Source organism: Orcinus orca, chromosome 15 (assembly GCF_937001465.1).
Source record: "Orcinus orca chromosome 15, mOrcOrc1.1, whole genome shotgun sequence".
NCBI classification, from domain to species: domain Eukaryota; kingdom Metazoa; phylum Chordata; class Mammalia; order Artiodactyla; family Delphinidae; genus Orcinus; species Orcinus orca.
Genome location: NC_064573.1, coordinates 12150680 through 12624883, shown reverse-complemented (window position 1 = coordinate 12624883; position 474204 = coordinate 12150680). Strand labels below are relative to the sequence as shown.

At 43.2% G+C, this 474204-nt stretch overlaps 5 protein-coding genes, 1 non-coding gene and 1 pseudogene across 7 annotated transcripts; 1 reads left to right on the top strand and 6 right to left on the bottom strand.

The window, feature by feature from the left end:
* Positions 1–97601: 97601 nt before the first annotated feature.
* Positions 97602–279815, bottom strand: BCL2 (BCL2 apoptosis regulator). Its single transcript, XM_004268067.4, has 3 exons — positions 278963–279815; positions 277901–278750; positions 97602–102940 (listed from the first exon to the last, which is right to left on the bottom strand). The coding sequence occupies exons 2-3, from the start codon at positions 278465–278467 to the stop codon at positions 102806–102808; spliced, it is 702 nt and encodes a 233-aa protein (XP_004268115.1). The 5' UTR covers positions 278468–278750; positions 278963–279815; the 3' UTR covers positions 97602–102805.
* LOC117200759 (proteasome activator complex subunit 1-like) lies at positions 191983–194075 on the bottom strand (annotated as a pseudogene).
* Positions 279816–285899: 6084 nt separating the features above from the next.
* Positions 285900–324947, bottom strand: KDSR (3-ketodihydrosphingosine reductase). The gene is made up of 10 exons (XM_004268068.4): positions 324723–324947; positions 319625–319714; positions 317556–317612; positions 313041–313106; positions 312753–312848; positions 305339–305530; positions 299314–299397; positions 296304–296387; positions 293717–293818; positions 285900–289801 (listed from the first exon to the last, which is right to left on the bottom strand). Exons 1-10 carry the CDS (start codon positions 324828–324830, stop codon positions 289682–289684), a joined length of 999 nt encoding a protein of 332 aa, XP_004268116.1. The 5' UTR covers positions 324831–324947; the 3' UTR covers positions 285900–289681.
* Positions 324948–341568: 16621 nt separating this feature from the next.
* Positions 341569–341704, bottom strand: LOC117200795 (small nucleolar RNA SNORA70). The gene has a single exon (XR_004482488.1). It is a non-coding gene; the product is annotated as a small nucleolar RNA SNORA70 (small nucleolar RNA).
* Positions 341705–345094: 3390 nt separating this feature from the next.
* On the bottom strand, positions 345095–376648 carry VPS4B (vacuolar protein sorting 4 homolog B). Its single transcript, XM_004268070.4, has 11 exons — positions 376354–376648; positions 365095–365206; positions 363622–363778; positions 360432–360499; positions 356503–356622; positions 353883–354039; positions 353345–353493; positions 352761–352842; positions 351254–351473; positions 348178–348318; positions 345095–346569 (listed from the first exon to the last, which is right to left on the bottom strand). Exons 1-11 carry the CDS (start codon positions 376378–376380, stop codon positions 346468–346470), a joined length of 1335 nt encoding a protein of 444 aa, XP_004268118.1. The 5' UTR covers positions 376381–376648; the 3' UTR covers positions 345095–346467.
* Positions 376649–410958: 34310 nt separating this feature from the next.
* On the top strand, positions 410959–435287 carry SERPINB5 (serpin family B member 5). 2 transcript variants are annotated; one of them, XM_004268072.3, is made up of 7 exons: positions 410959–411112; positions 416934–417108; positions 419928–420065; positions 422813–422930; positions 425211–425353; positions 430063–430230; positions 433529–435287. In XM_004268072.3, the coding sequence occupies exons 2-7, from the start codon at positions 416941–416943 to the stop codon at positions 433919–433921; spliced, it is 1128 nt and encodes a 375-aa protein (XP_004268120.1). In that variant the 5' UTR covers positions 410959–411112; positions 416934–416940; the 3' UTR covers positions 433922–435287. The 2 variants fall into 2 exon arrangements, with proteins under 2 accessions (XP_004268120.1, XP_033280899.1); XM_033425008.2 differs by lacking the exon at positions 410959–411112 and adding an exon at positions 411193–411339.
* A 22209-nt stretch (positions 435288–457496) lies between these two features.
* LOC101270519 (serpin B3-like) lies at positions 457497–465105 on the bottom strand. The gene is made up of 8 exons (XM_004268213.3): positions 464953–465105; positions 464021–464210; positions 463347–463406; positions 461839–461967; positions 461407–461524; positions 460152–460294; positions 459696–459851; positions 457497–458111 (listed from the first exon to the last, which is right to left on the bottom strand). Exons 1-8 carry the CDS (start codon positions 465051–465053, stop codon positions 457701–457703), a joined length of 1308 nt encoding a protein of 435 aa, XP_004268261.2. The 5' UTR covers positions 465054–465105; the 3' UTR covers positions 457497–457700.
* Between the last annotated feature and the right edge of the window lie 9099 nt (positions 465106–474204).

Below are 474204 nucleotides of genomic sequence, written 5' to 3'. Positions count from 1 at the left end.
GTGTATATTCTCAGCTTAGGAGATATGGATGATTGATTTTCTGGAGTATTTGTACCACGGTATGCTCCCATTATCAGTACATGAGTTTTAGTTGTTCCAGAATCTCATCAACCCTTGGTACTCTCTGTCTTTTAATTTAATTTAATTTAATTTTGTGCTGATGTCTTATTATAGTCTTATTTTAATGTTGAGCACCTTTTAGTATGTTTATTGGTCATTTGGTTATATTCTTTTGTGAACTAACTGCTTAAGTCTTTTGTTCATTTTTCTGTTGGGTTGTCTGTCTTTTTCTTATTGACTTCTAGGACTTTTTACATATTTGGAAGATAACTTATTTGTTGGGTATATGTATTACATATGTCTTCCCACACTCTGAGGCTTGCCTTTTCACCTTTTTAATGTTATCTTTGATGAATAACAGTCCCTAATTTCAGTTAAGTCTAGTTGACCAGTCTCTTCTTTTAGAGTTGGTGCATTTTAGATATTCTTCTGTGTTTTTTTAGATGATTTAGTATTTTATCTTTTACATTTAGTTCTACAAGCCATCTGGAATTTATTTCTTGTGTATAATGTGAATTAGGTGTCAAGGCTCATTTTTCCCTCATATGGTTATCCAATAGATCCAACACTATTTATTGAAAAGATTGGTCTTTCCTTATTGTACTGCTTTGTCATCACTGTCATCAGCAGGTGACCATATACGTATGAGTCTGTGTCTGGACTTTTATGCTGTTTCATTGGTTTATTTGTCTGTTCTTATGCCTTTATCAAACTGTGTTAGTTGCTGTAGCTTTATAACAAACCTTTTTTTTTAATTGTGGAAAAATACACATAACATAAAATATCATCATTTTAACCATTTTTAAGTATACAGTTCAGTGGCATTGAGTACATTCACAGTGTTGTGCAACCATCACCAGCATACACATCCAGAATTTTTAAAACTTTAAACATTTAAAATTAAACATGTTTAAAATTGTGGCAAAACATATAAAATGTACCATCTTAACCATTTTTAAGTGTACGGTGCAATAGTGCCATGTATATTTACATTGTTGTGCAACAGATCTCCAGAACTTTTTTCATCTTCTGAAACTGATACTCTATACCCATTAAACAACAGCTCCCTGTTTTCCCTTGTTCCCAGTTCCTGGAAACTTCTATTCTACTTTTTATCTCTATTAATTTGACTATGCTAAACATCTCGCATAAGTGGAATCATACAATGTTTGTCCTTTTGTGTCCAACTTATTTCACTTAGCATAATGTCCTTAAGGCTCCTTTATGTTGTAGCAGGTGTCAGAATTTCCTTCCTTTGCAAGGCTGAATAATATCGTATGTATAGACCACATTTTGTTTATCCATTTATCCATTGATGGACACTGGGTTGCTTCCATCTTTTGGCTATTGTCAATAATGCTGCTATGAACATGAACATACAAATATCTGCTTGAATCTCTAGTTTTGATTCTTTGGGGTAGATACACAGAGGTGGAGTTATATAGCAAGTCTTGACATCTGGTGATGTTGATCCTTTAGCTTTGTTCTTTTCCTTAAAGAATATTTTGGCTCTTCTTGAGCTTGTTCATCTCCCAGTGAATTTTTATAATCAGTTTGCCAGTTTAAAAAAAATCCTGACATTTTGATTGGGATTCCTTTAAATCTATAAACCAATTTTGAATGATCAACATTTTTACAATATTGAAGTATCCTTCCTGTGAACTTTGCATAACCCTCCATTACTTAGGTCTCCTTTAATTTTTTTCAATAATGTTTTGTAGTTTTCAGTGCAAAGTCTTGAACATCCTTTGTTAGATTCACAGCTGATGAAGGCAAAGGAGTCTCTGGCCCTGTGGACCTCAGTAACGGGGTGAGGGGGGGGCTGTCACACCCTAAGTGGCCCCAGAAGGACCCTCCCTGCCCTCAGGTCTTACCTCATATTCTACCTCAAGGGCAGGGTCAACTCCTCTTGGCCTTTGGGTGTCAGGGTGGCTCTGGGCTAATTTTACTCAGAACACACTGATAACAAAGGTTTTTTCCACCCTAACAATGATTTCTCCAACTCTCTGATCACCAACTGAGTGGCCTACAGTTGAATTCAGGTCTGACACTAACCACCTGGCATTAATGTCAGATTCCACAGATCTAAGGGCTCAGTCCTACAAAGCCCCACTTCAGACACCTGTCACAAGTCCCAGGCTACCTGTACTTCTGACCAACCAGCTATAGATCAGGGGTTCCCACGACCCCTCCTCAGGTTCCATGATTTGCTAGAGTGGCTCACAGAACTCAGGGAAACACTTTACTTAGGTTTACCAAGTTTATTAGAAAGGATGAAACTCAGGAACGCCAGAAGGAAGAGATGTACAGGACAAGGTATGGGGGGTGGAGGGCACGGAGGTCTCTGGGTGTCATCCTCCGAGTACTTCGATGTGTTCACCAACCCAGAAGCTCATCAAATCTCTCAAATCAAGAGGTTTTATAGAGCATAAACTCCAGCCCCTCCTACGCTTCCTCGTGGGTGTGGGTGGGGCTGGAAGTTCCCACTCTCTAATTACTTGGTCTTTCTAGTGACAGACCCATCCTCAGTCTATCCAGGGACCCCACCCTAAGTTACCTTATTATCAAAAGTTAGGTGTGATCTAAGGGGCTCTTTATGAATAACAAAAGACACACTGAGCACTCAGGAAACGCTAAGGGTTTTAGGACCTCTGCCAGGAACTGGAGACAAGGACCATATCCACAGTCAGCCCTCCATCTCTGTGGGTTTTGCATCCACGGATTCAACCAATCATAGATCAAAAAAAAAAAAAAAGTTTCGAGAAAGTTCCAAAAAGCAAAACCTGAATTTTCCATGCACCAACAACTATTTACATAGCACTAGGTGTTACAAGTAACCTAGAGATGATTTAAAATATACAAGAGGATGTGCATAGGTTACGTGCAAATACTGTGCTATTTTATATAAGGGACTTGAACGTCGACAGATTTGGGTATCCATGGGGAGTAGGGGGGCATCCTGAAACCAATCCCCAGGGATACCAAGTGACGATTGTATTTCTTATCATACTACAGTGACCCTGCCCAAACATGTGGTCACTTTTTCTTCTTCTTCAGGAGACACTGTGGGCCCCTCAACACCCATCTCTTCTCAAACTGTCTCCTGGTTCTTGCTCTGGGCTCTGTATCCAACTCCTAGTAGATGATTCTGAGTTTAGGGACCCCAGCAGAACTCACTCATACTTGGTCACCTGCAGGTCCCAGCAACATCTGCTCAGGCAGGCGAGTGTCCTGCAGCTGAGTGTGGAAGAGAAGAGGGAGGCTGTGTTCAGGTTTGTGGTCTCCAGCCAGCTTGGCTTTGGTCAGAGAATTGGCTTATGGCTTATTCCTTGGGGACACAGTTAGAAACATAGTGGGGTAATCCATTGATATAAAAACTTTGTTATTCATCTTATATTTTTCCCTCCCTCCATTTCATGTACTCAGAAAGGCTCTGAGTGGCCTCTCCTCAGGGAAGGTTTCAAGATAAGTCTGCTTAATGTCAGTGGCTCTGTTTCTTTTGGGATTGCTTGAGGAGTTGCCTTTAGGGGCTTCAAGAGGGAAGAGGGAAAAAGTTAGTAGGGTCAAGACTAGCGAGACCCAGGTCCCTGGAGAAGTAGCAACACTCCAGAAGGATGCCTGTGTAGGGTGCCGTATTGTCTGGGCCCTGGATTCTGGAGTTGCCAACAATGACAAGGAGTTTGGAGCCCTCAAGCAAAGCCATTGGTTTGGAGAGACCATGCGAGCATGGGCACTCAGCAGCAACCAGGAAAGACAAAAGAACAGATGGGTCTCCCAAGTGCTTTGGGTTAGCCCAAAACATCAGAAGCTCAATCCTGGGATAGAGGATATGGGTGTGAGTGAGTGAGTGAGTGAGTGAGTGAGTGAGTGTGTGTGTGTGTGTGTGTGTGTGTGTGTGTAGCTAATGGTAGTCAAGGTGGGGTTTCCTGTTAATTTGGCAGGATGGAGATTATTGTGGGTTGAATTGTGTCCCCCCAAAAGATATTTTGAAGTTCTAACCTAGTACTTTAGAATGTGATCTTATTTGGAAATAGGGTCTTTACAAAGGTAATCAAGTTAAAATGAGGTCACTAGGGTGGGCCCTAATCCATTATGACTGGTGTCCTTATAAGGGGAAATTTGGACAAAGACACATATACACAGGGAGAACACCATGAACTCCAGAGCTGTGAGACAATACATTTCTTTTTCTTTTCAAGTATAGTTGATTTACAATGCTGTGTTAAGACAATACATTTCTGTTGTTTAATGTACCAGCTTGTGGTACATTGTCACAGCAGCCTTAGGAAACTAATATAGAGATTCGGAATAGGATTTAAGGAGAATAGAGAAAGGCAATATTTCTTACACACCTGGATTTGTCAACCAAGTTTCCCACTAGATGGCAACAGGAGAGCTAATTTCCTGAAAATCCATGTGATTTTTTGGAAGAAGTTTCCAAGATTGTGTAGTATCCATCAGCTGTCCATTCAAGGTTTTAATATCTCCTCTCTGGAAAGCCCTTTCCCCTCCTTTAATCCTTCCAAGCGTGTGGTGAGGTAGATTCCACATCACCGTTGAGCCAGAAGGGGTCAAGGCCAAGACCGCACTTTTGATTCTTGGCCCCTGGGACGTCCCATCACTATTTGCTGTCAGGAATTTCTCTCCTCTATGGTCAAAATCCCTCAGGTTGGAATTTCCCTCTATGGTCACATTATGATCCAGTCCTCTGGCAAAAAACAGGGATGAAAAGAAAATTCCCATGATTATATTGAAAAAATAAGCCACAGTTAGGAGGTCAGAATAAGAGAGGGCTGGCTTGGCCAATGGAGATGTGAGGGTGATCCAAGCTCAGTAGGAGCCAGTTGGATGCCGCGTTTGATAAGGGAACTAGTGCAGACTCGGTGGCATGAATAATGACGTCATTTGCATGGTCATACCTCAACAGAAGTAACAGCGATTGGTGCGGGTCTGACCACACCGTGAACATCACGTTCAAGTCTAGGATCCGGTTCCCTGGGGGCTCCACTACACTGATGAGACGTCAGAGCACAGGCAGGAGTTGGGCGCTGGCAGCCAAGGCAAATGAAGGAGGGAGCTGTTCTTGGTCTGGACAGGAGACCAGGGTGTCCGTGGGATGACCACATCTCGTGAAGGCAGGCTTAAGTCTGATGTGGGAGGTGCCGGGTTGTACAGTGCAGCTGGGAAGGAGGTGAACATTTCATGTTCGATGGAGTTGTTGAGCAGGGGGGTCCCAGAGTGGCAAACAACTGTCCCAGAAAGTATTTACACCAAGGGTGGATGGCCGAGGATGCAGCCTGCAAGGGGAGGAGAGGGGATCGCTTCCTAAATTCTAGGTTCTCCGTGTCTAGGACGATGCCTCTGACTGCACAGGTAGTTTCTAGTAAAAGTGCACTTCATTCATTTCACTTTTAGCATAGAAAACTTTGAAGCTGTAGCAAGTTTAAGAAAATCTTTTTTCATGAGCAATAATAAAAACAGTAAGAATAGATTGAGGGCAACGCGGAGGGGCTTCCAATTTGTCGTGAGGCCACTAGGGGGCAGAGGAAGACAGCTCTTTGGAGTCACTAAAAACCACTGCAATTCCAGTCCTTTTTCTGCACCACAAAATGCTTGAGTAAAAAAAAGAAAAAGTATAGCACAAACCAGAGATGGCTTTACCATTATCAAGAGTTTCTAGTATTCGGAGATAGTTTATATTTTATAGCTAGAGTGTTGAGTATCAAATGGAACACTACCTTTAACTGGAATTCAATGAGTCAAAATTCAGTCACACCTACTATTCAGCTCCCTGCTTACAGCTTGTGTACAAGCACATATATGTAGTGATCACTGTCCTTAAAGAGTGTTCGATCGAGCTGGTAAAAAGGAGGACATTTAGAGCTGATTTTTTTGGCTGCTGCCATTTGATTTTGAAGGAAATCTGCCTCAGGTACAGCCTTGGTCTCAGAAAAGTCTGAAATTGTTACTACATGATGGATCTTTAACACTGGAACCATTTCTGACTCATAAAGCACAAGGAAAGCAGATAATAATGTATGGTGACCCCATTGCCAGGCACAGTGGAAAAGCACAGTGAGGTACCTCTGTTGGTGCCTCATACCTTGTAAGGGGCCTTTAGTTAATTATCATGCAGGGAATTAAGCATTTGATGCAGTGGTCTTATGGGTTTAGTTAAAGCACCTTTTGACCCTGAGGGTCTATCCCCCAAATCCTATGAGGTAAGGATGAAAGATAACATCCCATTCAAAGAAGCTGAGGCTCTGAGGCTTATTTCTCCAAGTTCATTCAGTCAACAAACATTTATGAGCTCTGTGCCAGATCTGATGAATGTTGAGGGACTTGTAGATGAACTGAGGAAACAGACACATGGCCTGAAAACAGAGTGTTGTCTGAGGTGCCATAGGAGTGTGTACAGGGAGCTATGCGAGCAGAAGTGAGAGGTTCCAAGGCTCAGCTGAGGAAAAGGGACCCAAGGAGGCTGTTTAGAGGTGGTCATTTTTTAGCTGCCTTGACTCTCCCCAAAGCACTTGGCAAGAGCGAAACCAAAACCACTATGGAGGGACACTTCTGTTTTCCAAATTGCACAGGATTCCCACAGAAAACAAAAACAGAACAAAACAAGATCATCCATCCCTGTGGAAGACAGCCTTACAATAAAAATGAAAACTTATAAAACGCTAAAGGACACAGTCACCAAGAATAAATGTAAGTGTCCATACCAAACATTGTAGCTTTCAGATAATAGAATGTTCAGATAGAGAGTATAAAATAATATGTTTAACATAAAAACCACAGAAGAGAGACTAAATATGACCAGATGGACTTGAAGAAGAGCCAAATAGAACTTCTAGAAATGGAAAAATAGGATTATTTAAATGAAACACTGAGTGGATGGAGTTAAGCAGCAGCTTAGACACAGCTAAAGACAGTTTGTAAATTGGAAGATGGAGCCAAGGGGAGATAGAAAATATTAAAGAAAGCTTAAGAGGCATGGAGGATAGAATGACAAGAGCTGTCATATCCTTGATAGGAATTTCAGGCAAGAATAGAAATAATGAGAGAGTGGCAATCCTCAAACAGATACTGGCTGAGATTTTTTTTTTTTTAAGAATTAATAGAAAACATGATTCTTCAGATTCAAGTGGTAGGGAGTCCTGAGCAATATAAATAAAAATTAAGGCATACCTAGCAGATGAAAATGAAACTGCAGAACATCAGAGAGGGAAAAGAGATTTAATCTCTCTGGATTAAGAAGCCAGAGATTAAAAAACAAACAAACAGCCTTGCTTACAAAGCAACGACAGTCCAACTGAAAACAGCCTTCTCAATATCAACAGGAGAAGTCAGAAGACAAGGCACATGCTGACAGAAAATAAGTACCAAGGTGGATTTCAAAATCTAGGTAAACAGTTATTCAGGAGCAAGGATACAATAAAGACATCTTCAATCAAATAAGAATGGAAAGTTTACCCCTAGCAGATCCTCCCTAAAAGAAACTCTAAGAAATATACTTCAGAGGGAAAAAAATAAATTGAATCTAACGGAAATGAGTAGGATGCAGGAAGGCCTTCTGCTTTTCGCCTGCCATTCTTCTCCCTCCATTCTCGTTCCTCTATCATTATTCCTCCACCTCCTACTTCACAGTTAGGAGGGACTGGTGAGGAGGGTGCTCACATATGGTGATGGCAGGAGAACATAAGAGGTCCTCCTAATGTACTACTGTTCCAACATGACACAGTCTTTGTCTACCTACACGTGTGTTCTGAATGCCTCTGGCTGGGGTTCCCTATCAACTCATCACTCCTGGGACAGAAGGTAGCGGCCCAAGGGACCCCAGAGTGCATCAGAGGGCCCCCAAACTGTATACTATAGCTCAGGCTATAGAAGGAGCCACACTTTTTGATTTTGTGAGGGAACCTCCCAGCTGGCCAGTAACTGTTCCTCCACAACAATATCCCATTGGCAGAGGTAGGCACCTGTCTTTGTTTGGGTTCTCTCTGAATCTGACTCTAAGACAAAGATTCCATATGGTGTAGTTTATCTGGGAGAAGATCCCAGGAGATGCTGGCAGGGGCCTGGAGAAGAAAGACAGGGAAGGGAGGACAGCCAAGAAAGCATAAGGCATGTGATATCAAGCTGGCTACTGTGAGTGACTGAAGCTTATATCTCCTCAGAAAGCTCTGGAAGCCAATGTAGAACACACACCTCAGTGTTGTCCTGCCTGAGGGACTGGGGAGCTGGGGTATTTATACACCAAGTCCTGTCCACCATTGTTGGGAGGCTGCTCCAGGGGTATCAATTCCCTGGCACTTTGGCCTGCTGCACAGGTGGCAAAGGGGTGGCTCCAGGGCAAGAGAAAGTCTTCAGGCCACAAAATGAGGTGCTGGCAGTTGGAATTCAAGCCTGTCAGCGCCGAAGGGGAAAGAAAAGGGTATGGACAGGGCTCAGGCAGCATCTGCTGTAGCACCTTGATTCAAAGCCTTTAGCAGAATGTACTTCTTTCACAGGTGAAAATAAAAAGACCCCAACAAATTCAGTGCCATGGCCAGGTGAGAGGTGCTTTGGAACTCTTGCAAGGGGGTTTCAGTTAGCGACCTCACCTGTAAAATAAAGATGCTACCTCTTGCACCTCCTCATTTCAGCCTCTTAACTCTCTTGGCCATTTTCTGGTTGTGAAAGGGAAGGATCGCAGTGGAGAGCCCTGCTTCGGTCTCGGCAGCTGTTAATGAGACTAGTATATGAAGCTGTGAAATTTCCATCCTTCCTAGAAGAGAATTATGTCAGCAACTCCTCTGTCCCTAAGCTGGAACAGGCCACAGTACTTGAATGAGAGTGTTGTTATACTTTAATACCAACTTCAGCTTATCCATTTATTCCATCCATCAATCTAGCCTCACATCCACCCACCCATTATTCTATCACATCCACCTAGCTAGGGAGCCAACCATCCTTTCTTCCATCCCGACCATTCTTCCATTCACCTTTCCAACCAAGCCAAGCAGCCTCCTTCCCTCCCTCTCACCTCCCTCCCTCCCTCCCTTCCTTCCTGCCTTCCTTCTTTTCCTTTCTTCCCTCTTTCAATTAATGCATCTCAAACAATCATCCTTCCATCCATCCATTCGTTTATCACAACCATCCAAGATTGAGTGCCTCTGGGCGAACTAACTAAGCATTGAAATGCAGAGGTATAGAGAGTTTACCCTCAACACATTTACCCTTTAATAACATTTAAAAAAATCTTTAACTGGGGGTAATCTTTTTTTTCTTTTTCTTTTAATGGAAATCATTTCCTCTAGAAGTATTTGTGAATCTGCCCACACTCAGTGGTAATCATATTCAGGGAAAAGTGGAGAGAATTCTTGAGAATTTCATTGCAGTTTAACATGGGGCCCTAAAGCAAGTGTCTCCTGAGGGATGCTGCTTCATGTTGGTGAGCCCTTCCTTTTGTGGATTTTTATTGGGCATTGCAGACAACCTTGTACACTTTCCTAGTGGAGTAGGAATTGAGACGAAGCCTTCCAGATGTCTGGGAGGATTCTGGGAATGTGCACAGCAGGCAGAATGAGCTTCCCTGGGCCATGTGTTAGAAAATGTGGTCCAGACGCAGCTTCACTTTAATGGCTCGGAAACTCCCAGCAAACCTCCTGACCTCACGAGTCTCTATTTCTCCATATGGAGTCATCATTGCCCTGCCTGCTTTTGCATAAATTGTGTGCAAATACTCCAAAAAGAGCTTTGAAAACCACCTACTATTTCTTTTTAAAATTGTTTATTATTTCTTAATTACATGAATTGCTGACTGTTGAGAGTAGAAAAATCTGAAGATCCAAATGAGAAAAAACTAAAACAAAGAAACAGACATAAAAACCTTTTAGTCCCACCTCTCATTTTCCCCAAGATATGTTTACTGACAGGAAAAGGTATTGATTAATGAATGCTCAAGCTGAAAAAAGCGGATTGTATAACTGGATATATGCTAATGATTCCATCATTTAAAACTGTATTTTCAAATATACACATATATCTGGAAGATTTTAAATTAACTTTAATTACAATATTGATACATAATATCAAAAAAGTCAGATAAGTAAAAGATAAAAATTTAAATTGATCATGACCTACTATGTAGCTGTAACCACTGATGACATTTTGGTGTATTATCCTCACAGAGTTTATTTATATCTATATTTACATTTTTACAAATATTGTACCAGAGCATACAAACAAATATGTAACCTGCTTTTCCATTCTATGATATAATATGACCAACTCTCCATATCAGTACATATACAGTTGACCCTTGAACAATACGGGTTCGAACTGCATGGAATATTTTCAAAACATAGGTATTACAGTACTACCAGATCCACAGCTGGTTGAATTCCTGGATGTAGAACCATGAATAGGAGGGCTGACTATGAAGTTATAAGCAGATTTTTCACTGCAGGATGTGAGGTGGTGCCCCTAACCCCCAGTTGTTAAGGGTCAGTTGTACTATATGCTATTTTAATTAGCTTTTAGTTTCTGGTCCTATGAGTGTATCACGGTTTATTCACCCCATCCTCTGCTGTTGGATATGTATATATTTTTTGTCTCCCTCTTTTTTTTTAACATCTTTATTTGAGTATAATGCTTTACAATGGTGTGTTAGTTTCTGCTGTATAACAAAGTGAATCAGCTATATGTGTACATATATCCCCATATCTCCTCCCTCTTGCACCTCTCTCCCACCGTCCCTATCCCACCCCTCTACGTGGACACAAAGCACCAAGCTGATCTCCCTGTGCTATGTGGCTGCTTCCCACTAGCTATCTATTTTACGTTTGGTAGTGTATATATGTCCATTCCATTCTATCACTTCATCCCAGCTTACCCTTCCCCCTCCCTGTGTCCTCAAGTCCATTCTCTACATCTGTGTCTTTATTCCTGCCCTGCCCCTAGGTTCCTGAGAACCTTTTTTTTTTTTTTTTAGATTCCATATATATATGTGTTAGCATATGGTATTTGTTTTTCTCTTTCTGACTTACTTCACTCAGTTTGACAGTCTCTAGGTCCATCCACCTCACTACAAATAATTCAATTTTGTTTTATTTTATGGCTGAGTAATATTCCATTGTATATATGTACCACATCCTCTTTATCCATTCATCTGTCAGTAGACACTTAGGTTGCTTCCATGTCCTGGCTATTGTAAATAGAGCTGCAGTGAACATTGTGATACATGACTCTTTCTGAATTACAGTTTTCTCAGGGTGTATGCCCAGTAGTGGGATTGCCGTTTCGTATGGTAGTTCTATTTTTAGTTTTTTAAGGAACCTCCATACTGTTCTCCATAGGGGCTGTATCAATTTACATTCCCACCAACAGTGCAAGAGGGTTCCCTTTTCTCCACATCCTCTCCAGCATTTATTGTTTGTAGATTTTTTGATGATGGCTATTCTGACTCATGTGAGGTAATACCTCATTGTAGTATTGATTTGCATTTCTCTAATGATTAGTGATGTTGAGCATTGTTTCATGTGCCTCTTGGCCATCTGTATGTCTTCTTTGGAGAAATGTCTATTCAGGTCTTCTGCCCATTTTTGGATTGGGCTGTTTGTTTTTTTCATATTGAACCGCATGAGCTGCTTGTAAATTTTGGAGATTAATCCTTTGTCAGTTGCTTCAGTTGCAAATATTTTCTCCCATTCTGAGGGTTGTCTTTTCGTCTTGTTTATGGTTTCCTTTGCTGTGCAAAAGCTTTTAAGTTTCATTAGGTCCCATTTGTTTCTTTTTGTTTTTATTTCCATTTCTCTAGGAGGTGGGTCAAAAAGGATCTTGCTGTGATTTATCATAGAGTGTTTTGCCTAAGTTTTCCTCTAAGAGTTTTATAGTGTCCGGTCTTACATTTAGGTCTTTAATCCATTTTGAGTTTCTTTTTGTGTATGGTATTAGGGAGTGTTCTAATTTCATTCTTTTACATGTAGCTGTCCAGTTTTCCCAGCACCACTTATTGAAGAGGGTGTCTTTTCTCCATTGTATATTCTTGCCTCCTTTATCAAAAATAAGGTGACCATATGTGCGTGGGTTTTCTATCCTGTTCCATTGATCTATATTTCTGTTTTTGTGCCAATACCATACTGTCTTGATTACTGTAGCTTTGTAGTATAGTCTGAAGTCAGGGAGGGAGCCTTATTCTTCCAGCTCCGTTTTTCTTTCTCAAGATTGTTTTGGCTATTCGGGGACTTTTGTGTTTCCATACAAATTGTGAAATTTTTTGTTCTAGTTCTGAAAAATGACATTGGTAGTTTGATAGAGATTGTATTGAATCTGTAGATTGCTTTGGGTAGTATAGTCATTTTCAGAATGTTGATTCTTCCAGTCCAAGAACATGGTATATCTCTCCATCTGTTTGTATCATCTTTAATTTCTTTCATCAGTGTCTTATAGTTTTCTGCATTCAGGTCTTTTTTCTCCTTAGCTAGGTTTATTCCTAGGTATTTTATTCTTTTTGTTACAATGGTAAATGGGAGTGATTCCTTAATTTCTCTTTCAGATTTTTCATCACTATCATATAGGAATGCAAGAGATTTCTGTGCATTAATTTTGTATCCTGCTACTTTACCGAGTTCATTGATTAGCTCTAGTAGTTTTCTGGTAGCATCTTTAGGATTCTCTATGTATAGTATCATGTCATCTGCAGACAATGACAGTTTTACTTCTTTTCTGATTTGGATTCCTTTTATTTCTTTTTCTTCTCTGACTGCTGTGGCTAAAACTTCCAAAACTATGTTGAATAATAATGGTGAGAGTGGGCAACCTTGTCTTGTTCCTGATCTTAGTGGAAATGGTTTCAGTTTTTCACCATTGAGAATGATATTGGCTGTGGGTTTGTCATGTATGGCCTTTATTATGTTGAGCTAAGTTCCCTCTATGCCTGCTTTCTGGAGGTTTTTTTTTTATCATAAATGGATGTTGAATTTTATCGAAAGCTTTTTCTGCATCTATTGAGATGATCATATGGTTGTTCTCCTTCAGTTTGTTAATATGGTTTATCACATTGATTGATTTGCGTATGTGGTAGAATCCTTGCATTCCTGGGATAAACCCCACTTGATCATGGTGTATGATCCTTTTAATGTGCTGTTGCATTCTGTTTGCTAGTATTTTGTTGAGGATTTTTGCATCTATGTTCATCAGTGATATTGGCCTGTAGTTTTCTTTCCTTGTGACATCCTTGTCTGGTTTTGGTATCAGGGTGATGGTGGCCTTGTAGAATGAGTTTGGGAGTGTTCCTCCCTCTGCTATATTTTGGAAGAGTTTGAGAAGGATAGGTGGTTAGCTCTTCTCTAAATGTTTGATAGAATTCACCTGTGAAGCCATCTGGTTCTGGGCTTTTGTTTCTTGGAAGACTTTTAATCACAGTCACAATTTCAGTGCTTGTGACTGGTCTGTTTATATTTTCTCTTTCTTCCTGGTTCAGTCTAAGAAGGTTGTGCTTTTCTAAGCATTTCTCCATTTCTTCCAGGTTGTCCATTATATTGCCATATAGTTGCTTGTAGTAATCTCTCATGATCCTTTGTATTTCTGCAGTGTCAGTTGTTTCTTCTCCTTTTTCGTTTCTAATTCTATTGATTTGAGTCTTCTTCCTTTTTTTCTTGATGAGTCTGGCTAACGGTTTATCAATTTTGTTTATCTTCTCAAAGAACCAGCTTCTAGTTTTATTGATCTTTGCTATCGTTTCCTTCATTTCTTTTTCATTTATTTCTTGTCTGATCTTTATGATTTCTTTCCTCCTGCCAACTTTGGGGTTTTTTTGTTCTTCTTTTTCTAATTGCTTTAGGTGTAAGGGTAGGTTGTGTATTCGAGATGTTTCCTGTTTCTTGAGGTAGGATTGTATTGCTCTAAACTTCCCTCTTAGAACTGCTTTTGCTGCATCCCACAGGTTTTGGGTCATCGTCTTTTCATTGTCATTGTTTCTAGGTTTTTAGATTTCCTCTTTGATTTCTTCAGTGATCTCTTGGTTATTTAGTAGTGTATTGTTTAGCCTCCATTTGTTTGTATTCTTTACAGATTTTTCCTGTAATTGATATCTAGTCTCATAGCATTGTGGACAGCAAAGATACTTGATACAATTTCAATTTTCTTAAATTTATCAAGGCTTGATTTGTGACTCAAGATATGATCTATCCTGGAGAACGTTCCATGAGCACTTGAGAAGAAAGTGTACTCTGTTGTTTTTGGTTGGAATGTCCTATAAATATCAATTAAGTCCATCTTGTTTAACGTATCATTTAAAGCTTGTGTTTCCTTATTTATTTTCATTTTGGATGATCTGTCCATTGGTGAAAGTGGGGTGTTAAAGTCCCCTCCTATTATTGTGTTACTGTCACTTTCCCCTTTTATGGCTGTTAGCATTTGCCTTATGTATTGAGGTACTCCTATGTTGGGTGCATAAATATTTACAAGTGTTCTATCTTCTACTTGGATTGATCCCTTGATCATTATATAGTGTCCTTCTTTGTCTCTTGTAATAGTCTTTACTTTAAAGTCTATTTTGTCTGATATGAGAATTGCTACTCCAGCTTTCTTTTGATTTCCATTTGTATGGAATATCTTTTTCCATCCCCTCACTTTCAGTCTGTATGTGTCCCTAGGTCTGAAGTGTGTCTCTTGTAGACAGCACATATATGGGTCTTGTTTTTGTATCCATTCAGCCAGGCTATGTCTTTTGGTTGGAGCATTTAATCCATTTACATTTAAGGTAATTATCGGTATGTATGTTCCTGTTACCGTTTTCTTAATTGATTTGGGTTTGTTAGTGTAGGTCTTTTCCTTCTCTTGTGTTTCCTGCCTAGAGAAGTTTCTTTAGCGTTTGTTGTAAAGCTGGTTTGGTGGTGCTGAATTCTCTTAGCTTTTGCTTGTCTGTAAAGCTTTTGATTTCTCTGTTGAATCTGAATGAGATCCTTGCTGGGTAGAGTAATCTTGGTTGTAGGTTTTTCCCTTTCATCACTTTAAATATGTCCTGCCACTGCCTTCTGGCTTGTAGAGTTTCTGCTGAAAGATCAGCTGTCAACCTTATGGGGATTCCCTTGTGTGTTATTTGTTGTTTTTCCCTTGCTGCTTTTAATAGTTTTTCTTTGTATTTAATTTTTGCTACTTTGATTAATATGTGTCTTGGCATGTTTCTCCTTGGATTTATCCTGTATTGGACTCTCTGTGCTTCCTGGACTTGATTAACTATTTCCTTTCCCATATTAGGGAAGTTTTCAACTATAATCTCTTCAAATATTTTCTCAGTCCCTTTCTTTTTCTCTTCTTCTTCTGGGACCCCTATAATTTGAATGTTGGTGCATTTAATGTTGTCCCAGAGGACTCTGAGACTGTCCTCCATTCTTTTCATCCTTTTTATTTTATTCTGCTCTGCAGTAGTTATTTCTACTATTTTATCCTCCAGGTCACTTATCCATTGTTCTGCCTCAGTTATTCTGCTATTGATTCCTTCTAGAGAATTTTTAATTTCATTTATTGTGTTGTTCATCATTGTTTGTTTGCTCTTTAGTTCTTCTAGGTCCTTGTTAAATGTTTCCTGTATTTTCTCCATTCTATTTCCAAGATTTTGGATCATCTTTACTATCATTATTCTGAATTCTTTTTCAGGTAGACTGCCTATTTCCTCTTCATTTGTTTGGTCTGGTGGGTTTTTACCTTTCTCCTTTATCTGCTGTGTGTTTCTCTGTCTTCTCATTTTTCTTAGCTTTCTGTGTTTGGGCGTCTCCTTTTCGCAGGCTACAGGTTCGTTGTTCCTGTTGTTTTTGGTGCCTGCCCCCAGTGGGTCAGGTTGGTTCAGTGGGTTGTGTAGGCTTCCTGGTGGAGGGCACTGGTGCCTGTGTTCTGGTGGATGAGGCTGCATCTTGTCTTTCTGGTGGGCAGGACTGTGTCCGGTGGTGTGTTTTGGGGTGTCTGTGACCTTATTATGATTTTAGGCAGCCTCTCTGCTAATGGGTGGGGTTGTGTTCCTGTCTTGCTAGTTGTTTGGCATGGGGTGTCCTGCACTGTAGCTTGCGGGTCGTTGAGGGGAGCTGGGTCTTAGCGTTGAGATGGAGATATCTGGGAGAGCTTTTGCCGTTTGGTATTACAGGGAGCCGGGAGGTCTCTGGTGGACCAATGTCCTGAACTCGGCTCTCCCACCTCAGAGGCTCAGGCCTGACCACTGGCCAGAGCACCAGGACCCTGTCAGCCTCACAGCGGTGAGCTGCTGCATGTGAAAACGGTGGCGGTGGCAGCTGAAACGGCAATGCCCTTGCCTTCTCTGAAGGCTACAGAGGCGACACTCTCGCTCCTTCGCCCATGTCCAGTTAGGTGGCCGATGGTGTGCAGGGACTGGGAGCCGCCGCCTCCTCAGCGACTGGGCTCTTAATCCTCTGCAGTAGTCACCGAGGAGCCCGACAGGTGGGGGGAGGGCACGCTGGGCTGCAGGTGAGGGAGCTGATGTTGGATATTTAACATGTCCATCTTCCAAAAATTTGGAATTTTTCACTATGACCAACATATAATCAGGATCCTTCCAGTGAAATTTTTGTGTGCATGCATACTGCTGAATTTGCTGAATTGCATTTCAGAAATGTTGGACTATTTATTCTCCCATTGTGATATATGAGTATCTTCCCTACCCCCAACCCCATAAGAATACATTTATTTAGGGAATTCCCTGGAGGTCCAGTGGTTAGGGCTCCGTGCTTCCACTGCAGGGGGCATGGGTTCAATCCCTTGTCAGGGAACTAGGATCTCATGTGGCATGGCCAATATATATTTATTTATTTATTTAAGTCTGAATTGGTAACCCCTTCTTCCTTTCAACAGTCAACACAGAAAGGGGAACATGGAAAGTGTGTCTCCAAGCCTTACCCTGTCCATCCAGGTGCCCCACCTGGCAACTAACCTCTTTAGGTAGTTTTTTCCTGTATCCATTCGGATTTGTCTTGCAAAACCAAGAAAATACAAATATAAATTCTTATCTTCTGCCCCTTTTGATACAAAAGGTAGCAAATTATATGCACTGTTCTGACCCTTGCTTATTTTTCTCAAGAGATACAGTAGAGCACTTTCCACACCTGTACTGAGAGCACAGCCTCCTCTCTGTTTCAGCAGTGAAGTGGTCCATCCCAGGGAAGCATCAGATCTGGAAAGAGCCACCTGCTGTTTCCACTGTTTTTTATCACAAACATGGTTGCAGTGAACAATCTCCTGCATATGTCCTCTTCTGTGCATGCCCGATGCCACAGAATACATTCTCAGGGGTGCTTTCTGTCAATGCTGCCCACCTTTTCTGTTGGGTTCTCTCTCTCTTTGGTACTCTTTCTAGGAGCTCTTTTTGTATTAGGAACTTTTAGCCCTGTTTTGTCATGTGAATTGCAAGAATTTTTTTCTTTTTAACATTTGTCATTTTAAAAAATTTAGCCTACAGTGGTGGTTTTTTCCTTTCCACGCAAAAGGTTTAAACAGTGTAGTAGAACATGTTAGTTTCATCCTCCGTGCCTTTGGATTTTGAGTCACATGTTGGAAGAGGGTGGGTGAGAGCACATCTTAGGCCTCCAGGAGCCCACAGCCAGCGCCCAAGTCTCAGATGGTGCTGCAGCTCCTTGGGTTCTCAGAAGCAAGCTGCCTTTTTCTTTTCTTTTTGTTAAACCTCGTTTCATGGGAACAGGAACGCTGTAAGTATCTCACAAATCCATTTAGAGAGAACAGAGGGAACAGAATCGGGAGTGGGCTTATGTCTGGGAAACATCATACCGTCAGGCCTGTGCCTGCCCCCCTCCCCCAAGCCCTCCTGAATGGGTGACTTGGGCTGCAGTTCACAGACTGCCCAGAGGGGCAGCACTGATAATGCAAGGAGATGCACTTTATGGTGTGTGTAGACTGTTCCCGTGCACACTTCACGTGTTTTTAAACTGCACTCATCACAGCCCAACAGCCCAGTAGATTATAAACCATGTCCTATGGAAACCGGGAAATCATTGGACATCCCTGAGTAAGTCAGGGTGTGCACGGGCAACATGTTTCATGTGCATCTTTGCTGTTCCTCTTGCCTCTGATGCAACATTCTAGAAGAGTACTGGGGCTTTAAGAATCATGCAGAAGGATTGTAAGAGTCCAGCAAGCTTTAGTGCCAACCAGAGCCTCCCTCTGAGGCAGCTCTTTCAGCCCTGTAACGTTAACAGTGAAAACACCCACTTAGCACTGTGGCACCAGGCTTGGAGACACTGCCATTAGCCTACTTCTCACAGGTGGGAACACGGAGGAACAGAGAGTTTAAGAAAGTTGCCCCAAACTACCCACCTAGTATGTGGCGGAGCTGGGCTTTGAACCCAGGCAGCCTGACTCCAGGGCACAGGCTCCTAGTGAGTACACACAGTGTCCTCAATTAATTACAACTCCAAACCTAAGAGGAGAAAATACCATTTAGAAGGAAGATGGGAAAGACAGTTAAAAGAAACAAAGGAAGAAACCTGTATGAGTGATTCCCGGTACCCCTGCTCCTGCTGTAAGTGCCCTCCACTGTTAGCAGTGTGGTTTCTATTTCTGGAGAAAGCTGGGCCCAGGAAGCGTACCTCAGGGTTCCAGGCCCAGCACCTCAACTCCTGTAGCTCTATGACCTGGGGTAAATCACTTTATTTTTATTTATTTCTCTTGTTTTTGTTATGGTAAAATATACATAACATAAAATTTACCATTTTGTTCTATTTTCAAGTGTACAGTTCAGCGGCATTCCGTGTATTCACAATATTGTGCACCCACCACCATGATCCATTTCCAGAACATTTTCATCATCTCAAACAGAAACTCCATTCTCATTAAACGAGAACTCTCCATTCCTCCTCCCCCCAGATCCTGGTAACCACTGTCTACTTGGTGTCCGTGAATTTGACTATTCTGCATACCTCGTGTAAGTGGAATCATACAGTAGGTGTCCTTTCATGTCTGGCGTATTTCATATAGCATAATGTGTCCAAGGTTCATCCTGTTTAACGTGTATCAGAATTTCATTCCTTGTAAAGGTTCAGTAATGTTCCATTGTATATACATTCCATCTTTTGTTTATCCATTCACCTTTTGATGGACAGTTGGGTTGTTTCCACCTCTGGATGTTGTGAAGAGTGCTGCTGTGAACATTGGGCCTGAGACCCTGCTTTCAGTTCTTTGGGGTCTATACCTCAGAGTGGTTGCTGGATAATTGCTGGATAATATGGGAATTCTGTGTTTAACATTTTGAGGAGCTGCCAAACTCATTTTATTTTCAAAGAGGAGATTTTTTTCCTTACTCACGACCCTGGGCATAAGCTTCCTAATCATTTCCCTGGGCCAGTGAGCAGAATTTTTCCAGCCCCTTCTCCCTGAAGCATCAGCCCTACGACGTCTAGTGTGTGTGGAGCTCACACAGGCCTAAGGCCACAGGCCCCGTGAGTTAAATGCTCGGCACCTGCACGTGGGTCCTCCGTCTCCTCACTTGGCACCCTGTGGACCATCTCTTCCTTCTAGGGTCACTTTCCACATTTGTTTCCTTCATAGTTTCTCCTTCTCCATAATACAAGTTCTGTGGCGGTCAAGACATTTTTTTCTCTTGTTTTCTATTATATCATCAAATTATAAGATGGTAGCTGGCACATAGTAGGTACTCCAGAAGTAAGAGAAAATGCCAAGCCTTTGTATACATTGCCTCATTTAATCCTTATAACAACTTTTATCCCCTGCTTCACCCTCCAAAAACAGAACCAGATAGTTTAAGTAACTTCCCTAATGTAGCACAGCTAGTAAAATATATATTCGATGTGTGATTTACATGGGAATGCAACAGGCATGCAGCAGCGTGGCTGAAGGAAACCAGTACTCCTCCAGCTACCCACGAGCTATTCTTGAGTCCCCAGGGATGCTGCCCCTGCCAGTGGGCACGCTCCTGCCCTTTCCGAGGTCTGGACTTGAAGACCCTCGTCCTGGGGCATAACTGACCTCAGGGGCCCAAGGAGGGCGTCCTCACCCCCAACTGCTCTATCCTCAGTGAGGACCTTGTCCTTAAGGTCCCACACAGCGCAGAGGCCAGGCAGTGACATCGACTGGAACTTTACTGACAGTGCGAGGATAATGAAGGCACGCGCGGCAAATAAATCACGAAGTCCTCAGGCTCAGACCCTCACTCAGGGCTCCTCATGCCACCACCCGGCCTCGCTACCACCCTGGCCATGAGCCAGGAAGTTCACGGCCATCAGTGCTCTCCAGGCATCCCCCCACCCCCGCTGTCATAGTTTGCTAGTGCTGCCAAAACAAAATACTGCAGACTGGGTGGCTTAAAAACCAGAAATTTATTATCGCACATTCCCGGAGGCTGGAAGGCCCAGGTGAAGGTGTGGCACCGTTGGTTCCTCCTGGGGTCCCTCTCCTCGGCCTGCTGATGCTGTCTTCTCCCTGCGCTCTCACAGGTTCTTCCCTCTGTGTGTGTCTGTGTCCTCGTCTCTTCTAAGGCGGACACTAGTCGGATTGAATCAGGGCCACCCCGTCACCTCATTTTAACTTAATTACCTCTTTCCAAATACAGCCTCATTCTGAGGTGCTGGGGGTTAGGACTTCAGCATGTGGATTTGGGAGGGGACACAATTCAGCCCGTGACAGCTCAGCCAGAGAAGCACGTTTCTCCTGTTTCCTAGGAGTGTAAGATTTTGCTCCACGTCGCAGCCATCTCCTCGGCCTCTTCCAAAGACGACTGCTAACAGCACCTATTCATTTCGGTTTTTCCTATCAAGCGGGGAGGTTCTCCAGCCACATGGTTATGTGTAGAAGAAAATGTGTCTGCTGGATATGATGGGCTAAAGGGGTCTGCCACGCTATAAAGTTGTGAAATTCTGTGTTTCAAAAGTATTTCCAGAGGGCTTCCCTGGTGACACAGTGGTTGAGAGTCCTCCTGCCGATGCAGGGGACGCGGGTTCGTGCCCCGGTCCAGGAAGATCCCACATGCCGCGGAGTGGCTGGGCCCGTGAGCCATGGCCACTGAGCCTGTGCGTCTGGAGCCTGTGCTCCGCAACGGCAGAGGCCACAACAGTGAGAGGCCCACGTACCGAAAAAAAAAAAAAAAGTATTTCCAGAGAATGCGGGTTATGAGATGATCTGGAAAGGGGTGTGGGGTCGAGAGCTGGGATGCTATAATTAGAAGCCCATCCTCAGTCCAGAATTCTCCTCTTCCTGGAGTCTAAGCTCCTCATTTTAATGCTGTGAATGAAGCCATTGCCTATCCTGTAAGAGCAGATGATCTTGCTTCACACGAATCGATGTGGACCACAAAGCATGGCTTTCTTCCTCTCCTGGAACCATAAATTAAGGACTGTTCTGCACTCATCTGCTCACCAGGTCTTGGCAGCCTTCTCTGGACCTTGGGGCTCCTTGAGTACTTACAGTCTTTGTTCAAATAAGCAGCCTCCCGATGGCTGGCCCAGATGTGAGGCTCACATCTGGAAACTATCCCTAGTTTGGCCCAGGCCTTCAGGCTTAGGAGATGTGTATGTGTCAGGTACAACCCCGCCCTGCCTGGTGATCCACACACAAGGCCCCGTGCAGGGCAGAGGTCTTGGGGACTGGCGGCTGGGTTTGGAGACCGTGTGTTGGGTTAAATCCCAATGGGCTACCTGCCAACAGCACCACATTCGTGTTCCCATCCTACCATCCTTCCTTGATTCTCTGGCAGGGCCCACAGTGCCAGGCCTGCCACAGACATCCAGCATGCAGCCCACCTACCTTGAGGCATCTCACTGATGCTGCCACCATGGCTTGGCCCGTGGATGAAGTGGTTGTCTGAGCCTGGAACTGGGTCTCCCAGCTTGAGAATTTATACCTGAGATTTATGGTGCAGGCATGAGGGTGAATTGTCTGTATATCACAAAGTGCTTAGTTCAGAGGGGGCTCCAATGCTTAAAGAAAACCCTGTGCTCTAAAGCCAATAATACAGCATGGCCCACTTTGGATCAGTGGTGCCTGTCCAGGGAAATGCCCTGCCCACCATCCTTAAGGAACAGTGAGCACCAAAGAGTAGTTTACGTGCAGGAAGGAGGTGGCATTTCTGGTAGGACCAGAGTTTGCACAAATGCTTGTATCAGGTACTCGTGTAAAGCTGCCGGCTGCTATTGACAGATTTGAGGTCTGACTGACCCTCTGGGCCAAGAAGGATCCTCACTGATGTGTCTGCCTGGCCTAACCTATTGGTTTTTGGGGTTTTTTCGTCGAATGCATTTTACAATTTCCCAACTAGAAAATTTTAAACATGCAGTAAAACAAAAAAAAATTATTCCTCAAATCCCAACATCAGAGATAACGGTTAACGTTTTGGTTTCTATATGCCAAATCTTTTCTCATATGTATGTATAAATAGTTTCTAAAATAATGAAAGACAATCATCCCATAATACTGTTCGAGAATCTGCTTTTCTTTCAATATCTCATAATATTTCCATGTCAAAAATATACAACTATATTAGCAGTCTTAAGAAGAGTAGTACTGCCACTTAGGAGAGGACTGAAGATCTACGAAGGCATTTTCAGTTGTCACAATCATGGCAGAGTAGGAGAGGGTGGGTGGGAGATGTGCAGCTGGCACTCAGAAAGCAAGGGACCAGGAAATTAAGTGTTCTGCAAAGCTTAGTCCAGCTCAGATTTTGAATATCCTGATGGATATTTACAACAGTGGGAAAAAAATTTATAATAACTTCAGCCTAAGACCTAACTCCCTTTTACGTGTAAACACAAAGCTTTTTGGCATGGTTTTAGTATACACAGAATTTTATAACAATGCAACTAATGAGTTTTGTTTTGTTTACACTTTTTCCTATGAATTGTCAGCTCAACCATTTGGAAAATCTCATCAGCAATGGCAAAGCCACTCCCAGCCTCTGAGTCAAGGTTATAGCCACCTGGATCTATCTGTATTGTAGTCAGTGCATTTAGAATGAGTGTACATACATGGGAATACACTTATCAGCCTTTTGTTTCCAAATGTCAGATGCAGAAAGTATCTACAAACGTTTAGTGGTACAATTGTCTTACTTCTATTAAGTCCTAACTTTTAAAAAGCAGATTCAAACATCTGGTTTCTTCATTATATCTTCAAATGTAGTTGCGCCTAAAAATTTGCAAATTGCAACTGTTATCTGTCAGCTCTGTACCCCCTTCTAAGCCCTGCTCTCCATCTCTGAGGTTGGAAACCTCCAAGTTATATCTTCCAGATTCCTTCCCATCTGGCTTCTTTGAGTGTCTGCCAATGGGAGGCACTGGGGGAGGTTGGAAGAGGAGATCAGGGAGACGCTATTTTCCCGGGGCTTCTGGGTTGTATAGTGTGCACAGTGGCAGCTGCAACAGCCTGGCCGTCGGAGGCTCCCGGTAACTCTATTTTCCCTGTTGCTTCTCCAGTTCTAGGGAGTAGTGACTCCTTGTAGTTCCTAACCCTGGACAACCCTACCTTCCTCTCTGTGCTCTTCCAGCCCTTCCCAAACCTTTATAACCAGTTCCCTAGATTAATTTGCTGCTGTTTGAAATACTAGAATGGTTTGTTTTCCTGATTAGACACGAACAGACAAAAAAGGCTTAGAATTGTATCCTGTTTGACTTGTTTAATATTACAGTCAGGCCATTATATCCCTTTTTTAAAAAAATTCTGCACTTGGGTAGGTATATTGCCTATGAATTCAATTTCAGGATAAAAAGGGGGGTATTACAAAATATTTATTACTATAAAAACCTGGTTTTGAGCTTGAAAAGAGTTGAGAGCAATCCATGCCATCGTTTGTAGTGACTCTTTTATCTTTTCTACAACCCCGTATTGTTTGACATTGAGAATTATTTCAGACTTTTCATTATGACAGTGGCGCTTCCAGGAATATCCTGGTACTTAGAGTTTCCAGTGCATTTCAAAACTTCTAAGGGCAACTGTTTCTAATAGAACTCATTTCTGTTGCAGATCTCATCTCCTTCCTGGAGAGTTTTTTGTAAAGAAAAACCAAAAAAAGTTGCACTTGCAGAATATGCTGTGACAGCCCTGATGGGGAGGGTGCAGGTGGCAGGTGGGCATAGGAGGGGTGCAGGACGGGGCACAGGATGGAAAGTGAAGATGAAAAACATCATATACTAAGAAAACACTAACCAAAAGAGAAATCAAGTAGTAATATTAACATCAGGCTAAGTAAACTTTGAGATAAAAAGTGTTACTAAACATAAAGGTTGTGACATAATAAATGATAAAAGGTCCAATTTTCCAGAAATATATAACAGTTCTAAATCTGAATGTAACTAATAACAGAACCTCAAATATACATAAAGCATGTCAGCTTTACAGGAGACAGCTTTACAGGAGAAACTGCCAAATTCACCATATCTCTGGGAAATTTTAACACACCTCTTTTGGTAGCTGTTTCAAAGGATTGATGTCATACAGGACATAATCTTTAATCACAATTCAATTAAATTAGAAATAAGAAGATAACTTTTTAATCCAAACCCCATGTCTTTGGAAACATACATAAAACACTTTAAATTTAATCGTGTATTAAAAACAAAATCACAATGGAAATGAAAATATTCAGAACTAAACAGTAACTAAAAATTATGTACCAAAATGTGCCAGATGCAGCTAAAGTGGTACTTAGAGAACAACTTATAACTTTAGATGTTTATGTTAGGAAATAAGAAAATCTAATAATAAGCCAAAGAGCCAACTTAAGAATTAGGGGAAAAATAGCAGCATAAGCCCAAAGAAATAAGAAATATAATGAAGGTAATGCAGAAATTAATGAAATAGGACATATATATTAGAGAGGATCAACAAAGACAAAGTTGTTTTGGGGAAGGGGAAAAAATAAATATCTAGCAATATTAACAAAAAAGAAAACAAACATGAATAAACATCAATAAGAATTTAAAAGGGGATTACAACTACCGGTGATGCAGACCTTAAACAGATAACTGGAGGATATTATAAGCAACAGTGAGTGGTCGTGTTACCAGTCAGTGACTTAGATAGGCCATTCCTTCTTTGATAAAAATGTTTGAATTAGCTGATCTCAAACATAAAGCATAAAGCAGCGCTGCTCATTAGTTAGTGACTATATTGTGAAAATGCAGATTCTGACTCAGTAGGTCTGGGTGGTGCCTGAAAATCTGCATTTCTTTTTTTCCTATTCCTGAGTTTTGTTTTATTTGCTTATTTATTTTTATTGAAGCGTAGTTGATTTACAGTGCTGTGTTAGTTTCAGGTGTACAGCAAAGTGATTCAGTTTTTAATATATATATATTCTTTTCAGATTGTTTTCCATTATAGGTTATTACAAGATATTGAATATAGTTCCCTGTACTATACAGTAGTTCCTTCTATGTTTATTTATTTTATATATAGTAGTGTGTATCTCTTGGTCTCAAACTCCTAATTTATCCTCATCCTTTCCCCTTTGGTAACCATACGTTTGTTTTCTATGTCTGTGAGTCTATTCTTAGGTTTTTTTTTAATAACAAAATTATATTTGAAGACATAGTCCATGGCATTTACATAAGAATTCTTTTTTAAAAAATATTTTATCATTTATTTAACTGTTGCTTTGGCTTTTATGGCAGTCTTTTTTTTAACATGTTTCAATTAAACTTTATTTATGGATATTGAAAGGTGAATTTCATATAATTTTCACATGTCATAAAATAATATTCTTGTTTTGAAGAAATTTTCAACCATTTAAAAAATGTAAAAAGCATTTTAGCACATGAGCCATACAGAAATAGGGGATGGGCTGGGTTTGGCCCATGGGCCATTGTTTGTTGACTTCTATCTAAACCAGTGCTTCTCAAACTTTTTTTTTGGCTGTATAGTTGATGTACAGTATTATAAGTTTCAAGTGTACAACACAGTGTTTCACAATTTTTAAAGGTTATACTCCATTTATAGTCGTAAAATATTGGCGATTTTCCCTGTGCTGTACAATATATCCTTATAGCTTATTTATTTTATAAACAGTAGTTTGTACCTCTTAATTCTCTACCCCTATCTTGCCCCTCCTCCTTTCCCTCTCCCCACTGGTGACCAAAGTTTGTTCTCTATAGCTGTGAGTCTGTTTCTTTTTTTGTTATATTCACTAGTTTATTTCTTAGATTCCACATATAAGTGATATCATACAGTATTTGTCTTTCTCCGTATGACTTATTTCACTAAGCATAATATCTTGCAAGTCCATCCATGTTGTTGTAAATGGCAAAATTTCATTCTTTTTTCTGACAGTATTTGACTATATGTATACACCACATCTTTATCCATTCATCTGTTGATGGACGCTTAGGTTGCTTCCATATCTTGGCTATTGTAAATAATCCTGCTGTGAACATTGGGGTGCATGTATCTCTTTGAATTAGTGTTTTTGTTTTCTTTGGATATATACCCAGGAGTGGAATTGCTGGATCATATGGTAGTTCTACTTTTAGTTTTTTGAGGAACCTCCATACTATTTTCCACAGTGGCTGCACCAATCTACATTCCCACCAACAGAGGGTTCCCTTTTCTCTACATTCTTGCCAACATTTGTTATTTGTGGTCTTTTTGATGATGGCCATTCTGACAGGTGTGCGGTGATATCTCATTGTGGTTTTGATCTGCATTTCTCTGATGATTACCAATGTTGAGCATCTTTTCACGTGCCTGTTGGCCAGAGAATCTGCATTTCTAACAAGACGCCCCTGAGTGGTGTAGATGTGCTGGTCCATATTTGAGTAGCAGAGCCTTAGGCATCATTGTCTCATACACCAGCATTACTGTCTTTTTAGGCAGATTCTGTCCTGTAGTCTGTGCTGCCTTTTTTCAGTTACTCCCAAACTCCCAAATCCTTCCCATTCCACCCAGATATAGTAAAGCTAAGTTTCATCAGTCGAAACCTGAAATAACCTTGAAAGAAGCAGAACAAAAAACATAAAACAAGATGAGTACCCTCTAATTTTACTACAAGTTGCAACTAAAAAGACATCATTCCTAAAAGAGAACACCTACAGCCAAGCCCTTTTTTCTTTCTTTTTTTTTTGTTTTCTGTTTAGATGAACCAATTTTCTCTATATTATGGGAAATGGATGAATTGAAAAGTGCTATATAGATGTAATACCTGCCAATAATTATAATGACATACAATTATATAATCCATTCATCGACAATAAACACTATGAAAATTTCCCTTTTAATTATATAAGGGAAATTTCTGTTTGTCTTCATAAAATGTTTTAGAGGCTTATCTTAATTATCCCCATATCATTCACGGTTGAATAAAAAGTCAGTTTGATGTGCAATGTGGGATTAAAAAAATGTCTCCTACATAATGCCTTCTAAAGCATGAGCTTTAACTTCAAATTCCCTTTGTGTAAGTCAAGGAGAAATTGATGAAGTCATTTTGCTTGAGTGCACAAAATGAGAATTTTACTTACAGTTTCTGACAATAATAAGGTTGTCATCTTTAAGCTCAAGGCTGGAGGGGAAAAGATATTTATGCACATATATATACAACCTAGCAAATGTTAGTCATTTGTCTCCAAATACCTGGAACCAAGCAGAAAAATAAAACAGGGTGCTCTGGCTGTCCCAGAAAATGTGTAAGGTTTTAGATAAAGCATGACATAGTCTTTGGTGTGCCTGCCACCCTGGGTGTCCCTCTTCTTGTTACTGCTGGCACTCTCCACAGTGTCCTCATTTCCACCTTGGGCCAGTGCTGAATGAGCAGGAGGAAATATTTGATAGATGTCAGGCCTGTCACTGGAGCATTACAGGCAACAGGCCTGCAGGAGTGAGTGTCCAGTTATTCATGACATCTTCAGCTCAGTTCTAATTAGCTGCACCTCAACACAAAACTTGACCTAGAACCAAGCAGGCCATTTACAAATTCCAAAACACAAGCATCCAGGGTAATCAGTTTACTCTGTATTTTGAGTATGATTCTAAAACACCAAGCACTAGATAATATCAGTGAAAGACCCAGGGCCTAGACCACAAAGCCCGCAGCACTGAGAGCGCAATTTTGTGGCAGCCTCCTTCTTGGTCATGGAATTCCAACAGAGACATTTGTGATGAAGCCCTGGGTGGACACAGGGTAAGTGGGAAAGAAGACAAAACATTTCTCAAAACTGTGTTTCTAAAAACCTAGCACAGGTTTCAGACCTCTCAATAGGCTTTCCCAAGGAAATCTAATCTAATAGCTAATATCAGGGACTGTTTCCATATCTGGTTTAAGAATTGTGGCCCAGAAAAATGGCCATACAAAAGCGTTCCCTCATGAGACTCTCCTGAGTATTCATGAGGTTGGAATGCTCCCACCTTTCTTCAGGTGAGCACCCTGAGGCCCAGACAAGTTAGGTGACAGATCAAGGCCCAGGGGTTGGGTTAGCTCCTCCATTCAAGCCCAGGGCTTTCAAACTCCAGAGTGTTTTTGCTCCACTATGCTGCCCATCTTACAGTAACATAACATGCAGCTCAGAGATGGATCTGCTCCTTACAAGTGCGAGGAAGCTCTGAATAAAAATCATAGAATCATACTTTGAATAATCACATCTAGGGAATAAGTCTGTTCTCCCCCTGAAGTATCGTCCGTATGTATTAAATAATTTAGTCACTGAAGCCTTTTAGACATAATCATTTGTTTCCTTCTCCAAGATCCATAAGAGGGGAGATTCTGTCTCTCTTATTCACAGCTAAATGCTATGGCCAGACAATTCTTAGCACATAGTTTGTGTTCAACAAATATCTGTGACTGATAGCTTAAGAACTACCTGTTGATAGAATTCATTAATGAGTTCAGGAAAGGACAGAAAGGTAATCTATGAGGTCACCCAAAGGATTTGGATTATGACATAAGCCTAGTTCTTGGACTCCACCCTTCTGAATATTTAATATAATACAGACATGATAAATATATATATATAAAATTAAAATGTACAATCACTGTATTCATTTTCTAGGGAGGCTGTAATAGGATACCAGATAAACTGGGTGGCTTAAACAACAGAAATTCATTGCCTCACAGTTCTTAGGGCTAGAAGTTCAAGATCAGGGTGTTGGCAGAGTTGGTTCTTTCTGAGGAACTATTGACAAATCTCACCCTTGCATACAGAGCTTCAAATCAGCCTTTTATGGGCCTTTAATCCTGGACAACCAAGGATCCTCAAACACACAAGGAGAACCACTAACACAAAGAAGCCCCAAGCAAACAACTGCAAAAAAGAATCTGGAGGAAATGGGATGAATCAGGGAAGAGAGAAAAAATGTAAATAACCCCAAATAATATCCTTAGAAACAAGAAAACACTGCAGCTTTAAAGCAAAGAGTAAAATTCTATAAAATGGTAACAATTAGAGATTAAGAATAAGCTCTTGGAAAATTAAAACATATACAACAGCCAAAATAAAAATATTCAACATGAGAGTTAGTAGGTAAAGTTGAATAAATTAATACAAATGATAAAAAGATGGAAAATATGATAGAAAAGATGAGACATGGAAGGTTATTCCTGAATGTCCAGCATCTGACTAATAGGAGTTCCAGAATGAGAGAACAGAGAAAATGGACAGGAAAAAATTTATTGAGCATTTTCTAGAAGCTGGGACTCATGTCTCCAGATTGAATAGCTGACCATGGGGGAAATGATCCACACCCAGGTAGCTGCTGTGGACAACAGAGATAAAGGAATGTTCCTAAAATCCTTCTAAGGAGAAAAAAAAAAAGCATCAGACCTCTCAACATTATATGCAGAAAATAGGGGAGCAATGTCTTCTAAATCCTCAGAAAAATGAACTCAATCTAGAGCTTGGCTCTCTGATAAACTCACTCGAATGTGAGGCAGAGTAGATTTTTCAGTCATCCTAGGACTCAGAATCTCTACCTTCCATTGGTTTTGTCATAGAAAGTGGGTGATGTTTATGCTCTAGTCAGATGGAGTAAACCAAGAAAGGCAATGAACTAGGATTCCAGGAAGAGTGGATGTAACCCAGGAAAAGGGTGAAGAGAAGTTTCGGGAAGACAGAAGAGCAGCAGACTAACCTGGAGCAGGAGGACAGAGGGTTCAGGGAAAGGAGACCCTGAAAAAAACAGGGGCTCCCTAGAATATCTGAGATAATAGATCACTAGGGTAAGATAAAAGACGGACAGATGGCAGAACTGATGGAGCACTTGAAACAAAATAAGTAAGTTCACATAGTCGTAATAATATGATTTAATTTAAAATAGTGATCCATCATAACAGATAATAGATACCATCAAAAACGGATAAATCAAGAGCAAGCCGTATAAGCATGTTATATAATAACATGAAGGCAATTGCCAGAAGCAGTAGCTAAAAGAGTTCAAAGTGGTTCCTCCAGGTATTAGAACTAGAGTTGGGGGGGAACAGCAAGGAGGGGTAAAGGGTTGCTGTGATTTATTACCAGCCTTGGGGCACTATTTGATTCTTAACTCTATGTAAACACGAGTTTGGTAAAAAATTTAAAACTAAAGGAAAACAACCAGAATATGGTAAGTGCTACCAGAGCGGGAGTGGAGAATAGGAAGCTTTGAGTCTGCAGTGGTGCATTGAAAGGAAACCTTCCTAGAAGAGGCTGGTCACGGTTACATGATGCCAGAGTCGGACCTGCCAGTTTCATTCATTCATTAGTCCTATACCGTGCTCTAGACACTGCTCTAAGTTCTGGGACTAGAGCAGTGAACAAAGAGACCTGGAGAGTGTATGCCATTTTCCCAGCTGCCAGTGAGCAACTGACACTCATGCGTTCACTTCTAATCCCCACATAGCACTTTGAATAGTGCCGGAGTGACACGGCCAATGAATCCTGGTTAAATGAGTTAACCAATGAATGAATGGTGTAACCTGTAAAATCCACAGCCATGTGAATGGGCAAGTAGCCATGAGGATAAAGAGCATTTTCTGGACTTGAAGTATAAAGAAATTTCTCCTCTAATCAAATGCCAACATGTTTAGAGAAAATTTAGAAATCCAATATCCCATACAGGAAGGTCGTGGGTCCCCACTTAGCTCATTAACTGTGTAGCCTTTGTTGTCACTACATTTCTCAATATTACAAAAGTCTCATCCATAAAATGGGAATAATGGTAATACCCCATAGCATTATTATAGGAACCAGTTGAGATAGTGCTTCGTAAACTGTAGAGCACTATAAACATTTTAATTGCTTTACCCTTGGGATTTTTAGTAGACTTTGCCTATTACTTTTAGAATAACGGGAAGTTAGAACCTTGGAGTTCACGGAATCCATCCTCTCATTTTATTAGAAGAGGAAACTGAGGGCCAGAGTGGGGCAGTGGGTTTCCCAAGATCACACAGCCAGAGACACCCATGTCTCCTGAGTTCAATGCTCCTTCTTGTTCAACCCAGTTTGTCCCCTTTGGGTTCAGAGATTTCAATTCAGAATCATTTGGAAGTGCTGTAATTTAGAAGTAGAATTCTGTCACTTAAGAGTGAAAAAAAAGAAAAACCTAGTCAAGCATGAAAGCACTGAAGGTTTTGCATATCAGAAAGTCCTAAAGCCCAAATGAGTAAGGTTAGCTCTTGACTCCAAGAGAATCTTCTGTCTTATCTCAAATGATGCGTCCATCCCTTATTTCTTAAGAGCAGAAGTGACACCAAAAATATGACTGCTTTATGAGTTACTGTAGGATGGGAAGCCTGCTGCTCTGGTTTCAGGAGACTACGCATGGATGTGTGTATTTGATACCATGCTGCCTTCTGGAAGGATTCAGGAAGAAGTTAAGTTACAGAAAAGGGATTACATCTTATAACGGCTTTGGAATTCTCATTCAAAGGACTTTATTCCCAAAGCCATGAGTGAATTTACATTTTAGAAGGTAATGACAAAAGAACAGCCATTATTTATTGAATGCTTCTTTTGTGCCAGATATTGTGCTAAAAACCTTATACAGAGCTTCCCTGGTGGCATAGTGGTTAAGAATCCGCCTGCCAATGCAGGGGACATGGGTTCAAGCCCTGGTCTGGGAAGATCCCACATGCCGCGGAGCAACTAAGCCCGTGTGCCACAACTACAAGCCTGCGCTCTAGAGCCTGTGAGCCACAACTGCTGAGCCTGCATGCCACAACTACTGAAGCCTGCACGCCTAGACCCCGTGCTCTGCAACAAGAGAAGCCACCACAATGAGAAGCCCGTGCACTGCAACAAAGAGTAGCTGCTCAGCTGCTCGCCGCAACTAGAGAAAGCCCACGTGAAGCAACAAAGACCCAATGCAGACAAAAATAAAATAAATTTATTAAAAAAATTATGCATGTTGGCTCACTTAATCCCCTTAACAACCATTTTGAAAATGAGAAAGCTAAGGCTCAGAAAGGTTAGGTGACTTTCTCAAGCCAGAGAGCAAATAAGTTGTAGGGGTGAGGTGTAAACCAAGCTAATGTAGTTCTGAAGCCTGTGTGTTTAGTCCTTAGGCCATGTGGCATAGAAGAAAGCTTGCTGCTGATGCACTTGAGTTGGACCTTGATAATGTAGCTGGAAGAAAACTAAGGTTGTCAGGATATTGAAAGCTCAAAATATACTAACTGGATTGAACAGGAAGGAGCACTGAACTCAGGAGACACGGGTGCCTCAACATTGCACAACCTGGCTGTGTGATCTTGGGTAATCCACTGCCCCACTCTGGCCCTCAGTTTCCTCTTCTATCAAATGTGAGCATGGATTCCATGAACTCCAAGGTTCTAACTCCCCATTATTCTAAAAGTGATAGGCGACCAGACCTTCAAGATGGCAGAGGAGTAAGACGTGGAGATCACCTTCCTCCCCACAAATACATCAGAAATCCACCAGACCAAACAAATGAAGAGGAAATAGGCAGTCAACCTGAAAAAGAATTCAGAGTAATGATAGTAAAGATGATCCAAAATCTTGTGAAGAGAATGGAGAAAATACAAGAAATGTTTAACAAGGACCTAGAAGAACTAAAGAGCAAACAAACAATGATGAACAACACAATCAATGAAATTAAAAATTCTCTAGAAGGAATCAATAGCAGAATAACTGAGGAGTCAATCAAGTCCAGGAAGCGCAGAGAGTCCCATACAGCATAATACCAAGGAGAAACATGCCAAGACACATATTAATCAAACTATCAAAATTTAAGTACAAAGAAAAAATATTAAAAGCAGCAAGAGAAAAACAACAAATAACATACAAGTGAGTTCCCTTAAGGTTAACAGCTGATCTTTCAGCAGAAACTCTGCAAGCTAGAAGGGAATGGCAAGACATATTTCAAGTGATGAAAGGGAAAAACCTACAACCAAGATTACTCTACCCAACAAGGATCTCATTCAGATTCGACAGAGAAATTAAAAGCTAAGAGAATTCAGCACCACCAAATCAGCTTTACAACAAATGCTAAAGGAACTTCTCTAGGCAGGAAACACAAGAGAAGAAAAGACCTACAATAACAAACCCAAAACAATTAAGAAAATGGTAATAGAACATACATATCGATAATTACCTTAAATGTAAATGGATTAAATGTCCCAACCAAAAGACATAGCCTGGCTGAATGGATACAAAAACAAGACCCATATATGTGCTGTCTACAAGAGACCCACTTCAGACCTAGGGACACATACAGACTGAAAGTGCAGGGTTGGAAAAAGATATTCCATACAAATGGAAATCAAAAGAAAGCTGGAGTAGCAATCCTCATATCAGACAAAATGGACTTTAAAATAAAGACTATTACAAGAGACAAAGAAAGACACTACATAATGATCAAGGGATCAACCCAAGAAAAGATATAACAATTGTAAATATTTATGCACCCAACATAGGAGTACCTCAATACATAAGGCAAATGCTAACAGCCATAAAAGGGGAAAGCGACAGTAACACAATAATAGGAGGGGACTTTAACACCCCACTTTCACCAATGGACAGATCATCCAAAATGAAAATAAATAAGGAAACACAAGCTTTAAATGATACATTAAATAAGATGGACTTAATTGATATTTATAGGACATTCCATCCATAAACAGAGTACACTTCCTTCTCAAGTGCTCATGGAACTTTCTCCAGGACAGATCATATCTTGGGTCACAAATCAAGCCTTGGTAAATTTAAGAAAATTGAAATTGTATCAAGCATCTTTTGCGACCACAATGCTATGAGACTGGATATCAATTACAGGAAAAAATCTTTAAAAAATACAAACACATGGAGGCTAAGCAATACACTACTTAATAACCAAGAGATCACTGAAGAAATCAAAGAGGAAATCAAAAAATACCTAGAAACAATGACAATGAAAACACAATGACCACAAACCTATGGGATGCAGCAAAAGCAGTTCTCGGAGGGAAGTTTATAGCAATACAATCCTACCTCAAGAAACAAGAAACATCTCAAATACCAATCTAACCTTACACCTAAAGCAATTAGAAAAAGAAGAACAAAAAACCCCCAAAGTTAGCAGGAGGAAAGAAATCATAAAGATCAGACAAGAAATAAATGAAAAAGAAATGAAGGAAACGATAGCAAAGATCAATAAAACTAAAAGCTGGTTCTTTGAGAAGATAAACAAAATTGATAAACCGTTAGCCAGACTCATCAAGAAAAAAAGGAAGAAGACTCAAATCAATAGAATTAGAAACGAAAAAGGAGAAGAAACAACTGACACTGCAGAAATACAAAGGATCATGAGAGATTACTACAAGCAGCTATATGGCAATATAATGGACAACCTGGAAGAAATGGTAAAATTCTTAGAAAAGCACAACCTTCTTAGACTGAACCAGGAAGAAAGAGAAAATATAAACAGACCAGTCACAAGCACTGAAATTGTGACTGTGATTAAAGGTCTTGCAACAAACAAAAGCCCAGAACCAGATGGCTTCACAGGCGAATTCTGTCAAACATTTAGAGAAGAGCTAACACCTATCCTTCTCAAACGCTTCCAAAATATAGCAGAGGGAGGAACACTCCCAAACTCATTCTACAAGGCCACCATCACCCTGATACCAAAACCAGACAAAGATGTCACAAAGAAAAAAAACTACAGACCAATATCACTGATGAACATAGATGCAGAAATCCTCAACAAAATACTAGCAAACAGAATGCAACAGCACATTAAAAGGATCATACACAATGATCAAGTGGGGTTTATCCCAGGAATGCAGGGATTCTTCAATATATGCAAATCAATCAATGTGATAAACTATATTAACAAATTGAAGTATCAAATCCATGTGATAATCTCAATTGATGCAGAAAAAGCTTTTGACAAAATTCTACACCCATTTATGATAAAAACACTCCAGAAAGTAGGCATAGAGGGAACTTACCTGAACATAATAAAGGCCATATATGACAAACCCAGAGCCAACATCATTCTTAATGGTGAAAAACTGAAACCATTTCCTCTAAGATCAGGAACAAGACAAGGTTGCCCACTCTCACCATTATTATTCAACATGGTTTTGGAAGTTTTAACCATAGCAGTCAGAGAAGAAAACGAAATAAAAGGAGTCCAAATCGGAAAAGGAGAAGTAAAGCTGTCACTGTTTGCAGATGACCTGATACTATACAGAGAGAATCCTAAAGACGCTACCAGAAAACTACTAGAGCTAATCAGTGAATTTGGTAAAGTAGCAGGATACAAAATTAATGCACAGAAATCTCTTGCATTCCTATACACTAATGATGAAAAATCTGAAAAAGAAATTAAGGAAACACTCCCATTTACCATTGCAACAAAAAGAATAAAATACCTAGGAATAAACCGACCTAAGGAGACAAAAGACCTGTACGCAGAAAACTATAAGACACTGATGAAAGAAATTAAAGATGACACAAACAGATGGAGAGGTATACCATGTTCTTCGATTGGAAGAATCAACATTGTGAAAATGACTGTACTACCCAAAGCAATCTACAGGTTTAATGCAATCCCTATCAAACTGCCACTGGCATTTTTCACAGAACTAGAACAAAAAATTTCACAATTTGTGTGGAAACACAAAAGACCCCAAATAGCCAAAACAATCTTGAGAAGGAAAAACGGAGCTGGAGGAATCAGGCTCCCTGCTTCAGACTATACTACAAAGCTACAGTAATCAAGTTAGTATGGTACTGGCACAAAAACAGAAATATAGATCAATGGAACAGAATAGAAAGCCCAGAGATAAAGCCACACACATATGGTCACTTTATTTTTGATAAATGAGGCAAGAATATACAGCGGAGAAAAGGCAGCCTCTTCAATAAGTGGTGCTGGGAAAACTGGACAGCTACATGTAAAAGAATAAAATTAGAACACTCCCTAATACCATACACAAAAAGAAACTCAAAATGGATTAAAGACCTAAATGTAAGGCCAGACACTATAAAACTCTTAGAGGAAAACATAGGCAGCACACTCTATGACATAAATCATAGCAAGATCCTTTTTGACCCACCTCCTAGAGAAATGGAAATAAAAACAAAAATAAACAAATGAGACCTAATGAAACTTAAAAGCTTTTGCACAACAAAGGAAACCATAAACAAGACGAAAGATAACCCTCAGAATGGGAGAAAATATTTGCAAACAAAGCAACTGACAAAGGATTAATCTCCAGAATTTACAGGCAGCTCATGCAGGTGAATATCAAAAAAATGGGCGGAAGACCTAAATAGACATTTCCCCAAATAAGACATACAGATTGCCAACAAACACATGAAAGAATGCTCAGCATCACTAATCATTAGAGAAATGCAAATGAAAACTACAATGAGGTATCATCTTAACACTGGTCAAAATGGCCATCATCAAAAAATCTACAAACAATAAATGCTGAGGAGGGTGTGGATAAAAGGGAACCCTCTTGCACTGTTGGTGGGAATGTAAATTGATACAGCCCCTATGGAGAATAGTATGGAGGTTCCTTAAAAATCTAAAAGTAGAACTACCATTTGAAACAGCAATCCCACTACTGGGCATATACCCTGAGAAAACCATAATTCAAAAAGAGTCATGTATCACAATGTTCATTGCAGCTCTATTTACAATAGCCAGGACGTGGAAGCAAATTAAGTGTCCATCGACAGATGAATGGATAAAGAAGATGTGGCACATATCTACAATGGAATATTACTCAGCCATAAATAGAAATGAAATTGAGTTATTTGTAGTGAGGTGGATGGACCTAGAGTCTGTCATACAGAGTGAAGTAAGTCAGAAAGAGAAAAACGAATACCATGTGCTAACACATATATATGGAATCTTAAAAAAAAAAAAAAAGGTTATGAGAGACCTAAGGGCAGGACAGGAATAAAGATGCAGACATAGAGAATGGACTTGAGGACATGGGGGTGGGGGGAAGGGTAAGCTGGGATGAAGTGAGAGAGTGGCATGGACACATATACACTACCAAACGTAAAATAGATAGCTAGTGGGAAGCAGCCGCATAGCACAGGGAGATCAGCTTGGTGCTTTGTGACCACCTAGAGGGGTGGAATACGGAAGGTGTGACGGAGATTCAAGAGGGAGGAGATATGGGCATGTATGTATATGTATAGCTGACTCACTTTGTTATAAAGCAGAAGCTAACACACCATTGTAAAGCAATTATACTCCAATAAAGATGTTTTAAAAATAAATAAATAAAAGGAATAGGCAAATTCCACTTATAATCCCAAGGATAAAGTAATTAAAATTTTTATAGGGGTGAAAAATTATAGGGCAGATGTGAGTTTACTTTAAAAAAAAATACCGCAAAACCTCTCACTGAGTTGGAATTAGATGGCATCATGCATCTTGAAGCGAAAACCCTCTATTAACAAGGAAATATGTACTAATCAGAAACTTGGCGAATAGACTGAGAAAACTCCTTTCTCCAAGGAAGACCTGGTCCTGGAAGCTGCTGTTTTAAGAACAAGGTAGAGAATAACATGCAAAACATCTAAAGATTTAGGATCCCATCAGGGTTAGTAATGGTGACCCCAGGCTCCATAGGCTCCCTCCAAAACCACTCAACAGAAGCACACAACCTACCTGTTCCTGATGGGTTTCCAAGTCTTCACGATGAGTTTACCAGAGCTCCACCCCTCCCCAGTGTCTCTTTATATTTTTATTTTACATTTATTATATATTATAGTATAATTTTATGTATTACATAACATGTAACATACACTGTATATAACTCATAGACTATTTCTATTATTTTATATTTATAGGAACCACAGCAATCTAGTTGTAGTGGGTCCAGTTGGGATTGATAGAGACCATAAGCCCAGGTAACCTATGCTTGAGGTATTTAGAAACAAAGCCAATCATCAGAGGTCCATCCTGGATGACTTAATAACTTTGATCTTCTATTCAACTCAGTTTAACAAATGATCGAGTCTTACCACAAGGGCCGGGCACTTTTCCAGGCACATGAGCAATTGGGAGATGTTTTTGCTCTGAGTTGCTTATAGTGGATTAGATGGAAAGAACTTTCCATGACCTCTCTTTCCTACATGTCTTGTTGGACCTGCCTAAATTAGTAAGAGTTGTACCCATTCAGGTTCTAGGTAATAGCTGAGATTGCAGTGTTCGTGTCTCAAACTGAGATCTATGGAACTCTGAGGGTCGGAGGATACGATGGGGGCCCATAAGTTCTCTGCCACAGGTATTTTATTAATTTCACATTTTCATTTTGTTGCTAACTTTAAAAAAAAATCTTAATGGAAGTAAACCCAGGGTCATTTGATGACCACTTTAAAAAATAAATCCTGCTCTAGTACTGCGGTGCCTGCATTCGTGTTTAAAATCTTTTTGTCACCCAGGAGCATATAATTGTCCTGGGCTATTGGATCAGGACAGTGGGATCTGGTAGAGGAGGGATCTTACTGGGTGAGGCCCAGGGACACCACCTACTGACATCACCTGTGCTGACTGTCTACAAGGGTTTCACAGTAGTTGAACAGAGAAAAGGGGAGACAGCCAATGAGTCATTTTACAGACGCCAGGAATAAGGGAACGTCAGAACGAAAGCCACAACAACAAAACTGGCGGCCCCAGCAATCAGTGCTATATGCTCACGGAGAGCAGCAGTTTAGCTTCAGTTGTGTTAACTAAAGTTTTTATTTTGTTGGTTTTGACGTTTGTTTTTGATTGTAAATTTGTCATTATAAATCAGTGTATAAGGGCTATGAGTATAAAAGATCAAATATGGAGTAAGTAACATTACTGTGGAAATAATTTAAGCCAACACAGAGATCCACACAATATTTTCCCTTTAAAAGGGTCCAAATGTTGCTCAAGCTTAAGCAGGAAGCAGGAAAGGGCAGGAAAGGGGACATTTAGTCCCACGTGGCCCCTGGGAGGCAGGTTGCTTGTTAACAGAAGCTAAGGGGAGGAGAGAGAAAAACTGTCCTGTCTTATATCAAGACTCCCTGAGTCTCTGGGAGCAGTGGATTTCAAAGTGTTCTCTTGGAGCTTATATAATAATTAAAACAAAACTAGATACTCCTGACACATTTTTTGGTTGACATTTAAATTTTTCATCATAAGCCACAGTAGTCACAAAAGGTGTACTTTCCAGCGTGCTGTAAACGTTGGCGTTTGAAAAACAAACTGGCTCAGAACGCTTAAACATGTATAATGGAGTCTAAATACAACAAGAGATGAAAACCTCCATCATTCATTTAAAAAAGGATGTGAACCCCACTCTTGTTTAACCCTTGGGACGTCTGTGTCCTCTCTTTTTCTTCTCAAACCCACATTTCCATTCTATTTCTCCGACAGAATTTTGTCCCAATGTAAAATCTGTGCTTCAAAGTAGTAATTGATTAACCAATTATGCTTCTCTGCCACAGATGCATGTGTATAAATTGAATTTTTTAACTGTTTAAATTTTCCAGTGACCATAAGGCACTAAGCATTCACTTTTATCTGGATAAAATTGAGTTATTGCTATAATTATTATTAGTTCACAATTGATCAAAACAATATAAATATTATTGCAAATGTTGATTTGATATGTAATTGTAACATACAACAGTAAAATGTTATTGGAGACGCCTCTCTTGAAGAGATGGATTCATCCATAGGTGAATATTACTGATTGCTAGAATAAGACAGAAGTTCAGCTTCAATTCTCTTCCTAGTTTTCATTCTTACACATGTAAGTTCTACAACTCTCTGTTCCCATAAATAAATAGCAGACATTTTGTTACAGCAGTGGCACTCAGTTCTTTGAACTTCTTCCAAGAGATATTTCAAAAATCACATACGAATCCATTTTCAAAAATTATTAATCTATCAGCTGACAAATCAGTTAGGTCCTCCTTCAATTTTATTAAAAGCCAAAAAAGAAAAAAAAACCCCACAAGGAAACCATTTGATTTACAAAGAGATTTGTTATCCAGTCATTGGAGTTATTTAGTTTCTCAGTTTTGGGAAAATATAACCAAAAAGGAAAGCTATATTGAGACTTAGTAAATGACAGTTAATTATGCTTATTATCTATCCCTTAGGCATTTTATTCCACCCAATATTAACAAAAAGATTTATGAAAATCTAAATACTGTTAATTTCAGTATGCCTTTACTAATAGTATATTTTTGATAAAATGCTATTACCTTATCAAGGACTTTATTTTTCCCCAGAAAAGTATGCTTTTATTTTTTGACCTAAAGATTGGTGTTTGATGAAGTTATTGTAATCTTTAGAGCACCATTGTGTTGTCTTTCTTTCCCATCTAGCCTCCAAATTCTGTGATTGCAGGGACCATAACTGGTGCATCTATGCTAGTACCTAGCACAGTCTCAGGAACATGGTAGTTATCCAGGACTTTAAAATCTATTTTGTTCAAGACACTGGAGCAATCATTTAGTTCATTTAGTTTATGGAAATCAGCTGCCATATAAACGAATTAACAAAGTCAGTCTTCTATTGTCCAATCAGTCAACCAAATTAACTTTGGCTTCCTGTTAGAAGAAAGAGTCTGACTTCCTTTCTCAATTCAGGTGAATGTGATAAGCTGTGTCTCCAGCATAACTTCTCACTTCACAGAGAGCAGAGGAAAGAAAGCATAGAGCCTGCCCCCACTGCCTGTGTTCCTGCTTTGCTTTCCCTCCAGAGGCAAGTGCTCTGTCAGTAGTCAGAGGATGTGAGAGGAGAGATCTTTAAAGTAGTCAGAACATCTGACTTGGACTAAAAACCTCAACTCTGAAGTTATGCTTCTCCTGAACAGAAATATGTGTAGATGGCAAGTTTATGAAGCCCGATTAAGCACCAATGTGTCAGATTGCCCTTGGTTTGGAACTCTAATTCTTATTCTGGAGCATCTATGAAAAGCACGCTTTTCTTCTGTAAGGAAGAAGAAAAGCAGTTGGAAAAGGAGGTTGTCAAAGGAGACCAGGTCCTTTCTCAGAGAAGATTAGCACCAGGCAGATTGCCCAGAAGTTGGGAATCTGGAAATCTATTTGCATTAACCCAACTCTGGAGTGTCTACTGCTGCAGGGACCCAAAGACTTTCAGGAGAGATACAAAGAGTTGGGTTAATAAAATACACCCCCCGGATCCCCAGCTTCCTTGGGAGTCTTCCTGATACTGATCCTCCTGACAGAGTCCCTAACACCCGGAAGGCTAGAAGGCGGCCCTTCTGTCATCCTGCGGAGTTCATGGATGAGCCCAGGGGCTGCGGATCCTCCCCCAGGCCCACTCAGCCTGCACCCTCTCCACCCATGCGCCCAAGGTCGGCAACAGTCAGATCCATAGTGCCTTTAAAGATGCACTTAGAATGCACTGAGGGGTGCAAGTTAGGACCAAAATGATTTAAAATATATTTTTGATTCTAGTAGAAAATGAGTCTACTGAAATAATACAGGCGAACCTCGGAGATATTGCGGGTTCAGTTCCAGGCTACTGCAAAAAAAAGCAAATATCAAAATAAAGCAAGTCACACAAATATTTTGGTTTCCCAGTGCATATGAAAGTTATGTTTACACTATACTGTCTATTAAGTGTGCAATAGCATTATGGCTAGAAAAAAGTACATACCTTAATTGAAAAATGCTTCATTGCTAAAAAATAAACCATCACCTGAGCCTTTGTGAGTCATACAAATAACATCAAAGATCATTAATCTCAGATCACTAGGACAAATACAATGATAATGAAAAAAGTTTGAAATATTGCAAGAATTACCAAAACGTGACACAGAGACACCAAGTGAGCAAATGCTGTTGGGAAAATGGCGCTGAGACACTTGCTCAATGCAGGGCTGCCGCAAACCTTCAATTGGTAGAAAATGGAGTATCTGCAAAGTACAATAAAACAAGGTATGTCTGTACTGCAGATTTTAGTTCAGCCTAATAAAAGCTCCAAGTAATTATTGGTCAAGGTTCTAATCCAAATTGTGGAGAAAGATTCTTTGCTGGGTTCACACATCAGTGGTTTTGTAAGTAGGTATGAAAACCCAGCAGTAAAGAAAAGTAACCAATAAAGTAATACTGGGAAGACAGCTTCACTGGCCTCCAGCAGTCTTTTAAACAGAACAAGGATGCAAAGGGCCCACGAAACACATCCTTCCTGGAGCAGAGGTTAGAGCACTTCTCCCAGAAGGACTTTGCTTGAGGTGTATTTCAGAGGGAGTAAAAACACCCAAGAATCGCTCCAGGCACCCTTGAGCACCACAGCGAAGGGAGATTAGGTTGTCTTGAACTCACTTGGCGGATGGGGGTGTGGAAATCTGTAGGAGGCCAAAGCAAAGAATGTGCTTGTAAAGTTTCCATGTCTCAATGCTTCTGAAATAGGTGGAAATTACAGCTCCAGTCCCTTCACCATGGGAACATCTGGGATAAAAGTACTTCTGTGCATATTAAGAGGACTATTTATAGTTTTCTACGAATGTTAGGGAAGGCAATTATGTAAAGCACTACTGTATTATTAGGTATTTGAAAAATACCAGCCTTGCAGTAACTATTTGCAAAGATCTAGAAGCAATTTAGACGTCCACAGATCTGCCTACTCTGAGTGGGAAAGCACTGGTTTATTTTCCTGATGCAGCAACACCACCAAACTCCAGCTAAAGTCTCTGCTGACAGCAACGAACAGAGCGGTGTCACCAGGCATGTCCGTCCTGCTGAAGTCATGTTTGTGCTGGTTCTACACGCACAGGGAGCCAAAGGGAAATAAGAGCTTGAGTCACTTACGGGACGATTTGGACAATCCCCCTGCATAGTAGGGTGGGTGCTCAGACCTACAGGACAGGCTTCTTACCTCCTCTGCAGGATGCTGAATAGAAGCAGACAACTGCCAGGGGGGGCAGGGCGTGGGACGAGAGCCCATCCAGGTGTTCTGTCCACAGCCAGTCCCAGGTTTGCACAGGTCCTGAAAGAGGGTAGGATGGAGCAGGGTTTCCTGGGTCCAACTGGGCAGAGGGATGATTTTTGACAGCTTTGCAAATCAGAGCTTGATTTACACATGGTTGTGTCATGATTTTCTGGACCTTTTGCTACTTCTTAAACATCTCCATTGTAATCAAGCCTCATTTTCTAAAACAACTCAGGACAATTTACAACTCTAACCAAGATTCCTCCTCTACCGCGGCTTAATGAAGTGTTCCCCAGCCCTTCGAAATAAGGATGTGAACGTTGATCTCATGGGGAATATGACTGTGCAATCCTGAGCAGTCTTCTCTGGCCCCTTTGTCTTTGAATTACATAGTGAGAAATGGCTAGAGAGAAGAAATAAAATTCAAAAGTAAAACAGTAGAGCTGTGAGAAGAGACCCTTATAGAGGAGAAGGGTGGTCTAAATCCTGTTGACTTAATGAAATAGAAAAATGTAGATGTGAGAGGAGGGTTACAGAGCTATTAGGAGACTGGTCACCAGAGGGGCAATTAAACCAGTGGCTAGAGATGGGGAGGGGGGTACCCCTGCTGCTGCTGCTGTAGGAGATGAGGAACTAGAAAACTGAGAATGAAGCTTAGGTTGCTTATAATGCAGCCTCCCCAAACATGTGATTTAATTTCGTCTTGAACCACCCAAATCCTCTCTTGAATATTAGGTTCCACTGACTGGCATTGTTTGTGGAATTCTTGTCTTCATCCATGAAAGAGGAGCAAAATTACAAAGGCCAACAGTAATTACATTTTAAATAAACTTAAGCCACCAATTCTTAAATGGGTCTTTTTAATTTCAGTGCACAATTTTATACTGAACTATCATCCCTCCAGATTCTACTTCTTCGTTTTAGCCATTGAGGATTAAGCGACCAGTAGGTTGTTAATATTTTTGCAAATTGGAAATATGATTTTAAACATTTAAAAGACGGCCATGTCCTAAGTTAAACAAAAATGCAAGTTAAATGTCTTAGAGAAAATAGTGTTTGATATTCACGATGTTATAATGAACCTGAGTGCCAGGGTCTGAGGCTGGCCTTTCCTCAAACTGACAAATAAAGCCCGGATGATTGAAGGCAGCAAATCCTGCGGGATCCAAGGCCAAGACCGATGGCGTTGTCCTGACTATGGTGCCTCCTCGTGTTTCCTGAGAATAGATAACCCCTTCTCATGCCAGAAACACAAAACCTGACTATCTACCTTCCAAACCTGGAGCCTGAACTTTCCCCTTTTGGACACATAAACAAAGAATGACAAGGGCAGAGAGAAAATAGGGATGCTTCTTCATTGTAGCCTAATGAACGAGTCTCCCAATGAGAAGATGATTCCCCAGGAAAAAGTCGCCCCAAGGGTCCCACTTAATAGTAAATTACTGCCTTAGTGTATTAAATTGTACCCTAGAGGCCAAAAGGAATTATGGAAAACTGCCTGATTTACTTTTACAAAGTGATTTACACATGGAGGTGTAATCTGTCTCCATAAATCTGAAGCGTCTACAAAACAAGCCACTCCTAAGGTAATACAAAGCAAGGCGATTTCAATTATGTAGTTATTTACCACCACTCCGTTCAGCCTCCCTCAGAGTCAACACCGGAGACAATGAACACGGGCCTCTTTAATTCATTCTGTCACATGAAGACCATTTTTCTCATGTGGAGAGAAAACAAGGGGAAATGCAGTAAAAAGAATCTCTCTCCCTCCCTTCCTCTCCTCTTTCTCTCTCTCTGAAGCATAGTCCTGAGATGTTCTGAGGCCTGTGTGTTCTCAGACACTGCCAGGGGGCTTTTTACAAAGGACATGAAGCTCTTGGGCCCACAAATGACAGAACAAAGGCTGTCTCACTTTCACCAGGACTGCTCTTCATTTCACATTTACCCGCCTATCCTTTGGTTCTGCAATTGGATTCATAACTGAAGGGTGAATCTCAAGTCCAATGAGTCGACAGTTCACTACCTTGAAAACAGAAATGGCATATGCAAATAGATTTTAAAGAAGGTCTGTCTTCTGTTACTTCATGTATGAGTCCGAGTTCACAAAACTCTTAAAATTTAATATTTATTGAGGGCATTTCCCCAAAGAGCATTTGCTAAGGTTGCTGCTGCCAGAAGCTGAAAATATAGTTCACTTAAAAGAAATTTTATTTATACAACTTGAGGATATTTATGACACGATCATTGATTGAATGTTCAGCCCATTTTCTTATCAGCAGTGCATCTCCCCAAAATGAGAAGAGGTGAGAAGGAGCTGGGTGGACTGAAATATCCATCAGGCGTGACAGAACTAGGTCTGTATTTAGGGAAAGATGCTATAAGTCTGGAAAAGGCCGCCCAAGCAGAAACCATCTCCTCTATGTAGTTGATCATAATAAAGCTCTGATCAAATTCAAAATCCTAAGACACACACTCAAACTTATTCAGACAAATTACTTCTCTTCCTGAAAACCATTTTGTAAGCGTGAAACTTCAGCAGGGAAAGGATTCTAACCATTTCAAAGTATGTTAAAAAAAATCTCCTTTCCCTTCCTTACCTCACAATTCTTCCTAACACAAAGATGAAAACCCCAGCAAGACCAAGATGACAAAGTAGGAGACCCCAGCCTGGGTCCCCTCACAGAGATCAATAATTAGACAGCTATCCATGGACCGAAACAGCTCTGGGAGAGCTCAGGAGTCCACTTAAGAAACTTCAACAACACAGTAGGAAAGACACCTGAGGATAACCGTGCAAAATGGGAAGAAAAGCAGCTTCATTTTGCTTGCATCATACATCTTCTAGGCCAGTCCTGCTCAGTGCCCAGAGGGAACTCCCCACTAGAAAGAGTTCCCCTCGACAGGAAAGGAGAGTGGGTGAGTGGGCAGCCTTCCCAGCTTTTCAGGGCACAGCACCAATGATCTGCTTTGGTTTCACCCCACCCAGAAACCTGCATAGCTGAGACTTACAGAGGTGGTTAGGATCGGGGAGAAGAGCAGGGGCTACAGGGAGTGGCTGCAGTTCCCAGTGACTGGCTCTACAGAGGACCCAGCAACTTGCCACTGAAGAAACCAATGCCCAGGACAGCTGTCAAGAACCCTTTGCAGATTTCACAGGTTTTTCACCCCACAGGTGTTTGCATTTGCAGATGCCAGAAGACTGAATCCCTCCCTGCTCCCTCCCTGCCCTGCCCTGCCCTGCCCTGCCTGAGCCCGGGATCTGTACCAGCAGCCAGCCCAGGTCTCTGTGGCTGCATGAGTGCAAGACGCCAGCTTAGACCCCTATGTCCCACTATTGTGTACATACTTGGGGCTAGCCCCTCCAGCTGTGTACCTCCATCCCACTGGCCCGATCCCTGTCACTGGCCTCCACTGCCCTGTGCACACCCGTTGGGAGACCCTGTAGCCACAGGAGTGCATGCTGACAGCCAGGGCCCTCAAGCTGCCAGTGTGCCTGCAGTTGGCCCTGGCCTTTGCTGCTGAACCTGACCCCTAGCACTGTGTGTGTGTCTACAACAAGCCCCTACCACTACACAGGCCCCTGCAGCTGAGTGGGTGCACACCACTGACTCTGGCCACCACAGTTACCTGCCCTGGTCCTTAGCTGCTGGGCCTGGAGGTGCCACGGAGGACCTGCTGCAGTACTCACAAAGGACCACACATTTTTTGATGCTGTGGACTCCGTTGGCCTGAGCCAACAAAACATCATGCTCCCTGGACCCCGAGCCACCACATACGCTTGCAGTTGGTGCCCTTTACCACTAGACCCAGGGGCACACCATATTCCAGTATGCCTTTACTTGCAGCAGGTGAAAGTCTTTGCTTACCAAAGTTAGTCCATAAAGGCTGGAGGAGGTGTCTGATTCTTCAAGTGAGCAGATACCTACACAAGGCTACAGGCATCACAAAAAATCAGGGAAGCATGACATCACCAAAGGAACACAGTAAACTTCTGGTAACTGACCCCCAAGAAATGGAGATTCAGGAATTACCCAACAAAGAATTCAAAATAATGGTTCTAAGGGTGCTCAGAAAGCTACAAAAGAAACAACTCAATGAACAATTTAATGAAATCAGGGAAGCAATACAAGAACCATGTGAGGAGTTCAACTAAGGATAGAAAACACAAAAAAGAACCAAACAGAAATTTTGGAACTGAAGAATACAATAACCAAATTGAAGAATTCAATGGAGAGCTCCAACAGTGGATTGAACCAAGCAGAAGAAAGAATCACTGAACTTAAAGACAAATCATTTGAAATTATCATGTCAGAGGAGCAAACAGAAAAGAATGAAAAGGAATGAGAACGTCTACGGGACTAATGGGGCAACATTGAAAGAAACAATGCACACATCACTGGAGTCCCAGAATGAGAAGGGAGGGAGAAATAGGCAGAAAACTTATTTAAAGAAATAATGGCCAAGAAGTTCCCAAACCTGGGGAGAGAGTTGGACATTCAAGTTCATGAAACTAGGAGATCACCCCATAATTTCAATCCAAAATGGTCTTCTCAAGACACATTGTAATAAAACTGTTTAAAATCAAAGATGAGGGGGATTTTTAAAGCAGCAAGAAAAAAAAAATTCTCTTATACAAAGAAACTCCATAAGGCTATTGGTGGATTTCTCAGTGGAAACCTTCAGGCCAGGAGAGAGGAAGATGATCTATTTAAAGTGCTGAAAGAAAAAAACTGCCAACCAAGAATACTTTACGCAACCAAGTTGTCCTTCAGAAATGAAGGTGAGATAAAGACTTTCCCGAACAAACAAAAGCTGAGGTAGTTCATCACCACTAGACCTGCCTTACAAGAAAGGCTGAAAGGAGCTCTTCAAGCTAAAACTAAAGGACACTAATTAGTAATATGAAAACATCTGAAAGTATACAACACACTGGTAAAAGTAAGTAGATAGATTCAGAATACTCTAATACTGTAATATAGTAGTGTGTTAACCACTTAACTCTAGCATAAAGGTTAAAAGAAAAGACTAAAATAGCTACAGTTATAATAACTTGCTAATGCATATATGAAAGGATGAAATCGTGACATCAAACACATAAAATGTGTGTGGGGTCAGTGAATGGGTAGAGTTTTTGTGTGCAGTGGAAGTTCAGATATTAACAGCTTAACATAGACTGTTATATTTTATATATATCAAGGAAGCCTCAGGGTAACCACAGAACAACACCCTTTCCCTTTGGTAGGTACACACAAGATAAAGAGAAGGGAATCAAGTACACCACTGTGGAAAAATCATCAGTTTACAAAGGAAGATAGCAAGAAAGGAAAGAAAGGAACAAAGGAGGTACAAAACAGCCAGAAAACAATTAACAAGATGGCAATAGTCAGGGAGATGACTCAAGCAGCCATAAACCAGCCCCAATGCCGCTCTCAGGAAGGGCACCCAACGTGGAATTTATTGTCCCCAAGTTTCCCTCAAGGCCCTTACACACTTTGCTATGACCTAGCTCATCAGGTAAATGGCTTCTCAGGGGCAGAAATATTGTATCACTGTTCTCAAAAGAATGGGTGAAGCACAAAATCAGGGTTTTCTGTAGTTCTAGCAGACAGGAAAGATCTGGGGAACACAGAAAAGCCATTTCCAACCCCAGAAATCACACCTCATACAAGGGTCATGTTGGGGTGATGGAGGGGTCACAACAAATCCATCTCAAGCTGCTGTGTAGAGCCATGTGATTAGCCATGGGCTAGGAACCCCAGGATAAAGAATACTCAGCCCAAGCCCCCAGCCTGTTTTCGGGCTGGAGGTTACCTTGTTTCCCAGTTGGCAGCAATGATGTTTGTCGATGTGGTTTCCAAAATGTAAGCAGCAGCTCAGCCTGGGATCTCCTGGTTGGGCTTGACGGGCAGAGGGTGCAGGACTCCCATTATGCGAGTGAGGTGGGCCTGGGCAAGGTGACCAACCACCATCCCCCAATAAGGGCAGAGGCAGCATTACAACCCTCCGGCCTCCTGTCCTTAGCGATCTGGCACAGTTTGGAATTTGGCTTGAAAACTCACAGCTTGTAAAGATTGGATTTTTCTGTTTTTGCAAGGTGGTGTTTCGTTTGGTTTGGTTTTGGTCTTGATAGAAGAAATTCCAGATTCTGCAAAAGGTACATAGCGTTAGTTCACAGGCTTTTTAAACATCCCCTTTACAGTAATGGAGAAGTCTTGTTACTTATGGTGGAATTAAAAAAAATCTCAAAAGCTGATGCTCCTGAAGATTGTTTTGAAGATTGTTTTGAAAAACACACTGGGCTTTCATTGCACATAGAGGCAATTCGAAAATATAGATTTGTTCACTGTGTGGTTTGTTCATTTAATTTTTAAAAAATAAGTTGGCTACAGAGTAATCAAACAGCACTGGTACAATGTACACGAGGTTACCTGCTTTCTGATGAAATATAGTAAGTGCACCCATCAATTGTATAACATTCTGACCCCAAATGTTTAACCTGAATCTAATCATCAAGGAAAAATTAGACAACCCAAGAGGTAGAAGATTCTACAAGACAGTTTGTGTGAACTTAAAAAAATCCAAGTAATATAAAACAGATAAGACAAAACAAAAAGGTGGGGGGACCCTTCTAAGTTAAAATTTTTTGAGACTGAAAGAGACAAGAAAACCAGAAACAAGTTACGAACCCAGGGGTATGATAAAACGTTTTAAGGCGTAAAAGACATTTTAAAGACGCTTGTGGAATTTGAATATGGACCGTACATTAGATCTTATTAAATTAAAGTTAATTTTCTTCAGTGTGATAATAGGGTTGTGGTTGAGTCACAGGATGTTTGCTGAAGTATTTAGGGGTAAATGTCATGATGTCTGAAGCTTACTATCAGATGGTTCAGCTAAAGCACACATATATAAAAGAAAAATAATGTTTCCCAGAGAAGAGATACAATAGGCTGCAGTTTTCTTGTGGGATAGAGTGTATTCTAAGGAATTTACTTGGGCTGGTTTCTCGCCTTGGTTCCTGGCAGGAGATTGAGATAAAAAATGCTTGATGGTTTGGGCTTGATTCATACCAGGGAATGAATTTAATTCTGTAACTCTAAAGAACCAGATAAGCAACTTTAGGTGCCAGAAGTGAATGCACTTTCCTTAGAAATGAGAATTCGTTTTGTGGCTTTATGGGCAAATATGCCGCTGAGTCTTGTTTTTATTTCTCAGTCTGAACTGAGAATCGGCCCTGTTTCAGAGGACAGGTTAAGGCTGGTCAAAGTTAAGACCAACGTCGTGAATGCTTTGACAGTGGCCCCTGACTGCTTTGAGACACTTCCATTTGAAAAATATGAAGCATCCTCTTACTATTTTGAGGATAGATTTGGAGCAGGAGGAAACAATTTATTTTGAGAGTGGCTCTCCATTTCTCTTATGTACCAGCCAAGCTTTGGATGCTGGAACCCAGACAACTCTCCCTCCTTCCCTTTCTGCACAGGCCACCGTGGGCCCTGTGATCAATGTGGAGGAGAAAGGATTGAATTCACTCCCTCGGGACTGGGAATGAGACCAAGTCAGATATTGGATTTGAGCGCTAAGTGTGAGGTAATGCCCTCTGTTTGCTTTGCCAGTCGACTATGTTAGGACTATATCAGGGCCACTACCAGATTTGAGATTTGAAAGAATGGCACTGTGGACTTCCCTGGTGGCGCAGTGGTTAAGAATCTGCCTGCCAATGCAGGGGACACGGGTTCCAGCCCTGGTCCGGGAAGATCCTACATGCCACAGAGCAACTAAGCCCGTGCACCACAACGACTGAGCCTGTGCTCTAGAGCCCGCGAGCCACAACTACTGAAGCCCGCGTGCCTAGAGCCCGTGCTCCGCAACAAGAGAAGCCATAGCAATGAGAAGCCCGCGCACTGCAACAAAAGAGTAGCCCCCGCTCGACGCAACCAGAGAAAACCCGCATGCAGCAATGATAATCCAACACAGCCAAAAATAAATAAATAGATTTATTAAAAAAAGAAAGAAAGAAAGAAAGACACTGGATTTTAGAAGGCAATCTTGCAAATATTAAGATAACAAGCACTTTTTCAGTTTACACCATGGATGCTCATCAGCTCTTCAGGTGGCTACGTAAGCATTGACCCGAAGGAGATATGCACACGATTTTGTTGAAAACAACTTAGTTGAGTCAATAATTTCTAAAAGTATTAATTATAATTTGGTTGAAAATGAATAATTTCTAATCACTGTTGGTTGTTTTCTTTCTTCCTTCCTTCTTCTCTTCCTCCCTTCCTCCTTTCCTCTTTCCTTCCCTTTTTCTTTCTTTTTTGTCTCTCTCTTTTTCTTTCTTTCTTTCAACAAATATTGGCAAACTGTGTGCACTAAGGGGCATTTTTAAAACACTTTATTTCTTTAAGCAGTTTGGTCTGTCTTTCCAGAATTTCTCCAGTTGTTTTCCTCCTTTCCCCCCTCCTCTATTTGCGATTTATTTTCATCCAGTTTTTCTGACTTTCTGTTGGTTTGTTAGGGCCAAGTTGGAAGCAACCAAAATGTCCAACAATAGGAGTTTAGTTGGAAACAACTCAAAAGGCTAACAATAGTGGACTGCTTAAATAAATTATAAAAGGTGTTTTACAGTATGCCAAAACACTTTAAAAATAGTAATATTCAATTTTGCCCAATTCTAAAATTTCATGAACACATTGGCAGATGAGCAAAGCAGGTTAAAAGTAAATCAGATATACGTATATGTATGGCTGATTCGCTTTGTAATAAAGCAGAAACTAACACACCATTGTAGAGCAATTATACTCCAATAAAGATGTTAAAAAAAACAAGAAAAGAAAAAAAAGGAAATAATAACAGTAAGCAAGGCTATAAAGTAAATTTAAAATGTTCCCACTGGAATTTAAATTAAAGTATTTTGATTAGATACCCAAGATATGAACTAACTAAATATAGGATGTACTTGTATGCTTAGGGAAAAAAAAAGTAAATCAGAAAATATTTAAACCTTAAACAATTCCAGATAATTTTTTTCTATTTTATCATCTATGACTTTTTTTTTTTTTTTTTTTTTTTTTTTTTTTGCGGTACGCGGGCCTCTCACTGCTGTGGCCTCTCCCGTTGTGGAGCACAGGCTCCGGACGCGCAGGCTCAGCGGCCATGGCTCACGGGCCCAGCTGCTCTGCGGCATGTGGGATTTTCCCGGACCGGGGCACAAACCCGTGTCCCCTGCATCGGCAGGCGGACTCTCAACCACTGTGCCACCAGGGAAGCCCTCATCTATGATTTAAGATTATTTTATTTTTCTAAAATCAGCTGACATTTACTAGATTAAAAGAGGTATAGTCAAGCAAAAAGAAGATAATAATGGCAGCAGTATTTCTAGCCTTCAGGTGACAACCATGATTATCTTGGTATGATTCCAACCAGATGATTTTCTATGCATTGATCCATCTTTCTCCTCCACCGCTCCACCAAAATGGCTTTTGTCAAGGTCAACAATGACTTATGTGTGGCTGAATTCTCAATCCTCATTCCCCTCGACAGATCCATCAGACACGGATGATGCTCTCTCCTCCTTGAAGCACTTTCTTCACCTGGTTATCAGAACAGCACAGTGTCCTGGTTCTCCTCTTCCTCCCCAGGTGGCCTCTCCCCATCTCCCTCACTTCTCCACAGCTGAGCTCTCTAGAGCTTGGTCCTGGAATTCTTAGTCTTGATGCCCTTACGCCATGCTTTGTCTTAAAATACCATTTTTCTATGATGCATTCATTTATTGATTCAGTACATATTTATTAGGTATCTATTAAATGCCAGGCATTGTTCTGGTCACTGATGATTTTTTTTTTTAAAGAAAAGGAAAAAAATCCCCAGTCTTCATGGTGCTTAAACAGTTGCATGGGAAGAGGGCTTAGAAAATAAGCAAGATAAATTTAAAATATCCTGTGTTAAAGGGTGATGTACTGGATTAACTAGGGTCCCCCCACAATTCATGCTCACCCAGAACTTCAGAATGTGAGGTTATTTGGAAATAGTGTATTTGCAGTTAACTGAAGAAGAAAGAGGTCACACTGGATTAGGTGCTATATTCGGTGATTGGTGTGCTTATAAGGCCATGTGAAGACAGACACAGAGGGAAGAAGGCCACGTGAACCAGGAAGTGGAGGTTGAAATGATGCAGCTACAAGCCAAGGAACACCAGGGACTGCCAGCAACCACCAGAAGCTGGGAGAGAGAGTGGGAGGGTTCTCCCTGAGGATTTCCATAAGTAAGCCACCATGCCAGCACGTGATTTTGGATTTCTGACCCCCAGAACTGCGGGAGAATAAATGTGTTGTTCTGAGCCACCCAGTTTGTGGGGATTTATCACAGCAGCCTTAGGGAACTCATCCAGGTGAGAAGTGCTGTGGGGAAAGTAGGAACGGAGGAGAGAGAATGTCCAGTAGAGGAGGAGGTTTGAAACTGTACTTGGGAAGGTCTCGTTGCAAAGGTAATATTTGAATAAAAGCCTAACGGAAGTGAGAGAGAGATTTATGGGCCTCCTGGGAGAAGGGTATTCCAGGCAGAAGGAGAAACGAGTACAAAGGTCATGCCACCCTCCTCTGCAGGAGTGGGTCTCAAAGTGGGATGCCTGGACCAACAGTAGCCGCATCACCAGGAATTCACTAGAAATGCAGGTTCTTGGCTGCACCCCAGACCTCCTGAATCGGAAGTTCTGGAGGCAAAACCTAGGACTCTGTCTTTTAGCAAACCTCCAGGGGACTGTGATGCAGCTCCAGTTTTGAGGCCCACCGTAAAGTATTGTCCTTGCACGCAAATCATGTTGTGATTGTTTCCACTTTCTACCGAGTCTTGGGAAGCAGAGGCGGATGTCCATCTTCACTCAGCGCACAGCTGTGAGCCTGATGGCTGCAGCTTCTGAGCAGGTGTGGAGTGCTGTCTAGCTGCGGCTCAGTCATTTAATGCATCTGTTGAAGTGGCCCTCACTCCATCATGCAGGGGATCGGGGAACGTGGAAAACATAAATCAGATAAGCCAAGAGCCTCGTCGTAGCCACTAGCACCACAGCACTGCCACTTAGTGGAGTAATTTGAATTTCTCCTCTTCTCCTTCTGGTGGGGGATCTGTGAGCAGAGCACCCAGGTGGAGTGTCCTGACAGCGAGAGACTCTGGATGTAAGCGCAGAATACAGGTCCAGCTGAACTGACAGACCTGGATGCTTTTTGCCCAGAAATGTGAGTTGATGTCCTAAAGGCAGCAAAGGAGACCATAGGATAAAAGGCAGAAATCTGGGGAAGCAGATCGGGCTCAAAAGAAGGAAGAAATTATGCTAGCACTGCAAGGGAAATGAATTTAATTCTTAGGTTTTCAAATGTATTTAGGGATTGTTTTATAAGATCACATGAGTAATCAAACTAATAAAGCAGGTAAGAGCTGAGTTCCTCTGTCTGGTAGACCCTGTAGACATGGCGGGGGTGGCACCCTGACTCTAGCACATGGTGGGAACTTTTGGCTTTGTTATCTCATTGATTACACTGTGAAATTGAGTCTTAGGGTTGGATTTAATTTTACTTAAAAGAAATAAAAGGAGCTGTGTCAGATTAGATAATCTCTCAGGTATTGTTTGATAGAAATGTTGTCTAATATAATGGACTCTCAAATCTCCTTCAGAGTACCATGCTTTTCTGTCTCCTCTTCTGATTGTCCCACCATCGGCTAAGCCCCACCTTATGTGTCTGCCAGCCCCTCCTCTTCCGGGAATGAGTCTCTCAATGGCGTCATCAGTTTCTTCAAATTCAAAATGGATTCACTTACTCTCTCCTAGCTCCCAATTCTCCTCCATTACAGCTGAGCTTTCCAAGGGGGCGAGACCATGTTTTATGATTCCAAACAGTATTGGGCCCAAAGTAAGTGATTCATGCATTTATCAGCTTAAAAGCAAGAGTACTGGGGAGGAGGATTACATGGATAGGGAAGGAAGCAGAGAAAATTTGTCAGTGATAAGAAAGCGGGAGACAGGAAGAGGTCTAGAAAGAGGCTTGAAACATTGAGACATTAAGTTGTGTTTATCCTCACTATGACTTTTCCTTACCCTTATTCCCAGTAGGTAGGAAGCATGCCAGGTAAGAAAGTGGGAGCTCCTTCAAGACAGCCTTCTTCCTGACTTCTGTTCTTCTTGAGGCACTTGTTCTGGAAGTGAGGAGTAGATGTAGAAGCTGTGAGGAAAAGAAGAGACGTATCCCTAGATTGGGAAGGGCAGAGGTTGTTGGGTTGCCCAAGTTATGGACAATTAGGACTCCTTTCATTGCAGTTGCAGAATCCAATTTAGGCTGACTGTTAAAGAGAATTTAATGGCTCACATAATTGTGGATCCAGCTTCAGGCATGGCTGAATTCTGTTGCTTAGGAGGACTGGTCTCTTCTGATCTCTCTCATGGCTTGGCTGCCCTCCGGGCTGGCTTCATTCTTAGTCAGATTCTCTCCATGTAGGATAATCTCACTAAGCAGGGAGTCCTCAGCGCACCGAGCTGAAGCCCAGCAGGCAGAGCTTCCCAGAGAGCAATCCCAGGGGCTGACCTTCCTTGCTTTGGATTGGCTTAGAATTTAGGTCAGGAGCTTAGTCAGTCACTTTATGGGGAGGATGGTTTCCCAAAGAGAAATTGAAGCGCTGTTGCTGGAAGAAGGGGAAATGTATTGGGTAGACAAAAATATCAAATATCCACTGCCATATTCCATAGAAGCTGGTGACACTCAAGGAGTTGAAAACGCATCCGAGGGGAGTGGCTACAGGGGCAGCCTGGGGAAGGTCAGAGACCCCCTGCCTGTGCAGGTATCCCTGTATTCCACCTGGCATGGCCCCTGGGTACCGCATGGAAATTGGATACCCATATTGGAAAAAAATGAACCTCAACCTCTTGTTTCACTCCAGCTTGCCTTCAAGGAAATGGTCAGGCTTGATCCTTAAGGATATCGGTTGTTCCCTTTAAGGACCAGAGAATAGAGTCCCCACCTCCCACCTAGCCCTTCCCTCCCCCCACAATTTTTCAGCCTGCTGAAAGAAAGATTCTCTTGTAACCACAGGGAGGGAGACATCTTAAGACAGACTTGGATTGATTTTCCTACCAGCATGGAGGTATAACGGCTTAAAGGCAGATTGAATTTTTTTTAACAAATGTATTTATTTTATTTTATTTATTTTGGCTGCGTTGGGTTTTCGTTGCTGCGCGCAGGCTTTCTCTAGTTGCGGCGAGCGGGGGCTACTCTTTGTTGCAGTGCGCGGGTTTCTCATTGCGGTGGCTTCTCTTGTTGCGGAGCACGGGCTCTAGGCGCGCGGGCTTCAGTAGTTGTGGCTCACAGGCTGTAGAGTGCAGGCTCAGTAGTTGTGGCACACGGGCTTAGTCGCTCCGTGGGCATGTGGGATCTTCCCGGACCAGGGATCGAACCCGTGTCCCCAGCACTGGCAGGCGGATTCTTAATCACTGCGCCACCAGGGAAGCCCCAGATTGAATTTTAATTCAAGAAAAATAAAACTAATGTGTCCTTTTTTTTTTGTGGAGGAAGGTTTATACCTGACATGTTGCTTCCTTTTGGTGTCTGAAAATATTGTCCCCCAAAGTACTGTAATTTAACAAGCATGTGCTTTTATTTTCTCAAAACCAAGGATTCTCTGTCACTCCCTTTAAAGGAAAGACTGAAATTTAGGAAGTCTTGAAAGGCCAACTCTCCAGGTGACTGTGTTGCTTAAAAAATTATTTCTAGTGACTCCAGATATAGACCCACCCATAGATAGTCGATTGATTTTTGATCAAAGTACCAAGTCAGTCCAATAGGGAAAGGAAAGTCTTTTAAACAAATGTTGCTGAACAAATGTATACTCATATGGAAAAAAAGTGAACCTCAATGTCTACCTCAGTCCATGAATAAAAATTAATTTGTGCTGAATTACAAACCTAAATATAAAATCCAGAACCATACAATTCTAGAAGAAAGTATAGGACTCTGTCTTCATAATCTTGTGGTAGGCAAAGATTTCTTGGACAGAACCCCCAAACGATTAACCACCAAAGAAAAATTTGATAACTTAGTCTTTATCAAAATTAAAAATTTCTGTGCATCAAAAGACACTGCTAAGAAAATGAACAGATAATCCTGGACAGGCTAGGAAAGAATATTTGCAGCACAAATATCTGACAAAGGACTTGAATCCAGGATATAGAAAAAAACTTCCAAATCAACAGTAAAAAGATGAACAACCCAGTTTTAAAATGAGCAAGACTTGAGCAGTCACTTCACAAAAGAGGATGCACTCACGGCTATAAGACGTGAAAAGGGGCTCAGCATCCCCTATCATCAGTCACCATGCAAGTCAAAACCACAACGAGGTAGTGTCTTGTATCTGCTAGACTGGCTGAAAACAAAACAAAACCAAAAAATGGACAATACCAAACTTGGGAAAGAAGGTAAAGCAACTGGAACACTCATCTATTGCTGGTGGGAACGTAACATGATATCATAGTTTTGGGGAACTTAGTTGACAGTTTCTTATAAAGTTAGACATATATGTATAACCCAATGATACAGATGTTCCATTCCTGTGTCTTTCCCCAGGAGAAATGGAAACGTGGGTACGTAAAGATTTGTGCATGACTCTTCACAACAGCTTTTTTAAAAAAAGACAACAACTGGAAACAACTCAAATGTTTATCAACAGGAGGTTGGATAAATAAATTCTGGTACCTCATACAATGGAACTCTACTCAGTAATAAAGAAGAACAAACTACTGATTCATGCAACAACATATTAATAGACAAACATTATGTTGAGCTAAAAAAAAAGCCAGAACCCAAAGAATGCAAATTTTTTGACTCCTTTTATATGAAATGTAAAAAATAGAAAGTGATAAAGATCAGAAAGTGATTGCCTCTGGGGGGTGAGGGTGGGAATTGCCTGGAAAGGAGCACAAGGAAACTTTCCTGCGTGATGGAAATGTTCTATATTTCGATCGAAGTGGTGGTTACAGGGTATATACAATTGTCAAAACTTAATAGACCACTTAAGATCTGTGCATTTTTCTGTGTTTATTATACCTGAATTTTTAAAAACGTTGGTAAATGAGGTTATTCAGACGTGCGAGTGATTAACACGGGTTTGACTTCTCCCAGTGGTCCTCTGGAAGACAGAGAGGAAGGCATATGAGAGATGGCAGAATCTTTTCTGTAGAGTGTTTTCCTTCTGTGGAGTGTTCCCTGGGGACTTCCCTGGCGGTCCAGTGGTTAGGACTCCGTGCTTCTACTGCAGGGGCCCTGGGTTCCGTCCCTGGTTGGGAACCAAGATCCTGCAAGCTGTGCGGTGCGGCCAAAAAAAAAAAAAAAAAAGTGTTTCCTGGAGCCTTAAAACAGCTCTCCCTTGAAGCGGGCAGTCGGCGGTTCCCAGGGGCAAGCTGAGCCACCCACAAGCCGCACCATCAGGAAGGGCGGACATTAGGACCTAGGTCTTCTCTAAACTGAGGTTAGGGTCTGCTCGGAGCTTGGACCTTGACCGTGGTCTTCTCTTTTCCTTTGATTCGAACTTGCCCATCATTTCTCCACACTGAATTGTGTTTGGTAGCCAACATCGAGGGCGCTAATGCCTGGTTGTAAAACGGTAACAGCTCTATTTGATTAGACCGGCCATAATTTATTGCTGCTTTAACCTCTCTGTTGCTCAGGCAACCAATATCCTGAATTCAGACTCAGGGTATTTTAGTTAAGTTTAAAAATTTCTTACCTTACAACCAGTCAGCCCATCATGGTGCTCATGTCCCACTCCTGTGAGTCACTCTGACCCTTAAGAGTCACCCCTGACTCTGCATTAACTGAGACTTGTGGCTCGGGTGCCTGTGAAGGGCTGGGACAAACACACCGTGGTTCATGTGTACAGAGCGTGCTGCTCTCCCCTGGCTGAGCACACCGACCGGGACCCACCCAGGGGACCTACACGTTGACCTTTCAGGGAGCCTTGCCTTTATTGCAGGATGACAGTTTACTGCCGAAGAGGCAAGCTTATGCACAAAAACTAGGTGGGTACACGGTTAATTCTGTAACTTAAAAGGTTTGCCAGTGCCAAGGGTTAGTGAAGAAGCACACAAACAAACCCGCTTGGGAAAGCCAGCCTTGCAGTGGATGTTGGCTTTGCCCTCTCCCTACTGCTTGTGGGGAACACGTCCCTTTGCTCTTTCATCTTCTTCTTTAACTGTCCCTTCTCTCCCGTCACCACTGCATCCTTCTAATCCCAGCTCCCAGCACCCCTTGGCTGGACAACTGTGCTAAATTCTATCTTCCTACCTCCACGCCATCCTGGCACGTCATTCATTTAGCCAACATTTATTCACAATCTGCTCTGTCCTCCATGCTGGGAACACTGCACAGCTCTTAGTCCCATGAAAGACAGAGACGAGTGAGCAAATTGCAATGCATGGATTAGACCCTAAGCTTCAGGGCCAGGGACCATACCATGTTGGTTGTAGGCTTTGTGCCTAGTATTTTAAATAAATGAACACTTTTTGAAAGTTATAACTTAACACATGTTCAAAGAGCTATGGAAAACTTCAGAAGACAGGGACTGACTGAGTCAGCAGAGGAAAGGGACTGGCTTGGCTGGGCCAAGTGCAGGATGGTGAAACTCTGCAAGGAGGTGACACTGACCCTGCAGTCTCGCCACAGGTGCTGTCCCCTCCAAAGCTCTTCCTGGACACTGCAGTCCTCGGGGAGTCTCCTCTTCTGAACTGGGCCCTTTAAAATATCTTGGCATGTCATCTTCCTAACGACAGTGTTTTCATATGGATGTGTCATGTGTCCCTCATTAGGCTACAGTCTCTTTTAGTGATTACAGTTTATTTCCCACATGCATAGACCAGATATTCATAAATCTAGTCACTTTTTAATAGGATGTATTCTACTTTGGGAATGCCTTATTGTATATTTTATTTACTCATAAGACAAAAGGAATGCTTCCCTTTAAATATCAGTTTCTCTGGGACCTGTAATTGTTAACTTACAAACCTTTAATTACTTGCTAGAGTCTGGAACAGGGTCAGAAAGAAACTTTAAAGTGCCGGGTGTAACTATAAGTCGCGGTTCAATTCAGAAATACGAATAAAGTATCTTCGGGTAAGTCAAAGGAAAACTGCAATTTGATTTGCCCAACACTTTGATTTTTTTTTTTTTTTTTTTTTGCGGTATGCGGGCCTCTCACTACTGTGGCCTCTCCTGTTGCGGAGCACAGGCTCCGGACACGCAGGCTCAGCGGCCATGGCTCACGGGCCCAGCTGCTCCGCGGCATGTGGGATCTTCCCGGACCGGGGCACGAACCCGTGTCCCCTGCATCGGCAGGTGGACTCTCAACCACTGCGCCACCAGGGAAGCCCAACAACACTTTGATTTTAAACATACATCGGCTCCATTAAAAAAAACAGTTTTAGATAGGTTTAAATACTAGTGAATATATTGTTAGTTTTAGCAAGTGATATATCACAGAGATAGAACTTCTGAGTCTATAAAAAGAGCAATCGACTTCACATAGCTGGCATAGAAACGGATTTTGAGAATATAACTCAGAGAGCTTTGTTCTAAACATGAGTGGGTGCTCCATTTTTAAACTGTTCCAAAATAATTTGTTTTGATTTGATTCTGGAATGCAATTAATAAAAGACATATAATTTCAATATGTGATGTTCAAAATCCAACTTAAAGGGAGTTTTAAAATTAGAACTCATAAGATTTGAATCTTAAATCTTAAATGGTTGTCATGTGTCTGTTTATGAAAAAGAGATGTTTTTTTCTTCATTCAGCTCAGCTTAAGTAAAAGTCCATTGTAGCACAAATCCAACAGTGGCATCCTGTGGCTTGGCCTGTGAATGACAAGTGTGTGTCACAATTGTGGTTTTGGGAGGCTTAGATTCATGGCTACACAAAGGTATAGAATCATTGCAAAGAACATGGCGATGCCAGGAGAAAAAAACAACTGTTAGTTATTTTTTAAGACCTAAAGTCATTATAAGTGAATCTTCATGGTCTTTTCTCTTTATTTCATGAGAGGGAAGTGCATGTGTAATTTAAAATTGAATTGAAAATAAAACTACAGGAATTTACTTATTTTTTTAAAAAGCTTATTTTGGGAGGAATCCAGCATGGGGATTCCCCTCTGTGATTTTTGTACAGAGAAAATTCCATTATTTTTCTCATGTTGTTATTGCAACATCTTATAACATATAGATCAGATGGTGAGTTTGTCTTTCTCCCGTTTTATAAAAGAGAAAGAAAAGAGGAACATTTAAAAAATTGTAATTCCTATGTAAGTGTGGGAAATGGAGTAGAAGAATCCATACCAAACCATTAACAACTGCCAACACTTTATCTCTTTTTTCCCAGGAATAAAATACAACTAAATCTTTGGTGCTCTTTGACACCCTCAGCCTTGTCTTGAAGGACATCACTGTCGTAGCTTCCCTGTGCAAGCTTCAATCTTCTCACTTTTTTTTCACATTTTTAATATTTTCATAAGTGATATAGTGTTGCTTTATCCTATTTAAAAACTTTTTTATAAATAGAATTATGGTGTTCATATTCTGTAAACTTTCACTCAAAATGTAGTGGAATTCTCATAAATGCCTACCTTGAGTGAAAAAATTTATAAAATATGAATGCCATAATTTTATTTAAGTAATCTTTTAAATAAGAAATATATATACACACACACACATACATATAAATATAATAAAGGTATTTGGATTTCCACTTTTGAAAATTACCTGTTCTCATTTTTTCCCCACTTTCCTATTGGAGTGCTTTCATTTTCTTATTTGTTTGTTTATTTAGTTAGGTTCTTTCTCCATTAAATATAAATTCTCTGATAAAATAAAATATGTATTTATCAGGTCCGTTGTTGTAGATCGTGCAACTATCTTTCAAAGCCTGTTTCTTCTTCTTTTTCTAATCTCAAACTTTACGATATATTTTGTTATAAATGTGTTTCCGTTTTGAGGGAATTGTATGTTAATTATATTTATTTAGGACTTCTAATCTACATTTATAAGAGAGATTACCCTATAGTTGTTGGTTTTTTCCTCTTGTACTGCCCTTGTTTCATTTTGGTGTCAAGTCTATACTAGCTTTTACAAATCAAGTGACCTGCTATTCTTTCCTATTGTCTGTAAGAGCTTATAATGATGATCTTTTCCTTGAAGATTTGGTAAAATTCACTACTAAAATCATCTAAGACTAGTGTTGTAGGGGGAAGGTGGTCAGGTGGGAACGTTTGTCAAATCAACTTTTTTAATGCTAAAATTGCCTTCTTCAGTTTTCTGTTTCTTTTTCAGTGTCACAAAGTTATATAGTTTTCTAGAAAATTAGCAATTTTATCTATATTTCCAAATGTATTGACATAAAATTGTGCAGCAGATTCCCTTATGAGTTTTTTCATTTCTGTTGCATCTGGGATATATATTTTTCCATTCCTAGTGTACTTCATTTATTTCAGTGGCTGAATAATATTCTGTTGTATGGAGAGCCACCGTCTATTCAATTATCAGTTGACGGCTATTTGGGTTGTTTCCATTTTTGCCTATTACAAATAATGCTGCTATCAACATAAGTGTACCAGTTTTTGTAGACATAGGTTTTCATTTTGGAGGGCATATACTGAGGGGTATAACTTCTATCTAAACACAAAAAGGGAGGAAATTATTAAAGATGTCAGTCTGCTTTTCTGCAGCTGGTCATAAGACTAAGTTGGTCGAATAACTACCCATTCTACCCCCATATTTCCCTTGCCTTTTACCAGCACCTCAGTTGGTTGATTCTTTGCTTGATAACATGATCCAAACTTTCAGTTTTGAGGAGTGTGACTCCTTGGTGATTCTGCCCATATGGAGTTTATGTAGTCCTTTGTTAACCTTGAGCATGGGGCAGGAAGTACAAATAGACACCCTAGGGGTAAGCCCCTAGCTTCTTTGAACACTGTTCCTTCTTAGTGTAGTAGCTCTCTTAGCTCCCCTGTATAGTCAGCACCAGCCCTCCAACACTCACTCTGACCTCCCTCTTTCTTATTCTCTTTCTGGCCTCGGACATTGAAATGCCAGGGAGCAGTTTAGTTCCAATTCAGGGGAATGGGCGGTGGGTCCACTGGTGATGGTGGAAGATGAAAGGAGAGGTGGGGATTGTTACCTGTGTGTGTTACAGTGTTGAAAAAAAATAGACATGCAGAGTATAGCTGCAGTGCTTTCTAGCATCAATGATCTAGCAATTCCGCTCCTAGTATATACACAAGAGAATTGAAAACAGGTGCTCAAATAAATACATGTGCACACGTGTACATATGCTCATAGCCACACCATTCACAATAGCCAAAAGGTGGAAAGAGCCCAAATGTCCATCAATGGGTGAATGAATAAACAAATGTGGTACATATAATGGAATATTATTCAGCTATTAAAAGGAATGAAGTATCTGTACATGTTACAAGGCAGGTGGACCTCGAAAATATTATTGGGTTGGCCAAAAAGTTCGTTCGGATTTTTCATACATGGTTATGGGAAAACCCGAACGAACTTTTTGGCCACTTACTGTGTGAGTCCATTGATATGAAATGTCCAGAATAAGTAAATCCACAGAAACAGAAAGCAGATTGGTGGTTGCCAGGGGCTGGGAAGAGGAAGGATTGGAGAGCAACTGCTTAATGGGACGGGGTTTCCTTTTAAGGGAGTGAAAATGTTTTGCAAGTAGACGGAGGTGGTGGTTATACAACATTGTGACTGTACTAATGCTACTGAGTTGTTCACTTTAAAATGGTTATTTTTATGTTACGTGAATTTCACCTCAATAAAAATGAACAAATAAAACCCTCTGTGGTTTTACATTCATTGCACATTTAAGCAAGGCATTACTCCCAACCTTTATTTCCTCTCACAGATGCTCTTTTCTCTACCATCCTCTTTTTCTTATCTTTTAAGGGTATTCTTTAGATTAAATGTAGGCTAGGAGTTGTTAATAATTTCAGGATAAATGTTTAGATTAGGTAAAAAGATATTTGAAAACAAAACAAGAGATCGAATTAGCATTCCTCTTTGGTTATATGTTATAGAAATCCCTTTGAAAGAGCTGTGTTTTTAGTGAGAAATTAACACATAAAATCATTTTTCCTTATAAGCTTGGAGCCCTACCAGACATCTTTAACTGGGTGGAATTGCTTCATGTAATGAGTGATTTAAAGCAAAAGTAACAACCTAAATGTTAGACAGTTACAATTGGTCCATTTGAAGAGAACAAGCCTTGTAGGTGGGAGCAGCGCCCCCAGGAGAGCACAGATGCCCTTTCCATGATGAGACCCCCCCCTTAAGGATCATAATACAGACCAATTAGGTAGAGACAAGCCCAGACGTGTCTCAATTTGTCAGAAGCCTTGCTCTGTTTCCCCCTCATGGTTGGGGTCTGATAAAATCCCATACATGGTTTGGTCCACGACATTCTTGTCAGTATTTACATCCCAAGAGGAGTTTTAAGGGACATTTAATCCTCATGTTTCTGGTTCATTTTCCCTGAACTCATCAAAATGAGGTTATGAAAGATTGCTTTGATCTCTACAAGGACGTGTTCACGAGAGACTTGAGGCCATTACTTTCAAAACAGAAACCTCTTCTCTGCCAAGAGCCTGGGGGTTAACAGCATGACGTCAGAGCTTCATTCGAAGCCCCCAACCTTTGAGACCCAACTGGATCCTAAACTTGGCTTGGGGAAGCCTGCTGCCCCCCAGCCTAATAAAGCCCATTGATTAACTGTCAGACCAGCTGTGTAACGAGTGAACTTTTAGTGGCTGTGCCATTTTCTTGGTTCCAGGCCAGAAATGATTGGTATAAAACTTACACCATTAGGGAGACATTTCAGAGAGAAATTGGTATTTGCATAATGAAGGGCTGCCTTCCAAATAAAAATGTGCCTTGCAGGACAAGTATTTTTTAATAATGAAAATGTAAATGAATCTGTTCACGGCAGCCTTCTTTGGGTTCTTCCAGAGACCATACACACTTGAGGGTGAATTACTACAAGGCTAATCACAGATTCCCTGTCCCGTTGCTTTAATATTTGTGGAGTTCAGTGCCCAAGGTGTAAGGATGGGAAATAAGTGTATTATAAAACTATGACCAAAATTCCTGCTTCAATAAACTTGAACGATCCTCTGGTGAGATAAGATTGTAAAAGGCACTAGACTTTAGACTTCAGGGATCATAGTTAAAGTTCTTTAATTTGTCAGGAATAGAAACCAAGTCATGCCAGATTGGGCAAGAGGAATTTGCTGGAGAGATATGAAGATGTCTTGCAGCATTAAAGAATGATCTGGACACAGTGTTTAAGAAGGGCAGGGGCTGCACCAGGGCTGCTGGGGGTCTCAGTTGCTAGTGTTTCTTTTTCAGATTGAACTGAGAACTAAAAGCAGAAACATCATAGAGGATTTGGCATGGGATACAATTTTACGAACTGTGTCGGGGACAGGCTAGGTAATCCCAACTCTCATCCCCCCAAAATGAGGTAGGTAAATATTTAAATGACCAGAAAAAAAATCTTAGAACCTGAGCTGAAAGCATCCTTTAATGTCACCCCTTCTTCTTTAGCCCTGACACCTGGGCATTTGGCATGTTTCAACACTTCCCACGAAGGGACACTACTTACGAGGACAGCCTGTTCCATTATTGGACCATATGAAATATAAAAAGGTCTTATATTGAGTGAAATTTGACTTCTACCCTTTGGTTCACTATCTAGACTTTGAACATGCAGATCAAGTCTTACACAACGTACACAAGATAATTGTTTATATGTTGAAGACAAATCAATACCCTGGCCTCTTGGTTTTCTCTTATTCTAGCTAAGCATATTTAATGGCTTTATTAGTTATCATATAATCACATTTTTCCCGCTGTCCAACCTCTTCTACACGTAATTTAGTCTCAAGTGGCCCTCTTAGAATGTAGTATCTAGGATGGAATGTACACGCCAGACATGGTCCAGACAACAAACTTCTATTCATGTGGCTTTGGGTTGTATTACCATTATGGTGTTGACTCAGGTTGTGCTTGCGGTCCAAGCATGAACTGTTGCTAAATCAGCTCTCCCCTCTTACCCTCTTGTGCAATTAATTCTTTAAACATAAATGCTGCCAAAAAGGAACAATGAGTAGTCATTGCTCAGATTATTTTGACTTTTGTCCTTGCCTTCTGTTCTATTAACTGTCTTTCCACCAACAATTGATAAGCATGGATTTTATCCCTTACTCCAAGTCATTGCTTTAAAAAAAAAAAGTTGAACTGACCAGGGCCAAGTACAGAGCCCGTCGATCTGGATTGGAAATGTCTCCACAAATTGACACTGAGCAGTGGTCTCTGAGTACAGTTATTCAACCAACTGTGTATCGGCTCAAATGCAGGGTTTTGCAGAGTATGTCTGATGGAAGAACTGTTTCTTTAAATATTGATAAGGTTTACTTTTTTTTTTTTGATAAGGTTTACTTTAAAAGAAAATGTTCTGAGTTTTTATTATTGTGCCCAGTGAATCATTAAGAATGTGGAATACCCTTTTACGTGTGTCTGTGTGGGGAGTATTATCTGGTGGAGTCTCATAGCACACTCGGGAAACACTAACTGAACCCTATTAGCGTGAGCATGCGCGTTTCCGATTGGTTCCACTGGGATTAGAGAGTCTTGATCAAGTGCTCTGCTATAATCAAGATAAAGTCTACAGCATGTCTCTGTGCTGCCAGTCTATCAGCTCTGTCCAAGGAGGAGAGAGTTAAGAACTGAGCCCAAGAGTGCAAGAGTAATCAAGGTGCATGTTGGCTGGGAGACTTCAGAGACATGGGATCTCAGGTCTTAAAATGGCCAAAATATTCAGCTGAAGAATGAGAGACAAAGGTTGAATCAAAGGCTGAGCCCATTCCCAGCTAAGATCCAGAAGGAGAGCCCAAGCATGGTGGCCAGCACAGTCAGTGGTGCTCATGAGCGGTGGCAGCTGGGTTTTGTCAAAGTCCTGTGGCATCTGGGTCTACCCTTTAGGGCCAAGATCCTGCCTGAGCGGACATTGGACTTGACAGCCTGAGGGTTAAGAAGCTTCCTTCTGTCTACCTGCTAACACTCTGCTGCCTGCCCCATCAGGTCTGGTCTTTCTTTGTTCTTCTAAGCTAGGCATGAAAACATAAACTCCCTCTGTTGTCCTTAGGATACCCCTCCGCCCCCGCCCCGACACACACAGGCCTTGATTCCATTTGGCTGTTAGCCTTCCTGATGATCTTCCTCTTCCTCTCTTTCCTTCCTGGTCATCTTTGGTTCTTCTTCCCATCTTTCATCTTTAATACATTTCTACATTTTATTCTTTACAAGTTCTATATACTCATTAGCAGCTACATTTGCTCTTGGGCCATTTCTACTAAGTTCAGCAGCAATATCCTGTAGCTGGATTTATTCGTACAGTGGATACATTCCAGAAAAAAAAGTGAATTTCAGTAAATCGAATTATATTTTGACCACTCACAGAGAGTTTGAAATTTATAGATTCTTCCAATGGGTTGGTTTTTTTTTGTAAAGTTGAAGAATGGTTTTGTAACTCAAATAACCTCTAATTTGCCAATTGTGTGAGTCTGTAAGTTTAGTTTTCATAAGTCATGGTTAATCTACATCAGTAAACACTGCATTTTAAGTTCATCAGGTGGCAGAGTATCTGGTCAGTTGACCAGAATTAACTGATGTGATTTCATGACTGTGTTCAGCTTTACAGTATGATTTAAGGTTTACACTTAGTAAATTAAATGAGATCATTTTATAACTACTCACAGTAGGGGCTGACTCAGTGTGTGATGTACACAATGGAATAATGAATCTGCACTAGCCCAGATGGTACCTTCTCTTGTTGCCCTTCATGTCACTTATTCATTCACCAAACATTATGGAGTGCCTAGAATATTCTGGAAACTTGGAATACAAATGCCACGGGTTTAATTCACATCAGACAGGTACTTAGAGTAATTCACTGCCAGGCACCCAATCCTAAATCCCTGCAAATATCTTAATTACTAATTAGATGGGGATTGACACAATCCAAGGAGACAAGCAGGCGATCTGGAATCAAGCTGGAACAAAGCACCAGTGGGAACTTCATAGACGCTGTGGCTCTTTGCTTGGACGTGGACGGGCCGTGAATCCATATTGAGTCTATGGGAAAGTAACAAACATAGGTCCAATTCTGGTCGTGTCTCCATGGCCGGGGGGGATGATAATAATAATAATATTATATTCTTATTATATTCTTATAATAAGAATAATCTAATATTCTATTAGAATCTGCTCCCTTCGTGCCAGATACTACTATAAACACTTTGCGTGTATTGACTCATTAAGTCCTTACAACGCCCCCCATGGGGTAGATTCTGCTACAGTTTCTATTTTACAAAGGAGATGACTGAGGACACAGAGGGATAGAGTATTTTGCCCAAGGTTGCACAGCATGTAAATGGTAGGGCTGGGGTCCATCCATGCAGGCTGACCTTGGAGCTCATGCCTTGGTGGTCACAAGGCTCAAGTGAGGTAGCAGTCGGTGGGAGCCTCTTGGCTCTGTGATGCCGCACAGGTGAAGATACTATTAATAGTGCTGCAAATCACCAACACCGGACCTCAGACTCTCTACCCATACAGATGCTCTTGATTTACCCAGTAATAATCAAATGATTTATACACATCCTCTCCTGGAACAAGTATATAGCAACCTAGTTCCAGTGGGTTATGAAATAGATTTTAAAAATCCAAATGGCTTATGGAGAAAGCAGATTTTACCCTGGGACAGGGGTGATAGAACACCTCAGGTCAGGGGGACCTCAAAGGCTCCCTGTTCAGAATTCTCCCCCAATTCCCATTGTACACTTGACTCTCTCCCACATCCCCATAAATCTGAATGCCCTGGGTGTCTGAATATTGGATTAGAGATGGGTATTGATGGGTGAGGGCAGACAGAACAAGGCCTGTAAAAAGTGATTCATTAACCTAGGCAACCCTTTATAGCTAAAAAATTTCAAAGCTGGGGGCTATCTTTCCAAAACACAGATCTAACCATGTGTCTCCTCTGCTGAAAACTTATTAATGGCTCTCCTTTACCACAGGGTAAATTCTCAAGGTCATGCTCAAGGTCCTCCGAGAGCTGACCCCTTGCCCCGGCTCCCCCAGCAGGCCCAGCAGGCTGCGCGGTCCAGGCGAGTCCTGCCACCCTCCCCCCACCCCCCAATCCCGCCACCCACCCTCCTCCGCTGCCCCAGGCTCCTGCTTGGTAGGCCCGGTGCAGATCTGCCTGCCCGGGGAGCTCCTCTCCAGAGCCCAGCCTGCGGCAGAGTCAGGTCCCTGTAGGTCAGAGCCTAGAAATTCCTGCGACCCAGAAGGTGAGAAACAGGGTCCGAAGAGCCCGGAGCAGAAGGGGAGGTTGGCCGAAGGCTTGGCCTTGCGGGGGGGATCACAGGAGGAGAGGCCAGCCCCCTGCTGCTACCCTTCAGGCTCTGTGGTCACATCACAGGGTTGTCACCAAACCCTGCCATGTCCTGCTGTGTCGAGAGCTCACTAGGTCTGGAGCAAAATCTGCAGGGACAAGTGGGATGGGGCCTGACAAATGCGATAAAGGCAGGGAACCCCACTGCACCGCAGAAGAAGGGCCTGGGCGGCCCCCCAGCTGATATTTCTCTGACTCCCTGGGGTCCTGGTCACAGCACCAAGAGCCCACTGACCCGAATACGAGGCGACACGTGGGCAGATGTCCCACCAGAAGCCCACTCTGTCCATGCTGTCCTCCTTTACTCAGCTCCTTGACCTTGTGTCCCAGGCATTTTGTTAGGGGGAAGGACAGCCCCTGCCCCCAGGATCTCCGGGACACCGGGCCCATCGCAGGGAGGCACAGAGGGAGTTGTGGCCCACCCACCTGGGAAGTGTTTGGACTGAGGCCTGAGGGATGGGTGATGTTCATACGTCTGCCGGTCTGGGGTCCTGGGGAAGCGTGGAGGGCAGAGCGCTGCTCCAGGATGGAAGCAGTTTGCAGATGGAGAGCGAAATCAGGCCGCGGGCTTTTGGAGGAGGCAAAATTATAATTTGCATTTCTCTGCGGAGTGAGAACTCTGCAATTTAGGATTTTGCCTAATTGCTTTTCAGCGTTTTCCCAGGCACTGCTTCTCCTGGGCGGCCCTGTGATTGTTGGAGAGCTGCGCCGTTAACGGCTCTGAAGCTCCATCCAACAACGACTCAGAGATGACTCAGGTAGAGAGCAGGTCAGTCCTGAGTTCGGCTTTTTCTCCCGGAGTCCTGATTTGCTCAGCATCTGGAGAAGAGGGCGGGGCGCTGGCACTGGCGAGAGGTTCCGCGCGCATATTTGCAGCAGCACCTCTGGCCTGTGGCTGCTCCACTTTCCGCTCTGAGCAGCTGGTGGCCAGAACCGAGAGGACGCTGAGGTGGGCACATAACGTTCTCTCGGCAGCTGGGCTCTCCTCGCCCATGCGTGTGAGGCTGAAACCCCTCTGTTACTCATTCACAGTGTGGACATTTGGGAAAGTTACCTACTTCCTTTAAAAACTTATTTTTTATGGGCTTCCCTGGTGGCGCAGTGGTTGAGAGTCCGCCTGCCGATGCAGTGGACATGGGTTCGTGCCCCGGTCCGGGAAGATCCCACATGCCGCGGAGCGGCTGGGCCCGTGAGCCATGGCCGCTGAGCCTGCGTGTCCAGAGCCTGTGCTCCGCAGCGGGAGAGGCCACAACAGTGAGAGGCCCGCATACCGCAAAAAAAAAAAAAAAAAAATTAAAAAATAACATTTTTTAGTGTTCCCAAGTGGCAGTAAGACTGGCAAGCGGCGTCCTGGAGTACTGTGTGGGGAATCGGGTGCCACAGGCTCCTCTTCTCCCGCGTGATCCCCACGCAGGTTCAGACCCAACCCAAGCTGTGCTGTCTCCCTCCGTCTGAGTTCGAGGTATTGCCAGCAATCTTTTTCTTTTTTAAATGAAAGGCACCAAAAGAACGGAAGTTACGGCCATTTTTATCAATCACGGGCAAACGCCTTGGCAAGCAAGGACACTTTCCATTCAACTTCAGCTCTTTGTGGTTGTAAGTTAAACGTGACGAGCCATGTTTCCGGGTGGGGCAGGGGCCAAGCTAAGAATATGATGTCCTCCGACAGTCCTACCTCTATCCAGGGCCATCATCCAATTCAGATCCTTTCACCAGACCTTTTATACAGGTCAAGCCTGGCTGAAAGGAACATCCTAGAGGTTTTGAAGTGGACAAAAGCACATCAGACTTTGCTACAACATAGCACAGGGCTATGCACAGAACAGTGTGTGTGTGTGTAGGAAGCAGGCACTGCTTACAGGAAAGGGGTTCTGAACTAGCTCATTCCATGTTGCAAAATAATGATAAAAGTTACTATGTCTTGTTTGCCTTCTACCATCCAGATGCTTTGCATACATTATCTTACTTTAATCTTCAAAACAACTTATAAAAGTGTTACTATCCCACTGTTATAGATGAGGAAACTTAGATAATATATTCATTTGCTAGGGCTGCTATAACAAGGTACCACAAACTGGGTGTCTTAACCCAACAGAAATTTATTCTCTCACAGTTCTGGAGGCTGGAAGTCTGAAATCAAGGTGACAGCAGGACCGTGCTCCCTCGGAGATTCTGGATAGAACCCTTCCTTGCCTCCTTCTAGATCCTCCCGGTAGCTGTCCATCCTTGGGTTCTTTGTTTTTTAGCTGCATCACTTTGATCTCTGCGTCTGTCATCCCATGCATTCCCCCTGTATGTACCTTGGTGTCTGTGTCGTCTCCTCTTTCATAAAAGTCATATCCGATTAAGGACCCACCCTACTCCAGTAAGACCTTATCTCAACTAATTACATCTCAGTGACCCTATTTCCAAATAAGGTCACATTCTGAGGTTCTGGGGGTTAGATCTTCAAATATCTTTTTGGAGGACACAGTTCAGCGTAGAACACAGCGGCGAAGTATATTGCCTAAGGTATCACTGCAAGTGCAGAGAAAATTTGAACCTCATACTGACTCCCAAGCTCCTTTTCTTTCCCGTACACTAATTTATGCAATTGATGTGTGTAAGTTACTCGGGCTTATTTCAGCTTTGGATTTTCTTATCCACAGCCTGCTTTGCAGCTCCAGTTACTGGTCCCTGAAGTGGGGAGCTGAGAAGGAAGGTGGAGGTCAGGGCCGAGGAGCTGAGTCAGGCTCAGGAATTGCATCTGTATGTATCAGAGGTGCAGTCAGGAAAACAGAAATTATAGTAAGTATGTCAAACAGAGAGGATTTAATACAGAAATTTGGTTATAGACGTACCGGAAGGACTGAGAGAACAAAAACAAAACAAAAAAAGGGTGGGGAGAGACTATAGTAGGAACAAAAAAGAGAGTCTGTGGTAAGAAATCATGTGGGTAATATGGTGGCTGAGGTTCTGGAGAAACCTCCCTTTTATAACTTCACAAATATATGGCTGAGGTAAAGGGAAAGGATTAAAGCCCTGAAAGGATATGAGAGAAAATCAAAGCTGCCATTCAACCCAAGGCATTCACCGTCCATGGTGTTCTAGATCTTGGACTTTAAGAGGCTACGGCCCTGGTGGCAGTGGATAGAGCCTAGGACCACTGCAAGCTGGAATGTCAGACCAGAGATACCTATACAAGCTAGGTCCTCTGATGAGTACCACTCTTGAACTAGAGAAAACCACCAGACAGAACAAAAAGAAGACTTGCTTGTCTAAAGCTTGGCTCTGAGTGAAGCAAAAAGCAAGACTGAGACAGGGAAGGAGACATATTGTGTCATATGGGGGCATTATGGTGGTCTCCCTCAAGGGGGAGAAGCAGAACCCAATTCTGTCTCCCTGGCAGTGCCTGGTGACAGCACAGAACTTCTGGGGAGACAGCTTGTGGGACACCAAATGAGGCTCAGTCTTGGGCCCTGGGGCTCCCAGTCTTGGCAGACATCCCTGCCCAAGCCTGACCCAGAAGCAGTAGGGTAACTTGCTTTCAAGAGATCACCTTGGCTCTGAGAAATGACTGACATCAGTGTCAGCCACAACGAGCTGGAGATCTTGGCTCATCCTCCATTTTTAGGCAAGAACCTTCTGGCTTCTTCTAGGGAAAGGGAGAACTCCTCTTACCAATCAAGAATGAGATGAAGTTTTCTGCCAGCCTGGTGTAAGGGTGTTTTAGAGTCTTGTTTAATTTCATTTCAATAACGTAAAGATATGTGTTATTTCTTGCATATCTGAGTTTGTGGAATGAGACTCGTCCACACTACACAAGCAATATCTATACCTGAGGGGAATTTAAAGAAGGATTTCCTCCATTTATGCCAGGGAAGATCACCTGAGGGATGATTGGTGTGCGTGTTCTTTGCAGAAATAGGGTGTGCTTGCCCCACAGAAGTGAAATTCTAGATCTTCTACGAGTTGGCTGCAAGAGGGGCCAGCCTTTCCTTTGTCTATGGGATTGAGGGGATTGTAAAGCTGATGGGAGGGCAAGGAATAGGAAGGACATTCATAATATGATAAGAAGATCAAAGTACCAACTTGTTTGCAAATTGTAGGCTACCAGAGAACAATACTTCCAAGCACCAGCCCACCCGGGGAGTAACTTTGTTTCACAAGAAGATCTAAGAGAGAGTCTAAATATACCATTTCATGTTTAGAAACAAAAGTAGAAGTCAAGTAGCTGGGTCTTATTTCTTTCATGTTCAATTAACTTAAGACGCTCGGAATATTTGATCCAGTGTCAATGGTTTTGAAGTAATTTTTTTTTTTTCTTTTTTGCGGTACGCGGGCCTCTCACTGTTGTGGCCTCTCCCGTTGCGGAGCACAGGCTCTGGACGCACAGGCTCAGCAGCCATGGCTCATGGGCCCAGCCGCTCCGCGGCATGTGGGATCTTCCCGGACCGGGTTACGAACCCGTGTCCCCTGCATCGGCAGGCAGACTCAACCACTGCGCCACCGGGGAAGCCCCCTGCAGAAGTAATTTTATCCCCAAACAATTCTGTTTTGGCAGGATCCATGGTTATATCTGTTTATTTTTGTCCTGACTCTTCCTGGATGAGAGAGCTTTTAGTTATACTTGGTAGGGGAAATTAACTACCCAGAAGAAAATAGGTTATTTTCTTGAGAAAAGAAAGTTCTAGAAAACCAAAAATTTTTGAGGTCTTTTTGTTTGCTTTTTTAAAAAAGCATTTCTAGGTGGGGTTTTCACATTTCTACTATTATCGGCTTGTTTTTCTTGATGGGAAGAATATTAAGGGTTAAAAAGAAAAAAATGAAAGGGGAACATAGCAATTCAAAAGTGACTATGTTGTCCATGTATCTCTACTTCCAACAGTTGAAGAGTGGAAAAGTTGGTAAATAAGCCCCAAATTCCACACATCTTCTTAACCAGTTGTCTGGCTTTGAACAGACAACTGAGATACAGTGAGAAGTTCTTGTATTATCTTCAGTGCCAGTGATTAATACTAATTTACTTTGGGCATTTCAGTGGTGTCTTGTGGAGCCTGAATTGGACCATCAAAAATAAATGTTGAACAGTATTTTCCCACAAAGGGCACTGATGGACTTGAGAGAAGTCGTCCTTGGCAGGCAGTATGAAGTCAGAAGGAGCTTCTGCCTCTGGCCCACAGTTCCCATTAATAAACCTCCAAGAGCATCATGGCTCCAACCTTCGTGATTTCCACCTCCCACCTAGACTAATAAATGGATCTCTTGGAAATGAGCTATGAGCACAATTTTAAATTTAAATATTGTGTCACCCAGATCGAACATGCTTTCAGCCACGGTATTAACTCAAGTGAAGGACGTACTGAATTGAAGATCTGGCCATGTTGGCAGAGGCCTTTAGCCTAATCAAGAAATTTATGGGCAGACAAATTAGTTAGGGAGCCAGACATCTTCTCTAAATCGAAACATCTCGAGTCATTTAGCAGCTGATCTATGGTGTCCCTGAGCTTCCTTGTGGTCAGTTAGAGGACCTTATCCATTTAGTGCAGCGTTATGACTTTAACAAATGACTGGGTTTTTTTCTTTCTTTCTTTCTTGGTTACCAGAACTAATAAAAACTTCATGGAGATTTAGAGACACCTAATGAAACCAGGAGTGTTGAATTCCATGCCTACCTGTTCTAGTTCTTCCTGGGAAATTCCACATGCCCAGCTTTGAAAAACAGAATGGAAACCAGTCAAGGAATTGGGTATATTGCTATCTAGCCTACCCAGATGTGGGAGACCTTATACATTCAGTGTCTGCCACTCAACACAGAGCCTGTCACATATTATCACTCACAGATGCGACAACTTCTCTGGCTTCTGCCTCTGAAGACATTCAGTGAGAGTTGGCAACTTGGTTGGTATTTCAGACAAAAAAATGAGGGCATGGATTGAAAACAGACAGGGCTTGAAGGCTCTAAGAATGGCAGCTTCATGTCAAAATTCCAACAAAAATATTTATCAGCTGTCCCCCTCCCTCTTTTTTAAGGCAGCAGGAGACTCTAGATCCAAAATTCTGTATAATCCCTCTCTACTAACAATAACAAACAGCTCTTTGGCACTGTTTATACTATTCTTGGCAAGGCACAGAGCTCAGGTGACATCAAGTGTGACTATATAGATATATATATACAGTGAAGTCAGCTTATAATTAATTTCTGCAGATTTACAAATTTAACTGCATAGGAGTTAACATTTCTGAGAGACAGGAAATACCACAAACAAATGGGTAATGGCATATGACACACAGGAGACAGAGTGCTTATTTCCTTAATATACAAAGAGCTCTTAAAAGTGAATAAAACAGTAAGTAACCCAATGGAATAATGGGCTTTCACATATGTTATAAATATTCTAATCTGGTGTGACATTTACTCTTTAACCTTATTTCTGTGACTTTCCCAGGCTTGTATTTTATGTGGTCAAATCTGTATGTCTTTCTTTCACTTTTATGCTTAGAAAGGCATTCCTCATTCTGATATACATCTGTTTGATTTTGGATTTGGGAGGGCATAAATTTCTGATCTGTCCATTTTCCTAAATAATTAGCTGGTTGTTCCAGCTTCATTTATGGTGTGGTCCTTTCTTTCCCCACCAATGCATGGTGTCACCTTTATCATATATTAAATGCTTACGTGTGCTAAAAATAACAAGTCCTTTGGGTGGAGTGCAGTGGATGAATCGGAGGCGTTTGCAGGGGTGGTGTTTGCAAGATGTGGACATCCTTCCTTTTCCCTCTGCCCACCCCCCCTTCCTCCCCAGAGACTGCAAACAGAGGGAAGGAAGCCAGGAAAACATTAAACAAGGTCTGTTGCTCTGGATAATGTCTTGGAAGAAAAAAAGCAGGCGGGGGTTTTATGGTTTAAAAACGCTTACCTGCTTCAAGAACCCTGCGAGAGGGACCGTAGCTGCCCCATACTGGGCGCTCACTTGACACCAGGGCGCTCACTCTGAGCACCTACAGGACGACCTCACTCATCCTCAGGACCACCCACGACATGGGTGCTGTCATCCACCCCAATGTTAGAGATGAGGAATCAGACCCAGAGGCCTCAGGTCACTTCCCACCAAATCATTTGGAAGGACAACAGTCTAAAATGTGGCGAAACCAGCCAATCAACAAAGGTGCTGGGATTGTCACGTTCTTCAAAACGATTCCTCTCAACAAAGACGTCAAGTGTCACAACCACTTGACCAGGAAGGTCCCTGCAGCTGGGATGCAGTGCTATCTGGTGGAAATGGTCCTGGGTTGGAAAGTGATCTAGCCAGGTGTCTTGTACGGTTCTGGGAACTGTGGACCGCCATCGATTTCTGGGTACTCACTGAACTCCTGTTCTTTTCGCATGAACGCTTCTCCTTTCCGGGAAAGCGAAGAAAAAGGCTTTTCATCTCTCTAACTGGCTCAGGGGGGCACAGCAGAGACCTTTTTACCACAAGATCCTGTGGTAGCTCAGAGAATTCTGTATCTAAGTCTTTGGAGATTAGTGACCTTTGAGTGTGTGTTTTCATAATTTATAATCAATTGTTGAGTTTGCAGACTTTCACTGAGTGACTCAGTGGGCTGGTAAGGTGACAGGTGTCATGAGCACGTGGTAAAGTGGGGATGAGGCCCCCCGGTCAGGGCAGTGCGATATGGTATAAGGCACAGGTCCCCAACGCCTGGGTGGCGGGCCGCTGCTGGTCTGCAGTCTGCTAGGAACCGGGCTGCACAGCAGGAGGTGAGAGGCAGGCAAACAAGCGAGGCTGCATCTGCTGCCCCCATCGCTCTCCATCACTCGCATTACCGCCTGAACCCTCCTCCCCCACTGCCTCCGTCCGTGAAAAATTGTCTTCCACGAAACCGGTCCCTGGTGCCAAAAAGGCTGGGGACTGCTGGTATAAGCTGTGGTGGCAGATGCCTTGGGAACCTGCTTTTCTCTCTCAAACGGGGCTCTGTTTATGTAAATTCAGAAGCACCGGACACTAGGTTTCGATCAGGTGTCAGGAGTCCTGGATTCCTGAGCCGGCTTTGTAACTGGTCTTCATAACCAGACCCTGCTTCGGTGTTCTTATCTGGAAAATAGGAGTATCGACATAGCTGTGCGTTTCTCTGTTAAGTGACTGCAAGCATCACATGTATGTGAACGTGTCTTGAAGTGTGTACGTTGCTCTGAAGATGCAAAGTTTTACTACCAAAACAAGAAATATTATTAGTTGATTGTTTTTTGTGGTGATGTGTGTGTATGTGTTTTATTGCTGTCTGAGCATCTTGGCTCTAAGCAGCTGGTCTGGCTGATCCAGGCTTGACTGTTGGCTCCAAGTCAGGAAGACACAATCTCTTGTTCTCACCTCCCCACCGTCGCTTCAAGCTCCCCAGTGAGGAATGGGCTGCCTCATTTTTTTGTCAGTTCAAACCACATCCTGCCCATTTCCACTTTCCATAAGACAGCTCGTGACACTGGCGGTTTTAAGATGCGGCAGGCTTCTCCGTGAAGCGATAGCAGAAGACTTTTTAACAGAAGTGAAAATAATTCATCCAGTGGTTAACGTGTCAGGTCTAGGCATTGAGTTTACCCTCCACCCTTCAACTTGATCCAAACCCCTGATTCGGGGAATGAATGGCTACTCAGCCTTCTCTCACGGTCTCGACTCTTACAGCTTTCTAGACAAAAACTAAGTGCAAGGCAGGAAAGACAGAGGTGTCCCCGAGAGAGGGCTGTGTACTGTCCAGGCTTGGGCCTGAATCCAGCTGATGGCACAGTCTTCAGTAGGTGGAAGGGACCTGGGCAATCTTCTAGTCACTGTACAGATGAGGAAACGTCTTCATTTTACCACTCAGGAAAGTGAGTCCAGTGACAGACAGTGCTTTGACCAAAGAGACAGAGCCCTTTAGAGGCAGAGCCTGGACTGGTTCCTGGGTCTCAGGGCTCCTGGCTCAAGTTCATTCTAAGTAGACCAGTTGTACCCATATCTTTAATTTAAGGACTGTTGACATCACTAGAATAGGTGAATTCGTCCTGGTGACTGGTTTGGGTCCTGGTGACGAAGGCGCACTTCTCACCGCTGGAAGCTGTTTGCTGAAATCCAGGATAGGACCAGCACCAAATAGCAGATGAAGCCCGCGGTCAACTTAGCCATGTCCCAAGCAGGGACACCAAGTGTTACAAATGTTTTGAAAGAATTTGACACTTGAAGAAGGAGAGAAAAAGAAGAGGAAGAAGCAATGGCATTATTATTTGAGTAATCATTAGAGAAAATCAGAACTCTGGGATTCTTAAACTGGTGGTGTGGAATCATTTTTTTTTTTAAGTGCATGAATGCAGATACCACAATCTTTCCAGTTTTCATGGAAAACTGGGCCAAGAGAGGGGAGAGCCATGGCCTGGAGCAGGGCTGCAGAAGAAAGCCGGCCAGGAGACAGATTCAGGACCAGCCTGAGTGGCGAGCATCCCCACAGCGGGCACCCCGCGGCCCCATGCTGACCAGTGGGTGCCCAGGGCCAGTCTTTATGCTTCCATCCAGGAAGCCTGGAAGGTCCAGGCAGCGCTGACCGTAGGAAACAGCATTTTCCAAAGACACCTGCCTCACAGACTTCTGACCTTGGACAATGTTTATCCCCAGGCTGAGGGCTCCCTTATCTTTCAAGGGTACGTGGTGGCCTGTAAACGGTTAACTTATTAACTCGACTTTTGATTCTCTCTGGGGAGCCCAGGACTCCACGGCGCTCTAGCAGGCGCGCGAGTCAGGGGCAGGGGCAGGGTGGTGGGCATGAGTACCAGGAGGCCTCCCGGGCCTCTGGGAGCGGTGAGAGCCCTGAACCTGGACTGGAGAGCTCCAGGGCAGCGGGCACTGCTGCCAACAGCCGGCGCCCGGAAGGGCCCGTCCCAGGCCGCCCGGTTCAGAGCGGCTCTGCTGCAAGCAGAGCTCCTCCACCAGTTTAACTGGCGGCCCAGATAAGAGTGCGGGCTTCTCACACGTTGCACAATCAACCGCTCTGCCAACGGAGGGAAGAGACGAGGCTTTTCCAACCCCTCTGGTCAAAACCAAACTTCCTCGAGGGCTGTCTTCTCCACCATCTCCTCTCCATCACCTATTTTTAGTTTCCAAGTTGGTCTGAATTAGGTGTGGCTGTATTTTTGTGTGTGGGGAGGACGGTGGCTGATTTCCCTTTCACTCATTCAACATCAGCCTGGGGTCTGGCCTGGGCCTCTGGCTTCCTTTCCTGGTTCAAGATGTGTCCGGGGCTGTCGTTGAAGGGCTCAGGCCGCAGGTCCCACTTGGGATGAGTGGATGAGCTCGGCCGTGTGGCTGACAGTGAGTTCAGTGCTGCCGCGTGTTTGGTGGATTCACAAAGGCTTTTGCTCCATCAGGAAGGAATAGTCTTTCTGACAGCTGTGTCCCCAAACTGCCACCCAACAACTTGCCAGTCTGGTCCTCACCCTGCCCTGAAGCTCTCGGTGTGGAAGAGTGATTGGCCTTCCCTTCAGGTGAACTCCACGAGCGCCCCTCGCTCCTGAGCAATTGCTGTTCAGTTACTTCCTCTCCATCACAGCCCTCTGACTGGGCGGCCAGTATGTCATGAAAGCATCGAAGATATCAAACATGTGTTCTGACCTGATTATGAGCCAATTCAGCCATGCGATCCTGGGCTTCTGTCTTACCTGTGGAGAGACTGTACATCCCAAGGACCATCCGCGGCAGGTTCTTTTTCTTTTCTTCAGCCACGCCATGCGGCTCGTGAGGATCTTAGTTCCCCAATCAGGGATGGAACCCTGGGCCAGGGCAGTGAAAACACCAAGTCCTAACCCCTGGATCGCCAGGGAATTCCCACGGCAGGTTCTTTCTAAATTCCAAGGTAGGATAAGCCAAAGCGGTGATCACACAAGTTCTAGGGCTCAAGAAAAAAGAAAAAGGAGAGTCAAGAAGAACCCTCAAGGGACTGAGAACAGGAGAGAGAAAAGGAGAGGGAAACCGGAGTGGGGGGGGGCGTGCGGAGGTGCCACCGAGGTTTGCACAGGGGCGGCCCCCAGCCCAGGGTCTGCTCAGCCTGATGCTGCAGCTCCTGGTGCAGAGCAGCCCGGGGATGCTGAGACCGAGGAGAGCCGGCCGGCCAGGGCGTGGACCCCCGGGGCCCTCTTCTCCACTAGGTCTGCTGAGGGCACTGCCGGCGTTGCCCCAGGACTGGGTGGAGAGGAATGACCGGCTCGGAGGACCCGAAGTCCCCTGCTCTTTGCTCCTCTGTGCTCAGCTATGAGGGACTGACAGCCGGCCTCCGTGCCATAGGGCAGGGGGACCGCTGCAGCCTGAGCCCGTGGTCCCCTCACCTCTGCTCCCTGACATCAGGGGGAGGCTCACTGAAGCTCCAAATCCCTAACTAAACTGGGTCCGACAGTTACGTGGCACATTCAAGGACGTTGAAGCCCCAACTGGAATAAAGGCCCTGAGGAACGGAGGATGCTTTAAAACGTCCATGGGGTGCGTGCACGTGTGAACTAAACATCGCACTCATGCTGTCCCTGCAGCTCACCCGGGGCCACAGGTGAGCCAACTAGTGTCCCTGACTGCCTGCTGCAGCCTCTCTGCACGGGTCACCTGATCCTCGTTCTTTCCTGGGCCTGGAGCCCTGGGGAGCAGAGGGACCCGCCCTCTTCCCACACTGTACAGAGCGCCTTCTGTGTTTTGCCACTGCCGAATTTACACAGATGTGGTCCAGCAAGGCACGTCCCCAGTGTGATCCCTGGGCTCTGCTGCGCGCATCCAATCCCTAGCACCACCCCCCAATCCACCTTTCTCGTCTCACCGCCTCTCCCCCTCCACCAGTTGCTCACCAGTCATTTGAAACTGTCTTTGGTGACGGAGACTCTGAGTGCCAGCGGTTTATCTGCTGTGCATGATTCCAAGAATTCAAGTGGGAAAGAAAGGTTGAGGGAGAGAGGCTGGTCATGAAAGTTCACGGATAACTTGTCCAAGGTCCCCTGGAAGCCCTGGGACTGGAAGCGAAGCACAAGCACCTCTTCATCGTTCTGGGGTCCCTCTGTCATCATGACATCTTTTTCTGTCCAGCGTTCGTGGCTCCTCTGGGGGTGTTTTGCCTGCCCTGTGTCTCCACTCCTCACCATGGCTCCTGACACCCCCAGAGCTTGCTCGCCTGTGCCCACCTGGGAAGCCACAGCTTCTTGTCACACCGCACGGTGGGCGAGTGGATGGACATCTGCTGTGTAAACAGATCCTCCTAGGGTGTGGAGGTGGGAGGCAAAGAATCTCCTCGTTTCAGATCAGCTCAGCTGTAATGAAGAGGCGCTGACAGATAGATAAGAAAAGCCCAGCCTTTTCTGTTGGGCATTGCAGTTTATGCTGCGCAAAGTTGTCTGTGCCCACGATGAAAGCTGGAAGGAGGACAGTGTCACAGATTGGAATGCGGACGTGGCGGGAGACTGCGTGTGCCTGCGTGCATGTGTGTGCACGTAGGTGTGCGCGTGCATGCGTGTGAATACTCCAGGAAGAAGGAGAAGGGAGCAGCCCCACGTGACTGGAGAGGGCCGGAGCCAATTATTTCGAAAGACCCTGGGTGGTGATCTGGAGGGGACAGGAGACAAAGTTCTTCTGAGTAGGACCCCAAGGCTAAGAATAAAAAAGGAGAAACCCTTTCGGCTTGGACTAGAGCCTGGTTCAGGAAGGCTCCTTTGGATTCCTTGGGACCCCAATGGGGTTAGAAAAGACCTTGTTTTTTAAAATAGAATTTGGAGAAAATCCCCTATTGCATGAAAAGGGTCAGAAGAATCAGGTAGTCCTCTGAGTGGGGCAAATCCAGGCCCGCTTCAGCAGAGACACGGCGGCGGCTTTGGGAGCCTCCTGACGAGGGAAGAACGGAGTCTCTCCACCTCCTGAGGGGCACGGCTGGTGGTTGAGAGGTCCCGGGGGACCCCTGAAATGAAGAGAATCTTCCAATGGGTTACTTCCCTTTGATATCAGCTGGGAAGCATTTTCTAAGTGGACCAACACGGTAAAACGACAGAGGATGCCTGAGGTCAAGACCAGTGAAGGAAGCCTTTAGCTGGGGAGAAGTGAGCAGGCTAGGGGGTCACACCCTGCTTTCCAGCACCTCCAGTGCGCCCTAAGGTGAAATTACTGGACCATGATCCCTCTGCTTGTTTCCCCATGTGTGGCAGGAGAGGGTGGGGATGCTGGGAGCATGGTGGGGTGGGAACAGGCTAGTTGAACAAGTCTGGGTGCTTATTTCAGGTCCCCTAACCTGGATCCTTGCGGTTAAGGCTCCTTCTAGCACAGGTTTGACCAGAGCCCCAGAGAGCGCTCTGCACAGAGATGGTACTCACCAAGTGTGTGTGGGTGATGGTCCCCCAGATCAACTCGCTGCTTTTCCTTCTGGTATTTGGGATATAAAAAAAGAGGTTTTTGAGGTTTTTTTCTTTTTGCCTGGAATATGCCACCAAGGTCAGGTTTCAAAAGTTACAGGAAATTGAGAACTAACAGGGCTTTCAAAGGACCTGGAGGAAAAGATACTAGATTCATCCTGGTGTGACTGTTTGACCCGGTCAGCTCCCCCATCTCTGTAGAGCAGGGGTCTATGGGACCACATAGATGACAGGATGAGGCCCCGGCATTCAAGAATTTGCAGTCCTGCTGGGGAACCAGGTGAACGTGTTTGGAAATATTAGAGGACAACTGAGGCCACGAGCACAGGAGAAATCCAGGAGGAGGGACTGCTGCGTAGGTGTCTTCAGGGAAGGATTCACAAGGCTGGGGGGGGTGTGTGATTCGGCCCCAGAAGGATGAGGATGGTCTAGGTAATGGACAGGAGGGGGAAGGAATTCTAGAAGGTGTATGTATGTATCAGTGTGTGAGAGTGTGTGTGTACGTGTGTCAGAACAAATACAAGTTTGGAAGCAGGGTGAACTGGGGACATTGGCTAAGAAGAGTGGTTAATATTGTTTGAGCTTCCCACCTGCCAGGTGACATGTTTACCCACGTTATCCCACCCCATCGTTACAACAGCCCTGAGAGTTGATTATCGTGTTCGTTTTGCAGATGAGAAAACCAAGGTTCAAAGAGGCTTGGGCCACGGGGTTCCTAAGGGAAAGAAATAGAATGCAAGCTCACATCTATCTCCAAACCTTTGTTCTTCATCACACCGCTCGTGAGACCTGCCTGTTGGAAGTGGAGGGTGTAGAGTTGAGTGGTGAGACGTGGGGGAAGGAGGGGTCCATGTGGACACTGGTGACAGGAGAGGAAACAGAAGAGCCCAGTCTTACTTCAGGAGGCCACAGGAAGTTGTGGCCAGTCTTTGAGCACCAGAGAGACGTGGATAATGGTGTGTTTAGAACACGTGAACGGCAGGGTGGGGGGTGGATTTGCTGGAAGATGCCAGAGGGCAGAGAGAACACTTAGAAGGCACTGTGGCCCCAAACTGAGGTGGAGAGGGTAGCAAAAGAGAGGCAAGGGCCGAGCAGAAAGGCATCTCAGGGCTTTCCTGGTGGCGCAGTGGTTGAGAGTCTGCCTGCTGCTGCAGGGGACACAAGTTCGTGACCCGGTCCAGGAAGATCCCACATGCCGCAGAGCGGCTGGGCCCGTGAGCCATGGCCGTCCATGAGCCTGCGCGTCCAGAGCCTGTGCTCCGCAACGGGAGAGGCCACAACAGTGAGAGGCCCACATACCGCCAAAAAAAAAAAAAAAAAAGGCATCTCAGAAGGAAACAGAACTCGGCCATAGAAGAGGCCTTGGGCGGAGGAAAGTGCCTGGAGAGGTGACACCACGAGCAGAAAGGAAGCTTTCTGGAGGGGAGGCCCCCAGGAGGTGAGAAATGACTTCAGGCTGGGACACCACGGCCGCATCTCCCAAAGTGTGTTCTGCGTCCCCTGCAAGGAAGGACCTACCCCTGGTTGAACTTCAGGAGCCCTGGGTGGAACAAAGTAAAGGGTCTTCATCATGGAACTTCTCATAGCCTTTGATAAACCAATGTGACTCGACAAGAGGGGAATGTAAAATGTGGTATTTCTCAAACTTATTTGACTTATTTCTCAAAGTGTGGAGCTGGTGTTCCACAGAATACTCTTTGGGAAACGTGGGTAACATACCAACCTGGAAATTCGGGTGCAGAGCCAAGGCTCTTGTTACGCTGACCTATTAAGTTTTCTTGTTTGTTCTGTTTTCTTAATCGCGCTTTGTCCCCTTCTAGAAGCTGAGATTCTCTTCCCTGGAGTCTGCAGCTCAGGGAGCCTTGGGGTCGTGGGGTTGCTCGCCGTGTGACTGGAGAGCAGGCAGGAGTGGTCCCACCTGGGCAGCAGCACTTCTCTAGGCTTCCTGAGGACGGGGGTGACCTTACCCTGCGTGGCAAGCCCGTGCCAACCTTGGGAAGGGCTCTCCCCAGCTCCCCACCACATCTGTGTGCTGGTAGATGTGGGAGAGCCCTGCTCTGTCCAAATATCATTCTGCCTCAGGGGAGATAACCAACAGGGACTTTAGAACAGCCTGGGGGCTACGGCCAGATCGCAGTAAAAATAATCATCTGACTTCTTTGCTATAGAAGAGAGTTCAGAATAAGAAGAATCTTGGATTCCATCCAAGTGGTGTTAGTTACAAAGGAGCCAGAAGAACCGCAGGAGAAGATCTCACTGGTGCGGCAGTTCTGGGCCCTCGGGGACTGGACGATGGTGAAACCGGGGAGTATTTAGGGAGAAGGACGCGTCTGTCGGCATCCTTACTGGTTGCACAGCGCCGCATGGCGAGTCCCCACTGGGGACAGAAGGATTGGCTCCAGGGACGATTCAGCAGGTTGGGAATCTGGACACCAGATCTCCTAACCCCAGTCCAGCCACCGATGGGCTGGCTGACCCCAGGGCAAATCACTTTGTGTGGTTTCCTCATTTGGAAAGAAAAAAAAAAGAGATAAAATCTGATCTACCTCCCAGAGATTCGGGGTGGTTTCTGTTTTGCTTTTTTGCGAAGAACAACTAATAAAAATGATACCAAACTCCTCTGAAAATAAATACAGGCTCTATGCGTTTCTAGCAATAATAGCACGTATTCTCCTTGGGATCGTGGCTCAACTTACCACGATAAAATCACTGGTAAATTTCTAAAAAGTTACCCCTTTGTGCACATACCTTCTCCATAGAAAATGGTTTTCTGTTAGAAAAAGTTAAAGGACACTCCAGGCCTTTCATTTGGGGTTTATGTATTTCTTTTCCCTCGTTGAATAACACTCTCTTTCTCCAGGTTTCATTTTGGTCATATTTCAGAAATGGCTGAATTTCAGATTCTGAACACCCGCGCACGGGAGGGCGAATTGAGAAAAAATAATGCGATTAGGAGATAAGTAAACAAACATTTTAATTGAGACTCAAACTGTAGAAGTACTTTGGGCAGTATGGAATTACATGTTTCCATATTCTTTGTTGATTTGCATGAAGCCGAAACCCAGAAGGTTATATTAAACGTAATCACCTAACTCCATGGGGCCTGGAGAGTGTTTTTCATGTGGCAATTTAAAGGCGAGTGATTGTGCAAAACACAATGGCACAAAGAAATGTTTCTGCTGCTTTTGTTTCTTTCAGAAAGGAAATTAGCTCTGGGGGAGGGCAGAAAAGTACCATATTTCAGACCCCTACCCTGTAAAAGGGAAATACCTTGAGGGACCTCACTGATCCCTTAGGAAAGGTGGATTTGAGTCTAACACGGAATGAGGTCTTAATGCAGGTTTTATGTTTTGAGAACCAGGTCTCTGGCTCTTAGGAGTGCTTCTAAGTTGAAAACTTTACTGTATTTGAATTTTTTTTCTTTTTGCATTTAATACATATTTCATAGACTTCTGTCTTAAAAGATTTCTGATTGATTGACCGCAGGGAGCCAGCTCTCTTATCTAACTGGACTAAGTTCCCACCTTCTCTCCAAAAACCCAGAACATCCAGGAAGGCCAAACGGATCGTGGAAGAAGCTGCCCGGTTCTTTCTCATCTGATGTCATGAGTTACTGAGTGGTAACTGGAAAGTGCTCACCCAGTTCCTCTCTCCTTTCTCCGCTGGATGCTAAGTGGGCTCGCCGTCATAAAGCAAGCGTGTGGTTTACTGGGCCTCGCAGCCTTCCCTTCCTCGCTCAGCTGGAAGTGTCTGAGAGCAGAGGCATAGCGCCCTGTAGTCGTAATAGCTAATCGTAGACCCAAGGCCACTCAGTCCCAGAACGTCAGCCTTTACCTCACTTGTAATTTTCCTTACGTCAGTTTGGACCCCTTAGAGTTGCCCTGTCCAACGCATAGCTACTAGCCACATGTGGCTATTTAAATTTAAACGAAATAAAATTAAATGAAATTTAAAATTTAGTTCCTTGGTCACACTAGATGCATTTCAGGTGCTCAAGGTGGCTGCTGTATTGGACAGTTCAGATATAGGACATTTCTGTCATCACAGAAAGTTCTGTTGAATGGCGCTGCCTCAGACATTAGCCAGAGAGGGACTTCATCTTTGCTGAATTTTAAGAAACTGAGACCCAAAGAGGTTAAATGACTTTTCCAAGGATTCCCAGGAATTTACGAAAAATATATTTCTTGGCTCTTTTGGAATCCTGAGGATATCCTATATTTCGATCTTGATTTTTAAAATTTCTACATCAGATGCATATTTGATTTTTGCAAGCAAAGGAATCTAATATAACGATGGTCTTGCGGTATAAAAACACTGATTCTTTTTGGAGATGCTCAATCAACCTGTTATAGTTAATTATGTCTAAATTATTTTTCCTGCTTTTAGTGACCTGTGAATTTCACAAGAAAAAGGAAGTCTGGATTAATTTTTGGAGAAACATTCCTTTATTTATTCCCTATCCTGGATTGTGTTAGTAATATTGTTATGCTACGAAAGACACTCGGAAAACTGGAATCAATTACATGAGAAGGCCGGGGAGTCACAGGACCCATCATTGTAACATCCACGGTCAGTTAGCATCATTGGTCAGACTCAGGGTGGGAAGACAGTGCTAGAGACTTACCACACATGTGTGTCCCAAATGTTCTTCGTAGACTCTTAGCTTCACTTAGAGCCAAAACAGACAATAAATGTCTCTCTCACTCAACTGTGTCCAGGATTTATGCAGTGCCTGGTGTGAGATCTCACTGCGGACAAGAATTCACCTTGGGTGGCAGGGCTGAAGCCTTGCTCAGGTGCAGAAACCAAATGCAAAGAGCCACAGAGCACTAGAGACGGGGAGTTCAGGACTTGGGGACTCTTGAAGAAGGTCCGTCCAGACGAGGGGCCCAGAAACTCCTCTGAGAGCCACCTTTCCTGCTAGGCTCCCTTGGATACAAGGAATTTATCCCAATGGAGATCAAAGGGGATTCTGGACCACTGTTTTAAGTTATTAATTAAGTGAAATTGATCTGCAATTATTTCAAAAGCTAACCAAACCATGGTATAGAGAGAAGATAAAAGAAAGAATCTGGGCTCACCGTAGCTCTTATTAACTTCCTCTTTGTAATGAATACCGCTCCTTGTGTTCCAGCGAGCCCTTGCCTACCCACGTGCAAAAAGGAAACACCAAAGAAAGCAGCAAGGCATCTTCTCTTGTCACAGTGAGTTGTGTTTCTCTAACTCTGGGGCTTAGACTTGTTGACGAAGACACCATAAAAGGCTGATGTGCCCCTTGGGTGTGATTTTTATCGAACAGACACCAAGTATTGGGACAGTGGAAGAACTTCTGGCCAGTGTATCGGGTGAATTACATGATAAGACGGTGCATCCCAGAATAGCAAACCAACTGGGGAGGACTCAGAAAACAGGAGACCAAGTCCAAGAAGAACAGATGAGGCACAGAGCACCCATCAAATACCACAGGGCGGGGCAGATAAGGGTCAGAGCCCAGAGGTTGGAGGATTAGCAAACCCAACAGTAGTATTCTGGTCTCTTGTAATTCTGCCCGGCATGGCTGAGCAAGGGCTCCCTGAGTTCTCTCATAGTCAAGAAGGAGGGTTAAAGTAGCACAGAAGGCAAGGCCTTGCTGGCAATGTCAAGAGCATCTTCCGCCTCTCAAGGTGAGCCCTTCTCCTGCCCACACTCAGCCTGGACATGTGCTATGCGGTTTTTGGAATGGGTCTTCTAGTCCGCAGCACCCTGACCAGCCAGGGTCTAGTGCATCCATGCTCCTTGGAAATGATTATCAGTTAAACCAGATATTCTTCCTAACTCCTGATGTATTTTAATGAGGAGATGGAGAGAGAACCATCTGTAGAAAAGGCATTATCCCTGTGTGCTCTGAGGACAGAGCATGGGAAGAATCTTAAAGGCTCTGGAGTGGGAGTGAGGTGTGCACGGAAGATGCACAGGAAGCAAGATGAAATGAAACCAGAGGAAATGGCTGGGCTGCGGCTGGGAAGTAAAGGCTGAGCTTTGAAGAGGGGCAGCTCTGGCACCAGACCTTGACCCTGCAGATGATGGTCTCCCTGAACGCCGGGGCTTCTGGATCGAGGCGCGTGGATGGCTGGGAGCTGACCGTGCGGGCTGGCGGTCATGGGGACCGACATGACTGGGGAAGTGCAGGGGTGAGGATTATACTTTACACATGTGACACTGTGCTGAGTTTGGCCTCGAAGGCATTACTGGTGAACTCAGAAAGGGAAGTCTGATGTAGTTGGAAAACTCAAACCTCAGCTCCACTACTATGAGCTGTGATGCTTTGTGAAAATAAATTAACCTCTCTGAACCCTGGTTTCTACTGTGGTAGGCTGAATGATGACACCCCCCCACACCCTCCCGAGACGTCCACATGCTAATCTCTGGAATGTATGAATATGTCACCTTATATGGTAAAACGGACTTTGCACGTGTGATTAAGTTAAGGCTCTTGAGATGGGGAGAATCCTGTGTTGTCCAGGTGGGTCCAGTGTCATCATAGGGTGCTTATGAGAGGAATGCAAGAAAGTGAGAGTGAGAGAGGGGTGTGATGAGGTTGGAATGATGCAAAGAAGGGGCCATGAGCCAAGGATGTGGGAGGCTTCTAGAAGCTGGAGAAGGCAAGGAAGTGGAGTCCCCCTAGAGCTGCCAGAAGGAACATGGCTCTGACACCTTGATTTTAACACAGTGGGACCTATAAAGTGCAACGATAATGGTACCCACCTCATAGGTCTGCTGCGACAGTTTAAATAAGACAGTGTATCTAAGGCACTTAGCAAAGTGGATGTCAAGTAAATCGTAGATGGTTTTATCATGTGTTTTATAAAGTCATATTATGAGAGCCAGGGCTGGATCCCACTACACTGCACTAAGCCAACTTGGCGTGGTTGGAAGTGGCTGCATCTCTTAGAAATTATGGTACAGCATTTTAGGATTGCTGGAACCCAAGGAGTTGCTTCTGAGTCCTTTATCCCAGAAGGCTTTGGGGACCCACAGACGTGTGACTGAAGTCCTGCGTTCCAGCTCCGCACAGCCACGATCTTGGTGGCATTTGCAGGGCTGCAGGTGCACCTAAGGCACTCAGATAATGTGACAGTGGCGAATGAAAAATGTCACCAAGCCGTGTGGCTGTGAAGTAGGCAACTGGCGGGTGTGGATTTCAGAGTAAGAACATGCTCTGTGCTCGTGGACATGGGCATGGATGAATTTGGTCACATGTGAACAGATCAGAGTGACAAAAACTGTGGCTGAGGGAAGCCCAAGACCCTTCTTGGTTTCTGTCTTTGTGGAGTGTATGTACACGGCCTCGCCACGAGTAGGGGATGAGTGTGATGACATAATGACTAAATTCTGTTCGAACTTGAATTAGTTGTGGTACCACTGGGTGGAACATAGGGGAAGTAATTAGTGAAGGCAAATGGGAAAAGTCCAAAACTGGAATTTTGTTTTTAAGTAACACTGGGCAGAGAACCATTTAGGAATGAAGACAGCATATTTCCCTAGTCCCCTGCGCACAGATCTCACTTTAAAGAAAACAATGAGAAGGTAAATTTTTTTTTTTTTTTTTTTTTTGTCGTATGCAGGCCTCTCACTGCTGTGGCCTCTCCCGTTGCGGAGCACAGCCTCCGGATGCGCAGGCTCAGCGGCCATGGCTCATGGGCCCAGCCACTCCGCAGCATGTGGGATCTTCCTAGACCGGGGCACGAACTTGTGTCTCCTTCATCGGCAGGCGGACTCCCAACCACTGTGCCACCAGGGAAGCCCGAGAAGGTAAATTTTAAGTGGTGTCATGGGAAATGTTAGAAGCTAATGTTACTAATCTGAAAGCTATCGGGGCAAGGAACTATCCAGGCGGTTATGGGGTAGAGGTATTGCAGGAACTCTCCACAGACCTCTCAAATTGTTGGTCTTTGAAAATAAGGTCCACGTGCAATGTTCTCTGCAGTGTCATTGTCAAGATAGTTACTAAGTTTATAGCTAGGCATTATCAAGATGGATTCTCATGATGAGTACCTGTCTCCAAGGATCACAGTTGATTATTATCCTGGGGGTCATGTATCATTCTCTCCCTTTCTGTGTCTCTCTCAGTAAATAGAAATGAAAAGTCAAGGTTTGGGAATAATTAAGAAAATTGTTGACCTTGTAGGTAATTATAGGAATTTGCTACTTTGATTCAGCTTCCTAATATAAATCCTTACTCTGTCTTTGTAAATATTGCGGGCCGTTATTTTCCGTGGCTGCACAGCCTTTAATAGTTTGGAATAATAAATAATGTGAATTTCTATTTTGGGTGGCACCTCAGCCCCTTCACATTCACCATTTTGATCTTCACGCTGCTGCCTCAGCAGGTTGGTAGGACATGACAGGACAAAACGGTGCAGTTCTGCTGAATTGAGGAGAAACCTAAGGTTCAAAGAGGTGGAATGCTTTACCCAAGCTCATACTTCTAGCCAGCCACAATTTGAATCCAGATCTTCTGATAGCAAGTGTTCGAAGCCCACCATTAGGGCTTGAAACACTTTCATTGAACATACCGCAATCTGGTTTCCCTTCTGACCTAACAGCAGATGTTTCAAAAGTAAGAATTCTTTTGGGAAAGTCTGGAAAAGAGGGTTTGAGGTGTTGCAGGAAGGGGGACCCCTTCCAGGGCCTGCCTGAGAGTGGGCCGTTGCCTAACACTCAGAAATGAACTGTCCGAGGAGACCCACGTGCTGACAAAGCAAGAGACTTTATTTGGAAGGGGCGCCTGGGCGGAGAGCAGCAGGGTGAGTGAACCCAGGAGGACTGCTCTGCCACGTGGCTCGCGGTCTCAGGTTTTATGGTAATGGGGTTCATTTCCGGGTTGTCTCTGGCCAGTCATCTTGCTTGGCCCGTAGTTTGACTCAGGGTCCTTCCTGGTGGCGTGCACGTCGCTCAGCCAAGATGGATTCCAGCGAGGAAGATCCTGGGAGTTGGTAGGACATATGGACTGGCGTGTCCTCTCTCCTTTTGACTTTTCTGAAATTCTTCTGTTGGTGGTAGCTTGTTAGTTCCGCGTTCCTTACCAGGAGCTCCTGGTGTAAAGTAACTCATGCAAGTGGTTGCTTTTGTGCCTGGCCAGGGCGGGCGGTTTCCGTCAGTGGTTCCCCTAACAGAGGCAGTCGGAGAGAAAGATGCTTTTCAGCCTTCCCAACTTAATTAGCATGGGGGTAGGGGAAATGGGGGCAGACAGAGGAAGGCATTTTACAGGCATGTTGTTCGTGTGTGGGCGCTAAAACATCCGTACATGGAGTCTAGAGTGGAGCCATTCAACGTGGTAGCCACCAGCCCCATGCGGAGATGGAGCCCTTGAAATCTGGCTCATTTGAATTGCGATGTGCTCCAACTGTCAATTCCACACCAATTTCAAAGACTTCATATAAAAAAGGATGGAAATGACCTCAGTCATTTTCATATTGATTATATGTTGATATATTGGGTTAAATAAAATGTTATTAAAATTAATTCCATGTACTATTTTTAATTTTTAATGCGATTACTGGAAGATGAAAAATCACAAATGTGGCTCACATCTTATTTCTGTTGGATGGCACTGGTCCAGAGGTTTCCTGTTTGGATAAGACTTGGTAGGTGAGGGTAAGTGAGGCCAGGAGTCCAGCTGGGTCTCAAAGAGGACAGAGAGTCCTACAGCAGAGGGCCAGGGGAGAGCTGGTCCACCCTGCCCTAGGGAATGGGGCCTTATTATGCAAGAACATTAAAGAAGCAGCAAGAGTTCTATGTGGCAATTTCAATGGAAACATTTTCACTTCTGAGACCTAGTTTCTTCCTAAACTCCACCCAAGGCAACATGGATTATTGCTTCCTGGAAACTCAACTAGGGGACTTGAAAGTGTCTCATATTAAAAACAGAAAAACCCAAGAAGGAGACAAATAATTATATTTCTAAAAACTTTTAGAACAAATGCTTGCTTGTGAGAAATAATTTTCCTATAAATATTTTATTCCTCCTTTTCTTTCTTTTGTACCCTGGCTGAGGAGTTCCACATGGACACAGGAGATGATGTTCCCCTTGGGAGAGAAGATCAAAGCCTCCCTGGGTCTACTTGCTGTTGAATTCTCCTCACGGTCTTTGCAGCTTCTACTCCCTCCTGTTTGCTGGGCTCTGAGATGAAGTGGGCTCAAAAGTTTGGAAAAACAGAGAGAGAATGCAGGAAAAAAATCCACAGCTACGTAGCATCTAAGCCAGTTGTTTCAGACAGAAAGTTCCAAATCTTGGCTAGAAAGAGAGAAATGTTTACTTTTTTTTTGTCTGTGGGAACCTGCCCCTAAACAACCCACTTTCAAAGAGAATGTGTAGTGATATAAATAGCAAGTTAGCCTGATTGATGTAAGATGACCCCAGAAAACAAGGAGCTTATTCAATTGGGCTTGATAAATATTTTATCAAGAAAAAAAGGAAAAAAAAAAAAGCCAAACAGACAAGACACTAGATAGAGAGTTCCTGAGGCTAAGGACTGGGTCTTAATAATTCCTAAATCCTAGAGCTCTGTCCCACACCTGTCCTAGGAGTAGAGCTCAACAGACGTTTGTTGGCCCACTGGATCCACTCATCAGCTTGTAGGAGAAGAGTCAGAGTTCTCCAGGGGGTGAGAAAAGAAAGAAGGAAAGAACAGGCCCTGATTGCTTTGGGATTTGCCTTTCCTTATAGATGTGGGCTCAGATATTTCAGCAGCATAGATTAAGAATGATACAGGAGCATACAACCAAGGACACACAGACAAATGACAAGTGGGGTAAGATGGGCAATGAGCTGCAGTTCTGTGGTTTTTTAATGGGAAAGAAAAAAGAATTTTAAAACACAGATTTGCAACAAAAATAATACATTTCAAATTGACTAGCCTCTCACGCTTTTCTATGACAGAAGTGAGCCTGTGCATTTAATTGAATTTTTGTGACTCTAAGGCTTTGTTTTTATTTGTTGCTGGAATGAATATTTATTACAATTATCATTACCCAATTACCTGCTGGGTCCTGGGGGGAGGGAATGTATCCTCTGCCCCTCCCCCATCCATCTTGGAGCTTCCAGTAAAGTCCAGGGGGAGTGCCTAGAGGGGTAGGCAGGGCAGGAGTCTTCCAGCAGTTGCTGATGTTCCATTAAAAGGAGTTTGAAAAGGCATTTACCACCCTTCCACATGTTCAAGTTGACATTTAACTTTTAAAATTTAAAGATAAATAGTTGCAAAGGATTTTCTCTCCAATGCATTGTGAATAGTATGGGAAAGAAAATTGTCCCGAAACTATCTGTGGCAGAACTTTTTTTGTATGATGTAATTTATAACCCCTTCCGTGAAGTAATTATGATTCTTGATAAAATGCTTGAGTAACTTCCAGATAGACTTTAATGGGATTAAGAAATCCTGAGAAGTTAGGCTTCCCCGTTCACTATCTTAAGACACATCAGTCAGGCTCTGGGCATTCTTTGGTGGTGGGACCACTTTTTTTCCCTCTGGATTGTCTCTGACAATCCCTGAATTGAGGCCAGTTTGAAATAGAATTTTGACACATACTAATAACAAGTTTGTCTGAGAAGTTATTTTAGCAAATGACATTGTACAAATAACTTTGTTGCACCACTTTTTCATTATAGACAGTGGAATCTAAATGCCATAACAATAATCATGCATAATACTCAGCATCAATTACATGAAAAAAACAGGAACAAGTTATTTTTTGACCCCAGGAAGTTTTACATTTTTCCTTTTCTTCCCTAAAATTCATATTTCTACCCTCCATTTTATCCTAATACGATATGTCTTACAACTGAAAGTTTAAAATTGGTTAACCTGTCATAACTTTCTACAACGAAAGTAAACTATGAATTTTTGTGACCATAAGGCTTTACTTTTTTGTTCCTAGGTTGAATAATTCAATAATTACAATTATTATTATTACCCAACTAATAAAAATGTACAAATATATTACACATTTTGATAAACTGTTATTAAATCTAAATTTTAAATTTTATTGGAAATACAAGTGTTAATGAGATAAATGGGGCTGGTTTATCATCCTCCCCCTCCCCACCAAGAAGGACAAGTATCTATAAATAGAAATGACCTGTTACTAGAAAGAGCTAGGGTTCACCATCAAACCCAAAAAGGAGAGAAAGAAGCTAAAAATTCTGGTTTGAAGTGCGCATTTTAAGATAACCAAAGCAGGGGCTTCCCTGGTGGCGCAGTGGTTGAGAATCTGCCTGCCAATGCAGGGGACACGGGTTCGAGCCCTGGTCTGGGAGGATCCCACATGCCGCGGTACACGGGCCTCTCACCGCTGTGGCCTCTCCCGTTGCAGAGCGCAGGCTCCGGACGCACAGGCTCAGCAGCCATGGCTCACGGGCCCAGCCGCACCGCGGCATGTGGGATCTTCCCGGACTGGGGCACGAACCCACGTCCCCTGCATCGGCAGGTGGATTCTCAACCACTGCGCCACCAGGGAAGCCCTCATTCTTTGTTTTTATGGATGTAAGCTTCGAGAAGAGCTGTTCACATACCAAGTATGAGGGAGTGGAAGGAGTTTTGTACAGTAATGTTACACAACTCTGGATTTCTGAGTTATATTCTGAAATCATATTAAAAAAAAAACCCATATCCTGCCAGCTTGACAGGTGGCCGTCTTGACTAGGTGTTCTTTCACCTTTGTTGAAAGCAACCAATTGGAAAAGTGATTTGCAAAAGGATTCGTTTCCCAGTCATTAGTGTCTAATACAGCCCAAGGATTTCACATCATACCTTTTGGTAACTGAAGGGTTTTAAATCCCCAGGACAGTGCCCAGAGGTGTGCAGGTAAATTGGCTCTCTGGAAAAAAAAAAGAAAAAGAAACAAAGAAGAGGGGGGAAAAAAGCTCTATTTTGTATCTTGTGCTCATTTCCATGGTGTAAATACTTCCACCAGGGCCGATTTCAAGCTACCAAACTTGACTTCACTGGAGTTGGGAAGAGACGGGCGTGATTGGCCCCCGTGGCCAGGGCAAGGGAGCCCAGCACAGGGTACAGTGCCTCACAGCCAGATTCCGGGAGGGACCTCTCTGTACGCCTCTGTTTTGTGAGCTGTGACAGATGATTGTGAAAGGGAAGGTGGGAGATGAGAACTGGCCTGACCTCAGGACAGAGCATCCCTGGGATGCCAAGAACGTTGATTCCTTTAAACACCCCAAGCTTGCTTACCCCTTGCAAATGTGGTGCCCCAAGGCTCCATGTGCAGCCGTTTGAAGACCACTGATTGAGAAGAGAAGCAAGGGCCTGGGAGGCAGCCGGACCACAAGCTCAAATCCTGCCTTTGCAATTCACGAGGTTTGAGGACTTGGGCATATTAACTTTTATGAGTCTCAGATTTCGTCTATAAAATAGGAGAAGCCAATACCCACCTTCCAAGGTAATAACTGGTGGTGTTACGTGTATAGGGCTGGCAGCCAGCAGATGCTGCTATCGGAGTCCTTTTAATTGAGTTGAAGGGAAGACCCTTAGAGGATTGATGCCTTCCTAGGGTAGCAGTATAAGAGGGAAACATAGGTGCCCGGCTATTTAGGATTTCTGTGCTCCAAAACAAGTGACTGCTTTGGTTATCTTCTTTTTTAATTAATTAATTTATTAATTAATTTATTTATTTTTGGCTGTGTTGGGTCTTCGTTTCTGTGTGAGGGCTTTCTCTAGTTGCGTTGAGCGGGGGCCACTCTTCATCGCGGTGCGCGGGCCTCTCACTATCGCGGCCTCTCTTGTTGCGGAGCACAGGCTCCAGACGTGCAGGCTCAGTAGTTGTGGCTCACAGGCCTAGTTGCTCCGTGGCATGTGGGATCCTCCCAGACCAGGGCTCGAACCCGTGTCCCCTGCATTGGCAGGCAGATTCTCAACCACTGCGCCACCAAGGAAGCCCCTGCTTTGGTTATCTTAAAATGCGCACTTCAAACCAGAATTTTTAGCTTCTTTCTCTCCTTTTTATACCATCTTTCATCTTATGGAACAGAGGTTGGGATCTTCACTTGGTCTGAGGGAGTACACCCGGCAGCAACAATGGGAGTAGAACTCAAGGCTCGTCCACCTTGAACCAAACCAGAAGGGTTAGTAACGAAGAAACAAAACCTCCTTCTAAGGTGGCTTCACCTGTTGAGCAATCCCATAGCCTGGTCCCCCCAGGGCTTCATAACCAGTCAGGCTGCCAGTGGCTCTGCTGGCTTGTTAAGAAGGTCTTTGAATGACAGGGGAAAATCACATCACCGCATCACAAACAATTCCAGGGCACAACCGATATCTCACACTGTACTTTATTTTTCTTCACAATATTAACTGGACAGACAAAGAAAGTTGAATGGCAGTGTGGCTTTCCCCAACAATACAAAGAAAATGCTATTATATTTAATGCTGGCCAAGCAGAGACTTACTTTATCTTAACTATCTAAAGTACACTTATATAGTTTTTTTTGTGTGTACAGTGTTGCAGGATATCAGCCACCCCTAAGAAGTGTCCATCTTAAAAACAGCCCATGGAAGGGAGAAGTGTGAACATCTTGATAACAAAAGCTTTCAATACAAAACCACTTTTTATACACTTATTTTTATTGAAAACAAAAATAATCCCAGTAACTCAAAACAAAAGCAAAACTTGGTTGAAAACTTAAGAAGATAGTATAATAAACACAAGCTTCCTCCAAAGAAATGTGATCGGCTATCACTCCTTTAAATGCTACCCCAGAGGCAAAAACTTAATGAAATGAGCTGGCTGGAAGGCTCACTGCAGATTCCCTAAAAGGTTTAGGGACACGGAGTTACTAATATACTATAGTCATATTTAGTAACAATCCCGGGATTTTTTGATTAAGCCTTTCCATCTTCCACAAGTGTTTCTGTCTGCTGAGCTTACCTTGGGACCTAAAACAACCTTGTCATCGATAGGATATATACGGCCTTTCAGTTATTTTTCTGGGGTAGTCATGATGAATTGGGGCAATACCATTCATACTCCATCTGGTTTTCTTTGTGCCCCATGGGATGCATATTTCATGGTTGTCTAAGGCCAGTCCTATGAGCACAGACATGGAACAGGATGAATCTTTGGGTAAGGATAAGGAACTTGTATTATTACTTACCCAGTTCAGTCTCACTTTTCTTCTCCCCATATTGTGCATAACAAGTATTTAGAAATAGATGTCCCTACCAACCAGAAGGTTTTCATTAAATATCCTGTTGGTTAAAATTACAAATTTATTGTTTAAATGGCCATTAGACACGCCCAGGCTTGAAACTGAAATCCTTACCATTGATGGCAGATGTTTACAGGAGTTTTGGTTCATCTGCATATTGCCGCACAGAGCTGGACTTTGAGTTGTCCTGTTGTCTCTAGAAGCTAAATATACCATAGAACTTGAAAATGTTTCTTGTTTGTTGCATAAGGTCCTTCACGGAGGCATCACATTGACCCTAGTGAAGTTTTCACTTGTTTGCATCTCACATCCTACAGTCCTGGCTATTCTGAAAGCCTCCACACCCTGATCCAATCTTGGGAATGTTTTGCTCATTTGAAAATTCTTCCTCCCAACCCTGCAACAAATGTCCTTTGTCCCATAATAATTAAAAAAAAAAAAAATCCCTGGGAAGATTCAAATTGAATAACAATAAAGATCTGATTGGAACCTTCATAAGCTTAACAATGTAGAATTGTATTTCTTAAAAGTGTGTAACCACATTTGTCTGGGCTGCAAAAGACACCACAGAATAAGATCAGAATAGAATTTCAACTGACTCCCTAATTTCCTTAGAATGGCTTACATTTCAAGCCCTTCCTGTTTTTTTCTGATAGAGGAGGTGTCCATTACTAACTATAAGTGATAAGGAAGTATAAAAACAGCCGCTGCCTTAGAAGTACAGTCGAAATTAGAATTTAAGTTCACATGTATAAGTTCATCATTTTAGCGTAAGTTTAATTACAATATAGACAATTTGCAATTCTGTTTATCCCATAGATCCTCGATGCAAAAAACTCAGACGTGCGTTGGGACTGTCCTACATATTTATGTCTAATCCTGATTATTAGAACTCCTCTTGATTTATGATCACTTCCTAATTTCCCACATTGGGCCAGGACTAGGTCTTTAAATGATAAGCATAAACATTTTCTAATGAAATAAAGTCAAATCTTAATGGAAGGTCATATCTGAACAGACAGAGATAAGTGAGCTGGGGCAGAGGCTGTTGGGTTTTGGCTTGAACTATAGCAAAGTGCTTCCTTCATTCGAAATGTGACTTTAAGCCACATCTTAAGCCTGCAAAATCTGAGATGAGCTGTTTGCTGCAGAAGATACGAGCTGTCATTTTGATCTCTCTTTCGGGCTGTCTGTGCGGCGAGGGCCTGGGAGGACCCAGGAGGTTCTTGGGTGCTTTTCTCCTTGTGGCTTTTTTTAGAGCCCTTGACCTCCATTTGGAAAGTGCACGTGCTCTATTGAACCCTGACCTGGGCCAACATGTGCACCACGCGGATGGTAATTCAGGTGTGAATCCCTCCTCCACACCTGTTAGGTAGGAATGGGTCTCTGCTGTCCAACTGCAAAGTAATTGAGACAATGCAAAAAAGGAGGAGAAAAAAATGACTAGTTGAGGCTTTTATATACATTCATTGCTTCTAACATGTTTTTAACAACAAGAAAAATGCAACTTCAACTACTCTTAGAGAGAGTGTAGCCACAATACTGTACAGTTCTGGGGTCAGGTGGCCGGGAACATTTATCATTAAAACCAGATAATGTAACCCCACAGCAAAACGAAACCAGTCAGAAATTAGCCCCTGTGACCTTTTTTATATATACATTTTTAGAACACTCTGCAAATCCCAGCTTGAACAATAACAACAACAACAACAAAAGACAAACAGGCTTTATATTAAAAATGTCCGTGTTCTTCATGGTTACTTCTAAAGCAGCTTGGAGGATCTCGCCACTTGGAGTGTACTGCAAACCGACTCCATTAGAATGATCTTGGCAGGATAGCAGCACAGAATTTGATATTCCATATTCCTCACTTTTGACAATGTAAACCTTTCATAAGATAATATTTTGCTTAAAAATTAGAATCATTCAAAGGTCTGATGGTCCTGTTCCCTGAGGCCCGCCAGGGAGGTCTGGCTTCATACCATGGGTTTCTTGCTTTCTCTGTCTAGGGCGTAAGCGCCACTGCATTTCAGGAAGGACCTGAGGACGGCCACGGAGAAAGGCCCTATGGAAGGAGGGTGGGAGGGCTCCAGACAGGTCTCCGTGGAAACGGGCACGGAAACCATCTCTAAAGGGCAAACCATCGGAGCCAGAATTTAATCCCCTGGTCATCTTCCATCTGGCTTTCCAGCCAAATGAACCTCATGGGTTTAACCAAACATGTATGCAATCCTAAATGATGTGAGTTAAATTCTGATTTGGCCAAGGACAAGTAAACCTAAGCAACTAGGTCAAAGGGACAACAGATACGTCCCTCACAATAAATAATTCTGTTGACATGGAAGTGGACGTAACTCGGTTCAAGCAAGGTGGCTGGGTGGCCAGCATGCTCCAGGTTTTCTCAGGTAGCTGAGACCCAGGGCTTATCTCACCTCCTCAGAAATGCTTTTAAAGAATTAAGAGCCAAAAACCTCAAATGGAAAAAAATGATCATTTTTGCTAACAAATAGTGTAGAGGCCATAACTAAATACAATTTTTTAAAAAGATGCTGAGATGCATGTAATCTTTTTTTTTAAAGCAGCTTTCGAAATATCAACCACAGCATTAAACATTGAACATGAGTACATTCCAAAGTTAATACAGATAAATGGTATATAATGCAGTAATGCCACAGTTATTCCACGTATGTCTCAAGGCTGATTCTAAACTTGAAAAAATATTTCTAGTTTATGAACTGGAGATTTCACTTCTTTTGCTACTTCTCTAGCGTTTTCCAGCACTGATTTTTTTTTTTTTTTTCTTTTTTAACGCCCCAGGATGTACAGATAATCCCCACATTCCACACCTGGAACTTTTTTCCCCCCTCCGTCAGGTTTTTCAAATAAAACCAAACTACAATGACAAGATAATGTTTTACATCGTAATTCCACAGACATAGGTCAGTTAATCCATTTTAACGCTTCCTTTAGGATTTATGACCCTCCCCAAAGTCTTTAAAATCTTGCTTTAAGCTGCACAGGCAGGCTGGCAGCCGCGCTGCCAAGGCGCACGCGAGCGTTTCCCTTGGGGGGCGGGCTCCTCAGCCATCGCCACCTCCCTCCGCGAGCAAAGGCGCAGTGCCTGTTTCCTTCCCTCCACAGTGATCAACGCCCGAAGAGCCTTGGCTCCCGGGTTCCACGCTCCGCGTGGAGAGGCGCCTAACCAGGGGGCCCCAGGGTAGCAGGACCAGGCCTCCTGCCGTCTTTCCTTGCCCGCGCGATTCTGAGCTCCGTCAGCTTCCAGACATTCGCAGACCACACCGCTCTGTTTAAAAGCCCTCGAGCAGGCCAGCGAGTGGCCAGGCTGGGTTCCAGGACGAGGTCTCCGAGCTGGGGCAAGGCAGAGCAGACCGCGGCCTCTTGCGGAAAAGCAGGCACTTGTGGCGGCCTGATGCTTCCTGATGCCGAAGAAGTCACCGAAACGTTCACTTCCTCGCATTCCAGAGGATTCTGTTTCATACACAGGCAGCGCCAGTATTTGGAGGGGAGCGTATCCAAAATATATGAATATACACGTCGGGGCTTAAGGTACTGGATGATATTGTATAAATTGCTAAAATGCTTCTCGGCACAATTGGTAGCTTAAAAAAATACTTTCCTATGGTTTAAGGGCATTTTTCCCGTCACTGTCCTTCGGGGTGGAGATCTTGGCAAACACCAAATCCATCTGAAGTTTCAGATGGTTTTCTTCCAACCGGGTGTGTACCATATGCAAAGTGCCTGTTCTTCAGGCCAGGGAAGAATGGTCTCCCCTCCAAGGACCCTCCCTCTATTAAGAACACAGCCTCCAGGGCAAAAAAAAAAAAAAAAAGGCAAAGAAACCGAACACCTTCTTCCTAACCTCCAGCAGCCAGAAACCCGGCTTCTGGAACAGTCAAGTCCTTTGTCAATTTGTTTGCTTTTCAGATGGTGAGTCAGTTGGGCCAACAACATGGAACAGAAATCCGTGTTTATAGGCACAGGAGACCAGGTGGAGCCATCCAGGTGGGGCTTAGTAATTAGCAGTAGGGTTTCCAAAGACATGTTCAATGGGACTGTCTTAAATAAATAAATCTTATTTTTCTTAATAATGTAAAAAATAAATTGTATTTCCCTTTGGCAGTAAGTAGCTGATTCGACGTTGAGCCTGAAAGCTGTTTTTTCGTTGTTGGTGGTGGTTTGTTTTTGTTTTTAAGAGACCACAGCTTCGCTTCATGGTACATCAGTGACAATGCATATTATTTCTACTGCTTTAGTGAACCTTTTGCATATGTGTTTGTGGCCGGCTTGTGGACTTCACTTATGGCCCAGATAGGCACCCAGGGTGATGCAAGCTCCCACCAGGGCCAGACTGAGCAGTGCCTTCAGAGACAGCCAGGAGAAATCAAACAGAGGCCGCATGCTGGGGCCGTACAGCTCCACAAAGGCATCCTGCAGTGGGAAGAGGAGGGAAGGAAAAGAATATTAGAGCGGCACAGACAGAATGCCAGATGACAGGGAGAAAGGCATCTGAAGTGCCTGGGCACCTTCAGGAGGGTGAGGGGAAAGGTCAAACGCACTTTGGGGGCAATGATTTCAGACCCACTCTTCACTTTCATTCAGGAAATATTTTTTGAGACCCTACTTATGTACCAGACACTGTAGAGATACAGCAGTGAATGAAATAGGCTAAAAGCGCAAAAGCTTTGACCCAGTGGAGTAGGATAGACAGTAAACAAAACTACATGTTTCATATAGTGTATTAGAGAGTGGTAGGTGCTAAGGGAAAAGATAAAACAGCAAGGGCAGTTAGAAATACGGGAGGCTTTGCAATTTTAGCTAGCATGACCATTTGTAAAAATAATTTTTAAAAAAACCCAACTACTCCTTTATTGAGTGCTTGCTATATAAACAGATGTCTGACATGCATTATTTTATTGATTCTTCATACCCATCTTATGGATTCATTTTCTTTGTTCTTGTGCTGTAGGAAAAAAGCTGAGACCGTTGAATGCTCATTTCTTAGATTTGTTTGGGAGGATTAGATTCCATGTTTGGGCCCAGTGAGTATTTGGACAATTCTAAATATATCTGAATATATAAAGCAGTAAGTGAAATGTTCCCTTGGTGTGATTAATCAGGCATGAAGAGGAAAACAAGGTGTAGCTCCAGTTAGGCCCTTCACTATGGGAGATGGTGACATACGGAGACGTCCCGCATCACTGTGTGGAGGAGGGTCTGACGATGTTTACTGTGTTTTTGTCTGTTTCGGGCAAGTACTGCAGTAGAGGGACCAGGTATCATCTTTGTCTCTCCAGTGCTATGTGTGGTCTTGATACATGTAGGTGTTTTAGAAATGTTTGTTCAATTAAAGAGTGAAGTTTTCTGAAGTCGAACATTGGTTTGAATTCTGTGTTTGGCCTAATACTTCACCTAGATGCTTACTCGGCCTTCTTGAAATTATTCCTTTTGTATACAGAAACCTCTGGACATCTTGCAGTAGTCTCGAGAGTTTAAGGCATCATTAGGGAATATTCTCATGTTATTGAATATAAACTTACACAATTATTTTTCATGACTGCATAGTATTCCACAATATATGTTTATATATCTATATCTATGCTGTACTTTATTTAACCAGTTCTATATCTGGGTTGTTTTAAACTTCTGCTCTCATAAACAACATTATGATACAGCTTTATACATAAATTCTTGTCTACTTGTTTGGATTTTTTTAGACAGATTCCCAGAGGTGAACTCAGTTGACCAGTCATCAGAATTGCCCCCCACAGCCACGAAAGGTTTGTGTGGAGCCATCCTCACTGGTTGCCCTGTGACCAGTGGCACCTTTTACAAAAGGCAAACAAGAGGGAATTCCCTGGCGGTCCAGTGGGTGGGACCCGGCACTTTCACTGCCGAAGACGTGTGTTCAAACCCTGGTCAGGGAACTAAGATCCTGCAAGCTGCAAGGTGTAGCCAAAAAAAGAAAAAAAAAAAGGCAGACATGGGTTTAGGGCAGTGGGTCTCAATGTGGTGGTCTTGTCCCCCAGGGGACATTTGGCAATGCCTAGAAACATTTTTGGTAGTCATGGTCTGGGATGGGCGTGCTGTTGGCATCTAATGGGTAGAAGCCAGGGATGCTGTTCAGTATCCACAAGGCGCCGGACAGCCCTTACCACAAAGAATTATCCACCCCAAAGCGCCAACAGTGCTGAGGCTGAGGAGCCCTGCGAAGAAAGGTTTGGAAGAAACTCTGTAATCACGGCCCAAGGAAGACCCAGTGGTCCATCTAGTGTGTCAATAGCTTTGGTCGAATTAGTACAAGATTACTTAGTCTAGACAAATAACTGCTCCCCGTGAGTGAGCTATACCTTCAGATGTACTAGATTAACTTTTACCAGGAGAGGGCGCAAGGGTTTTCTTCTTTCTTAATCTATTGTTAACATTTTCAAAGTTTGAGCCTTAGCAAGCAACGCAGTAGACATAAATGAAATATGTGCTTAGTGCCCTTAGCGCAAAGCTGAGCTAACACTCACGGCTGTTTGTCAAGACACCTCCCGCCTTCCCTACATGTAAGTGGGATAAATGGGGCAGAAAGGGGTCAGGACCTATTTAGAGAAACTGCCTCTTGCAAAGTGCATCTCAGGATCCCACAGACACAACAGCAAACGTCTAACAGCCCTCCCCTCTGTGCTGTTCTCCCTGAGGGATGGGCAGGCTGGAACCCGCAAGAGCCCAGCCAAAGGGCACCCCAGATTCCTCAGAGTACCAACACTGGGCAGTATGCAATTTGGCTTGATGTTGAGAGGGGTCAGTGGTTGGACCCAGCATCCCTTTAGTTATCAATTGAGTTTTCTGTGGCAGAATATGAAACAGGCTAAGGCCTAGGCCATCTGAACTTTCCAGACCAGGAGCCATCCTGGGAAAGTGGAGGAAGCAGCGACAAACTCAGGCTGCTTTGTCTGGTGCACAGTACCAGCAGGAGAAGAAACGCCTCTCCAAATACCCCCAACTCTCTGGGGCCAGAATAATTCCCTCTCCCAAGACCCAGCCCCTCACATTAATAACTATGCTTCTAATGGACCTCATGGCCCATTTCTGATGTGCAGTATAAAGAAAAAAATCATTTCTAAAGTGGAATGAGCTAAAGACGCATCTCTTAACCCAAAGAATGAGCACAGAGACGATGACGCAGCCCCAGGGATCTGGGAATTAGCTCTGAACTCGGGGGACAGGGTCTGGGTGAAATCCCAGTTTGATGTTTTATTGCTTATGACCTTGAACAAATTACCCAACCCTGAGCTTCATTTATTTCACCCATAAAATTGGTTGTTGTGAAGATAAACGTAGGTGACTGAAGCCATTTGTAAATGTGGCCCAGAGTGTGAACTAGTGGAAACAGTACCTTGTTCTCTGGCCTGTCTTCTTGCTAACCTGCTACATCCCTCCTAAAACTGCCCTTCCCTCCAGATGGTCTACCGAGCCTGCTAATTTCCAGAAACAATTTACTAGCTCCCTCTAAAGTGTCAGCTTTTGGTTCTGAAGATGCTTGGTGATTTCTATAGAAACTGTGAATTCAAACGTACCTGTCATGTGTTCTGGTGATAACACACGCCCAACTCTACTTCCTCGTAAATTATTAAGTCAGGTTGTAGGGCTGAGGGGCATTCTTTAAACCCCCTGAGATGGAATCTGGCTCCTACGGTTTGCCCATCTGTGATTCTAAAGCGCAGAGCAGACCCTGTTGTTACAGGACTGAAGATCCTAAAGCTACTTTCATGGAGAGTCTTCTTGCTTTTTCAAACATCCTGATTAGGGTGATTTCCGAAGTCTGTTTGAACAGTCTGTCATTATTTGTTTAAGTTTGAAAGCTGTTTTAAATAAACACATGCTCATTTTATGTATTAAAAGCAACAAAGAGGGAAAAAGAAAACCTGGGCCATCATCATGTGATTCAGACAAAATCCCAGCCTATATATTCAGAAGGCACGGCAGCCCTTGCTCATGTCAGGACTGGCAAGGGCTCTGCCTGACCTCAGGGATGGGCACAGCAAGTCCCCAGGGAAGGGTCCTTTCTTCTGTTGGCCTCTCACATCATAGAGAAGGCAGGCAGTGCCCCAGCTCTGCGTGCTCTTTTGCAGACAGCTTCCCCACAAACTACAAATTCAGAGGCCACAGATGGTCTGAGTCTGAGTTCCACCCAGGGCTGGCATCAGTGGGGCAGGGCGGCCAACATCCCAACCCCGGACCCTGGCTGCAGGGTTGGAAGTAAGCCAGGGAGATGTGGACGGGACAGACGGATGGGAACAGACCAGACTCAAGACTCCTAAGCCAGGGAAAGTTGGGGGGAGGCGGTAAAAGTATCGTCCCTCCTGCACTGGGACCACTCTCACCCGCTTCTCCCTCTTCCTCCCTCCCTCCCTCCCTCCCTCCCTTCCTTCCTTTCCCCTCTTCCTCTATTTCTCTCTCTCTCCTGCCCCCCTCCCCGACACAGACACACACATACAGGCCCCTCAAGGCAGCCCACCCTCCAAAATTTTCCTTTCCCCTTCAGAATCCTTCAAAAAGTTTCGTTTAAACCTGATTCCAAATAAAACGAGATTTAAAAACGAATCAGATTGGCAAAAACTGAAAAAGAATACTGAGTTCTGCTGAAAAGGATGGGGTAGGGATGGGGGTGGGAGCCCCAGATACTCTTACACAACTGATAGACTCCCAGGTACAGGTAAATGGAGAGACCTTTCATATTTGGCAATGTGCAGCAAAAGCTTTAAAAATATTGTCGTTTTGTTAGTAATTCTACTTCTAGTTATTTATCTTGAAAAAATTAATAAAACCTGAAAACAAAAATATCTGAAAATATGGTAATGGAATATGGGTCGGTCACTAAAAATTATACCCTATATTTATTGGCAAGGAGAGATATTCTCAACATAACACTGAGTGAAACAAAACCAACGTCCGCAAGTCCAGGCCCCTGGCTCCATGCTGGCTCTCATTGCTCCTTGCACCGTGGGGAAATTTAATGTGGTCTTGGTTGGCTATAGACAAATTAGGACTTCAGCTACGTTCCACAATCTTTGAGCTGACTTCTGTGGATACATTATATCATCATGGGAGGCCCTAAGCGGGGGAAGTCATCCCGCTATCAAAGAGCTTCCAATCTAGAGAGGGGATGCCTCTTTGTGCACAGTGAACTAAATCAAATGGAGGCGCGCTGCCATTTTCTACCTGCACAGAGCAGGAGGTCCTGTCGGCAGAACCCAAAGAAAATCAGATGGTGCTAACAGGAAACTGAACACTGCTATCAAATGCCTTTGATATTTTCTATTTGTCATGGCTTTATCATTTTGTCTCCATGGGGATCACCTCCCTCATGACAACCTGAGGGCAAGGGTTAGAAAATAGAAAAGACGGTGGACTTCCCTGGTGGCGCAGTGGTTAAGAATCTGCCTGCCAATGCAGGGGACACGGGTTCGAGCCCTGGTCCGGGAAGAGCCCACATGCCGTGGAGCAACTAAGCCTGTGAGCCACAACTACTGAGCCTGCGTGCCACAACTACTGAAGCCCGTGCACCTAGAGCCCGTGCTCCGCAACAAGAGAAGCCACCGCGATGAGAAGCCCGTGCACCGCAACGAAGAGCAGCCCCTGCTCGCCGCAACTAGAGAAAAGCCTGCGCACAGCGACGAAGACCCTAAATAAATAAATAAATAAAATAAATTTATAAAAAAGAAAGAAAATGGAAAAGGCAAAATATAGTAACTCAAAACGGAGTGGGCAGTTACCTCCAGGTAACTTCAGATCTCCTGCGCTTGTGTGGTAATACCTAGTAATGATAATGCCCTTTATATAAATGAGGCAAATGAAATGTAGACGGGGAAAGTAAGTCATTCACAGTGTGTACTAATAAGCTGCCATGAGGCGGAGAAGGGACTAGAGGCTGCGCCCGCATCCCCGGCCTCCTGTGCTCAGTGGCTGAGGACCCTGGCAGGCACTTGGCTCTGTCCCCCTGCTCCCCTCCCCCCTGCCTCCCTCACCCTGCGCCTCCCATCCAACCTTGACCCCATCCTGCCCCCCAGTCACCTCTGGCCTTCCAAGCGTCACTGAAAGTCGTCTGGCCAGGCAGATGGGGGCTGCTGTAAATTCATGGTCTCCAGACTCAGTGAATTCTAGAAAGCACTGAGCACTCCCTTCCCCTGGGTCAGAGCTTGGCTCTGCTCCTTTCCATGACTATTCCAAACAGCCACCACTGTTCTCATGTGTCCCCTCACTGTTTAACAGCTGATGTCACCTCTTTCTTCTCTGAGAAAATCGGGCCATTGGGTGAGAATCACCCCAGTTTCCTGTCTGGGAGCACCCACTAACTCACATCTCTATCTGTCCTCCCCTGCTCTTTACACCCCGCTCCCTTATTCCACCATCTCCTGTTGCTTCTGGAACCTTCCTCCATCAGTTGTCCCAGCTCCCAACTACAATGTCAACCTCATCCACCTCTGTCTCTTATTTCCTTGGCATATAAACATTCAGATTTCCTCAGAATGTCCACACTGATGCTGGGTTCCACCCTAAACATTACCTTTTCTCTTCTTTTCCCCCAAGACAAACTGCTAACCTACTCTCATCAGCTGCTTTTCTACCACATTTTAATCCATTCAGCCTGGCCGCTTCCTCCACTGCGCTTTTCTTTTTTTTTAAAGAGAGAAACTTTTTCTTTTAAATTAATTAATTGATTGATTTTGTTTGTTTGTTTGCGTTGGGTCTTCATTGCTGCACGTGGGCTTTCCCTAGCTGCGGCGAGCGGGGGCTATTCTTTTGTTGCGGTGCACGGGCTTCTCATCGCGGTGGCTTCTCTTGTTGCGGAGCACGGGCTCTAGGTGCGCGGGCTTCAGCAGTTGTGCTCGTGGGCTCTAGAGCACAGGCTCAGTAGTGGTGGCGCATGCGCTTAGCTGCTCCGCGGCATGTGGGATCTTCCCGGACCAGGGCTTGAACCTGTGTCCCCTGCACTGGCAGGCGATTCTTAAGCACTACGCCTCCAGGGAAGTCCTCCACTGCGCTTCTGAAACCACTCTCCCGAGACTACCAATACCCTCCATGTGGCTAAATCCACTGAATACTTTTCAGATCATACCTGACTGAACATTTTGACACACTGGATGCTGAGATCACTGTAAACCTTTGCCTCCTGGAGAATTTCTTCTCCATCTCTTCATGGGCACCTCCTCTTCTGTCTGCCCTGATGGGTACTTGATGCTCCCTGAGCAGCCTGGACTGTCTTCTCTCTCTTCGGCTAATCTTCACTCTCATGGTCTTAAACACCCCCCCCCCCATGATGATATCTCTGAAACCTTTGTATCCAGCCCCACTTGCTCCTCTGACAGCCAGATTCCTATTCCAATCGTCTTCTTAGATGACCCACCAGAAGTTACAATACAGCCTGTCCAGACTGGAGCCATCAAAGCCCCTCCAGCAAGCCGGCCTCTCTTCTCACCTTTACAGCGTCCATGCTCTCAAGTAAACCCACACCCTGAGAGTCTCCTAGATAGATATTTCCTCTTCTCCCCCATCCATTCATTCACAGGTAAATCCCACAGTCTTAGGTTGGGTTCCCCCAGAAGCAGACCCTAAGAAAAAGACTGGACTGTAAGCAGTTTTTGTGGGAGGTGATCCCAGGAAACACTAGCAGGAGAGTGGGGAAGTGAGACAGAAAAGGGAACGTGGCCATGAGTTACCCTGCCAAGCAAGTTACTGCCGCTGGCAACTGGAACTGAATCCTGCTGGGAAATCTGGGGGTCAGTGCAGAACACGCACATTTCGTTATTCCAGTAAGCGGCTAGGGAGCTGGGATATTTATACACCACTTCCTTCCATTCATTGGCTGAGGGTTGCTCCTATGGAGGTATCAATATCCCAGCACTTCTGGCCAGTCACGTGCACAGGTAAAGTGGGCTCTAGAGGCCAGAGAAAGCCCTTGGGGCAAGAGATTCAGATGCTGTATCTCCTGTAGTTGGAGGTCACGCTAGAGAGCTCTGAAGTGGTAAGGGCAAGGGGATTCCACAGGACGGTATATGTACCACTGATTTCACCACCTAACTATTTCTCTCCCCGGGATTACTGCTAGGATTTCCCATCTGATCTCTCTGCCTTTAGTCTAATGCCCTACCCTTCAATCTCCTCTTGCTACTGCAGGCAGAGTGATCTATTCAGAATCAAATCTGTCACTTCCATGCTTACCTCCAAATTCTTTGACATGACATCCAAGGCTCCCAGTGCTCTGCCCCAACCTCGTTTCTTGCTCAGCTCTGTCACGTGTAAGTTCATTTTAGTTCATTCAGGAATTCAGTGCAATCATGTTTTGCAGGCAACTTTCTCCAAGCCCGTGGGTTGAGTTGAATAATCCTCAGCTAGTCCCTGTTTGCATGTCTGTCTTCCCCCATTCAGTGATTAGCACCTGGAGGTGCAGGGACCATGTTTTATTTATCTTTGGATCCCTGGAGCATGTGTCTGTCACATATTTGGCACTCAGCAAATGTTTGTGGAACTGAAATACACTGATTTCTTTTACTAGAGAACAGGTTTTCCAAATGTATCTTAAGAGACGATATTTTTTAAAAGGAGCATGTTCAAAGGGCAAATAAATGATGGGCTTAAACAAAAGCCGCTGCCTTTTTTTGTAGCAGCAGCCTCTAGGGTCTTCCTGTGAGGAACTGATGCTCAGACGGTTCATAACGGTCAGCGTCAGATCTGACTGGTCAGTGTCTGTGCCATGTCGGTCGTTAACTATTTTGAATATCATCCCACCCGTATGCCCTGTGAGTCTCCAAGGAAGGGATAAGCTGTTGGGCATTTTCCAAACTCACTGGACCATTTATCCCTCTGTCAGGGAGATTCCAGCTGTGTTATGAAGACTGAAAATGCTGCCTGGAGGTGAAAAAAAACAATAATCCTGGGCACGACAAGAGGGGCAGCATTGGTGCCTGTTGTACAAGACACGGGAGATGATCAGCGGCCCCAAGTCGATCCTGGACCTTCATGGGAACATAAAGACCGCCGGTGGTCACCAGTCTCGGATTCTACTAAGGGGTCTGGGAATCATTCCCCGTAAAAACGATCTATGGTTTTCCAATGCCCAGAGCCAACTGACGTACAAGCCCCAGGAGAGAGGGAGGCACACACACAGCAGAGAGGAGGGATCTCTCTAAAGCCCGGAGGCAGGGATGCTCCGACACCCACCGTGGCTGAGATCAAAAGGGGAAGCAGGCGGCCAGGCCGCTGGGAGCGGTGGCCAGCACAGCACACGCGAGGAAGTGAGGACTGTTTCTACCTGAATAAAGCAGCTGGTGAGGAAGTGACTCCATTTCCCCCTTATCATTGGCCCGGCAGGGTTTCCTCTGCAGCCACTTGGTGCTGAATGAGTCTGGAGGGTTCCGTCTGGAGAACAGAGCTGCTTTGGGCGGTTGCAGCCTTCTGTCTCCTGGGGCTCTTCCTCCGGCCTCCCCATCCCCTTTACTCCCAAGATATTGATTCCGGGTTTGGGGGAAAAGGAAGGAGAAAAAAAACCCCGACAACCCCAGAGCATATAACTGAAGGACGCGCAGCTGCCTGGCCTGCAGATCGAGGTGCCCAGTGAGCGTGAGAAACAGGATGACCCTTCCACAAGGACTGCAGGGGCTGCCCCCCGAGTCCCCTCCAGTGAATGGGGCTTGATCTTGGAGGGACTCTGGCCCAGGGGGAGGGGCTAGTTGAATCATAGGCCAAGGACATAAAATGAAACCTAATCTAAGTGTCATCTGGATGTAACCAGAAACCTGCTAGAGAAATGGCAGGAGATGAAAAACCCAAACAAAACAAAAAAACACAACTTGCCTGCCTACCACAGCGGGTCCAGGGAAGTTTGGGTGTATTTTGTGATGCAAATTGAGCTGAGGATGCAAATCAGGCAGGGGCCCTCAGGAGGGAGGGAGGGCAGAAGAAACGAGAACCCCAAGGGTTCCTTCCCTTCTAGAGCAGGGCACAGTTTGAAAGTTATCTGCAAAGGAGTCTGTTGCTCTGGGGACCCTGCAGCCACAGGGCCAGGTCAAAGGCCGCTGGCCCTGTCCACCTGCTGGTCTAATCGCCCTGGGGCTGGGGTACGCTGCTATCTGGAGAGAAGTAGGGTGGCAAATTCCCGGCGGCACTAGCCATGCAAATACTGCAGGGAGTGGGGACTCGGCCACCTGTGGGCTTAGGTCCCTCCTTCCAGGAGGCGAGACCAGTCCAGAGCTTCAAAAGATGTCTGTGGAATTGGGAAAAGTCATGCATCTATAGCAAAAGGTGCTAGAAACTATGTTAAATGATTGGGTCATTTGGTTCATCAGGTTCGGATAATAAACCACAACGAGACTAAAGCCATGTCTGTACGAGACCTCGCAATCTCATCTTTGACTTGCTGATGCATTCGGGAACCAAACATTTTTTTATGAGGTGCTGAGGGTTCTTAAAGCTAAATAAGACACAGGCCTGCCTTGTCAGAATTGCTCCTCGATATTCTCACGCATTCACAGCAGCTCTGGTGAGCTTGAGAGTTCTCTAAACACGTTCAAAACACTTTGTGTGTGTAGGTGCGTACACCCTGCAGGGCTCTGGGGAGGAGGGGGGAGACCAAGTCTGCTGTCCTCCTCTGAAGGGTGCCTTCCACAGGACCTCACAGGCACAGAGGCCACAGGAAACCGCCTTGCAGTGTTTTGGCTTTAAAACAAAGTTACTTCATTTTTCTTCCTGACCTTCCTCATTCCACTACTTTCTTTTGGCTAGAGTGCCCTGCCTTTTCTGGTGCTTGACCTTTTCTTGCTTTGGGCTTATGCTATTTTCACTGTTTGGGGGGAAACATCACCTTATGATATTTTGTTAGGACGAAAGTACATTGAGCAAAAAAAGTGTAATTAGGGCTTCCCTGGTGGCGCAGTGGTTGAGAATCTGCCTGCCAATGCAGGGGACATGGGTTCGAGCCCTGGTCTGGGAGGATCCCACATGCCACCGAGCAACGGGGCCCGTGAGCCACAACTACTGAGCCTGCGTGTCTGGAGCTTGTGCTCCGCAACAAGGGAGGTCTCAACAGTGAGAGGCCCGCGCACCGAGATGAAGAGTGGTCCCCCACTCGCCGCAACTAGAGAAAGCCCTCACACAGAAACGAAGACCCAACACAGCCAAAAATAAATAAATAAATAAACAATTTTTTTTAAAAGTGTAATTATTACAACTCAACAATAAAAAGACAAGTAGCCTAATTAAAGAATGGGCAAAGATTTGAATAGATATTTCACCAAAGAAGATATACAAATGGCCAGTAAGCTCAAGAAAAGACATTCATCCATCATTAGGGACATGCAAATGAAAACCACAACGAGATATCACTTCACACCCGCTAGGCATGGCTTTAAAGTGAAAAGTGGACAATAACGAACGCTGACGAGCAGGAAGAGAAATTGGAGGCTGCGCACGTTGCCGGTGGGAACAGAAAACGGCGCAGTCTCTGTGGAAAACGGTGGTGGTTCCTCAAAGAGTTGGCCAGTTGTCCCATGACTCAGCAATTCCACTCCTAGATATATGACCAAGGTAACTGAAAGTATATGTTCACACAAAAACTTGTACACAAATATTCACATCGGCATTATTCATAATAGCCCAAAGTGGAAATGACCCAAATGTCTATCAGCTAATGAACAAATAAACAAAGGGTGGTACCATCCATACCATGGAATATCATTCAGCCATAGAAAGGAATGAAGCATTGATACAAGCTACAACATGGGTGAACCCTGAAAACATTACGCTGAGTGAAAGAAACCTGGCGTAAATGGTCACATATTGTAATGATGCCATTTCTAGGAAATGTCCAAAATAGATCCACAGTGACAGGAGTAGATTCGTGGTTGCCTGGGGCTGGGGAGAGAGAAGACTGGAGAGCGACTGCTAACGTGTACAGGACTTTTTTATTCCAGAGTGATAAAAAAGTTCTGGAATTAGGGAACAGTGATGATTGTACAACCTTATGAATAGAAAAACCAAAAACCAGTAAGTCAACCACTTTGAACTGAATTTTAAGGTACGTCAATTATTCTTAAAAAATTATATTTTTTACAAGTACACGAAGAAGGGCACTAAACTATTTTTATGCCATGCGGAATTGGACAGAAGAGTTCGCTTGTTCTGTAACCCTTGCTCACAGGTGTGGCCCCCTCGCCAGTGTCCAGGCCTACCTGTATGTGAGCACGAACTTCACCCCCGTGCGCTTGGCAGCAGGTTAGCGCCGGCGCTCCCCGGAGGTCACTGTCTGGGCTGTGCCTGCCACGTGGTCTGTGAATGCAGGGCATGGCCAGGGTACCTACCCCTCTCCCCGCCACACTGCCACACTGCAAGAGTTAATTCATATACCAAAAATGGGAACTGAAAGCAGATGCTTGCTGAGTCCTGCAGCTTGGCCTAAATGCTGTCATCAGGACACTGCTGCTGGGGGACAGGGGGTGAAAGAGGGTCCTTCATTTATCAGTCGTGGAGGACCAGAGTCGAGGGCCGAATGTCTGATCCTCACTTGTTTAAATCAGCAAGTGTTGACTGAGGATGGTGGTAGGGCAGAGTACAAAGAACCTGCATTTCCTAATAGGAACTTGCTGAAAGTGGCCTCAGACCTGAAGGGGGTGTGTCAGAGTGAAAAGAGCAAAGCGGAGTGAGCTGGGAGGGCGCCATCCAGAGCGGGGCTCCACCAGCCTCCCTCACTGTGTGGTTTGGCCTGCTCTGATGCTTGCTTTCAGGACCGGTTAAGAAGTCAGCACGGGCATCTTTTCTGGAAGCTCCACACCACACTGGCCGTTGCCTTGATGACAGGCTTAGACATCTGTCCAGGATCTCACCTGCCCCCAGCCTGCCCCCTGTGATGCTGCTGGTACTGGTGTTCTCAGTCTGCAGCAAGTGAGTCACCAGCTCTGCTTAAAGCTCCCAGGATGCTAGCTAGCATCCTGCTGCAAAGCACCTCGGGATATAGTAAGCCGCACCCTGGTTCCCAGCTCCCCGGTTCTGCAGCCTCGCGAGTCATTGTGTGGTGGTGAGAATGACAAGGGGATCCCCAAGCGGCCCGTGAGAGAAGCGTCTCCCGCACACCACGGAGCCGTCCACCTCTCACTAAGAGAACAGCAAGCCCGTCCTCCACGCCTGGGGAGAGGGTGGGCATGGCGGTGGACGTGCTCAGTCGGCTCCATATGGGTGTGCACGAAAAATCTGCTTTCACTTTGTAGTTTATGATTGAGTTCAGTTCACCTGGAAAGACTCAATGGGAATAAAAACAGATGCATTTCAAGGTGCACTGCCTGGCTCTTTGACAGCCCTCTTCCTCCCACATCAGACAGTCTTCCTGCGTCCAGGGAAGACAGCAGACCTCTCCATCACAAGGAAAACGCAAAGTCTCCGTTCACGGCAGCAGCTGTTACTACTGAGATGTACAAACCCGGGCAAGGTCAGTGCTGCGGGTCTGGATTCCGGCTTATTACAGGGATCCAGATACGCTGGTGCGGCCACTCATCTAAATAGATGCTCACGGTGAAGGACATCTGACAGTGTGTGCTCTCTGTTGCCAGAACGATTCAGGGCCTTATATACAAACAGAGAGAGAGACACTTGTAGGGAGAGACAGAGAGGAGAGACAAACAGAGAAAGAGAAGAGAGAGACAGAAACAGAGAAAGATAGAGGGAGACAGAGACAGACACACAGAGACAGAGAAGGAGACTGACATATACACAGAGAAAGACAGAGACACACACAGAGACAGTCACAGAGACCGCAAGACAGAGACAGTTACAGAGAGAGGGAGATGGAGACAGAGAGAGACATACAGAGAGACAGAGACAGACACAGAGAGACTCACAGGGAGAGACAGAGAGACAGAGGTCCTGAAAGCAACCCTGGATCTTCCCTCAGCACAGCTTCCAGGGGACTGCCGACTCCACACAAGGACGCCCCTCACAGTGAAGCAAGCCTGCTGTGGACACCAGCAAGGTAGCACTATGACGTGTGCGCCCTGAACAGGCCTGTCAGTGTCGTTGGCAGTGGGCACTGAGAGGGGGAGGCCACGCCCCTGGAGCTCCACTTCCAAGGCCACCGGCACTCCCGACACGTGCTCAGACACACGTGCAGCTGGCCGCGCGGAGCCCGTGGGACCCACCTGCAGAGGCGCTTGGGCATCTGCTGGCTGGACCTAGGATGGGCTCCGAACCACGCCCTGGACGACTCCTTGGCGAGGGGCCAGCCCAGGACCCCCAGGTGGCCCTGGCAGGTCAGCGGCCAGTGCCCCGTTCACAGGCCAGGCCTCACAGCTCCTCCTGTCACTGGTGCCTCGGAGCAGGGCAGCTGCAGCTGATCTCCACGAGGCAGGCATGCAGCCGGCAGCTGCTCCGTGCCCAGCACTGCGCTCAGCGCCCAGGGAAAACGCGGGGACCGCGGCATCTGTATGACAATGCATTCCTCCAACCCAATACAGCGCCTCAAATCAAGGACTCAGCAAACTCTCTCCCAGTGGGATGACTCAGAGATGGCAGTGTCCTACTGGAAACACTGCTCACCCCTAAGGTCATAAGGAGAAGTTCAAGTTTGGGCTGGCGAAGCCTTCAGGTGGGACTTTAGTTCTAACAAATTGTTATTTCCACCGAGGGAACCCCTTGGCCAAGTGCATGAACCTCGGATCCACGTGCAACATGCTTTTCACGATAAATTCGGCGCACGGTCACACGCTTTGGGCGGCTCTTGGTGGCCCCACATGGGGCTTTTTCACGAGTACGGCCCTGGCTCCTCTCACTTTGATCTCTCCTTCGGACACATCTGAAGCAAGCAATCCAACCACAGTCAAACCACTTATCCAAGTACTTCTTTAGTGTCTACTTCCGGGATGAGAAGAGAGAACTAACTGCACCAACCCCCATGAGGCGGCTCTCATAAACGATATTACACAGAAGAGACTGGGCTCAGAGAGGTTACACGACTTGCCCAAGGTCACACAGCTGCAGTTTGAACTGTGCAACTCCTAGTTATGAGCTTTTTCAACTCACTTTGCTTCTCCTGTTGGAGACAGAAAAGAAGTAGGAGGTCCAGGCCTTGAGGATACAAGCAGTAAGACAGGTTAAACAGAAAGTCCTGAAGGGTGACAGGGAAGGCTCGATAAACCCGTCAGCAGTCTTTAAGATGGGCTGGAGGGGACAAAGTTAGACAGGAGCCCAGCCTGAAGGACTTGCGTAAGGGGAGAAAAGAGGTGCTGGTGTTTCAGGGCAAGGGATTCAGGTCGGGGTCGGGGCCACACCGTGGCGGCTAGGCTCGTGTGTGCAGGTGCGGCCGAGAGGAGGGAAGAAGCCCCCGTGATCAGGGAGCACACGCAGGTCCCAAGCCCCCCACGAGCCCAGCTGCTCTGCAGTCTGGATCCCTCAGGAACGCGTGCGGCTTTTTGGATTCCCTCGCTGTGTGGTTCGGCCTCGGTGGCCGCTCCTGCACACGTCACCTCAAGAGTATTTAAAAATGACACGTAGACAGAGATGTGAACCCCAAAGCAGAAACTCCTCCCACAGTGTTCGGGGAAAGCCCGCCTACGTATGGGGCTGCTTCACCAGGACATCTGGAAGGTGAAGGAGAACGTTTCCTTGCATCACAAAAGCAAATCCAGCTAGAAGCCTATTTAGGATGTTAAGATAGGAGACTCCAGGGCCTCCATGGTGGGGAGTGGATTTCGACCCTTCCAAGGGCTCTGCTCAAGGGTTCCTGCTGAATCAAAGTGTCCCCAGCAGCGCCCCCCTGACCCCGGTCTCGGGCGGAGAGAGAGGCAAGGAGAGCCAGTCATGTGGTCCAAACCCTGCCCAAGAGCTCTTATGTGATCCAGGCATCACCCACTCCATCTCACGACCACTAACAGTTTTCTCTGCTGACTTCAACTTGGACATTGTTCAGAACTTAACAAAGCCAGAGGCCTTTAAATCCCTAGGAGCCTCCCCACAGAGCTTTTTACAAAACCCACCTGCTCGCTGGGTATTTAATCCTTTCACGTTCGGTTTGTTTCTGGAAAGCTGGAAGTTTGCGAGGTGAGTTTGTGATCGCCACAGTCAGGCCAAACTTAGTCAGAATGGCCTTTTTTAAAAAAAAAAAAACATTTCAGGAGTTGCAGCTGAGAGAGCATGTGTTCAGGGCAAGGCCTCTAACACACCAAGCTAAAGACGGCAAGTGGAGGAAGAGTTGCTTGTATACGCGGTGGCTCTGAGCTCAGCCCCCCTGAGCACACAGGACCTGACTTCCCACCAGTGGGGCGCGAGGGACGGGCGCTAGAGATGCTGGGCCTGAGCTCGTCCTCGGAGCTCCACCAACCCAGGCAGGACACCATCCTTCCATCCCAGAGCCCTTTCCCCCAAAGTCCCCTTTCTGTTTTTCTCCTTTGCCTTGGCCTTTTGTGTGGCTTTGCTATTCTCTCCTTGTCTTGCGTTTTATCGGCTGAGGTTCATTTCTTAGTTCCAATGTTTTGGTTCCTGGTCTCCCTTTGTCTGCGCTTCTCTGGGACACGACTGCTCCGAGTTTCCTGGGAGACGATGAGTCCCCACCCTCTCGGATGTGTAGAGGGCTGCACGTGGGCTATTTGGTGAGGTCTCTGCAGCCACGGGAAGGGCTACATGGGGACCTTCCATGGAATTACCTGGTGGAACGACCCTGGTCATGGGCACCAATGGGCCCGAAGCTTGCAGGAGATGGTGCAGGGTCAGGCGAGGCATCTTTGTTGCCCTCCAACCATGGCAGTTGGATAGGAGGCCGGGCCTGAGATCCTGGCTGGAATCTGTTAACCCCTGCAGGGTTAAATGCCGGTGGGGTGGTGGTGGGGCAACTGGAGAGGGATTTGAGTAGGATAAATGGGCAGAACGAAAACGTCTAATTGCGTATTTTCTTTGTGAGTTTTCACCTCTGTCAAATTCTTGAAATTCTTGTCTTACAATTTTATGTGCTTTTCATTTCCGTTTGAACCTGAAACATCACTTAAATGTCTTTTGAGGTAATCCTCACCTATTAAAACAACCCACAAAACTGGAAAAAAAAATATTAAGGTTATTCCACTCACACCTGGAGGGTTTTTCAAGGATATCTGACCCCCGGGCATAAGTTCATGGTTGATGACTTGCAGATTCAATTAGGTAAGTTTTACTACTTGGTACATCAGTTGGAAAAGGTCATTTTATTAAGGGTCATTAAGGGTCATTAAGGGTCATTTTATTTTATTTTTAAACTTTTGTATTTATTTATTTTTGGCTGTGTTGGGTCTTTGTTGCTGCACGCGGGCTTTTCTCTAGTTGCGGTGCGCGGGCTTCTCATTGGGTGGTTTCTCTTGTTGTGGAGCACAGGCTCTAGGTGCACGGGCTTCAGTAGTTGTGGTACGTGGGCTCAGTAGTTGTGGCTTGTGGGCTCTAGAGCGCAGGCTCAGTAGTTGTGGCGCACGAGCTTAGTTGCTCCGTGGCATGTGGTATCTTCCCGGAGCAGGGCCCAAACCTGTGTCCCCTGCATTGGCAGGTGGATTCTTAACCACTGTGCCACCAGGGAAGCCCTTAAGGGTCATTTTAAATGTTAAAAATTATAATGTCACTGCCATCATGTCTACAAGACCTTTTATACAAACTTCCAGATATAAAATAAGTCCTGGGATGTAACGTACAGCATGGTGACTATAGTTAATAATACTGTATAGTATATTTGAAAGTTGCTAAAAGAGTAGATCTTAAAAGTTCTCATCACTAGAAAAAAGTTATAACTATGTGTGGTGATGGATGAATTGTTAATAGACATTGTGGTGATCATTTTGCAATATATACATAATCACTGCTGTACACCTGCAACGAGTATAATGTTTTACATCAATCATGTCAGTTAAAAAATATGTAATTTCACTGCCATCAAGTCCACAAGGCCTTTGGTAAGAAAGTAAGAAATTCCAAGTTTTAATGTTGGACAAGGGAGCACACCCTTTCAAAGACAAGAGTCTGAGCAGAGCTGTGCCTTGGCTCAGAAGCCCATCACACCATCCTTGTTGTCATGACAACCCACACAGTGGGCAAGCTATGGGGTCTGAGTGTCAGCTACCCCAGGCTCAGGCCCTCCTCCTTGCTACCAAGGGAGTCACCTGGCCAGGTTTCAAGGGCCTCATTTGTGACAGGAAGAGAAAGCCCCCACCTGTCCTCTGAAGGCCCTTTTGGGTCCTAAAGTTCATAACTTGTAGATTCGGGGACTCCGTTTTGTGTTTGTGCCTCAAAAGCAGGGAGGAAAGGGGTTACATAATTGGCAGACTGGGAGAAACAGTCCACCAGCGCCTTCTTGGCTCTCATTAAAAGTCCCAGAGTTGCCATTCCATCTATTCTGGGTGCAATGGAGGCCTGAATCCTACAGCTGGTTACAGTGGAAGACACTGGAAGCCACAGCCCTAACAGGGAAGCTAGGAATGTGCCTGCTATTCTAGGCATCAACAGAAACAAGACCTTCAAGGCACCAGAAATGAGACTCCCGGCAGGGTTCCTAAAGTTCCCACTATCCATTCCTGCTTAGGACTCCATGCAACAGCGGTTTAGGACTACAGTTCAAATGGAATGAAAGCCGGATTTCAATAACGCGAAGATGATTTTGTGAAAAACTAACAGACACCTTCCCTGGATGTATCCTGCTTATCACTCATAAATAACATTCATTAGTGGTAACTTTCAATGATATGTTAATACATCAACCAAAGGAATCATACGGGCTTTTTTCGTCCCTCTTCTGTGGATTATAGATCCCTGTGGTACTCAGTGTTATTCCTTTGTGGCCCCTCCAGCACTTCTTGGATCTCCCAGAGCAACCCTTGAACTGAAATTCTCCTCCTTAAGTCTTTCCCAGAATGTCTTCCCACCCTCCCCCCTCCCCCGACCCAAGAAGCTACAGAAAAATGTCTTCAAGTCATTTTTGGGTTATCAGGCTGCAGAAAATTTGTTTCTCAATCCAGAAGATTGTTGAACTGCTTTTTTTTCTTTTTTTTTTTTTCATTTCAGATAACTCAAAACTGGTTTGGTTCCATGACATCAACCTTGGCATGTATGAAGAATAAGGAATGAAGACTTTGTCTTATTTGGAACCAAAAGAGAGGAATCTCCACTTTCTCTGTCTTTTCCATTTTTATTAAGACAGTATTTTTTCCTTTTAGCTGGATGATGTATACTTTTAACATTCCAGGGGAAAATTGTCAGTGATATGCAAGTCATAATAAAAGAAAATCAAAAGAAGTGCAATTACAAGGGACAGGGAACTTCATCATTTTTAGTATGAAATGCCCAAAGGAAAATCTAATTTTAAAAATTACCAGCACCATATAAAGGAGAAGAGAATATGCAGAAAGATTTGTTATTTTAAAAATTAACTTAATCCTTAATCTTTCTGGCTCTTGGCCTTTTCTCTTTATTTTTAAAGGCCAAAAATTTTCATTTGGTGCTGGATAAGGAGTAAACCTCACACCATTGCAGTGTGATGCTAGGAAGTGGCAAAGGAATCCTCCTAGTCTCTGGTTTGCTGGCTGAAACACAGTAGGACACAAAAAGTGTTATTAAATAAAGAGCAAATGTATATTGAGGATGAAACCATAACTGTCTCTTTCCCATTAATATAACGGTACCTATTAAAAATGGAAACGAGCGCTTTCCTGGTGGCGCAGTGGTTAAGAATCCGCCTGCCAACGCAGGGGACATGGGTTCGAGCCCCAGTCTGGGGGGTCCCACATGACGCGGAGCAACTGAGCCCATGCGCCGCAACTACTGAGCCTGCACTCTAGAGCCCGCGAGCCACAACTGCTGAAGCCTGCGCGCCTAGAGCCCGTGCTCTGCAAGGAGAAGCCACTGCAATGGGAAGCCCGTGCACCACAACAAAGAGTAGCCCCCTGATCGCGCCGCAACTAGAGAAAGCCCATGCACAGCAACGAAGACCCAATGCAGCCAAAAATAAATAAAATAAAATAAATAAATTTATATATATAAAAAAAGGAAACGAATATTCACGGGGCACACTGCAGTTGATAAAATTCTTCCATATCTATCAACTGGTTTGATCCTCTCAACAAGCCACAGATAAGTCATGACTCTTGTCACCCTCACTTTACAGATGACCAAGAATAGGTAAATTTTCCAAGGACACATAGTTAACTGATGGCAGAACCAGGACTCAGACCCAGAATCCTGACATAAAGCATCTTGCCCTTCCACTCTCTCACACGGCCTCCCTGAACGAAGTTATGACTCCCAGCTAAACGCGCTTGCAAAGAGCCAAGATGTCATAAGTTGAATACAGCCACGACCTGCTTATTTATAACAGCTCTGTCTCTTCGAAAAAGTAAAAAGTATGAGGAAAAAAAATCAAGCTCATTTATAACATAAATGTTGGCTGACATTAGGGGCCTTTGACTTGTTTCTAAGTTGCTTCTCTAACCCAGCGAGATTTAATTCACCACCCTCAACCCATATTAAGAGAAATTGGAATCATTCATATATTCAGAGGGAGAGTCCAAATAATATTGCAATAACACAGCCTTCCTTTAAAAGACTTTTCTTGATGAAGTCTCTGATTTTCCTTTCAGGCATGAAAAATAACACTGTTATTATAGTGGCCTGGCCGAGGGTTAGCAGTGAGGAAAGAAGGAGATGGCACACATAATATTGATTTCTAACCCTTTATCTAATTATTGGTTGGAATCAAATTCAGTGTTTAACGCTATGGCTCTCTACAGTGAGGGTTCTCTTGACATAAGTCTTTTAGATTTGAGGAAATAAGTTTCTGTTGTCCAGATGTGATTTTTCCCTACTTTGCTTGAGTCAGCCTGAAAATGGAAGACATAGAGAGCTGGAAGAAAGATTCTTAAGGGTTCTCTCCTTTTCAAGAGTGGATTCCACAGAAAGCCCTCTGCTCTCACCTTCTAGCAATAGTGGTGGGTCTAGGAGGGCCCAAAGAAAAACAGGAAAGTCACTTTTCTGTCCATTGCACATTGTAATGATTTTTCTTCTTTTATTGCTATGTATATATGCTCCTCTTTTTCTTCCTTTATCCCTCTTAATTTGCTGTCCTCCCACTTTCTCTTGGCATTTGTCTTTGCTCCCATCTATCTTCTCTCAAGGCATAGTCTCCCTATGCTGTGAAACTATCATTACTGAGCCTTTCCTGAACTCCCACAGCCTGGCACAAACTCTAGAACCAGACTCTGCTCAGCCGTCTAGTGTTAGGCTAATACACCAACAGTCTCCATGTAGGGATAAAGCGGTGGATTTAGATGGGGAGTCCTAAAAACGCTGCAGCTTAGTGAACCACGTTTTGGAGAACTTCTGGCCGTAAACGTTCCAGGAATGTTGGCATCTGGCATAACATTTACTGCTTAGGAAGGAGTTACCCAGATTGCAAGAATGGAGATGAATTCTCCAACCTCCACTGGGCGACTCCGGTCATATTCTTCCAATTTGACAGGCAACACTCTTCAAAGAGTCCTAAGCCATACGTCCACCGAGAAGGCAAACGGGCCTCTTTCATCCTGACTAACCGAGCTCTCATGGTAGCTTCAGTAAACTACTTGAGAAGTCATCTGGGTTTCCTCTTCTGTAATGCAATAAGGGACATTCCCTGCTTCGCTTTCACCTCTCTCATCGCTCAAAGGGAATTTTCCCCCTTCTTGTGCTTTTTCTATAAATTAGCCTAAGAGTTGGGTCAAATTAACCTGTTCAGACTTTCCACCAAAATTCCCTTCCCCACAGCGACGGTGTCTGTAGTGACCCTAAGCTACTTCCCCTCGTGGCTCATCCCCTCCCACCACACCAAGCCACCCCCTGCCAGACTGCCCGTCTGCCCTGCATTATTTACTAGGCATCAGCTCTGTGAGCAGCACGACCTCAGTTCTGGGGTGGCCTCAAGAGACCATCACCAGTCCACTCGCTCTAGTTGGAGTCCAGTTTATGTGGGAAGCCAAGAGGGGGTGACACAAGGAGCAAGGCCCTAGGTGGCAGAGGGGATGGCACAGACACATGGGCCCTGAGCAGGGCTCCCAGAAAGATGGAACGGGGGGCACAGTTCATGCAAGGTGGCCGGTAGTGAGTGAGGGCCCAGGGTGAGAGTGACAGCACAAGCTGGAGGGGGAGGGGACACGTGTACATGAGGAACGCCTGGCTGCATGGCTTTCCAAACAAAATCTCATGGAAAAGATCACTGAAATGAACGTCAGAGCCTATTCCATTTCTGTAGGCCCAACCCAATTTCTCATCCTTCCCAGCCACGTGGATACGTGCTCATTTCCTTGGCAGCCTGAGCTAAAGCTCTTAATGTGATTTGAGTGCCTTAGACATTAGCATGATTATAAATATCAATGTTCACACACAAGCAAGTTGAAACCAAACACCCCTCAAACACTGGCTCTCTGTGATATGAAGGTTTTCAGTGGTGCCTTGAGCCCTTGGTTGAACGAGCTGGAAAACAGCGTAAAATGGGCCCATCAGTGAATTCTCAAGGCCAGGCTCCTACACAGAAAGTAGGAGGCTCAGTAGCTGCTCCCCGCAGATGTAATCTACGGCAGCTGGCCGCACAGCTTCGGACAACAATCTGAGAAATACAAATTCAGAACTTCAAGTAGGGGCTTGGGTGGGAGATAGACTGATCAAAACAGATGGTCTTTACTCCACAGCCAACCTGCAAAACATCCCCTTCATGTTCTCACTGCTTTGTAGAACTTAGGGGAGACTCACTAACGAATAGTTATAAATAGTCATCAAGGACTTTGTTTATCTAACTAAGAGAAAACAGTGTTCAAGATTTTTAAAAACACGCATTTGACACCAAAGCGATGTAACTGCCACGGGCGCAGAAACAGAGCAAGCAGACTGAGCCTGCTGTTTTGATGTGGTCACTATTTGCTAAACAGAGCTGCCACTTGGCAACACTTTGTGTGCCCAGTTCTAGGTATTTGAAAATTTAAAAACATACCTATTTCAAGAAATTCTAAAATTACAGATTCTGTCATTAATTTGTCAAAACCTTCCTCAAAGTTAGTCCAAAAGCCAGAGATTTTACTGTCAAGTCACGTGAAGGCAGAAGGGATTATGATGACCGAATCTCTTCTTGAATCTCCTAGCGTTTGTGTATCAGCTTTTGTCAACCTAACCGAGCAACTTATCTACAAAGCGCTACTCCTAAATGTTCTTACTGTTAAATAATAAAGTGCAAAAAGTGTTCCTGGGAGGCAAAAAGATAATAACAACTCACGTGCCTACTGTCAGCACCTGCTTTCTCATTGGAAGATATAATTATGTGGGTTTGGTGAAACTGTAGGATACCCGTTGTATCAGGATGGTGGATAGTCAGGTGATAATGCCTCATCATGTCTTCAGTTTTGGAATTTTCTACCTATGTATCTGACCATGCTCCTTCAGCAGTGGATACGGGAGGCCAGCATACCCATATAGCCTCAGCTCAGAACTGGCATCCAATTTGCTCGCCACACTGCCTGCCACTCTCTGTCACCTGAAAAATGATTTCACTTGGCCTCTGATTCTGCCATTCCACTTCCACCCCTTCAGAAGGCAGCTTGATGGAGAGGATGGAGCACAAACATTAGAATAAGACAGAACGGGGCTGGAACCTCAACTCTGCACATTCCCAGCTATGTCAATGAGTTGGATGAGTTCATTGTTCTCCTTTTTTCCCCTGGAATGCTTTAATCTAAGTCGGTAGATGAGGTCTTCAACGTCTCCTAGCCTCCATGTCTTAGTTCATAAAATACAGAAAATAGTTCTAGAGTTGTCATTAGAATAAATGACTTCCGTGAGGCGTGTAGCGCAGGGACGGGTATCAGTCACTGTGACTCCCTTCCACTCTTCTCATCTTTCCATTTAACTGTCAGAGATCTCAATTTCCCCTTCCTTTCTGGGAGGTGAAAGGAAATGCAAATATGAAAATAGCAGTGTGAAAAGCTTGAAGCTGGTAAAGTTCTTTTTGCAGGATTTGTAGTTTTTGATTTGAGGATCTTACTTACTTACATCATTAGTCAAGGAAAGTTCTGGAAAAAACAACTCAAACCAGACTCAATACTTTGGAGCTATCAGATGCAAGCCTGGAAGAGCTCTGGAGTCCGCAGAAGCTATTCCTTCACGACCTCGGTGCAGAAGGGCCAGCCTGTCCTCATCAGGAAGGGATTTCCAACCCAAGAGAAAGAACCTCTGACCTTGTACTAAGCCATGAGGTCCCCATCTGGAATATTCTATGAGAGCCGGCTACTTCAAAAAGCCAATGGCAGGTCCAGAGGGAGATGGACAGCTGACACAGTCAAGGGGAGAAGAACCTTCCATGAGACAATAATATTTAAAAATCAGGTGTGGCCCTGGAAAGGGGAAGCCTGAATGCAGATGCTGGAGATATTCATGAACTCTTAACGGTGCAGAGAAAGGATGAAAATCACTTATTCATCACATACCTGAACCTTCCAACTCTGGGCCACTGGAGTTTAGGGACAAAGTTTAGTTTATGAACAAAGATAATGCAATACTATTCCACACAGATTTATGGAAATGGCTACATACCTCCCCAAGGAGTAGAGACCTCACACCCTTCCTGACTTCAGCTACAACCTTGCTAAGGGGCTCTTAGGCTGTTGGTTCCCAAATCTCTTAATGAGCCTTCAACCCTAATTTAGAATCAAATATATCCACATGTAACTCAGGTACTTCAAACTCAACACACCCCAAAGGGAGCTCATTCAGCTCTCCCCAAATCTGTCTCTAAAAGCCCAGTGAGCTCCCCTGATAGCCTACCACCCAGCTGGAAACCCGGATCCTCAACTTCTCCTCAACTTCTCCCTCTTCCCTCCCCACCCATACGCCACCACTGCCACCTCCTGCCTTCAACTCCCTGTGCTACTGGCAGCATCAGCCTGAAACCTCATACCTCCCGCTGACCCCGGCTCACACCACATCCTGGTGCCTCTCAAGACTCTGCTGAAACACCACCTCTTCTGTGAAGCCTTTCTTGACCAAGCCCCATCACCTGCCCACCACACCCACTTCTCATCCTGCCCATCTCTGCTCGCTCCTGAGCTCTCCACTACGCGTCTGCTTCCTCCCCTCGACGGCAGGGCCTGCGTCATCGTCCTCTTTGTCCTCCAGGTTCTAACGGTGCCAGCACCGCGGATAAAAGCTGAGTAAGCATTTGTGGGAGGAATAAGTAAATAAATTGAAATCAAAATGATTTAAACAACACAATCCAAAAAGATGGTGCCACGCTCAAGGACGATGGACTCATGACACATTGTAAGAGTCTCGGGACCGTCTGGAGTTGAAACAGCAGCGTAGTGTGTGGTAGAGTCTAGAGTCCTGAAATGGATTTCTGAGTCGGCTATGTCACAGCTTTAAGACCTTGGCTGAGAGGTCTAATCCCTTTGAGCCTCAGTTTATTCATCTATAAAAAATGAGGGGGTGGCAGCATCGGCTGCAAGGGCTGGGGTGACAATGCCGTGAGATAACGCTCGCCAAGGGTCCCTCGGAGGGGGCGCCGTGGGCAGGAGGCAGACGTCAGCGCCCTCTCCGTGCATCAGCAGAACTGAGCACAGACCCTGAGGTCTGTGGGGAAACAGCGGGGGCAGAGCATAGCTCCTGCCTCAGTGCTCAAGGGGCGGATGCTCAACTTGAAGAGGCACAATACCCTCGCTGGAAAGGCTGAGAAACCATACCGCGAGCCGATACTACAGATGTGTCATGAGGCCGACAACAGCCCCTAGCCAGGTTGGCGTGGGCTGCGCGATGCTTGGAGTGGGGAGGGACGTCTCAGCGGGTTGAGGGTGAGGAGAGACGCCGGTGGAAGAGGAGGGCCTCAGAGACCCAACCTGCTGGGATGGAAGCCTCAGGGCGCCCTGGAGTCCAGGTGAGGGGCTGGCTCAGAAACTGGGGCTGTGGCTGGTGGGCTCTGTCTGCTGCTGTCTGCTGCCCCCTGTTGGTGTGGAGAGGGAAGGGGAGGATGGTGGCTGAGAGGCAGACAGAGAAGGGCAAGCCAGTGAGAGGGGAGGGAAGAAACAGGGAGCAGGCCGTGGAGGTGGGGAAGAGAGCAGGGCCCGGCAGGGTCCACTGCGGCCCTCTCCTCCTTTCTGTCCCTGGAGTGCTTGTCATAGCCTCTCTCTTCTGCCCTCGCTCCCCCCTCCCCATTTTCTCTCTGCAGGTCGGAGGTTCGTCACCTGGGTCTCCCAGGACCCTGGTGCGGACCACTGGTGTGACCCAGGAAGGTGCCCTTAGCGTTCCTGGGCCTCCTGGTCTCACTGCTTGTCTTGCCCGAGGGTATTCCCCAAGTAAGACCAGAAGCCCTTTTGGCCCTGAATGCCCCAGTTAATATTCATGAAGTTTGTTGAGAGAAAAAAAAAAAAAAAGGCTGAGGGGGCAGAAGACGGAGGCGGGGGCCACACAAAAAGGTGAAGGAAGCAAGAGTTAACACCAAGCCCCCTCCAGCAGCAGAGAGGGAGTGTCCCTTGTGGGGAAAAGTGCAAATGACTTTTCCCATTCACCTCAGCCCAGTGTTTTCAATTTATAGAATATGACTAGGCTTCGGGACTTAGACCAGATATGTCTTTGCTGGGAGAGGGCATCGTAGGATGTTCAGCAGAGCCCCTGGCCTCCACCCACTAGATTCCAGTGGAAACCCCTGCCTAGTTGGGACAACAGAAACGTCTCCAGACCTTGCCACTGTGCCCTGTCTCGCGAAGCCCTGCCTTAGAGCATTGGGAGGTTGTACCCAAATGCCCGGAGCTGTGCTTCCCCCTGCATCTCGCCCTGACCTGAGTGCTACAAGGATGCTACACGTCCACCTACCCGTCCACCTGCCACTCAGAAACAGAAACAAGGCCAGGGAATCCCTTTCCAGGTCCTGATTTGGGGGGGGCCCCCTCTCCTGTTCTGCTCAGGATCTGCAAATCAGTGGACTTCATAACCCCAAGGGGCTCTGCACCCAGAGTGCTGGTCTCTCGATTTCTTGGGTGACCAGAGATGCGAGTCAAAGCGTTTGCCCAGAGGCAGCTCCCTCCGGGCTGGAGGAGTAAACCAGTGGAGACTCTGCCCTCCCTCATCTCCTCCATTTTCTCTCCTCTGAGCTGGCTGCTCTGTGAGAAAAAGACACAGCAGCGACTCATGTGAGCCCCAGCCCGGGGCCATCCTCCAGCACATGTAGACAGCGAGTCCGGGAGCTAAATAAGAAAGCCTTTACGCAAATAAACAATTACGTTAATTGTGGGTCGGACAGTTTTTTTCCTGAGGAACTAAGTACTCAATTGGGGGTTGGCGTCCCCTATCTGGAGAAAACAGAGTGCAAGAAGATGAAGGAAAAGGAGCCAAGTCCCTTTATTTTTTAAGTAAGGAAACTGAGTCCCAGAGAAGTGAAATGTCAGCCAGCATGGAAGCCAGGACCAGACACCTCATGATGCGGAGGGTGGCCCCGGGGAAGGGAGGTCCTCAGAGTGTGTGTCACCAGTACGTCTGTACCTCGAGAGATGGCTTATCTCATGGAAACCCTGTGCCTGGGGTTGGTCTATAAAATAACACAAGTGACAACTGAACAGAGTCCCCCCAGAGGGGCACCTATGCCTGGCTCTGTGACCCAGTTTTCAATGAAAATTAGTATTAGCTGCTTTTGGCTTTAACCTTGAACTCCAGCTGGCTTTATCTTCTCTCACTTATTATAATCGTAAGGCCATGCACGGTGTAAAGGTCACACCTGGGCTTATACGTCATATGTCATCAAAATACCGTGAAGAGAACACTATGTGGTCTCTATCAGAAGATCGAAAAAAAAAGAAGAGCAAGCGGCAGGTCTGGCTTCTAACTCAGGGCGGCTCGGCCCTCCTCGAATACCGAGACGGGCCGGGGCCCACCGTGGCCATCGGAGGTCGTCCAGGCCAAGTACGCACTGTTTATTGACAGAGAGACAAAGAGGCACCTGCCCGGTTTCAGGGTGACCAGGGAGTTTCCAGTCTGGATATGAGAAAACTTTTACACTCTACCAAACATTCTTTTTTCTTTTTTTCAAAAGCCAAAATTAGAAAGAAAACAAACATATTCGGGGCTCAACGTAGCAGGAAAAAGAAACTCAGAAGTCAAGACATTTCATAAGAAAAGCTCCGACTGAGTCTAAACTCACCTGGCCTAGAGTCTAAGGTTCCTGTGATTGGGGTGGGGACAGGCTGTGGCCCCCCAAGGCCTGGGAAGCTAGTTGTCCCCAGACAAGTGCCCAGTTAGGAGGTCCCCCCTGGTTCCCACGCTGCAGGAGAGGATGGGAAGGATGCTGGGGGAGGGAGACAGGCAGAGGGTTCCTGGAGGAGTATTCTTCTTGTCGAACCTAGCGGTGCCTTGAGGTGCGATTAATAAGAGCAACTCAGCAGCGAGGGCACTGAGCCACTGCCCCCCTCTGCCAACGCAGAGATAACCCAATACTGTTTACCTGGCCGCCCAGTGACCCGGCCCTAGCAGGCATCTCGCTAATTAGCATAGTCCCTCTAGCCCGGCCTTGGGACTGGCTGTCACACGCTCTCCCACATTCCAGGCCTCAGTCTGTGCCGGGCCCTCCGAGCCCCCCAGGCAGCCTGCCAGCTGGTCCCCAAAGCTGCGGTGAGACCTGCCTGCCTCCGGGGGCCCTTCCACCTGCGGGCACATCGGACATAAGCCTGTCCCAGCCCCAGGATCCAAGGCCTACATCCATCTTCAAGAAGGCATCCTCTGAAGCAGTGTGGGAAAAAAGCTTTTTCGCTTGAGAATCACCTTGTATTGTACCGACTTGAAAACAGGTCGGTCAGCTTCCATTCAGCCAGGGTGTAACTGGAACTGAAGGGTATCCATTAACACACAAAATGCCAGGAGTATTTTATACCATTCAGGCATTGGTGAGTCATTAGTGCACGTGAGATTCATCAGTTTATAAAAGAGACTAGAGAAATTAATTATTTAAAAGTATGTGACTATCGATTTATACTCACGTTATCTACTTAAAAAAAAGGATCTCAGTCGGGCTCTTCTCCCAAGCAGTGAAAATCAAGTTATCCTCCCTACCGCCTTCTCCAGCCTCTGCTCTAAAGAGAGCTGGGATCAGGCTTATTAAGCAAAGCAGAGGTAGGGCCGAGCAAGTGATTTTCACCAAAATTGCAAAAACACAACTGAAAGAGAACTATTCTTAAGAAAGACTCATGTACCATAAAAGGGGAATTTCCAGAAGCCTCTGATATTAGCAATTTGCTCGTCCATTCCCTTCCTCTCTAGTTTCAAGATGAGATGATGACAGAAAGACTGACTTGTCAGAAAAAAAAAAAAAAAACATGAAACTCCATATACAAACGTGTAAATGGTCACAGTTTACACTTGCGGGAATTTCCACACCTGTTCTGAGTGGCCATGAAGAGGAGAAAAGAGGGAGAGAAAGCAAAGGAAAGGTCTGCCCCCATTCACCCACATCCAGACAGAATCATGAACCCTGTTTTCTTACTTTAAAATAAACAGCACTACTTACTGAGCACATGTCTTATTTTTCTTATGGGGCAAAAATAGGTTTTCCAAAGTAAAAGTTCTGAAACGGATTTTTTTTTTTTTTTTTTTAGAAACAGACATAGCTGGGAATTTTCTGAAAAACGAGTGCAAGTAGGGATGTTTCTCCTTTCACTTTCCATTTTTACATATGCATTTAAGGCCAACATGCACTGGCTAATTTCAGTAGAATGTTCCAGAGCAGGGGGAAGCACTGCATCTCAGGGCATGGGTGGACAATCATTGGGCATTCACTTTTTATAGGGCCTGGGATATTTGGGACTATGGGGGACTCATATTCAGGAAATAGAAAAAAAAAATCCAATTAAACAGGGAAATAAGCCAAACAAAAATGGACATCAAGATAAAACACCACATATGAAAACACAGACGCAGGCACAGAACCAGCTGTAGTTTCTACAAGCTGGGCTGAATCTGCTCACCTTGCAAAGATTTCCCGGACGGCGGTAGGGAGGATGGGGGGGACTGCCCACGACTATTTCTTAGTTTCTACCGGCTGACTCTTAACGTTTCTAAATCCCTTGAATGGAGTCACTTTTAGTTTTTTTTCCAAGCTCAAGCCACTTTATTATTTTAAAACTGTTCATGGGGGTTTAATTTACAGACAGCAAAATGGACACTGTGTGTGTGTGCACAGTGTGATGAATTTTGACAAAAGCCCCTGGAACCCACTCCCCTCTCAAGATATGGAGCCGTTTCCATCCTCCCAGAAAGATCCCTCGAAGCCACTTCGTTTTACAATTATTTGCATCTGAATGTTTTAGCGTGGAGATTATCAGAGCCAAATGTGTGGGAAGCAAAGCCTCCTCATCAATCATCTACTGCAAACACAGGTTGTGAAGGTTCTGAAGATGCTGCGCGAGCCTGCACAGACACGTCTGCAGGGATGGGAGCCTGTAGTAAATGCCAAGGGGCTTTTCAGGGACAAGCACGTGGGCCCCTCTCAGCAGCCCAGCTGGCAACCTGACCGTGCAACTAAGACCCAGTGGGTTTCTTTTCTGATTTTGTTCTTTAGGCATCAGGGTTTACATGTTTAGAAAGAGGGAAGTTGAGGCGGGATAGTCAAATCGACCAAATTCTCAAAGGAGCAAAGGCTCTCTGATGAGGAGGGTTCAACCCAGCTCAGAGCACTCCTTTCCAAAATTCTATTGCAACATCGAAAGAGGAGTTCACATGACCAGGCAAATTAGAAATTTTCTTCACATTTCCTGTTTCCCAAATTTCCGAGGAGACCTTCAGGGAATGTCTGGCCCAGAGGCACACATTCAGGGTGAGGGACAGTGGCTCCACTTTGCTACGACGTCACCCTCCTGGCAAGGCAGGGGCGGGGCTGGGGGGAGAAACGAGGCCAAATGCGCTTCCATTGGGTCCAGGGAACCAAACTTCTGGCAGAGGGGCCAGGAGCAGAAGACCAGAGGGGGCAGGCGCCTACACCTCTAGACTTCTGTTTTCTCAGGAAAGGTAGAGCTACTTCACGGATGTCTGAATTGTACATCTTCAAAGGTAAAACAGAATGAAAAAAGTCCCGAAACATTATGTAGGAAGCAGTTTCTTTTTTTTTTTTTTTCCTGTTAATCACTTTTCCAAGATGGTGCCGCAAGGTAATCCTTTCTTAAATCTTCCAGCAATCAAAACAATGTGGTCACAGAAGTTTACAACTTTAAAACCTTTCAAAGGTCACCTCCCTGCCGCACACCCTCTCACATTAAGAGCATAACGGATATTTTGAGTCACACATATTGTTCTTTGTTCAATTTGCATTTGGTGAAATCCCTCCTTTGGACCAATTTAGTAAGCAGTGCCTTGGCCTCCCTTGGTGACGGTTCTCTTGTCTTCTCTATTTTCGTGTGTCAAAAAAGTTTAGACTCCCAACGGATAAAATGAAGGTGTAGCCGTTGTCATTTATGCTTTCTTTTGGCTCAGATGGTTTTTCCATCTTGCTTGGGATGGAATTCCTTCTTCACGAGGAACTAAGCCCTGCAAGACCCAGCTGAAGTTCATGTGCTCCATGATGCTCCTGGACCTCCTCTCCTTGGCCCTTCCCTACCTGACCTTTCGCTGAACTGACATACTTCTCCCTATTTCAGGCTCACATGGCTTGGTCTCCACCACTAGACTGTGTTACTGAAGGCCTGCATCAAGAGTTCTCGTGCCAATTACAGAGTGAGATGGTGAGAGAAAGACTGTCTAAACGGGGAATTGACCCCAAGCACCCACTGCTCCAATGCAGGGGCTCCCACTGATGGAGAGTCTCACCTCCAAATACAACACGCGGCAAGAGCTCTCAGGCCCGGGACGCACGCTTCCCAGCAGATGCGCTGTGCACGCCAGCTGTCACGGGAGGCCCGAGTGCTCACTCCCCCAGCTCCGTGTGTGAGCCAACGGTGCTTGGCTTTGAGAAACATCTTTCTTTCTCTATGAGTAATTTAAAAGTGACTCATGCTTAGCTTCACCAGCCGGTCCATGTGACCCGCAGTGCTGGTTGTATCTATAGATGTGTAAACCAAAGCAGTTCTTAGAACACAGATTTCCCCCCTCCCACGTGCTGTTTATTTCCCTCCACTTCACAGGGGCCGAGCGATGATGCAGACGAGCTGCCGGGGACCGCCTGCCCCTTACTCAAGCCTGGAATGGGCCCATGAGGCGGAACCAAAGCACAGCGTCCAACAAGGGAAAATAAGAGACCAGTGGAGGAAAGGGACAGGCAGACGAGCTAATACATTTCTTTCGTATGAGTGGATGATCAAGGAGCTCTGAGAAAAACTCATAAACATCTAATACAATGGGGACTCATCTAAACAAAAACCACCGCGTCTCTTTCTGTTCCAGTGGAGGTTCAGATGTAAAGAAGTAGAACTCGCACCCTCACCGCCTCCAAACAGCCCACCACTTCATTTCCTAAAACAGAAAAACATTCCTGGGATGTGCTGTGGTTGGACTGGATAACTCACATATATTAAAATGTTTTAATTTCCCCAGCTTGTCTTCACTCCCCTGCCACTGGAGAATGCGCAGGGCCCAGCTTGGGGACACTGCTGCTGCAGGAAGGACGTCGGGTGACACAGCTGCCGAGCGCACCAGGTAGTGGTTCCTACCTCCTTCTCACTTCCTTTTTTCTATTAAACCAAATCTAAAAACTCATTTGCCTGCTTTGTGAAGACCTCCATAGTCTGGCCTCTCTCACTGTATTTTCCGGCGCTATGTTAACTGTGCAACGTATCCGCGGCTACAGCCTGGGAGTGTCTTCACTGCTTCTCCAATGAGCTGAATCGGTCCCACCCCAGAGCCTCACCCACTCCCTCTGACCTCCCAACACCCTTCATCACCACCCTCCATCTCTCCCACCCCATGGCACCTTGTTACCTCCATCACCTGAGTCTTCACCCAGTCCTCAACCTCAGCTCATCCCACCTGAAAACCTTCCACGGAGCCTGGCTGGACCATTCCAGCTGTCTTAGCATCTACGTCTCCTGAACTCCTCCCATATTTCATTTTGTCTGCCCTCCAGTTTTATTTTGCTACTTGATATACGATAGTCATGCTTCTCCAGTTGGACTGCAAATTCTTTGGGGAGGGAAATCACATATCTCATTCCCATTTATCCCCACAGTACCGAGCCCCACAGCAAGGGGCAACGTGAACTTCCCAGTTAGAAGAAATATTTTATTTTTGCCAAAAAGGTGTTGTATGCAAGGTCTAACCAAACTTTTAGTTCTCTGTTCAATGTGACTGCATGCCAGCTGAAAGAGAAACTTTACTACTCATCCTAGTTGGAGGCTATGTGGAGACAAATAAATATTTTGTTGAATTTTCAACAAAATGACAAACATGGGCAGTAACAGGCATTTACAGCGCACTATGTTCGAGCATGGGTTTAAGCATCTGACAAACATCAATTCATCTGAACCTCATACTTATGCAGTAGGTACTGTTATTAACCCCACTTCTCACAGGAGGAGACTGAGGCAGAACAGGTAACTTGTCCAAAGCCACATGGTTAGAAAGTGCTGGATTCAAGCTCAGCTCATGTGGCCTCAGGCTGTGCTCTTAGGTGCTATGCTGTCCTCCTATTAACAGGTGCGTTTTAGGTATCCATCTTCTACAGGGCTATCTTGTCCCAGTTAGGTATACTAAAAACTGTCATCACTCAAGTCCAACGTAAACAGAACTGATGGTTAAATGTCATCTTGCACGGAAACTTCAAAAAGAAGTATGGCTATGTGGGAGCTAAATAAATAGCATCTTTAAAGTGAAGGGTATAAAATCTGCCAGTCTATCCCGGGGACCCCACAGAATGGCACTGACCATGCTCAGCAGAAATTCCAGGTTCAAACCTCTGGGCAACCTTGAGGTAGAATCCCCTTCAGACCAATGTTACTATGCACCCACCAGCATCTTCCCAAATCCTTCATTTCTCAACATAAAGAAACCTAATACAATCCAAATCACAGCTGCAGTTAGATCTGTTTACTATATTTTAAATATGATCTTGCAGACCCACACATGGCATTCTTGAACACATCAGATTAGGTACAAGAAGAAAAACCTCATCCTGGTGGTCAAATCATAGCAGGAAATGATGCCACCAGCAATTATTCATATATTAGCAGTTGCTTAAGTACCATAAGGCTTTTAGGGGAAAAGACTGTGAGCCAGTGGTTGGAAATGAAGCCCCACTATTAATGTAGTCAAGCTATTCAGCTGGATTCAATAAAATACAAAGCCCTGCCCAGACCAGTGTCTGTAGTAGAAGATGCTAAGAGCTATTTTTTAAAAATCTGGTTTTATTGAATCCAGGCTTTATACACAGCATTCCTTCTTCCCGAATGGCTGAAGAATCATCCCATGCATTTTAAGCCATTTGAGAGGAAATAGACTTAAGCTGTGTCAGGAAAGCACAGTTAGATTTAAGGAGAGAACTTCATAATATTCAAGGTGATAGAAACCTTGGTAGCCACTGGATATGCTGTCAAAACAGGCTGTGAAGTCCTCTTTTATCCACTCAGTTCAGGTTAAAAACCATTCCTGGGGGCTTCCCTGGTGGCGCAGTGGTTGAGAGTCCGCCTGCCGATGCAGGGGACGCGGGTTCGTGCCCCGGTCCGGGAAGATCCCACATGCCGCGGAGCGGCTGGGCCCGTGAGCCGTGGCCGCTGAGCCTGCGCGTCCGGAGCCTGTGCTCCGCAATGGGAGAGGCCACAGCAGTGAGAGGCCCGCGTACCGCAAAAACAAAAACAAACAAAAAAACCATTCCTGGGAACCTACTATGTGCCAGGCCCCTTGTAGGCCCTGCAAGCCCTGAGCATCCCAAGATGAACAAACTCTAAGCCCTGCTCATGAGGAAGTTACAACCCAGGGGAGAAGACAGGAGTTCGGGGCTGACCAGCGCTGGGAGACGTCGTCTCGTTGGGATGAATGTGTTTGGTATAACTCCGTCTGTCCCTCTCCCTGGACTTGCCGCTGTCACTTTTTATGTCTCTGGCTCTATATTCATTGTTTTGCGACAGTTTTGTCCCCATCTCCCAGGCCCCAAGCCTCAGACCTCCCGGGTCTGGGTAGCCCACAGGGCACCATCTGTGTTTATCCCTCCAACCACATCCTCGGCCACCTGCTACCCCTGCCTCTACTGCCCTGCTCAGTGGCCCTGTTCACACTGGCCAGTAATGCTGGGAGACCTTTCTGATCCCAAATCTCTCTCATTCTTGTGGGCTGTACACCTGAAAAGAAACCACGGGAATAATTTACTCCTTGGGTGAAGGCATCAGGCCCAGGTGTTTCACATTCACCTGCTCGACAAACATTTACTGAATGCCAAGAGCCAGGTACCGATGGGGAGAAAAGAAAGATTAGGTAAGACTCTGTCCTCGAGGACCTTTGGATCTAATAAAGGAATAAAAAAGACCTCAGCCCAGGGGAAAGTGCAAATAACAAACAAACTACAAGACAAGGTTAAAAAATAAGAGATGACTCCCAGGGAAGGTCTAATTGGACCAGTTATCAAATGAACAGAGTTCTTGCACCAGATCTCCTGCCAAGCTACGCTCTCTACCTTAGAGCAAGCCCGTTGCCTTTTTGTTAAACCATGGGCCTTAATCCCGTATCAGTTATGGTCAGGGTTGCAGGCCTACAAGACACAAAGCCTGGCCCCCGGCTGTGAGAAAGCTGCTGGCTGCCCTCCCCAGAAGGGACCATGGGGGTGACAGCCACTCAGGGCTTTACAGACTGCCCAGTATGATGCCCCAGACAGACAGTCACTGGGACAGAGGGACATTAGGGGGTGCTAAGGAGAGGAGAGACGGCTCCAAGGGAAGGAGAAGGATACTCTGCAGAGAAGGAGAAACTTGGCCAACCAAACCTTGTATTGAGCCTTGAACGATGAGAGGGTTTGGATTTGGGGAAAAGGAAGGAGAGTCACCCAGACAGATTAGCTGCTAGGAGCCCTGGGGGCGGGGGGAGGGATCACACATGCGTATCCTTGACTGGCTCGGCGACAGGACCTCGGGCATATAGGGTCACAGTGATGTCCCCACCATCACACTGTCACTTCTCATTCTCCTAGACCCTCCCCCCAAGTCATGCCACACCCCCAGCCCTGCTTCTTCCTCTGTTCCCTTCATGTTCCAATGGTACTGATGATGTCCCTTGCCAGGTCACAGGACTTCCCAGCAAACCTGAACTTCCAGCTGACCTTTGCTTCATTTCCCTCGACTTCCCACGATGGCATTGGAGCTGGTCCTTTCACTCCCATGCCTCTGTTAGCCGTCGTGTGTCAAAGGCAGAGTGTCAGAGAAAACAGAACATACTCAACAATAGAAAACGCAGACAAAACTCACTGGCGGAAGACATTTGCAGAAGGTACTCTCACAGTCACTGGCCGAGAGGATACCTGACCGTTTGTCACACCAGCTCTCACTGGCTGAGACCATACAACAGAACTGTGGAAAACGGATACATATATAAACAATGAGCTCTAATGAAATACATTTGGGAGAAAATTATTGCGGAGAGAAACATTACATAATGAATTGGTATTCCTTAGAAAGGTGTTAAATGGGGTTAAGTATTAACAAACCCTTCCAACACCAGGCAGATTATATATATAATCGTATTGACTTTGAGTGTGATAGCTAACCGCTAACTGAGGGGAAATAGGCCATCAGGTTAAGTTCGGGTAGGAAAACGTCGATGATTATAGCGTTAGGAACCAACTCCATTGGTTGACCTACCTACCTCCGTCTCTTCATTCGTTCGTTCCTTCCTTCCTTCCTTCTTTCCTCCCTCCCTCCCTCCCTTCTTTCCTTGGAGCTAGGCACTGGGCTAGATGCTGAGACTAACGAGAAGAATAAGATATGATCTCTGCCTTATAGGACTCACATTCCAGCTAGGGAGACCAACAGCTACCCCGTTCTGATGTTGCAACACCGTAAGGTGCTATGATAGAGGCATGTGGGAAATGCTTCAGGAGCATGACGGAAGGTGGCATCTGCTTTGAATGGGTTTCAGTGGACTCCCTGGCAAATAATTCTGTAATAAATATTTCTCTTATGTCTCATTGCTAGGGCTTTAGCTGTCTTTGACAATCACCTATTCCCACTCTTTCTCTTCTTCTGTCTCTCCCTCTCTGTCTTCCTTCTTCCATCATCTATTTATCTGCCTCTCTCCACCCATCATCTATATCTATCATCTATCTATCTACCTACCCATCCATCCATCCATCCATCTATAACATTTTAAATCATGTAACTTTCTAAGATAGGCTCTTATCCTTGCTGCAAGGACAGCCTAGCTACCAAAGATCATTTTGCTAAAGTGGAAGTTGACAAAGGGAGTCTGGAGTTCCTTCTCCTAAAGGCAGCCAGGCTGACTAGAGGACATTTCAAGGGCTCCTCTATGTCCTTGTTTCCTCTGTTTCCAAGAGCCTCTAAGTGTCCTTAGACCATGAGCAGCTGCTTACCCTTTCAGCACTGGGACCGGCTGCCCAGGCCAAAAGCTGAGCTGAGAAACGGCAGCCCTGGAGGGTCTGTTTCCATATTCTTAGAGGTCACTGTTGCAGCTGGCTGCTGTTCTAATAAAGGCTGCCAACTCTGCATTAAGAGTCACACCTGGGTTACAGTCATTCCTAGCTGACATCTAGAGCCAAAAATCCATGAGATGCTTGGACTCAGAATCTTGTTATGCAGCTTGCATTTTCTAATGCCTTAAAGCTTCTGATCTGTTTCCAGTTGGAAGGAAATGGAGACTGCTCCATTCGCTGGTAAATTAATTTGGCCTCTGTAGCATTAATTTCCACAGGTTCCCTCATCTTCTGTTAAGTATAAAGTCTTCCTGGGATAGCAGGGCTTTTTGGGTGGTCTGCATATCCATGGGAAGAGGAAAGGAAATCCGAGGGTGGTATCTAGAGACACTGTGGGCCAGTGGTCACTGCACTTTCTCGACTGCATCCAAACCAAAGGGGCTGGTCACCCTCAACAGCTAAACACAAACAACGTGGCATCCTGCACACTGGAAGCCTCAGTGGGCTTGAGTCTTTATCTTGGGGTCTTAACTATCCTTGATAAGAACTGCTTATTGGCCTAACGGTACTGAATCAACGGGTCTGATTCTGAGGCTCTCGGAGGAACTCCAGCTCTTGACCCTTAAAGGCTGACAAGGGCTCCACAGGTCTCTAGGCAACGTAGACACCCAATAATGTCTAATGACATGAGTTCCCCAACTGATTCCATGGGGGACTTCTTTGGAGTTGTCAAAAGGAACCGGGCCTGTTTTCTCAATTAAATGCAGACAAAGAGTTGCCTTTTCTTTTAGGGATAGATACCAACGGACATCATCAAAGTAATTTTAACCCTATTTAAAATTTGATCTTTTGGGGACAGCAAAGGTGACCTGTTTACATTCGTTTACACTTTTCGATGTCCTCTTTGTGATCACAATGACCAAACTCATATAGTCAATAGCCCGCTTATGAGTGTCATCAGTGATCAGCACCTGAGAGGAAGCCTGACACGGTGGCTAAGAGCATAACATGGGTTTCATCCTGGCTCAGCCACTTCCTACGGCACGATCTTGGGCAAGGTGCTAAATACATCTCTGGGCCTCAGTTACTTCATCTGTAAAGTGGGTATAAGGACAGTACCTGCCTCATTAAGTTCTTGCGAAGATTAAATGACTCATTGTATGTAATATGCTTAAAGCGGTGCTGGCCCAGCACATGGTAAGTGCTGTATGTTAGCTAGTATTATATTAAGAATGAATCAATCATGGAGCTAATCAACACCTAGCAGACAGGGCAACATCTAGGAATCTGGATTTTAATGTAATTTATTTTTTGGCCACACCACAAGGCTTGTGGGATCTTTAGTTCCCCAACCAGGGGTCGAACCCCGGTCCCCGGTAGTGGAAGCGTGGAGTCCTAACCACTGGACCGCCAGGGAATTCCCATGAATCTGGATTTTAGATGAGATACAATAATACAGCAAAGAGCTTGGAACAGTGCCTGATGCATAGTAAGGGTGCAGTGTTAGCCATTTATACCCCGGGCAGCTGGGACCTACTTCTATTTTGATCTGCTGTTTTCGACCTTGTCTTATCCTTGCAGAGCTCTGTGGCATCACATTTTGCTTCCTCTCTGCCATCCCTGGTGTTCAGAAAAGGCCCAGCCCCCAGCGCCAGGTCAGGGGGAATCCTCCACTAACATGGTGAGGTGCAGAGTCACAGTGTGATACATGACCAGTAAGTTGGGTCCCATCTTGGGGTTCTTTTCCCTGCTTCATTGTCCTTCTACAAGTTTCCCCTCACATCCTCTCTTTATACTTGAGTCTTCAAATCATGCGGCCGCCTGCACCCTCTGAAACCTTCATCCACTTGTACTTCTCTTTTGCACATAAGGAAACACAGGTACAAATGATAACATGAAAAGGGTGTATGAAATCAATCAGGCTTGTCATCAAAGGTCACTGTGTTGCTGCTGGCAGCTGGCTGGGCATTGGTACAAAGAGAATTCTACCAATCAGGTGCCTTCTTCCAAAAACTGAGAATCAGAAGACAACCCTTCATTAGGTATTCTTGGTAAATAGACTTTTTTGAGAAGATTGGAAAAGGGTTAATTTATCTTTGAGATAATGTTAATAAAATATTACAAACTGAGTTTCTGTGGGATTTTCTCACTGTTATAATCGATGTTTTCTTCTACTGTGAACTCAAAGTGAACTTTTTTGTGTAAGTCTAAAATCCGTGTTTTTGCCTACGTATCCACAGCCATGTGTGATGTGGAGCTATCACCCTGCCAATGGTTTAATGTGTACTTTTCAAGTTTTAGTCCCCATGTTGGACTAATGGGTTACAAAAAAAAAACAAAAAAAAACCCTTTAATTTCAAAGATCTGGCCTTTTAACCTTTTGGGAAGTGAAAGGCTTTAAATAGTCCACCAATACATTTCACAGTGTCCATCTTGCAATTCTACAAGCACAGTGTGCATGAGCCCAATTCGCTGCCCCAGTTAGGGAGGTTAGGAGACCCTGATAAATTCAGCTAAAGTGTAATGGAAATGCTTAGCACCTGGGGGCCCAGTAGGGTTCAGAAGACTTGCAAAAGAAAAGCACTTATAATCACGAGATGAGAAGGGATGTTACTGACAACCACCAACAGATTGATAACGTCATTTATTCTTGTACAAGTCTAGTTAAGTGCATTCGCAAAAGCACTACACAATGCAATGGGTAAAATGAAACTGGAGAACCTCTGGAAGAAAGCTAGCCAACTATATATGATAAACATGCTTCAGGTTCTAGGAGATGGAGATAATACATATAATGAATAGAATCGAGATTTCAACTCTGACCTGCAGTTGGGATAAGGCATCCAAGGCACAGATTTTTCCACTGACCCCCAAGATGAAGAACACTGGGCTTCCTCAAGGTCTATGCAGTTAAAAACCCAGCGAATGAACGCAATGTGAATGAACGTGTTCTGAAGCCAAGGGAGCACCTCCCTAGGTCATTACTAATTCATTCTTATTAGTCCTCACTTATCTGTTAATGGAGCAGGAAAAATATGGACACCAAGGATGCTGTGACTGCTGGCCCTGAAGAGCTGGTGAGATGGATCTTGCTTTTTAATCAAAAGATAATCATTTTCCCACCTAGGATCTGCAGGGAACCGAGGATCACGCTCTCAGAGTAAGGATCAACACTGAATGTGATGAATCCTAAACCATCAATCCTACCTGAAAATTTAAAAAGCCTCCTATGAGGTCATGAGGGCAGAAAAGTCTATCTTTGCACAAACGGGGCTCAACTCAGCATTCATTCCTCTTCTAGCTCATCTTTCTCCTCATTTACACCATTATCAGCATTTCCACTGGCTCTGCACAGGATGTCTATAAATAGCACTTAAAAACTGGGGGAAAAAAACCTGGGAAAAAAAAGGCAGTATATTGTCTAACTTGAAATTACCTTTCAAAGCTACATTAGCTTCAATATAAAAGTTGGGCTCAATTGTTCTCTTTGTCTTATTCCTGGAAGAAATTAACACATCTAAGATGAAGAAAAATTCTGTTCTAGTGTATACCTTATGGGCTCACTGTTAAAAGGCACAAACGCCAGAAACACCAACTCTACCTGAACATTTTGGATGTTATTTGTTTAAACATGTTTGTTTTCTTAGTTAAGCTAAAAATATTTCCCCCTGGTGTTTCTGAAGGGACATTTAGAGTAAAATAAAAATAAAAATAAATGATATGTTTAAAAAGTTATATTCATCAGACCTGGAGCAGAGTACAGAAAACGGATGGAGGAAGTGAATTTTAGGACCTGTGTAGTGGTTTTCCTATTTTGGTTGCTCTAAATAGATGTGGAAAAACAAACTGAAAGAAAAAAGCACATCTCCACCCTATGCAAGTGAGGAATGAAAAAATATTCCCCATATTGACTTAAGCTTAGAAATAAATTAATACACGTCCATATAAAAGTTCTTCCTGTTATTATATATCACACCCTGTTACTATGAACTATAGTAATTATATAAAGCCTTTTTTTGTACCAGACCTTTGATCACTTGGTATATTCTTTTCTTTATGGCCGTGCTGAGTGGCACGTGGGATCTTAGTTCCCCGACCAGAGATCAAACCTGGGCCCTTGGCAATGAGAGCACGGAGTCCTAACCACCGGACTGCCAGGGAATTCCCTCATTTGGTGTATTCTTAACTGAGCTTAGAAATCTTAGGGGGTAGTGATCATAAAGATTTATTGTAGAATATGGACTACAGTCAAATTTGACTTACAGTTTCCTTTTAAGTGAGAAAAACATAATAAGAATTTTAGCAGAGAAAGGGACATACGATCCAGGGTTTCTTCCCTTAGATAATGGAACCCTTTATTAGGATGCCTATGGCTTCAGGGAGTCCATAAATTCCCTGACAATAGTTGCCTAAGTTTCCTGTGTTTGTGAATTTTTCTGGGGAGAAGGTACATAGCTTTAGTTTAATTCTCAAGGGAGATATATATATATGTATATATATATAATCATGTACATACACTCACATATACTCATTTAATTCTTTATAAAACCCCTATAGAGTCAGTATTACTTGACCCTCATTTTATAGGTGATAAATTGAGGCCTAGCAGAGGTAGATGACCTGTCCAGAGTCATATGTCAGATGGTAGCACAGTCCATTCTGAAAGCCAGATTACCTATTTTCTAGGGTAGCAGTTGTTTCACTAAAAGCTAAGGGACCCAAACAAGACTATGAACCCAAAACATTACTCACTGAGAGACAAGGTTGGAACTCAGAATTTCTAGCAGGTGCCTCGGCACGATGGGGGTGGGAGTAAGGGGATGGCCGTGTTGCTTTTTACTTTTGTCTCCCTAACTCTTCTTTTCCTGATGCATGTGGATGTGTCTCCTGTTGATTATATCCTAGTCTAAAATTAAGCACCAAATCGTGCATTTCTTTTCTGAGACCCAACTGAAAAATGGAACATCATTTTCCATTATAAGTGGCCTAAAGAGGGTCTCTGTGGCCCTCCTTAAATGTAATCACATCTCTTGTCATCTCTAGCTAAACGCTGAATTTCATGGCATTCCATTAAGAACTACAGAGCACACCCCCACGAGAGATGTGGGATCTTAGTTCCCCAACCAGGGATTGAACCCGTGCCGCCTGCAGTGGAAGTCCCCATACCCCCTTTTAAAAATGTTTATTGTCTGCCCTTTCACCTAAGATGTCATGCTGAACCACCCATCAAAGTGAAGGCGTGTCCTGACATTCTAGAGAAGTCTATCATATTTTGTCAAAAGTCACCTTGCTCAAATATAATCTTCATTCAAAAGGCCAACATGAGTGGTCCTTCCGTCACTCTCTGAGGCTCAGAAGTGGTTCATCCCTTGGAAAATCAGAAAGCCAAATTCTTAGGACTCATGAAAAAATACTAGATAAGAATGTTCGAACCTAAATGTCACGTTACTTCTCCTTTGTTGAACCTTAAAAGGTAGAGGCTAATTTGAAGATTACTAATCTGTCAGATGATGGAAAAATATCTATAGAAAAATATATATTTAAAGTTAAACTTGGCAGTGGTGACTACCCAAACGCCATCACCAAACTAGCTATTCGTGTGCTGTACTGTCTACAAGCTCTTTCACATAAATTATTTCCAGGAGTCATATCAAAATACTTAACCACCAGCATGGCGTACACCCAAGCCAATCAGAATAGACTTCAGCTGGCTGTACACAGCTGGCACAGCTATGCTGGGGCATCCCAGGTGAATTCCAGCCCTGTTCAGTTCAATTGAGGTCCCTTGTTGGTACTAAACTGTTTTACCAATGGGTTTAAGAAGAAACTCAAAGGTGAGGAAACCTGAGCTCAGAGATGTTAAGAAGTGGCCTGGCCCCGTCAGCCAGTTGATGGTAGAGGTAAGATTCAGATTCAGATTTTCTGACCCCTGCTGTCTCCTCTTCCCATGACACGTGACCAGAAATATTTCCAGGGAGACTAGGTTGCCTGGAGCCCATGCCACGTGGGACCATGAAGCTATTGGGACCACACAGGAGACGATCTATTTAGACACGCTTTTAGAACCTGTGGGACAGGGGAACTCTGTTCTCGAGGTTTCCGTGGGGCCTGCACCTCTCAGAACAGAGTGACCAGGGGCTGTGTCAGTAGCACCCACTTCACTGGAATCCTTGCAGCCTCCCAAGGGAAGTTCTCACACCAGAGATTTGACTTAGGCTAAAGGGAACGAAGTTGACTTGGATGATGGGAATGAAGTTGATGTGGGATGATGGGAAGGCGGGGGAAAGCTGTGGCATTTCCAAGCAAAGCTAAGTCGAACGAAATGATCTCCGCTCGCGCCACTCTGCCACTCTCGTCTGGTTGTGTGCTTCCCCAGACAAGCCGTGCAGTTTGTGCCCATCAGCATTCTGCACGGTCCACTAACAGGACATCACGCTACTGAACAGGGAGCAGGGGCGGGAATGGAAACCAGTGTCCTGAGAACCCTGGTGATAAAATCACTTGCAGACTAATCAGTATTTTCCATAATGATGAGCCCTAGCCGGAGAAACGGCTCTGCCTCTGGTCCTCTCTCCACACCTTTCTGACTCTAGGGACCCACTGAGTGTGTGGACGGAGGCCGAGGAGGCCAAGGCGGGTGGTCAGGCATCTGAGGACTGGAATTTGAAAACCTTCCCACTGTTGGCTCGTGATGGGAGGTTTGTCTGTCTAGCTGTGTCCAGTGCACAGTAAACGCTTGCTCAGGAAATGTTTGTTGATTGAGTGAATGAGTAACTGAAATAATGAATGAATGAGTTAGTGAATAAGTGAGTGAAGGAGGGAGTGAGTGGTAGGTGTGTGGTAAGGGGTAAGGGTAGTAACACCCAGACTTCAGTCAATTCCTGGGACGCACCCCCCCCCCAGCCGCCCGCTCAGGTAGAATGTACCAAACACGCCTTTGCTAAGAGCAGGTGAAGGGTTAACTGTTCAGCCACACCTTTGCACATCTCATCTCGTTCACCTCTACCACACAATGAAGAATAGTGCACAGAACCCTTAAAAGACCAAAACCTCACCCGGGGGCTCTGATTCTAGGTACAGGTCCCCTCCAGGACGATATGCCAGAGGGTTCCCTGCAGTTTCTCTGAGAATCCACCCTGAACCTCCCCCGTCACGCTGTCCACTCAGCCTGCAAAGCCCTTTCTTCTCCCTCACTGCTCTCCTAAACAGCCCACCTCGGGAGACCACGGGCCACTTCCCCGTCGCCCGAGAGGCCCTCCTGGCCACACTTCTCACCGCCCACCTCCCCGAGCGCTGGCCTCAGACTGGAAACTTTGCTCACCTTCTAAACTGGATGGTGAGTTGGCCAGTGTCGGAGAAACTAGCGCCAGGTTTGACGAATGGATGTTTGTTGATGAATAACAAAGGCATTCTGGCCAGTTAGAGTTGCCCTTCAAGAGTTTAGGCTTGGGCTTCCCTGGTGGCGCAGTGGTTGAGAGTCCGCCTGCCGATGCAGGGGACACGGGTTCGTGCCCCGGTCCGAGAGGATCCCGCATGCCGCGGAGCGGCTGGGCCCGTGAGCCATGGCCGCTGGGCCTGTGCGTCCGGAGCCTGTGCTCCGCAACGGGAGAGGCCACAACAGTGAGAGGCCCATATACCGCAAAAAAAAAAAAAAAAAAAAAAAAAAAGAGTTTAGGCTTTTGGGCTTCCCTGGTGGCGCAGTGGTTGAGAGTCCACCTGCTGATGCAGGGGACATGGGTTCGTGCCCCGGTCCGGGAAGATCCCACATGCCATGGAGCGGCTGGGCCCGTGCATCTGGAGCCTGTGCTCCACAACGGGAGAGGCCACGACAGTGAGAGGCCCACGTAACGCAAAAAAAAAAAAAAAAAGACTTTAGGCTTTTACGTTTTCAGTGACCCTCAGGACACAGCCCTGGGCTCTGGGGTGAGCAGTGGTGATGTGCTCTCAGAGGGGCTGGAGGACCAGGGCCACCAGACGTGTCTGAGGGATCGAGCTTCCGGGCCTCCCCGTCTGCAGGCCATTTACCAGGGAGGGGCCGGGAAGAGACAGCACTGGATAATGAACCCGCCCCTCCTCTTCCTCCAAAGAACAGTACCACCGAGCCCACCGGCCTGGCCGTGTAGGACGGCCACACCCCTAAACAGTGTTTGGTCATCAGCCGCTTCCCAAAGCGCAGAGTCCCAGTGTCGTAGGGTGGCAAGAGAATTGGGGACGCTGGGGTCCGCCAGGGGCCTCACGATAAATCAACAGGAAACCAGGGGCCATGAACACACGGCTGTGGCATAAAGCACCAGCTAGTGGCAGATTATGGTACTTAGTGGCACCGCCGCCTAAGAGATCTTGTCAATTCTTATTCTCCGGAGATCACAGGCCACCTGGCTACTGGCCGCTTAATAGGAAAGCACTCCAAGATTCCAAGAGACGAAAAGGCTCATAAGCATTGTTTAGAAATGTAAATGGCCTTCAATTACACCCAGAGAGGGAAACGCATCTACGGGGAGGGAGGGATGATCTGGAATCCCGTCTCAGGGTTGAATCCAAGGCCCAGGGAGAATACAGACGGTTTCAAGGTGTGGGCAAAGGTTCTCAGGGCGAAGGATGTCCATTTCCATCCAAGATTAAAATGCGGTTTGGGAAAACAATTACCTTCCTGGGATCCTGGGAAAGTAAAACTTCCTGGTTTCTCTGCCAGGAAGAGCGATTGTAAAACAAGGGCTGAGAATCGCACAAACAAGATTTTAGAATTTTATCCAAACAGCTGCAGTTCACCTTCGAGGAGCCCAGACTCACTTGGGTCTGATGGATGTTGCGACACCGAATTCGAGGTCTCCCCAGCCTGCTGCCAAGAGCTGGCCCCATGGGACAAAGAGAGAACAGTTGCTCTCTTAATGGGAGCAGAAAACAAAACTCTCCCCCCACCCAACTCCCTGCTTTGTTGTGAAATTGTCACTGTGCCTTTGAGGAGAGATTAAAATCCGAGCCATGTCCAATTTAAAGGGCAGGTTCCCAGGCAGGGAAGGGAGAGGGTTTCAAGGGGGAAAAAAGCCAGTTGCATGTGAATTTATGGAGGATTTGGGAATCACAAAAGTCATGGGACTTGACTCAATTAAAAGGAATGGAAAAGCACAAGCCCGTAATTTAAAAATAATACTAAAGTAAAGCAGCAAGGATATCTGGCTCGCTCTGCTCATTCTTGAGCCAGCTTGGGAACCTGGAACAGGTTTCCTGAAGCACAGCATGGGTGCCGCGCAGCTGTTTCTACCTACTTTCCTGCACTTGACACACAAAGATTCTGCAGTGGAGATGGAGAATGAACGGTCCACCCATCAAAGAACATTTCCTGAGAGCCAGGGAGGTGCTCAGCAAAGTTGCTGCAGTTGGGGAAAGAAAAGGTATTCTAGTTTTCAAGGCATGGGCAGAAGAGGCTAGAGAGTTTGAAACCAGCTATAGGAAAGCTGCCTGCTTTGGCAGCCTTGCTAGATTCTCAGACACACAGGACGCCTTGGCTTTCCAGAAGGCGGCCCTGGGTGCCTCCAGAGCGCCTGAGTCTCTCATCTGGTTCCACATCTTGCCCTTCCACACGTCCCCTCCTGGTGCCATTTGTAAAGGTGAGGAAAGATGGGTGATGCCAGAGAAGTTGGAATCCCATAGCTCTGTTTCCCAGAGAACCACATGTTGGGGTGTGGGAGGGAAGGCCCCCAACTCCACCTTAGGAAGGAAGGACGTCTCAGCAAGGGGCCTGATTGTTTCCAGGTCTGAATATTACCATTGGTCTTTGCATGGACATTGACATTGAAGAACTATTCCTTGACTACTCGAATCCAGAGATTTTTTTCAAGTTGGCTCATCCTCCTTTCTAAGAGGAGAATAATAAAAGTATCTAACTTAGAGGTTAGAGTTCTTACGAAGACGAAATGAATGCTTATGAAGATGTGCGGTGGTTTGAATGGAACTCGGCACACAGTAGGTGTTCAGTAGATATTAAATTTCATTACTGTCGTGAGTGCCGTTTTTCTGACTCTTCATTCATTTAGCTTTCTGTTTTCTCATTCAACGAGATCTGTATTTTGACACATATCAAGAGGTATTTTTATGAATGTTTAATACCCCCTTCATTTATGCAAGAACTCCAGGATCTCCCCGTTAACTAAGTATATGGCAATCTATGCTATCTATCAATTAAGCACAATTTTTGACATGATTTTTAAAGCCTTACATGTCTGCAACATTCCTTCCTTCTTTTCCCGTCTTCTCTCTCCCAAATCCTCTAAAGGTACCTAGCAGATATTTTATTAACCCCTGATAGATTATGGGAAATGAGTTTTAGTAGTAGGAAGATAGAGGTCATTTATAAAGTTGCTTTTCAAACACCAGTACCCTGGCCACATCGCGAAGAGCAGGAAAGACAGTGATTAAAATCCCGCCCGTAATGCAGAAGCCCTTGGTGCTGCTAAGAATTCTTGTCCTTAAGCAAAAACTGCAGCAGGAATCCCTACCACCGCCCCCCCCCCATTCATGAAATGGAAAATGAACCACTGGCCGCTCCCCTGTGAGACAGTGCAGCGTTTACTCCCCTGGAGCGGGGTTGGAGGCGGGCTGTCAGCCCACCCCATTGGGCTTAGTCTCCATGGTGTTTGCCACTTTCCCAGGCCGACCAGGGCCACATGAATGATTTGCTACCAGCCAGCCAAGTGGCCGGGCTGCTCTTGGTGAGAACTCTGCCTCGGAGAAGCAGCAGGGACCACAGAGGAGAGGAGGTAGGTCTCCCATCCATCCTCCAGAGACCCTCTTCTAGCTACGGGGCTCCATCACCAACACTCCACGCCCCTCCAGCTCCCAAGTCTTTCGTGCAGGGCCCTTATAGTAGCTGCTCCTATGAGCAGACACATCCTTTTTCCTATTATAGTTACAACAAAAACAATAAGCCATCAATCCACTGAGGGTCCTTGTGGGCTCCCACGGACCGACATTCTCACAACACCCATGGAAACTTGTCAGTGCACTGACCCTTCGATTCACTGTGGTCCAAGGGGCTCCTCATGCCTTTAAAAGTAAATATTAATGCTGCGAGCGCGCTTTGTTTCACTTTGCACTCTCAGAGCTGATGATCCAAGGCTACGCATGGGACGCTTTCAGGGCCGTCAAGTACAAAGAGGGAGAGAGACAACTCATTCTTGCCTCTGCAGTCAGAAAGGAAAAGGCTTTTGCCTTGTTTGGCGAGGGGTTACTAATTCGGAGGATGCCAGTTCTAGAGTCTGTCTCAGTTTGACTTGTAAATGAAAGGTGGAACCTCGCCAAGATTACCCTGCTGTGTGCCTGCTGGCCCTCTTTTCTCTGTAGGGGTGGGGCAGAGGTTCACCAAAACCATTAGGAAGTTCAGGAAACTAGGAGGGAGAGCAAACCAAGTAGAAGGTGGTGGGGCTCCGTTACAGAGCATCCCCGGCGCCTCTATGTGATCCTTCTGTGTCCTCACTACAGAGGGTGAGGACCCGGCTTTCCCTTTCAGAAAGGCTCCCCGGCTCTGGCTGTACCAGAATCACCCAGGGGGCTGGTGAAAATACAGGTCCTTCTGTGAGCCTGGCCTCTATACTTTGTATTAATGCTGCTAAACCAATTATTTCAGAACCGCTGCCTTTCAGGAGAGCAGAGAGAAATAACTGATGAGAAGAGTTGGTAAAGCTTTATCGAAATATTAATAGACATTTCTTCTAATGCTTCTTATTACGAAGCTACACTTGCAGAACGCCTGGCATGGGCCAACTTCACCGTCGTTCCATCAAACCCATCCCACAGCCCTGCAGGGAGGGTCAGAGGACCTGGAACCTCAGGGAGGTTCGGGGAGCCCCGTGTCCAGGCATACACAGCTGGTAAATAGTGCGTCTGATGGCAAGACCAGACGCATTCGACCACAACCTGACTCCAGCACGGCCTCGGTTCCTCACATTCACGTCCTGGGGGCCGGGGTCTCGGCTGGCACACTACCCTTTCGTGGCAAGCACCGGGAACTTGCTGGCTAGGGACCACCTCTCTCCACCACACCTGGGCAGCCCTTTGTTGCTTCTCTCCTTCTCGGTCCCCTTCTTTCCTCTTATCTCGCTTTACCTTCCATCCTCTCTCCTTTCCTTCCAGCAGTGGGTCCCAGGTCTTGCTAACACAATCACAATCACTAGGGGAGTCCCGGGTCCCACCTGTAGGGAGTCTGGAGGAATCTGTTCAGGACGCAGCCTGGGCATGAGGCTTTTAAATTCTCCCGGGTGCTTCTAGCATGCAGCTAGGATGGAGGAGCCCAGCCTTACCTAAAGCTGCCGGACACAACCTGCCGAATCCAGAAACTCACCTGAACACACTCATGGCTGACCACCGGCCACTGTGGTAAACTGAGCACCACGAAGAAGCGTGAGGCGGCCTCAGGTGACACTCCAGCCGCATCCGCTGAGAAAACACCTGACTACACCAGCTGACCACACGGGCCGAGGATCCAGCCCCTAGATGGGCAGAGCGTGCCTTGTCTGGTCTCCGCAGAGGGGCTCGGGGAGAACATACGCTGCTCCCTTGGGACCGGGGAGGCCATGGGGTGGGTAACGGGAAGAAGCAATGCTACCACGGCCTCCCTGCATATCAAACAACCTGGAACACGAGTGACTGTGCCAACTCTCTCCTGGTGAGATCAGCACCATAAAGAAGCCCATAAAACTGGCTTCATCACCCATTCTGCAAACCAGCTCCCCAGTTTCATTACACACACCCACAAGAAGGACAGGAAATCTTACAGAGCTCTGCTCCGCACCAGTCTCCTTAAGGAAGTCTTTCGGACCAACACAGCCTCACGTTCCCACTTTGGTCATTTGTCTAAGGATAACTCATTGCAAAGGATTCCCCATCTAATACGGACTGCAGCCCATCAGGGATGAGTGGGCCGGAAATAGAGCCTCACTAAAGCGTTAGGAGGCTCCCGCGACCCAGTGAGGTCGCGGTACTGCCGCGGAGAGCACGTCACATCCCCAGCACTTGGTGCAAAGCCTGGTGCACGCAGGTCACCAGTGACTGGGCAAATCCATGTCATACTGAATATCCACAGTGGGCGCAAACCCACGAGTTGCCACAGACCAGGACGTGCTGGGGAAGGATAGCAAACACGAGGCTTTCCGCAGGTAGTGAGACCGGTCGGCAGATGGGAGTGCAGAAGGGGCGAGGGCCTGCCCTGAGGGCAAGCCACCAGCGAGAGCAGGGCAAGACCCCTCTGGCCACCCCTCTCCTTGGCTGTGGGCCAAGATCGAGGAGAGAAGAGCAGAGGTGGGGTGTCTGCTCCTCCAGGCCCCCCAGGTGAGGAAATCGGGCCTCCCGTAGGACCTGCTGTAGTGGGACCTGCCCCCGACCCCACGAGACTGCACTTTAGCTGAGCCACTGACGCAAGGGGGGCGGGGGGCACAGAGATGCTTAGGGACAGTGGGCTCGGGACAGCTGTTCCTCGTGAGAGACAGCTGCAGAGGGGGCCCCCCTCGTGGCCGCCGCTCAGCTGTGCCCGCGGGTACCTCGGAGAGCTGAAGCGCTCATGCTTCTAACATGAGAGGAGTTTCAAAGACATCAAGAACTAAACCAGCTCTGAAAAAGGTGACCGAAGACGAGGGGTGGCATCTGAATGGTGACACGTGCGGCAGGAGTTCAGAGGAAGGGGAAGTCGTGACATCACTCTTTTTTATGAGGGTTGGGGGGCTTGAGCAAACGTGTCTGAGGACTCGATATGGACATCTGTAATCGCACAGTTGGAAGAATAAACACTTGCCTGGAGAGAATCCCTTTGCTCTCTTCTCCTTCCTATCTCTTGTGTACTTTAAGTGGTGTGACCGATTTCAGCAAGAATAACTGTACCCCTCTCTTCCTGCCCCACTGTGAGCTGCACTGGAAGGCGGCTTGCCAAGGGGCACCAACAGTCCATTCCACGGGGAAGAGAGCCTGCCCTGGGCCCTGGCCCGCAGATATGCGCCATCTCCAGGGCCGTACAGGCACGCATACATGGCGGCCAGAACAGAGAAGTAAAGGCACTTTAAAGAAACCGAACGTATCCGATCCTGAAATCTTTGACTCCAACCCTACGGGTGTTCGTAGGAGACGACTCTGCCAATTAGAACGGAGACGTGTCAGCTGCTGGTCAGTGAGCCAGGGCAGCCAACCTTGGTCATTTCCATGCCAGCCTTAGCCAACTAACCGAGGCAATCTTAGGAGTAAGCATGGGACGTTATCTCAGTGGCATTATCTTTTTTTCTTTTTGATTTTATTTATTTATTTATTTATTTATTTATTTATTTATTTCTGGCTGCGTTGGGTCTTCTTTGCTGCACACGGGTTTTCTCTAGTTGCGGTGCGCGGGCTTCTCATTGCGGTGGCTTCTCTTGTGGCAGAGCACAGGCTCTAGGCGCATGGGCTTCAGTAGTTGTGGCTCGCGGGCTCTAGAGCACAGGCTCAGTAGTGGTGGCCCACAGGCTTAGTTGCTCCGCGGCATGTGGGATCTTCCTAGACCAGGGCTGGAACCCATGTCCCCTGCATTGGCAGGCGGACTCTCAACCACTGCGCCACCAGGGAAGCCCTCGGTGCCATTATCTTGAAACCAACCCAGTCTCCTAACTTTCCTTGTTCAGATTCTGTGCTCACCAAGCCTATCTGGCTTCCAAAGAAAACCTGCCCAGAGAGAGAGCATGGGCTGGGGCAGGTAAGCACACGATGTCTCATTACAAATGAATACACTGGCCTTCTGGTTTGAACACCTGTCCAGTGGGCTGTTCATGGGAGTCGGTCCCTAAGAGACGAATCTGTCCTTGAGGAATGAACAAATCAGATCTTCGAGTTGCCAGGATGAAGTTCAGACCTTGGACTGAGCTGAATTCAGCCAGTAACGCCGCCCTTGGGAGTCTCCTGGAGGCCACACTCGCGGTCTTCCCATGGTGACAGCCCGACAGACAGCTGAAAGGCTTCCATGGCTACTTCTTGGATTACTGCACTTTTTCTTGAGTGAAGACTGGATGCAGATTCAGAACTGCCTGCATTTCACAGGGCTCGGACGCTGTGCATGATTTCTACGGAAGCAGTGAGCATCTGTTCCGCTTCTTAGGTGTATGGAAAACTTCACAGCTGATAGAGATTCAGATCTGTTTAATCCCTCAGCCATGTCTGATTCTGATATAATCAGACTGAAAGGCAGTCACTAAGGTTGCCCAGAAGGAGTTATGAGAGATGCTTCCTCTCAAAGAACACAGGATTTAGTTGGGGAGATATAAACTAAAAAGATCAAACGTATGCAATGTCACAAATAAATATATAGATAGAGGAGTGAGCCAGAATTGGGTGGAGTTGAACTCAAAAGGCTTTCTGAAAGAGGTATTTCTAAGGAAAAGCAGCTTAGTGTCATGATAAAAAGGATGGGGTCCTGAATCAAATAGACTTGGGTCCAAATGCTTGATGGTTTGTGACTTCGTAAGGTACAGGCAAGGCTAAGCGGGGTGGGAACAAAGTGCCTGACACGTGGGAAGTGCTCGAGGGATGGTCATTGAAAACGACCCACACGGAAGGGAAAGGATGAGAAAAGACATGAGGACAGTTTACACTCTCTCCGCATCCGGCACTGTTCTACACGCTTCACTGTATTAGGTCATTTCACTTTCCCAACAACCTAGTGAGCTCAGTACTATTAGTAACCCCATTTATTGACGAGCAAAACAAGGCACAGAGAGGTTAAGTAACTTGCCCAAGGTCAACACAGCCAGTAAGTGACAGAGCTGGGCTTTGAATCCAGGCATTCTGGGCCCTGAGTTTGTAATGTTAACCACTTTGTCTTTTTCCATTACTTAGGCCACACCGCTTCTCTTTGAACCAGATATATTACCAAACAAATTGTCAAAACAGCTTGGATTTTTAGGATGAATATTTAAAATATTATAAATCCCTTGCTTGCAGGGGAGTGGTCGGTTGGAACAGTTTCTGCTGATCACTCAGGAATCTGTCCAGGACAGTGATGTGTACAGACTATTTTTGTCTCAGTTAATATACAGCACCATATAAACATTGGCTCAACCAAAGAGCCTGAACAATAAATTATCACTAGCCCAAGTGCTAAAATAGCACTGATTTTCTCCCTGCCTGAGCATGCTATCTATTTATACTTTGCTTACTTCTGTGGAGTTCAAAGTGCTTTATACACATTTCATCGTAGCCGTACTTATGTCGATTTACTGTCTTTATTACACACATGTGACTAACGCACCCTACAGTGCTTAGGATTTACTACAGGATTCTCAGTTTCCAACTAGGTTTTTTTTTTTAATCTAAGGGAACTACTGATTCTCTTTAATTTATAATTAGTGGACATTTGTTGTCTATTAAAAGAATAGCATTTTAGTGTTTCTCTTTTAGCTAAATTCATCTTGTATATGATATGACCATTCTGACCCTGAATATTAATTGTATATTTTTTTTATCATTTCTTTACAATTCCACTTATGGTTGACCTTGAACCAGAATAGATCTGTCAGTTTAAAGCTGTAATACAATTGCCTCTTTTTCTCAGCTGACTTTCTGAAGAATATATATATACACACACACATATACGCATATATATTCTTATCTTTTCAGGCTGACTGGTGCGCTGGCACACATGCATCTCCAAATTTGATCTTCACTCTTTCAGTTTTCATATTCATGGGCAAAAAACCAAATTTAGGTGTTGAAATAGAATTGGGAAAAGAACTCCAAAGAAAGATTTCCTCGAATTGCTGGAGAGCAGATGAGAGCCCAAACTATGGCATATATAAACTGGGAAACCAGGCTTATGCGCTGCCAGGAGTGAACACAACTCAAGGTTTAGAAGCAGGCCTTAGTGCTGGACGCAGGAAGAGAAATGAAGGAAGAACTGTCATTTGATGTTTCCATCAGTGACAAAGCAAGCCCAAACACATAGCCTAAGGCTGGGGTATTCTGTTTTCTTTTGTCCTCTCCTCCTGTGACTATCCATCTTCCTTACTGAAAACAGGAACTCCAGCCTTAGGCATTTCCCTGTTTTTGCAAGAAGGATATTATACCAGCAGTCCCTTTTCAAGAATCGGCAGTTATCGTTTCATTCTACACAAGTCCCTAAAGTTTTCTCCTTGACCAAGTACGTCATCTGCCAATGTGAATTTAGGAAGATGGGACAGATATGGAAGATATAAGAGTCACAAATACTCACACTATCAATAATGATGTTGTAGGAGTTTTCAGAAAAAAAGTCAATTATTCCATGAATGTTTTTGTACCCTAGTCACACTGATATGATATGAGCCTTTAACAAGGTCAAGGGCCTAATGTGTAGTCAATAACCTCATTCAAAAGAGAAGGTCAGACACTTGGAGACACAGCTGCACAGATACACCGAGTTCTCTGGGAGAACCTCTGGGCTTCTACACATTCTGATCTCTCTTCCTAGATAGCTGGGCGCCTCTATTATTTCTTTCAGGACTCAGAATCATTATCATTTCCTCTAAATGATAAGCCTTTCCTAAAACTGGGTCAGATGCCCATTTTATGGACATAGCCCCCTATGCCAACCAACCCCACTTATCTTACTGGGTTGAAAATGCCAGGATCACCTTCAGATAAAGACCAGATCTCAGGAAAGAGCTGAAGGAAAGAATGGCTGAAAGACAACAGAAAAGCAAGAAGGGAGATGGGGGCTCAAGAAGGACTGTCCTGTGACTGGTACTGTTACTGCTACATGGCCACCCTGGGTGAACCCCATGGAACTGTGGAAATCTCTAGAAGCAAAACCAGGCCAAGCCTAAAATTAGTTCAACTAATAAAAATGACATTACTTGAATGTTTTCAAAAGCAGATTTCGCTCTTGTATTTTTCTTTGTTCTTTATTTCAAGAAAATAAACAGTGGTATGGCATTCTCATCTGAATCAGGTCCAACCCTGAAGGCTGGAGTAGTGCTCAGATGGCATACTGCACTGGGCCCCGAAAACACCGGGTTGGTGCGCACTACGGAAACATCAGCAGAATCAAATAGGCTTGGGACGTTTCCAACAGCTTCGTGAGCATATGTTCCAAGTTCAGACGAATGTGAAGCGCGGAAGAAATAGTTAATAACAGTGATGAGTGGAATGTGCTAGAAAGCAAGAATAAGAACAAACAAAGCATGTTTTCTGTTCATTTTTTTTTTCAAAATTATCTGTTTCAACAGCAAAACAGACTCTCTGAAAAATTAATTCACCAGTGCCACATATCCGGCAGAAGGACATATGGAAATAGCACGGTCTTTGGAGTTAGACCCAGTTTGACTGCTGGTTCCCAAACCTCCTGGCTCCAACTTCCCGGCGAGTTACTTAAGTTGGTAGAGCCTCTGTTTCCTCATCATCTTTCAGAATTTTGTGAGGTCTAGAGAAAATATAAGTACAAGTGTTTGGCACATAGGTGGGCGTCCGATAAGTGATGACCAGCGTGGTCACCACCACCTCCTCCACTGTCAGAGAAATAGTCAAAGCATCATTCTGGAAATTACGAATGACCCTAAGCTGGACTGAAGTTTAACTATGTATGTGACATGCATAAAGGTCTGAATAAGCAAATTAGAAGACAAACTAGAAAATCCTTAACGAACATAGAAGAGCAAATTTTTTTTTTTTTTTTTTTTTTCGGTACGCGGGCCTCTCACTGTTGTGGCCTCTCCCGTTGCGGAGCACAGCCTCCAGACTCTGGACGCGCAGGCTCAGAGGCCATGGCTCACGGGCCCAGCCGCTCCGCGGCATGTGGGATCTTCCCGGACCGGGGCACGAACCCGCGTCCCCTGCATCGGCAGGCAGACTCTCAACCACTGCGCCACCAGGGAAGCCCAGAGCAAACTTTTAAGTAATTTAATAGTACCCATTTTACACTAAACAATAGATGTATATCAACTAATCTTAATTTGTATTGATTTGTCATAATTATTCATTGTAACTCATAGTACTCATAACTATTAAATTATACTATAATAACAGAACAACATACTGTATATCCTTCCAGAAAATGTTATGGGTATACATGCATATATACATGTATCTATTTTTTTCCCTCATGTATGAGATCAAATGCTCTATAGAGACTTCAACTTTTCCGCTGTACAATAACTGGGCATCTTTCTATGTGACTTCATGTCTATCGATCACGTTTTTAACAGCTGAATTTTAGTTCATATAAACAATTTACCATCATTTAGCCAGTCCCCTACACAAATATTTTTCTTTTTTCCCCCCAGTTTGCTTGTTGGTTTTTTGGCTTTTGCTGCAAAAACAAAATAAATAATGCCACCATGGATGTCCTTACATATATGCAGGAAAACCTCCTAGAAGTGAAATTGGTGAGTCCAAGGGTACGTAAACTTAGTATTTTCAAAATTAAGGTCAAATTACCCTCCAAAAAATGTATAAGACTCTACCCTTCCTTTAACAGTATGAAAACAACAACAACAACAAGAAACGTAGACATTTTCACACTTGCCTAATTCTCTCTCTTGTCCCAGAGACGAAGGTACAATCTGAAATCATAATAGTAACTGATTTCACTATTTACCCTTAAATTCATGATAGTCCCTTGCAGTTCTCATCTGCAGACGCTTCATTTAAGAAAATGTAAGTAATGCCAGCGGTCCTCGCTCAGGCAAATAAAGTTCCTCCAGCCAAGAAGGAGGTGTGGGAAGCGCTCTCCGACACCCAGAAGAAAAAAGCAACAGTTAACCAAACGAATCGCAGATAAACGTGTTCAACTTACCCTGCATTGACTGAGGGTTTCTCTGTGTGTTCAACTCAGCACTAAATACTTTACATACGTTGTCTCACTTTAGGGTCTGTGTATTGTATTTATAAGCCCAATAAAAGCCTCACAGATTGCCTGATGAGACCTGGGAAAATAAGAACTGTCCTTCACCTCTGGCCAACAGCAGTGATGATTCAAAGCTCCCCACGTCCCTCCCTCTCCCCCATCCCTCCCCCAAGGGAATGCAAGTGCTATTTCCAACCAGCAGTCACAGGCCAGCCTTCTCTCAGCCCCAAATCCCTACCAACGACCACGTCCAACATAACTGATGTGTTTCTCGATGACCCCGAGGCTTGGGGAAACCCTCAAGTATCTTCTGAATCATTCAAAGAGATATACGTGTGTCTGGTGTAGTTTTGGGGTTAGGTGTGTTTTGTTGTATTAAATTCTGTAAAAACTAGTCATAAAGAAGTGGTCTAGGTTAAACAGAGGGTTGAATTAACCAGAACACCTCACTCTTCTAGCTAATGCGAGCATTTACTGTACTTCAGACAAACGGGAATTTACCATATTACTCACCCCTGATCTCACCGTCAAAAGTTCTCATTCTTTTCTTTACCATCAAACTGAGCAAAAGAACAGATGCCCACTGCACCCCACCCACCCTGCCAACCAGGATAAAAAATTTGAAAAAGAGCTATTTCCCGTCATTCCCTGTAGTCAGAATATCCCAAGTAGCTTTGTTAAATCCACCCTTGATAAAGATCTCCCAGTTAACAGGACACCACTGAGATTAGAGTAATTAAGTCACTGGTTTCGAAGCAAACCTTGACTAAATGATTTTATGCCACAGTATATATTCTCTGTGATTTGCTAATATAAACGTAGCCCCTCATTTATTTTTTTTTAATTTTCTAAAAGTTTTGCAAAAGTCAGATTTTTGAAACTCAATCTACATTTCCTCCCCAAATTAATAAGGTTACACCTCCAAGCACGAAGACATGTTCCATAAAGCATCAGAAGCCAGACACCAACAGTATTGTGAGAGTTAAGTCTCTACTCACCAGAGACCACATCTCATTTTTCAGAAAGCAGGACCACAACCCCTGTACCATCCCTTCCCCCTGCAAGGGAAGAAGGCCTTCTCCCAGCCCCCTTTCTGAAGGTCAGGACCCTGGTGATGGTTTCCAAGCTCTAGAAACCATGGGGATGTCCCAGCAAATGAAACCACTTTAAGAATCTGTCTTTTAGTAGCTATAAATCCCCTTGGTAGGTCTATGATAGGCCTATCTTTGACTGCATCCCACTTTCTAGCCAGAAAAATTTTCATGAGGTCCCAGGATATTCAGGAACTTATCATTTGTATTCAATAGTGTTACCACTAACTTACTCGAAATGAAAAAGTGCTTTTTGTGTGTGTCAAATCCATCAAACTCTATTTGAGCATCTGAGGCAGGTTTCAGGGAAATCACTCACTGTGGGTATCCGTACAGAGCAGCTGCTTACAGAAGAAGTGAAACCAGTCCTGAAGTCCAGGATGAGCCCTCCAGTTTCCTGATGCATTAAGTGGAGATTCTGAAATCAGTGCCAGGGAGTACGGTTTTAGGATAGTTTGTTTGCAAAGCGTAAACGAGCAGCGTGTTTGGATCCCCTTAGGACAGGCTGTTGTATATGACTGATTCATCTCTGACCAATCAGAAGGAGCTAAATGTTGAGGTGAGTATGCAATTTTGAAAAAAAAGGACCTGGCTTTTATTTCTTTCGCATTATTTTAAAAATAACCTAAAACAGCCACTATGGAGAACAGCATGGAGGTTCCTTAAAAAACTAAAAATAGAGCTACCGTATGATCCAGCAATTCCACTCGTGGGCATATATCCGGAGAAAACCATAATTTGAAAAGATATATGCACCCCAGTGTTCATTGCAGCACTATTTATGATAGGCAAGACATGGAAACAGCCTAAGTGTCCAACGACGGACGAATGGATAAAGAAGATGTGGTACATATATACAATGGAGTATTACTCAGCCATAAAAAAGAATGAAATAATGCCATTTGCCGCAACATGGATGGACCTAGAGATTGTCATACTGGGTGACGTAAGTCAGACAGGGCAGGACAAATATCGTATGATATCGCTTATATGTGGAATCTAAAAAAATGGTACAAATGAACTTATTTACAAAGCAGAAATAGAGTTACAGACGTAGAAAACAATCTTATGGTTACTGGGGAGGGGAAGGAGGGGAAGGATACATTGGAAGCACACACTGCTAGATATAAAATAGATAGATAGATAGATATAAAATAGATGACTAATAAGGACCTACTGTAGAGCACAGGGAACTCTACGCAATACTCCATAATGACCTATATGGGAAAAGAGTCTAAAAAAGAGTGGGTATATGTATATGTATAACTGATTCACTGTGCTGTACAGCAGAAAGTAACACAACGTCGTAAATCAACTATGCTCCAATAAAAAAACTCCTGAAAACACAGCTTGCGATATTTAAGTCACCTACAGTTTGAGGACCTCCTTCCTTCATCTGACAGCTGTTCAATCCACTACTATGTGCCGCTGCCCTGGGTGCTGGGAGGTGTTGTAGAGAATAAGACACGCATGGTCCCTGCTTTCGCGGAGCTGAAAGAATAAACACGCCAAGCACTGACTATACAATATGAAAACATCCAGAAGATGAAAGTAGGGTGATAGGGGTGGGGAGGACCGGGTGGTCAGGGGGAGCTTCTCTGAGGATGTGACATTTAAACAGGGACTTGAAAGGCCAGAAGGAGCAGTCCCAGGACAATTAGGAGGACGATAATCCCAGCAGAAGACACAGGTAGCAAAGGCCCTAAGAGGTGAGCTTGCTGTTACGGGTCAGGAATCAGCCCACGTGGCTCGTGAGCCACGGACCTGAGAGTTGCGAAGGGGTCAGGTGGTGAAACACTTTGTAAATCAGGACGAGGAGTTTGGGGATTCCCGTAAGCGTGACGGGAAGTATTGGGGGTGATCAGATGAACTGAAGAAAAACTCTTCTGCAAAGACCCCAAACTAGAGAGACGGCCAGAGACAGTGGGGAGAGGGGGCAGCTGAAGAGCCCCTGTCTCTGGATCCCCCTCCCCCAATCAGTGAGAAGCGTTGAGGGCAGCTGGGTTCCTGGGATGACATCAGCCTGTGACACCACGGCCACAGCACGGCCCAGGATACCAACCCTTGTTTGGTCGAGACCAAAGTCAGCAAAAGACCTTCCCCCTGCCGCTGTCCCAACTTCCAGACGTAATCCCGCCTCTCACTCTTCCCCAGAAATACGGCCCCAGTCTCCTCTCTGGGTTGAGACACACAGAAGGATTTGGGTCCCCAAGCACCAGCAGATCCCATACTTCTGTTAACGACTTCTGGGGACAAAAATATCTCCGAAATCCTTAATACATTTCATCAAAGAAACGAGGTTCATCAGTTCTGCAGCTATACATAAAAATGTTTCGTGATACGAAGAAGCAAACTCCCAAGTATCAGCCCCCCACGATGAATGTCCCAATCAACCATTAAAGACTTATTTTTAGCAGTCAACCACTAAGTTCTGAGCCAAATGCAAGGTCCTGTGTTATCTGAGAAGCACATGTCATTGTGGTCATCAAACAGCTAATCTGGGGTGAGGTGTTCTAGGGAAAGATGCTTGTTATGAAAGGAGAGGGTATTACAGTGATCACTGCTATTCAGAAACTTAAATAAATAGACATAAATGGAACATGGACTTAATAACTAAATTTCAAATATTTCAAATGAGGCCGGTGAAATAACATTACTAGATATATATTATTAACATTGGCAAAAATGTGCCCTAAGGTTTCTCAACCTATCTTTCCATGATAGCGGTGGCCAGACATCAAATACATGGTTCTCAAATGATATGATCACATCTAGCATGTTAGTGAGACCAATGTAGATTGATTTCCTTACTGGCCTGACCTTGAGCAAGACAGATTACATTCCTAAACCTTGGTTCCTCATCTGTAAAAAATAAAGATAATCATATCCATCTTTCACAGGGTTGTTATGATGATTATATGAGATAAAGTACCCAACACAGCACATGGCAAAGTTGTAGATACCCAATTACTGTCAGCTCACTATCCCTTCAGTGTGCTGCTTCCATGGCAATCCACATTTTTAGCAAGCTAAGAGTTTTAATTTGGGGGGCACAGTTATTAACGCCATCCAATGGCATTTCAGCAAAAGGGCTGGAATTTTTCTCTGTTCAGAGCTGTATCTTCAACACCCAGAAGAAGGCTTGCCTTACAGTAGGTGCTCAATGAATAGTCACTGAATGAATGAATGAGAGGTTACAGTGACACAAGGTTAAATTTAAAGATCAAGTATCTTAATAGCTGAATTGTCTTGTATGTTTTTGATGGAAGAGATGTATTCTGAAAGTGCATTCAGACAATCAACTTATAAATGCAGCCTTCTTACAAAATAAGTGATCAGAATCATCTATTGAGGAGAGCAGTTGTGATACTTCAACCTCTATCTATTGTGATACTTCAACCTCAAATCAACGGGAAAAGTCTGGTCCCAAGGGCTCCCGGATCAGCAGGTCAATGATCCCCAGGAAAGTGGGAACCACCATAATATAACCGGCCTTGAACTCAACTTCCAGATAGCTGAGGGTCAGCCTGAGGGTGCCCACAAGGCCACCTCTCCTGTCATCGCCTCTCCAGGGCTGGGGCTGCCCCGACATCAGAGTGGTTGGGAATTGACCAGAGTGAGTCCCGAACAGAAGAAAATATCATACTGGGGAAGAGAAACCTACCCTGGTCGGAGAGCTGGGTCTGCCACCAACAAGCAGTGTGGCTCCGGGTAAGTTGTTTAATATTTGGCCAAGCAGGCCTTGGTTTCAACGAGTTCAAATGATCAACACTGGCCTATTTTATCTCTGAAAGTTCAAAAGTCCCAATGCCTGGACTAGGGCAGCCCGGCCGGTATCCATCCACATGGCCTTGCTGTTGTGAAAAATTACACATACAGAAACCACAGATGATAAAGGGGAGCAAATAAGGAAGAAAAAGTCACTCTTTTCAAGAACTACTGCTCACAATTGCTCACATCTGGCACGCCTCAACGGTAATCATTTGCAAGGTTCAAAAACATTGAACCTTGAAAGTGAAATAAGGAGCTTTATCTTCAAAAGGAAAATTAAAGACCTGGAGCAAGACCCCTTAGGACCTTTTTATTATACCTGGATAATGGCAGGTATTATTACTCCATCCAGCAGTATGTTTTTATGAACAGGCTAACACACACCCTTAGGCTGTAAAATTGTGCTTTAGGACATAACATGTGGATTCAGATACAAAATAAAATACTGTTTGTATGGTGGGGTTTTAATGAAAAGTCTAAAAACACACCTATTTACAAACCTCTATTTTTTATAGAGCCGGCCTCAAAAAGCCTGCTTAAAAAAAAAATCTAGCTATGGGTGGTCTCACACCTAGAAGTGGTACAAGAATCCTTTGTCAGATCATGTGTCTTAATTATTGGTATGGAAAAAGTGGTCACTGTAATTATAAGCCAGAGGAAGTAAAGAGTTTAAAAAATTCTGTGCAGGAGGGGAGTAATAGTTCGTTAGCATTCAATAAAACTGTAATTTAACCAGCTTTTAGGTCTGTAATAATCAGCTTTAAAATTACAGCACTTGACAATTCTCTACGTTACCTTTCGGCTATTTGTCGAAGTGTCTTATTTCCTCCACAAAAGTTATGCTCCATGAAAACCCCTAGAACTACCTCCACTCCACCGCCCACCAGACCTGGTACACGGCTTGTTTTTTGTGTTCAGTGAACCACAAAGAATGTTTCAGGAACAACCTCAGGAAAATCAGGCGAGAAATAATTCAGGGTAAGAGGAAATCAATGTGCCACTTGTTTAGAAGCTATTCTCTTAGGCTTCAAGATATTTCAAATATATCCTTTAAAAGGTTCAGTTATGGAAAAAGTTCATCTGTGCAGATTTTGAAATGAGTTTTAGCCGAGAAGAGAGTCAATAATAATTATTAATGAAGGAGGAGGGGGAAAGTTTAGTTGTGTAACTTAGTCATTTGGTTCCTAAAACCTTTTTCCTGATTGAAAGGCATCATTAGGGATTGAAATACACATACTGGAGGAAGAGATAGAATGTGATGGTTTCTCCCTCTATATGGTCTTTTGGGGCCTTCAAATGAAACGATCAAAGTCAAGTGGGCCTGTGGAAAATTAATGAGAGCCGAGCATTTCCTACTGTTAAGATGCTTCGTTAACTCAGGCAGCAAGAATCACACGGGCCTTTACCACACGGGGTAAAATCCAAACGGCCTTCCCAAAGGCTGGGGCACAGAGGAACCTGAAGCATTACAGCCATGACTTCCCCTTGGCTTGGATTTCCTGGATTTCCTGGATTTCTTAAGTCCACGTTGCACCAATTTTTCTTCTTAATCATTTATACATATATAAATATATATAATTCATATAATCCCATTTTTTTAGCATCTAACCTCTATCTCCCAGACTGCACCTCACAACGAGAAGTGGCCAAGAACAATTCTTCAAATCTATCTTTCCCTTGTTTTGATTTCTTAGAATAGGAAATAGGAGGATGATATCAAACCAGGTGAGAAAAAGTAACATTTTCCTGAAGCAGGTAAGAAAGCTATGGCTTGGTGACACGTGGCTGCCAAACTCATAAGGGTTGAAATAGACCTGAACGTGCTCCTAAGGGCCTGGCTTCTTCCAAGGATGCTGCAGTGCCCGAGAGCTTGGCCTTCAGAGTCCACCCCGGGCTCAAGCCCCAGGCTGGCCCTTCGGAGCTGTGCTATCGGCCACAGACCATTCACTTTCTCTGAGCTTCGGTCCCCTGGTCTGAAAATGAGGAAAATGCCCGTACCTGCCTGCGGTCTTCGGGACTCAGATAGTGCAAGGCAAGCCCCTAGCACTGTGACTATCATGTGGTGAGAACTCAGGACCCGGGAGCTCTCATGGTGCCACCTTCTGCGGCAATCGCGCAGGAGGCGTTGGGAAGCCAAACTATTGCCAAACTCTCTGTGAAATTACTAGCAGGGGGCGGGGGGTTGGGGGCTGCCTCCGAGGGACACTGCCTGGGAGCTGACAATCACTGCTAGGGTTGGCCTTTGCGAGCTCACGTCTGGGAAGCCAGGGTAACGACAGGAACAGCGATGGAGAGAGGGGGAGGCAGGGAGGAAAGCTTCCACGAGATAATGTCATGTCCAAGCTCTCATCCTCACCCTTCTCCCATCGCCACCTCATGTTTTAAGTTCAAATGAAAGCCATTCATTACCGGGCAGATATGGAAAGGTGGGATGTGTAGTCGGTGAGACAGCATCTCTCATTGGCAAATGGGGGCAGGGGGTGGAAAAGAAACACAAACAAGCAAGAAACTCAAGCTAAACTGGCCTGTCTTCCTCAGCCTGGGGTGGGAATTTCTCCATGGAAAATGTCTATGTTTTTAATATTGGGTCATAAGGTAGATTTTATTTGAGCGTTTCAGATTATTTGGTCTTTATTTTGTAAGAAAGTCACTGTGTTTGCTTTCACAACAAAGTGAAGTAGTTTCCGTTAGAGGAAAAGAGAACAGTGATGCTGAGGAAGGTTTAGCCTGAAAATCCTAGGTACCTGCGTCCGCGCCAACACACACAGACACACATGGACACACAAACACACACAGACACACACAGACAGGCGGACACACAAACATTCAGAGACACACAGACAGACACACGGATACACAAACACACACAGACAGGCACACGGGCACACAAACACACAGAGACACACACAGAGGTATACACAGACACACACAGACAGGCACATGAACACACAAACACACAGACACACAGAGAAGCACACAGACATACATATACACACAAACACAGACATACACAGAGACTCACAGAGACACATGGACACACATACACACCAAGACAGAGACGCATACAGACACACACAGACATACATACAGATAGACGCATACACACACACACGGCTAGCTGGGCTCATCCCACCTACGCCGTGCTGCGGGCGGTGGCATCTTATCTCCCCTCCCCTTTTTATCAAGAAAACCCTGACATCTGCAACCACACACGGGGTAAATATGGTAGTAAGAACCAAAACCAAAACAGTAACAACAAAACAACACCCTCCCGCCACAAAAAAGCATCTTTCAAGCAAGCAAGCAGGTCTGCAAGGAAAGTTTCAAGGACCGTTTCAAGATCTTTACTGCTCGGGAAGCACACACCTCACTGTTTTCAAACATGTTCCTGTTTTGTTTGTTTGGGTTTATTTTTGCCTTCGTTCTGCAGGAAGCCTCACAGATAAGACAGGGTGATTTAATTCGGCACAAACCTTGCCTCCCTAATTCTTAGAACGTAGATAGATACCACTACCGGTATTCTTAGAGTTACACAGCCTCTCACCCCAAATCTAGCGAAGTAGAACTCACATTTCGTTGGAATCCCTCCTTTCAGTAATCTGCAGGTTTTTCTTTACGACACAGGAAACCAAATATGAGGCAGTGCTGTAGGTATTGATAAATGGACTTGTAACATGTTCGCAATGGCTGGCAGAACAACACCTGATTTACAGCCAAAAAAGGGGGCTAACGACTTACCCCTTCCCCCTCGTAGAGGAAAGTTAGTCTCGTCACTCTTTTGTCAGGTGTCAGAATTTATTCATGACAACAGATTCGGGCAGATGCCTCTGTAAAGGCACTTGCGAAAGTTTCTCCCTGCCGTCTCAGACAGTCAAGAGCAAAAGAGGATAGAAAATTGACAGTGCACCACGTGATGGAAGAAAACCCAAGCTTTGAAGGAAGGGGTGGCGTTCGCCTGAAAGTCTGAATCCGCTGAGCCCTAGGCCCCATGGAGCAGGGGTTTGGGACAAGTCAGGCACCTTCTGCCTGAATCGGGCAGTGAGCCTGCCGCACTGCAGAGGAATCAAGCGCAAGATCGGGGCCTCTTGCTTAAAGACTTCTGCTCCTCCGCTGCGCGGATATCCAGTTCACCACAGGGCACAAAGACAATGCCCAGCTTCGGGCTGAATCTTCCCCACCAGGCTATCTGCACCTCGAGCGGATAACAAATCACTCTAAGGAAAGTCCACTTGTTTCATCTAACACTGACATGTAAGACTTTCTACAAGATGGTCAAAATGTCTTGAAAGCCAGATTCCTGAAGATCTTTCAAAAGACACTAACCGGATATATGCCCAGGAGTGGGATCTGGAGAAAAACATGGTTCGAAAGGATACACACACCCCAGTGTTCACTGCAGTGCTATATACAATAGCGAAGACATAGGAGCAACCTAACTGTCCACTGACAGATGAATGGATAAAGAAGATGTGGTACATATATACGATGCAATATTATTCAACCATTAAAAGAATGAAATAATGCCATTTGCAGCAACACGGATGGACCTGGAGATTATCATACTAAGTGAAGTAAGTCAGAGAAAGACAAATAGCATATGATGTCACTTATATGTGGAATCTACAAAACATAATACAACTGAACTTATTTACAAAACAGAAATAGACTCACAGACATAGAGAACAAACTTATGGTTACCAGGTGGAAACGGTAGGGGGGAGGGATAGACTGGGAGTTTGGGATTGACATGTACACATTGCTATATTTAAAATAGATAACCAGCAAGGACCTACTTCCCTGTGTATAGCACAGGGAACTCTGCTCAATATTCTGTAGTAACCTAAATGGGAAAAGAATTGGAAAAAGAATAGATACGTGTATATGTATAACTGAATCACTTTGCTGTACACCTGAAACTAACACAACATTATTAATCAACTATGCTCCAATATAAAAAGAAAAAAAAAAAAAAAGACACTAACCAATTCATCCCTATAAACCCCCCTTTTCCCACCACCCCCGACAGGATGTACCTGCTGGAGTGATCTCTACGGTCAAGAGACGTTTGAGTAAATTAAGTGAATCATTCTATGTGACTTGAATGCATCTGTAACTTTTAAGTAAGTTTCTTTTAAAAGGAAATTAATTTACTCGTTCCTTCCCTTAACTTTCGTTAGAACGTTGGCAGCACAATCTGCAACTTTACTAAGATTTAGAAGACCTGGCTCTACCAGGCAAGCAACCCCAGGCCGTTTACCTAAACCTTCGTGCGCCTCAGTTTACTCGTCTCTAAAATGGGGAGCCTGGGCAAGATGGTTTCCAAGGTTACTTTGAACTTTAGCATTTGGGGATTCCACACGTACGTGGAGTCTACTCTATAACAGACACTCTGGTGGACGCAACGAGGAGGCAAACGTGCAAAGACACGGTCCCGACGCATCCTGTTTACAGTGTCATTGCTTGGCTGTATTTCCAAACTTCCGTCATAGGTTCCGTTGACTTGGGATCCAATTTCTTTCTTCCTTTAAGTGTATGCCTCTCTTTGATGTGCAGAGAGTCTTAGTCAGACAGGGCCCCTCCTATTTGCACAGGCTTGGCCTAAGCATCCTTCCACTCACCTGCATATCACAGTTCCGCAGGTTTTTTCCTGGCACCCGGCACCAGCAGGAGTTCTCTCGACAACGATGACCTCGGCCTGAGCTGCCATGTTTTCGGGAATTTCGGGAATGTGGGGTGGCTCCTGATCCGATCAGCTTGCCCTGCTCCCCGACGTGGATCCTTCCTCCTCTCTCCTGCCTCAAGAACAAACGTCCTGGCCCACAGCCTGAAGCCCCGGGACGAGATACCTGGGTTAAAATCTGTGCATGTCGGACCTGTCATCATCCAGGCTCCGGCAAACAGGCTGCCCTTGGGCAGAACAGCTTTGCTCATCAATCAAGCTGCAGGGAAGTGGGTGGTTTGTACGTGGGGCCCACTTTGCCGTGACCAAGCCCCTATGAAAACGTCTGAGTGTGAATGAAAAAAAAAAAAAAAAACCTCAACAGTCTACTTTCCATGTCTGCTGCAGGAGGGCCAAGACAAGGTTTTATTTAAAAATAACTCCCTCCTCTTTCCTGAAGGCTGAAAGCAAGCACATGAGCTTAAAAAGAATTCCTCTTTCAAGAGTTACTAGTGACTCAGATCAGGAAACGCAGCTCTCAACTTCACGATGTCACATGCAAAACAAGAGAAAACTTGAGGGATGTTTCCCAAGTATTCAGAGCTTAGAAATGACCTATTTCTAACTTTTAAAAAAGAGCCCCCTGAGAAGACACCGCATGTGACTGGGATGCATTAACGTGGCATCAATCAACAAGTGGAGCAAATGAATGTCATTTGAGGCTAAGCTAAGACATGACACAAGTCCCTACAGAAAGAGAGGTAGGTCATGGGAAGAGGTCGAGTTTCTTGTCACAGGGCTGGATACATAGCCTGGCTATAACCTGCTACTGGGGCAAGTCATGTAACTTCTCTGAGTCTTAAAAAAGAAAAGAAAGATAAATATATATGTATGTTATACCTACACACACATGATAATATTGATATATATGTAGGGGCCAATTATACTTTCAACTCATAGAATTGTTTGAACTGAGACACTATAAGCAAACCGTTTCTATACTGTAAACACAACAGAAATGTAAAGCGGTATTATAATAATAGACACATTCATTCAAATACATGTTACTCTATTCAAAATTATTTGATATGTAGTCTAGCTTTTGTCCTTTTTCTTATTTTAGGAAAGAGTTTCTAATTAATTCAGTTTATACGTATTTCCTATCTGAACTCTTCACATTTTCAGAGCTCCTACACAAGTGACAGAAGAATACAAGTTTAAAATAACCAGAGAAGTAACACCACAGAAATAGAATAGATAGACGATTAAAAAAGCATTTACCCTTTGCCACAGCAACACTCTGGTAATGTATCCTGCTCACACATGAACTGACCGATGAACAACGTTACCTGTTAAGGCATTACCTGTAGTACCAAACGATTGGAAATAACCAAGTGCCCATCACTAGGGGTGGTTAATTAAACATGTGGAGAAGACAGTTACATAATGACCTCCAACAAATCCCTCTTCCTGGTGTTCACTCCCTTGGGTAGATCCTGCCACACTGATGCTGGGCTGGGCCTGTGACCTGCTTAGGTAGTGGAACATTAGCAAACGTGCCGCAAGCAGAGTCTTCATAAGCCCTTTTTTTACTGGGGCATGATCCCTCTCTGCTTTTGGAATCCAGTCACCATGGGAAGAAGCCTGGGCTAGTCTCCTGGAGACACCTAATCCAGCCGGTGGTGGAATCTACCACCGACATGTGGGTGAAGCCGTCCTGGAGCATCTAGGCCCAGCCAAACTCCCAGATGACCTCATCCGTATGAGTAAATCCACGAAAAACCACAAGAAAAACCACTCAGTCCAACTAGCCCACCAAAGAATTGTGAATAAATAAAACCATTGTTTTAATTTAAGCCACTAAGTTCTGGAGTAGCTTGTCATGTGGTGATAGATAATGAATTCCACCATGATATTCCCCAAACAGTGCCATACTGTGAAGGTGGTAGCCTACCCATGAAGAAAGAAAAAGGATGCACTGACACGCTACAGTCTCCAAGATACAGAGATAAATTAACAGGCCAAGTGACGAACAAGGCTGCCTTTTATGTAGGAAAAAGGAAAAATTTAAATACAAATGTATATATACTTATTTTGCATGAAGAGACACTGGATATGTACTCAAGAAATTAACATACATAACTACCTGTGTCAAGGGAGTTAGGAGGTAGTGAACTGGGGTAGATGGGGACTCGGTGGGAGTGAAACTCATCAATGAAAATGTTTCTAGACTGTTTCAGTACACGAACCATGCGAATCTATTACCTAGTCAGAAATAATATTTTTTAAAAAGTAAAAAATCAGGGACTTCCCTGGTGGTGCAGTGGTTAAGAATCTGCCTGCCAACGCAGGGGACACGGGTTCGAGCCCTGGTGGGGGAAGATCCCACATGCCGCAAAGCAACTAAGCCCGTGCGCCACAACTACTGACCCCGCATGCCACAACTACTGAAGCCCGTGCCCCTAGAGCCCGTGCTGCACAACAAGAGAAGCCACCGCAATGGGAAGCCCGCGCACCACAACGAAGAGTAGCCCCCGCTCGCCCCAACTAGAGAAAGCCTGCGGGCAGCAACGAAGACCCAATGCAGCCAAAAATAAATAAAAAAATAAATAAATTTTTTAAAAAGGTAAAAAATCAGACTAATCCAAGATAGAAATGACAAAGGTTGAAAAAGTAGAATTTCAAATTGATTATTATAATTCCACCATGATGTCATCCCTTACAACAGCGTTCCTTTGAACCAGAATCATCCTCTCTTTGTGATACATAAGGTGATTTGTTAACACAGTTTATCTTTCCTGCTACGTTGTAAGTGCCTTGGGAGTAGGGATCAGGTCTCATGCATTTTTGTTTCTTCTGAAACTGGCAAGCATCGTGCAGGGCACAGAGTAAGTGCTCCACAAATGGTTGTTGAGTCAAAGAAATAGGTAACATTTCTGACATCACCAAAGGTCTCCGTTGTTAATGCTGGTGAGTTCTCGAACATCTTCAGCCTAACTTCTCCCATCCATACACACACTCCACACCATCTTTGAAGAAGATGGTGAGCGTCCATCATATTTTGGGTTGGCTTCTCTCATCAACTTACTCTGAACTACTGGGCAGGGTATACACAAAAGCTAAATTTGAATGCCACGAAAGGAAGAAAAGCAAAAGAAACTCCCGCATTTAGAAAGAAAACAACAACACCCATAGAGGAAGTCTAGAAAAAGAAAGATCTTTTATTATTTCTCATCAGCAACAAATTTCACTTCTGTGGTTGAGTAAGCAGCAGCCTGCAGCCAACTAACTCTGCAAAGCCAACCAAGCGATCCAGATAAGCGGGCTGCGGGAACGCGGAGCCAGAAGGTCCTCTGCCCCATCCTCAGGCCTCCGGAGAAGTCGCTGCTCAGGCCACTGTGAAGAGGTTGTCTGTTCCGACTCTAGCATTTCCAGGAAAGAGGAGGCCACGGCTTCCTCTGTAACTCGTTTCGGGGCTTGACAATCCTCCCTGGAAATCGGCACTTACTTTGAACCTGTAACTTTCCTCCTGTCCCCTCCCCTCTGCCTCTTCTGTTACGGTTTGCTGTCTCTGGGTCTGACCTGATGAAAGCTTAACCTCTTGGAGGAGGAGGTCTGGGTCACCTCACCTCCATCCCTGTGTCCACATCTCCCCCTCCAGATGTGCTCGTCACGGCCATCCCAACCCCCGGACATCCTGGACTGTGCCCTCCAACAGCATCCCGTGGTGACCCTGGCGCTCTGTCTGTGCTCTTCTAACACAAGCCAAGATAAGAATAACACGGGCAATACAAGGCAGACAGTCCAGGGCTGAGTAGTAAAGGACACGCATAATTGGTGTGTATACCACTGTCTCAAGAGAGCCAGGGCACCAAAATCTTCCCCCTGTAAGTTCTCGCCATCTCTGTTTCTCTCATATCAAATAATTCCAATTCCTGAATTGCTCTCTCTGATTTCATCTCCCAACTTGTGGATCCATTCCACTGTTGTCTGCCATGTTGCATTTCCCCCACAGCTACGACACTGGGGACTCTGTCACTGCGGGGATCATCCTTTGGACGTTGCACAAGGTAAAGAAGGTCGGAAAGCTGAGGCTGACTAAAAGGCAGCTATGCTTTTGCCACAAGAGATCAACAAGTGTTGCTTATGTGCCTGCTGTGTGCAAGGAGGTGAGTTAGATGCTGTCAGAGACAGAAAAGAGTAAGACATCATCTCTGCCACTTAACAAGAGGAACACTGATAAGATGGCATTTAAAGAAAGGAATGTTGGCTTGGATGTGCAGAGCTCACTGATGGGTCAGGCAGCTGTGCGGCCATCAGGACCAGGTAGAACGGAGGCAGTGGAAATGGCAAAAGAGGAAAGAATCCACGAGCGGGTCAGAGGAAGCCTGAACGCTGATTCCTGGGTGCAGAGGAGAAATGTATGACGGAGGATGCTTCCCAGATTTCAGGTCTGGAAAAAAAAGGAAACCTATGCCACTCCTGACAGAGGCAGAGAGCGCTCATGGGGAGTGGGCTGTCCTGAGGACCCAATGAATTTTGGAGAAAACAAGAGGAAATAGAATACTCAACTTCAGATGAGACATTCGGACTGGGGATATAGTTTTATGATGGAAGCCATGAGAATAAAAGCCTTTGTGGAGGAGCGAAGGCACAAGAAAGGAGAAAAAGGGACGGGCTCGGGGATCACTCCGCATGCTCAGCGTTAGGACGGAAGAAGCAGAGGCGGAGGCGGGGCCGATCTCATCCATCCTTGTAGACGTCCCTGCAAGTGGGCGTGGTTCTTCCCCCCCCCCCCCCCCCCCCCGCCCCTCTTCGGTGCTCTATGAATGCTTCATAACTGTTTGGAGAGGGAAAGGGAAATGCGGTGGTCAGAGAAGCGGGAAGAAAACCAGCAACGGATCCAAGTCACATCAGTCCAAGAAGAATAACTGAAAGACGGTCAAGGGCTAATGCTGCGTGGAGAATTACATGATTTTCTGAAAACCCAAGGCCACACCAAGGGTTCCAGGCTGCCTGGTCCCCCAGAGCGCTGGGTGAGTTGAGTCCATCACCGGGAGGTCCTGCCTTCACCATAAAGTCTGCACAGACTCCCCAGGGTGGCGCTGCCTTACCTGGCATCAAAAAAAAAAAAAAAATTCCTGGGATTTATAATATTTTCAGTTTAATTTCTGTGCTGTTTCAGTTTTGACGATGAGATCCGGTAACATCGAATAAAAGTCTGAAAGGAAACTTGGGATGTTCAGGCTTGCATGGATTCCACAGACGCTGGTTACTCTAACCTTGACTTTGAAAAGAGAAAAACTGGCCTGGGAATTACCTTTAAAAAAAAAAGACAAGTATTCAAAGATGCTGGAGTTGATTTCACATCCAGGGAAGGTACTTAATTAGAGGGACTCTTAACAAGAAGAACTGAAGACCTAAGTAAATATTCCCCATCTGCTCCTGGGCCTGCCACCTGGCCGTTATCCTGTCTGCTCTGCTGATAGGTTTCACCCGACCAATTCTGTTTTATTTGTGCAAGTCGAGAAGCCACCTGTCGTGGAATAGACTCACGCATTAAACAAAGTGAACATTTCTTATTTCCGCGCTTCCCATATGATTTTTTTTTTTAAAACACAAAGCACACCCTTTCACCTTGAGCAGATTTAAGAAATGCTGACTCCGAAGAACAGGTACAAACAAGGCAATCTTTTGTTTATGAAGGTTGTTAACTACCCACTCGTAGAAGGACTCCTTCCGTCCCCAACACTGGTGAATTAATCCATCCACACTTTTTAGCTCATTTCCCTGGTTGTTACGAGTGAAAGTGGATCAAAAAGGTTTTAAAGGGGGCATGGTATATTTGTGCTAAAAACAGGCACCACACAAATCCAGAGATGGGAGCCGAAAAGAAATTCCAGGTGTAGGCAACAGTGTAAGAGCAAAGCAAGAAGGGAGGTGCACAGTGTTTGGAGGACTGTACGCCAGGATGGAGGGGATGCAGGGAAGGGTATTGGGTTGAGGACTTGCAGCCATGAAGGCTGGGAGAGAGGGGGATTCTTCGTGGAGAGCCTTCAATGATCAAGCTGAGGAAGGCTGGCCTCTTCCAGAGAACTGGGCACCAGCGGAAGATTTGAGCCAGGGAACAGGAAGGTCCCAGTGGTGCCTGGGGGCCACCCAGGAGAGGGAGGGGACACAAAGTGCTGTGGGAATGGCATCAGAGCTAAAACTGCAGGGATCCCCTGATTCCATAAGCCCCTGGTCTCACTGGTGGCCCAGAGTCGGGTGGCTTTGGGTCTCCTGGAATTAGTGTCAGTTCAGTGCCCATGCCCAGCAGTCCTCAAAAGGTCTAGTGTTTCCTTTTCCCCAATACGCCGTCACCCTGGTGAAAGGCTATAGGTCCCTTTGGGGAAAGCTGGGAGAAAGATTAAGAGTATAAATTTGGGGCAGTGTAGCAGGGTGCTTCCTCAAGGGGAACCAGCCTCCCCTTCATTCAAGGAGCCCTGGGGCTGTAAACTGGCCCAAGTCTGGGAATTGACTGAGGGGCCATGACTTTCGGTTTTTATGATTCAAGTTTGACTTACGTTCACTTGACCTAGAACTGTTCTGCTTATACAGATCAAGTAAGAAATTAGTAGCCTGGATTTCACAGCTAGCAACACCATGAGGACAGAGTTGGAAGTGGAGGAAATGAGGTGAGAGGGTTTGGGTGTGGGAGAAAGAGAGAAGGTGGAACCAAACCTGGCTGAGACGTGGGACCAGGACGAGGTGCCCCCGTGACCAGAGACTGGCAACGTCAGGGCGAGGGGGCAGTTTCGGGGCGGAAGAGGCAGAGCTGAGTTGGAAGTGCTGATGGATCATCCAGTGGACGTGACCAGCAGAGAGTCGGAAATATGGGACGGAAACGGGAGGACTGTCAGGTCGGGAGGTGGGGGTTTTGGAACCATCTGCACACAAGCAGAAAGGCTGGGCGGGAGGAGACGCAATCTGAGACAGGGAGAGAGCAGAAGGCCTACACCAGGCCCCACGCCGGGATTTACCCAAGTAGGAGGAGAAAGGCTGAGGCGCTGGTCAGATGGGCTGCTCGGCAAGATGGGAGGAAGAATGAGGCTTGTGCAATAGAAGCAAGAAAGTCTAGTGTTTCAAGAGGGATGTTTCCTGGGGTTCCAAGTACGGCAGAAAAGTGAAGCAGCCTGGCTCTGGATGTCCTCAGAAATTGGTAATCCCCTTGTAAGACAGCTGTTTCAGGAGAGCGATGGAAACAGAAGACCCACTGGAGAGAGGTGGGAGGGGTGCTGGGAAGGGGGAGCAGGGGGTGGGGGACTGGGGTTAGAGATGGATGATCCAGCTTTTAAGAAGCTTAAAAACATGGGGAGGAGAGATGACTGTAGTCCTAAAGGAGCAGCAGAGTTAAAGGCAATTTTTTCCACCATTTGGATGCCCTAAGTACACTTGTGGACAGTGAAGGGGAGATGGGGAAGATTCTGGAAGGTTCTGGAAGGCTCGGGAGCCCTGGAAGGGTCTGGACTATTGAACAGAGGACAGATGTGAGTGTACAGAAGGTCCTTCATGGAGGCCTCAGGGCTCACCCCCTGGTTATAACCTTGGTGGTAGGGGAGGGATGCAGTGTGGACTCAGGCCCCAGGAAGAACAGTCTTTCATTTTTTACAAAATAGTGAATGCAAAATTAGCATTGAGTCTTCATTAGCTTATCGTTGGCTTCAAATTTCATTCCTGTGTTACACTTTCCTAGTGTGTTTGGTTAAAACTTCCTTAGTTTGTAACATTCTCATCAGCAAGGACTTTCCAGCAGCACCGGGAGCAAATGTGTTCCCCTAAATGCATGTTGCTCTTCTGTGAATGAGACACAAAGAAATTGAACTTCTAACTAATGAAAGATACTGGATTAACAGGTAATATTTTATCTGGGCTTCAGTTCAGTCATATGTCTCGGAACGAGCTTATCTTGCCCTGAAGCCTTCTGCTTTCCTCAGTTCATTTTTTTCCCTGCCACTCAGACCGGGTGGCGGGTTCTTATTTCTTGCCACTCACTTCTGCAGGACTCCTCTGAATGAATCCAGTTGCTTCGTGCTGAGCCCGACTTTGAAGGCTAGGCCCTTGCCTGTCACTCCTTGTAACCCACGAGCTCCATCCTCACTCGTGATCTGATTGTTCCTTGACCCAGTTCTGAATCTCCGGCCCTTCTCTTTACCTCTCTCCACCTCGCCCCAAGGCTCAAGCGTTGCTCTGTCCTCAGCGTGTCTGCCGTCCCGTTGTGGGCTGCTTCCTCTGCATCCTTCCAGAGCCTCAGAAAACTTCCTCCTGAGTGGCTGCTCCCGTTCTCCCCACCCAAACCTTCCTCTTCTGGTTTTCTGAGCCCACGGGAGTCTCTGTGGGTGGCATCCTTTATTTCCAGTTTTAAGCCAACTCTACTTTTTAAGTGGTCACCTTAATCCTTCGCTAAAATTCTCTTTGGTGGAACACTGTAGTTTTGGTAACCCCTTACTGTCTACATTTTAGGGAGTGGGGCCTGATTTTAGTCCTTCAGACACATACAGTGAAATCGGCACCTGACAATAAGAGATGTTGCTTAGTCTTTTTCTCCTAGTCTTTTCTCCATAGTCTTTTTCTCCTGTATGTGAAATATCACGACCCTTGGCGTTACTCTAACTTAGCTGCAATCTCTGGCTCTCCTTGGCTAAGGACGCCCTTGACAACACAGCAGAGCCACGCCAAGCAAAGGCCCTTCTACGAGGCACCAGAGGGAAGCTCTTACATCATGAAAATCAGGGGACAGGCCATCTCTGATTCTCCTGGTCCTTGCACAAGTTTTATCAGAAATGTAACCAGTTTGCTCTGGGGGCGGGGGATTTTAATGACTATGAGAGTAGAACACTGCATTTCTAGTTGCTCTCTGTTGTTACAGGAAACTTCTAAGTGGCCCTAAAAATACTGAATTTAATAGTTTTGAAAATTCTGAGTTTCTCCAACGGAACGGAGGAAAGGGAAGGAAGTTATGATGCTTTCAATGGGCACATTAATTAGGGTGTCCCATTTTAGAGATTAGAAAACCAAGGCTAGACAGTGAGTCTCATCGTGATAAGTAGCCACAAGCCACAACTGGGACCCAGGTATCTCAGGTCTGAATTCCAAGCCTTATCAAATATAGGTCACTACCTTTACAAAAAGGATGAAAAAGTGTGGAAAGGAATTGCAGGAAGGGGGAGTGGGAGACAGAAAGAACATACAGAAAATTCAAACTTGTTAAGATACATGTCCCTTAATTTATACATTCCTCTTGATTAAGACTAAGTGACCTGAATTCTTACACATAGTGAAAGGGAAAAGCAGGTAAACAGATTCATGCTGACTGAATATGTTACTTTCCCTCCCCAAACGATAAAGGTTGGTTTCAGATTCTCAAATAAAAATGTATGTAAAAACAGTAAAACAGGCAAATCACTTACTCTTGGAGCCAGTGGTAGTGACTTGGGTGCTTTTCTTGACAAATATTCAAATGTCACACACCAGCATCACATGCTCAATACTATTTCAGTCAATATGACTTGTGTTAAAGTCACCTGAATTGGGGGATTGTTTGATCTTAGTATCACCGACAGGGCCTCACACAACACCCCTCACCGCTAACAAACTCAAAAGAAAGACTTTAGTTTAGGAAACTAGCATTTTCTTAGAAAAGCGGCGGGGGGGAAGCAGTTCTCAGTAAAAGATAAACCACAGACCTACTGCGTTCAGCAAGCTGTACGTATTAAACCACACACACACACACACACACACACAAACACACTCACACTCACACTCTCACACAAACACACTCACACACACACTTACACAAACACACACTCTCACACAGTCACACTCACACACACACACTCTCACACAAACACACTCACACACACACTCACACAAACACACACACACACACACACACACTATCAAAATAAGGTTTAGGCTCTGCCTAATCCACGAAGATGAGTAAATTCAGAATTAAAACGTTAAAACCAGAATCTACTCAAGACTTTCCCTGACACTGAGACCATACTGAAGAACGATGGGACTGGATTCTAGATCACCTCGTTTGTTCTCCAGGCAACTCTAATAACCCCATGACACCAAGAGCCAACATTCTTTTGCAGAACAGGCCGGTCAGAATTCTCTAGGAGACAGAATCTATTTCTACCTCCAAGTACAGGGAAGCCTCAGGCTCTCAGGGACTCAAGGTCCCAAAATGATGTTAGATAAAAAATTAAAGTGTGGCGGGGGCTGGGAGAAACCTTTCTGTCAGATGGAGAGCCTATCAACAGAAAAATTAGGGATGGAGACAGCTAACACAGACCTTGAGGTTATATCAAAAATGATATGGGGGGGGGCTTGCTGGCCTCAAAGCGCCATCTCAACGGCAGGCATGGGCTGCCAACGCCAAGCCTCTTTGCGGGAAAGTGAGACGGACAGAAGGGAAAAGAAGAAGAAAGGCAAGAAGGACGACAGAAGTGGTGGCAGACCTTGACATCCAGGATAAGAGGAGAAAGCACCAGACAGTCCAGACTTAGAGGAAGACAGGCAGTGGGGAGGGAAGAGAGGGCTTGAGCTGCCATCTTGGAGGACAGCAGGTACAGCAAACAGCCCAGCTCAGGAGATGGCCTGTAGGATCCAACCCACCCACTGCTTGCGGACTTCTAACACCACGTGGATGGTTATTTTTAAAGCATTGGAAATGTAAACCATGTTACGGGAACTCTTACTCAGATCCCATCTTGCCATACATCCATGTGCGTTTTTTTATTTTTTAAGATCATTTGGATGTGGACCATTTTAAAGTCTTTATTGAATTTGTTATAATATTGCTTCTGTTTTATGTTTTGGTTTTCTGGCCCCAAGGCATGTGGGATCCTAGCTGCCAGACCAGGGATCAAACCTGCACCCCCTGCACTGGAAGGTGAAGTCTTAACCACTGGACTGCCAGGGAAGTCCCCCATCTGCGTATTTTGAACGCAAAGGTTCAGAAGTTGTGTGTGATGTGTTTCACCTTTTGAATTCTGCCAAAAACTGTAAAGAAAAAATTAAAACCAAGAGGGAAATTTCTAGCTTCCATGCTAACCAAATGCTGTCAGGTTAAAAAAAAAATCATCCTAAACATAAAATAACACTTCAGGCCATAAGATTCATTTCCATAAATATTTCTTCCCCATAACCCAATTCTAGAAAACCATAATCTCCTCTTAATGAATTCTCTTATGTATATTACTGTGATGGTCTTATTGTGGCCCCATGTTTTTCTTGAAGTTTGGGACTTCAAAGGGACCCTGTCCCCCCATCCTTCCTGGCAATTTAGGGGCACTGCTCCTTGGTGGTGACACTGTCACAGCCACATGGAAGGATGCAAAAGAAAGGTACTTCACACACTGCTGGTGGAAACAGAAATTGCTATACCATTTAGCAAGCAATCTGGAAATATCTATCCAAATTCAAAAATACCATCATTGATAAAGTCATCTCATGCCCGTATGACCACAGCACTGTTTGGAGTAAAATCATTCAATAGGTTATGCCATGGTCAACTAAGGAATAGTATGCAGTCATGAAAAAGAAAGAAGGGAGGAATTTCAACAATGTATCCTGTGAAGTGAGAAGAAAACAAGATGCAGAGAGGGACATATGATATGATCTGATTTTTATAAGGTAATGACCAAAATCACATGTTTCTGTGCCTATCTATCTATCTACCTAAATGTCTGATATAATTATATGAGTGAAGTGGAGTGAGGCACAGAATGATGACACACAAGGTTGATAACACTGGCAACATGGGGGAGAGGGATTAGGGTGGAAAGAAGGAAGGGAGTGGGAGGAAAGAAATAAGTGAAAATGAAAGAAGGTAGCAACCATAAAAACCACATGGATGCCACGATCTCATTTATAGGAAATCATGTGTGTGTGCTCAGGCACACGTCTATAAACAGAAGATGATGAGATAGTCTGCAAAATGTCAAAGGTTTCTATTTCAGGGTGTTGAGATGTTTTTAAATATAATTTTTACTTTACTCCTTATATATATTTTGAAAAATATTTACAATCACCTGTATTGTTTATAGAATCAGAAGAATTCATTGAGAGAGAAATATGAAAAGTCGCATGCAAGGCAATACAGGTCCACAGAGAGGAAGCCACTAGAGAGAGAAGGCTGCAGCGTCAAGCTGGGACCAGACTGGGAAGGCTCTCTGTAACAGGAAAGACAAAAGAACAACTTATAGGCCGTGTACCAACATAGTAACAACAGGCTGCTGTTTTGGTGGTAGATTATGAGTGATATTTTTTCTACTTTTTGCTTTTCTCTATTTTCCGGATTTTCTGCAAAAAACCATATCTTGCTTTTGTAATCAGAACAAAAAAAATGTACTATTTAAAAAATTATGCCATGAAAGTTTTTAAGTGGGAAGGGTCACTTAATGATTAATGATGAGTGATGTTTTAGGATATCATGCAGCAGTCCCCAAAGACAGAGATTAAAAGCCATTTATGAAGGAGCAGTATCAGTGAGAGTTGATAATGGCCCCCAATTAAGAGGAAATGGTGGAAATGGAAAGGTACATAGTGGGCCTCAGATGTTTTCTAAATAAAGGGATGAATAAGTGAAACACTGCTGAAGAAGAACTGCTAATCTCAGCGGCCCTTTGTCAAGTTTATACGGATGCCCGCAAAAACACAGCCAGATGTCAGTCGGCTGATTTAATCCAAAATTACAGAGAACTGTAATTGTACAGAGAGACCAACCCATTGTGAATATCACGTCCCTAAATGCAGCCACATCTTGCAAGCCACGTCAAAGAAAGATACAATACCCAAGGGAAAAGACCAAAGTGGTAGAAACCATAGGCGATAAGGAGAAATTCTGTGATACGGTGATGTAAAAAGCTTTCCTCCACCCCAAAAAGACAAGTCAACGACAAGCACTGCATCCAACAAACACTGGAATGTTGTAGATCACATAAAAATATTCCCAGGTAACTTCTGGCTTGCATTCATTTTATACTATAGCCAACTTAAAAAGTTTCTGACCAGTGTTAGGAGAAATTAATTTAAAATTTTTTATCCAATTGTGGTTTGCTTTTTTCTAAAAGTTGGCACATTCTGAGAACTCCCCTTCATTCGAAGTATTCAGGAAGAGGATGGGCGGCACCGTGTTTGAGAAGGTGGTAGTCGAAGGCTTCCAAAGGACTTCCCAGCTTCAAGAGTCTCTGAGTCAAGAGGAGACATCGTGCCAACTGCCGGATTTTGTGCCTTCTCTCTCTCAGATGTTCCAATGGAGGTAGTTTACTAACTAAGCCATGTGTATGTTTTTCTGGCATTCCTGAAGCAGACGTAATATAACCGAAGGCAAACGATTTTAGTAATGCCAATTCAGACACTGCTATCTAATCACCACGTAATCATGAAACTAAAATGTTTACCCAATATCCAAGACCGAGGCAAAGAAACCAAAAGGCATTTTGTAAGACGAAGTACCGGCCAGCACTTCCCATAAAAGGATTTATGGAGGGTTATCCTGAAATGGTTCAAGAGGAAAAGTCGATGTGACTTGGTTTCTAATCACACAGAGGATTGCTCTGCTGTTTTTCCAAATGGTCAGAAAAAACTGGGGAGGGACAGGACAGGTTGTCACAGAGAACCAGGGTCCTCCCGATAGAGTTTCGGGGTGGGCTCGTCAGAAAGTAAGCCAGAGCCCAGCCGCCCCGCCCCCCCGGAAGACGCCGCCCGCTGCTGCCCATCGCTGAGCCAGGGCGCTTCTCCGCCTGCGACCACCTCTGATGGTAACGGGCATCCTTCCCGTTCTCCATAAGGCAGCCGCCTTCCTGCCTTCTCGGCGGCTCCTCCCTGGGTCTCAGTGTGGCTATTCATCGCCCCACAGCCCTCTCTTCCTCCAAGTCTGGCTCAAAGCCCACCTCTCCTCAGTCTGATACCAACCAATTCGGGTCTTTCATTCTATCTGAGTGCCCTCCTGGTTTGTACGCTCAATTAACATGAAATAATTGGCAAGTTTTTTTTAATGGGAAGAGCCCCAGTGCATGATTCCCATTGGATCTCCTAAAGCCCTAAATATCCCACAGAGCAGAGAGAGGAAGAACTTCCTTCCTTCCTTTCCTTCCTTCCCTCCTTCTTTCAATGTAGTGTTTATCCAACATTTATTTCATGCAGAGCCCCTTTCAAGGTTTCTTCATGTACTATTTCACGACATCTCCTCACAAACCTCCCTAGAAATCAGGAGCACCCTCCCCGCCCAGCTCTGCTCTGCTCCAGCCTTCCACAGTCTTGTCCCGGGTCACCATCTTCTCAGTCCCTTGGTGTCCTGGTTGGTTCTTCTTTCCTCGTCAACCCTACATCCCACCAGCTGCCAATTCTCTATCTCCTGTCTGGCTCCTCTTTTTTTACTCCCCTGCCTTGATATCTCTCCTGAACACCAAAGCCTCTTCATTAGTGGTCTCCCTGCATCCAGGTTATCATTCTAACACGAGTTGCTTGATATCACTGCTCGAATCCAAACCTTTATGTAATTCCCGTTGTCTGCATGATATAACCCGAGTTCCCTAGTCTGACATTAAAGGACATCCCAACTATCAACACGTATCTTCCAGACACACAGGACTTCTTCTGATTCTCCACACATGCCAAGCAATTGGACTCTTACGGGTTTTTGTTTGTGCCATTCCCGCTCTGTGAAATGGCCTTCACCCAACTCTGTCCTCGGGTAAAATCCTACTTTTCAAACCTAGCTCACAGGCCACCTGACTACCCCAGGTCAAAACTGATTGTTCTTTCTCCTGAACTTTCTTAGACTTAGTTGTTTACAGCTCCAAGGCTGCCTCTAGATATAAAATCCTGGAGGAAAGAGATAGTATCTGTTTGTCTTTGCATTCCAACACCATGGCCCAACCACAACAGCACTCCCTCAGCACAAGCAGGAATGGAGTTACCAGCGCTGGGAAGTGAGTTTACTAGCCACCACTGTCTTCCAAGTGTTCCTCGGAATTTCAAGCTAACAAACACTTATGAAGTACCTACTGTATACAGAACACTCTGGCAGGAGCAAGCCAGCTAGTGAGCCATGGTGCTTGTAATGTGTCTTTTTAAAGACCTACCTCACCTATTATGCGAAGCCACCGAATACACCATTATATGAAGGCATTTCCAGTCTTGAGGGTCAACAGCCATTCATAACCCTTCCCTCTATCACTGGATGTACTAGAGGTAAGATGCTATGTTTCAAAAGTACCCAAGAAAACAAGGCTCAGAGCTCTCAAAATCGGGGCTGTTCTTTTTTTCCAGGACAGAGAATGGGTTGATATGGAAAATAAAGGCATTTGTCTGTTAGCAGTACTAATTCTCAAACCCATCATTTACTTTAACTTCAGTTATAACAAGCACTTAAGGCCAGGAAATTAGCTGAGAAAACATGAACGTCTGGGAAAACTAAACATTCTCTTACCTGCGAAGTCATGCTGGTGGAGGAAAGCTCTTGGAAGGGATGATAATTTTTTTATTTGATGACTGGTATTTTGATAGCAGCTGTGCAAAGTTTTCTGAAGAGCTCAAGGTGATCTATGACATAAGGTGACCATATGTCCCTGCTTGTCAGGAAGAGTCCCGGTTTACACCTGTTGTCCCTGCAAAATTATTAATAGTGCCTCCCCCTTCACCCTCATAACTGTCCCCATTTGAATGATAAATTATATGACCACTCTATCTACGAGTGTACTGTCAGACCACAGCGGCCTGTCCATACAAGGTAAGACGGTTTGCTCAAATTCACCAGGGAGCTGACGCCAAGAAAAGGGGCAGAATCCAGGCTTCCTGACACCAAACCCAGGCTCTATCTCAGGGAACATATTTCCTCTAAGTTGTTTCCTCATCAATTAATCACGAAAATCACTTTGGGAAATGGTAAAGATACATAAGCATGGCTTCTGCAAACTAGCACTTACGATTTAGTTGAGGAGACAAAGCACATACACATTCGATAATTAAACAGGGTCAGACAGATTTGTAATCTGGTGCCAATGACATGGTTCAAATGACAATTTCAAAAGGAGTCAGAGAAGGGAAAAAACCCTCGATGGGATGCAGGGAAGGTTTCTGGGAGATGATGGAACCTGAACTGGGTCCTAAAAAGGAAAAAAAAAAAAAAAAGGAAGAAAGGAGAGGGAAAAAGGTATTTTTCTTTGGAAAAAAAAACAAAATTGGGAGAGGAATAAATCACTTCAGTGATTCTATAAGCTCTATTACTTTACAGTCCAGAAAATTTTTAAATGACAAAACCAACACAAATGGCCTATGTGTCCTTCCCAAAGTCTCACCATGATTTAAGGCACAGCCATCATCAGACTGGGGCGTCTTGCAAGCAGACGAGTGCTGGCTGCTGGAAAAAAGTGGCCACCTTGACTTCTACCCTCAGCTTTTTCACTAACTGGCCATGTGTCTGTGGGCAAGTGGTTTCATCAGTTTTGAGCCTCAGTTTCCTTAAATAAAATGCTAGGGTTGGATGAAGTGATCTCTAAGAACCTTTCAATCTCTGGCCCTTTAGTCAATTCCAGGTTTTAGTTTAGCTTAATGAATCTATTTACTTATTCTAGATTTAGCTCGATAGTGGATGTTGAGCTATTTCCAGCAAAATGGCAAACTCTGGGCTGATCCTATGGGTTCCTTTCCACTACAGAGATACAAAATTCTCAAGAAAAAGCACAATGCTGTGCCTAGAAGGAAAGAAGAAAGGGAGAAAAGCATAGGCTCCGGGAATGGAGAAAAACTGAAGCCAGAGCTTTCACAGATGGTTGACTCCACGGGGTCCAAGGGAGTTTCAGACCTCCACAAATGTCCCTGGGGATCTGGGGATAGTGATTAGATTCTAAAGCCCATGAAGAGACGTGGCCTTGGTCCTGCATAAGGTGGAGGGAGGGAGGCAGGACGGAGCCCTTTTCATAAATCTTAAAGGCACCCGTCCATGAAAAAGGGACCAAACCACTGCCTGCTGGCCTCAAGGTGAAGGGCAGACAGTTGCCTTATATCCAGAGCTTAGGGAGCCCCTGAGAAATCAAAACCCTAAAGACGAACCACATTCGGTTGTAGGATCAGAATTTACATTATCTCCACGTGGGGGGGTAGGACGAGCAATGAATATAAACACAATTCCAGGACCATCAAAATGCCTTTGATCGCCAGAATAAACAAATACGTGACCACTACATAGGGCCGATTTCACAACTCAGGACTTACAAGATTCCCACAGAAGAGAAATCTCTATGAACGTGAACTTGACAACACACACACACACACACACACACACACACACACACACACACACACGGGAATTCACTACCATGAGGGACAGTCATAAAGAGAATTTTTTTTAAGGTAAAACCTAAGAACTGGAAAAATACTACAATCTGAAACAGACTACAAAATAAGATTTCTTAAAATTATTAAAGTGATAAAAGACTAAAAACCATAATGAAATAATAGGAGTAAATAAAAAAAGAAAATAGCAGACCTGAAAAAGAACAAAATAGAACTAAAAATTACTCAGTGGAAAAGTTAGACTGTAGAGTGACACAAATATAGAATTAGTGAACTGGAAAAAGAGATTTGAGGAAATCAACCAAAATGTAACATAAGACTTCCAAGTAAAAACAGAGAACTGAACACACCATACCTAACACTGGTCTCTCTGAAACCTCACTAAAACTAGAGAAAGTGACCATTTAAAAGACATAAACCCAGAAGGACAAGAAGAACAAGTGAAGGGATAACAGCAATAAGATTTTGGAAGATGGAAAACAGCTGGACAAGTGGTAACAGAACTAGCAGAACAAAAAAGGCAGAATCCTAAACTAGGAATAAGGAAAGTTAGGAACCAAGTAGCAGATGCTCAGAAGGTCCAGGAACAGAAGGCACTAGTTACCTTTGGAAATGGGAAGGGAGGGGAAGGGAGGAGTGACTAAAATGAGGAGATGGGGTGAAAGCCGTTTAAGAACCAGTTATATCCCTAGACCCCCAGATCCCTTCTTCTTCTCCACCCTTCTGGGCATCAGCCTCTACCCCAATGGGTAAAACTGGAGGTATGGTCTCTGGAGACAGGATTCCTGGATTGGGAGATGCCACGCATCAAACAAAGCAGAAAATATGTATATTGAATGCTGACCTCTCCAGTCTGATTCCTCACCTCAGCTCTCAGCACTGGAACAGGCAGAGCTTCACCCTCCGTGGGAGAGTTTGGAAGGGTGTTCCCTGGAGAATCTCACCATCTCTGTAGGTTCTTCAGTAGGAGACTTTAGGGGTTGACATTAGGAGTTCCCCAAAGAATGGCATTATCATGTTATTCTATGATAATGCTCAAAGTCAACAAGCCCTGCACATCCTGAGAGCTTCCAATAAACTTGTTAGTTCTTCACTCTTAAACATGACCAGACACTCAAGGATTACCAGACATGCAAGGAAAGCCTCTATAGGGAAGACAGAGTTCAAAACAAATAGAAAAAGGCAACACGGAGGAAATAGAGGCCATGAATGGAGAAGAAAATTTCAAAAGAGAATAATTTTTTTTTCAGAATGCTGAGAGAATGTCACACACATGAAAACAGAACAGAATGCTTAAAAAAAACCCAACTATTTATAGATGAAAAGAGGAAATTTAAAACAATAACAGAACTGCAAACCCAATAGACAGGTTGGAAATTGAAGTTGAAGAAATTGCCCCAAAAGAGAGCAAACGATAAAGAGACGGAAAACAGGAGAGAAAAATAGCAGGAAATTAGAGGACTGGTCTAGAAAGTACAACACCCACATAATAGGAGTTCTGGAAAGAAAGACAGAAGCTAACAGAAGCACATTCAATAGACTGAAAGAACACACTGATTGCCCAGTACAATAGATGTAAACAGACTCCCACATAGGAAAGTCATTGTGAAATTTAGACAACTGGGGGAAAGAAAAGATTCCACAAGGTCCCAGGAGAAAGGAAAAAGAAGGTCAGGTACAAAGCATCAAGAATAAGAACAGTTTTAGCCTTCTAGCAGCAACACTGAGAGGCAGCATACAATAGGGCAATGGCTTCACCCTTTGGAAGAAAATTTAGTTTTGACCTAGTATCCTTTGTACCAGACGGACAAGCCTTCCAGTGAGAAGATAAAATAAAGACATTTTGGACATTCGAAGTGTGAATCTATCTCTCTTGGGTCCATTCTGGAAAGGCTGCTTATAGATTGGGAGCCACAAAAATGTGTAAGTGGAAAAGGAGGAAATTTATGTGATCCAACACAGGACTAAAGAAGAGGGTGATGTCGTAAAGGGAGAGGACTGGACCAGTGGATCAAGAGAGACAGAGAGTGAGGGCCACCGCCAGGGCACCAGGCTGTAATTCCGATCCTGCTGGAGGATGTGCTTCCTCAATGGAGCAGATCATGAAAGGGGATTCAGCTCAGAAGAAAGGTCAAGGAAAGTTCTAGAATAACAAGGAAGAGAAATCCCAGCACGACAGCTGTGCAACAGGCCTGAAGAAAAGTCCAGAAAAAAAGGGATGTTACCGAGAAAAGAAGAACTCATGGATTTCTGATGTGATCGGCCTTGTGGAAACGTGTACAGGGAGACTGTGCAAGATATAGGGGGAACATCTTTCCCTACAAGGACAAAGAACACTAAGGAAATTAAGAAAAAAAAAACAAGACAGATATTAACATATGATATCACTTATATGTGATCTAAAAAAGGGTACAAATGAACTTAGTTACAAAACACAAGTAGAGTTACAGATGTAGAAAACAAACTTGTGGTTACCAGGGGATAAGCGGGGAGGGAGAAATTGGGAGATTGGGATTGACATAGACACACTACTATATATAAAATAGATAACTAATAAGAACCTGCTGTATAGCACAGGGAACTCTACTCCATACTCTGTAATGGCCTATATGGGAATAGCATCTAAAAAAAGAGTGGATGTCTGTATATGTATAACTGATTCACTTTGCTGTATACCTGAAACTAACACAACATTGTAAATCAACTATACTCCAATGAAAATTTTTTTAAAAGGCAGACATTAACTTCATAAAAATAAAAAAGTTTAACTGTTAACACTATTTCCATAGGCCAAAGAGTGAAAACACTAACAACTGATTTAACCCAATATTGCAATATAATTATATTGAGAGAAAGGGGTTGGAAAAGCAGCGGATACGGTTATGTAAGAGAGCTAAATCTGTATTTACTATAATAGGAAGTTAAGACATCACGAGTAAAATTGATAAAAGATCACAGCATAGACATTATTTAGAAATGCCAGAAGAAAAATAGAGACAGTGATGTTCTTTGGGAAGTGGGGGTTAGGGGAAGTAGGATGGGGTAGAAGTTGTTCCCATAGAAATTAAGGAACCAGCGCATAAGTAAATATGTGTGAGGACGTTTTTATCTACAATGTTTGTGTCAACATAAAACTGAAAATAACCTAAATGTTCATCAATAGTGGAAGAGCTGAATAAATTGTAGTATAGCCATACCATAGAACTTACTTAGCTATTTTTTTAAAAAATTAGTTAAATTTGTATTACTTATCTGGAAGATATCCTTAATGTACTATTAAGAGAGACAGTAAAAAAAAAAAAAAAGAGAGAGACAGTAAGTTGTAAAGTAATGCACAAGGTATTATTGGATTTTTGTGTGTTTATATATGAGCTTGGAGAGACATGTGGAAGGAGGCAGACCAGATGTTAACCTTATATACCTTAAGAGGACAGGAATGGAAAGGGTAGGGGGAGACTGAAAAGAAACAGACCACAGAAAAGTAGAGATGTGGGAAATATGAAAACACAGGTTAGCAGACATGAAGAAGAGAAGGACAAGATCTAATAACCTATAACAGAGGACTGAGAAAAAGATAATAAAGATAGCTGGGAGGAATAATATTCAGAGATTACGACAGTATTTTTCAGAATCAATGAATATCAAGAATCCTTAGATTCAAGAGATATACTGAATCCCACACAGGACTGTGGTGAAACTGCAGATCATCAAAGACAGGAACAAAAAGAAAAACAAAGATCTTTTTTTTCACGAAAAAAGAAAAAAAAACTTCTAAACAAAAGACAGACTGACGCTGACTGCACCTCATCAATAGCAGATATCGGAAGACAATGAAATAATATTTTCAAATGCTGAGGGAAAATATTTCTGTAGAATTCTATACCTAGAAAATTACTGTTCAAGACTAAGGGTGAATTAAAGATATTTTCAGATAGACACTGACAGAGATAGTTTCATATCCCCAAATCCATGAAATAACTACTCAAAGATGTACTTCAGTAAGAAGGAATTTGAACTGAGAAAGGGGGAATGCAATCTAAGAAACGACATCAATAACAGTTATTGAGGGCTCACTCTGTACTGTGTACCAGGCACCATTCTAAGTGATTTATAATTAGATTGGGATTCAGATTAAGGCAGTCTGGTTCTGGATTTCATAGTCTTACCCACAATGTGAATAAAATGACATCTATTTTGATAAATTTTAAAAAGTAGATTTGTAAAAAAATAATTGTATGTGGACAAAAACAGAAACAAAATGATAGATGATAATAAAATAGCTGACGGTGTCATAACAGAATATGAGAGAGAGAGAAAAGCTGGGTTAAAGTGTTCTAAGTAATCTGTATTACATTGTCTGGGAAGCAAAGAGATACAGATAACACTTTAATTTTAGACTCTGTGAACACAGATATAATTTTTAAGGTTTAAGGGTAACAGCTGAGATGCAGAACAAAACATATACATTACAAATCAAGAGGGAAACAGTCATCATTGTCTTAACAGTATGACTATATTTTTGTGCTTGGGAGGCAAGATGAAGGAGAAACTTCAACAAGAGAAAGGTAGGGGAGGTGTGGAGTCTCCAGTAAGAGGCAAGGAGGTCTCTACTGGGCCCATCACAAAATGAGAGGAGAGTCTCAATACATCATTTCCTTTGATTCTCCCCTGGGCTTCCTGAGCTTCTTGAAGTTCTTCAGGATGACATCATATAACACAGCACAAGCTCTGTGGGTCTCCACTGATCATCAGTGGGGTCCTGGTACTCTATTTCCCTGTGGAAGCCTTCCAGCTTGGTGTGAAGGGTGTTCATCAGCTCAAACACCTTCTTCAAAACTTTTCCCATCTTCAGTCTGAGGTATCTGCAGCTGCAACCAGGTGGTGACCCTGTGGACTGCTCAGTGACATCCGTGGTCCCCAGCTTCAGGCCCTTGCAGGAGGACTTCAAGCCTCTCCTTGCCATTCACTGGGCCACTGGGAGGACCTTTGCCTTCATCTTCCCCTTTTGTCTTTTCATCCCTATCCTCCTTCTCCTGCTGTTTCTTCCATTCCTCCTTCTCCGTCTTCTGGACTGGATAGGCACCAAGATGTCCAGCAGAGCCTTCAGATAGCTCAGGTTGGCTTCTTGAGAGCTGTTTCCTTCAAAATTTCATCTGACTCAGAAATCTTCCTGGGGAAATAGCTCCTAGGTAGGTTCTGTCTTTTGCCCTGGTCTTTGTGAAACATATCCACCTGGGGTTGGGCCCTGGGCGTGGCTATGGCTGGGGAGCCTAGTGCCACACAAGAAGCAAGGAGTGGGCATAGGGAAGAGGAAGCAAAATCAACAGGAAAACTCAAGTAATCTAACAGAAGACAGGATAGGAAGAAAAAATAAGTAAAGAAGAAGCACGGCAGATGGAAAACATTCGGATTCCTCATGAATTCCAAATATATGACTTATCATAATAAATGTAAATGGCTTAAACTAATCCATTAAAAGGCAGAAATCCTCAGACTGAATTTTGTAAAACTCCAGCTGTTTATAAGAGAGTAGGCTAAAACAAGTCACAGGAAGGATAAACATGAAAAAATGTATTCAAATAATAAGTGTTCCTACAAATAATAAATGCTCAATAAATATTTATTTTAATTGAATGACTCAATAGGATAAAAAGAGACTTTAAAATAGCCAAAAGCATTTGGGGGGATAAAGAAGATCACGGCTTACACGAGCAATCCTTCCATATACCTAATCACACCATGTCAAATATATACAGCAAAACTGATTTAATTCTATGAAGGTAACAAGTTCAAAATTATAGTGAGAGATTTTAGCACATATCTCTATGAAATCAATAGACCAAACTAAAAAAATAGGACAAATGTAAATAATGCATATTACTAACTTCACTGAATGGATATGAAGAAACCCTCCACACAATAAAGAATAAACATAAATGCTTACAAAAATTAACCAGGTTCTACGCCACAGAGCAAGTCTCAACAAATTTCAAAGAAGTGCTAACATTCAGACCACACTCATCAACCAAAATACAATAAAAGTTGAAATCCATAACACAACCACAGGCCCCAAACTCCAGTACATCTTGAAATTTCAAAAACATGCTGTTAAATTATTAAATAAAATCAAAATTAAAGTAACAAAATACTTGGAACTGAACAATAATTAAAACCCTGGATATCAGTAGAAGGAATGTTTAGCATTAAATGCAACATCAGAAAACAAGAAAAATTTTAGATTAAGAAAATAAAAAATTAAGCAATAAAGTAAACTCAAAGACAATAGGAGAAAATTCTTTTTCCACAAATGGATAATGCTAAAGTAGTAGGAAGGCAATAATAAAGATAATAACAAATCAATAAAATAAAAACAAAGACACAATACACATAAGGACAAAACAAATGTGGATTCTTTAAAAAGACTAATAAAATAGGTAGATATTCCACAAGAATGAGGAAGAGAAACACAAGAAGGCACAAATAAACACTATTAGGCATGAAACGGAGCCATAACTAAAGATTTTTTTTCTAAGCATGAGAATTCGATTCTCTACTTTAAAGCAGTAAAACTAAAAACAGATGAAATGGAAAATCTCCTAGAAAAATGTTACCAAAATTAACACCAAAAAAACAGAAAAAGAACAAAAGCTCCTGAATGTATTTTTATAAGTTCAGTCTAAAGCTATATTTTAGAAGTAGACAGTACAAATAAGGAAAGCAATAGGTCAATCTCAGTTAAAAACATCAATGCAAAAATCCTAAATAAAATATTAGCAGGGCTTCCCTGGTGGCGCAGTGGTTGAGAATCTGCCTGCTAATGCCGGGGACGTGGGTTCGAGCCCTGCTCTGGGAAGATCCCACATGCCACGGAGCAACTAGGCCCGTGAGCCACAACTACTGAGCCTGCGCGTCTGGAGTCTGTGCTCCGTAACAAGAGAGGCCACGACAGTGAGAGGCCCGCGCACCGCGATGAAGAGTGGCCCCCGCTTGCCACAACTAGAGAAAGCCCTCGCACAGAAACGAAGACTCAACACAGCCAAAAATAAATTAATTAATTAATTAAAAAAATATATATTAGCAAACATACCCAGCAGTGTAGTGTGTGTATAAATGTATATTTATTTTAAAATATGTTTTTTGATATGATACACCTCAGGTATCATATATATCATGATTGCATGTATCATATTTATCACATGGTAAATATATGGTGTGTGTGTGTGTGTGTGTTGTGTGTGTGTGTGTGTGTGTGTGTGTGTGTTTGTGATGACCAGTAAGGTTTATCCCAGAAGCTCAAGGAAGATTCAACATTAGAAAGTCTTACTGTAATTCACCACACTGACAGATTAAGAAGGAAAAACTAATCATTACAATAGATGCAGAAAAAAACATTTATCAAATTTAGTACCCATTCATAATTCAAAAGTACAATAAAATACCTAGCCAACCCAGAATATAAGGAAGTTTTTACTAAGCAGTTTCTACTAAAATTCTATGATAAACCTTAGGAACCTATTTCCTTTAAAGTCAGGAACTAGACAAATATCACCACTCCACTCATCATTGTGTGAGATATCTGGCTGCCACAATAAACAAAGGAAAAGGAGTAAGAGAAATAAGGATTTGAAATAGAGAAACAAAAGAAGAATTATGTGCACATAAGATTGTCTACATTGAGAATCCATGAGAAACTACAAACAATTACAAGTCATAAGAGAGTTTGGTAAGAATGCCGGAGATAAGATTAATATACATATATCCATGGCGTCCTTATCAGCAACAACCAATTAGAAAATGTAATTTTTAAAAGATCCCATCAGCAATAGCAATAAACTATGACAAACCTAGATTCAATCTAAACAAAGAGGTGCAAGAGCTAAATGAAAGCAAACTATAAAAGTTCACTGAAAGTCCTAAGACGTAAATAAACAGCGATATATCTCATGCTCAGAGATGAGAAGATTCAACATCAACATCAGTTCCTCCTAAGTTAATACATAAATTGAATGTAATTCATATTAAAGTCCCAGAAAGGTTTTTCATGAACATTTTTAGCTGGTTTTAAAATTCATATGGAAGAATTAAGGTCAAAAAACAGCCAAGACAATATTGAAAAAGTGTAAGATGGACACTTGTCCTACCAGATATCAAGACATTTATTAAAGCCTTATTATTAAGATACAATAGAATTGGTGCAGATATAGATTACTAGACCAGCGTAATAGAGAGAGTCCCTCTGCGTATAGGAACTTGGGATGTGACATTATAAAACTGTGGGAAATGACTGAACTAGTTATTAAATGGTCCTGGGACAATTGGTTATTTACAGGGAAAAAAAATAGATCTCTAACTCATGCTGTATCCAAAAATGAATTCCAAGAGAATTACAGTTAACTTTAAAATATTTAGGAAAAAATACAGACACTATTTTTATAATCGCAGACTAGGCAATGACACAATAGCACAAACCATGAAGCAAAAAAAGAAAAAAATGTTGACCAATTTGATTTTAAAACTTATGTGACAAAAGACACCAGAAAACAAAGGTTAAAGGCAAGAAATGGAGACAGTAGTTTTGTTTTTGTTTTTGTTTTTTTTAAGCATCCAGGATATATAGAGAACATTTGGTAACTGTAAGGAAAAAAAACAAATAACCCACTACAAAAAATGAGCAAAATCTATAAACTGGCAATACATAGAAAAAGAAACCCAAATGACCAACAACCATGATAAAGAAAAGCATAAATCACTAGAAATCAGAGAAGTATGAATAAATACCACAATAAGATACCTTTCAATCTATCAGATTAGCAAAATGTAAAAGCCTGATAATGCCAAGAGCTGGAGAAGATGCAGAGCAACAGGAACTCTCATACACGGTTCTGGAGTGTAAATTGAGAGCAATTCAGCAACATCTACCAAAGTGGATGATGTTTGTACCCTAAGACTCAGAAATCCATGTCTGCATCTATACCTTTGAGACGCTCACATGTCCACATGGAAACAAGCCCAAAGAAGTACACAACAGCTCTGTCTGTAAAATGAAAAGGTGGAAACAATCTAAACTTCCATCAATTAGAGAATGGATATATTATGATATATTCATTAAAAGGAATTAATATAGCAGGTAAGGAAACTTGCTCTACATCCATTAATTAGGATAAATCCTAAAAACATAACTTTGAGTGATAAGGCAAGTTGGAGAAAGATGAATTACTGAGTAAGAACACTACGGTAAATGTTTTAAACTCACAAAATAATACTAGTTATTGTTCATGACACATAGCCGGGAGCCAAATGCAACAACATGTATGTAACAGCACAACTCTGGAAGACTGGCTACCTCTAGGAAAGCTGTAGGGGAATGGGATCAGGGTGGGTTAGAAAAGAGGCTTTAACTGTAACATTTTCTGCAAAAAAAACCAAACTTTTAAAAATGTGGCTAAATGTCAACATTTATTAAATGTGAGTAGAAGGCGACTACTGGTTGATACATTATTCTCTGTGACTTTTTTCTTTTGCATTTCAAATAGCTCGTCATTTTTTAAAGTTACATTTTAAAAGGATGTGTGGATGTGGTATCCATGTGCCCATTTCCCCCATCTTTCTATCTAGGTATACAGTTGTGCTAGCAATCTGGAGACCTGAAGAATAGTCTTGGTTCTAACACTACTACACTGTGTGACACTGAGCAAATCACTGAACCTCTCTGGGCCTCAGTGTGCTCATCTGTAAAATGGGGATAGTCACAGTGCTTATGTCTTCAAGAGCACTCTGGAATTAGATTTGGACTTGTTCCAGCCCCACCACTGGGGCTGTGAGACCTCAGTCGATTTACTTAAACTCTCTAAAAGGTGCTATCTTCATCTATAAAATAGGAATAGAGATAGTATTTAGCTCACAAACTTGTTATAAGAATAAAACAAAATGAAAAATGAAAAACTCTTAGTACATCATCAACAAAACAAAATTACAAAACCAAGAGAAGATACATGCCATGCCTATAATAGACAAGGGATTGGTATCAAGAATACATTATATACTCCAATAAATCAGTAAGGAAACAAACACACCAACAGAAAAATGGGCAAAGGATAAGAAGAGAGAATTCATAAAGGAGGAAACCCGACTTCAGTAAGCAAGTGAAAAGATATACTCAACCTCGCTAGTAATCAGGAAATCACATCTAAAACCTACCCGGCCATCAGATGGGCATAAGATAATTTTAAATATGGTGATGACCCATACTGAGAGACCATGTGGTGGTGAACTGGTACCATCACTTTGGAGAGCAATTTGGCAACATGTAGGGAAGTTTAAGATGTGCTAACTTTATGACTTTGCTATTGGGTGTGTGTGTGTATATATGTGTATGTGTGTGAATGTATGTATGTATCTATAATCTGTCTATCTACTGATACATCTCCAAGAGAAGCTCAAGTCTCCCACATGTGGGCAAAGAACACGTACAGTTGTAGCACTGTCTGTAATGCCAAAAAGTTAGAAACAGCTATAATATTCTTCAAACAGACATTTTAAAAGTTAGAAACAACCTTAGCATCCTTCCTTTGGTAGAATACTATGCAGCATGGATGAAGCAGAGGTACATGTTTTACAACAGATGACTTTTACCAACGTAATGTAGAACACAAAGCCAATGATATCATTTAGATAAAGTTTGAAAACATTTAAAAATGTAAATGTCTATGGATACACATATGTGTAAAAGATGCAATCGTGCATGGTAATAATGTACATCAAAGTTAAATTGATGCTTCACAGAAAAGGGGAATGGGACTGGGAAAGTGCTTTCTCTCTCTCTCTCTTTTTAAAGGTAGGTAAGAAGATCTGAAGCAAATACGGCATAAAGACATGACACAGAGATGGTACACACACAAGCACTTGACATCTTATTCTCTCTATTTCCTGTTTGCTTGAACTATTTCACCATATAAGAACCCCGTGTTTTCATACTTTAAAGATATCGATAGATACGATCATTTGTTCCTAGGTGTGCCTAAGGCAGGTAGGGCAAGTGTTCTTAAGATCACTTGACAGAGGAAGAGGTGAGGGTGGGCTGGGAGCGGTGGGCACAGGGCTTATTGTCTGCGGGCTCAAAGCCCTCCTCATCAGATTGCAATGCTCACGCCACTCATTCAGTAATCTATACACACAGGGAACTGGAACTCAGTGCAGATGAGGGTGGGCGGATGAAGGGGAAGATGACCTCTTCCCTTCTGGAAAAAACCGCAGCCTGAGGTAGGGCAATGGCATAACTCGATAAAAAAGGGAAGGAGGCGGGCTGCCCAGGTCATCTGACAGCCTTTCAATGAATGTGTAACTCACTCGTGGAGGCCATCCCCCGTGCATCTGCCCAGGAGGAGGAAGGGGCTGGAGGAAGTGAGAAAAGTGACCTCAGTGCCAGCATCACTTCGCCCCCAGAGCACCAGCCCCTGAAGGGCAGGATATGGCTGGGCTGGGGGCATAAGACCTGAAGTCTGGTCCGCAATTGGTCCCTCATGCTCTCTGGCTTTCAGCTCTTCTTATTTATAAAACTGAGGAGCTGAGCTACCATCTTGAGGCCAGTGAAGTTCTACAGTCTATCTCCCTGAAGGAGTTTTTCCTTAAAAATTGGATCTCTTAAAATTCAAAAGAGGAGGTTCGTATTAATATTTACACATGGTTGTGAGGCTCATTCCTGGATGTGTCATGACAATGTCCTCTCTTCCTGGTGACATACACAAAATGCTGGGTAACAGTACCTGGTATCTGGACGTCTCAGTAGCGCTACTCCTGCCTGCCACCAGCCCCAGCCCCATTCTTGAGCCCCGGGGACCGATGGGCATGGAGGTCAACGTGATTGTGGCTTCAACTAAGCAGCCACTCCTATGCCCCATCCCACCCTCGGAGTCACGTATGCTGTGGGGAGATGCGGTGGTCCCCACCAACAACTTAGCCTCCGGAGCAGCACCACGTGCACATTTTAGGCTGGAAATAAGAAAGAATTTCCTGACAGTACAAATTGCCAAAGAGGAGGGTGGGTAACCAAAGGAGGTTCCAGCATCTCCTCTGGAGATCTTTAAAAACCCGAGACGATCTGACATATCTGAGATGATTTTTTTGCAATCCTGCCAGATGGTCCTGGTGCCTATCTTCCCAGGCATACCCAGTCCTGCCCTATGCTTTCTCTTTCCTCTCCATATGACAGATGCCTCCTGTATATTTTCTTCCCACCCCCCCCCCCCGGGGGAGCACACTTGCTACAATCCCTTAAGGCTTGTTTTCATTCAATTCCTTCCTCCTCACACCTTTCCTTGTTATTTTATGGAGAGCTGGTCAAAGGTCAGAGTTGCCCAGTTACCCACACATAGTTGGGTGGTGGCATCAGATACCCAGGCAAAACAGACCGATGATTCCAATTCCAGCCTAGACTCCAAAGCTGGATGGAAACGGAGAAAATTAGCTGTTGCTAACAATCCACTGTAAATGAAAATATGATCCCAGTAATTGATTTTAAATAGATTTTTTAAAGAATCCTTGGCCGCATTTCATCAAGAATACAGAGTTTCAAAAGCGTTCATTCCAGGGTTAGATTTTTCCCCCCCTTTCTTCTGGCTTAAACCCCAAATGGCCAAGATCCGAGTCTGAATAAACAGTGTGGGTGGTGACTGTTCTGTGAGGCCCAGTAGAGGATGCAACCACTTTCTTATTCGGTTCAGCATTAAATCATGTGAAACTAGCCTGATGACTCCACAGAACTTTTACTCAGTAACAGAAGGCAACACAACATGTCCTGTTTCTCAGGGAGAAAAAAAATTAATTCTCCTAACTGCGAAGGTTTAATTATGTATAAAGTTCATTGACCTCACAGGCGGCTGTCAGATGATCTTTCGAAGGCCCGTGAAAGGCATCCCAGGAATGTGGTGATGTGGGCAGAAACCGTGGATTCACGCCACCGAATGCTTTAAACAGGACAGAACCAGCGGCCGTCCAGAAAGCCTCCAGTGCAAACAGAACTTTAGGAGAATCAGTAATTTCATCTCACCTAAGCATTTCTAGGCCTTCGAAAGTGATCGTTATAAATCAGAAGCTCAGGAAAAAATCCCGTAGGGACAGGGTGAAGTGAGTCTATGTGCTGGTCCCTGCCGCAGCTGGCTGCAAATGTATGGATTCACAGTGTTCTTTCCCCATTTTAGAGGTAATGCCTTCTGACTTCCCAGCTACTGACACGAAAAGCAAATGAGGAAGCAATCCCATTCATAAATACACCATGGGGCTTGAAGGACACAGTAGAGTCAGTGTTTTTTTAGACGGTTTTGATAGAAGACAGCACCCGTATGTGTCTGCAGTGACTTTATCTATTTGCCAGTAAATGCCCTAAAGTGTGTTCTTCATACACCAAGCCTGCATTTTCCTCTTCGGGCTGAGGGAGAGGAGGGGACAAGCAAGACGAGCTTCCAGAACGTGTCTCCCTCTTCTAGTCCTTAGCTGGGGACACCCCTGTCAATTGGAACCCAGGCTACTGTGAAAGCCGGGCACTGAGGAAACCCTTGAGGACATGGAAGGGTGATTTGGGCTTCTTGGTGACGGGAGGCCAGAGCCCCAGGGGATGCTGTCAGGGTGGCGAGTAACTTCAGGGGCCCTGTGACTCAGAAGGAGGAAACAGGAAATATTTCGGCTTTGGTGCTTCCTAAGGTTAAAATTACCTGTTGGGCTCCAGTATCATTTTTCTTTCAGTAGCTTCCTCACCGAAAGCTTTATCCACTTTCTCAGTCAAAATATTATGATTTCAGTGGGGGAAACGTCCCAGGGTTGTGTTCTAACCTAGATAAGCTGCACTCGCTCGGGGGCAGCGTTATTGTTATGAATATAGAGAAAGGGTGGCCAGAATTTAGCCAACATTTTGGATCCTCTGATGGCAGCAGAATGGAAAGATTATCACTTGCTTCATTTTTAGATAAACCCGCAATTCCTGGGTCCTTTACCCAAATCGGCCAGCTAGGTTTTGCATACATAGTGTCAGTCGGCATCCAACTCGCGCTAACTCAATAGATCCTTGGGAAACAGAAATAGTGGAGTGGGTGCTATTGGTGATACGGACGTCAGAAAGGGAACCCTGCCCTCAAGCAGGTCACAAATGAAGAGGCAGACATTAACCCCAACTGAAGCATTCGGGAAGGCTTCCCGCGTGGAATCTTCCCGGGTGAGGTGGCATTTGACCCAGACCTTCACCCAAAGCTCCCTTCACACTTGTTGGCTGTGGCCTTCTGAGAGTCACTGAGTCACACTTATTGATGGCTGGGTGTCTACAGTTGCACCTTGTTTTGAATCCATCTGATATTTGAGGGGTTTCCTGCCAAGATCCCTGCCTTAAGACCCATACCATTTAATATTACTTTCTTCAGGGAACAGTAAAGTAAAAAAGAAAAGGAATTCCCTCTGTCTTTCCACTCTGAAGAAGGAAGCCTTCCTTCAAGTCTTTAAAAATTTTCTAGAAATACGATTATCCTCATAGTTACAGAGGAAATATGCTTCCAGATAAAGAAATCTGGACGCTAAGTAATATCCTAAATCATTTCCACCCTTTGGATACTACAATTTATAAAATTCCATGAAGGAAATGACTCTTACTCCTCATGAAGTTCCCACTGGGAAGTCATGGGAGCCACAGTTATGAAAGCGATATCCTTTTTCTGATCCCAATTCCTTCCCTTTGTCCAGGGCCTCCGCCACCTCTGCACTACACAGCAATTTAGTTCTTTCTCGTCTCGCATACATGTTGCCAGAGGTGGCAATTTGGGCCCATGACTCGTCTCCGTTACATGGTAAGCTCTTGGACATGAGGGACTGCTTCCTTTTCTTTCTTTTTTTTTTAATTCCTCAAAAGTTTTTGTATTCCAGAAGTGCAAGATTAATTTAAAACAAGTGACTGATTTAAAAATCATTCTAATTTACCATTTAACAGAATGAAAGAAAAATTATATGGTTATTTCAAGAGATGCAAAAAAATTATCAAATCTAACACCCATTATTATAAAATCTCTTAGCCAAACAGGACTAGGAGAGAACGCCTTGAATCTGATGAAGAGCATCGTTCAGTTCCATTTCATATGAGATTGGGAAAGAGACAAGAAATGCCTGTTCTCCCCACCGCTGTTCAACGCGTATTAGTTTTTTTTGTTTTTAATCTATTTTCTTCAAATATAGTTGATTTACAATGTTGTGTTAATTTCTGCTGCATAGCCAAGTGATTCAATCATACATATATACTTTTTCATATTCTTTTCCATTACGGCTAATCACAGGATATTGAATATAGTTCCCTGTGCTATACAGTAGGATCTTGTTGTTTATGTGTCCTATATATACTAGTTTGCATCCGCTAATCCCAAACTCCCAATCCATCCCTCCCCCACCCACCCTCCCCCTGCTTTCTTCATCTCTACATTTCTCACATTTCTTTAACAAAGTTGGTGTTCACTGAACAAATGAATAAATGAATGAGTGAGTAAATAAATATCATAGAGATGTCTCTGACGGGTTGGAAAACTTTCAGTAAAGGACCAGAGAGCAAAGGCATCTGGTCTCTATTGTAACTACTCAACTCTGCTGTTATAATAGGAAAACAGCCACAGATAATCTATAAGCAAATGAGTATGGCTGTATTCCAATAAAACTTTATTTACAAAAACAAGTGGCAAGCCAGATTTGGCCCACAGGCCATAGTTTTCTGAGTCCTCATCTATGGTGCTTATCTTTGCCGTACATCTCAGTATATTCTTTAAAGTTTCATATGGCACCTGTACTTTTCAATAATTAGATGTAAACATTCAAGAGTTGTTTTGGAACTCCACATTAATGAATTCATTAAAAACAAAAAGCAAAAAAATAGGAAAGCACATACAGAAATTAGCTGTTACTCCAAGTAAGAGCTTGGAGTCACTTATTTTGTATATTGTACGCCTTTAACAGGAACAATTCTTATTCCCCTAATGAGGGTAGCAGTTTTGCCATTTACATCATGAGTATTGAGTAAACTTGATATGAGATCTCAGAGTTACTGGGTGAAGGGTCTGGTGCTGGGGCATGGTGAACTTGACACTTTCCTGGAAGGGTGAATAAATGCCCCCCCCCCCCCCGCAACCCAGCAAAACCGCCATTCCTGTTCTCCACATCATCTGGTCTCTGATTTTACTGCTAAAATCCTTCCAAAGGTTATTAATGCAGAGGATACGCCTTTCTCTTGATGACCCTCTGGAAAACATCCAGCTACAAAGAGCACAACAGAATCTGAAAAGCCCGGCAAACACACAGAGTAGTAGGGGGCAGCTACGAGAATTTGATGGAAACAAGATGTCCAGCTTGTCACCCGGCCTGATTTGAGAGTGCCCTGCCCGTCATTACTCTTTGCCTCACTATCAGCCCACCTTCTGTGTGTGATACAGTTTTGTTTTGTTTTTTAATCTGCAATCTATTTATTTATTTATTTGGCCGCACAGCATGAGGGATCTTAGTTCCCCAACCAGGGATCGAACCCACGCCCCCTGAAGTGGAAGCACGGAGTCCTCACCAGTGGACCGCCAGGTAAGTCCCAATAGGGTGTTTTTAAAAAGGATTTGGATTTGAATTATGGTGTAAACTCAAAGGATGCTAAGTGCTAAGGTCAATTGCTTGGTTTGGAAAAATTCAACTAGCGCTTTTCGAGGGATGAGGAAACGCACAGCAAACAACATAGCAATGAGCACCCCCAGCTGACAACCCGTGAGACGGGCTGCTCTCAGGTGGGGATCTCCAGACTGCACCAGTCATCGCCAGGGTGTCACGTACCCTTCTAGAGATTTCTTGAAAGAAAGAAAAATGAAATTGGAGCCTTTCCCTTATGCCAAGCGTCTCCTCAACACCCAGACCACACAAGTAGAAAGACTCTGTGCCTTAAGAAAATCAGACCCTCTGACTCGCAAATGGAAGGTACCATGGCGGGGGTCAAAATATTGAGTTCAAATCTACCACGTACCAAGTTCAAGTCATCTACGTGACTTGAGGCAAATGCTCTGATGTTACTGTAACTTGCCCTAACTTTCAACACAGGGCTAGGACATCCACATTATAGAGGAGAAAGCTGGGAAACAGGGGATACTCTTGTTTCTGGCCCGATTTATTTCTGCAAGTGCTTGCGTTGGAGAGTGGAAAATGAATATGCCACAGATTCTGAGCACAAAGAGCTGGTGATCATCACTTACTGCTTGTCTGCAACACTCCAGAGCCACCAGGCCTGTTATCAGTCACTCTGACTGCAACATCCCCACCCCCACCCGCCGCTGCCAAACACTGAGGCCACTGTCATCGTCATTCAGAACGGAGCTCTAGCGAACAGCATCGCGTGCGTGAAGTGATATCATTTATACAAACTTAATTTCTATTTGATACAATTCCAAATTGTTGACAACATATGTGGCAGTGGCACGTGCAAAGCCCATTGCGATCTTGGCTGGGAGTAATATGCATAAAAATAAAGACAAGAGGGCTTCCCTGGTGGCGCAGTGGTTGAGAGTCCGCCTGCCGATGCAGGGGACACGGGTTCGTGCCCCGGTCCGGGAGGATCCTACATGCCACGGAGCGGCTGGGCCCGTGAGCCATGGCCGCTGGGCCTGCGCGTCCAGAGCCTGTGCTCCGCAACGGGAGAGGCCACAACAGTGAGAGGCCCGAGTACCGCCAAAAAAAAAATAAAATAAAATAAAGACAAGAGTTAAAACGAGGGAACACGTGGAGTAGACCCTGAGCGGGGAGTGGAAAGGTAGCTACTGCGAAATTTCCAAAAGGTTGTTGACAATAACGGAGGGCAACCTCCTCCATCTTAGTTACGACAATCTTCCGGTAGTGGGGATCAGGTCCCTGACGTCCCTCAAGGGAAAAATCTCGGAACGTGAAGTATAAACGTACCGGCGTCCTGCTGTGCAGACTGGGTGAGGAGGAAAGGTGACGTGTGAGAGTGGAGAGTGGGACCCTTTACTCACAATCCTCTTTGGCTTCCTCTCAGGGAAACGGAGAACGGGCCTACCTACAGGGAACGCTGGATCTCTATTCCCTTTGTTCATTTTTTTCTTTGAATTTTATTTATTTTTTTTACACAGTAGGTTCTCATTAGTTATCTATTTTATACATATGAGTGTATACACGTCAATCCCAATCTCCCAATTCATCCCACCACCACCCCTCCCCCCATCACCTTCCCCCCTTGGTGTCCATACTTTTGTTCTCGACATCTGTGTCTCTATTCCCTTTAAACCAGCCTCTTGGGCTGTGCCTACAGGATACAAACAAGTGACTCAATGGAAAAAAAGTAATACTTAGGTCAGGGACTTATCCGACAAATTTGAAGTTCAATCTAGCATCGACACAGATGCTCTCCATCTCTTCCGAGGCGTCACAAGAACCTGTCTGCTCCTTACTTCTGGTCTCCAGCTTCTTTAACACTGAAAAATTCTACTTGAAACATGAAATCTTTAAAGAGTCCGTCTGGAGATTTCCAGAGGTTTTGTTTAGCAAAGTAAATGGGCTCCTCTGATTAGTGTGTCTAGAACAATCCAGGTAAAATGTCCTTTAAATCTATCATTCTAAAGTTAGCTTCCAAGGAATGTTACTGCAGCATCAAGAAACAGGACCATATGAGTTATTTCATCAGATCAGACCCTGGCAGCATTCTGGGCAAAGCAAACAGAAAATCTCGAGGAAAAAAAGAAACTTCCAGAGCCCGCTTCGGGCCCCCTCGCATTCCTTTTTTAAGCATTACAAGATTGATCCTAGGCCACAGATGCAGCTTTTGGATGTCAGATGCAGGCAGATGTTTTCCCTTAAATCCGTTGTCTCTCCCTCAATCTGTTTATAGCTGTTTCCCTTTCGGCCTGCACCTCAAGTTCTCGTTAGCTGCACGTCCTAAAGTTTTCTTCCCTCCACATACAAAGGGGCATCTTTCTATAATTTCTTCTCTTTTCTATAAGGAATACACCCACTCATGAGGTAACCTGCATACCCACGACCGGTGTGTTTCCTTACTCGGCCATCTTCAAGAAATATTTTACTAGAAGTCCCCTATAGCTTAAGTCCCCAAAGTTATGTGGCATCAAAAAGGGTTTTATTCTTAGAAGTAAACTATTGAGGACACATGACTGGTCTTAGCCTTTTAAATCAACTAACGGGCTCCCTTGCTAAGGTTGGGGTTATTTATTCAAACCTGTGGGTTTTTGTTCTGGGCTTATACATGCTCTTCCTACAAGTCAGACCAAGGATCCCCATTGGTAAGTCAATTATGCAGATTCCACGGCAGCCAACCCGAGCGACAGATTTCAGAGATTTATCCAACCTCTCTCACTGCGGATTCATCCAGAATATGATCCAGACGAGAAGCAGGATACCCTCTGCTATTTCTCATACACGAAAGTGCCATGAGACAAAGGGAGTTTCTTAGAGGTGATGGAATAGCTCTGTATCCTGATGGCAGTGGTAGCAGCTACAGGAATCTGGACATGGGGTAAAGTACCCATACACGCACACACACAAACGAGCACATGTAAAAACTGGCGAGATCCGAACAAGGCCTGGAGATTATACTAATGTCAATTTCCTGGTGTTGCTAATGTATATACTATAAACATTATACTCTATGCCATGGTTATGCAAGATGTTACCACTGGGGGAAGCAAGGTGAAGGGTACATGGGACCTCTCTGTGCTATTTTTGCAACTTCTTGCATCTATATTTACTGCACAATAAAAAGTTTAAAAAGTGCCATGAGAAAGTTCGTGTTTGTCTGGCAGTAGCTTGCGCAACTTCGCCTAATTGTTTTTGAAGTTCTAGGCTGCTTCTTTTTCTAGTCAGAGGATTTTAAAGGATTTCCTACGACTTTTCTCTAAGAAGCCTACTGTATAGCACAGAGAACTATACTCGATATTTTGTAATAACCTATAAGGGGAAAGAATCTGAAAGAGAATACATATATATGATATATATGTATATATGTATGTATAGCTGAATCACTGTGCTGTACACCTGAAACTAACACAACACTGTAAATCAACTATACTTCAACAATAACCACAACAGAAAAGAAACGAAGTCAACCTAGCTTCTGATCTGCAGCCTGTCTGAATAAGAGAGCTGGGGGTGTGGGGAGGGGTAACTAGGTTTCTGAAAGCTTCACACTGGATCCAGCAGGTTATGTATTATGACCAGGATTCCAATAAGACAGCGTCCTTCTGTTGTTTCCTGGGTATTCCCAATGACACAGGGGTTTAAAGAGCAATCAGGTCGTAGCCTCAAGCGGCAAACATACACTTGAGGTCACCGGATAAGGAACAGGGAGGGAGGGGAGAGGGGTGGAACCGGGCCAAGATTTTGTTCTTCCTTCTGTCTCCAGAAGTTTCCCCCAGGACGTTTATGGCTCCTCCTCAACTTACAGGGCTGGGGTCCAACAACATCTCCAGGGACGCTCCCATCTAAACCAGTCCACCTCTCCCTACTCACCTGGCGTTACTCTTGATGTCTACCTGCTCCTAACTTTCTGGTTTACTTATGTATTATCTGTATCTCTGCCTTCACACATGAGCTCCATAAGAAGCCTGTGGCTTCTGTCCACCGGTGAATCCCAACACCAAGGAAAGTACAGTGGGTATTTGTTGACTGAATGACTGAAGGGTGAATGAAACATCTCCAAAGCAAAGGCCCATTCTTAGACTGTGGCAATTCTCAAACCCACAGGTCATTATAAAATGACACAGAAATCATTCAGGCTGATTTATGGATGTCAGGGTCATTCTGTTTGGCTAAGAGAATAAACATGACAAAAATGTGACTGATGTTTTTAAAGTGAGCGGCTGAGTTTCAAGAGCCATGGGGATCCCAACGAAAAGACATGATTTCCTGTCGAATTTCCTCTCTGAGGCTGAAAGAGACCGGTAGTTGGTAAATAGATGGGGAGATAGGAACAAACGTGTATCTAAACACACACACACACACACACACACACACACACACACATTTTCTCGTCTTCAGTGATGTAATGGGATCTTGGTACTTCCTTTACCTGAAGTGCATGGGGAGTCCTCTTCCAGGGGCAGGGCAGAAAAGTACCAGTGAGACAGGTGTGGAGAGCACATGTGGGCAGAAAGAAGGGAGAAAGAAGCCCTGTGAGATACTGAGAAACACGTGAGACACAGGAGTCGGGAGAGGTCAGGAGTGAGTCCAGAGCTGTCCTCCCCTGAAACACGTCACACCCCTGTTCAAAGCAGGAGAGGCTATGGACACCCACCATGCCCAAGATGTCAGAAGAAAACTCTTAGAGGGTTGTGTTTTTAGAGGTGGTGAAATCTTTAAAATAAATGAGTAACTTTACATGCATCTGCTTCAGTGAGAAAAAAAACTCCCCCCAAAAGACCCCTCAAAATCGTGGGAATAAGAAACAAGGAGGCCAATGACCCCTTCACTTGAAAAGTCTCCTTGAAGCCAAAGCAGCCTGAAGTCCGTCTTCTGATACCAAAGTCAGCCTGTGCTGACTCCCCTTCATTTCACGCTTCTCTTAGAAGAAAACAGGCCGGACTGTTTCAGTAAATAACAAAAGGTCAAGAGAAACGCTACTCACAACATGAGCAAAATAACGGCACAACCTGCCAAGATGTTTCCTAAGGCCTGACCGGCGGAACAATCCAGCGGTGAAACAGTCCACAGATCTGACTGTGAGAGGCTGAAAGGCTCATCTCAGTAAAATCTGCTACGAGGCCCTAGTTCGCATTTCATCCATTAGAAAGGCACAGGCAGGTGATGCCATCAGGTTCAACCGACACTTAAGGACCACGCCTCGCGTAAAGGAATCGGTTGCCTACGTGCGTTGTTTGTTCTTACGGGCTCCTCTCCTTGGATTATATTTTGACGTGAGAGCCGGGTGTCAATGAGATGGTGAAACAACTGGGCGCCGGTGGCCTCTGTGTCTGCGCGTTCCACATCCGAGATTCCGCCAACTGCACGTGGAAAATATTCCGAAAGAAAGATCCAGAGAGTTCCAAAAAGCAAAACATGAATCTGCCGTAGGCTGGCAACTGTTTACACAGCCTTCACACTGTATTAGGTAGTTTAAGTAATTTAGAGAGGATTTTAAGTGTTCAGGAGGATGTGGTAGGCTATATACAAACACTAGGCCATTTTATATAAGGGACTTGAACATCCTCCGAATTTGCCTCCGTGGAGGGGTCCTGAAACCAATCCCCCCGAGGGATGACTGTCCTCAAAAAAGCTCAGAGTCAATTTTGTAAAATCTCCTGAATGAACTTCCAACTGGTTTGACTCCAGTTGGGCACCGAACGTTCATTTTCCCTTTGGAATTTCTCTAATGTGAACAGAATAAAAAATACCATTATAAGAGCTTTAGAGAAAGAGAAAAATACACACAAGGCATAAGCCAGGACTCCTCACCCTCAGGATGCTGCCTCAACTGATTCTGCATCAGCAACCTGCTGGGATACTGTCTTTCAGGCCATTCCTGCAGCAGCCATGCCACCAATGCCACACTTGAAGCCCAGTCACCAGACTTGCTGCAGTGACGGGATCTTACTCATCTCTGGCCTCCACGGGGCCTTGCAGTTGGTCAACACTCAGTGTATACTCAGCTCAGCAGGTTGAGTCAATGGTACCTGTGTTCTTCCACATTCCTGGTTTAAAACCATAGAGCAGCATTTTGCAAAATACCTCCCATGAAATACTAGTCCAGCAAGAGGTTACCTGGGTGCAAAATAATTCTGATTTTATGATGAAATACATTTTGGAAAAGCTTCAGACTATATTCCCCCATTTCAGAGTCAGAAAGCATTTGAGCAGCATTTCCCATGTGATTTTCCGAAAGCTTTTCTCAATCCATACATGTCACCGTCTTGAGGGACTAGTGTTTTGTAGAGGACGTACTGGGGAATTCGACTTCAGAGCAATTTCTGATTCATGTCTAATCACAACTCATCTGTCCTTAAGTCTAATTGACTCTTCCTTCGCGATACGTTATTGTGGTCGATCCTGCCCATTTAACACCCTCTTGTGAGTTTCCTCTTCTTTAACCTATTGCTTCATAATATCATCGACTCACAGAAGGTCAGATCTGGAAGTGCTCTTAGAAAAGAATCACAGAGTAAAGGTCAACCTCTGAATTTAACAGAGCTGTTAACCAAGGCCCCTACGGTGAAGGGACCGGCCAAAGATGTCACGGTACAACACAGTTTGGCTCTCTAAAGGCAAGGGTGGTTTCAGGCACCTGTGCTCTGCCGTCTAGGTACACTGCAGTCAGGGCTCACAGCAGCAGGTCCCCACTGGGGGAGAGAAGGAGAGGGAAGCAGGGAAGTCTTAGACAACCCTCCGAATGCCATACCCTTCCACCGCCATCCTCCCACTTAACTCTTAAACAGGTCCTGTCTCAAAAGTTTCAACAACTCCTGGGGCAGGTATTTGAAAGACGAGGCAGTTCAAGGCCACACAGTAAGCAAGAAACTGTGCCAGGGTTGGAGCCAAGAACAGTCTGACTCCAAAACACATCCTCCTGCTAGTGTATTACACTCCCTCCACAAAGAGGCCCTCAAGAAAAGCATGTGGAATTACATACAAAACCAGGAATTTGCATATCTGAAATTAGTGGCAGAGACTATGGCCAGTGCTGCAAGGAAGAAAGAACACACAGCAAGCCTTTGTTTCATCAAAAGACTCCATCACTTGTGAATGTGAAGGAGAGAGTGAATTTCTGAATTCACTGTTAACGAAGTGAAAATTTTTTTAATTAATGAAAATTGAACCAAGTGAATCAAGTAATGAGAACTACATTCTGCTAGTATTGACTATCACACATAATATATTTGCAAAGTTTTGCACGACCACTTAACGTTAGAAGCTACTGGCTTCTCTCATTAACCGTTTGGTTATAGTTCATGAAATCTACGATGGGCACAAGCCCAGTTACTACGATAATGATGGTGGTGGTGACATATTTTCATTTTATATCAAAAACATGCACTCTTCAAAACTCTTATAGTTCTAATGAAGAAAGAAGACTTTCAGATATAATCAACTGATAAATATGAGTGTACTTTCTCACATTCATTTCTCAGGAATCTAAATTTAAAAATTCAAAAACTTTTTATTTGCATTTTTGAGGTATTTTGAACACTAATAAGTGATTTTTCCACTTACTAGTGGAAGCAGTGTCTATGGGGGAGCTTCTGAAGCTACATGTGGCCCATAAGTCCAAGTAGTAAAACTGACAACAATAAACTGACAACAAATAATAATAGTCACAAATCCATGAAAAATCAAATTAGACAAAATACTGGCCTGGGAGGATTTCTATTGCTCTTTATAATAATTAGTGTGCAACTCAGCCTGTGGATAACGTGGAGCTTCCATATTGGTGGAAGGGGAAATTTTTAATTTTAGTACATAAAAGTCAACCATGACTGTGTAACCTTAAGAAAAAGAATGACTAAGGAGGCTATTTTATACTTGAATGTCAAGATACATTTTTTAGTCAGTGTTAGAGAGCGCACTCATTAGGTTTACCACCTGGTGATTTTTTAAAAAGACAAAAATGAGTTACAAGAGTGAATTTATGCCTCTACCAATCTTTTATCCTTCAAATATGAAAAATGCTGGTTTTTCTTATATCTCTGAAAAGTCATCCATGAGATCTTCGTTCACTAAGATTGTTAGATATAAGAAGCAAAAATTTACAAGGAAACTGAATTTGTTAAATCTTGATCGTTCGTGTCATAGTTTATCGACAGAAAATCTACTTACAAGCAAATTGCCAACACCTACGCTATCACTTGCTTCCTAACATTCCAAACACGCTTTACTTATTCACTTTATGCACAAGTCACGTCTTAGCGGGAAAGCGCCCATACCACATGCCGCAACTAAGGAGCCCGTGAGCAGCAACTAAGGAGCCCGCCTGCCGCAACGGAGGCCAGGCACAACCAAAATAAGTAAATAAAAGGTAAAAAAAAAAAGTAGTATTTAGGGACTTCCCTGGTGGTCCACTGGCTAAGGCTCTGCACTCCCAATGCAGGGGGACTGGGTTCGATCCCTGGTCAGGGAACTAGATCCTACATGCATGCCGCAACTAAGAGTTCGCATGCTGCAACGAAGGTCAAAGATCCTGCGTGCTGAAACTAAGACCCAGTGCGGCCAAATAAATAAATTGATTTTTTTAATAAAGTAGTGTTTACTTCCTCCCATACCCAAGTAAATTTGAACGGGTCAGTTCTGTGTAGGTCCGGCACAGAGAAGTTCTGCTTAGGAAATCTATCAGATCTAGTTCTAGAAGAAAAGAGGTACAGCAGGTAGAAATTAAGAAGGAAGCAGAATAGGCAAAATAAATAGCTTCCTAGCATCTGCTATTTCAGATCTGTTTTTCTTTACATGAATGCATAGACAACAGTTACCAATTCTATAAACAAAAACATATTTTAATGGCAAATAGAATCATCCCTGGAGGAAAACACAGTTCCTTGTTTCCCTCATGGGGAAAATAACAATAGCTGTCACTGACATAGGGTTTAGGGCATGCCAGGCACTGTTCTAAGCTCTTGACTCACATTAACTCACAACAGCACTTATGAGGAGGTGTTATTATTATAATTGGCACTTTGCAGATGAGCAAAAGGAAACATCGAGAACCGGGTCGAAAAGGGCAGAGCTGAGGCTTGAATCCAGGCAGGCTGTCTTGGGTCCATGTTGCTAAGACCTGCCACCAACTATGGAGCTTAAGCTGGGTTTCCTATTCTGACATGCTTGCATAAGAAGTACATTCAAAGTAGTTAATAATCACGTCCCATATAAAAATATATATACAAGAAAGGGTTAAAATATCCTGTGATTCTACCACTACGTCGCATAACTGGGTCAGCCTAATCACTGGAGAGAAGGAGGTTTCTAAGTGCTATTTCCAAACATCAGTGACCGGGGCAAACCAAACGTCCGTAAGAACATCAGCCGTTTACAGTAGAAATTTGGGGAGAAAACTATTTGAGGTGAACGTTAGAGACTTCTGTTATTATAACAATTTGATTATTTCTTTGACCTTCTACATGTGAATAACTGAATAATTTAATTGCTAGAGTTAAAGACTTGTCTGTTTTTTAGGAAAACGAGATTTTTATCTGGGATTCCCCAGTATATTAGAAAGATGATTCTTAGTATAATTGTGGGCAAGAAGGAAATAATATACATATTTGTGGCTATGAGCAGCTAACCAGAAAAAAAAAAAAGGAAAGAAAGAAACTGTCTGGACTTGCACAGTTCCAAAAACTACTGAATGTTTTCTTTTTTTTTTCTACCCTACTAAGCATTTCTTTCTTATCAAGGAGGATTCAGTTCCCACCTGTGTCTTTTACATTTTTGAAATACATATAAAGTTAATGTTTATTTTCCACCCACTGAAAGCTTGGTTAAATTATTCTGTCTTTGGGCTTTACTTTTAGGAGTTACAATTGGTTTGGCCAGCTTTGGCGTGAGAGAAAGCTTCCTTTTATGTGCAGCAAATTCCCAACTATTTAGAATGTTTGCTTCAGAGATAAAGTGATGCCTGGTGGTTTTTCTACTTTATAACAATTCCCATGTACAACATGACTGGACAAAAACTAAAATGTGCTTGCACTGAATTCCGTCTTTCTTTGATGAGCACGTCTCATAATTGGGATCAGGATAATCAATGCCAGTTTGTTTTTCTGAATAGTCCAATGTTATGTGAAACTTCCCAATGTCTGTATTATGAGTTAATACATATATTCCAAATATGGGCTGTGGAAAAGATGCAATATGAGGTGGTCCAAACCTTTGAGTTGCACTGTCTTCATTCTGCACGCTAAGAATTTGACTTCAACTCCAGTGAAGATCGTTATCTTCAGGTAGCTTGCCACAAGGCACCATCCTGACAGCACACCTGCGGCACATTCCCTGGATTTCAGCAAAAACCATGCGATGGGAACAAAAAGACAGCGAGGGATGAGGTCTTCCAAAGGTCACGTGGAACTCAGGCAGAGACGAAACGCAGAGGAGCAGAAGGCGAAGCTACTGAGGCTTGCCCTACCTGTACCTGGATCTGGTCCTCAGGGTGAGGACCCCGGCTGCTGAGTGCTTAGACCCGAAGAGCATTTGGTTGCAAGTCTGATGCCTCTTGGGGGCGTTTGGACGAATCAAAGTACATACAGTGGGAAAGTCTGGTCTGATCCTCTGCTTTCATCGTTTTCATCACTTTCCCATTTTACGGATGGCGCAGCTGAGGTTCAAAAGAGCCAACTGCCACAGAGCTAGAGCAGTGTAAGGCCAGCGCCTGTCACCTTTTTCAGCTCCATAAATTATAGCCAGGTCTCTTCCGTAGTATCTGGTACTGGTCACCAATGAAACAGGGTGGTAATGAGGACTGCTCGATCTAGGCCGTTCCTCCTAATAAACAGACCAGACCAAGCTCGGTGATGCAGCGAGTTTAGAGCCCCTTCCCCCTCGATGGGGGCTGGGTTGCCCTCAGGAGCACGACAGCCAGCTCTCCCTCCATTTCTTAGAGCATCGAAACCTCCAGGGACACAACTCTGTGCTTCTGCTTGGAAAGCCATGCTTGATTCATTCATTCAACTGTCAGCTGTTCAGTTCTTCAAAAACCAAAATGGTCTAGTGTGAATCACGCAAGTCGAGAATATGGACTCCAAGAGACACCACTTGCTAGCCAGGATGGGCGATGTGGTTTCAAGAGACTGGACTTCCTTTTCTCACTTTGCAACTGACTTGTGGAGTAAACTTGGCCTACTCGCGTCTTAACCTTGGTCTACCTTGGATTTCCCCTGTGTAAAAAATGTGGGAAGACAATGTCTAACTGCTTCTCAGGGATGTTGTAAAGATCACCTAATCAGTGTTCTAAACCACACGGTCCTAGGGCAGCACAATGTGCTACACGTTACCCTCACTATGATGGTCTGTGGTCGGTGACGGGCACACACACCAACATTTTTTCCCAAAAAGAAAAACAAAAACAAAAAACCTCACAGCAAGAAATTAATTCTGTTCTTATTTGAGGGACTTCACAAAATGTCATATTAAAAACATTAACATTCCGAAAACTAAATTCAATTGTATGTAGCAAGGGAACATACTAAAACCTTGCAATGGTGATATTCAATCTACAAGTGCTTCAAGGAGAGAAAGAACTTAACCAGATGGTTAATTAATCAAATTTATTTAATGGGACAAATATAGCCGGTAATCTCATTCTGTTTTAGGTTGTGTTTAGTTTAAGAATACTATAAAAATGCTGTCATTGTGCAACCATCGAATACTTCAGTTTGCCAGTTACAGAACCTCAGTTACAAAATGACACTGGGAGAACACAGATGGGCAGATACTGTTTTGTGACCACTTTATGGAAAAAGAAATTAAGGCAGGGTTAGAGGGTGACTCACTCGAGGGCTACATACAAGTGCCAGATCTGCATATGTGGACTTAAATCCCTTCCACCTGTTTGCTCTCATGCTCAACACCCACATTTATGAGTTGGCTCTGGTGGCCTGGACTAGGGGTACACAGTTAGGGATACAGGGATTGAGTTCTAGCTTGGGGTCACAGAATAGGGAGCACAACCTTATCACCCCATATGGAGCCTGTCCCTAGGAACTGAGTGTTTTTCATAGCAGGTGCTAATGAACCAACCTAGCCAGCCAAGAATAAGTGGAGAAATTAACAGTTATATTCAGGGGCTTCCCTGGTGATGCAATGGTTAAGAATCTGCCTGCCAATGCAGGGGACACAGGTTTGAGCCCTGGTCCGGGAAGATCCCACATGCCGCGGAGCAACTAAGTCCGTGCACCACAACTACTGAGCCTGCGCTCTAGAGCCCGTGAGTCACAGCTACTGAGCCCGTGCGCAGCAACTACAGAAGCCCGTGTGCCTAGAGCCCGTGCTCCGCAACAAGAGAAGCCACTGCAATGGGAAGCCCGCTCATCGCAACTAGAGAACGCCCGCGCGCAGCAACGAAGACAAAAATAAATAAATAAAATGTATATAAAAAAACAGTTATGTTCAAACATCCATTAAAATGAAACATGTGTCCGTGAAACAAGGTTGATCTAGGATACCCTCCATCCAGTCTGGTTTTACCAGTCTAAACAAAATGGGGAAAATAGGGAAGGTAGTGATTTTTTTTTAAAGTTAAATACATTCCATTTAAAATAGTGTAATTTATTCTAAGATGATGCCCTTCCTATTTTTGGTGTTAAATAGTCTTTATTTTACCAGCCAGAGTAAATAGTAGCTGATTTCTTAATATCCCAACTTGGCAAAATAAGAAGTTAGCACCTCTATATTGGCCCTTAAATAGAAAAAGTAAAATAAAAAGACTTCTGAAATCCACAGGTTTGGCTAGCTCTACCTGAGAATGAGTTACCCGCTGTTAGAAACTCTTAAAGAGCAGAGACCCGTAAAGAGTGGGTATTATTTCATGTGATCAAATGTTTCCTAATAAGGCACAAAGCTTCATTTCAACCTGTAATGCAAAAGGATTTCAAGTGTACTCATGGAGTTTCCAAACTCAGCTAGAAAAGTACGCTGCCATCTAAAATCAAATGAAATGTAGATTCTCAAGAACTATAAAACACACACTTACATTGTCATTCTTCAAAAGGTAGAAAGCACTTTCGTTAAAACCCAGAGGGCATACAAAGACAATATAATCCAACAGACACAGGCATAATAATAAAGAATGAAAACTCTGTTTACTGGTTTTCCACTTGTAGATCCTCTCTATAGAAGCTATAGACAAACACCGATTCTGCATCTGTGGACAGATGGCAAAGGATTTAACCATTCAGTTCACCAAAAAGAACCCAGGTCTTACCAACCTTGGCACTAGTTGACAGAGGCTGGGAGGTGGGAGAGGGCAAGGGAGTCAGAAGAGCTAATGTTCTCATTTTTTAATGGATCATTAAGTGACAATCTCTATGATTAATGGAATAAGAAATGAAGACTGTGTTTGAAATGTTAAGCACTGTCCTTTGAGGTGAGGGACTGGGAAGGATGACATAACCGTGGAGGGAAGATGCTGGTGGGAGAAATGGGGCTGATTAAGGCAGAGAAAAGCCATTTACCCTGGAAGGAAGTTAACAAAACCAAATGTTTACAAACTGCGAAAGGGTGGTGTTAGGGGTTGAATTGCGTCCCCTTTTGATACATTCCAGTCCTAACTCTGGTACCCGCCAATGTGACCTTTTTTTGGAAATGAAGCCTTTGCAGATGTAATCAAATTAAGATGAGGTCCTGGAGTAGCCTCTAATCCAGTGACTGGGGCCCTCACGAGAAGCGGGAAACACCACGTGAAGACAGACAGAGGGAGAGGGCACGTGACCACAGAGGCAGAGATTGGAGAGATGCAGGTGCCTACCCAGGGATGCCAAGGATGGCCAGCTGCCACCAGAAGCCAGAAGGGACAAGGAAAGTTCCCCCCTGAGGCCTTCAGAGGGAACATGTCTCTGCCCACACCTTGATTTCGGACTTCCAGTCTCCAGAACTGTGGGAGAATAAATTCCTCTTGCTTGAAGCCATCCTCTCTGTGGTACTTTGTTACAGCAGCCCTAGGACCTTAGTCCAAATGGTATATATATATATTATTTAAAGAGATGAAGGTAATCACCCTAAGAACTTTTAAAAAGTGTGGGAGGCTTAAAAGGTATTGCCTCTGGGAAGCAGGTCTAAGGGAGGAGAGGAAGCAGCACAGTGGCCGTTATTTTGTATCAAATGCCTTTTGCGGCAGTATTTGGCTTTTTAACCACCCAGGTGGGTTACTCTGACCTTTAAAAAGTATGAATAAAATAGCCTTGGGATGGCATCCCAGCGAAACCTGGTCAGCTTTCTCCACAGCCGATGCTGTACTCTGAGGACTGATGACCGTCCCCTCCGCCCGACCCCGTCCTCACCCCTGCAGTGGACACTCCCTGGACACCGTCCCTGTCTGTCCTCAGGGACGCACAGCGGCTGAACGTCTGCACGCACGTGCGCTCACACGCCTGCCGGCCCCCTCTCAAGCACTGTTGGACTTTCTGTGGGTTTGTATCATCGATGACAGTAATTTTCCCTATTGACTTGGATGATTAAAACTCAACGACAATGAAAACGGAGAACCTCAGAAAGCCTGTCACTGGCTTCCTTCTCAGATTAACACGCAAAACAATGCCTGACAAAGATTTCCATGATTACGCCACACAGTATGGGAAAACCTCACAACGGAGCTTAATCACAATCATTTGCTCATCAAATTTTATTTAACCCGCAAAAAGAAATGCCGAGTGCTCCGCGGTGGCCTGGATCAAGTCCCTTCGATCTGTGATGCGAGCGATGACATTCCCAGAGGGATAGAAGGACGGAAGAGGTCCCATGCCCTCTGCTCACTCTAAGAAGAACGGTCACATTGAGCCCAGCAGCCTGTGATGTTGTGGAAAAGTGTGTAGTCACCTCCCACATGAATAGGCCTATTGATGACTGTGGAACCCAGTGCAAGGGCGCTAGCCCCCGTCCCAGAAGGGGCGGTGTTCCCAGCTCGCCCAGGGAGGGAAACAAAGCAGAAGACAAATACGGCGTGTGTGCCCCAAAGGTCTCCACTCACGTCCATGGGCACGCGGCTCCCGTGGCAACTGGGGAGCACCTCGCCATGTGCTGGCGCTGAAGCTGTGCCAGGTGGATGAACACTGAATGAAATACCTACCAGCCATCACATGGACAAACACGCAGGGAGCGGAACAAAGGGGCGGCGTTTTATCAGGACGAGGATCCTGACTGCGGTCAATGCCCTGCCTCCGGGGGAAAGTGTTTGCTTTTATTTCCATCCCAGCACTCAGTTTCCGGGTGACCCCTCCCAGCCGCCCAGGGGGTTACCTGCCCTGCCCTCCTGGCTATCAGAGGTCCAGACTCAGCGAGTGCTGCCGTTCTTCACGTGTTGCAAGTGGCAAGGTCACCCCGAGTGGACTTCCCAAGACAGGTATGAATTGTGCCCACGAGAAATCAAGTCACAATTGGCAAAGCCACTGCATGCGTGAATCTATGCTGAACAGAAGGAACAGGTTAGCTCGATTTTTATTACGTGGCCTTCCAGGGAACTCTCCCTCCAGCCCCACAGACAGAAGAGAGCGCACACATCTGCTTTCTCACCATCTCAGTTAACATTCTCCACAGCTTGCCTTTCCCCCCTTCTTGCTTTTAAAACATCACCTCTCAACATATCATAATGAAGACCAAACCCTGAGACTCAGATGTTCCAGAAACCTGAGAGATTAGATGTGCCTTGATCATGTCTAGCTCCTTCTCATCTGCCTTGTTCTTGATCACATCAATACTGCCATAAACAAATTGTCATTTTAGTTATGATGTAAGCCTAACAAGTCTTGCCCTATAGCACCTAATACTGGACTGTCTCCTTTTGCTCAATCCATACACACGCACGCATGTGTGCACAGACGCGCACGCACACAGCAACGTACCACATGAGGACACAGGTGGAGTTCCCTTGCAATGTAACTGAAGATATGCCAATACCCTTTGGATCACCAGGTTCTGGCTTTATTAGGTAAACTGTTTAAGAGGCACATAACGGAGGGCTTCACAACCTCATTTTACGAAAAGAGAATTTGGTAGCTCCTATTCTTACACTACAGGGTACCTCTGTAAGGAGCTGCCCCTTCATGAGCCAGGCTCACCTTGATCAGCAGGGGTAGATGATGACACAGGCCCCAAAGGGACAACCCAGCCAGGACGCTTCCTTAATCGCTAGGAAGGAACATAACCCAGCTTCTTGGGGGTCAGATTTATAACTAATGAGGCTCCACGTTATGTAACAAACTCACTAGGGAAAAGGTGATTATTTCTTAAAGATGTCCAGCCAATTGACTTTTAAAATTAAAAAAAAAAAAAGGACCAAGCGCCTCCTCTCTCTTCCCATCCCCCTGGCCGATGATGGGGACTGACGAAGTGGGAGCAGTAAGAGGAACAATAATTGAATAAACGAGAAGAAATAAAACAAAAAAGAAAAATAAACATGAGCTGGATCAGGAGCAAAAAAAAGGCAAAACAAGCAGAAATGATCTTTTGATAAGAACGGTATTACATAATCCAGCGCCTATAACATGGAAAGCCACTTTGCGCTGCAAATCACTTTTCCATCAAGAATTAAAAGAAGCAGAACAAACGCAAATATCAATTAAGGTCCAGAGTAGGGCTCCGTTGCCCCTCGAGGGGCTTGTTCTTATCCAAACACTAATGCAGGTACTGTCAGGCTGCCTAGCAAAGGATAGTTTTTATTATCACTTGAGCTGGTCTGTCCAGGGAGTGATTTTCCCATTTTAGTTTGCAAGGAAAAAGCTTAAATAGGAGTAGAGTGTCTTTCACTTAGAAGATAATACAATCTATCCCAGTGCTTAAGGCTCATGGGGCCTCTGTGGGTGTATCAGCTTCCAAGGAGCCCTCCTGGCTGTACCAAGGACCGGCTGCCAGGGTGTGGGTTAGACCAGACATCGCCCCTTCCTCCAAGGGCGAAAACAGCACTGCTGTTCCAACTGCTCCCAACAGGAACAAGGCAGACTCGGAGGAAACCAGTGCAGTGCTTGGCCCAAAGGAAGCACAAAAATCATATTTACTGAAGAAATGAGGGGCAAGAAAGAGATCTCTGACCCAAAGAGATAAAATACCAGAGCCAATGAGCTCCTTGTATTAGCTACAGGACAGCCACGCAGGGCAGACCTGCCTTGCATAGGACGACTCAACATGTGTTAGTCCAATAAATAAGAAAAGGGGATAGCCTTGAAACTTACACAGAAATGTAAACATTCTTGGGGAATAAATCATATTTTTATTATTCTATCTGTACCATTTTGAACATGGTGGTAAATTTTCTGAAAAACAAACTGTCCTACTTTGTCTTTTTTTTATTTATAATGTACAAGTAATCAGATATATTAATCTATGTACAATACCTTAGATTTCACACTGTTTTTTTTAATGTTTATTTATTTTTTTCTTATTAGTCATCCATTTTATCCACATCAGTGTATACATGTCAATCCCAATCTCCCAATTCATCCCACCACCACCACCCCCTGCCACTTTCCCGCCTTGGTGACCATATGTTTTTTCTCTACTTCTGTGTCTCAATTTCTGCTCTGCAAACCAGTTCATCTGTACCATTTTCTAGGTTCCACATATATGCGTTAATATACGATATTTGTTTTTCTCTTTCTGATTTACTTCACTCTGTATGACAGTCTCTAGATGCCTCCACGTCTCTACAAATGACCCAATTTTGTTCCTTTTTATGGCTGAGTAATATTCCATTGTCTATATATACCACATCTTCTTCATCCATGTGTCTGTCGATGGGCATTTAGGTTGCCTTCATGACCTGGCTATTGTAAACAGTGCTGCAATGAACACTGGGGTGCATGTGTCTTTTTGAATTATGGTTTTCTCTGGGTATATGCCCAGTAGTGGGATTGCTGGGTCATATGGTAATTCTATTTTTAGTTCTTTAAGGAACCTCCATCCTACTTTGTCTTACAAAACTGAATTTTTATAACGTTGGGTTTGCCTAAAGATGGGAGAGCACATACTTCTCTTCTTTGGAGTAAAAGTACAAGTACCCTGTACAAGTACAAAATAAAGGGAAATGATCAGAAGTGCTTTCCTGTTCAGGGTATTTGCTACCAGTTAGTTGTTGCTGATCTGGCTGATGGACCTGAGAACGTGCTAATGAACCTGGTGACGATAAAACGCTGTAGGTTGGGAACTCACGCCAGGGTCACGACTCAACCTCCTGTTCAGGGTAACTGCCGGGTTTTTTTTTTGACCAAATTAGGCCTCCTTGGACCTCTGGGGTAGCCCTTCTGCATTTCCAGGCAGGAGGTGGATAAGGGGCTATGTCGGTCTGTCTGCCCATCTGGTCCCTTTGTATCTGGCTAGCTCAGCCACTCAGCTCAAGGTCAGGCCAGCAGATGAGGTGCCTTTGCTCTGACCAGCCATCCATCCCACTACGACACGGACCACTCACTGGATACAGAAGAGACCCAGTAAGAAAGTCCCAGGGGGGGAGGCACCCTCTCATCCCCACAACACAAGTGCAATTCCAGGCTGGGGGTCTGCAGCACACTTGTCACTTAAGAAGGGGAAAGGACATCAGAACTTGACAGAGGAATCAGCACCAAACTGTTGTCCCCAAACAAAGAACTCATATCAACAGGGAATATAAAAATGTTATTGAGAACTTCTGTTCTCAGATGTTTAATACAAAGGAGAGATTCTTGTGCCAGGGAACAAAGTGATCCAGTATTCACAAAGCAGGAATTCTCCCACTGTACATTTTGTTTCCAAAACACTTAGGACTACAGCAAGTTTTCCAGTTGGGGTAAAGAAGCTACTTCTGGAAGCAAGAGAGGAGATAACTGAAATCTTTCACAGAGGAGCTGAAATCCTTCCAAGAAAAAGCACAGCCAGTGTCAGCATTTAGGGGCATCCCGTATGGATGGTGGGCCGACCTGTCCCCTAACATATGGGGGGGAAATGAGCGCTGAGAGTTCTTAAAGCTACAGAACATTCTAGTAACATGCCATGGGAACCCAGGAACCTCAAGCATTTTTTTAAAAATTAACTCCTTGAGCCCGGGGTTCCAGGCAGTGCCAGTGTAATTGTACTTCCACCGGGATTGCTGCCAGGAAGAACAAGCAGGGCTTCTTTAGTACATATTTTAAAAACCTGTTTTGTGACCTGCAGGGAAGTCAGGTGGTAAGGAACCTTCTTTTATCAAGGTGGGAGCTGAGGAGCAGGACAGCGGATGAGTGACCTTTCTCTCTGGCATGTTCACCATCCGAGCTGCACGATGGAATTTAGAGCCAAAGTCGCCAACCAGAAAGAGAACGCAAGGGTATCGGTCGGTTTCTCTTATTTTCACGTCATTATTTTTACTTTTCACTGAAAACAGTCACATCGCTGTTTGTCCCTCTGTCCGCTTTACCAGGCTGGACGTTCCTGGAAGGAAATACAAAATGGACGAAGACCCCCGGCTTCGAGACCAGGTTCACCATCTAAATCCTAGCTCTGCGACCACCATGCGGTCAGTGTCAACTTCTCTTCAACTCAACTTCCTTACCCATAAACTGGGAATAAAGATGCCCATCTTCTAGGATTGAGGAAAATCTCAAACGTAAAATTATAAGTGAACTACCTACACACAGTAGGTCCTGCCTTTGGGTTCAGGGGCTGTGGCTCACTCGCCTTGGTATCTATCCCCCAGAGCACTTTGCCCTTGAACCCTCTCCCGGGCAGCGTACCAGCACGCTTCCAATCAGTCATGACTAAAATTTGGTACAGCTCACCATACTCCAAGCATTATTTTATTAATGGCAAGGATAGTGGCAAAATCAAATATGAGATGATCTTACCGCTTTGCTGCATCTCCTACCACTGGAATGTCAAAGGGACAATGTTAAAATAAGTACACAAAGGAAATACTTAAAGAGGCAAAGGAGGAATTAAAGAGAGCGACAGAGATGCAAGTCAGGAAATTAAGTCTTAATTCTCAGCTCTGCCTCCAAAGTACCAGTGTCTTTGAACAGCTTGCATAAATAATCTCAAGCCTTTGTTTAAAGAGTTAGCATCTAGGAGCTAGCATCTGTGACAACTAACTAAAATTTTAGTAAATATTAACAGAAGCTGACATGATGGAAATTTTTAGGGCCATCATCCACTAAAAACCTTACTACTTGGGATTATCCTTTCTATATGGTCCATGGGAATGGAGACCACACCAAGTGGCTTACGGCTCTTACAATCAATACCTACAACTCTCCCACCCACTTGGTCACAGTCTTTTCTGGGCACGTAGCATGTGGAGTGCACTGTATCAAGTCCTCTCCGCCTGTGAGTGAGAACGGGAGAGGCACCAGCCCACCGAGATACAGCAAAGGGAGAGGAGGCGACTGCGTACGAGACCAGGGGAAGACTGTCCACGGAGGGGAAGGCACAGAGGCGAGGGACCTACAGTGCAGGGGCCGCAAGGTGGTTCAAAGGAAGAGCGAGGACTCTCACTGATGACCCATAGAGAGAAAGAAAGCTTCAAGATCCGGCGAGGCGCCGGGGCTGGGAGAACAGATGTGTGACAAGTGGGGACACCGTGGAGAAGCACCTGTGACGCTCCAGGTGGCTCCAGCCAGAACTCCAGCCCTCTCCCGCTCGAATCAAAATAAACACTGAAGCAATCAAACAAGCACTCATGCGCTTCCAGCAGAGCCCGGGACTCAGGCTGGGAGTGGGGCGGGTAAGGGCAGGGCTTGACGGGGCCAGAGGAATGCAAAGGAGAGAGGAGAAAGGGCCTCTGTCCTCGTGCAACTGTTATGGAATTCGGAGAGAAACAATAACACAATAAAGCCAGCCATCAGTAATCAAACACAAGACACTTCCCTGTGTTGTTTCATCTGATCGTCATAGTAACCCTAGGATGTAGATATTAATAACCCATTTAAAGATGTCACCCAAGATAACAGAACTGGTTAAAGATGAAACCACGGCTAAAAGTCAGATCAGTCTGACTCCAGAATTCGTTTTCCAAGCTCCTATACTCAACTGATTCTCTCTCTGAGAATCTCTCTGAGAATCAGAACTTTATACATACATGCATGAACATGGAGGAGAATTTTATAATCTAGGTGTGGGGCAGGCCGGCCTCACTATGACTCAAACCCCAGAGGCTATAAAAGAAAAAAACTGATAAATCTGATTACATGAAAATAAAAATTTTCTGCCTGGGAAAAATACACCGTAAACAAAGACAAAAGACAAATGACAAACCAGAGAACTATTGGGCACATAAATCATAGGCAAAGGCTAATTTATTAATATATAAGGAATGCCTATACATCAATAAGAAAACATCCAACACGACCTAAAGGACATTCAGCTGATAGAAAAGAAAATCAAAATAGTTCACAAACACATTAAAAGATACTAAACTTTACTCATAAGAGAAATGCAGACTAAACAATATATTAGGATTAGTGAACACTGAAACATTTTATTCTACAAGCGTTGGTGAGGATATGAGGAAAGAGGCGCTTTCATAAATTACTAATGAGAGACTAAATGGATACATCCGTTAGGAAGGCAATCTGGCGCTATCTATCAAAATTATAACTGTCTTTACCCTCTGACCCCAAATTCCAATTCCAGGATTTTATCCTGAAGATAAATCATACACACGCAAAGTGATGCCTATAGAAAGCCAATAGTTGCAGCAATGTTTGTACCAGGCAAAGTCTGAGGCCCACCGAAATATCCAACCAAAGGAGAAGGATTAAATAAATGATGGCATCTCCCTATAATGGCCTATGATTTAGCCACCAAAGAGGAGAGGAAGCTCTTAATGTGTTGATATGGAACAAGCCCCAAGGAATATTGCTAAGCAAACAAAGCAAAGTAAAACTGGCAAGCAGAATACGCTATCACAAATGTCAAAACACAATTATATAGAGTATACATGTGTATTTCTATGCACCCCATGGAGAGGCACACAAGAGACTTGTTACACTGGGTTCTTCCAGGGAGAAGGTTGGTGCGTGGCTGGAATACAAGGGTAGGAGGGAGACTTCCTTGTCATTGTATACTCTGTATCTTTTGAATTTAACAACATGGACTTATGCCTATTCAAAAAACAAGTGATACACACACACGTATAGAGATACACTGCATACAAATCAAAATCGAGTGCCAAGCAGTGGCAAAAAAGCTGGCTTCTGGCCCAGCCTTGCAGCCAGTGGGCTAGTGAGAAAAGCTCCCTCACCAAAGTCTCAGTTTCCTCATCCATAAAATGGGATACTCCTTCCTTCCTCTTGTGCTTTTGGGGAGTAAATGAATGAATATACATAAAGCCCTTAGACTGGTGCCTGGCACACAGCAAACGTACACAAGTGTCTGTTAAACAACCACCATGTAAGCCGAAATCAGAAAGACCCACAGGCATTAGACCAGGAAGACAGAAGCAGGGGGAAGCAGAATGTGCCACTCAGAGGGAACAGCACATGCAAAGATCAGGGGGTAGGAAGGCACACTGCTGTACAGAGGGCATCCTGGAGGGGAGCGGGGACCGAAGAGAAGGGGCTAAAGGAGTGAGCGTGGACCAGTCCGGACAGTTCCTCTGAGGGGGATGGGCAGCAAATGGAGCATTTCAGGCAGGGGAATTCCATGATTGGACAGGCTTTCCTAGAAAGAGTTCTCTGGCAACCGTCAGGAAGACAAGTTGGAGAGAGGCACAAACTGGGTGGCAGAGAGGCCACTTAACCATTGTTGCAGCAAAATGAGGCGGCTGTGAGCCAAAATGGTGCCAGTGGGGAAGTAGGAGAGAAAGGATTCGGGAGACACAAAGGAGGCCAAATCCAGCTGGCTTGTGGACCTGGCCGGGGAAAGGGTGGAGAAGATGCATCCAGGGATAACTCCCAAAGGTCTGACTTGGCTTATGTGGAAGCCCAAGACGCAACTCAGTGAGAAGAGGAGTTCAGGAAGAGGAGCTGGTTGGGGGTGGAGGTAAGATGGTAGGTTAGGTCCCAGGTTTGTCGAGGTTCAAATGTCTCCTGGGTAATCCATGGTTAGCTACAGGCATCTAAACCTCAGATGATGGACTCTGGCTGCACATACAGCTTTGGGAGGTACCAGACAAACCTGTAAAACTGAAAGGCTCTGGACTATGGTCAAGGCAGCTGCCACCAAATGGCAATGGTCCCTTTGGTCCAAGGGAGAGACTTTTGAGAAGATACATGACCTATGATGCAGGTAAGACCCACGCTCCTCCCTGCATCCCTCTCTTCTGCTCTCCTTCCCTCTCTCCCTTCTTATACTCCCTCCTCTCTCTTCTTCTCTCTTCCCCCCTCCTCCTTCCTTCCTAAAAATGGAAAAAAGTTCTCATAAGAGGTTTCCTTAAATGCTTCGCGTGAAGCAACCCACTTCCGACAGTCCCAGCTAACTGGTGACGAAGGCTTTATTTTTTCCAACATTCCTGCCCTGCTCTCGTTTCTCTCTTTACACACAGAAGTCACTAGAAAGTTGTCACTGTCCTGTAGACGCATCTCCGCGTGACGGGGAGCATCCCTGAAGACCTTATTTTTCCATGTGTCTGTCTCAGCGGCTGCAGTGTCTGTCTCAACGGCTGCAGTGTCTGTCTCAACGGCTGCACTGTCTAGGTGCTTCTTAGAAAGGACATTCTGTGGTTTTTCTCTGCTGCTGAGGGGCTTCAGTGAATCCAACCCCACTTAAAGACCACCTCCCAAAGGGTTTTACTAAAAGACCGCCTCCCAAAGGGTTTTACTAAGAGACGTTAGAACTGACTTCTGAAAGAGCATACTAAAAGTACGCTCTTTTTACTTTTCTACTAAAAGTAAAATCATGTTTAAGCAAGATTTCTGGAACAAGTTAGGCAGGATCCTGGGGCCAGGATTCAGGAGTTTCCAGCTTTGTTACTCACTCACTCACCCGTTCACATGATCCTAAACTTCCCTCAGCTCTGGTCTCCTCACCTACAAAATCGGGGTCAATTGCTAGACCACCTCCAAATCTCCTTCCGGCTCTAAAATTTTGCAAAGTCTAGATTGGAGGGAGGATGGAAATTGGTCTCATGACAGTGTGGACTATTTCCGCAATTCAAACGTGCCAGTAAACATTTAAGGCAACTTCAGTTTTAGAGATTAGTTGATTTCCTGACTGGACAATAGAAATATTCCAATTTTATCATCCACCAAGTCTGCTGCAATGGCCCATATACTTATCCCAAAGGGAACCCCAACTGTTATAACCCAGCAAGTGCCACTCACTTTTCAGATTCATACTTGGCCAAAGAAACCATCTCTTTTCCTGAAGAAACCACAGCTAGGGACTCTGAGGGGAGAGAAAAATGCCATGCAAGGCATGGATGACTACTCAGTCTTTAACTATGTAAATTATAGGCCTGCCTTTTTAAATGCAAGGTAGTTCAGTCTACCAAGAAATGGACAATGTATTTTCCCACTTACAGAGATTTATGTGACTTGTGAGAACAAGCCGGGAATATGAACGGGGAGACCTAACCTGATTACAGACTCCCTGCCTTCTCTCTCCCATAGAAGCCATGGGATCGTCCAGATGCATTCAGTTATTATAGCAAGGCAACAGCACAAACAGCCACAAGAGATTTCATGTAGAGCTCAACACAAAGAAAACCAACCAGGAGAAAGCAGCCATTTTTTATCTAAAAAGAGTTTTTTTCCCATCTTGTCTGTCAAAATGTGATTTCCCTAGAATCTGTGTACTTTTAGTAAAAAGCAATATGTCAGAGTTTAATTGACTTAAAATGTTGTATCTTAAAAGATATCAGGTAATGTACCCTCTTAAACCAAAGCCTGGATTAGATTAGTTTGACATGCATCATCCTCAAAAATAATTTCAGTTGAAACCTGATTTCAGCAGTGTGCTTTGGTAATCATATAAGGGAGAATATTAGGTATCTTACAACATTCATAGAGTATTTGCTGTTAATCACACAGCAATATAGAAATTAGCTGTCTAATTTACTAGAAACCAGATATAATTTATTGGTGTTTTGACGGGATGCACAGATAGGTTTCCATCTTTGAAATTTATACATATATATATGCACACACTAGTGTTTATCTTTAAATTGCTCACTATACCCAACATCACTCAAAATAAGAGAAAGGACAGGATAAATTAAACCATAAACTGAGTTATTTCACCTATTAGTTTCACAAATGTAAAAAAGGCTGACGACTAGTCAGACAGCTGGTGGAGCTGTAAACTGCTAACTCCTATGGACGGTGATTTGACAGAACCAATCAAAATGCCAAACACACTCACTTTTGGTTGCAGCAATTCTGCTTCTAGGATTTCTTTCTATAGACACACAAAATAATTTAATACAAAGCTATTCACTGCATCATTATCTGTCCCAGAAAAAATTGGAAACAGCCTAAATATCTATCAGTAAGGGACTAGTGAATAAGCCGTAGTAACAAAGAAAGAGGATGCTCACTCAACTTACTGATAGGCACTGAATTCCAGACTGTACTTAAGTGAAAAGCCCATACGCAGAACAGCATTTATGTTTGCCATATATAAAAAAGGGGAAAATAAGTATATTCACATACGTATGCATACGTGTACATATATGTATACCCATATATACGGACGCATATGTGTATACGTAAGTATAAATATACACACACATAACAAGACTCTGATAACACAGATTCTGGGAAAGGCAACCAGGTGCAAGTGGAACCAGGAATAAGTGGAAGTCCCTCCCCTGCATACCTTTAGGGACCTTTTGGGGTTTTTGTTTGTTTGTTCGTTCATTTGTTATTGAAGTATAGTTGATTTACAATGTTGTATTAGTTTCTGGTGTACAGCAAAGTGATTCAGTTATATACATATATGTTTTTCATATTCTTTTCCATTATGGTTTATTACAGGATATTGAGTATAGTTCCCTGTGCTACACAGTAGGACCTTGTTGTTTATCCATTCTATATGGAATAGTTTGCATCTGCTAGTCCCTTTTGGGACCTTTTGAATTTTGAACCATGTGAACATGCTACCTATTCAAAAATAATTGGACAAACATAAATAATAATAAATTGTTGACAGGTAAGCAGTAAATACACACTCATATGTATTACTACTTAATACGAACACGAAGGACCATATTTTTTAAACACCAAAACATTTAGGCCAAGATTGGGTTTTTAAAACAATGCTATGAAGAACAAAAATGAGGTGATCTTCCTCTTTCTATTCTCTTGGAGCTCTTATAAAATAATAAATGACATATAACAATTTGGAGGAAAACCAATTAAAGGGACATAAATCATCATTAACCCCTTCCCCAGATGAATGACAAAGAGACACATGTTCTAATTAACACCGAGTAACATTGTGTAAAGAGCAGTTTGCAATGGAAATGAACAGATGGCAAACAAGCATATGAGGTATTGGGGTGCAAGACAGAAAACTTGATCTGACACTGAAAACTTCAAGCAAGTGAAAGAAATTGTACCTGAATGAAAATTGCTCTAAAAAGATGAACGAGCTCCCCTCTCTAACTTTCTCTAGTTTTTAGGTGCATTTGAGGCTGGCGGGGGGGGGGGGGGGGGGAGTTGCTGCTTTCTGTGTTCAGTCCCCACGAGGCAAATACTAGTCCAAAGCCCATCCCACTGTCTACATAGGCAAACACACCCACACACCAACCACGCCCACACACCAACCACGCCCACACACCAACCACGCAGCCACCTTTTTACAACAGAAAGATTTCCTACCCCCAGGCAACGGATGGCTCAGTTCATTTCAAATCAGTCTAGCATTTCAGTTCAACTAAAGGCTTTGGACATCATCTTGGAGTTTGATGTAATAAGAGCTGACCTAGAGAGTTATGCTTTAAAAACCCTCTCTTTTCTTTCCTTTGAAACAGAGATTTATGATAGGAGGCAGAGAAAGAGACAAAGATCGCAGGGTTGATGAAACCCTCTTGTGATGCACAGAGCAGGTACCAAGGGGTTTGTGCTCCTGACTTCTCTTTGCTCAAAGGCAGACCAAGTAAGGAAGGAGGCACGGTTTCCTCTTGTTTACAAGTTCATCCCATTCTTAAGACTTTTCTCTGTGGAAACAAGGATGCCACAGCAGTGGCAGTTTCATTAGCTGAACCCTCAGCAAAGAACCAGTGACTGACTCCACATGTGGGAGACTTCAGCCCAGCTGACAGATGCTATTTCTCTCTGTCCCCATTGACCCAGACTGGGGAGACGGCACATTTCAGACAGGATGCCCTCCCAAAGTCGTGATGCAACCCTGAAGAAAAAAAAATCTGTTCAGGATCCAAAACCAGGATCTGGTTTCTGCCAATTCAGAATGACAGAGACCAGTGGCTAAGACACTGTCCTTACAGAAGGTATGTTGAATTGATACATATTTAACATCAGCCGACACTTCATACTCTCCCGTCTTTTATTGTTTTACCTACATCTAGGGTTTTAAATGCACATTCTGTAGTGAACAACAGCTGGATAAAAAACATAAAACTTTGAGTAAACACCAGATACAGTTCCTGCTTTCCAGGCAAAAAGCAGAAAAGGTTTTTGTTTGTTTGATTTTGGAACTCCAAATAACTACTCAGAGGAAAAAATGCACATAGTGGGGTAACCAGCTATATGAACAACATTTAAGGCCAGGAATTATAAGTATAAACGATCTGTGCAATCTGAATTTTTGGATTTAAACTGACAATGTAATTCCTGTGTTTGAGAGGAATATACATTTATTACATACATATATACACACATACACAGATTTATGTATCTATTTTATACAAAGCAGACAGTTTCCACTAAGCTATTATTTGAAGTATTTGGATTCAAACTCAGTTCCTTTCTCCATCTGAGACAACAGACCCCTCTGGTTTGAGGATATTTTTAAATATAAAAACTAATTATCCTATTTCACTGCCTATAAATTCAATTTCTATTTCTGAGCCTGCTTCTGTTGTATGTCTCCTGGTAGGTCCCCTTGCATTATGGCTTGTTTACAACCCGGTCTCAAATCACAGGAAAGACAGGGATCAAATAAAAATCAGCTTTCCAACCTTTTAGGAGGGTTTGGTAATGCAGCAACATTTCCATAATGCTATATATTTTTAAAAAATCAAGTCCACTTTCGATGAAAGGATAGTTCTTTTTAAGCGGTAAATTTTATAGACAACGTAGAGAGTATAAATTGGACGCATAAAGAGCAAGGCTAATGCCAGTGTCAGAATGCTTTGTCTCGGTGAGATTCTCCTGCAAAAACCAATCAACCAGTGCACCTGGAGATGCATCAGGCAAACTTTGGCAGACAAGAGTCCGCGTTTTGCCTACTAAGAACTTCCAAGGCCACTCTGGACTGGATCACAGAGTAGAGGTATGCGGTGTACAGCAAACACTTTCCCTTCTCAACCCTGCTAACTCCTTAAAAAGAGAGGCCTTCACAAACTTGTCAAGGAGAGCAAATTAACCACCACAATTTACGTTGCCCAGCTGGGGTGGTGAAGGTCAAAGGCAAACCAAAATAAATTGTCAATGATAAAGAATTAAATCAGCCTACGCTTAAAAAAAAAAAAATCCTTCAAGTCCATTCTACTGTCTCCGTTTCAGTTATGTGAGCCTATCTTCAGAACGTTCCTCATCAAAAATCTGCCCTTAGATTGCTGGCTTGGCCACCAATTAGCTGGCTCAACCCCTGGCAGCCTCCTTAACTCTTGAGACCTTATTTTTCTTATCTATGAAGTGAGGGAGCTGGGCAAGGTGACTGAGGTTCCTTCCAGCTCTAACCGTCCATGGTTGGTGATCAAAGGCTGTGCCCACACCCACTCTGACCCCCCCATCCCAAGCCTTTCGCCTGACTCATCTCTTCTGAGGCTCGGTCTCCACGGTTTTCTGGACCCCGCAGCAATGGTAGCAGACGAAAACGAGATCTTTCTTAGACGTTCCTAATCAAGATGCTTTCTGTTTCTTGGATTTACAAACATCTCAGATCAGATGAATAGTAAGGAGAGGGTCCAAAGAATGAACTAAGATGATTAAGATGACATGCCTCCAAAAGGAAGAAAAACATATTTGTGAGGAGGACAAAGCCACTTCTGGAAATTCTGGGCTTTTTTTTTTTCCTTTTTTAAGAAGGGATCTAAGAGGACATTTTCATACTCTACTCCCTCAGTCCCGATTTTTGAGGCTCTGATTCTTCTTATTTCCCATCCCTCACAAGACCAGGAAAGGTGGACAGAGAATTGTTTTCTCACTATCTTCTGATTTAGCCAAATGGGGATCATGTCTTCATGACTATCATTCCATACACTGATTTCTGAGACCTCCTGGTAAACGTTGACTAGGCCCACCTACCATGGACTGGACCTTCTGTAAAGGTATTTTAAACAACACTTTTCCCACACTGGATATCCACAAAGGCTGATATCTGGATTCTTCCCACCCTTATTTTTGGAGCAGTAAAGTTTTCTTCAAGCTGCCACATATAAGTGAAGGCCCTGTGTACGGAGCCGCCAGTGATTTCTGCCACAAGCCCCACCTTGCCCCAAAAGAAGAAACTTCCAGGCTCCTGGCTGAATCCAGGTATTTGTCAACCTAACTGGTACATCTGAATAAGTGTTTGATTTTTTAAAACAGAAAATTCTAAGTCCAGCTACACGCAAGCCGTAAAGAGCGTAGCCCTGCTATCATTACATTCTAGGACCCAAACATTCGTTCACCAATATACTCAAGAACAGAAACAGGTTCTGCCTTCGAAAGTCCGTGTGTGGTCCTCAAGGAAGTATCTATTCAACTACTATGGTACACACATCCACTCTCTGGCTCCAATATCCTTTTACATCCAAAAACCGGGAAATAATTTTTGATGGCCAAAGTTTGGGTGACCTGAAGACCATTCAGTTACTGAGGCCATGGTCAATAATGTTAGATTTCATGAAAACTCTGCTGTCCACTGCAGGGTGGCATCCCAGTGGGGTCCTTTGACCCCCAAACCCTGCCCCACCTATACCCAAGCATGGCAAGTTCCAAGGGGCACTACCCTTACTGGCCTTCAACCCAAAACCCATGGGGCCACAAGATGGAAGAGAACTTGGAACATGCCCTTCCACTCTGGTGCTAAATACCATACAGCCCTGACTTTTCTAGAACACTTTGTGAGAGTGCCCTGGGTTTCACGACTAACCGAGTTTCCCTGTTGTTGAGAAATAAAGGACAAGTTTTAAGTGGTTTCACATGCAAACATCGCCGCTCGGAGAAGCACACACACTACAGTACATGTAGTTTTCTTTGTTATTGTTTGCAGTTTCCAGTTTAGGACTTATCCAATTATCTACCTATTGTCTGGTAGGCCTGGCACAGGGGATTCCAATTACAGGAAATGCTTCTGCAATCGCAGGCCCAAAGCAAACCCGGGAGCAGATGGCGGCTCAGCCAGAGGGCGCGTATGCGCCAGAGGGGGTCTGGCTGGGAGGGAGAGGCTGCCTGGCAAAACAACCCAAGTGTGAAGTTCAACTACAAAGCTACTTCCAACCACTTTGCGTGGATCTGCTCTTTACTGTAGGAAGGGGAGTGAAAACGGATGGGAGGGTGATGCTGTTGAAAGCTGCTTGAGGGGACAGCCAACACCTGTACTTACAAAGGGTTTGGGGCTCAGAGGACCACACAGGGATGCCACCCTGCAGTGGACAGCAGAGCTCTGCTGAGATGCTTTACAGGGGCCCTGACATGGTTGATTTAGATGCTCTGGGACAGACAGACAGACTCAGGGCTGGAAAGACTAAGGTCAGCTCGCACCCCTGTAGCTCTCTTGGGGGGTGAAGGGGGCGTGAGCTCTTGCCGAGAGACTCTGAAACCTCAGTCTCCCCCGACTGCTCTTCTGCAGGAGTTTCCTTTAAAACCCAGATCACTTCACTTCCCTGCTCAAAGCTGTCCGCTGACTTCGCATCACACACAAAACAAAATCCAAATCCCTGCCGGGGTCTACCAGGCCCTACTGTGGTTCCCGATGGGAACAGAACCACCCTCGGGGGCACCGGGGGAACCCGTAGGGGCTGTTCCGGACGTCACATGACAACCGGGGTCATTAGTGGTGCTTTGGAGGTGGACAACCTGAAACGCATGGGATGGTCCCACACAGCCTAGAAACGCCCCACGCCCCCTGTGAGCTCCCAACGCCCCCTGGACATTCCCAGCGCCATTTTACACTTCATGTCAATGTGAAGAGTTTTGTCCACGATTTTCAGGAGCACCCAAATGCTAGGAATGCAACAGGGAACAGTATAGTTTGTTTTGTTGGGAACTTGACCAAGAAGTATTCACCATATCAGAAATATCACATCACTAATCGCAACACTGACCGTCATTGAATCGCGATATAACACATCAGCAGACCCTGCCTTTATTGCTGCCACGTTCCCAGGGATCCTACAAGGACGTGTAAAAATGTGACCACCTGTTACGACTTCCCATGTAGTCATGCCTCCGCTGACATGTTGAGATGCTTATTATAAGTGACTGTCCTTTTGTATTTTCTTTATAGTACGGTTAAGGCATTATATTGATGGTTTGTAATTTATGTGGGTGGACAGGTTGTATTTTCTACAAATTTCACTGCAGGAGAGTAAAAGGATTGTTACTAATTATCTGTCATGAAAAGCAGGGTTTGGGTCCGGCCAGGGCCAATTCACACCACCTCTCCTCTCATTCTGAGTCCCTCTGTTAGGCTCTGCAGGTGACCTGCTCCTGCCCTAGGACTTCACCTTGGCCTCCTTGGAAGGCATGTCTCTCAGACATCCTCAAGGCTACCTTCCTCCATTCCCTCCCACCATCCCTTTACTCTCCTTTTTCTTCTGTAGAATTTATCATTGCTCGACGTTAAATTTTATCCTTCATCGTATATTGGCTTTCTCTGCTACTAGAATTAAGTCTGTGAGGCCAAGGACCTATCTTGTTCCCCAGCACCAAGAACACTGCCTGACACGGAGAAGGCACTTATTAACATCTGTTGACAAATAAAGTAACAACAGACAAACTGAAGTTTAGTCCTACCAAGGGGCTCAGATTCCCTGGGAAATAGCAAATCCTCCCATGACCAGTGTTGCAAAATGTGCTCTTTCTTCCACTGGCCATGTTTCTCACGCTGCACCCTTTTTCTTAGCCAAAGAGCAGTAAAAGAGAAAGAAGCCAGTGAAAAGGAGGAGGGTGAATTCTTTTAAATAACCATCTTTGCAGGACAAGCTGTATGGCATGGACTCTAACAAGGCGACTCCCCCTAATCTTCAGGACAACCTGCCCATCCTCTCTACCCATTGTACAGACACACACTGTGGAGGCAAAGGTTTGATTCCTGAAGAGCCCAAAACCCCTCAAAAAAGAACCAACTTCTGACCATACCCAATAAACGCAACTCAAACTAAAAGATATTTTAAGATGGCTAGATCCTGACTGGTGATGGCCAAAGTGTGTCCTCCTTTACTCTTCTGTTCATTTCCGACGCCCCTGTTCTTTGAAATGAATTGTATTCAGAAATTATCAGGAAGTAATGCTCTTCAAATCAAAATCCCAATAGGTATTTTTGTGGAACTTGATGAGCTGACTTTGAATGTCATATGGAAGCCAAAAGGCCAGAGACAGCCACGATACATTAAGAAAAAGAAAATGAGGCAAAGAACTTACTCCACTGTATGTCAAGACTTATAAAGCTACAACAAGTAAGAGAGTGCGCCATTGGCACAAGTGGAAGCAAACAGACCAATGGAACAGAACAGAGAGTCCATCAACAGACCCACACATACAGAGACACCGAATTTTTGAAAAATCTAACACCACAGAGCATTAGGAAAAGATGCTTTCCCCAGTAAACGGGGCTGAGTTGATTGGCTAACCACGTGGGAAACAAGAAAACTTCGCTCTCCCAGCTCAAAACCTTCATGTAACTCAATTCCAGGTGTGCTATATAAATGTAAACTTAAGTGGCAAAACAATACAACTTTTAGAAGTTAATATTAGAGAAAAATCTTCATGACCTTGGGATAGCAGGACACAAGCAGCACTAACCGTAAAGGAAAAGATGATCCATGAGGCTACATTAAAATTAAGAACTTCTTTTCATCAGAGGATGCTGTTAGGAGCGTAAAAAGTCACAGAGGGGGGGAAAGATATTTGCAACCCATACGACTAGTGAAAGGTTCAGTCCAGAAGATGTAAAAAACGCTTACAAAGGCACAAGTGAAAGACAAGGCAACACAGCTGAAAAATGGCTAAGAGACCTGAATAGGCATGTCACAAAAGAGGACAGTCAAGAAATGTATGAAAAAAATTAGTAATCAGTGATTGATAGCAAGAGAAACACAGAGAACAGAAACAAAAACAAAATGACACTGTGATACCATTATAAACACAGCAGAGAGGCTAAAATAAAGAGACTGACAATTCTAAGTTTGGAGAGTAAGCAAAGTATCAGGAACTCTCATACACCTGGCGGGAGTGTGAACTAATTCAAACATTTTGCAAGACTGTTTGGCATTACATCTACAGCAATTCTACCATTTGATTGGTACCCAACAGAAACGTGGTCTATAAATACAATGGGATATTATTCAGCCTTAAATAGGAAATTGTGACACAAGCTACAACATGGATGGACCTTGAACACATATAAGTTCACAAATATAATCCCACTTCTATGCGGTACCTAGAGTAGTCAGTTCATAAGAGACAGAAAGTAGAACGGCAGTTGCCAGGGGGTGGGGGAGAGGGGAGGATGGGAAATTAGTGTTTAATGGGTACAGAGTTTCTGTTTGGGCAAATGAAAGAAAGAAATGGCAGCAACTGTTATTGTAAGGTACATCCCCAAACCAGAAGCTAATTTTAACATATTCCCAAGAGAGAGAAGCCAGCACATCCACAGGGGCTCACCGTTATTTGGCTGTCAGTAGTTTCTTTTTTTTTTTTTTTTAATTCCATCCCATACTCAACATAAATACCAACACAGGAGTTTCTTACAGTGAAGTGTGAACTAAAATTGGTCCATAGCAGTAACGAATGCTATCAGATTTACTAAGTATTCTATTTGTACTTTGATTGTAGCCTTCATTAGCTAAGGTGAGCTCAATGCTGATCAGGTAAATCAAAGATTATAGTTGAGTAAAAGGGCATTGATATTACCTGACTTAATCACTCAATTCAATAAGGGTTGGTATCCCAAGGTCTTGCTATGTTTAATTAAGAAAGTTAAGCTCCAAGTCACCCTTTGATGATATTTAACTGCAATTCTGATTATCTTTAAACTGCAATTCTAATCCATGAGATGCAGCTAGCAATTATTTCTCTCACGTGCCGAAGGATCAGAATTTACCCTGGAAGTTTATCAGAATTGCTTCCAATCTTCAAAACCCCACATTTGCATGCTATAGCCTACAGTGGCCTTGAAAATAATCTGTCCAAACACCCAGTTTAACCCATGGTTTAAGCTAAAAAGAAAGTGGACTTCACTTAGTTTTCTTTTTTCCTCCTGAATGGAGGTCCAATTTGTAAAGCAGGTCGATAGAATGGAAATCTGATTTTCAAGGTTAGCTTTCACATACATCTAGATAATATTTCAGACGGCAGATTTTACAGAATCATAATACAGATTATACTTACTCCAAACACCAAAGAGTTGGCATTGGGACCCTTCCACGATGACTTCTATGAAAGGCACTGAATCTTCGTAATCACGAAAAGTAAGATCATGAATGTCAAAACACAGGCCCTGGCTCACAGAAAAATGCTTAATAAATGGCAGTAAAAAATATATATATATAATAATAGCAAGAGTTGAATGTGCATGGTCCATGTAAGCTAAATGTCTTATCTCATTTTAGCTGAACAGATTTTAGAACAGTCAGTGATTCCATTCTATTTTGTAAATTATTGAGCTGCACCAATTCGGAAATTCTTCTGAAACTTAATTCCCAGGCATTTGGCTTTTGTTCCTGGGATTTCCACTGCTTTAGAGGATCCAGCTTTAATGGGTCCTTTCTGAGAAACCCTCCACAGGTTCTGAGAAGTACTTTTAGTGAATGCTCCATTTAACTTCATTTTGCAATTAATGAAACTTTCAAGACATATTTCCCCTCCCCTTTTTTCTATTCGAGTGATTTGTTTTTCTTGCCTTCTGGGTAATTAGGAGCAGAAAACTACTCCCACTAGGACCTAAAGGCCATAAATATGGCACCAAAAATGCCAAACGCCAAAACAAATGTCATTTGCAGCGTTCTGAAAAGCCCATCTCTCAGACTTAAAAATATTCCACGTTACCGGTAAAGGTCTTTGGTCGGTAGGTATCAAACGGATCACTTTCTGATTTCAGTGAAATTCAACCAATAGTAAAGCCTTTTGAGTTTTCAGTCTTCCCTGACAAGAATACTTAACCTTTACCAGTCTGGGAGCTAGACTCTTTCCTGCCTTTGCAACTTGACCAGTTTGGTAATAAAACAAACAACCAATTTAGTTGTTTATTTTCTTAGCTTAAAAATGTTTGTGTGTTTAACTGAGTGCCAATGTACTGTATCTGCTCTTCTTCTTTTAAAGTTTTAAACAAACCATCACTGGACATAATTAACCAGGAACAATCCTCTGCTTGTGAGACACGTATCCCCCATCTAGAAACATGACAGAAAAGAATGCGGTTTATAGGCACCCGTAGTCTCTCCAAATGACTGTTCACTGTCTGGTGAAAAGTACTGTTTCAATCCCTTTCCCAGTCACCCAATGCACGACCCCAGAATTTTCAGTTCAATTATAGACCTAGGAAGTCACAGCCCCTTTGGTGATGGATAAAACCACAAGGCTTGGTTCAGAGGAGGCAAAGACACATCCAAATGTGAGACCAAACTGCTCCCACAGGATTCTTTATACTTCCTAGTTTTAGGTAGATCAAGAGTACTTTTAAAATAAACTGTGTCTTACTCTAGTCGGGCTGCTATTACAGAATACCATGGACTGGGTGACTTATAAACAACAGAAATGTATTTCTCACAGTTCTGGAGGCTGGAAGTCCAAGAACAAGGAGCCAGCAAATTCAGCATCTGGGGAGAGCCCACTGCCTGGTGCACAGACAGCCGTCTTCTGTGTCTCACGTGTGGGAAGGGGCGAGGGAGCTCTGTGGGGCCTCTCTTCTAAGGGCACTAACTCCATTCACGAGGGCTCCTCCCTCATGACCTAATCACCTCCCAAAGACCCCACCTCCTAATGCCATCACATTGGGGGTTAGGCTTCAACATATGAATTCGGGGGTGGGGACACAAATGTTCAGTCTGTAGCAACCAAGAATGTGGTCAAGATGTCCCAGGCCATTTAAAAATAAGCTGTAGGATGGGCCAGTGGGGGTGCCCCCTGGGCACGGAGCTTATGGAAACCCTATGAGATGAATGAGACCAGGGCTGAGCTGATGCTGCTGGGAAGGGGAAGATCCCGTGATCAGCCACGGTTTCCTCCCAGATAAGAAGGCCAAGAATCCCCCAAACGCGGGGGGCGGGGGTCGGGGGCAGGTGGAGGGGGTCACAAATAGTCCTGCAGGATCCAAATGTTGTGCCCATCACTCTCCCCTATGTGGGGCCCCAGAAGCAGACATTCCTGGGAGCTGAGTTGTACCAAAAATGTTCAGACTCTTCACAAGGGTCATTCACAACAAGGTGGTCTTTGCTAGGGTGGGCCCTGGGCCCTGGATGCCTGCAACAGACTCAGCCTTTGCAACGCTTACCTGGCAGGGCTCCCAACGACGAACAGGGACCGTATTTAACATTTTGAAATTTTAAATCCAAAAAGCTAGCTTCAGATCCATGATTCAATAGCATAAAACTTCAGAGCAGAGAACTCTGTGCTTCCCTGGTAGTTTGAGCATCTCATTTCAAAATGGCATGGGGGCATCTTGATTAAATTTTTGGTTGCAGTGTATTCTGGGTGAAGGAGGGGAGAAATGTAAGTGTTTACTCAAAACTACCCTCCTCCCCCACCAGGCCCAAGTTAGGTTTAAGCAGCTCTGGCTCCGGACTATGAGAATCCTAGAAGGATACAGGGGCTGGCTCCCCCCAGACTCCACTCCAGCGAGTGTAGACGTCAGGAAAAAAGGGGAAGGTGTTTCTGGCAAGAGGCTGCAGAGCATACCTAAGGAAGGAGCGTCCAGAGGTCTCTCAGCCCAGGCTCCCCGCCCCGCTCTGTCTTTCAGGGTTCACCACGGCCAGCTCACCTGCAGCTATACCACCCCAGGGACTGAGGTGGGGCTTCTGTGAGCTGCTAGAGGGAAGGAGGCTGGAGCAAGGATTCTTTTTAAATGGAAAAATAAAGATCATTAGGGGAACTTCTCATTCATTCAAGAGCCGTGTGTATTCAGCTCCCCTGGCAAGGAAGGAGGGTTGTTCTTCGCCACTGGAGACCATTGCCCTGGAGATGCGTGGGGTAGGAAGAGAAATGTCGGGGAGGGGGGTCTCTGTCTTGCTGCCTTCTCTCTCTGGCTGACCTCTGGAATCGAGCCCCAGAGTGGGAAGAGGCCCTTGCGATTCCCCTGACACTTCCCCGAGGATGCATGGCCTTCGCTGGAGCTGATCTGGGTGGGAGGCAGCTGCAGACTGTATCCTCCCCACAATCTTGGGAAACGGAACATATGCAAATACGAGATGGGTAATTGGTGCTGAGGCACTGGATGGGAGAAGTATTCTAGAGGCCTGTGTGGGCCACAGACTGAACATATGTCAGCCATGTGCTACAGCTCTTACCCAGGAACGCAATCCTGAGCTTGGGTTTCACAGACAGGCTCATGGTGTCTGGGGAGACAGTGAAGTGAAGGTGGTACCAGTTTACACGGAGGGTGAGTGTGTGTGTGTATGGGGGTGCTCTGTATCTCAGCACGGGCTTAGGAGATACTGGAAGGTCACCCACTCAACTTCCTTAGCAAGCACGTCTCTGTGTTCCCTGCCTTCTGCTGGCAACTTAAATTTGACAGCACACACATGACTGGACGGGGATGTAAGGGCAGGGGCCGTGGCGTCAGGTTCCCAAAGCCCTAAGGGGGCCTTCTCCCCCAACCTTCTGCAAGAGCAGCCTGCCTGGCTTTGTCAGTGCAAGGATACCCTTATTTCTCTGGGTCTCCCTGGACTGTGTCCTAATCTTGGGCACATTAAAGGGTCACCTGAGGAGCTCTGACCATAGGACAGCTCTTTGAAAGCAGACCGCCTGATGTACTCACAACTGCAGGGAATCTGTAAGAGTACAGCCTGCCCCATCACAGGCCTGCTACTTGAACATAAAAATGGGAGCGCAATGGGGGGAAAAATGCCTTACTTTCCTTTCACTATTCTCAAAGTTGCCTTGATTATTTAGGAATTAACTTCATTTCATCAGCCATGAATTGAGACCCTTTTACAGAGCTCAAGAGGGAGGAGAGAGACATAGATGAATAACTATGATACAAAACCTATGGACGTTATAAAAACAGAGGAAGAATGTACACAAAGGAGAGATTAATTCGGATTGAAGCGGGGAGAGGATTCATCAAAATGGAGGTGAACGCAGTTGGAGCACGAGATCGGGGCAGGAAGCAGAGGAGAGAGAGGTGAGCTGGGAGGAGACCTGGTGCCAGCCCAGGAGGTCAGTCCAGGAGGTCCCTGTCCACCAAGCTAAAGAGTTATCTGGGATTTGGGGCAATTTGGGGAAGGGGGGCAGGACAGGTGGGAGATGGCACAGAACTGCGGGAAGAGAGTCAACATTTCCTTAGCATCCAAAGTCGGCCAGGCACGGCGCCCATTCACTAAACCCTGATAACTTCATGCTAACCCTGTGCAGTGGATGTTACTGCTCCCGTTGTAGACCTGGGTCCCCTGACTCCCTTCTCAATACGAAGACCCATTCAAAAGGCACCCCGCCAGCTCTGGGGGGCTCGAGGGAACGTAGGTCTCTAACGAAGGGGTCCTGAGGACACCGGGAGATGACCTGCACACTCCACGACACTCATCCTCAACTTCCTCTGCAGACATCACTGCCCCCAGCGGTCTGGTCTGCTGCCTATGGGTAGCTGCTTCCATCTGTCCCTCTGTTTCTTCTACCCCAGTAGCTCCAGGGCACCATTTCTTACTCAGAGCAACTTAAGTGCGTTTCTGGCCTCCGCATCAGTCACTCAAATTAGCAGGACAATATGATTTTCCATGAGTGTCCATAAAAATAAAACTTTTGTTCCGTTTATCACCAAAAAAAATAATAATAATAATTAGCAAAACAAAGGGTCTTCGTCAGGTGCCAACCTTCATAGAAAGTATTAGAATTCTTCAGGCTAATCATTTTATACTCTTGCCCTGTCACGAGGAAGTGGAAGCTCAGAGAAATTAAGGATTTCTCGAGGTCTAGGGCAGAGATGTGTTTTAGGAAGATATGGCATTGATGAAAAGAAGGGATGCGCTGGGAACAGGCGCTCAAAGAGAGAAAGACCAATTTATATGACATTTTGGAAAAGGGATGGAGAAGAGTCCGTGGTTGCCAGGGGCTAAGGGTGGGGGAGGGTTTGACTATAAGGGGCAGCATGAGACAATTTTTTTAGGGGTGAGGAAACTGTTCTGCGTCCTGATTATGGTGGGCGCCACGTCTCTATCCATCTGTCAAAAATCACCAACTGTACACAGAAGTGAATTTTACTGTATGTCGATTTAAAAATTATTTTTAAAAAAATGACAGGGAAACCAGCTGAGAGATTACAGAATAGTCAAGAAGTAATGAGAAGTTAAGTCACAGCAGTAGCAGGATTTAAAAAAAAAAACAAAAAAAAAACAGGGGGTGGGCGGACTTAGGTGAGAGAGATTTCAGAGGTGGGATTCAAAAGCGTTGGAGCATACGTATAAGGAAGGAATCACAGAACTACAGATGTACAGGGATTTAGAGCTGGAAAGGATCTTAAGAGAAAGGTCTACCTCCAGGGGATCTCTACCTTACAGATGAGAAAACTGAGCTGTAAGTGACTTAAGGGTTTGGGCTCTGTCTGGGTGGATGGTGATATCATTCACCAGACAGAACAGAGACGGAACAGCGGCTTCAAGGAGGAAGTTGGTGAGTCCACTCGTGGATATTTTGAATTTGGAACATTGATGTCACCAAGATTTCTTTTTTTAGTTTTCAGGAATTTGAAAACCAAACTGTTGGGTTTTGGCATTGAAAGCAATCTCTCTCCACAAATACAGTTGCACTGCAGTTACAATAAAAAAAGAACTCATGACTATAAAGTCCTACATGAAAACGCACTTTAGAGTAGTCTGAGTTTGTGAGTGTGTGACCCACGGTCATTGAAAATCACAAATAGAGTTGTCCTGATCCAATCCAGATTTTGGCACGTTCTCCATTAATGCACTTGCCGTTAACACTACCATATTTTCATGGACCCACGCAACAGTCTTTTCCTCCTCATCTATAACATACAGATCAAACTTTGAAAACCAGTTGCTTTCCATTGTATTGATGCCAGGATATAGTTCACTGCTGTTTTATTTCTGCTTTTGTTTTATAAGATGTTAGCAAATAACCAAAGGAAGATGAACACCGACTTGCTACTAGTAAACCGGCAGCAGCCTAGCAAGAGTTTCAGTGCTGCAGACAAGACTGAAATCTAGGAGACCTGTGTCACTGTTTCAGAGCAATTTGCAAAATGACTCGATTTCACAGGAAGGCGGGGAAAACAAGGAGCGTTTTCAACATCCTTACAGCCACTGGGAACCAATTTTAAGAACCAGATCCTCAAAGCTGCAAACGACCAAGAAGGCATAATGTGCTTGGAAACGAAGTTTAATCACAGAACAACAAACTATAAAGTTAATCACATTTAAAATGACTGCTTCCTGTTTCTTCAAGAGATGAGGACGGTGAATTCAAGGATGGCTTGTTCTAGGAAGAAGCTAGAATGTAAGCAACTTCTGGGCAGGGATCTTTGTTTTGCTCAGGTTCTCAATTTATGATTGTTGAAAGAATGAATGAAGCATAGAGAGAAGTAAACAGGTATTAAATAAGAGATGGCAAAGCTACTATACTTCATTTGTTCATTCATTCGTTCAGCAAATATCATTCCAGGTACAAGACTAGTTTTAGGCAACGTTGTGGATACAGAAACGCAGAAGACATCAACAGGTTTACGACCTCAGCAAGGAAGAAAGAAAAGATAGCGAATGTTTGTATATCAAAGCCATATCAGAGAACATCTCACAAAGCTTTGAAGGGAGTCACAACAAAGGCTGGAAGGAGGTAGTAGAGATGCAGAAGTCGGTGGGGTCACCTTCCTCCAGGAGGTCTGAGCCTGAAGGGATAGAGACTTTCGGGAAAACTTGGGTGGAAGCAGAGCCTTCTGGGATGTAAAAATAGCAGGAAAAAATAATGCCCAGAGCCAAGAAGACAGGATGGGTTTAAGGAGTAGGAAATCTTGCTCAAGAGCAGCAGAGGCTGCTGAATGCTGAAATGTCACGATTAAAAAAGGTTCTTCAGCAGCAGAATCCTTTATCTTGGAGGAGAGGAGGAGCCTTTTTTTTTTTTTTAATCAGGGAAGAATTTTGATCAAATCTGTTACAAAGCATAAGATAAACTGCAGTAAGGAGAAACTGAAGCGGGTTAACAGAATTGCCTGGGCACGAATTAGGGGCGCAAGATGAGTGAGGAACTTCGTAGTGAGTGAGCAGAAGAGGCAGGAAGATGCAGCCTCTGCTTTGCGCCTGGGAGACCAAGAGAACAGCGGTCAACTGAAGAGAAATCACTGAGCCCAAGAAAGGTGTCGAAGGGATAATGGTGAGCTTAGTCCTGAATGAAATATTTTGATTACACATAACTTGTGAGCTGCCAACAGGAAATCCAGGTGGAAAGGTGCATCAGGAAATACTATATAAGCAGAACTGGAGTTTGCGGAAATACCCATCTGAGAAGCAGCTGCATATGGGTGATATTCAAGCTGCGGGGATGGAGGTCGCTCGCAAGAGTCAAAAAAAGAGAGAGAGAGAGACTGACACGCAGAGCTGTGTCAAGGTAAGCAGTATGAAAGGACCTTCCAGACCATTTACTCAACATTTTCCTCCAGAACACGTTTTTCAAAGCAAAAGAGAATTCCTAAAACTCGTTTTTAACTTGAAATAAAGAAAACACCTCAACACCTCATTGATAAGAAGGGCGAGAGCTGCAATTCTTTCTGACAAAGCTCAGGCTAAACTCCACTGCTGGGCTTCCCTGGTGGCGCAGTGGTTGAGAGTCCGCCTGCCGATGCAGGGGACACGGGTTCGTGCCCCGGTCCGGGAGGATCCCACATGCCGCGGAGCGGCTGGGCCCGTGAGCCATGGCCGCTGAGCCTGCGCGTCCGGAGCCTGTGCTCCGCAACAGGAGAGGCCACGGCAGTGAGAGGCCCGCGTACCGCAAAAAAAAAAAAAAAAAGTAAACTCCACTGCTGGCATTTCGCTTGAGTAGAGCATGAGGGAAGGAGGGAAATAAAACCCATTGCTCTGGACAGCTCTCCTTTCACAGACCATTCACGCTTCAGTCGGCAGGGAAAAATGTAACGTAGGGCTTATACCAGTACTTCTACTTGGTAGAAGGCAATGGAAACAAATAACCCAATTCATTTAATCTGCCACAGCACAGACACAAAAGCAAGAGAAGATGTGAGAGTAGCGTGTAGGATGAATGTTTCTTTCCTCCTCCCACTGTCATCCCGCCCATCTCTCTTTCCCAGGTAATTAGCAACACATATCAAACACCTCGAAGATGTTGATAAGGCAGCTCAACATCTGCCAACTCCTCCTCCACAGAAGAGCGAAGCGTCTCAAGAGCAAACCTTCCCACCTTCGCGCGGAACAAAAGCCCGACTTCTACCATCGGCACCCACAGCTGTTTTCCACGAATACAAAGAACGTAGCCAACCCAACTGGCTCTTTGAAGGTACGCCATCCTTTTCCTGTGGCCTACTTGAGCTGCAGATTGAGAAGTGCAAAAAAACAAAAAATGGATAAGGTTTTCACAAGAGTTACTTAGGAGGATGAAGCTGATTTTCTTCCAGTATCAAATGCTTGGGGCATGTTGGTTTGGTTTCCATTCTTCTTAATTTGTTGAAAGAATCTCAAATCGCTCCCTAAATGTATTATTATTTTGACTGGGCAGATGCAAGTTTGTGGTTACAAAAGAAAATTTCTACATTTTTCAAAAAGTCCTCACTCATTCTTATCAAAGACTCACAGAACGGTGTTGATGGGAACATTACCTAGCTGGGCAGCTACTGTCACATAGGGCCTGACGCTCTTCAACAGATCATCATTAGCACTGGAAACCAACAGTGATACGGATTCACGGCCCTGCGCCGGGCATCACCCACAGAAAGTGAAACAAACAGAGCCTCTTGGAGTTTGCAATTTAAATCAAAGAATATCTATCCCAACCTGTAAAAGGGCAAGTAGGGGCAGGTTCAACAGCACAAAGACACGCAAACAGTCTCTGAACTACTCAGTATGTTTGGAACCCTTTCTGTCACACTAACAACGTCCTGGGGTACTCATGAGTATTCTTTTTTTCCCCCTTAGTAAAACAGAAAAAAACTGCTGAAAGGATTTTTCAGATGCATTCCTTTCTCATGTAGGAAAGGTGGAAGACAACCTTACTGAAACAGTTAGACACAGAGTCTAGCTTATGTCTCTTCCTCCTATTCTTAGACTCCTAAACAAAGAAGTGGATTTGTATAAGAGAAGAATCCCATGGGAAGGAAGTTCAATTACAGTCCAAGAAGGCTAGAAGCCACTTTAAAGCAGTGCTGAGCTCACAGGGGAGCAATGCAGTGGGAAAATGCGAGGTGGCTGCATTGTGAGGGTGGAAATGCAGTGTCCGGATAAGACCTAGTAAAAGACTGAACAGATCAGCTACTGTAGTTCCAGTGAATAAGTTTGGAAGGTGATTTATAAGGACGCAGAAACCTATGAAACAGTTCATTTGGTTTTCGGAAAAATGCTGGAAGGACTCAGCACAAAACAGGAAAAAAAAAATCATGTCCAATCCTTAAAAAGATGGATATGCCCAGGGTTATTACTATAGGTGCCAGTTTGCCTGGGACCATCCCAGTTTACCCTGATATCCCACAGTAATAATTCCTAATACCTCTTTTCACTCTCAGAAGTATTTCAGCTTGGACAATAAATTTTATGGTCTTCCTAGATATGAAAGAGTGGCAATCTAATCGGTTAAGGTGAACATTGAAACAAACAAACAAAAAAGTTTTAGAAAATTCTAGATTGTGCAATATATGTAATAAATCATCCAGACTTCCTATATTGCACTTACATATACAATTCCAGGTTGGGATTTGCAGTCTGATAATGAAGAGCGGGGCTCACACATAGACGGTGGCACCCAGCAGGTGCTCAGTACATGGGCAGCAAATAGAAAGGTCTTTGAAAGAAAGCAAAGACAGAACCATTTTCTCCAGTGTCTTGAATGAATGGTCCTTCAGCCACAAGACACACCACTGAGGGTTGGCTTAAAAGTTCTGGGTGATTCTGTGAGTGAAAGAGGTGTGTGTAGGTGGGGGGAAGGACTGTCAGAAAAGGTTTCTGTTGCAGAAGGTTCTACTGAGTGAAGCATCCTCTCACACCACGCACTAGGAGAGAAGAGCAAGCTCTACCGCATGCAGTAGGCAAGTGGGCCCCCAGACAGAAGACTCTCAGGCCCTGGGCATCTCCCTCCTGTTGCACGTAACAAGTAATATCCACAGTGGCTCTCATACCACGACCTGGTGGCTGCTGGAACCTCCCTTTGGTTGGAGGTATGCTCTGATGGGGAAGTTCCGAAAAGAAGAGTCATGCTGAACTCCAAGACTCCCGTGAACACGTGACATGCGCACGAGCTGACGCCAGCCCCTGGTCGACCCACCCCTCCTCCCATCAGGGCCAAGCCAGGCTCTCAGTGGCCGTCCCCCTCCCCCCACCCCTCTGCCCTGCAAGACAGTACACAAGCCGCAGAGATAGGAAGGAAGAGAAGAAAAAGTTTAATCAGAGGAAATCAAAATACTTCTCTGGGCCGCACTGCCCAGAATGAAATCTTCTCTGATCCACTGAACATTTTAAACCAAAACATACTCAAACCCCGAACATCAGCGCTCTACTTCTCTTTTTTGGGGGTTGAGAAGGGAGGGCGGGGTGCTGCACAGAATAACAATTTTCAGCGTAGGAAAATCCCCACTACACGGGCTGACACCTGCTTTGTCTACTCTCCTCCCAACAGAGTTCAATCATCACAAACGGCTCTTAGCGAAAAAGCCTCGACAGGTTCAGAGATGAGAGTGACCAGGAAGAAAACACGTGGGCGTGGGGTGGCGGAGGCCTCGTGAGTGTGGGCTGTGAACAAGGGGATGCTCCCAGCAGAGGGGACACGGGGCTCAAAGGAGCCGCAGCAGGTAAGGGCACGGCGTCTGGAGGACCCTGGAGATTCGGAACACGCACGAGTGTGTTTGTACAGGGCCTGGGGGAAGATAAGTACACAGGGAAATCACCTGGACCACTTTTCTTCTGTTCACACACAAGCACAAAGGAGAATGGGATTCAACTGTAGCAAGGCAACCCGAAAAGTCCCACTTCAGAATTTTAAGATTTCGAAATGGGAAACGCTTTCGTAGCTCACGTCAATTCATGGAAACCCTTCCTCACCTGGCTCCTAACCTTCTACAGGTACCAGTTACGGAACAGTTCAACTTTACGTCTTTTTTAAGAACAAGCTGCCTACCGACCAGAGATCGTCAGGTCTACACTTTTTTAAGTCAAATCTAACATCTCCTTTCCATGTGATACCATGATGCTTAGAGCTGGCAGAGCAAAAGCCTGTCATTCTTAAAGCATGAAGAGAATAATTCAGCGCCTTTTTTGTGATCACAGAGAATGCAATTAATACGCTGGCTGCCTTGGTATGTAGACCAAACCTTCTGCCACAGTGTTTTGCGGGACTGTTGTCTAGGGCGGCTCAGCCAATCTTTTCATTCCAACAGAAACCGTGCCAGGCTTCTCAGTGCTGAGCAGAGTAGATGAGGTAGGAGAGACGGCTGGGGCCCTCTGGGGTGGGGGTGGGGGGAAGGATGTGCCCCTGGAGCCGTGCTCAAAAAATACAAAGCTATCTCAAGACCCAAGGGCTTTTGTCTCCCACACCTATTAAGCAATTGAAATATCGTCTCTGCGAAGAAAATGTAGTTAAATTCTTACGGTGTTCATCTGTGGCCCAGAAGCTTTTTAATTCACAGGAAGTAGAGGGTAGAGAAAATAGTTGCAGACAGAAAACAGCAGTGATTCACGAAAGCCTATGATCCATGTGGGAAAACGGCTACCTGTGTAATACTAGACTCTCAAGATACGAGAGGAGAAATAATTATAAATCACAGGAAGTATCAGGAGGAGAACACAGATGGCCAAGAAAGACAAATAAGTATACATGTTTTTAGCTATTCCACTACAAAACGTGTGCACTGGCCATGGTTGTAAGGTAACCCTAGACTCAACCCGTCTCATCTGGGGCCAAATGAATGGTCCAGACCAAGGACTGTATTTGCCATGGATCTCAGTGGCCCCAAGTATATTAGACAAAAGGAAGAACAGCGGTAGAAACCAAACCCCTGTGCTATGATGGATAGCTTGTTAATACTATACCTGCTGATTCTCTGGCCTTCAAAACTCATAGAATCACCAAAGTTTAGTGAACGACCCTCTAACCCAACTCCTTGGTTTGCAGATGAAGAAACTGAAACTCAGAGTAGTGTGTGACTCACACAAACAGCAGGTTCCTGGGAAGACGGGGAGGATACAACGCAAGACCCTTGGCCCTAAGTGCCCTCAATACTGCACTAATCTCACTGGCCATACCCACCTCCTGCCCTTGACCTTGACAGCTCCTCTTTTCTTCCCTAGAAGTGTACCTCTCCATCCTTTGTCCATATTGGGTGTGTGACATTGTGACATAATAAGAAATAGGTATTTGGTCTTGTCTCCAGTTCCTGGCACAGAGCTCCTAAAATCCTTGTCATTTCCTGAGTGATGGGGTGAGAGGAGCTTCTGTTATAATATTTGGTCTTAGTCCCCAGTTCCTGACACAAGAGCTTCTAAGACCCTTAGAATCTCCAGTGATGAGTGTCTTTTGTCTGCTAATGAGATGGCTGGGGCCCCTAGATCACTTCAGGTTGGAGGCTGGTCACCAGAAAGGCCAAGGCATGATTAGGGGGTTGGAACCCCCGACCTCCCAGGGAAAGGGGAGGAGCTGGAGATGGAGTTAGTCACCAATGGCCAATGATTTGATCAATGATGTCTCCATAATGAAACCTCCATTAAAACCCCTAAACTACGGGGTTCCGAGAATTTCCAGATTGGTGAGGGTACTGAGGCGCTGGAGGTGGTACAGCCAGAGAGGGCATGGAAGGTCCACAGCCCTTCCTCCGTACCTTGCCCTATGCATCTCTTCCATCTGGCTGTTCCTGAGTTGTATCTTTTCTAACCAGCCAGTCACAGTAAGTAAAGTATATTCTTGAGTCCTGTGAGCCATCCTAACAAATTATCGAGCATGAGGAAGGAGTTATAGGAACCCTTGGGTGGCCCAGACTTTCAACTGGTATCTAAAGTCAGGCGGTCTTGCGGGACTGAGCCCTTAACGTGTGGGATCGGACGCTAACTCCAGGTGGTCAGTGTCCGAATTCAACTAAAGTGCAGGATGCCTCGCTGATGTCCAGAGATTTTGAGAATTACTCGTTGGTGTAAGGAAAAACCCCCCATGTTTGCTGTTCGAAGTGTTGAGAGTAAAATACCTCAGATGGGACTTCCTGGATCTCATCCCTTGCCTCTTTAGTCCAGGGTCCTGCTTTGTCCTTCCACCCCATGGATGACTGTCCTTCCATCCTGTGGATGACTGAACTCAATCTCAGACCTTCCTGACTTGTGAGATCCACCAACCCTGCTTCGTGCTGACAGGAATTTGACAGGACAATAGCTGACCATGACAACAGCTGACTTCCATCAGAAGAAAAGATCTCCTTGTCATGACAACATGGCCTAACCCTCCCTGACCCTGACCTGATGGATGCAAAAATTCAACATGAGTCAAATCTTTCCATTGAATATCAGCTACAACCTCTGATTAAAGCATCATATGAGGCTGCAGGATATTCCTGTGTCCATTTACATACACAGACACACACATATTTACTTCTACATTGGACCCCATTCTATTATCTTTGGTATAGAAACACAAGTAAATATTTCCATGGGTAATTTTATTTCTTACCGGCATTGGACTATAAGTCAAAAGTCTGAAATTATACTTGATTGAAATTATACTTGAAAAATACTCACCTATAAAATAAGCGTGGCCAGGCCTTCCCTCCCTACCTCAGTGGACCGACAATGGGATCAACTAGAACCTGGGTGTGAACGTACTTGGTGAAGTTGCACAACGTGCCACGAAACTGTCTATGCTGCACTCCATCTGTGAGAAAAGAAAAAGTCTTTCTACCCTCTTCTATGATAACATCCAAATCTGGGAATCAGAAGGGACCACACTGTGGAATAAACAGTTAGCAGTCTAGACCAGTGCGTCCAATAAAAATATTATGTGAGCCCCGTACGTCATTTTCAATTTACTAGTAGCCACACTGAATATATTTTATTCCAACCAATATATCCAAAATATTATCATTTCAACACGCAATTAACAGAAAAATGACTAATGAATAGTTTGCATTCATCTTTTCATACTAAGTCTTTGAAACCTGCTGTGTACTTTATACTCCAATCACATCTCAGTTCGGACTGGGCACATTTCACGTGGGCTAGTGCTACCAAACTGGACAGTACAGGGGCAGATTTTAGACACGGCAATTGGGTTCCACACTTTGACGGTTCACGTGAGCCTTTGATCAGTACCTAGCACACTGTCTTGTAGTGAGTCAATGTGTGGGATGCGTAAATGATGGGATGTATACTGGGATCATGGAACATCTTTGGGGTGAGAGGAAGAATAAAGGGCTTTAAAAGGCATTAGTCTGGGAAACCCCTAGCAGTCCAGTGGTTAGGACTCTGCGCTTCCATTGCCAGGGACCCGGGTTCGATCCCTGGTCGGGGAATTAAGATCCTGCATACCGAATGGTGTGGCCAAAAGATAAACAAATAAAAAAGGCATTAGCCTGTGTTGACCTTTTCCTGTTCTCACAACATGGAAGTCTTGGTTCTCAGGCTGCCAGAGGAAACGCTGCTACTCGGGACGAAATGCCAGGCGAGGTCTCTACCGATGCTATGAGCCCTTGCTTCCCAAACTGTCTTTAACCAGCCTCACTGCAGACTTGTCCTTGCCTCTAAAGCGGCCGCTGCTAAAAGCCCAGGGAGAGGGCTGAGAACAGATGAGCACTTATCCCTGGGTCCCATATTCCTGCGAAATCATTTGCATCCTGTTAAGCAAATTTGCATAAAGTTGGAGCCAAGAGAGCTTGGCTGGCTTTCCAGGCTGTGCTTCCTCCACGCTGCGCTAGCCACCATGCTTTATCGCTATTTATGAGGGTGGGAGAACAGGACAGACCCCCAGTTAGAATCAGCATAAAAATGTACTCCTTCCCCACACTGCCACGGAAATCAGTGGCCTCTGGGGTACACGAGTGAAGGAACTCTGAGATGTAATCTGGCTGCTGCCTCCTTTGTTATGACAAGAGTTTATTTTCTATGACTCTGACCTGTGGCCTGAAAACACAGCCTCTGCTGGGGTTGTATTGATCCAGGCAGGCACACACACCTGAACGTCGTGGAGCTCAGATTCTGGCTCGTGGGCCACCGGGGAAACCGAACTCACCACCCTTCATTCCAGAAAACCACAGGCGGCCACCCCGAAAGCAGTGTTGACCCTAATGGCCCCGTTCTCGCTTCAGCCAGGTGTATGGAGGGCACTCTCGAGGTAAAGGAGTGACTCTGGACGCACACACTGGTCTCTCTTCCTTTGGGACCGAGGGGCCCAGGCTGCAGGTGGCAAGTGAACAAAGTAAATGACACAACTGGGCAGGCAAGTGTTGAGGGGAAAACACCCGGAAAACAATTGGATACTATTTAACATTTCTGTTATTTTATTTCAGCTGCCTATCTCTTTCTAGGACGATTTCCCAGAGAAATTCCATTTTCATTACAAAAGGGGTTTCTCATGCCAGGGAAAAGACTGTGGCGCTATTACTGCACTGTTACTTCTACTAAGGTCATCTCAGATGGTACGTCTACGTCTGCGGGAGATAAATGGTTTCCTAAACAGGCTTCTCCGCATCCTGCCGCGGGTTACGTTTGGCCCGAATCATCACTTCTGGGGCCGTGATAGAAGCAGCTTTCCGGAAACTGCAGAAGAAGGGAGGTGACAGAGAGTCGTGAGGAAGAGCACCAAGTACTCCATGGACGCCTGGGTTCAAAGCCCAGCTCAACCACCAAAGCAACTGTAATTAGTCACCTCTCCAAGCCTCATCTGCCAGACAAAGGACAAAACCGCACCAGCTTCCTCCGACTGTCAGAAGAAATAAATGTGTTAATGTAGACAGAACATTTAGCAAGTGTCTGGCACGGAGCAGGCATCCTAGGAACATCTGCTTTACCACGAGTATAGCTGGGGCGCCCCGCTAATGCTGCTGGTACTGCGTAGTAGGTCCACACGGGCAGCTGTCCATGCAGTCAGTCAGCTGGCGTTACTGGGCACCTACTCTGTGCTTGTCCTGGGCTAAGCCCTGAGTACTCAGTGATGGTCAAGTCACATCCATACTCCTCAACTCCTATGAACCTCGCTGACTCTACCTTTGAAATGACTGGCACGGTTGTCCCATCTCGGTGGGAAGATGGGGCACGTGTGCAGGGGCAGGTGCCCAGCTCCATCACAAGATGGACACCCGCCCCATCTTCCCATCTGCCTCCCTGCTGCCTCCCCGCAACACACACACACACACACACACACACACCACCACCACCACCACCACCACCACCACCACCACCATCCTGCTAGAAACCTTCACCGGCTCTCCACGCCATGAAATATCAAATCTGAATTCCTTAGGGAGACATTCAGGGCCTTGGCGAGTCAGCCTCAACTGTCCCTCAGCTCCACCTCCTTCACTCCACCCCATAACACCTCCATTCCGGCCACGCTGACCTCTGTACCCCTGCCTAGCCTGTCACACCCTTCCCTGACTCTGTTGATTTGCACGTGGTAGCCTTTCTCATTGTCCACGGAGCAAGCGCTTACTTATCCCAGGCCAAATGGCTCTTCCTCTGTGAAGCCATCCTTAACTTTCTCAGGAAAAAGCTCACTGGATTTCCATATTCGTTTGTGTGTCTGCCTCCCCAGGAGACTGCCCTTCACAAGGCCAGAGATCACGGTCCAGATGCCTAGCAGGCACAGAGAATGTGAAATGAACAAAGGACCACATGTTATTGTAGGATGGTTTCGGATTGAAGTCCTGAGTCAGATGCTCAGAGTTAAGGCAGCTCCTCATATAAGCCACCCTGCATGTCATGCGGCTACTCTAAATATGCAAACAGTGTGATGTGCGCACCGTGAGGAAACTGTAGGTAGAGCAACACAGCACAAATTCCCCCAGAAATCACAGTATCCGTATCCACTTGGGTCAAGTTCCTATTAATTCTCCACTCAAAAAAGTGAGGTAGGAGAAGAAAAGGAAGGTCACAGGTAAATATCATTTAAGGTCTTTTGGTCTATTTTTAACTTAATTTTTTTCACACTACTATTGCTTTGCTTCCTCTCTTTCATCCTCTGGAATGAATCATTTCACTTAAGTGGATTTTTCAGATGACTGAAGCCTAAACTTTTAAAAAAATTTTTAACCATTTGGAATGGAGACACTTCTGAAACTTATTACCCACTTTCCCTGAACTCTCTAACGCTTCCTACGGAAAATAAGCCTGTCTTGATGAGTCAGCAGCATCCTTAGGAATAAGTAAGACTGTCCCCTGCTTACACCCCACTGCTAACCTCGAGGGCGGCTGAGATCTTCATTACCGTCTGCCCCACACAGAGGGGCCTCACATGGCTGTGTTAATAGCGTTGTTATCCTATTTCTTACGATCAGACTCTTAATTTTTTAATAATTTGCTGGCCTCCTCTGCCAGCTCAGTACTAATAGACTCTATTTACAGTTTCTATTGGCTGCGGAAAAATGATAACTAATCTCGTGAGAAAGTGTATTTTTTGAATCGGGTGGAAAGTTATTCAGCCTTAAAAAGAAATGAAATTCCCACACGCCCTATAACAGGGATAAACCTTGAAAACATTACATTAGGTGAAATAAACCAGACACAAAAGGACAAGTATGATTCCACTTATTTGAGAAATTTTAGTTATATATGTTTTGTCACTAGATACACACACACACACACACACACACACATATATATTTGAAGCAAACCTGTTAAGAATGGCCACGCTCTTATGAGTAATGGATGTGACCTTTAATTTAGCACGTGAACTTTGTGACATCCTTCTGCATAGCAGAGGCTGAAATGACTTCCTCGTTCCTAGCTGGATTGAGGATTACCAGAATCGCTTAAACAGAGATCTCTGAAGGCGTTAATGGACTTTGCGGTCATAAAGGCCTTTTATTCACAAATGACAATGCTGGTGACAAAGGGGCACTCTTTATTTCCATGTGGACACTATGAATAAGCCCAGGGAGCTGGGACAGAGGAAAGGAGGGCTTTCTCTTCACACCGGATACCAACCAGCCCATCCTGGGCACAGATTCCAAACCTTTCTCTTGTCCTGAAATCAAGCCAGAAAACCCCAGGGTCACGTACTTAGCTGTGAGAAGAGCAAAGATCCTAATAATTTTAAGGATTTGTAAAAGATACATAAGGCATCCTTTTCAATATTATACTGTTGGGTTATGAAACATTTTAGGTTATATTGGACCAATATTTTTAAAGCAGTCTGGTCCATAGAAGAGAGAGGGTATAGCTGGTGGGGTTTCAGTTCAGTGAACACAGAACCCAGGGTTTGGGGAGTTTGGTGTTGAACTCTGTCTCGCTTAATGAAAGGTTACTGTTGTCCCTCTGCCTGAATAATAATTCCCCTTCCTTTTTTTGCTTTCTTATGAAACACCATGAAGTTCTACTCTAAAAGTTATACGTGTTGTGCCTGGGAGAAATGTTTAATTTTTAAATTCATATATGCTTTATTAAACAAACCTCTTAAAAGTTTTTTTTTCCCTCCTGAATTTGAGTTACTTCATTCTGCACATGAGCCTAAAAGTAAATATTCCATCTATATGTGTTTAATAACACCAAGAGATATAAAAATTAATGAGACTGCAGGGGAAAAAAGAGATTGCTTACTAAGGAGCCTGGTAAGAGTTTCCTATCTTGTCAGAATTTGGTGTTTAAGTTTCTTTTAAGAAAATAGTTTCCTGGCCCATGAGGACACTCCCTGAGCCCTGCAGACCCTGCTCAAATGTTATGATGGAAACACTGTGCTGTTCTAGGCCAAATGTACCCAAATTAAACCAAGGGGGCTGGAAAGAACGGTCCCTTGATGCACCGTGGTTGCTGAAGGTGGGTTTGTTTATGAGTAGAATAAAATTTACAGCTAAATATAAAAACAGATACATCGTCATCTTATAAACTGGAGTAACATGTCATTCCTCCTCTGGACTCTTGGAAAAAAACACGAAGGTCATGCCTAAAATAAGAACAGTGAAGGGCCGAGGATCACACCAGGGTAAACCGCAGACTTTTCCCACTTTTGATTAAGGCATTAGGCAGGTTACAGTTGGACAGTGAGCTCATTTCTCTTGAACCAGGAAAGCACTGTGGGTTTGTTATTCCAACACACACACACTGACCCCGGGGAGAGTTTCTGAATCAGGTGTCTGGTCTTGGTATGAAGCAGTGATTACTACTTATTTTTTCAAAGGCTATTTATACAGACTATTGGAGCCAAAGAGGAGAGAGACAGAAACATTTTGTTTCTGTGTGTGTGTCTCTCTCTTTTCTTTTTAACTATAAAAGAACTTTAAAAAGTCCATGTAGTGACAGATTTCACCTCCTAGTTACTAAAGTAAAGACGGCTAATTGGCTTCCTAAAGAGACACAAAAGAAACCCAAAAGTCACATGCCTCAAATTGTTATTTTTCATAGGTTTCTGTTTTAAATTTTCAAAAATTTCTCAAAGTTTCAGAGGACATCAGTGACCACTTGGATGGCCTAAAAAAGCATCTGGTTTTGCCTCTTACTAGGCAGAGTGACTTGATTTTGCAGAACCTCTGTTTCCTCATCTGTAATTCTACTTCCTACCCTCGGGGGAGGTTACTGGGGTCAAATAATCTTCTATCCATAAAAGTGTTAAACCCAGAGTGTGGCACATGTTGGGGGTTCAATTAATGTTAGTTTCCTTCCTTCCTCCTGACTGTCAGTGACTGAGCCAATGACCAACACTGTGGGAAACGGGAATGGGGATCTGGTAGGGTCAGTAGGGGTAATGGGGAAAGTGCTCCAAACATCTGAGCCCAAATAGTAGGTCTTCTTTAATCCTATACTGAGCATGGTAACCCATTTTAAACTGATGTACGGGCTGTATCATACTAATATATTAATTTTAAGGCAGAACACTATGTTTTCAGCTATTCATTTTTAAAAAGCCCTTCAACCTCCTCTAGGTAAATTGCGATACTACTAGAAGAACCTCAGAACGAATATAAGAAGTTAATGTTGCCCCATCACACTCTTGTATCAAATTCCCCTGTTTTTGTTATGTTGTAGCCCCAATATTACATTGTTAATTATTTGCCTGTTTACTGTTCTGACCTCCCCACAATGTTGGATTCACACGAGGTATGAGAGACAGTCCGCAGCTGTTCTGTTTTCTGTTATAGCCCCAGCACTCTTACAATTATTTGTTGAATGAATGAAGCTGAACTAATGCATAAGCCACATGCCCTTTAGGAACTGAGGAAATCCTACTGATGAAAGTTCCACCACTTTTTCAGTTCAAAAACCACTTCACTCACCAAATTTACGTTGGTTACCTAAAGACAGGAGCCCGATCTTAAAAGTAAATAAAAACACAGATTGCTAGTTAGATGCCAATAATCAGAAACAATCGTTTATATATAATTCCACTTGCCCCCTGCTGAAAGGGGCTGTTCTCCAGAACCCTCACGTCGAGTTTTAGCAAATTCTCACATCCACCACACTACCGTCCCCTTAGAAGGCGTTTCAAGGTCAAGTGCGCCCAGCGCACGAGCCCATCCAAGGGCATCACATGGCAAACAGTTAGATGTCCCTCTGCCGTTAACACAAAACACATCTCAAAACTGTATCAAAGGAAGGAAAATAACCTGAAACGCGAGACTACATTTTAATTCTCCTGAAAATGTTTGAGATAAAGATAAAAATTAGATATACTTGATTAGGTTTCTATTGAGGAATCAGTGTCCTTATGAAAACACACCCTGAGAAGCACCACAGTATAAAGAAATATCCTGGAGTCTGGCACCGAATTCCCGCTTCTCTTGACTTACTGGCTCTCACATAGCTTTGTTAGTCCAAGTTTTCTCTTCACGTGTGAATAGACAAGTAACAAAAAGAATGTGGGAAGAGGAAGGCAGAGAGAAGTGGGAATGTATCAATAATACCGGCCTTACCTAGAGTTTTGTGAAAATCAAATGGGCCAACAGATCCGAATTCCTTCAGAAACTTTAAAATCCTCCATCAAGGCAAGAGACTACTGTTGTAATGTTTTCACCTGGAAAATAATTCTATGGAAACTGCCTTTCATAACTGAATTCTTTCTTCAAATACACCTTTACTAACTGATTGTTAATGAAGATTCATTGCAATGTGAATTCCAATAAAATTAAGTTTTCAACCAGGCAGCGTTAATTTAAGAGAATGGCAAATTTAAAAAATACTCTTCTAGGGCTTCCCTGGTGGCTCAGTGGTTGAGAATCTGCCTGCCAATGCAGGGGACACGGGTTCGAGGCCTGGTCTGGGAAGATCCCACGTGCCGCGGAGCAACTGGGCCCGTGAGCCACAACTACTAAGCCTGCGCATCTGGAGCCTGTGCTCCCCAACAAGAGAGGCCGCAATAGTGAGAGGCCCGCGCACCGCGATGAAGAGTGGCCCCCGCTCGCCGCAACTAGAGAAAGCCCTCGCACAGAAACGAAGACCCAACACAGCCAAAAGTAAAATAAAATAAATAAATAAATAAAAGAAATGCATTTCCATTTAAAAAAAAAAAAATTCTTCTATAACCAGAACGTTGACCGTATTCTTTTCAAAGCGATGAGAGAAGAAAGACCGCTGTAACTGAAGAAGAAATGAGCAACGCTTTGAAGCATTCGGTCAACCACTGCATCTTCCTAAGAACCTCTCCACTCCAGTCCTAATCATCGCTCAAAGCCAGCAGTGCCCTTCCCTCCTCGCTACCGTGCCTCTTCATCAGGAACACGTGTCTGCTCGTTTCCTGAGCTAACCTCCCACCTGCCGCTAACATCACCAGTATCCTTAAGCACGTGGAGCCAGAGTGACCTTTGTAGAATAAAGCCCGCCGTGGTGGTACAACTCCAGCCTCACCTTTCTGATCCCCTCGCTGGCACTCCCCGTGCCAGCCAGGCTGGGCCTCCCCGTCCCTGCAGCTCCACACGTGCTCTCTTGCCTCTGGCCTTTGTTCTCCGTGTTCTGTCTGCGGGCCGTCTCTGCCCCTCCTCCCCACATCCCTAGGTTACTTCCAGCCCATCCTCCAGGCCTCAGCTCCCTTTCCTGGAAAAACTTCCCTGACTCTAATAAATGCCCCGACTGGGGTTGCACTTCTTCACCCCTCAGCTTCCCCCCTCCCCAACCCCTACCCCAACCCCACTCTTCTGCAGTTGCTGTTTCATGAACTCCACCCCGCCAAGACTGCAAGCCAGCTCTCTGCAGCTCTCACCTCCCCAGGCTGGCCTACAGCATGCAGCCAATGGGGAGAAAATGTGCGCGATAAAGGAATAACCCATCTCCTGTTCTGTCTGCTTTAACTGTGTGATCCAACACACACACACACACACACACACACACACACAGAGCAACGATTTTCCGGAAAACACAGAGATGCAAGTGGGCCCTTCCTAATATGAACGAGGACATCTTTTTCAACTTCATTCCGAGCCAAACAGGTAGAGAGCTTTGAAGGAAGAGTCAAGTGTCTCAACTCATATTAAATTTCCCCAAAGTTCCACATTTGAAAACCACTAATTTACTCATTGGCCATGCCCTTCCAATATTCCCTACAAAAGGTATTTTCAAATTCCATCTGACATGTACTTTCATCAGTTAATTTTTAATTGGGCCAAATATTAAATGCTCACATTAACCGGACAAAGCGTGTTTAGCTACTGATTTGCGGTGACAGCTTGTGTTATTCTCACACACAGGCCAAGCATGAAATAGAAAACTAATAACCCCTTAAGTGTATTCTCAAAGTATCATTTATGGGAAAGAAAACTACATTCAAAGGAAACTTGTGCAATGGCTGTCATTTTTTTCCCCCTGAGCCGCAAGCTGTTACAAAGCAGGGAAGCTCATTTTCTCACGGATCCGGAGGAGCTCAAGAATCCCACTGTCACTGGATGGATTCATTAAGAAGGAATCTGGCAGCAGCATAGGGGACAGATACTTTGGAGAACGGGCCAATTATCTGGGTGTCCTTTATAATCTGAAGTTTCTGAATTCACTCATAGATAAGCCACTTGAAGAGGGTCTGGCAGTGGTAACATAATGCACAGATGGCCACGGAAGAAACGACAGGGAAGAATGGAAGATGGGGGAGAAAAGAGAATTTGCTTGTGGTTTCATTCATGGGGACAGATCTGTAAGCTGACACATCCCTCTTTTGAAAAAGCCCCTGGAGAAGTATGGTCAAGCTTCATTACAAGTAAACAAATCATACAATCTTTCTCCAACAGATGACAAATGATGAGCAACGATGCTTTTGAGTTTGCTTCATGCCAAGGAACGAGGATTCTCAAAATGCAAATTCCACCAGTTCTTAACCACAAAAAGGCTGTGATGCTTGCTTCAACCAGAACAGAGAACTTAGCCCAAAGCTGCCAGGACAGTGGTTTGCTCCGTGCCACCCTTGGTGGTCTTCTTGTTGGTCAGTGTCTGCAGAAATGAAATCCTAGGTTCTCTTTCTTCTGGGAACACTGAGCTGCACCGACTCCCACCTTGTAATGGCTGCTTGTTTTTAGGGGAGAATAACTAGGGGACCGTTTATCCTTGTGACTTTTATGCTATAGTTCTTTTATACTTTAGCTACAACAATAATAAGAGAGGAAAAACCACTTTGTCTCCACCGTGAGAACCATGAACAAGCCCTGCTATTTTTAATGATAAGATAAAAAAATAATGAATAATTTTAGATGTCAAGACTTTGTCTGAACTGGGCCTGAGACGAGAAACACGAGAATTGAGAGCAACTGCACACATATATGCAGACTGTGTGCCCGTATTTTTTGTATAAACAGAAACAATGTGACAATCAATGGGCTAGTCTCTAACATTAGCATTAAGGACTTTCATGAAAGTTGAATGTTTATTATAAAACAACATCTAGAAGATTCCTTTTCAGGTATGAATGACAAACTTTTTCAATTCAATGGTGAAGGATGAAATCAAAATACTTCAGGTATTTTTCTTTGTTCATTGCTACTAAATATTAACGGATCAGTGGGATGGGACATTTGGAACACATATGTCCCTATAATGGGATGTTATAGAGTGGGACACATACTCTATCTAATAAGTGGGGTGGGACATTAGTTGGTTAGGGTGAGTTTGATTTCCAAAGTGATCATAATCCTTTATTCAATCAACAATCATTCTGTGCACCTATGATCTACTATGCTGGGTGCAGGTTAAATGAAATAGGAGGACTATTTTTATTTATTTATTTATATTTTGGCTGCGGCACTCGGCATGTGAGATCTTAGTTCCCCGACCAGGGACTGAACCCACGCCCCCTGCAGTGGAACCTCGGAGTCTTTACCACTGGACCGCCAGGGAAGTCCCAGGACTATTGTATTAAGTAAGGAAGTGCCAGTGAAAGAGAAAACCTTGACTGTTTAAGACCCCTACAAAGGGAGGACACTATTAGGAGGTTGAAACGACACTAATCTGACTCAAAGTGAATTATCTTTTAAGTAGGCAAACTGGTTGTGGGGAACCAAGCTCTGAACAGTAAAACTTCAAGTTAATTCACCTTCATTCAATCCACAGAAGTCCTCAGAGGACTTTGGGGGAAAGGCGGTGTAGAAACAGCAGTAATAATAGGAGGTAGAATCAGCAGGGGCAGCTAGGACCACTTTTGGAAATAAAGAGGAAAATGGGAAATCTACATGGTCTGGGGAAAAGGCATAGGGTATTCCTGTCCCAACTTCTCTCTTCTAGATCCTTAAGACCAACTGCTGTTGGGCATTTCCACTTGGATATCCTATTGGGAGCTCAAGCTGAAAATGTCCAAATTAAGTTCATCACGTGTATCCCACAAAACAGTCATTGTTCTTATCTTTCCTTTCTCTCTGAAGGACAGTATCATTTTTTGAGCCAGCTGGGTTTTGAACTTGTGTCCTCTGCTTCTTTCCCTCCCTCATTTCTCACGTTCAATCTGTTCTCAGTCCTTTGGGTCCACTTCTCCACCAGCCCCCCACACCTGTCCCCATTCCCCCACTGCCATGGTTCCAACTTCCTGCCTGGCCTCCCACTGTCCAGCCTCAGTCATTGTCAATCTTCCACAAGCCCACACATCCCACCTTGTCTCAGAACCCTTTCGATATCCTTTTAACATCTACCAAGTTAAACACCAACCTCTCAACTTAGGGCCAGTCTTATCTCACCAGAGATCTCTCAGACCCCAGCAACGCCTCATGCATTCCTGCCTGCTCTCCAGCCCAGCTACCTGGAATGCCCTCTCCCCATATCTCCCAACTGTTATCTCCTGCATAAAGCTCTTCCAGATCCCCTTCTAGCTGGCCTGGATCACTCTGTCCACTAAAGTGTGTAAAGGATTACAGCACTTTACACAGTACTTGTCTTAGTCTCACTATTGGTAGGCAAGTTCCTTAGAGGCAAAGGTTAAAGTCCACATTTTTCACTCAAGTGAAACATCTGGCATAGAGCTTTGCACATAGTAGGCCCTCAATAAACATTTTCTCAATGGAAAAAGGTAGTGTGCACGCTCTACAAAATAACAAGATATTTATACTTTCCGTTCCCATCACTGCCCTGGTTGCTAGGAACACCTTGGGGTTAAGATTTGCAAACAACTGCTCATTTTCCTTGATTAAGACTTCTTATTGTTTTCTCCTTTTTTTTTTTTGAAGGGATTATTTATTTGTTTGTTTGTTTATTTATGGCTGTATTGGGTCTTCGTTGCTGCATGCACGCTCTCTCTAGTTGAGGTGAGCGGGGGCTACTCTTCGTTGCGGTGCGCGGGTTTCTCATTGTAGTGGCTTCTCGTTGTGGAGCACAGGCTCTCAGCGCACAGGCTTCAGTACTTGTGGCACGTGGGCTCAGTAGTTGTGACTCATGGGCTCTAGAGCACAGGCTCAGTAGTTGTGGCACACGGGCTTAGTTGCTCCGTGGCATGTGGGATCTTCCCGAACCAGGGCTTGAACCTGGGCCCCTGCACTGGCAGGCAGATTCTTTTTACATCGTTTCCTTCCTATACTGTCACTTAAATATTTAGTAAGTGGCTGTGCATCATTATACTTAAAATTTTGTTAGAAAATAGCTCCAAACCACCTCTAAAAGTTTTCAGCTTTAAAAAGAGAGAGAGAAAAAGAAAGAGAGAGAGAGAGAGAGAGAGAGGTAGATAGACACATATCCCAGCAGGAATTCATAAAGAAAATAGCTAGGAGAGACTTTCAAGATGGCGGAGGAATAAGACGTGGCAATCACCTTCCTCCCAACAAATACATCGGAAATACATCTACACGTGGAACAACTCCTACAGAACACCTACTAAATGCTGGCAGAAGACGTCAGACTTCCCAAAGGCAAGAAACTCCCCACATACCTGGCCGTGTGGCTGACAGGGTCTTGGTGCTCCGGCGGGGTGTCAGGCCTGTACCTCTGAGGTGGGAGAGCCGAGTTCAGGACACTGGTCTACAGGAGACCTCCCAGCTCCACATAATATCAAATGGTGAAAGCTCTCCCAGAGATCTCCATCTCAATGCTGAGACCCAGCTCCACTCAACGACCAGCAAACTACAGTAATAGACACCCTATGCCAAACAACTAGCAAGACAGGAATACAACCCCACCCATCAGCAGAGAGGCTGCCTAAAATCATAATAAGATCACACACACCCCAAAACACACCACTGGACGCGGTCCTGCCCACCAGAAAGACAAGATCCAGCCTCATCCACCAGAACAGAGGCATCAGTCCCCTCCACCAGGAAGCCGACACAACCCACTGAACAAACCTTACCCACTGGGGGCAGGCACCAAAAACAGTAGGAACTACGAACCTGCAGCCTGAGAAAAGGAGACCCCAAACACAGTAAGTTAAGCAAAATGAGAAGACAGAGAAACACACAGCAGAGCAAGGTAAAAACCCACCAGACCTAACAAATGAAGAGGAAACAGGCAGTCTACCTTAAAAAGAATTCAGAGTAATGATAGTAAAGATGATCCAAAATCTTGGAAATAGAATGGAGAAAATACAAGAAACATTTAACAAGGACCAAGAAGAACTAATGAGCAAACAAACAGTGATGAACAACACAGTAAGTGAAATTAAAAATTCTCTAGAAGGAATCAATAACAGAATAACTGAGGCAGAAGAACGGATAAGTGACCTGGAAAATAAAATAGTGGAAATAACTACCACAGAGCAGAATAAAGAAAAGAGAATGAAAAGAATTGAGGACAGTCTCAGAGACCTCTGGGACAACATTAAATGCACCAACATTCGATCGAATTATAGGGGTCCCAGAAGAGGAAGAGAAGAAGAAAGGGACTGAGAAAATATTTGAAGATATAATAGTTGAAAACTTCCCTAACATGGGAAAGGAAATAGTATATCAAGTCCAGGAAGCACAGAGAGTCCAATACAGTATAAACCCAAGGAGAAACATGCCAAAACACATATTAATCAAACTATCAAAAATCACCTACAAAGAAAAAATATTAAAAGCAGCGAGGGAAAAACAACAAATAAATACAAGGGAACCCCCATAAGGTTAACAGCTGATCTTTCAGCAGAAACTCTGCAAGCCAGAAGGGAGTGGCAGGACATATTTAAAGTGATGAAAGGGAAAAACCTACAACCAAGATTACTCTACCCAGCAAGGATCTCATTCAGATTCAACGGAGAAATTAAAACCTTTACAGACAAGCAAAAGCTAAGGGAATTCAGCACCACCAAACCAGCTTTACAACAAATGCTAAAGGAACTTCTCTAGGCAGGAAACACAAGAGAAGGAAAAGACCTACAATAACAAACCCAAAACAATTAAGAAAATGGTAATAGGAACATACATATCGATAACTACCTTAAATGTAAATGGATTAAATGTTCCAACCAAAAGACACAGACTGGCTGAATGGATACAAAAACAAGACCCATATATATGCTGTCTACAAGAGACCCACATCAGACCTAGGGACACATACAGACTGAAAGTGAGGGGATGGAAAAAGATATTGCATGCAAATGGAAATCAAAAGAAAGCTGGAGTAGCAATTCTTGTATCAGACAAAATAGAGTTAAAAATAAAGACTATTACAAGAGACTAAGAAGGACACTACATAATGATCAAGGTATCAATCCAAGAAGAAGATATAACAATTGTAAATATTTAGGCACCCAACATAGGAACACCTCAATACATAAGGCAAATGCTAACAGCCATAAAAGGGGAAAGCGACAGTAACACAATCATAGTAGGGGCCTTTAACACCCCACTTTCACCAATGGACAGATCATCCAAAATGAAAATAGATAAGGAAACACAAGCATTAAATGATACATTAAACAAGATGGATTTAATTGCTATTTATAGGACATTCCATCCAAAAACAACAGAATACACTTTCTTCTCAATTGCTCATGGAACATTCTCCAGGATAGATCATATCTTGGGTCACAAATCAAGCCTTGGTAAATTTGGGAAAATTGAAATCGTATCAAGTATCTTTTTGGACCACAATGCTATGAGACTAAGTATCAACTACAGGAAAAAAATCTGTAAAAATTACAAACACATGGAGGCTAAACAATACACTACTAAATAACCCAGAGATCACTGAAGAAATCAGAGAAAATAAAAAAATACCCAGAAACAAATGACAATGAAAACACGATGACCCAAAACCTATGGGATGCAGCAAAAACAGTTCTCAGAGGAAGTTTATAGTAATACAATCCTACCTCAAGAAACAAGAAACATCTCAAATAAACAACCGAACCTTATACCTAAAGCAATTAGAGAAAGAAGAACAAAAAAGCCCCAAAGTTAGCAGAAGGAAAGAAATCATAAAGATCAGATCAGAAATAAATGAAAAAGGAATGAAGGAAACAATAGCAAACATCAATAAAACTAAAAGCTGGTTCTTTGAGAAGATAAACAAAATTTATAAACTATTAGCCAGACTCATCAAGAAAAAAAGGGAGAACACTCAAATCAACAGAATTAGAAATGAAAAAGGAGAAGTAACAACTGACACTGCAGAAATACAAAGGATCATGAAAGATTACTACAAGCAACTCTATGCCAATAAAATGGACAACGTGGAAGAAATGGACAAATTCTTAGAAAAGCACAACCTTCTGAGGCTGAACAAGGAATAAACAGAATAAACAAGCACTGAAATTGAGACTGTGTTTAAAAATCTTCCAACAAACAAAAGCAAACAGAATCCAACAGCATATTAAAAGGATCATACACCATGATCAAGTGGGGTTTATCCCAGGAATACAAGGATTCTTCAATATATGAAAATCAATCAACATGATACACCATATTAACAAATTAAAGGAGAAAAACCATATGATCATCTCAAGAGATGCAGAAAAAGCTTTTGACAAAATTCAACATCCATTTATGATAGAAACCCTCCAGAAAGTAGGCACAGAGGGAACTTACCTGAATATAGTAAAGATCATATATGACAAATCCACAGCCAACATCGTTCTCAATGGTGAAAAACTGATACCATTCCCTCTAAGATCAGGAACAAGACAAGGCTGTCCACTCTTACCGTTATTATTCAACATAGTTTTGGAAGTTTTAGCCACAGCAATCAGAGAAGAAAAATAAATAAAAGGAATCCAAATTGGAAAAGAAGTAAAGCTGTCACTGTTTGCAGATGACATGATACTATACATAGAGAATCCTAATGATGCTACCAGAAAAGCACTAGAGCTAATCAATGAATGTGGTAAAGTAGCAGGATACAAAATTAATGCACAGAAATCTCTTGCATTCCTATACACTAATGATGAGAAATCTGAAAGAGAAATTAAGGGAACACTCCCATTTACCACTGCAACAAAAAGAATAAAATATCCAGGAATAAACCTACCTAAGGAGACAAAAGGCTTGAATGCAAAAAATTATAAGACACTGATGAAAGAAATTAAAGATGATACAAACAGACGGAGAGATATACCATGTTCTTGGATTGGAAGAATCAATATTGTGAAAATGACTATACTACCCAAAGCAATCTACAGGTTCAATGCAATCCCTATCAAACTACCACTGGCATTTTTCACAGAACCAGAACAAAAAATGTCACAATTTGTATGGAAACACAAAAGACCCCGAATAGCCAAAGCAAGCTTGAGAAAGGAAAACAGAGCTGGAGGAATCAGGCTCCTTGACTTCAGACTATACTACAAAGCTACAGTAATCAAAACAGTATGGTACTGGCACAAAAACAGAAATATAGATCAATGGAACAGGATAGAAAGCCCAGAGATAAACCCACGCACATATGGTCACCTTATCTTTGATAAGGGATGCAAGAATATACAATAGTGAAAAGACAGCCTCTTCAACAAGTGGTGCTGGGAAAACTGGACAGCTACATGTAAAAGAATGAAATTAGAACACTCCCTAACACCACACCCAAAAATAAACTCAAAATGGATTAAAGGCCTAAATGTAAGGCCAGACACTATAAAACTCTTAGAGGAAAACATAGGCAGAATACTCTATGACATAAATCACAGCAAGATCCTTTTTGACCCATCTCCTAAAGAAATGGAAATAAAAACAAAAATAAACAAATAGGACCTAATGAAACTTAAAACCTTTTGCACAGCAAAGGAAAACATAAATAAGACGAAAAGACAACCCTCAGAATGGGAGAAAATATTTGCAAATGAAGCAACTGACAAAGGATTAATCTCCAACATTTACAAGCAGCTCATGCACCTGAATATCAAAAAAACAAACAACCCAATCCCAAAATGGGCAGAAGACCTAAATAGACATTTCTCCAAAGAAGATATCCAGATTGCCAACAAACACATGAAGAGATGCTCAACATCACTAATCATTAGAGAAATGCAAATCAAATCTACAATAAGGTATCACCTCACACCAGTCAGAATGGCCATCATCAAAATATCTACAAACAATAAATGCTGGAGAGGGTGCGGAGAAAAGGGAACCCTCTTGCACTGTTGGTGGGAATGTTAGTTGATACAGCCCCTATGGAGAACAGTATGGAGGTTCCTTAAAAAACTAAAAATAGGGCTTCTCTGGTGGCGCAGTGGTTGAGAGTCCGCCTGCCGATGCAGGGGATGTGGGTTCGTTCCCCGGTCTGGGAAGATCCTACATGCCGCAGAGCGGCTGGGCCCGTGAGCCATGGCCCCTGAGCCTGTGTGTCCGGAGCCTGTGCTCCGCACACGAGAGGCCACGGCAGTGAGAGGCCTGCGTACCGCAAAAAAAAAAAAAAAAAAAAAAAAAAAAACTAAAAATAGAACTACCATATGACCCCACAATGCCACTACTGGGCATATACCCTGAGAAAACCATAATTCAAAAAGAGTCATGTACCACAATGTTCATTGCAGCTCTGTTTACAATAGCCAGGACATGGAAGCAACCTAAGTGTCCATCGACAGATGAATGCATAAAGAAGATGTGGCACATATATACAATGGAATATTACTCAGCCGTAAAATGAAATGAAATTGAGTTATCTGTAGTGAGGTGGATGGACCTAGAGTCTGTCATACAGAGTGAAGTAAGTCAGAAAGAGAAAAACAAATACCATATGCTAACACATATATGTGGAATCTAAAAAAAAAAAATGGTTCTGAGGAGCCTAGGGGCAGGACAGGAATAAAGACGCAGACGTAGAGAATGGACTTGAGGACACAGGGAGTGCAAAGGGTAAGCTAGGACAAAGTGAGAGAGTGGCATGGACATATATACACTACCAAATGTAAAATAGCTAGCTAGTAGAATGCAGCTGCATAGCACAGGGAGATCGGCTCGGTGCTTTGTGACCACCTAGAGGGGTGGGAGGGAGACACAAGAGGGAGGGGATATGGGGATATATGTATACGTATAGCTGATTCACTTTGTTATACAGCAGAAACTAACACACCATTGTAAAGCAATTATACTCCAAAAAAGATGTTAAAAAAAAAGGAAAATAGCTAGGAGATAATCCTGAAATTTTAGACTTACAGGTGCCAACTGGCATCCTTCATAGACTTTCTTTTTTTCCAAAGAGATAAAATATCAATATGTAAAGATGATGATATAATTTGTAATTAATTTTATTCCTATGCTAATTGTAAGAAGGCACTGAACTAAGAAGACTAAGTTTTTGTCCCATATTCCCTTTGAAAATTCTAATGCATCTCAGTAGAATATTCGGCTGCAATTGAATTTCAAAGGTAATACATAGGTATGACATTCATCGTACTGTAAAGCAGAAGAAATCTTAGTATTTGTGTAGAAGAGTTAGAAAAAGTCAAGAAAAGACAACCTGCAACGCTCATGCCTTGTTTGGTACTCCAAGCATTAAAAGTCATAAACTCTCCATATTCTTTCCCAGCTTAAGAAAAGACAGTTAAAAAATAGAGAAATACAGTCATTGGAACTGTCACAAGAAAGATGTATTGGTCTCAATGGTAAAAATCTCCCTTGGAAAATTTAAGCTTCACTTGACACAGTGGGTCCTTGGGCTCGTTTCAGGAGACAGAGTAGGAAGGAGAGTGGGGGCAGTCATAAGCTTCTGACTCATTACGCTGAAGCTCCAGAGAGCTGATTAGCCAATTATTAACTAAAAATGGGATATGGCTCCATCCCTGAAATTCTGAAGGCAAAACAAGGAGCAGAATGGAAATACTGATGCCAGTGAAATTGCTCGTAGAATCTGGTCCATCGCCTAAGAAAATCAGCCAAGTAGCCCTTAGTGCTTTTGTAACTGCTACCAATGGCCATGCCAGCATGTCAGGGAGATTCTCTTTCTAACGTGTTTAAGAGGGCGTTTGGGGAAGTAATCTTTAGTATAAGCTATTTTAGTTGTTTAGTTAGTCAAAGTTTATCTAAGGCTAGAGTATAACCCTCATTCTACTCTCACACTGCAGAGATCAGAGCTAGTACAAACTCTTCCAGCAGATTCTATGTTTTCCCTGCACAGCGTTGGAATTTATGATCTCTGGAGGGAAAGCATCATATCTGATGACAGAATTTTTCCTTGCCCGGTTGCCTGTAGCAAGATTGGAGTAAGGGTTATAATATTCCAGCTTGGGCAGACCCCTTTTCTGCCCCCTCTTGCTGGTTATCTAGACATAATGCTCTTTCCTCCAGGTGAATCCCACCCTTAACATGTTGGAAGGTGACAAGGAGCTACCCCTTGAAGGTCTCCCTGTGGTGGGGTGATGGGCAGGTAGGGGTCAGTGATGGAGGTTGGCGGGAGTGGGGAGGGTCCCGGACGAGAAAGCCCACACGGCTTTGGAGAAACAATCATTCCGTCATCATTCTCACTGAAGGACAGCTGGGTTTATCTTTTGTCTGGCAAATAAAGAGCAGAGAAATCGTGTTGGCACTACAAAATCGAGCACAGATCAGAACACGCTGCAATCTACGAAAATACTTTTAGAAATGAAAATGGCTTTGTCGTAACTTCAAAAGTTTAACAACCTCCATTTAGAGAAAGAGGACCACGCATAAAAGATGTTAGATGGTAAACACCTGCTCTTCAGGAACACACTAGGAATTTCTATAAGTAGCGTTTTGGAAGAGAAGCCTCTTAATAAACAGAACAGTGCTAGAACCTAAAACCAAACCAAAACAAAAGGTTTTGTTTTAATCTCTCCCCTGTTCTGGTTCAAATCAACTTGGACTTGTCTGCATGCCAGAATGATTTAAGAAAGATAGTTCTTCAAATTAATCTATTCTAATCAACCTCATCAGAGTCTCAGGTGTCTTTTACCAAAAAAAAAAAAATTAATGAAATACTTTAAAAACTGCAGGCTAGTGTTTATTAAGTCTTCATAATATGTAGAAAGAGCACCTAATGGGTAAATATTTACCAAGGGAACTCCCCCTGCCTTTCAGTTCTCTTAAGCGTACGTCCGTGTAACATAGTATTTTTTAAATCATCTATATTTCTCTTCCTAGTTAAATCAGGCCTAATGCACACATGAACAACCATATGGTTAGAAATAACTTTTTCAGACAAAGATTGAAGTGTATGCAAAATAACACATCCTTAGGGTTTTGTTTTGTTTTGTTTCTTCTTTTTCCCTCTAAATCTGAGAGTTTAGAATCATTTTATCAGGCTGTGTGGCAACTGAGTTCACAACGACATCTCCAGCCCTGGTCTGGGAGGGCATCCAGAGCAGGGGAAAAGCCTTCCTCCCTGGACCCCCAAACTAACCCAGGGCCAGGCACATAGAAGACTTGCAGTCATGTGTGTTGAATAACTGTCTCCGTCCTTGGCTGACTCTCATCGTTAACCACGTTTCAACGTCAAGCACTGATTTTGTTTGAATTGAACCTCAAATACGATATATCTCTGTGGGAAAAAAAAAAACCTTTTTACTTGTACACTACAAATACAGTGTTGTTTTTGCAGCACAAATGCACTTCTGCTGAAATACTGCTTTGCTAAAGTCTTGGCGAAGACACGATGGATGACCTCAGAAATGGGTGCGGGGACGTGCTGAGTGGGAGAGACCACCATTAATACACACAGCACCCGCACACCTGCTTTATGAGTGGGTTTATCATCCTCCAAAAAGCTGACTAGGACTGGGAGTCGAGATAAAGAAAAACTATTTAAGAGTTTGGCTTAAAAAAAAAAAAAATCTGTGGCTTTCTGTTACCTGGTGTGCTGTGTAGCCTAATAACATTTAGCAATTCTGAAATGTACCGGTTCAATCAAGGATTGCTAAAGAGATCAATCAGTTCTCACTAGAAAGCACAGCTAAAAGTAACAGGATGCACAGAAGAAAGCCATGTTTTCCACCAACATTAAACAGCAACAAAGGCCCTAAAACAGAAAAGAGAACTGAGTGAACTATAAAATTTTACAAAAGTCCCCAAAAGCAATCGCTCAACAGCACATAACTGCAAACTCTAGGAGCAATAATGTATCTTTCTCTACAAAATAAATTACTGAAAGGGGTCATGTGATTCTTAGCAGGCAGGGAGATGCACTTTCCCAAGGAAAGTTCATCATTAAATATATTATTTAAGACTGGATCATCTTCAGGCTATTTTTAATACTATCATTTTGTTGCCAAAATTAGCTATAAGCAGCTGAAACTCAGCCACTAGAAAACTGATGTTTTTTCATGTATTTTGTACACTGGCCTGAGAAGAGTATTGCTTTCCAGTTAATCAAACGTTTGGGTGGATGTGGACTATGTACAGAAAAGAGAAACTGCTTGCTGACCAACTAATAAAAAGGAAGCCAACCTCTACTGGATGTGGAGAAGTAAGTTCCTGTCTTCCTAAACCACAAAGACCAAATGACAAACACACAAAAGAAGTCGCACCACCATGTCATCAACAGAATGAACCCAATATCCAAGTTATGGCATGTCATTCTTGCAGCTGTCAAACATCTCACTCTCTCCTAAGACATGAAGCGAAATGTTGTCACATTTCTCAGTTCAGAGGGTGCGATCAATGTTCATTCACCATCAACTTCCCCAAATTTCAACCCTCTGCTTGCAAGAGCCCCTTGGTCGTGAAGCGGTCTCAGGGCCCCTAAACTCATTTACAGAATTTGAACTGTGTTACAAGGGGATCAAACAATACCAAATGGAGCTATTAAAAGAGCTAAATTTCCTGTCTTTAACTGGAGTAGAAAAGCTATCTTACTTTCATGGGGTCTGTAATGCCAACACAAATTGTATAGCTACCACGCAAAACATTCTTGAGAGGATGGAGCTTATAACAATTTCTCTCCTGTCTCTCTTGCATTCCAGTCTATTTCTTCCAAGGGTCAGATCACTCTAGCGGACACATGGGAAATATTCAGCATCCTAGGTAATATTATGGACCCACGGGGCCACTGGAAAGTTACACTGTAGCATCCATCCCAGATTGCCATTTTTCCTAAAAGGCGTCCACGAGAATCGATGGTCGGTGAGGGCAGCCAGCATCTCTAACTCTCACGTGCACACAAACACCTGTAGACCTGCAAACCACAGATTCTGACTCAGAAGCTCTGGGGCGGGACCTGAGACTCTGCATCTCTAAGAAGCTCCCAGGTGACGCCCAGGCTGCTGGTCCCTGAGCCACACTTGGAGTGGCAGGGTCTCAGACATCTAGAACTGCCTCCCTCTGGAAGCCTTATTCAGACTTAGGAATAAAGCCATACTCCACTCCACCGCCAACTCTTCTTTAGTCTTTCTATAATTTGTAGACTTCTAGGACCATCTCTCAGACACCTATCATCCAAGGCCCTGCTTTCTCCAAGTTATGGAACATGGAACGCAAACTGTTTTTCCTCGGCCTCAGAAGTAGCAGCAGCAAAGAAAAAAAATGTGACTTAGAATCTAAAGCCCCCGTAAGAATAGATTCAGTAGATGAGCTGATCCACCAAGCCCTGTAAACAGTACAAGTACAACATTGTCCAACGTTAAAAGAATGTGCTAGCTCTCTTCTGAAATTTTACCATCCTTACTGAGTCCTTTACACTGCAAGACGCAACATATTATTAGAGATGCAACACTGATTGGTACAAATTTGGAGGAAAATCTGTATGTATGCCAAACGCTTAAAATAAAAATGTAGGTTCATGATGCACCTTTGAAAGGATAAGTACGTCAGGCTCTCGAGTACTACCACTTTTATTATTCCAAAGTGGACATTTATGATTGCATTTCCTGATATATACTTTTTTTTTTTTTGCCAAAGTCCTCTGCTTTCCTAGTCATCCATCTATATGTTGTCCTGAAAGCTACACATTTTACCATCAGCTATTTGTGCTTCTATATGATTTATTTTTACTATAAGAGGTTTTGTCCAAAAAAAGTTTATCATGTTCTACGGTACGTCATTGTGGTTTGGCATCATAAAATGTAGCCTCCACATTTATCAACCTCAGATACCTGTTGACCACAAAGATAGGCTCTACTAAGAAAACTCTATTTGGAAAGGAGGAAAAGGTGAGCCTTCACTTAAAAAGAAAATTCAACTGTATGAGATGTTAATATACCACAACTCGACAATAAAGATCAAGATTATATCTTAATTTCTATCATAAACATATGTCTCCATTTCCCATCTTTTTACTAAATTACTTGACACATGACAGTTACCACCATGGATTTCTTTCAACTAGAAAGAAAATTTTTAAAATTATTTTCACAAAAATATGTAAGAGTCAAACTGTTATATTAGTTCTACTTTGGTCTTAAAATGATCCTTTTGGCGTCTGGAAGTCCCTACCTCTTTGGTTATGGTGGTTAAAAATAAAACCACCTACTTAACCAAACATTTAACAAAACTATTCTTTACACACTTCACTGAATTCTTCAAGAATTACTAAAGATCTGATAATATGAGATCTCGAAAAACAAACAATTCACAAAAAGCATTTAAATTTTAGAGATTAAATGGGGATGTTTTACTTTTAAACACTGAACAGTGGCATCAATATTTTGTCAACTTTGGTCAAGTAGGATCAGATGTTCATGTCAGTCATCTACTTTTCTTGGGCTTTTCTCTTTTTGGCCCCTTACCATTAGCACACTTTGTAAACTGTAGTAAAGTATGTAACGTGCTTCTTGAAATCGAATACACCTGTAGTGACTTCTAAGCTTTTTGCTCCTGTTAGGTCCTATAAAATAATAACATTAGTAATTCTCCCTAGAGACTGTGAAAGGAAGCACGAATTGTATCCTTTTTCAAAGACAGCTCTTCAGATTAAAAGACAAGAATTAATTCCTCTTGCACTTTTTCACAAATTAATCACTTCAGATATAAAGTGTAGATGTCAATTACACTTCTTCAGTCTTAGGATCTGTACCCCTCCCCCAAAGAACCACACACACAAAAAGAACTTCATGGCGACATGATAGAGGCTCTATCTAGCACAACAGGACCAGAAAAAAAACAGTTCACAGATGTTCTTCAGAAATACAGGCATCAATCACTTCAACTAAAGCCAGAGCATGAGAACCCACAGCTACGAATCAATTCTTCTACACTTTATATAGATACTCTAGATGCAAGTTTTGCCAGCAGAGGGGACCACCAAATCACGCGGCTTCTAGGTGGTGAAAAGTAGAAGATACTAAAATTCCAGTGAACCTCAAAATCACACACAAGTTATAGAAATAGAACACAAGGTACGCAGCCAACGCAAATTCTGTCACAGCTCACCTCTTTACAAACATCCAGGTGTTCCAGGGAAAGGGGCTACACTGGTTTTCCTCTTTGGGTAGATCTTACCAAGTGAGTCAGAAAAGGCATGCCCTTGGTCCCCTGGGGGAGTCTGCTCTTCCAACTGGATGGTTCTCAAATTTTAGTACAAAGAAGAAACCCCCAGGGGAGCTTATTTCTGATGCGGATTGCCAGGGCCCAGCCTGGCATCTAGTTTATGAGTTGTCCCTGAAATGTCCCATTTCAACAGGCTACTCAGGCCAGGTACCGTGATGAGGGGGATCCTTGGACCCCCAGTTTGAGAAACCCTGAAGGGATGCCATTTACCCCAAGATCCTACTGAACAGCAAAGGTTGGATCTTTGAACCTCAATGTCTGGCAAGCAAGGGAAACAATTTTGCCGGGAAGCAATGATCACAGTTGGGTTGGCAGGGAGACCTCTGTACAGGGAAAGAGGGAGGGAGGCCACAACCCTGATATTATTTCATTGGCTCATCAGTCTCCCTTGGCCCAGTAGCCCACCCAGACTCCAACCTCCGCATCACAGACCCGAGAGGTCCAGCCCAGACTCACATTCAATCAGACATGCACCTACCCAGCCTCCGTTATCCTGGATCCAGGTGTGCAGGTGTCGGTTCAGGTACTCAGTCATCCACAGGGCGATGTTGTCCACCAGGGGGGACATCTCCCGGTTGACGCTCTCCACACACATGACCCCACCGAACTCAAAGAAGGCCACGATCCTCCCCCAGTTCACTCCATCCCTGAAGAGCTCCTCCACCACCGTGGCAAAGCGTCCCCTCGCGGTGAAGGGCGTCAGGTGCAGCTGGCTGGACATCTCGGCGAAGTCGCGGCGGTAGCGACGAGAAAAATCATCACCGGCCTGGCGCAGGGTCAGGTGGACCACAGGTGGCACGGGGCTGAGCGCAGGCCCCCCGGCGGGGGCGGCGGGAGCGGTCTGGGGCGGCGGCGGGGAGGTCCTGGATGGCGCTGGGGTGCTCCCAGTCTGGGAGGAGAAGATGCCCGGCGCGGGGGCGGCCCCCGGGGACGTGGCGCCCGCGTCTCCGGCATCCCACTCGTAGCCCCTCTGCGACAGCTTATAGTGGATGTACTTCATCACTATCTCCCGGTTATCATACCCTGTTCTCCCAGCGTGCGCCATCCTTCCCCCACGGAAAAGCAGCCGGGTACCAACAGCACCTCTCGCCCCCGCTTCCCGCCCCACGGCCCCGCACGAGAGAAGAATAGTTATAATCCAGCTATTTTATTGGATGTGCTTTGCATTCTTGGATGAGGGGGTGTCTTCAGTCATGCGGAACACTTGATTCTGGTGTTTCCCTCTTGGCATGAGATGCAGGAAATTTTTATTTAAATTCCTTTCGGATCTTTATTTCATGAGGCACATTATTAATTATTGTTAATATCAGTCTACTTCCTCCGTGATGCTGAAAGGTTAAAAAAACTAATCAGTCAAAATCAGGTGCATTTCCCTTTATACAGTGGGTGAAAGCAGGGCACACACACTACAAGTTACACAGCTGAAAATAATATAATAAACTGCCTGGAAATTAAACTTACTCAAATGCACTTAAAGTTAAAATCTCAACTGTTTCCACTGAAAGTTACATGAAACCCATTTCCTGTGCAAAGAACTTACTTGTATTTTTTCAGGACAGCATGATCCTCTGTCAAGTTTCCTTTTCTGTGAAAACAAATGCATAAGGCAAAGATTCCATCAATCTTCAGAACTCTCCAGTGATAGCTGCTGTGAAACTTCCAAATGAATCAGGAGTTGGGGGCGGAGGGTGTAAAAATTAGGAGAATTTCCAGTTTGATTCCCAGACTTCTTCACAGAAATGTCAATCCGTAGGAATCCCAACCGGAGATCTCAAGAGCACGAGCAAAGAAAGGCAGCGGCGGCGGCAGATGAATTACAATTTTCAGTCCAGTATTTGCAGAAGTCCTGTGATTTTCCCCCTCTCGGCAATTTACACGCGCACACACACGCGCGGGCACAGACATGGATCTCTGTCCGCGGGACCGCTTCACGCCTCCACAGGAGAGAGACAGGGACCGGGGGCCGGTGGACGAGCCGGGGACGGGGGCAGGAATCCTCCTCTGATTAAACTCCGAACAGCGAATGCATTTTCCGAAAAGCTGCTTGATAAATGAAGGCTGGACGCGCCCGGCCCGCCGGTGCCGAGCGCGAGAAGCCCGCGCTGTGTGTGGTGCGGCGAGGGCTGGGGAGAAGGACGTGGTGGGGGAGGGCTTTATTTTTTCCCTCTTTTCCTAAAAAGGATGACTGCTACGAAGTTCTCCCCCCTGGACCCCCTCTTCCGCTGCACCCCACCGGCGCACCCCGCCTCCGGGCTGCGCACCCTTTCTCCTCCTCCTGTCCTGCGCGGCGGCGCTGGCGGCGCCCGCCTCCCCCGCGCTCCCGCCGCGCACCCGCTCCGGGCGATGACGGCCACGCCGGCGGGGAGGGCCCGGCGCCCGGCACCTTCGCTGGCGGCTGCGGCGGCGGCGGCGGCTCGGCGGGGAAACCGAGAGCGACGGGCGGGAGCGCGGCGGGCGGGGGCGGGGGCGGGGGCGGGCGCGAGGAGGAAGGGGGCGGGCGCGGCGCGGGGGGGCCTGGCCTCTTCATTCTCCTCTCGAACCGACTGGTTTCCTGTTCGTACGTCACACGGTTCATTCAAAAAAAGAAGAAAGAAAGAGCCCTCCTCGGTGCCGCCCCGCCGCCCCCTCCGCCCCCTCCGCGCCCTCCGCCCCGCTCCCCTTGCCGGGTTAAAGGAGCCGCGGCCGGCCCGGGAGTGGCGCGCCCCGCCGGGGACTCATGGCGCGCAGGCCCGCGGCCGGGGAGGGAGCGCCCGGGACGGACCCCGCCCGCTGCGCCCGCCCGCTGGGCCCGGCCGGTGGGTGGCGCGGGCGGCGCAGGCCTCCCGCGCGGCCGCGGCGCGGTGGGTGTGCCAGGGGCCTCGTCGGGCCTGCGGCGGGCCCGGCGCGCGCTCGGAGTCTCCGGGGCCCGCGAGGGGCCGGGGGCGCCCGGGGAGCCGCACGCGGCCGGTCGGGCGGCTGCCGGGGCCAGGAGCTGGGGGGGACGCCGACAAAAAAAGCGCTGGAAGAGCGCCGGGAATCGCTTCGACCCTTCCTAGCCGTGCGCGCGCGGGTGTGTGTGTGTGTGTGTGTGTGTGTGTGTGTGTGTGTCCGCGTCCACGCATCGTGTTACCAAGGACTTCGACCGTTTTTAGCCGTGCGCGCGCGCGGTGTGTGCGTGCGTGTGTGTCCACACATCGTGTTACCAGGGGCCTCAGCGCTGCCCTCCCATCAAGAGAGGCGACGCTGCACGTTCATCCGCGAGGGAAGCCCCAAGCATCGTGTTTACGTGCAAGCTGCTTCCTAGGTGTCCACGCACAACATACACTCCGGAGACACCATCCGTGACCGAGGCCACACAGAGCTCTCAGTGGCGCGGCCAAGGGATTAGTGAGGGATACCAAGGGCTTTCGAGTGGTTAAGTAAATGCTTTTCCTCTGCTCCTAACAATTTCGGCACTGGGTGAGGGCTGGACGCCACTGGGGGCTACAGGGCAACTTTCAGGCCCGCAGACCCCCAGCCAGGGTGGGTGGGTTTCTAAAGGCCTCCGCGGTCGCCTAGCAGCCAATCTTAGATGTTCGCACCTTCTCGAGTTATCTATACATACACAAACCTATATATTACACATACATATGTACACATTTTTTATAAAAAATTCACCAGGATGAATAGCTCCCAGGAGAAAAGCACATAGGGCAAACAAGTTGCACGTGTTTATTTTTATCTCTAAGAGTCTGACAAATAAAGTGCCAGGAAAAAATTAGCACGGCGGCTCACCTAATAGGACTCAAGTACAAACATATAGGGACACTGGCCTGTTGAGGTCATAGAAACATGACAAGTGAGTACTGCCATGTGTACAAATATGTTCTCACACTATATTTTGTCTTTCCTAGTCTAAAATCAAAGCATTCGTTCTGTGGCAAAATAAGCACGGCAAATTATTTTCATTTCTTCATTTTATCAAATACAATCGGCCAACATGCCAACCTCTTGCATATAGGAATGGGTGCCTGGTACAAATGTCTTATCCAGGCAAGAGGGAATGAAGGAAGGTGGTCCTTCTCGCCTTCCAACTGCTGTAACAAAGTCCCCTTTTATCCATGGCAGTGGCAGGGAGGTGTGCTGGCCTGGAGAGAGACACTGGGTATAGACTGACCTGGATATATGTTTTCACAGAATAGCAGAAGCCCGTGTTAATGCCACACATCATGGTTTAGGGATCTCCTCAGAACCTTGTCCTAACCCCCCAAAATTACTTAAGAGGAATTGAAAGCCTTAGTGCTTGAGACCTAGCATGTCAGTGAGGAAATGAGAGGCCAGAGCTGGAAAAAAGACTGTACTTCTGCAAAGAGGGAGACCAGAAGGAAACAGATATCCCATTCCCAGAAAAAGGAAAGCTGCCTTTTTTTCTCCTTTACTCCACAGAGCCTCACTTTACAGATTCCTCCACACTTAAGTGGCATCTTGACCATAACCAAACATTCTCCAGACAGGTCTGCATTATTCCTTGACTAAGGCTATATATTCCCTAGGAATGTTCTGGATACTCTTTCGATCAAAAGAGTGAAACCGTTCCTCCATTCAGATTGCATGCTTATTAGAGTCCACCCAAAATGTAAGGACAAGTATTCCTTGGAGGTGTGTGACTTAACTATTTGTCTGTGAGTATCGGTGAGCTAGCGGAGGGAGCACTGGTCTGAGTCAGGAGTCCTAGGTGTGAATCTAGAGACCTTCCGATAACCTTCAAAATGTAGGCACTGTGAGCTTTTCACTTCCCAAGACGTCTTCCACTTAGAGCCAATGGATGGTCCTTTTCGTGGTTTTGCCTGGCTGGCTTCTAGCAGTAGGGTGGCACCGGGAAGAGAAAAGAACAAGATGCAGGGAATGGAGATTGTACCAAGGGTCTGAAAGGCCTGTGTTTCCCTTCTTTATTCTCCAATCTGCCAAACAAAAAGCTTTTTATTGCCAGTTTTTGCCACCTACTGGTTGATGTTTAACAGTATCATTCAGAAGGTTCTCTTCATCCATCACCAATATAAATCTTCCCAAAGTTTATGAAATTCAAAAAGGACATTATTCTAACCTGAACATAAATACTAATATTGAATATAGGTATATATCAAATCTTCCCAACTATTAAAATTTTTATTTAAAACAAGGATAGAAATACAGTGTTTACTGAGAGGGAACTGACAACTAATAGGTAAGATGAAAGAGTTAAAAATATAAAACATGACCCCAAACCATTTAGGCAAACTGACGTGAAAATAAATCCATCAACAAAATGAACTGAGTAGGGAGAGTAAAAACAAGCAGATAGCCTGCATAAAAGAAAAAGAAACTGCTTAAAAAATAACATCCCACAGGCCTAGATAAGCAATCCAAAACACTAATTTCCAATTTCAAGTATCTTCTACATTATTGTTTCCAACTTTATTGAGATACAATTGACATAAGTATCTTATATACTACAAACTCTTATGTTAAATAGGGCCATATGCTTTAAGACAGTTTACACATGTTGTTGGCAAACATTATAAAATAATGTTATTATTATAATACTAATTCCCTATTAGCATTAGTTACTAGTAATACTAACAGTAGTACTGTTCCTGACTCATTTCTGCTCCAGAGCCCCTCTTCTGTAAGTGTGATCGCATCCAAGTAATCCACTGTGTGCTCTCAAACCATCCTTGTCCTCATCAGGAAACTCTTTTACCAAATCTAAACCAACAAGCCTTGGTTTAACTGAAAAACCCACCTGGCTAATTTTGGGTGGGTCCTAAGCCTCAAAAAAATGTTTGGAATCATTAAGCAACAACCTTTTTTTTTTTTTTTTGCGATACACGGGCCTCTCACTGTTGTGGCCTCTCCCATTGCAGAGCACAGGCTCTGGACGCACAGGCTCAGCCACCATGGCTCATGGGCCCAGCCGCTCCACGGCATGTGGGGATCTTCCCGGACTGGGAAACGAACCCGTGTCCCCTGTATCGGCAGGCGGACTCTCAACCACTGCACCACCAGGGAAGCCCCAAGCAACAACTTTTGAAACCAAGCAACGAAGTGCAGGGAAGTCATTCTGTTGCGCAAGTTTAACAGCCAGCAAAGAACGTTTACGTGTGGTTTACAAAGGAAAGCACAATAAACTCAGTCGTGGCAATTTTTTCCATTCAAATTAATGACTTGGCATTTAAAGTGAATCAACTGAGATTAGGAACTTGTCTTATACGTTTCAAATGTTTACTGCTCTTGTTGGATTGACATGAATCACCATAGTATTGAGGGGAAACAGGCAAAGAATATACATTCTTATGTTCCATAACTAATGTTTATTCTCTTATACGCTTTAGCACAGAGCACAGTATCTCCCAGACATTAACTGTTGATGAACACATTTAGAAAAACCAAGGTTAATATGTTGTTATCTAGAGCTGCAGTAACAAAGTACCACAAACTGGGTGGCTGAAAGCAGAAATTTATTCTCCCACAGTTCTGGAAGCTCAAAGTCCAAAATCAAGGTGTCAGTAGGGCCATGCTCCTCTGAAGGCTCTGGGGAGAAATCTTGCCTTACCTCTTTCTAGCTTTCGTTGGGGGCTGGCAATCTTTGGCTTGCAGCTGCTTCACTCCGATCTGTACCACCGTCCTCCTGTGGCATTCTCCCTGTGTGTCTGTTTTCTCCTATTTTTATGAGGTCACCAGTCACATTGGATTAAGACCCTAATAACCTCATCTTAACTTGGTTATATCTATGAAGACCTCATTCCCAAATAAGGTCACATCCACAGGTACTGGGGATTAGGACATCAACATCTTTTGAGGACACACAATTCAACCCTTAACAATATGTTTATCTTCTATCTTAATATGTTTTTTTCCAAAGTAATGAGAAATGTTTATTCCAAGGCGCAAGGGCTCAGCAACGCCTGAATTTCAAAGGGAACCATGATCTTTCTAAATATTGCCATTTCATATTTCTGCTCAAAGCTCTTCAGAGGCCGAAATCTCAACTCCTGTGCATGGGATGATGTGGCCCAAGCCTACCCCCTGGACACCCACCCAATCCTTCCACTTTCCCTTCTTGTAGCCACATCACCTCTATGTGCTTTCTGGAATACGCCAAGATCTCGCGTGTCTTTTGCCTTTGCACATCTGCTCATCTCCCTGAAAGGAACCCGACTTTCCTGTGGCAAATTCATACTCATTCCTCAAGGTTTACCTCAACAACTTTCTCCACTGTGAGATCATCCCCGACTATCCTGGGCAGTCCTAGGATTCCACTTATGCCATTAGAAGAGGTTTCGTACGCAGGCTAGGAGCTTCGAAGACAGAAAACTGGTGTGGATCCTGGCTTCATCGCTTTGCAGCCGCGACCCTAACCTAGTTACTTACACCCGCTCTGTGCCTGTGCCCTCATTTATAACATGGGGATATAAAGGTACCACTGGTAGGGTTAGTGGATGATTTAAATGAGTAAAATGCAAAGCACTCACAACAGTGACTAGCACGGGTTACGTTTTCAAATGTTATGATACCTTAATCATAGCTATTGTTGGATCACCATGTAATTTCTGACGTGTGTCTTTCTCCCTAGATTATAAACTATTTGAGGGCAGGGACCATATTTGCCTTCGTGCATTCCCAGCCTAGAATAGTGCCTGGCATTCAAATAATTGTGGCATAAAATTCAGAGGCCTGAAGAAAGGAATGGGGAGTGGTTCCCCTTCCTCTCGTAAGGCTTGTAAGAGCCTTCAGAGGGATGAAGGGGGGAGGGAAATAAGAAATGTAATTGCCACGAGGGAGGGACAGATTGTTTATGCAAAGTCATATCCCTGGCGCCTGGATACCGAGCTCGTCACAGGCACTCAATAAATACATGTTGAAGGAGGAAAAATGGGGTGTATAAAATCAGGAGTGGAACAGAGGTCAGGAAATGTTTCTCTTTTTAAACGTCCAAACATAAAAAATTATAGAAGTGATATCTACGCCATTTACATATATAAGTTGCTCAAATTTAAAGACAGGTTAAGTTTGCCAATCAAGACATCCAAAGCATCTCTTCTCAATGTGACCAAAATTTTTCTATTTAAGGACGGAGAAATAAATATTAAGGCGTGTCCTTTCCCGTATCTCTCTTCTATGCCCTTCAAGAGTCTAGGAGATATTTCATTGTTGGAATATGAAGGTTTAAAGTATGGGAAATCAATTTATTTGTGTATGAAACATAATTACTTAAGAAATTTTATTAAATTCCACATTTCTTACTCTTTGACTCATATATCCCACACTGGAGTCAAACAAACACTGAACACATTTGAAACGAGGGCCCAGAATACGAAATACCGTGAACATATTACTTCCTAAAAAAGTGATATAAATCAAGCCTTGTCAAGTGTTTAAGATGCAAGGTTAGGATAACATTATGAAAGAGGTTTGTGTTTGTTTAAACATCTCTTTAAAAAAATGGACATTTCTAAAAAAGAAGTTTTTGAATCTGTAAAGCGTGTTCCCCATTTATTTCTTGTTGTGATTCAGAAATACAAGATATGAAAATCAGGTTACAATTCTGCCACAAAAGCTTCTAAAGTAGCAAACACAGGTTCTAATATATATCAAAATAGCCATAGGCACTCTTAACAGTTTAAAAATGTCTTTAGAGTTGTCATATCAAGCAAGTGTAAAATATAATAGCTATTACCTCCTCTTCAAAATACCAAATCTGCCATCACTGGTCTGAACTAAACAAGATTTAGTCCAGAATATGGAAGGTTATGGTTAGTAGGTATTTTTTCAAAGCTGAGTCACTAAGAAGATAAGGAAATGAGAAAGATTCAAAACATTTTATGTCAAAAAGTGTGAATCTTTTAAGTGTCCTCAAGTGAGTTAAGACACGTTTAAAGTGGAATATGATGTAATAAATCTGTTGATGATACAATTCAGTAAGAAAAAAAATTATTATGGTATTGACTTCTAGAAAGACAAAGACATACAATTCTTTGCATCTAAGCAACTGTGATCAAAATGCTCTTGTCATCTAAATATTAGAAATGGTCTCTCAAATGTTTACTTCTAAGAATCAACAACATATGGCTTAACAGATCCAAATAGAGACATAATTAAACATATATGTGTTTGTATAAAGGGACCATCACTAACAGCATTTTTAGTTTCTTCTCCTTTCAGGTGTGAAAGTTAAATTTTAAAACATAAAGAACAACTCTCTTGACTTTGTTTTTGTAAAAATAAATGAGAATTGTTTCTACACCTTTTTCAATGATAGAGGGTCCTTGAACATATTTTGGAATTTCTAAGGCTGAGTAACGTTAAGCATTTTAAAATAAATATACTCACAAATACATTATAATAAAACAGTACACCCCAACCTAGCAGAGGCAGACACTTGGAACTGAAACTCACATAATAACCTATGTCTCACACAGAGAGAACCCACATTTCAACAGAATTATGATTGAACTTCTTCTGCCACAAGTAAGACATACCCACTTCTGGGTACAATAGAAAGTGTGGAATCAATGCAATCCTTAAAAAAAAGCCAGTAGTTTCCCTAACAATCTGACTCAGGCTTTCTCTTCTTCCCCTGAGCAAAAAAGCAAGTCGGTATAAAAAAGGTTGTACAAGAATTGAGCCAAAAAGGATAAAAAATAGAATTTGCCTTGTAATATGTTCATGGTTTGGATGAAGCCAGATCGTTATGTGATGCTGCTTAAGTGTCTACAATCCCTCATCCAAAGCCCTTCAGGCCAGATGTGTTTCAGAATTCATCATTTTTTTTTTTTGCATTTAAAAAGGTAGTATGGGGCATATACTGGATATTACAAAACATCTCCACAGAGTCTGGGGCAATCCCTGTAAGTCAAACTCATTGGTATTTCTTCAGACAAAATTAATGAACAGCCCATGGAGTGGCATAAATAAAAACTATAATAATCTCAAGTCAGTTCAAGTCAGGTTTTGCTATCAAATGAATTACGGCACCAAATTTAGGGAGAAAAAAAGGAACACCTCAGTTTTCAAAGCTTTTTGGTTACAAGAATGTAGACCTTTGCCGTCTCTGACAAAGCAGCCCATTCCCTGATACTATAACCTCCACAGATCTGCTCTCATGCCTGAGCTTCATTTGGGTTGGGGATATCTCCCCACCGTGGAACAGGGCATTGCAAATTTGTTAATGCAGTAGGTGACCTGGAGTCACAGTGTTCTCTCTGAGGATACCTTGAGAAATGTATATTGAAATAACTATTGCAAAATAGTTAATTTTATTAAATGAGGCACCACCTGGGACTAGATTTTAATATAGACCTTCAGTAGAAGGTGCCAACATTCGAGAAACATTTATGAGAAAAGAATAAAATTGAGAAGCACCCAGCTATTAATTTGTATCTGTGAATTAGGAGAACACAGCCTTTACTCCCTTTCAGAGACTGCCCGATATGACTCAACGTTGCAGATGATGGCTCTCTAAGGCTGAAAGATTCATGAAACCATTATGGGTTCAAACCACTCCCATAAACTGCAATGAAGTCATCCCAAGCACCTTATATATTAAATAATAATTTCTTCTGTCTTTGTCAGTGTTTGAAAATGTGCCATTCTCATGTCTTTTAAAAAGACACCATGGATTAAAGCCATTAGACATCTTACTTTGTAAAAATTAAGTCATTTTAAAGTCAAGAGTTCAAAAACTCAAAAGCAAAAAAGATTTGCAATAATTTTTAGGTCTTTAATCTTTTGTAGAATTGTATTGTTTTGTACTGTTACCGAAACAACCTTTTGTGTTGTTTTTTTTTAAACAATAAAAAAAAGTTTCTTCTTCAAAAGAGTGGTCTTTTCTCACCAAAAGGAACTGGAAGGTGGTAATGTATAAACTTACTGTGTATGCAGAGGGGAGGGGACACAGCGTTACAATGGAGGTGACTGCCCTCAAGTCGGAGGAACACATACAATGACAGAGCGAAGCAGGTGGCTGTGGCTAAAACTCAACAGAGGCACTTGCTGTGGAAATCCAACCAATGGACAACGGAGCCTGGCATCTTGAAACAAAACTCAGGGGACCAACAGGATTTCCAGGTCTCTACGGTGAGAGTGATGGCTGGGCTTTCTTAACATGTGGTACAGAGAGGATGTTCTCAGGGTCAGTGGGAGAGTCATAGGAAGAACAGGGTGATCATTTTATTTCAAAAACGAGTATCTTCAACATCGGCCTTGTCGTCCTACATTTTTTTTCTTAACGAATAAAACTGAAACATGCTATCATCAGCCTTTCTTAAAAGCTACATATATGCTACGAGGAGACAAAGGTCACGCTTTCTAATTTTTTCATTTGCTTTAATAAATTCATTAATTAATTTAAAAAGTCAAGTCAAAAAAAACTGGTCTTCTCTTTTTTTTTTACAAAAATATTATAGCAGTGTAAGCAAAATTGGGAAGGAAGACATGGGAAGAATAAGACACTACAATGGCATGGGTGAGCTTCAGGTCATCATGGCTATTGAAGAAATTGTAAACTTTTAAGCTTCTAAGATTTGACTTCTCTTCAGAAAACATTTTAGGAGCCTGCCTTTCCCAGTGAATGAAAAATGAACAGTGCCCTAAGCATTTGAGTCTAAAGAAGACAAGAAAGCATTATTTTTTCCGACTGGAAAATATTTATCTCCTTTGTTCCACTGCATTGCCCTCTCCCATCCCCCTTGTAGTTTTATGGGATCAAAGAGAGAGAAGCCACGAGAGTCCACCAGCAACAGAGTAAGTGAGGGACGTTACTATGCACTCAGACACAGCGGCAATGTATAAAATGCATCTGGAATAAAATACACCAAGTTAAAAAGAAAAAAAAGAAAAAAGAAAAGAAAAAGGCCCCAGGAACCCATAAACTGCCTCTCATGAAAGGTTAAAAAAAGTGCTTGGAAAGTACATTTCTGGACTTGATCTCTACCAGGGAAAAAAAAAGAATAAATAGAAAAAAATTTTCAGTGATCACTCTGGAATCCTGTCATTTACCCTGCTCACACGCTATGAATTCCCTTACCATCGCTTCTCCGCCTCGGAGAATCAAGTGGTCTCCTGCTCCCAATTTGCATAGTATTAATAATATTCTCTGGAGTTGAACGTCTATCCCCCTGCTTGCAGCCAGGTTTCTGAAGAGCACTGGTCCAATCTCACAGATTCGAAAGCAAGACACGAATGTCTGCAGGCCAAAAACTGCGTCCCGTTTAGCAGCAAGCTGGTCAAATTATTTAGAAAGTCTTTTTCCAAGGGATAAGAATTAGGCAGTTTTGTCTGCAATTTCAGATTTCGCTCTCTGCATCATGCAGCGACGAACTATACTGTCGAAGCTTCCAAGGTAAAACAAAGCAATCGTACGGAAGAGGCCCATGGTGACTACCTGCAAGACAAAGAGACCTTTGAGCTCATGCAACAGGACGACACAATCATCCATGTCAAGGGATTTTAGGATATGTCTCTGATAAATAGTTTCTAAGACGCATCTTCCAATCTGCTCCAGGGATGAGTACGTATAATGAAAACTTTGTAAGTGCCAGCAGAACACGGAGAACAGAAGTTGTCTGCTCTGAGCCACTGGGCAGCACGGGGCCTGCCAGACAGGTAACGACAAAACATTTGTCCAGTTAATATATGCAAATTATACAAAGAACAAAATAGGGATTCTTAGTAGTCTTGGGGTTCCCTGAGCTAGGGTAGATCCAGCGCAGCACCTCAAGTATACAAGCTACAATCAAGGCCTTTTGGTTTAAGGTTTATGTTCTGATCATAAGAGGCAGACCCTACACTAGGTGCTGAGAGCACTGTGGTGAGAAAGCCCAGGGCCGGCCTCCACCGCGCACTCCGTACCAGGGCAGACAACCAACTGAAAGAGGGCAATTACTATTTCAGGGTTAAGACAGCAATTAACCATATCCATTAATTTTCACTCTTTCCACTAAAGAACTCTCACTACAACACCTGTACGTGGAAATTTTAAAAAGAAATAGTTTCAGATACACAAAGCCTCAAAAAATTTGCCTCCCCAGCACCCTTTTTTTAGGAAGCTACCAGAAGAGGTAAACAGCCAAAGAGAGCGGTGTCAACAAAGAAAGGCAATGTCCTGTGACGCAGAAGGCAGGGGACCCAATACCCAAGAGAGGCAGACGGGTCCCCCAGGATGACCGTGAAGGGGAGGCCGAGGTCAGCTAAGCACCAGACTGGGGGCAGCCACTCCTGACAGGCAGGTCAGAAGGCACCAGGAGGCATTCCTTCCAGTGGTGAAACTGACAGAGTATCTGATATTTCTGAGAGGAGATGAAGACAGTCATTAGGAATAATACACAGAAATAATACATAAAAAAGGCCAACAATAGTTTCAGGGAAAACAAAAGGTTGTATAAGAAAGGAAAATTAGTTATGTGCATTACATAGCTCAGCTGTGAAGAGCATTTAAATAGCCCTAAGGATGGTTATCTCAATACAGATCTAACCAAAATCACAATATCACTAAAAAGGGAGGGTGGGGATGGAGGAGAGGCGGGTGTGAGCAGGTGGGACAGGGTGGAAAAAGGAGAGCTCCATCGTCATCCTTCAGAGCAGAGCTAGTACCTGATCCCGAACTGAGAAATCAAGTGGAAGCGGCCACGTAAGTATCTGCCTAGAGATAAGGAGGTGAAGGTCAGAAGGTCCAGCTAAGAGGACAGCCTGACTGCTCCTGAGAAAGGTGAAACGCGGGATATGGGGTGAGGGTTTGCTGTTTCTCATAATGAGTCTTAAAAACAATTTGATTCTCTGAAGTGTGCGCAAGGATAATTTTGAAAAATGTAAAAACCAAAGGGAAGCTGGAAAAGGAAAACTCTGGAGACAGTAAAAAGATCAAGGGTTGCCAGGGGTTCAGAAGGGGGGTGGGGGATGAACAGGTGGACATAGGGGAACGTCAGGGCAGTGAATAGCCTGTATGACACTGCAATGGTGGACACATGTCGTTCTACATTTGTCAAAACCCACAGGATGGATGGATAACGCCATGAATAAACCCTAGTGCAAAGTATGCACTTCAGTTGGTAATAATGTATCAATACTGGCTCATCAACTGTAACAGTGCGGCCACAGTAAGGCAAGATGTTAATAATAGGGAGGGGGGAGGGAAAGAGAGGGTCTGCAGCAACTCACTAATTCCCGCTCACATTTTTTACAACCCTAAAACTGCTCTAAAAAATAAAGTCAGGGCTTCCCTGGTGGCACAGTGGTTGGGAGTCCGCCTGCCGATGCAGGGGACACGGGTTCGTGACCCGGTCCAGGAAGATCCCACATGCCGCGGAGTGGCTGGGCCCGTGAGCCATGGCCACTGAGCCTGCGCGTCCGGAGCCTGTGCTCCGCAACGGGAGAGGCCACAGCAGTGAGAGGCCCGCGTACCGCAAAATAAATAAATAAATGAAGTCAAATTTTGTTTTTTTAACTTAAGGGAATGAAAAAAAAAAAACACACACAAAAAAGCAATTATACTACAGCATAATCAGAGGCTAAAATAGGGGTGAGTCCAAGGCATTTCACCCAGTCATGGAAATTTCTGGAAAAAGCAACGTTTAAGGTGAGGCCTTGAAGGAAGGTTGGAAGTTGGTCAAAGGAAAGTGGGGATGGAGGGACAATGACAAAGTGGCAGAAAGAAGAGGAGGGGCAAGAGGAGAAGGAAGAGGGGGTGACAGGGCCGGAGGTCAGAGGGCCGCGCCACAGGGGCTGGGAGTCTGTGTCCTGTGCATCCGTGCCAGCCGGTGATGCCAGGTGAGAATGCAGACCCTGGGCTGCTGGGTCTCCAAGAAAAGTCCAAAATCTCGACTTTGAACGTAAATCTAATTTTGAAACTATTCTATTTCCACACGCAGGCTCATACCAGATGGACCAAACAGAACGTTTCACAGGCGCGTGGCTCCCCAGTTCACAACCTCTGGCGCACAGAGCCTCAGGCACGGAGTGTCCTGGTCTGAGCTGCACGAGCAGTGACAGGGCCAGGAAAGTGGGCCGACCCAGGAAGAGAGGGCGGGCGGACAGAGCTGCCCCGATGTGAGGGGCAGGAGAAGCTGGGTGGGCGATGACACACCCGTTTCTGGTTGGTCTCGGAAGTGAACGTGAACACTGATCACGGGGGCAGGGAATACAGAACTGCTGACTGAAGGCAGGGGGCAGGATGCTGGGGAAAATACTATAAAGTCTTCCTGTGGACGTGTTGAACTTCAGACGTAAAGTCACAGCCCAGGGAAAACATCTAAAAGAAATGTAGTGGCTCGTCCTTTTTTTCTTTTCCTGGCCGCACGGCACGCGGGATCTTAGTTCCCCGACCGGGGATCGAACCTGCACCCCCTGCAGCGGAAGAGCAGAGTCTTAACCACTAGACAGCCAGGGAAGTCCCTAGCATCTACTCTTAAGAGAGAATCACAGTGAGAAGAGAAGAGGGAGGAAAATCAACACCTAAGTCCCGGGGACTTTCCGTCTGGACGTGGTCGACTGCACATTGACTGCACAGCGACTACACATTTAGCGTACCGCTTTGTCATAAACTGCCCGCTAGTGGGGGCAGCCCCTGCTCAGTGGCCTTCCCACCCCTCCCTGCCCTCCTCCTACCCTCCGTCACCCTCGGCTTGGTCTTTCTAGAGCAAGTCCTCTGTTATAACTCTCATTACGCTGCACTGTACTAGCCTCACCATTCTTATCAGTCTCTCCCTCTAGACTGCAAGCCCCCTGAGGTCAGAGAGGTTGCCTTACCTCTGATGCTCCAGTAGCAAACACGGCACCCGGCTCATCAAGGAGCAGTTAACTTTTGTGTGTGTTCTGGATGAACTATAATTTCCGTGAGGGCAGGGATTGCGTTGAATCCCTGACTTATCTCCCTAAGCTTCTGTGGCCTGACCCACAGGAAATTGTTCCAGTCTAATATTCCAGGACTTTCAGGCAAGTCCACCCCATCCCCCTAGTGACAGAGATTTCCATTTTTCAAACACAGAAGATGAGTGATTCTCAGAGGAGAACCCAGATTAACACCCCAATAGCAGAGACAGTGTTTTCTCTCTATATCCACAGTACCCAGCATGAAAGTCTTCTTCCCAGACTAAATTCCTCAAGTTACAGCTTTAACCTACTTCCTTTTTACTTCTCCCAGGTAAAGGAAGAAAAAAGTTGATACTTCAATAAAAATTCTTCACATCCTCATGTAAAGTTGCTATGTCTTCCTTTAGCCTTTTCTCATTGAGGTTCACTGAGAGGCGCCTGTTGTCTGTCTGTGTGTCCATCGGTCCGGAGGCCTAGGCACAGCTCAGCTCACCTGCTGGAGCCCTTCAGTGATGGAAGTTACCGGAGCCATTCCACAGGTCAGGGACGAGAGCATGTACCCATCTGAGCCGATGGAACTGTTGAAATTTCCTTGCTAAAACAGAAGGAAAAGAAAAGACAGAGGCAATAGTAGCGACATGGGAAGGAATCAACTCAGTCACATTGGAAACAATGACATGTGTCTGTTCACTTCAGGTAGGAGGAGAGGGTAACAAAGCACATGTCGCAGCTCAGAGCCGAATGTGGCCTCAGCAGATGGGCTGGGATGGCTGAACAGCCACTTCTCAAAATGGGGGTCCATGGACCCTGAGCGTCCTGAGACCCTTCCACGAGGACAACACGATTGTCATGATGATACTAAGACGTTAAATGCCTTTTTCACCCAGTGACACTTGCGCTGACAGGCAAAACTGCTGTCTCATTAGCACAGAGCACACTGGTGGTGCCTCTCCACTGCCACACACACTTGCAGTGATATATAAATACACAAAGAAAACAGAAATTGTTTAAATCTCCAAAAAATTTTGAAATGTCAGTTTTGCTTAAAAATGCCCTTGATAAAGCAGTAAAATTAATCGTTTTGTTAAATCTCAACCCTTGAGGACATGTCCTAATATTCTGTGACAAGTCCACATGGAAGGGGACAGATGCCTGGAAGAAGAGCCCTCCTCCACCCGCAGTCAGGAAAGGTCCTGCTTTCTCTGCAGAACACTACTTTTACATGCAAGAACCATGGACTGACAATCTGTGGTTATTCAAACACGGGTATCCGGAAGATACTTGGCAGAAAATGAATGAAAGGACTGTCGCTTCCAGGAAAACTGGCAGCTTTTGTGATCAATATTCAGATCTGAGATTTCAAGGAAAAATTAAGAATTGGGAAAATGTACATCTGCCATTTTGAGACTGTCAGCTTCCCAATACAGAAAGACTTTTATAATAAGATCAGCAGTGATAGTAATGAATGTCATTTTTTTGATAACTCAAGGAATCCATATTTTCCAAATGACTAATGCATAATGTTACAAAACCATGAATGGGTACAAAACATTCGAAGTGCAAGGCAGACCAATGTAACATGTAACAGAGAACAAGAAGTTCATTGATAGAGTTTCAATTTCACATTGCAACTAACCTTTAAGAAACTACTATTCATCCAGTTTAGGTTTTATGTCCCTCCCAAAAAATAAATAAGAACGTGCACAATTCTCTGAGAAGCCTATAACATATTCCTTCCTCTTCCAACTATATGTCTCCTTAAGGCCAGATCTACTTTATATCCTTCATTCAAAATAACATGTTACAGCAGACCGAATGCAGAAGCTATGAGGATCCAGCTGTCCTCTATTAACACAGACATTAAAGAACCAGTGAAATGTAAAACAACACCACCCTTCTCACTAAATTTTGTTTTGAAAAATAATTTTTGTTATAAAAATGCTCATTAAAATATAATGGATTTACCATTGTTATTTTAAATGAATACATATTTTTAAAATGACGCAGTTTCAATTTGTGATACGGCAAATATATAACCCATGGAAATAAAAGTTCTCCGGGGCTGTCGACAACTTTAGAGTCAAGAGATGAAAAAGCGTGAGAACAGCCAGATTAAATGAATCCTGCCAAAATACAAAGAGCTGCTTCGGATCATGAAAAACATGGAGTGTGTTTGCTTTGACTTGAGATAAGCAGGAAAAACAAAGTCCGCCCAATCCGCTGGTGCCCTCTTTCTATGCCTTTGAACACAATCAGGGCAAAGTTCTCCCCACTTCTGCAGATATTTTAATAGCCTTCGATGCTTCCTGTATTCTGCTCGGCTCAGCCTGAACATGCAACGGCACGGACGTTCCTTCCAGGCCAAGGCCCAGCCTCCTGACGCTTCTCGTTCCAATCGTCCCCAAATTTCCTAAATTCAAGGGGTCCTAAGGTTTACAGACATCCCCCGTACATGTATACTTTTCTGCGTGTGGGTTAACGGGAATGTTGCCAAAAAGCTTGCGGCACATACGCTGTCCTACAGAATAGCACCTGGTTTCTAAAAATACCATTTCTGACTCAGAATAAACTCGGTAGCCTGGAAGTGCATTAGCTGAGTTGACAGGATGATGGCCCAGTGGGCTTGTGGTACTTTCTTATTAGTAAACATTTGGGAAAAGGATACTGGGAAGCAGGAAGGTGAAAGAAAAATCCTTCATCAACACATCTGGCAGTAAGACACCTAAAATAATCTAAAACTGAAAATACTGCAGGAAAGAAGAGGACAACATGCCGCACACAGTATATAGTACATACCGTTTACACATCACAGGTTAAGTCTCATTTTCCTTTCAAAGAACCGAAGTTCTCAGACTGATCAATCTGTTCCTAAGATTAAGATATATTACTAGTTTCCAGAACCTACTAATCAACATGGAATCAACAAGGGAAGAAAAGTACAATCTAATATTAGATATGATGAATTTAACTCACCACAAAACCCCAATAATTTATATTTTGAAATAAGCCCTCAGAAAAATATCTTTTTGAAAATACAGTACTGTTAACTATTAATAAAAGGAAACAAGGTTTTTACTTACTATGGCATCTTTAACAATTTGTTTGGCCACTTGTTCTGGTTTGCAAACAGATGTGGTCTCTGAAATAAGACGAGTCTCCAAAGGCTAAAGGTGAAAAAAATAGACATACCATTACTGCCCACCGAGTTAAAAAATAATTTTACAGCCCTCCTCCCCAAATTTATACATAATTCCAGTTTTCTGCCTTTGAACTGATTCCTGTTTTTAGAATTATCTCTATCTAGATTTCAAATCAGTTTACTGATTACTGGTTACTGTACAAAATTCAGCCCAGTAGCTGAAGCAAGACAAGGAGACCCCAGCTACTCTCTGTGGGATGTGTCTCAGTTCCAATGAGGACCATCAGAGCTTAAGTTTAAAAAATGAAAAAAAAATACCTTGCCCTGTCTTTATTTTCATTTTTAAAAAATCTTCTTTGGAGCGACATGCAACACATGTGCTCAAAAATTCTTTAGAAGGGAGTTCCAGTTAGAAGTTTCAAAACTTAAGCCTTAAATGGCATGAAACAATAAATTTTATTTACCATGTAGGCTTGAAAAAATAAAATAAAATAAAAAACAGAACATATTTTCTTAAAATAGAATAGCATAGTGCTCATAAAAGTCAAGTGTTTCTTGATGAACCTAAATTAACAGAAAAGCCCTTTTTTTTTTAACATCTTTATTGGAGTATAATTGCTTTACAATGGTGTGTTAGTTTCTGCTTTATAACAAAGTGAGTCAGCTATACATATACATATATGCCCATATCTCTTCTCTCTTGCGTCTCCCTCCCTCCCACCCTCCCTATCCCACCCCTCTAGGTGGTCAGAAAGCACCGAGCTGATCTCCCTGTGCTATGCGGCTGCTTCCCACTAGCTGTCTCTTTTACGTTTGGTAGTGTATATATGTCCATGCCACTCTCTCACTTTGTCACAGAAAAGCCCTTTTGAAGGTGCCACCATTGATTCTTCCAGACCCCCAGGCTAACATAACCATGTGTGGCCAGATACTCAGGAGATTTAAAGGCACTATGGCGCCCCCTACGGGACCCGCAGATCAAGGTAGAATTTTATTTACCCAAAGAAGTCAGCCTGACATTTTAGTGGAGGAAAAACAAAAACCCCAATTTAACAACAAAATCAAATCTTCACAGGGAAATCACCGTCCTTTGTCAGCTTTGGCTTCTGCCTAAAAGACCATTTACCAAATGTTGCAAATCTGCTTAGCAGATTCCCCTTATTCATTTGGCTTAAATTTACTTCTTTGAAATAGTAGTAATTTTTAAGAGGCAGCGCCAAAGAGAAATGAATAGGAGAAAAAGCTTCTAAATCATAAACATCTTGTTGCAAATATACAGCCCATGGAGCATAAGTGCCAATTTTTATGCTGTGCAGATTCACACTTACTAAGCATCACTATAAAAGAGAGGAAACACATCAATACCAAGTTCAAGGGGATAAGTTCTGATTGATTCCTTTCTCCCCCACTTTGTTTGCTCAGAGTGCCTACCACGTGTCAAGGCAGGTTCATCTGAACAAAGTGCAGAGCTGGCATTCAGCTCAGGATGACTGACAGTCACTGTATTAATGTTAATGTCCAGAGGTGATGAACACTATAGAGAAAAATAAGGCCAGGGAAGAGGATTCACATCTCACGGGAGGGATACTTGAGATAACAGAGGGTCAGGGAAGTCCTCTCCAAGATGAAGGCTGTACAGAGATGGAAACAAACACAGGAGGAAGATCCATTTGAATATCCAGAGAGAGGATGGCAAGAGCAAAGCCTGCAGGTGCTAACAGGCCAGGCAAGCTCAAGGAACAGACAGGGCTCCGGTGTGGCTAAGGCCAAGGAGAGGAGAAAATGCTGTGGACAGGTGGCCGAGGTCCAGACAGTGTGGGACCCAAAAGGCTCGAGGCCTCTGGATTCTATTCCAGGCACGCTGGGAGCTAGGGGAGCTGCACTCTTTGATATACAGCCAACACCAACATGTGCTATTTAATTCTAACTTTAAATTACTTAAAATGAAATAAAATTAGAAATCCAGTGTCTTGGTCCCACTAGCTGCACTGCAAGTGTTCAACAGCCACAATGTGACTTCCATACAGGAGCGTGCAGGACCATTTCCACCATTCTAGAACATTCTACAGGACTGTGCTATACAGGAGGTTTTGATCTTTTGGGTTTTTTTTTTTTTTTCAGTTTTGTTTTTTGGCTTTTTTTTTTTACACAAGAGGGGTTTGGCCAGGGGAGTGACAAGACCTGACTTGGGCTTTAAAAGGATCACTAGCTACTTTACGAAGAACAGACCCCAGCGGGGTAAGAAAAGGAGCAGGCAGGCCAGGCTGAAGACCATGAGAGAAGTTCAGGCAAAAACATCAGCGGTTCTCACTGCTGGGATGGTAGTAATATGTGCAGTTAAAAAAAAAGGTCTGATTTGGGATAAATTCTGAGAACAGAGCCCAGAGGATGTGCATGTCAGCTGGATGTGTGGTGTGAGAGGAGGAATCAAGGCTGGCCTCGCGGTTTCCAGCCTGAGCAGCTGGGGGGATGGTGGGCGCCGGGTAATGAGATGGAAAATAATAAGGGGGGAAGGAGAGGGAATCGCAAGTTTCGTTTTGCAAATGTTAAGTCTTAGGCGCCCATTAGACCCCCGTGTGGAGACAACGGATAGGCAACCATTTCAGGTATTTAAATGTACTTAAGGCCAGGGGAGAAAATATTATTTTTAAAGAGTATTATCTTGTTAGTTAAAATACAAGCTGTACTCTCAATCAGAGAGCAAACACCTTATTAATTAAAGCTTGAAGATTCTTAGCAAAAATGGCCTTTGGAAATAGGGCTACATCCTCCAAGACTCTAAATGAAAGTTCCAGAAAGTTCGGAGCCCTCTTGCAAGCACATAAATTGAAAGGAACTCAATTTTCTGACTGATGAAAATGCCCCCAGGCCGAAGGGTGGAAAGACAGAAAATGGGAAAACGGGTTTCCTACGTTCAAAACTCGAAACAGGGCACAGAGAGGCATACTTACCTTGGTTTTGTTTTCTTCTGCAAACCCGGGGGTGTCTGTGTCTGGTGGGTAGGCAACTGTGACATAAACATTATACGGCTTCACCTGCATTTCAGAGACAACATCGACCCCTTCAGTAAACAAGATACAATTTCGCATCCTCCCTTATCAACCTGCACTGGCTGCCAGGCAGACATTCTAAATACGGCCCTGATTTTCTCAAAAGGTGGTGAGACCAACAGGGTGATTCTGTAAGAGAACTACCACCAGGTGAATCAGGAAACTCCTGGCCCTGAAGATCATTTAGAAGTAAAGGCAAAAAGCTCACCCCAACCTCGATTCCAGAAAACAGCTGGCCCTGACCTAGGGAGATTCGCCTCCTTCTAAGTTTCTTCCACTCCCGCTGACCAGGGGCCTGGGAGCTGCCCGTGAGGAGAGCAGATGATGCTAAGGGGAAATCCGCTCGTCCTACCTGCCACCGCACACCACTTGGGCTCGGTGGCCAAGGCCACGGGACAGGTCTACTCCTCGGCCATCAGGAAGGAAAACAAGTTTGTTTTCCACAAGAGGGGTTTGTTTTCCTTCACGGCTGCTTCTCAAACCCTCGTTATGTTGATTTCATTTACAAAATATATTGAGATCATTCAAATCCCTTCCCCAATGCCCTTCTTGTGCCACCCCAGACCCGGGTCTAGAATTATATCCATCCCCTGAGAAGTGTGCTGGTTCAGGAACTCCCCTGCCAATGAGGGGCTCAGGGGTCACTTCCTCCGCCACAGGGCCAGCAGACAGGACGCTCCCCCGCGTGGACCCCCCAGGTCAGACCAGGACAACCTCACCTGTGAACCATCTCAACCCACATCTATACGTGCAAACTCCTTCCCAGCTTCTCTTCCCAGCTCCCTGGCTCTCTCTGGAACAGAATCCTAGGCTTGTTTACCTCACTGCTGGGTCTCCTCACTCATAAACACACCTCCGACAATTCTAGAAGATTCTCCTGCTGGTCGGACAGGACACACCTTTCCCACTGACCCCGTGCTCCATGCTCGTATCTGGCCCTGAGGCTTAGTGACGCTAAGCAGGATGGATGAAACCATCAGAATCTCTGCCATGACTTCTGTTTGCTTCTGGCTCACTGTTTAGCCGCACGGAAACGCCTAAGGAAGTTGGCAGCGGACAGGCAGCTGGTCATGAGGAAGACCACTGTGCGTCTTAAGGAAGCTGCAAGTGACAGTATTATATTGCTTCCTCGTGTAACAGCCTCTGAGAGCATCCCAGGGCCCTGTGTTACATTTGGCTTTTTTTCTCCCTACTTCCTTCTGTGAAGCACGGTCCTCAGGGCTGCAGAGGAGCTGCAGGGGCAGGAGAAGCACGCGGGCAGGAGAGCCTGGCCAGCCAGCCCAGGAAGTGCAAGAGCAGAGGACGGTGTCCCTGCTGGTTCGGTTCCAGGCACCTAGGGCGTGAGAGTGCATTCACTCAACATCGCCGGGGCCTGCGGCTTCAAGGCCCGGCCGTGCTCGTCAATAGCTCGGGATTCGGCCCGGGAGTGAGGCTGATGAGCAAGCAATTCCTCTTCCACTTGTTTCTGAGATACTGACTTTAAAAACTGTCTCCCACGGCCTTGCCCTTTGCTGTGCACAGACCAGAGAGAAACACCACCAAAAAAAGAAAAGCCAATAAGCAGTAATTAGACAGCCCACCCAAAGCTTGAAGCTGACTGCTCAGACGCGGTCGCTTCTGCACTGCTCCCTCCCCGGCAATGACCCAGGACAGTGGTACTAAGCTAACATAAGACAGGATGTCAAAGCAGTGTTTCTCAAAGGCAAGGTTATCGCTGAACTTCCAAATGGTTAAAACAGCTTTCCAGAACAGCTTTTTCCCGGGGTGGGCACAGATTGTCAGGGTTGGGAGAAACCAGTCCAATCCCTTTCCGGGTACTGGTATCCTCCCTACAATCATGGAGCCAAATGACCCTCTCAACCTATGGCTGGATACCTCCAGTGGCTAGTAACCTAACCGCTGTATTTATTTATCCAACAAATACTTACTGCATTATTACTGTGCCCTCGTGGAGCTTACAGTCCCCTGAAACCCTTGGTTCAATAATTTGTTAAAATCTATATAAACTATATCTACAACCTTCCTTTAATTGACTGATCCCATAACCCCGGCAGAAAAGGAAATGAGGTTCATTTGGCTTCACTGGTTCTTGCTAAGACGAGTGCTGACTCCTCAAGCCCACTTCTGCTAAGAATGTATAAGCCAGGACTTCACTGATTCCCATTTACGTAGCCCCTGTCTGCGTTTCCTTGTTCTGCTCACCGACCATTCTGTCTCCCCCACTGCTCTGCCCTAGTCCCATCCTGTTACCATTCCCTCCCTTCTACCTGGCCTCATTCTCAATCAGAAAGACGCCCTACGTGCTCAAGAACTGGCTTATTACCAAAATTATCTCACTTAAGGTGTGCTGCTCCTCATTCCATCAAAGCCAAGGCATGGGGGCTGGAGAAAGGATTACAGCTGTTGACATGAAGCTCCAGAACTAAAGCTCGGCTTAGTTGTGGGCCATGGCGGGGAAAAGACAGGGCTGGGGGGCGGGGCATGAGGCCAAGGGAAGTAGAAAGGGGGACACCTAGTTTTCTTTTACTTGGTGTCTGCTACCACATCTTTGGCTACACCCCACCTCAGAAGTCTGCTTTCCAAAAAGATCAACTTCTAAAATCTTTAAATGATGTATTTGCACCTAAAAGACTGAGTCAAAAAAGGACGACCAAAAAAAAAGCCAACAAAGCATTCTTTCAAATTTAGTCATTGTATGTAAAACATTTCTAGGTCCAACTTTAGTCTGAGGGTCAAGGGCTGGGGTGGAGAGGAAGACTTAAGAATTCATTAAACCAAAAAAGAATGATAAACAGCACTTAGAGTCTGACTAAGTCTAGAAGGTTTCATTCACAAAAACACAAAAATCACCTTGGCCAAACAGACCAAATGATCCAGGTTTCAAAAACAGGATAAGTTTGGATATGTCTGTAAGGAAACAATTGTTTTGATGCAAGTTCTGCTATGAACAAACTAGATTTTGATTACTGAATTTACTTCCCCTCAAACCTACTTTCCATGTACGTGTTTAGTTTTTGGTTTTTTTTTTTAATTAATTAATTTATTTATTTATTTTTGGCTGCGTTGGGTTTTCGTTGCTGCGTGCAGGCTTTCTTTAGCTGCGGTGCACGGGCTTCTCATTGCGGTGGCTTCTCTTGTTGTGGAGCACGGGCTCTAGGCACGTGGGCTGAGTAGCTGTGGCACACGGGCTTGGCTGCTCCACGGCATGTGGGATCTTCCCGGACCAGGGCTAGAACCTGTGCCCCCTGCCTTGGTAGGCGGATTCTTAACCACTGCGCCACCATGGAAGCCCTATGTGAGGGCATTTTTAATGGAGTCCAAGTACGGAGCGAAGTCAAGCTGACCAGCAAGTCCAGACCCGCCACTTGCAGCCCGTGAATCACGCGTGTCATCAGGAGGCCTCAGGGACTCGTCTGGACTAGCAGCTCCTGTCTTTTCCCTCTGCTTTATCAACATCTTCTTTCTACCCGAAAGGAAACCAGGCTGCCTGGATCATACACTTTGCCCTAAATGAGTGAATCCTGAAGTCGTTCTGCAAGACAAGACTCGGGGACAAAAAGCCCTCGTGCACAGACCTTTCAATTCCAAACTATTCCTTCTCCTACTGGGTTTCTGAGACCGATGTGAAGGGGTGAGGCAACCCCTGACCTGAATTATAGACACGTTACAGAGGCAGACAGGGAGCCAAAAGGCAGAACGAGAAGGCATGGACTTTGTTACTATTTCTGTCACAGAGTAATGACGTGGCTCTGAGCAACCCAATGGCTTTACTGAAGACTCAGTTTTATTATCTAGAATGTGGCATAACAACATCTGCCTCGTATAGTTCACAAAACTGTTATAAAAATAAGACGGTTATTCATAAAGGGACTTTTCAAAGTAAAAACTACAAAAGAAATACCGGTGTTCTTGTTGGAAATTTCACAGGCATACGTGCCCCATTGGCTAAGCATAAATGACAATGACCTGTCATTGATTAAGAGTATCAAGGACATTGATGACAATGAAATTTGTGGCTGGTTCCTTTGGGATGAGAACAGCACAGTCTACCAGTCCCTAAGTGGCAGGTCAGGATTCTGTCACTGACCCGAGAACACGTCTGCACTGCATTGCTCATCCAATATCTGGGCAGCGTGGCACTCTGCCATGTACCATCAAGGGCTCTTCTGGGGGCTCTCTGAATCAGGGGTCAGCAAGCTATGCCCCTTTGCCTGTGTTTTTACTGGCACATAGCCACACCCGTTCATTTAAATCTTGCACAAGGCTGCTTTCCTGCTATCCCAAGAGATGTGAGTAGCTGCATTAGGCACCATCTAGCCCTCAAAGGCTAAAATATTTATTCTCTGGCCCTTTACAGGAAAAAAATTTATCCACCCTTGATCTTAATCATTAAATGGGATTCTCAAATCACACTCTTACTATAAGAGGATTGGCCACAGTGAAGTTTCCTGTGGGCTTCTTAACATCATGATGTTAAGAATCTAAGTGCTAAGTGTTATATTTCAGTATACAGCTGACCCTTGAACAACGTGGAGGTCAGGGGCGCCGACTCCCTGCACAATCGAATTCCACGTATAACTTTCCAGGAGGCCCTCCGTACCCACAGAGCTGCATCCACGGATTCAACCAACCTCAGATCATGAGGTACCATAGCCTTTATTGAAAGAAATCCACAAATAAGTGGGCCTGTGCAGTTCAAACGTGTGATGTTCAAGGTCAACTGTATATAGAAATAGAAAGAATTTTACCTTAAAGTACGTGATTTTGGAAAGATACGTGCGATGCTCTCTAAGCATCCCCATGTGACAACAATGTAGAAGTCTACTTCACGCAGCTGAGGAGGAAGGTTATAAACATCTGACAAGTGCTTATTTTATGCTAATCCTAACCACATCCTCCTTCCACAAGATGTTCTATTCACTGTGAAGATAAAACGCACTCACATTCAATATTTCTTTAGGATATTAAAATATAAGTATCAGGAAAGCCAAATGCAATTTTTAGTTTCTCATTTTTTACAAACAAGGAAACTGAGATCAAGCTAAATGAATCTGTCTAAAAACTGAGAGCTACACAGTAGCTCTTTCTTCAAACACCTTAGTTTTATTAGTCAGTCATAAAGGACAGACCTTTTTTGTTAAAGGGGTATCTTTAAAAATGTTAAAGAACAACAACAACAAAAAGTTAAAGAATAAAATATCTTACAAACACTCACACAGTATTAGGCCAGTAAAGGCACACCTCACTTCATTATGCTTTGCTTTACTGCGCTTTACAGATATTGCATTTTTTACAAGTTGAAGGTTTGTGACAACCCTGCACTGAGCAAGTCTATTGGCAACATTTTTCCAACAGCATTTGCTCATTTCGTGTTTCTAAGACACATTTTGGTAATTCTCCCAATATTGCAAACTTTTTCATTATTATTACATTTGTTATGGTGATCTGAGATCAGTGATCTTCGATGTTATTACCAAGACCCACTGAAGGCTCAGATGACGGTTAACGTTTTTTAGCAATAAAGTATTTTTAAATTAAGGAATGAATGTACATTGTTTCTTTAGACATAATGCTATGCACTCTTAGTGGACCACAGTACTGTGTAAACGTGGCTTTTATATGCACTGGGAAACCAAACAATTCATGTGACTCGCTTTATTGCGATATTCACTTTATTGCATCCGGAACCGAACCCACAAAATCTCTGAGGTATGCCTGTAATGCTACGAAGATGTTAGTAGTGCTAACTGTGTATTAAATTTTTATGCAATGAAAAGCATGTTAACTGCAAGGTTCAGGGGTTGCGTCAATTCTCCTTCACTAATGCCAAATCTACAAATCTCTAATTTAATACAATGACACGTGTAAGGAAGTTACAGACTAAAGGGGAACATATATTGCTGGGCTGACTGAAGACAGCTCTTACCTCCATCTGCAAAGCTTCCGCCAATCCCCTGATGGCAAACTTGGACGAAGAGTAGGCTGTGAAACCAAATAAGCCCAACTGCCCCGCCTGGGAGGACACGAAGACAATTCTGCCCACGCGGCGTTCCTTCATGGTAGTGATCACTGCTCGGCTGGGGTACACGCTGCCCAGGTAGTTGACGCTCATTAATCTCTGCAGGGAACAAAGAGGCCACGAGAACTAAGCAAGGTCAACGCCCCAAGGCTGCATCCCACGGGCATCCTGCCTTCTCACCAAGTCTGAGCTCGTCAGTGGAGCCCAAGTGACTGGGAGCTCAGCCGATCTGCTGAACGAATGAAGGCCTAATGATCCTGTAAGTGACCGTGACACACAGGACCTACCACTGGGAGCCTATTTCAATCTAGCCTTACATTCTCACGACGACAGCACTTACATCTTTGCTGAAGACTGGTCAAAATTAGTCTTCTCCTTATAAAAAGTACACTGCATGTTACAGGTAACACTTTCTGAGAAACAGTTTTGAGGAAAGAGCTTCAAGTATTTCCAGCCCTATTAGTTCTAAGTGACAGGAAGACCACAAAGAGACAGGGACCGGGGTTGACAGCAGCGACTGTGGTGTAAAGCCTGGGCTCTACCATTTACTGCCTATTTGATGATGAACAGAAAAGTCAGACACTCTACTTATTTCCTCAGTGAAAACAGGGTTAATATGGGTGTGATCTCACAGGCCTGCAGCAAGGATTGAAAGAGGAAACACAAGGCAAGCGCCTGGCACAGCCCCTGACCTGCAGCAATTACTCAATAAATGTCGGCTCTTATGATGGGTAAGAACTCACAGAGGCACCAAGATCTACTTTCCCCTCATCCTGGGAACTCTTAAAAACCTTACATTTTCAACCTGAAAGTCTCAGGATACTGCATTACAATGCTTCTATATTAAAAGTCTTGTAAAAATACTAGATCTATCACCATGTGAAACCAAACACTTCACTGGCAAACGTTAAGTCCATCATGAAATGTTAACTCAACAGCATTAAGTAACTTTTAGAAACAATGACCAGAAACACCAGCAGGCCAGGGGGAAATACTTAGTTTAAAAAAAGCAGAGGGCAGGGCTTCCCTGGTGGCGCAGTGGTTGAGAGTCCGCCTGCCGATGCAGGGGACACGGGTTCGTGCCCCGATCCGGGAAGATCCCACATGCCGCGGAACGGCTGGGCCCGTGAGCCATGGCCGCTGAGCCTGCGCGTCCGGAGCCTGTGCTCCGCAACGGGAGAGGCCACAACAGTGAGAGGCCCGCGTACCGCAAAAAAAAAAAAAAGAAAAGAAAAGCAGAGGGCAGACGGTATTTACACCGTGACTGCAACTATTCTGAGTATTAAATAAAAGTACATGTGCGCAGGTACAAAACCAAAGAAATGTAGAAAATTGTGAGTGACTATGTTAGGATTCTGGGATTCCCATTTTTCCCCCCCAAATGTTTTTTAATATCATTATATTGGTTTGACAAAAAAAGAAGGCATACTGAAGCCATGTGTAAACCTTAGCTCCCTTCAGAGACCCCACTAAAATCTCAATAGAGATTTTTTTCAAGGCAAGAATCCACGTGAGCAAAGAAAATCGCAGCAGTGACATTTCGGACGTTGAAAAGAATGACGAGTGAGAACTAACCTGGCAGAAAGCTGAATGCGAGGTGAGGAGAAGATAAACTAAGAAGCAAGGTTAAACCACAGAAGCCCCGAAAGGCCCATGCAGCACACCAAGCACCGCTGGGGGCAGGAGGGCAGGCGTGGGGCTGGAGGACAGGAGTGTGGACTGAGTCTGCTTAAAAGAGTCACATAGACAAACCCACCCACCGTCATAATCAGAGATTTCAGTACCCCACTTTCAATAATTGACAAACAAGCAGACACAAATCAGTAAGGAGACAGGAGACCTGAACAATGTTGTCGACACTGATCGAACACTCCACCCAAAACAGCACAATACCACCAACCCTCGGTATCCATGGACGATTGGTATCCCACCGCCCGATACCAAAACCTGCAAATGCTCAAGTCCCTCATATAAATGGCACGGTACAGTCAGCTGTCTGTATCCTCGGATATGCGGGGCTGAGGCTATATATTCTTTTCAAGTGCACAGGGAATGGCTATAAGATAAACTATATTCTGGGCTATAAAGCAAGTCTCAATAAATTCAAAAGGATTCAACTCATACAAAGTATGTTTGCTGACCACAATGGAATTCAACTGGAAATCAAAAAGAGAAAGATTTCTGGAAAATCCCCCAAATATTTAAAAACTAAGTAACACTTCTAAATAATCCAAGGGTCAAAGTGAAAATGGACAGGGAAATTATACAATATTTTTAACTGAATGAAAATGAAAACACAACTTATCAAAGTTTGTAGGATGCCGCTAACGCAGAACTTAGGTGGAAATCCACAGCACTAAGTATCTGTGTTAGAAAAGGGAAAAAGCCTTAAATGGATGACCTCAGCTTCCGCCTGAAGAAATTATAAAAAGAAGAGCAACTTAAAACAAAAGTAAGCAGAAAAAAAAGTAATAAAAATAAAAGGAAATAAATGAAATAGAAAACAAAAAAAAAAACAATAGAAAAATCAATAAAGCCAAAAGCTGGTTGTTGAGAAGATCAACAAAACTGATAAATCTGTAGTCATACTGGTAGGAAAGAGAAGGAACACAAATTATCAATATCAAAAATGAGAGAGGTGACATCACTACAAACTCTACGGATGTTAAAATAATAATAAGGGAATATGATGAATAACTTTTGTCAATTCAACGACGTAGATGAAATGGACAGATTCCTTAAAAGAGACAAGCTACCAAAGGTCACTCCAAAAGAAACAGATAAAAAGATACAGATGTAGCCCTTCATCTGTTAAAGAAACTAAAGTTAGAAACCTTCCCACAAAGGAAACCTCAGGCTTCACTGGTGAATTCTACCAAACCTTTAAAAAGGAATAAATCAATTCTACACAAATTCTTCCAGAGAATTGAAAAGGAGGGAATATTCCCCTACTCATGCTATGAGGCCACCCTGACCCTTATACAAAAATCACAAAATAACATTACTAAACAGTACAGCTAATATCCCTCAAGAACAAAGAAAGGATAATAATAATCACAACCAAGCAGCGTTTATCCCAGGAATGCAAGGTTGGAAACATCTGGAAACTAGTCAATGTAATTCACCGTATTAACAAACTAAAAAAGAACTCTATGATCATCCCAATAGATGCAGAAAAAGCATCTGACAAAATTCAACATTCATTCCTTATAAAAACTCTCTGCAAACTAGGATAAACTACTAAACTTGATAAAGGGCATCTACCAAAAACAAAAAACAGGGAGTTCCCTGGTGGCCTAGTGGTTAGGATTCTGGGCTTTCACTGCTGTGGCCCTGGGTTCAACCCCTGGTCAGGGAACTGAGATCCTGTAAGCTGTGAAGTGCAGCCAAAAAAAAAAAGAATTAAAAAAGAGAACAAAAACAAACTACAGCTAACATCATACTTAATAGTAAAAGACTGAGTGCTTTCTCCCTAAGGTCAGGAACACGACAAGAATGTCTGCTTTCACCAACTTCTATTCAACACTGTACTGGAAGTTCCAGCCCATGGAATAAGGGTATGCAGATGGGAATGGAAGAAGTAACACTTGCAGATGACACGACCTTCCATGTAGAAAGTCCAATGAATGCTAGAATTAATAGTTGAGTTCAGCAACACTGCACGATCAGTACACAAAAATCAATTGTATTTTTCTATATTAGCAATGAACACTCAGAAATTGAAATGAAAAAAACCATTTACACTATCATCAAAAAACATGAAATACTGAAAAACAACGTGCAAGACCCATACGCTGAAAATTACAAAACACTGCTGAGAGAGATTAAAGAAAACCTAAGCTAAATAAATGGAGATATATATTATGTTATAAGGGTTAGAAGACTCAACATTATTGTCTGTTCTCCCCAAATGGATCTACAGCAGCAGTGTAATCCCTATCAAAAACTGCTCTCATTGATAGCTACAGGTGGATAAAACAAGACACAGCTCCAAGAACCCACAGAGAAAACCCCTGAAAAGGAAAATTAAGGGAAGTGTTGGTATCCCCAAGACCACCTCCAGCGTGGGCGATTCGCTGCAAGGTCCCACGGGACTCTGCACACAGCTGTGCTCACCACTGAGGCTTATCACAGCGAAAGGACACAAAGCGAGACCAGCCAGGGCAAAAGGCACCGGCCAAAGTCCAGAGGAATCCAGGAGCACATTTCCACGAGCCCTCTCCCTGTGGAGCCACACAGGACATGCTTAATTTAAGTCCCCCGGCAATGAGTCATGACAGCACAAACTACTGTGTACCTGCGATTTACATGCATGTGAACGTCAGCAAAATTAAAATGAAAAATACTCCAAACAAACCAAAGAACATAATTGAGATAGAATTCATCTTAAAGAAAAAGGAACTCTTATCTTCAGAAAATGCATCAAACGTGGTAGTGTGTGTTCTAACAGGGGGTGTCGGTGATAAGCCCACACCTGGACTTGACCAGAACGAGGCAAGTGACCAGACCGAGGTGGGAGAGAGCAGAGGGGCACGTGATGGCCTGCGAAGGGGACGCCCTCTGCAGCACAGTGGCCTCCTGCCTCCTCTCAGGGCAGCCAGGGGTAGAGGGGCGATGGCCAGAGACGGCGGGGCCCACAGCAAACCATCCCTGGAACGAGGCCCTGTCACTGGAATAGAGCAACAGGTTTGGGGTTAACCAGGCTTCCTCTTTAGAGCCCAGTCCTTTCGGAGGTGAGGCCAATTCCAACATCCCCTGTCAGCTGCTTAAGCCCCTGCGCCGTGCTGACCTCTGTTCTCACCGCCCCCACTCCACGGTGACCCACGCCGGCAGCTGCATCCACTTCCCAACACCGCCGACCCTTGTCTTAATCACCCTGACAGTCCTCAGTCTCCTGACACAGCAGGCAGAAGGAGCCTCTAAAGGCTGCGATGCAGATCTCACTACTCCCCAGCCTGGCTTAAACCCCTTCAGAGGTTTTCAGCTGAAATCCAAAGTGGCCCCATCCCACACGCCCAGGGCTCAGGAAGCTCTGGCCTCCTGGCCTCCTGGTCAAGCTCCTGGAGTTTGCCCGGCTCTTTCCACCTCGGGGCCCCTGCAGCCACTGGATCTCCTTCTTGCTGTCTCTGCACCTGCCCTTCGGGTCACCTTCCACACTGGGTAAAAGAGCCTCCTCTCTTCCTTTCCCATTTCCTCTCCCCCGAGAATCAATACTTGGCGCATCTGTAATCACACTGCTGAGAAGCTGGATCCCGCCTGGTCTGTCCCACCCTAGCTGGGCCAAGCCTTTATTCTCCCGCTCACCACGGCATCCCCGGGCCCTAGAATGGCACTCGATTCACTAGAGGCTTTCTCGAATATTGGTGGGTTGAATGAATAAAAGACAAAGGACATTAATATTCACACACAGCTACCCTGAGCTGAGCGTTATGCACCCAATTATGCTACTTCATCCTCATGGCCCTGGGCGCCGTAGGTCCCATTCACAGAGATGCAGGCTGAGGATGGAGGAAAACCTGAGGCCAGAAGGAAGAACGGTTTGCCTGAGATCACAGTGAGTAAATGGTTAGACTTGAAACCAGCTGTGCTAAGATTTAAAACTGGTTTAGTCTGATGCCAAAGGCCAGCTTTTCTCCTACTGTCCCATGCTGCTGGGGACAGAGCAACAAACAGTCTGTGTGCGTGGGTACTGGTGTGGGTGGGAAAGAAATCGATTGTTTTTCTAAACGAAAGTGAGAGAGAATGAGAGACAGACAGACAGAAGGAAGGAGATAGTGTGCTGGAGACTGAAGGTTGAGAATAAAGTGAGTTTTTTAAAAAAGATTAGATTTGTGCTTTTTTTTTAAATATTTCAGCATGCTTCATATTCTATACATGAATTGTACTTCTTCCTTCATCTCACCTGCTTCACGTTTTCTCCTTGTCATTGATACCCACACACAGTCACCTGTTTTTTTTTTTTGGCCATACCGAGTGGCATACAGGATCTCAGTTCCCTGACCAGGGATCGAACCCGCACCCCCTGCAGTGGAAGCACGGAGTCTAAACTACTGGACCGCCAAGGAAGTCCCACACAGTCACCTGGTCTTATACTCTCAGTTTCTTCTATTCTTCTCAGTTATAAATCCCCACAAATCATTCACTCCATTACCTTCGGACTTCCATCAGACCCACAATTGGAAACAATCCCTCCCCTTCTGCCCCTGGACACACCCCACGTCCTGAGGTCTTAGCTTTACAACTATGCATTTATTTATTACAGCCACATAGCTACCTACACCTCCATCCTCTTTGCCGTCCACAGCCGGTCAAGGTGAGTCTGCTGATTCTCCCTTTATATCATCTTTCACGCACACACGCATGCACGCACGCACACATACTTCTCTTTCGCTGGCCGCCTCTGAAGTCTCTCCCCTCATCATTTCATACCTAGACTACAACTATTTCCCACAACTGATTTTTTACGCAGCTGTTGAGAAAATCTTCAAAATCTCCCTGTCAATACTTAGAGATAATGGCATACAGGTCAAGACAACTATCTTTTATGCCGAGTTGATAAAGGAGCCTTAAGACACTAGAGTCCCTGCTACGGCATCCCTCTGCTTCCCTCTCCATCTGGACTCGCCTAGCTCGCCTAATCACAGAGTTTACGGTGCTTTCCCACAGTCTGCCAGAAGCAAGATGTCCAAACCGCTGCTCTTGGAGTCTCCTCTTCCATAAGAGGGGGATGCATTTTAACTTCACAGAGCACATCATTCAAAACCCATGGCTAGCAGGAAGGCTCTAGAGACCAGTAAGAAAGAGATGGTTGATGCAATGTCAACAAAAGAAAAACATGTTTTGCACCTAAGAAAGCCTTCAGATCTGATGTGCGTTTCTTTGGCTGACCTTTTTAAAAAAAATATGAATATGACGCATTATCTTTGTCTCTTGGTTTCAAAACTCTAGAGTCTGCTCTTCACTTTTTTTGGGTTTTCATTGTTCAAAACACTGATACTTGACAAGAAAATCCAGCCTCTCTTGGCGTACAAAGAGCTCTCTTGATGATATGACCTCAGTGAATCAACACAGTAATCTGTGTCAGGTTGGAGGTTTCATTCCCATTTTACAGCTGAGGAAACCAAGGTCCAGAGACTTGTCTAAACTTCTAAGGCTGGATGGTCACTGTGACTAAAATCTTGTCCATCCTCTAGTTTTCTAAAGCTTCTGTTAAATCTGAACGCATTTCACCTATTTCATTCATAAAGCCTTTAGCCAGGAATGAGTCCTCCCTTTTAGTGCATGGGCTACCCCAATGAGGAAAAAACAAATGTTTACTTACTTCAAAAGTACTAACTTCAAGATCTTCAAATTTTCCTGCAAGTGACATTCCTGCACAGTTTACAAGCATGTCCACTGGGCCCAGTTTCTCCTGTGCCTGGAAAAATGTATCAGAGTGGGCATTAAGAAAGAGAAGAAAAGAATCCCTTAGTAGCCAATCAATGCCAATAAATAAAATCTATAAAACTATTAAATCTACAAGGAAGATATGTCAACTCCAAGCCACACACCAAAATGGCAAACCAATCGAAAGGCGAGAGGATTAATTCCAATTAACCCAACCTCTTACTTGTTTTATGACATTCTCTACTTGGCTGTAGTCTTGAGATACATCAACTGATATACAAAGCACCACCTGTTAGACAGAGAAAAAAATAATCAAAGCTATGCAGGGGTCTGAAACTACCTTTAAAAGAACTTTTTTTTTTTTAAAATTAAAGGCAATTTTTTTCCAATAAAGAAGGAGTCCAGTTTTGGAGGTACAGATTGCAGGGTTTGAAATCTGCTGACAATGCAATTCGGAGAGACAAATGGGGTCAGGGGTGCACTTTCTTGAAGAAAACTCTTTTGAGCAAACTCAAAAGAATGTTCTAAGAAATGCTGGCTGGAGGGTACAGACTTTCAGGTGGAAGATGAATAAGTTCTGGGGATCAAATGCCCAGCATAGTGACTATTGTTATTAATACTGTACTGTAGACTTGTAATCTGCTAAGAGAGTAGATCTGGAGTGTTTTCACCACACACACAAAAGCGGTAACTACGTGGGGTGTTGGCCGTGTTAATCCACTTGTTTGCGGTCACTCTTACACAGTGTAAACATATATTAAATCGTCATGTTGCAGACCTTAAATATATACAATTTTTGTCTACGTATGCCTCACTAAAGCTAGAAAGAGAAAAGAAATGTAAAAACTCTCCTCTTAAAACGCAACTAGCCTGTAGTGACAGGAAGTACATCACAAGCCAAGTGCACCCAGGAGTAGAGGGAGAAACGGGGTGCAGAGGGGCAGGGCAAACTCCAGGGGTGATGGAAATGCTCTGTGTCTGGATTTCAGGGGTGGTTTCACAAGCATTTAGTGATACATCCGTCAAAAGCCATCCAACTGAACTCTTTAAATTGGTGTGGTTCATTGTACACAAATCCTACCTCAATAAAGGGGTCAAAAAATAATAGCAAACTTAATATCAGAGTATCAGAGCAGTATCAGAGCTATCACTGCCCTCTTGGGATTCAATACCAGTAGGTGGAATAAAGAGATAAGTCAACAGGATCTACTTCCAGAAGCCTCCTTAGACCAGCCGGGCTGGGAGGCTAAGCTGGTGGAATCATCTTACTAGGCCAAGGGCAGATCTGGGCCTGTGGGAGCCGGGGGGGAAACCAAGTCACATTTGGTTCACTCTGAGGTTTGCTTGAGGTCCCTGACTCTGGACTGAACTGCCATTTACAGATTTTCTAGATGAGGGGTCACCAAGCTGAGTCCAAGCCCACCTAGTACAAACCTGGCCATGTTTAGGGATGCACAGCACAGAGGGATGGTGGGAAGAGCTCAGCCATTTAGTCTTTGAAAAGGGAGGGAGGGAGGGGAAAAGGGGGGAAAAGCATGTATCTCGGTGCTTACTTTGGGGAATGTATGTATTTATTTATCTATTTATTTATTTATTTGGCTGCGCTGGGTCTTAGTTGCGGCATGCAGGATCTTTTTTAGTCGCGGCATGCATGTGGGATCTAGTTCCCTCACCAGGGATTGAACCCGGGCCCCCTGCATTGGGAGTGTGGAGTCTCAGCCACTGGACCACCAGGGGAGTCCCTCAGTGCTTACTTTGATAGAAATTTATGAAATAGAAATTAAGAACACTAATGGGGACAGTGAGCTACTGTTTTTTTTAATTTTGTTTTTGTTTTTTTTTTGCGGTGCACGGGCCTCTCACTGTTGTGGCCTCTCCCGTTGCGGAGCACAGGCTCAGGACTCGCAGGCCCAGCGGCCATGGCTCACGGGCCCAGCCGCTCCACGGTACGTGGGATCTTCCCGGACCGGGGCACGAACCTGTGTCCCCTGCATCGGCAGGCAGACTCTCAACCACTGCGCCACCAGGGAAGCCCAAGCTACCGTTTTAACTTTCCTTTTCAGACAATGTTTTCAAATCAGAGCTTAGGCCTCTGACATAGGAAATGTTCTATGTTCCCAGGGAGGTCACTGAGAGAAGCAGAAGGGTGTTTGCAGTTTCTCAGCCTTTCCATGGTTTCCTCCCTGTTGAGACTGGCCGCCAAGCTAAGTGGAAGACAGAGCGTGTGTGTACGGAAGGGTGCACACACCCACGATATGCACCCAGGTGCAGTTGCAAGTCCAAGGCCGTGTGTTGTGGTGGGAAGAACAGGCACGGCACTGGGGAAGCCGGGGTTCCAATCCTGTCCCTTCATTCACCAGCTGAGCGGAACCCAAGACGTTTGCAGTGGTCTCATCTGTACAGTAACAGCGTCACAGGCTAGCGACGAGCCAGATCCCTTCCAGCTCTAAGAAGCCACAATGTGAGAAGTGAGGCCAAAGGGTTGGATAAAAAGAGCCCCGTTGCCTTAGGACTGATAACATCAGGCAGGAAGTTGTATTTAATGCAAGAAGGAACCCCATCCTAATGGTCTAAATTCCTATGAAAAGGAAACAAGCCCCTTCGCAAACGTAACCTGGAATATTCCAGACTAGTGGGCTTGTCCTTGAATTCTATCCCATCATCATACAGAAGACATATTTTAAAAAAGAGAGTAGGAATCATACAATTAATTTTAAACATGCCTTTTCATACGGTATTAGATCACTTACTGTGAATAAAACCTATACCACAGGTCAGTAACATTTCAAAAAAAATGTTTACAAACTCCCAGGAAAAAGAATGCCCCCAGGGCACTGCTTTTGCTAAGAGGAGTAACAAGCCAGCTCTGGGCCCAGCGGCAGGATCAGGCCCCCACTTGCCCAGCCCAGCCCGATGATCTTCGCCTTCCTTGATGTGCAAGTCAAGAACTTTCCACATGACCTGAAGCCTCCTGATAGATGAAGGAGTGGGGATAATGAGGAAGAAGCCCAGAGCAGAGATGGCGCTAGCAGCAGGCATGACTGGCCTTCAGCCAGGACATTTCAGATCTGTGGCTCTGATGTTTCATTCTCTATCAGAAGTTACACGGATATTTAAAAAAACAGGAAACTGGGGAGATTTGCTGAGCTGGCAGCTTTCTAATGTTTGTGGGCTTCAGAGGAGATACAGGCAGAGGCCACGGTACTAGAGAAAAACTCACATAGGTGCACAAAGAGAGGTGGATGAGGATTTTTATGTGCAGCATAGAATGCAAAAGAAAACAAAATACGAATAGCCAACGAGAGGCAACAGGTTAAATAAACTCTGGGGTACTCAATATTATGCCACAGCAGTTTTAAAAGATGAGGCCGACTCATTTATATTGACATGCAAAGTTCTCTAATATATTCTCGTGGAAAGAAAAGAGGCAATTAAAACTACAGTGAAACACCACTTAAAACTCATCAGAAAGGCAAAAATTAGAAAGTCTGCCAATACCAAGTGTTGGCAAAGAGTCAACGACCACTACTGGTGAGAGTGTAAACACTTTGGTGATGCATACGCTCAACTCAGCAATTCCATTTCTAGGTATATTCCATTCTTGCACAAGTGCACAAAGGGATAAACTTTAGTAATAGCAAGAAACAAAGCAAACTAACAAAAAAACTGGAAACAACCTAAGTAGCCACCCAACAGTAGAACTGATGAATGGAAGGTTGTCTATACATACAAGAAAACACTAGACAGCAGGAAAAAAAAAAGAATGAACTACTACTTTATGCAGCAACAGAGAGGAATTTGAACAACAGTATCAGGTGAAGAAATAAAGTTGCATGAGAGTACACAAAGAATGATGTTATATAAACCTAGAGAGAGAAAGTAGGTTAGTGATTGCCTAGGGCTAGGAGGGGGTTCGGAGAGAACAAGCAGTGACTGTTAATGAATATGCACTTCCTTTATGGGATGATGAAAGTATTCTACAATTGATTCTGGTGATAACTGTGCAACTTTGTGGATAAGCTAAAAACCACTGAATTGTACACCTTAAATCAGTGAACTTTATGGTATGTGAATTATATCGCAATAAAGCTATCAAAATAAGAATGATGCCATAAAGTTCAAAAAGAAGCCGAAGTAAACAATACTCTTCTCAGTGTCACATGCATTTATGGACAAATTATTTTTAAAGAGCAATGGAAGAAGTAACACAAAAATCAAGTTGGGGGTTGCCTCTAGGAATGAGACAGGAAGATGAGGCGGATGGGGGGAACAGAGGAGCCTTCAGGGGCCCTGGTAAATGCCATTTCTTAAGCTGGTGATGAGTGTGTGGCTATCAATTTATTATTATGTTTTATACTAAAATACATATTGTATATATATACATACCATTTTATTCATCAAAAAATTCCACAACCAAAAAAAACATTTAATACCTCCTTCCCCTTAAGTTAATTTGAATAAATAATGGAAATGAAATCATTTTCTAGGAAAGCATTCTGTTATTTGATCATTTGTGTGTGTATGTGTGTTAGAGTCTATACACTGTTTTTGGTAATAACATGAAATCCTAGACAATTCAAATAATTTCATCTTTTTAAAGACAGCCTAATATGTATTTTAATTAGGAAAAGCTTACGTGCTTTCAATGAACTATTCACAGTTGAAGTACCTCTTCTCTTCCTCTGCACACCTGTGTTGATTAGTATAGAAAATGCGTCATGAGGGCAGTGATTTTTACCTGTTTATCATTAATAGAGTGTTTTTCGATTTCTTTCTTTGCCTGCAACAGTTTGTCCTGAAAGTAACAGAGAACAATTAGTTCTACTGATTGTCTATTTGTCCACTTGTTTGTTTAAAAGGAGAGAAAAAGCAATTAGTTGTACAAGGATTTATTAAATGCCAAAAAACACGCAGGACAGCACCCATATTACAGAGCTATGGTGGACACATAGCTGTAAAGTATGCTAAGCTATGGCTAAGTGAAGGCAAGTTTTAAAATTCACTGCAGAGAAAGATAATAAAAATTAATGAACCTCAAAATCCCTATTATCAGTATTAATTGCTAAGGGTCACCCTATCAATTCTAATAAATGTTTTAATTTGACGTTACTTAGATATGAAACAAGAACAACCACGCTGATATGCAGTGCTTCCCAAACTTAAGGGTACATGTGATTCCATGTCAAGGATGCTTTCCTACGAGATCGTCCAACGTTTTCCTCCTCTACTGAAAAGCAAATATAGTCAAAATCAGTTTTTAGACGGACTAGGTAAACCTATGCCTGGATACTTTCAAAGATACTCTGAGGACAAGCAAAGCTAACCCATGTAATTGTATAATTCTTCCAAGGTCTCAATTCTGCTTGTTTTAGTCATTTTCAAGAAGACAGAGATCGGTTTACAGTGCCTTAATTTGCTATAAAAGCTGAAATTTAAATACATCATGATAGCAGAGAAGAACAAAAGGGGGGAATCCTTCCGAAAGACACGTGGGTTTTCTAAACAAGAATGTGCCTATAATAAAATTATATTATTCTATTAATAAAGATGTACACCACCTGACTTTGCCAAAATCAGAATAGAAAATTACATTAGAAAATAAAGACTTTATCAGTGCCAGAAGGCTCATTCACCTCCAGCAATGCCAGGACCACAGAAAGAGCTTCTGAGCACCTGAAATGCTGGCCTCCCTGCCTCGTTTTTCATCTGTCTTTTGTCAGATACCAGCATTGTTTAAATCTCACAAAATGCCATTTTCTCACAGTCGTGTTTTCAGTCATGGAAGGTGGCTTCAACGCCAAAGCAGATGCATTGTTGGAGGGGTCAGGGGATAAATAAAAGGTAGCTAATTCTGCCTTTCTTCATTTTTAAAAGAAATGATGGACGCCCGAGCCTAATTCTGGGTCATTATTTACGCATCTCCCCCAGGCCCCCCGTGACCTGCCTTCCTCACTGGGCCCCGCTCAGCTGTGCACCCCTACCTGGCAGCCACCACACTACCGCCCTCCTTATTCACAGGTGAAGCCAAATCCCCCAATCAACGATGCCGCCCTGGAGCACCCACTCTCTCCGTCAACCCTCCCTTCATTTCTGCATCCAACAAAGATGTCTGGAGCACCCACTGTGACCCAAGCAATTAGGCCAAGCACAGAACGACAGCCCTGGGCAGGACAGCCGTGGTCCTTCCCCCGCGCATAGAGCAAGGGGACGCCATGACTGCTCGTGGGAATACAGTGTCACTGCTCTGGGCTCTGGCAAGAATAACAGACACTTGAAAAACAAAAAGAAAGAAAGAAAAACAGACCTTGTGTTGACTCGGCACAGAAAGACACATGTTTTGCTAAACTGCTGGGGAAGAGTGAGATTCCCCTGCAGGGTCTGGGTTTCACTAGAGATGGAGCTCATGTCATAAGCAAATTATAGAGAAACACCTACACGTCATCCTTCAGGACTTAGGAACGAGCCCCACGATGGCTGCTGTCGGCACCTCCGGGGAGGTGGCGGGCCCCGCGCTTCCTGTGGCCAGGTGTGTGCTTAACTAGGTTTTGGCCGCTCCTAGATCTGCAGTGTCCATGATGTTGCCTAAGAGTTGCTGGCACTGAAAAAATATCTGTGGAACTAACCTGACTTCAGCCAAGAAGTCTTTGTCCCAAATACAAGAAATAACCAGTGGTTCAGGAATCACACCTCCAACCACAGACGTGAGCGATTTCCCCACAGGTGTGAACACTGTGACGGTCGCATAGCCTCTGTGACTAATGTAACGATGAATTAGTAGGTGAATAGTAATGAACCTAGAAGACTTACCTCATTTCGTGCAACCAGAGTTATAAAAGCTCCTTGTTTATAGCACTCGATAGCAATGCACTTTCCGATGCCACTGGAGCCTCCTGTAACCTAAAAGCAGAAATTAAGAAATCTTAGCACTTGAAATTTCCCTTCTGTGGGAAGTTTATTTAAAATAACTATGATGGGCTCTAAAACCCAACCTACAGGAACTAAATCTTCAGCTATTGTAGCATCTTCATCCCAGACCTAATGAATGGAGTTTAAGTGCAGACGTGGAAAGATTACACTGTCAGCCGGGCCTGCGTTGTTTCCAGTACTGAGCTATCAATTGCACACCTATGATATTTTTCTGAGTTCACTGTGGCGGGGGGAGGGGGACGAGAGGGGGAAGTGCCCTGTACATCTAGCTAATAAACAGTACATTAGTCTGATAATTCGAAAAGACACACGCACCCCTATGTTCACAGCAGCACTATTTACAATAGCCAAGACATGGAAACAACCTAAACATCCATGAATGGATGAAGATGTGGTATGTATATACAATGGAATACTACTCAGCCATGAAAAAGAAAGAATGCCATTTGCAGCAACATGGAGGGACGCAGAGATTATCATACAGAGTGGAGTAAGCCAGACAGAGAAAGACAAACATCCTATGATATCGCTATACGTGGAATGTAAAATATGACACAAATGAACTTATCTATGAAACAGAAACAGACTCACAAACACAGAGAACAGACCTGTGGTTGCCAAGGGGGAGAGGGGTGGGGGAGAAATGGATTGGGAGTTTGGGATTAGCAGGTCAAACTAGTATATACAGAATGAATAAACAAGAAGGCCCTACTGTATGGCACAGGGAGCTATATTCAATATTCTGTGATAAACCGTAATGGAAAAAAATATGAAAAATTTTGCTGTACAGCAGAAATTAACATCATAAGTCAACTATACTTCAATAAAATAAATTAAAAAGTAAAAATAAAAAACACTAGTCTGCCTTTGAGTCCAAACCCAAATGAACCATTTCTTTACTACACATCTCCTATGCATGACCAGCTCTACAGGAGATGAAAAGAATAATCACTTGCATATACTTATGATATTTTAAATGACTGCTTATTATAAAGTAATACATGATCACATGGAAATACTGAAAAGTAAAGCTTTTCTTCTTGCACTAGTCTAACCCTCACCATCTATAGCTCAGCCATACTGGCTGTCTTTTGGTTCTATGCTCTCTCCAACCACAGGGCCTTTGCACATTCTATTTTCCCTTCCAGGAATGCTCTCCTCCCCTCTTTTCATCTAACTGGCATCGATTCACCCATTAAATCTCAGCTCTACCTCACTACCTCAGGAAAGCCTTCATGGACTGCCCTCTACCCCACCGCAACCCACTTTGCAGCATTGCATCCTCTTTTTTCTTTGCTTTACATCACTCCATAACCAAACAGCCATGCATTTACTTGTGTGATTATTTGATTCACAACCATCTCTTCCATTACCACCCCATAAACTCCATAAAAATACCAACTCTATCTTGGCTCCCCACTGTATCCCCAGCGCTTAGTACAGTGCCTGGCATACAGGAAGGACTCAATATATATTTTATTTAATAATACAAATGTAACATTACCTTTCTAGTCATTTTCCCTATACACATCTTATAACATGGGCCAGGGGAGTGGGGGGCCTGGAGTTGTCAGGTGAGGGGGGAAAGCAAGTGTCAGAGAGGCATCTGTCCTTACACGCTTCTGCATCCTACTCTAAAAAACATTATTTTGTAATGTCTGAGGTTAAAAAACTAAAAGGCTTTACAATATTGCATTAAACAGCCGTATCAAAAAATATTTAACTATTTCCCTATTGTTAGACATTTAGATTATTTCGAATATTTTACTGTTAGATATAAATCATGCTGTAAAGAATATCTCTGACCAATCGATCTCATGATTTTAAAATCATCATGACATCCTCCTACACAATGTACCTATGTCCATGGGACGCCCCTACTTTCTCTTGAGCCTCAACTTCTCACTAATGAAGGGATTTCTTTGGGAAAATTAACCAATTATCTACCGGTTACTGTAAAAATATACCTGCTGCCCCAGCTAACAGTTGCCTCTGAGGACCTCCTTGCTATTGAAATATTTCATGGGTAGTTTTGGCTTATGAATTTTCACCAGATATTCCAATTCCATAGCAATTAGCAAGGTCCCTAAAAATGTCCTTAGCTGTTTCATGATGTTGTTCCTGCTGCCTAGAGGTCCCTCCACTCAACATCTCCCACACAGCTGCATTTCCAAATCCTACCTAACTCGCAGAGGCCAGTTCCAATGTCTCCTCCTCCAAGAATTTTTTCCGGACTCTGTCCCTCTGTCCTGTCCTTTGCCTGTCACTTTCTACTTCATGCAGTTACTTCTGTACCTGCCTTAGCTCCCTTACCAGACTCTAAGTTCCCCGACAACAAGCACCAAGTCCAAGTTATCTCCCTCATTCCTAGCACAGCACTTTGCATAAGCAGTTGCTAAATACTTGTCTACATTAATTTGCAAAATGGTGTACGATGCCATTTCCCTGAAAAAAAATACAAAAAAAACTTGTAAGTAAAATTTCACTATTTGTTATTCAGTGAATTGATAGAAGCTGAAGTGATGAGGTTATTGAGAAAATTTATATGCTCTAAAGGGCCATGTAGATATTCCGATTATTGCTGGCGTTTTTTCTAGACCGTAATAGGTAAGCAAGCTATGTAAAATTACTGCACAGCCAAGGACAGGGGTAACCTTATAAGATTTGTCCATAAAAACAAGAATAAGACTTCAATTTTTGGGTCAGGGTTCATGGGAAACTGACCTTCTAGGCCAAGCCAGCTAATTCATAAAAGGTATCTAAGAATATACATAAGTCCATCTAGACTATGTTACTCTTGATTGGTATAAGAAAACACAAGAGATTTTCCTAATGGCTGAGAAAAATGGTAAATATGTATTGAGTTGCCCGGCCACTGGTAAATTGAGATGTGAGACCCTAAAGATAACAGTTTAATTCCTTTCTTTGTCACTCCCTCTTACTGTTCATTGCAAATATTGTTTTAAATGTTACTATCTCTTTATTTGCACCATATACCTCTTACTGAGTGCAAGAGAAGGGGTGCTTTGCTGCAAGGACAACTGCTCCCACCCATCTCTCCAAAAGGGAGGACTTGATTTTCTAGTTCTCACCAAGTCAGTTAAACAGCTTTTAAAAAAAAAAAAAAAAAAACAGCTGATTTAAATAAGTATATACTGTGTAAGACTTGCTGAATAGGTTTACCACTGTAATTAGAGAGATAACACTAGTTTATCAGAATTGCTCTAAAAACAAAACAAGTTATGACCTAAGCCTGCTCATGCTTCCCCATCAGCAAGACATTCTAAACATTGGCCCCTTTTCTAACACGACTGGGTCTAGTCGTAACAAATCTCTCAAGAAAAAAAATTACACTTTCACTCTTTTTATGACATTAAAAAAGAAGACAGATGGTGACATCATGTGTATTATTCATGTCATCCTCACATTATTTATAGTGGCATATTAAAACGGGATGGTGAAAATAAGAAATTCTTCGGGACCTACCCCAGGAGATGTGTTTATTATCTTATCTACAGCCTGCAGAAGCATGATGGGGCTGGTAGGACCAGAGTCAACATCAACTGTAAGTCCCTTATAAACACTGAATGAAATTTTTCATTACTGCTTTGACTTTACATTTTTACAAGTTATGCTCTGCAAACACCACTTCTGAAAATTCCAACTTTTAAAGCCACGCTTTTGAGGCAGAAGTCTTCTTGCAGATGTGACACTTTCAGACTTTAGCATGACTGTAAAATTTTGCTCTTCTCTCCCTCTGTAATGAATTTACACTCACCTCCTCCTCTATCTTCCACATCAGAAATAGCAGGATTTGGAAAAACACTAATAGTTTTATGAGAGAAATTAAAGAAAATATATGTTCCCATTCACAAACTCTGTCCCGATTTAAAGCACACTAAAAGCAATGACCATTCCATCCCATCCCAGTTCAGTGAAGAGGCTCGGATTTTAGCGGAGACACCCGTATGTCACCTCTGGCACCAGGAGGATTTGCACTGCCAGCTTAGTAACAAATTTTGCTTATTCATAACCTCCCGCCTCAGTGTCCCCGGGGTTGTGAGAAAATCAAGTAAGAAAACGGACCAGAAAGCCACAGCAAAATGTGACGTGCTGGGCGCAGGTAAGAAGGCATTCCCTCTGTTTAAGAAAGGTGCCCCACCTGCAGAAAAGGGATCCTTGAAGACATGAGCTTCTGGTAAGAAACAAACCAAATCCATCCACATCCCCTTCATTCCTAAAGCACTAACTAGCCAGGTCGTTCTGCTCATCCCTCTGACTCCAAGACGACGGCAGAGGATTGCACTGGGACAGCAGTCAGTCGACCCCAGGCTGAGCTCACAAGAGACAGGCAGTGTAGACTGTACAGAAGCGACTCAACACCGCTAGCCAGGACTGCCAGCCCACCGGGTTTAGAGCAATCCCGTCCCCCCGCCAGGTGAGTCACTTCCTGTATTCCTTTGGCAACTGTCACTCGCACAGGCCACCTTCCAGTTCCCAGCTGCCTCGGCGGGTCCTGGAGGCTGGGACCCGGTTCCCCGCTGCCCGCCTCCTTGCGACCCCGCCGGGACCGCGCGCCTTGCCCGGCGTAGCCACCGACCGCGGTGTCCTTGGCAAAGTTTCTCAGCCTCTCTGTTCTTCAGTTGACTCATCGGGAAACCCGAGGACAAAAATATCCAGATCCCAGGGATGCCCCGGGGATTAACGAGAGCCTCCCGAGCCCCTGCAGTGCGGGAACCCAGCTCGCTGGCGCTGCCCGCGCCGCCCCGCTCTCCGGCCCCAGGAGGAGCCAGAGGCAGCGAAGGGCGGGTCCCCGAGGCCCTCCGAACAGACAGTGCAGGGGCGGAGGGCGGCAAGTGACCCTCCATTTGGAGAAGGGAACGTCGGCGGCCCGGCCTGAGTCGCGGACCGGCGCGCCGGGGTTCGGGGCGACCGAGCGGGCCGGGAGGCGGCGGCGCAGCAACAGGAGGCCACTCACCACCACATGCGCCCCGGGCAGGGCGAGGGGCTTGGGGCTGATGAGCGGAGACACCATGTAGAGCAGCAGCACGAACGCCACGAGGAAGGCGGCCGCCAGCAGCAGCATCGCTCGGCCGAGGCCGGGGCCTGGGGCGGGCGGCGCAGGCACAGGCGCACAGGGCTCGGCTGCGCCGGCGATCACGCGCGGCCGCGCGCAGTGCGAGCCCGGTGTTTGGGTTCGCGGCGCGGGGCGGGGCGGCGGCCGGAGGGGAAGAGGCGGAGCCTGCGAAGGGCGCGACCGCGGGGGGTCGGGCTTCCAGTGGCTAGAGCGTCGCGGCGGCTACCGCCCGATTGAGCGGACGGTCCTTTGGGGTCCCCGAGCTCCCAGCGTCGGGACGGGGTCCCGCACCGTCCGCCGGCGAGATGGGCTGCCTCGAGCGCGCAGCGGACGGGGCCCGGGTGGCGCCCCCCGGCGCGCCCCTGGGTGACGCTCGCGGCTGGTGGCGAGGGTGCTGCTTAGGACCGCGGAGAGCGGGTGCCGGGCCTTCCCGAGCCGCGCTCCCGGGGCTGGGCCGCTCCGCGCCGTGGCTCCGGGTGCCGTCCGCCCGAGGCCGGAGGAGGCGGGTCGGAGCCTTCTAAGCCCCGGTTCCGGGATCTCGTCACCTCGTTAGTGTATGGAAGGCAGGGGATCGAGCTCTGAAATCCCGGGCTCCATTTCGTATTTTCTTGGCGTACTTAGAAAATGGTAACAGCCCACTTTCGCTTTGCAGAGGACCGGGAAAGCCTTAACATGGAGTTTTAAAAATCGCCCAGATCATTTAGTTTCGTTGAGCTCAGAGTTCATCTCCTTTACCAAGGCAGGGTTTAAAAAAGATAAAAAGCTTTTTGAGATCTCATTTGCACACCAGACAATTCGCCCGTTTAAAGTGCATAGGTAATGGGTTTTGGTATAGTCAGGGTTGTGCAACTGTCACCACTGTCAATTTTGGAACATTTAGTTACACCCCCAAAGGCGCACACAAATCCTTACCCGTTCACAGTCACTCCCCAGTTCCTCCCCATCCTGGCCCGGCCCTAGCTAATCACTCACTAATCTGTCTCTGTAGATTTGCCTATCCTGCATATTTCATATAAATGGAATTATAGAATGTGTAGCCTTTTGTGTCTGGTTTCTTGCACTTAGCATAATGTTTTCAAGGTTCATCATGTGGTACAATGTATCAGTACTTCATGCTTTTTATGACCAAATTATATTCCATTCTGTGGACACACCACATTTCATTTATTCACTCATCAATTGGTGGACCTCTAGGTTGTTTCCACTTTTTTTTTTTTTTTTTTTGCGGTGCGCGGGCCTCTCACTGTTGTGGCCTCTCCAGTTGCGGAGCACAGGCTCCGGACGCGCAGGCTCAGCGGCCATGGCTTACGGGCCTAGCCGCTCCGCGGCATGTGGGATCTTCCCGGACCGGGTCACGAACCCGTGTCCCCTGCATCGGCAGGCGGACTCTCAACCACTGCGCCACCAGGGAAGCCCTGTTTCCACTTTTTAGCTACTATGAATAATGCTGCTGTGAGCATAAACATTCATGTATAAGTTTTTCATTTCTCTTGAGTATATACCTAGGAGTGGAATTGCTGGATCTTCTAGTAACTGTTTAACCAGAACTGCCAGACTTTAACAAAGCAGCTGCACAATTTTACGGTCCCCACCAACCGTATATAAGGGTTCCAGTTTCTCCACATCCCTACCAACAGTTGCTATCATTTATCTTTTTAATTATAGCCTCCCTACTGGGTGTAAAGTGACATTTCATTATGGTTTTGGTTTGCATAAGGCACGTATTTTTGTTTGCTTGCTTTTCCTTTTAGAAGTTATTTTTAGAAATACTAAGGCCCTCGGGAACAAAGGAATTGATCTGAGTTTTCCTTCTTTCTTAACTTATTGCCCAGAATTAGCCAGCTTGCAAGATTTGAGGGTACAGTCCCCAAGACTTCTGACATCAATTGCAAGTTTGGAGGAGGGTCTCCCAAGCCACCCTCAGGTTTGATAATTTGCTAGAAGGACTCAGAGAGCTCACTGAGATCTGTTTTACTCATGGTTATGGTTTACGAATGTCAGCCAAGGGACGAAGTGCACAGGGCAAAGTCTGGAGAGCTCCAGATGTGACCCTCCCAGCACTGGAGTGTGGCAGTATCCATGGAGTGTTGTCAACCAGGGCAGCTCCTCTGGCATTCAGAGTTTATACTGGGGCTTCATTATTAGGCATGATTGATTGATTGCCCATGTGGCTAAAGGCAGAGTCCAGGTCAGCTGATAATGCATGACAGGAGACTTCCACCTAAATCCCATGACTGGTCTTTCTGGCATGACCACCCTAAAATCCAGTTTGGCCAGCCCTCATCTAAACAAGGACACCTCTATCAGGTCTGAGATAGAATACCTCCAAGAAGCCAACGGGAAAGGCCAGACCTTCTCCTGGGGCAAGGCCATCCATCCAAAGCTATTCTACAACAAAACAAATATATGCCTAACATTTGAAGGAGGCAGTGTGGAGTAGGAGGTTCTTAATTCAATTTCCCAACAGATTTGACCATCAGTATCAGTACTGCAATCTTGCTGCTAAGACGATGCCAGTGTTACATCATATCGAGGTGTGAGTAAGTAAACAGAACCTGAAAAATAAGAGTCAAAAGATAGCAGCACATTTGCTAGAGTTTCACTCAGTCATCAACAACTGGTCAAGCTTAGCATATCATTCCATCAAAATGTCTCCCAAAGCAATGCCACTCAGGTTTGCAAGTTTCCATCCGACTCTATGCGTTTCCCAAAACAGGAGTGATCTTCACCCATCCAGACATCTTCTAATTGAGCTCTCTTCAGAGACTGTATCATCTCTTGCTCAAGGCATTTATGTAGCATTGGATTTTCCTTGTCACATAATCTGTTTATTCATTCCTTTCCCCTTGCCTACCAATTCTTCTATTTGTGATTTACTTTTACTCAAACTTTTCCCCATTGGAAAGGATATTATGTTCAGCCTAGCACTCTGCTCTTCCGGACTGCTGGCACGAACACTAGTCCAGCAAAATCCTCCTCTCAGTCCACTCCTACCCATCATACAGGGCAGGGTGACACAGGCACACAGCGAGTGGGCTTTGCCAACCACTAGGCAATACAGCTGCATTCATGATCAATCCCAGCTGTGTCAGGTAGAGTGAAGGCATAATTCACTCATCAGCCTCTTAGGAATTCTGGTGTAAAGGTTTAAAAGTATAGTTACAATTTCTTGCTTGGGGATCATCCCTGATTCCAGCACCCACAGTTGGAGCCTTGGTGCTTGGGACCACTGCATCAGGCACAAAAATAAGAAAGTTGACGCAATGTGGAGAAAAAAGAGAAAAGTGTATTTGTACCACCATCTTGTTTCCACGGAAAGAACTGCAGAGGCATAGCAGCATTCTCCCCCACCCCTTCGCCTCTGGAACCCCCAGAAAAGTGGAGAAATCTACCTACTGGGGACCCTTTCTTGGTTTTCCTCATGGTAAGTGTCAGCACACACTCATGAAGGCATGTAAATCTGCCCCTCCGCCCCCATTTGAGACTACAAACGTTTCAATTGCCTGTTCCAATTCTCTATTAGACCTTTACTCTGTGGATGGTACACAACCTGGTACATCCATCTGATGTGATAGCTCCTTGCCCATCGTTGGACATTATGGGCTTATTTTTACTTTTTTTTCCATTAAAAATTTTTTTTAATTTATTTTATTTTATTGGACACTATAGGTTTAGTATAAAGTGTGTTCTTTGATCTGAAGAAATGTAACTTGGAAGTCCAAATTCATGCAATATCTTCTGGTCCAGTTCTTTCATAGTATTTTGAGCATTTGCATCTACCTCTGGGCATGCAAAGCCCAGTCCAGAGTATGTCTATCCCTGTCAAGACCCATCTGTAGCCTTCCAGGGCTACCAGCATCAGTCCAAACACCAGCTCTGTGTTGAGCCTTCCCCCCTGGGGAATCTGCCCCATAGCCATCTGCAGCCCCTGCCATTCTTGTTGGCAGATAAAAAAAAAGTTCTTGGCATTTTGTGCCCCAGAGGGTACACGAGGACAATGTCTAGATTCAGCCCATCTTTGAGCTGCAGCCCCCCCATACCCACTCTTTTCAGGTACTCAGGTGGCCACCTCAAGTGGGCACACAAGGCTATCCACTTGCTGGTTCCAATCACCTTCTGATCCTAGAAGGAGGTTCTTCTAATGAACAGTGACATGCTCTACTTTAACATACCGCTTAAACTCCCATAGTGATTTCCCCAGGGCCGTGCCCCCTATAGGCGTCTCTTTAATGGGCCAGTTTTCTGTTGCCCTTCTACCCAGCCACATGGACCAGACGTTAGCCGCTGCCTATGAGTTGGTTTGAAAACCCAAATCTAGGGACTCACAGCAGGTAACTCAGCCCACCAAGCTGATGTTTTCATCTTTTCCAATCAGAGTTGTAGCCTTTCCAACGCGATGCTGTCTGCTCACCTCGAAACTGCCATCCATAAACAAAACAGCTCCTTTTTGGTCAATAGAGAGCTACTCAGACGGCACTGCCCAGGTAACTACAGGTTCAGCAATTCCTCAAGTGGTTCCAAAGTTGGTCCTAGGGCAAAAGAGTCTACCTGCTTGTGAACACATGTGCACCTCTCTGCATTTCCCTGGGCCGTGTGCCTGCAAAACCGGTTCCATTTTCTAATGGAACCCTTCTGGGCACTGTCTTCTCCATTAGAGTGCTTCTTTAACATCACCCAAGACAACATGTGTATTTCAGGTTTCAAGATTATTTTATGTACTTCAGTCATTGGGGCAGTTTCCATTAATGTCCAATAGCAAGCTAGTAATTGCCCCTTAAATGGCAATTCTCTGGTCTAAAAGCTCAGCAGCCATTGACAGGTGGCGCTCACAGCCTTTTGCCATAAGCCCCAGTCTGAGGAAAGATTCCAGGATTTCTTTCAAATGGTTTTATGGAGAAGATCTAGCAATATTTCCAGATGAGGAAATATATGCACCTCCAAAATTCAAATAAACCAACTAGACACCGGTCTTATAACATGTTTTGTCAACCAGGTATCCCATACTGGTTGTTTTTTTTTTTTTTTTTTTTTGAGGGGGGTTGCCCCACGAGGCTTGTAGAATCTTAGTTCCCAGATCAGGGATCGAACCTGGGCCACCGGCAGTAGAAGCACGGAGTCCTAAACACTGGACCGCCAGGGAATTCCTTCCCATACTGTTTACAATTAACAGCCTGTGTGGGCGCAGGCAATGTTATTGGTTCCCATTTAGCCTGGTCAATCAATATTGAAGGGCAGAATCACCTGCCTTCTGATTTACAGTGCGAGGTAGGGGAAGCTTTCCCCAAACAGACACAAAATCCATCCCCAGAGTACATTCACGTAAAGGAGACACAACCACTTCACAGAGAGTCTGCCCCAACATTCCAATTTTCATCCAACCTTTCACCTTAATTCTGTCAACCTCTGTAGCCCCAGCACCTCTCACCCGAACTGTAGAACTGTAGTCCGTGTTGGGACTTCACCAACAGGTTTTAGAACCACCTAAATGTCCATCAATGAGTGAATGGATAAAGAAAATGCGGTAAATGTATAAAATGGAATATTAGTCGGTCTTAAAAAATAAGGACATCCTGCCAGTTGTGATAACATGAATGAACCTGGAGGACATTACACCAAGTGATATATGAAAACATTTCACAGAAACTTTGCGACGCAGAAAGACCAATATTACATGGTCTCACGTATACAAGGAATTTAAAAGAAAAAAAAATCCAAACTCAAAGTAATAGAGAGCAAAATGGTGGTTACCAGAGTCTGGATGTGGGGGAAAGGGGAGATTAAAATTTTTTAAAAAAGAAAAGAAAAGAGAGACAGTAGAATGCTGGTTTCCAGGGGCTGGGGGAGGAGGTCATGGAGAGTCACGGTTTCATGGGTACAGAGTTTCAGTTGTGCAAGATTAAAAGAATTCTGGAAATGAAGATGGTGATGGTTGCACAACAATATGAATATACTTCATACCACCAAACCGTTCACTTAAAAATGATTGGTAGTAAATTTCATGTTAGGTGTATTTTATCACCATAAAAAAATTTGGAAAAAGACAGTTCTCCCCAAACTGATATACTGTCTCAATGTACTTCCTATCAAAATCCCAGCAAGATTTGTTTTTGTAGCTATAGACAAGATTATTCTAAAATTTATATAAAAAGGCAAAGAAACTAGAATAGCTAAAGCATAAAAAAAAAAAAAGTGGGAGGAATCAGTCTACCTGACTTCAAGACTTATTATTTAGCTACAGTAATAAAGACAGTGTGGTATTGACAGAGGGGGATATACAGAGGTCAATGGAAGCCACACTAATACACCCAACTGGTTTGTGACAAAGGTGCAAAAGCAGTTTGATGGAGGAAAGGTAGCCTTTTCAAGAAATAGTGCTGGCAGGGAGATCAGCTCGGTGTTTTGTGACCACCTAGAGAGGTGGGATAGGGAGGGTGGGAGGGAGACGCAAGAGGGAGGAGATATGGGGATATATGTATATGTATAGCCGATTCACTTTGTTATACAGCAGCAACTAACACAACAATGTAAAGCAATTATACTCCAATAAAGATGTTTAAAAAAAAAAAGGAATGGTGCTGGGAAAATTGGACATCCATCGACAAAGAAAGGAAACTCGACCTCAACTTTACACCTTCTGCAAAAATTAACTCAGGTGGTGTGATGGTTAGTTTTATGTGCTGGCTTGATTGGACCACCAGGTGCCCAGATATTTGGTCAAAAGTTATTCTGGGAACTTCTGGGAGAGTGTATTTAATGAGACAAACATTTAAATCAGTAAACTGAGTAAAGCAGATGGCCCTCCCCAATGGGGGTGGGTCTCATCCAATCCGTTGAAGGCCTAGATAGAACCGAAAGGCTGACTCTCCCCCAAGGAAGAGATCATTATTCCTGTCTGATGACCTTTGAACTGGAACATTGGCTATTTTTCTTGCCTTTGGACTTGAGCTGAAACACTGGCTCTTCTTAGGTCTCCAGCTTGCCAACTCACCCTGCAGATCTTGGGATTTGCCAGCCTCCATAAGCACGGGAGCCAACTTCTTATATTTTATATACATGTACATGTATATACATATCTTCTATCTGTTCTGTTTCTCTGGAGAGCCCTAATACAGAAGGGATCATGAACTTAAATGTAGAACTGTAGAAAAGAAACATTGGATTTAAAAGAATGAAGACTTTGGTCAATCAGGAAAAAAAAAAAATCAGGTCATTTGTTTAAAAAGGAAATCAGGCTAGTTTCAGATTTCTCCACAGTGACACTGAACATGAGAGAACACTGATACATCTATAAGATCCTCAAGGAAGGAATGTTTTCTATCCAGCTAATCTGTATTTCACCCGTTGAACATGTAATCATTAAGGAAATATTTTTCCCATGAGTGCTTCTTGAGAAAAGTATGAAGGCTATTATCTTAGTCTGTTTGGGCAGCTATAACAGAATACCATAGACTGGGTGGCTTATAAAAACAGAAATCTAGTTCTCACATTTCTAGAAGTTGGCAAGTCCAAGATCAAGGCACTGGCAGATTGAGTGCTTGATAAGAGCTCACTTCCTGGTTCACAGATGTGTCTTTTCACCGTGTCCTCACCTGGAGGAAGGGGGAAGGGCGCTCTCTAGGGTGTCTTCAGTGAGGGCCCTTATCCCGTTCATGAGGCCAAAATCACCTCTCAAAGACCCCACCTTCAAACACCATCATGTTGGGCCTTAGGATTTAACACATGAGTCTGGGAGACACAAACATTCAGCTTATAGCAGGAACTTCAACTGGTCAAAAGATGACTGAGAAAAGTATAGTAAAAGGACTGTCTTTTGAGAATTTGGCAAATGAATACGTTTAACTGTAGAACGAAGACTAAAACAAATGTAGGGTCTAGGGTAAAGATGGTATATAAATGTTATACACCTTAAAAATGTAGAAATAATAAAAGAAACATGTTTTGGGAGGGGAAGGAGGAAACATGTGGAAGGTAGGGTGACTTTACTAATTGCCTCATTTATGCCTGAATTCCAAATATACTGGTTAAAATAGACAAATCAAGTAATAGAAGTATAAATATTTACCACTATAAATGTAAACATTAAGAAATATATTATTGACTCAAATCAGGTGAGTTGGGTAGGAAGAAGTATATAAATTTTATCGTTGCTTATGGTGAAGGATTAACAGATCCTATCAAAGGAAGCAGATATGGGGCTAAGTAAGGTCTAATTATAGAGGCAAACAACTATACTACAAACTATCCTAATGAGAGGTTATTTAAAGAGGCAGAGGGAAAATAACACTACCACTCTTTACAGATGAGGATTACGTTCTCTGCTGCCTTCCACAGCAAGTGCTGTTTCCGAGTCCCGAGAATTCCCGTTATGCAGGACCGACTGGCAACCATCAGGCAGTACTGCCCTTTTCACTCTTAGTTGAGAGCAGTGCTTCTCAAATTGTGTTGAATGTCCAGGTTCCTTTTTTATTTCCTTTCCGTTGCAAACCAGTTAGAAAAATGAAATGAAAACAAACCAAAACAAAGACATGCAAAATATAACCTTTAACGATTTACTATTAAAGTCAACAGACTTAAAAATACATTAAATAAATATTATCTGAACAAACATAGAGAAAAAGAATGACACAACTGTATAGGCTGTTCATAGAAAGTATGCATAGGGACTTCCCTGGGTTGAGAATCTGCCTGCCAATGCAGGGGACACGGGTTCGAGCCCTGGTCAAGGAAGACCCCACATGCCACGGATCAACAAAGCCCGTGCGCCACGACTGCTGAGCCTGGGCTCTAGAGCCCGTGAGCCACAACTACTGAAGCCTGTGTGCCTAGAGTCCATGCTCCGCAACAATGATAAGTACATGCACCGCATGGAAGAGTAGCCCCTGCTCACTACAACTAGAGAAAGCCTGAGACCAGCAACGAAGACCCAACGCGGCCAAAAATAAATAAATAAAAATAAATAAATCTATTAAAATTATTTTAAAAAAGAAAGTGTGCATAAAAGGGGTTAATATAGAGAATTATTTTTGCAACAAACTATATTTTCCAAAGATGGCTGCCATGATATCTCCAATCCGTATGTTCTTTTATAATGTGACCTTGATGCTCATTCCACTGAGTGGTGGGGTCTATATCCCCTTCCCTGGAACCTGGGTGGGCCTTTGCGACCGCCTTGACCAATGGACTGTGGCAGAGGTGACACTGCGGGCCTTATAATTATAGCTTTGAAAAGGTCGTGTAGCTTCTCCCTGGTTTTCTTGGGACAGTAGCCCTTGTATTTGATCCATTGTCCTTGAGTAAACTCAAGCAGTCTGTGGATAGGTCCATGTAAACAAGAACTGAGGCCTCCGGCCCACAGTCCAGTTGACTCCCAGCCAGTAGCTGACACCAACTTGACAGCCATGTGAATAAGCCATTTTCAAAGTGCATCCTCTGTCCCCCAGTGACAATGCATGGAGCCCTATCCGTATGGCAGATTCATGAGCAAAAGAAATGGTTGCCGTTGTTTTGAACCACTGAGTTGTGGAGTTATAACGGATGACAGAAGTAACGTAACTGAAACACTATTACGCTGGCAGCTTTCTATTAGTTTGCTTTGATAACAAAATTGAGTGAAATAGCAGTGACTCACATTACATGCCTATAATCACACTAGGTAGCACTTTTATCGTGAGAAATGAGCTTTCTTCTTTCTTGTTAACTTATCTAATGTATTATAGGTTGAGTTACCAACAATGCAGCTCATAAGGGATAATGTTTACCAAAGCTATTTGAAGGTTTTGTTTTAATACATGCTGCATTAATAAGCTAGATACTAAAGGGCAAATGTTGTAGATTCCGTTTATACGAGATACTTAGAATAGGCAAATTCACAGAGAAAGAAAATAGAATAGTGGTTATTAGGGGCTGGAGGGAGGAGAGAATGGGGAGTTATTATTTAATGGGCAGAGAGTCTGGGTGGAAAGTTCTGGAAACAGTGTTGATGGTTCTGCAACACTGTGAATGTACTTAATGCCACTGAATTGTACACCTAAAAATACTAAAAAATGGTAAATTTTATGTTATGTATATTTTACCACAATAAAAAAAATGCTCACTTCATAAAACTTAGAAAATAAAGAAAAAATGTTTAATTAGTAATTCTACAACTCAGAGAGAGTTGTTCTTAGCTCTAGACTTTCCTCAAGACGCCTTCTTGAGATGACCTCACAATATGTGGCAGGGTTATTAAGATAATTTTTTTCTATTTTCTCTTCCCTTGTTGTTCGAAGATAGCGGGCTTTCTTTGTATTTTGTAAACAGGCAAAAACATAATCTCCTGTACAATATTTTCCTTTCTTCTGGCTCCCCCTACCAACAAATCCTAATCTCTCATGTCACTAAAGAGATTAAGCGACATACCTTTGAGAGCAACGGGAGAAAAATGAGATTTTGCAGGCTACCGGCAGGAACGGGGACAGATTTTTCACCTCACATCTGACGGTTGGAGTGAAAGGCTCCCCCCAGTGGCCAAACTTCAAACAGGGCGTGGCACTAAGATTTTCAGCTTCAGCGAAGATTCTCTTCTGCGTCACTGGTGCGGCAGGGGATAGCAGAGGGACGTCTGTGGACTTGAATAATAAAAATGTCAGCAACACTGTTGGACTGGGGATTTATCTCCTGTTCTGAGCAATGTGTAAGCCTTTTGGAATTTAGTACAAGCCTTGGAGGAAGAGGTCTAATAGAGACTAACAGTGATTTTCCTGACAGCACAGCAGATTTAGGTTTGATTTAATGATAATGTAGAAATATGATATTTTAGTCTACTGGAGTTTGTGAACGGAAATTTAGACTCGCCATTAGCGAGTTCCCATAATTTCAACATCCCCTAAAGTAACAGGAAAATTTGTCAACGTGTTTTCTCTACTTTGTAGCCAAACCTATAGCAGAAGGAATCTGTGAGAACTAATGTTCTGCCTCTTAGAGGAAAGGGGTGTGTGTGTGTGTGTGTTTGTGTGTGTGTGTGTGTGTGTGTACTTTTATTTAGATTCTAGACATATCGTCTTGGAGATTAACGGCTGTTGAGAGCAGACAGCCGTACTGATTGGCCAGGGCTGTGCCCACAATATACCCGTTGTTAACCATTTTTATCATCGCCCTTCCCACTTTCATGTGGCTGCTACCAATTTCTTCCATTTTCAGTTTTAAAGTTTTTATTTCATAACCTAGGGTTCCTTTGATACTTTGTAATCACTTTTTAATATGGAATGTTTAAAGGCTTCTATAAAATTGTCAGTGGATTCTTAAAGGAATTATTTACGGCCTAAGACATCATACGTTGCAACATTAAAAGGCTTTCGTGTACTTAATTGCAACGTATGATGTCTTAGGCCGTAAATAATTCTTTTAAGAATCCACTGACAATTTTATAGAAGTCTTTGGGAAAATAGGATATAAGTCTTAAGAGTTTTGGCAACTTTCCAAGATACAACTATTCCCATATCAAGAATACCTACATTCAAATGCTTTGTCATTTCAGCCAGAATGGTGATCACTTGTATACAATAAGCACAGTTCCATGACCTTGTTCATAGATAATTCGTGGGTCTGTGTTAAGTGCTTGGGAAATATCAAGATCAGTCTGTGATGGATTCTACCACTACGTGTTTTTAAAGTTGGCTCTTAACTTTCATCTCCTCCAGAAATGATCTTTAATCCTTCAGTCCTAGTTATTTACTTAGTCACATTTGCTTTTTGTGGGGCTGTGAATGTATGTGCAATTTCAAAGTAAGTTGCAGACATCATGGGACTCTTGTCTCTCATCCCTGTATGTCCATAATTCAGGACGTATCACCTGGAAATAAGGGCCCCAGAAACACCCACAATAACCACAATACCATTATCACACCCAAGACAATAGCAAGTCCGTATTATCTGATATCTAGTTTGTATTCATATTTCTTCAATTATATCCAAACTGTTTTTTTACAGCTGTTTTTTCCTCAAATCAGGATCCAAATGAAGGTTCTCATATTGCATTAAGTTATTGGGTTATGTGTCTTCAGTTTCTTTTAATCCAGGAAAAGTCCTTCAACCTTTTAATCGTATTTATTTTTTGTTTAACGAAATTGACTTTTTGGAGAGACGAGGCCAGTTGTCTAGCAGATGTTCCACATTCTCTTTGGACTGATTGGTTCCTCATGATGTTATTTATTTCCCTCTCCCCTGAATTTTCTGTAACCAGCAGTTAGGTCTGTGGTTTGACTGGATTCAGATTACATATTTTTGGTAGGAACACTTCCTAAGTGTATTTGGTATTGCATCCCACCAGGCAGTGCAGTCAGGTTGCCCACGCTCAATTTGATTTCTTGGGTAAGGGGGTGACAACCGTATATCTCCTGGTAAAGATCATGTTCCCCTCTGCAATGAGCAAGTACTCTGGGAGGGACACTTGGAAATGTTGGTAGATTGCCACCACCAACCCCTCCCATTCCTATTTGCAATTCCTCTACCCCCGACAAGAGGTAGAATCTATTTCTCATCCCTTGAAGCTGGATTGGCCTTGTAACTTGGTTTGACCAATATAATGTGATAGAAGAGGTATTTCTTTATTTCTGGTCCTAGGCTTTAAGAGGCCTTGAAGCTCCTTCTGCCCTCTCGGGATTAAGCCACCAAGTAAAGGAACTCAGGGTGGACTCTGAACGATGAGGGACCGCATGAAGGGGAGAGGCCCAGCCAGCCCAGCTGGAGGCATCAGATGTGAGTGGAGCCATCTGGATCCCTGCGCCCTGGTCAAGCCGCCCCCACCAAACACCACGTGCAGCAGAGGCAAGCCCTCTCCAGGGAGCTCTGCTAAACTGCAGTCATGAGAAATAAGATGGTGTTTTAAGGCACTGTGATTTTGAATGATTTGTCTTATAGGAAACAGATCTCATGTAAATATTTTCATTCAATAGTTTTAGCATCATCGATGATCCTTGCCTGGATCGACTATGTCATTGGGGTTGCCAGAGGCTAGTTTAAAATCTGTTATTCTCTCTACATTCATTAGCTGGCTTGTTTTATTGAGAGAGAGAGAGAGAGAGAGTGAGCAGGGGGAGAGGGGAGAACGCCAGCTTTCCCTCATTGACTAGGTATAAACTAACTGTACTGTGCCTTCTAAAAATGAGGGTAAATGCTTACTCTTTCCCATTAGTTATTAGTTTCAGAATAAAAAGTTGATGTAATATTTACCTCCAAGGATGATAAATCACGTTCTCTCCAATTCTTTTCCTCTGGTCTTCTTTAGCTGTCTCTCCTCCATAGTCACATGGCACCCTACGTATCGCTCTGTCACTGAACTCCAAGTGTTGCAGTGTATTCATCTGTCTATCCTAACTGGACTGGAAGTTTCATTTTTTTTCTTTTCTGGCTGCGCCATGTGGCATGTGGGATCTTAGTTCCCCGACCCGGGATCAAACCCAGGCCCCCTGAAGTAGAAGCGGGGAGTCCTAACCACTGGACTGCCAAGGAATTCCCTGGACTGTAAGTTTCTTGAGGGCAGGAACATTGGAGGCTCAGACTCAAATACACACACAGTTCTCAGTGAAACTAGATTTCTGCCGTACTTCTACTTTCAGTTTTTTCTTCATGCATATATCTTGCATAGTTTAGATAATAGTTTATAATTTTTTTATCCTGCAACTGTTTTTGTCTTGGTTATCTTGATTTATTGACCTTAGACATGATTCTGTTTCCTATTGGATAGATGAGCCCTTAGCTCACTTACATTAACCCTTCTCTTCTCCCTCCCAATTTTTGATAGTAAATATCACCATTTAGAATTCTTCTATTGGTTACATTTGAAACTTTTAATATTTTAAAACCACTATTTCTTCATCAATTTTTGAAACCTTGCATTACTACCCATTTTTAAAGATTAAGCTTATATAATGTCTGCATCCTTTTTTTAAAAAGGATTTAAGATATGGGGATATATGTATAGCTGATTCACTTTATTATAAAGCAGAAAGTAATACACCATTGTAAAGCAATTATACTCCAATAAAGATGTTAAAAAAAAGGATTTAACTTTTTATTTTTTAAAAATATTTTATTTTATTTTATTATTATTTTCTTGGCCGCCCCGTGCAGCTTGTGGGATCTTAGCTCCCCACCACGGATTGAACCCGGGCCCTCAGCAGTGAAAGTGTGGAGTCCTAACCAGTGGATCACCAGGGAATTCCTGTCTATATCCTTTTTAACACACCTCTTTCAATACTCAACGATCTCAGATGTATCTTAATGAAATATTAGGCAAACCGAAGAACATAAATATGTAGGCCCTGATACTCTCTAAAACTCACTTTTCTGCACTGCCATCCTGAGGAGTTAAAGGGGTCCCTAGTAGATAACACCACACAGCATCTTCCATGTTCTGAATAGTGGCACGAATTGGTGTGATTTCTCCTAGGTTTGTAAATACTGCTTTACTGCTTTTTCAGGAGGGGGGAGTTCCAGGGGCCCTTCTTTTCCCATTAACCTTCACTCCTGGGGCCAGGGAACTGCTGTGGTGACTCTGACCACTGCTGAGGATACTTGTGCGGAGTTCCACTGGGCCTGCTGTGGCGCAGACTCCAGTCAAAACTCCACCCCACTTATCACTTGCCTCCCATAGATGCTCTCTTGAATAGTGGACCACAATGACTTTCTGATTCTCTGGTAAAGAATATTAGCTCAGGAACTTCCCTGGCGGTCCAGTGGTTAAGACTCCGTGCTTCCAGTGCAGGGGGCGTGGGTTCGATCCCTGGTCGGGGAACTAAGATCCCACATGCTGTGGGGCACATCAAAAAAAAAAAAAAAACCACAAAAAACAAAGAATATTAGTTCAGAGCCAGTGTCCAATAATCCTGTGAGTATTCCCTTTCTTTATTTCACGGTAGCCTTAAGCAGCATCAGACCCTTTGGGAAAGCTGAAGGGAAGCTCCCAGTGCACCTGAGATGTTCCTGTAGGATCCTTCCTCAACAATACAGTCTCCACTTCTTTCAGTGGTGTAGAGTCTATGACCGGATTGTGGTCTGGAAATTGAGTGGGGTGCTCCATCATGATGGGAAGACCTCTGCTTACCAGCTTTTTGGTTATACCAACACAGCAGCCCTTAGTAAAGACCCTAAGGACCCTGCCACCCTTGAATCACTGGTCAAGATCTCTGCAGGAAAGAGCACCCCGGTTATCACGCCAGCCCTGCAGCCTAATGTGGTGACCAAGTCCACCTGGCTTGTGCTGGCTAATTGCCACTACTTGGCTTCTGCAACCAAAAGACCGTTTCCAGCTCCAATGAAATCAAGGACCCAGAAAAACACTCTGAAATGCCTTCCTTTCATCTATGAGTGCCTTGGTCAAGGGGCTGGGCTCTGTCTTCTCCAGGAACTTGCGGCTTTGTGCGTGATTCTCATGTGATAAATCCACTCCAGCGTCTCTCCTCCTAGATATTAGGTTCTTCCACATCACCTTAACTGGGGTTCAGAGTGGTCGACTGTCAAGTTCAGTTCCTTCAACCAGTGAAGCAAACAATTAAAATCACTCTTGGCTGCTCAGTCGAAAATTCTAAATTCAGAATCTGTGTTGACTGAACCCATACTGATAGATTCAATCATATCTGAAATCAGACGCTTTTCTTGGCTAATCACCGACATAATCCATTCCCACACATAGTTCTTGCGATACTGCCTGACACTCAGAATCCTCCAAGTTCTCACAAATATACATATTTCGATAGTATGGATCCTACTCTACTAAATTTCCTTACGTTCACGTAAAATAATCTTGGTGAACCTGTGAATTCCACTGATATAATCTGCCAACCTGCAGGATCAAATACTGAGTTTTGCTTTTGATTACTTTAGTACTCTGAATACAACAAATGTTTCTTTTAGCAGTCATGGAGAATCCCTGGGTTTCCAATTAGCAGTCCTTGAAGTTCTCATGCCTTCATTTTGTTGTACAGCAGCTGCAAAGTAGTTCCCCGATGTCTTGTCCTCACTGGACACTTCATTCCATGAGACCACAGACAATAACGTAATCAGCCATTTCACCATCCAGTCAGATGCTATTGATGCTGCTGCGATCCTGTTTTTAACGTCCTGTCATCTTTGTGGTGCTCAAGATTGAAGGACCTGGGTGGCAGCACCTGATAAACCAAGGCTAGTCAAGGGCCCACATGACATCTGCCACCTAATGAAGAAAAGTAGCATCTCCCCACTTTGGTTCCTATAGCAGGAAGCCAGGGCCAGTCCCAAAACCAGGGAGGTGATTTAGATGAACATTCCTCCAAAGAACATTTGTTTGATGAATATCTTTTGTTCTTCTTTTTGACAGGGAAATAGGATTTACCGGCGGACAGGAGTAAGGAGGGCACGGCGCCAAGGCGCTCAGGAGCGCAGGGCCCGCCATGTGTCCAGGGCCACAACTAGGGCTGTGTTTGACCCCACAGTCTTCCGGGCTCATGAGCTGCTTTTCGGCCACCATGTTTTCAAATTCATCCACATGAACCTTAGTACATCCCCGCTTCTTGGAGATGTGGATCTTCTGGTGGCCAGGGAACTTGAACTTGGCCCCTTGGAGGGCCTCAATCACACGCTCCTCGTTCTGCAGCTTGGTGCGGACGCACATTATGACTTGGCCAATGTGGACCCTGGCCCCTGTGCCCTCGGGCTTTCCAAAGGCCCCGTGCATACCTGTCTGGAGCCTAGGTTGGGGACAGCATACCAGTCATGAATGTCCACTGGAAAGGGCTGTCTTCAAGGTACCTTAGGGTAACCTGTACAGGCAGCAAACAGGCTGCACACACTACCGAGGCGGCTGTTTGCAGCTACTGCACGCTGGGCGCCCATGGGGAAAAGAGCACAGTCGGCCGAATTGGCTGCAAACGCTGTCCTTCTTTCTTCTCTCTTTCTCTTCTTAAAGCCTCTTCTGTTATTTCATAGAGTTCCAGAGGAGACAAATGCCTGTGATCAGCTGTCAAGATGACTGCAATTCTTACTTAAAAACTTTTACTTTCATTTTTGGAAATTAAAGTGTTTAAAGATAAAAACAAAGAAAAAAATAAGTATCCATATTTCTATCACGCAGATTTAGCCACTGTTAATTTCTTGATGTATTTGTCTTCATTCCTAATTTTCTTCTCTTTTAAAAGAAATAAAAATTGCAGGGTTAACAGGGAGAGAGGCAAAAACTATACATGCTCATTGTAAAGTATTCAGACTTAGAAAAAATACAAAGACTCATTCACTCAATAAATATTTATTGAGCACCCATCAGGCACCAATACTGTTCCAGACACTGAAGGTATAGGAGACAATAAAATAGACAAGAAAATCCCAGCTTTCATGGAATATACATGTTAGGAGGAAAAATTACAAATAAGAAAAGTAGTAAATTATATAGTATGTTGGACGATGATAAGTGCTACAGAGGAAAATAAAGCAGGGATTGGGGTACAAGGAGGGTCACGACGAACTGCCACTTTAAGTAGGATGACCAGGGAAGGTCTCAGTGGAATCTGAAAATAAACTTAAAGGACCTGAAAGAGGTGAAGAAAGGAAAAAAATCAAGCCAAATCTCACTACCCATAAATAACACAATGAACGTAAGGTGAAAGTAATTCCAGATATCTTTCTATGTATATGTACAGATATCTGGATGAATGGTTATGATGAATGTACAGAAAGATACAGCTGGGAGAAATATACTGTTATAAAAAACGAATTCACACTATAAAAGATTTCTTTTCAATCATCAATAATCTGTTTATTAAGCACCTATTTTTGTTTCCAGAGACATACATATATACATACATATATCTGTATCACCCAGATGTGGGTTTGGGATTGCATTAAATCTAGAATCAATTTGGTTAGAAATGATATATATATATTTTAAAAATTACTTATTTATTTATGGCCTGTGGGACCTTAGTTCCCCAACCAGGGACTGAACCCAGACCCCTGGCAGTGGAAACACGGAGTCTTAACCACTGGACTACCAGGGAAGTCCCAGAAATGATATTTTTCTTAAGAGTCTTCCAACTCATGAATGGGTCCCACCACTCCATTTATTCAGGTCTTCTTTAGTTTCTTGTGGTAATGTTTCATAATTTTCTATGCTGAGGTCTTACACATCTTTCAGATTTATTTGAAGGTATCTGATGCTTTCTGATGTTACTGCAATCAGGATTGTTTTTTTTTTAATCAGTACTGTTTTAATTTCAATTTCTAATTGTTGCTAGAATATAAAAATACAATTATTTTTATGTATTAGCCTGTATCCTGCAATCTTCTTAAATTCAGATTCTTTTTCTAAGTTTATTAATTTGGATTTTCTACATATACAATCATGTCACCTGAGAATAACAATTTTGTTTCTTCCTTTTTAACACTGGCTAGAATCTCCTGCACAAAACTGAAAAGGAGTGGTGACAGCAGGCACCTTTGTCTTCTTCCTGATCTCCGGGGAGTTAAAGTTTTCAATAATTCACAATTAAGTATGATGTTTGTTAGAATTTTTTTGTTTCTTTAGTGGATGCTCTTTATTAAATTCAGAAGCTCTCTTCAATTCCTAGTTTGAGTTAAAAAAAAAAATCACAAACGGGTGCTGGATTTTATTAAATGCTTTTTATGACTCTATGAAGATAACTTTTTCCCTTTAGTCCTGTAAATGTGGTAAATATTAATTTTTCAATTCTAAGCTACAGTCCTCGCTTTGCATTGCAGCATGTAAACGGAAACTTGCTGGTTTCTGTGGTGTAAATCACTTCCACCATGGCAGGTTTCAAGCTACCAATGAGGTGACTGCAGAGGTGGGCAGCAATGTGTAAAAATGGTTCTTGTGAGCCAGTATGAGCCAGCTCTGGCACACCTCTGATTTCAGTTCCCAGGGACGAAAATGTACAACTTCACTAGACCAGCAGGAACAAAGCAACTTCAAATTACCTATTTTATTAAAAGTCTCACAGACAATCTAGGAAGTAGATAAAATATGGATATAACTCCCTTAATTTTTTCAAGTCTTGATTAAGTACCTAATAAACAGTGTCTAGAACTATGTTAATGCAAAGGAAAAAACATAACTCTTTGAAGAGCTTACAATCTAAATGATCTAAACAAAATTAACAGAGTGTGCTTGACACTTGGAGAAACATCTTAAGATAGTCACAACTCGGTGCTAAAGAAATCCAAAGGTTGGATGGGGTAGTCTAGGAATTCTTCCTGGAAGAGATTAGATGGGTCATGAGCTAGGTCTTAATGGAAATCACGGGATTTGGACTAGCAGAGGAAAGAAGAAAGGAGGCAGGAGAGCACCCGGTACCTGTGGGAGCTCACAAAGCTGGGCGACATTCCCAGCACTCTGCTGGGGAGGTGTGCCTCCATTTCCCACCTGTGCAGCTGCAAGTGGCTAAATGATACTTCACATTAGTAATCAAATACTCTCATTCTGGCTTTCTGCATGTTGATGACAGTAAGCTCAAAACCCAATTTTCTACTGAAATACTTTTATAATTAAGGTCTCTATAGAGTTTTCAGACTGAGATCAAAAAGTGTTCCTAAACATCCAGGGAATAGCTAGCTCATAGAGTTGCTCAAGTAGGGTTTACTTGGTGGCTCAGAAAACATCTACCCAAAATCAGAATGGCCAAGGTCCAGACAGAGCCCAAACATTGTTTCCTCTTGAGTATTTATCTGCCCATAAAGAACACATGGAAATGACCTATGCTCTACCATTCTAAAATAAGTCTAAAATTATTAGATTCTAGAAACAGTTTTAAAAGCAGAAATGTGGAAAATGGAGCTATGGCTAGAAGTGACATGGACACTGAGGCACGGTTCTCAGAGCACGTGTAAGAACTGAGTGATAAAGTACCCACTCATCATCAACACTGGACTTACACGCTACTTGGCCAATTTAAGTAAAATACTTCCTCAAAACAAATTTTGGATTCACAAAAACATCTGGATTTCAGCTATTAGTTATACTAATATAGTTATGTTAATTATCCTAATGATATGATTAATAGCAATACTGTATGATTCTGAGGTGGATAAAGTAAAATGTCTCGTAAGACGTCCGCAAAGAACTCGGTGTTGGTGTGCCAAGTTAATGCCCAACTCTCACACAGTAGTTACTGAAAAATAGAATTTTCATGCATACATCCTTAATTAATAATTTTTAATGATTTCTTTGTATCTAATCAATTTAGATAATATTTTCTCCTATACGGAAGATCCCAAAATAAAGAAGCACACACAGAATATAGCCAATAGTAGGTTGTATCAATTTACTTCACGTAAGAACAGCATATTTCAGGCCTACGACTTCCATTTAATATCAACGAAAACAACCTGTACAGAAAACCCAAAGGCAACCATATAGCACAATATGTAAAATGTGCAAATATACTTTAAAATGCAAGTTATCCTATAGCATTTTCAAGGCAGAACTTTACAGTAAATTAAGGAATCTACCTCATTCTAGCTGACTTAATAACCCTTTGCATGTAGAGCCAATGCAAATGTACAAGGCACAACTTAGTGTTGGTGCTCAAGTATGTAACACACACCCTCAGATTATTTATTTGAAGATATTAAAATAATACAATATCATGTTTGTATTTTATTATTTAAGGAGACATCAGCTCATTTCTAAAGCTTCATGAAACATTACACTGATAACATACGTGTGGCCAGGACGAGCTGTTCCCTGAACTTAAAAGGTAAAAGACAAGACTCTAGCTAACCTATATTAAAAAAAATTTATATATATGTACACACACACCGCCCCCATCACACACAAGAAACTTCCCATAATCCAAAGGGAGGCTGTTCCTTTTAGCAAAGGTTCCCATTACAGTATTCCATGGCAGAATTATTTAAAAGGTACACATTTATTAACCCCCTGTTTTGGTCAATCTTGCTACAAAAAGACACTGAAATAGACAATTTTCTTCTTCAAGGTAGAGACAATGCCTAATTTAGAGAGTCTTTCTCTTGAGATTGCACAGTAAAAGGTATTACTTAGTTAAATATAAAAAAGCTTGCTGCTTTTACAGAAATTATTTAAATCTACATGGAGAAAAAAGTCAACCTATCAAAAAACCAGTAAAAGCCTTGGCTAGAACACAATTCAAAACCTTTCAAACCCAATCAGTGCTCTTTGCTGTTTTACTGCCCATCCCTGAGAGTAAATCATTTTTAATTTTTGTAATAAAGTAAATAAATTTTACATTGACAAGAATGATGCTTAAGTTTTTTTTCAAAATATGAAATAAGCCCCACTTCATTTTAGTTAAAAAAAAAAAATGAATGCTCTTTGCAAAGACCACTATTTATAACAATTTAAAATATTTGTATCTCAATCAATTTTAATCTTCTTTTTACTAGGTAATTTCTATGTTTTTGCTATTTATGTCACTCATTTGCTTATAACCCATTATTTTATAATTTTTGTTAACAGGAGGATTTAATTGGTAATGGAGCAAAAGTACATATAAAACTTAAATGAATGCTGAAGTGAGATCTCTATTTTCCTGCAGTAAAAGAGTTTTACCGGAAATAATCTGACTGCCATCCTAGAAAGGCAAAAATACCTATGAAAGATAGAACACACGTGGTAAACGTCTTCCTTGTTGTCTTTGGTCTAGCCTTCTTGGCCAAAATCTTCTGTAAACTTCTTTAATTTCAACAAGTCGTGCTCATTGACTGTGGGCTTTGTGCTAGATAGTGACCGTAACATATCCGACTGTCAGGAAAAAGAAGTGGGGGAGTATTAGTAATAGATTTAACGGAATAAAAAACATTTCATTATCAACATTCCTAACTTTTGCCTAAGGTTAAATCTGAAAATCTGCATCGTGCCATAAACTACTGACAATAAACTCTCTTGTTTTCCTGAAGGACATCTTTGACCAAGTTATTCCTTTGCTTATAAACTTTCAGTTGCTTGCCTTGTCACGATCACAACTTTCAAAGGTTCCTCAGCACCCTGAGGAAGTACAGTCCTCTTAGCCTGATGATCAAGGCCTCCAGAATTAAGTCCCCGATGCTTTTCTGGCCGTATCTGTTTATTCTTAAACAAGAGAGCAGTTGTCCAAGTGCAACTCAAAAGGAATACAGTCATTCACTTATACTTATGTGAAACAGAATACCACCATTTAATCAAAATCAACTAATCAAAAATTTTAACTGTTAGTTAAAATTACAATCAAAATGGTAAGAAAATATACAAATATCAAGGATTCATTAAGAAATTAACTTCTAGGCCATGTCTCCTGTAAAACAGTATGGAAAACAGTCAAAAGAACCAAAACTTTAAAAAATAAACCAAGGATTGCAACAAAAAAGGATTTCTGAATAATTTCTCAGATAAGCATTGTGGTTGATTAATACATAAATATATCTATGTTTACAGATATATTTCTCTCTATATATGCATACAAACTTATATACATATATGTACATATTTGTCTATATATCTAGGTCTACACATCATGTGAAAGTTTCCCCTTTGAAAGTTACTGTTAATTTTGACATATAGATTTGAAAATCTATAACTAAAGCAGAAGATTTTTAAAAATGACTGTTTATCAATAAGAAAACATAAACATAATAAATGTACCTTTTCAATCACAGTAAGTTCACTAAAATATGGCTTACAAAATAATAAAGTCTTACGAATTATTTTATTTCTTCCAATAGAAACTACAGCAATGTAATTTTTATGAATATTTTAATTCCTCTAATACAAACAGAAATGTAATTTTTTATAATAAAAATTTTGTTTTCAGAACTTTTTAAAAGAGTAGTGCATTATTTAAACTTTCTATGAAGCTCTGAGAAGTAAAACAGGAAAATACTATTATGAATACTATGATTCACGCATTAGCGTTTCTGGATATTTTACAAAATCTGAGATTCAGGGGAAAAAATTTTAACCAATCCCACCATTTTGGTGATAATATCCCAGCTATAAGACCTATAATGTCAGAAACCTGTATGTTTTTAAAAATAGCTTATTCACTTAAAATGTCCTCGAAGCCCAAGAAAACATTTTAAAGATAATTATATTTTTATATTTTACATTCAACTAATCTTTAAAACTTTTTAAGTAGTTAGTATTAACCTTTTTGAACTAATTTTACAAAACTGAAAATTTTATCTGACAAATTATAAAATATAATTTTTTTCTGCCTGCACGGTGCAGCATGTGAGAGGTTTAGTTCCCCAACCAGGACTCGAACCCGTGCCCCCTTCACTGGAAGCATGGAGTCTTAACCACTGGACTGCCAGGGAAGTCCCCATAAAATATAACGTTTTAAAATTTTTCTTAAAAGCAAACAAAATGTCAAACCATGCTAACAACTGGCTCCAAAAGTTTATCCCCAGGGACATCCATCCACGTCATCTCAATGGCACCAGGATCACCTGGAGAACAGGGCGTTAGCAGATCATCTACTATGTTGTTAGGATCAGCTTGTGAAGGTCCGCAAACCTGGAATAAACAGTACAACAACAGAACAAATTAAATAAACATTAAGATTTAGACCAGGGCTTCCCTGGTGGCGCAGTGGTTGAGAGTCTGCCTGCTGTTGCAGGGGACACGGGTTCGTGCCCCGGTCCGGAAAGATCCCGCATGCCGCGGAGCGGCTGGGCCTGTGAGCCATGGCCGCTGAGCCTGCGCATCCGGAGCCTGTGCTCCGCAATGGGAGAGGCCACAGCAGTGAGAGGCCCGCATACCGCAAAAAAAAAAAAAAAAAAGATTTAGACCATTATCAGGAAATCTGAAAATGTACTATTATTTTATGTTTTGTTAAAATGCTTACTTCTGAAAATAAACAGAAGCGTATACAACAAAAAAAGCGTATACAAAAAAAAAAAAAGTGCAATTAGCTCTGGGTGATGGGATAGATTTTGCTTGATTTTAATTTTTTTCTTGGATGATTTTCTATATTTGAAATTTCCTACGATAAATTACTTAGATGATCATAGGGAGAAAATAAGTTAAAATAAAGTAAAGAAACAATTACCTGTAGCTAAAATTTTCTTTTTTTTTTCCTAATGATTATTAGGCGGTCATAATCCTAGAGACCAAAAATAGACTTACTTAACACACTGCTATATTTAAAATAGATAACCAACAAGGACCTACTGTATAACACAGAGAACTCCGCTCAATACTCCGTAATAACCTAAATGGGAAAAGAATTCGAAAAAGAATAGATACATGTATAACAATCACTTTGCTGTACGAAACTACCACAGCAATGTTAATCAACTATACTCCCAAAAAAAAAAAAAAAAAAAAAAAAGACCTACTTAAAAATTCCTTTAAGTTACTCTGTTTTCCATAGTCAAGAAATTTCTGTGATCTTTGGAAGGTTTATTATTGTGAAATTACTGAATCTTTGTCTTTCCCCACAAAAACTCCTTCTTCAAATAAAAGTACAAAATTAAATGCTAAATGTAATTTCAGTGCTATCTTACAATTCATAACTGATTTAAAAGAAAAAGTTTTAATAACATCCAGAAAAAGAAACTTTGTGACATAGAGTCACATATAGTATTTAGAAGGCAACACACCTGTATCAAACCAGGGACTGCTTTCATACTTAATACTTGTTTTACAATGATCAATCTTAAATACTGTCTCAGGATTGGGGCAGGGGTAGAGAAATAAATATTTTCACTTTACTATGTGTATTTTATTGTCTGTCTTTGCTCACAACAATTTCAGTGGCAGGGATTTTTGTGTTTTTTAACTTAAGTACTTTAAGTACTTTTAACTTAAGTACTTAATTTTAACTTAAGTACTCTGACTTACCTCTGGGCCCAGATTAGTACTTATACATTTAATAAATAAAACACACAGGCAAACTTGTTCTTGCTAATTGAAAAATGGAGAAGATGGAGCCACAGAAAGATCTACTATAGTTGGTGATACAAACGGCCTGATGTTAAAAGAGATTTGCCTGGGAATTCCCCAGCGGTCCAGTGGTTAGGACTCGCTGCTTTCACTGCCGGGTTCAATCCCTGGTCCGGGAACTAAGATACTGCAAGCTGTGCAGCACGGCCAAAAAACAAAAAGAGAAAGAAAGAAAGAAAGAAAAACGAAATTTGGCTGCTTCAACTCTATCCTCCTAACAAGGGCCTGGCTTTAGGGTCATACAAGCCATCCCTAGTAGTTATACAGAGAACTGAGCGGAAAGTTCTGAGTATGAAAGGACTGAGTTCCTTCTAAATGGCCAAGAGAATTTAAGAAAAAACACAACGGTTGTGGCATAAACTTGATTCTGAGCTAACCATATTTCTCTCAGTAATGAAATGGCTGAAGAAGAGATGAGTAATATTTACTGGGCTATTCAGGTACCATGACAGCTGTTTTATGAATATTCCTTCATTTCATTTTCATAAGAGCATTTCAAAGTAGTAATTATCATCCTTACTTAAGAGATGATAAAAACTGAGACTTAAAAAGGTAATGCAATTTGGTCAAGGAGATAAAACAAGTAAATTGTAGAGTCAGGCTTCAAATTCAGGTTTTAATTCAAGCTCCTCATTTAAAAAAAATTTTTACTGTGGTATATAACAGACATATATGTGTATCAGAGTCATGACATATTAGTTTGTCATATACCAATGGATTAGGTTTGCTAACAGTGTTTCAGGATTTTCATATCTACGTTCATGAGCATACTGGAGACTGCTGTCCTCAGCAAAAGAGCTGGTCCAAATTACCTAGTCTACTGTTACTTAAATTGAATATCCCAAGACCACAGTCTTTTCACAAAATTCTCTCTCAAACCATATACACTCAAGTCATTCATGCAGACCAAACAGTGCATGGGAGGAGCAGGAGAGAAGAATGGTTGAGGCTTCTGAAGTACACCTTACCTAGAGAAAAACCACACCTCCAATCCTCTCTAGCTGTACCTTGGCAAACTGTGTTAAAAACATCCAAGTCCCAGTTTAATCATGTTAGTCTAGAACTAACCATCAACAGGTGGCTATATGTACCTTTTGTAGAGCTTCTGTGAGGACCAAATGAAATACGAAGATGATGGAGCAAACACAGTGCTGGGCACGTGAATATTTAAACAATATTAGCTATTATTATTTTTACTTTATTGATGAGGTGTAAACATACTAGATTCTGCTCGAGGATATTCTAGTTACATCAGAGACAATCACAGATTTAAGTTTCTATATTTATATCAAAATAATAAATACTTCAAAAATCACTGCATACAAAGTTTTAAAACACTTTGGGAGAACTTACTTTCAATGAAATGGAAACATAATCTTTTATGTAAATCTACTTATTTATTATACAAAACTGAAATCTTCCTAAAATTCTTCAAAGACAAGTCAATCATGGTCTCAAAGCTTCATTTTAAAAATGTATGAAAAAATGGATAAAAGTTCCTTACCTTTTTAAAATGAGTAGCTGACTGTACTTTCCTAACTGGCTGCATAAGTGCATCGCGTACAATGACACTTATGTCTGCCCCTGAATAGCCTTCAGTTTTCTTCCCAAGTTCCCGGACATCTGCTTCTGTTAGACTGTTCTGAGTGGTCCCCAAGTGCAGTTTAAACATTGCTGCTCGGGCATGGGCCTCAGGCAAAGGAATATAAATTCGTTTCTCAAATCTTAAAATGAAAAAAAAAATTACATCAAGAATATTACTATATAACACTATTTAATTTCTATTAAAAATTAGTTTTTCAAGAAGAAACAAGATATTTAGATATTCTCATTTATACAAAGTTAAGCTGAATAAATTAAATGGGCCCATATCCATCAGAGTTAAACAGATACATATTTAGGTTAATAAAGGGGAAATATCCAGAACACATTAATAAAACCAAAATAGCCAGGGAACCAGTCTGGAGTGCTTTAGTTTTTCTCACATGATTTTTGAATTACTTTGGCCAGAGTGTTCACATGTCTGGAATTCATGACACGACATGTCCTACAGGATTACAATTTCCTGTAGAATGACACTCTGAACTCCTGATCAAGGGATTAATATGATTAAAAGTGTGAAATAAGAGATGACAAAAGAATTACCTAAATTCTAAGGAGTAAAATCACTCAAAATCTTATAATTTTGCTTGCCTTCTTAGAATTTCAGCATTTGGAGATAAGGAGGAAGCAATGAGGGACAATTTAAATGGGTCTGTGAAGACATTTTCTTCTCCAGGTAATTATTCTCTGTGGCAATAAGAGGAATTTTAAAAGTTTCCACCATCTCTAGAGATGGGTTTAGAATTAGGCCATTTTTCAAAAATAACCAGCACATTTCCTTTCTTGATACTGGATGGTAATCTAACATTCTGGCAAACCATCAAGTGAATGGGGTAAAAGCAGCAAAAACTGAAGTGTTCATTTTTACCATGCACAATTAAATCAATGGGATAGGGAACTGTGAAGCAGTGAAAAGTAAGGAGTCTGTATACCTTTCCTGTAGCTCAAGTTTCATATTCAGTTAAAAAATTATAGACAGAATTTTTTAAACTGAAACGATATCTTTCTTAGCATACTTTAACTTGTAGAATTGTCATTTTGCTAAAATTTTATATTTAGCAAAATGGAAAAACCTTCAATGGAAGGTTTTTCCATTGAAATATCAAACTGTATATATAAATTTCTGAAGCATCAGTGCGCCTACTAAGCTTAATTAGAACTAAAGTAAGCATTAGGTAACATACTTTCGGACGTGGAAGATTCCAGTAGGTGTAAATCTTGGACCTTGAACACAGCAGGCAAACAAACAAGTGCCTGCCTCTCTTCCCCAAGGCAGGGGTCAATAGGGTTCGAGCACATTAAAAAACATTCTGAAGTTATCAGAATGCCTCCTCAACTAGACAGAATGGGAATTAATATTCACTTATTATATTGTAATTAGAAATAAGGTATTTACTGTATCGTCATACCTTCGCCTAATGGCAGAATCCAGAACCCAGGGTATATTTGTAGCTCCCAGAACCAAAATTCCATCATTGTCCACACCAACCCCTGCATCAAAATAGGTAATGTTTTAAATAATTTGTCATTTCAAGTGTTCTTTGAACATCATATGTTCTCTTATGAACGTGGTACTTTAATGTTAAAATGCCTCATCTTGAGACTTTCTCTCTGAAAAAAAACTGTATTTAACCACATTTCTTACTACTAGAATATGATGCAAATATTCCCTAGAATCTCCTAAACTGTGGGAAAATACTATTAATATTCTTTTCAAAATATTTCTTGAAAGATTTAATTTGAAGTTTATATATTTCTTTTATTGATATTGTTTCTGGCATGTTATAAGTGAATATATTAATCTCTTCACTATTTATACCAACGAGATGATTACAACTGGGTAAAAATTATGTATGCATGTGGATCAGAACGAGACATGGCATAAGACTTGGACTATAAGAACGGAGAAATTCTGCTTGAAAGTTTTTCCATTACTATCATAATAATGATTATACAATAAAGAGAAACTATTTTAAAAAATCAGCAACACTACCTTGCATTTGAACTAGGAACTCTGTCTTAATTCTACGTGCAGCTTCACTTTCATTTTCACTTCTTGAACCACACAGAGAATCAATTTCATCAATGAAGATAATGGAAGGTTTACTCTCTCTGGCAAGTTGGAATAAGTACTTAACTTGCCTAAAAATAAATAAAGGTTTCAATTTCTAAAAAAAATAGTAAATGACACATGACAATGAAAAACCTAAAACAAAACTATATACCAATAGTATAGGAACTCTACAGATTAAAAAGTCTCATCACGTTTTGATCTCTAAAATAAGATTACTACATTTGGATAATTCATTTTATGATTTACTAAACCATACACATATCATATATGCTATCTTCTCCCTATGAAATAAATTCCAAACTAGGGACTAATCTAACAGAAATGAATACCACCTGTATTTATAATAGCACTTTTTTTGAATGTCTATTAATGATATAAGAAACCTCTTACTTTATAGACTGAAATAGTGACTATCAGGCAAAGAAAAACTTAAAAAAAAAATCAATTTACTACTTACTTTTCACTTTCACCTAGCCACTTAGAAACAAGGTCAGAGGAAGATATTGAGAAAAATGTTGAGTTGTTTGCTTCTGTTGCTACAGCTTTGGCCAAATAGGATTTTCCTGTTCCAGGTGGCCCAAATAACAGGATTCCCCTCCAAGGTGTTCTCTTGCCTAAAATTTGCATTAGAAAAATAACATGAGACTTTCAAGACTGTTGACTTCAGTTACCAGAGACATCATCCACAGTGAAGAATACCGTGAAGAGGTTTCCACTCTAAAGCTAGCCGTAGAATAAAACAACATTTAAATAAATCAATCTAAGGTAAGTATGTCCTAAGTGTACTTTGCTTTTTCTAGAGACCACTGTGTCAAAACTGTGTTTATATAGCTATAATCCTTCTAAGAGAAAGTTCATTTGCTTGCTCACTCATTCAACCACTACGTATTGAAACCACGACATGTAGGCAGAGAACTATGAATACAAGGATCTCTGCCTTCCAAGGCCTTCCAGTCTATTAAAGAGAAAGAATTCAGTTAAAAGGTACTTCCTGATCATCTACTATGTGCACTGCTCAACATCAGAATATTGTAGGAGAAACTATACTCACAGGAGAAGGGCAGCTGGAAATATTCTTTTAAAAATATTTATGACCTTTGGAGGAGCGAAACTAACACAGTTTGGATGACTGGTGAAGTTCTACTCAATTCCTGATTCCACAAGGAAGCACAGGTTATTTCAGGTGGCAGATTCCCATTCCAGTGCTTGGGTAATGATAAGCGGACTCTACCTTAAATACTAGTTTTGCCAAAATATAATAGCAAGTGAACAAGTAAATTCTTTGTATCTCAGTTCTGCTAATGAGAAATTATAATGCTGCCTTAAATAAACCAGGCTGGGTTACAACTGGCAATAAAATATCAAATACACATTAAAAAAACCTACTAGGTGTAAACTGTGGGTGGACACACGGTGTCTGTAAAAGAATGATATACAGATGACTGATGGCAAAACTAAATATCATGTTTATTGTTATGAAAGCCTCAACTTTTACTTGAATTCTATTTGCCTATTTTAAACGTCTGCAATTATAAATCAGTGTTCCCTTAAGTGCGGTACATATACCACTGGTGGCAATGAGATGCTTTTAGGTGGTATACAAATACTTTTCAATTAAGTAATTTTTAAAATGCATTCTATAAAAACACTAATTTTTCCATTTATAGAGATACAAAGAAGTCTTCTAAAATAAAGTTACTAAGTAAAAACAAGTGAGCAAAACAATCTATGGTATTAGAAGTCAAAAGCGTGATTACCTCTGGGGAGGAAAGAGGCAGAGAGGGATTTCTAGGTTACCAGCAGTACTTTTTTATCTGGGTGATGATTATACAGGTGTACTCTGATAATTTATGAAGCTGAACACTTATGGGTTCCTGCATGTCTTTGTATATTATGTTACAGTTTAATAAAAAGTCTGCTCTAAAAGTGAGTGATTTAAAGAAAAATATTTAAAAAATAATGGTACACGTATATGGAAAAATTCATGAAGATGACACATATAGGACTCATGTTTGGGAAACACTGGTGTAAGTAACACAACATAAAATGAGTTCAACCGTATTTTTGTACCTTTATAGGATTATGATGTCAACTTTTACACTGTTAGTTTCATATTCCTGAAGTGAGGTTGTGAGTCGTACCTCGAAGCTAGGTGGACAACGGGTGGCCCACGGGTCCTTGCTCTTCATCACTGCTCTATACGACATCACTGTCTGGACCTGTTCAGTTTGAGGCCAATATCACAGATTTGCTCTCTACATAAACCAGCTTGCTTTTAAAAGGAAAAACCTCTGTTGCACTGTTAGACTGTGGGTATAGCCATATCACAAACACAGGCTATCAGTCAAAAAAAGGACAATGTGAAGGAACGGTTCAGCACAGACAAACCACCTACTGCTGGAGCTGTAACTTCAACTGTACCCAGATGGTGGGTTAGCAATATTCTCCTTGCAGTGATAAAGAGCTACTAGAGGATACGTGCTTCATATGAAACTGTTCAATAATTTTAACTCCTCTGTTTAAGAAATGGAAATACTCTTATAAGACTAGTACATGTCCACTGCAAAAAAATTCAGATCAAAGTCAAAGGAGAAAGTAAAAATCACCCATAATCTCATCTCCTAGACATACATTAACATTTTTATGTCAATCTTTCTACACCTATTTCTCAGCACACACATTTAACAACATGGAATCATACTATACATACTATGTAACTTGCTTTTTGATCTTTACAATATAGGTGGACATTCTTCTATGTCAATTATAATGTAGATCTAAATTTCTTAATGTAGATGGTATCCTATACTCTAATGAGTGCACAGTATTCTACTGTATGTCCATGATTTACCCTATGCCCTACTGCTTGACATTTAGGTTTTTTTGCAATAAATATATTATAAATATGTATATGCATATGAAATAAGTATCTGTGTAAAGGTATATCACTGCCTTACAACAGAATTAAGGTAACAACTCGTGATATAATGACAAGAATTCACAATACTTTACTTCAGGCATCAACACATTTAAAAAAAAAAAAACCATCAAAAATAATTATTTAAAGGTCATCTCACCCGTAAAGAGATGAGGAAATTTAATAGGCAATATCACAGCCTCTTTCAGTGCTTCTTTGGCTCCTTCGAGACCGGCAACATCGCTCCATTTCACATTTGGTCGCTCTATAACAATGGCGCCTACAAAAAATTAGGTCATCTTTAAAGAGGACTATTCCATCACATTTAGAAGACAACAAGAAATAATGATGAAATACAGAAATGCATTATAACTTTGTCTGGAAAAGTTCTATGTATTAAAAACATTTCTGAAAGTGTGTGATGAGGACGAAGTTGTTAGGGAGTAGTGAGGGGGAGTCAGGACCTGGGGTGGGGAGCCAGATAACCTGGGGTAAAGTCACTTAACGTTTCTACCTCCACTTCCTCACGGTGAAATAAAAACAATACCATCTGCCCAAACTACTTAGACAGGTTAGTAGAAAGATCAAATAACGTAATGAACATTAGAGTGCTAGGAAGAGCACCAAACGTTACAAAAAGTAGTTGTAATGTTTGAGTACGTTGATTCTGGAATAGCTCCTACTTCTTTTTTTTTTGCGGTACGCAGCCTCTCACCACTGTGGCTTCTCCGGTTGCGGAGCACAGGCTCCGGACGCGCAGGCTCAGCGGCCATAGCTCACGCGCCCAGCCGCTCCACGGACCGGGGCACGAATCCGTGTCCCCTGCAGCGGCAGGCGGACTCTCAACCACTGCGCAACCAGGGAAGCCCTATTTCTCCTTTTAATCAAAAGAAACGGTGATCTAATGCTCTCCTTAACTACAGAAAGAAAATATACTTAACGACTTTAACTGAAAATAGGCACATGGATGGATGGATAGATAGAGGGAGAGGGGAAGGGAGGGGCGAGGAAGGGACAGGGATGATGGAGAGGAGAAGGTGTACTCTTACAGACATGCAATACTTTCCCAAGGTTTGCCAAATTTTCTATCCGGCTTCTAAATAGACCTATTTACAATTTTTGTACATTAACAAAGTCATTCAAATGATTTAGTTTTTGGACACAATATATTCAAAAGCCATAGCAAACTGTTGCAGTAAGGAGAAGTAAAAATCAGTAAGAGTCCACAAAAGATTTCTCTTACTATAGCGTGCTGACAAAGCTTTCCAGATCTTTTATCAAAATCTTTCTCAATTTTCAGTATATAGAAATTGCTCAACTACAAACTACAAAGTAGCCTGTTCAAAGGTGATGTGTAATTGTTTTAAGTATAATATCACCACTCACACAATCTACTGATTACCTATGATATTAGTTTTATGTGTATTTTTTCTTGTTTTGAAAGATCATCTAGTATTCTAAGAATGCTATACTCTGCAACTTACTTCCCTAAACTATGAAAATCTTTAGCTATACATTAAAATGAAATGAGGGACTTCCCTGGTGGCACAATGGTTAAGAATCCACCTGCCAATGCAGGGGACATGGGTTCGAGCCCTGGTCCGGAAAGATCCCACATGCCACGGAGCAACTAAGCCCATGTGCCACAAACTACTGAGCCTGCGCTCTAGAGCCTGCAAGCCACAACTACTGAGCCCACGAGCCACAACTACTGAGCCCGCACACCTAGAGCCCGTGCTCTGGAACAAAAGAAGCCACTGCAATGAGAAGCCCGTGCACAGCAAGGAAAAGTAGCCCCCGCTCGCCACAACTAGAGAAAGCCCGCGCACAGCAACAAAGACCCAACACAGACGAAAATAAATAAGTTTATTAAAAAAATAAAAAAGAAATGAAACCATAAACACTTTTAGCATTCTAAAAGTTCAGACTAAGTATAAATTAAGAAAAATAGCCAATTCACTTTTTCTTTTCTATGTCCCATACAGATTAGTAACCCTACATGAGGAAAATATTACATCATCTGATAGGATTTTGTGTCAGTTAAACAAATTTATATATAAGCATTATCTGGTCAACTAAAATCTTTTGTTATGAATTTTCTAAATGTGTCATAATTTATCTCCACATTTAACTAATACTTTTCTCTTTAAAAATTTAAGCTAGGTGACTTTGGAATGTTCAGTAATAAAAGACTATTTAGACAAAAGTAGTATCAATTATTAGACACTGATTAATGATTTTTAAAATTAAAAGAGAGGGATTATTAGAAAATAAAAGCCAAATAATTTGATAATTCCCAATTGTACAAATTTATCCATTCTTTTGATTATACTATTTATTATACTAATATGTTATTTAACCTCAAAGTCACTGAATATCAAAATTAACAGAAAATTCAAATCATGAACTTTAATTTTAATAATAAAATATTACACTTAATGTCATAACCTAACACAGAAGTAAAAAGATTTGGAAAATTGTTTCAGGAAAAATGAGGAAAGATTCAAAAAAGGATATTATACGATGAAATCCATCAGCAAACCATGAAACTAAAAGATGGAGAAAAAGGATTCTCAGATACGAAAGGCTAGGACTCCTTCATATTCTATTTCATCCTGAAATTCCAAATAAATTTCCTCATTTAAATGTTTTAAGCATCTGTATTTTTATACATTCTTGGGCCTTATCATCACTCATAGGAAATGTAAAAAAAAATTCCTTATTAAAAATTGTATCTTTTTCAAAATTAAAGATACAATCCAGTTTTTACTTCCGTGGGGCAGAGCCAGAGAGAGGAGGAACAAAACCAAAAGAACAGATAGAAAAAAGCTTTTTGCCTTACAAGTAAAATAAAGCCACTTGGCATGGACCACTGGGTTGCCCAAAAATACTTACTGAGGATGAAGTATGACCACACTGCTCGAGGCAGTGCAAACTCAGTTACTGCCCTTGGACTACACCCACCATTGACGCTGGCGTGTAAAAATACCCTCGTTAACTGTAGTGTTTTCAAAATACTATCCTTATAGTATTACCCTATACATCCCAGAGGGGTCGGTAAGACAGAAATATTACCAAAATGGACATCAGAATAGCAAGATTAAAGGTCTGGCCTTAATGGATATCGTTCCCAGATATGTGTTCTATTCAACAAGATTCAAATGAATAAAATACATGTTACCAATGACTGAGCATAAAATTCAACTTGAAAAATCATTAGATAACATATCAAAGAACAATCAAGGTTTAGTAGCTAAAGAAGCCAGCAATTAAATAGATGCCTTTTTAGATACACAGAGCTACTACTTACTGAGTCCCTAGTACTGTCAGATGTAATATTAGGCAGTTTTTACATTGTCATTAACCTTTTAATTGCCCTGAAAGTATTCTTAACTTCCACTTTAGAGCTGGGTCTCAGACTCTGAGAGGTTAGGGAATTGCCCAAGACTAGACAGATTTAGGCAGCAGATCCTGGAGTGGAATCCAGATGTGAATGCAGCTACAATCTATGCCCTCTGGATCATGCCACTTCACTACAGTAGGGAGAAAGGGCTTTTATAGGTGTGGAAGGTAAAAAACTGAAAGCCGAAAGAGGGAAATGTAAATGGGAATGCTGAAATGGGATAAAAAAGCAGATTAGGAAGAGCAGGTAGGAAATATGAAAAAAATAGCATCAATGAATAAGCTACAGCAACAGCAATAAAAGCCAAGTGTGAGTCCTAATGCATTCTGTTCCTCTGACAGGAAATTTCAATACCATCAGATTTTATAGTAAGCTAATAGTATAACTGCTACCCTCTCTAAAAGGGGGCAAATAAGACAAAATGAAAGAGAGTAAGCTTTTAAGGCAGATATAAAATGAAACAATATTTTTACTGCATGGAAAAAAACCCAACCCATTAGAGACCCTATAGAGCAAATCTTATAAACATGTTCTCAACAAAGCCAGCATGTGACCACTGGGAACCAAAGCCAGTTCTTGAACCTCATTTAAATACAGGTGGGAAAAAAAACCCAATTCAAATAGACAATTCACTATGAGCTTTTTAAAAATAAAATAGTAAATTTAAAAATGAAATCTAAAGCAACCTTGAAGTTGACTCTGTAGTTTCTTTTTTTCAGGATCATCAGATTCTCCTTCCCCATCACTGTCATTCCTAATAAAAAGAATTTAATATATTCAAATGATCACTCATTGCTATCAAAGTAAGGCAAAAAATAAAGGAAAAGATTAACCTGAAATATCCGTAATTTAAGTGGCAAAGTAAGACATTCACATTAAAAGTTAAGCTTATTTTATTACTTTTCAGAACATACTAAATAAAATAGTAAGCAGGCATATTACCCATCAAAATGGAATCATGAACAGGAAATGGACAAAACGACCAGAATGAAGTCAGGAACTAGCTCCAAATTCCCACGACATACCTATTTATGTACTGATATTAATTCATAAACGCATGACCCACACCTCATTCCACAAAAGATTTAAGATGAATTACAGGAGTGTTGTAAACAATTAACAATAAAAAAAATCAGGACCAGGCAAACTATATATTAGAACAAGAAGCCATAACTAGGAGGAAAAAAACCCCCCAAAATATCAACTATTTAAGGTACAAAGGTGCATATAACCCTTAGCCTAGGGGTTCCAAAGGATGGATGAAGCTTTTGATGAAAATGAACCGACCCCAAAGAACAAGGAGATCAATGCACACATTTCATATCTAGGGATTTATTCTAAGGAAACAATTTTAAATGAGTTCAAGGATTTGACTACAAGGATAACCATGCCCATATTGTTTGCAATAGGGAAAAAATTAGAAATAATGTATATTCAATTATAAGGATTAGCATGTGACAGAATACACTGCAATCTTCAAAGCAAAAAATATGGCATTACATTATTTTTCACATATAAGACATAAAGGGGAGTAAAAAGATGGACAGGTTTTAACTCAGAATGGGCTTGCTTGGTTATCACAGGGTGGTGGGGTTATTTATGGGTAAGGTGGAGACTGCAAACTGATTCACCTTGACATTCACTCCAACCTTCTTCTACTGCGTTTTCTTGTACAGTAAAGACTGTACTTGTTATAAAACTGCCCTTCCCAGGCTCGCCTGCAGCTGAGGCTCCACAGGAGACCAAAGTCCTGCTGGAAGGCAGAAGCAAGCAACTGAGGTAGGGGCTGCATGCGAGGAGACGCCTGTAGGTGAAAGCACTGCTTTGCTGAGGGCGCTGTGGCAGGGCCTACTGCCCACTCCCCGGCACCGGAATGCTGGGCAAGGGAGCTGGCAGCAGTGGGATCCCTGCTGGAACTACCCTGGTGGAGGGGGCCATTTCTCCTAGCCATGCGGAATCCAAACTTGACTCCCTGGCCCTCGAATTCTGTAAGGGAATGCACTACAGGGATCCCTGCTTTCCCAAAGTTTGCTTTATGCCACTTTGCTTTTACAAAAGACCTACATTAGTACTGTTTTCAGTAACTGAAAGATATCCAAAGACGATCATCGCTTTAATGAAGGCAAAAAACGAAAATAGCATTTAGCATTTGTTTTACAGTGAGCTCTTATGAGGCAGCACGCACCCTGAGCAGTGAGAGGGGCCCCGCCAAGAGCCTTCTGAAAACCACACTCCATCTCATCACCAAGCTGAACTGTGTCAGCTTTGAACTGTGTCTGTGAGCATCTGTGCTTTATCTCCATTTATTTTTGTGCATCCATTAGCAAGAGGTAATTGCTTCTTTGCTTTACCCCATTTCAGCTTAAAGTGGGTCCCGCCATCCAACACAGAACTGGTATCCCCATGCTAGGCAGACATCTTAGGAGGGACACTACACGGTCTCCAAGCAAGACCAGGTGAGGCTCAACTCCCGGGGGAGAGGACGTTTCTGCGGGCCAGGGGGTCTCAGCGAGATCTGGGGGTCCAGGTACTTGAGGTCAACTGATCCTTCCCAACAGCTTTCATTTCATTTTCATCTGGAGTCCCAGTCTTACAATACATGCCCCAACTTTCACACAAGAAACCCAGTGAGGTTCAACTGATTTTGAAATCCAATAAGCTATGAGATCAGCTGGGTCTAATTTTTGTCATGCCAATGCTAGCGCTATAAGATAAAATATTCTTAGGGTATCAAAGGAACTCTCCGGTTCCCCGACCATGTCTTGAACAGAGAATATAAAACCTTGAGCTTATAAGTTTTTTCAAACTCTCCCATGTAATTTGAGGCAGGCTGTCAACTCTAGTTCTCAAAATGGCCTTTCGTGGTAGCCACAAAGCCCCCAAAGCACTGCCTCCAGGGCACTCCATGCCTGGTGACCACAGGGGTTATCTAAGTTGCTTGTACCACTGCTTACCATGAACTGTAAGTATTACATCCTATAATGCTAATCAGAATTTCCTGCCTTCATATCCAACGAAGCCAGATGACCCCACCCCAGAATCTTGTTTTCTCCAAGTATGTTGTCACTTGGAACCACTTCTGGCTCCAATTAACAGAATGATCAGAGGATCTGGGTAGAATATGTTCCCACTGCTCAGCACAGAGCCTGACATGCACACATTAGGTGTTGAATATATAAATTCTGCATCTGTAAGTGATATATCCCCCATCTAGGAAGACATTTCAAAAATGAGTTTTGATGTTTATATAAATTATGCTGTGTCGCTTTCTTTACAATGATAAAGTAAAGCAAATCTGATGCAAATCCACATCAAAAAACTTATATATCCAAAATTTGTTTTACATTACCAGAGTTGTTTTTCATTTTGTCCGTGTGCTTAGTACTAAGTCAATACTACTAGTCAAAGATTCAATTCACAGATTACTCCTACAATTTTAAACTTCATTACATAATGGGCAGAGGGTAAAGAATTGAGTAGCACTCCTACCAAATGTTTTTTCTACTACTACCAGGCAGTCAAGGAGAGCAATTTGAGGTATATCACCCCCGAAGCTTGGTAAACTAGGGGTCCACAAACTTTTTCTGTAAAGGACAAGACAGTAAATATTTTAGATTTTGTAGGCCATACGGTTCCTTGTCACAACTACTCAGCTTTGCTGGTACAGCACAAAAACAGCCACAGACAACAGGTAAGTGAAGGCATGAGGCCGTGTTCCAATAAAACTTTAGTTACGAAAGCAGGCAGCAGGTCAGATTTGGCCCATGAGTCACGGTTTGCCAACACCTAGTTTAAACAAAGGAAATTTCCTTCACAAATTAAATTAAATTTTATCCTGTAATTCGATACAATACAATCTCACTCTAAAATACATACCCCTTCTCATCAGCTGGACTTGGCTGTCCCTCTTTCACTGGCTTCTGTGGTTTTTTCTCCTTCTTCTTCAGGTACTCCTTCAGTTTTTCTGCTCTATCAAGATACTCTGTACACTTTGCCCTGATACTTTGCTTGGCTTTATCACCCTGTGCTTCATCTATTGAAGGGAAACAAGAGAGATTTTTCCTTTAGTATTCTTTACAGACAGGTATAAAACTCCTAGACATACTTTTCCAAAAAGGAAAATCTATTTTGGAGGAGAGAGAAAAGATCATCTCTAGCTCATCATAATCCATGATTATCAATCTTTTCTATTCCTTCCTCCAGCAGGGTTGGGGGCCAACAGTGAGTGTGAGTCAGAGAGAGTTCTGAGCAAGACACTAGGATATCTTAAGTTAATGTTAAATAATAAGAAGAAATTATTTAATATTCTGTGGGCTTCATACTCTTCCCTTACATTCTGTGCAGACAGCTAAAAGCGGCTTATCTCATACAAAACCAATTATAAGACAAATAGAAGTAAAGCAATATTAACCATTTCCATCAACGTCTACATAAGCTTTATTTCAGAGTATAAAAAGTGACAGAAATCCCATATATTATGAGTACCACCAGTACAGTAATTTTACTAAAGGCCCCTGTGAGAGCTGTTTGAAAAGGAGACTTCAGCAATATACGCAGTGTATGGGATTAGCCCCACCTATCTTATATGTTATGATTAATTCTTAGTTTCACTTTAATGTGACAGAAAAACCTCAAAATTAAATAGGGAAGCTCAAAAGAAAATCCTAAATTATCCAACTGCTAAAATTTTTATTTAAAAAAAAATGAAGTTTGCCAGAAAGACACTTTTTCAATGTCTTATTTCACATATGTTCAGCATTAGGTTTAAGATCCATGAAGGCAGAGGTCGTTATCCATTTCTTCCTCACTGCTGTATCTCAGTGCCTAGAACAGCAGCTGGCAGGTGGTAAACACTGAATACATATTTGGAAATACACAAAATGTCTCCCAACCTATTTTTGTTTGTTTCTGTTTTGGCTGCGCAGCACAGCATGTGGGATCTTAGTTTCCCCACCAGGGATCGAACCCGCGCCCCCTGCAGTGGAAGCATGGAGTCTTAACCACTGGACCACCAGGAAAGTCCCCCAACCTATTTTTAAAACATCTATTTTCAAAGAGATGTTTAGAAAATGAGTAGGTCCAGATTACATAATCTGGGTACATAACCAGTAAAATGAAAACTTTTTCCCACTGACTATATGGCATTTTAATATGTTTAGGTGTACAAAGTAATAACTATGACAGCTGTGCACATTTGTTGGTTGAGTACTTAAAAACTACTAAGAAGCTAGTGGGACTCTTTTGCAAATTGATGGTTTATAATTTTCTGGCATTGTACTTCAATTTTTATAAATGAAATAGAATAATCTTTTTAGTGTTTTTAAATAAAAAAACAAATGATGACCTTACATTTAACTACATGGAGAAAATACTGTACAGCGTGTTGGTAGAGTTGAAGGGCTTCCTCGTAGTTCCCAGCTTTGTCTTCCTGGGCTGCTTTGCTAGCAAGATCTATCGCTTTCTGTTTGAAGGGAGGCAAAACTATACCATCAAAATCAAAGCATAGCATAAGTCTGAAATAAATAATCACGTTGAATGTTTTCTTTAAAAATGAAAGCAACCTTAAAACAAATCTACCTTTTTTTTCTAAATCACAACTGCATTGTATTATAAATTATAATTATTTATAAAATGCAAATTACATTTCTTCTATAGGTAAATGCTACCTGAACACCTCTTTATCTAGTACCAATCACTGAGATTCTCACATAATTTTTCACTCAACAAAAGTCAAGCTCAGGGCTAGTAAGGAATAATCAAGTAACATGAAAATTCAAGTTAAAAGCATTTATGGAAATTCTCAAAAATCAAATGTCTAAAGCATATGACAACAGTAAAATTTAAATGGGGTAAAACCCCTTCAGAAGCAATAGGGCAATGAAATACCAAGAGTCTGAAAAATACCCAAATCTTTTAACTCAGTAATTAACTAAAAGGTTCACTGAGCAAAGACAAACCAGAGAGGTCTTTTGAAAAAACAAAAACAAAACTTGAAAACTTAAATTTTAAATAGCGAAAAGATGCCACACAATATAAAAAGTAGAATTGTTAAATATTAAGCAGTATTTGTAATAATATGGAAAAATGAATAATGGAAGTTTTTAAAAAGCATTATACAATTTTTACATATAGCATGAGATCAAGTATTTGAAACAACAGCAAACAAACAAATAAATAAACTTTTAAAAAGCACAGAAGAAAGATGGGAAGGAAATTTCACAGAGCTTATCTTTGATAAGACTCAATTTTTTTCATTTTCTACTTCTTCACATCTTTCAGAAATTCCATAATGAAATGGGCAACTTTTGTAGTACTTTTTTTTTTAACTTTTTATTTTATATTGGAGTAGAGTTGATTAGCAATGCTATGTTAGTTTCAGGTGTGCAGCAAAGTGATTCAGTTGTACATATACACGTATCTATTCTTTTTCAAGTTCTTTTCCCATTTATGTTGTTACATAATATTGAGCAGAGTTCCCTGTACTATACAGTAGGTCCTGGTTGGTTATGCATTTTATTTTACTTTATTAAAACTTATTTTATTTTTTTAATTTTGGCTGCGTTGGGTCTTTGTTGCCACGTGTGGGTTTTCTCTAGTTGTGGCGAGCGGGGGGCTGCTCTGCGTTGCGGTACGTGGGCTTCTCACTGTGGTGTCTTCTCTTGTTGCGGAGCGCAGGCTCTAGGCTTGGGGGCTTCAGTAGTTGTGGTGTGTGTGGGCTCAGTAGTTGTGGCATGCGGGCTTCAGTAGTTGTGGCGTGCAGGCTCAGTAGGTGTGGCTCACGGGCTCTAGAGCGCAGGCTCAGTAGTTGTGGTGCATGGGGCTTAGTTGCTCCGCAGCATGTGGGATCTTCCCGGACCAGGGCTGGAACCCACGTCCCCTGCACTGGCAGGCAGATTCTTAGGCACTGCGCCACCAGGGAAGCCCAGATCCATTTTGAATACAGCAGTGTGGACATGTCATCCCAAATTTCCTAACTGTTCCTCCCCCATCCCTGCAACCATAAGTTTGTTCTCTAAGTCTGTGAGTCTGTTTCTGTTTTGTAAGTTCAAAAGTTGTAAATAACTTAAAAAACCCCACATACACAACTACCAGAAATAGATCCATACAGCTACGTCCAACTGAATTTTGACAAAGATATAGAAAGGCAAGTTAATGGCAGAAAGATAGGCTTTTTTTTTTTTTTTTTTTTTGTGGTACGCCGGCCTCTCACTGCTGTGGCCTCTCCCGTGCGGAGCACAGGCTCCGGACGCGCAGGCTCAACAGCCATGGCTCACGGGCCCAGCCACTCCGATGTGGGATCTTCCCAGACCGGGGCACGAACCCGCGTCCCCTGCATCGGCAGGCGGACTCTCAACCACTGCGCCACCAGGGAAGCCCCAAGATAGGCTTTTAAAGAAATGGTTCCAGAGCAAATGAACATCCATAAGCCAAAAAAAAAAAAAAGGAGAACACCTCAAACTAAACCTTGTACTCTGTACAAAAACTAACTTGAAATGGATCACGGACTTAAATATAAAATGTAGGGCTTCCCTGGTGGCGCAGTGGTTGGGAGTCCGCCTGCCGATGCAGGGGACGAGGGTTCATGCCCCGGTCCAGGAAGATCCCACATGCGGCGGAGCGGCTAGGCCCATGAGCCATGGCCGCTGAGCCTGCGCGTCTGGAGCCTGTGCTCCGCAACGGGAGAGGCCACAACAGTGAGAGGCCTGCGTATCACACACACACACACAAAAGTAAAACTATAAAATCCTTAGAAAAAACAAAGAGTATCTTCACCATCTAGGGCTAGGCAAAGGGTTCTTAGACTTGACACCAAAAGCACAATATATAAAAAGAAAAAATAAAAACAGTATATTGGCATAAAAAAGACACATAGATCAATGGAACAGAAGAAAGAGCCCAGGAATAAACCAACACATATGTTCTCAATTAATTTACCACAAAGGAGCAAAGAATGTATGATGGGGAAAGTACAGTCTCTTCAATAAATGATGCTGGGAAAACTGGACAGCCAAATGCAAAAGAATGAAAATGAATACTATCTTATACAATACACAAAAATAACTCAAAATGGAGTAAAGATTTGAACATAAGACCTGAAACCATAAAACTCCTAGAAGAAAACGCAGATGATAAGCTCCTTGACGTTGGTCTTGGTGATAATTTTTTGGATTTGATGCCACAAAGGCAACAAAAGCAAAAATAAGTGTGACTACATCAAACAAAAAAGCTTCTGCACAGCAAAGGAAATAATCAACAGAATGAAAGGTAACCTACTGAATGGGAGAAAATACTTGCAAATCATATATATCTGATAAGGGGTTAATATCAAAAAATATAAAATACTCATACAAATCAAGAGCAAAAACCAAAACAATTTGATCAAAAAATGGGCAGTGGATCTGAATAAACATTTTTCCAAAGAAGACACACAGATGGCCAACAGGTACATGAAAAGGTCCTCAACATCATTAATCATCAGGGAAATGCAGATCAAAACAACAATGCGTTATCACCTCACACCCATCAGAATGGCTATTATCAAAGAGACAAGAAATAAAAAGTGTTGGTGAGGATGTAGAGAACAGGGAACTCTAGTGTACTGTTGATGGAAGTATAAATTGGTGCAGTTACTATGGAAAATAGTACGGAGGTTCCTCAAAAAATTAAAAACAGAACTATCATATGATCCAGCAATTCCACTCCTGGGTATTTATCTGAAGAAAATGAAAATATTAGCTTGAAAAGATATGTGCACCCCCATGTTCACTGCAGCATTATTTACAATAGCCAAGATATGGAAACACCTAAGTGTCCACCAAAGGATGACTGGATAAAGAAAAAATATATATATCAAATATTATTCAGCCATAAAAAAGGAAATCTTGCCATTTGCAAAAACATGGATGGAACCTGAGGGCATTATGCTAAGTGAAATAAGTCAGACCGAGAAAGACAGACACCATATGATGTTACTTGTATGGGGAATCTACAAAACCCCAAAAAACAAAAAATGAGCTCACAGACAGAGAACAGACTGGTGGTTGCCACAGGTGGGGGGGGGTGGGCGAAACAGGTGAAGGGGGTCCAAAGGTACAAACTTCCAGCATAAAGTAAATCAGTCATGGGGATGTCATGCGTAGCATGGTGACTATAATTAATAATACTCTCTTACGTATTTTTGAAAGTTGTCACAAGAAAAATATTTTGTAACTATGTATGGTGACAGATGTTAACCAGATGTACTGTGGTGATCACCTCACAATATAAACAAATATCGAACCATGTTGCACACCTGAAACTAATATAACATTATATATCAATTACACCTCAAAGGAAAAAAAAATGATAAATTGGACCTCATCAAACTTAAAAATTTTGGGTCTGTAAAACAGCCTGTTAAAAGGATGAAAAGACAAGCCAAAGAGTGGGAGAAATGTTTGAAAACCACATGTTTGGGAAAGGACTAGTACTTAGAATACAGAAAGAACTCTCAAAAATCAAGTTTAAAAACAACTGAAGTAGAAAATAAGCTAAAGACATAAATAGACATTTCACCAAAAAGGATATACAGATGGCAAATTAGCACATGAAAAGATGTTCAACATCACTAGCCGTTAGGGAAATGCAAATTAAAACCACAGTGAGATATCACTAAACATGTATCAGAATGGCTAAAATAAAAAATAGTGACAATGCCAAACAGTGGTGAGGATACAGAGAACTGGATCACTTATACATTGCTGAGATGTAAAAAGGTACAGTCACTCTGGAAAACAGGTTTGTTTTTTTTACAAATCTAAACACGCAACCACCACATGTATCAGCAACTGCACTCCTGGGCATTTATCTCAGAGAAATAAAGACTACGTTCACATAAAAACTTGTACTTGAACATTCCAGATGCCCTTCATGGTTAAACCGTGGTACACCCAGACCAGGGAGTACTACTCAGTAACAAAAAAGAATGAACTACTGATATACACAACTTGGATGAATCTTGAGGGAATTAAGCTAGGTGAAAAGAACCAATCCCAAAAGGTTACATACTGCATGATTCCATTCACATAACCTCAAATGACAAAACCAGAGGTGAAGAGCCGTTTAGTATTGTCAGGAGACAGGAATGCGGGGGGAAGAGAAAGGGAAGTAACTGTGGCTATAAAAGGGCAACGAGAGGGATCCTTTGGGAGAGAACTCTTCTGTATCATGACTACGGCGGGGGGATACAAGAATTAACTCGACGGAACTCTGTGTGCACAGACACACACACACACACACACTTAAGACTGGGGAAACCTGAGTAAGACAGTAGAATATATCAATGTCAACATCCGGGTTGTGATACTGTACTATATAGTTTTACAAGATGCTGCCATTGGGGACAACTGGGTGAAGGGTACACAGGCTCCCTCTGTATTATTTCTCCCAACTGCGTGTGAATTTACAATCATCTCAAAATAAAATTTTAATTAAGAAAACTATCTTTAATATTTTAAAATATGCACACACATACAAATTAAGAACAAGCATGATTTACTGAAACATTCCACCTGTATTAATTTAGGTAGTAAAACTATTCAACAGAAATAAGAGCCAGTAGAAAAAAATAATCATGGCTATGCTATATTAAAAACAAGCATACAATTAAGATAAGAAATTATTCAAATAATCCAAAAACTAATCATATGTTGAAAATATTGTATTTTGAAAAGTTGCTCATGGACTGCATAGAGATGGGATAAATGGGAGGAAGAGGCCTTCCCTCTGCTGTGGCAGGAGGGAAGAAAAATAAATGGTGTGTCTCAGAACTGATAAAATGTAGCAGTACATGTTTCACAGTTCAAATAGCCTGAACTTGGAGCTAAATTTCCAAGTTTGGTAAACTCAGCAGGATATAAAGGGTGGAGTCACAGCACCTGGTCAACCGGTGGTTTGGTGTACCTGGTCTTATAAAAATGTATCCAGAAGGCTCAGAGGCTAAGTCATGTAGCAGAAGTAAGTTCTTCCTTTTTCTGGCTATAATTTCCTTCTTATGCTATTTTGAATTGCTGTGCCACTCACCTCTTCAGCTATGCATTCCCCTCATTTGCTGTCAGCCCTCTTTTAGGAACCAAAATGACATTTGTTAAAACTCGTACAGTCAGTATTTAAAAATCTAGCTCCAAATATGGTACCAATCACTTTAAAGCAGCCTTTCTCTGATGATGGATGCATCTGTATTTGCACTGTCCAATACGGGAGCATATGGCTTTTGAAACTTTTGGCTAATGTGACTGAAGAGTTTTAAGTTTTATTTAAGTAAAATTTAAATTTAAATTGCCACATGTGGCTACCATACTGGACAGCACATGTTAAACCTTTAATCGAAGATGATGATTGGAGGATATGCATCTGTTTTTCCCCTGATGAATGCTCCACTTCACCCTTGTTTCTGTTAGCATTTTTCATTTGAAACAAAATTAACCATGTCTTGCATGGTTTGGGAGTGCCAATTATTCTTTCAGAATATAACCCTGACTGTCTCCATCGCCACCACCCTAGCTCAATCCACTATCACATCTGTCAAACCTACCGCCTAGCCTCCTCGAAGCGGTCAGCCTGCTTCCACAGTTGATACGGAAGTCCACACAGCACCAGTGAAGGGCACCCTTTGATGGCTTCCCATTGCGAACAATAAATCCCAAATGCTGGGTCATGATCTACCTGGGCCCTGGCTCTGTCTGGGTCTCACCTGAAACCCTCTAGTCCTCCTTCACTCAGGCAGCCTGTGGACTAGGACCCCTCTGCCCACAACACTCTTCCCTGCTCTTTCCCCAGATGGATGCACAAGGGTCTCGTTTTCAGCCACAGTTCACATGCCAAGTCCTCAGAGAGGCCCTCCCTCCTCTCCTATTTCAAAGGCTGCACCCCACCCCTGATCTCAGCCCTCCCCTCACCCTGCACTTCTATCCCATTGCTGTGTTTATCATTGTTCCCCTGCATACTCACTTACTGGCCATCTCCTTTAGTATACAGGGAAGCTCCACAAGGAAGGGGACTTACACCGCAGGCATGCAAACAGCCCTCCTTCAGCTAGCCCTGACACTAAAACCCCCTTCAGCTTGGTTCTGCTTCTCTGCTACCTTCAGAACCCAAACCTCACCAGCGCAGTCTCTACTCTTTCCAGTTCCTTTTTTTCTCCTTACCTTCAGCTGCCAACCTGTCCCTTACCTTATCAATAAATCTGCTCACATCAAGGTTCTCTGTGGTGCCAGATCCAAAGACCAGCTCTGCGTCCACCTCGATCTCTCGACAGTATTCTACAGCAGCATCACTTCCCTCTGGAGCACTGCCCTCTGCCCGCTTTCCTCCCGCCGCTGACAGCTCCTGCTCAGTTTCCTTTGCTGACTCTCCTTCTTGAACCTGACGCTGAAGTATCAGGGCTCCTCAGGGCTCGGGCGTCCTTCTGTTTCCTCCCTCCCTATGTGAGCTGTTCTCAATGACTGAAGCTGATTATCTTCAGGCTGATGATTCCCAAATTTATTCCATTTTAAAACACGCCACTCTTCTGTTTAAAATCCTTCCAGTGGCTTGTTTCTGTGCATGTGGGTTTTGTTTTGTTTTGGCCTGTCCTCTCCCACTAGAATATAAGCTCCATGAGGACAGGAGTCATGCCTGTTGTACTGGCTTTTTTATATTCTGGAGGCTGGCACAAGACTGACTGAATCTCAGGGTCAGCCAGGATCCAGTCATCGATATGGAGGCACAAAGGCTGGGAACACCTGGGACTGTCCTTTTCAGATTAGGAGACCATGATGTGCCCACGCTAGAAAACCCTGGGAAACTGGGTAAATTCCAGACCCACCCATCTCAGGAGGAAAGCTGTCCCAGCCCCTGTCTTTCAAGGCTGATTCTTTCCCTGGTGCTCTGGAGCCCATTCCTACCTTCCTCCTCAGACATTCAGTCCCCTCGATTTTAACAGCTCAACTGTTCTCCCCAACCTAACCTTTCCCTTTTTGGGGGAGCATTCCTTAGCATAAAAATGTATGCAAGTCCTATCTTAGACTCGTAGCTACAAAACACCAACAGAAACACACCAGCTCTCCCCAATTCTAAGGTTCCCATGTAGCTACCATCTTATTCAATACTTGCCTCTTCACCTCCACAGCAAAGCCCCAAAGAGAACCCGAAGTTCATCTTGGTTTCTTGATTCCTCCCACGGCAATGCTTCCTGCCCCTTGACTGCGAGATCTCTCACTTATCTAGTTATGGGTCACTAGGTGAGCACTTAGCCCTCGTAAGAGACACCTCACATGGCCTCCTTTGGCCATCAACGCACCATCCTCTCCAGGTTTGACTCTTGGCTATGTCACGATTCTTTTTCAGGCTCCCTTTTCTCTCTCCTTAAACGCTGATATTCCACTGGGTCTGTGCCTTCGTCCTTGTCTTTCCTCATTCTATAAACTTTCCAAGACGGCCACACCTCTGCTACCATCCATATGCTACTAACTCCCAAATCCTTATTCCCAGCCTAGCCTAAGTTCTATACATATGTACCCAGCTGCTCAATGGACAGTTCTACCTGACTGTCCCCACAAGCATTTCAAGCCCCTGAAGTTCAGGACCACCCTGGCCCCAAATATGCCCCCTCTTCTTGTAATCCCCACTGTCAAGCTGTGCCCTGTACACACACAATGGTTTCATTCTAAAACAAGAACGTGAGCTTACTGCCTTCTCTGACTCCCCTCTGACAGCAGGATGGGGATCAATCACCTATGTGCAGCACACACTGCTCCTTGTCATGTGGCTTAACTAGGCTTGACCCCTCACCTGGCACACTCCATTCCCGTCACACCAAACTACAGGGACAACCCAGATGGCTCAGACTTCATACCTCCGTGTACAGTGTGCTCTCCACCTGGAATACCCTATCCCATTGTCCAACACTCAGCACAGTCACCGTGGTCCTCCAACTGCAAAGTCTTTCCCAGCACCCCCAGGAGGCCTAGCCTCTGCTTCCTCTAAATTTCCACTGCCTCTTGTACATCCTTCCAAAGGTCACAAAGTATCCTAGTAGTCCCTTTATGTCTGATGTTTTCACGTCAGAATATAAGCCCTTGGAAATCAAGGATGATACATTTCTTTTATGATTCCCCAACATGTAGCAAAATGCATGACATAGTAGACACTCAGAAAAGTAAATATTCAGGACTGAGTAAACTTTGAGTTCTATACACAATGAACTTGCAGTTTCTCCCAACCCTCTGCGAGGTTTATTACACTTCTAGACTGAGGCATATGTTGTTTTTCTCTGCTTGGATTGCATCCCACTTTCTTGTCCAAGAAGGCATGACTTCATAGTGAAAAAGCACAGACTTATAAGCAGATAGACCTGGATTCAAAATTAATCCAAGTCTTCAATACTAATTAACTGTATGTCTTTGGGCAAATCATAAACTTAATAAGCTTTGGTTCCTTATACTGTGAAACTGGAGTAATACCTTGAAGAGTTGTTTTGAGGACTAAATGAGATCACATCAAACACCAGGCAGAAAATTAGTGTCAGTACCTTTCACTCTTATCTAAGCTCACATCATCTTCTCTGCGGAACATTTCTCATTTATCCTTGAAGAGTTACACAAGCCCTTCCTTTCTGCCCTCCCACACTAACCTTTAATTCTATTAGAGCATTACTGCATTATTTTATTTTGATTTTTAGTTATCTGCATTCCTCCATTTGATTATAAGCATCTGGCTATGGGGATTTTGCCTTGTTCAGTGAGAAATCGATTCGTTAGTTGAATATTCTTCATCCAAATTTCCTACATTAGAAGGTGGAAAAGGTTGAATGAGAAAGCACATCTGTGCTTTCAACCACTGATAAAAGTATAACTCATTATCTCTCCCTCTGTTTAACACTATCAATTATGCCTTTAATATGGGTCAATCTCGAGCTGATTCACTGAAGAACATCCACAATCCAATCCAAATATGATGCAAAGGATTACAGAATGAAACTGCAAATGTTGCAAAATAAAAATGATCAGTAAATAGATGAAAATTATATTGTAGAATGCCCAAATCACATGCAAACTCTTGACAAATAAAAGTTGGTGTACTATGTATAAAATAGATGAGCAACAAAGATATATCGTATAGCACAGAAAATTACAGCCATTATCTTGTGTTAATTTTTAATGGAGTATAATCTGTAGAAATACTGAATCACTATGCTGTACACCTGAAACTATATTGTAAATCAATAAAACTTCAATAAAAACATTTTTTAAAGATGGTGGAATAAAACTATTCAGTTAACTGACAAACCAACAAGGATGAAAACAAGGCATTTCAAAAGAAATCACCTTTGATCCTCAAAGGAACAACAGTTTTATAAAATGACCAATACTTTTTCCAAGTACATTTACCAAAAAAACCCCTTCTGAATGGGGCTACAAAAAACTAATGTTAAGTGAAGATTGTTGCATCTTAGTTTAATGAAATCTTGTTGGAAAAAATACACATAAGTCAACACATGACTTATTCTTTATTCTAAGAAATAAGTCACATTGCAATTATATTTTGTTAAAGACATAAAACATTTATTTTCATAATCTTTTGGGTTGATTTTCAAGTTAAAAGTCCCAATCAAGTGCCCCACCTCCTTTTTGGTGAAAATTTGATCTCGATTTAAATCAGTCTACTTTCAGTGATTTTTCTTCAGGATCAATTATCCTGGGCTCAGTATATCCTCTATTAATTATCCCAGGTGCCTATACCAGGAACTCAACAAAAGCCTTTTCAACTGCAAGATCAAGACAAAGATTCAATATAGGGATTCACGCTACTCTTTTGTCCCAAACTTGACTAGTGGACTGGAGCTCTCGAGGTTAAGTCATATTCTAAATTCCACTGAAGCCCCAGATCCATTCTAGGGATGGGAGACACTGTTTGAAAAATTTCTCATCTCCATGAATTCCATTCCACAGAGGTCTAGCAATTAAGTCTAAAGTATCAGGATTACATGCTTTATGAACAAAACACTGAACTCACTGCGGTAGGGGTGGGAAAGTGAAGTCACAAAGGAGTTTAAGAAAACTCCATGATCTTATTTATATACTATATTTTGGGAGCCATTAGCGTGCACCTGAACGTATAGCTCAATGAATTCACGGATTCCTCAGATTCTGAGACTGTGCTCACGTTTCTATTCACCTGACAGCTCGAAAAGGCTTTGCTACACCAGCTTGAGGAACTAGGAGAGAACTCGAATCACCCTATTTTCAACTGGTCCAGAGTAAATGCACTGGATACATTATGTTCTTTCCTCTCTCCCTTACACTGACTGCAGCGTTCGTGCCTCTGTTCAAAGCTCTGCCCAGCTCGGTTCAAACTCGGCTGGTTTGAAAAGGAAAAAACAAAAACAAAATCCTCAACAAAAGTCAGAAGTCCCACAAAGCCAGTGGGCTTGGGAAACCCCGGAAGCATGCGGAAAGCGTCCGATTCTCCCACCTGCCTCTGGGCCGGCGCGCCACCGCTTCCTCCCTCTTCCCCGCCCCCCACTTCCCACCCCACGCCCAGCGCCTCCCCTTGGCTTGGGCTCTCCAGGGGGCGGGAGGATGGCGATACCTGGAGGTTGCTCGAGGTGGATGCCATGGCGGAGATACGAGGCGGTTCCTCGAGGAGGAACGGGGGCAGAGGAAACCTACAGTGGCAACGTCGAGTCGAGCCCGGAGCTGCCCCAAACGTGCGCAGGCCGGCGGCTCTTGGACCTCAAGCGGCGGCCTCCTTTCCGGAACTTCTTCCAAAACAACACTGCGCTCCAAAATCCAGCGGCCCCCCCAAACCGTCACAAAACTTCCGCAACCCTGAGCCCCTCCGGGCTCTCGTCCGGCCTCTAGCCTCAGTACTTCCGCTTTCGTCATCACCACGCGCGCCACCCAGTCCCGAACTAAGCCAGCCGAGGCCTGGCGGAAGTCAGGCGCAGGCGTACTGCGGCTCCGGCCTAGGGGCAGGGAGAGCGTTCGGGGTTGAGTGCTGTACTCTTTTCTTCCTTTTACGGAAGTCTTATCCTTTGAGATGAGTTATTGTTTCTGGCTTCTTTCACTTGACGGAGAATGGAGAGTGCTCTGTCAATCTTGTGAAAAATGTCATCCCGTCTCCAAGACCCGCTGGTTGGGGACTTTGGGTCCGTTACCATTTACTCCTGTGTAAAGTGGGGGTAATTAAAGTACCTACCTCAGGGTTGTGGAGAATGCTAGTGCTGCGCGGTTAGGCGCACTGCAGAGTGATAAGCGAACACTTCATCCCGCAAGCGTTTTCTCAATGGTTATTGTCATGGCTCTAGGAAGCCCCGAGAATTTCAATAAAAGTTATGTATGGCGCTGCCCTCAAGGAGCTTATGGCAGTCTGGTGGGGATGCAGGCTTCTGACCACAAGTCTTGTGAAACTGTTAGATCAGATATTATTTATTCCAGTTAACGTTACAGGGAAGGTTAATGGCTTGAGCAGGTGAGTGCTTTATGCGGGACCACAGATGTCAGGGATTAGTGGCAGAACTAAAAGAAGACCTTTTTCCAGCATTCTGTTGTTTGCGGGCACAGTCCTCTTTTTTTTCTTCCTTTCATAGTTTAGCTTCTCAAAGGAAAGCGAAATAGATGTTTAATCACTCCAACGTTTTACTTCCCACTCATTCCCTAATTCTTTCCAAACATCTGGTGTCTCCTAATAAAGAACTTCCCTCCCTCGCTTCTTACTTAGTATTGTCAACTACCCAGTTCTTGAAATCTCTTCCGGATAGTGTCCTAATGTCCTTCCTCTAACCTCTTCACTTTCTCCCCTTCTTACTCTTAAGGGCAGAATTTCCTCAAGAGTCTGACGTCCTCTTCTTTCTCACTACTCAAGCTCTGCTCATCTTATCCCCTTCCTGGGCTCCAGGTAGCAATAGAATAGAAATGGCTTCAAATTTAAATCTCTAGCCTGCCCTGTCCTCTGCCCAGCATTTATAGCTACCTCCCAGAGAGTTCCAAAAAACCATAGGGTTTTCCCACAAGAAAAATTCAACACGTTAAGAGCCATATTAATTATCTTAAACCCCAAACTTCCTTCTCTGATCTCTCCTTAGAATAATATATCACCAAATCTCCATCATGCAGGCTCAAAGCTAAAGCCCTCTCTCTGCCTGCGTCTATCAATTCTCCTTCCTACCCACCCTGTCCCCTTCCAGTTACTGACAAAATACTATAGGGACTCCAGCCCTTAGAATATCAGCACATAATAGACATTTAATAAATATTAAACTATTTAACTGAGCTGCTTAAAATAAGTCGCTGGTTCCTTAATGACTTTCAAGCTTGATTTTGCCTGAAGATACAACCAGATTCCAATTTACCTTTCAATTCAATCCCTAAATGTTTACTGAACACCCACTGAAGACAAGTCTACTGGGCATTAAGAACCTACAAAGACGAATAAGGTGTGGTCTTTGCCATTTAGGATTTTACAATTTAGTGGAAGGCAAGACATGTAATAGTGAAAAGAGAATTCATTTGAGTACCACAGTTGAGTACCACCATGTGCCAGGCTGTTTTAGGTTCTGGATATGAAGCAAAGAGTCAAAAATTCCTCTTTTATCACCAATACAGTAATAAGTCCTGTTGATACCATGTGCTCCCTGATATGCAATGAGGAGAGTGTCACCTGCGATATTTTAAAAAATCTATAACCTCAGTCTCATCATGAGAAAGTACCATACAAATACAAATTGAGTTTTTTTTTAACTTCTACAAAATACCTAACCAGTGCACTTCAAAAATGTCAAAGTCACGAAAAAACAAGGAAAGACTGAGAAACTTGTCACAGATTGCAGGAGACTGACAACTAAATGCAATATGGGATTCTGGACTGGATCCTGGAACAGAACAAGACAGTGGAAAAACTGATAAAATCTGAATAAAGTCTGTATTTTAGCTAATAGTATTATACCGATGCTAATTTCTTAGTTTCGATAAGTACACCATGGTTATTTAAGTTGTTAACAGTAGGAGATGTTGGGTGAAGCATATATGGGAATCCTCTATATCTTTGCAACTCTTTTGTAAATATTATTTTTAAATAAAATGCTTCCTTAAAAAGTCCTGTTCTTTGGGAGCTTACCTTCTAATGGAATAGAAACTTTTTACCTTTTACGTGTGTGAGATAAATAGAAAATATATATTGGTCTCTGCCCCTGGTTCCTGGCACAGAGCTCCTGAACCCTTGGAATTTCCTGGGTGATCGAAATGTCTTTTGTTCGAATGAGGTGATGCTGGGTGGGCTCCTGGATGAGGACTGATCACCATAAAGTCTAAGCCATGATTAGAAACTTGGAATTTTCAGCCCCCCACCTCCATCCTCTTGAGAAGACAGAAGGGCTGAAAATGGAGTTAATGATCCATCATGCCTATGTGATGTGATGAATCCTCCATAAAAATCCCCTAAGTATGAGGTTCAGGGAGCTTCTGGGTTAGTGAACGTAGAGGTGCTGGGAGAGTGATGGGCTCCGAGAGGGCATGGAAGCTCCTCACCCCTTCCCAAATACCTCGCCCTATGCATCTCTTCTATCTGGATGTTCAACTGTATCCTTTATCATAACCTTTTATAATAAACCAGTAAGAGCAAGTAAAATGTTTTTCTGAGTTCTGTGAGCTGCTCTAGCAAATTAATTGAATCTGAGGAGGGGGTCATCGTAACCTCCGATCTATAGCCAGTTGGTCAGAAGCACAGGTAGCATCCCTGTCTTGTGACTGGCATCCGAGGACTGTGTGTGTGTGTGTGTGTGTGTGTGTGTGTGTGTGTGTGTGTGGTAGTCTTGTGGGACTGAGCCCTTAACTTGTGGGATCTGACACTCTCTCCAGGTAGATAATGTCAGAATTGAATCAAATTGCAAACCACCCACCTGGTGTCGCAGAGAATTGCTTGGTGTGAGGAAAAGCCTTCCAGTATTTGGTGATCAGAAGTATCAGAAGTGAAGTACGGCATGTGTAGGTAAAAAAGACAGGCAGGGAAGAAAGACCTAGCAGGGAAGAACTGAGTCATTCCAGTGTAACATGTTTAAATATGTAAGTGTAAAAATGTTATATTCTCTATGGTTTACAAAGTATTTTCACATATATTTTCTCATTTCCTAATTCTGTGAGGTAGATCTTAAGTATCTCATTTTTACAGACGTGGAAACCAAGCCTGAGAGAGAGAGAATTTCCCCAATCCATGCAGCTCTTAAGTGGCAGAGCTGGAGTTTGAACCCAGGGAACCTGACTTGGGGTCCAGTATCAGAAGATGGACGGTGACAAGTGCTAGAACAGAGGCAGGACACACCGTGGTACCACAGAAGGGAGAATGCTGAATTTGGAAGGAGTGGTTAGGAATTTCTTAGGGAAGGTATCAGTTAAACTGAATCTTCAAATCTTAAAACTGATTTTGACAGAGGCTAGGCCATTTCAGGCAGAGGAAAAGCATGAATAACGGCATGGAAGGGTGAAGTATATGATGTGTTTGAGGGATGGCTGGAATGTAGGGGAGCTGCGGGGAAGGAGTGACCGGAGAGGAAACTAAAATGGCACCCGTGGGCACTGCCAGGTGTTCAAGGCTTTGGAGATAAGGAGTCTGGACTTTGTTCTGTAGGGAGTAAGGATTCATTGAAAAGTTCCCCGCCCCCGCTTTGTCCCTCCTTCCCTCCCTGCCTAACTTTGTTCCTTTTAGAAGAAAGTAGCTAGTAGAGTCCTGACTTGGTCAGATAACAAGTTTCCCTTGTTCTCCGAAAGCAGAGTATTCCTGTGAAAGCTTCATAAGCCAACATGGCGTAAAGCAAAGAAACCATCACCTTAGGGCACATCTTGCTAACAGACACACAGAATAAATCGAGATAAAGCACAGGGGCTCACAGCCACAGTTCAAAGCGATGGCGGCTCTATGCTGAGATGCTGAGTGTAGTTCCGGGGAAGGAGTTTGGCGGTGCCACTCTCCGTGGTGGTAACTCTGTAACTCACTGCGAAACAAACACTGAACTATATTTTTTCCTGATTTTTCCGTAAAAGCAAAAATCCTCTTCAGATTTCTTTCAGTTAGCAAAAACAGGTACTAACTCAGGTCTTTTGTAAAAGTGAAGTGACACAAAGCAAATTTTCAAAAAGCGGGGGAGACCTGTATTGGTTTTAGGAAGATGAATCTCGCAGTTGTTTTTGTAGGAGGGACCAGGGAGAGAGAGGAGGCAGGAAGGTGAAGCAGGAGGCTACTGTGACAGTCTTAGCTTTTAGAAAACAGAGTCTGCAGAGCCAAACAGCATATTCCCCATTCCTGAAGCACAGCTGCAATTTGGACTTTAATTAATACATCCTCCTTCCCTCAATTGCTTTCACCAATTCAACCTGTTAAAATCATACCTATTCTTCTAGTGCCTGTTCCAATGTCGCTTGCTCAAGACACCTTCAGAACCTCTCTGAACTCATAGCACTGTGGGACCTTGAATTGTCCTGAGATAATGCAGGCTAAGTGCCTAATACGGTGCCTGGAGCATAGCAGATACTCAGAAATTGTTAGCCTCGCCTGAATAGTGTTCCTTCTTTCTAGACTGTAAGGTCACCAAGGCCTAAGACTTCATCTTACTCATTTTTTTTTTTTTTTTTTTTTTTTTTTGCGGTACGCGGGCCTCTCTCACTGTTGCGGCCTCTCCCGTTGCGGAGCACAGGCTCCGGACGCGGAGGCTCAGCGGCCATGGCTCACGGGCCCAGCTGCTCCGCAGCATGTGGGATCTTCCCGGACCGGGGCACGAACCCGTGTCCTCCGCATCGGCAGGCGGACTCTCAACCACTGCGCCACCAGGGAAGCCCTCATCTTATTCATTTTTATAACCCCTCCCCCCACCCCATGCCCTCACTCCCCACATATACACACAGAGTATGTGCTTAAGGAGCCAAGGTGTGTTAAACAAAATGAAGTTTCCTTGTGAATGATCTTTGGCTGGTAGGTGGCATCTGTGGATTCGTCTTTCCACAGGGTCTCACAGCCAGCCCGTCCAGGACCAAACCCGTCTCAGACCATCTTAAAGGAAATGCATAACCTTGAAGGCCTCACAGCAGGAGCGGGCAACCTGCTCAGGTCCACTCAGGAGTCAGGTCTCTGCTTGTTGTGTCACCAGCTCCCTCCCTGCCCTGGGACAGAGCAGTAAGGAAGGCAAAGCACTGACTGGGCTGATCATGGGAAGGAAGTGACTCATCGGGGATCTCAGGCAGAAAACCTGTTCTCCATATCAGGCAGCATACCTTTCTGAATGTGCTGGTCACCTGGAGGCCCAGCCCTTTCCCACTTATTGTTGTTCCTTTTATTCATATGAAGCTACAGAGAGTCCCGGCTGGAGAGGTGGGTGTGGGAACCGACCTATCAACATCAGTCAGCCCTGTGAGGATGGGCGTGTGGACTGAGGCATCCATTCTTTATCACGCGTTATCTAAGGTGAATATTCTCTAAGGCATCAGCTCAGAAGAAAAGGTGAGGTGCCTGCCCTCTAGAAGTTTGCAAGCTAAGTCATCATCCCCCAGACTGTGGGTCCTTGGACCACAGATAATGTACATATGTACAAACTGCTCAACCCAAGTCCCTTCCTGAACATTTTCTCCAATAACATCTCCTTTGCTCTTGTGCTGGATTCAGTATTCAAGTGATTTTGGCTGATAGTGTCTTACTTGTTGAAGGAAGGTGGAAAATATTTGATCTCTTCTCAAAACTCCCTTTTCCCTCTCAGAGTAGGAGCTATAGTTTTTTCAGCTTTCTCCCTCTCTCAAATTCCAATTAATTGATCTTTACCAATAGAATAGGAAACAGCATTTTATAGCCTTAGATATACTCTCTGATATATTTACAGATGAAATGACTTACTTTGTAAAAATGCAGTGTAGCAGTGGGTAGGTTGGCGGGGTGGGGAGGGAGAGTGCGTGCGTGTGTTATGAGTGAAACAAGAGATGGTCTGTTGACCATTGTAGCTGTCAATAAGTGCAGAGTGTGAGGGGGTGTTCACTGGACCAATTTCTCTGCTTTTCTGTATATTTTAAATTCTCCACAAGAGATTTTTTTTAAATTGCATTTCACATTTGCGTCGAACTCCTATTTAAATTCTTCGTCCAATTTTCTACTGTAGTGTGCATCTTTTCATCTTTCTCTTACTGATTTATTAGTCTTTTGTATATTAAGGAATTTTATATTTTGTGATATGTGTTGCAAATATTTTCCCATTTTATTCTTTCAGTTATTACCTGTTTTGGGTATGAGAATATAAGTTTCAATATAGTCACATTTATCATTCTTTTTCTTTTTGCTATGTTTAGAAGAACCTTACTCACTGCTAGGTTACTGGAGACCACAGTACACCTGTGTGTTCTTCACGTACTTTCAAGGTTTCATTGCTTCATTTAAACCTTTGACCTCTCTGGAATTTATTTTGGTGTAACAATTAAGCTCAGGGTCTGGTTTTGTTGTTTTATTTTTATTTATTCCAAATGGGTGGTCAGTTCCCCCAATGTTATTTACATCCTTCTTTTCTCTACACATTTGAATGGCTACCTTGATCATATACCAATTTCTCACAAGGATTTGTTTGTCTGAAATCTTGATTTTTAAAAATAGTCCTTTTCACCACCTATTCTTATGCCAGCAGAACTGTTTTTATGACAGTAGCTTTGTAATACAGTACCTTGTGGAGCTGCCTGCCTGATTCACCCTAAGCAGAATGGAAAACTAGCCAAGGGCTCAGGCTCTGATGCTAGAAGGCTTGGTTCAAATCTTGGCTGCAGCAAGTGTCAGACAATTACTTAATCTCTCTAAGCTGCTATTTTTGCATCTATAAAATTGGGAAAGAATACTACCTGTCTAATGGGGGAATTAAATGAAACTAGCATATGGCAGAACTGGGCTTGGAACATGGTTAACACCCACTAAATGTTAGCTATCAATAATTTTCTAGATAGTTAAGGTTTTCTCATATTTACTTTTCCATGTTAACTTTAGTATCGTTTTGTCAAGGTCCACCTAAAAAGCTTATTGATTTTGTAACTGAATTGATAGATTAGTTTAAGGCAGATGGGGATCTTTAAAATATTGAATTTCCTTCAGGTTTCAAAAACATGTGATGTCTTTTCTGTCTTCTTGTATGCTTCTTAGTAGAGTTTCATTTTTTTTCTTCAGATAGTTTCTGAACATTTCTTTTAGGCTTATTTCTAAGGTATTTTATTGTGCTATTGTTGTCATCATAAGTAGTATATTTTCTTCTCATATTTTCTAGCTGGTTATGGTCTATAAGTAGGAAACCATGGGATTATATGTAGGTTAAATTGCCAGACATGTTGTTTCTAATAGATTATCAATATACTCTCTTGGAGTTTCTAGGTAAACAATGACAACATCTGCAAATAGCCATATCTTTACCTCTTTCCCATACAATGTTGAAAGTGTCAAGAGTAGTCATCCTTGACTTTTTCCTAACTTTAAAGGAAATGCTAGTAGTGCTTCACAAATAATCATTTTAAATGTTATTGTGTAAGTTTTCTATTACTGTGTAACAAATTATCACAAACTCAGCAGCTTAAAACAACACATTTTTATTATGTCACACTTTCTGTAGGTCAGAAGTCCAGGCATGTCCTAGTTGGGCGTTTGCTTTGGGTCTCACAAGGCTGAAATTAAAATGTAACCTGGGCTGTGTTCTCATCTGGAAGCTCAGCTAGGGAAGGATCTACTACTTTGAAGCTCCCTGAAGTTGTTGGCAGAATTCACAATAGCTCACTTCATCAAATCCAGGAACACACACACACACACACACACACACACACACACACGAGTCTCGGCTGCTTCAAGTCTCTGACTCTAGGGAAGGGTCAGACCCTCTTTTAAAGGGCTTTCCTGATTAAGTCAGAACCACCCAGGATAACCTTCCTTTTGATTAACTCCAGGTCAACTTATTAGGACCTTCATTACATCTGCAAAATCCCTTCACCTTTGCCATATTCTGTTGGTTTGAAGGAAGTCACAGTTTCTGTCTGTACTCAAGGGGAGGGGATTATACAAGGGTATGACTCATTGGGTGTCCCTTAGAGTATGTCCACCACGGTAATATTTTACAAGACACCTCTATAAGGGAGATAGGAAAAATTAACATTTTAACATAAGAGAAATATGTAAGATTTCATATTATAAATACTATCTAAAATTTTTGTTGGTTCTCTATCTATCTAATTTATGTTTTACAGGACTTTCATAAGTATTACATTCATTAAAATAGGTAATTAGAAAAATGGAGTGACTGACAGAGAAAGAAAAATACTGTATTTTATCACATATATGGAATCTAAAAAATAGAACAAATGAATGAATATAATAAAACAGAAGCAGACTCATAGATATAGAGAACAAACTAGTAGTTATTAGTGGGAAGAGGGAAGGGGGAGGGGCAAGGTGGGGAAGGGGATTAAGAGGTACAAATTACTATGTATAAAATAAATAAACTACTAGGATACATTGTACAGCACAGGGAATATGGTCAATATTTTATAATAACTTTAAATAGAGTATAATCTATAAAATTTTTGAGTCACTTTGTTGTACATCTGAAACTAATATAATACTGTAAATCAACTATATCTCAACTAAAAAAAGAAAAAAGTGGAGTGACTAAAGACAGAAGCATATAAATAAAGGCTTAATGAAATATCTATGGCTTGCAAAATTGTATGGAGTAGAGCATTTGGTTTAGAAAGAGGAATCACCTCTTTGTTCCTTAGAGAGATGCTGACCAATACATATTCTAGCAGCAAAACTGGTTTAGCTATAGAAGCTCTTATTGTCCACTGAGAGCTCCTTCTCCAGAATGACTTGTTCTTGCTGTCTTTTGAGCAGGGAAAATCTCCCAAGATTGCTACCACCAAATCAACAGAGATCTGGGGTGAGATTGTGGGGATGGAATCATTTTTAGTTCAAAAATCAACCTCCATGTACTTCTCATGGACTAGTTTTAGGAGAAGGATTTAGGAGAGTTTAGGTTCCATTTCTAATAACACCCAGCATGGGATAGCACGATTTCCCAAATGACAACATTAACAACGTCAAGTAATGACTGTCTAGATTAGCAAAGGAATTTTGCCTATCGCTATCTAAGCCAAGATTTTCCCAAGAATTACAGCCTAATGTAGTTGTTCATTGTCCCATTTGATTGCTAAATTAAGTCAACTCTACAACAAGATTAAGCAGAAAGAAAATGAATACACCATGAGAGTAGCAGCTATGTGTTTTACAGGAGAGGGCTCAGATATGATGTCTGTTTACTAGTGTTTTTCTTCTTCTTCTGAAAATACTGGAATGCTCTCTTTACTCCTTTATAAACTCATTATTATCAACTTTAAGCAAATCTGTTGAGACCTTAAGCTTTGTTTCCATCTTCCTTTTCAAAGTGTGTAGACTTACATCTGCAGACATTTTCAAAGAGATATCATTGTGTCGGAAAAAAAAAATTGGTTGTGGTTTTGTGTACATGTCATGATTTAATTACTAGCTAAACAGTAAGTGGCACTATGGTAAATTTCTGAGTAATGATGAGCGTAATACTCTGGGTAGAGAGGGGTGTTGAGGCAGGATTGGGGACCCCTGAGTAAGAGGTCAACCTGACCACTATAAGACAAAATAAGCAGGGCTTCCCTGGTGGCGCAGTGGTTGGGAGTCCGCCTGCCGATGCAGGGGATGCCGGTCCGGGAGGATCCCACATGCCGCGGAGCAGCTGGGCCCGTGAGCCATGGCCATTGAGTCTGCGCGTCTGGAGCCTGTGCTCCGCAACGGGAGAGGCCACAACAGTGAGAGGCCCGTGTACCGCAAAAAAAAAAAAAAAAAAAGCTGGCAACTTTCTTCCTTGTGATTTATCTGTAATTAAAAACAGATTTGAAAAGGATACATTTCAATGGTGAAATGAAAAACCAAGAATCGCCAAACCTAAAAAATGTCCTATTGGCAGCTGTTGTTTCAACGCAACTTGAGGTCAATATTTTAACTAGATAAGACATTTAATACTCCTGTTTCCATTCTATTTGTAATTGTGTTGGTCTTGGGAATTAAAGTATGTGGGATGGAATTCTGATTTATATGTGTAAATAAATGTAAACCCTGGGATTTTAAGAGGAAACAATAGAATTGGTGATGTACTTATGTTTGAACCAATAGTACTTTTCAATCACTCAACCAACTGGTACTGATTGAGTTCCTATTAAGTAGTCAGACCTGAATCTGATGTTTCAATGAATCCAAATGAGAAGTCAAACATGACCCTTTCTCTGCAAAACTTCTAATATAGTTGGAAAATCAGAGCAGTTACAATCAGAAAGCCGTCTTCACTAGACAAAATGAATACTAAATACAATGTAGACCTTATGAGTGAAAAAAAAAGTGGTGAGAAATGTCTGCTGTGATCATAGAAAAGGTTGGGTCTGAATTGTGCCTAGAGAGAGCACTTTAGAAGCAATGGAGGAATTTACATTTGTTCATAAAAAACACTCTGTGGGGCTTCCCTGGTGGCGCAGCGGTTGAAAGTCCGCCTGCCGATGCAGGGGACACAGGTTCGTGCCCCGGTCCGGGAGGATCCTACGTGACGCGGAGCGGCTATGCCCGTGAGCCATGGCCGCTGAGCCTGCGCGTCCGGAGCCTGTGCTCCGCAACGGGAGAGGCCACAACAGTGAGAGGCCCGCGTACCGAAAAAAAAAAAAAAAAAAATTAAAAAAAACACTCTGTGCCACTGAGGAGGGTTGTCCTTTCTCATTATTCAAATTATAATTACAAAATGGAAGTCTTGAAAGCTCAAGTGTTTATTCACAATCTTGGCCAAATTCCACCTTGGAAGAGTAAGCATAGGTTAAAAACCACAGCCAATTCAATTATTTAATTTCACTGTATTAAAGCTCAAGGTTGCCAAATGATCTCATTACCAAATTATATCCTAAGGTCATGCTGGGAAAATAAGCTATTCTATGCCAGACAAACTACTCCCAAGGGCAACTCCTGGCCAATGATATTTTTGAAGTTGCAAAATGGCTGTGTTTTTCATTGCAAAATTCCATCCTCCACCCCTGGTACTCTTGGAGGGTTTCTAGGCTTACCCAATCTAGTGAAACAAAGCGCTGGGCCAAACAGTTATTTAAAAGACACTCAGTAACACATGAGTGACAACTAGTAGCAATCTGAAAAGCAATTTTGTAATAGACTTTACAATTGGACAACTTAGGTCCATAAAAATTATAGGAGAAAGCAGCAAGTCGTAGCATTAATGCCAAGTACCTTCCACATATTGTTATGATCAGGTATTTACCGGTTGTTAAAACACTCTAGTAAGAGATGTCAAGCTAGGGGAAATTACAAATAAAGATGTGAAAAGACTGGAAAGTTCAGCTTTCATTCTTCTTGTTTTAGGACCTGTTTTTAAAATGGTGGGACTTTGTAGGAGCAAAAAGTTCAGGTTCCCTCTTAAAAGAGAAAGTATATACCCCTATCAAGGCAAGGAATACCCCCAAAGAAAGTGGTTTTATTGTGCCAGTGAGAAATTCCAGAAAAGGGATATTATAAGAGCCCCTAAGGAGTAGATTCAGGTCAGGGGAAATATATACCTTGGAGAGAGATGGAGACATTAACTTATTTAGAAGCTGGCTCTCTTCAAAGACCCCAGAGTGTAAAGTATCATGTAATTGATCCAAGTGGACAATATGTCAATCAACAAATCTAAATTGAGTTGACTATTATGTGAAAGGCATCTAACCCTCCAAGCTCCTTCTAAATTTTCCGAATGAAAAAGGCCAGCATTGTGCATTGATTGTCTAAGTAATGGGTATTATGACGCAAATGTGTTTGAGAAATGCCCGCAGAGATGTTGTAATTTTACTGTGTAGTGTCTGCACATTGTCGTGTGGTAGAAAGAGCTCCCTCTGGGCTTGAAGTCTTGACGTCCTAGGTTCTAATCCTGACTCTCCCACTCAACAGCTTCGTGGACTTTCTTAGAGAGTTAAGAGAAGAGTTTGGATGAAACTCGGTGTGATTTAATCAGAAGACCCCAGGTCTATACTCAGCTATGCAACTCCCTTGCTTTTTGACCTTAGGAAAGTCATTATTAGCTTCTGTTGTTTTTAGTGTGCTTGTTTGTGACGAGGATGAGCTAGATCATCTCTAAAATCTCTTATTGCTTTGCACCAACCCTTCAAAGTGTAGCATAATTATATTACTCGAAATTACCGTGGATGCTTAGAGATGCATCTCTGCTTTTATGCCAGGTTGTTGAGGCACTGTGATATAACATTAAGTATTAGAGATTTTGAGGTGAGACCCAAGGACAGGCACTTAACTGCTCTGAAACCTAGTTTTCTTATCTTTAAAACTGGACTAATAATTCCTACTTTACAAGGTCTCTGCAAAGGTAAGAGATAATGAACTACAATGTCTGGCCCATTGTGGACATTCAATAAGTGGTGGTGTTTTTTATCTTCACCTCCGTGAACCACTTGATGCCAAAGTGTAGCATTATTCCTGTGGGAAAATAAAATAGACTTCATAACAATCTACAGTTTCTAGGGGAGCTTTGTGGTAGACAGCATAATACTATCTTTTGTAATGGAGATGGTGATCAGATATGAAATTTTAGGAAAACTTACTAATGGACTCCAGTAAGAGTCCATTACTTTACAAAGGTATTGGATGTTACCTCTGTAATACCTTTTACTCAGATCTTAGAGTTAATTCTGACACTTAATGCCCATGGTTTCCACCGGTAGTTAGCTCCAGCAGGCCCCAAATTAACTTAAAGGGCTACAGTGTGGACTGGATGAATCTTCTCACCACGGCATTTTTCTTTATGATTCTTTTCAGGCTTCTATTTTTTTGCCGCCATTCCTGACACGTCGCTTCGCCACTGCTCTGTGCTTCTACGTTTTAGCCACATCTGGATGATGTTGGATGCTTCCTCTTTCTCGCAGGCAAACACAGAACAGCAGGCGGGTTTCTGCCAACCTCGCCACTTCCCTTCATCGTGTTTGGAGCAATAGTGATCCTTGTAAGGTGCAAAGTGAGAAACACTTCACGTTTTACAGAACGCTCGATGCTGGAATCAACTTTGAATTAATTAACTTATTCCACTTTTGAGCATCTGCCATTCTCTGTTCTTGAACCTGGGACTTCTTGTTGGTTCTCATAAGTAGGCACTGATTCGTACTTGCTTTGATGCTTTCACTGGCAACCCCCTGTATAAGGCACGATCCCTGTTCTCAGAGTTTATAATCCATTGCAGTATGGGGAGATTAGGAGTAGACAGTCCCGAGAGACAAGTGTGAGCTGAGTGTTACAGGCAGCGGATGCTGCAGGCGTGAGAAGAGATTGCTCTGGGCTGGACCGGGCTGCCTGCTGAGATGCATGAACTCTTGAGCTGGTCCTTTGCAGCGGGAGAGGAGAGGCCGGGCCAGGCATGCGGGCAGGATGGTGCCGACCACATGCTTTGTGCACAGAAGTTTCACAGAAGATTCTTATTATGCAATCAGTTCATAAGCTCATCTCTGCTGTGGACATTCTTCCTAGCCTAACACAGGGGAGAAAAGTGGGTGTCATGTACTGGATACGTGAACTTGGTTGGATGATACGTCCATGTAAAGTCCAATTTCTTCAACAGTTACAGCCAACATCAAGGGTTAGTGGCACGTTTCAGATGGAACACGTTACTGGGAGAGAGCAGCGCCTAGGTATCTGTGAGCTGCCGCCTCTCCCTCTGCTGCACGTAAATATACACATGTGACGGGTGGGTTGGGGCATACTTATCTCTACAGTGTATTCATTTTATGTAAGAACTTATTCACTAATCAATTCTCCTACTTATGTGAATAAATCCAAATGTAGTAAATCTGTACATTTCCTGGCTGTTCGTTATTTCTGGAATATTCCTGTGATGGATTGGAAGACGTTGCAAAATACTTTTAAAGAAACCTTGTCAGATGTCTGAGCACAGAAAGCAGGAGATTGTGTCTGGGGCTTCTGGCGATGCAGCTCCCAAGCTACTCGTTCTCGTTAAGGGACTCCCAGTGTTTCAGTGTCCTGGTGCTGCTGTAACCAAGTAGCCCAGACTTGGTGGCTTCAAGCAGAAGAAATTCATTCTCTCGTCATTTTGGAGGCTGGAAGTCCCCAGTCGAAGTGTTGACAGAGGCCTGCTGCCTCTGAAGGCTCCAGGGGAGGGTGCTTTCTTGCCTCTCTTAGTTTCTGGTGGTTGCCTGTAACCCTTGGCGTTCCTTGGTTGGTAGACGAATCACTCCAGTCTCTGACTCTGCTGTCACATCGTGTTCTCTTTTTTAATTTTTATTTTATATTTATTTATTTACTTATTTTTGGCTGCGTTGAGTCTTCATTGCTGCACGCGGGCTTTCTCTAGTTGTGGCGAGAGGGGGCTGCTCTTCTTTGTGGTGCGCGGGCTCCTCATTGCGGTGGCTTCTATTGTCGTGGAGCACAGACTCTAGGTGCGTAGGCTTCAGTAGCTGTGGCACACGGGCTCAGTAGTTGTGGCTCATGGGCTTAGTTGCTCCACGGCACGTGGGATCTTCCCGGACCAGGGATCGAACCGACGTCCCCTGCATTGGCAGGCGGATTCTTAACCACGGCGCCACTAGGGAAGCCCCACATCGTGTTCTCTTCATGTCTGAACCTCTGTGCCCCAATTTTGCTTTTCTTATGAAGACCAGCCGTCTTGGATTTAGGGGCCATCCTAATCCAGTAAGACTTCATCTTAATTTTTTAAAAAATTGAGATTTATTGACATATAACATTATACTAGTTTCTGGCACACAACATGATGATTTAATATTTGTGTATATTGTGAAATGATCATCGCAATAAGTATGGTTAACATTTATCACCACACATAGTTACAACTTTTTTTTTCTGTGTACCTCATCTCAATCTGATTACATTTGTAAAGCCCCTATTTCCAAATAAGGTCACCTTCATGGGTACTGAAGGTTAGGACTTGAACACATCTATTTTGGGAGGACAACATTTAACCAACAGCCTGCGGGTTGTCCAAGCCGAAGAGGGGGGCAGGGCTGTGCTCCTCCACGTGGAGGTGGCTGGCGAGTAGGGGCACAGTCTCCCTGGTGGACAGAGCATGTGAACTTACAAACTCAGCTTGGGCTTTCGTGTTTGAGTTTGGGATCCTAAGCAGGTGGCCCAAAGCAGCGAGGTCGGACTGCATAGACAGCCAGCTGTGGAGTGAATGGCCCTGTGTGTAGCTATGGCACCCGGGTGGGTGATGGGGGTAGGGGGATGGTGGGGTCAGGTGGTGGGTGGTGGGGGGTGGGGGGTGGGGTGGGGGCGTTTCTGGCCTCCTGTGGTTCCTGCTTAATTCTTGAGCTGAATTCTCTGGACTTCGCTTCAGTTCTGTCATCGTCCTTATATCTTTTCACCTAATTCCCTCTCCTTTGTTTAAACTAGACAAAGTCAGTTTTTCCTGTTTGCAAGCAAGAACTCTGAGTAATAGCAATATCAAATTAATTTATTACCCAAACATTACCAGAAGGTTCCAAGGGGCAGCAGAATCCGGGGACAATTAGCTTCAGAAGAGTAACTGCCATTAATCACATTAACTGTGGCAGGACATTAAATATTGACCACCAGGTCACCCCTTTATAAATAAAGGAGTTACATCAGGAAATTTCAGAATTTTACTTTTCAGTATCCAGAGGTCTGAAAGGGAAATGCAAATCATTTTAAAAATCGTAATTCTAAGAGTTTATGGAATCAGTTCCCCAGTGGCAGGTCCATCTGCAAATTTTAAAGAAATTCTTCCACTCAATATGAATTAATTAATTTTCTTAGTTCAACCAATCTATCTGTTAAACAATTAACAATCTGTTAAAATAATTGATGCTCCAAACAGATTTCCCAGTTTTTCAGTCCTAAGTGTGGTAAGAGGTCCCTCTACTGGCTACTCACAGAAACTACAGCTCTCTACCCACGCGGCTGTAACACAGGAATTCAAAAGTAAGCAGTTTACCTTTTGTTGTAACCCCCTCGAAAATTGTCTGAGGTAGTAGCCTCAGGGCAGGAATAAGAAAAGGCACTGATTAGGAAGCCAGCTGTGAAGGAAATCTTGGCCTACAGCTCTCTGAAAAATGAAAATGAAACTGAAAAATGCATCTCTATAGAATAACGCTCTTCAGTAGAAAATATTGCAAAAGACACAAGTGTGAGCCATGTATTCATTTTTAAATTGCTTAGTGACCACATTAAAAAAAGAAGTAGGGCTTCCCTGGTGGCGCAGTGGTTGAGAATCTGCCTGCCAATGCAGGGGACACAGGTTCGAGCCCTGGTCTGGGAAGATCCCACATGTCGCGGAGCAACTGGGCCCGTGAGCCACAACTACTGAGCCTGCGCGTCTGGAGCCTGTGCTCCAACAAGAGAGACCTGCACGCCGCGATGAAGAGTGGCCCCCGCTTGCCACAACTAGAGAAAAAGCCCTCGCACAGAAATGAAGACCCAACACAGCCAAAATTAAATAAATAAATAAATTAAGTAATTAAAAAAAAATTCATTTTAATTATGTATTTTTATTTAACCCAATATACCCAAAATGTTATCACTTCAGCTTGTAATCCATATAAAAAATTAATGAGCTATCTTGCATTCTTTTGTTGCACTTAATTCTTTGAAATCTGGGCTGTACTTTCCACCTGTAGCACATCCCAGTTTGCACTAGCCACATTTCAGGTGCTCCACAGCCCTACGGGGCTAGTGGTTGTTAATTAGACTGCATGGGACCAGGGAAACTCCAATAGCAAGGACAGGAACTCAAGAGATAAGATACTAGCTGTTTCATAATTTACAATTCATAGCTCAGGGTGACATCTCACAAGCTGTCCAAAACCTGTTTAGAAAAGGAACGTCAAAGATGAATAAACTGGCTGTCAAGAGCTTAAAGGTTCATATTTTCTTTGTATCTTTGTTGGTGATACTTGGTACAAAGGGCTCTGCATAGTGGTTTGACATCATGTATCCGGAGCTTTCAAACATTCAGAACTTCCAGACCAGGGTTTACACCTGTGGGAATGGTAGCAGGGGAATGTGAGCACAAGCCGGCTCTGGGTATTAAGTTCCTGCTGGACAGTTGTTACGGCTCTTTGTCTTTCCATCTGGCACGTCTCTGTGGGCTCTCAGGATGGCTGCAGCCCTCAGTGGTAGAACTCTACCCACGACCTGCAGGAGTAGCCTTGAGACTACCCGCCGTCACACTCTTGGCTGGCTTTCCTTCCCCCTTCTTGTGGGGTCTGAGGCTGGGTGGGCTAGTGAAAAGGAAGATGCGTACATAAAATGAAACGGATGAATTAATGTATCTAATTTAATTCATTAAAATAAGTATATAATTAAACTAATTAAATTTACTATTGATTATGAAAGTTTTTGTGCTCAAGGGCATTTTTGGTGGGTCCAATTAGAAGGCGCCATGGGTTCCAGTGGCAGAGCACGGCTTTTCCAGTGGAGGTGGTCAGAGGTGCACCGAGATCCCTGGGTGAAGCTGTTCAACAGGCCTGACGGACGTTGTTAGGGAAAAATGGAAACAACTTATTCAACAACAGGCAATTACTTAACAATATATCTCCATAGAATGGCTATTATGCAGCTTTCAAAGGAAGGTTTCAGTGAATGCTTTTCCTCTTCATATTTATTTTTCGGTTTTGTCAGTGTTACCCAAGTTTTATATGGTTTGTTGTGAAACTTCGGCCCCGCCCACCGTTTCTTTCCATTTTCCTCTTCCCACGAGGGAGAACAGGGGAGATTCACCTTCCACTAGAGAAGATTATAAGGGATGTGGTGTCAGTGGGTAAAAGGCAAATTCCAAGTAATTTAATGTATGGAGCTAGAACAGGCATACAAGGAAATGTTTGAAGATACAGGATAAATTATGCATGTGATGCGATGAATTTTCAAAAATCAGACATTAAAATTGTAACTATTTTGACAACTGAATTTAGCTCTAAATATAGAGAAAAGAAAATACTCCGGCTTCTTATAAGTCAATTCAGCTACATTCAGTAATCTGGAGGGGACATTACTGATTTAAAACTTTGTCACACTCAGAACAAACTCAGGCACAGGCAGGGAGTATCCTGGGCACTCTTCCGTTCCCCAGGATAGATGTTAGGCTGAGATGGCTTTGTATCGCAGCTGTGTAAGGTCCCCGGAAGAGGGTGACCACGGCGCTTCAGATGCCCTCCTGTGCCTGCACGCACTGTCGGACTGCCGTTTCCCCTGCAGGGCTGCCGCAAGCTGGTAACCCCAGCGAGAACCGCTCTGTGGGGCTTGCTGTATCCCTGGGCCTCCTCCAGGGTTTGAGGCCCCGGCCCTACCTGGCCCTGGATTCTGAAACTTCGAGGGAGGCTTTATCTCCCTCTACCTCCAAACGACCTGCCGCGGGCTAGAGAGCTTGTGGGGTTCCCAGGCTGAACGTTACCTGCTTGCTTCCTTTCCTGACCCCCTCCTTCTTCCTCCCCAAATGAGAGGGTCTTCATTTTACTGGAGTAGGGGTAGGGCCTAAGGGACCTGGGTCTGCTCTATGATTTCTATTTTCACATCCTTTCTGCCTTACTCCTTTCAACCGCTTTGTTCTCTAGTTCAGGCCGTGCTGGGGCTGGTGGGAGGGCCAGAGAGTGTACATGACAGATGCACGTGAGCGTGGGAGCCACATGCAACGACATCTTGCAAATCTCCCCCTCCCCTCCTCTGTTCACCAAAGCTTAGGGATTCTGAAGTGGCCCTGTGTGGTAGGGTGGTGGTGGGTCAGGTGACATGGGTCTTGGGGAGCACAAGAGCTAGTCAGGACAGAGAGGCCAGCCTGGGAAGAAATAGGGGCAGAAGTCTGCACCCTCAGCGATGGCAGGTGTTGGAACTGAGTCAAGAGAAGCATCATGGTAGGACAATTCAGAGTGGAAAGAACTTAACCTACGTTTATGGACCATTTGTCCCACGATTCTAAAAGTTTATTTCTTCTTCTTCTTTTTCATTTATTTAACTTAGAAAGTGATGTGGTTGGAAACGGATTGCTTATTATATCTTGGGCATTAAAACTTACTTTCTTTTAACCCTGAGTAAATGCCTAGACTCTTGAAAATGCAATAAATTAGAAGCATGTGGTGGCTTATAGAAATATTCTCTCTCTCTCTCTCTCTCTCTCACACACACACACACACACACACACACACACACGTGCACACACCCCCAGTATGTCTGAGCGGGTCAAGTTGAGGGAATGTCTCTCCAAAATGAGCTGTCTAACTGAGGTGGCGATGATGTCACTCACTGGCAGTGAACTCATGGGGGCCGTCATCGAGGCTGACAGAAGTTAGAAAAACGAGTCCCCAGGGAAACACGTTGCTCTGCTTCTAGTTCCTTGAGATGTAAATATGTCTCCGAAAACGAATACGTCTATGCGTTCTCTCTTATCACCACATAAAAATGTATCCCTGAGGTAGAGCAAATGTCCTGATGGATCTGTGTACTCAGCATTCCTTCCTCAAAGGTGCAGTTCAGCACCCTCATTCCTGGGGTGGCTGGGGACCTGAAATGTGATCTTTTTTTAAATGTATCCCCAAACTCCTTCCCCGCCCTTCTTCAAAGTGTGAGTTCATTGTGTTGAGCCATGATTCAATAAAGAGCGGCTTGCCCCACACCCTGATGAAACGTTCTTTTTGAATGTGTAACAGAAATGCCATCATTTCTAGAAACTGGAAGCCGGTGATTCTCTTGTAGAGGCTTGCTGGGGTGATCCTTTATTGGAACAAACCTCACTGGGAACTGTGCCCAGTCCCTGGGCAGAAAAGCTGCCTGATCACACTTGCATCCCAAAGCCAAACATGTTGTCTTATCAGGAAATGAATGAGGTCTCCTAGACATCTTATGGGAGCAGAAGAGGGGGTGGATTTGACCAAGGTGAGAGAGAGGAAGGAAGACTTGAAGAAAGAGAGGAGCAGATCCTCACTGGTTTAGAATTATCCAGAAAAAATTGAGTTTGGTTAGGGAAAATTCTGAATTAGGGAATACTTGAAACATACTTTAATGTTTTGAAACACTGTGTATAACAAACTAAAATACCTATGGTTAGTAGTCAAGTAAATGAAAAATGGACTTTTTGGAGTCCTACATCATACATTAATACACGCTAACTATAAAAAAATTATTTTTAACTTTTAAGCAAATATAATCACAGTACCATATCTACATGAGAATAAGTTTCAAATTAGTGAAGTCAAAATCAATGGAGCTATTGGGCTTATTACTAATACTAAAGTGATTATTGCCTAATAATCAAAATGAGAACTGCTCTAAGGTCTTTGAAAAGACATTGGAGGGGTGTTCCCCTTTCCAATGGAACAATTTGAATTCAAAGGTCTGTAAGGATATACCCTATTGGTAACAGACTCAGATATCAGGAGTGCCGACTCATATGATAAGGGTAATTTTAGTGTTTGAAGAAACTACCACACTGTTCTCCAGAGTGGCTGTACCGTTTTCCATTCCCGTTAGCAGTGTATGAGAGATCTACTTTTTTCCCATCCTCATCAGCATTTGATGTTGTCACTATTTTTTTCTTTTAGTTGTTCTAATATGTGTGCAGTTCCACTAAATCTTTTATAATGCAACAAAAACATTGTCCCACTGAAAATAAAGTTTGTGGGATCTGTGGAGAATAGGGAAACTTGACAAGTTCAGGGAAAAAAATCCATAGGAATGTAATGTGATAGATGTCAGTCTGGAAATGTGAAATGCAAGCATTTCAACAGAAGCCCATGCTTCCAAGGGGAGCACTTCCCTGAGATTTTCTTCTTCCTTCAGTGAATCTGACACATCATACATTTCGCTTTCGAATCTCTTCAGTCTCCTGCACTGTGTAAACGGTCCTTGGTCCTCCTTAATTTTCCTGACCTTGACACTTTTGAAGATGACAAGCCAGTTATTTGGTGGAATGTCTCTTAGCTTGGGTTGGTCTGATGTTTCCTTATGATTGGATTCAGACTTTTTTTTTTTTGGCAGGAATATCACAGAAGTGATGCTGTGTTCTTCTCAGTGCATCCCACCAAGTGGTACATGTTTGTCCCATTACTGCTGATGTTAACTTTAACCCCTTGCTCAGGCCCATTTAAAAAAATATTTTTTAGAATGGTTTTCGTTTCACAGCAAAATTGAGAGGAAGGTGCAGAGATTTCCCACACACCCCGTCCCCACACATGCACAGCCTCCCTCGTTATCAACATCCTTCACTGAAATGGGACATTTGTTATACCTGATGAACCTACCTTGACACATCGTAATCCCCCAAAGTCCAGAGTCTTACCTTAGGGTTCACTCTTAGTGCTGTACATTCTGTGGGTCTGGACAAATGTATAATGACATGTATCCATCATTATAACCTCATACAGGGTATTCCCACTGTCCTAAAAATACTCCATGCTCTGCCTATTCTTTCATTCGTCCTCCACCCCCCACCCCCTGGAAACCACTGATCCTCTTACTGTGCCCACAGTTTTGCCTTTCCCAGAATACCACATAGTTAGAATCATACTGTATGGAGCCTTTTCAGATTGGCTTCTTTCACCTATTAATCTGCATTTACTTTCCTTCATGTCTTTTTGTGACCTGATAGCTCATTTCTTTTTAGCCCTGAATAATATTCCATTGTCCAGATGTACCACAGTTGATTTATCCATTCACCTGCTGAAGAACATCTTGGTGGCTTCCAAGTTTTGGCAATTGTGAACAAAGCCGCTATAAACCTCACATGCAGATTTTTGTGTGGACGTATCTTACCAAGAATATCAAGAAGCATGATTGCTAGATTGTATGGTAAGAGTGTGTTTAGTTTTGTCTGAAATTGGTCTGTAGTTTTCTTTTCTTGTAATATCTTTGTCTGGTTTTGGTATTAGAGTAACGTTTGCTTCACAGAATGAGTTAGCAAGTACTCCTTCTTCTTCTGTCTTCTGGAAGAGATTGTAGAAATTTGGTATAATTTCTTTCTTAAATATTTGGTAGAATTAATCAGTGAGTCCATTTGAGCTTGGTGCATACTGTTTTGGAAGATTATTCATTATTGATTCAATTTCTTTAATAGGTATAAACGTATTCAGATAGTCTATTTCTTCTTGTGTGAGTTTCGGCAGATGGTATCTTTCTGGGAATTGGTCTATTTCATCCAGGTTATCAAATTTGTGGCTAGAGAGTCTCTTGGCCTCAGTAAACCCATCTGTAAAATGGGGAGGCAAATTGCTGCCTGCCTGGTTCATGAAGAGGGAGGATTGTGGATTAAGAGCATGGCCTTCTCACAGCAAAGGTGTTACATACATACAGGTCTCATTATCCTTAGTGGTAACACTATGTGTTTTCTTTTCTTTCATTGACTTAACATGAAGATTAAAATTTGCTTCTCCCTTGTCTCGAAGAGTCCTGAGCTTAATAAGTCTTCACATGAGGGGTACTATGCGTATGGTGAATTGCAAATACTGGGATGCAAGAGAGTCAGATCCAGGCCTCCTTCCCCATTGTTGAGCTGTCTGCACTTGGACAGCTGCTTGATTTCTTTGGATCTCAATTTCCTCATCTGTAAAGTAAGCAAAATAAGATTTTGTCTACTTGAAGGTGGTGGCTGGTCCAGTCTATCTGTTTTTTTTTCTCTTCTATTTATATTTAATTACTGAAATATATTTAAAATCACATGTTATGCAAAACAACATATTAATTTAGAAATATCGCATTTTTCCAAACACATTTTGCAAAGGATTTTATTCAAATTCCTGCACAGATCTTTACACTGACATCCTCTTCATCACTAGAGCCACTTCCCGAGTCACACAGACTGTCTGAAATGCAGGGTCTGTCTGAATTACTTTGAAGTGGTAGCTGGACTCCAAGCCCAAGGACCTGTTCACATGACTGATGGGCTTTTTCATCTGCTTTATACATATGGCAGCTGTGACCTCCACAACGTGACCACCTATTTTATTGCTTACTTTTGAAATTTAATTTTCATTTTTATCAAAATAACATACAGGCATAGTTTAAAAAGTCAAATTGTATTCACATACTCACTAAAGGAAGTTCTTACTACACAGAAGCAACAACTTTCAACTTTTTTTGCCTCCATTGTCACATGGCTGACATCCTGGGATATCTTCCTGTCATCTTCCCTCTGTACATGTTTCTGTGTCCAAACTTCCCTCATCTTATAAGGATACCAGTCATATTGGATTAAGGCCCATTCTAAAGATGTCATCTTAACTTGATTACATCTGCAAAGATGCTATTTCCCAATAAGTTCACATTTAATTACTGGGGGTTAGAACTTCAACATACCTTTTTTGGGGACACAATTCAACCCACAAGGCTGAATGCCTTCCTTTTATAATAGATGAGAATTTTATATCTCTTATGTCCTCACCTTATTTCCCTGTCCACATCTTCCCAATATATCACAATTCCTGGTTAAATCTACACTTGTTGCTTTCATTATTATAACTATACAAATATTGTTCATAACTGAAGTAAGTATATATGCTATAATTATATTTCTTGTAACTCATCTTGTTTTTCTTAGAGTTTATTGACCCTTTTTAAATTTTCTTGGTTTTTGTTTTTTTTTTTTTTTTGAATGTCTGGTTGCTTTCCTACACCCTCCAATGGCCCTGGCCCTGCAAAATGCTTCCAATTAAAATTTTCACTGTAGTCAGAACTGTCCAATTATCAGGAAGTTCACGTAACCATTTTTGAAAACTTTCTGGGCTTTTGCTCTGTGGTTCTAGTAATTCCCTAGGTCTACTCTCAGTATTTTGGGAGATGTATCAGACAATATTTTGTTAACTGAAAGCATGCCTTGTAAATGCCTAGCTCACCCCCATGGGTAGCTTGTAAAAACTGAACCAGCATTTCCTGAAGGTAATACATAGACTGCTGACCACAGGAGAACAATTACTCCTTGTGTTATGTTCTGCTAAATGCCGGCCGAGGGTGTGCAGAGGGTAACGACTTCTGCTTCTGGTGGGGAGAGGGAAAGGAAGAAGACTGTTGGGCCAGGCACTGTAGAATGAAGACTTCTCCCGTGAGCTAGACCTTAAAGATGAGTAGGTGTTCACTGGCGAGGAAGGGGAAATGAAATTTTCCTGGTGTACTGAGGGAAATGGCACAAAAGCAGGAAAATAAATGTTTTATTTGGGGAACGGGGCATTCCCCTTGATCAGAAGAGGGGCTCCAGGTCAACTTGCTGAAAACCAATTCACTGCAGGATTAGTTCACTAAAGGAATTAATAATTATTCTTGAATAAATTCAATGAGTAGATATACGTATGATATATATGTATGTATGAATGTATATGAATATATATGTATGTACATGTATATATGTGTGTTTATACGTGTAGATGTAATTCTAATGGCTATGTTGGTGAATATATTCTTTTTGAATAAATATATTAGTTTTGTGTCTTTTCTCTCCTTGAGCCGGAGAGGCGGAAGACGTTCAAAAGAGAGGGAAGGTAGGGAATCCCAACATATTATCAACTCACATTCCTTCCCAACTGAATAGGCAGCTCTGTCTCCCACCTAGTCTTTCATGTTGAAATGTGATAGTTAAATTGGTTTAGGAATGTCCTCATCCTGAATACAGATTTTGGATCAAGTATCATTCAGTTGGTCCTTTCTATCTGAATGATGGAAGTGGTGAAAATCTACATAAGTGATCCCCAAACCTCAGAACACTTGAAAAGATACAACAGAAAATCATCTTTTCTAGGGGTGAGGCTCAGAGAACTGTTTTTTCAACCAGATTTGGAAAACACTGGCTACACCCCAACCCTTCCGGTCTTGAATTTCAGTATACATTCTAGCTAACTGGGGAACTTGTTAAAGATGGAGATTAGGGGGCTCCTCCCACAAATTCTGACTCAGTAGGCACAGGGTGGAACCATGCCCTGGAATCCTCATTTTACAATCAACCCTGGTGATTCTGTCAAAGCTGACACCTAGGGCTTCCCTGGTGGCTCAGTGGTTGAGAGTCCGCCTGCCGATGCAGGGGACACGGGTTCGTGCTCTGGTCTGGGAAGATCCCACATGCCACGGAGCGGCTGGGCCTGTGAGCCATGGCCGCTGAGCCTGCGCGTCCGGAGCCTGTGCTCCGCAATGGGAGAGGCCGCAACAGTCAGAGGCCCGCGTACCGCAAAAAAATAAATAAATAAATAAAAAATAATGCCAGCACTTTGGAGCTGGAACATACAAAATTTGTGTTCTCCACCCAGATTAATTGCCCCAACAGCCTATATAATTGCTTAGACCTTGGATAAGATTGTCTCATTAGCACAAACACTGCTGTCTATGGTGGGAGAGTGAGGGGAAAAGCAACATAAGGTGTTTTTCAAGACGAAGAAACCCAGAAGCCTCTTTCTGACATTAGGTTTGTCTTATTAGTCACCTAAAAACACCTCCTAACCTAAAACCCATCTGATGATCTTTTTTTTTTTTTAATAAATATTTATTTTTGTCTGTGTTTGGTCTCTCTTGCTGCTTGCGAGCTTTCTCTAGTTGCGGCAAGCAGGGACTACTCTTCATTGCCGTGCACGGGCTTCTCATTGCAGTGGCTTCTCTTGTTGCAGAGCATGGGCTCTAGGCGCGCGGGCTTCAGTAGTTGTGGCGCACAGGCTTAATTGCTCCGTGGCATGTGGAATCTTCCCAGACCAGGGCTCAAACCCGTGTCCCCCGCATTAGCAGGCAGATTCCTAACCACTGTGTCACCAGGGAAGCCCCCATCTCATGATCTTTATAATGACTTGGTAATTTATCTCCTCCTTGAAAAGACCTGCTAATACCTTCTGTGTAGTGTAGATTTTAAACTCAGCAATCAAATGCTAGGTTTGATTTATCGAGTAAGAAATCTCAGTTTAATTTGTACCTCGTGTTTCTTCTTTCTATTTAATTCTCGACTCATGTGCCAATAATCCTATTTACTGATTTTTTTTGTAAAGGAACTGCATTCCTTTTTAGGTTTTCTTTTTCCTAACTGAAAGCTAGCCTTGCTGTTATGGCTGCTCAGCTATTACAGGCATCTTTGTAAACTTTTGGGCAGGTAAAGAGGATGGATCTTGCCATTCTCACACAACCTCCTTCTACTCCAAATCTACTCAAAGACTCCCTCCACTTTCCTCAGGCTCCTCCTTCTCTGGCTGATGGTCTCTTCCTGTGAAGCCATGACTGGTTAACAGTAGGTAAATACTAGTATGCTCATCAAATCCTGGAATACTAAGAGCTTGAAAAACATAGGTGTAAAACACATATCAGAGACGCATTATGTTACACAAGGAGAGTGAATACAGCATCTTTGTAATACTAACAAGTGGTGTAGCTGACAATATAATTCAGTTTAGGGGTGTGCAGGAATCCGGCTCCATAATAGAGGGACGTGTGGGAGTCACTATCTCAGAGGGCAGCCTTGACCCTCTGCCAATGAATGGCGCTGAGCACAGAGCGGCAGGACTGGGCTTGATTCTAACCAAGTGAACAGGATGGTGGTGCAGCTTGTGGTGAGTTGTCACTTCCCCTTCAAAATCTCCTTGGAAAAGAAAACTGATAATAAAAGTGGAAGGTATTTTCTTTGTTTCATTAATTTTCTTCCATTCTTGACTCCATATTTATTTAAAAGAAAACTTTTTTACACATTAGAGGGCAGTGTGGTATTTGAGCAGGCTTGGTGTTTTGAGTCTGAGATCTGGGTGTGAGCTGGACTCTATCTCCTACTATTTGTTATTTAAATTTCTTGTTTTTGTATCCGTTCAGCCAGTCTGTGTCTTTTGGTTAGAGCATTTAATCCATTTACATTTAAATTTCTAATATCACTTTCCTCACTTGTAAAATTGGAATCATAGCCCATAACTGACTTTGAAAGAGATAATATACATACAGTTTCTATGGGGAAAAGGCTGGGTATGCAATAAAAACCTATGAACTGCAAAGATCAAAATATAAGTCGTCATAGTGATAGTAATGAAAAATGTCCATTATTTAGTATGAAATATCAGAGTCCCCTCTTCCAGGTCTTCAACCTCCTCTCTCACTATAAGTAAATTCCACTTTTATTTTTGTTTTTCATATTTGTTCCTTTGCTGTTGCTCTTTGCTGTTTACAAGACACCCAGACCTAAATGTAGAAAGTGGAAATTGCACATGAATTGTGTTTGTGTATGTATGTGTGCCTATGTGTGTGTGCTTGTATGTGTGTGATACAGTCAATTCTTAATTTCTCTCAAGTTTTAAGACTATCAATTTTTCTTCCAATTAAAATAAATCTACCCCTTTTTTCCTTATGTTTACTCTATGGGAAAAATAATCTCTCTGAGATTTATAACTTCTCTACAGTTTTTAGAGAGTAGAAATCATGATAGTTAATATTTACTGGACATTTATTGGTGGCAGGCACTATTCTAAGCACTTTACATGTATTATCTCATTTAATTCTCATGAGGAGTTGCTAATGTCACCCCCATTTTACAGATGCGGAGACTGAGGCAAAGGGAGATTTAGTAGTTTGCTCAAGGCCATGGAGTCAGTAAATGGCAGAGCTGGGATCCAGGCAGTCTCAAGTCAGAATCAACACTACTGGGACTTCCCTGATGGTCCAGTGTTTAGGACTTGGCACTTCCACTGCAGGGGGCTTGGGTTTGATCTCTGGTCAGGGAACTAAGATCCCACAAGCTGTGCACTGCTCAGGGCTATTGGATGGCCTCTGTCGGTGTGTAACATGCCAGAAGCCTGTAATTTTGAAAGCATGAGCTGTGAACAACCAGTTTTGAACCACTGGGAGGATTTCTGATTCCAGGGCCTAGACGCATCGAATCACAGTCTCCAGGGATTCGGGTCTGGGAATGTGCAATCTGATTGTACTTCCTCTCCTGATTCCGCACTCCCCACCCCTATGTGATTCTGAGGCACGATGATGTTGAAGAACTAGTAGCATAAACATTTTGATCTAATTGGGTAAAAAAGAAAACTTTGATTTACCTACTATAATTTTTAATTCTTTACGTTCCTAAATATTCAAACAGCAACTTTCTTTCTTGGAAGTGGACACCGTTTCCTTTCATAATGATCACTGTCTGCACCATAACATTGTTACAAATAATTTATTGCTTTCTACTACTAGATATCCTCTCATGTGTCCTTTTACAAATTTAAGATGTTTATTTAATGGTTAGTGTGCAAAGCACTGTGTCAGTTCTAAGGGATGTATAGATAAATAAAATGTGGCCCTGCTCTCCATGTGGCTTAGGGTCTAGGGAGGGACCAGGCTCCAATGCACATAAGAAGTGGGTGTGTATGAAGGGGTACAAGTACAGAACGGGGCACAGTGAAGAAACGTCTGGTCTCAAGTTTTTCATTGAATGGATTTGGAGCTACAACAAGCAAATCACAGAGTCCTCCAGGTGTGGGAACAAGAGGACACTGGATGGAAGGAATCACCCTTAAATCCCATCTTAGGAGGTAGAGACCAGGGCTTAACAGTTCTCATCTGAAGAGTCTGCCATGGGGCCTTACATACACACAGTGTAGGTTGATTCATACATTTCTTCCTCTTCCCCCAAATTCCTTGGAAGCCTCCTTGAGAATTTCCTCCTGTCCCATGTGAAGCTAGTTGGCTTCATGTTTTTGAGATGTGTGAATTCTTACATTCTCTCCTCATTTAAGCAGTCCTGTCATCACATAGGACTAACGCTTATTAGAGGAAGGAGTATTTCTTATATCCCACGTAATATAGCCCACACTCCTCATTAAATGGGTACATTTAATCTCAAATTAAACACAAGACTATGGTGTTTAATACAAGTGTGCTTATTAAGAGCACTCCCTGGATTTAAATCTGGTTCCACCATTTACTAACGTTGGGACCTGGGGGAAGTTACTCAGCAGCCCTGTGCCTCTGTAGTTTTTTCCTTTTCAGTTATAAAATGGAATAAAAATAGAACTTATGTAAAATGGTTATGACAAGTCATGTAGTTAAAGGTCTTACTCATATCGCTTTTAAACATGTGCACACAAGACACTGTGGGCTTAGTTTTCGCCAGGTGCAGACGAGGGATTTGGTTATTTATGTATCTATCTATCTATTTATTTTTTGGTAACAGCTTTATTGAGATACAGTTCACATACTGTACAATTCATCCATTTAAAGTGTACAGTTTAGTGACTTTTAGTATATTCACAAAGTTGTGTAACCATTGTCATGATTAATTTGTATAACATTTTCGTCACCCCAGAAAGAAACCTCATGCCCTTTAGCAGCACTACCTATTTCCCCCAGTCTCCACCCCGAGTCTAGGCAACTACTAATCTACCTTATATCCCTATAGCTTTGTCTATTCTGGACGTTTCCTTTTAAAAGCGTATTATGCTTCTTTCACTTAGTATAGTATTTCCAAAGTTCATCTACTTTGCAGCATGTATCCGCAATTCATTCTTTTTGTGGCTGAAAAAATTCTATGGTATGGATATATCATACTTTATCCATCTGTTCATCAGTTGATGGACATTTGAGTGAGACAGGGATTTGGACTTGGTCACAGCCAGGTTTCCTTCAGAGTTGACCATTGCTTCTCCTTGAATGCTTTATTGCATCAGGTAGTGAGGCAGAGATCACAGTGGCAACTGAGTCAGCACGTGGGCTGGTGCTGTGGAAGAGGAGGAAGAAGGAGGAGAAAGAGGGCCAGGTGTGCCCCACCTGTGCTCCCTTCCTGCTGGGGGATCCTGTGCCCCAGACCCTCGGGCTCCGTCTTCCCTGACCTGGCTCATCTTGAAGAGGTCGGGGCTGCTTGCTGGTCTGGGGTGTGACATCAGCTTCTGCTGGGCCACTGAGCAGTCCTAGACCTCATCAAGGGAAACTCTGGAATTACTAACTTCTTAAGAAGCACAACTTTATTATTTATTTTTAACCTGTGTATCCCTTTATCAACAACTAAAACAGAAGGTATCTGTTGTACAACACGGTAGCAATTGGCTGATGGGAGGTTTATGATGCCAAGGCCCAGTTGTGGCAGACAGCTTCTGGAAAGTAACTTGTCAAGTAACATAAATTTTGACATATATACACTAATATGTATACAATAGAAAACTAATAAGAACCTGCTGTATAAAAAATAAATAAAATAAAATTCAAAAGTTCCAAAAAAAAGAAACATAACTTTTTAATCATAAGAAATGACATATGATGACTGTAGGAAATTTGGAAGATACAGGAAACTATAAAAAGAAAATAAAAATACTCTTTAATTTCATTAGCCAGAAATAACTACTGTTAAAATTATTTTATGCATTTTCTTTGCCTTCTGAGTACACACACACATGTAATTTCTTAATATAAATCATACAACCTTAAGTGCATTACGGCATGAAACAAGTTTCCATATATGTATTTAATATTTAACCTACTCTTAGACAACTTAATTTTGTATTAGTCTTAGAAAACATTTTTTAGTTAGTTGCTTATTGATGGACATTCAGCTAGTTTCTAGCTTTTCCGTTATAAATAATACAAACGTGGACATTTCTGTACATTAATCACTGAACTTATCTGTAATTATTTCCTTAAGAAAGATTTCTAAAAGCTGTATTATTGGGTTGAAGGAGATGATTACTAATAAGGTAACATATTGCTAAATTATTTCCCAGAAGAGTTGACCAATGTACATTCCTACCAGTTGTATTGAAATTCTTATTTCTACTGGATACTTTGGAAAGGTTGCATTTTGATTCTTCTATTTGTTCCTTTTGTCCTATAAGAATTATATAAGAAAAGAAAATGATAACATAGTGTATATATGCAAATATTTGAACAGCTGAATGTGAAGTCACCAGATCATATAGCTCTGTTACCTAATGAATTAAAACCCAGTCATTAATGAACTAATATGTTTAATTTTTATTTCATTTTTATGTCACATCCAAATGTATTCCATGCTATCCATTTGCAAGAGTAATTGAGCTCTGTTTGGTTAGGTAAAGGCAGGCTTTCACTCTTTGACCTTTACATCCAAAAGGAACATAAGGACAACAGGTCCAACACCTCCCTCCTTTTTACTGTGAAGGATTCCGAGGTCCAGAGAAGTTAAATATTTTGCCGATGATTAATACCCAGTGAGCAGTGGAGTGTGGCTCAGAATCAACTCCGAGATGAATTCTCTTTCCCACACTGTCATCTCTCTTCTCTCTACATCCATCAACCAAATCTAAGTGATGTGAATTTTCTGCTCGGCTTATGCCTTTACACAGAATATTAAGGATTTTAAAGGCAAATTATGCCACCTATGCTATCTGGTTGTCTGTGGTTTATCTCTGGAGTACTGGTCTTTATTTTTTTCACTTAGTTTTTTTCCCTCTTAAGTTTGCCTCTTAGTAAAATTCATGTAAATTCACGTACATTATCAGAATTCATGTAAATTATTTTCCAGAAAAGGTTGCTGTTTAATATAAAATTTCTTCTAGTTGGAATTTTAGGCTTCTCAAACACTAGATGATGATAAGACAAGAAGTATGAAAACATGTTAAGCTGTTGGATTCTCGAAATGGACATAGTCACGGTTAAGGATTATAAATCTGGGTTTTGGAAACTTTTTTTCTATCTCAGAAACTCTAAGATGAAGTTGCCATATCTTTCCTGACTCAGTTTCTCCATGTGCGGAAAGGAGATTATAGTCCTCAGTGAGTAGAGGGGAGCCTTTATTGTGCAATTTCTGTAATTTTTTGAAAATGTATCAGATTCGGGTTATTCCTCTGTTGTATGGGAGAGCTGTCATAGGCGTCGGTGGGAATAACACTGATCAGTGAGAAAAAAAATCCACTTGATGATTTGTAGGTATTTGGGGAGGGTGCTTAAGAATTTGCGGCTGAAATTCATCTTCTTGGAAGAGAAGAGAGAGAGGGAGAAAACGACTCTAAGCGTGCTGTAACAACACCCCTCTGAGTCATTCTGGGAGCGGCTGGGTGTACCAAGCCACCGCCGCCAGGATGCTGAGCAACCAAGGTACAATATTTGGAACATTTCAACCTACAGGTAAGGAAAAGAACAAACAAAACAGTCTCCTAGGTTATTAAATATTTGAGCTGATGATTACTGTTGTTGAACTACAGGAAACTATTGCTTGATAAAGTTGTATGTTGAAGGAATGGCAAATTCATCTTTTGAGCTGTATTTCGTCCCTCCCACACACAAAATCTACTCTTTTAAATACAAAGTCAATAACATGTTTTGTCTTTTGTGTGTGTGGCACATAAAAGAGAGAGAAGACAGTTATAGATTAGTTCTGGAATTATAAAGCAAATGCTTCTTCCTACAGTTATATCATTTCCCACTAAATATTTTTAAAGAAACATTTATTTCCAAGAGTCAGAGTTACGTTCGGGCTTCCTTGGGTATTGCTGAATTCCTGTCTCTGGAAGTGTTTCTGCCCAGGTTAGACAAGCCCTGAACAGGATTGTAAAGGGAATTCAGACATCAAAAGAGACAGTGGACAAAGATTTCTGATTTAAGTGCAAGTCTCTTTAAATCTCTGGGACACAGTAGCAAGCAGGTACCAGGTGTTCGATAAAATATAGCAGTGAATTAAATGTGACTATCCTGCACCAGCCTTTTGGCCATTATGATTATTCCCTGAGCCTGTGCCTGCCTGGAGAATAGGCAAAATGCTGATAATAACTACATGCTATAGGCCAGACACTTTATATGCATTGTCTCTTCGTGTATATATGTGTCTCATTTTACAGATGAAGAAACTGAGGCTACTGAGGTTAATCACTTTGCCTAGGATTTCTCAAGCAGTGAGTTGTAGAGTCAGTTTCTAAATTTATGATTTGGCCCATTTAAACCCACGTTTCCACACCACAGCTGGATAGTGTCATTTTCGAGTGGTATCCTGCCCACATCACCCTGTTATGACCTTCTTACCGCTACTTGCTCCCCTGGTGCCTAAAATTCTACTTTAGGAGTTCAACTCATTTAGTTTATGACTTTGATCCTGGTTCATAATAAAACACCCAGGGCATGGAGAGAAGGGAAGCTATTAGTCACTCTTAGTTGAGCAAAATGAGTGGCTCTCTTTCATTTAGTCAACAAGCATTAATTGACTGCACATTGTCCATCAAGACCATGTTGGCATGGTTACAAAAAGGAGTGAGGCTTGGTCCTTACTTTCAAGATTCTCGTAGCGAGATAGAGGAGATCGCACAATAAAATAGATTATTATGAGACAATGTGATAAATGAACAACAGGGAATATTAAATGAGCACAGCAGATAAGTAATTGGCTCAGTTTCAGGTCCTTTTCTGGAGAACAGATTCGGTCGGAAGGGAGGAGTTCCCACCGCAAGAAGGAGCTGTAGGAAGGCAGGAAAACTCTGGAATATGCAAAGAGCAGACTCCGCAAAGAGATTCCAGGGCAAAATAATCCTTTTTTTTTTTAAAAGCCTTTTTTTTCTTTTTTGATGTGGACCATTTTTAAAGCCTTTAATTTATTAACAACAAATTTGTTTAGTCTTTATTGAATATTGCTTCTGTTTTATGTTTTGGTTTTTTGGCCGAGAGGCATGTGGGATCTTAGCTCTCCCACCAGGAATAGAACCTGCACCCCCTGCATTGGAAGGCAAAGTCTTAACCGCTGGACCTCCAGGGAAGTCCCTAAAGCTGGGTAATCCTAATCACAATATTTTATTGGGAGCCCCATCAACAATTTCTCCCATCAATTTGGTATTACATATTCTGCTAAGTCTAATGTATTTAATTTCTATATTCCTTACTTTCTTTTGTGATCACCTTTCTGTTTAATAGGTAGCTAGCTACCTCTTTGGCATCTAGCAGAATGAGCCATGGACGTGAGGGTGCTTGAGAAGTATGAATTATTACAGCCATCACATATTCCTTCTATTTTTTATAATATTTCACCCTCCGGTCCCAAGTGGGCTACTAGGGTTGCCCTTCTGTATGTATGCGTGTATTCAGCCTAAGGCACGATCCGCCGACAGCCCTGTCCTGCCTGAGCACGTTGCAGGCCTTTAAAAGCTGTGCAGACAACAGCAACTTCGGCGTGAATCATTTTTCCCAATCACGGACAAGCTGCCAGGAGGCATGAGTAAGGGCCAGGGCAGAAGTGGGAGGGACGGAGGGAGGGCAGGCTGGGCGTGGTCACAGTGGGCGTGGCCCCGGTCGGCATTCAAGTGAGCAAGCAGCGTGCTTCTGCCCCACATCAAGGTCCTACCGCATCTGGTTTTCCTTTTCCCTGGCCGTGCGATCGCTGTAACTTCAGGTAAGCAAAGTGCAGGTAGCAAGGTGGTGATTTCTCTCTTTCTGGCAAGTCTTAAAAGAAAATAGTTCTTTGAGATGGTGAACACAGTGGACAGAATGGTTTATTTTCAAGAGTAGGCTGTCAGCTTCAGTAAGGCTATCACCCCCTACATGGGCAGCATTTCCAGCGCTCAGTCCTTTGGGAACCAGGCATGCCGTGTAGGGAGCAAAATTACTTAAAAGTACAAGGTAAGAGCATGAAGAAACAGCGTGACCGGGAGGTTTTGGTGTTGGGAGGGCCCAACAGTGACTCGCAGAGGAGAAATTATTTCCGAGGACGTTTCCAGCCCTACCTTGGAACTCAGAATGAGTTTTGCGGTGCTAGTTTCGGAAAGGGTGTGGTGCCCCAAACCTGAAGAAAGTGGAGACGCACAGGAGTGTCCGGCTCGCCTTCTTGGGTTGGCACTGTGGGCTGAGGTTCAGTCTGCGGAACTGCTGTTCTTTTTGGCATTTTAAAGCATCCAGTGGGTGTCCATTTACTTGCAACTGCGTTCTTCCAGGCAGGAAGTGTTCTCCCTCCCTATTCCTAGGCTTCAAGATACTTGAAGCAAATTACAGATTTCAAATGTGTGTTCCTGGACGACTTTTTGAATAGGTTGGCCCATAGTTTCTTCCTCATAGAAGCTACTGTTTTGATGGCTTTCTTTAAGCGTGTCACGCTAAAGAGCAATTTACCAGGCCAGGCTGATCTGCAGGCTCGTGACCAGATGAGGCTCAGATTCCCAGGGCTGAGGGGTCTTCCACATCCTTCGGCTCCCACCTCCTCCACCCCCCATTTTGTGGGAGATGGGGGGAGGCTCACGGAGGAGAAGTGGCGTCCAAAGGTCCCTGGCTTATATGGGGCAGGATGAAGCGGAATCCAAGTCTTCACACTCACGGCTCCTGGACTTTTCCAGGTCACCGTGAATTTTCTTAACAGCTTTGTCACCCCTACATTACCGAAGAGGTTTTGAATAGAATTGGGTGCGTCAAAACCTCAGTCCCCACCAATATACGCAGGTGTTTGATGGGTTCCTGGGTGGGTGGAGAGATGGAAGCTTGTCTGAAGAAAGGATTCTCTATGTGAGTCAGTGGGTTTACGTCTTTGCTTCTTAGCACCTGAATTCTGTCACTTCAGTCCCTCTGGGTTGTGGGTTGACTTTGAAGGTACGAAGTCTCAGCAATCTTGGTCGTCCCGGCGTGGTGAGTCTGGCCCTGATTTACTGTTTTAGGCAGCGGTGGGATGGCTCAGTGGTCAAGATCAGGCTTCTAACCAGATGGGAGCAGGTATGATGGCTCAGAATATCTGAGCAAAGCAGAGGCTCCCCTGCCATTGGAAATTAAGCAGTTGACCTTATTACTAAGAGCCACATTGTCCTTTCCCGCTGAAAGAGCACTTTTCATGTACATTTACTCATTTCATCACCTCATTAATCCTCATGCTATTCTTTCACACGGCAGAAGCTGCAGGATCTCCTATTGTCTTACTTAATCTGCCTCTGACATTTTTCCTTGTGAGGTGAGAAAGTGAACAGCACAGACTGTGTTTTTAGACATTCCATTGTAGTTGTGGTAATAGGCAAAGGTATTGCCTAAGGATTGTTTCCACCAAATGGTCTACAGATGAAAAGTTTGGGGAATATTGGCTTGGATGCATTAAAAATGTTAGAAATCTTGATGCAGGGGCCAGTGAGCACCTGTGAGTCGAGAGAATTGACCTCCCCACGCCTCCACCCACCCCAGTGCACATGTCTGCATTCATCTGGGGTCTGCCTGCTGTCTCTGAACTAGCAGTTCTCTCTGGCACACATTTCTGCATGGCTAGCTCCTCCTTATTCTTTAGGATGCGCCCGTAGTGCGACTTATTTGATGTCACTGTCTCTGAGGAGAGCTCACTGAGATTTCTGCTCTGAGTGCGCTGTCTCCCCTAAGGGCTGCATGATAACTTATGCCCCCATCAAAACACCCATCACACCTACAGCACATATCATGCCACTAGGTGACAGCTCCTCGGAGGCGGGAACCATGCTACGTTCCCTTTTGATTTGTTAATGTCTAGATCAGGTGCCTGACATGCATTATTAGGTACTCAGTTAATACTTATTAAATTAAAGCAATATAAGATTGATAGTTGGCAACACAAAGAGTGGAAAGAGAACATGAGTTTCTGCCAGTTGGAAAATCAGGAAAAAAAAGTTTTGTGTTGATTTAAAAAAAAGAAAACATGTAAGAAAAAAGAAGAAAACATGTAAGGTATCTTTGTATCTCTAAAGGGGTAATCCAGGACACTTAGGATTTTTGGAACTCTGTAAAGACTCCTGAGAGAACAAATGTAAGCAAAGACACAATTACCAAGAAGGAAGGTGGTAGGTGTGGTCAGGAACTACCAGGCTGGAACATAGAAGAGTGAGTGCCAGGTCTGGTTTGACCACTCTCACTCCCCGCGTGGATGGCCTGGGAGAATCACTTCGTCTCTGTGTGCCTCCCTTTCCACATCTGTAAACTGAAGAGATGGGGCCAGACTAAATCCATCCAAGGTCTTGTCCCCCTTTAAAGGTGTATGGCTTTAGGATGTATTGCAAACAATAAAAACAAAACAGGCAACTTTACAATTAAACTTTTACAACTTCTTGTTGTTTGTTGCATTTCTTTGTTGTTTATTACTACTTAAACTTTCATTTCACGTTTCCCTGATTAAAAGTGGCTTTTAAACATTTAAATCAATAAAAGATGTGGTGTTTTCTATGTTGATGCTGTAAATTAAATTCTCCTTACTTGTTCTAATCATTAGAAGGTTTTCAGGAAAATGAAAGTAGTTATCTCTGTAACAATGGAATAATACAATGAAAAGAATCTGCAGCGATTTTAACACCCTGAACAGGTCATTAGATATGAAATTTACTACGCAGGGATTGCTAATCTCTACTCTTGTACCCATAATTTTTATAGCATTTGCTCGTGCAAAATGGTCTGCATAGGAACCTGACCCATTTTCCTGGGTGTGTATTGCTAAAGTTGGTGAGATTTGTTTAAATGCTTCATCTTGCACCACAGTGAGGTGGCAATTGGCTGTGGCCAAAATCATCCCTTGAACTATCTCAGACCAGATCAGCTTTACAGTGTTTTTAGGTCACTTGCCACTAATCACCAAGCAACTGATTAGATTTACCAGGCAGTATTTGATTGATTACTTAGTTGGTGATCATTTGCCCCCATAGACACCTCAGATGTTGGGTGTGCCCTGATTTACATTCTCCAACAGGGACTGAATCTAAGCCTTGAATTGCAACAAAGTGTTAATTATATTGTATAATTAACTGTACTTAAAGCCACCATGATCTTGTATTCACATAGAGCCATTTAGATGAAACAAATTGCAAAATGTTATAACGAATGAATGAATAATACTTCAGTGGAACAAAATGGCATTACCTTACACTTTGATCCACTTCTGGGATCCACTTTTAGGTGTCTGCCGTCAAACTCCCTCAGCAGATTACTCCAAGGCCTTGAAAACACAAAAGACATCAAACTTCAAAGTTTGTTATAAATGATGCAAAATTATTCTAATTTCTCCTCCTGGGTGGTTGGAAATATGGGCTGGGAAGAACTACTTGGACTCGATAAAACATAATTGGTATGTTTTCATACTATCATTGGTGTGGTCAGGCCTTGAGTTGTTGAAGCTTTGAGAAGTTCGCAGGGGTTTGGGTATAGGTTTCTCTATTTGGTGAAGAAATACCTCATTTAGGCTTTTCTATTTGGTAGAGAAATAACTCCTGTTGAATTTCAGTCATAGATGAACTCAGCATTATCAGTGTTAAACTTGCTGCCGGAGAAAGCCAGACTTCTTGTCCTGAAAGTCTGTTTGGGATTCCCCAAACGTTTTAGGAAGTTTCTTTTAATTTCCCTGTGGTGGACACATGCTTCTGTTTCTGCCTCATTGCCTTCTGTGTTCCTCATGCTCGTCTGCGTCCCCTGAGAGCTCACTCTCATTTCATGGCCCCCACCTCTCCCCAGATGAGAGAGCATAAGGTAGTAGGCCTTGAAGAAATGTAAGATGCCTGCCCTGACCTCAGGTTACTTTACTGTAGGTGCATAATGAGAACACTGAGTTCACTTAGCTGTACTTTTTGGACCAAGGAGGAAGCAGTCAGTGGAGATGACCAGTGACCACGAACAGGTCAACAAAACTTTTTTTTTTTTTTTTTTGCTACTGAGCTTGTTTTTACAGATTCCAAGATATAGTATAATCTTTTTGATTCCATCCTACACACAAGCCACATGTCCCATAAAAGGGAGAATTCCAAAGAACTGTTTGAAGATCAAGGGCCCATTCCTTGATCTTATTCTCACGTCTTTGCATTTTGAATTTCTGTTCAGGTATAAGGTGCGAAATTGAGATCCTATTCACGCATTTGACTTTAACACATCCTTGAGTCCCGATTGAGGGAAGCCCTCTGTCTTGAGTGGTGACGCTTTGTCTGACACCGGGGAGCATATCCTGCCTGACGACCTTCAGTGTCATGTCTTCTAGGGCTAATGAGAGCGAGAGTTCTCAGTCAAGACCAGAGGCTCGCTGCTGCCATTTCCACTTCACCCGGCTTCGCATTTTTAGATGAAGCTGCCCTCTCTTTCCTTTAACGCCCATGTTACTTGTTCCACTGTTCACATGGCATGGCATTCCGCTTATACATATCTGCCCCAAGAGATGGAAAACTCAGAGGAAGGGAGGGGGTACTCAGGTGATCCTAATAATACTTTTTGTAGTGTCTTCCGCATAGTAGATAATGTACTAACAACAAAAACAATCATAGCTATTGTTTATTAAATATTGCTCTGTGCCGGGTGCCCTACTAAGGCATTACTTACTTTATTAATCTTGTAGGGCTGCTGCAACAAAGGACCACAGATTGCGTGGCTTAAAACAGTGGAAATTTATGCTCCCACAGTTCTGGAGACCAGAATTCCGAAATTAAGGTGCTGTCAGGCCCTTGCTCTCTCGGCAAGCCCCAGGGGAGAATCTGTTCCGTGCCTTTCTCCTGCTTCTGGTGTTGCCAGTGAACCTCGGTGTGCTTGGCTTGTAGAAGCATTGCTCCAATAATCTCTACCTCTGTCGCCGTAGGGTGTTCTCCCTTGTGTCTCACGTCATCTTCCCTCTGCACGTCTGTCTTTGTGTCTTTTCCCCTGTTCTTAAATGGACACCAGTCTTATTGGGTTAGGGCCACCCTGATGACCTCTACTTGATTCAATCTGCAAAGACCCTATTTCCAAATAAGGTCACGTTCACAGTTACCCAGAGGTGGGACTTCAACCTACCTTTTGGGCGGGGTGGGGGGGGGGCACAATGCAGCCCATAACACTTACGAAATATTAACTTGAATCACACAAAACTGCTGTGATTTGACTAGTTTTGATCTACAAAAAACCCAATTTTGTATGCTTTAACCTAAATCCTAATGGAAACAATATGGATAAATAAAACCAACTGATTTTGATCAGTGCTGTCCATTGTTCTGACCACGTGCAGAGGCCATCGTAGCCAAGTGGGCTCGAATTTGGAGATTCCGGGCAGAGCTGTACGCACAGAGGACCTCACATGTTGGGTGTTCAGATCTTAGGACATTTGTGCAGGAGTTTCTTTACCACTGGCTTTTAAATTTGCATTTACTGGAAGTTCCTTCCTTCCTCTCTTCTACCCGAGACCACGACTTTGACTAGAATTCTTATTGCGTTGGCGAAATGCAGTTGAGAACACTTTAAAGGTGATTTAGAAATAACCTCACTCTTGCTCTTTGTTCTAGGCCCACAATGGATGCCCTGAGACTGGCAAATTCGGCTTTTGCCGTTGACCTGTTCAAACAACTGTGTGAAAAGGAGCCAGCGGGCAATGTCCTCTTCTCTCCAATCTGTCTCTCCACCTCTCTGTCACTTGCTCAAGTGGGTGCCAGAGGTGACACAGCAAACGAAATTGGACGGGTAAGCCCCACGCCTTGTTTCTCCTTTGAGTGGAAGCAGAGTTATAAGAACACACAGGTGGTCCCTGGGGAAAAAGGAATGAGGCTCTGTGGTCGGAATTGCTCAGGAATGAGAGTTTTGACATTTCTAGCATTCTCTTAATCTGTTTTTAAATGTGAAAGCTCATTTATGTGTCCTGCAACCCATGTTTAGAACAGGCACTATGTTGTTGTGGAGAACACGGGGATCTGCTAGGCAATCACAAGTTTTCCGCTAACCAGTGGCCTTTGGCGAGTCACCTGACGTCTTTCTACCCGTTATATTGTAAGCATCAGTCAGGATGATGTTTGTTAAATGTTCCACTGCAGATATCCTGACCAGAAAGAGTGTAAATCTACACCCTCCTGTCTTCTGCATGAAATCTATTTACAGCATCATCCTTTATATTAAAATGCAGCCTGAACTATATTCTACTCTATAATATATTCTACCCTATTGGATAGACAGAATATATCCGTGTTTATTTCAATACAGAAATAATGTTTGAAATTATCTACCTTTAAGTAACGTGGATAAATAAGAAGATGGATTGTGCTTGCCTATGTTTTAGAATACTCCCTGGGATTTGAATATCCCATTTGAGAAGAATGGACTAAGGTGATGTTTTATACATGCACACACGCACACACACGTATATAGGAGTATGCATATATATATGTGCACACATATAAATAAAAAACTTCTAAGAATTTCCTTTTGGCTATAGCTGAGTATCTCTGTAAATTTCTTAGACCTTCAAATGAGATGATTTTCTATACTGTTACATTTTATTATTTAAAAATATTGAGGTATAATTGACATGTAACATTATATTAGTTTCAGGTGTACGGTATAATGATCAATATTTGTATATTTTGCAAAATGATCACCACAGTAAGTCTACTTAATGTCTGTCACCATATAATGATGAATATTTGTATATTTTGCAAAATGTTCACCGCAGTAAGTCTACTTAATGTCTGTCACCATACACAGTTACAAAAAACATTTTTTTTTATGATGAGAACTTTTAAGGTCTACTCTCTTAGCAACTTTCAAATATACAGGATTATTAATTATAGTCACTATGCTGTACATTATATCCCCAAGACTTATTTTATAACTGGAACTTTGTACCTTTTGACCTCCTTCCCATTTCGAGCAGCTCAGCCTCTTACCCCCTACCCCCCAATCCTTGCCATTTACCTTTAGACAATAAGTGAAAACCCTTCTAATTCCGTTCCGTTATTATTCTTCCATTGATCATTCTAGTTCAACAGAATCTCTCTTTTCATGAGCTCATAAGCATTTAAAAAGGGAACATCTTTTATCTATAAATCCCCAGAAAATATGACCCACAAAATGTTATTTGTGTCAGGATGGCAAATTTACGCTTGAAACTGAGTGGAACTTGAAAAGGAAACTTCCTTTGTGGGAAGAGGAGCTGTACCTTTTCGTCCGTCCTCCTCTTTCAACTCCACCCCACAATCCCTACCCCATCTCTCATTCCTCATTTCTCATCTCCCATTAGAGAAGAAATAGAAAAGAGGACTTCCTGGTAGTGGGTCTGTTCCTCAGTAATAATAATAAAGGTCTTTTCAGTACACGCAATTGTTTCCCCACAGTGGTTACTTGGGTTCTTTAATTTTCTGGTCTTTTTGCCTGTCATTAGGCATGAGGGTTACGTACAGCCTCGGACCAGCCAGTTTGACCCTGCAATACGGAGGCTGTGTGACTCGTTGGTGCAATGTGCCCATTTAGTGATCACCTGAGGTGTGGCATCAGGGCATGGTTCTTATGAGTTAGGAGAAAATCACCTTATCCTGACATCATGTTTTGGGCACCATGGAGCAGAGGAGATGCTGAGCTATTGGTTGAAACAAAAGAAAAGTTAGGAAAAAAATAAAAGGATTTAGGTCTTATGGAAGATAGCATCCTAGTTTTAAGTGGCTTAGAATATTACTATAAGAATACTTATTAACATTTTGAATCCATAGGATATTTTAGGTGTCTTAACATATAATATCTGTAATCCTCATAGCACGTCAGAAGAGTAGGTGTTCTCAGTTCATTTTACAGAGGGGAAAGTACAGTTCTGAAGAGTTGGGCAAGATGACATTTCTAGTAGGTACAGGGTGGGATTCAAAGGCTACCTAACTGTAGCCCATCGATGGCATGGTAGCTGCCTACCATAAATGACATATCAGCCCATTTGGCGCTTGTTAGAGCAACTAAAAGGACTGGATAGGCTCTGGCTAAGGACACCTCTATCCTGGAATCTGATACCTGCCTAATGATTGTCTCTCGGTATTAATTTCTCTCTTCTTATCTCAAAATTGGATAGAGATTATAACCCAGCTTCCTTCTTTTCCAAGTTTGGAAAAGAGCATGGAGGCATCACTTTGAAGAGGGCGAAATTTCCTTATAGTTAAATCAAGAGAAGTGTATCTTTATAGCAATGTTTCTCAACTGGGGACAATTTGCCCCTCCCCTCCCTCACCCCTCTCCCGGACATTGGACAATGTCTGGATACATTTTTGTTGTCACAAATGGAAGAAGGAGTGCTACTGACACCTAGTAGGTCAGTGATGCCCAGGACAGCGCCCTCCCCCGCCGGTCCCAGAACATAGAATTATCCAGTCTGAACTGTCAACAGTGCTAAGGTTGAGAAGCCTTGCTTCTGGGAACAACAGAGCCAGGAGATACTCAGGACCAACCCGAGGAGGTTGACCATGACCATGTGTCCACTGCAGTGGGAAGAGGCAGTGCTTCACAGATAATAGATTTTTTTCTCTTCACAGGTCCTTCATTTTGAAAATGTCAAAGACGTGCACTTTGGATTTCAAACAGTAACATCGGATGTCAACAAACTTAGTTCCTTTTATTCCCTGAAACTAATCAAACGGCTCTACGTAGACAAATCTCTGAATCTTTCCATGGTAAGTGGTTCAGAGCAATTAGCAAGATTCAACTGTTTATCAGGGGTGACACGTTCTCATGGTTAGACCAACAACTTTTTGTCAGTGAAAATCATTCCTAGGATGCTCATTTACGATTTATTTAAAATAAATTAGTCCTAATGGAGAGGTTGAATCTAGAGGGAATCAACTGCAGTCACATATTTTAACTTAAAATATAAAGAAGTGTGAGTTTCCTTTTCCCTCTAAAACACCCACAGATCCCACCCTTCCTCTTAGCTTCCTCACTGAGAGAAATGGAGAATGGGATTATTACTCTCTAATAAATGTGTCTCTATAGATGCAAGACAGCTCGTGATTTAAACATCTTTGTTCTTAAACAGCAGGGCATAGAGCCTGGGACAACATTTTAAGTTCTTTACCTTATTTTTTCATGCACACAATGTTCTCCTGATGTTTCTCAAAATCAGTGAGAAAAATCGTAACGGTATGAATTAAAAGTTTTCATCGGGCTTCCCTGGTGGTGCAGTGGTTGAGAGTTCGCCTGCCAATGCAGGGGACATGGGTTCGTGCCCCAGTCCGGGAAGATCCCACATGCCGCGGAGCGGTTGGGCCCGTGAGCCATGGCCGCTGAGCCTGCGCATCTGGAGCCTGTGCTCTGCAACGGGAGAGGCCACAGCAGTGAGAGGCCCATGTACCGCAAAAAAAAAAAAAAAAAGTTTTCATCGGTCATAAACTGGTTTTGTTTGTTTTATGAGGCTGTTCAGGTGGGTATCTATACAAGGCAGAGGTGGTAATTTCAGCTATTTCTTGAAGGAGGCATATAAAGAACACAGATATATTCTTAAATTTGATCCAGAGTATATCATAATACTTTAAAAAATATGGATTTGAAACACATAGCCAACATCCTCGGCTGCATAGTGGTCATTCTCTACTGTAGTAACATCAACTTGATTCAGTTTGTGTTTGGATGGTCAGAATTTCAAGCTTTCCAAATCTAAAAGGTAGACTACCAGTTAAATATTTTGCCATAGTTTTACTACTTTCTGCAATAGGTATTTGTTTTCCTGGTGGGGATCTTTTGAGGACATAGGTCATTAGATGTTGCTGTGAGTTTATTCTTACTGCTTAAAGGTACATATACACAGCCATTCTTCTTCCAACAATCACCTGGGGAATTAAAGAAATACTGAGATGTGGGTTGGGGCCTGGGCATGGAAAGAATTTTAAAACTCCCTAGGTGGTCCTTAGTGATGCTTAATGCATTTTTTTGCTGGCAGTGAAGATAGTGGAGGCCCTTCATCTTGCTGAGTCTCTGGAATGTTCTTAGCTCTGTCAGTAAATGGTAACACTCAGTCCCAAGGTTGGGTTGCAATGAACAGAATCAAATTGGGCAAGCCTGTAGTTGTTCTGAAAAAAATCCAAGGCGTCCTGTGCTTAGGAAGTGAAGTGACGTGACATTTAATAAGCTGTGTTTAGTTTGGTTGACCTTCCACTCAACATTTTGAATTATTTCAAACCGAGAATTGCAAGGAATTTTTTAAAAGGCTGATTCCGTTGTTCCTGTTGGTTGTATATCATCTATAATTTTACTAGTAACAGTACAAACAAGTGTGGTCTGAGGAGGGCCACCTGTATCAGAACTACCTGGGTGTTAGAAGTGCAAATTCCTGGCCTTGGTTCACTAGAATCAAGATCACCAGGGACTGGATTTAGGGTTTTCCGTTTTTTTTTTTATGCCTTTTCTTTTTTTTAAATTTTATTTATTAAATTTATTTCTTTTGGTTGCGTTGGGTCTTCGTTGCTGTGCACGGGCTTTCTCTAGTTGCGGCGAGCGGGGGCTACTTTTCGTTGCGGTGCGCAGGCTTCTCATTGCGGTGGCTTCTATTGTTGTGGAACGCGGGCTCTAGGCACGCGGGCTTCAGCAGTTGTGGCATGCAGGCTCAGTAGTTGTGGCTCGCGGGCTCTTGAGCACAAGCTCAGTAGTTGTGGCTTACAGGCTTATTTGCTCCGAGGCATGTGTGATCTTCCTGGACCAGGGCTTGAACCCGTGTCCCCCGCATTGGCAGGCAGATTCTTAACCACTGTGCCACCAGGGAAGTCCCGGGTTTTGCATTTTTAACAAGCATTATAATGAGAAGAACTGCTCTGTTCCTTACAGTACTGTGTTTCAAACTTTAACATGCAGATGAATCACCTGGGAATCTCAGTAAAAATTCAGGTTCTGATTCTGGGGTGGGGCTTGACATTCTGCATTTTAACAAGGTCCCAGGTGATGCTGCAGGTCTTGGTTCTTGGACCACACTTTGAGTAGCAAACATCTTTAGAATATTTATTTATTTCAGTGTGGATAAGATTTTTCTTCTCATAGAGTTCTCTTTTCTGTACATTTCTTCCATTCTAAGACATACATATATAAATTTACATTTTATCTGTATGTACATTTTAATGTTTCTGAAATTGGAATTCATATTATAATTGTTGTGTGCATGTAGCATAATGTTTCTTTTCTCCCCCCAAACTGATGCTAGATTGATGGAGGCATTTAACAATTGATATTGTCTTAGAATTGAACAAATGAAAGAATACAAAGAAAATTCATTGATTTTTACATAAGCTTTCAATTTATATAGTGTTACAGATTTTGAAGGAATATCCATCGTAATAGAGATTTAAAAGTCCTTGTGCTAGAATTGTGTACCAACATAATGGTTTAACTACAGACTTTAAGGACTTCATGATTTTATGAACTGGATGTTTTTCAGGAGTTCATCAGCTCTACCAAGAGACCCTATGCAAATGAAATGGAGACTGTTGATTTCAAAGATAAATTGGAAGAAACAAAAGGTCAGATCAACAACTCAGTTAAAGAACTCACAGATGGCAAGTATCCTTTACTTATTCTGCTATAAATCACTAAGTAAACAGACCATATCGTCTCGTGAATCTGCTAAGCATAAGATTGAACATCTGGCGGATTCCTTGAATGTTTTCGGTATACAAGCTAAATTCTTGTCCATCAAGCCATTTCAACCACTTGGATTTCTGGATATCATCAGTTGGCAGAAATTCTGAGTACTTCAGGTTTAGTCTGCTAAAATGGGCTGCCACATGCCCTTCTGGAGGCTTGGACGTGCCCCCAACAAAGTAAGGCTCTGGGCCAGTTCCAAGGCTGGTTTTTCAATCTGGAAGTGAAGGGCTTGGACTATAACTTGATGATCCCCGAGGCCACTTTTGGCTCAAAAATTCTACAGATTTGTCAAGGAAAAAAAGACAAAAGGTCTTAGATAATCAAATACACATGTAGAAAAAACAGAACAAAACAAACCATGGTGGAAGCTTGTCCCAGGTCTCACAACCCTCCTTACCCTTGGCCCTCTGATAGCCCCGGGGCCCGGGGTCTCTCCTGCAGCTTCCACCTGGTCCTGCCTCTTGCTCCCGCTTCCCTCAGGCCTCTCCCTTTCCTGACTCCTCCCTCCATTAAAATTCTCTGTGAGTTGTGCTCCTTGCTAGAAAGGAATTGGAGCTAAGATGAGCTCGGGTGCAAATCGGTGTTCACATCCCCCTTCCCAGGGGACATATTTGTACAGTTTTTGTATAAGGAGGTAGCTATTGGGACAAATGAATTTTCTTTGGCTTCATATGTAAAGAAAAATCTGGTCTAACTAATACCAGGGTAGGCAATTTTAAAATGTATATGTGAAAGGCAGCTCCCGTTTAAATTGCTGTGTGACGGTTTTGCTTTTTTTTAAATTTATTTTTTGGCCGCCCACAGGGCATGCGGGATCTTATTTCCCTGACCAGGGATCGAACCTGTGCCCCCTGCAGTGGAAGCTCGGAGTCTTAACCACTGGACTGCTGGGGAAGCCCCCCAGTTTTGCTTTTAAAATTGTTAATGAATTGCGTTTTCTCTCCATGGCACTCTGTTTAAAAATCTTCATAAATTTGAGTTTTTTACTGGAGAACGTAGTTTAGTGAAAAGACTTCTCTGAATTTGAAACCAGAAGCTCGAGGTTGAAGTTAACCAGCACTTACTAGCTCCCCACTTCTTCCATGATGCTATTACATATTCGACCCATCATATAGCGCTGGCAGGACAGGTTACATCGTTTGTGGGTCCCAGTGCAAAATGAAAACACAGGGCCCTTTATATTAAAAACCGCATTAAGAATTTTAAGATGGCGACAGCAGAGCATGAAACAGTGCAGGGCCCTTCACACCTAGTCACAGGCCCAGGAAGTAGGCCTGAGCAGTGGTGTGAAGATCTGAGAGATTAGGTAAATGAAATATCCTTAGCCAAAAAGTCAACGCTCTTCAAAGGCGAGGACTTCATTTTATTAAGGGCTTATCACCACCTGTTTTGGCTGTTGGGGATTTGACACTATGGTCATTACAATTGTTATGGAGCTTATGGTGGTAATTACAGCTGACCAGGATGCAAACAAAGCAGTGTGATTTGGGGAGGGGGCGGTGAGCTGCGGGGCAAAGCGGGGAGCACTGACCTGGCTTCAGACGTGCTTGGCCGCTGAGGGAACCAGGAAAGCCACTTGGCCTCTCTGAGTCTCAGTGTCCTCAACTGTGAGATGGGGATAATGACCTTTGCCCTACAGGATCATCATGGGGAAGTGAGATAAGACATGTGACCGTTCGGAGCACAGGGCCCGGTGGAAAGTAAGCTTTCTTGCATTTTCCTTCCCGAGCACAGGCTCTGGAGTCACAAAGACCTGGCTTTGAATCCTGAATTCACCCTTGCTCGTGCATCATCTTGGGCGAGGGACTTAACATGGAGTCTCAGCTTCCTCGTCTGTAAAGTGGGGAGCAATGCACGATACCGTGCCTGTGCATGGCTAGCACATTGCCTCGGACACAATGGGCACTCCACAGTGGTAGCTTGTGCATTTCTTCTTGCTCCTCTTGCGTCTTTTCCCCCCTCCCTTCTCCCCCTCACTCTCCTCCCCAGGTCTCTTTGGAAAGTCGGGTTGAGGCAAGTTGCAAGGAGAAAAAGGGGTCCTTCTTAAATGAGATGGTCTGGGCTACCAGGCCGTACGTGGCGCGGCTCTAGCCAGGGTTAAATGCCCAGTCAGTGGATTCACATGGGGACATCAGGGGTGCTTTGCAAGCATAACCCCGTGCAATTTTCTGGTTTCCTACCATTGTTTGCAGGCCGCTTTGAGAACATTTTAGCTGACAACAGTGTAACAGACCAGACGCAAATCCTTGTGGTTAATGCTGCCTACTTTGTTGGGAAGTGGATGAAGAAATTTCCTGAATCAGAAACCAAAGAATGTCCTTTCAGAATCAATAAGGTATGTGGGCTGCGTGTTGTAGTCAAAGGATCCCAACTATAGATCTGAAAAATTATAGCAACACAAGAGACCCTAGGAATTCACTCCAATGAGGAAAATTAAGGCACAGGAGGCAGTGGGCTTTTCCTTAGACAACAGCGGGGAGGGGCAGGGGCTGTTTAAGTGTAGAAAAAGAACCATAAGAGAGAGACGCTCACCCTTTTTCCAGAATGTCCTCAGGGTCTGATCTGAGTGAGAGTTTATAGAGCTTCTAACACAGTGGGTAAAGCTAAGTCACCAACCGGAAAATAACTACAGATGTTTGGGACCATTAGTAAGAAAGGAAAAGAAAAGGAACAAACCAAATCCCAACATTAGAGGCCGTTGGATCATCACGAAACATTGACCATTTGGGAATCTCGTTCCAGGTTAATGAGCTCCTCTGTGATCTCATTTCTCACCTGTTAATAGTGAAGTAAATGGTTCTGATATTTTAATTTAAAAGATGCTTTGAGAGGACTTCCCTGGTGGCGCACTGGTTAAGAGTCCGCCTGCCGATGCAGGGGACACGGGTTCGTGCCCCGGTCCGGGAAGATCCCACATGCCGCGGAGCGGCTGGGCCCGTGAGCCATGGCCGCTGAGCCTGCACGTCCGGAGCCTGTGCTCCGCAACGGGAGAGGACACAACAGTGAGAGGCCCGCGTACCGCAAAATAAATAAATAAAAGATGCTTTGAGGTACTCATTGGCTGTGAAGGAAAAAGCATAGCTTACTCGTCTGCAGTGCTGGGACTCATTATGGGGAAGAATTACAATAGAAACCTGTATCGCAGGGAAGTCTCATGAATACTACTGAGTGAATAATGAAGCCATATCCCATGCCAAAAACAATTCATATAAATAGGTAAAGTGCCTCCTCTATAAATGAAACCGAAGCACTGAGACTGGAAAACTGACCCATTTCGTTAGAGGACCTAGGATACCCCAGGTATCTATATGATGGTGTGGTTTGGTCTCATTTGATGAGATCTGGCTTATGTCAAGAATGCAGACTCAGAACTGTGTGTCAGTCAGCACAATCTCGGAAGGAAGCTTATTTACCCTGTAACTCTTATGCATCAATTCTAATTTTCAGGTCTCTCCCAGCACCTAGAGTACTTAGCATTAATCACTTTTGTTTTTGCCAAATATTATCATTGTACTTTCTTAGTGCTAGAACCCAAGAAGAAAAGCCCTTCAAGATACAGTCTATACCTGAATTAACTGGACTGGTTTCCATGACTTTTTATTTGTACTCACAGCATTTGCATTCATAGTCCACACCCTCCCCTCCCAAATCCCCTGCTCCAGCTGTGTTTTCCACACTGAAATCAAATTATTTATTTACTTATCTGGATCTCTTACTAGTGCATGGACTTTTAAGGGCAGGGATAATGTTTTGCCCATCTCAGTTTCTATAATTCCTGGCCCAGTCCCTGACACATTAGTAGGTGCTCAGCAAATGTTCGTTGAATGAATGTCCGATCTGTAAGGATCAGTTTGATTAAACAGCCAATAGCAAATAAAACCTTTTTGGCTTTTGGGACCGCCATGGGTTCCTGTGCAAGATGCATGGGCCGTTTTCCCTGGGAGAGGACGATAATCACTGAGTGTGCTCCTTACCTACTCGAAACCTCCATGGTCCTAGGGAGGGAGCCAGGTCCCCCTCTACTTGCTGTTCCTCCATTTGGCTTCCCAGATTACAGTGGTCTTCTCATTACTGCCTGCCAGGGCCAAGACTGACCCTGCACACAGGGCTCTGACCAGGCACCAAACAATTACTTCTTTAGACTCTGTATTTTTCACATATGGTTCCCTGAGTTTTAAACACGGCTTTTTGACTTTCTTAGTGTTGCCTTTTATTTGGAGCTAAAGTTGAACTTGACTGTACCTAGCCTCTGCTGTGAGCGGGGACCAAGTGTTGGCCCCAGTGACCCTCACACGGAGTGTCCCTTCCAGAGTGGTTAGGGTTGGCTCTCCTCCCTGGGAAGGGCTGGCAAAGGGGCCTTGAGAATGTTTAAGTGAAACCTGAAACATGGTGCTTCTCATACCGGCTGCAGGGCCAGCCCAGAACATCATCAGAACCAGGTAACAGTGAGTGAGTTCACCATGGACTTTTGTGCCGACCACCCTCAGATTTGTGGCTTTTACATTTAAGAAAATGTTAATGGGTGTCTTTTATAAAGGGAGGAAGAATGTGTGCAATTCCTTTATTCTTGTTGTTAAATCATAAAGCTAGGTCATATCACGTCCTGGAGACTCAGACTCTAGGAAGAGAATTAATAAGGATTTTAAATGCCATTGATCTCTCGGCGGTTCACCAAACAAAAAAATAAAACACTATTCAAGGCTGTGTGGGGATATATCCTGCTTTTGAATGCAGGCGCTATTACTTTTCCTTTGTTTCCTTTGAATTGCTTTTGTCAGCTCCTGAACTTTTGGGGTGATGTTACTAAATCTTTTCTCATGTCCTTTGGTGTCTCTTTTAAGGGTTAGACTAAATTGATGAAGTTATATTATTAAAAGTTTAGTACAGGGCTTCCCTGGTGGCGCAGTGGTTACGAATCCACCTGCCAATGCAGGGGACGTGGGTTCGAACCCTGGTCCGGGAAGATCCCACATGCCGCGGAGCAACTAAGCCTGTGCTCCACAACTACTGAGCCTGCGCTCTAGAGCGTGCGAGCCACAACTACTGAAGCCCGTGTGCCTAGAGCCTGTGCTCTGCAACAAGAGAAGCCACCGCAGTGAGAAGCCCACACACCGCAATGAGGAGTAGACCCCGCTCGCCGCAACTAGAGAAAGCCCGCTCGCAGCAACAAAGACCCAACGTGGCCAAAAATAAAATAAATTAAAAAAAAAAGTTTAGTACAGTACCTATCCTGACAAAGGTGGACACACACACTCACGTGCATGCACACACACCCACACCCACACAAACACACACACACACTGTATTGGATATTTTCAGGGATGGTCGTTACTTAGTCCTGTTTTCAGAAGATACATCTTAATTTATGTTTTAGAAAATGGGATTATTGTATCCATAGTCAGTGCTGATAAATGAAATAGATGACCGGTTTTGGTGGTCACAGCTTCTGTGAATTCAGAAACTATTAGTACTCTAACCTGATGGAGATTTTTAGACATATCTATACTTCTTTGAGGGAAATACGTGGAAGAATTAGCAGTTAATTTCAAAAGTAGTATGTTTATTTTAAAATCATAATTTTGTTTCTGGTTATACATAGAGTCAAAGTCTTCAATTATTTATCAACCAAATACTTAGTGAGCAATTACTATGTGCTGGGACATACCAAGATAATAAGACATGGTTTCTGCTTTGACTGTAGTCTAGTTGGGGTGGGGGTGTCACATACATACACTTTCTAACATTGTGACAAGTGTTAAAATAGAGGTATGTACAAAAAATAAAATAAGTCTCGCTTTGCTTGAAAATAGTGTTGGGTAACACTATTACCATTCGAAGATCCCACGTAAAAGCTTTACTGTAATATTATTCCTGCAGACCTGATACGATGTTTGAAATTTCCCTCCAAAGAGGTTCGGTTAACAGGCAAATATCCCATGGGAGGTATAAACCAAGACAATAAATTGCACTAAATTACTATCAGTCTTTTACTCCTTAGTATGAATTAATTTTTCTTCAGAAAATGAGTCACCTCTGTAGCAGAGATACAAGGTCAGATATTACTGGGGACACAGAGGAGAAGAAAAGTCTTGGGATTCTGCCTGGAGAGAAAGGCCTGAGTGATAGGAGCTGGAAGAGACTTAGAGATAATTTTGTTTGTTATCATTCTTAACTTTTAAAATCATGAAATATTGCAAGCATACAGAAAATTATAGAGAATAGTATAACAAACACCAATGTACCAACAACCACCTTTGTAAAATCTTTATATTTTACCTTATTTCAGATATTTTAAAGAAAAAATATAGCAAGAATTGCACCCCACCACCCCTCGATCTCCCTGCTTCCTCTCCAGAGGGAACCATCATTCTGAAATTTCCAATTCCCTCATTCCACTGACAAGGAAACTGAGGCCCAGAGAGGTTAAGTGACTTGCTGAAGGTCACAGCGTATGTTTATGTCACATTTGAGACTAAAACCAAGGTTCTTCTCTCTAATCAGATCAGAGCAGGAAGAGAGGACCGAGGGCGGGGTGACTAAAACCGAAGGCAGACGGAGAACAAAACAGCATAGTTTGGTTCTGCTATACGTTAACTTTTCCATATTAGGCATTGTATAAGGAAAAGCTACATAAATGGACATGTGGTGGGTTTGCACTGGAATTTACTTTCAAGTGAGCTCTACCAGGAATGGTTTAAAGATCTTGTAATTACAGGCATCTATAAAGGCTAAGTTAAAATTTGCCTGTATTTCCAGTCATCCTGTCTTATTTTTAATGTTTTATATATGCAAATACAGTATTATGTTATGGATCGATCCTGTAATTACAAAGCACATGGATAACTTTTCAAAGGAAGTCGTAAACTCTTGACAGGACAGTCTCTGATGGTGTAGATTACCTGCCTGCCTGTTTAAGCCATAATGATGTGAAACTATATCAGGAACGAATTTATGAGTATGTGTGTGTATAGCTGTGTGTGTATAGAGGGGTGTGTGGGCGTGTGTGAGAAGAACAAGCAGAGCAAATTTCTTCTCCTTTTTTAGACGGACACCAAACCAGTGCAAATGATGAACGTGGAGGCCACGTTCTGTATGGGCCACGTCGACGGTATCAACTGTAAGCTCATAGAGCTTCCCTTTCAAAACAAGCACCTCAGCATGCTCGTCCTACTCCCCAAGGATATGGAGCACGGGTCCACGGGCCTGGAACAGGTGAGGAGGGAGGCGGGCGTCCAGCCCGCAGGCGCAGCGGACCCAAGGAGATGCTTGGGCGGTGCTTGTGGGGCTGCGGCAGCCTTGCCTTAACGATTCACTTGCTCAATGGTCTCTAAGGGTTTCACGGTTCTTTGGGGGCCTTTCTCCTCAATGTTAGAACAGTTAATATTTATTTGGTACTTATAACGTGCCAGGAGCTGTAAGTTGCCCATGCGCACTGGCTCATCTAATTCTCACCGCAGTCCCAGGAGTGAGAAACTATAATATTACCCTACTCACGTTTACCACCGAGGGGCCGGAGGCACAGAGGGTGGGTAACTGGCCCAGGGTCACGAACTCGTGGGTGGTATGTAGAATCGGAAGGTGAGCCCAGGAAGTTGGAATCTGTGTTCTTAACTCCAGCGTAGAGCCCCTGGTAGCATCTTGCGTGAGTGTGGTGCGTGTGTCACAATTGACACATTCACTCAAGTCCACAGTGGACTTTGGGGCTTGCGCTTTGTGTTGCATGTTCTATGGGTTTTTGAAAAGTTCTTTTAATGCACACACGTATACAAGGTTTTATTATGCTTTTATCCAGGTAGAGACACAAGGTTTAACTGACAGTGGAGGTTTCACCTGCCTGGGAATGACTTTCTAGCTTCCCCTCTGCTCTGTCAGCCCCCTGCAGCCCCGAGACCCGCTGTTCTCCCTCAGCCTTGCCCTCCGGGCTTCCTGGCTCCCCTCCACCTGGGCCTCCACCCTCCACCAGGAAGAAGGAGGGGTTCTTTGACCAGCCCGGGATTCACCTGCTTTATTTCCGGTCACACCTCAGTTACTCCCTGACTTTCCAGGGGACAGTCTAACTTGGTCCCCATCCTACCTGCTACTTTGATTCTATGTTTTATCCATCACTTTATTAACTGAATCATAATTCCCATCTTCATTCTTCTGTTCACTCCTCTCTCTCTTTTTTACTGCACTTCACGCCTTAGTCTCATTTTAATCTTGCAGCCGTTATTCAGCTGTCTCACACTTTACTTCCTTAAAATACCCTCACACCATTTTTTGTTGTTGTTGTTGTTAAAGTACAGAACGAAAGAAGATGATCTTTTGAGTCTCAGAAGGTATATTCAAGGATACAGGTTGTCTCAGTTTGCTAGGGCTGCCATAACAACGTATCACAAAGTGGGTGGTTTAAACAACAGAAATTTAATGTCTCACAGTTTTGGAAGCTAAAAGTCCAAGATCAAGGTATCTGCAGGTTGGTTCCTTCAGAGGGCTGTGAGGGAGAATCTGTCCATCCGCGCATCTGGAGATCTGCTGGCAATCTTTGGCTTTCCTTGGTTGTAGACACATCACTTCAGTCTCTACCTTCATCTTCCCAGGCATCTCCCTGTGTGAGTGTGTCTGTATCTGTGTCCGGAATTTCCTTTCTTATTAAAAGGACACCAGTCATATTTGGTTAGGGCCTAATGATCTCACCTTAATTAATTACACCTACAAGGACGCTATTTCCAAATGAAGTCATATTCCAAGGCACTATGGGTCAGGACTTCAATACATGAATTTTGGCGGGGAGCGGGGGCGGACACAATTTGACCCATACAATGGAGGAAAAAGGTTATTTTTTCTTCTTAATGACTTTTGATTTATGGATGAATTTTCTCCTGTCTTCTCACTCTCAGGTAGTAAATGGCCAAGAGACTATACTTTTTGGCTCAAAAATTCTAGTTACCTATGACAATCTTTTGGTCTTAATAATTTGTCTTAAATAAAACAGTGTCCATGAAAAAATACTTATCAGAACTTAGCAAGAGAATCCAATGGTTCCCTCTGCCATTAAAAAAACTCATGACCAGCTTGTGACCTTGTCATCTCCCTGATTTTTATAGGTTTCACACGAGTAACTTCAGTGCAGAATTGCCCCATGTAGTAATAGTCAAGGTAGCATCATTCTCTGTTGCACATGTATTTCTCCTCTAGCCAGTGGGGAGGCTGGAAGGGCAAGGAGCAATTTAAGATTTGCTCAGTGAAGAATTTTATGTCTAAATCATTTTATGTGTCATTGCATATCTCTCATTTTAAAAATAGCCAACTGAAATAGATGCATTCTTCACCTATGATCTAAAAGGATGATCCTAGACAGTTCAAATTCTCATTTTGAAAAGAGTAACTTTAGCTTTAATTTGAGTTATGAAGTTTGATACCATGTCTAGGGCACGAATATTCTAGATTTCCTAGTAGAGAAATCAAGATAAGCATTCAATAAATATTATGCATAAAAACTTTTCTAGTTTTACATTTATTTCACTATTATCCATGCAACATCATAATCCATGCATTCATTTCTATAGAGCTACTCTATAGTTAAAAGAAATGCCCTCATAAATTTCAGAACAAAGGGACCATTGTCGTGGAGTGAGTGGAGGAGAATAATGCTAGGTAGCTGGGTAGACCATTTTTATTTTTAATTAATTTTTATTGGAGTATAGTTGATTTACAATGTTTTGTTCACTTCTGCTGTACAATAAATTGAATCAGTTATACATATAGATATACCCACTCTTTTTTAGATTCTTTTCCCATATAGGTCATTACAGAGTATTGAGTAGAGTTCCCTGTGCTATACAGTAGGTTCTTATTAGTTATCTATTATATATATAGTAGTGTGTATATGTCAATCCCAATCTCCCAATTTATCCCTCTCCCTGATTCCCTGCTTTCCCCCTTGGCAACCGTAAGTTTGTTTTCTACATCTGTGACTCTATTTCTGTTTTGTATATAAGTTCATTTGTACATTTTTTTTAGATTCCACATATAAGTGATACCATATGATATTTATCTTTCTCTGTCTGACTTACTTTACTCAGTATGTCAATCTCCACGTCCATCCATGTTGCTGCAAGTGGCATTATTTCATTCTTTTTTATGGCTGAGTAATATTCTGTTGTATATATGTACCACATCTTCTTTACCCAGTCTTCTACTGATGGACATTTAGGTTGCTTCCATGTCCTGGCTATTGCAAATAGTGCTGCTATGAACATTGGGGTGCATGTATCTTTTTTGACTTATGGTTTTCTCTGGATATATGCCTAGGAGTGGGATTGTTGGGTCATACGGTAGTTCTGTGTGGGTGGACCATTATTAAGAGAACCCAGTCACACACCAAAACTGCAGGGCTGATTCCATCTTTGATGAACCATCTGTACTGCTTCCAAATAGGGCTCACCGTGACATTTTATGTTTTTAATCAAGGAGGATCTTTTACAATTGGAAATAAAGAAAAACAATTCCTCTCCTTTTTGTCCTTCAGGTTGAAAAACAACTCAACTCAGAGACGCTATTACAGTGGACCAATCCCAGTGCCATGGCCAATGCTAAAGTCAAAGTCTCCATTCCAAAATTTAAGATGGAAAAGATGATTGATCCCAAGGCTAGTCTGGAAAACCTAGGGCTGAAAAACATCTTTAATGAGAATGCATCTGATTTCTCTGGAATGTCAGAGACCAAGGGAGTGGCCCTCTCAAATGTCATTCACAGAGTGTGCTTAGAAATAACTGAAGAAGGCGGGGATTCCATAGAGGTGCCAGGATCACGAATCCTGCAACACAAGGATGAATTCAATGCCGACCACCCCTTTATTTACATCATCAGGCACAACAAAACTCGAAACATCATTTTCTTTGGCAAGTTCTGTTCTCCTTAAGTGGCAGAGCCCAGGTTAAGTCCCACCCGACTTCTCTGTAAACCCTGCAACCGAGAATCATTTTCTAAATACAATAAATTGTTAATATTGCTGGATCAGGAAGCTGCTCATATTCACACTAATAGGCCTTTCTTCCAATTTTTTTTTTTTTGTTGTTCTTTCCCTCCCACCCCGTTAAAAGACAATACTTTTAATGAAAAGGAATCACCTTAGAGAAAAAATATGTATTCATCATTTGTCAAACTATCTAGAGTTTTTGGCAGGAATACAGTCTTTCACAAAGAAAATTCCTATAAGGAGGATCTGGAGAGGATTTTATTACCAAAGCTTAGCCTTCCATCACTGGGATACAGAATGTTCTAGACATTTGCTTTTCCCTGAAAGACTGAAGAAACTGGTACATGGGCTTTGCAAAACTTTCCTGGAGCCAATGAAACTTGGACATACGTTCAGGCTACTGTATGTCCACAGCGCCTTACATTAAACCCTGTGGGACAAATATTTCCTTCAAATTCTGATTTTTGGAGATTTTAGAAAGATAATATGTGGCACATACTGTATGTTACGGATCTCCATTGATAGAGGCTGGAGCAGAACCCTATATATCAACACCTTAATATTTCTGCCACAAAATGTAGACTGTCCGCACAAAATAAAGACTCCAGGTAGCCCATAAATATCAGGTTTTGCTGCCCAATCAGTGTGCCACCTACTTATGAAAAAACTTTCTTTTCAGAACTTTTTGAAATTTTGGAGTGTTGGACCTGTAGTAACCAAAGGACAGCACCTCAAGGGGAAGCTCAGATCTTATTAAGGATTCACTTTCACTGTTGCTAGAACCCCTACCTGGTTGTTGGGTTGGTGAGAGACCACCGGCAGGGAATTCTAACTGACTCACAGGCTGGTGGATGTCTGACCACCGGGGCTTAAATGCACAGGGACTTTCACAGCAGACAATAAAAGAATTTTACGAGTGTTGAAGGGACTCGTCTCTCTGTGTACTGTGATAGTGGGAAAGGGGGAGGAACTTCACGCTGCTAGGAAACGTGACTAAAGCTATTGATATGCTCGCACTGCTGTGAACTGTATTTTTCCAAAGCCTATGGGTTTCGTTACTGTAGACAGCTAGCTGGGAACCTACAACAATTGCAGTTTTTAAAGATGTTTCTGAGAAGTTATTTATGTCACCAGTTCACGTGTTAATTCACTACAGAAACAGGACGGCGTGGAAGATTGGGATCTGTTGACAGCACCCCCCTCTTTCTCCTCTGGCTTTGTTGTAAATAGGTTCAACTTTCTTCTTACTCCGAAGGTTCAATATTGAATTTCTTTTACGCTGTTGACAATAAAATATTATTGAATTACATGACTTGCTTTTTTCCATGAAGTTAGGTTCACCAGTTTGAAATAGAACCAAGCCCTCCATTGACAAAATGCTTTGGGGACAGGGATTGATGTCGAATAAAAAGGAATAAGAATAATGACTGCCCCTATTTCCTGGTCTTCCTTCCTGCCCACCAGCTCTTGCTTCCTCCTTCCAGCCCCTTTCATCTTGGGGAGGGAAGGACCAGGGAAGTGGTAGAATGACTCCCAGTGACATAAAAGTGTATCATGAAAGCAGAGGCCTTGTAGGAGGCCATGGAACTTTTCTCCAGCCTTTCCCACTTTGGGCCCTACCTCAAAATGTAATTTTATCAAGTTAAGCTGTATATGCCTAAAATGTTTTCTTTTCTTATTAAGTACTTTTTTTTTTTGTCAATGTCATGTACATTTGTTTTAAATCAATTATGGTATCTGTGAACCTAATATTCAACACAGCCCTTTCCCTGTCTCTGCAGAGTGCTCAGATAGATTGTTCCCCCCCCCCGCAATAAATGTTGAGCACAAAAAGTGACAAATGCCGTTCCTATAATAAATCTTCTCTTTTGTAAAAAAAAAAAAGTGACAAATGCCTGCACATTCTAAAAAGAAAAGACCATTTGTGTGGGATTTCTGGGGGTGGCCGAAGCCAGGTTTTACCACTGTTGGCTCGTTATTCCCCTTCTCGAGGCTGTGAAATAGAAGGTGTGGGATGACTGTGCAAAGGCTTAGTGAGTGTTTCGAGGAGAGGAGAGATTAGTGCCGCTTTAAACCAAGTAAGCGTTCAGGGAACTTAACGTGTCTCCTGGAATTTTTCAGAGCACTGAAATTTGGACTTAACTCTTGCCTGGGGTAGTCTCAGCCAGTGGTTTTCAACCAGGAGCAATTCTGCCCCCTAGAGGTTATTCGGCAATGTCCGAGAACATTTTTGTTGTCCCAGCTAGAGGGAGGGGTGCTGCTGGCATCTAGTGGATAGACCCGGGAATGCTGCTAAACGCCCTACAATGCCCAGAACGGAGCCCCATAGCAAATGGCACTCGAACGAGCCGATAGCACCGAGGTTCAGAAACCTGGGACTCTACCTAAAGCACAGGTGCTGGCTGGAGGGATCCCTGAGTCAGAGCAAGGGCAAAGGTCTCCAGGGGGAGTGGAGCCTGCTTGCTGTCAGTTACAGTGAGATGTGGAGGTAGCCAGGCTTGATTATTTCGAGACTTTGCTCAGACGGCTGGCCCAGGGAAGGTGTGGGGTCTATAAGAGCCCAGCAGAGCACCCTGTGAGAGAGAGTTACTATCGGACACTTCTCCTGCGAGATCCTGGATTACGTCTTCACCTGTCAAGTTAGGTCCTTACTTCCTTACCTCTCCCTCCTTCCTTCGCCCCCACGAGTCAGGTGCTGTAGGGAGGGGCAGAAGAGCCAGGTAGGTAAGTGATGGTCAAGCCCCCCTCTGCTTCCTTTCCTCTGTGGTTAGTGCACCCAAACCGGACCCCAGCTGTGATGGATGGAGAAGCTTTTAATCAAAAGACAGATTGGGGTTCTGATCTAGAAGAATTCTGGTGGCTTTTTCACTTCTGAAATTGTGTGTATTAATACAAGACAGTGACTGGAGAAGTGTTAGTCTAGGGCCTTCAGTTTAGGGGGTTTGGTCTAGGGGATGGTGAGGATACCTTCAAGCCCAGTCTCGCCCAGCAGAGTGGGCTTGAAGGCATTGGAAAGAAAGAATTAAGCTGCACGTTCCTAGCATCTGCCGGGTTTAGTTCACCATTAAACCAGTTGTAGCTGTATTATCTCATTCAATCATCAAAACAAACAGATGAGGAGGAAAACCACAATCTCATCTCATAAATAAGGACACTGAGAGACACAGACTAGATATATAATCGGCTCAAGGTCACAGAGTTAATGGAAGCCAATGGCTGGATGTGAACTCATGCAGATGGGGACCAGAACGAGGGGGCCTAACATCTGTACTCAATGCCACCATCTTCCAGCTGGTACCAACCCTTGACAAATGGCCACCGGATGCACCCAGAAGAACTCCTCTCTCCTCTATACCACCTCCATTTTGGAGTTTCCAAATATTTATCTTATCTCGGCAGTCCTTTTCTTGTCAATCAAAGCATCCCTGGATGTAACGGGCCCAATTAGGCCCGTTTTTGATGGGCCATGTATTGTATGTGAAAATGCCTTATGGATTTTACTCCAGTTGCTTATTCTCACAATAACCCTAGATATAGGGGCTATGCCCGTCTATTTCACCAGGAAACGTGGGATCAAAGGAAGTGGGTAAAGCCTCCAAATTGGTAAATATCAGGGTTGGGCTGAGCTCTGTCTGATCGCACAGCCCACACTTCTTCCGCTGTGACTCAGGGCCTCTGGACCATGACTGGGGAAGACTCTCTCTGGATGGCTTTACTGTGACTGATGCATCCCATGGGACCTCTGGCCGCCCAGTGTTGCCAAAGCCATCAGTCTGTCCCTCTCCTTCAGGAGCACCAAACCAACACTCTAGGCCAGCCCCTGTGCAAGTCCCCGCTGGGACCCCAGGAGTAGCAGGACCTCCCTCCCGCCCTGGGGGAGCGCTCAGGTTACCTGGCATTGGCTGGCAGGTTAGCATATTTCTGCCTGAGGTGGCTGCACCCAGATAGCATCGAGAAGGAAGTGGGATTTTAGAAGGGCCTGGAGCCTCAGTCCAGACGTGGAAAGACAGGGCAGAGGCAGGGATCTCACAGAGGAGGTGCGTGTGCCCGTTGGCTATGGAAGAAACAATGAGGAGATCTGTGGGAGGGCTCAGCGTGGTTGTGGAACCTGAGGGGAAAGGCAGGAGCTCAGATTGAAACTGCGACGGTGCCGGGGCACTGGTGTCCAGAAGGCCTGCTGACAGCAGTGCCCAGGGCTGTGGTGTGGACACCAGAGCTGCCTTGTTATGGGTGTATATAAAAATAACGCATCTATGTATTTACACACACACATAGACACACACGTCCCTGGGGATGTCATTTCTGAGCCATAGCTTATGCAAGTATTCAGCTTTGGGGGATACTGCCGAACGGGTTTCCAACGTGTTCTACCAGTGCCTCTCTGTTTTTCTTTATTATTATTATTGTTACATCATTACTGTTAATGATTATTTTTTCCAACTATGACTCTTAACAGCCCCACTGCCATTCCTGGAGTAATTATGAGCCGGGCACTGTGCTACATATGACATATATTATAATTCAGCTTCCACAACAATCCTGCGAGGATCTGTTTTAGGTGAAAGGAACCGAGGATCAGAGATACGAGGAAACTCGCTGAGCACGTGAGGCTAGTAAGTTGCGTTGTTAGGATGTAAACCTCAGCTCTCTGACTCCAGAGCCCATGTTTATAATCTCTATGCGTTTGGTTGCATTAAAAAATTTTCACTTGGTATCATCTGATACCGCTTATATGTGGAATCTAAAAATATAATACAAATGAACTTATTTACAAAACAGAAATAGAATCCCAGACATAGAAAACAAACTTACGGTTACCAAAGGGGAGGGTGGGGGGATAAAATAGGAGTTTGGGAGTAACATATACACACCACTCTATATAAAATAGATAACCAACAAGAAAAGCACAGAAAACTAGACTCAATATCTTGTAATAACCTAATAATGGAAACTAATCTGAAAAAGAATATATATATGTGTATATACATATATATATATGGCACTGAAGCACTTTGCTGTACCCCTGAAACTAACACAACATTGTAAATCAACTATACTTCAATAACAATTAAAAACTTGTTTTCACTTGGTGAATTAAACCATTACCTTCAAGGGCAGATTTTCTTCTGTTTACATTAAAATGAAATATTATGTTAAATATAAGACAAATGAATGTAGATAAGGAGAAACCTTAGCTACATATTTACATAATAAGCAAGGCTTCTAGGAATGTTTACTTTTCAAACATTCCTGGTTAGCTAATACATTTTTTGAAAATTCTGAGCTTTTTCCTTAGGGGTCGTATTCAGTCAACTGCATGCCATTTGCTATTTAACACCACATTTGTAAGCCTTCTCTTTTTAAATTTTTGCTCTTAGACCTGAAACTGCTTCTACAACATCCTTGCCCTCAATTCCACCCGCTATGGTGGGAAGATTTAGGAGATGGGCATTCCCCTGTTCAATGGCTTCTGTCCCGGTCACCATCATCCACCTCAACAATAATAGCTGCTCGTTTGTGAGGGCTTTCAAGAGGGGATCAAAGTGTTTTCACTAATAGTAAATGACTATTTCTGACCCCCCAGGTCCTGCCACGAAGAGTGTAGATGGCAGTATTCTCCTCTAGAGATGGGATAGATCCTGATGTGCCCCTGGAACTTCTCCTCGCCTTCCAGAAGCCTGGCCAGACCCATGTAGCTCAGGCCAGACCCTGAGCTCATGGACTGAGCCCTCCCTGACTCTACCACAGGCTCTCTTGTGCCTCCCACAAAGGATAAATAGCAATACATGCTTTTGATTGATGGGAAAAAAGCATCTGCTTGGGCAGGTCCTCCATGGGTTTGAGTTGCCGTGGCTGTCTCTTAGACCTAACAAAGGCTTCTTTGCTGTCTTAAAAAAAATCACTCAGTATTTCTGAAAGTGAGCCTGGAAGAACAGTCGTTCTGTGGAGATGAGAAGCTGATATGAAAATCGGAGTCCATGGTTAAAAAGTCTTGAAAAGTTTGGGTTGAACAGAGTCAACCAGGGTCTGCAGTCCTTTCTCAGCTTTTGAGAAGTCAGTCAATGTGCCTTGTGACTCTCCGGGGGAGGCGTGAAGACTGGTTTCTTAAATTTATAGGACCTCTGAACCTGCTGGTCATACTGCACCTTGGAGGAATTTTGTTTTGTGGAGGAAGTTCTGGGGAAGGTAAATTTACCAATATCAGCTTGAGGAGGAAACCTCGGTTTGTCAAGTTGCCCTGTGGGCGGGAAGCCTGGATTCCGGCTCCAAGCCACTCACCCTTTCGAGGGCTGGGGTTCCATTCGAATATGAGGAAAGGCGTTTATCTCAATGATCTCTGAGATTCCTCTTCCTGCCAGTAGTTCACTGCCCGAGACAGATCTTGTCCGCCTGAGCCAGCGCTCGCCCTTCCATGCACACGGAACCCACCGTGCCTCCATTGCCAAAAGCCTGGGCGAGGGTCTGACTGAGCTGACTCTCCTCTTGACATTGGAACCAAGGTCGGCCTCCCCACAGTGAAGAGCATGATAGCTATGGCCCCCCACTATGGCAGGAGGAAGGAAACCCCTGAGGCAGAGACTCTCCTTGCCAATTCTAGGACCTCCATCGGTTGTGAAAAGACTCCCTTTCCAGCAGTCCCAGAAAGGAGTTTATTAAGGGAGGCGGAAAGGGGCAAGACAAGAAAAAACAGGCTTCCTGACATCGTGTGGTTGTTTTTTCCTGTCTAGTTGTAAGCACAGACCTGGCTCTTTTCCTGCAGGCTATCCAGTCTTCTACTCTTTATTTGGGTTCCCCCTACATGAGCACCATTGCGTACTGTTCTGTAGGTTAGTCACTGCACAAGGACACCCTACAGAGAGGGTGAGAAAGGGCTGAAATCAGGCTGGCATTCCATTCATAGAGCAGTGCACCAGGGGGTGGGGCTGTGTCAGTCTGAGGAAGGGTCACTCTTTTTAATTCACACAAGGCGCTGTATAGGCTACTAGTGGCCTCCTTCAGTACTCAGTAAAATGTGCAAGAGAAACAAAAGCATAATCACATCATCATTATTACTACTCTTATAATTACTGTTGCTGATATCATCATCAAAAATTCAATATTTTGCTTTGGTAAGATAATGATCCTTACGTAAAATTAGGCCAATTAAAAGTAGATAGATTTTCCCTTGTACCCTGTTGGTGGGAATGTAAAATGGTGCAGCCACTAAGGAAAACAGTATGGAGGTTCCTCAAAAAACGAAAAACTGAACTAGCGTGTAATGCGGTAATCGCAGGTCCGTGTATATATCTAAAAGAATTGAAATCAGGATCTCCAAGAGATATTTGCTCTCCTATGTTTATCGCAACAGTATTCATGATAACTAAAAGATAGAAACAACATAAATGTCCATTAGTGGATGAACGGATAAAGAAAATGTGGTATATACATACAATGGAATATTATTCAGTCTTAAAAAGAAGGAAATCCTGCCATATGTGACAACATGGATGAATCTTGACATTATACTAAGTGCAATAAGCCCGTCACAGAAGGACAAATACTGCATGATTCCAATTCTACGAGGCATCGAAAATAGTCAAACTCATAGAAGCAGAGAGTAGAATGGCAGTTGACAGGGCCTGGCGGGAGGGGAGCTGGGGGAGCTGGTGTTACTGGGTCTAAAGCTTCAGTCGTGCAAGATGAATATGTTCCAGAGACCTGCTGGATAGCATTGTGCCTACAAGTAACAACACAGAAGTGTGCACTCAACAATTTGTTCACAGGGTAGATTTCAGATCAAGAGTTCTTGCCACGATGGAAAAAAAGAAGTAGATAGATTTTAGGAGCAAATAAGCTGATGAGAAATAGGTCATGTTTATGAGGATGTAAGTACCCGGGAGGAGAGGGCTGGTGAGGAGTGAGGAACCTCGGTGTGTACGGAGCACCAGAAGAGCCGGGACTGTCGCAGCCGGTATCCCGCTGGCGGTGATGACAAGCTGAGACCGGACTTGATTCCTCGGCTTCACCCTTGTCTCCTCCTCAGGCAGCCTGTGGTCCCAAAGTGGTCATTACCATCACCACCCCTAGTCCCGGCACTGCTTAGGGAGGACGCGTGGATAAAGGGAGTTCTCTGCCTGAGGACGAGCTCTCTGGACACCACGGGAGTCAGCACAGCACCCAAAGAAACAGGGCTCTTTCCTTCCTGAACAGCCTGGAGTTGATGGCTGAGTTTGAGCCAACACTGAAGGCAGGTGATAGGGAGCTGGGATGAGCTGTTTTCCCTTGTCCTTAATTCTTCTTCTTTGTTGACTTAGGGGAAAGCAGGAACGAAATGAGTAGGATAATTAGGTCAATGGCTTTCCAGGTAGAGAACAGGTTTTCCCATCCCTGAGGAGGCATCATGGCGAAGTGGCAGGAGAGTCAGCCTGTCTGAGCTGGCGAATGTGAGACCTTGCTGAGTGTGGTTTTCTTTGCCGTAAAATTCATCCCAGTGGGACCACGGGCACCAGTAATGAATGGAGTTACAGTAGGCAGTCAATGAGATTTGCACTTCTCTTTTCAATAATTTTAAGCACGTCAGGCTCGAAAATGAAATATTTCTTCATTAAATAAAATTGTGTTGAGCATCTAGTAGGCAAAACTGTTTGCCCACCTAACTGTGAAACTACCTGACCAGACTATCATGTCCTATTCCCATCCGCAAAGTTATCAAGAAAACTTTCATCGACTCAATCGTTCATTTATTCATTGGATAAACATTTATTGTCTTAGACACTGGCCATGTGATGAAAAACATGAATAAGGCACACAGTCATACAGAGAATGAACAATCAGGGACTTCCTTGGCGGTTCAGTGGTTAAGACTCTGAGCTTCCACTGCAGGGGGCATGGGTTTGACACCTAGTGGGGGAATTAACATCCCGCATGCCACGTGGTGTGGTCAAAAAAACCACAACACAACACAACAAAACAAAACAAAAAGAAAGAAAATGAACAATCAGCTATGGTAGGATTGGTGGGGGAATTAGAGCGTGCACTGGAGCACAGAGGAAGGGTGCCCAGCTCAGTCTGAGGGACCCTCCAGGATCTGAACTGAGTCTTCCAGAACCAGCAGGCATTATTAAGGTTAGGCAAACAAGGGAGGGAACAGCATATGCTGGGCAGACCAGTCTGGCGTCAGGCCTGGTTGTTGGGCAGAGAGTATGTGCGGGACTCGTGAGAATGGAAGCTGCCTATTTCACTCAGCACAGCGCCCTCCAGTCCATCCATGTTGCAAAAGGCAGGATTTCTTTCTTTTTATGGCTGAATAATATTCCATTGTATATATATACCACATTGAGAAGGGACTTTTATGCAGCACCCTGGGAAGTGTCATTTTTCATTCAATCATGTGACTATTCTTCTAAATCACTGAACTCATTTTCAAATTCAAGGGTTTTGTGTGTGTGTGTGTGGGTGTGCGTGTGTGTGTGTGTGTTTGTGTGCACAGAGGGCAAGGAAGCACTAGCTGTAGATGCTTCAGTTCCATTAGCAGAAGAATGCCCCAAACAGTTAAATGATGACAGCTTTCTATCAGTGTCAGGAGCTGTTTCAAATAGAAAATCATTTATCGTAACTTCAATCGTGCCTCCCTTTTTCTTTTGTCTGGTTCCTAAAGCTTTTGGGATTTCCACCTATCACATGAAAAACACCTGAAGTATTATGAACTCAATAATAAATTTAATTAAAAAGTTTCAGCATTAAAGATAAACTTATTTATTTTTCTAGTGAAAACAAATAGAAACTTTGGTGACCTCAATGGTATAATGAAAACAAGTTTCTTTTCTAAATTTAAGAACACCCAAGTGAAATAGCAGTAGAGCTGAAATCGGTTGTGGTCCTCATAAAATTCATAATTGTGTCCAGATATGCTGTGTTATTCTACCAAAGCAGAAGTTGCAGTTGTAAAAGGTATAAATTTTTAAATGTATACACAAAGTTAACTACAGAATTTGTTTATAAATCCACCGTCAGTTGGATTTTAGAAACACTTGAATCTTTGAAGAGCTATGCTGTAAACCAACTCACGTCCTACAATAGTCTAAAAGTTTTGTTCTTGTTTTGGAAAATGAATCCTTTACCTTTTGGTTGCATTAGGTTCACTTTTGGGGGAAGTCCCTAATCAAAGCGTATAAGGAACAGACCTCCCCACAAACCTCAGCTTTTGGTGATTTGGGCTAATTGTAATTACTGAACACAAAACTTGCTGACAGGAAGACATTTAAATTAATTCCTGAAAAAGAAAGGGGGAACTGAGCAAGTTTAAGAACACGAGGTGCTCAAATGTGTACAAGATTTAATTCTGAAATTCTGTAACTGCACTTGTGGAAAGTATCTTTCGATAGAACTTGTTTTTTTTCTTTCTTAAATTGGATACATTTATATTTCTTATCAAATAGAATAAAATGGAAGCTGTCAATTTTGCATAATCTAAATCTGATGAAACATTCAAGAGACTCATAAACTGAGATAACTTATTTGACACTTTTTGGCTTGTAGAACAAATGTTCTCTGAATAGAGACACAGAGACTGTCCCTGTGACAATACTGGAGCTGGATTATTTAAGCGTTGCGATAAAGTCTGAATTCAGACTATTCCTCATGTAGCAGAATTTGCTCTTAGCTTAACAGGTACTTCAGCACCTAGAGAGAGACTATTTTCTCAAGAATTTAAATTTTATTAATCATCAAATGCAACTTTGAAGATAATTTCTGGCAATTTTATGAAAGAGTTAAAAATACATCATACTGAAAAACTACAATCTTCAGAGAAATACTAGTGACCGATTTAGAGACCAATATAATTAAGACAACGTTTAAACTACACGACAATAATGATTCTGCTTATGTTTATATATTTTTTTTAACGCTCAGATAATCGATTCTAGGAAGTTTTTTCTTTCTCCTATTTTGCTTGTGTGCACAGACACATGTTGCTTTAAAATAACATTTTATTTTTGAAAATAGTTTTTGTACAGAAATCTTGCAAAGCCCACCAATAAAATAAAATCAGTTTGTCAAGTAAAGATTTCATATATGTGTATGTATGTCTGTATTTTAATTGGTTTTGGTGTCCTTTTCACTTTCAGAAGTGTCTGGTTTGGAAGATTAACTATATGGTCACACTTTCTATAAAAGACAGTATGAAAACAATTGTCTGCTCTGAAAGTGTCAACAAAGACAGAAAAGATAAGGGGAATCCATGTAATGTCATGGAATAGTCAAAATACTGTCAAGGAAAAGCTTCCTAATGCCCAGTTCTTCATCTCCACATTGGCTTTGGGTGAGGTGTTTTTCATTTTTGCTGAGTGAGGTTGTTTTTGGTTGTTATCTCAAACCTGGCCCCATGGAAAGGGTTTGTTTCCATGTCTGGATTGATGCCAAGGCTGAGGGAAAGGCACAGCCCTAGAAGTAGAGTTGAGGATAAGAATTCACTGGAGGAAGATTCTGGAACCGGAGGTGTCTGAGAATTCATATACGCCTTGGGAAGGCATTGGACATTTCGCAGGGCAGGGAACCCGGATTTGATCCAAAACTTGTGCAGGTCTTAAGGAGCTGAGAGACACCAGGACTCCTTGGTCCTGGTTAGTCCGGGTCCGAGTGCTTCCTGTCATCTGCAAACACTTTGGAGGCAGTTCAGTGTAAAGAGGCTACTGGCTTGGGATCTGACAAGCCACGTACTAGTCCTAGCTCTCTCACTGGAGAGCTGGTGTAAATTTTGGAGAAATCAAACTTAGCCCTTGTGGCCTATGATTCCTCTGTACAATATTGTTTCTAAAGTTCCTTCCAACTCCAACAGACAAGAAAATCGGTCTTCTCTCGTCTGTTCCTCTTATCGTCCACTAGATGGCGCCGTTTGTCGCACTCTAACGGTGCCGCTCAGGATCTCAAACTTATCAGTTGTAGTAGCTTTTAAGACACGTCCACTCAGGCAGTGTCTGAGACCTTCTGCCCCTGCTTTTCTGGGGACGTTCTTGAAGTGCTTGCTTCCCCTTGCCTCGAAGACACAGCACTCTGCAACTTTCCCTCTGCCTGCCCCTTAAATGTTAAAAATCCTTAGAGTTTTATTGTGGAGCCCCATTTTTTTTTTCCCCATTTTGTTTTTGATACAATTCCCTGGCATCAGTTGCTAGGTCTCCCTGCTGGGTTCCAGCCACATATCCAGCTGCCCCGTGGACACCTACAGGTGACACAGACACAGCAAGTTAAGGACCCACGCTGAATTCACCTTCTCTTTTCCTGTTCTCTTTCTTCGTATGTGGCCACACCATCCACCCAGCGGTCCAAACTGGACTCATATGATTTTCCACAAGTTTCCCGCCTTCACCTCACACAACCAATCGCTACATTCTGATATGTCTCAAATTCACCTACTTCTCTGCTGCTACTATCCTGATCCAAACTCCATGTTTCTTCTCTGAATAATAGAAACAGACTCTTAAATCGCCTCCTGTTTTTCTTTTCCTCCATTCGTTCATACTGCAGTCATATATAGATATTACATATGTGATATATACATACATATCACATATGCATCTATGTATACATATATATTCTTGTATGAAGAGATATTTGTAAAGAAATGTATGTAAATATTTTGTTTATTTACAGGTGTCTACTTCTCACCCCAGTGTAAGGGCCACGAGTGAGGTACGCGGTCCTCTCACTGTTGTGGCCTCTCCCGTTGCGGAGCACAGGCTCCGGACGCGCAGGCTCCGGACGCGCAGGCTCAGCGGTCATGGCTCTCGGGCCCAGCCGCTCCGCGGCATGTAGGATCTTCCCGGACCGGGGCATGAACCCGTGTCCCCTGCATCGGCAGGCGGACTCTCAACCACCGCGCCACCAGGGAAGCCCCATAGTTTCTTAATTGTTCCTCCTTTGTTTCTGCATTCCCTCACTTCCCTGATTAACAACTGTTTGAATCTGCCCTTTGGTATTCAGGAAGGTCTAGGAGGCTGAAGGCTTTTGCCTGCAAATAAGACACGGAAAGAAAGGCTTTTGTGCCCAGGAGAGCTCCACACAATTCTACTCGGTTTAACTTCCAAGTTATAATTACTGCACACATTTTTTAGCTCCCATGGCAGGCTTCTGGTGGGACAAAGCATAGTCTCCATCATGGTGGAATGTGTTGGGGAAATATAATTAAAAATATAATCCTCCTCCAACCCAGAAATTCTTTCCACAAAGAGAAAACACTTTTATTATTAAGTAAGCATTAAACCAGGCAATTCGGTAAGAAATTGCAAAGGCAGAAACTGTTATACAACCAAATAGATACAGCACATTACATACATATTCTCAAACAATAAACAATAACAACTTTTCAGGTAAGAGACTTCACGGCGCCATTTGTCACACAGAGTTCATCCTAGATTCACCTGGTAATTAGGGCGACCATCTGGGTTAGCTAATTGCTTTTATCCAGAGGAAAATTAAACTTCTCGTATCTTTAGGATGGGAGGCAGTTTTGCAACTTGGCCCTTTGATTTCAGTGCCTACCCTTCAACAGAAGCTGGGAGGTAGGGTTGCTATCTCCCCTGAAATTTCCATTTCAAACATGGAAAAAGACATTCCTCTCCCATAAAGCTAACAAAAGGCTTATTTAGTCTTCAAAAGGAGATATATATATATATATATATATATATATATATTTCAAAGAGGAGAAAGTGCTTAGAATTACAAATTTCCTAAAGTAAATGCTGCGAGGAAAAGGAGGGGAGGGGAATCTCTTCTTTCATTTTCAACGGGAAGAATTGAGCCTCTTATTTTTAATTTCTATTTGTCCTTACAATTGCTACAGTGACCTTGTGTTTTTTCATTTAATGTTAAGGCACTTACCCACAATCTGATTATCACAGCTGTCATATCTCACTCAAAAATTTATGTAAGATAATACGGTCATTAATATACTTTCACGTCTCTCTTTAAACCCATTGCACTGTTTTCCTTACCATTGTTTTTACTGTCTTGAGCTAGTACTACCAGATGTTTGGAAATACTAGTCACCAAGACCACTTATTAGAACTACAGAGTATGGAAAACAGTGAACCTTTGTAGACAATAGGATAATTGCAGAGCATTCTGCTTTGTTTAATATGAGTCACGGTTTATTCCAACAGCAGCGGTTTACGCTGTACTCTGTGTTCCTAGCCATGGATAAGTCTATGAATGCAAATTGTGATACTGCTCTAAAAGCCATAGTAAGGTCACACTAGATCCTTTAATATCTTTAATCTTAGTTGTTTTAAATTGGGTCTGTGATAGTTCCTACATACATCTGTATCATCCTGGAGTCTGGTTCTGTTGATTGCTTTGTCTCTCTGCACAGTGGGTTCTTTTCTTCTTTGTGTATGTTTGTGAGTGTGTGTGTCTCACAGATTATTATTGCATATCAAATTTTGGGTGTGGTACAGCAGAGAAAGAGGGAGATCGCCTTTATGCTTAGAATGACTCTTCTTTTGCCATGTAATTAGCATGGGGTATGGAGTCATTCTAGATAGGATCTGAGCTGAGTCTGGATTTTGTTGTTACGATGGTTGCCTTCAGTGCTGCCCTGGCTTGCGATTCCTGTGGGCTTACACTGTGTTTGGGGTGGAGGCCTGACTGCTGGAAGGTTTCCCTGGGGGTCTGCACCGCTGCTATGGGAGTGACAAGGCTTGCTGCCCTGTCTCAGAGGTTAGCGACTTCTGATTCTTGGGGGAGAAGAATCAAGTGGGGCTTTTGGCCTTCCTGCAGTGGCAGCCCCTTCCTTCTCCACTGAGTGTGCCCTGTACCCAGTCTTTCCCTTGAACACCCAGTGAGCCTCTGGGGAGAAGACTCAGTGGGTATAAACTCCCTGCGTGGCTGTGGCTCTGAGGGTCTGTACCCTCACGCTTGTCTGGGGCCCTGCCTTCCCCCATGTCTGCCCCAGGCATGTCAGTGTTTGCATCTGTCTCTGCTTGGGGGCACAGTAAGTCCTCTACGTATGAACGAGTTCCGTTTGAGAGCGCATTCGTTAAGTCCAATTTGTAAGTCCAACGACGTTAGCCTAGGTACCCAACTAACACAGTCAGCTATGTAGCACTGTACTATAATAGGTTTATAATACTTTTCACACAAATAATACATTAAAAAAACGCATAAAATAAAGAAAACGTTTTAAATCTTATGATACAGTACCTTGAAGAGTACAGTAGTGCAGTACAGCAGCTGGCATCCAGGGGCTGGCATCGAGTGAACAGGCAGGAAGAGTTACTGCCTGGAGGAGGGAGAGGAGGTGGGAGACGGTAGAGCTGAAGCATCGTCAGCAGTAGGAGACGGAAGGCAAGCTGCCATTTCCCTCACGCCTGAACGCACGGTTGCATCTTTGAAAGTTCTCGACTCGAAGGTTCCTATGTAGGGGACTTACTGTACTTGTTTTTTCCTTAGATTTCAGGCTGGGTAGTTGTCTTGCACCTGTGGCTTTCTGATGAGTTCAAGCATTTGTGTGTTATCCAGACTCTCCCGTTAGAGGAGCGGCTCTCTTTCCAGCTTTCTCCATCACTGCAGAAGCTGGAAGGTTGCTAAGCCCTCTCTTCCCTCTTCTTGATTTTCTCTTATTTCCTCCAGGGTGTCCTGCTCAACCCCAGGTGCTTTCACCTTTGGCAGCCTTTACATGAATTATGAGTCCCCACATTTTACCCGACTTTATTGAAAAAGGAATCTACAGAACTACCTTAGATTAATTAACTTTTGCTTACTACCATCTGCAAAAGAGAAGAGAAAAGATACTCATGTACAGAGCCACTTTTTATGCTGGAAATCTCATTTTAATTTTTTCTTTTTCTGCAGTGGCCCAGCAAGTTTCTCATTTACAACTTGAGCTGTGAACTTAAGCAACGGAAGACGTTTCCAGGGATAACTAGCCATAAACTTATAGTACGTTTCCCTCCATATATGAATACATTGACATTCTGGATGTGAAATATGTAAATCAGACACTTCTGGATTTGTGTCGAGTGCGGCTCTCCTCCTGGAAGCATTGTTTGCCTGCCCCTCCCTAACTATCCCACACAATCCAGTCCTCCCAGAGTGCCTGGTGAAGCTTTTCCATACTGTTAACTCTATCGTATTGATATTTTCTGTTCAAATGAGTCTCCACCACTAACTGGACTCATCTTTGCACGCTCAGCATGTACATCAATGTCTGGGAATACAAGTGCTCAAGAACCTGGTCAGTTCCTGGTCCCTGCACATCTTATATCCAATGTTCTAGCTACCAATTTATTGGAGGAGCAAGGAGACAGCACCCAATGGGAACTTAGTAGCATCGACATATATACATTACCGAATGTAAAATAGTTGGCTGGTGGGAAGCAGCCCATAGCACAGGGAGATCAGCTCGGTGATTTGCGATGACCTAGAGGGCTGGGATAGGGAGGGTGGGAGAGAGGCTCAAGAGGGAGGGGATATGGGGACATGTGTATGCCTATGGCTGAATTCTCTTTGTGGTGCAAGAGAAACTATCACGGTATGGTGAAGCAATTATACTCCAATAAAGATGTATTAAAAAAAAAAGAATACAATTGCCCTAAAGAAAATGGAAGTGTTTAACTCCCATGTAATCTGTTAGGTATGAACCACAGGGCGATCAGCCCTGGGCCTGTTGATGATGACCAAAGGTGAGTGGATAGGGGAATGGATACACCCAGACCTGTGCACTCAGTGCTTTTGGAGGATAACAGATCAGTGGGCAACATCACGTGTAAAATTGAATTGATCAAATAGAGAAGGGAAAGAAAGTAAATGAAGAACACCAGGCCCGGAGTCAGGAAGTTAGAGTTTCTATCCCAGCTCCGCCCTGACCTGTGACCTCAGGGAAGGCAGTTAATGCCTTTGGAATTTGGGGTTTTTTATTGCTTAAATGAAGAGCATTGTATAAATGATCTCTAATATCACTTCTAACATTATATTTGGTGAGTACTTCTAATGAAATGATCCACTATCTGATTACGTGGAAAATAATTAATCCAGGGAATTAAGGTCAACCACTTTAGCAATAAAAACAAATTTTGTTCATGTCCATTTCTAAATCCTCCTCCTATGTGGCAACTTCAGGGTCAGACAAACTGAATAAAAATCTGGGCTTTGGGAAGAGCTATGGGGCCTTGGGTAGTTTTGTTCATCTCTCTAACCTTCAGTTTCTTCATTTTAAAAAATGGATTTTAGAAGAGTTTCTACTGTATTGAGTTGTTTGAGGATAAACAGACTCCATGCTTATTAAAGAATCTGGAACACGGTATGCCTCCAACTGATATTTGCTGCTCTTTTCTTCATCTTTGACATCAGCATGACCAGCATCACCACCACCATCATCATCATCATCAACAGCAGCATCCTCTAACTTTGCGTAGAAACCAAATCATAGCAACCATATTAGAACCTGAGCTGTCGTTGATCAGTCCTAAGACATTAGTGGATTTCAGGTAGAGACGCGTTCCTCTCTCTGCTTGATTTGTATCTCCAAGTCAGTATTTGCAGGTGAGTGATCCAGGACAGCAATGTGCGCATTAAACCCATGGAGGGTGTTCAAAAGTGCTGGCTCGTGAAGCTTACATGGATAAATCCCTTGGGTTTTGAAAATAGTCACATGTGATCCATTATTTGTGACGCATTCTGCATCTCCAAGCAGTTTTTATCTCATTGCCACACCCAAAGCCTCTCCCTACAGGAGGTGTTGGCAGAATAACCAGTTCTAAAATTGACATATGTCCAAGCTGTCTTTTTATGCCCCTATCTGGGTGTCAGCAGAAGGCCCCAGGACCTCTGAGCACTTATTTAACCGCCGCTTCTTCATCTATATGATAGGAATACTGGCATATAATTAAATGTGGTTAAATATATGTGAATAAATTGAGCTGGTAAGAAGGGGGTTGTTCTTAAAAACATATTTAATTAAGAGCTGTTTTTCACTCAAATACTTCTAGAGGCAACAATAACCATGTGTGTTTTGTATAATTCTCTTCTTCTCCCTCCTTCTCTGTCTACTTGATGAGGCAGAATTTATATAAAACAAAAGTGACACGTTGGGAGTGGACACATCAGTGACTCTTCACAAATCTAAACACCCATGTAGCCACCACTTAGTCAGATTATAGAGCATTCATCTCAACTAGAAGTTTCCCTTGGACTCTTTTGCAATCAATTTCCTCCCTGATTCCAGCCCTGGGAAAGCACTAATCAGCTCTCTGTCAGGTGGGACTCCTGACATACATGTAGAATTATCCAATGGGGACTCTTTCTGTCCAGCTTCTCTCCCACAGCACAGTGTTGAGAAGTTTCATCTGTGGCTCTGCAAGAATCAGTATTTTCTTCCTTTTTATGGCTGAGTCCTGTTTCATTGTTTATCCATTTACTTGCTGATGCCAATTTGAGATTTTTCCAGTTTGGGGCCATTATTAATAAAGCTGCTTTGAACATTGGTACACAAGTACTTTTGTAAACACCTGTTTTCAGTTCTCTTGGGTGGATATCAAGGAGTGGCACTGCTGTACCATATGTTGAGTAAACGTTTAATTTTTATAAGAAATTACCAAACTGATTTCAGAAGTGGTTACACCTTCTTGTATTCTCACCAGCAGTGTATGAGAGTTTTCGTTGCTTCACATTCTCTCCAAAATTTGATATGGCCAGTTCTCTACTTTAATAGATGTGAAATGGTACCCTGTGGGGAGGAACTTTGATAGCAGGTAAACATCCATTCAGTATAAAACTTTTAATTTAGTCATCTATTTATTTTGTATCAGTATGGCCTCATTGTATTCTGTTTAATTCAATGCATTATAATCTATTACTTTAAAAATAAAGATACAGGGGCTTCCCTGGTGGCGCAGTGGCTGAGGGTCCGCCTGCCGATGCAGGGGACGCGGGTTCGTGCCCTGGTCCGGGAAGATCCCACATGCCGCGGAGCGGCTGGGCCCGTGAGCCATGGCCGCTGAGCCTGCGCGTCCGGAGCCTGTGCTCCGCAACGGGAGAGGCCACAACAGTGAGAGGCCCGCGTACCGCAAAAAATAAAGAAAGAAAGAAAGATACAGGTGTTGAATTTCCCTTCAATTTCTCTTACATGTGGCCACTAGGCAAGGCAGTAGGTTCTCTGCCTTCTAGTTGGCCTAGAATATAGGCAAAGCTTTTCAGATCTCATAGATAGATGTCTACCATGCCCGCTACCTGATATGATTCAAATGCCTATGAGCCTTTGTCTTACTTGCTTGCATTTATAAAGTTCCTTTGGAAAACCCAACTAAAATTACAAGCAGTTGAAAGGTGTGGTCTAAAGGCATTCTAACGAACAATTCTTCAAACGCGCCTCCTCCAAAAAAATCCAAACAACTCTATACCAGTTTCAAGTTCATTGAATCATTAGAAATTAATTCAGACGTGTGATGGCACTCTGATCTTATTTATTACCTACAATTTTCCATTTTAATGTACAGGAAAAATCCCAGGTCCTGGGCCAAATTTTGATCCTCTCATATTTCTCAGAAACTCATTCCCATCATTTCTTTGCTTCAACCTCATTAAGTGCCCCAATGCTTCCCTGTTCATCAAGGCAACGGCCCCCTGCCCTGCCTTCCCTTCCCACCCGTTCACTGCACCGCTTACTCATGTGACCCACTCTCTGGCCAGTCTGTCAATTCCCTTGACCACGTCTCACACTTAATGGTGAAACATCTACTTCCTCTGCTGTGTTCCTGGGTTGCTAAGTTTGGCTGAGGAAAATTTTAACTTTGCTCACATCCTCCAAAATTCATGGTTTATGAAATCAGCTGGGATGAAGTACTGACTGGGAAGGATTTGGAATGGGTACAGTCCCCTAAGAAAAGCTATGTTTAGAAAATAAAAATTGTCCATACCTGACCTTTATATATTGATGTACTTCAAGCTCAGTTCTTGGCCCTCCTTTCTTATCACTTGACACCCTCTCCCTAGGGTCTCATTCCTGCCTTTAGCTACCCGTTTAAAAAAGAACAAAACAGAATTTTAGGGTTACTCAATAAATATAGTAAACTTTTGTTTTCTTTTTTTCATTTTTTATTTGTGGCTGCGTGGCATGCAGGGTCTTATTTCCCTGACTAGGGATCAAACCCATTCCCCCTGCAGTGGAAGCACGGAGTCCTAACCACTGGACCACCAGGGAAGTCCCCCTGGGACTGGGAAATTTTCTGTTGAGCATGTAGGGAAGAACAAATTATTTTACAATTTTTTTTTTTAAGCAACAAAAGTCTCAGGAAGAGCTTTTACATCCTCCCCCTTAACTGCCAAAAGCATTTAGATAGGGGGCCAATCCCAGGAAGAGAGCTATAGTGAGAGTCAAGTACAATGAATATGAGTCAGGTATGGTAGACAGGGGTGGGACGTGAGGGGAAAGAAGGCCCTTTTTTTTTTTTTTTTTACATCTTTATTAGAGTATAATTGCTTTACAATGGTGGGTTAGTTTCTGCTGTATAACAAAGTGAATCAGCTATATGTATACATATATCCCCATGTCCCTGCCCTCCCACCCTCCCTATCCCACCCCTCTAGGTGGTCACAAAGCACCGAGCTGATCTCCCTGTGCTATGCGGCTGCTTCCCACTAGCTATCTATTTGACAATTGGTAGTGTATATATGTCCACGCCACTCTCTCACTTCGTCCCAGTTTACCCTTTCCCCTCCCCATATCCTCAAATCCATTCTCTAGTAGGTCTGTGTCTTTATTCCTGTCTTACCCCTAGGTTCTTCATGACATTTTTTTTTCTTAAATTCCATATATATGTGTTAGCATACAGTATGTGTTGTTTTCTTTTTGACTTACTTCATTCTGTATGACAGACTCTAGGTCCATCCACCTCACTACAACTAACTCAATCTCATTTCTTTTTATGGCTGAGTAATATTCCATTGTATATATGAGCCACATCTTCTTTATCCATTCATCTGTTGATGGGCAGTTAGGTTGCTTCCATGTCCTGGCTATTGTAAATAGAGCTGCAATGAACATTTTGGTACATGACTCTTTTTGAATTATGGTTTTCTCAGGGTATATGCCCAGTAGTGGGATTGCTGGGTCATATGGTAGTTCTATTTGTAGTTTTTTATGGAACCTCCATACTGTTCTCCACAGTGGCTGTATCAATTTACATTCCCACCAACAGTGCAAGAGGGTTCCCTTTTAGCAAGGCCCTTTTGATCAAAGCCTTCTCTGTGTCCCATTGTCTGTGCATAGCATGGCAAACTTTTGTTTACCAAGCATTTGTTTTTCCCTATCTTCCTGTAAATCTTTCCCTCCCCTTTGAAGTCCCAGCCCCCTACATGCTTTTCCTTCTCTCAGATGCCATATAAGCCTCAATTGACTAATTTGTCCTCGAGTCTCATTTTTCCTATGGGGTCCCCATAAGTATGTAATTATATTGGATTTTCTCCTGCTAAGCTGTCTCTGTCAACTTAATTCTTAGAACAGTCAGAAGAACATAGAGTGTAGAGGAAAGTATTTTCCTTCCCCAACAAGCATAACAAATTTCAAGCTCCAGATCGTGTCCTGCAGATGAGCTCAAGACTCATGGGTTCAAGTGCTTACTAGACAATTCCATTTGCATGTCTCAAAAGGAAGTTTACAAAGTGCAAACTCAAGCCGAGGATCATCTCTTCTCTCCAAAACGAAATCTTCTTCCATCCAACCAGTTGGTTAGGCCAGAAACTTCATCATAGGTCTCGGGTTCTATCTCTCATTTCTGCCATATATAATGTGTTACCAAAATTCTATGAATTTTAGTTCCTAAACAATTATCACACGTAACTATCTGTGAGGGAGGAAGAAACTTTATTCCACCGCACACGGGAGAGACCCAGGAAGACTGAGAAACTTGACAAAATGGCCCCAAACCTCACCTTAAAGACCATCTTCAGAGAAGACAAAAGAGAATGTTGGGTGTAGTGGTTTGGGACTTCAAAAATGCAGCTGACATGGAGATGGAAAAGCAAATGTTTGGTAACATGTTTGCTGGGCCAGGCGGAGACTATGGGCACAGAGGGGACTGATCTCCAGGCCCTGCCGAGCTTCCCCACCACCTCTCGCCCATATTCTCTGCAGGTATCTCTGGTGATAGCTCTGTTGTGGGAACAGGCCCTTAATCTAAACTCTTTAGGCAGCTAAGTGGGAGATAAAAAGAAAGACTTCCTGGGTCTTCCTGGGTCCTCTGTTTCTTAAAAATTATTAGCCTAAATTAATCCTCACGCCAAAAGGATACATTTTGGAGTGGCAAATTTTACTCCGCAAATATTTATCTCAGTTCCACTCTTGACATTCTAATGGTTTACTAGTAATTTCACTATATCCATGCTGTTCTTTCCTCTCACCCATTTACATCATAATAACCAGATACATATTTTAAAGTGGCAGATATGATCTCTATCCCCCTTTGGAAAACAAACAAAACCTGAAATGAAGCAGGACCCTATGGTCCTTCCCCCCATGTCCTCAGCCTGCTTTTTGTCTGTGGAAATAACTTTAGCCAAAGAATAAGTTTAATTAGAGAAGTGAGAACATGCAGAAACAAAGGAAAACAGAGGAGATCCAATGATAGTAATTTAGTCATTAAGCAAAGTCAAGGACTTTTATTTCCTTCTCAAGGGCTGTAGATAATATTCTGAGCCGTATCCTGTGAGCTGTATTATAGATACTGAAACCCACACCGGGTGGAAGAAGTTAACTACATGGTGACCGGACTGTAGCCATGACATGAGCTGCCACAATTCTGAGAACCTCAAGGAAATGGGAAAAAAACCAACCCTGGAACTGAAGACTAACTGTACTTAAAACAATCAAGATGACACAGGTCAGACCACCTCATGACCAGTTTCACGGTGACTGTCAGAGCTGCCTGTCATCAGAGCTGTTTCTGCATGGAGCCCCTCCCTCCGGGTATAAAAGCTCTTGCCCCCTGATTGTCAGGGCGGGAGCCGGCCTTTGGACAGGGGTCTGCCCTTCCCCCCTGGTTGCCAGCGTCCAAATTGAAGCAAACTTTCCTTTCCACCAACCTGGCCTCTTTATTGGATTTTGAGCAGTGAGCAGCCGGGCCCCACTTTCGTTACAAACCTACAATGTCTTTTCATTTCTTTAGAGATAAAACACAAAGTTCCTAACATGGACTCAAAGCCTTTCAGGCTCTGGTACCAGTCTACCTCTTCAGCCTCATCATGCTCTACACTTGTTTTGAATTTTTCTTTTTATAAATTATTATATTTCCAAATTATCTCTCCTATGTGTGGCAGGCCACTTGCACTTTGTTGAAAAGAAAGAAAGCAAAAAAGGAAAAGCAACAAGTAGTATGAATAAGTACTGTATTATTGATAATGTGTTTTATAAGAGGAAAACTTTTTGGCATGTAAGCGTTCCACAGATCACTTAAATTCAAATAAATGTGGGTGTCTAGGTGAGTAGGTTTGAACAGTAGATACGATGTTCGAAACAGCAGCTATGTTATTTCAAATTCAGGTGAAGATAGAGTGTTGAAATATCCTTTTATTATATCTTGAACATTTTGTCCACATGGGAGTTACCATGGGGAGATACAGTAGGTTTAGTGTACATGCTTAGTGATGATTATGAGTTTGGAAAGGGAAATGAATCAAAGACAACCTGTTACTTCCAGCAATCAAGGCTCAGGAACAGTTCTGTGAATGTGCCCCGAGTGTAGCCGCTGGCTAATCACATCTCAGGGGAAGAGACTCTACCATAGAAGAGGAGGCTGTTGGTCTTGTTGTGCTTGATGAGGAACAGGAAAGGGTGGTCACAGTGGAAATTCTCTGCCTCTATTGCTAGTTTTCGAACCATTACTATTCCAGTCACAGCTGCAGCCTCTGTACCCTCCTCATTCACCTCCACGAAGGACTTGTGGAAGACTTCCGACACCATCAGCTTTCGTTCACTGCTCATGCCTGAGAAGTCGGCTTTCCCCTCAGTGAAGGCGTCCACCATCCCCAGGGCTCTCAGCATGGGCTTGAGGTCATAGGTCTCCTCCACTTTGAACCGAGGTAGGTATAACTCCATTGCACGCTCTTTCATATTCTGTGGGCTCGTCCACTCTATTAACTTCTCAGCAGTGAGCTGATCTTCAAGCTATAACAATGAAAAAGGGAACAACTGGCAAGATTGTCAGTGGACACGGAGCCCCCCCTTAACGTTGGATTGAAACGTGGAAGTCCTTTAACAGTAAAAACATAAATACAGGAGATTCAGTTGATAGGGTTTTATCTGAGGAGGTAAAAATAACAGAGTCCTGAATATATATTATATAATCAAATAAATGTTCTTATATTTTCATGGCTTTGCTATTTTTATGTATATATGTACACATTACTAATATATGCATATGTATAAATATCTATACAAATGGATATATATATATTCACACATATATGAAACAGAATGGTTAAATAAAATTATTTGTAGAAGATGAGCTATCTACTTCTTAGGCTCGTTCTCTATTTCGTGCTTCACTTTCAAATAACCTCTTGTCAATGTTCTTTCGTCCATAAATTTTTACATAGTGCATTTACAGCGTATAGCCTACTTTTATTCCTTTTTCTTGCTTCATTTATTTGTAAACTTTTCCTGTATAGATATATGTTTCTCTAATCAAGTTTACATTGTTACATAATACTACTATTAAATTGATATTCAGTATATATATCTTTACTTAATATCTTTTAAGCATTCACTGCATGTCAGTCCCTAACCTAACCTAAGGTAATACAAACATGTATTTTTCCTCATTTAAAATTTTTCATTATTTTGAGCCACTTCTGTCCAAAAGCTTTTCCCTTGTTTAGACTTGTTATAGGATAAAATCCTAGGACTGAGATTCCCAATGTCATTGATAATGGGGAATTTAGAGCTGAAGCAGAAATATTCTGATGACTCTTCACATTTATTGCCATATTGCTTTCCCTAAGGATTTCCAGTTTCCAGTGTTACGAGATATGTATTTTGAGTGTGGCGAGTTTACTGCCGCTTCCGCATCATCATCGACTATTATAGTAACGGCTTATGGCCTTTTATGGAATGCCCTTTTATGCCAAATATTGTTATTGGTATTTTTACATATTAACTTTATTATAACTATGCTAACAGGAAAATTCTCTAATCCCCCCCTTATTTTGAAATCTTAGCAACGAGGCTCTGAATGAGCCTTTGGTCCATTCTGAGCACTTAGGGACCAAATACTTCAAAATTTAAAAGTGGGCATCAAGATAAAGCTATTTGTCCACCGTCTACAAAAGCACTGTGAATTAGTGGGCAATATGTAACCGCTTTGTTTTTTTAATTTCCTTATTTTACTTGTGAGTGAACTTGCAAATATTTCTATGTGTCCCCTATGTATGCGTGTTAATCTCCTTGTCTTCAAATGAGTGGACTGGAATATATCAGAGGTTCGTATGGTTGCAAAATAGTTATGTGTGTATCTAGGTATATATGTTTTGTGAACTGACATTCCATAGTTTCATCAGAATATTAACGTGACCTGTGATGTACAGAAACACTATTCGTGTCATACCGTGACACCTAAGGTATCGGTTTTATTGTTTTGTTGTGTGCTTGAGCTCTGCCAGCCACTAGCACCAGTCTGTGAGCAGCCCACAGAGCAGTGTCTCACTAGGAATTTAAGCAAGAGTAGGCAGCATTGGGGGTGCCAGCTTTTACCTGCTGCAGACCATCCACGTCATTGGGCAGCAGCAGAAACATGCTTAGCTCTTGGCCTTTGTACGGTATTTCCAGGATCTTGACTTGCATGTCCTCCAGTGACGTGAAATTGAAAAGGTCGGTTTGTTTCATCATCTGCACAGGTTTGCTTGTATCCTGCAATAAAGTCATGGGGCAAAAAAATGCGAAGTGAGCATAAGTCAAAAAGAAAGGTAATATTATCGTAATACCAAATACATCCTCCTTCTAAGAGATGATCTCGGAAATCTGTGAATTAGAGACAAGAGTTTCTTCAAGGAATCCCAACTAAATAAAGTTAAAAAAAAAAAGACAAGAAAATAAGCCTTGACAAATTCTATCTTCTACCCACAGCAGCTGTATATTAATCACTAGATATTTACATTTCACACTGAATGTGTAGCATGTTATGTGAGATACATAATTTATAGACAATACCTTGCTCAGCCAAAATTTTTCCTCCCCAGTTTTTTCTTTCTCAAATTCCTTGTGCCACTGCCCTTTGAAATAGACTGCGTTCACCAGAACCAGAACGGTCGACCCACTAACAGAGCCTCCGGGAAAGAGATCCTTGATTTTTTCTGCAAAGAAAGAAAACCAAAGGTTTGTCATGAAAGGCACAAGTGGTTTGTCTGGAAGATGCTTTGAAAGTCACAAGTGACGATTAAATATTCACACAAATCACCACATTAGGGACTCTGTGCCCGATGGTTCACAAGGTGAAGCTTTCCTCACGGCGCCAGCCTGATGGAGTCGCCCTCATGCAGACACCCCTTCTTCTGACTGGGAACGTGTTTGGTCTCTGGGGTGACATCAGTCATCTCACACTGAATTCTGATGGACTGATTTCAGCTGATCTTTCCACTGGTCAGTTTTCTCCCTCCCTCCCTACCACCCTCTCTGTCCCCTCAATTACTACCACCCTCCCCTGTTACCTCCATCCTTCCTTCTATTCTTCTTTTCTTCTTCACTTTCTTCTTTGCTTTCTATTTTTTGAAACTTGAACTCACCACTCAGAGGGAATGGGCCTGAATGTTCTTTAGGACAAATGACATGAACGCTAGAATCGAAAACATGGACTCAGACACCATGTCCCGGGGTGTCTTTGTCTTCATTTGCCATGTTGAGTTGCTGTAGGTTTGGCCTGTATTTAGGACGGGAGGTAGGGTATTATTCATAGAATGGAGACATCATCCAGCCGCCTTCCGTGGTTGGGGAGGACGACTGTGGCCATCCCTGCAGGATGCGGGGATGGGGAAGTGGTCAGGCAGCTCCTGCTGCAGGTGGCAAGAAGGGTGGTTGGCAGGAGAGTGGCTCGTCTCCCAGTTAACGAAGGATAAGGGAACCCTTTTAATATTATCTCTTAGGGATCATAATCCAGACGTTAAGCCTCTAATTTAAAGAAAAAATGCGAATCAACCTGAAGTTTGAGCAGAGAGTTGGGATCCATAGAGATACTGTCATCCACAGACTCAGCTGAGTTTCCAGGTAGCTGGTCCTGGGATCCCTCCCGGGCTCCCCTTGTTTCTCTCCACACTGACGTGGACCATTCCACCCTCTGCGGTGCCTGCCTCCATCCCCTGCAATCTCATCTCACCCCGGCTCCTGGCACCCCATGCAGTGTCCAGCACAGCGTTCACACACAGCGGGGAATCTACAGTGATTTTGAAGGAGTGACTCTCCCATAACCTACTATTAGTTTGGCTTTCCACCCAGGAATTAATCATCTTCCGACTTTCTTCTGCAGCATTGACAAAATCAGCAGATTCCACACTGGCTAGGTAAAATTTCTCAACATTATCCATGTATGCCTATGACATGGGCAGGAAGAAAGGAGGGATTAAGAGTAATTTGTCAGTAACTATGTAGGTATTCCCAGATTAAACTGTGTTCAGTAACGACCAAACAGAGTACCTGAAACAATCCTTACGCCCACTTCCCCGGTGGGTTGTCAGGCTCTGGGACACTCTAGTGGGGGGCATCGCGGGGCAGGAGCTGAATGCCCCCAGGGCAAATGCTCCCCATGTGGGTCAGCCAGGCTCCTCTGCCTCCCCCTCTCCCATTAGGAGATGGGATCAGTGGACCCAGGATGCAGACCAAAGGTGTGACAGGTCATGAAACTTACCTGAAGAAACAGAACAGTCTTTTCTCCATAGAGCCTGTTGGCTACGTTCAGCTCATAGGCATCAGTGGGTTTCTTAAACTCAGTCAGAAGCTTTTGAAATTGATGATGAATATTTCCTGGCCTTTCAACCTTCAAACACCAGAAAGTGAGCTCATTAGACTCTCATTGTATGTAAACACTACACCCCCATAGGTCTGTGAGCTCTGTTCCTAGAGTTTGGTATCCCCAGGGATGACATTTGTTGCTATCTCCCCATATATGGTGTATTTTACCAGAAATACCCTTCATAATCCTTACATTCAATCTTCCAGGTAATTCTTCCTCCTGCTCTAACACACTCCAGCCTTTTCTCTTTCGAACTAGAGATGCAGCACCATTCCACTATTGGATTGTGTTTTAATTGTCTCAAATGTTTAGGGACCAGCTAAAACTTAAACTCCTTGAGAGCCAGAGCCATAGTGCATCTCTAACAGTCATCGACTGTATGAGAACATGAAATTTGTATATTGCCCTATGTTATGACATGGAGCCCTGTTTTACTCCTTGGAGGGATTACTTTCTAAGACCCCTTGACTGTGCTCTTTGGCTGTTCGCTATGCCAGTCACTCTGAAGTAGGAGCAGTGTGTCTCTGGTACGCTGCCAACAGCTGCACATCAGCATCTCTAAGTCTTTAGTTCAATTGACACGAAAACAAGAGAGTTCAGAGAACTAAGAAACTTCTCCAAGGAGACAGAGCCAATTTTTCAACTCACGCTTATCTCAACCAGAACCTTCCACTTGCTAACTAAGAGTTTTGGACTATTTAGGCTACCAACCATAATTCTCACTCCATCATTTTCCAAAATATAGTTGATCATATGCTTATTGCTCTTAATCTAATTTAGGGGTTAATTAAAATCATATAATTTTAGCAACATATTGTGATTACTATAGTTATTATTATTCTATAATAATAATACTACATAACGTTTATGGGGGTTTCTGTCATCTAGGCACTGTTGTCCTGTTTTACATGTAGTTGCATGTCTTGTAGCAGACGTTTTATTGCTCCTAGTTAATTTGTATGACGTCAAATTGTGGCTCAGAGCAGTTGTATTTTGCCACGTTCTCCATTCCTGAACAGAAGAGCACAATTTGAAGCTCCTGAGTTCCCTGGTGGCCTAGTGGTTAGGATTCCAGGCTTTCATTCCTGTGGCCTGTGTTCAAGCCCTGGCTGGGGAAGTGAGATCCTGCCAGCTGCATGGCATGGCAAAAAAAACATTCTTCAGCTTGAAGCTCCTTTGGGTTTCAGAACCCCTGCTCTTAAGAACATGCTACGCTTCTTTCAAGAAAACAAATATATAAAATAAATAAGTACATAAGATGATATGAGAAACAACTCTGTCCAATCTATTTTGCTTAAGATGTCCCCTAAAAACTGGCTTTTCCCTGTTTATCTGAAAGTCCCAGTTTCAACTCTGACCCTCTTGGATATGTGATGTCCTAGATCCAATGCTCTGCGACTCACGGGATCTCTTGCAGCTCCTCCTCCTTCTGTGTTCTCTGCGATTGCATTCGCGTGCAGGACCTGGAGGAGACGGGGAGTGAGACAAGGAGACTTTAGAGATCTATGTACCCCAGAGTAAATAGAAAAGAAAGAAAAGAAGGAAGGAAGGAAGAAAGAAAGAAGGAAGGAAAGACAGAATCAAAACAAAATGCCAAATCAAAAAAAAAAAAAACCCAAAAAGAAAGAAAGAAAAAGAACAAAGAAATGTTCCGTGCAAGCACTGGCTCCTTGAAAAACACAACCTGCGTGTGAAAAACACAAAGCTGGTTGATCACCAGCCAGTTCAAAGAATCCTGATTCATTTTTCGTTCATTGCTGAGCAAACATGTAAAGATGTCTCCCATGGATTTTAGTCAACGCACCACTTCTACCTGAACTCTACCATTTAAAGCCTCACCCGTGGTCACTGGGCAGTTGTAGGGTTCATCCCAGCTCCCAAAGCAAGTCTAGGCACAGGGAAGAGATGGGGCGGAGAGCTGGGGGAGAGCATATGCTCCCACAGCTCTGTGCCCGCCCAGTCCTGGGGAGGTTTGCAGCTTCCTGTGCTACCCCTGGGGACAGCCAGGTCTGTGATCATCTGCACAGAAGCCAACAGGGAAACCAGGACAAACTGGTAAATGTAAATGTAAACCTACCTTCTGGATTTCTGATGCGGTGTGTCCTCGGGCCCCCAAGGAAGTCATGGCTAAGGCAGACATGATACTCAAAGGGGAATAGAAGATATTTTCCTTCTCTAATTGTCTGATCTGTTGGAACAGGTCGACTGCAAAGTGGATGGTTCCTTCCCCGAGTGAACTCATGGTGGCTTGATGTAGTCTGGAACTCCTGCAGAAGCATCAAATTTATTTTATAATGAGTTTACTGAAAGGGAGGTTAGTCTGTAATAAAATTTTCATAAAAAATGCCTTATATGTGGGTTGTGGGATTCTGAAAACTATAGCTTCCTTCCTTTTACTTTTAAAGCTTTTTTCAATGTACATGTATATACTTCATAATTAGAAGACTATCGAAATAGTATTTAAAGAAAACTTTTGTGGGGCCTTCCCTGGCAGTGTGGTTAAGACTGTGCACTTCCCATGCAGGATGGCGCAGGTTCGATCCCTGGTCAAGGAACTAAGATCCCACATGCCGTGTGGTGTGGCAAAAAAAAAAAAATAGGAAAAGAAAACTTTTGTGAAAACTAATAGAATATCTTTATCTTTTCTTCCTTACTGGCTGTACTAAGACTGGGTAGAAAATGCATTATAACAGATCAAAGACAAAGATTGATGTGTAACATCCCACCATCTCTCATGAGGCACCTCTATGCCTTTTTCTTGAGGGATCTGTGGGTACTGGACATCCTACCCTCCCAAACACACTTCCTCCTAAGGGAGCATTTGGTTTTTGGAAATAAATAAATTACCTAAAGATTAAAGGAAATGAAAAATTGTTTTACTTTTGTCCTGGCTAAAGAATAAAATACAATCAGACAAAACAAATTAGATAAATAATGTAACACACATCATTGTTATTATTTTCAGGAAGCATTCACGTAGTGAAAAGCAGAGCTGCTGGAAGCACTTACCTGTGAGCCTGAAGGAAGCAGAGGTGGGCAGACAGACTGTGAGCTGATGTGCCGCGAATCGTCAGGTCTGGACTATATACCTCTCTCTTGCTGCCTCCCATCCTTCACAGCAGCTGGTATTTCAAGTAAAGCAGCTTCTGATTTCTTCACCAGGCTACTCATCAGCTTCATGAGCACGAAGCCTCTATGAGTAAACGTAAGATTATTGTTTTATTCTCGTGCGTCCTTTTCACCTGCAGAAGAAATTGTGATCTGCGATCACTGGCTCATGTGAAATGCATGTAGGTGCCTTTCTAGCGCCAAGGAGAATAAAGTTAAATTCTAACTTCTTCACGTGCCCTGAGCTACTGCGCCCCACCGGAAATAACCCTTAGAATATCTTTCTTGTCTTACATGTTGAATTGTCTTTAAGACCACTTCTAACACCAACAATTAAAAAGCTGACATTTTCTAGTTTATGTTCTGAAAGGGCTTCTCCAACCCGACCATTTCCTTAAGAATTATTCTGTATAAGCAGGAAAATAGTTCCAATTCTCAGCTTAAGAGATACTAGTGAAGTGTCTCAGCAGTAGGTGCAGAACAGGCATCATTTGCCTTCCCTTAAAGGCTGGACCTTGGCTGTGGTCCCCCCTGTGACCCCCATGCCCCTTGCAGCCAATCCCAGATGGCCAATGACTTCTAAGGTCAGTGGGAAGCTCATTTCCCTGCAGTGTAATCAGCTCTCAGTGAGAAGGACAATGGATCCAAACAGGGGCCATTTTGGTGGCAGTATTCCAATTTTTTGTACAAAGATGTATCAGAAAAATAAACTGTTTGAATTATGACATTTCTTGGTTAGCCTGCTATTCGTTACGCCATCTTCAAATTCGTGGTCTTGAAAACAGTGTCAAATGCCTGTGAGGAAAAAGAGTTCTTTTGAATGCCATGGTTAAGTCTCTTATCACTGGAGCTGTACTCTCTTCAGGGGCATGGCATTCTCATAGCAGAATAATATTAAAAACTGTTGACTTTTACTGAGGGGGGTATGTATTCACTCATTTCCCTCTTTAACACCTTATTCAGGCAGATCCCTTTGTTTTCCCCATTTCACCGATGACAGAAATGGGGCACAGAGTGGCTGAACAGAAGCCCAGGTTTCTAAGTTAGTGAACTGCACAGGTGAGGTATCCAGGCAGGTAGCTGGTTCAGGAAGCTGTGTGTGTATCCACTCCCCACAGGGTAGTCTGTGGACAGACTCTGTTCTTTTAGTGACATAACTCCTTGTGTTTAAATGAAAAGAACCTGTTTCTTCTGAACTTTCAAAAGAGATAATGTCCTCCCACAAAATGTGAGGTGGTGGGAATGGGTCCCCCAAATGCTCCTGTGTGGGCCCCTCAGTCACTAGGAGGGAAGACTAGGGTTCAGACACTCTTTTAGGGCTCCATCCAGAGACCACCAGGAGCTTTGAGTGGGGAATGGGATTGGGGTGTTTTCCTCTGTGGGAGTGACTGAGAGAGTGTCAAATTGTGCTCACCTTCCATTCCCTCACACTGCTCTATCCAGCTGGAATTTAGTAGAAATGAATCACTTTGAGAGGGGAAAAGAAGATGGAGAAAAGAAAGTGTTTTTCTCCAGAGGACACTGTTCCCTGTGGCATGGCTGTCAGGGGGGAGATGCATTTCCAGGGTATCTAGCCCAATATCTCCCCTACCACCGGTGTGGGATGTTTGTACTGTGGACCAATGTTCCGACAGAGATATCACTCACATACAGTCAGCCCTCCACATCCATGGGTTCTGCACCCACAGAGTCAGTCAACCAGATGGAAAATATTTGGAAAAGATTCCAGAAAGTTCCAAAAAACACTCCTTAAATTTGCCCCACACCAGCTACTATTTTACTTTGTATCTACGACTCTTTACGTAGCCTCTACATTGTACTAGGTATTATAAGAAATCGAGAGATGATTTAAAGTGTAGAGAGAATGTATGTAGGTTATGTGCCATTTTATATAAGGTACTTGAGCATTCCTGTATGTGGGAATCCTTGGGGTGTCGTTGAATCAGTCCCCCGTAGATCCCAAGAAATGTCTGTAGTGTAAGTTTCATCTTTTAAAAATGTATGTCATTGGTTTTTAGGCCAGTGACAAAGTTGTGCAACCATCACCATGATCTTTTCCAGAATAATTTCATTTCTCCCCAGGGAAGCTCCCTACATAGTTCTTTCTTCCCCCCGGTGTTTGGAAACCACTAAAATCTACTTCTTGTTTCTATGGATTTGTTTATTCTGTGTATTTCATATAAATGGGATTGCACAGAATGTGGCCTTTTCTGTCAGGCTCCTTTCACTCAGTATAATATTCTCAAGGTTCATCCATGTTGTAGTATAAAATGGCGCATTTCTTTATATGACTATATTATGCACCATTGTATGAAATATCACTTTAAAAAAAATCCATTCATGGGTGGATGTACATTTGGGTTTGGTGTACTATTGTGAATAATGCCGACGTGAACTCTCATGCAGAAATTTCAGTGTGGACGTGTGTTTTAATTTATCAGGCATTTACCTACGAGTGAAACCCTGGGTCAATGGGAAGTCTATGTTTGATTTAGAAGAACTGCCAGACTGCCTTCCCCAGAAGCTGCACCATTTATATTCCCACCAGACTATGTTGGCAGCACGTGTGTATGCAGTTCTGATTCTCTGTACGTCTCCAGCACTTGTTACTGTCCTTGGTCCTTTTTAACACCTGCCAGGAACAGAGTCTGTAGTCTCAGCACGTCGCTCATTCACAGGAAGATTCACCTGCAACAAGGTCCCAGAAGCACAGTAGATGGAGACACGAGGTGAAGGGAAGAGGAGATCTGTGTTTCTCAACCTGAAAGATGATTCTGCCTGATCCCCCAGCCCCCAGCACTGCTGCTCTTAGGGCTCCGCTGTCGATATGTGTGCAGTGACCCCTGAGTGATACTGTAGGTCAAAGATCCCTGAGCTGAGACCGGGTGGGGCTGAGTGAGGACATAGGAGTGAAGTCCAAAAATAGAAGGAAACGGGAAGAGAAAAGATCCAGGATGAAAAATGACAAACACGAGGAATAGGAACTTCTAGTCAAGGTTGCATCACAGACCACTGTCCCAGAGAGAGTGGAGGTCCCTGGAGCAGGAACAGGATGGGTTTCTTTGGGCTAAAAGAGAAAGGGATCTGACCCCCATAGACAGAAGCAAGAAGCTCAGCCTGGGCCTGGAGGAAGAAATAGGGAGACAAAGTAGGATAAATTGGTCTTCAAGGGAACTTTCAACTAGGACTAAATTCCGAGAATAAACTTTCAAGATTTTTCATGTAGAGTTTGGCTTTGAGGAAGAGACACTAACTGCCAAGGGCCAGGAGTTTGGTTAAATTTACAGAGATCTTGGGCTGGTTCAAATAGAAACCATATCATACTCTTTCCCCCGTCTTTGAAAAGTGCTCCTGGCATGTAATAGACACGGTTATGACACCCTGATGTCATTCAGTGTCGCAGAAGCCTCAGCAATTATCAGAAGATTTTGCAGGTCAGTAATTTCTAACTTATGTCTTTGGGAATTTTCTAAATATACACCAACATCATTGGTTCCAGGAATCCAGGAACCTATTAAAATTCAAGAGGCAAGCACACCTTCAGAAAACATCTTGCTATTTCTAATACCTTTATCTGTTCATTAAGAACTAGTTTCTCTGTTTTCCTAAACCTTACTTCCTTGTGAAGACTTGTCAGTATTATTAAGTTGCAAATCCTAGGGAGCATCTTATTTCTTCTTCCTTACCAAGTATGTGCCTGTCTGCAGGCAAACTGATTAGGTGAGAAGATCCTTCAAGCATCCAACAATAGCATATCTGCCAATTACTATATTCTCTACAGATACGGACATAGATATGTACACATTGAATAACATCTGAATAGGGTTAATAAACTTGGCTTTAATTTTCTCAGAGGAGAACCAACTGCAGTGAGATATAACAAGATGTTAGTTAGGGAATTGGTCTCATACGTGGGTTTATCAAGGAAGACGGAGACAAATTCATAAAACCTCCCCCCTCCCCCCCATTCCCACGTTTCCAGTTCCATCCAAGACAGTCATCCTAATCCATGCTTTCGATCAAATCCAAGGCTGTTCCTTGTTGATCTCTTATAAATCGCCACCCTGTTTCATCTTGGCACTCCTGCTACCCAGAAAAACGAGTTCAGGCACTCCTTTTTTGTAGGACTGTCCCTGTTCCTTCTTGCTTTACCTGAAATATGAATTTTCCCCATGACTTCCTGTTCCGTGACCTTTTCTCAGGGACAGCTCCTTACTACCCTATCTCCATACCATGACGCCAGGAAACATGGTCTTCTCTTTCTTTGATTCCCACTGCGTTTACTAACCGTTGTCCTTTCCCTGTCCCAAAGCCTTATTTTAAGTTCCTGGCCCTCCAGGTGTTTCACCTTGTGCCCACCTACCAACTTGTATGTTACCCCTTAATATCCACTAAGTAATCTGTTGCCTCTCCACCTTTTAGGTTTTCCACTTCATCCCAACTGCTCCCAGTGTTGGGCGACTGGAAAACTTTCATTTTATTGGCAACAATTGAATTTATTCTTGTTTCATTTTACATCTCTATTCTAGTTGAATCTCCTCCTTTGTGAAAAAAAACAAAAACTTTTTTGACCCTTAAAAAAATTAGATCCATGATGTTTAATTTCTATTTGAAGATGTTCTATATATAAAGCAATACTAAGTGTTGCTGATGCCTGTCTCTAGAGTACCAGTGGAGACAGAAAGTTCTAGAGGGAAGAAGGAATTTGATTACATGGGATATGGTGTGCTGGGGATTTTATTTTGCTTCTCCAGTTTCACCCTTCACTGGCTCAACCTCCCCTGGCCCTAGGAGGCAGAGATGTAGGGAGACATAATCCAGGTCCTTCTCCTCTAGGGAACCTTGCACGTGGCCTGTGGGAGGAAGCAGGAGCAGACCCGCAGCTGGGTGAGCGCAGGGCGCTCGGTCATCCGGCTTCCTCTCAGCGAGGTTGCCAAGAGGAGGCTGCATTTCTTTACCAAAGGCCGCAGAGCTTATCGGGCGGCTTTTCTGCAGCTACGGCTACCTTCTCTGGGTTTTGGTCACCATTCCTGCCCTTGCCATGCGCGTCTAGGGGTGGCAATGTCCCCCCACTCTTGCTAGCCCTGGGGTGCTTCACCATCCTTTCTTGGTTTCTCTTAGCCCTGACCATACTTTGTATAGTCCCTTTGTGAAACTTTCCTGAATTACCCAATTGGACTGTGTCATTTGTTTTCTGCTAGAGCCTTGACTATCACGGTAAGTAAATGGCTTTGGGAAAAACATCTTGGGATGGAATTTTTGGGATCAGGTTGGTCCCATATTGAGAAGAAATGGGCTGAGAGGACATGGGGCACTGGTGTAAGGCACATGTAGCACCAAATTATCAGGGATGGAGGCAAGACGTGGAGTGCAGGTGTAAGACGGGTGTTGGGACGTCGGAGGCTGTGGTGCTTAGTAGCTATTGTGACAAGTTGTGGGATCAGCTGCTTTGTTATGATGGGCGTGGGGAAGTCATTCGGCAGAAATCTGAGAAACAGTTTTCATGGATCTTGACAAATAAGTCCTAAAAGACATGTATATGTTTACGGTAGTAAGATGCTTAATCTTTCTAGGTCAGGAAAATGCAATTAATACAACACAGTGAGATTAACAGCAGAAATGCTGACAGTTCTTAAAAACTAAGGATTGGTGTGATGTAGAAGAGAATTACTGATAAAATGCTGATGCAAATATTTCTTAGTACAAGTAACTTGGTAATACTAGGCAGAATGTGGTTAAGATTCAGCAATTCTCTATTTAAACATATACCTTGTATATACTCACATGCTGTGCTCAAGGAAACATGTATTGTGCGTTAATTGCAGTACTGTTGGCAGTGGCAAGAAGTAGAAACAACTTAGACATTTATTAATAGAATAATAAGGGAAATAAATACCCTAATTTTGTACAATGAACTATCCTACAGCAGTGATCATAAATGAGCCAGATATTCAAGTATCAGAAAGGGTAGGTCCTCAAACATAATATCTGGAGAAGAAAAACGTACGTTGGCAAAGGAAGACTAGTTAACATTTGTGCATTGTGGATGGGAAAGATGGGAGACTGATCATTGAAATGCTATCCTGGGAATGCAGGGGACATGCGTGCTGGAGAAATGTAGAAATGTTGCTGGGTGTTACGTAACACCTTTTTGTGATCGATGATTAGCTTCGAGAGCCATCTGCTTCATGTGTCGTTTGTCTACAGAAACCCTGAGACACACTGACAATGTCTGTGGTTGGTCTTTCAGGCTGAGGTTTACCCAGATGAGGGCAGATTCTTCATCTGTTTCCGTATCCACTCTAGTCTAACCCCGTTACACTTCTTAAAGTTTCCTCCTAAAGCCCAACAGTGATTTCCTAAGAGCTTCCTGATGGCCCCCTTTTCAGTCTTTACAGTGAATTTGCTGAATGATTTGTCAGTTGTTGACTCCTCTTCCTTGAAATCCTATCTTCAGCTCTCCTCCCCAGCTCTGACTTTCTGGGTAACATGGCCACCCTTAAGGGCAGGCTTTAGCTTTTCCTAGGGATCGACCACAGACACTCTCTCTATATCCTACCGGCTCAACCATCCACAGCAGTAACTTCAGTCTGGAAGATCCCTAGTGCATTTCTCTCAGCTTATGACCTGTCCCTTCCTTCCCACCCAGCTCTGTGTGCCATCCTCTCTCCCATCTCCCAGCTCTAGTGCCATTCATACAGATCTTCCCTCCAATTAATTGTAATTGATATTTAACATTTGGGTTGATTGATATTTTATATTAACAAAGGTCTTATTAAATTCCTTAGTTAAAATTTTACTCTGTAACTTCCCATCTTATCAGTAAAATGACATTTCCTCCTATCTCTTCTGTTATGGGGCTCTCTGAACGCTTCAGTAGAATAAGTGTATCTTTGGAACACAGAGAGATTTGTCCCTGTGCACCAAGGCTAGCAATAACCAGGAATAATGGGTTGTGGGCTGCTTATATTTGGATGAATGCTTCTTGAAGATTCAATTTGAATTAAGGGATGTTTACATAGTATGTTTGACCATCATATCTGTAGGCTTTTTCAGTGACCCATTCTCCCTGCAGTGGGTTCTTAGTTACTTTCTATGACTTAGTAGTGGGTTAAGTGATGGGTCTCTAACAGAGTGCTAGAAGCTGGGACATTTTTTCCTAATATTTTAACTTATTAATTTATTTAAATATTCATTCTTTTTCAGATTCTTTTCTCATATAGGTTATCACAGAATATTGAGTAGAGTTCCCTGTGCTCTACAGTAGGTCCTCGTTGGTTATCTATCTTATATATAGTAGTGTGTGTATGTTTATCCCAAGCTCCCGATTTATCTCTCCCCCTCTGCCGGGTATCCCCTTTGGTAACCATAAGTTTGTCTTCGATGTCTGTAAGTCTGTTTCTGTTTTGTAAATAAGTACATTTGTACCATTTTTTAAAAATTAGATTCCACATTTGAGTGGAACCCTAGTTTGCCTCATCCTGTGAAGCAACCAGTTAGGCAACAGAGCAATCTTCTGACATTCTTACCTGGGATGGTTAGAGAATCTCAGGATTCAACAATATACAGATCTTCTTGCCTGGTTCATAGCATTAAAAATAGCTGGTACCATAACCTCAGAGAAGCAGGTACTCAGATAACCACTGGCTCCAGAATCATAGAGTCTTGGAACTGAAAAGGCCCTTAGAAGCTAAATCAGCAGCAAGAATAAAATAAATTACAGAATATACTTAAAGGCTGAAAGGTCTACAAGCAAATTAAACATTCAGCAAAACAAACGGCACCAGTTCTTTAGTAGGTCTGCTGCGCTGTGGCCACTGCATGGGGCCTGCTTCAGGTCTCAGAGATGGGACGACAGCAGCATGGGGAAGGCACTCAAGAAAATCATTTGCTCCAACTGTCTGATTTGCAACCCAAGAAGTGAGGCCCAGAGGATTTTCTCAAGATTGCCCAGGAAATGGGACTAGTCACGTGACCTCAATCAGAGGGACACCAGGGACGTGGTCCCTTCTTCCCCAAACCTTTCCGGAGCCTGTAGCTCCACTGTTCCTTTCCTCTATTCCTCCAGCTCTCGCATCTTCTCCCTTCTCTCCCCTCCCCCTTATCTCTCTGTTTAAATCCCTCCACATTGACTTCCTGCTGCTTCTACCCTTTTTTTTATTGCCTGGTTGTACTGTAGAAATTTTTAGTATCCTTATGCTTATTAAATCAAGTATTCTGTTCTGAATCTTTTTTCATTTTACAAGTGGATATGTTAAACATTTTATATTTATCTCTCTAAAAAAGAGTACAGTAATTAAACTGCTTAGTGACCGTGCATTTCCTCTGTGATCTGAATACCAACCTCCACCCATCACATCCCCTAAAAAGAACCTTTTTCCCTTCCTGCCCCAGATGCTCCCTTTTGGATCTTAGCCATGGAAATGTTCCTTTACTTTTAAACTCTCCAAATAAGACTCTATTGTATACACAAACCTCTGATAATAGGAGCACATCATGTTCACTATTTCCTGCTCTCAGCATCACTCAGTACACAGGTTGAAAACCTAAAACTAACAGCGCACCTGTACATAACTCCCACGTGTCTAGTTGTGTATTTCCTGGGGAAGACTTTCTTTGAGAAGCTGAACTTTGCCTCCCAACCCCACTAACACAAACACTGTGGACTGCAGTCTCTAAGGAATATGGAAATGGAGAGGGCGGTGCCAGGCTAGGGTGGAGGGGATTTGTTGAGAGACCGAGAAACTCAGGAAGCAGATCAGCCCTGGTAAGTCAAACCAACAGGTATGTTCTAAAATTCAGGGCTGGAGGTTATCAGAGGAGGGTTTAATGTGGTTCCACAGATGCATCAAATATATGTAGTTTTAGCACCACGGATGTCCCATTTCATTTCAGACCCAATCTCCCACCACTCTAGTGAAAGGCAGCTGAATGAAAGTTAGGGGCTGTAGATGGCAAAAGAGTTATTTCCTAGGATAAAGGATAATTAGCAGAGGGTTCCCATATACCCTTGTCTCCTCCTCACACAGTTTCCCCTATTATTAACATCTGGTATTATTGTGGTACGTTTGTGACATTCAACGAATCGGTATTGACATATTATTAAATAAACTCCATAGTTTGCATTAGGGTTCATTCCAATTGCTCCTTGCT

Bases quoted from the DNA above. Each gene is read 5' to 3' on its own strand.
- BCL2 (XM_004268067.4), bottom strand. From the start codon at position 278,467: ATGGCGCACGCTGGGAGAACAGGGTATGATAACCGGGAGATAGTGATG. The intron at 102,941-277,900 runs GTAGGTGCATGT...TTCCCACTGCAG, and splicing joins TCCAGGATAACGGAGGCTGG to GATGCCTTTGTGGAGCTGTA.
- KDSR (XM_004268068.4), bottom strand. From the start codon at position 324,830: ATGCTGCTGCTGGCGGCCGCCTTCCTCGTGGCGTTCGTGCTGCTGCTC. The intron at 319,715-324,722 runs GTGAGTGGCCTC...TTCTGCTTTTAG, and splicing joins TGCCCGGGGCGCATGTGGTG to GTTACAGGAGGCTCCAGTGG. The intron at 289,802-293,716 runs GTGAGCTGAGCT...TTTGTCTTGCAG, and splicing joins TCACTGAAGGGCTCCAGCAG to GTAGTCACCATGGGCCTCTT.
- VPS4B (XM_004268070.4), bottom strand. From the start codon at position 376,380: ATGGCATCCACCTCGAGCAACCTCCAG. The intron at 356,623-360,431 runs GTTGCTTTAGAT...AATTTTTTGTAG, and splicing joins ACTACAGAGTCAACTTCAAG to GCGCCATTGTTATAGAGCGA. The intron at 346,570-348,177 runs GTTTGACATTTT...TTTTCCTGACAG, and splicing joins TGGAGCCAGTTGTTAGCATG to TCGGATATGTTACGGTCACT.
- SERPINB5 (XM_004268072.3), top strand. From the start codon at position 416,941: ATGGATGCCCTGAGACTGGCAAATTCGGCTTTTGCCGTTGACCTGTTC. The intron at 420,066-422,812 runs GTAAGTGGTTCA...GATGTTTTTCAG, and splicing joins AATCTCTGAATCTTTCCATG to GAGTTCATCAGCTCTACCAA. The intron at 422,931-425,210 runs GCAAGTATCCTT...CATTGTTTGCAG, and splicing joins AGTTAAAGAACTCACAGATG to GCCGCTTTGAGAACATTTTA.
- LOC101270519 (XM_004268213.3), bottom strand. From the start codon at position 465,053: ATGGGAGGCAGCAAGAGAGAGGTATATAGTCCAGACCTGACGATTCGC. The intron at 461,525-461,838 runs GTAAGTTTCATG...CCCATGTCATAG, and splicing joins AGACTGTTCTGTTTCTTCAG to GCATACATGGATAATGTTGA. The intron at 458,112-459,695 runs GTAAAAGCTGGC...TCATTGTTATAG, and splicing joins ACGTGGATGGTCTGCAGCAG to CTTGAAGATCAGCTCACTGC.